At 45.5% G+C, this 500,704-nt stretch overlaps 3 protein-coding genes and 2 long non-coding RNA genes across 20 annotated transcripts; 2 read left to right on the forward strand and 3 right to left on the reverse strand.

The window, feature by feature from the left end:
* Positions 1 to 33,863: 33,863 nt before the first annotated feature.
* LOC143764221 (uncharacterized) lies at positions 33,864 to 355,546 on the forward strand. Of its 10 annotated transcripts, none has more exons than XM_077249606.1 (97): positions 33,864 to 33,966; positions 34,878 to 34,981; positions 42,607 to 42,713; positions 63,440 to 63,517; positions 99,175 to 99,286; positions 103,582 to 103,669; positions 103,749 to 103,937; positions 104,732 to 104,840; positions 121,349 to 121,567; positions 133,822 to 133,926; positions 134,011 to 134,202; positions 134,975 to 135,085; positions 155,287 to 155,479; positions 155,545 to 155,681; positions 159,143 to 159,367; positions 160,932 to 161,073; positions 161,398 to 161,521; positions 164,698 to 164,886; positions 165,486 to 165,611; positions 165,810 to 165,995; positions 166,419 to 166,613; positions 167,497 to 167,633; positions 167,720 to 167,888; positions 168,312 to 168,446; positions 168,775 to 168,927; positions 169,468 to 169,657; positions 171,427 to 171,567; positions 171,746 to 171,928; positions 172,197 to 172,268; positions 175,001 to 175,127; positions 175,308 to 175,453; positions 175,668 to 175,871; positions 187,644 to 187,793; positions 188,409 to 188,588; positions 191,046 to 191,162; positions 191,239 to 191,388; positions 191,525 to 191,677; positions 192,801 to 193,016; positions 193,107 to 193,211; positions 193,289 to 193,433; positions 194,097 to 194,311; positions 203,115 to 203,333; positions 203,432 to 203,538; positions 203,683 to 203,836; positions 205,067 to 205,166; positions 205,264 to 205,430; positions 205,545 to 205,778; positions 206,484 to 206,581; positions 206,674 to 206,851; positions 210,325 to 210,552; positions 210,734 to 210,829; positions 211,933 to 212,106; positions 213,513 to 213,668; positions 214,077 to 214,197; positions 221,171 to 221,388; positions 224,795 to 225,046; positions 225,124 to 225,258; positions 225,327 to 225,527; positions 225,637 to 225,816; positions 252,031 to 252,222; positions 255,227 to 255,451; positions 255,675 to 255,824; positions 256,721 to 256,824; positions 256,945 to 257,159; positions 280,365 to 280,585; positions 284,655 to 284,801; positions 285,307 to 285,471; positions 285,687 to 285,838; positions 287,048 to 287,216; positions 287,300 to 287,408; positions 287,496 to 287,641; positions 291,089 to 291,214; positions 291,298 to 291,477; positions 292,072 to 292,296; positions 302,311 to 302,437; positions 303,190 to 303,389; positions 304,556 to 304,768; positions 308,299 to 308,444; positions 308,918 to 309,045; positions 309,491 to 309,638; positions 325,279 to 325,411; positions 325,501 to 325,656; positions 331,258 to 331,384; positions 331,461 to 331,672; positions 331,815 to 331,977; positions 336,015 to 336,097; positions 336,353 to 336,513; positions 336,611 to 336,773; positions 337,046 to 337,212; positions 339,390 to 339,456; positions 339,551 to 339,682; positions 340,113 to 340,442; positions 340,574 to 340,689; positions 347,013 to 347,104; positions 347,807 to 347,924; positions 348,216 to 348,329; positions 354,408 to 355,546. In XM_077249606.1, the coding sequence occupies exons 7-97, from the start codon at positions 103,758 to 103,760 to the stop codon at positions 354,564 to 354,566; spliced, it is 14,520 nt and encodes a 4,839-aa protein (XP_077105721.1). In that variant the 5' UTR covers positions 33,864 to 33,966; positions 34,878 to 34,981; positions 42,607 to 42,713; positions 63,440 to 63,517; positions 99,175 to 99,286; positions 103,582 to 103,669; positions 103,749 to 103,757; the 3' UTR covers positions 354,567 to 355,546. The 10 variants fall into 10 exon arrangements, with proteins under 10 accessions (XP_077105721.1, XP_077105717.1, XP_077105722.1 ...); XM_077249602.1 differs by having other exon boundaries at positions 33,887 to 33,970; XM_077249607.1 differs by having other exon boundaries at positions 33,887 to 33,970; positions 331,461 to 331,618.
* On the reverse strand, positions 195,482 to 300,746 carry LOC143764224 (uncharacterized). 5 transcript variants are annotated; one of them, XR_013213113.1, is made up of 6 exons: positions 300,698 to 300,746; positions 254,175 to 254,530; positions 254,033 to 254,078; positions 244,384 to 244,572; positions 203,392 to 203,526; positions 195,482 to 195,709 (listed from the first exon to the last, which is right to left on the reverse strand). It is a non-coding gene; the product is annotated as an uncharacterized LOC143764224 (long non-coding RNA). The 5 variants fall into 5 exon arrangements; XR_013213114.1 differs by lacking the exon at positions 195,482 to 195,709 and adding an exon at positions 196,574 to 196,663; XR_013213112.1 differs by lacking the exon at positions 195,482 to 195,709 and adding an exon at positions 203,161 to 203,294.
* Positions 303,395 to 306,548, reverse strand: LOC143764225 (uncharacterized). The gene is made up of 3 exons (XR_013213116.1): positions 306,505 to 306,548; positions 305,415 to 305,512; positions 303,395 to 303,523 (listed from the first exon to the last, which is right to left on the reverse strand). It is a non-coding gene; the product is annotated as an uncharacterized LOC143764225 (long non-coding RNA).
* A 1,863-nt stretch (positions 355,547 to 357,409) lies between the features above and the next one.
* LOC143764223 (uncharacterized protein CXorf65-like) lies at positions 357,410 to 394,431 on the forward strand. 3 transcript variants are annotated; one of them, XR_013213110.1, is made up of 8 exons: positions 357,410 to 357,882; positions 358,128 to 358,214; positions 358,654 to 358,770; positions 361,659 to 361,733; positions 363,438 to 363,539; positions 364,080 to 364,255; positions 387,632 to 387,697; positions 394,389 to 394,431. XR_013213110.1 is itself a non-coding variant. In XM_077249613.1 (7 exons), exons 1-7 carry the CDS (start codon positions 357,718 to 357,720, stop codon positions 364,127 to 364,129), a joined length of 519 nt encoding a protein of 172 aa, XP_077105728.1. In that variant the 5' UTR covers positions 357,410 to 357,717; the 3' UTR covers positions 364,130 to 365,649. The 3 variants fall into 3 exon arrangements, 2 of the variants coding, with proteins under 2 accessions (XP_077105728.1, XP_077105727.1); XM_077249613.1 differs by lacking the exons at positions 387,632 to 387,697; positions 394,389 to 394,431 and having other exon boundaries at positions 357,410 to 357,767; positions 357,845 to 357,882; positions 364,080 to 365,649; XM_077249612.1 differs by lacking the exons at positions 387,632 to 387,697; positions 394,389 to 394,431 and having other exon boundaries at positions 364,080 to 365,624.
* A 17,937-nt stretch (positions 394,432 to 412,368) lies between these two features.
* LOC143764226 (potassium-transporting ATPase alpha chain 2) lies at positions 412,369 to 426,383 on the reverse strand. Its single transcript, XM_077249615.1, has 23 exons — positions 426,141 to 426,383; positions 425,479 to 425,634; positions 424,768 to 424,827; positions 424,031 to 424,234; positions 423,055 to 423,168; positions 422,378 to 422,512; positions 422,055 to 422,172; positions 421,627 to 421,895; positions 421,001 to 421,199; positions 420,669 to 420,778; positions 420,454 to 420,588; positions 420,179 to 420,371; positions 419,917 to 420,092; positions 419,563 to 419,699; positions 419,319 to 419,469; positions 419,071 to 419,239; positions 418,773 to 418,927; positions 418,542 to 418,665; positions 418,316 to 418,461; positions 417,422 to 417,555; positions 416,261 to 416,362; positions 413,311 to 413,402; positions 412,369 to 412,652 (listed from the first exon to the last, which is right to left on the reverse strand). The coding sequence occupies exons 1-23, from the start codon at positions 426,150 to 426,152 to the stop codon at positions 412,624 to 412,626; spliced, it is 3,120 nt and encodes a 1,039-aa protein (XP_077105730.1). The 5' UTR covers positions 426,153 to 426,383; the 3' UTR covers positions 412,369 to 412,623.
* Positions 426,384 to 500,704: the final 74,321 nt, after the last annotated feature.

The following is a 500,704-nucleotide window of genomic DNA, read 5'->3' on the forward strand; positions in this document are numbered from 1 at the left end:
ACTGGATCTGATTCTCCAACATCACCGTGAGTCTGTTCCTGTTTGGTGCACCTGTTAGGGCCTAGTGTAGGCTTCAACAGTCAGTACACGGGAGCCGTGTGGCCTGCTTAGGAAATCCAGTGAGGTGATACGTAGAGTACCATCCTCACTTGTTTATTGTTTACATTTGCTAGTTAGACATATTTTGAGCCTGCAATAGTTGTAGCACCTTGTTTTATGGAAAAGTTAAAGTTCATAACTCTTGTAAATTGTCTGTTGCACTGTATACCCCTGTTTGCATCTTCCTCATTCCCTTCATTCCTTGCCTTCCAATAAATCTACCCTTTGTTGTTTGCACCTCATCTTGAGTACAGTAGTCTTCCTGCACCATGGTGGTCCCAAGGCCATCGCTTCAGCTTGGCGCTCACGCCCGGACAAATTGTACAGACGAGCCTTGGGTAATTTGGCTTCTGGGACTAAATCAATAGCACAATCACAAGGTCGATGTGGTAGAAGCTCCTCTGCCTCACTTTTGGAAAACACATCTTCAAAGTCCTTCAGGTACTCCGGAATATCTGACAGACGACACAGATACAGACTTTACCGGGTTAATAAAAGGGCCAAGGTTACAACACGGACCATTATCCTTACATCCCCAATGAGTGATTTCCCCCGCCACCCAATCAATGACAGGATTGTGGCGTTGGAGCCAGGGCATCCCCAATACCAGTCCTACAGGCAGATTATTCATAAAGAAACAACTTAATTTTTCCACGCGAGTGGAACCCACTTTCAGAGAAAAGACATCAGTCCTGAAACAAATTCAATCCTGGGTAAGAGGGGATGAATCAACAGCCATAATTTTAACATGATCTTTCAGCCTGACTGTCCCCATCTTATTACGGGTCACAACTTGGGCTTCAATCAAATTAATGGAAGAACTGCAGTCAACAAAGGCGGTGGTCACCACAGGACCGCCAGCAAGTTCCAATTCCACTTGGAGCACAATTTTTGCAAGCGAGAAAAAATGTACCTGGGAGTCTGGACAACCTCCTCGATTGTTGCCCAGACTCAGTCGTTTCTCTGACGGTTTCACTGAAGGACAAGAGGGGCAGTTCCTTTTCCAATGTCCAGAGGATCCACGGTAAAAGCATAGTAGGTTGTCTCTATGGTGCCTTCTCTCTTTCTCCACAACTGAGCCTGACCCAATCTCCATGGGCTCAGATACAGGTGCAGTGTCAATTTGGAGTACAAGGGAGTCTCTTGTTGCATCACTCCTCTAGCACGGAGTCTCCGGTCCATCTGGACCGTCTGAGTCATGGCGTCCTCCAGGGTATCAGGAGGAGGATGAAGTGCCAGAGCATCCTTTAGAACCTTCCCTTCCAGCCCTTCGAAACAACCTCCTCAGGGTGTTGTCATTCCAAGATACTTCAGCTGCCCAACGTCTAAATTCTGAGCAAAACCATTCAGCGGAGTGCCTCCTCTGTGTCACACTCATAACCATATCCTCTGCCAGACGCACTCTACCAGGCTCATCCTAAATGTGCCCCAGAGCCTCAGAGAACAGGTTCACAGGCATGCATCCAGGAGAGAGTGAGAGAGAGAGAGAGACCATGCCTGTGGAGCCCCCCTTAACAAGGACATTACGAATCCCACCCTCTGCCTTTAATTTCCAGAGGTCCGGGGACGCAGTTCAAAGAACAACTTGCATCCCTTCTTGAAGACCCTAAACAATTTTTTTATCTACGGAAAAATTGTCGGGTAACTTTACCGGTGGCTCGGGGTCAGCTAGAGATACTCTTGCGGCCCCCCTCCCGGAACCCCAATGGAGCAGACCCTTGTAAAGCACCTGCCACATCTCTCTGCACCTGTTGGTGCAAGTGGACCAGGGCTTGCTGCTCCATGGATAGCTTCTGCATAAGCTGGGAGAGCTCAGTAACCTGCCCCTTGAGGGCCTGTACCGGATTCATTATATACTAACACCCCACCACCAGGGAAAGACTGTACGGTCAGCTATAATGTCACGACTCCCGCATATTACTGCTGCAGGGAGAGCTGCACACAGCAGCAAGGGAGCTGAGCAAAGCGCCAGGTTACTTACCAAGTAACAAACAGGACCTGAACCAGGTGACAGAGTGGGAGGTGGTCAAGTGGGCGGAGCCAGACACCAGAGTGCAGAGGAGACGATACACACAGGAGAGTAGTCAAACAAGCTAAGATCAGAACCAGGAGATCACGAGGTACCAAAGGGGAGAGACAGGGGATTGTCAGAAGAGAAGCCAGAGGTCAGAAATCCAAAAGAACAAATGAGCAGAGTAAAGCACGGAGAGCAAGGAACACAATTGCAAACCGAGCACACACTCCAGGGGTCAGGCACAGAGACAAGATGAAAGTATAGCCGACAGGGAATCCTAGTCTGGAGCAAGTATAAATACCCCTCCCAGATCTAAAGTGTCACGGATCCCACCGTGCTGCCACCAATAGTCACGTATCCGCTTCTCAGCATGTGACTTGGGGTTGTGCCTGCAAGGGTTAATCTATCTTCCCTCTCTCAGTCCAGCATTCAACCTCTGTCCTATGCTGTAATGGGAGCATAAATCACACACCGACCCAGGCCACACACCCGCTCATACACACTGCCACCACTCACCGAACACACGGGCGGAGTCTGTCTGCCAATCATAAGGCTCACACAGTTTAAGGCTATGGATTCTTTAGAACATGCAAAGTTCAAGTTGTTAAACGTTTTATGCTTTAATACAAAAAGGTACAGTGCTTACAATAAAGAAAAAGGTATAAAAATATGGTAATAAAAAGACAAAAATATGCAAAACAAAAAATAAACAGGAGAAAACTTACAGAAATAGCTAACTTTGTAGTCTGCTTTCTGCTCCCTGAGGGGGGAATGGATGGACTGGATCCATCAGCTTGGCTTCCCTCAATCTGTGAACTAAATTCTATTTATACAGTCCTGATTTATAGAGTCACCCTGGGAGGTCAGATTTCTAGACCAGCCTCTCACTTTGATATTATAACTGCTTGTTTTTTTAATTGGCCCATGGCCACTCCACCAATGAATATACTATTTTCTCTGAAATTCTTGGTATAAAGTTTCCCACAGATAGATAGTGTCAGGCTGTAATTCACATCTCTCTTCAAACGAGCTAGAAGGTGTGAAATGTTTCCCCTTCTTCCTGGTTCCCAGCGAGACCCCCTGGCGAGATTGGAGACAGTAGACTGCCTTCTCAAGATACATATGTTGTGACCTTTGTGAGACCTGCAGTTTCAGGGCAGATGTTAAACTACTGCTGGTTACACATATAAACCTATACATATTTCACTACACACATATATACCTATACATATTTCGCTGCACAAAGGGAGGCCAGCAAAATTAAGCCTGAGAGAAGAGGACATTAACCATGCCCTAACCATGACACCCTCCTTGTGGAGTGTGTCAATGACCACCTTCTTGACGTCTGTCAAGTCAGCAGTCTTCCCCATGATTGTGGAGCCTCCTGAAACAGACTAAGGGACCTTTTTAAACACTTAGGAAGCCTTTGCAGGTGTTTTTGCTAATTATTCTAATTTACTGAGATAATGACTTTTGGGGTTTCATTGGCTGTTAGGCTACTTTCACACTAGCGTCGTACGACGCACGTCGCAATGCGTCATTTTGGAGAAAAAACGCATCCTGCAAAGTTGCCCGCAGGATGCGTTTTTTCTCCATAGGCTTGCATTAGCGACGCATTGCGACACATTGCCAAACGTCGCATCCGTCATGTGACGGCTGCGTCGTGTTTTGGCGGACCGTCGGCACAAAAAAAGTTACATGTAATTTTTTTTGTGTGTCGTGTCCGCCATTTCCGACCGCGCATGTGTAGCGCCCCCACTGCCGCAGGGCCGAGGGGTACCCGGTACCGGGCCTCTGAGTCTCTGCTCTGGGGTTGTCACGGTGGCGAGGCCCCGGTCCGTGACCCTGCCGAAGGGCGCACAGTATCTGATAGATGTAGATGGTGGTGGTGGTGCGGTGCAGTAAATAACGAGGACACCAGGTTGCAGTCTCTTTACCTCTTTACTGAAGATCTCTGGGTCCTCAGTCCGGAATACGGTTCACCAGGCTACGCAAGTCCAGCCAGCCCAATGGCACCTCCAGAGTTCTCTTTGCAGGTGGAAATCTGTGCCTTCCCGCTAGCGCTATGTGTTGTGGTCCTCCCCTGCTGTGCTTACGGGATAGTACCCCACAACTGTTGTGTCTGTTTCTGATGTTCCCTCACAACTCGTTCGTATGATGTTCTTCTCCTTCGTCCCTCCCTGATGTTCTGGTTAGGACGGCACCCGTATGACGAGTAGGCTCGGAGCTCTTCCGGGACCCTAGAGTCGCCCCTCTCCTAGTGCACCCCCTATGTCTTCATAGGTGATGTATGTGAGACAGCCCGCCTGAGACTGACTGTCCTGCCGTTGGTTTGAAGTATTGCTTGGAGCTAGATATATAAATACTTCCTCGGCGTTCCGGCCGCCGGTTGTGCGCCTCAGTAGGATGTTGCCTCGATCTTACAGCACGACTCCTACTGGTATTTCTCCTCTTGCTTTGATCTCGTTTCTCACTCAGCACAATATATCTCGCTTCTGTTCCTTTCTTAGGGCACCGCCGCTATGCTGAGCAGGCACGGTCCCGTGACGTTCTTTCTTGTAGCCAGGCCTCTGTCAGGGTCCCAAACCTGACAGGGACCCTACCGAATCTTCCCCCACAACACCCTCTGCCACCAGGTGTTGCCTGGTTCCAACCCAGTCAGCTTTCTCAACTAATTTCCTGCCTGACCCCCAGTTTACCCACACGGTGAGGAGTGGCCTAATAAATAGCACCCTTAGCTCCCCCTGGAGGCCCGACTGTGAAATGTATTGGTGTATGTGATACCTGGTCAGATGAACTCCTTCAGTGCCATCAGACGTACCATAGCCCCCCTTAGCGGCGGAGCCACAGTACTGCAACGACCAGGACTCTGGGGCGCTGCACTCCCCCCCCGGTTAAATCCAGTACTCCGGGACTGGGAAGAAAACAACAATACATGTCAGCAAAAAGACATACATTTTTTGTGAGTGCAATAACAATAAGCATACTTGAACAGAGCTTCCCTTTATGGGAGGTAAGGACACTTAAACGTTACAAACATGGTTAAATACTTTCAAATAACTTTTCTTACCCAACCGGGTATTCTACTTAGTGCAAATTTCTGAACAATAATTTAACTTTGCCTTTAAGAACGTACTCGCTAAATCCACTAAAGACCTTCTTATAACACATTATAAGGCTTGAGCAACTGTGCTACATTCTCCTACTTTACGTCTGCAGGACCGCCTGTCCTAACGGCTCCAGACCTACTGCCTCTCCTTTCTATTACAGGACCGCTCCTTTCAGCCCGAGCCTTCTGCCCTTCCACCACTATACACAGTATAGAACATAACATTTTTCCTTCAGTTCAAAACTACTGAGCCTTCTCTGTATGGCTCCTAGGAGGACTCACCAACTAACCCCGTCCGGGTTCACTCCCTGTCCGCATCCTTTCATCAACATTATCAACCATTTCTCACAATTAACTAGTTAGTTACATTTAACGTTTACATATCAGCATTATTACTTTCTTTCAAGACATCATTATCACTTTACTGTTTTAAGACAGTACTACTCATAAGTGCACAGGTAAACATCCCCTTTAAGAGGGGACCAAGTCTTTATGAGGTAGCGCAGCTTCTTCAGCTACCAGTCCGTACACCGTAAGGACTCCGGTGCGGGTTCCAAGAACCGTATCTTCGCAAAGAGTCCTTCTTGTATGTAAAACCAGTAAGAAGCCCCTTTAAGAAGGTGCAAACTATTTACAAGGAGTTTGTATCATGCATTGTTCATGATTCAGCAGTTCTTTGATAACTTGTGCAAAACGTAGAAAACAAACAAAAACAATAGGGATCCCGGGTCAACAAAGGGATCCCTTTAAGAATAACCCTAGACGGGTTTTAGCAGCAAAACAGCAGGAAACAAACAGTTAACTATTTACAGTTTCAGGTTTCCGAGGTTTAGTTGGACGTCTTCCAGGGCTGCACCTGGCACTTAACCCCTCTTGGCCCGGGAAGGGTGAAGTCCAGGGTTGCACCCAGTGCTGGACAAACGCCGTTAATCCGTCTTTCATGTACGGTTAGGTCATGCACAGCGATGGAGGTCTGCGCAGCTTGAGTAGGGGCATTTGCTGCAGCAGAGGTAGCGGCTGCTGCAAGATCAGTCACTGGAACGGAGTCAGCAGCTGTGGCACTAGCAGTCGCGGGAGTGGTGTCAGTCATCAGGGCAGGGTCATCCTTCATACCTGCTTCAGATGCGGTCCCTCCGGTGCCGGTCTGCTCTGCCTCCGCTGGGGTCTGGAATGCTGGCTGCAGGGCCTCGTGCTGCGACGTTGTCATCTCTGCTCGCAGCATCCCGCTTTCCGTCAGGGCCTTGCTTTCTGGCTTTGGAGCGCTGGAACTTCTTTCTTGCTCCGGACCAGACAAGACTGCCGACAGATGTCTGGTGAGGCTCCCGATGATGGTCTTCTTCCACCCGGCCTCAGTGCTCAGCTGCGTCTGCGGGAGTTAGTGGATCAGCTCGTCTGCTCCGGTCTGCAGGAGGTCAGTGTCAACTATGGAGGTCTGGCTGCGGTGCCTCTCCGGGTAGCTGGGGGAGTCCTCGGCTCCGACCCCACGCTCTGGCTCCGGGCGGCTGGCCATGGCGTCCTCCATGTCGCTGAATTCTTCTTCCTGGTCCTTTTCCCGCTCTCTCCTTCGTGGGCGGTTTCGCTTTAGTTGTCTCCACCCCCCATTGAGGATCAGTAGGCGGATCTCGGCTGCTGACGGACACGTCCTCAAGGGGCAGAAATATTTAGACTGGGCGGCCATTGTCTTTCGCGCTCTCCAGCTTGTTCACGCCAACTTCCACGCCCTTCGTCTTCTCCTGCGCTCTCCTTAGCACTGTAATGGCGGCGGTTTTGGTGGGAACTTTTGGCGGCAAGTGGCAATCCACAGTCTTTGCAATAAGTCACAGTTCAAGCAAAATAAATCACAATTCCAAGGCACACATGACCCGATTCCTCAGGCTTAAGTAGATCCTGTTCGTGACGCCAAGTTGTAGCGCCCCCACTGCCACAGGGCCGAGGGGTACCCGGTACCGGGCCTCTGAGTCTCTGCTCTGGGGTTGTCACGGTGGCGAGGCCCCGGTCCGTGACCCTGCCGAAGGGCGCACAGTATCTGATAGATGTAGATGGTGGTGGTGGTGCGGTGCAGTAAATAACGAGGACACCAGGTTGCAGTCTCTTTACCTCTTTACTGAAGATCTCTGGGTCCTCAGTCCGGAATACGGTTCACCAGGCTACGCAAGTCCGGCCGGCCCAATGGCACCTCCAGAGTTCTCTTTGCAGGTGGAAATCTGTGCCTTCCCGCTAGCGCTATGTGTTGTGGTCCTCCCCTGCTGTGCTTACGGGATAGTACCCCACAACTGTTGTGTCTGTTTCTGATGTTCCCTCACAACTCGTTCGTATGATGTTCTTCTCCTCCGTCCCTCCTTGATGTTCTGGTTAGGACGGCACCCGTATGACGAGTAGGCTCGGAGCTCTTCCGGGACCCTAGAGTCGCCCCTCTCCTAGTGCGCCCCCCATGTCTTCATAGGTGATGTATGTGAGACAGCCCGCCTGAGACTGACTGTCCTGCTGTTGGTTTGAAGTATTGCTTGGAGCTAGATATATAAATACTTCCTCGGCGTTCCGGCCGCCGATTGTGCGCCTCAGTAGGATGTTGCCTCGATCTTACAGCACGACTCCTACTGGTATTTCTCCTCTTGCTTTGATCTCGTTTCTCACTCAGCACAATATATCTCGCTTCTGTTCCTTTCTTAGGGCACCACCGCTATGCTGAGCAGGCACGGTCCCGTGACGTTCTTTCTTGTAGCCAGGCCTCTGTCAGGGTCCCAAACCTGACAGGGACCCTACCGAATCTTCCCCCACAACACCCTCTGCCACCAGGTGTTGCCTGGTTCCAACCCAGTCAGCTTTCTCAACTAACTTCCTGCCTGACCCCCAGTTTACCCACACGGTGAGGAGTGGCCTAATAAATAGCACCCTTAGCTCCCCCTGGAGGCCCGACTGTGAAATGTATTGGTGTATGTGATACCTGGTCAGATGAACTCCTTCAGTGCCATCAGACGTACCATAGCCCCCCTTAGCGGCAGAGCCACAGTACTGCAACGACCAGGACTCTGGGGCGCTGCACATGCGCGGCCGAAACTCCGCCCCCTCCTCCCTGGACATTACAATGGGGCAGCGGATGCGTTGAAAAACTGCATCTGCTGCCCCCGTTGTGCTTCTATTTCACAGTATGCGTCGGTACGTCGGCCCGACGCACTGCGACGGGCCGACGCTAGTGTGAAAGTAGCCTAAGCCACAATCATCAACATTTTACAGAAATAATAATAATAATAATAATAATAATAATAATTATTGAGATTCTTTTTTTTTTATTGAACTGAAATAAATTCAGTTTGATGATACTCTAATTTTGTGAGAAGCACTTGTATGTATATATTTTTTCCTGGTCTGCTGCGCTGGATATGGTCAATCTCATCTCTCTCACCTACAATTCTCCAGCCCTAACACATATATCCTCCATGTCCGGCGCTGTGCGTATTTCTATTAGATAAAAGCTTTGTCCCCGTTTTCACAGAAAATATAAATTCTGCATTTCGTACTTCCAAGACTTGGAGAATTTATTCCCAATGAAAGACAATACAAGTGAATTAACAGCAGAGCTGTGAGCGAGTGCTTGACAGAGTGGTAATAACCTGTAGATAACAGGGGGAACCTGCCCGACAGTCTGTCTTCAGCGCCAGCACGGTGCATCGCATGGAGTCTGCTGGAATTAATCAGTTCCTGAAAAACAATTTCACAGGAGACTAAACAGAGAAAAGATAGAAGCAGAAAACACCCAGATTTTTGCACGACAGATTGTAATTGTTGGGCCTTTTCTAGTTCTAGAAAGAGAATCCTGAGAAAAGGACAAATCACTTCCAGGTTTACCAGCACGTATTCCCTATCAAACATGGCTCGCTATCTGCTGATATCCACAGGACACGAGAGACCCGATTTCCCAGCAGGGGAACAACACTGAGTCGGTTATGTCCTGACATACTGAGCTACAACTGCACAAATCCACTGTCAAATAACCTATGCTTGCCAATCGTTTTCAAGAATGTAGCATTCCTTTTTACTGACAATTTTGAGGGCTCTTCAGTTTTTCAGCCATTCTTATCCTGTGCGTCATAGACAAGGTGCCAAGTGCTAAGGTAAGAAGCCAAGTAGGGTTTCATGTAGCACCACTTCCAAATTCAATTTCCAACTCTTCCAGAAATCCTGGATAAATGGACCCTGGAGCCTTTTACTTCACAGAACACCCCCTAAAGCTTGAGGGACACCTGTATATGTGTTATTCTTCATCGTTTGTTATGTCTCTGCTAAAACTCAAAATTCAAGATCTGCTGTTTTGGGGAAGAAGAGTGAGCCACAAGTTACACTCCTGTTTATGAGAAAACTGTCTTTGCCTAAAACCATAGTAACATTCTTCAAATACATATGAACTTGACATATATTAATAAGTCAATTTATGCCAGAGTGTTACAGCTATAAAAAAAAAAAAGGAAGGGAAAAGTTAAAGCTGTTGATGTCTGTACAACGGTGTGGAATAAACAGCACTATTTACGGTAAGTGAGCAAAATAAATAAATACGTTTTCTTGGCAAAGTTACAAAAAAATAAAATGATGTAAAGAGTTTCATTAAGCACACTATTCATACATATTGTTAATATAAAATTATTAAACAGAAATTAACATACATGCATTTGCTATTACAGTGACCCAGCAGATTAATATTAACTTTGCCTTATTTAAAAAAAATAAAAATAGGGAGATTTATTAATGTTTGAGCCTAGCCCTTGGCAGATAATGATGCATCAAAATTTAGATCCATTTTTTTTTTCTCCTTTCACAAGGAGGCATGACGTCAAGAAACAGACAGATTGTAGATTAAAATACGAATCTCAAATTGAAACAAAATTTCATTGCAAAAAAGTGTTGCAAGCAAACAGACCAAGAGGTGATAGACAAAAGTGTGTAAATATGCAACATCCTGCATAAAGCACTGAGAACACTGGCGCATTTTCAGATTTTGTCTATTCCACGGGTGCATTTACACTGGCTGATCGAGACCGTTAAACAGCTACACATAAGTAGACCAGCGGTCATATTACACCCTGGTTACATTATTTTGTGCACATATCATTGCTCTTGTAGGACATGTGTTTTTGGTTTTTTTTACATAGTTCTCAGCAGTGTATCTCCCTTTGATTTTTAAGCAAGCTTAAACATCATTTCACTAGAGGAACGAGTATTTAGCTCATTCATCGGGTGATTGGCTGCCTCTTTAGATTAGTGTTCCTAATTATTGTCCAGTGAATGGCCCCTAAGGTAGCACCGTCTATATATTGGATAGGTTTAGAAAATCTGCCCATTAACCTTTTTTCTCCATCCGAGAAAAACAGTCCAATTATTGAGATTAGACTCCATCTTCTCCATTCTGTCAGACCATGAAAATCAGACATCCGAGCACAGTCCGATGTGTTTCGTGGACCTGTAGAGTTTCACAGTCTATGGGTCCATGAAAAACACTTTTCCTTGGTCCAAGGAAAAATAAATAAATAAAAAAAAAAATCGGATATGTGCACAGTCCCACAGAACATCATGGGTAGGTGTGTCATCCATGAAAACCACAGAGCACTGGCCAGAGATGATTGGTCGTGCGCATGAGCCCTTTCAGAAACTATTCTTGCATGAACTGAAACATTAGTGAACTCCTAAAATAAACGTCCGGACTTTTCTCTCTGGGCGTTTAAGACAAGTAAAAAGACTTAATGGAGGAATGTTTGCTGGCTCATAAGACTGTGACAATGGGCTATACTTACTTTAGACCTGTGAATCATAAGGTGAAATATAAAATGATGAAAATCCAACATTGTATCCTGGGACTGGAGGAAAGTAGATGAATGAAGATGGCACTTTTCACTGAGCTCTCTGATACAGTGTAACATTAAGTGGCAATGGTTCTGTGGGCGATGACAATTGTGGCAATCTATTACTAAGTGTTACATGTCACCTCTGCTATTACCACAGATGCCATAAACTTCCGGGGAAACCACTGGATTAATAGAGCGCTGTCCCAGAGACCATTACTTCAGAGAGACATAATGGCTTCTAATGTTCATGAACAGATGATTTCTTATTCCACAAAGGAAGGAGAGAAGGGAATGTAAGGTGACAAATGAGGGACGAGGGTGTACAGCTCCAGGGATGGCACAGGTGCAGCTTCCAGGAGAGTGTGAAGAACAACCTGGCACTGGCCCTATGTACTGCATAGGAATTGTGTGACAAGTGATGGGTGTAAAGGGAGATCAGCGGCAATGTTATTCTTACAAGGGAGAAGAAGTATCAAGGAATGAAGCGAGACTTACAACAGAGGCAAAGTTGCTACTTTTTGACATTTCACTGTTAGTTGTAGAAGAAAGGAGATTGTGATCAGAATACCTTCAGTGAAATTAATTTAGACTACTGTATATATTACCAGAATGATTACTGGTATCCTACAGTTCTTAGGCCCTGCTGATGCTTCCTTCGCTATTGCGAGAATCCTCTGGCGGGCCCCTGTGCAGGAGTAGGCAACCACCCTCTTGTATGAGCAGTACTTGGCACAATATACTTAAAGGACAATGTACAGAAAAGGCGACATCTTATTCATTTAACAATCTTCCCAGTTCAATGTTCTAGAAATTTGTATTTGAAGATAAGGTCACATTTACATGTAGATGAAAATGGAGCCCTGGAGTTGGTTACTGGTTGACAGGGCCAGACTGGCCATCGGGCACTTCTGGCAAATGCCAGAAGGGCCAGTGCCAGTAGTGGGCCGCTGCACACCGACTCACCTCCCCCACCAGCGCCGCCACATTCAACTATACCGGCATCTATGATGCTGGTACAGTTGAATGCAATGATGGAGGAGAGAGTGTCCGCTGTCGCTCCCTCTTCCATCATTCCCCGCTCTGCCTCTGACACTGCGGATGCACGCGCACTCACTGTGTGCCAGGCAGTGCAGCTGCAGCGGCAGCCGCCAAGACAGGAGCATGGTGCACCGCGGGCACGAGGAGAGGTGAGGAGAGGTGAGGAGTGTGTTTTTTTGTTGTTTTTTTTTACCAGACCGTGGGGCCATTCTCGGGGGGGGGGGGGGGGGGGGAAGGAGAAGAGCGATGCGGGCTGTGCTGTATACTGCTACGTGGGCTGTGCTGTATACTGCTTTGTGGGCTGTGCTGTATACTACTGTGTTGGCTGTGATATCTGCTATGCGGGTTATGCTATATACTATGCGGGCTTTGCTATATACTATGTGGGGTATATTATAGTCTATGGGGGAGGCCGTGTTATATACTATGGGGGGGTATATTCTATTCTATGGTGGAGGCTGTGTTGTATACTATGGGGGGCTGCATTATATTCTATGGGGGCTTTATTATATGTTATGGGGAGGTGGGTTGTATTATATTCTATGGGGGGCTGTATTAGATTTTATGAAGGATGATTGCATCACACTCTTTGATTTGGCTGCATTATATTCTGTGGGGAGGTGGGCTGTATTATATTCTATTCGGAGCTACATTATATTCTATGGGGGGCTGTATTATATTTATATTCTTTGAGGGGTGATTGCATCATACTCTGAGGGGGCTGCATTAAACTATGAGGGGGGCTGCATTATATATTCTATGGGGTGGCTGCATTATACTCTGGGGTGGCTGCATTATACTGTATCGAGGACTATGGGGAATACGTTATACTATATGAAGAACTATGGGGTGCATTATACTATGGGAAGTGAATTGTACTTCATGGATGACTATGGTGGTGCATTATACTATATGGAGCACTATGAGGAGTGTATTATGCTATATGGAGGACTGAACAGTGTATTTTAATATATGGAGGACTATAGGGAGTGTATTATACTATATGGAGGACTGTGGTGCACATTATAATATATGGAGGACTATGGGGTGTATTTTACTAAACATGTAAAATGCTGCATATTCAGATTGTTTTTGCTGGAACAAAAATCATTGTGCTCAGCAGCACATCTCTGGTGTAAACTGTAGATGTGCTGCTGATAACATGATACTGTATGGTGATCTGTTAGTGATCTATTAGTGATCGATCTGTCCCATCATTATTCCTCAGCTGGTGGAAAGAGGCCAGGAAACAAGCGTTGAACAACTTCAGTATTGTCGATCAAACTCATTTAGCGGCCTGAACTCAGCTCTTGTAATTACAACCGAAATGCTGCTGTGTGATGTGCAATATGTTAGCATTTGGGGCCCCATTTTAAACTTTGCCTAGGGCCCCACTGTACCTAAAACCGGCCCTGCCTACAAGTGTACAAAGATATTATACAGTCACCATGTGACAAGTGGGCCTGTGTAACTTCAAATGCCAGGGCTGAATTTTAGTCCCAGTCCGGCCCTGCTGGTGGTCACTTGGCACCCCAGTCTGAAATTGATACGGTCTGCAGAACTGATAGCTACCACTATATGGTCACCGTACGGCAGCAATATTGAGCTTTCTTGTCATTTTCTTTTTACTTTGTAACAGTTTCTTTGTGCAGTTCAGTCACTGTAGTTGTATACAGAAGTGTATAACGGTATGATTGTTTTTTGCATGGTGTTCTGTAGAAGTATTATTATGCTCTATGTATTGGTTATAGTATGGTGGTATTATTTGGGCCTAGAATAGTGGCATTATTGGCATTTGTCTTTGCATATCATGTTTTCTTCAGAAAAGCATTAGAGTATTAACTAGTCCTGGAATGGCAGCAACAGTGTTAGCATAGATTAGTATATTTTAGGGGGCAGCAGGGGTGTATGGAGAAACATAGGCTTTGGGGCTAGGGCCCTGATTTTTTTTTTATTTTTTTTTTTAAGATCAGGTGTGTGAGTTTTATCCATGAAAAACATGGATAGAACATGTACTGTAACAAAAACTTGGCATCTGAATTTGGAATCATCCTTGTTCTGCTTTATCTTGTTATATATTCATATCACTGTAACATTGGAGAGAACCATATCGATCTGTCGCATGATTGGGGTCCCCCCTCTTTGGTGTACCCCCTCACTATAATCACAGATGCTTTTGCCGGATGTTAGGATATTTCCAGTTTATGATATCTAGGATTGTGCTGGAGTAATACAGAGATGGTTGATAAATGACCCCCCCTCACCAGCATCCTTCAGAATGGTACCACGGTCTCCTCTGCCACCACGTGCGATCAGAGGAGGCCATGTCGTGCACAGCGCAGGTCATTGTGCACATCCAGTATCAGAGGCTCAGACACGTCTCTCGCCCTCTGCGGTCAGGGCCTCATGCCTGAACAATGCAGCAGTGCGGCTCAGATGTATCACATTGTGCCATCCGATCACTCCGTGCTGCTGATTCATTGACCTGTCTGATAGGAGTCTATGTTTGATGTCAGTGTGTGATGTTATAGACTATGGTCAGACGGCTCAGCTCTGACCGGAAATCTCTGTCCCCTGCTGCCATTAATTATGTTAGAAACACAGAATCTGGTCAGTGCAGCTTTACATTCATCTCCAAGATATTCTGCAGCTAAAGCTGCCATGAAATTCTCATAAATGTGGCTCAGCTTACTGACCACTGAATGTGTATGGGAACTGGTGTACGCTTAGCCATACTTAGCAACAGTTGTCACTGCTATGGCAGCGTCTCGTCATCACTGTAATTGCTGTGCCACGACCGTCACCACCACAGCTGGGGTGCGGCAGCCTATATTGCAGGCATGCACTGGCTATCACCCTTGCTCCAGCTGTCACTGTTGTGGGAAGCACTCTAGTCACCACTGCTATGACTGTGCTCCAGCTGTCACTGTTATGGGCGGCACCCTGGCCTCCACTGCTATGACTATGCTCCAGCTGTCACTTTTGTGGGCTGCACCCTGGCCTCCACTGCTATGACTATGCTCCAGCTGTCACTGTTGTGGGCTGCACGCTGGCCGCCTCTGCTATGACTATGCTCCGACTGTCACTGTTGTGAGCCACACTCTGGCCGCCACTGCTATGACTATGCTCCGGCTGTCACTGTTGTGGGCCACACTCTAGCCGGCACTGCTATGACTATGCTCCGGCTGTCACTGTTGTGGGCTGCACGCTGGCTGCCACTGCTATGACTATGCTCTGACTGTCACTGTTGTGAGCCGCACTCTGGCCGCCACTGCTATGACTATGCTCCAACTGTCACTGTTGTGGGTCGCACTCTGGCCGGCACTGCTATGACTATGCTCTGACTGTCACTGTTGTGAGCCGCACTCTGGCCGCCACTGCTATGACTATGCTCCGGCTGTCACTGTTATGGGTGGCACTCTGGCCGCCACTGCTATGACTATGCTCCGACTGTCACTGTTGTGGGTTGCACTCTGGCCGGCACTGCTATGACTATGCTCTGACTGTCACTGTTGTGGGCTGCACGCTGGCCGCCACTGCTATAACTATGCTCCGACTGTCACTGTTATGGGCGGCACCCTGGTCACCACTGCTATGACTATGCTCCGGCTGTCACTGTTGTGGGCTGCACACTGGCTGCCACTGCTATGACTATGCTCTGACTGTCACTGTTGTGGGCCGCATGCTGGCTGCCACTGCTATAACTATGCTCCGGCTGTCACTGTTGTGGGCTGCACCCTGGTCACCACTGCTATGACTATGCTCCGGCTGTCACTGTTGTGGGCTGCACGCTGGCTGCCACTGCTATGACTATGCTCCGGCTGTCACTGTTATGGGTGGCACCCTGGCCACCACTGCCATGACTATGCTCCAGCTGTCACTGTTGTGAGCCGCACTCTTGCCACCACTGTTGTGGTCATGCACTTGTTGAGGTTTTGTCCGTTACGTAAGATTAGCTGCTAGTGGTTTTATTTCTTGCGGTCATTTCAGAGAAGGTAGAAATATGATTCTCTGTCCTGTGATAAAATATATACACATATATAATTGGATCATACTCCTTACCATGCCCCTGTAAGCAGCACACTATACAGACCCCTTTATTAAAACCTGCATAGGCTACATAATAAGTATCCACTCTGCATTCAGTTTTTTGACAAAAATGTAAGCAGAAAAATAAAAAAATTCATTTCAGACTGCGAGTTCGGAAGAGATTAATGGCAGCCATCCCGCAAACAGAGAATGACAGCAGCGAAGACTGAAACGGCTGCCACATAACGAGTCCTATCCAGCCCTGGTTTGCGTTGTCACTACCTTTTTATTAAGCAAAGCACTGGTGTTAAATTGAGATTTGCTTTCCATTTACATACATTAATCCTCAGCGCTCGCCCATTAGCCATCTATCACTATTGATTTATGAAAGGGCGGCGGAGCTGTATGAATATGCTGCTGTTAGGAGGAGGGGTGGACACCCAGTCCCTGGGCCTCCGCTGGCTGAGTTCTTCCCACCGCTAAAAGCTTTTATCATTGACATTGTATTGTCATATGTCATCACATGTTATAACGGCAATCACTTGAAAACGCAACATGCATTAAAAAAAAAAAAAAGAAAAAAAAAAGGGGGCAATAGTCCGACATTTCACAGACCAAGAGCTGCAGGAACACATCCATTAGATGGGTATCAAGAGCTGAGGTCAGTACACGTGTAGCGTTATAACAGTTCTGACGCCATTGCGGGCGCTTTAATTAACGATTAGTTCTAGAAATATCCCTGAAATTGCTTCTAACAAAGAAATCTGATTTCATAGTTTTAAAAAAATACTGGAGGCAATTTAGTAACGAAAATGTATGGAAATTGTACTTTAAAAGAACATTACATGAGCGTGAAATGTGTTTGTGATCCTTTTTGCAACTTTTTCCAAAGTGACATCAAAAGGGGTTTTGCAAAGAGGAATCATATAATCCACTTTTATTAATGATGTGCACCAGTGTTTCCTGCAAAATATTGGTGTGTGCTGACATATCTAAGGAAACGCATCACATTTATCACCCCGCATGCGCCATAATAAAAGCATTTTCCTGACCTCCAATGTACAAAGAAATATAATGGTAAATGTACACATTAGGAAATAGGATTTGTGCACTCGGGTGAATGTAGGGAACTTGAGCTGTTATTTTGGGGTTGAATGGGTTATCTAGAAATGGGTCATTGGAAGCTCTTTGCAGATGAAATTGGTGCATTTACAGTTTGGGTCCATCAGGGCACTTACCTCTGAAGTAGCATCTTTGTAGCGTAGTTTTACATCATGGATTTGGCTGCAGGAAATCCAGCTCAGAATTCTCATGTGTTACGTGCAAATATGCTGCTGAATTGCTGTCGATTTCACCCATAGAATGTAGATGGAAATCACAGGAGGAAAACTTCATTCAAACCTGCAAGTAAGAGCACATTCACATGTTCAGTATTTGGTCAGTATCATACTTGAGTATTTACAAGGCAAAATCATGACATTGGGTATTCGTGATGCCCGTGAGTTTTCCTTAAAAATGACCGATAACCTTAAACTCTTCTAACCACCCGTTCCCCGCATTCTTTTAACCCATACCCCAATGACTACTCATCAAACGTTTGTTTTGGATAAATTGGCCAGAGCAGCCTTTTTATTAACGTTCAAACATAAAAGTTTAATTTCTTAACATTAAACCCCCCAGGGAAGGCGGTCCTCGAAGCCCCAAGAATTAACCAACTCATATCCAATCTCCATAATTTGGCCTCCAGGTCGTGTCCTTGCCTCTAGCCGCTAGGCACCAGCTCAGAGACGCTTAAAAGACTCGCCCGGCCAATATCCGCCAGAATCCCACGGCCCCAGTCATCTCGACTGTATAACCACCAATTTCCTTTCCATTTTTTAAACCACACCAGGGGGAGTCCAGGATCTTAAAAATCCCCCCCCCTCCAAGCCGCCATTTGTTAGCACCACCAACTTCGAGGACCTCTTTTTCCCCCCTGCCTCAGACATTTGTGTCCCGCCACACCAGCAGCCCTTTTTCGATACCCTCTTGCACCGCTAGACACCATAAGTCCAAGCCGATGGCATTCAAGTGAACACCATCCTTTCTCCAATACTCCCCCGTTCCCGACTCTAAATCCACATGGCGAACCACAAGAGCCCCGTTCCGAACCATAAAACGGGAAACCGCCCTATTAACCTTTATTCTGGCCCTGTTTAAACCCTACCATACCATACCATACCAAACTTTCTTGGGAACAATATCCGACCAGATCACCAACAAACGCGGAAACATAGCCCACAGCCTCAAGACATCAAACTTGATGTCGTTGATCAACTCCCTACAAGGACGTTTTCCGAGATCATTGCCCCCCAAATGGATCACCAATAAATCCGGCGCCCGGTCCAAACGGCCAAACTTGTGAAATTCTGGCAGAAGCTGCTTCCAGTACATTCCAAGTTTTCCGATCCATCGTATGATTGCTGAAGACTTCTCCACACCAAGCTGCCTCCCTTCAGGGCGGACGTCCGCTCGCAATGCCGCCCAAAAGACAAACGAGTGGCCCATAATCCATGTAAGTAAAGGCCTCTTCCCTGAAAAGAAAAAGACAACATACCAAAACATAATAACCGCAAAGCACAACCCGTTCAAATTATCTACCAATTCAACACACCCCTCAGACCAAGGACTTGCGAATATATGACCTAAACCTCGCGGATTCCCAACGGCCGATCCTTCGCACTACGTCCTCCCCTAAACCTCGTTTAGCTGCCTCCATAGCTGCACCTATTCTAAACGAATGCCCCGAAAAATTCTCGGCCGAAATACCCCCTAGCGTCAAGCAGCGCTTAAATATCGTAATAAACTGATACCGAGATAAAAACAACCATCCCCGTGTAATAACAATGGCTCATCATCTCAAACCAAACCTATTGAGAATTGCTTAAAACATAATAAGGGGCATAACGGGGAACCAGCAACTTCAAAGAGAACAATTTAACAACCTTTTCTAACCAAATCCGTTTTTGATCGACGCAACCAGATCACCAACCTATCCCCATGCATAACCACATCACGGCCCAGCAACCCCCCTTTTTGATGCCTGGAGGGACTGACCAACTCGCCCAAACAAAATGCTCCAAAAAACGCCAGAGCAAATGCCAGCTTAAACAGGATAACCTCCGATTGGTTAGAACAAACCCCCGCCAATTGTTCGCCCAAACTCAATAAAATTTCATAAGACACAGTGCGTTGCCCATCCAAAATTTTCCAACCTTTTCGCCACCCCTTCATCACCTGAAGGACCATAAATGATTTAGTTACATCGCGTAACCCCCTAAATTTAAATCCAAATGCCAAACCAGACAAGAAATGATTAACTTTAGAGACCGACCACCCTGAAACCCATTTCTGACCCAGGAGCAACAGCAATTTTTCGTCATCCTGGACGTCCGTTTCAATTGACGACCCCCATTCCACCCAAGTATCCCATGCCTTCACGTAGTGTGACCAAGTCCCTGGCGCCAGGGATCTAGACAATAACCCTCTTACTGCCCCAACGGAAGATTCCATAAATCCTCTGGGCATGACACTCGCATGAGATCCACTTGAGGCACGATATCCGGAACCCGATCCCTCTGTGAACAAGAAAGAGCATCAAAAACCAGCAAGTTGTTAACCGGCCGAAATTCAGCAGTGACCCATAAGTTACACCATAAACCTATCCAGACCACATGTTGTAACACTCTCAACAATGCCGGATCCGCAGATGACAGTGAATTTATGGCTTTCACAGCCCCTTCTGATTCACAACCAAAACAAATCTTCGTGTTACGAACCTCCGCACCCCACAAAGATAATGCAACTGCAATGGGGAACACCAAACACAGCAAACGATTAGAAGATAAACCGTTGTTTACCCACAACGGCAGCCACTGACACACTAGCCAACTCTCTTTGAAAAACAAACGAAAACCGTGCTCGTCAACCGGACCGATCATGAAACCCAAGTCCTCTGCAGGCACCACCGGTGCAATCCATAATGACCTCCCATTATATGAGTCCAGAAAAAGCATCCATACTTTCAGGTCATCTTTCAAAGCCTTCCGAAGCCTGATAAAATGAGACTGGGCCCGAACCCCCACTGTAGCCAAAGACAACCTGCGACAAAAAGCCCTACCCATCGGCATGATACGGCACGTGCAATTCAACTTCCCCAGGAGTGATTGAATCTCGTGCAGCGTTACCTTTTTCAACTCGTACACTCTCTTCACCTCCATTCTCATGCCAATCAATTTGTCATCAGGCAACCGGCATTCCATTGCGACCGTATCAATCTCAATGCCCAAAAAACTCAAAGACGTTACCGGACCCACCTTCTTGTCAGCTGCTAACGGAACGCCGAACTTTTTCGACACACTCTCCATCGAGTGAAGCAAAATTGAACAGTCTGCGGAGTGCGCTGGACCAACAAACAAAAAATCGTCAAGATAATTGATGCAGGACCGGAGTCTAGACACATCCTTTACTGTCCATTCTAAAAACGTACTGAACATTTCAAAATACGCACATGACAGAGAACACCCCATCGGCAGACAACGAGCCACATAAAAACCCCCGTTCCAGAAACACCCTAGCAAATGCAAGCTATCTGGATTGACAGGTAGCAAACGAAGCGCGGCCTCAATATCGGTCTTAGCCAACAAAGCTCCCTGCCCACAGTGTCTAACCCACTCCATAGCTGTGTCAAATGACGTATAAAGAACCGAGCACAGCTGTGGGTCAATTCCATCATTAACCGACAAACCTTTTGGGAACGAAAGATGGAGAATTAACCTAAATTTGTTAACCTCCTTTTTGGGCACCACCCCCAATGGAGAAACTCTCAAGTCCTCCATAGGGAGAGACAGAAATGGACCAGCCATTCTCCCAAATGACACTTCCTTGTTCAGTTTTTCCGTAACCACTTCGGGAAATTCGTAGGCCGATTTTAAATTCTTTTTGGACCACTGCACCTTAACGTCCACAAAAGGTATCGAAAAACCATCCCTGAAACCATTCTGTAAAGTCGACACCGCCTTTTTGTCAGGGTATCTACTTAGGAACCACTCCATCTCTGCTAGACGCACTGGCGTCACTCCTTTTGTCAAATCCGTCTGACCCTTTTTGCTTCCCTCCTCTAAAACATCTCGTTGCCCCATGATTACCTCCACATGATGAACATTCAGGCTTAAATTTACAAACCTACAAGTCCCTTCGTTAAAGGCGAAACACAGTCCCTTCTGCATGACCACCGAGTGCCCCAACTGTCCTGAACCCCCAGTGCCCCCAAGAAATGACTGAGATCTTTGACTTGACCTGACTGGTGCGGTCACGCTCATCCATAAGGAAATATCCTTGTGATCCCAACGGATATTCGGACGTACCGCTTTACGTTGACAAAATTGTTCGTCATATCTAATCCACCCCTGACCCCTATAAACCCTGTAAGCCTCCCCGATGATGTCTAAGTAACAGAACAAGGGGGCACAGGTCTCCGGTGATTTTTCCCCTATTACACTGGCAAAAATTGCAAAAGCCTGCAACCAGTTAGAGAAAGTACGTGGGATCAACTTGAACTTTCTCCTCTCCTCACCTTCTTTTTTCGAATCGTCCCTACGGGCTTTATCCAAATTAAAACGCTCTAACGGGAGCAGTGAAAATATTTCTACGTACTTCCCTTTCCATATTTTTTCTTTTACCTCAGGTTTCAGATGTGCCCCTAACGGACCTTCAAAACACACGTACACCTCCCCTTTAGCCGAATCATTTACCTGTGCCGAATCATCCCTATCCTTGTCCCCGCTGTCCGCCGGTGCCGCGATTACCTGTTGCGACACATCGCTGCCTCCCACCGATGCTACCCCAGCAACCATTGGAGCCCCCTGTGAAGTACTAGATCCTGACCTAAAAGAGTCCCTGACCCCATCCGCCTCCAGAACCCCCCTATCCCGAGCGTTACCCAGCCAAGCCGAAAGCGGCGACGGTTCAATCTGTCTACCCCTCGTCTCCCAAAGCTGAAACAAATCTTTTAACCCCTGCATTAAAATACCCGCGCCAAAACTAACCCCCCCCCTACAGAAACCTCCCCTCTACCCGAATCAACATTAGGAGCTAGTGATGGCAAATAAAGAAGAAAAAACAGCACTCTCACCTAGCTGCCTGGGTGCTGTGTTCCTAGCAGCCGCCGTTCCTGCATCCAGATGCAATCCTTCCGTTCGTGGTCCTCCTTGGCGGTGCGGGCTCGCGGGTTCCACGAGCCTCCATGGGCCAGTCCTGCGATGACGTCGCGCTGGTAGGACCCACGGAGTGGTCCCGTTCCATAGTGGGGCCCCACGGCGGTTCAAGGCACGCAGCGGGATGAACCTGCTCAGCTGACCTGCCCCCAATCGTCAAGTCGCCCCCCCTGCAATCTATCCCACCTGCCACCTCTGCAGCCCAAATCGCCCCCGCACGTGCCCCCCCCCTCCGGCTGGATCCCCAAGGATCCGGAGGAGCTGCAGCGCCTGATGAGGGGTAAGACATATCTGCAGCAGCAGCCAGGGAGTGGGCAGAGCTAAGTCGGTGCCCATCACTGACTGCTCTGCGCTCTGGGGCCCGTGTGCTTCCCACACCACGCCGAGCGGCGGCCCGGATGGATGGGCTCCCAGCCGCTCCTGTACCTGGCTCCTGCTCCCCGGACGTCTCCGGTAAGTGGGCGGACCTCCCTCGCCGTGCTGACAGTTCAGGCGCCCGCCGCGCAGGCCCCCGCCCACTCCTCTGTGCCGACCCCCACTGCTGAGCCGGGCCCGCTCCCGGCTGGGGACCCGCCGCCCCTCTTCCAGGTTCCCGGGTCGCAGTAGTCACCTCAGATGAAGGGGAGGCCGACACCTCCCCCGGCTGCAGGCCCCGCTGATTCGTAGAATTCCTCCTGGCTCCTTGGCAGCGCCCGCTATGGTTGGGGACTGCTTCTGAAGCCGGAGGGTCCCCTGAGGGGCTCCTCATACGGCGCCGGGGTCGGCGGGTGACCTCGGGGCTCAGGCGCTCCGGAGGCCGAGACCTCCGAGGCCGGCGGCCCTCAGTCAGGGAATGAGACAACCCACATGCCCCTTCAGGAAGCAGGCCTTGTAAGGACGCCCCTGTTCCTAGCTGCATCACGGAGGTGCTGTAAAATCGCTCAACCTCCATTGTGAGTAACCCACAGAGCTTGTTATAATGCTAAGAGGGGCACCAAAATGGTTGCTCTACTAAGATGGGTGCCCCTTTTTATAATCGTCCCCCGTCGCCCCCTTTTTCCCGCCTACTTCACCTCCTGGCCAATCCGTGAGCCCCGATTCAAATAATAATTGCCTCTTCACTCTACATTATTACCCCCTCCTTTCTGTTCACTCCCTATAGGCCCACTCAACCCTGTCATGCTGTCCTCCCTTAAAGGCCTGAGGCCCAGTCCGTCCTCACTGGAGCGAAACAATCAGAGGAAAAGTATAATAGAAACACATCACCACTTGTGTATTTATCACCCACAACTGGTTTTGGCTACAAATGTATATTGTTTTAGATGACCAAGAACATACACTATGCTGAAAAAACAAAACAAAATAAATACATTTAAAAATCTACACTGATCCCCTGGAATAAAAAGAAAAAAAAAAAAAAGCATTTGCCTCAGGCAGTCCGGTGAGCTTTCCCAAGGATAGACCCTGATTGCCCAAATATGACATTGGACCGCCAGCGTCGTTTTATCAAAGACATTAGGGCACTAGGCAGGAAGACTATTTTGGTTCCATTGCTTAATTTATTTAGATCTGCGTGTTACCTGACCTGACTATAAAATGATTCTTCTTGGTAGCTATACTCCGTTTGGTTATCTAACCCTGACACATCCTTGTCCGTGCTCTATGGCTGGGCTAGGAGCGTGTCAGCAACATTTTCATTCTTCTTTTTTGGTCTCAGAAGGATTTTCCAAGACTCTCTGCCAACTGAGACATCTCGGGACCCGACTCCAACGTCCACAGACAAAGATCACGACTTCTGCTTCTATGGCTGTCACCTATCTCCATCTCTGTGAAATTGACGAAAATAGCTGTATCCTCTAAAATTGCAACAATGATTTCCTTGTTTTTCAGGAGACTGTTACATAAAAGGGGAATGTAACCAGTCCAATCACTTGGAGCCAACTCCAGCACCAAACACACAGATAATGATAAACGTATTCATAGCTGTCACAGAAAGTCCCCAGCCTCACCGCTCATCCTGTTCGAGTCGTCCAGCTTACCCAGATCCAGGTGTAAAATTAAAGGCCTTGTCTAGGACTTATAGTCGTAGCATAGATAATTAATATCAAATTGGTGGGGGTCAGACACAAGCATCCTTTCCGAACACCTAATTCAGCTATTCGTTGAGTATGCCTAGCGTCGGATGCCATCAATCTGATATTGAAGACCTATTCTAAGATCGGTTTACTAATATGCAAGTCCTGGACAACCCCTTTAATTATGCAATGATGTGTGTGTGTGTACCCTACTCGTGTATCTGTATGAGCATTTATAGGTATATCCGTCTATACGTAGAGATTAGTGATGAGCGAACGTGCTCAGGTACTAACTAAGTGTCTTCGGTGTGCTCAAAAACTATGTTCAAGTCTTGGCAGCCGCTCAACAGCCACACACATGCAGGGATTGCCTAAGGGTGCGTGTCCACGTTCAGGATGGCCGGCGCTTTGGACGGAGCGGAAAACTCGCTCCACCCAAAGCGCCGCCACCTTCTGTAGACGCGATGATGCCGGATGTGTTCATTGCACACATCCGGAATCATCGCACCCCACACATAGGGTCCTGTGTTTTACCTTGCGGCGGCGCAGCGTCGCCGCAAGGTAAACGGACATGCTGCGTTCTAAAAAGACACGCCATATGTGTGTTCCCACGCATAGTGGAGATGAGATTTCATAAAATCCCCTCCACTATGCTGTAACATCTGGACGCTGCGGATTGAACGCTGCGGCTCCACGCAGCGTTCAATCCGCAGCTATTCCGGGTGTAATACGGCCCGTGGACACATACCCTTACAAACAGGATGTCCCTGCATGTGCTGAAGCTGTCGAACAGCCGAGAGACATGCAGCCACAGGGACTCTAATATATTTTTCGAGCACGCTGAAGACAATCGGTTAGCACATGAGCATGCTCAGATAACGCCTTATCCGAGCACATTCACTCATCACTAGTAGAGATAGGTGCACGCTAACCATCATCAGTGCATGTGTTACCAGGGGAAAAACCAATGTGGTTTGTTCACTTGTACAAAAACGTCTACTGCACATTTTGGTATTGATCCACTGCAGATCAGCATCAAAATCTTCATATAATGTGTATTGCAAAAGGGGGGACTTCAGGGTAAAAATCGTAGTTACTTACCGATAACGGTATTTCTCTGATCCCATGATGGCACCACGGAGAGAGGGGTCCGCCCCCAGGGACAGGAAACCAAGGGCGTACCTCTCTCCCACATCAGTTGGTTTACAGAGCCTTTATACAGAACTTCAGCTGCAACTCAACATTTACACAAATTAAAACTTAACCAATTTAACTTAACAGAGGCACCGTGACTAGGCTAATGACTAATAAATTATAATGTGCACACCTGTGTGTGAAAAGGGAGGGAATATACGGGTGCCATCATGGGATCAGAGAAATACCGTTATCGGTAAGTAACTACGATTTTCTCTATCCCCCATGATGGCACCACGGAGAGATTTGCATAGATTGTAACTCTTAGGGAGGGACCACTGCCTCTAAAACCCTTCGCCCAAAGGTGAGATCTGAGGAGGTCAAGTCTAAGCGGTAATGTTTGAAAAATGTAGACTGGGAAGACTAAGTGGCCGCTCTATATATCTGTTGTATTGATGCGCCAGCTCTCTCCGCCCAGGATGACGCCACTGCTCTGGTTGAATGGGCTTTAATATTCTCCGGAACGGTCGCCCCACAGGATGAGTAGGATAGAGTGATGGCGTCCCTTATCCACCTCGCCAGCGTGGCTTTCGATGCTTTCTGTCCCTTCCGTGGACCCTGGAAGCAGACAAACAGAGCCCTATCCTTCCTGCACTCCCTAGTGGCTGACAGATATTGGACCAGACACCTTTTTACATCTAGGGTATGCAGTGTTTTTTCCCCCTCATTTTTGGGGCTGGGACAAAAGGAGGGCAAAGAGATCTCTTGGGTCCTATGAAATTGCGGTGACATTTTAGGGAGGTAAGCTGGGTCAGTCTTAAGGATGACTCTATCTTCGAGAATCTGAGTAAAGGGTGGGCATGCAGACAGCGCTTGTATATCGCTAACGCGACGGGCCGAGGTTAAGGCTACCAGGAGTGTGGTTTTTAGAGATACAATTTTTAAAGAAGCGTCTGCCAAGGGCTCGAAGGGAGGTTTGGTTAGAGCATTTAGGACAAGGTTTAGATCCCAGGGAGGAGAGGTATGGAGGGGAATAGGCCTGGACCTACTTGAAGCTCTAATGAACCTCATGATCCAGCGATTTCTGACTAGATCATGGTTGTACAAAGCCCCCAAAGCTGCTACTTGGACCTTTAGAGTGTTTGTAGCTAGACCTTTTTCTAGTCCCTTTTGCAGGAATTCAAGGATTTTTTGTATTGGGATTTCCCCTGTTGGGTCTGCGCCGGATACTGACATGAATTTTTTCCACACTTTCCCATATATTTTGGTGGTTACAAGTTTCCTACTCTGCAGTAGAGTGGATACTAGATTGGGGGAGAAACCCTTATCGCTTAGTAGCTTCCTTTCAAAAGCCAAGCTGTCATGTGTAGGCTCTTTACATTGGGGTGGAAAACTGGTCAATGGGATAACAGGTTCGGAGTGTCCGGTAGGACCCAAGGGCTGGATATGGACATTTTTCTTAGCCACGAAAACCATATTCTGCGTGGCCAGAATGGAGCTATTACTATCACTGTTGCTCCCTCCTCCCGAATCTTCCTCAGTACTAAGGGAATGAGGGATATCGGGGGAAACGCATAAGCGAGATGATAGTTCCAGGGAATTGTGAAGGCGTCTAACGCTACTGGGCCCCCCCGGGGATCGATTGAGCAGAATGTCTCTACTTTCTGATTTTGACTGTTCGCAAACAAGTCCATTTCTGGACGCCCCCAACGTTTTATGATCTGGTTGAACACTGATTGTTTTAGGTCCCACTCCCCTTGTTTTAAGCATGTCCCGCTTAAGAAATCCGCAGTTCGGTTTTCTGAACCTTTTATGTGGAGAGCTGTCAGGGATTTTAGATTGTGTTCTGCTATGTGGAATATGGATTGGGTCACCCCCATTAATGCCCGAGACCTGGTGCCCCCTTGGTGGTTTAGATATGCTACCACCACTTGGTTGTCTGAAAAGACTTTTACGCGATGGGAGCAAATGAGATTTAGAAAGTGTGTTAGGGCCAGTTTTACCGCTAACAATTCTTTCATGTTTGAAGATGCTAGTTGTTGATTTTGGCTCCAATTCCCCTGTGCCACTTGATCGTCTATGTGTGCTCCCCACCCCCAGGGGCTTGCATCCGTTGTTAGGATTTTTTCTGTCAGTAGTGCCCAAAGAACCCCCTTGGTTAAATTCACTGGGTCTGCCCACCATAGTAGGGAGTGTATGGTGTTTGACGAGATACTTAATCGCCCGTCTAAATTTCCGCGCAGAGACGTGCTTGTGCAGCGCCCCAGAGTCCTGGTCGTTGCAGTACTGTGGCTCCGCCACTATGGGGAGCCATGGTGCGTCCGATGGCACTGAAGGAGTTCATCTGATCAGGTATCACAGACACCAATAGATTTCACAGCTGGGCCTCCGGGGGGAGCTAAGGGTTCTATTCATTAGGCCACTCCCCACCATAGTGGGTAAACTGGGGGTCAGGCAGGAAGTTAGAGGAGAAAGCTGACTGGATTGGACGAAGCAACACCTAGTGGCAGAGGGTGTTGTGGAGGAAGAGACAGTAGGGTCTCTGTCAGGGGTGGGATCCTGACAGAGGCTTGGCATTGAAAAGAACGTAACGGGTCCGCGCCAGCTCCGGGAAGCGGCGGGACCCAAGAAAGGACTAGAAGCAAGATAGATTGTGCTGAGTGAGAAACGAGATCAAGCAATAGGAGAATACCAGTAGTGGTCGTGCTGTAAGACCGGAGCAACATCCTACTGAGGCGCACTACCGGCGTCCGGAACGCCGAGGGAGTATTTCATTAGACAGCTTCAAGCAATACTCTAAACAGCGGCAGGACAGTCAGTCTCAGGCGGGCTGTCTCACCTAAATCACCTATGAAGTCTTGGGAGGCAATTGCGGGAGAGGGGCGTCTCTAGGGTCCCGGAAGAACTCCAGGCCTACCCGACAAACGGGTGCCGTTCTAACTGTAACATCAGGAAGGGACGGAAGATTAGCAGAAGATCAGTTAATCGAGTTGTGAGGGAACACGAGAAACAGACACAACGGTTGTGGGGTACTTTCCATAAGCATAGCAGGGAAGGACTACAACACATAGCGCTAAGAAGGAAGGCACCGATTTCCACCTGTGAAGTGAACTCTGGAGGTGCCATTGGACCGGCCGGACTTGCGCAGCCTGGTGAACCGTATTCTGGACTGAGGACTCAGAGATCTCCAGTAAAGAGGTAAAGAGACTGCAACCTGGTGTCCTCGTTATTTACCGCGACCTGCACCCCACAACTGCACCACCAACATCCACACCTATCATTCACTGTGCGCCCCACGGCAGGGTCACGGGCCGGGGCCTAGCCGCCGTGACAACCCCAGAAGCAGAGACTCAGAGGCCCGGTACCGGGTACCCCTCGGCCCTGCGGCAGTGGGGGCGCTACACTTGAATCTAATGTTTCCCATTGCAGGTCCCGGGTGTGACATTGTGCCCACTGTACTGCCGGGATACAGGCGGTCATAGATCCCAACAGGGACATCGCTTTTCTTTTCTTAGAGTAGTGACCGGGGATGTTGTCATCTGTAACACTATCTGTGTCATTTTTTGGACCTTCCTCTGTGGAAGATAGCATTTCTGCGTGGTCGAGTCTAGGACTATCCCTAAGTACTCCTGTACCTGGGTTGGCACTATTCTGGATTTGGGTATGTTCAGTAGCCAACCTAGACTCGTCAGTGAAGCCATGACCATCTCCAACTGTTGTTTGCAATGTTGGGATGAAGTTCCTACCACCAAGAGATCGTCCAGATAGGGAACTATTAGAACATTCTGTTCCCGTATGTGGGCCATTACCTCTGACATTATTTTTGTGAACACCCGTGGTGCTATGGCTAACCCGAAGGAGAGAGCCCTGAACTGGTAGTGTTTTACTTCCCCCTGGATAGTCACTGCCAGTCTGAGGTATTTTTGATGGTTGTTGTGGATAGGCACATGGTAATACGCGTCTCGTAAATCTAGAACAGTCATGAAGCACAAGGGAAAGAGCATCTTTACACAAGATTTTATTGTCTCCATTTTGAAATGTTGAATCTCTAGGAAATTGTTTAATCTTTTGAGATTTATGATCGCCCTGTGCGATCCGTCCGGTTTCTTGCAGAGGAAGAAGGGAGAGTAGAAGCCCATGCCTTTTTCCTGGTTGGGGACTTCTTGCAACACTCCCTTCTGAATTAAGTTCACAATCTCTACCTGAAGAGCTGACTGTTCGTGTGACTGTCTCTGGGGTGTTATCATGAAGGAATTGCCGGGAGGGGTGTGGAATTTCAGTTTGAGACCTTCTCTTATTATGTTTAGTATCCAGGTACTGTTTGAAATTTTTTCCCAGGCTGGAAGAAAACAGGTCAATCTCCCTCCGACCCAGGGAATACCTTCATTGTGATTTTTTATTGTCGGCGGGGGGCTTGTTAAATATGAAGCCTTTGTTCTTATTTCTTCTGTCCTCCCAACCATCTTTGTTCCTTTTTGGGGGTTTTCTCCGCATGAACTTTCTGCTCCGAAAAGGACGCCTGTAGGACTGATTGGGGAACCCGGGAAAAGATTTGTTCTTATCCCCGGCTTTGTCTAGGATGTCATCCAATGTTGACCCGAATAAGAACTCACCTTCACATGGTATTGAGTATAATTTGGTTTTAGTTTGCAAATCCCCTGGCCAGCATTTTAGCCACAGGGCACGTCTTGCGGCATTTGAAAAGGAAGCCGACCTAGCCGCCAGTCTGGCTGAATCTACTGATGCGTTGGCCAAAAAGGCTGCCGCACCTTTCATAACAGATACTGACTTTTGAATTGTGTCTCTTGAGACCTTTTCTTTTAATTGGGAATCTAAGTGCTCGAGCCATACCATTAAAGCACGGGCGATACAAGTGGCAGCAATGGCCGGTTTTAATCCGCCCCCTGCTGCTTCCCAGGAGTTTTTTAAGAAAGTCTCGGCTTTTTTGTCCATCGGGTCCTTTAGGGCAGAGGTCCCCAACCTTTTTTGCACCAGGGACCAGCTTTAAGCAAGACCAGTTTTCCATGGCCCGGTGGGGGTGGGGCAGGGGCGGGGCTTTGGTCATATGGGGGTGGGGTTATGGAGGGATGGAGCTTATATTATAACTATCCTGCACTGATACATTATGACAAACCCTCTGCTGTGTGATGGTTCACTAATAATATTGTAACTCAGATGTAGCAGGGCTGGATTTGTTCTTTTTCTTTCGCTCCTTGACAGTTTCCTGATCATTCCATAACATTTCCTCCGGCACGGCGGTGCGGATGTAGCAGACCTGTGTTAGTCATTGATCATGTGCTCTCAAGAGAAGTTATCGGTCCACACTGCACTGATAAAAGTACCACAAAGCTTTAGCATGAGGCCAGATGTAGCAGAGAGGAATGTGTCACTTGTAGATTTCATACACAGAGTGATTCATTTGTCGGGTTTATGAAACACTGAACACAGATGTAGCAGAGCTGATGGTGTCACAGCAGAGTACATTCATTAATCATTCCTGACACATTCCTCTCTGCTACATCTGGCCTCATGCTAAAGCTTTGTGGTACTTTTATCAGTGCAGTGTGGACCGATAACTTCTTTTGAGAGCACATGAGTAACAAACAGTAAATAACAAACTCAGCTCTGCTACATCAGTAAAAAACCAATTGATTAATGATTAATCAATTGGTTTTTTACTGATGTAGCAGAGCTGAGTTTGTTATTTATTAAGTTTCATGGCCACTTCATGAAATCCTATCAACAAAAAAATATTCAGCACTGCTGCATCTGCTATACCCCAGCTCCCCACACATGGACCCTGCACAGTCGCCGGTAATACCTTCATTCAGAGGGGCCCAACCCGCTGTTCCCGCACACGCCTGCTAAACTCCTTATTAATGACTGCGGCACTGGGCACCTCCTGCCCCGTCATCCTCGGTGCAGCGCCCGGGCACAGGCTGGCTCCATGCTGCTGCAGCCCGCCCTCCATGTGCACTTGTGTGGCACACGTAACATGGCTGGCAGTGCCCTGGGAAGCACCAGGTGGAGGAGAGCGGGCTGCTGGAAATGTACTGGCTGGCCCCATGCTGCACGCTGGGGAGAGCGCTGTGGGGGGCGTGGCTGGTGTTTACCTTCTGGAGCCCGCGGCTGAGGCGCCCACCTTCTCTCAGCAGCAGCTGCCGCTCCAGGCACACAGCCCCTGCCACAGCCGCCTCAGCCCGCGGGTGTGTGCCCTCTGCCTAAGTAGCTGTCAGCGGCGCCGCGGACCGGCTGAAAAACCCCAACGGCCCGGTCCTGGTCCGCGGACCGGCGGTTGGGGACCTCTGCTTTAGGGTACCCATGTCTTCGAATGGCAGAGCGAATTTTTTAGAGGCCTTTGCTATGGCCACATCCAAGGCCAAGAGGCCTTACTCCAGGATGAGCAGGCTGGGTCGTCGAAAGGGTATTTTCTCTTAGGGGTTAAGAGAACTTTTTTGTCTGGTTTCTTCCATTCTCTTTTAATTAGGGAGTGAATCTTTTCATTTATTGGGAACGCTCTCCTTTTCTTTTGTTCCAGACCACTGAACATTATATCCTGCGCCATTTTTTTCTAGGGCGTTCGTCTACCAGACCCATTGTTGCCCTGACGGCTTTGACGAGGGCGTCTGTTTCTTCGATAGGGAGCAACTGCGTCCCCCTTCTGAAGATAGCGAAGAGGATTCGGAAGCTGATGAATCACTAGAATCGGATATTTCACTTTCCGACTCGTCCATACTGGATTCAGGGGACCTGTGGCTTAATTTACGTTTTTTCTTTGAGGTCTTAACGCCCTTAAGGGTGCTTTCCACCTGGCTCCTTATTAATGATTTTAAGTTTGAGGCAAACACTGGGGATTCTTCCTGGATTGTTTTTTCTATGCAATTGCTGCATAGCTTTTTCTCCCATGAGGGAGGTAACTCTTCCGGGCATATAGCACATACCCTGTGCTTTGATTTGGTTACACATTTCCTTCCCTAGAAGAAAAGAGTGACCCTGTATTAAACTCAGGACTTTCACGTAGATCACTCACCCTCCAGTGAACAAGAGATACCGTCTCGGGCCTGGGAACTACACTCACCGGCCACTTTATTAGGTACACCTGTCCAACTTCTTGTTAACACTTAATTTCTAATCAGCCAATCACATGGCGGCAACTCAGTGCATTTAGGCATGTAGACATGGTCAAGACAATCTCCTGCAGTTCAAACCGAGCATCAGTATGGGGAAGAAAGGTGATTTGAGTGCCTTTGAACGTGGCATGGTTGTTGGTGCCAGAAGGGCTGGTCTGAGTATTTCAGAAACTGCTGATCTACTGGGATTTTGACGCACAACCATCTCTAGGGTTTACAGAGAATGGTCCGAAAAAGAAAAAAAATCCAGTGAGCGGCAGTTCTGTGGGCGGAAATGCCTTGTTGATGCCAGAGGTCAGAGGAGAATGGGCAGACTGGTTCGAGCTGATAGAAAGGCAACAGTGACTCAAATCGCCACCCGTTACAACCAAGGTAGGCCTAAGAGCATCTCTGAACGCACAGTGCGTCGAACTTTGAGGCAGATGGGCTACAGCAGCAGAAGACCACACCGGGTACCACTCCTTTCAGCTAAGAACAGGAAACTGAGGCTACAATTTGTACAAGCTCATCGAAATTGGACAGTAGAAGATTGGAAAAACGTTGCTTGGTCTGATGAGTCTCGATTTCTGCTGCGACATTCGGATGGTAGGGTCAGAATTTGGCGTAAACAACATGAAAGCATGGATCCATCCTGCCTTGTATGGAGCATCTTTGGGATGTGCAGCCGACAAATCTGCGGCAACTGTGTGATGCCATCATGTCAATATGGACCAAAATCACTGAGGAATGCTTCCAGCACCTTGTTGAATCTATGCCACGAAGAATTGAGGCAGTTCTGAAGGCAAAAGGGGGTCCAACCCGTTACTAGCATGGTGTACCTAATAAAGTGGCCGGTGAGTGTATATCCACCGCTGGTTTCGTCACAGGCCACGTGGTTTTCGCAGAAGCTCGGCTGCGTTGTGACCCTGAGCGTCCACTGCTGCTGCGCTGCTGAGAGGAAGCACCCTTGCGCTGGTGTTGTGTGCGCTGGTGCCGCTGTGCCTGCGTTTGCTCAGGAGATAATCGTATAACCTCCTGCGCATCCTGCTGCTCCTGGTCGCTCATGGTCCTGCACTGTTAGTGGAAGTAGCTGAGCCGCGATTCCAGGCTGCTCAGCTGTTTAAATTCCCCGCTCATAGTGCCTAACTTCCGGTTCGTAGGTGCTCCCTGCACTGACCCGGGAGTGCTCCCGCCGCGCATGCGCATTACCTTGCCGCCAGTCTCGCGCGCCCGCCATGCTGGTCACCGGCTCCCGGGGTGTCAGACGTGCCGCCGCAGCCGCCGCTGTTTGTGTAGGTAAGCCTGTTGGTGGCCGCTGCCACCGTTCCCCCAGTGCGCGGTATCTCTCCGGGGAGAAATTATTCCTCGGTAGTCCTGCCGGCGCCCGCCCACACACCTGTCTGGCCCCCGGCGGCGATGGTGCCGGCGTTTCATCGGTCCCACGTCCGGCCTCCTCCATACGGCCTCTTGTCTGGGACCCCATGGGCTGGTAGCCGCCGCTACCCCCATGCGTCGCAGAGCAGCGGTACAGAGGCTCTCTCGGTGATGGCCATCACCAGCCTCCTTCCTCCCCCTTTTTTTTTTTTTTTTTCTTTCTTTGGGGAAGGCAGGCTTAATCGTCTTCACTGCCTCCCCCTACTCACTCACCCTTCAGGTCCACCGACCCCAGCGGTGGTGCTTCAGGGAGGGAGAAAAAAGGGGGGAGAAAAAAAACGCTCCACCCAGCCGTGACAGGGCGCACCCTGCCAGGAACCGAACTGGATCAGCCCCTGGTTCTTCAGGTACGTGCTGTAGGTTCCCCGTCAGGGACAGGAAACCAACTGATGTGGGAGAGAGGTACGCCCTTTTTCACCTGTAGGTTTCCTGTCCCTGGGGGCGGACCCCTCTCTCCGTGGTGCCATCATGGGGGATAGAGAAATCCCACACAATAAATTGACCGAGTGGATTGCATGGCCAGAATATCCCTGATAATTGAATAGGACAGGTGCATTACACCTGCAGCTCACACATTTGGTTCCAGCACGTTTCTGTAGGTGTGACGTCACCGGCCGCACTTACAGGACCTCCGGATGCAGAATCCTACTCTACCATAGTACAACGTGAAACCACACTTAATTATTTTAATAATGTTACTGAAATTGTTGGATTTTGGAAGATCTTTGCAGATATTTTGTAGGTACTAAGCAGCGTCTTCTTATTCCAGGTCATTGCTGTTCTGCAGGTGACCTACTGATATCACCATTGTCCTCTGTGGGGTCCCTGATCGTCTCCTTCCCTCATCTCGTCTGGTGCAGCTCTCGCAGTCAGGTAATGCATGGCTGGTGTAAGCAGCCTGGATGGCTTGTGTCATGTGTCATGGTGAGGAGCCACCTGTAACAAATATCTATCTTACTGTGGCGCAACGCTTTCAGCCGTGTTATCTGCATGTTTACGGATACATATACAGACAGCAGTGTTAGTGCTCCTGTCCATCAGCGTCAGCACACATCACATGTAATGAGTGTCAGAGTTATTACAGGGATCTCTAATAAAACTGTATAAATGATTTAATTTATTGCCAAGTGTCAAATGTGACACTGGAGGGGGATCACAAAGATCCCACCACTTCCATCAGTTTGTCACAGATAACATTAAATAAAAAATTGTGATCCATGCCACTATGCAATTTAAACCAGGCTGTAACACTATGCCTCCATTATTAAAGATGCAGAGTGGCCAGATACGAACACAATAGGGTCTGTATCCCAAAGCGTTCCTCACACAAAAGGCCTTTGTTTTTATCATTGTCAAGTGTTGAATCTGTCTATTATAATAAAGGATACACTGTTTTACATTTATTTGGGGTGTTCATATCTGGCCACTCTGTCACAGATAACAGCAGGAAGATCATACAGATCCCTCCGCCACTTTGTCAGGTATACTCAAGTCCGCTGCCTCCAATCATCAGGACAATTACACTGACTGACGAGCAATGGACAAGGCTGCGGCTGCTTCCACCATTAGGCCGATTATTGGGGAACTCACAGTGAACATACTGCATATACACCTCCAATTCCAGAGTATTGAATTACTCCGGTACGGTCAACGCCACAATAACAAAAGGAACTAGCTGCCTCCAACAACTGCTTATACAGGCTGATTGGACACCCATTACAGGTAGCGTATGCAGGGGTGGATTAAGGGTAGCCAGGGCCCCGGGCTGTTCAGACACTGTGGGCCCCCCCGGTCATGTGACGGGGGGTCATGTGACGGGGGGGTCATGTGACGGGGGGGGGTCTTGTGTATTCTCCTGCCCCATGATCCAACCCTGCCCCATGTCTTTCATTCTGCCCCGTGTCTACATTCTGCCCATGCCTCCAGTCCTGCCCCCAGTGTGTCCAGCAATCTGCCCCAGTGTGTCCAGCATATTACCCCCAGTGTGTCCAGCATATTGCCCCAATAACCAGCAATCTGCCCCAGTGTGTCCAGCATTGCCCCCAGACAGTGTCTCCAGCAATCTGCCCCAGTGTCTGACTCCAGCATATTGCCCCCAGACAGTGTGTTCAACAATCTGCCCCAGTATGTCCAGCATATTGCCCCAGTGTGTCCAGCATATTACCACCAGTGTGTCCTGCAATCTGCCCCAGTGTGTCCAATTGTCCAGCATTGCCCCCAGTGTGTCCAGCAATCTGCCCCATTGTCTCCAGCATATTACCCCCAGTGTGTCCAGCAATCTGCCCCAGTATGTCCAGCAATCTGCCCCAGGGTCTCTAGCATTGCCCCAGTGTGTCCAGCAATCTGCCCCAGTGTGTCCTCCAGCATTGCCCCAGTGTGTCCAGCAATCTGCCCCAGTGTCTCCAGCATTGCCCCAGTGTCTCCAGCATTGCCCCAGTGTCTCCAGCAATCTGCCCCAGTGTCTCCAGCATTGCCCCAGTGTCTCCAGTAATCTGCCCCAGTGTCTACAGCAATCTGCCCTAGTGTCTCCAGCAATCTGCCCCAGTGTCTCCAGCAATCTGCCCCAGTGTCTCCAGCAATCTGCCCCAGTGTCTCCAGCAATCTGCCCCAGTGTCTCCAGCAATCTGCTCCATTGTCTCCAGCAATCTGCTCCATTGTCTCCAGCAATCTGCCCCAGTGTCTCCAGCAATCTGCCCCAGTGTCTCCAGCAATCTGCCCCAGTGTCTCCAGCATTGCCCCAATGTCTCCAGCAATCTGCCCCAGTGTCTCCAGCAATCTGCCCCAGTGTCTCCAGCATTGCCCCCAGTGTGTCCAGCAATCTGCCCCAGTGTCTCCAGCATTGCCCCAGTGTCTCCAGCATTGCCCCAGTGTCTCCAGCAATCTGCCCTAGTGTCTCCAGCAATCTGCCCCAGTGTCTCCAGCAATCTGCTCCATTGTCTCCAGCAATCTGCCCCAGTGTCTCCAGCAATCTGCCCCAGTGTCTCCAGCAATCTGCCCCAGTGTCTCCAGCAATCTGCCCCAATGTCTCCAGCATTGCCCCAGTGTCTCCAGCAATCTGCCCCAGTGTCTCCAGCAATCTGCCCCAGTGTCTCCAGCATTGCCCCCAGTGTCTCCAGCAATCTGCCCCAGTGTCTCCAGCATTGCCCCAGTGTCTCCAGCATTGCCCCAGTGTCTCCAGCAATCTGCCCTAGTGTCTCCAGCAATCTGCCCCAGTGTCTCCAGCAATCTGCCCCCAGTGTCTCCAGCATTGCCCCCAGTGTGTTCAGCAATCTGCCCCAGTGTCTAAAGCAATCTGCCCCAGTGTCTCCAGCAATCTGCCCCAGTGTCTCCAGCATTGCCCCAGTGTCTCCAGCATTGCCCCAGTGTCTCCAGCATTGCCCCAGTGTCTCCAGCATTGCCCCAGTGTCTCCAGCATTGCCCCAGTGTCTCCAGCAATCTGCCCTAGTGTCTCCAGCAATCTGCCCCAGTGTCTCCAGCATTGCCCCCAATGTGTCCACAGTCCACCGTTAGCTTATAAAAAAAAAACCCCAGTCTCCTCACCTTACCAGCGCTCCACGCGACGAGCTCCCTCCAGCAGCGCACACTCGCCGGCGACTGACAATGACGTCAGACGCCGGTGACGTGTGAGCTGCGGCCGACTTCAGCTGCCAGCCTCCAATTGGCTGGCTGGCGGCTGTTGTTAACTATTGAGGTGCGGGCGGGCGCGCGCACGCACGCATGCACGCACGTCAATAGGAAAGCGCCGCAGCGCCGGAAGGGGCCCGGTGAGCAGATGAGAAGGGGCCCGATGCGGACCCCCTCTCTCTGCCCACCGGGTCCGGGGGGCGGGGCACATAAATGCTGGCGGGCCGGGCATTCAGTCACACTCCGGCGGATTATCAGAGGGTCAATCTGCGGTGGCCCAGGGCCCCCCCAAGCCACTGGGCCCTGGGCTACCGCCCATATTGACCCTCTGATAATCCGCCCCTGAGCGTATGGCTTCAGGGGTGCGGTTTACAGAGCAAGACGAACAGAGATATATATATATATATATACACATACATACATACATACATACATACATACATACATACACACACACACACACACACACACACACACACACACACACACACACACACACACACACACACACGGAAAATACTAAATCTGTAGATCGAATGCTGTAGGTATGGCTTATCTTTATGGAGGAAAGCGCTCGGATTATGAAAATCTGTACCACAGATGCTCCCAAAAAGGGCATCACAAAACTGCTGCAATTCATGGGAAAGATCGGACGGCTCTACCAAGGGGCACAGGGGCTGGTACACGCAACACATATGTATATAACCGTGTGCTGCTCAGCAAACAGGATTGGATACACTGCTCAGTACAGTATAACAGGATAGGATTAGATACACGGCTCAGCACAGTATCACACAGGATAGGATTAGCTACACGGCTCAGCACAGTATCACACAGGATAGGATTAGATACACAGCTCAGCAGACAGTATCACACAGGATTAGATACACAGCTCAGCAGACAGTATCACACAGGATTAGATACACAGCTCAGCAGACAGTATCATGCAGGATAGGATTAGATATGCGGCTCAGCAGACAGTATCACACAGGATAGGATTAGATACACAGCTCAGCAGACAGTATCACACAGGATTAGATACACGGCTCAGCAGACAGTATCACACAGGATAGGATTAGATACACAGCTCAGCAGACAGTATCACACAGGATTAGATACACGGCTCAGCAGACAGTATCACACAGGATTAGATACACGGCTCAGCAGACAGTATCACACAGGATTAGATACACGGCTCAGCAGACAGGATCACACAGGATTAGATACGTGGCTCAGCAGACAGTATCACACAGGATAGGATTAGATACTCAGCAGACAGTATCACACAGGTTTAGATACCCGGCTAAGCAGACAGTATCACACAGGATAGGATTAGATACACGGCTCAGCAGACAGTATCACACAGGATAGGATTAGATACACAGCTCAGCAGACAGTATTACACAGGATTAGATACACAGCTCAGCAGACAGTATCACACAGGATTAGATACACGGCTCAGCAGACAGTATCATGCAGGATAGTATTAGATACGCGGCTCAGCAGACAGTATCACACAGGATAGGATTAGATACACAGCTCAGCAGACAGTATCACACAGGATTAGATACACAGCTCAGCAGACAGTATCACACAGGATTAGATACACGGCTCAGCAGACAGTATCACACAGGATAGGATTAGATACACAGCTCAGCAGACAGTATCACACAGGATTAGATACACGGCTCAGCAGACAGTATCACACAGGATAGGATTAGATACACGGCTCAGCAGACAGTATCACACAGGATGGGATTAGATACACGACTCAGCAGTTATATAATTTACAGTATACAGTGTGTGAGTTCTCGGCCGCGTCGCAGGTGCGGTTCTGTACCCGCTCGCTCTCGTCCCGCTTCTTCCCTGCTGTTTTTACCTCCTTTTGAGAAGTAAACCTCATTTGTCACACACAGACTCGGTAAAGGTCAGCTATTTTTGTGGCGTCCTTGTTCCAGTGACAGCGCAGCGAATATCTGAGATTTCCTCGGCGCACAGGGGACATTTTTCCACACAAACACCAGGATTCAACCCAAAATCAAAACCGCGGCAGTAATGTCACTTCACAGGAAAAGTCGCAAGACTGATGACAACGGCGGCGCCTCACGGGCACCATGTTCTCAATGTAGAGAGACGGGGGGGGGGGGGGGCGCCATGGCGCAGCTTTTAGTTAAAGTTTTGCTTTTGAACAATTAGAAGCTTGGCTGTGATTGGTTGCTATGGCCAGCCAAGACAGGAGCAAAAGCGCACGTTAAGGCCATGTTCACACTTTGCGGTTTTTACCGCAGAACCGCCGCGATTTTGATGCTGCGGGTCCGCAGCAGTTTCCATAGCGTTTCCATTTACATGTAAACCCTATGGAAACCGCAAACCGCAGTGCACATGCTGCGGGAAAAACCACGCAGAAACGCAGCGGTTTAAAACCCGCAGCATGTCACTTCTTTGTGCAGAATCGCTGCGATTCTGCACCCATAGAAATGCATTGAACCGCTTACTTCCCGCATGGGGCTGTGCCAACGTTGCGGGAAGTAAGCGGCTAATGCGCGGGTGGTACCCGGGGTGGAGGAGAGGAGACTCTCCTCCAGGCCCTGGGAACCATATTTGGGGTAAAAAAAAAGAATAAAAATAAAAAATCATGTTATACTCACCTCTCAGCGCTGCACGCGGCCGGCCGGTCAGAGTTGCTGTGCGAGCAGGACCTGCGGTGACGTCGTGGTCACATGACCGTGACGTCACGAAGGGTCCTTCTCGCACATCATCTTTGGAACCGGACCGCCAGGTGCAGCGCCGAGGAGATCCGGATATCAGAGGGTGAGTATAACCAATTTTTAACATTACTATTGATGCTGCATATTGCTGCATATAAACACCTATAAATAGCGGATTTAATTACGTCTAAGCAATATTAATCATACACACCAAAAAGGGATGCTAGACTGTACTAATAATGTAATGTCAACTTTATTAAAGAACAGGTAAAACCGAATACATAAAAAATGAGACACCACAGACCCCTGGACGAAGCTTTCCTAGCGAAACGCGCGTTGGGTGTGGTCGGGTCCCTGGCTGGTGGCATCTATTAGGTAAATAAGTTCCTCCTGGTATGTACTAATGTATGTATGATATACTTTCCGATATGCTGACTGATGCTTTTTACATACTTCTTATAATATATAATATATAGTATACCACTTGGTATTACCTAACATTTGTGAATATTTATTAATTTATTGTCTGATTGATTGCACTGTTGCACTTTTTCAGTCACCATATCGGTAGTTATATTTTGGAACTGGTTGAGTGCTATTACTATCTGCTTTGATATCGTATTGGGAGGTAGTTGTTCTATGTTAGCCACTTATTTTCCAGCCATCCCTTCCAGTTGTGTCTGTTCTCTGTGGTGTCTCGTTTTTTATGTATTCGGTTTTACCTGTTCTTTAATAAAGTTGACATTACATTATTAGTACAGTCTAGCATCCCTTTTTGGTGTGTATATTGCTGCATATGCAGCATCAATAGTATAGGCGGAATCCCGCAGCGGAAACCGCGGAACAAACCGCGATAAATCTGCAGGGATAACCGCAGCGGTTTTGCCCTGCAGATTTATCAAATCCGCTGCGGGAGAACCCGCAGAGGGACGCCGCAAAGTGTGAACATGGCCTAAGAGATAATGAGACTATAGAGACCTACAGTAAGTAATGCACTTTAGATTTTAACAATATCTCCATTATTATCATCAGAATAATTAGTGACTGCTTTATAGTTGTATAAGGGATTAGAAAGCAGATGCTGTCCGTGGCCCATAGCAACCAATCAGAGCTCAGCTTTCCATCTACCACAGCACAGCAACCAATGGGAGCTCAGCTTTCATTGTACCTCAGCAGCACAGGAAACAATCAGAGCTCAGCTGTTTTCATTTTACCTGAGCACACAAGAACCAATGAGAGCTCAGCTTTCATCTTACCTGAGCACAGGCACCAATGAGAGCTCAGCTTTCATCTTACCTGAGCACACAGGAACCAATGAGAGCTCAGCTTTCATCTTACCTGAGCACACAGGAACCAATGAGAGCTCAGCTTTCATCTTACCTCAGCAGTGTAAGAAATGACTGAGGCGATTGTCAGGTGTTTCTCTATGGAGGACAGTAGTGATGTAGGAGTACAATATGGCGCAGGTGATAGTGGAGGTGATGCACACCCACAACTGCTCAGTAATGGCGATACTTATACATGTAACACGGGATCCGTGGACGATTTAGCGTCACTTTTGTGCCCATTTTCATCAGAATAGATGCAGTGCTGACGCTTATATTCATTGCTTAATCTGCTGCAGATAGCGCCGCGTTTGCAGGAAAAGCGTTGCGAAAAATGTGTGTTTTAATGCGTTTTTTGGGGGTGAAAAATGCTGACAGAAGTGATATGACAGTTCAGCAATCTCATTCACTTTGCCGAAACAGTAAAATGCTGCATTTTACATGGGTTAAGAACAGTGTGTGAACAAAAGCCAAAAAGGCCCCCAAAACGTGAAGAAACTCAGCATCTTAGAATCTGCGTCACATCCTCAGACGTTGTGCAGCCATTTTAATTAATTTAACACGAAAAAAACTGATACAAATACCCTGACTGTAAAGAAATAAACTTGGTCAATCTAATCTATTGGTTCAATTCTTCACCTTATGAAATATCTCTGCTTGCTGGCAGTACAGTGGAAGGTTTTTGCTTACCTCAGGACTGTGCAGACCTAATACTTGTCACTGCTGAGGGTTTGTTACAGTTGCATCCAGTCTAGATAACTTGTACACTTTCAGATACTTTCTTACCTGGACTGGATGTAAATGGATGGATGTATGTATTTGTGTTTGACTTACCATGCAGCATGTGACTGGTGATCTACGCTGGAGAAGGTTTCGCCGCTCCCATCCTCCTCAGGTGTTGTCAATCCCTGTCAGCTTCCTGCAGGCCTGTACTGTGTGAGACCACAGGTAAGTGATCCATCAAGTGCAATAGATGAGGAAAGGAGCCTCCTGCCCTGATATAGAGCTGCATTCATGTATTCTTCTAGTCTGTATGTGACAACGTTCCGGACCAGGGTTTTCCATATCTAGTTCTGAGGTTCCCTCCAACTGCTCCACGATGACATATGTTGTGCCGCCAAAATCATTTGCATAATGTGACAGCGATTATCTAACTGCATAGAAACACATGCTGTCACACTCGGGACAGGCGAGCCGACGGCCAGTCCGAGGATCACGGCCGTCTGTCTGCACCCTTAGGGTATATGCATACGCTGCGGATTTTTCCGGACTAATTTTGGTAAATCCGCAGGATTTTTTTGCAGCATGTGCACTGCGGATTTTGTTTTCCATAGGTTTACATGGTACTGTAAACCCAGGGAAAACTGCTGCGAATCCGCAGCAAAATCCGCAACGTGTGCACATAGCCTTAGGTTATGTGTCCACGTTCAGGAAACGCTGCGTTTTTGACGCAGTGTCAAAAACACAGCGTCCAGATGTTACAGCATAGTGGAGGGGATTTTATGAAACCCCGTCTCCACTATGCATTAAAAAACGCATGCGGAATTCCAGCAAAAACGCACATGCGGTGCGTTTTTTAAGAACGCAGCATGTCCTTACATAGCATAAAAAACGTAAGGACAGCGCAGGTGACCTGCCAGTGACCTCAGATGCAGATTTGGTCAGGATTTTACTTGCATAAAATCCTGACCAAATCCTGAAACAATCCTGAACGTGGACACATACCCTTAGGCCTCATCCGTCGACATTGACGAAGGAGGGCTTGCTTTTTTTCAAGAGGAGTTTCCAATTCATGTATAGTTTATTTTCTGCTTATTTAAATGGTGAAAAAAAAACTGAAATTCTTAAAAAAATAAATAAATTATGTAATGTTTAATGATGAGTGAACGTGCTGGGATAAGGTGTTATCTGAGCATGCTCCAGTGCTAACCCATTGACTTCGGCGTGCTCGAAAAATATGTTCGAATCCTCGTGCCTGCATGTCTCGTGACTGTTCAATATCTGCACCACATGCAGATATTGCCTGATTGTCAGATAATTCCTGCATGTGATGCGACTGTCGAACACCCCCAAGACCTGCAGCCATGGGGACTCGAACATGTTTTTCCAGGGCGCTGAAGTCACTGGGTTAGCACCTGAGCACGATCACTAAACACTAGTAATGTTTTATTTTTTTAGTTGATGGAGCGATGATGATGTTTTGCACGGCGAACTGACATTTTTATTGGTACCATTTTGGAGTAATTACGGCGTCTTGATCACATGATACAAAACTATGTAAAGCAGTTAATACAAGAGAAGATAGTATTCTGCTACAGATGGATCTGGATAAGTTGGAAACTTGGGCTGAAAGGTGGCAGATGAGGTTTAACAATGATAAATGTAAGGTTATACACATGGGAAGAAGGAATCAATATCACCATTACACACTGAACGGGAAACCACTGGGTAAATCTGACAGGGAGAACGACTTGGGGATCCTAGTTAATGATAAACTTACCTGGAGCAGCCAGTGCCAGGCAGCGGCTGCCAAGGCAAACAGGATCATGGGGTGCATTAAAAGAGGTCTGGATACACATGATGAGAGCATTATACTGCCTCTGTACAAATCCCTAGTTAGACCGCACATGGAGTACTGTGTCCAGTTTTGGGCACCGGTGCTCAGGAAAGATATAATGGAACTAGAGAGAGTACAAAGAAGGGCAACAAAGTTAATAAAGGGGATGGGAGAACTACAATACCCAGATAGATTAGCGAAATTAGGATTATTTAGTCTAGAAAAAAGACGACTGAGGGGCGATCTAATAACCATGTATAAGTATATAAGGGGACAATACAAATATCTCGCTGAGGATCTGTTTATACCAAGGAAGGTGACGGGCACAAGGGGGCATTCTTTGCGTCTGGAGGAGAGAAGGTTTTTCCACCAACATAGAAGAGGATTCTTTACTGTTAGGGCAGTGAGAATCTGGAATTGCTTGCCTGAGGAGGTGGTGATGGCGAACTCAGTCGAGGGGTTCAAGAGAGGCCTGGATGTCTTCCTGGAGCAGAACAATATTGTATCATACAATTATTAGGTTCTGTAGAAGGGCGTAGCTCTGGGGATTTATTATGATGGAATATAGGCTGAACTGGATGGACAAATGTCTTTTTTCGGCCTTACTAACTATGTTACTATGTTACATCTTTTTGCATTTTTGTGTGGTGAATAAAAAACGCAAATCTAGCATTTTTATGTTATTTCTCTTTGCAACATTTTAATAATTGGGTTAATTTGTTTTATACTCTGATAGACCAGACTTTTATGGAAACAGTGACATTATCTATCTATATTTAGTTTTTTCAAAAAATGAATTTTTCTTTTGTAATTCCTCTAAGGGACTTGATCCTCTGATCGCTTGTGCCATCTGCTGTAGTACTGAATATAGTATGTAATGAGCATCGCAATCCCTTATGAACATTACCCTCAGGGTAAATTTCCACTGCCGAGAGACAAATCGGTCCGTAATCTGGACCGAAAAAACGGATGTAACGTATGCGATTGTCATGCGAGTGTCATGCGAGTGCAATGCGAGTGCAATGCGATTTGTAATCGCATCATCCGTATGACATCAGTATGACATCGGTATTGCTGTCCGATTTTTACGCACCAGTGTCCTTTGAAAAGCCGGCAATTCAGCGCCGTGTACAGTAAAATCACACTGACAGGTTAGAATAGAGTAGATATATGCACATAGAATGTGTATATATACATATATACATGTCAGTGAGACACCTATATATGTATATTTATATTTAATGCAGCGCTAGAGAGCATTAAAGCCTCTAATTCAATTGCCGGCTTTTTCCTTCTCCTTCCCAAACCCGACAGGATATGAGACATGGTTTTCATACAGTAAACCATCTCATATCCCCTTTTTTTTTGCACATTCCACACTACTAATGTTAGTAGTGTGTGTATGTGCAAAATTTCAGCGCTGTAGCTGCTAAAATAAAGGGTTAAATGGCGGAAAAAATTGGCGTGGGCTCCCGCGCAATTTTCTCCGCCAGAATGGTAAAGCCAGTGACTGAGGGCAGATATTAATAGCCAGGAGAGGGTCCATGGTTATTGGCCCCCCCGTGGCTAAAAACATCTGCCCCCAGCCACCCCAGAAAAGGCACATCTGGAAGATGCGCCTATTCTGGCACTTGGCCACTCTCTTCCCACTCCCTGTAGCGGTGGGATATGGGGTAATGAAGGGTTAATGCCACCTTGCTATTGTAAGGTGACATTAAGCCAGATTAATAATGGAGAGGCGTCAATTATGATACCTATCCATTATTAATCCATTTGTCTGAAAGGGTTAAAAAACACACACACACACATGATTAAAAAGTATTTTAATGAAATAAACACAGCGGTTGTTGTAATAATTTATTGCTCTCGCAATCCATCAGCAACACCCTCGCTTGGCAAAATAATAAACGCACAAGATACATACCTTCTGATGTCAGATCACGTCCCACGAAGTAATCCATCTGAAGGGGTTAACTAATATTACAGGCACGAGCTGCGATAAACCACTCGCTGGTGCCTGTAATCCCCCGGGTGCTGAAAGGAAAGCAGTGATCTATACTTACATTCAGTTGCGGTGATGCGCCCCTGCTGGATGTTCTCATGAACTGCAGCCTGGGAACTTTTTCCCACGCTCCAGGTCATATGAGGACATCCACCAGGGGGCGCATCACCGCGACTGAAGGAAATGTAGGTCAATGACCTACATTTCATTCATTCTCCGGGGAATTACAGGCACGAGCACAGCTGCCTTTGCAGGGCTCCTGCTTGTAAATTATTTTAACCCCTTCATATGGATTACCTCGTGGGACGTGACGGCTCAACAGAGGGTATGTATCTTGTGCATTTATTGTTTTGCCAAGCGAGGGTTTCCTAAGGATTGAGCGAGCAATAAAATATTAAAACAACCGCTGTGTTTATTTCATTAAAATACTTTTAAATCATATGTGTGTGTGTTTTTTAACCCTTTCAAACAATTGGATTAATAATGGATAGGTGTCATAATTGACGCCTCTCCATTATTAATCTGGCTTAATGTCACCTTACAATAGCAAGGTGGCATTAACCCTTCATTACCCCATATCCCACCGCTACAGGGAGTGGGAAGAGAGTGGCCAAGTGCCAGAATAGGCGCATCTTCCAGATGTGCCTTCTCTGGGGTGGCTGGGGGCAGATGTTTGTAGCCACGGGGGGCCAATAACCATGGACCCTCTCCTGGCTATTAATATCTGCCCTCAGTCACTGGCTTTACCACTCTGGCGGAGAAAATTGCGCGGGAGCCCACGCCAATTTTTTCCGCCATTTAACCCTTTATTTGAGCAGCTACAGCGGCCAAATTTTGCACATACACACTACTAACATTAGTAGTGTGGAATATGCAAAAAAAAAGGGGATATGAGATGGTTTACTGTATGTAACCATGTCTCATATCCTGTCGGGTTTGGGAAGGAGAGGGCAAAAGCCGGCAATTGAATTAGCGGCTTTAATGCTCTCTAGCGCTGCATTAGATATAAATATACATATATAGGTGTCTCACTGACATATATATATGTATATATACACATTCTATGTGTATATATCTAGTCTATTCTAACCTGTCAGTGTGATTTTACTGTACACCGCGCTGAATTGCCCGCTTTCCAAAGGACACCGGTGCGTAAAAATCGGACAGAACTCGCATCGTGCGAGTGCTGTGCGATTTTTTTCTCGCACCCATTGACTTGCATTGGCGAGTCTCGTCCGAGACTCGCAGCAAATCGCAGCAAGCTGCGATTTTTTTTCTCAGTCCGATTTCGGCCGAGAAAAAAATCGCAAATGAAAAGACACCTATTGAATAACATTGGTCCGAGTGCAATCCGATTTTTTATCGGATTGCACTCGTCCGTTTTCCTCGCCAGTGGAAATGTACCCTCAGGCTGGCCTTCAGAGGATTATTGTAATAGCAGGCACAGGGGGGTTCAGCAGACAGCAACAAATCAGTACTCCACGCTTGTGTCGCAGGGGGGCAATGGGCACATGTATTGGCTCGTCCCCCGGCTCTTGCATATTAGACGTTAACAGTAGAGATGAGCTAATATGTTTGGAAAATGATCGCCAAATTTGCTATATTCGTGCCATATCAGTACCCTGTTCGTGCCAAATTTATGTATAACGACTGCTTACAAACATATTTGCTAATTTCTACTCCCATTGAGTCCAATTGTGTTTGGCTATGTTCGGTGAATATTGCAAAAACAATTTTCGCCGGCGATCGTAATCCGAACCAAATATTGAAAAATTTGCCCAACCCTAGTTAACAGCAGCGGGTGCCATTCGCCGATGTTAGAGAGAGGCAGATACAGCCATTGTCTGTCAGGAATGAAGCAAGCATAATTATTGGTATTAGTGTGCTGTTGTGTGGTTTTTTTTTGTTTGTTTTTTTTGTTATGGACCGCAATGCTCAGTCTGATCGCGGGTCTCCTGTTTCAAACTTGTAGCCTTAGGGAAAAGTCAGATGGCTGTATATCTTGAGCTAGGATTACAATGCAGTTCTCGGACTGGCTGGCAGCTCTCCCGACCAGAGCGTGACAGCGGCATAAAAACACATACTGCCATGCTTGGGTAAGGAGAGCCATCGGCCAGTCCAAGCATTGCGTTGATATCCTCTTCCAACTTTGTGCCCACGTTCCGGATTTTTAGCGGTTTTTTGCGGCAGTTTTCCGCTTAAAAAACGCTTACATTAAGCATCCAATTATTTTAATGCATTCCACAATTTTTGTGCCCATGCTGGGTTTTTGTCCACAAAACAAAAAAGCATAGCGGAAAAAAACGCAGCATGTTCATTAATTTTGCGGAAAATCTGCAGATTTGCCGCTATATAACTGTATTGGGATGCTCGGGAAAAAAAGTGAAAAAACGTGCAAAAAAAGTGCAAAAAAAGCGATAAAAATGCTAAAAAAAAGCAAGCGATCGGATTTCCTGCGAAGGGAGTCCGGATTTCTTCAGGAAAATTCTGCATACTTTCAGCTACGTGGGCACATATCCTTATAAGGACTCTCCCCTAATTGACAAGAGAAGCTCGTTTTGGGAGACCCACAGCCAAACAAGGCATTGCTGTCCTTGTACGAACTGTGAAAAACACTTGCTTGAACCCGACCTCATTGGATCAGTCTGCATAGAAAATCTGATGGTCTCTTGTATAATTTTTCTAAATCACACCATACTACTTTTATGATACATTTGTCCCTATTTTATAATACTGTTGATTGCCGAACTGTATCTTGTCTAATATTCTTACAGAATTCTGAAAATTAGACTCTGGAGAAGCATGAGTCCGGGTGAAGCGCCCGCTGGGCACTAGATGCCTGCTAGAAAAGCAGCGCGACTAGTAAACAAGAAGCGGGAGGGAGATGAGATTTCATAATTAAAGCAGCCAGGAGAAAAGTTAATTACAAAACCTGAACAGTGAGGGGGTTCACATCCAATACTGAACCTTAACCCGCTTCTCCACCATTGTGCACTGATGGAAGGATCCACAAAGTGGCTCTGACAGCAGCTCTGAGGGTGTGGGGAAGCGTAATTAATTAGCGATATCAGTTCTGCCACTGTATACAGTCATTTATGCTATCATTGTACAGCTGGTGACAATAGTAATTATCGTCAGACGTCCTTTTTAGTCACCCTGGTCCTACAGGTGTTATGTTACTGCCATGACCGAGTCTGAGCATCAACTGTGCTTTTTGTATGAGAATGTGACATGTATGCTTCTGTTCATGTAAAGAAAGATTCACCATACAGATGGACCAGGCAAGGGTTTTCACTTTTGAAAACATTAATTGTGCCTTCACATTGTGTTGTCAGGGGTTTTCAAATGACTGCTTTATCACAGTACACAAGGTATTGTTGCTTGCAAAACTTACAAAGACTTATGCTGGGTTCACATTAGCGTTCGGGGGCTTTGCGGAGGGCTGCGTACATCATCCGTTAAGCCCCGCCTACTTCCACATGCATCCTTCGCACCTATCTTTAACATTGAACAGCAGAATAGTGAGTGCAGCTCTGGAGTTTAATACAGGATGTAACGCAGGATCTGAAGGGGATGAGAGACCTAGAAACATAAACCAGAATGAGACACTTTAATGCTACGTTCACATTTGCATTGTGCGACGCATGCGTTCATTTTTTGCATGATTTTTGGCGCAGAAAAACTGCATCATGCAGCGTCCTCTGCGCCCTGACAGTTGCGCCAAAATGACGCATGCGTCACAAAATGCAAGACAATGCATGTCCATGCGCCCCCCATGTTAAATATAGGGGCACATGACGCATGCGTCGCCGCGGCTGCGCCCGACGCTGCGCCGCACAACGCTAATGTGAACGTAGCATTACTAGTATGTCATGTGTATAAACTATATCATCTGGCAGCAAGCCAATGCAATAAATGTAGTAAGAAAGCGCAGTCATAACCGTCATGAAGATACTAAACCTAAAAACATGATCACACACATGTATGTTGGCGCTTTAGAAATAAAATTCTGTATAAAAAATACATATTGTACGAAAGAACAAAATAAAAAAAATAAATAAAAGTGGTGAAATCAACATGGAATGATAATTTTCCCAGAATAGGTATACAAAAAATACACAAATAAATAAGTTTGCAATTCATTGCAAAATAATTCAAAAATTAGCTACATTTAATTTAAAGTAAATATAATATGCATAGCAACAGAATAGTGAGTGCAGCTCTGGAGTATAATACAGGATGTAACTCAGGATCAGTAATGTAATGTATGTACACAGTGACTGCACCAGCAGAATAGTGAGTGCAGCTCTGGTGTATAATACAGGATGTAACTCAGGATCAGTAATGTAATGTATGTACACAGTGACTGCACCAGCAGAATAGTGAGTGCAGCTCTGGGGTATAATACAGGATGTAACTCAGGATCAGTAATGTAATGTATGTACACAGTGACTGCACCAGCAGAATAGTGAGTGCAGCTCTGGAGTATAATACAGGATGTAACTCAGGATCAGTAATGTAATGTATGTACACAGTGACTGCACCAGCAGAATAGTGAGTGCAGCTCTGGTGTATAATACAGGATGTAACTCAGGATCAGTAATGTAATGTATGTACACAGTGACTGCACCAGCAGAATAGTGAGTGCAGCTCTGGAGTATAATACAGGATGTAACTCAGGATCAGTAATGTAATGTATGTACACAGTGACTGCACCAGCAGAATAGTGAGTGCAGCTCTGGTGTATAATACAGGATGTAACTTAGGATCAGTAATGTAATGTATGTACACAGTGACTGCACCAGCAGAATAGTGAGTGCAGCTCTGGGATATAATACAGGATGTAATTCAGGATCAGTAATGTAATGTATATACCCAGTGACTGCACCAGCAGAATAGTGAGTGCAGCTCTGGAGTATAATACAGGATGTAACTCAGGATCAGTAGTGTATGTCCACAGTGACTGCACCAGCAGAGCAGAATGAGTGCAGTAGTTCTGGATCCATCAGGGTTGTTTGAGAGACTTACTTCCACTTTACTGCTCCGCTTTCGTTTGTAAAATTTGTGGTTCAGTTTTATATGTGTTAAAATGACCAGATTAATTTATCACATGTCCCATGATTTTTCATTTTTCAATCCTGTGCACTGACTCGTGTGTGTATATGTGTGTGTGTGTGTGTATATACAGTGGGGCAAAAAAGTATTTAGTCAGTCAGCAATAGTGCAAGTTCCACCACTTAAAAAGATGAGAGGCGACTGTAATTTACATCATAGGTAGACTTCAACTATGGGAGACAAACTGAGACAAAAAAATCCAGAAAATCACATTGTCTGTTTTTTTATCATTTTATTTGCATATTATGGTGGAAAATAAGTATTTGGTCAGAAACAAAATTTCATCTCAATACTTTGTAAAATATCCTTTGTTGGCAATGACAGAGGTCAAACGTTTTCTGTAAGTCTTTACAAGGTTGCCACACACTGTTGTTGGTATGTTGGCCCATTCCTCCATGCAGATCTCCTCTAGAGCAGTGATGTTTTTGGCTTTTCGCTTGGCAACACGGACTTTCAACTCCCTCCAAAGGTTTTCTATAGGGTTGAGATCTGGAGACTGGCTAGGCCACTCCAGGACCTTGAAATGCTTCTTACGAAGCCACTCCTTCGTTGCCCTGGCGGTGTGCTTTGGATCATTGTCATGTTGAAAGACCCAGCCACGTTTCATCTTCAATGCCCTTGCTGATGGAAGGAGGTTTGCACTCAAAATCTCACGATACATGGCCCCATTCATTCTTTCATGTACCCGGATCAGTCGTCCTGGCCCCTTTGCAGAGAAACAGCCCCAAAGCATGATGTTTCCACCGCCATGCTTTACAGTAGGTATGGTGTTTGATGGATGCAACTCAGTATTCTTTTTTCTCCAAACACGACAAGTTGTGTTTCTACCAAACAGTTCCAGTTTGGTTTCATCAGACCATAGGACATTCTCCCAAAACTCCTCTGGATCATCCAAGTGCTCTCTAGCAAACTTCAGACGGGCCCGGACATGTACTGGCTTAAGCAGTGGGACACATCTGGCACTGCAGGATCTGAGTCCATGGTGGCGTAGTGTGTTACTTATGGTAGGCCTTGTTACATTGGTCCCAGCTCTCTGCAGTTCATTCACTAGGTCCCCCCGCGTGGTTCTGGGATTTTTGCTCACCGTTCTTGTGATCATTCTGACCCCACGGGGTGGGATTTTGCGTGGAGCCCCAGATCTAGGGAGATTATCAGTGGTCTTGAATGTCTTCCATTTTCTAATTATTGCTCCCACTGTTGATTTCTTCACTCCAAGCTGGTTGGCTATTGCAGATTCAGTCTTCCCAGCCTGGTGCAGGGCTACAATTTTGTTTCTGGTGTCCTTTGACAGCTTTTTGGTCTTCACCATAGTGGAGTTTGGAGTCAGACTGTTTGAGGGTGTGCACAGGTGTCTTTTTATACTGATAACAAGTTTAAAAAGGTGCCATTACTACAGGTAATGAGTGGAGGAAAGAGGAGACTCTTAAAGAAGAAGTTACAGGTCTGTGAGAGCCAGAAATCTTGATTGTTTGTTTCTGACCAAATACTTATTTTCCACCATAATATGCAAATAAAATGATATAAAAACAGACAATGTGATTTTCTGGATTTTTTTGTCTCAGTTTGTCTCCCATAGTTGAGGTCTACCTATGATGTAAATTACAGATGCCTCTCATCTTTTTAAGTGGTGGAACTTGCACTATTGCTGACTGACTAAATACTTTTTTGCCCCACTGTATATGTGTATATATATATATATATATATATATATATATATATATATATATATATATATATATTGCTTCTGTTCGAAAATAAATCTCCCACATTTAATGGTGTCCCCAGTTAAGCCTCTGGATCTGCAAGTCGCCTCATCATTAGCACAGCCAGGTATAAGGATAATGTGCTCATTGTCCTGAGGCTGTAACACTGCAGGAACTGATACAGAATGTTTCCAGGATGATTGCAGATAATGACGGCACAGCTCTGGAGGACTCCATCACATCATGGGAGTGCATATAAATCTGTACACGGAAGACTCCACCTTGTCTGCTAGGGGCTGAAATCAGGGCAGGGAGACCATTATTAGCCAGATTTTGAAGTGAAGAGACCCCAATAGTTGGTAAAATGTTTAGGATTCATAATTAAATTAACATCGATAATGTTGTGGGCATATTAAAAAGTTCACAAATGTCATAATTAATGTAGGGTACTCGGACTCCTAACACTAGGGTTTTCCACCTTATTCACATGTTGCCTATATTCTGCAGTTTTTTAGTGTGCACAGTTTAATAAAGTACCAACTAAGTATATGAGAATTCAACAAATTGTATCTACATTTTCTGCAACTTTGTATTCAGAATTGACATACTTAAGTCCAGGGGGCACTCATTACGGGTGGAAGAAAGGCGATTCCGACAGCTAAATAGGAAAGGGTTCTTTACAGTTAGAGAAGTCAGATTGTGACACGCCGACCACAGGAGGTAGAAATGGCAGACAATATGACAGCTTTTAAAAAAGGGCAGGATGATTTCCTCACTACACATAATATTGCGGGTTATAATTATTTAGTGACAAAATGAACAATTGGTGTAGAAAGGTTGAATCTGATAGACCTAGTTCTTTTTACAACCTATGTAACTAGTGACTCGTATTTTACAATCCACAGTGTGTCAGTTCTATGTGTGGATTTCATCACGGACCTCTTAGTTTGCATTGCAAAGGGAAATCTGCAGCATAGCAGCACATGCATCGCATGCAGATTTTGCTGCAGATACAATGCAGAAAACTTAGCAGCAAATCTGCAACCTAGATTTGTACTAGAGTGTATAACAGCATTGCTGATTATATTTAACCAAATCCGAACTTTAACTATAATGTCAGCACAGATCAACCTTGCAAAGCAATGTGCAGTACATCTGACACCTCTGCAATTGAAACCATAGCCTAACGTTGATGATAAGGTACATGTGGCCCAGGGCCGCCATCAGGGCATTACAGCCGTGACTGGCGTATGGGGCCCGGTGAGCAGAGGGGGCCCGTATCGGGCCCCGTCTCATCTGCTCACCGGGGCCCTACCGGCAGCCGCAGGCTGAACCGGGCCCTTAGCGGCGGCCGGCGCTGCAGCTGTTTAACGCTATTGACGTGCGGGCCTGCGCCTGCACATCAATAGTTAACAGCCGCCAGCCAATACAAGGCTGGCAGCTGACGTCAGCCGCAGCATGCATGTCGCCGGCGTCTGACGTCATTGTCAGTCGCCAGCGAGTGCACGCTTCAGCTGCGTGGAGAGAGCAGGAGAGCGGGGATCTTTTTTTATTGAGAGCGGGGATCCGGGCGGCCCAGGGCAGAAAGCTGGACACAGGGGCAGAACGCTGGACACGGGGGCAGAACGCTGGACACGGGGGCAGAACGCTGGACACGGGGGCAGAAGGCTGGACACGGGGGCAGAAGGCTGGACACGGGGGCAGAAGGCTGGACACGGGGGCAGAAGGCTGGACACGGGGGCAGAAGGCTGGACACGGGGGCAGAAGGCTGGACACGGGGGCAGAAGGCTGGACACGGGGGCAGAAGGCTGGACACGGGGCAGAATGCTGGACACGGGGGCAGAAAGCTGGACATGGGCAGAACGCTGGACAGAGGGGCAGAAAGCTGGACACGGGCAGATTGCTGGACACTGGCAGAATGCTGGACACGGGGGCAGAACGCTGGACACGGGGCAGAACGCTGGACACGGGGGCAGAAGGCTGGACACGGGGGCAGAAGGCTTGACACGGGGCAGAAGGCTGGACACGGGGCAGATTGCTGGACACTGGGGCAGAACGCTGGACACGGGGGCAGAAGGCTGGACACGGGGGCAGAAGGCTGGACACGGGGCAGAAGGCTGGACACGGGGGCAGAAGGCTGGACACGGGGGCAGAAGGCTGGACACGGGGCAGATTGCTGGACACTGGGGCAGAACGCTGGACACAGGGGCAGAAAGCTGGACACGGGCAGATTGCTGGACACTGTGGCAGAATGCTGGACACGGGCAGAATGCTGGACACAGGGGCAGAAAGCTGGACACGGGCAGATTGCTGGACACTGGGGCAGAACGCTGGACACAGGGGCAGAATGCTGGACACAGGGGCAGAAAGCTGGACACGAGCAGATTGCTGGACACTGGGGCAGAACGCTGGACACGGGGAGAATGCTGGACACAGGGGCAGATTGCTGGACACTGGGGCAGATTGCTGGACACTGGGGCAGATTGCTGGACACTGGGGCAGAATGCTGGACACTGGGGCAGAATGCTGGACACTGGGGCAGAATGCTGGACACGGGGCATGATTGGAGACACAGGGGGCAGGATGACAGACATGGCGGCATGACTGGAGACAGATGGGGCAGGATTGGAAACAGATGGGGCAGAATTGAGACACGGGGCATGATTGCAGAAATGGGGGCATGATTGGAGACGGGGCAGAATGGTGATACTGGCATGATTGGAGGCAGGATTGGAGACAGATGGGGCAGGATGGATACGATGGAGACAGATGGGGCAGGATGGGGAGATCATATGGGGCAGAATGGATACTCATTAGGGCAGGATGGGAGAACATATGGCTGACGCCAGGAATGAGACACACGGGGGCTAGGATGGCGAATATTATTACCATAGGGGCTAATTAAGGGATATTATTATGTTGAGGAGAGCCATAAGATCAAATACTTAATTAACCTCAACACATAAGGTAATTGAGGAAAGCAACCTATAACATGTATTGTTTAACCTTACATAAGTTTTCCTCAGACAAAGTAAGACACTTAAGATGGCTGACATCTCCTCTACCAGAGCCGTGTGCTCTGGTATATGAACAATGAAGACACTGAAGATGGCTGCCATTTCCTGTCTCAGCAGACCATGCGGTCTGGTATCCAAGATTACGCCCACTCTGATGACCTCATGGATCCACCCACAGCGACGCCCACTCTGATGACCTCACGGACCAACCCACCTTGATGACCTCATGGATCCGCCCATGGACTTGCTCATGCCCAACCCACTAACCAATGGAATACATCCGATCACTCCCATTTTAGAGCTAACCGAGCCCCCTTACAGGAGATATATAACATTGTGTTTGACTAATAAACTTCCCTTCTTGGAGCTGAGCCACACATTGATCAAGAAGAGTTACAGCTGACTGTGTCTGGTGTATTTCTTTAGTGCACATGATCAATATATCCATTAGGCCAGGAGTAGGCAACTAGAGAATTGAACATTTATATTAATTGTTCAACCCTAATATTTGGCCGCCCAACGGGGGGCCAGCAGAGGAAGAGCCCTGAACCCTGTAGAACCGGCGACTGGAACGGCTGGATGCACTGAGTACCCCGAACCTGGAGACTGATCAACTCCTTAACAGAACACGGTAAGTCTGCTGATTTTTATAATCTGTAGTCTTTACCTGTGTCCTTCGGGGTATCCTGTGCAGATTGCCTGACCGTGTCCGGTTTTCTTGGTATCTGTAAGACGGCAGAAAGGGTATCTCCGCTGCTGGTCATTTAATTGCAAGAACCGTCACGTTTTAGTTGCCTACTGCCTGTTACATGTTGTGAAGAGGGGAGATGATTGGTAGTAAAGAAGAGAAATATTGTGTAAGGACAGTCAAAGCAGGTTAGTGTTTACAGAGGGCTAGAGGCAAGTGATAAAACAAGAAAAACTGGTTTTTACAGAGGGGTATGACTGGTAGTCATTGTGTTTGGAACAGAACGGGTTTCTAGGAAAGTCAAAGCAAGTGTTTACAGAAAGCAAAGCATGTGGTAGGACGAGAAAAACAGGTTTTGTTTTTAAAGAAGGAAAGAAAGCAAGTGTAGGAAAAAAAATAAAATAATTTTTGTCTGTGGTATACGGTTGTCGCCTGTGATAAGATTTTCAGTTCTGTACATGAGGACTAGGACCTTGAGTGATTGACTCGGCCTAGGGGGACCCGGTAAATCTTGGAGCGAATTGGCTCAGTTCGGGCATAATAAATTGTGTAGCGGCTCATTGAAACTTGGAGTGATTGACTCAGTTTGAGCCAATTAAATTTATAGTTTTCCTTTTTTTTTTTTTTGCCCCGTGACATCGAGTGAGTGACTCTGCACGGGGACCGGTGAGTTAGGGAGCAATTTGACAAAGTAGGGAATAATTGGTTTGTAAAGTACGGAGCACGGAAGTCAGACAGGGACCACGTGACAAGAAGCAATAGGAACTGGGTACTGCAGACTCAGTTCCCTTTAGAATCTCAGGTTTGAGTCATCCCCCCCGTCTTATTGTTTGTTTGGTGTTTGTTATCTTGATAGATAGATATATATCTATAGAAAGATGGAGAAATTAATGCAGTTCTGCCGTATAGGCACTAAGCCAAATTCAGATGGCAAGTTAGACTCATGCACATTAGTAGCGACTCGTGAAGGGAAGAGTCATATTAAGCAATGTAAAAAGCTTATGAAGTTGTGTGGAATGCCAGAAGGGGGATGGTTACAGCCCCTGGACTGGAAGCTTGTCTTGAAAGAAAGAAAAGGTATCCTAGAAGATAATGGATTGTTGTCTATTGCTAGGGCAGGAGAAAGAGTCTCTGAAAGTACATATATATAAAAAAAAAAAAAAAAAAAAAAAGGAAAAATTGGAAATTGGGTAGAAGAGAAAAGGAATACAAAGAATAGAGTTTTGAGTTGTGTATTACAAAATATATCCTGTGAGCGGCCACCACCGTATAATGGTGGCTCAGAGCCATGTGGTAAATGTAATGGTCGCCATTTTGTTAATGGCCAATGTGTTAAATGTAATAGCAGCCAAAATGGTGGCCCAGAGCCAGGTGGTAAATGTAATTCTAATAGCGGCCATCTTGGTGGTGGTAAATATAATTCTGATGGCGGCCATCTTGGAGGTGGTAAATGTAATTCTAATAGCGGCCATCTTGGAGGTGGTAAATGTAATTCTAATAGCGGCCATCTTGGTGGTGGTAAATATAATTCTGATGGCGGCCATCTTGGAGGTGGTAAATGTAATTCTAATAGCGGCCATCTTGGAGGTGGTAAATGTAATTCTAATAGCGGCCATCTTGGTGGTGGTAAATATAATTCTGACGGCGGCCATCTTGTGGATGGAAAAGGTGTTAATGCTGACGGCAGCCATGTTGTGGATGGCAAAGGTGTTAATTCTGAAGGCAGCCATGTTGTGGATGGCGAATGTGCTGCTCCTGGTGGTGAACATCTCAGATTAAGGCTACACGCCACATCACCAAATCCTTGTTACCCAGTAATGACCACTAACGGCCAATACTATATTCCTTCGGGAAGTGAACAGGCTTTACCCATGTTTCCTATCTCTGTTGTTTCCAATGGGGCACCAACCCTTTCCTCTATCACTCCTGTTGTGAATCCAGCAGTCCTCCCACCTGGATCGTCCCCAGCACCTACCCTTTCTACTGTCACTTCCACTGCCAATTTAGCCGCACACCCACATGAGATGCTCCAAGCAGCGGCCTCTCCTCCCAATGCTTCCACAACAGCACTCTCACGCAGCCTACATAACCCTATGCCCAGTACCTCACAGGCTGTCTCGCAGCCAAGCGCACACCTGTATGGGACGGTGGCGACTGCATCAAGGGGGGGCTCAATGTGGGAGGGGGATACCAATAGCACAGGAAGCACAAAGGGGAGGGAATGTTGGCAACCTATTTTTGAAAAAGAACTTCCTGAGGGACCCTTGTTAGTAGTGGGAAAAGGTGACATAACAACAATGGAGACAGACGCTATTGTTAATGCTGCCAATTCTCGGTTAGAGCACAATGGAGGTGTAGCTAGAGCTATAGTGGAAGCAGGAGGGGCGACTATTCAAGCTGACAGTCAAATCATTGTTGAGTCACGTGGTCAGATAGCTGTTGGGGACATAGCGGTGACTAAAGCTGGCAATCTTCCATGTAGAATGATCATACATGCTGTGACCCCTACTTATGACCCTATTCATCCAGACGTTAGTGCTCAACAACTTCGTGCAGCAATAACTCGCATTTTAGAGTATGCAAATATTAATGAGCACATTGAGACCTTGACAATTCCCGCCATTGGTGTTGGCATTTTTGGTTTCCCTGTTCATGCATGTACAAGGGAAATCGTTGAAATTATAATAAACAAGTGTAGCCCCCCAAGCATTTGCTGCCTTTCTGAAATCAGGTTAATTAGTAATGAGGACAGGACTGTTAAAGCTTTTAAGACTGCCTGCATCACCTGGACCCCACACCATGATACTGGAGCTGCCCAAATAGAGCCCCTCATTCCAGGACTGTTACCTCCTCCTGCTCCTCATAAACAAGGGATTACATCTGTACTCGCGGTGCCATCTCTACTCCCGCCTCAGGTGCCGCCACCAACAGTGCCGATGCTCATGTCTGAAGAGCCCACCATCTATGTCAAGTTTACACCCCAGCAAGCTGCTACTCTGTTGAACCAAGTTCTAGATCCAGAAAAACAGCCAATGCCTTTCTACAGGAGCATGACGAGGCATGGGACTCTGGTGTTGAGTTCTGCCAAGAACCTAAGACAAGGGCCTCGGATGAGTTGGCTGACCTATCAATTATTATTGTTGCCAAAGGTTTCCAGATGCCTCAAAGCTGATGCAGCCATTGTACGATGACCTCAAGACGTCAGCGTTTCCACTATGTACCAAATCCGTGGAAGCTTTCTAAGCTCTTAAACAGGCCATACAGTCTGCACCAGCTCTTGGAATCCCAAATTATCAACTACCTTTTTACTTGTTTGTCAATGAAGTAGCAGGACATGCTTTCGGAGTCCTAGCACAAAAACATGGGGGAAGAACAAGACCAATCGGCTACTACTCTGCCCGCCTGGACTCTGTGTCTCAAGCTTCCCCGACTTGCCTCAGAGCTGTTCATGCTGCACATATGCTTCTGGACAAAACTTCTGATATCATCTTAGGACATCCGGTTCTCTTAATGGCTCCACACGACATAAAAGCTATTCTAGGCCAGACTCAACCTAAACACCTGTCGCTACAGCGTCATATGAGACTCCAATGTTCCCTCTTGATTCCGGATAATGTCACTCTTGTCCGCTGCACCATCCTCAACCCGTCCACGCTGCTTCCTCTTTCCAGGGGGGATGTGGATGATGATGTGGATGATGATACTGATGCTCTCGGAGAAGACGCCTCTACACACTCAGAGGATCATGACTGTCTCGAACAAATGCAGGAAGAAGCAGCCTCCAAGAAAAACGTGTCTGAAGACCCACTCCCACATGCTGACCTGACGTTCTTCACTGATGGTTCCAGATTTGCAGATGAAACTGGAAGATTCCATACGGGGTATGCCGTGGTTACACATGACCAGGTCATCTCAGCTGGATCGCTACCACCGCACATGTCTGCACAAGAAGCGGAACTTAAAGCTTTGACGTTGGCTTGTCAGGAAGCGACGGAGAAGGTGGTCAACATCTACACGGATTCAAGATACGCTTTTGGAGTGGCTCATGACTTCGGCAGTATCTGGGCAGCCAGAGGATACCTAACGTCCAGTGGAACTCCTGTAAAACATGCTGCTATCATGCAAGAACTTGTAGTCACTCTGAATCTACCTTCAAAGGTTGCAGTGATCGAGATCAAAGCTCACGGGAGACTGGATTCTCCAGAAGCAAGGGGGAACTTCTTTGCTGACAAAACAGAAAAAAACCTATGCTGTGGATCCATTTAGGAAAGAGAAAGCAGCGATGTACGTGTCACAAGACACTGAAGAAGGGACTAAAGCCTCTCTTATGAGGATTATCCATCTACATCAAGACAAGACATCAGATGATGAAAAGAAGTCATGGCAAGAAGGAGGAACTAAAAAAAGATGAAGATGGAGTCTGGAGGGTGAACACAAAGGTCTACCCCGTAATCTGTACCCTTCAGTGACAGAATGGGCACACGGTATCACCCACAGAGGCAAGAATCGGATGAATGACCTGATTTGGAAGACCTACATGGCACCTGGGATTTCTACTGTCACCCAAAAATATTGCAAGTCCTGCCTTGTGTGTGCAACATGCAATCCAGCACCGCCTCAGAAACATTTGGCTAAACCACTATCCCTTTCAGAGAGTTCAGATCGATCGTATTCAAATGCCAAAAGTAGGGAAGTGCGAGTACGTACTGGTAGTGACTGACATGTTCTCAGGATGGCCCGAAGCCTATCCAGTAACCAACATGACTGCCAGAGTGACTGTTAAGAGACTGGTGACTGAAGTAGTCTGCAGATATGGGGTCCCAGAGGTAATTGAGAGTGACCAAGTACCTGCGTTCATTGCAGCACTGTCTAAGGAACTATGAACATTAGTGGGAGCGGATTTGGGTTTACATACTCCATATCACCTACACAGCAGTGGGAAAGTAGAAACACTGAATGGCACCTTGAAAAATAAAATACTGAAAGCCAGTTAGGAGGTCAGACTTGGGACAGACATTTTGCACGTTGCCTTATACTCAGTCAGAAACACTACAAGGGGTCCCATTAAACTCACACCATACGAGATTCTTTTTGGGGGGCCTCCAAGATTGGGTCAATATTTTCCACAACAGCTAGCCTTGGGAAGTGATATTCTTGTAAATTATGTAATTGTTGTTACTAAAGAACTGTCAATAACACATGTACGAGTTTTATCATCCATTCCAGGTCCAGATTCCAGTGAAGGTACCCATGCTTTCCAACCTGGTGACTACGTGCTTGTAAAGAAGTTCATCAGAAAAGACATTCCTGGAGTCGAGATTTAAGGGCCCCTACCAAGTGCTCCTGACTCCTCATACTTCAGTCAGGGTTGCTGAGCGCCTCCTGGATCCATCTCTCACATTATAAACTTGTTAGACAGTTAGGGACAGAGTAGGATCTGACCTGCTTGTCAAAGTCCAGCTACAAAGGGAGGTTTTCCACAAGGGAAAACTTGTCTCAAACTGGTGAAAACTCCAATTCCCCCTCCCGGGCAAGACGGTCAGATCTAGGATGTGTACAACAGGGTTAGTCGCACATGTGTATTTTACTCTAAGGAACCATGGAGATGGGAGATTGGAGAGTAATAGATCCAGCAGGTTGGGAAGTCCCGAGGACACTGGTAACGCGCTCTGATATACCCCTGCAGTATACCCATAATTAGTCACACATTCTCTGATGTCATAATAACACTTAACATCGATGGGTTAGGGAACCACGGTGGGATCAAGATAAAAGAAAAGGTTAATAAAGTATTTAGGGGGGACTGTTGAGGAGAGCCATAAGATCAAATACTTAATTAACCTCAACACATAAGGTAATTGAGGAAAGCAACCTATAACATGTATTGTTTAACCTTACATAAGTTTTCCTCAGACAAAGTAAGACACTTAAGATGGCTGACATCTCCTCTACCAGAGCCGTGTGCTCTGGTATATGAACAATGAAGACACTGAAGATGGCTGCCATTTCCTGTCTCAGCAGACCATGCGGTCTGGTATCCAAGATTACGCCCACTCTGATGACCTCATGGATCCACCCACAGCGACGCCCACTCTGATGACCTCACGGACCAACCCACCTTGATGACCTCATGGATCCGCCCATGGACTTGCTCATGCCCAACCCACTAACCAATGGAATACATCCGATCACTCCCATTTTAGAGCTAACCGAGCCCCCTTACAGGAGATATATAACATTGTGTTTGACTAATAAACTTCCCTTCTTGGAGCTGAGCCACACATTGATCAAGAAGAGTTACAGCTGACTGTGTCTGGTGTATTTCTTTAGTGCACATGATCAATATATCCATTAGGCCAGGAGTAGGCAACTAGAGAATTGAACATTTATATTAATTGTTCAACCCTAATAATTACTGCAGTGATGTTTTTATTTTATTTTTTGAGTACACTGTTTTAAATGGAGGGGCGGTCCTATTACTGTGTAGAATGATACTATGTCGCCTTCTTCATGTGGTGTAATGTAGACGTTAGGAAAATTAAGTAATGTGTTCTGCAAGTGGAACTTGAGATAACTGTGTTCTTTCCTGCAGAGACGAGTCCTGGCTGGATGAAGTGATGGCGGTCTGTGCGGGATGAAAGATGAAGGACTTCACCTAGAGATGTCACTGGTGAGTCAGTGTATTACCTATACACTGACACTATACACTGTATACTATATACAGAGGTCCTGTGTATAATGTCACCAGTGATCACTGGATTACCTATACACTATATACAGAGCTCCTGTGTATAATGTCACCTCACCAGCGATCGCTGTATTACCTCTACACAGACACTGCATACTAAGTACAGATCTCCTGTGTATAATGGCACTTATGGTGATAGTATTGTGGGGTTTTTTTTATTATTGATCAGTATTGTAGTATTCAGTCACTATGTGGTGGTAATATGTGGTCTGGTCATGATGTTGTGGTATTTGTTCCTTGTATTTGATATTATTCGATCACTGTGGTGGTAATATGTCATCTGGTCATGGTGTGGCGGTATTTGTACCTTGTAGATAGTATTATAGGTCACTGTGGTGATAATATGGTGTCTGGTCATGGTGCTGTGGTATTTGTTCCTTGTATGTGGTATTATAGGTCATTTTAAAAATTGAAAAATAAATAAAAATATACCTAAATTGTATTGCATATTTTAACAAATATTTAATAGGTTACAGTAGAGCAGGGCCCGGCCAAAAGTGTCTACCTTGTCATTTTGGTGGCTTAAAAAATCTTTTGGCCAAAACAAAAGCTGCCGGCTATATGTGTGATCTGGTGATGGGAACTGTCAATGTGTGATAGGTGAGAAGTGGAGTTTTTCCAAGAGCGAGCGGTGGGACTGTGGACAGTTTGAGGGGTGGAGGCGGGGCTGGGGTGGAGCCTGGGCGGAGTCTCAAGGGGGCCCCAGAAATTTTGCCAGTATGGGGCCCCGAAATTTCTAGTGGCAGCCCTGATGTGGCCTAATAGTAGTGGAAAACTTGTCAGGGGTCTTCATAGAACACAAGGAGAACTGTCACCTTTACTAAATGTTTTCCCCAAAACAAGTAAAATTCCTCAATGATAACAGTCCTACAGTTACAATGGGGGAAATAAGTATTTGATCTCTTGTTGATTTTATAAGTTTGCCCACTGACAAAGACATGAACAGTCTATAATTTATAGAATAGAGATAGAATATCAAAAATAAAATCCAGATTATCGCCTTTTATAAATTATTTAAATGTATTTGCATTTTGCAGTGAGAAATAAGTATTTGATCACTTTGCCAAACAAGACTTCGGCTATATGCACAAGTTGCAGATTTGACTGTGGAATTTTCTGTGCAGATTCTGGATTTCTTGGCAGAAGACGCAGGTCAGAATCTGCGCTTTTTTTGCGTTTTGTGTGTGGTTTTATTTTTTTGCGGATTTTGTGGGGATTTCTTTCTTTTTTTTTACCCCTGCGGATTTCTATTATGGAATGGGAATGGGTGTATAAACGCAGCAGATCCACAAAAAAGATTGACATGGTCCTTTTTTTAATCTGCTGCATTTTCCGTGCAGATTTTTCAGCACCATTAGCACACCATTTTTTTTGCCATTGAGTTACGTTGTACTGTAAATCACTTGCGGATCTGCAGCGTTTCTGCATGGGGAAAAAACGCTGCGGATCCGCAGGAAATCTGCAATGTGTGCACGTACCCTGAATACTTGGTGGAAAAACCCTTTTTGGCAAGCACAGCAGTCAGACGTTTTTTGTAGTTGATGATGTTAGCACACAATTTTGGCAACTCGGAACTTCAACACCCTCCAAAAGTTTTCTATGGGATTAAGGTGCCATCCATTCTCTCATTGATGCGATGAAATAGTCCTGTGCCCTTAGCAGAGAAACACCCCCAGAACATAATGTTCCACCTCCATGCTTGACAGTGGGGATGGTGTTCTTTGGGTCATAGGCAGCATTTCTCTTCCTTCAAACATGGCGAGTTGAGTTAAAGCCAAAGACCTCAATTTTTGTCTCATCTGACCACAGCACCATCTCCAAATAACTCACAGAATCATCCAGGTGTTCATTGGCAAACTTCAGACGGGCTGCACATGTGAATCTTGAGCAGGGGGACCTTGCGGGCACTGCAGGATTTTAAACCTTTAGGGTATGTGTCCACGTTCAGGATTTGGTCAGGATTTTTTATCAGTATTTGTAAGCCAAAACCAGGAGTGGGTGATAAATGCAGAAGTGGTGCATATGTTTCTGTTATACTTTTCCTCTAATTGTTCCACTCCTGGTTTTGGCTTACAAAAACTGATGAAAAATCCTGACCAAATCCTGATGCAATCCTGAACGTGGACACATACCCTTACGGCGTAATGTGTTACCAATGGTTTTCTTGGTGACTGTGGTCCCAGCTGCCATGAAATCATTTACAAATTCCCCCATGTGAGGTGAGATTTTGCTTGATGCCCCAGATCAATGTCGATTGACAGTCATTTTGTATTTCTTCCATTTTCTTACTATTGCACCAACAGTTGTCTCCTTCTCACCCAGCATCTTACTTATGGTTTTGTAGCCCATTCCAGCTTTGTGCAGGTCTATGATCTTGTCCCTGACATTCTTAGGCCTGTCCCACACGTCCAGATAATTCCGGTACCGGAAAAATCGGTACCGGAATTATCCGTGTCCGTGTGCCCGTGCGTTTCTGCGGCACATCAGTGTGGCACACGTGCGGCACACGTGTGCCGCCCGTGTGCCGACTGGGTACCACACGCACCGTGCAGGAGACAGCGCTAGAGATAAGCGCTGTCCCCCCCACGTGGTGCTGAAGCCGCCATTCATATCTTTTCTGCAGCAGCGTTTGCTGTAAAGAAGATATGAATAATCCTTTTTTTTTTTGTTTCTAGTGTTTAACATAAAGATCCATGTCCCCACCCCCCTCCCACCCCCTGTGCGGCCGCCCGCTGTTATTAAAATACTAACCCGGCTCCCTCGCAGTGTCCTGTTCTGGCCGCAGCTTCTACTGTATGAGCGGTCACGTAGGGCCGCCAATTACAGTCATGAATATTCGGCTCCACCTCCCATAGGGGTGGAGCCGCATATTCATTTCTGTAATGGGCGGCCCCACGTGACCACATACAGTAGAAGCTGCGGCCAGGACAGGACACTGCGAGGGAGCCGGGTAAGTATTTTAATAACAGCGGGCGGCCGCACAGGGGGTGGAGGGGGGGTGGGGACATGGATCTTTATGTTAAACACGAGAAACAAAAAAAAAAAAAGGATTATTCATATCTTCTCTGCAGCAAACGCTGCTGCAGAGAAGATATGAATGGCGGCTTCAGCACCATGTGGGGGGGACAGCGCTTACTGTAGCGCTGTCTCCTGCACGGCACACAGACTGCACACGGACAACGTCCATGTGTGGTACGTGTTTTACACGGACCCATTGACTTTAATGGGTCCGTGTAATACGTGCGCTCCCACGAACACTGACATGTCTACGTGTGTCAGTGGCTCCGGTACGTGAGGAAACTGTCACCTCCACGTACCGGAGCCACTGACGTGTGAAGCCGGCCTTATAAAGCTTTTTGGTCTTGCCTAGCTTGTAGAGGTTAGAGTCTGACTGATTAATTGAGTCTGTAGACAGGAGTCTTTTATAAAAGCGACTATGTAAGACAGCTGTCTTTAATGCAGGTAACGAGTTGATTAGGAGAGTCTAAGGCCTTGTTCACACCATCCTTTTTTGTCTGCGGATTTTTCTGGTCCTGATTTGAGAAAACCTGCAGTGCAAAACCGCGGTGGATTTCCCTGCGGTTTTCTGTGCGGTTTCTCCTGCGGATTCCACTGCGGGTTTCCAACTGCACTTTCCTATTGGTGCAGGTGGAAAACAGTTGCGGAATCCGCAGAAAGAAGTGACATGCTACTTCTTTTTTTCCGCAGAAAATCAGCGCGGATTTTCAGGCGGAAAAAAGGATAGTGGGCACAGCGGATTGTGTTTTCCATAGGGTAACATTGTACTGTACCCTGCATGGAAAACGTCTGCGGATCCGCAGCTGCAAATCCGCAGCAAAAACCGCAGCATGTGAACATAGTCTAACTGGTCTCTAGGAGACAGAGCTCTTAATGGTTGGTAGGGGATCAATAACTTATTTCTCACTGCAAAATACATTTATATAATTTATGCAATGTGATTTTCTGGATTTTATTTTTAATATTCTATCTCTCAATGTTAAAATTCACCTACCCTTAAAATTATAGACTGTTCATATCTGTCAGTGGGCAAACTTACAAAATCAGCAAGGGATCAAATACTTATTTCCCCCACTGTAATTGTATCATGTCCATGGTCATACTCACACTGCTGCCTTATAGGGTCTCTGTAAAATACGGTGTTTTCCTTTAAATGCAATGCCTCACGTGAGGATATTTGTAGTACAACTACCATTGAACTTGTAAAAATCTGCAAGAAAAAGTCTGATTCTGAATTTAGAGGCGCAGTATAGACTTACTGACTTCTTTGTGTTATATTTTTAATCCATCATACATCTGTATGACCTCTACAGCCGTAGTTAGATAGTATTCATATGTTGCATTTTTCCCAAACTTTTTTCCAAACGTTTTTGTAGTGAAAAAAGACAACGTTTTACTGTAACAGCAAAGTTAATGAGATTTCTGAATCTCATGTACATGCTGCTTCTTTTTTTCATTGCAGATTTCAAGCACTTTCAAATCTGCTACATGTTAATTCTTTCAGAGTTTTGCCACATTTTTCACCAGTTCCAGTGCATGGGAAACAATGTATTAAAAAAACATATGAAAATACACACAAACGCAGCACAACACATACATATTTTAAGCTTTGTTTTTACTGCCATGGCTTCATTATTTGCAGCAGATTGTTTCTGTTGCAATTACTGATCGTGTCCACATACCCTGATACTGTGTTTAGCATTTGTACCAAATTCTCCTTTTTTTACTTTTTCTGAGTATGACAAATGGAATAGGGAAAGACTAAAGAGACATGTCACAAATGTGCCTGTATTATCCCTATATCTCGAGAGGCCTAATGTGCAGGGTTCAATAATTTAGATGCACTCAGGCCAATGTCCTCCAGGGTTGATTTCGCTGTAAAATGATCTTATGGTTTTCTCTTTCATGACATAAGATCCAGTTTACAAGTTTATCTGAGGGTTTTATTTCACCTGATTTCATGCAACAAAGAGGAGCAACACCTGAAGTCACTACAGCATCTTCTCCCTGAGCTCCAGTAGGCTGCTCAAAGAAACGGATACAACTCCAGTTATCTGTTCCCCCGTCTGTTTGTGGATACTGGTTGTTATTTTGTTAATTTTTTCAGCCCTCTGATATGAAACTTGACAAAATGGGACAAGGGCATTTTTCCCTTTTGTTATTTCTTCTTAATGGTGAGTGATTGTTATATTTTGATGAAAGTTTAAGGGTTGAAGCAAATACATCCTGTATTATACTCCAGAGCTGCACTCATTATTATGTTGCTGCAGTCACTCTGTACATACAGTACATTACATTACTTATTCTGCACTGATCCTTAGTTACATCCTGTATTATACTTCAGAGCTGCACTCATAATTCTGCTGGTGCAGTCACTGTGTACATACATTACTGATCCTGAGTTACATCCTGTAGTATACTTCAGAGCTGCACACATTACACAAAACAAATACCTATAAACCTGACCATACACCAAAAGCATGCTTAGTGCAGAGGTAAAAACCCAAGGTGAGCCATGGTGTCGGGATATATGGAATAAGGTTCAGTGCAAACATACGTTAATCATACCAAAAAGAGAAAACTCACCAAAAGAACCAAAAGTTTGCTAAAACAATGTGTAAATTTTATTAATACTTAAAAGTAAAAACACAAGTAGGATAGCAGATACAAGACAATGGTACACAAAAGGGTGAAGCCACGGTAAGCAAACAGGTTATTTACAAAGAGTACAAAGGCAGCGCCCATAATCCATTGCAAAGGTAAAATGCAGGTGTGCAGCATAACTGGATAATAGCAAAGGGCAAAAGACCAATAGAAGCGGCAAAATAACCACCTAAGGAGATAAGGACGCTATAAAAACAGTAGGGCCAGTATTTACCTGTGTATACCGTAGCTAGAGCACCCACCCCAACGCGCATTTCGGCTCACAGTGCCTTCTTCCGGGGGACAGTCACTCTGTACATACAGTACATTACATTACTTATTCTGCACTGATCCTTAGTTACATCCTGTATTATACTTCAGAGCTGCACTCATAATTCTGCTGGTGCAGTCACTGTGTACATACATTACATTACTGATCCAGAGTTACATCCTGCATTATACTCCAGAGCTGCACTCACTATTCTGCTGGAGCAATCACTGTGTACATACATTACATTACTGATCCTGAGTTACATCCTGTAGTATACTTCAGAGCTGCACTCATAATTCTGCTGGTGCAGTCACTATGTACATACATTACATTACTGATCCTGAGTTACCTCCTGTATTATACCCCAGAGCTGCACTCACTATTCTGCTGGTGCAATCACTGTGTACATACATTACATTTCTGATCCTGAGTTACATCCTGTATTATACTCCAGAGCTGCACTCACTATTCTGCTGGTGCAATCACTGTGTACATACATTACATTACTGATCCTGAGTTACATCCTGTATTATACTCCAGAGCTACACTCACTATTCTGCTGGTGAGGTCACTGTGTACATACATTACATTACTGATCCTGAGTTACCTCCTGTATTATACTCCAGAGCTGCACTCACTATTCTGCTGGTGCAGTCACTGTGTACATACATTACATTACTGATCCTTAGTTACATCCTGTATTATAGTTCAGAGCTGCACTCGCTATTCTGATGGTGCAGTCTGGTCCCGAGTGCCAGCGATAGTGCCGGGTATTGATGCGAGAGACTGGTGCGAGTTTCTCACACCACACTCGCAAGTGTGACCCCGGCTCTAGGCTGCAATTCACTGTACAGTATTAGTAGTATAGTAGAAAAGCATTGTAATATTCCGACCTGATAAATGGATCATAATAACCGAACAAATGAGCAAAACGCATGTTTGTCCCACATGATGACTTTTATCATTGGCCGCTCATTGTCCTCTGCAAACAGGACATGTGCTACCGATAACAAGACATTTCATGGAAACAGAACAATTGTATTAAAGATCTTCTGTGCAATTCAGGTTGGGCAGTCAAAAGGACCTAATAACCGACCGATTGGTTTCTATGTAGCTGATCGTCAGTCAATTAAATTTTCAGCTGCGTTTTGCAGTACCAGCAAAGTCTATGAGCTTTCAGGAAGGCTCATGCACACAGGTTTTTTTAGTGTCAGGATTTTGTCCTTTGCATGGTTTATGCACAATGGAGCATGTAACTTCTTTCAGCTTTTTTCCTGTGGTTTTTTTCATCATTTTTCACCCATTGAAATGAATGTATGGTGAAAAAACGCACACCAAAAACGCAGGTATCAGGTTTTGTTGCTCATTTTTGTGCCAAAACCTGTTTCTATAGAATAGGACTTTTTTTCCAACACTAAACTTTATCAGCATGCACAAGAGACAAATCTAGCATGCAAAAAAAACGAAAGAAAAACCAAGGAAAACATGCTTTTTCTCTGCAGCTTCTTTCCTGCCAAGAGATCAGGTTTTGCTGCAGAACAAAAATGTAGAAAAAACGGCTAGTGTGAACTTACCCTAAGACTTTCATACTTTGTTTATACTTTCCTGCTTGGTGCTCGGCTTTCACAGTGTTTAATGACTTCTGGTGATCAGGTCTGTCCTTGTGTTATGTCTTTACAATTAATATAGTGATTATTTTCTAATGATAAGCAATGAAAATTTGTGTCTCCAGCACAATAATTACTATGCTATGTACAATCTTCACGTTGCTGTAAAGTTTCGCCGTCATTCACATATCTGGAAATGTTGAGTACCTGCTATAAAACCGTTATCTACTATATACTGGTGGTCTCTTGTGCACTCTTCAGGTCTTACCAAACTACAGCTTCCACAATACTCTGACCTGACTTGGGGGCTGTCCACACATACCAGAGTTCTAAATCCTGTATAGATCTTCCTACAGGAATAAAAAAATATGCCTGTCTTGTAGTAATCCCACATACCAGCTCTAAGAGACTGAGCTTCAAAGCCACATGCATATTAGCCTGGAAGTGCACACATGGCTTCAAAGCTTGATTTTTTTCAGCCCTTGAGACATCATGCAATGACATTTATAGTTTTCCTAGCTGTACTAGAACCCATACAGCCATACCACAAATTAAAAGGTAACGGCAATATTTTTGCATAACTGCATAACTATTACTAATAGTAATAATATTCAGCCCAACATAAAGTTTTTCTTGTACCTTTGTGTTTTTTTTTCATCTTTATCTGTCCCGCAGCGCATCCAGCTTCACACAGCTAAATAAGCCAGTCCCACTAACAGGAGCTCTGTGGAACGCTCGCTCTGTCTGCAACAAGCTTTCCTACATCCATCATCTCTTTGTTACTACCAAAGTTTCCTTCCTCACCATCACCGAAACCTGGCTCACCCCTTCCGACACAGCCTCCCCTGCTGCACTCTCTTACGGTGGCTTCCACCTTTCTCACACCCCCCGCTGCAGCAGCAAACATGGTGGAGGAGTTGGTTTTCTCCTGTCAGACACTTGCTCCTTCACCCCAATCCCACTTCCACCCTCTGTTACCCTCCCTTCCTTTGAGGTGCACTCTGCGCGCATCTACTCCCCCTCCAACTGGCTGTCATTTACCACCCCCCAGGACCAGCCACCACCTTCTTTGACCACTTCCCCACCTGGCTACTTCATTTCCTTTCTGCGGACATCCCCACTATCATCATGGGCGACTTCAACATCCCCATTGACACTTCCCTCTCAGCTGCCACTAAACTTCTATCTCTCACTTCCTCCTTCGGCCTCACTCAATGGTCTTCTGCAGCCACTCACAAAGATGGTCACACACTGGACCTCATCTTCACCTGCCTCTGCTCCCTATCTAACCTCTCTAACTCACCTCTTCCTCTCTCTGACCACAACCGTCTCACATTCTCTTCCCTCTCCACTCCATGTCTACAATCCCCACCCCACAAACTTTCACACCCTCGCAGAAATCTTAAACATCTTGACCTACATTCATTTTCTGAATCCCTCCTCCCTCTCACAGATATAAGTTCCTTACACAATGCAGATGATGCTGCCGCTCTATATAACACCACAATAGCTGTAGCTTTGGAATCTGCTGCCCCACTTACACATACCAAAGCTCGCAAAATCAACAGATAGCCCTGGCACACCAGCCTGACCAAAGAACTGAGGCGAGCTTCCAGGGCTGCTGAGCGCAGATGGAAAAGATCCCACTCCAACGAGCACTTCATCGCATTCAAACAGTCCCTCACTACTTTCAAGACCACACTCGCCACAGCTAAACAAACCTACTTCTCATCTCTCATATCCTCCCTGTCTCACAACCCTAAACAGTTATTCAACACCTTCAATTCTCTCCTCCGTCCCCCAGCACCTCCTCCCTCCCCACTTATCTCAGCTGAAGACTTTGCCTCATTTTTCAAGCAGGGAGATTGATAACATCAGAGACAGTTTTGGTCAACAACAACCAGAGCCCTTCCTCCCGACTTCCCAGCCCTCCACCTTCAAATCCAACTTCTCCACCATTACAGAAGATCAACTCTCCACTCTACTCTCAAGATAGCATCTCACCACCTGTGCACTTGACCCGCTCCCATCCCACACCTCACCAAAGTATTCATCCCAGCCCTAACCCATCTCTTCAACCTATCACTAACAACTGGTGTTTTCCCCTCAAGCTTTAAACATGCCTCAATCACACCTATCCTCAAAAAGCCTTCTCTTGACCCATCCTCTGTATCTAGCTATCACCCTATATCACTTCTCCCTTATGCCTCCAAACTACTGGAACAACACGTCTACCTTGAACTGTCCTCCCATCTCTCTTCTTGCTCCCTCTTTGACCACTTACATGCTCCCTCTTTGACCACTTACAATCTGGCTTCCGGTCACACCACTCCACTGAAACTGCCCTAACTAAGGTCACCAATGACCTCTTAACCGCCAACAGCAAGCGACACTACTCTGTCCTCCTCCTCCTCGACCTGTCGGCTGCCTTTGACACAGTGGACCATTCCCTATTATTACAGACCCTCTCATCCCTTGGCATCACAGACTTGGCCCTATCCTGTGTCTCATCATACCTAACAGACCGGACATTCAGCGTCTCCCACTCACACACCACCTCCTCACCTTGCCCCCTATCTGTCGGAGTCCTACAAGGTTCAGTCCTTGGGCCCCTGCTCTTCACCATTTACACCTTTGGCCTGGGACAGCTCATAGAATCTCATGGCTTCCAGTATCACGTCTATGCTGATGACACACAGATCTACATCTTTGGACCAGATATCACCTCCCTACTAACCAGAATCCCTCAATGTCTGTCCACTATTTCATCCTTCTTCTCCGCTAGATTTCTGAAACTTAACATGGACAAAACAGAATTCATCATCTTTCCCCCATCTCACGCGACCCCCCCAACAAACCTATCCATTACAGTGCATGGCTGCCCACTCTCCCCAGTCCCACAAGCTCGCTGCCTCGGGGTAATCCTTGATGCTGATCTCTCCTTCAAACCACATATCCAAGCCCTTTCCACTTCCTGCCGACTTCAACTCAAAAATATTTCACGAATCCGTACATTCCTCAACCAAGAATCTGCAAAAACCCTAGTCCATGCCCTCATCATCTCTCGCCTTGACTACTGCAAACTCCTGCTCTGTGGCCTGCCCCTCTAACACTCTCGCACCCCTCCAATCTATTCTAAACTCTGCTGCCCGACTAATCCACCTGTCCCCCCGCTATTCCCCGGCCTCTCCCCTCTGTCAATCCCTTCACTGGCTCCCCATTGCCCAGAGACTCAAGTACAAAACCCTAACCATGACATACAAAGCCATCCACAACCTGTCTCCTCCATACATCTGTGACCTCGTCTCCCGGTACTTACCTACACGCAACCTCCGATCCTCACAAGATCTCCTTCTCTACTCCCCTCTTATCTCCTCTTCCCACAATCGTATACAAGATTTCTCTCGCGTATCACCCCTACTCTGGAACCCTCTACCACAACACATCAGACTCTCGCCTACCATTGAAACCTTCAAAAAGAGCCTGAAGACCCACCTCTTCCGACAAGCCTACAACCTGCAGTAACCACCGATCAACCAAACCGCTGCATGACCAGCTCTATCCTCACCTACTGTATTCTCACCCATCCCTTGTAGATTGTGAGCCTTCGCGGGCAGGGTCCTCTCTCCTCCTGTACCAGTTATGACTTGTATTGTTTAAGATTATGGTACTTGTTTTTATTATGTATACCCCTCCTCACATGTAAAGCGCCATGGAATAAATGGCGCTATAACAATAAATAATAATAATAATAATAATAATAATAAGCAGTGTTATTCTTGTCTGCTAAAACTACATTTCCCAGCAGCACCCTGCTTTTCCTCAGTGCTGCAGACCCCTCCCTCCCTCAGCTCTTCTGTTTACTTACTGTGGAGATACAGATATCATCAAAGTATGGTAATCCTTTCAAGGTCCTCACAGTGATTTTTATACAGTAAGATGCCTCCACACATAGTATATGGCCACCAAAGTGCCCTTCATTATTGTATGTTACCCGTCACAGACCTCACCACACAGTATGATGTCTCCCACAGTGTACACAAAAAGAAAGAAGAAAGATGTGTTCAAAAAGATTGATCGGTTGCACTTCCTAAATTTAAACTGTGTAAATATTTGTCATTTATAATTTTAAATGTAGGAAGTTTTTCATTGCATTTATCTTACACATGTTTCAGTTAGCACACCATCAATATACAGGTAGTGCCCAGTCCATTGATCCTTTTTTTTCACATGTTCAGCTGTTATGCCCGCATATTCAGCAATAATATATATATATATATATATATATATATATATATATATATATATATATATATTGGACAGAGACAACATTTTTCGAATTTTGGTTATAAACATTACCACAATGAATTTTAAAGAAAACAATTCAGATGCAGTTGAAGTTCAGACTTTTCAGTTAGGGTTAGGGCTCCTTAACATGTGCCACCCTGTTTTTAAAGGGACCAAAAGTAATTGGACAATTGACTCCAAGGCTATTTCATGAACAGGTGTGGGCAATCCCTTCGTTATGTGATTCTTAATTAAGCAGATAAAAGGCCTGGAGTTGATTTGAGGTGTGGTGCTTGCATTTGGAAGGTTTTGCTGTGAAGTAAACATGCGGTCAAAGGAGCTCTCCATGCAGGTGAAACAAGCCATCCTTAAGCTGCGAAAACAGAAAAAACCCATCGGAGAAATTGCTACAATATTAGGAGTGGCAAAATCTACAGTTTGGTACATTCTGAGAAAGAAAGCACTGGTGAACTCATCAATGCAAAAAGACTTGGGCGCCCACGGAAGACAACAGTGGTGGATGATAGCAGAATAATCTCCATGATGAAGAGAAACCCCTTCACAGCAGCCAACCAAGTGAACAACACTCTCCAGGAGGCCGGCGTATCAATATCCAAATCTACCATAAAGAGAAGACTGCATGAAAGTAAATACAGAGGGTTCACTGCAGGGTGCAAGCCACTCATAAGCATCAAGAATAAAAAGGCTAGACTAGACTTTGCTACAAAACATCTAAAAAAGCCAGCACAGTTCTGGAAGAACATTCTTTGGACAGATGAAACCAAGATCAACCTCTACCAGAATGATGGAAAGAGAAAGGTATGGCGAAAGCGTGGTACAGCTCATGATCCAAAGCATACCACATCATCTGTAAAACACAGCGGAGGCAGTGTGATGGCGTGGGCATGCATGGCTGCCAGTGGCACTGGGTCACTAGTGTTTATTGATGATATTTTAACAGGGCAATGACCCCAAACACACCTCCAGGCTGTGTAAGGGCTATTTGTCCAAGAAGGAGAGTGATGGGGTGCTACGCCAGATGACCTGGCCTCCACAGTCACCAGACCTGAACCCAATCGAGATGGTTTGGGGTGAGCTGGACCGCAGAGTGAAGGCAAAAGGGCCAACAAGTGCTAAGCATCTCTGGGAACTCCTTCAAGATTGTTGGAAGACCATTCCCGGTGACTACCTCTTGAAGCTCATCAAGAGAATGCCAAGAGTGTGCAAAGCAGTCATCAAAGCAAAAGGTGGCTACTTTGAAGAACCTAGAATATAAGATAGAATTTCTGTTGTTTCACACTGTTTTGTTAAGTATATAATTCCACATGTGTTAATTCATAGTTTTGATGCCTTCAGTGTGAATTTACAATTTTCATAGTGATGAAAATACAGAAAAATCTTCAAAAGTTTGGACACACCTTCTCATTTAAAGAATTTTCTGTATTTTCATGACTATGAAAATTGTACATTCACACTGAAGACATCAAAACTGTCAATTAACACATGTGGAATGATATACTTAACAAAAAAAGTGTGAAACAACTGAAAATATGTCTTATATTCTAGGTTCTTCAAAGTAGCCACCTTTTGCTTTGATGACTGCTTTGCACACTCTTGGCATTCTCTTGTTGAGCTTCAAGAGGTAGTCCCCGGGAATGGTTTTCACTTCACAGGTGTGCCCTGTCAGGTTTAGTAAGTGGGATTTCTTGCCTTATAAATGGGGTTGGGACCATCAGTTGTGTTGTGCAGAAGTCTGGTGGATACACAGCTGATAGTCCTACTGAATATGAAGAATATAGTACACCGCACACTCTGTATGTGTATTTTGCAAAATAGTGATGAATTTATTGACATGAAAAGCGACCAGAGGTAATTATTATGACGTTTCGGCCCTGCCAGGGCCTTAATCATACAATCGCTATGGAAAAAAAATAAAGACAAAATATGTAAACATACAATATATACAATAACTCATATGCCAAAAACAAAATAAAGTTCCCAACCTGGATAAAAGAAAGGAAAAGATAAAACAAGAGAGGATAAAACATGATAGCAGTGACATGACATGATACATTTGTACAATATAACACCACGTAAATCCCCAAAATGGAGATATAGTCAAAAGCAAGATCGCAGGGTCAGACTAAGGTACTTGAAACCAGTCCATATGATAGTCAACATAAAGGATTCAAAAAAAGGAAAAGTATTACCTTTATTGTGCACAGAGAAGAGGGAAGAGTCCTTGTAGTTAAAGGCATACACTGCAGAGAAGATGATATAGGTACGTGAGATGAAGGAGGTACATAGAGTATAGGAAATGGTAAAGGTATATGGTGTACCTTAAATGCCGAGTAGTTATGCGTGTAATAACGCAAAAATAGCCCTGAAGTGGGTTCTGTGGAAATGTGAAAAATGAGTATGTCAGGGGCATGCGATCACTAAAGGTTACTGGATGCTGCGATATAGGTAGCAGGGTCAGGGCCCAATAGGAGAGAGTAGGTTACCTGGTGAGTGGAGTTACTGTGCGGCGCTCCCGCGCCCTGCTGCCGGTGTGTAGCGTGGCCGGCGCTGCAGTGTTTAGTGAGCGCTAACCGGAAGTGGTGCCTATGACACCGGAAGTAAGGCGAGCGGTCCGGGACCGCTACTGCGCATGCGCGGCCGGCGATTCAGTGTGTGCCTGGTTGCTAGGTGACCCAGGCGCTGTGCATGTCGGCGGCTAATAGCAGACAAGTATGTCTGTATAAGCAGTGCAAATGAAGGCTTAGGATGCTAGGTGACGCTGGAGCTGCTGCAAATAGCCAGGGGGGGCCCATACCTGATGCGAAATATGCTTAGCAAATATGCCTAATGAGGGGAGACCCTGGGGCGCATAGAAAAGCTAACCAGGGCATAGAGAAGTGATAAGAGAACTGTAGCACTTATGGCACAAGTAGGATGGAATGTTGTGGGAAGCTAGAAAGGGGATATTACTACAGGTAATACGTATGTTGTAGGTGGCAGATATATGAATGGATAATGTAATGTTTCTAAGGAACTCACCAGGTGTCTCAACGGATCTGCAAGGGAAGAGGAAAATGTTAGAAAGCTCCAATGATTAGATCAGCCAATCTATTTCCCTATTCAAGCCCCTAGGCGCAAGGGTGTCTAAGGTGTATATCCAAAAGGTTTCCCTGGATTTCAGCCGTTTGATGTGATTACCGCCCCGTCTAGGACGGGGTACATGTTCCAGGACCTGAAATCTAAGTTGGGCCACTTTTGTGAAAGCAAGACACACAGTGGCCCAACTTAGATTTCAGGTCCTGGAACATGTACCCCGTCCTAGACGGGGCGGTAATCACATCAAACGGCTGAAATCCAGGGAAACCTTTTGGATATACACCTTAGACACCCTTGCGCCTAGGGGCTTGAATAGGGAAATAGATTGGCTGATCTAATCATTGGAGCTTTCTAACATTTTCCTCTTCCCTTGCAGATCCGTTGAGACACCTGGTGAGTTCCTTAGAAACATTACATTATCCATTCATATATCTGCCACCTACAACATACGTATTACCTGTAGTAATATCCCCTTTCTAGCTTCCCACAACATTCCATCCTACTTGTGCCATAAGTGCTACAGTTCTCTTATCACTTCTCTATGCCCTGGTTAGCTTTTCTATGCGCCCCAGGGTCTCCCCTCATTAGGCATATTTGCTAAGCATATTTCGCATCAGGTATGGGCCCCCCCCCTGGCTATTTGCAGCAGCTCCAGCGTCACCTAGCATCCTAAGCCTTCATTTGCACTGCTTATACAGACATACTTGTCTGCTATTAGCCGCCGACATGCACAACGCCTGGGTCACCTAGCAACCAGGCACACACTGAATCGCCGGCCGCGCATGCGCAGTAGCGGTCCCGGACCGCTCGCCTTACTTCCGGTGTCATAGGCACCACTTCCGTTTAGCGCTCACTAAACACTGCAGCGCCGGCCACGCTACACACCGGCAGCAGGGCGCGGGAGCGCCGCACAGTAACTCCACTCACCAGGTAACCTACTCTCTCCTATTGGGCCCTGACCCTGCTACCTATATCTCAGCATCCAGTAACCTTTAGTGATCGCATGCCCCTGACATACTCATTTTTCACATTTCTACAGAACCCACTTCAGGGCTATTTTTGCGTTATTACACGCATAACTACTCGGCATTTAAGGTACACCATATACCTTTACCATTTCCTATACTCTATGTACCTCCTTCATCTCACGTACCTATATCATCTTCTCTGCAGTGTATGCCTTTAACTACAAGGACTCTTCCCTCTTCTCTGTGCACAATAAAGGTAATACTTTTCCTTTTCTGGAATCCTTTATGTTGACTATCATATGGACTGGTTTCAAGTACCTTAGTCTGACCCTGCGATCTTGCTTTTGACTATATCTCCATTTTGGGGATTTACGTGGTGTTATATTGTACAAATGTATCATGTCATGTCACTGCTATCATGTTTTATCCTCTCTTGTTTTATCTTTTCCTTTCTTTTATCCAGGTTGGGAACTTTATTTTGTTTTTGGCATATGAGTTATTGTATATATTGTATGTTTACATATTTTGTCTTTATTTTTTTTCCATAGCGATTGTATGATTAAGGCCCTGGCAGGGCCGAAACGTCATAATAATTACCTCTGGTCGCTTTTCATGTCAATAAATTCATCACTATTTTGCAAAATACACATACAGAGTGTGCGGTGTACTATATTCTTCATGTACGTGGGGCTCATACAGCCCATTACACCTGCACCTCGCTCCCCCATTACTCTGAGTGCGCGCCAATTTTCTTTACTAGTCCTACTGAATAGACTGATAGAATTTGAATTATGGCAAGAAAAAAGCAGCTAAGTAAAGAAAAACAAGTGGCCATCATTACTTTAAGAAATGAAGGTCAGTCAGTCCGAAAAATTGGGAAAACTTTGAAGGTGTCCCCAAGTGCAGTGGCGAAAACCATCAAGCGCTACAAAGAGACTGGCTCACATGAGGACCGTCACAGGAAAGTAAGGGTATGTGCACACGTCCGGATTTCTTGCAGAAATTTCCTGAAGAAAACTGGAAATTTTCTGCAAGAAATCCGCATATTTTTTTTGGCGGTTTTTTTTTCGTTTTTTTTCGCGGTTTTTTTAGCATTCTGCAAGCGTAATTAGCTTGCAGAATGCTAATGTTTTCCAAGCGATCTGTAGCATCGCTTGGAAAACTGACTGACAAGTTGGTCACACTTGTCAAACATAGTGTTTGACAAGTGTGACCAACTTTTTACTATAGATGCTGCTTATGCAGCATCTATAGTAAAAGATAGAATGTTTAAAAATAATAAAAAAAATAAAAAAATGGTTATACTCACCCTCTGCAGACAGCCAATCTCCTCAGCGGCGTCCGTTCCTATAGATGCCGGTGTGGTTCAGGACCTTCGATGACGTCACGGCTTGTGATTGGTCGCGTGAGTCACATGAGCGGTCACGCGACCAATCACAAGACAGCGACGTCACCACAGGTCCTGAACCACACCATCTATAGGAACGGAAGAGAGAGCATGCACCGGAGAGGCGGGAACACTTCGGGGGCCATCAGAGGGTGAGTATATCACTATTTTTTATTTTAATTCTTTTTTTTTTACCAATTATATGGTGCCCAGTCCGTGGAGGAGAGTCTCCTCTCCTCCACCCTGGGTACCAACCGCACATAATCTGCTTACTTCCCGCATGGTGTGCACAGCCCCGTGCGGGAAGTAAGCAGATCAATGCACTCCTAGGTGTGCGGAATCCCCGCAATTCCGCATTTTTAATGAACATGTTGCTTTTTTTTCCGCAATGCGATTTTTTCGCGGAAAAAAATGCAACATTTGCACAAAAAATGCGGAATACCCTGTAAATAATACGAGGCATATGTAAGCGTTTTTTTCGCGTTTTTATCACGTTTTTATAGTGAAAAAAAGTGAAAAAAACGCAAAAAATCCTGAACGTGTGCGCATGGCCTAAGACCAAGAGTCACCTCTGCTTCTAAAGATAAGTTTATCTGAATCACAAGCCTGAGAAATTGCAGGTTAACAGCAGCTCAGATTAGAGACCAGGTAAATGCCACACAGAGTTCTAGCAGCAGACACATCTCTACAACAACTGTTAAGAGGAGACTATGTGCAGCAGGCCTTCATGGTAAAATAGCTGCTAGGAAACCACTGCTAAGGACAGGCAACAAGCAGAAGAGACTTGTTTGGGCTAAAGAACACAATCTGTGCTTTGGTCTGATGAGTCCAAATTTGAGATCTTTGGTTTCAACCACCGTGTCTTTGTGCGACGCAGAAAAGGTGAACGGATGGACTCTACATGCCTGTTTCCCACCGTGAAGCATGGAGGAGGAGGAGGTGTGATCATGTGGGGGTGCTTTGCTGGTGACACTGTTGGGGATTTATTCAAAATTGAAGGCATACTGAACCAGCATGGCTACCACAACATCTTGCAGCGGCACGCTATTCCATCCAGTTTGTGTTTAGTTGGACCATCATTTAAATCGAGATGGTTTGGGGTGAGCTGGACCGCAGTGTGAAGGCAGAAGGGCCAACAAGTGCTAAGCATCTCTGGGAACTCCTTCAAGATTGTTGGAAAACCATTCCCGGTGACTACCTCTTGAAGCTCATCAAGAGAATGCCAAGAGTGTGCAAAGCAGTCATCAAAGCAAAAGGTGGCTACTTTGAAGAACCTAGAATATAAGACATAATTTCAGTTGTTTCACACTTTTTTGTTAAGTATATAATTCCACATGTGTTAATTCATAGTCTTGATGCCTTCAGTGTGAATGTACAATTTTCATAGTCATGAAAATAGAGAAAAATCTTTAAATGAGGTGTGTCCAAACTTTTGGTCTGTACTGTGTGCATATATATATATATATATGTAGCGCCCCCACCGCCGCAGGGCCGAGGGGTACCCGGTACCGGGCCTCTGAGTCTCTGCTCTGGGGTTGTCACGGTGGCTAGACCCGGTCCGTGACCCTGCTGAGGGGCGTACAGTGATAGGTGTAGATGGTGATGTTGCGGTGCAGTGTAGGTTGTAGTAAATAACGAGGACACCAGGTTGCAGTCTCTTTACCTCTTTACTGAAGATCTCTGGGTCCTCAGTCCGGAATCCGGATAACCAGGCTGCGCAAGTCCGGCCGGTCCAATGGCACCTCCAGAGTTCTCTTAACAGGTGGAAATCTGTGCCTTCCTTCTAGCGCTAGGTGTTGCGGTCCTTCCCTGCTGTGCTTACGGAAAGTCCCCACAACTGTTGTGTCTGTTTCTTAAGTTCCCTCACAACTCGATTAGATGATGTTCTGCTAATCCTCCGTCCCTCCCTGATGTTACGGTTAGGACGGCACCCGTATGACGGGTAGGCTCGGAGCTCTTCCGGGACCCTAGAGTCGCCCCTCTCCACAAGTTGCCCCCCAAGACTGCATAGGTGATTTAGGTGAGACAGCCCGCCTTAGACTGACTGTCCTGCCGTTGGTTTAGAGTATTGCCTGAAGCTGAATATTGTAATACTCCCTCGGCGTTCCGGCCGCCGGTTGTGCGCCTCAGTAGGATGTTGCCTCGGTCTCACAGCACGACTCCTACTGGTATTCTCCTTCTTGCTTTGATCTCGTTTCTCACTCAGCACAATCTATCTCGCTTCCAATCCCTCCTTGGGCACCGCCGCTATGCTGAGCAGATACGGTCCCGTTACGTTCGCTCAAGTTGCCAGGCCTCTGTCAGGATCCCACCCCTGACAGGGACCCTACCGAATCTTCTCCCACAACACCATCTGCCACAAGGTGTTGCCTGGTTCCAACCCAGTCAGCTTTCTGTCCTAACTTCCTGCCTGACCCCCAGTTTTACCAGTATGTGAGGAGTGGCCTAATGAATAGAACCCTTAGCACCCCCTGGAAGCCCGGCTGTGAAATGTATTGGTGTCTGTGATACCTGGTCAGATGAACTCCTTCAGTGCCATCAGACGTACCATAGCTCCCCTTAGTGGCGGAGCCACAGTACTGCAACGACCAGGACTCTGGGGCGCTGCATATATATACGGTGTATGTATATATATATATATATATATATATATATATATATATATATACTCAGCTCTGACACACAAAAACTCACTTAGCCTGTGCACTGCTCCTCTTCAAGCTTCCCCTCTGCTAGTCATGTGATCCAAAGGTCCGGCAGGATCTATTTCTTCAGTCTTTTCATAGACTGAACTGTCACCTCCCTGCTCTAAAAGTAGAGAGAGTGCAGACTGAGCCCCGAGCCTGGACCACCCCTTTAAGCAGGTCGGTTTTAGGCCGGTTTCACATTTGTGGTTGTGTCCGCAGCGTTTCGTCCGCAATAATCCACATGCGTTGTGTATTCCTATATTTAACATTAGGGACGCAAGTGTCTGCGTTTGATTGCGTTTTGCCGCGTTTGACGACGCATGCGTCGTTTCGTCGTCTGCGGTTTGGCGCGGTAAACGCTACATGTAGTAATTTTAGAGGCGTCAATTTGCCGCCTAGAAACGTATGCGGTTGTTAGCGGAAGAAATGCGGCAAAAAAAGCATTGCTGTCTATGTGAACGCATGCGTTTACCAGCACATGCGTTTGCTTGCGTTCGTGAATGCATGCGTTGCACCAGAGAAAAACATGTCTAGACACTGATTAGTCACCCCCACATACAAGGTGATAAAGGGAGGGAGTGGACAGTTGCAGGTCACTACTCAGCAGACAGAGAAGCAGAGCAGACAGACAAAAGCACCTTGGAGGAAACGAGTCTGAACAAAGTGAGTATATCCTAGCCAATGCCTTTATTTTCTATTTTCTGTCTCTACATGTCCTAATTTCTGCCATTTCTTTCTGCATGCATGCATCAGAATGTCTTCTTCTTCTGATGAGGAGCAACGTCCTGGGCCTTCTGAAGCCGAACATGTCAGTGAAGTGAGTACTCACCTCCTCAGATTGGTAAGTATTCATTGTCACATCAACACATATGACAATTTTTTTTTTCCTTTTTTTTAGAGCACTTCTTCCACTGCGGCAGAGGCTGGGCAGGAGCAGTGGGGTAACGGTCGAGTGTCAAGGCAGCAGCGTGTAAGTATACCTGGCTGACTGTTTACTGTATCCTCACTTTAGTATTCTTGAATCTTCCTTTCTTTACTTTCCTCTTTCTTTACAATTTTCTTCTGGACTCCTTTTTTATCTTGACTTTCCTTATTCATGCCATTTCTCAGCCTCTGTTTTCTTTCTTTTCCTTATGTTAATGTATACAACATTTAATGTCTTCATTTATGTTTTAGATTTCGGAACGGGATGAGGACCTCATTGACAACAATATGCTCATCTCCGTGGTCCATGAGCGAGTCCTGTTGTGGGACACCCGGGTTCCACAGCACTTGGACAACGTGACGATCCGGCGCCTATGGAATGAGGTGGCCAAAGCGATGTGGGATGGCTGGGACAATGCCCCGACTCGGGTCCGAACTGCATTTTGTAAGTATTGCAATGCAGTGTGAAGCAGCAGAGACCTTGGCTGTGCTCACACAACTGTGTGTGATGAGAGAAACTCTCAGGAGTTTCTCTCATCACACACAGTTGTGTGAGCTCGGCCAAAAGTACATTGTCTAACCATTATGTTTTGTTTTTTTCAACAGTGCTCAAAGTCAAAACACGTTGGCGTTCGATGAAGGACCGCTTCAACAAGGACCTGCGTCAAGAGAGCCTTGTTCCCAGTAGTTCTGGAGCAAGGATCCGAAAGTATAAATACCATCGCATTCTGGCATTTTTAAGACCGATCCTTGCCCAGAGAACGTAAGTATTTCTCCTGTGCATTAGGTTGTGTTGTATTGCCGTAATCTGTATGCTTCTATTCAACAGGAGTTGGCGTTTGGTAAATTTTTGGTATTAATTTTTTTTTCCTTTGTTCACAGCACATGGAGCAGCACTGTTGACCCAGGTTCTGGAGTGGTCCTTCATCAGACAGCCACGGACCCGTCCCAGCCATCCAGCAGCGCTGCAGCAAGTGGGCTTGCCACACTAACTGGAGACCAGGAAGCTGGTCCATCAGGTGTTCCCCTTTCCCAGTCCTCTGCCTCTGCCCCTTTTTTTTGGGCTCCTCGCGGCAGAGGGCATCGGACAGGTCACTCATGCCCGAATTTTTGCACTTGAGCTCGGTTTTTCACGATGAACTCAAGGCTTTGAGTGACCGACTGGATACTGCCATTAGCCATATGAATATGCAGCGCCCCAGAGACCTGGTCGTTGCAGTAAGGGGAGTGATGGTACGTCTGATGGCACCAAAGGAGTTCACCTGACCAGGTATCACAGGCACCAATACACTTCACAGTCTGGCCTCCAGGGGGAGCAAAGGGCACTATGTATTAGGCCACTCCTCACAATCTGGTAAAACTGGGGGTTGGATAGGAAGTTAGTGAGAAGCTGACTGGGTTTTGCCCAGGCAACACCTAGTGAGAGAAGGGGTTGCTTGAGAAGATTCAGGGGGGTCCCTGTCAGGGGTGGGATCCTGACAGAGGCCTAGCGAACAGACAGAACGTTACGGAACCACGCCTGTACTGATTTGCGGCGGTGTCTTAAGAAAGGACAAGAAGCGAGGTTTATTGTGAAGCAGTGAGAAACGAGATCGCAGCAAAAAGGAGATAATACCAGTAGGAGTCGTGCTGTAAGACCGAGGCAACATCCTACTGAGGCGCGTCGCCGGTGTCCGGAACGCCGAGGAAGTATTGGGCTCCAAGCATTACTTCAAACAGCGGCAGGACAGTTAATTATAGGTTGGCTGTCTCACCTAAATCACCTAAGCAGACATAGGGGGCAACTGTGGGAGAGGGGCGTCACTAGGGTCCCGGAAGAACTACAGGCCTACCCGTCATACGGGTGCGTCCTAGCCATATCATCTGGGGGACGGAGAAGAACATCAGAAAAGATACGAGTTGTGGGAAAGAACATCAGAATAAGACACAACAGTTGTGAGGACTATCCCGTGGTGCTCAGCAGGGAAGTACTACAACATACAGGCGCTAGTAGGGAGGCACTGATCTCCACCTGTGAAGGGAACTCTGGAGGTGCCTTCGGACCGGCCGGTCTCAGCCAGCCGTGTTAGCAGTGCTCCGGATTGCGGATCCTGAGGCCTACAGTAAAGAGGTAAAGAGACTGCAACCCTGTGTCCTCGTTATTTCCTCACACCACGCACCACCACCTTTAATTGGACGCCCCTTAGCAGGGTCACGGACCGGGTCAGGCCACCGTGACAACCCCAAGACCGAGACTGAGAGGCCCGGTACCGAGTGCCCCGCGGCCCTGCGTCTGGGGGCGCTCCAACTACACGTATCCAGGAGGTCACCAAAATGCCTTGACCAAGTAAAAGCTGACCTCCAGAGGCCAGCACATCATTTTTTTTTAACCAAATTGAACAAGGCATGTCGGAACACCTTACGCCTGATCTCCAGCTTAGTGTCATGCAGGCCTGCAATGCTGCTTACGTGCAGGCTGTGCAGCAGAGTCGGTATTTTCAGCAGACAGTGGCGGCATATCCACCTGTGCCCACACTGTCACGATTGACCTCAATGCCGACCTCTGTTGCATACCACTGCACGGCCACCTCCATTCCTAGCACTGCCGGACACCAGTACAGCACCACCACCATGCCGAGTGCTGTAGGACAGCCCAACGCCACCACCATGACAACCGCTGCTCCTGCTTGGACCTCCTCCACTGACACCACGATGCAGCAGGAGGACCCTGGCATGGCCTTCCGCACCGCCACCACGATGCAGCAGCAGGACCCTGGTATGGCCTTCCGCTCCACCACCAACACGATGCAGCAGGACCCAGGCATGGCCTTCCGCTCTACGAGGACAATGGACCCTGGCATGGCCTTCCGCACCACGACGATGCAGCAGGACCCTGGCATGGCCTTCGGCTCTACGAGCACAATGGACCCTGGCATGGCCTTCCGCTCTACGAGCACTATGGACTCTGGCATGGCTGCACGCTCTACGAGCACTATGGACTCTGGCATGGCTGCACGCTCTACGAGCACTATGGATTCCGGCATGGCTGCACGCTCTACGAGCACTATGGACTCTGGCATGGCTGCACGCTCTATGAGCACTATGGACTCTGGCATGGCTGCACGCTCTACGAGCACTATGGATTCTGGCATGGCTGCACGCTCTACGAGCACTATGGACTCTGGCATGGCTGCACGCTCTATGAGCACAGTGCAGCCGGACCCTGACAGGTCACCCACCATGACCATGCAACGACATATGAGCCCACTGAGGCTTCCCAGAACCCGGCGATCCCAGAAAAGGAAAAAAAATTAAACAATGCGTACTATCAGTATTCCTCCCCCCTCACCTCCCAGTGTGTCTGTAATGTCAGGTTTGTCTCACCCTTCCAGTGCGTTTCAGGCCTCTCATGTGTCAAGCCCCATCCCCGAACTACCAGACCCCACTAGCTTAATTGCCCCTTCTCCTGCCACCCCTGCTTCGTCCACACTTAGCCAGGCTTCACACCCCCCATTTCCATCACTCTACCCCAAGCAGGCGCAGTTAAATAAAAATTTGGTTTATAAGAAAATAAATAATATTGTTTTTTTGCCCCCAGTTATGTGTGGTTTAATTGTGTCTTTCGCCACCGGCAATACACACCGTGCACCGCACACTTAATTTTTGGCCACATCATAGCTCCAGTAGTTAGCAAGTAAAAGACTGCAGCTTTATGTGTCTTTAGTATAGATATATGAGGTTGGCCAAAAAATGTATACTTGTATTTTATCCATAATCTCTTCGTTCTGCTTAGTCTGTGACTAGTGTTGCAGACTGAAGAGAAAATGGTGGCAATACAATGCAGATGTATACTCAACAGGTCAGGTGTCCAAAAACTCATTAGTTAGGACACCTGACCTGGTGAGTAGAGAACTGCCTTGTATAACCTCCATTTTCTCTTCTGTATATGTAATCTATTTCTCACAAAGTGAAGGGACGATGGTGGTCATACAAGGCATATCTATGCTCACCTGGACATGTGTCAGAAATAGTGAATTCATGAGGCTGTTATATGTGCATCATGAATTCATTATTTCTGACACCTGACTTGATGAGTATTATTATTATTCTTTTTTTATAGTAGTATAGATCTGTTTTGTATTACAGCCATTGTCTCTTCAGTCTGCGTCCAATGGATACTGCAGAACAGAATCAGGACGCAATGACGTCAACAACATTACCACTAAAACAACATGGCTGCCGTCACACTAGCAGTATGTGGTCAGTATTTTACATCAGTATTTGTAAGCCTAAACCAGGAGTGGAACAATTAGAGGAAAAGTATAATATTAACATATTTAGCACCTCAGCATTTATCACCCACTCCTGGTTTTGGCTTACAAATACTGATATTAAATACTGACCAAATACTGCTAGTGTGAGGGCAGCCTTGGTTTGTAGAGGAAATACATAGGAGACACAGTCAAGATACTAAAACATAAAGTTTATTAACAAGAAATATTAGTAACATTTAAGAAAATAACTGGTACAGACAAAATCCCAACAGGACATTTACACAACATTATCCTGCCATGACACACGTCCAATATCTGATTCAAAAAAGGCAGCAAATTGGTTCCGCATGTGGCCAACTTCAGCAGTTGACCGCAGCGGGTGATGCTGGTAATTGGGCAATGGGTGTGCAATTGGTTCATCCAGTTCAATGTTGGGCCGCTCCTTAGCCATTATGTAATTGTGCAGAACCACACAGGCTTTGACCACCTTGTCGACTGTCTCCATTTTTAGATTAATGGCTGATGCAAGAATGCGCCATTTTGAGACTAGAATACCAAACGTACACTCTACAGTTCTTCGGGCCCTGGTAACTCTGTAGTTAAAAATCCTTTTAGTGTGGTTTAAGTCCCAACTGGAATATGGCTTCAGTAGGTTTTCACACATCTGAAAGGCCTCATCCCCAACTATAACAAATGGCATCGGTGGACCTTGAGTGTTGGGGAGAGGTCGTGGCCGTGGAAAATTAAAATTTTTGCCATACAAATGGCGGCCCATATCCGAGTTTTTAAAAGTCTGAGAATCATTGCCACGACCAAAAGCTCCAATGTCCACGGCGATGAAACGACAGTCCGCATCGGCTATTGCCATGAGCACAACAGAAAAATATTTTTTATAACTTTAGTACTCCAATCCTGTTCTGGCTGGTTTGATACTGCGGATGTGCTTTCCATCCACCACTCCCAAACAGCACACACTTCAGAATTTTTCAGCAATTGCCATCCACATGTCCGCGGTGGGTAGGGGTTTAAACTCATCCCGGAAAACATTCCACAAAGCCCGGCAGGTGTCCACAACTATTCCAGACAGGGTGGAAATTCCAAGCCGGTATTGTAAGTGGAGGGATGATAAACTCTCTCCGGTTGCCAGAAATCTGGAAGAAAATAAAAATAAAAAAAAATTACAATCAATTCTATTTATGGTGTTGTTATGCTAAACACATAAAGGAAAATACAAAAAATTAATGTCAGAACACCCAAAATTACCACTAGCATTTGTTTAGATTTGTTACGTACCTTAATGTAACCAGCAGACGTTCCTCTGGTGGAATCGCTCTACGGAGCTGGGTGTCCTGTCTCCATATGGCTCCTTGGACACGAGCAAGCAAATCCCGGAAAGAGTCTTGCGACATCCTTGTATATTCCGTGAATTTGTCCGGGTTGGCATTAAGCTCGCCATACAGCGTGTGATAGGCTCCATGGCTCTCTTGGAGTTCAATAATGGAGTGTCTCCAAAAACGCCTACGCCGTCTCCTTCTCCATCTTTCGCGATTTCTGTCTTGCTCCCAAGCAAACGCACAGGCAAGAAACAGCTTGATGCTTAAATCCAGGTTGAAATAAAAGCTCTCCATGTGAAGATCCATCATGACACAGGATACAGTAGCAAACTGTTAAGATTTCAGCAGTCCTAGGGTCTATATATAGAGATCCCATAATACACGCCCTCTGTAGTCCCATTGGCGGTGTCTTGTTATCTAGATTTTTCTCCTGTAAAATTTGTCACCATGCGCACCGTTCCCGCATGCGTCTAAAAAACGCCGCTTTTGTACGTGTTTCTATGCGTTTTTTCCTGCACTTGCGGATGCGGATTAAACGCTGCGGATTCTAACGCAAATGTGAAACTAGCCTTAGCAGGGTTTCAGAGTGGATGGTGAGTTAGGAGGCAGCAGGAGGAGGAATGGCAGCTCATGTGGAGAGAGAAGCACATTTCTGCAATAAGATATGTTACAGCTTTTCTTATTCACTTTACTGTTGATGCATTTTTCTTCTTTCTATGCAAAGTTTGTTCAATGACCATTTAAGTATGCTTAGCAAACTCGTGATAGGTGCCCTCACCTGACAACATTATTATCTATGGTGATTTGTAGCAGGCACTATAAGGCTACTTTCACACTAGCATTTTTCGGCGGATGTCGCAATGCGTCGTTTAGGAGAAAAAACGCATCCTGCATCCTGCGTTTTTTCCCCACAGACTTACATTACCGACGCATTGCGATGTATCGCCACACGTTGCAACCGTCGTGCGACGGTTGCGTCGTGTTTTGGCGCACCGCCGCCACAAAAAAGTTACATGTAAGGTTTTTTTGTGCGTCTAGTCCGCCATTTTCGACCGCGCATGTGCAGCCGAAACTCCGCCCCCTCCTCCCCGGACCGTACAATGGGGCAGCGGAGGCGTCGTAAGACTGCTTCCGCTGCCCTCATTGTGCTTTTCTTTCACAGCATGCGTCGGTACGTCGGCCCGACGTACTGCGACGGGCCCGTACCGACGCTAGTGTGAAAGCAGCCTAAGGCTTCGGGCATTGTATGAAGGAAATACCCAGCCCTATTTTCTCTATGCTCTTGCCTATGATTACAGCACAATCACAGTGACTGGCATGATGCAGAGTTTTGCATATCCGTCAGTGAAGCAATGTAAATGTTGATTGTAGTAAGCGCGTCCTTTATACCTGCGCTTTATCAGTTTATTCCAGATTTGTTTCCTTTCCTCTCCCGGGTGACATTGACAAATGCGCCTCATAACATCCACTGATCAGTGGTGCCAAACATGACATCACAAAGGTCGGGCAATTTATTATTTTGATAGGTCATTAAGTTGAATGGGTTTTCTGTGTTTCGCTTTAGGACGTGTACAAGTTCGGTGTAATCGCTCTCCAGATAGAGATTTCATCACTTCTCTGTATGATCGTCCTGAGTCTCTGCTTCCTTCTCTATTCATGTTCTGAACTATTATTTGTTAAACTTGTCAAACCATTTCTTAATCGGTTTTGACAGATATTGTAGATCATAGATACTGTAGAAGTAAACGTAAAATCTCAGGAGGAGTATTCATATGAGGGGCGGAGGTGTCAGAGTGCACAATGCTATTTACAAAAGTATGTTATGTCTGATTCCCCTGCTTCTTGCCCTTTTCTACAATTCTTCATGCCTGTCTTGTTTTAGCTTGTGCAATTATATCTGAATTTCCCATTAGCCTAGTAGATATATTATCAACAGGAGGATGTGATGGCAAAGAAAAAAAAGGATCACAATTTTTCAAAAATAAATACATTAATTAAGAGATAAGCCATTTTGTTAGGGGAGATGTAATGATATACTATCATCATATTGCGCTTTAAAATGAATGGTTGTGCATATAATGTAAAGGCAACTGGAGTCCACCAGAAGGAAGTCACTTCTTTCCAGTTGCTAGGTATTCAGGCTTATCGCCAGTAAATTCTGTGTTGGGGGCTTCATGGGAAAAATGATCACATTTGCCTCTTTTATTTGCATTTTGTGCAAAGTAGAAAAGTGCTGGTTTACTGAACCTGTCCACAAGCTGCTGTAAATGGATATGTGGTTTTCCATTTGGCATGCTTGTGTCGTTCTGTGTTTGATGGCTCATAACACACTAACCCCTTCACGCTGCCGCCGTTTTTCATTTTTGCGTTTCTGTTTTTCACTCCCCTTCTTCCCAAAGCTATAACTTTTTTTTATTTTTCCATCAATATGGCCATGTGAGGGCTTGATTTTTGTGGGACGAGCTGTAATTTTGAACGACGCCATTGGTTTTACCATATTGTGTACTGGAAAACAGGAAAAAAAATTCCAAGTGCGATGAAATAAAAAAAAAAAAAGTGCAATTCCCTGTTGGATTTTTTTTTACCATGTTCGCCAAATGCTAAAACTGACCTGCCACTATGATTCTCCAGGTCATTACAAGTTCGAAGATGCTAAACGTGTATAGGTTCTTTTTTATTTACTGTAAGTAGTGAAAAAAAATCCAAATTTTGTTAAAAAAAATTGCGGCATTTTCCGAGACATGTAGTGTGTCCATTTTTCAGGATCTGGGGCCGGATGAAGGCTTTTTTTGTGTGTGTGCCGAGCTGACGTTTTTATTGATACCATTCTGATGTGGATCTTTTGATTGCCCGTTATTGCAATTTAATGCAAAGTTACAGCGACCCAAAAAAAAAAAAAAATTCTGGAGTTTTTACTTTTTTTCCGCTACGCTGGTCACCGATCGGATTAATTATTTTTATATCTTGATAAATTGGGCAATTCTGACCTCTGCAATACCAAATATGTGTATTTTTTATTGTTTTATTTTGAATGGGGGGTGATGTGAAATTTTATATATTTTTATTTTTTTAATATTTTTAAAAACATTTTTTTTTACTTTTCCCTTGCTTTAAGGCCGGGATCACACATGCGAGAAATACGTCCGAGTCTATGTATTGCTATGCGGCCACACTCTCCGCTCTTGAGTGACGGCGGCAATGCCGGGTCTCACCATGCGAGACTCGGACATATTTCTCGCATGTGTGATCCTGGCCTAATAGTCTCTGTGGGAAACTAGAAGCTGTGCTAATCCGATTGCCTCTGGTACACACGGGATGATCAGATCACCTGTGTGTAGCAGAAATGTTCACTTGCTATGAGCTCGACCGCAGGGCGTCACTCGTAGCAATCCGGCAATGACAACCACAAGGGTCTGCTGCAGGCCCCGGGTTGTCATGACAACCCATCGGCGTCATGTGACACGGGCGCCGATGGGCGGAATTAGTGACGCGCTTCCGGCGTCATCACATTAAATGCCAATTGTCAGTGATTAACAGCGGCATTTCACAGGTTAACAGACGCGTTTGGATCGCGATGCAAAGTGGAGTATATCTATGTATGTATGCATGTGTGTATATATATATATATATATATATATATATATATATATATATATATATACACTAGATGGTGGCCCGATTCTAATGCATCGGGTATTCTAGCATATGTACGTAGTTTATTTATGAAGATTTTAGAATAATACATTGAATACACAGGATTCGGCCAGCCGCGACCAATTAGCGAAGCGTGGTTCAAATCCCGCGCCAATTCGCAGCCGGACTGCGCTTGTCGCTGATTGTTTGCAGCCGGCCATGTAGTATATAACAGGCCACGTAGTATATTGCACAGCCACGTAGTATATTGCACAGCCACGTAGTATATAGCACAGCCACATAGTATATAGCACAGCCACATAGTATATAGCACAGCCACGTAGTATATAGCACAGCCACATAGTATATAGCACAGCCACATAGTATATAGCACAGCCACATAGTATATAGCACAGCCACATAGTATATAGCACAGCCACATAGTATATAGCACAGCCACGTAGTATATAGCACAGCCACATAGTATATAGCACAGCCACATAGTATATAGAACAGCCACATAGTATATAGCACAGCCACATAGTATATAGCACAGCCACGTAGTATATAGCACAGCCACGTAGTATATAGCACAGCCCACGGAGTATATAACACAGCCCATGGAGCATATAGCACAGCCACGTAGTATATAGCACAGTCCACATAGCATATAACACAGCCACGTAGTTTATAACAGCCCAGGTAGCATATAACACAGCTCACGTAGTATATAACAGCCCACGCACGCAGTATATAACACAGCCCACGTAGTGTATAACACAGCCCACGTAGTGTATAACACAGCCCCCGTAGTGTATAACACAGCCTACGTAGTGTATAACACAGGCCACGTAGTGTATAACACAGGCCACGTAGTGTATAAAACAGGCCACGTAGTGTATAGCACAGCCCACGTAGTATATTGCACAGCCCACGTAGTATATTGCACAGCCCACGTAGTATATTGCACAGCCCATGTTCTATATTGCACACCCCACGTAGTATATTGCACAGCCCACGTTCTATATTGCACAGCCACGCAGTATATTGCACAGCCCATGCAGTATATTGCACAGCCTACGCAGTACATTGCACAGCCCACGTAGTATATTGCACAGCCCACGTAGTACATTGCACAGCCCACACAGTACATTGCACAGCCCACGTAGTATATTGCACAGCCCACGTAGTATATTGCACAGCCCACGCAGTATATAGCAGCCCACGTATTATATTGCACAGCCCACATAGTATATTGCACAGCCCATGTAGTATATAGCACAGCCCACGCAGTACCTTGCACAGCCCACGTAGTATATAGCAGCCCACGTATTATATTGCACAGCCCACGTATTATATTGCACAGCCCACGTATTATATTGCACAGCCCATGCAGTATATAGCAACCCACGTATTATATTGCACAGCCCACGTATTATATTGCACAGCCCACATATTATATTGCACAGCCCACGTATTATATTGCACAGCCCACGTAGTATATAGCAGAGCCCATACAGTATATGGCACAGCCCACGTATTATATTGCAAAGCCCACGTAGTATATTGCACAGCCCACGTATTATATTGCCCAGCCCACATAGTATATTGCCCAGCCCATGTATTATATAGCACAGCCCACGCAGTATATTGCACAGCCCACGTAGTATATAGTACAGCCCACGCAGTACCTTGCACAGCCCACGTAATATATAGCAGCCCACGTATTATATTGCACAGCCCACGTATTATATTGCACAGCCCACGTATTATATTGCACAGCCCACGTAGTATATAGCACAGCCCACGGAGTATATAACACAGCCCATGGAGCATATCGCACAGCCACGTAGTATATAGCACAGTCCACATAGCATATAACACAGCCACGTAGTTTATAACAGCCCAGGTAGCCAGGGTGGATTGATTTAAATCACGCCGATTTAAATCATGATTTAAATCACGATTTAAATCAAAAGATTTTTTTCTATTTAAATCGGATCGATTTAAATCATGATTTTAATCATGATTTAAATCACTGATTTAAATCAAAAGGTTTTTTTTAATATAAATCACGATTAAAATGAGAAGTGAGAGCAGTGCGCATGTGCGCCCATAGTTACACGGACGAAACTAGGGGCAACGATCTAACGCCAGGGTGAGGGGGGGACCCCAAAGTAAGTAAAAATCTTTTTTGTTTTACTATATGGCAATAGGTAGGTGTTTAAAAGCAGCATGTCTTAATTGTATAAACTATTAATAGCCTCCACATTTTGTTCATACTGCCCCTTTAATTCCACACTTCTAGCTTGGTTTCACTTTTGGTTTAGTTTCTATTTCCATTCAGTTGACATGCCCAAACTTGTTGGATAGTCAGCATCCTACAGAAACCTCTGGAAGAGCATGGCATTGTGAATGTTACACATATACAGCCTTTATTCTACTGAGTTAAACAACTCAGCTTTATCTCATGATGGAAGAACCTTTGGATGGTAAAATATTTTCCTCAAAAAGCAGTTTATTGAAAAAAATCCGATTTAAATAAAAAAAATCCGATTTAAATCAAAAAAATCCGATTTTTTTGATTTTTAAAAAAAAACATTGATTTTTATCCACCCTGCAGGTAGCATATAACACAGCTCACGTAGTATATAACAGCCCACACACGCAGTATATAACACAGCCCACGTAGTGTATAACACAGCCCACGTAGTGTGTAACACAGCCCACGTAGTGTATAACACAGCCCACGTAGTGTATAACACAGCCTACATAGTGTATAACACAGGCCACGTAGTGTATAACACAGGCCACGTAGTGTATAAAACAGGCCACGTAGTGTATAGCACAGCCCACGTAGTATATTGCACAGCCCACGTAGTATATTGCACAGCCCATGTTCTATATTGCACAGCCACGCAGTATATTGCACAGCCCATGCAGTATATTGCACAGCCTACGCAGTACATTGCACAGCCCACGTAGTATATTGCACAGCCCACGTAGTACATTGCACAGCCCACACAGTACATTGCACAGCCCACGTAGTATATTGCACAGCCCACGCAGTACCTTGCACAGCCCACGTAATATATAGCAGCCCACGTATTATATTGCACAGCCCACGTATTATATTGCACAGCCCACGTATTATATTGCACAGCCCACGTAGTATATAGCACAGCCCACGGAGTATATAACACAGCCCATGGAGCATATCGCACAGCCACGTAGTATATAGCAAAGTCCACATAGCATATAACACAGCCACGTAGTTTATAACAGCCCAGGTCCAGGGTGGATTGATTTAAATCACGCCGATTTAAATCATGATTTAAATCACGATTTAAATCAAAAGATTTTTTTCTATTTAAATCGGATCGATTTAAATCATGATTTTAATCATGATTTAAATCACTGATTTAAATCAAAAGGTTTTTTTTAATATAAATCACGATTAAAATGAGAAGTGAGAGCAGTGCGCATGTGCGCCCATAGTTACACGGACGAAACTAGGGGCAACGATCTAACGCCAGGGTGAGGGGGGGACCCCAAAGTAAGTAAAAATCTCTTTTGTTTTACTATATGGCAATAGGTAGGTGTTTAAAAGCAGCATGTCTTAATTGTATAAACTATTAATAGCCTCCACATTTTGTTCATACTGCCCCTTTAATTCCACACTTCTAGCTTGGTTTCACTTTTGGTTTAGTTTCTTTTTCCATTCAGTTGACATGCCCAAACTTGTTGGATAGTCAGCATCCTACAGAATTTGGTAGCATATAACACAGCTCACGTAGTATATAACAGCCCACACACGCAGTATATAACACAGCCCACGTAGTGTATAACACAGCCCACGTAGTGTGTAACACAGCCCACGTAGTGTATAACACAGCCCACGTAGTGTATAACACAGCCTACATAGTGTATAACACAGGCCACGTAGTGTATAACACAGGCCACGTAGTGTATAAAACAGGCCACGTAGTGTATAGCACAGCCCACGTAGTATATTGCACAGCCCACGTAGTATATTGCACAGCCCATGTTCTATATTGCACAGCCACGCAGTATATTGCACAGCCCATGCAGTATATTGCACAGCCTACGCAGTACATTGCACAGCCCACGTAGTATATTGCACAGCCCACGTAGTACATTGCACAGCCCACACAGTACATTGCACAGCCCACGTAGTATATTGCACAGCCCACGCAGTATATAGCAGCCCACGTATTATATTGCACAGCCCACATAGTATATTGCACAGCCCATGTAGTATATAGCACAGCCCACACAGTATATAGTAATGTGGGCATCATATCCCTGTTAAAAAAAAGAATTAAAATAAAAAATCGTTATATACTCACCTTCCGTTGGCCCTGCATCCAGGCGAAGCGGTTACCGACGCTCCGGTGACCGCTCCATGCATTGCGGTCTCGCAAGATGATGACGTAGCGGTCTCGCGAGACCGCTACGTCATCATCTCGCGAGATCGCAATGGATGGAGCGGTCACCGGAGTGTAGCGAGGAGCGGGGAAGGCCTGTTCCTGATCCATGGGGCCGACGGACGGTGAGTATATAACGATTTTTTTTTTTTTTTATTATTTTTAACATTAGATCTTTTCACTATTGATGCCGCATAGGCAGCATCAATAGTTAAAAGTTGGTCACACAGGGTTAATAGCAGCAGTAACGGAGTGCGTTACACCGCGGCATAACACGGTCCGTTAACGCTGCCATTAACCCTGTGTGAGCGCTGACTGGAGGGGATTATGGAGCGGGCACTGACTGCGGGGAGGAAGGAGCGGCCATTTTGCCGCCGGACTGTGCCGTCGCTGATTGGTCGTGGCCGTTTTGCCGCGACCAATCAGCGACTTGGATTTCCATGACAGAGGCCGCGACCAATGAATATCCGTGACAGAAAGAAAGAAAGACAGACAGAAGGACAGACAGAAAGACGGAAGTGACCCTTAGACAATTGTATAGTAGATATGTATATATATATATATATATATATATATATATATATATATATATATATATATATATATATATATAATTTTTTTTATTTTTTTTTAATCTCACAATTCCACTTGCCACAAACTGTTACATTGTAAGAGTCTCAGTGTCCAGACTGCTGAAAGGGAAAGAGATATGCCTCATTCATGTGTAAAATTTACTTTGGCTCCCAAAGGACGTTTGCAAAATTCCCTGAGGACAGTAATGAGTGGCACAGCCTGTGGCATGACCAATATTAAAATCCATAAATCTTCTGGAATGATGGATTTACTATAGAGAATAAAATGGAAATGAATGGCGAGGAGAGCAGGGAGAATTGGAGGGAGTTTGAAGAAATGAGGTATAATGAGACAGAGAGGAATGAGGCAGGTAATGAGATTTATAGACGCCTCTACGTGACATATCCTCACTAATATAAAGATGGAAGACGCCTCTCTTTGTTTCCTTAGGTGTTCGGTGTCAATCTCCTGGGTACCATCCCAATTGTGACTGTCACCTGGACTGCCCGGCAGGCACGCACTTTTCCTCTGGCAGCTGCTGGGAGTGCCCCCCTGGATTTTAGTAAGTGGAAAGAGTATAGATTATTTATGTACAGTATATTCGCTCCTTCCATTTTTTTCAGAATATATTCTCCTTAAGAAACATGTTCTTTCTAATCATTTTCAATACTTGTTCACATTTTCATCACAATGTGAGAGTTTCTATTGCTGTGCCATCGGGCTGCATACTGCTGGGTACGCACAGATATCGTGTCAAGCTCAATATTTATATTGATTTCTTACTTTGTTGCAATTTCTAAAGAGATATTCACATTCTCATAAATGGGTATTGTTGGATATTTTTTTAAAAAAACAAGCAATTTTTCAATTTACTCATTATTGCAAATTTTTATCTGTTTTGAAGGTATTAATTCTATTCTGTTATTCTGTTTACAGCAGGTTGCTTTGGAGTCCGACCACTACTGCTGGACAGCGGAACACGCGCATGCAGTGCTTACAAGCTCCTTTCTATTGAACTTGCCAGCACTGTTTTTAACCTGTTTGGGATCGCTGGAGTGCATGGTAACCTCATAAACCCAGCCAGTTTCAGTTAACTGATTACAAGACAAAATGGCAGCGGTGGCCGGTCTCCTAAGCAACGAGCTGTAAACAAAAGAATATATTTCAAGAACGGCTGAAAATTTTAATAAGCAGTAAATTGCAAAAGTGCTTATGTTTACAAGCACTATCCGACCTTATCCATCTATGAAGACGGAAATAACAGTTTAAACTGCTGTCACACATCTGTTATCGAGGCAGGGGAAACTTATGATGTTAACACCATTAGAATATGAAATGGTACATGGGGCTGCAGATATTATGTGACCGCCTAAGGTGCCACTCAGTGAGCCACTAGTCAATGACTATGGATCTAGTCTGCAGGATACCCCTTCCTGCTCTACTTAGATGTTAGAAAAACATGGCTGCCTTCTTCCAGTAACAGCACCATACCTATCTACTGGCCATGTGTGGTACTGCAGCTCTCTGCCATTCAGTTACTTGGAGCTGAGCTGCAATACTAGATGCAATTTGTAGACAGCGGTAACAGTTTTTTTTAAAGAAGGCACCCTTGATTTTGCAATACTTTGCAACCCGATCTGAAACCAGACGGAAACCTAGTCACACGGACAGGTACAGTGGCAGAGGCAACTCCCCAAATCCAAACCCACTTTACTTAAAGGGGTAGAACAGGCTCACAAATAATTGTCTGACTTTATAAAAACAGACCTGTCCACAAATCGTGTCTGGTGCTGCAGCTCAGCTCTCTGAAGTAAATGCATTTGACCAACAAAACCTCAACTCGTTTTGAGAATTTTCCCTTGATAATTCAGACTTTGTGATGATCCAGCATGGGTGAAAGGGGTTAACCGACGCTGCTCATTTCCATATCAGGGGTGGAAGATGACGTTGAAACTCTATATACTTGCATCATTGGCAGCCGACAGGTGTCATGCTCATGTCGTATGCTAGTGCACAAGACATAAGCACAGTACCTGCCATCCTGCATACTACTCAGCAGGTCTATGGGGTTATAATGTCTGGGGCTGAAGTGAGCAGCACCGGGTAACCCCTGTAAGTCCAGCATATCCTAAAATGCTGGACCATTTTTCGCTTTGGATTAAAGGGGTTAACCAGTGTTACCAAAACATGTCTGTTCTTTTTCAGAAATTGCTCTGTCCCTGTTCACAGATCGGGGATTGTGTTGCAGCTCAGCTCCATATAGTGAATGGCACCGAGCTATAATACCACATTGGACCCGTAGACAAGTATGGAGCTAGTCTGCAAAAAATCAGCCAGATTTTCCTAATTGAGGACAATCCTCTTATCGCAGTGCAATAAAACTCACTAATTCTATGTCTTGCTAATTGCATTGATATTGGGTTTATGATATTTTTAGGTATAGTATTGCAGTGCTGCCCTAAACACATGTCTAGTTTTCCTAGTTATTACAAGCTTGCCTGCGGTATTAAACTGTTCCCATTCAATCATGCCACGACGTGATGTGTCCCATATTATCGCACCACTCCTTCCATTGATCTTGCTGATATTTTAGTATTCAGTGTTACTTGGTTTGACGCTTGAGTTTGACTCCAGCTGCAGGAGAAACGTCCCCGGAGACCCCACAAACCTGACATATTATTCTGTTCCATTAATAAAATTCCCTTTGTCTCATTCATATTTTCTGTATTTCTCTGCGTAAATCACACGATCTGTGATTGATGGATACAATATATCTGGGAGGTCACTGGTACATCTGCTGATATTGATTACGTGAAACCATCTTGGAGGGAAGGATTTTTTTTTTTTCCCATTTATTCCTCAATTTATCTGTCCTACATTCTTATATGTGTATAATGGCAAGCGCCCGGGGGGACGTGCTGCTGCTGAGTACAGCAGATACACGTTTATCTAGCATCACTGTAATTATGTGTAAAGTAGCTCAGATGACAAGACATGCTAATATCCTGCCCAATCCTCCACCGCCTTCCATTACAGCAAAAATGATAAATTAACTTTTATGTAGTAAAAGCTTTTCTGATTGCATAGCGGGTGGCAGTGCCCTCATTCTGACTCAATATCCCTAATAATTCAAGTGAAGGCTCCCAACGTCCCATTGTTGTAGTGTCAGGCTCCGTAGACTTCTATGGGGGACCTATAGTGTAGCGCCCCCACTGCCACAGGGCCGAGGGGTACCCGGTACCGGGCCTCTGAGTCTCTGCTCTGGGGTTGTCACGGTGGCTAGACCCGGTCCGTGACCCTGCTGAGGGGCGTACAGTAATAGATGTGATGGATGTGGATGGTGGTGGTGGTGCGGTGCTGTAAATAACGAGGACACCAGGTTGCAGTCTCTTTACCTCTTTACTGAAGGTCTCTGGGTCCTCAGTCTGGAATACGGTTCACCAGGCTGCGCAAGTCCGGCCGGTCCAATGGCACCTCCAGAGTTCTCTTTGCAGGTGGAAATCTGTGCCTACCTTCTAGCGCTTGTGTGTTGTGGTCCTCCCCTGCTGTGCTTATGGGATAGTCCCCACAACTGTTGTGTCTGTTTCTCGTGTTCCCTCACAACAACTCGATTAGATGATGTTCTGCTAATCCTCCGTCCCTCCCGGTGTTATGGTTGCGACGCACCCGTATGACGGGTAGGCTCGGAGCTCTTCCGGGACCCTAGAGTCGCCCCTCTCCACAGGTTGCCCCTCAAGTCTGCATAGGTGATTTAGGTGAGACAGCCCGCCTGTGACTGACTGTCCTGCCGTTGGTTTGAAGTATTGCTTGGAGCTAGATATATGAATACTTCCTCGGCGTTCCGGCCGCCGGTTGTGCGCCTCAGTAGGATGTTGCCTCGATCTTACAGCACGACTCCTACTGGTAATCTCCTTCTTGCTTTGATCTCGTTTCTCACTCAGCACAATATATCTCGCTTCTGATCCTTTCTTAGGGCACCGCCGCTATGCTGAGCAGGCACGGTCCCGTGACGTTCTTTCCTGTAGCCAGGCCTCTGTCAGGGTCCCAAACCTGACAGGGACCCTACCGAATCTTCCCCACAACACCCTCTGCCACAAGGTGTTGCCTGGTTCCAACCCAGTCAGCTTTCTGAACTAACTTCCTGCCTGACCCCCAGTTTACCCACACGGTGAGGAGTGGCCTAATAAATAGCACCCTTAGCTCCCCCTGGAGGCCCGACTGTGAAATGTATTGGTGTATGTGATACCTGGTTAGATGAACTCCTTCAGTGCCATCAGACGTACCATAGCCCCCCTTAGCGGCGGAGCCACAGTACTGCAACGACCAGGACTCTGGGGCGCGGCATATAGTACCTCCTATATGCCTCTGATTTTACATGAAGGCATGGACTGAGTTCTCAATGGTTGGATTTGCTGCTGATTTGAGAAGTCAATGTCATCAAATCTCATCCACATGCTGCGGATATTTTTCCTGCTGATTAGTGACGTGTAGATTTTTGCAGAATGCTGTCGATTTTTATCAATTTGCACCAGTCTCAGGGCAGATTTTTATTTGCATGCAGAAAATCCACAGCTTTAAAAAACATCCACAAACCACAGATAAAATATGCAGCTTAAAATCAATGGCGCTAGAGGGTGTAAAATCCGCTGCAAGTCAATCTATATTTGCAATGCAAAAGGTGAAATGTGGTGTAAAGCCCCAAATGTTCACAATAAAATTCATAGAGGTCTATGCCACTGTGGATTTTGCTGTAGATTTTACGCTGAGAAAATTCCACAGTGTAAGAGTCCTAGGTGAATGTGCAAGATTCTGTATAGGTTCATAGAAGAGCGTCTCTAATAATGTCTCGTCTTCTAGCTGCCCAGGAGGCTTTGCGGCACTGAGACCATGCCCAGCGGGTACAGTGAACCCTAATCCAGGGAAAAGTAACCTAATAGATTGCCAGGTAAGGTGAAGACCATATTTGATTTCATGTGTACTACATTCTGTTCTCTGATTCATTGCCACCTTTGTTTTTCCCATAGGACTGCCCAATGGGTTTCATTAATTTGGACTCTGGCCTGACCTGCAGACCGTGCCCATCTGGCTACTCCTGTGATCCCACTTCTGGTCTATTAAATCCCTGCAGCCCCGGCTATTACTCCAGGGAAGGCGAGCTGCACTGTTTCCCTTGTCCTGATGGATTTGTGTGTCCAGACGGTCGAGACTGGAAGGTTTGTAGTTGCATTTTAATAAGTGCATTGCAATTTCTAAAAACTTGGTGTAAGAATATGACCTTAGCATTTATATTTGCTTGGGTCTTTTATTTTGGGGGAAATAATTATTTAAAGGAGTTTTCAATATTATACACTTTGATTTAATATAATTGTTGCTGATTTTAACTGCGGATTTCTGAAGCTCTTAGAAATCGCATTCACTTGCATGCAGTTTTTTATTATTTCTATTTTTATGTAAGTCTGCTGTGTGTTTGTTCTTTTGCAGATTATCTCCTTGTATTTCAGCCTCCAACTTGACAGGTTACGGGCAGCTACGACATTAGTGTACCGCTCATACACTATTCACAGTGATTGCTCACAGCACTGCCATGCAAATATCGTAAAGTGCTGAGGCCGCTTTGCTATTAGCGCAGCATGGCAGTGATCAATTTCGCAGCTGCTACGTGTGTAGTAAGGCTTAAATCTCAAGCAAAATCTGCATATAGAAAATTAAAATCTTACTGTGGATCTATGAAAGATTTTGAGGTTTTACAGTTTGAACCATATCTGCTGTCAGGGAATGGAAACATTGCATTCCAAAACCTAAAACTTTTCTTAATTTATGTGTGGCTACAATCTATCCGTGCCAGTAAAATGCGTCAGATACACTGAAAGCAAGCAGAGAACTTGTAAACTAACTAAGCTAATAACAAATATGCAGAAATTTTCATTATGCAGAAATCCAAAAAACACAGAGAACACTAGAGGTCTATGGGGCTGTGCAATTCTTACTGTTGGTTCTTTCATTCCAGCTATGTCCTCCAGGACAGGAGTCAGCAGAGAATCGCACTCGCTGTGTTGATTGCCCTCCTGGATTCTTCTCTACTTGGAGCTCATCCACATGTCTGCCATGTCTGCCAGGTATCGGTTGTATCTGAACTCTTTTTTTTTCCTATCTCTTATTTTATTTAATTACTTTTCAGTGTGATGAGACGGTGCAAAGTTACTGTACTGTTATAAGGATACTTATTTTCTCAGTCATGTTACATTTTGTAATTGAGGCCGTCCTGCAGCACCATATTCCCCCTACACCCCCCCCCCCCCCCCGAGCTGTGGACCTGACAGACTGGTTGCTATGAAGCAGCCTGACACACTATATAAAAAGCAACAACTGGTAGAAACGGCATATCCATGGTAACCAGACTGTCAGAAGTGACGGCAGCGGGCCATGTGTTTATTGCCTTTTTTTAATCATATTTTTGTAAGGGCTTACAGTACTTTATATTTAGACGTTTTCTCTTGGGGAATATGCAAAAAAATTACAGTTAGTGTCACGGATCCCACTCCGTGTTGTCACTAATTTGTCACGTACTCGCTCTCAGCACGTGCCTTGGGGGTTGTGCCTGCAAGGGTACATCTATCTCCCCTCTCTCAGTCCAGCTTTCAACCTCTGTCCTATGCTGTAATGGAAGCATAAATCACACACCGACCCAGGCCACACATCCGCTCATACACGCTTCCACCACTCACCGAATACACGGGCGATGAGTCCCGGAAATTACTAATACTGTCTACCACTCATGCGGATCATACAGTTTAGGGCTATGGATTCTTTTAGAACATTCAAGGTTCAACTTGTTAAAGCTTTATGCTTTAATACAAAAAGTTTCAGTGCTTACAGTAAGAAAAAGGTATAAAAATATAATTAAAAGACTTACAGGTATGCAAAACAGTATAAAATAAACAGGAGAAAACTTACAGAAACGTCTAACTTTGTAGTCTGCTTTCTGCTTCCTGAGGGGAGGTGAATATGGAGTTGGTGGAACACATCAGCTTCCCAGGGCTGCCCTCACATGTGAATATGATTCTATGTATACAGGCCTAATTTATAGATTTACCTGGAGGTCAGATTTCTAGACCAGCCCCTCAGGTTAATATTATAATTGCTTGTTTTTGATTGGACCGTGGCCGCTCCCCTCCTCCAAACAATATATTATTTGCTCTGAGATTCCCTGTGTAAAAGTTCTCACACATAGATAGTGTCAGGCTGTAATTGACATCTCTCTTCAAAGAGCTAGGAGGTGTCAAATGTTTTCCTTTTTCTTGATTCCCAGCATGACCTCCTGGCAAGAGTGGAGACAGTAGTCTGTCTTCTCAAGATATGTATGCTGTGACCTTTGTGAGGCCTGCAGTTTCAGGACAGATGTTCAACTACTGCTAGTTACACATATAACCCTAGACCCCTAGACATATGTCACTACACACATATATACCTATACATATTTCACCACAGTTAGTATAAGGTATAACTGCAAAATCTCATTCCCTCAATCTGTGGTTTTCGGCTATATAGTTAACCCCTTCCCGACCCATGACGCCTATGTGGCGTCATGGAATGATCGCATCCCTGCAGATCGGGTGAAAGGGTTAATTCCTATTTTACCCGATCTGCAGGGAGAGGGGGAGTTGTACTTCAGCCTAGGGGGGGTGGCTTTGCCCCCACGTGGCTACGATCGCTCTGATTGGCTGTTGAAAGTGCAACAGCCAATCAGAGCAATTTGCAATATTTCACCTATGAAAATGGTGAAATATTGCAATCCAGCCATGGCCGATGCTGCAATAGCATCTGCCATGGCTGGAAATCATGTTCTGGCCCCCCCCCACCGCCCCCGATCTCCTCCCCAATCCTCCGTTCTGTCCGGTACCCCCCTCCGTCCCCCTGTTCGCTCCCCCGTGCTCCTGTCCGCTCCCCCGTGCTCCTGTCCGCTCCCCCCGTCCTCCGATCCCCCCCCCTGTGCTCCGATCCACCCCCCCACCATCCCCTCATACTTACCGATCCTCCCGAAGTCGGTCCGTCTTCTCCCTGGGCGCCGCCATCTTCCAAGATGGCGGGCGCATGCTCAGTGCGCCCAAAGAATCTGCCGGCTGGCAGATTCGTTACAAGTACATTTTGATCGCTGTGGTAGGTTCTACCACAGCGATCAAAATAAAAAAATAATAAATAAACCCCCCCCTTTATCACCCCCATAGGTAGGGACAATAATAAAATAAAGAAAATATTTTTTTTTCTTTTTCCACTAGGGTTAGGGTTAGAACTAGGGTTAGAACTAGGGGTAGGGTTAGGGGTAGGGTTAGGGTTACGGGTAGGGTTAGGGTTAGGGGTAGGGTTATGGCATGTGCACACAGAGCGGATCGGCCGCGGATCCGCAGCGGATCGGCCGCGGATCCGCAGCGGATCGGCCGCGGATCGGCAGCGGATCGGCCGCGGATCCGCAGGGGATCGGCAGCGGATCGGCAGCGGATCGGCCGCGGATCCGCAGCGGATCGGCCGCGGATCCGCAGCGGATCGGCCGCGGATCGGCAGCGGATCGGCCGCGGATCCGCAGCGGATCGGCCGCGGATCGGCAGCGGATCGGCCGCGGATCCGCAGCGGATCGGCCGCGGATCGGCAGCGGATCGGCCGCGGATCGGCAGCGGATCGGCCGCGGATCCGCAGCGGATCGGCAGCGTATCCGCAGCGGATTGGCCGCGGATCTGCAGCGGATTGGCAGCGGATTGGGCGCGGATCCGCAGCGGATTGGCCGCTGCGAATTCGAAGCAGTTTTCCATCAGGTTTACAGTACCATGTACACCTAAGGAAAACCAAATCCGCTGTGCCCATGGTGCGGAAAATTCCGTGCAGAAACGCTGCATTGTATTTTCCGCAGCATGTCAATTCTTTGTGCGGATTCCGCAGCGTTTTACACCTGTTCCTCAATAGGAATCCGCAGGTGAAATCCGCACAAAAAAACACTGGAAATCTGCTGTAAATCCGCAGGCAAAACGCAGTGCCTTTTACCTGCAGATTTTTCAAAAATCGTGCGGAAAAATCTCACATGAATCCGCAACGTGGGCACATAGCCTTAGGGTTAGGGTTGGAATTAGAGTTAGGGTTGGAATTAGGGCTAGGGTTTGAAATAGGGTTAAGATTAGGCTTGTGGTTAGGGTTACGGATAGGGTTAGGGGTGTGTTGGGGTTACAGTTGTGGTTAGGGTTGGGATTAGGGTTACGGTTGGGATTAGGGTTAGGATTAGGGTTGGAATTAGGGTTACGGTTGTGTTGCGGTTAGGGTTGTGGTTAGGGGTGTGTTGGGGTTAGGGTTGTGATTAGGGTTATGGCTACAGTTGGGATTAGGATTAGGGGTGTGTTGGGGTTAGTGTTGAAGTTAGAATTGAGGGGTTTCCACTGTTTAGGCACATCAGGGGTCTCCAAACGCAACATGGCGCCACCATTGATTCCAGCCAATCTTGCGTTCAAAAAGTCAAATGGTGCTCCCGCCCTTCCAAGCCCCGACGTGCGCCCAAACAGTGGTTTACCCCCACATTTGGGGTACCAGCGTACTCAGGACAAACTGGGCAACAACTGTTGGGGTCCAATTTCTCCTGTTACCCTTGCAAAAATAAAAAATTACTTGCTAAACATAATTTTTGAGGAAAGAACAATTATTTTTTATTTTCACAGCTCTTCGTTATAAACTTCTGTGAAGCACTTGGGGGTTGAAAGTGCTCACCACACATCTAGATAAGTTCCTTCGGGGGTCTAGTTTCCAAAATGGGGTCACTTGTGGGGTGTTTCTACTGTTTAGGCACATCAGGGGCTCTGCAAATGTAATGTGACGCCCGCAGACCATTCCATCAAAGTCTGCATTTCAAATGTCACTACTTCCTGTCATGATTCTCAATGGCGAGAGAACATAGCCCAGCATATATAAGAACTAGCTCTTGGAAGATGGAATCTAAACTGACCATGAACTAAACCTGCCGCACAATTAACAGTGGCCGGGTAGCGTGCCTACGTTTTATCCCTAGACGCCCAGCGCCAGCCGGAGGACTAACTAATCCTAGCAGAGGAAAATACAGTCCTGGCTCACCTCTAGAGAAATTTCCCCAAAAGGCAGACAGAGGCCCCCACATATATTGGCGGTGATTTTAGATGAAATGACAAACGTAGTATGAAAATAGGTTTAGCAAAATCGAGGTCCGCTTACTAGATAGCAGGAAGACAGAAAGGGCACTTTCATGGTCAGCTGAAAACCCTATCAAAACACCATCCAGAAATTACTTTAAGACTCTAGTATTAACTCATAACACCAGAGTGGCAATTTCAGATCACAAGAGCTTTCCAGACACAGTAACGAAACAGCAGCTGTGAACTGGAACAAAATGCAAAAACAAACAAGGACGAAAGTCCAACTTAGCTGGGAGTTGTCTAGTAGCAGGAACATGCAAAGAAAGGCTTCTGATTACATTGTTGACCGGCATGAAACTGACAGAGGAGCAAGGTTATATAGAGACTCCCACATCCTGATGGGAACAGGTGAACAGAGAGGATGATGAACACAAGTTCAATTCCACCAGTGGCCACCGGGGGAGCCCAGAATCCAATTTCACAACAGTACCCCCCCCCTCAAGGAGGGGGCACCGAACCCTCACCAGAACCACCAGGGCGATCAGGATGAGCCCTATGAAAGGCACGGACAAGATCGGAGGCATGAACATCAGAGGCAGTCACCCAAGAATTATCCTCCTGACCGTATCCCTTCCATTTGACCAGATACTGGAGTTTCCGTCTGGAAACACGGGAGTCTAAGATCTTTTCCACAACGTACTCCAACTCACCCTCAACCAACACCGGAGCAGGAGGCTCAACGGAAGGCACAACCGGTACCTCATACCTGCGCAATAATGACCGATGAAAAACATTATGAATAGAAAAAGATGCAGGGAGGTCCAAACGGAAGGACACAGGGTTAAGAATCTCCAATATCTTGTACGGGCCGATGAACCGAGGCTTAAACTTAGGAGAAGAAACCCTCATAGGGACAAAACGAGAAGACAACCACACCAAGTCCCCAACACAAAGCCGAGGACCAACACGACGACGGCGGTTGGCAAAAAGCTGAGTCTTCTCCTGGGACAACTTCAAATTGTCCACTACCTGCCCCCAAATCTGATGCAACCTCTCCACCACAGCATCCACTCCAGGACAATCCGAAGATTCCACCTGACCGGAGGAAAATCGAGGATGAAACCCCGAATTACAGAAAAACGGGGACACCAAGGTGGCAGAGCTTGCCCGATTATTGAGGGCGAACTCCGCCAATGGCAAAAAAGCAACCCAATCATCCTGATCCGCAGACACAAAACACCTCAAATATGTCTCCAAGGTCTGATTAGTCCGCTCGGTCTGGCCATTAGTCTGAGGATGGAAAGCAGACGAAAAAGACAAATCTATGCCCATCCTAGCACAGAATGCCCGCCAAAATCTAGACACGAATTGGGTCCCTCTGTCAGAAACGATATTCTCCGGAATACCATGCAAACGAACAACATTTTGAAAAAACAGAGGAACCAACTCGGAAGAAGAAGGCAACTTAGGCAAGGGAACCAAATGGACCATCTTAGAGAAACGGTCACACACCACCCAGATGACAGACATCTTCTGAGAAACAGGCAGATCCGAAATAAAATCCATCGAGATGTGCGTCCAAGGCCTCTTCGGAATAGGCAAGGGCAACAACAATCCACTAGCCCGAGAACAACAAGGCTTGGCCCGAGCACAAACGTCACAAGACTGCACAAAGCCTCGCACATCTCGTGACAGGGAAGGCCACCAGAAGGACCTTGCCACCAAATCCCTGGTACCAAAGATTCCAGGATGACCTGCCAACGCAGAAGAATGAACCTCAGAGATGACTCTACTGGTCCAATCATCAGGAACAAACAGTCTACCAGGTGGGCAACGATCCGGTCTATCCGCCTGAAACTCCTGCAAGGCCCGCCGCAGGTCTGGAGAAACGGCAGACAATATCACTCCATCCTTAAGGATACCTGTGGGCTCAGAATTACCAGGGGAGTCAGGCTCAAAACTCCTAGAAAGGGCATCCGCCTTAACATTCTTAGAACCCGGTAGGTATGACACCACAAAATTAAACCGAGAGAAAAACAACGACCAGCGCGCCTGTCTAGGATTCAGGCGCCTGGCAGACTCAAGGTAAATTAAATTTTTGTGGTCAGTCAATACCACCACCTGATGTCTGGCCCCCTCAAGCCAGTGACGCCACTCCTCAAAAGCCCACTTCATGGCCAAAAGCTCCCGATTCCCAATATCATAATTCCGCTCGGCGGGCGAAAATTTACGGGAAAAAAAAGCACAAGGTCTCATCACGGGGCAGTCGGAACTTCTCTGCGACAACACCGCCCCAGCTCCGATTTCAGAAGCGTCGACCTCAACCTGAAAAGGAAGAGCAACATCAGGCTGACGCAACACAGGGGCGGAAGAAAAGCGGCGCTTGAGCTCCCGAAAGGCCTCCACAGCATCAGGGGACCAATCAGCAACATCAGCACCCTTCTTAGTCAAATCACTCAATGGTTTAACAACATCAGAAAAACCAGCAATAAATCGACGATAAAAGTTAGCAAAGCCCAAAAATTTCTGAAGACTCCTAAGAGAAGAGGGTTGCGTCCAATCACAAATAGCCTGAACCTTGACAGGATCCATCTCGATGGAAGAGGGGGAAAAAATGTATCCCAAGAAGGAAATCTTTTGAACCCCAAAAACGCACTTAGAACCCTTCACACACAAGGAATTAGACCGCAAAACCTGAAAAACCCTCCTGACCTGCTGGACATGAGAGTCCCAGTCATCCGAAAAAATCAGAATATCATCCAGATACACAATCATAAATTTATCCAAATAATCGCGGAAAATGTCATGCATAAAGGACTGGAAGACTGAAGGGGCATTTGAAAGACCAAAAGGCATCACCAAATACTCAAAGTGGCCCTCGGGCGTATTAAATGCGGTTTTCCACTCATCCCCCTGCTTGATTCGCACCAAATTATACGCCCCACGGAGATCAATCTTAGAGAACCACTTGGCCCCCTTTATACGAGCAAACAAATCAGTCAGCAGTGGTAACGGATATTGATATTTAACCGTGATTTTATTCAAAAGCCGATAATCAATACACGGCCTCAAAGAGCCATCTTTCTTAGACACAAAGAAAAAACCGGCTCCTAAGGGAGATGACGAAGGACGAATATGTCCCTTTTCCAAGGACTCCTTTATATATTCTCGCATAGCAGCGTGTTCAGGCACAGACAGATTAAATAAACGACCCTTAGGGTATTTACTACCCGGGATCAAATCTATGGCACAATCGCACTCCCGGTGCGGAGGTAGTGAACCAAGCTTGGGTTCTTCAAAAACGTCACGATAGTCAGACAAGAATTCAGGAATCTCAGAGGGAATAGATGATGAAATGGAAACCAAAGGTACGTCCCCATGAGTCCCTTTACATCCCCAGCTTAACACAGACATAGCTTTCCAGTCGAGGACTGGGTTATGAGATTGCAGCCATGGCAATCCTAGCACCAAAACATCATGTAGATTATACAGCACCAGAAAGCGAATAATCTCCTGGTGATCCGGATTAATACGCATAGTTACTTGTGTCCAGTATTGTGGTTTATTACTAGCCAATGGGGTGGAGTCAATCCCCTTCAGAGGTATAGGAGCTTCCAAAGGCTCCAAATCATACCCACAGCGTTTGGCAAAGGACCAATCCATAAGACTCAAAGCGGCGCCAGAGTCGACATAGGCGTCCGCGGTAATAGATGATAAAGAACAAATCAGGGTCACAGATAGAATAAACTTAGACTGTAAAGTGCTAATTGAAACAGACTTGTCAAGCTTCTTAGTACGCTTAGAGCATGCTGATATAACATGAGTTGAATCACCACAATAGAAGCACAACCCATTTTTTCGTCTAAAATTCTGCCGCTCGCTTCTGGACAGAATTCTATCACATTGCATATTTTCTGGCGTCTTCTCAGTAGACACCGCCAAATGGTGCACAGGTTTGCGCTCCCGCAGACGCCTATCGATCTGAATAGCCATTGTCATGGACTCATTCAGACCCGCAGGCACAGGGAACCCCACCATAGCATCCTTAATGGCATCAGAGAGACCTTCTCTGAAAATCGCCGCCAGGGTGCACTCATTCCACTGAGTAAGCACAGACCATTTACGGAATTTTTGGCAGTATATTTCAGCTTCATCTTGCCCCTGAGATAGGGACATCAAAGCTTTTTCCGCCTGAAGCTCTAAATGAGGTTCCTCATAAAGCAACCCCAAGGCCAGAAAAAACGCATCCACATTGAGCAACGCAGGATCCCCTGGTGTCAATGCAAAAGCCCAATCTTGAGGGTTGCCCCGGAGCAAGGAAATTACAATCCTGACCTGCTGTGCAGGATCTCCGGCAGAGCGAGACTTCAGGGACAAAAACAATTTGCAATTATTTTTAAAATTTTGAAAGCAAGATCTATTCCCTGAAAAAAATTCAGGCAAAGGAATTCTAGGTTCAGACATAGGTGCATGAACAACAAAATCTTGCAAATTTTGTACCTTCGTGGCGAGATTATTCAAACCTGTAGCTACACTCTGAAGATCCATTTCAAACAGGTGAACACAGAGCCATTCAAGGATTAGAAGGAGAGAAAGAGAGGAAGGCTGCAGTATAGGCAGACTAGCAAGTGATTAAATTATGAGCACACTCAGAACTAGAGAAAAAAAAAAAAAATTTTTCAGCAGACTTCTTTTTTCTCTCCTTTCTCAGCCAATAATTTAACCCTTTTGGGGCCGGTCAAACTGTCATGATTCTCAATGGCGAGAGAACATAGCCCAGCATATATAAGAACTAGCTCTTGGAAGATGGAATCTAAACTGACCATGAACTAAACCTGCCGCACAATTAACAGTGGCCGGGTAGCGTGCCTACGTTTTATCCCTAGACGCCCAGCGCCAGCCGGAGGACTAACTAATCCTAGCAGAGGAAAATACAGTCCTGGCTCACCTCTAGAGAAATTTCCCCAAAAGGCAGACAGAGGCCCCCACATATATTGGCGGTGATTTTAGATGAAATGACAAACGTAGTATGAAAATAGGTTTAGCAAAATCGAGGTCCGCTTACTAGATAGCAGGAAGACAGAAAGGGCACTTTCATGGTCAGCTGAAAACCCTATCAAAACACCATCCAGAAATTACTTTAAGACTCTAGTATTAACTCATAACACCAGAGTGGCAATTTCAGATCACAAGAGCTTTCCAGACACAGTAACGAAACAGCAGCTGTGAACTGGAACAAAATGCAAAAACAAACAAGGACGAAAGTCCAACTTAGCTGGGAGTTGTCTAGTAGCAGGAACATGCAAAGAAAGGCTTCTGATTACATTGTTGACCGGCATGAAACTGACAGAGGAGCAAGGTTATATAGAGACTCCCACATCCTGATGGGAACAGGTGAACAGAGAGGATGATGAACACAAGTTCAATTCCACCAGTGGCCACCGGGGGAGCCCAGAATCCAATTTCACAACAACTTCCCTTCCGAGCCCTGACGTGTGCCCAAACAGTGGTTTACCCCCACATATGAGGTATCAGCGTACTCACAACAAACTGGGCAACAAATATTGGGGTCCAAATTCTCCTGTTACCCTTGTGAAAATAAAAAATTGCTTGCTAAAACATCTTTTTTGAGGAAAGAAAAATGATTTTTTATTTTCACGGCTCTGCGTTGTAAACTTCTGTGAAGCACTTGGGGGTTGAACGTGCTCGCCACACATCTAGATAAGTTCCTTGGGGGGTCTAGTTTCCAAAATGGGGTCACTTGTGGGGGGTTTCTACTGTTTAGGCATATCAGGGGCTCTGCAAACGTAACATGATGCCCGCAGACCATTCCATCAAAGTCTGCATTCCAAAACGTCACTACTTCCCTTCCGAGCCCCGGCATGTGCCCAAACAGTGGTTTACCCCCACATATTGGGTATCAACGTACTCAGGAGAAACTGGACAACAACTTTTGGGGTCCAATTTCTCCTGTTACTCTTGCAAAAATAAAAAAATTCTGGGCTAAAAAAATATTTTTGAGGAAAGGAAACACATTTATTATTTTCATGGCTCTGCGTTATAAACTTCTGTGAAGCACTTGGGGGTTCAAAGTGCTCACCACACATCTAGATAAGTTCCCTTGGGGGTTTAGTTTCCAAAATGGAGTCACTTGTGGGGAGTTCCTACTGTTTAGGCACATCAGGGACTCTGCAAACGCAACCTGATGCCCGCAGAGCATTCCATCAAAGTCTGCATTTCAAAACGTCACTACTTCCTTTCCGAACCCCGACGTGTGCCAAAACAGTGGTTTACCCCCACATATGGGGTATCAGCGTACTCAGGAGAAACTGGACAACAACTTTTGGGGTCCAATTTCTCCTGTTACCCTTGCAAAAATAAAAAAATTCTGGGCTAAAAAAATATTTTTGAGGAAAGGAAACACATTTTTTATTTTCACGGCTCTGCGTTATAAACTTCTGTGAAGCACTTGGGGGTTCAAAGTGCTCACTACACATCTAGATAAGTTCCCTTGGTGGTCTAGTTTCCAAAATGTAGTCAATTGTGGGGAGTTCCTACTGTTTAGGCACATCAGGGGCTCTGCAAAAGCAACCTGACGCCCGCAGAGCATTCCATCAAAGTCTGCATTTCAAAACGTCACTACTTCCCTTCCGAACCCCGACGTGTGCCAAAACAGTGGTTTACCCCCACATATGGGGTATCAGCGTACTCAGGAGAAACTGGACAACAACTTTTGGGGTCCAATTTCTCCTGTTACCCTTGGGAAAATAAAAAATTGTGGGCTAAAAAATCATTTTTGAGAAAAGAAAAATTATTTTTTATTTTCATGGCTCTGCGTTATAAACTTCTGTGAAGCACTTGGGGGTTCAAAGTGCTCACCACACATCTAGATTAGTTCCTTGGGAGGTCTAGTTTCCAAAATGGGGTCACTTGTGCGGGAGCTCCAATGTTTAGGCACACAGGGGCTCTCCAAACGCGACATGGTGTCCGCTAATGATTGGAGCTAATTTTCCATTCAAAAAGCCAAATGGCGTGCCTTCCCTTCCGAGCCCTGCCGTGCGCCCAAACAGTGGTTTACCCCCACATATGGGGTATCATCGTACTCAGGACAAACTGGACAACAACATTTGGGGTCCAATTTCTCCTATTACCCTTGGGAAAATAAAAAATTCTGGGCTAAAAATCATTTTTGAGGAAAGAAAAATTATTTTTTTATTTTCATGGCTCTGCGTTATAAACTTCTGTGAAGCACCTGGGGGTTATAAGTGCTCACTATGCATCTAGATAAGTTCCTTGGGGGGTCTAGTTTCCAAAATGGGGTCACTTGTAGGGGAGCTCCAATGTTTAGGCACACAGGGGCTCTCCAAACGCGACATGGTGTCCGCTAACGATTGGAGCTAATTTTCCATTCAAAAAGTCAAATGGCACGCCTCCCCTTCCGAGCCTTGCCGTGCACCCAAACAGTGGTTTACCCCCACATATGAGGTATCGGCATACTCAGGAGAAATTGCCCAACAAATTTTAGGATCCATTTTATCCTGTTGCCCATGTGAAAATGAAAGAATTGAGGCTAAAAGAAATTTTGTGTGAAAAAAAAGTACTTTTTCATTTTTGCGGATTAATTTGTGAAGCACCTGGGGGTTTAAAGTGCTCACTATGCCTCTAGATGAGTTCCTTGGGGGGTCTAGTTTCCAAAATGGGGTCACTTGTGGAGGAGCTCCAATGTTTAGGCACACAGGGGCTTTCCAAACGCGACATGGTGTCCGCTAACGATGGAGATAATTTTTCATTCAAAAAGTCAAATGGCGCTCCTTTCCTTCTGAGCCTTACCATGTGCCCAAACAGTGGTTTACCCCCACATGTGAGGTATTGGTGTACTCAGGAGAAATTGCCCAACAAAATTTAGGATCCATTTTATCCTGTTGCCCATGTGAAAATGAAAAAATTGAGGCTAAAATATTTTTTTTGTGAAAAAAAAGTACTTTTTCATTTTTACGGATCAATTTGTGAAGCACCTGGGGGTTTAAAGTGCTCACTATGCTTCTAGATAAGTTCCTTGGGGGGTCTAGTTTCCAAAATGTGGTCACTTGTGGGGGAGCTCCAATGTTTAGGCACACGGGGGCTCTCCAAATGCGACATGGTGTCCGCTAAAGATTGGAGCCAATTTTTCATTCAAAAAGTCAAATGGCACTCCTTCCCTTCCGAGCCCTGCCGTGCGCCCAAACAGTGGTTTACCCCCACATATGAGGTATCAGCGTACTCAGGACAAATTGGACAACAACGTTCGTGGTCCAGTTTCTCCTTTTACCCTTGGGAAAATAAAAAATTGTTGCTAAAAGATCATTTTTGTGACTAAAAAGTTAAATGTTCATTTTTTACTTCCATGTTGCTTCTGCTGCTGTGAAACACCTGAAGGGTTAATAAACTTCTTGAATGTGGTTTTGAGCACCTTGAGGGGTGCAGTTTTTAGAATGGTGTCACTTTTGGGTATTTTTAGCCATATAGAACCCTCAAACTGACTTCAAATGTGAGGTGGTCCCTAAAAAAAATGGTTTTGTAAATTTTGTTGTAAAAATGAGAAATCACTGGTCAAATTTTAACCCTTATAACTTCCTAGCAAAAAAAAAATTTGTTTCCAAAATTGTGCTGATGTAAAGTAGACATGTGGGAAATGTTATTTATTAACTATTTTGTGTCACATAACTCTCTGGTTTAACAGAATAAAAATTCAAAATGTGAAAATTGCGAAATTTTCAAAATTTTTGCCAAATTTCCGTTTTTTTCACAAATAAACTCAGAAATTATCGACCTAAATTTACCACTAACATGAAGCCCAATATGTCACGAAAAAACAATCTCAGAATCGCTAGGATCCGTTGAAGCGTTCCTGAGTTATTACCTCATAAAGGGACACTGGTCAGAATTGCAAAAAACGGCAAGGTCATGACTACGGTAATAGTATAGTTCATAATTTATAATCATTTCTGCAAACTTTCTGCACAGATTACAATCTGCCCAAGTAGAGATGCAGTGTAAAGTATGGCAGCAGTTTAAGCCATGAGGCAGAAGGTGGATTTCAGATTACCATAGACTTCAACAGACAATGCAGCTAAACTGGAATCACTAATCCTAGTTGTAGCCCAATATAGTCCTCCAATAATGCACCAAAGAAATATAATAGAAAGTTTATAGAGTTTTTGAAGGCCACTACTTCTTAAAATTAAATAAGTAATAGTTACAAAAGAAACCACTGGAGACTAGGCGGAGGTGGACATGACTTGGTGATGGGTGGACCGAGAGCTCCTGCAGCTTTTGTTTGTATTGCGGTGTAGATTGTAAACAAGAGTGTTGTTGCTTTAAGAGGAAGGAGATTAGATGTTTATGCCTGGTGTATTACTGTGAGGAGGGTGGGGCTTATATTAGGGGAGGCAACTCTGGCTCTCCCTCTTTCTCTCACAGGATGGACAGGATGAAACATTACCCGCCCTCCCACCCTGTTTATAATCTCTGTCCTAAAACTTTTTAATTATTGCTTGTATAATGATAGATGCTTTATTGTATTTTTTTAATTTGTCATTGTATATCTTGTACCAGGTTCAATTGTATATTGGCCATAAAGAGATATTATTTGTGGTAACCTTCTAAGCCCAAGGGAAGGGCAATCCTTAAGCCATGGTTCCCTGGAGGTTTCCTCCACAGGGGTTTTTTCCTCTCCTGAGCGCTGTAGGATGACTCTTTGTGAGTCGGAGGTTTGCCAGGTTTAGTCCCATTAATTCTTTTGCAGGGACTTCTAGTTTTTAAGTTTACAAAAATGATTTAATTATTATAAAAAAAAAGAAAAGTGGCAAATGAGACTTGGAATTTATAACCCGTCACGGCTTTGCGGTTTAGGAGTCAGGTGGAAGTTGCAGACAAGTTAAGGTGGACTCATTTTAACTAATAGAGGATGTAAAACCTCATGGTGGTGAGCAGGCTCGGCTTTGGTGGCCAGCCTCAAGGACGTTTTAATGGTAACATCAATCAGGGGCGGGCACAGTGGTTAAGCACAGGAGTGAGGATAATAGGCTCATTGGTGCCCTGAAAGTTTACTGGCTCTGCTTGAATGGCAACCCAGTGCGTGCCGCCCCTTAATGGCTGTCTGTCCTGGTGCTGTATGTCAGACAGGTGGGGATATCGCAGTACTTGTGAATCCCAATGTACTAGCACTCCACCTGACTCCTACTGTGATTATTTAATCCTGTGATTTGAATAAAAGCTGTGGCCATTTTGACAACCAAAATAATGTGTTTTGTGTATTTATTTTAGTACCTAGGTTTACAGTAGTTATGGTGGTTTTAAGATGAAGTGGGGTCCATCCCATATCCAAAAGTCATGTTACCCTTGGCAAATTAGGGACCTGGCATTGCCGCGTGGGTCCAGTTAATAGGTAAAGAGCACATATACAATGTATCACCTTGTTCCTGAGTGAAGATGAGCAGAGATGATGTGACCCATGCCGGGAGCATGTGGGCTGTCATGTGGAGGTGGTGTCAGGAGCCTTCATTACCAGTAAATAACCCAACACAGAGAGGTCTACGGGCTTTTTTAGGATTTGTTTTCACTCCATTCTGGAACAATGTAATGAGAAAATGAAGCGATTACTGTGCTAGGCAGGGAGATAAATAAGGCGATAATTAGGCCCTCTCATTAAATAATGAAGCGTACCTTCAGAGAGGCACAAACTGTCAGGAAGGGGAAAATGATGAGCGGAGCAGAGACGTCCTCATTAAAGAGATTTCCTGGGATCTGACGAGCAGCAGGTACTGTGCTTAACCCCTACTCTGCTGAAGTCACCGGCCGATGTGTGATGGTGGAGAGGGGGCTTTAGCTAAACCCTTCATAATGGAGAACTCCCACCGCTTGTAGCACTACACAAAGGCTAGGAGGATACAGTGTAACTAAGTGGATGAAATCCAACATGGTCTGATGTATCCAGAGCACAGGACTCCTGAGCTCTTCACACTTCCCGTATAATAGCACACTAGACAGTCTGATATGTGTAATTCACCACAGTGGCACGGCTTTAGGCACTTTTGTCTAATTTTGCACCACTTATTGATGGCACAACTTTGCAGTAATTTCTGGCATAAATTACTATCTTCCCACAAAGCCAGGTCCTTTTTATGCTAAACCATGCCCACTTATTGAATGCGGCAGAAAAAGTGTCTAAAACCATTGATGAGCCACAAGGTATAAACATCAAAATTATGATGCGCAAATTGTATCTTAATGTTGGTGCAAATAATTTTAAACAGATTTATAATTGATTTGCTCCAAAATAACAGTTGTGCTCATCATTGGAGAATCTAAAAATGCACCAAATTTATTTACTAAGCGCAAATGTCTTTCAGCACAATATGACTGTCCAAACCCAGCACATGGTGCACCTTTGGCATGGCTGAGTAGTTCAGTTGATCTGCTTGTTTTCCATCTATTCCGTCGTCCTCTCTCACTCCTGTAAAGCAAGGGCTGTCAATCAACAAAGAGGGGGCGGAGATGGATAGAATTTAAGTATGTGGGAAGGAGAACTGAAGTGCCTGGTCACACCAAGGGTGCACCGAATGCCTGTGCTTGGTTTGAACAGTAATTTTTTGCTGGCAGACTCCTTTCAAAAATGTGTTTTCAGCTGGGATTTTTATTTTACAGCATGCAGCAGACTTTTTAGCAATAATGCATATTTTTGGGACCATATCCAAGTGCATTAACACTGATTCAGAATGGAGTCTGGCCATGCACTGTGGCTACTGAATGTGCATTTCAAGGGGCAAGCTTGCTCAGGGGGATTCCTCTTACAAGGGGGAACTTGTGATCTCCCTAAACTTATCTACATTGTTAACATTTGTATTAGTCTTATTGTTCTCATCACTATTACACAGTATTTCATATGTATTTATTACTTTTTTCAATCTCTTAAAACTTTTTCTTTCTTTGCAAGCAGAGATCTTAAAAATTATTGAAGAATAGAAGCAAGCACAAAGGGGCATGTTTTTCAAGCCAAATGTGCCAGAATTCTGCTGTAATCTGCACCTAAAAGAATTGTCTTTTCTGACCTGCACCATGTTTAGGTGTTTTAGAAACGTTCTGCACCTTGATCCAAAGGGGGTCAAATCATGCAATCAAATTTTGGTGCAGATTTCTGCCACAAAATAAGGCAAGCAAACGGACACTAGATGGTCTTACTATATGCACTTTAGGACGGTCTAGTCTAAGTTTGACCTGTGTAAGAATAAGATAGTATTGATAAATCTGCACCTATGTTTATTAGAAATCTGCAAACCTTTCATCAGTTTAAACTTAACAAACCTCTTTAAGAAGGGCTGATTTCTGTCTGGACAGACCTTCTGTATTTTCTGCATTGCTGTAATTCGGGAAAAGGTTAATGGTATGTAATCTGTTACCATCATCACTAGACTAACTATAGTTTCATCGTTGTAATTTTCCAGGTAGTTATTGCCCATTCGCTGGGAAAATTCATACAGTCATTTCACCGACTGGATTTCTGAAGGATGGCAGCGGGCAGATAAGTTCTTGCATTTGTAGTAACTGTCCCTCAACACTCAATGTAGGGGACCATCATCAATCCGCTGACCTGCCAGTCACCTGCCAGCCCGGGCACTATGTGACTACGGAAGAGCAATTAGTCTGCAAGCTCTGCCCCCCAGGTATGACGCTATAATGAAGATGTTAAAAGGTCGTATCACATTCTGATCATATCGTTTTGTTATTTTCCACTATATAAGAATGTGGTAGTATTATAAGGGCAATTCATGGCACAGTTAGGTGTCTATCGTTGGACGCATTGCATGGCTATGGCTCATGTGTATGCTCATTTATTGCACTGTTATGTGAACATTGTATGGTACTGTTATTCAGCACCTTATGCTCCTTTTATATCCTTTATTCGTGGTAAAGTTGTATCTGACACTGCTCTTCCCTATTATATGATCACTTTGTGGTGCAACTTATTATATTTGCAACGGTAAGGCAGTATATACCGACAAGCAAAAGGGTAACAGTTTTTAATTTTTGACATTCAGGCTCCATATCTCACGATCCACTGCTGCTTCAAACGAGAGACTGCCATCATTTGTATAGACCATTATCTTGGCTATCTGATACATAAATTTGACTTGCAACTATTTTGCATATGATTAATTATGCAGATTCTTGTCATGTCACTGTTTTGTTTTTAAAAATCTGAATTTAACCCCTTTCTGACCTCGGACGGGATAGTACGTCCGAGGTCAGAAGCCCCGCTTTGATGCGGGCTCCGGCGGAGAGCCCGCATCAAAGCCGGGACATGTCAGCTGTTTTGAACAGCTGACATGTGCCCGTAATAGGCGCGGGCAGAATCGCGTTCTGCCCGCGCCTATTAACTAGTTAAATGCCGCTGTCAAACGGCATTTAACCGGCGCTTGCGGCCGGAAATGAGCGCATCGCCGACCCCCGTCACATGATCGGAGGTCGGCGATGCTTTTACATTGTAACCATAGAGGTCTTTGAGACCTCTATGGTTACTGATCCTGGATAGCTGTGAGCGCCACCCTGTGGTCGGTGCTCACAGCACACCTGCATTTCTGCTACATAGCAGCGAACATCAGATCGCTGCTATGTAGCAGAGGCGATCGCGTTGTGCCTGCTTCTCGCCTCCCATGGAGGCTATAGAAGCATGGCAAAAGTAAAAAAAAAAAGTAAAAAAAAATGTGAAAAAAATAAAAATTATAAAAGTTTAAATCACCCCCCTTTCGCCCCAATCAAAATAAATCAATTAAAAAAACTCAAACCTAGACATATTTGGTATCGCCGCGTTAAGAATCGCCCGATCTATCAACTAAAAAAAAGCATTAACCTGATCGCTAAACGGCGTAGCGAGAAAAAAAATCGAAGCGCCAGAATTACGTTTTTTTGGTCGCTGCGACATTGCATTAAAATGCAATAACGGGCGATCAAAAGAACGTATCTGCACCAAAATGGTATCATTAAAAACGCCAGCTCGGCACGCAAAAAATAAGCCCTCAACCGACCCCAGATCATGAAAAGTGGAGACGCTACGAGTATCGGAAAATGGCGCAATTTTTTTTTTTTTTTTTAGCAAAGTTTGGAATTTTTTTTCACCACTTAGATAAAAAATAACCTAGTCATGTTAGGTGTCTATGAATTCGTACTGACCTGGAGAATCATAATGCCAGGTCAGATTTAGCATTTAGTGAACCTAGCAAAAAATCCAAACAAAAAACAAGTGTGGGACTGCACTTTTTTTGCAATTTCACCGCACTTGGAATTTTTTTCCCGTTTTCTAGTACACGACATGGTAAAACCAATGATGTTGTTCAAAAGTGCAACTCGTCCTGCAAAAAATAAGCCCTCACATGGCCAAATTGACAGAAAAATAAAAAAGTTATGGCTCTGGGAAGGAGCGGAGCGAAAAACGAACACGGAAAAATGGAAAATCCCAAGGTCATGAAGGGGTTAAAGTTTTATTTTTTTGTTAGAATTTTGTAAATCCACCTTTGGCTTTCACCACGTCCTCAATCCTTATGGGCGTGCTCTCGATCAGATTCAAACATGTATCGACCGAAATCTGATACCAAGTATTTTGTACACGTTCCCAATGTTTGTGCATACTGGTTGTCTCACTTGGGTCTGTGTACAGCTTTCCCTTTAACTTTATCCACAAATGTTGGATTGGGTGAGGTCTTGGGACTGTGGGGCCAACCCAGCACCTCTACTTCATTGTAGAAGAAATGGTTCAGTAACAATCTCGACATATGCTTTGTGTAATTGTCCTTCTGAAACACTACGTCATCCTTTTCATGCCCATAGTACTCAAGTGTACGAAGTAACTCGTCTTGCAGGATACTCACATATAGCTCAGCATTGAGACCATCATCGATCCTGGTCAAGTATCTAACCCCTTTGGCTGTTAAACAACCCCATATTATCAGGCTTCCTCCACTGAACTTGACAATTCCTTCAAGTTTTCGATCCTTTAGCCCTTTTTCCTTGTTTCTTCCAGATCCATTAGCACCCATCATAGCCGTCTATTGACTTTCGTTTCATCACTCCAAATCACCCGTTTTTAATCTTTTACTGTCCACTTTCGTACTTTTTTTTCAAACGCAGCCGATTCTTCTTATCATGATATTGAAGTTGAGGCATCTTCACCTTTTTTCAGACCCCCCATTCCAGGCTTGTGTAATGTGCGTCACACGGTGCTGACATGGACGTCTGTGATCTTACTATTATGAAGCATATGAGCCTCCTCCACTGCCGTGTTTGCGGCTCCAGAACTGATAGACCTTGGGTTGAGCCGACTTCTTGACTCCGATATTTCGCCTGGACGTCCACCTTTTGGCTTCTGAATGGATGGACGGACTTCATTTTGTATTATTCCAGCTGTCATGGTGCTCACATGATGCAGTTTGGCAATTTTCTTGGCTGAGAGACTGCTATCGATGAGCTGGATGATGCTGTTTCTCTTTTCTAGGGAAATCTTCTTCATGGCTGCTCCTCTATTAGAACCAATGACCTTTCATTGGGAATCAACTAATAACACACTGAACTGTTAGGGGATGTGAGGACAGGTGGTAATTTGTAGTATACAGGACAAAAAAGATATTTCCACCACCAGGAACAAAACCATAAGAATGCAGTGACATGACGAGAATCTGCATAACTAATCATATGCTAAATAGCTGCAAGTCACATTTATGTATAAGATAGCCAGGATGATTGCCTATAACATGATGGTGGTTTCACGTTGGAAACTGTAGTGGATTGTGAGATATGGAGCCTGAAAGTTAAAAGGTAAAAAACATTGTCACCATTTTGCTATTCATTGTATATGCACAGCATGGCGCAGTAATGTTCAATTTATAATATTCCTGTACTACATTATATAAGTTTAATCACAATGCCATATATACTCTATGGAATAAAGTGGCACATAGTATATTATATGGATGAAATTAATGATACACAAGAATCTGTGCATGATGTGACCTTGGAGACTTAGAACATTACATTGTAATTGTCTGTAAGATCCTGCTGTGTTAGCGCCTGAAGTAGACTGACCACTAATTGTGCTACCGGCTAATTAGCAAACTATACTTCCATCATTAAATGTTATTGGAAAGAGAAACTCATACTGTTACGTGTTCAGCAGGAGTCCATTTATATGACCTAAAACGTATCAAATCTGCTATCAAGGTCATAAGAAATATTAATGTAAATTTGCAGTCATTGTAACTGCAGAAAACGGACTAGAAGTATTATATTATGGCGCAACTATTATTGTACAAAATTATGCTGAAAAGTAAAGTGTATGCATCCTGAGTTACATCCTGTATTATACTCCAGAGCTGCACTCACTATTCTGCTGGTGCAGTCACTGTGTACATACATTACATTACTGACCCTGAGTTACATGCTGTATTATACCCCAGAGCTGCACTCACTATTCTGCTGGTGCAGTCACTGTGTACATACATTACTGATCCTGAGTTACATCCTGTAGATCTTTTATTATAAAAATGAAAAACATAACAATAATAATAACAGAAACAAAACAGAAATATCAGCCAGAAAAAAATAATCAGTATACTGAACACTGGTCCAGCCGCTCATTCTCTCCTCTCACACATATTATATAGTATATACAGAATAACTACTTTGACCTTCTGGTCCGGTCACCAAACAAAATAATAATAACAAATAAAATAAACAATGGCAAACAAAAACTATATACATAAACTTTTTTCTCTTTTTTTTTTTTTTTTTAATTATTATTATTTATTTTTTTTAGTTTTTTTTTTTTTTTAGTTTTAAATAATATAGCCACAAATTTAAACAAATATATACAATACTAAGCTATCCTCCATTCCCAACCCCCCGCACTGACCTGAGAGCTGGTCCTGCGTCTCATGCCTCAGTCCATGTCCAACGTCCATAGGCCAGATCAGGCAGTGCCAGTTTTCCCCCAAACAACCCAGTGTCCCATAGTCCCACAAGATAAACCCACCTCCCCCCCTTTCCCACCACCCAACCTAACACCTACACCCAAATCTATATCCCCATATACAATATATACAGCAGCACACACCACAATAATCACAACTCACGAAGCCCAAGTTCGGCGCCTGCAGCCCTACATCACTGTATAATGATCAAACAAAACAAAAATCTACAGTGTCAGCAGCAGCCCACCACCAGGAAAGGAGATGACCAGACTAGGGCACACTAAAAGAAAAGCCCCTCCAGAGGAGAGCGGCCCTCCGTGCGCCCAGTCTCCCATACTCCAGAGAGCGCACCTTCACCAGGTCACCGAGTATGGTCCTAAACACATCATCTACGGGGAGGATTTTTCGTTGCGTCGATAATAAGCACCGTGCGTTCCACGTGTGATACCTAACCACTGCGCTAACTAGAAATAAGGTGCAACGGTCCAGACCACCAAGGTCTCCGAATGCTCCATAGGCCCATTCCGCATAGGAGAGACCGGCCAGCCGAGACCAGCCAATGAAGGCGCCCACCCTGTTGTACACCTCTGTGTTGAAGGGACAATGAAGCAGGAAGTGGTCCATGCTTTCCAGCAAGGTACCACAATGCTCCCGAGGACAATTCCTGTCCTCAGAGCTCCTACACTTCAGATTGTCCCTCACACACAGTTTCCCATGGAAGCAGCGCCAAGCCAAGTCCCAAAACTTCGAGGGGATCCGGATAGAATTCAAAAGATGTAAACCCACCCCAAGATCCCGACTTGGGCAGTCCCTGAGCGCCAGAGGCCTCTGGAAATGGGTCAACAGAACCCTATTGTCAAGGAGTTTCCTTGGCAGAGTCCTGATCTCCCACATTCCCAGACCCCACCGACTAATTACCTTCAGAACCAAGGTAGCGTAAGCTGGAAGATGTCCATGCGGTGTGCGAAGATCCTTCACTTGCCCTCCTGTCTCCCATTCCTGGAAAAAAGGCTGAAACCATCCCCTACAGGAGAATACCCACGGAGGAGCCCTCTCTTTCCAGAGGTTTGCAATATTGATCTTAATGAAGGTATCCACAAGGAATACCACAGGGTTGACCATACCCAACCCTCCTAGTCTCCTCGTACGGTAAGTAACCTCCCTCTTGACCAGGTTCAGTCTATTCCCCCATAACAGTTGGAAGAACAAACTGTAGACCCGAGTCCAGAGAGATTCCGGCAAGATGCACACACTGCCCAGATAAATCAGTAAAGGGAGCAGGTAAGTTTTGATCAGGTTTACCCTTTCCCCTAGGGTCAAAGACCAACCCTTCCATTGGTTCACCTTCTGAGTGGCGATCTCTAGCCTGCTGTCCCAATTTTGTTTGGGGTAATCCCCCTGGCCAAATTCGATGCCAAGGATTTTTGCAGAGATTTTGGGTCCTGGAAGGGTGTCCGGGAGATCAAAACCAGGATCTCCTCCTCCCAGCCAAAGACTCTCACACTTATCCCAGTTGATCTTGGACCCGGATGCCTCCGAGTAGTGATCTACCTCTGACATCAGCCACCCTGCCTCCTTGTGAGAGGAAACAAACACGGTGACATCATCGGCATACGCCACCACCCTCAGAGTGGCCTCCGGTGCTGCCTGGTCCATCCAGATCCCGGCCAACGGTCCACGCTCCACCCTCCTAACAAGAGGGTCAATCGCAAACACGTACAGCAGCGGGCTCAAGGGACAACCCTGGCGAACACCGGACCCAACCTCAAAAGAGCTGCCAATCAAACCATTCACAAGCGGGAAACTCTCTGCCCCACTGTACAAGGTCTTAAGCCAATCAGCAAACCCCCCCGGCAGGCCATATCTCAGAAGGACGGACCAGAGGTACTCGTGATTAACCCGATCAAACGCTTTTGCCTGGTCCAGTGACAGCATGTACCCCTTCCAGTGACCAGCCCTACCCTGTTCCACTGCCTCCCGGACACAGAGCACAGCACTAAATGTGCTGCGGCCTGGAACAGAGCAATGCTGGGCCTCCGAAAGGAGTCGGGGTGCAAATTTCACCAGCCGATTAAACAGCACCTTTGCCAGAACCATCCTGTCTGCATTGAGAAGCGCTATGGGACGCCAATTCTCAATGCAAGATGGGTCCTTACCCTTTGACAAGATGATCAGAGTAGACCTCCTCATTGACTTCGGCAGAGTGCCCGAGGAAAGACACTCATTGAATACCTCAGTCAAGAGGGGAACCAAAACGTCCTTAAAGGTCTTATAGAATTCAGATGTTAAGCCATCTGGACCAGGCGATTTTTTTTTGGGCAAGCCCTTCAATCGCCAACTGAACTTCCTCTTCCCTGATCATTTCTGTCAAACTGTCAAGAGAGGGGTCTACCCCTGGTTCGGGGACGGCTTCAGCCAGGAAAGCCGACATCTCATCCCAATCAAGATCCCTCTTCCCCAAGAGGTGCGAGTAGAAGGATCTGACAACCTCCAGGATCCCTGATCTGGATCGCCTCAGGGACCCCGTAGTGTCGACCAGTCCTGTAACTACTTTACTATTCACTGACATCTTGCAGTTTCTGTAAGGGTCGGGCGAGCGGTACTTCCCGTAATCCCTCTCAAAAACCAAAGATGCGTGTCTATCGTACTGACACCTCATAAGCAATTTCACTCTGGAGATCTCCTTGCGGCTACCTCCAGTTGAGACAAGATGTTCGAGTTTCCTCCTCAGACCCTGATACAGGCGGTACCTGCTCAGATTCCTGAGGCTCGAGAGCTGGCGGAAGAATCTCGCCACCCTTTCCTTGAACATCTCCCACCACTCTGACTTACTACTACAAAGATCCAGTAAGGGTACCTGGCTCTGAAGAAAATCCTCAAAGGACTGTCTTATCTCCGCTTCTTCCAAGAGAGAGGAATTGAGCCTCCAAAAGCCTCTTCCCATCCGGAGGGTCTCTGTAACATTCAGAGAAAGCAAAATTAAACAGTGGTCGGAGAACTCCACCTCAACAACAGACACTGCTGAAGAGACAGCTTCCTCCTTTAAATAAAACCTATCTATTCTGGACCTACAGTTACCTCTATGATAGGTGAACCCCTCGTGGCCTGGGGTGTGCCGAATGTGGACATCCACCAGGCGAGCCTCACTAGCTATACTATTAAGGGCGACGCTATCATAAGTCAGCTTGTCTCTGGAACCTCCTCTATCTCGGGGCCTCGTGACAGCATTGAAGTCCCCTCCAAAGACAACCTGCCGACTTGTAAAAAGGTAGGGCTTGATCCTCATAAAGAGACACTTCCGGTCCCACTTAGATTGGGGACCATAGATGTTGATGAGCCGGAGCTCTTGTCCCTTCATGAGGACATCTAAGATCAGGCACCTCCCCATTTCTAACTCAATAACCCGTCGGCATTCCACCGGTGCGGTAAAAAGGACCGCCACTCCGCTATACGGCTCGGCCGCAAGAGACCAATAGGAGGGCCCGAGTCTCCACTCCCTCTTAGCTTTAAACACATCTGCCATGTTTGGCAGCCTGGTCTCTTGCAAAAAGAAAATGTCAGCTTCAACCCGGCTGAGAAAATCAAAGGCCGCAAATCTAGCTGTATTTGACTTTATGCTGGCGACATTAATGGACGCCAGCGTCAACGGAGTGGGTTCCGCCATCATTGGTGATTGAGTTAGATGGCTTTCTTTTTCCCACTACCCTTATCCTCTGCCTCAGAGGAGGAATCCTTCCCCCTCTTTAATGACAATGAGGTATCCATTCCCATGTGTTTTTTATTTTTATCGTCCTCGTCTCCGGACTCTGGGCCAGTCCCTCCCTCCAAGGATCTTACATTCCCCGAAGAAGGAGACTCGGCGTCCCCTGTGAGCCCCGCCGAAGCCAGAACCTCACCCTCAGCTTCCTCCTCAGAGGAAGAGATGTTTTCAAGGGCTTGGAACTGGTTAGAAAGACCAACCAGAGGGGAGTCGGTTTTTCCTTCCTTAGGTACCTTGGTCAGAGCGGGAGAAGATTTTTTATCTCCCTTCTTTCTCTTCTTTTTGGTGCCGAGCTTACGCTTGTTCTCTAGCCACTGCCTATTATCCTCATCCATACTTTCATAATGGGAGGACTCTGAGGCAGTGGCACTTTCCTCCCTGTGGATCCTCCTGACCTCCTCATCCAACTCATCATCCCTCGGGGCCTCAGCAGCAAGACTGGCATCCAGGACAGGAGCCGCCCCAGTAGCCCGAGGCTCGCCCAGCTCCCTATCCTGTCTGCGCTTGTCTAGACGCCTTAGCTGGGCAGGCGTCTTTTTATTGCTTTTCTTCCTTGGCCCCTCAGCTCCCTCACCCCTGCTAGTCCCTTCCCCAGCAGAATCAGCCTCACGGCTTTCTCCCACCGGGGTCACGACTGCGTTAGCGAAGGAGCGAGGACAACGGCTGAATGGGTGACCTAACTCATCACACAGGTGGCACCTAATCTCCACACAAGATGCAGCAAGATGGCCAATATCCCCACACAATGCACACTTCTGCACAGTGCAGTTTGCGCTGAAGTGTGTGGGGTCGCCGCACCTGTGACAGAGCTTCGGTTGCCCCTGGTAGAAGACCAGGATACGATCCCTACCCAGGAAGGCAGATGATGGTATGTGGGCAACCGTACCCCCTGAACGCTTAAGTTTTACCATAAACGTCCAGGCCCCTGACCAGATACCAAACTCATCACGGTTTTTCTTTGGCATTTCTACCACCTCTCCATACCGGCCAAGCCACGTCATGATGTCGTAACAAGAAAGCGACTCGTTACAAGTCATCACGGTCACTTTCTTGACTTGGTTTTGGCAAGACGCAACCTGAACAGTAAAGTCTCGCCAGCCAGGCTCATTTTTTGCCAACTCATAGTTCAACCAGAAGAGCTCAAGCCCCTCCGGCCGAACAAAGCTGACATCAAACTCAGGTGTGGAATAGGGATGTATCAAGGCATAGATGTCAATCGCCTTGAAGCCCATCCTCAGCAGGAGCTCCACAACTTTAGACCTTGGAGGACACGCATCACTGCCCCTCCACCGAAGACGGACCACATTCCTACGCACACTACCTGGCCCAGCTGTTGGGAGGGACCACACTGTATCCCCCCCTCTTTGCTCTCGGAAGGCCCCGAGGCCATGCCTCTCTATCCAGAAGGATAGATCAACCTCTCGACCCTCTACCATTAGTGATCTCTCTCCCTTCTTTAGAGCCTCCAGGAGACGCCGTTGCAACATGCAGTCCCCAGAGCCCAGAGACGAGGAGGATGCCCTATTTGCCCCGGAGGTGACAGCGGCAAAACTCCTGACAGGTGCTGCCACCACCGGGGGGGCAACCGGACCAGTTACCACATCCACACCAACAGCATCACCATTACCCACCTCCATAACCCCCTCACCCACTACCAAACCAGCAACCACACCACTAGACAAAGACTTTTCCTCATCCATACCCACCACCACATTCACTCCTGCTGGACCAGTGACAACAGGGGGTGACACTTTGACCTCCGCATCATCAGGCACAAGGGGCTGAGTCTCCTCCACAGAACTGGAGGCGACCTCACCCCTGGTCTTACGTGTGCCCTCCGCATCATTAGATGATATTTTCTGCTGCTTTACTGCTGATACCAGGCGGCGCTGATCTTTCGCCGCTGTGGCGCGCCGCTGATCCTTCATATCAGCATCTTGTTGACCAGCGATGCCAACACAGAACAGGACTTTAGTGGGAGGACCAGAACGCCCAGCCCCGGTAACCCCCTCACACTGCCGCCGCTTCTCAACTAAGTGATCAGCGGCAACAGCGTTCAGGGGCACCGAGGCTACCGGAGCTGCCCCTGACACTGGGCTGCTCCCCCCTCCCACTGGGGAGCACACCACAGTGTTGTGGCCTGATTTTTTGCCTGCCGCCGGGCCGCCCTCACTGTCCAGCCTCTCGGCTGATGCACCTGCTGCTACATCCCCGCTACTACAAGCAGAGACGGAGCTCTGCGCCTCACTACATTGCTTTGTAATCTCCCCGTGCCTTTGCACCGGATCCACAGCAGAACCCGGGCTGGGCTGGGCAACGGGGCTTATACAGCGAGCTGACCATGCAGCCGACTCAGGGGGTACAGGGAGGGGGGCATACACATAGCTTACCGCTTCCTGCAGCTTTGGCTTGGTGGTTTTCTTTGCCTTTTTTTCTGGCCCCCAGGTGCCTCCTCTGGTAAATCATCACCAAGATGGAAGTTCTAAAGGCACACTGGGGACTCCAGGAGCTTGATCTCTGCCATTAGCGCCCCTCCCTGGCCGATGTTGTCACTGTCCTCCCCAGAGCCAGCAGAACTGCGACGAGATGTCATTGTCGCCTGTCCAGCAGGGAGCTCGCTGCACGTGGCCTGTGAGTGACTAAGCAGGCTTTCTGCTGGTCATCCTCCTTCTCATCATCATCATCATCATCATCATCCACCTGGCTCTCAGGCTGCAGCCCCATTTGCCTTTGCTCTCTGTTATCAGCCATTTCTCTGAATCGGTCTTCATTTATAAGTTTTTCTTTAAATGGTCCACTTTTTTCACGAATAAATGCTTTTCTTACCTCCAGGTCATTAATTTCAAGCTTCAGGATCTTTACCTCCGCCTGGAATTGCGTCTTCCTGGGTCTGGAGGCGCCTGCAGCTTTTGCGCTTGTGCAGCGCAGCTCCTCCCGGAGCCTTCTCAGTGTCTTACTCGCATCTTCGTACTCACGAAGGTGGCTCATGACCCGGGAGGCATAGGTGGACACAGACTCCCGGGGTCTCTGCAGCGCCCAACCCTCCTCAGTGAGGTCGGCCTCACCTCCGTGAGCACTCAGCTTTCCTCCGGAAGGACCGCTATCTTGCACGCTAGCAGGCTTCTCCTCCATGGAAGCCTTGCGGCTTCTCTGGTTCTCTGCAGACCTGGGGGGAGTAGGAGCCACATTGCTGCGACTCCTGGTGGAGCGTCTCACCCCCGAATCCTCTGATGTGCAGGCTGGTTGCTGGTTCCTTCTGCCTCCCACCAGCCTGGTCCGGGAAGCAGAAGCCTGGGACTTGGCCCCCTCATTCATCCCAGGAAACCCACTCACTCCCTGGGTAAGAGAGAGAGCAGGTCCCCGGGCGGAGAGGTGGTGGTTCCCAGGAGCTCAGGAGCAGACAGCAGGTTCAGCAGTGACCGCACCCACAATTAGGACAATGAGCAGCAGCTGAGCAGAGCTGCACCCACTATCCTGCTGGTGCAGTCACTGTGTACATACATTACATTACTGAGCCTGAGTTACCTCCTGTATTATACACCAGAGCTGTGCTCACTATTCTGCTGGTGCAGTCACTGTGCACATACATTACATTACTGATCCTGAGTTACCTCCTGTATTATACCCCAGAGCTGCACTCACTATTCTGCTGGTGCAGTCACTGTGTACATACATTACATTACTGATCCTGAGTTACATCCTGTATTATACCCCAGAGCTGCACACACTATTCTGCTGGTGCAGTCACTGTGTACATACATTACTGATCCTGAGTTACATCCTGTACTATACCCCAGAGCTGCACTCACTATTCTGCTGGTGCAGTCACTGTGTGCATACATTACTGATCCTGAGTTACATCCTGTGTTATACCCCAGAGCTGCACTCACTATTCTGCTGGTGCAGTCACTGTGTACATACATTACATTACTGATCCTGAGTTACCTCCTGTATTATACACCAGAGCTGTGCTCCCTATTCTGCTGGTGCAGTCACTGTGTACATACATTACATTACTGATCCTGAGTTACATCCTGTATTATACTCCAGAGCTGAACTCACTATTCTGCTGGTGCAGTCACTGTGTGCATGCTGTTTTCGCTAGCAGTTTAGTGAGTGCAGCTCTGCAGTATAATATGTCCTCATGTGATGTATGAAGTTACTCCCTATTGTGTTATGAGAACTATTCTCCATTTAGGATATTTTTGTAATGATGGCTCCACCAAGACCCCCTGCCCGGCTGGCACTTTCTCAGACAAGGAAGGCCTCCTTCAGCAGAATGATTGCATCCTCTGCCCTGCAGGTCAGTCTAGTATTTTCTGTGTTGCGGATATGAATGAACCATCTCTAATGGATTAGATAGTAATTTAGTGTTGTGTGTCTGCAGGGTTCTTCTGTTTGGAGGGAATGTCTCAGCTTCCGGGAGACATTTATCTGTGTCCTGCAGGTTTTTACTGCCCTATAGGCACTCGAAATTCTCATGGCTATCCATGCCCTGCTGGGACCTACAATGACCAACCTGGGCAAGGGCACAGGGGCAGCTGCAAGATTTGCTCCGAGGGTCTTTTTTGCCAAGAAGGTGAGGGTTCTAGGGTAATCCTTTCCTGGCATTGACGTCCGTCAGATTACTAGGATAAATGAAAAGTAATGGATGAGTATTGTTCAAAGGGTTCTCTCATCAGAGACCTCACTTCAAAATGCAACCCCTAGTCCTACCTTCTGCACTATTTGCAAGCAGCTCAGTTTTGATCATGCAGAACTACACCTCACCGTGACCCTCATCATCCAGAGTCCTTCTTCTGGTAAGGCAGAGGAGTCCAGGTCTTGTGTGGGACATGCAGCAATCAGGGTTTAGCTTTGTTTTGTTACAGCACTGGGGTCTGAATTTTGACATAAAGTTTGTTTGGTGTCCTCTCACCCACCAAAATACTCTGATATGAGTTTATCAATTTGATCATATTGGTGCTAATTTGCTAATCTTGTCTAATATTTAAACTTTGTAAACTTAGACTGGAGAGTTTGGAAATGTGGCAAATGTATCATGTTGTCTGATGCAGGAGGATAAAATGGGGGCATCTTTAGATACTTTAAATGTTTTGACACAATTGTGAGCAATTCTTGTGTTTTAAGCCCCAGCCATATTCATTCAAGCCCCCCTTTCCTCTTGACCACACCCAATTTCATCTGACAATGCCACTTTACACCTGGATACACCCTTTACCATCTGTGTTCAGCACAATAGGTTGGCAATATGTTGGCACTTTATAAGTAGCTGGCAGTGCTATCCACTTCTTACCTAGAAGTCTGAGATACAGACCTGATTCTGTTCCATGCACCTCTCTTCTCCACAGGTTCCTCTGTCTCAGGTTTTCCATGCAGCAAAGGGAAGTTCTGTCCAGCGGGCATCAGCCGTGAACAAGACTGCCCTCCGGGGACCTTCACTGCACACAGTGCGGCCTCCAGTAAGAACATTTGTCAGATCCTTTTCATATTATTATCCAGATTCTGAAGGTGAAATCATTTTGAGATACCTATATTTTTTATGTTTTCAATACATTTACTAGCACTCTTGGATATTGACAGCTTGACTCCTTATGTCCACTCTTCTAAGCCTTAGAATCTAAGAGAACCTTTGAATTTGAACACTTACCAGCCAATGTATTTAATACTTTGTCCAAACCGATCATAAAGATTTTAATCACTGTATTAAAGGGCATGTCTAGGGTTTGAAAACTATGCTTGTGTGTGTCCAAAAGACAGCCCTACCCCTAAAAAGAAAAAAAAAAAAAAAGGCTGTGCCTGTAATTGCAACTCTGCTTCATTAAAGTTAGTGGGCCTGAGCGGCAATACTATGTAGTGTACATCCATGTCGTTAGGTGTACAAGAAATGCTGCAGAATAAGAAACTTTCAAAAATAGAAGTGATAATAGTTTATTTCTATCAATTAAAGTGCAAAGTGACTGAAAAACAGAAATGTAAATATCATAAATATTTGGTGTAATGACTCTTTGCCTTCAGAACAGCATTCAAGCCTCTTCTTCTGGGTACACTTGTCACTTGCACACAGATTTTAAAGCAACACGACAAATATTTTTGGAGAACTCCAAGGCAGCAGAAGAAAAATGGAATGCACTCACTGGTCTGATAATTCTGATCCTTTATTCGAACATGGACAAACTTAGCAAGGAGGGGTGTGGAGGATGACGGACGATGGCCGTTTTGCGCACACAGGCGCTTCTACGGGTCCTAATGACGGCAGGAAGTGGGGAGGTCTTTTCACCTGTCCAGGTTCATGGTGAACTCCCACACGACCAGCATCACGGCAATAGACTCCGCCCAACGGAATGTCAATCATAAAAACAAAACTGTGACACATAATTAAAAAATATAAAAACAATAGCACAGACAACATATTACAAGATACAAATAAACTGTTGAACACCGCATCACAAAAAGACTGCCATGTCAATTCCCTAATTCTTATAAATAAAGGCCGAATCGTCTTGCCTATATAAAAGAACCCACACGGGCAAAAAATTATGTATACAACATGTGTGGCCTTACACAAGATAAAATCACATACACGGTGATAGATAGAGCCAACCTGTACCGTATCCCCTATAAGGTGCAGTGATCAAAAATTGCATTGGCCACACTTGAAATTGCCCTTAGGGGTGCTGGCTCCCAATCAATTTCCACGTTCTGTTTCAAAACGATTCCGCACTAAACAATCTTTTATATTTCTACCACGTCTACAAGCGAACAAGGGACCCCTATCCACTATCTCTTTTAAATCCGCATCTTTCCCCAAGATGTGCCAATTTCTTCTGACCGCTGATCTAATTTGAGTGTCCATTGGTCCATATTTAAAGCAGAACACAAACTTCTTGCCATCTCTATCTGTTTTCGTTCTGTTCCCCCCACACCTAGAAAGCTCATTGTCATTGTTCTGCGTAGCCCTATTCAGCGCATTATCCAACACGTGAACCCACTAGCACTACTATTAACCCTTTTTACTCTTAAAAACTGGCTGTATGGAAGAGCATGCTTGGTGTACGCTGGGTGTGCTCTATCATAGTGTAGCAATGAATTGTAGGCTGATGGTTTGAGGTATATTTCTGTATGAAGACCCCCTGACTCCACCCTGAGTTTAACGTATAAAAAATCCAATTCAGTGCCCCCAAAGCTCGATGTGAACTTCATGTTCATGGTGTTGGATGTACCCAGGTGGTCAATAAAACCATGAAGATGTCGTCGACATATCTTAAGTACAGCTTGATGTGCTTGAGGAAAGGATTATTAATAGAGTAGATATATTTATCCTCAAAAATAGCTAAAAATACATTAGCTAGCGTACAAGCTACTGGCGTGCCCATGGCTGTACCCTCCATTTGTGTGTTAAAATTAAGGTTAAGCTTTCACAAATAATTTCTACTGTATTGGCATCGGTAGGTGTGTTAGTCAAAATTTCTCTCACTGCTTCTACCCCCAGCACTTGTGGAATTCTAGTGTACAAACTTTCAATGTCGATAGACGACAAACAGAATCCCTCTTGCCAAACAAAACCTTTGATAGCTCTTAAAAAATCTTTTGTATCTTTTACAAACGACGGGATATCTAACAGGAGGGTAGACAAAAGTTTAAACCTTTAGATAAAATTGAGTAGTGAGTTGTGTCAAGAATATGATCTGTCAAATTAATGACAGTATTTGATACCATGTCCGTTATGGAATTGGTCTCCACGGGACTTGCTTTCTCTTGCGATTGTTGCTTGCGGCCACTTCGCCTACCCCCACGGCGCGTCCTACGTCTAAAAGTTATTACCGGAATTTCCGAGGAAACCCCACTGGTATCATATACCAAAAGTCCACAAATCTTTAAGTAAACCGCCCGGCCGTCCCATTGTTTCAGGGGTGGGTTCTGTCACAGAACCACTTTCCCACTATTTGGACTGGCTACTTAGTCCCCTCCTGTTAGATATCCCGTCATTTGTAAAAGATACAAAAGATTTTTTAAGAGCTATCACAGGTTTTGTTTGGCAAGAGGGATTCTGTTTGTCATCTATCGACATTGAAAGTTTGTACACTAGAATTCCGCAAGTGCTGGGGCTAGAAGCAGTGAGAGAAATTTTGACCAACACACCTACCGATGCCAATACAGTAGAAATTATTTGTGAAAGCTTAACCTTAATTTTAAACCATAACACGTTTAAATTTGATACGACATGGTACACACAAACGGAGGGTACAGCCATGGGCACGCCAGTAGCTTGTACGCTAGTTTGGAGCGGCCCCCAAACGCAGGGCAGCGGGGTACTCGGTACCGGTTCTCTCAGTTCTGGGGATGTCACGGTGGCCTGACCCGGTCCGTGGCCCTGCTAAGGGGCGCCCAATTAAAGATGTAGGTGACGGTGTAGGTTGCAGTAAATAACGAGGACACAGGGTTGCAGTCTCTTTACCTCTTTACTGAAGGCTTCGGTATCCGCAATCCAGAGCACTGCTAACAGGGCTGGCTGAGACCGGCCGGTCCAAAGGCACATCCAGAGTTCCCTTCTCCTCTCGGCTGCAGACCATCCTGGGGAGGGCACTGGAGGAAGGTATTATAGACAAGAAAGTACTAGAGGGACTCACAGTTAGATCACCAAGGATACCTACTTTTTACCTCTTACCAAAGGTACACAAGGACGCCGTCGACCCACCGGGACGTCCGATTGTGTCAGGCATAGACGGTTTATGCGATCCAACTTGCAAATTTATTGACTATTATCTAAAGCCACTTGTGGAGGTCTTGCCGTCATATATTAGAGACACAACGGACGTCCTTTCACGTGTTGACGGCGTCTTTGTCGATCCAGGTGTCCTGTTGGTCACCGCCGATGTCCAAACACTGTACACCAGTATCGACCATGAACATGGTCTGGCAGCAGTCCGCCTCTTCCTGGGGACCTCCGATCTGGGCGGCCCCATGTGCGATTTAATTCTCGAGCTGCTGCGCTTTGTTCTCACCCACAATTTCTTTGTCTTCAAGGATAATTACTATCTACAGCGGCGCGGCACAGCCATGGGCGTGGCCTGCGCGCCCTCGTACGCCAACCTCTTCCTGGGCGCATGGGAGAGGTCTATTTTTGGCGACGCGGGCGCGCGGTCCGTAGACCATGTGCTGTGCTGGATGCGCTATATAGATGACATTCTGTTTTTGTGGGGGGGAACAGCGCAGCAGCTTGATGAGTTTATGGGCCGGCTTAATAACAATGAGCTTAATATAAAATTGACTTATCAATATGATGATCATCAGATTGATTTTTTGGACGTTACTTTCGAAGTAGATAACATGCGCCAAATTCAGACGGATGTGTTCAGAAAATCTACATCTGTTAATGCTCTTCTACATGCCGGCTCAGCTCATAATCACAGCACTATTGGGGCCGTCCCGGTCGGACAGTTCCTGAGGGCGAGGCGGATATGCTCTACGGACAACAAATTTTTCGCACAAGCAGACGATTTGAGGAAGCGCTTTGAGGCACGTGGATATAGCCGTAGGATGATTAGGCGAGGGTTCGAGAGAGGAAGAAGGACACCACGGAGAGACCTCCTGTATCCAAGGGGTGATTTGCAAAGGGTAGGCACTAAAACAGACAGAGTCCGATTTATTACAACATATAATCACGAATGGCCAAAAATTCGGCATATTCTAAATAAACATTGGCCTGTCCTGTTGACAGAACCAGCATTGGTCTCTGCACTGGGGGCGTTTCCATCTATGACAGCTAGAAGGTCCCCCAATCTTGGCAATTCGTTAGTGCGGAGTCACTATGTCCCCCCCATTGCAAATCCTTTTGGTACTAGGGGCCCACTCCTGGGGTCCTTTAAGTGCGGCCATTGCCTCGCATGCTCCAACATGTTACGGATCTCAACATTTAAATCTTCCGATGGATCCAAGGTGTATGACATTAGACAACACATTACATGTGGGACATCTAATGTCATATATTATGCTACGTGCGGATGCTCTCTGATATACGTGGGACTCACATCCAGAGAGCTACGCATACGTATTCGTGAGCATGTCCGAGATATAGGTGCCGCACGTGCCAGTCAGGATGACTCTGAATTGAGGACGCTCCCCCGTCATTTCAAACAATTTCATAATTGTGACGTGGGGACCCTTCGGTTCAGAGGCATAGAATGTGTCCATCTTGGGGTCAGAGGTGGAAATTATAAGAAAATATTGGCGCAACGAGAGGCGACGTGGATTGTCCGCCTTGACACCCTGACCCCTAAGGGACTCAATGAGTCCCTCAGCTTTTCCCCCTTTTTGGGCTAATAATTGAATAGTACATCCACCAGCCCCATGATTACTGTATATTTCATTGTCTTATTTATTTTATTTGTTCATATGCTCCCCCCTAGCCCATCCTTTCTGGTCCTCACATTAGTGGATCCCGTATAGGGTATTCGTTCCGTTTTTAATTGTTTTTATTCATTATTTTATTATTATTTTTTTGTGTTATCTTGTAGTTATTTCTTACCTGCGGTCTGCCCCGGCTCTCAGGACACTTCGTTTATGTGGACTTCGTTTGAAGATTATGACACCAACATGCCGTTACATCCAGCCCAAGCATGATCTATACAGATATGATAAGGACATATATGTATTATATGAAGAAGGAATATCTTTGTATCTTGGCACTGTAGTTTATACATCTTGTATATGTACTGTATATAATATGTCTCTCTGATACAGCTATCACTTCCTGCCGTCTCTATCTGTATATATGGGCTTATTGGCATGTAGATATATTTAGGCAAAACAATCTTTTCTATTCACCGCGGCCCAGGACTGCCATAGTGCGCATGCGCTGCTCGCGGCTCCATCTGCTCCCAGTCAGGGCGGTGTCACCCTGGTCTTGCGCAGGCGCCGCTGGGCCTCACTCCCAGCGACGCCCGCAGCAACGCCTGACGCCGGCTCTGACGTGGGACGGGGTGCCGCGGGTGCGCATGCGCCGAATTCATGGCGATCATTGGTCCGCGCTCCCCGTGTGATATGATCACATGGACTGGTTACCGCACTACTTAAACCGTCCTGATCTGCCTTGGGGCACCTCCCCTTGAGAAAGCCAGAACATTCGCGTGGCGAAACGCGCGTCGGGGGTCCCGTACGGATCGGTCCCTACCCAGCACACCCCACCTTGCTCCTCTCCAGTGGTAAGCATCGCTCAAGCACTTTACCTGTACTGTGGTGTTTGCATTGTCTCCCACGGTTCTCATTTAATTAATACATTTGGCTGCTTCCTTGCTTGCACTTAGCTGTGGGAGATCACGGTGGGGGAACTGGTAGTGATCCATGTTTTAACCATCCCTTTTCTAAGTATATGTCTTGTACTCATGCACTTTATAATGAATTATTAATAAACTCTTGAATTTTTGCACCATATTTTGCTCCGCTGGTACTCCTTTTTTCTTACCTTATAGGGGATACGGTACAGGTTGGCTCTATCTATCACCGTGTACGTGATTTTATCTTGTGTAAGGCCACACATGTTGTATACATAATTTTTTGCCCGTGTGGGTTCTTTTATATAGGCAAGACGATTTGGCCTTTATAAGAATTAGGGAACACCTCAATTCTATACGCACAGGGAAGGGGGTTCCCCTCTTAATTAATCATGTAAGACAGATGCATGAGGGTAATGCAAAAGTATTGCGCTTTGCAGGTTTGGAAAAGGTTGACTCACAACGTCAAGGAGGAGATTGGCATCGACTCCTCTTGAGAAGAGAGGCCAGGTGGATCCTGCGCACTAGCGCTACAGGACCCACAGGTCTCAACGATAAAATTGACATGGCAGTCTTTTTGTGATGCGGTGTTCAACAGTTTATTTGTATCTTGTAATATGTTGTCTGTGCTATTGTTTTTATATTTTTTCATTATGTGTTACAGTTTTGTTTTTATGATTGACATTCCGTTGGGCGGAGTCTATTGTCGTGATGCTGGTCGTGTGGGAGTTCACTATGAACCTGGACAGGTGAAAAGACCTCCCCACTTCCTGCCGTCATTAGGACCCGTAGAAGCGCCTGTGTGCGCAAAACGGCCGTCGTCCGTCATCCTCCACACCCCTCCCTACTAAGTTTGTCCATGTTCGAATAAAGGATCAGAATTATCAGACGAGTGAGTGCGTTCCATTTTTCTTCTGCTGTCTTGGATACTTCATGTTTGTATTCTTATTGGATACTGCAACAGACTGTCTGTTATACAGGGTCCATCACAGCACTGCAGCACTGTTTGTGAATTAGACATGGTGGTCTAAGGTAACGCAGCTGTGCGGAGGTGCCACTCTCATACGTTGAACTATTTTTGGAGAACTGAGCCCAGATCTTCTGTATATGAGGCTCGTGCACATCCATCCGTCTCTTCAAGTGATCCCAGACGGGCTGGATGATGTGAGATCTGGGATCTGTGGAGGCTGTATCGTCACTTCCAGGACTCTTTGTTTTTCTTTTGTCACAGATCATACACCATGGCAACACTAAGTACAGCCGTAAGACACAAGGAAGTTATACTGCATCAGCAAGGTCTCTCCCAGGCAAAGATTTTATAACAGACTGGAGTTTCAAGAAGTGCCGTTCAAGCTGTTTTCTCTGTTGATTAATCACCAAGAAATGGGCAAAGTCAAGACTGCAGACACAGTGGTCGTCTGAAAATATTAGTACAGTAGATGAAATACACATCATGTTACTTCCTTTTGAAATTGTAAGATTTGCAGCAACCATGGGGACTCAGCTAATTCCATGTACTGTTTGGAGAAGTCTAGCCAGAAGGGACTTTCATGGAAGAATTGTGGCCAAAAAACATATGAGAAAACGTCACCAAATAATTCAACTGTACACAAAAGCATAGGAACCAGGGTGCAAATAAATGACAGCAAGTGCTCTGGTCTAAGGAGTCAAAATATGAAATATTTGCTGTAACAGAAGCCGTTTGTTCCTTAAGGACTGGAGAGTAGCACAATAATGAGGGTCTGCATTAACAGTGACGCACGGTGGAGAGTCCTGCAATTGTGGCGCTGCATTTCAGCAAATATGTCAGGATTAATGGTGACCTCAATGCTGAGAATCCCGGCAGATACTTACCCATCATGTAATATCATCAGGCAGGTGTCTGATCTGCTCAAAATTTATTCTGCCAGCCCGACAACAAAAAGAGAACGAGGAGTCCTGGGGGTAATGATCATGCTCCACAGAGCCCTGATATCACACCATCCAGTCTGTCTATGATCACATGAAAAGACAGAAGGATCCGTACAAGGCTTGTACACAGAAGATCTGGAGTCAGACTCAATTCTCCAAGATGTTTGGAACAACCTCCTTCCCAGATCCTTCAAACACTGTGTGGAATTGTACCTGGAACCCAGGGCTGTGGAGTCGGTGTCCATTTTGGTGGAGTTGGAATCTGTATAAAATGGACCGACTGCGACTCCTAAAATATATAATAAATTGGGTGCAGTTGGTCAGTGCAGGATGTGCTGTAAATATCAGAATAATTTGGGAAAGTTATGAAATGTTCTATAAATGTCTGTTCTGTTCCTGATCTCAGGATCTCGGCTTTTAGTTGAGATGAATCTGTGCTGCACTTTATGTACATGCTCAATAGTGACCAGGACTGTGGGGTCGTAGATGAGATGAATCTGTGCTGCACTTTATGTACATGCTCAAGAGTGACCAGGGCTGTGGGGTCGTAGATGAGATGAATCTGTGCTGCACTTTATGCACATGCTCAGTAGTGACCGGTGCTGTGGGGTCGTAGATGAGATGAATCTGTGCTGCACTTTATGTACATGCTCAGTAGTGACCAGGGCTGTGGGGTCGTAGATGAGATGAATCTGTGCTGCACTTTATGCACATGCACATACTCAGTAGTGACTGATGCCGTGGGGTCGTAGATGAGATGAATCTGTGCTGCACTTTATGCACATGCTCAGTAGTGACCGGTGCTGTGGGGTCATAGATGAGATGAATCTGTGCTGCACTTTATGTACATGCTCAGTAGTGACCGGTGCTGTGGGGTCGTAGATGAGATGAATCTGTGCTGCACTTTATGTGGAGCGGCCCCCAGATGCAGGACAACGGGGTACTCAGTACCGGTTCTGAGGATGTCACGGTGGCCCGACCCGGTCCGTGGTCCTGCTAAGGGGCGCCCAATAAAAGGTGTTTGTGGTGGTGTAGGTCGCAGTAAATAACGAGGACACAGGGTTGCAGTCTCTTTACCTCTTTACTGAAGGCTTTGGCATCCGCAATCCAGAGCACTGCTAACAGGGCTGGCTGAGACCGGCCGGTCCGAAGGCACATCCAGAGTTCCCTTTACTGGTGGAAATCAGTAGCCTACCTACTAGCGCCTGGGTGTTGTAGTACCTCCCTGCTAAGCACCACGGGATAGTCCTCACAACTGTCGTATATGTTTCTGTTCTTTCTCTCCGTCCCCCAGATGATATGGATAGGACGCACCCGTATGACGGGGGTAGGCCTGGAGTTATTTTATAGGGACCCTAGAGACGCCCCTCTCCCTCAATTGCCTCCGTTGTCTTCGTTAGGTGTAAAGGTGAGACAGCCAACCTAAAGTTAACTGCCCAGCCGTAGTTTAAAGTAATGCGTAGAGTCTCTTACTTCCTCGGCGTTCCGGCTGCTGGCTACGCGCCTCAGAAGGATGTTGCTGATCTTGGGGCACGACTCCTTCTGGTTCTATCTCCTTTGTGCTGTGATCCCGTTTCTCACTTCTCCACAATATGCTTCGCTTCGTGTCCTTTCTTAGGAGTCTGCCGCTATAAGGCACAGGCACGGCTCCGTAACGGTCTGTCCTTTTCTAGGGCTCTGTCAGGATCCCACCCCTGACAGGTCCTCTCTCGAGCTCTCCCCAGTTACTTTCTCACTGACTTCCTATCCAACCCCCAGTTTTACCCATGTATTAGGAGTGGCCTAGTAGATAGGACCTTTTGCTCCCCCTAGCGGCCGGAGTGTGAAGTGTAATGTGTGTCTGTGATAGCTGCAAGGTGAACTCTTTTAGTGCAATCAGACGTACCATCATTCCCCTTAGTGGCGAAGCGACAGTACTGCAACAACCAGGACTCTGGGGCGCTGCATTATGCACATGCTCAGTAGTGACCGGTGAGGTGGGGTCGTAGATGAGATGAATCTGTGCTGCACTTTATGTACATGCTCGGTAGTGACCAGTGCTGTGGGGTCATAGAAGAGATGAATCTGTGCTGCACTTTATGCACATGCTCAGTAGTGACCAGTGCTGTGGGGTCATAGAAGAGATGAATCTGTGCTGCACTTTATGCACATGCTCAGTAGTGACCGATGCTGTGGAGTCAGAGTCTGTGTTGGAGTTGGTGGTTTGGCTTAGCGACTCCACAGCCCTGCCTGGAACAATTGGAAGTTTGAAAGCAAAATCTGTGGTGAAATATTTATTTACTTTATATTTCTCTTTTGTTGATTCACTTAGTTTATTTTTATCAGTTTAAAAAATGCAATTAACACTTCTAGTTTGGAAAGTATTCATACTGCTGTGCAGCATTTTTTTCACACCTGACTAAAATTGTTCCATAGTAGATGGGGAGATATAAGGAAGCTGCAAATGTTTTATGTTTTGCAGCTCGTTAACTCTGTGATCATTAAAACCTGCATGTGACATGTCTTATGTGGGTCACCAATGCTATAGGAAAGAATTAACACCCGCAATTCACACAAATAATGCCATATAGCAGCTTTCATACTGCTCTACTTTCCCTATAGAAGAATTGTAACATACACCGGTAGATAAAATACACCAAAAATGTAAAATGCTGTAAACAGGAAGAAATTTATGACATGACAATAGGGCATCAGTGCCATCTGGTGGCATGTAGTTGTATTACAGGCTAGCCAAATCTATTAGCAGCTTCAACATCTACCGTATTCATTGATTGCGTAGTATTAAGCAAATCTGTGAAATTTATGGAATTCTAGCTTAATAAAGAAGAATGCTATGTTTAGGGCAAAGCATAGAAAAATTACATGCTTACTGATACATGGAAAGGTTACTGAAAAATGGCGACTTAACCTGCTCTTGTATTACTTGTTCAGGATTCTCATCTCTTTTCCAGATTTTGTGAGATTACAAAGGGCATCACTCACTCTGGAAGTTATATAATATATATAACACTAAATGGTCACCATGTTTTGCTTAATTTAACCTTTGCTGGCGCTGTTGGGAAATTAAGCAATTACATCCATTGTCAAGGAGTCCAGTATTTATCTGCAGTACTTAAGGTATATAAAAAAAGGGTCCTTTGTGTGGCGCACGTGTGTGTGGAGCACAGGTCCTGTGTGTGTGGCACATGGTTCCTTTGTGTGTGTGTGTGTGTGTGTGTGTGTGTGTGTGACGCACGTGTCCTGTGTGTGGTGCACGTGTGTGTGTGTGTGTGTGTGTGTGTGTGACGCACGGGTCCTGTGAGTGTGTGTGTGATGCACGGGTCCTGTGTGTATGCATGTGGCACACGGGTCCTGTGTGTGTGTGTGGCGCAGGGGTCCTGTGTGTGTGTGTGTCACATGGGTCCTGTGTATGTGTGTGTGGCGCATGGGTCTTTTGTGTGTGTGATTGGCGCACAGGTCCTGTGTGTTTGTGTGGCGCATGGGTCCTGTGTGTATGTGTGTGGCGCATGGGTCCTGTGTGTTTGTGTGTGGCACATGGGTCCTGTGTATGTGTGTGGCGCATGGGTCCTGCGTGTATGTGTGTGTGTCGCATGGGTCCTGTGTGTGTGTGTCACATGGGTCCTGTGTATGTGTGTGGCGCATGAGTCCTGTGTGTATGTGTGTGGTGTATGGGTCCTGTGTGTATGTGTGTGGCACATAGGTCCTGTGTATGTGTGTGGCGCATGGGTCCTGTGTGTGTGTGGCGCACGGGTCCTGTGTGTGTGTGTGTGGCGCATGGGTTCTGTGTGTGTGTGTGGTGCATGGGTCCTGTTTGTGTGTGGCGCATGGGTCCTGTGTGTATGTGTGTGGCGCATGGGTCCTGTGTGTGTGTGTGTGTGTGTGTGTGGCGCATGGGTCCTGTGTGTGGCGCTTGGGTCCTGTGTGTGTGTGGCGCATGGGTCCTGTGTGTGTGTGTGGCGCATGGGTTCTGTGTGTATGTATGTGGCGCATGGGTCCTGTGTGTGTGTGTGTGTGGCGCACGGGTCCTGTGTGTATGTGTGTGGCGCATGGGTCCTGTGTGTGTGTGTGTGTGTGTGGGGCGCATGGGTTCTGTGTCTGTGTGTGTGGCGCAAGGGTCCTATGTGTATGTGTGTGGCGCATGGGTTCTGTGTGTGTGTGTATGACGCATGGGTCCTGTGTGTGGCGCACGGGTCCTGTGTGTATGTGTGTGGCGCATGGGTCCTGTGTGTGTGTGTATGACGCATGGGTCCTGTGTGTGTGTGGCGCATGGGTCCTGTGTGTGTGTGTGTGTCACATGGGTCCTGTGTGTGTGTGGTGCATGGGTCCTGTGTGTGTGTGTCACATGGATCCTGTGTGTGGCGCACGGGTCCTGTGTGTATGTGTGTGGCGCATGGGTCCTGTGTGTGTGTGTGTGGCGCATGGGTCCTGTGTGTGTGTGGCGCATGGGTCCTGTGTGTGTGTCACATGGGTCCTGTGTGTGTGTGGCGCATGGGTTCTGTGTGTGTGTGGCGCATGGGTCCTGTGTGTGTGTGTGTGTGTGTGTGTGTGTGGCGCATGGGTCCTGTGTGTGTGTGTGGAGCATGGGTCCTGTGTGTGGCGCACGGGTCCTGTGTGTATGTGTGTGGCACATGGGTCCTGTGTGTGTGTGTGTGTGGCGCATGGGTTCTGTGTGTATGTATGTGGCGCATGGGTCCTGTGTGTGTGTGTGTGGCGCACGGGTCCTGTGTGTATGTGTGTGGCGCATGGGTCCTGTGTGTGTGTGTGTGTGGGGCGCATGGGTCCTGTGTCTGTGTGTGTGGCGCAAGGGTCCTGTGTGTATGTGTGTGGCGCATGGGTTCTGTGTGTGTGTGTGTGGTGCACGGGTCCTGTGTGTGTGTGTGTGTGGCGTATGGGTCCTGTGTGTGGCGCACGGGTCCTGTGTGTATGTGTGTGGCGCATGGGTCCTGTGTGTGTGTGTATGACGCATGGGTCCTGTGTGTGTGTGGCGCATGGGTCCTGTGTGTGTGTGTGTGTGTGGCGCATGGGTCCTGTGTGTGTGTGTGTCACATGGGTCCTGTGTGTGTGTGGCGCATGGGTCCTGTGTGTGTGTGTCACATGGATCCTGTGTGTGGCGCACGGGTCCTGTGTGTATGTGTGTGGCGCATGGGTCCTGTGTGTGTGTGTGGCGCATGGGTCCTGTGTGTGTGTCACATGGGTCCTGTGTGTGTGTGGCGCATGGGTTCTGTGTGTGTGTGGCGCATGGGTCCTGTGTGTGTGTGTGTGTGTGTGTGTGGCGCATGGGTCCTGTGTGTGTGTGTGGAGCATGGGTCCTGTGTGTGGCGCACGGGTCCTGTGTGTATGTGTGTGGCACATGGGTCCTGTGTGTATGTGTGTGGCACATGGGTCCTGTGTGTGTGTGTGTGTGGCACATGGGTCCTGTGTGTGGAGCACGGGTCCTGTGTGTGTGTGTGGCGCATGGGTCCTGTGTGTGTGTGTGGCGCACGGGTCCTGTGTGTATGTGTGTGTGGCGCATGGGTCCTGTGTGTGTGTGGCGCATGGGTCCTGTGTGTGTGTGTGTGGCGCATGGGTCCTGTGTGTGTGTGGCGCATGGGTCCTGTGTGTGTGTGTGTGTGGCGCATGGGTCCTGTGTGTGTGTGTCACATGGGTCCTGTATGTGTGTGGCGCATGGGTCCTGTATGTGTGTGGCGCATGGGTCGTGTGTGTGTGTGTGGCGCATGGGTCCTGTATGTGTGTGGCGCATGGGTCCTGTGTGTGTGTGTGTGTGTGTGTGTGTGTGTGTGGCGCATGGGTCCTGTGTGTGGCGCACGGGTCCTGTGTGTGTGTGTGTGGCGCATGGGTCCTGTGTGTGTGTGTGGCGCACGGGTCCTGTGTGTATGTGTGTGTGGCGCATGGGTCCTGTGTGTGTGTGTGTGTGGCGCATGGGTCCTGTGTGTGTGTGTGTGTGGCGCATGGGTCCTGTGTGTGTGTGGCGCATGGGTCCTGTGTGTGTGTGTGTGTGGCGCATGGGTCCTGTGTGTGTGTGTGTCACATGGGTCCTGTATGTGTGTGGCGCATGGGTCCTGTATGTGTGTGGCGCATGGGTCGTGTGTGTGTGTGTGGCGCATGGGTCCTGTATGTGTGTGGCGCATGGGTCCTGTGTGTGTGTGTGTGTGTGTGTGTGTGGCGCATGGGTCCTGTGTGTGTGTGTGTCGCATGGGTCCTGTGTGTGTGTGTGGCGCATGGGTCCTGTGTGTGTGTGGGGGGCGCATGGGTCCTGTGTGTATGTGTGTGGCGAATGGGTCCTGTGTGTGTGTGTGTGTGTGGCGCACGGGTCCTGTGTGTATGTGTGTGGCGCATGGGTCCTGTGTGTATGTGTGTGGCGCACGGGTCCTGTGTGTATGTGTGTGGCGCACGGGTCCTGTGTGTGTGGCGCACGGGTCCTCTGTGTGTGGCACATGGGTCCTGTGTGTGTAATAAGTCTGAAAGATAGAGTTCCCGTCCTCCGCACAGAAAGCCATGGATGCTGTCCCTGCATTGCTTTGATATTTCTTACAAATCCTGTAGATCTGGCGCAGGGGCCTCGGTTCTTCAGCCGTTGTATTTGTAGACTCCGCTGTTGCCATTCTTGCGTCTTTCAATTCATTCTGTACAGATAGTGATGAGTTTGTGGTCTTTATGTAGTACAATTCCAGTATAGCTCTCCATGGCTAACCTGATATATAGGTAGCCTCGCCCTGCAATAATGTTACTTTCTTGCATCTTTCCCTTACCTGCCGCACGGGTCCTGTGTGTATGTGTGTGGCGCATGGGTCCTGTGTGTGTGCGTGTGTGTGTGGGGCGCATGGGTCCTGTGTGTGTGTGTGGCGCACGGGTCCTGTGTGTATGTGTGTGGCGCATGGGTCCTGTGTGTGTGTGGCGCATGGGTCCTGTGTGTGTGTGTGTGTGGCGCATGGGTCCTGTGTGTGTGTGTCACATGGGTCCTGTATGTGTGTGGCGCATGGGTCCTGTATGTGTGTGGCGCATGGGTCGTGTGTGTGTGTGTGGCGCATGGGTCCTGTATGTGTGTGGCGCATGGGTCCTGTGTGTGTGTGTGTGTGTGTGTGTGTGTGTGTGGCGCATGGGTCCTGTGTGTGGCGCACGGGTCCTGTGTGTGTGTGTGTGGCGCATGGGTCCTGTGTGTGTGTGTGGCGCACGGGTCCTGTGTGTATGTGTGTGTGGCGCATGGGTCCTGTGTGTGTGTGTGTGTGGCGCATGGGTCCTGTGTGTGTGTGTGTGTGGCGCATGGGTCCTGTGTGTGTGTGGCGCATGGGTCCTGTGTGTGTGTGTGTGTGGCGCATGGGTCCTGTGTGTGTGTGTGTCACATGGGTCCTGTATGTGTGTGGCGCATGGGTCCTGTATGTGTGTGGCGCATGGGTCGTGTGTGTGTGTGTGGCGCATGGGTCCTGTATGTGTGTGGCGCATGGGTCCTGTGTGTGTGTGTGTGTGTGTGTGTGTGGCGCATGGGTCCTGTGTGTGTGTGTGTCGCATGGGTCCTGTGTGTGTGTGTGGCGCATGGGTCCTGTGTGTGTGTGGGGGGCGCATGGGTCCTGTGTGTATGTGTGTGGCGAATGGGTCCTGTGTGTGTGTGTGTGTGTGGCGCACGGGTCCTGTGTGTATGTGTGTGGCGCATGGGTCCTGTGTGTATGTGTGTGGCGCACGGGTCCTGTGTGTATGTGTGTGGCGCACGGGTCCTGTGTGTGTGGCGCACGGGTCCTGTGTGTGTGGCGCACGGGTCCTCTGTGTGTGGCACATGGGTCCTGTGTGTGTAATAAGTCTGAAAGATAGAGTTCCCGTCCTCCGCACAGAAAGCCATGGATGCTGTCCCTGCATTGCTTTGATATTTCTTACAAATCCTGTAGATCTGGCGCAGGGGCCTCGGTTCTTCAGCCGTTGTATTTGTAGACTCCGCTGTTGCCATTCTTGCGTCTTTCAATTCATTCTGTACAGATAGTGATGAGTTTGTGGTCTTTATGTAGTACAATTCCAGTATAGCTCTCCATGGCTAACCTGATATATAGGTAGCCTCGCCCTGCAATAATGTTACTTTCTTGCATCTTTCCCTTACCTGCCGCACGGGTCCTGTGTGTATGTGTGTGGCGCATGGGTCCTGTGTGTGTGCGTGTGTGTGTGGGGCGCATGGGTCCTGTGTGTGTGTGTGGCGCACGGGTCCTGTGTGTATGTGTGTGGCGCACGGGTCCTGTGTGTGTGTGTGTGTGTGTGTGGCGCACGGGTCCTGTGTGTATGTGTGTGGCGCACGGGTCCTGTGTGTATGTGTGTGGCGCACGGGTCCTGTGTGTGTGTGTGGCGCACGGGTCCTGTTTGTGTGTGTGTGGCGCATGGGTCCTGTGCGTGTGTGGCGCATGGGTCCTGTGTGTGTGTGTGTGGCGCATGGGTCCTGTGTGTGTGTGTGTGTGTGGCGCATGGGTCGTGTGTGTGTGTCTGACCCATGGGTCGTGTGTGTGTGTGTGGCGCATGGGTCCTGTGTGTGTGTGTGTGGCGCATGGGTCCTGTGTGTGTGTGTGTGGCGCACGGGTCCTGTGTGTGTGTGTGGCGCACGGGTCCTGTTTGTGTGCGTGTGGCGCATGGGTCCTGTGTGTGTGTGGCGCATGGGTCCTGTGTGTGTGTGTGTGTGTGTGTGTGTGGCGCATGGGTCCTGTGTGTGTGTGTGTGTCGCATGGGTCATGTGTGTGTGTGTGTGTGTGGCGCATGGGTCCTGTGTGTATTTGTGTGGCGCATGGGTCCTGTGTGTGTGTGTGGCGCACGGGTCCTGTGTGTATGTGTGTGGCGCATGGGTCCTGTGTGTGTGTGGGGGGGGGGCGCATGGGTCCTGTGTGTGTGTGTGTCGCATGGGTCCTGTGTGTGTGTGGCGCACGGGTCCTGTGTGTGTGTGTGGCGCACGGGTCCTGTGTGTATGTGTGTGGCGCATGGGTCCTGTGTGTGTGTGGGGGGGGGGGGCGCATGGGTCCTGCGTGTGTTTGTGTGTGGCGCATGGGTCCTGTGTGTATGTGTGTGGCGCACGGGTCCTGTGTGTGTGTGGCGCATGGGTCCTGTGTGTGGTGCATGGGTCCTGTGTGTGTGTGTGGCGCATGGGTCGTGTGTGTGTGTGGCGCATGGGTCGTGTGTGTGTGTGGCGCATGGGTCCTGTGTGTGTGTGGCGCATGGGTCCTGTTTGTGTGTGTGGCGCATGGGTCCTGTGTGTGTGTGTCGCATGGGTCCTGTGTGTGTGTGGCGCATGGGTCCTGTGTGTGTGTATGTGTGTGTGGCGCATGGGTCCTGTGTGTGTGTGTGTGTGGCGCATGGGTCCTGTGTGTGTGTGTGTGTGGCGCATGGGTCCTGTGTGTGTGTGTGTGTGTGTGGCGCATGGGTCCTGTGTGTGTGTGTGGCGCATGGGTCCTGTGTGTGTGTGTGGCGCATGGGTCCTGTGTGTGTGTGTGTGTGTGGCGCATGGGTCCTGTGTGTGTGTGTGTGGCGCATGGGTCCTGTGTGTGTGTGTGGCGCATGGGTCCTGTGTGTATGTGTGTAGCGCGCGGGTCCTGTGTGTATGTGTGTGGCGCATGGGTCCTGTGTGTGTGTGGCGCATGGGTCGTGTGTGTGTGTGTGGCGCATGGGTCCTGTGTGTGTGTGGTGCATGGGTCCTGTGTGTGTGTGTGGCGCATGGGTCCTGTGCGTGTGTGTGGCGCATGGGTCGTGTGTGTGTGTGTGGCGCATGGGTCCTGTGTGTGTGTGGTGCATGGGTCCTGTGTGTGTGTGTGGCACATGGGTCCTGTGTGTATGTGTGTGGCGCACGGGTCCTGTGTGTGTGTGTGGCGCATGGGTCCTGTGTGTGCCTGGCGCATGGGTCCTGTGTGTGTGTGTGGCGCACGGGTCCTGTGTGTGTGTGTGTGTGTGGCGCACGGGTCCTGTGTGTGGCGAATGGGTCCTGTGTGTATGTATGTGGCGCACGGGTCCTGTGTGTGGCGCATGGGTCCTGTGTGTGTGTGTGTGTGGCGCATGGGTCCTATGTGTATGTATGTGGCGCACGGGTCCTGTGTGTATGTGTGTGGCGCACGGGTCCTGTGTGTGTGGCACATGGGTCCTGTGTGTGTGGCGCATGGGTCCTGTGTGTGGCGCACGGGTCCTGTGTGTGTGGCACATGGGTCCTGTGTGTGTGGCGCATGGGTCCTGTGTATGTGATAAGTCTGAAAGATAGAGTTCCTGTCCTCCGCACAGAGAGCCATGGATGCTGTCCCTGAATTGCTTTGATATTTCTTACAAATCCTGTAGATCTGGCGCAGGGGCCTCGGTTCTTCAGCCGTTGTATTTGTAGACTCCGCTGTTGCCATTCTTGCGTCTTTCAATTCATTCTGTATAGATAGTGATGAGTTTGTGGTCTTTATGTAGTACAATTCCAGTATAGCTCTCCATGGCTAACCTGATATATAGGTAGCCTCGCCATGCAATCATGTTACTTTCTTGCATCTTTCCCTTACCTGCCATCTGTAGCAAGAAGCGGCAGGACATGAGCAGAGAATAAGACTCAGCACATGCTTTGTAGTGAAGGATAGGGACATAACTACAATAGATGCAATCGCACCCGGGTCTGGAGCCCAAAAGTCCATTTGATCCATATGAAAAGACCAATACTATGAAAGACTTTCAATAATTGGGGTATCTGTTGGAACTTTTGCAATGGGGTCCATAAGCTTCAAGTTACGCCACTGGCGAAGGAGATACATGGAGATGCATACACCGAGCGAGCAATGTGAATTATTTCTTTGCTTTTAATACATTCAAATAAAAAAATAAATTGGAAAGAAAAAAGGTAAAAATCTTAAATTTAAAAAAAAATGCATAATGGCTCAGTGGTTAGGACTGTTCTCTTGCATTACTGGGGTTCTGGGTATGTACCCAACCAAGGTCCGCTTCATGTATACTTTCCTTTGTGTGGGTTTCCTCTGGGTGCAGCTACATCTCTGTATCCATTATCACTATGCCCCTGGCACCACACACACAAGCAACGTAATCAATAAGTAAAAAAAAAGCTGTAACTTCTAAGGGTATGTTTCCACGGTAAGTAAACGCTGCTTGTTTGACGCTGCAGCGTCAAACAAGCAGCGTCCAGATGTTCCAGCATAGTGGAGGGGATTTTATGAAATCCCGTCTCCACTATGCGTGGAAACCCGCACGCGGCGGCCCTGCGACTCCGGACATGCTGCACGTCTTTTCAGATCGCAGCATGTCCGTACACCTTGCGGGGACGCAGCGTCCCCGCAAGGCATATCACAGGGCCCTATGGCGAGGGGTGCGATGATCCCGGATGTGTACTGTACACATCCGGCATCATCGCGTCCCAGAAAGGGGGCGGGGCATAGTGCCGAGCGGCTTCGCCACTGCCGCGATACCGCCGCCCCTCCGGACCGTGGAGCCATACCCTAATACTTTGTTTCAGTCCCTCAATACTTTATGCTCATTGCTTGAGGTCAGCGAGTGAAACATTACACGGAGATCTAATACTGAGAGGTTACTACACGGGTTGCAGTCTGGACAGCCCTCCAGAGAAAGCATTATATACTCCAGGCTCTGGATAGAAGAGAGAGTAGAGCTTTGGCTTTCATTTTCTAGACTAGATACATCTCACAGCTGAGGGTTTGTGACTATTGTACTGTATCTAATTAGATACAGTACAATAGTCACAAACCCTCAGCTGTGAGATGTATTAAAACTGTACAGGATTTCGGCTTCTGGATTAAATAGTCATTTAGCCTTCCAATGACAGCAGGCAGAGGTAGTGAGATATTGCAACCATAAGCAGATTGGAAAGTGGCTGGCTAAATCAGCTTTATACCGAATGTAACGTGTTTTGTGTTGTCGGACAGTCGTATCAATACTGAGAGGAGAATCCGCATCTAAGGCTGATGAAAGGCGCAGCTTCATTTATACTTCTTTATATCATCACCCCAGGGAAAAAATAGTTCTTCTTTCCTCAGCCGCAAGCTTTGTGCTGAGCTTTCCTCTAGGATTTTTCAGCTTTACAAACTGTTGTCCAGAAGAAGGAATAATGTCCAATCTGTGTGGCGGAACATGAGACGCCATTTATCAGACCGGACGCCAGCATGACCATCCGGACCCGCTGCTTGTGATGGCCACCTCCTTGTGCCAGTTATAGAGATACCGTCTATAAATTCTCTGACTTCTGCCACATCACTTACATGACTGCTACATGATTGATGGTTGCATCATTCTATTACTTTTTTATGATCAGCTTTTATGGGGTCACATTTCTTATTGAACGTCGGAGCAGATCACACAGCTCTCCATAGTAAGGGGCCTTATGTCTTCTATTAGGATTTCCAGGCTTGGGTAGTCCAGTTTCATGTAAACACACGTGTCCTTCAGTATTTGCCGCCATCTCTCTTGACCTCACTGTGCACATTTGCGCTGACGCCATGATTATATTTATCATCTTCACGTTTTCTCTGAAGGAATAGAAGAATGTAGCCTGTGCCCTGCGGGATTTTACTGCCTGTCAAACACCACCTACCCCATTCCATGTCCTCCGGGTACCTACAACCACTTGGAAGGACAAGATGAAGCTGGAGACTGCACGCCATGTTCAGCAGGAAGCGCCTGCAGTCGTTCAGGACTGACCCAGCCAGATACAGACTGCTCTCCTGGGTGGGTAAGATTCGTTGGGCATTGCAAACTGCCAGAGCGTTTAGTAATGTGACTTGTTGTGTCAGGTATGTGTGCCCAGTGGGATCCCGATCTGCAACATCATCCGAAAATGCCTGTCCGGCCGGGACCTACAGTGACCGCCAGAGCCTTTTCGACAAATCCCAATGTGAGATCTGTCCTACCAGATTTTTCTGTGGAACAGGTACATCTTATGTGTAAAAGTATTGGGGTCCATGCCGCACTCTAGGATGTTCTCAGTTTCCAAAATATCTCCTTTGTATAATAAAGGAGCTGCTGAAAGCAGGGCCGGACTGGGACTAAAATTCAGCCCTGGCATTTGAAGTTACACAGGCCCACTTGTCACATGGTGACTGTATAATATCTTTGTACACTTGTAGGCAGGGCCGGTTTTAGGCAAAGTGGGGCCCTAGGCAAAGTTTAAAATGGGTCCCCAAATGCTAACATATTGCACATCACACAGAAGCCTTTCTGTTGTATTTACGTGCGCTGAGTTCAGGCCGCTAAACGAGTTTGATCGACAATACGGAAGTTGTTCAACGCTTGTTTCCCGGCCTCTTTCCACCAGCTGAGGAATAATGATGAGACAGAACGATCACTAATAGATCACCATACAGTATCATGTTTTCAGCAGCACATCTACAGTTTACACTGGCAATGTGCTGCTGACAACAAGGCTTTTTGTTCCAGCAAAAACAATCCGAATATGCAGCATTTTACTTGTTTAGTAAAATACACCCCATAGTCCTCCATATATTATAATGTGCTCCATAGTCCTCCATATAGTATAATACACTCCCTATAGTCCTCCATATATTAAAATACACTGCTCAGTCCTCCACATAGTATAATACACTCCTCATAGTCCTCCATATAGCATAATACAATCCTCATAGTCCTCCATATAGCATAATACAATCCTCATAGTGCTCCATATAGTATAATGCACCGCCACAGTCATCCATGTAGTACAATTCACTTCCCATAGTATAATGCACCCCATAGTTCTTCATATAGTATAACGTATTCCCCATAGTCCTCGATACAGTATAATGCAGCCCACATATAGTATAATGCAGCCACCCCAGAGTATAATGCAGCCACCCCAGAGTATAATGCAGCCACCCCACAGAGTATAATGCAGCCACCCCAGAGTATGTAACCCCCATAGAATATAATACAGCCCACCTCCCCATAATATATAATGTAGCCCCCCATAGAATATAATGCAGCCCCCCATAGTATATAACGCAGCCTCCCCCATAGAATATAATATACCCCCACAATAGTATATAACACAGCCACATAGTACATAACATGGCCTCCCCCATAGAATATAATATAGTCCCCATAGTATATAGCAAAGCCCGCATATTATATAGCACAAACCGCATAGTATACAGCACAGCCTGCATACTATAGCACAGCTCGCGTAGTAGATAACACAGCCCACACAGCAGTATTCAGCACAGACCACACAGTAGTATACAGCACAGACCACACAGTAGTATACAGCACAGCCCACGTAGAAGTATACAGCACAGTCCACACAGTAGTATACAGCACAGTCCACAGAGTAATATATACAGCACAGCCCACAAAGTAATATATACAGCACAGCCCACAAAGTAATATATACAGCACAGCCCACAGAGAACTATATACAGCACAGCCCACAGAGAACTATATACAGCACAGCCCACAGAGAACTATATACAGCACAGCCCAGAGTACTATATACAGCACAGCCCACAGAGTACTATACACAGCACAGCCCACAGAGTACTATATACAGCACAGCCCACAGAGTACTATATACAGCACAGCCCACAGAGTACTATATACAGCACAGCCCACAGAGAACTATATACAGCACACAGTAGTATACAGCACAGAGCACAGCCCACAGAGAACTATATACAGCCCACAGTAGTATACAGCACAGAGCACAGCCCACAGAGAACTATATACAGCACAGAGCACAGCCCACAGAGAACTATATACAGCCCACAGTAGCATACAGCACAGAGCACATCCCACAGATAACTATATACAGCCCACAGTAGTATACAGCACAGAGCACAGCCCACAGAGAACTATATACAGCACAGAGCACAGCCCACAGAGAACTATATACAGCCCACAGTAGCATACAGCACAGAGCACAGCCCACAGAGAACTATATACAGCCCACAGCAGTATACAGCACAGAGCACAGCCCAGAGAGCTATATACAGCCCACAGTAGTATACAGCACAGAGCACAGCCCACAGAGAACTATATACAGCCCACAGCAGTATACAGCACAGAGCACAGCCCAGAGAGCTATATACAGCCCACAGTAGTATACAGCACAGAGCACAGCCCACAGAGAACTATATACAGCCCACAGCAGTATACAGCACAGAGCACAGCCCACAGAGAACTATATACAGCCCACAGCAGTATACAGCACAGATCACAGCCCACAGAGAGCTATATACAGCCCACAGTAGTATACAGCACAGAGCACAGCCCACAGAGAACTATATACAGCCCACAGTAGTATACAGCACAGAGCACAGCCCACAGAGAACTATATACAGCCCACAGCAGTATACAGCACAGAGCACAGCCCACAGAGAACTATATACAGCACAGAGCACACAGTAGTATACAGCACAGAGCACAGCCCAGAGAGCTATATACAGCCCACAGCAGTATACAGCACAGAGCACAGCCCAGAGAGCTATATACAGCCCACAGTAGTATACAGCACAGAGCACAGCCCACAGAGAACTATATACAGCCCACAGCAGTATACAGCACAGCCCACAGAGTACTATATACAGCCCACAGCAGTATACAGCACAGAGCACAGCCCACAGAGAACTATATACAGCCCACAGCAGTATACAGCACAGAGCACAGCCCACAGAGTACTATATACAGCCCACAGTAGTATACAGCACAGAGCACAGCCCACAGAGAACTATATACAGCCCACAGCAGTATACAGCACAGAGCACAGCCCAGAGAACTATATACAGCCCACAGTGGTATACAGCACAGAGCACAGCCCACAGATAACTATATACAGCCCACAGCAGTATACAGCACAGAGCACAGCCCACAGAGAACTATATACAGCCCACATCTCTTCTCTTCCTCCCCTCACCTCCTCCGAGAATGGCCCCACAGTCCAGAAAAAAAAAAAACTCTCCTCACCTCTCCTCGTGCCCCGCGTTGCTTCCTGGTTCCTGCTCCTGTCTCAGCAGCTGCAGTCTGCCCGGGACACAGCAGGTGCGCGATGATATGACATCATCGCGCACCCGCAGTGTCAGAGGCAGAGCGGGGAATGATGGGAGAGGAGCGTCTGTAGACGCTCTCTCCTCCATCATTGCATTCAACTGTACCGGCGTATGGTATAGTTGAATGCGACGGCGGGGGCGGCGGATTGAGCGGCCCACCACTGGCACCGGCCCTTCTGGCATTTGCCAGAAGTGCCCTATGGCCAGTCCGGCCCTGGCTGAAAGCATTACAGAGTCAAAGTAATCCCATCACAATACCCCCCCCCCCCCCCATTATTAGTGTATGCTATACTTTGTCTTTATGATCATTTATGATCAGACTGCACGCACATGTAATAATCTTGCATTTTCTTAGGTTCAGGAGGAAGACAGCGGCCGCCAGTCCCTTGTCCTAGAGGTCATTACTGCCCTCCAGGAACGAAGCATGGCTCCCAGTACAAGTGTCCTCCTGGGACGTGGAGCGACAGACCCAGCCTGGCATCTGACAGAGAGTGCTATCCGTGCCCTGCTGGCTGGTTCTGCATGGCTGGAGCAGAAACTCCTTCTGGAAAGTGCAGTGCTGGATACTTTTGTCCTGAGGGTGAGCCGGCTATAAAATAGATGGGCAGCAAAGTTAGTGAATATGTACGGTACTTTTTGCAGACTGTGACATTACGGGGAAATTGGTTTTCTGCTTGTACAGGAATGAAACTGATCATTGCATAATTTGTAATTCTGCAAATTCTATGGAACTGGGGGAAATAAGGACTTACTAGAAATAGCATTGGAATAAAATGTGCCAAATTTTAATAAGGGAAGCCATGCCTCTTATTAAATTTGGAGCAATGCTGTATGTTCGCACACCAAAAAATGCAATCTATGCCGGCTACGAGCTGGCACAAATTTGCTCTTTAATTTATGCCAATTTCTAGTATAAGGTATTGTAATCACTGTAAACCGCACCCAATATTTTTCAGCATTTTTGGAAGTGGAGGGAGTTGCAAGTCTGGCACAGCTGTGGCTTGCGCCAGTGACATAACTATGTTAGGTGAAGGGGTTGCAATTGCCTGAAAGGTCCCTTTAAGCCATATGAAAAGACCATTCCTATTAAAGACTTGCAGTAACTGGGGACCCTGTTGGATCTTTTGCATTGGGGCCAACGACCTTCAAGTTACCCCACTAGTTTGCACCATAAGTTGAGGGTTTTTTTTAGCTTACCTTTGTGTCATAAAGCCTTAAATAATTTACTTTTATGTGTTTTTATCCATTATCATTTTCAACATTTCTGGTTACTGTCAGTAATTCATCTCCAATATAAACCTATTGCGGCCCACAGCGGTATCCAGTGTAAAAAAAATCCTTTCTGTGCAGAATAAGTCATCTCTTCTGGGTTAAGAAAATTCCCTAGATTAGATGCAATTGTATTAATCTCTCAGGTGGGAGAAATATTTGGTTTGTACATGTTCTTAGCTTCTGAAAGTTAAATAAAAGTATATACATATATTCCATTCACTGACAGCAAGGAAAGTCCGGAAAAATTGTAGGAGATTGAGATACAAAGTTTATAAAAATTACGAAAACTTAATTAAATGAAAAAGTGATAAATGCATAAATACTTTCATCCATCATGAGACACAGACTTTTATATCATCTGTAGACACTGCATGATAATGTACAGAATCTTTTCCAGGAAACTGATCAAAGTCCTTGTCTGAAGAATTTAATATCAAAACTGGGAAAGACTCAAAGGGATACAGAAGGCTTTGTAGTGATATTTTGGGTATAATGGTCTTGTCATGTCTCATCTAGCACAGCAGATTTATACAGCTGGAAGATATGAATTAAAAACCCAGAGATGCATATGTTCATCACTGCAGGACAATGGCAACATCTAGAGATTTACAAAGTGCTGATGGCAGAGAGGGCACTGCTACATGGCGGGGTCAGCTATGGCGTAGGCTCAAGCTGTTTACAATGGACTGCTGACCTCCGTGCAGTGATGAGTGTTGTATACACATATGTGCAAAGGATAGATATTGTACACGTTACCCCTTATCACCAGGGTTAGAAACAAATATCAATATTATAGACTGATATTTCCATTGCATTATGGAAAAACCTAAAGTTGCTTTACTGATGTTATTTCTTCCTTTTTTTCTTTTAAGGTTCTCAGTCCGGAACACAATTTCCATGCCCAGCAGGGACATTTAACCTCAAACTGGGCAGCGTCCGGGTGGGTGAGTGCAGCGCTTGTCCAGTGGGATCTTACTGCCCATCTGGGACATCTAAACCTGCCTTGTGCCCAATGTGAGTAGAATCACTTTGAAAAAGGCTTAGGGAGGATTCACATGTGGCAAAGCTTTCTGCCATGGGTTTGGCTAATATATGTGTTGTGTGTAGAATTTTGTTGCATACTAGGCATCGCGTTATTACAGTACTTTTGCAATGCAAAGGTGGAAATTTGCAGCAAATTCTGTAAAACCTGTATGTAGTACATGCAAATTTACAGCTGCCAAATCCGTAGTGGAAAAATGTGCAACATATGAATTCACCCACATTATGTTAACACATCAATATATAAAGTTATGTAATTACATTACATTTTCTACTTGAGTGATTTTTGTGTTCTAGGGGAACCTACCGCGCAGAGCAAGGTGCCCAGAATGTGGGTGAATGTGATGTCTGTCCAGCTGGTACCTCATGTACTAATATTGGGATGAGATCCCCGGTGCCTTGTGGAGCTGGTAATTTCTCAGTGAGTGTCTTTTATCCATTTTACATTTTCTTCAATCTAATCTCGAGTCTGTCGTCAGACGCTTCCAATGTAAAGTAATTACACGCTGCACAATTTAATTGGAAAAATAATGGAAATAATTATTTGACCTAAGAAGTGAACTCATCTTAGATAATATGTAATAACCACGAGTGTATGCATTATAATCTCATCTCCGTGTTTTTACCTGTCCGTTACGCTGTATCCTTCCTTATAGTTGTCTCTTTTACCAACTTATCCTGAGCCTTATGGGGCTAGTTAACCAGCTTTCCCCAAATTGTTAAAAAAGTAAGGCTGGGCAGATCTGTCATTATGTGTTATATATTAGAGATCTGAAGAAAAACGTATATTACTTACAACAATATATGAATCCCATCGTCCTAAGTCAACAGTCCATGGAAGCCACTGGGAAAAATAGGTTAAAAAATATATCTAAATAACCATCAGTGTCCTCTAGTGTTTTATTACAGCCACCTTCCGCTGCATAGTGCCACTGAATCAGTATTGGTTATTGGTATGTCTAGGTGTCCTGTTCAATTTCTTCATTAACCCCTGCTGTAATACAAATCTCAGTTGTCAGTTCAGTGTACAACCACTTTTATAACATATAGGCTAAATGAGGGCAATGGAGGGGCTCTACAATATCATCAATGGTAAATAATACATTTCATCTGGGGGTTGCATGACCTTGCATGTTTGAGTGATCGGTTACTGCTGAGATTTTGAAAAAGCAGAGGCAGGCGGTGGAACCGGGGAATCACAGACTGGAGGCAGGCGGAAGGGCTGGGAAACCGAGGAATCACAGACCGGAGGCAGGCGGTGGAACTGGGGAATCAAAGACCAAAGGCAGACGTATAGGCTAAATGAGGGCAATGGAGGGGCTCTACAATATCATCAATGATAAATAATACATTTCATCTGGGGGTTGCATGACCTTGCATGTTTGATTGATCGGTCACTGCTGAGATTTTGAAAAAGCAGAGGCAGGCGGTGGAACCGGGGAATCACATACCGGAGGCAGGCGAAAGGGCCGGGAAACTGAGGAATCATAAACCAGAGGCAGGCGGGGGGACCAGGGAATCACAGACTGGAAGAGGGCTGATGGGGCAGGGGAATCGCGGACCGGAGGCAGGCGGAGCGGCTAGGGAATCGCGGGCCAGAGGCAGGCAGAGGGGCTGGGGAATTGTGGACCGGAGGCAGGTGGAGGAGCAAGGGAATCGCGGGCCGGAGGCAGGTGGAGGGGCCTGGTAATTGCGGACCGGAGGCAGGTGGAGGGGCCTTCACAGACTGGAGGAAGGCTGAGGGACCGGGGAATCACAGACCGGTTTGCTTGCCGTGAAGCCGGGGAATCACGGAGCTGTTGTATGCGGAAAGCCCGGAGAATCACGGACTGATTGCAGGTCAGAGGAGCGGTGGAATCACAGACCGGAGGCAGGTGGAGGGGCCAGGGAATCACAGACCGGAGGAAGGCTGAGGGACTTGGGGAATCATGGACCGGTTGTATGCGGAGGGTCTGGGGAATCGCAGACCGGAGGCAGGAGGAGGGGCCGGGGAATCGCGGACTGGAGGCAGGCAGAGGGACCGGGAAACTGAGGAATCACTGACCAGAAGCAGGTGGAGAGGCCAGGGAATTGTGAACCGGAGGCAGGCTAAGGGGCCAAGGATTTGCGGACTGGAGGCAGATGGAGGGGCTGGGAAACCGAAGAATCACAGACCTGAGGCATGCGGAGGGACCGGAGAATCACAGACCGGAGGACGGCTGAGGGGCCAGGGAATCACATAACGGTTGCATGCAAAGTGGCCAGGGAATCACGAACCAGTTGCATGCGGAGGGGCCGCGGAATAACAGACCAGTTGAAGGCGGAAGAGCCGTGCAAACATGGACCAGAGGTAGGCGGAGAAGTTGTGGAATCACAGACCAGAGGCAGGCGGAGGGGCCGGGAAACCGAGGAATCACAGACCGGAGGCAGGTGGAGGGGCCAGGCAATCACAGACTGGAGGAAGCCTGAGGGGCCGAGAAATCGCAAACCAGAGGCAGGTGGAGGGAGTGGGGAATCGCAGACCGGAGGAAGGCTGAGGGGCCGGGGAATCACATACCAGTTGCATGCAGAGGGGCCAGGGAATCACGAACCAGTTGCATGTGGAGGGGCCGGGGAATAACCGACCAGTTGCAGGCGGAGGGAGGAGTCATGGAATCACGGACCGGAGGCAGGTGGAGGGGCCGAGAAACCAAGGAATCACAGATCGGAGGCAGGCGGAGGGGCCAGGGTTCGCGGACCGAAGGAAGGAGGAGGGGCCTGGGAATCGCGGACCGGAGGCAGGTGGAGGGGCCGGTGAATCACAGACCGGAGGCAGGCTGAGGGGCCGTGGAATCGCGGACCGGAGGCAGGCCGAGGGGCCGTGGAATCGCGGACTAGAGGCAGGCCGAGGGGCCATGGAATCGCAGACTGGAGGCAGGCCGAGGGGCCGTGAAATCGTGGACTGGAGGCAGGCGGAGGGGCCGGGGAATTGCGGACCAGAGGCAGGCAGAATAATAGAAAGGGAGGAGGTGACCCAGTGTACAGTCTGGCTTCTGTGCCCCGAAATCTAATTAGCAGGAAACTTCAAATGGTGATTACAGAAGAACAACAAGCGGATTTCGTCACCAAAGCTATCAATGTAATCAGTATTACAGCGACAATGTAGCCTTGTCTTTACCTTTACATTACAAAATCCTAGTGTCATGTTATCTTTAAAATGATCAAACTTCAGCCTTAAGGCCCCCCTTACACATTAGGTGACTGTCGGCCGAATCTCTTGGCCGACAGTCATCTCAGCTGACTCCCATCCACAGTAACGCTTGTTCAGCCGAGCCCTTCTGTGTACTATTTGAGAAAGATTCCAGTTGACACTTCGGCCTGCGGGAGAACAATGTGATCGGATTTCAATATTGGACATGGGCAATCGTCACGTTCCCTGAACATCAGTCAGCCGGCACCCCATAATTTTTAGACTTGTCTAGATCCATTGATATCAACGGGCTCTGCTGACATTACTCTAATCTGTATGGTTGCCTTTACTGTTCAGACCACCACTAATCCCCTTATTAGTTTTCATTTATGTCTTTCTACATGTATTCTTCTAAGGTTCTAGACGTCCTAACATAAATCTATTTTTAGGATCCCGGATCTTCCAGTTGCTTATCCTGTCTAGCCGGACACTACTGCAACAAGGATCGGACCAGCAGAGAGCGCATGATGCAGTTACTGTGTCCTGCCGGAACAGTTTGTCCCAAAGGGATGGCAGTCTTTCCGGGAGAAGATGCCTACATTTGTCCGCAGGGATACTACTGCCCTCAGGGGTGCCGAGTAAGAAGCTGCAGAAGATCCGAGTATATCTGGCCATCTTGATGACAATTTTACAGTTTAAAAATTGGAATTAGTCTACAAATAGATTGTTTAAAAATGTTGCCAACACTTTACATTATTCCTCAATAGAATCTGATATCCTGTACTATGGGCCAGAGCTACATTAACATTTCTGCCAGTTTCAATGCTGAACTCTCCAAGAATTTGTCTGCTTGTTTAGTGTCTCACAGGACTTGCTCACACTTTGCATTATGAGCTTGTAAGTGCTGCTCCAAAGCTCACCATATTGTGAGATCTGGCCAGCTTGTGCCTCTGTGATTATCGATGCTGCAAAGGCAAAACTGCTTTTGTTTGTAGCATTGGAGAGAGCAAATATTGGGCCTGCAGCTTAACCACGCAGCTACTCGAACTGTCACTCATCAGGCGGGCACTTCCCCCTGGCAAGCTGGAAGCCAGGAGGCAGAGGAGCAGTGTGCTCCTGAGGACATCTTTAATATCATCTGTATACCATTTTTCATGTGTAGGCATACCTATTGAAGTTTTACTGTTCTCACCACTACTGATAAGATGACCATTCTCTGGTTTTGTATTATTTTCAGGAAGCCAGAACTTGTCCAAATGGCACTTATGGATTCCAGCCAGGTCTGGGAGGAGTAGAAGACTGTTTGCTCTGTCCAGAAGGAAGCTATTGTTACCAAGAGGGACAGAGAGGAGTTCCAAGTCCAGTAAGTCCTAAGAACAAATAATTCCTTAGCAGCTCTACTTGGAATGAAGAAGATGATTCCTTCTTTTTTTCCAGCCATAAGAGGTTGGACGACATTAGTAAGAAAGTTGGACTGTTCTACATGGAGTCTTTATAAATTTACACTTTGCTCAATGCTATGAGCTGGCTGACACTATAAATTCTGTCCCAATCTCTGCAGAACGGATCGTGCCCTCCAGGATATTATTGCCCACCAGGGACGGGCTCTCCTTTTTCTTACCCCTGCCAGCCTGGCTCGTACTGGAACATGACCAAACAGGGGGTAGATATATCAATTTGCCTACCATGTCCTGCAGGGTTCTTCTGTGATATGCCCTCATTACTGGAGCCTAAGCTCTGTCTGGCTGTAAGTATTTACCGTATATTTTCTGGAATACTTGCATACTGTATTACCATTTCAGTATGTCTTCTGGACTTTTGTAAAGAGCATCTGATATTAAAGAAGTATTTCAGGGTTAAAAAAGATCTATGCCTTCTTCCAAAAACTGTGGCTCCCAGATTGTCTTCTAATGCAGCTCAGCTCTCTTAAAGTGAATGTAAATGAGATGCAGTAACATAGACCACTATAGACTAGGTGGGGGGATTCATTTTTTTGGGGGGAAGAAGGCGTCCATGTGTTGCTAATCCACGACAGCCCCTTAAGTGTTCAATTTTTGTAAGCAGCATCATGGAAAAGTCCTGACTCTTCAGATGGACTCTTTGCAATATGTAAAGAATGACGACTTTGGCAGATTGTACATCATCTTTTCTGCCTTTTTCCTTGTCTCAGGGGTTCTACTGTCCTCAGGGTAGCCCTAGCCCACATCCTTGCCCAGAGGGCACCTACAGTCCTCTTCAGGCGGCCTCTACGCGGGCTGAATGTCGTTCATGTGAAGCTGGTAAATTCTGCGCAGGCATGGGTCAGTCTGCCATTAGTGGACCCTGCCAGGAAGGGTTCTCCTGTCCTGAAGGATCTACAAGTGCGGTAACTATTCCATACACTGAAAGCAATCAGTAGGTGCGGCACATTTCTTATATTACCATGTGTAAAGATATTTTTTCTAAAAATCTCTGTGGGGTCTGCAACTTCACCAAAATCTGCAACTACAAAGACCGCTGATTTCTCCTCGCTTTCCTGATTGCTGTATACACGGGTCTCAATGCTCACCTGTATACAGATCAGGACGGGTCCAGTTACCCTGATAACTGTGGAAAATATATGCAAGCTACAGGGAAGATTGGCAATAAAAAAGTCACTTTATATAAAGATGTCTCCCAAAAGTCTCTGATATCATAATGTTGGCACAAAGTAAAAAAATAGCTAAAAAATATAAATAAATAAATGCAAAAAAACAAACAAACCCAGCACCTTCACTAATGCAAAGTACCACTATAAATGCTCAAACAACCCAAAACTACATTTCCCTGATATACTCAATGATTGCCACTGAAACATGTGCTTTTGAGGCACTTTGTGCTATTGAAAAACTGTAATAAGAATCTACATATAATATTTTTTTCTCATTAGGTCACTGGAAAAAATACTGTTCTAGTCTAAAAGTAACATAAAAATTGTCCTGGTCTTGAACCAGTAAAATTGTTTTTCTTTTAAAAGATCCCATTTTTCTACACTGTACTGGGAGGCTCTGAGTTAATAGTGAAGGGTCCTCTCTTCAGCTCTTGGCCAGAGTGGACAGAAGTCAATGTGCCTCCATCTCCAGAGGACCGGACCTGTCCTGAATTACACAGACCACCCAATTATATAAACTGACATAGTGTAATGCTTCATTTACCCTGTAGGGTGCTGACTTGAATTTGGTCACTTACACTAATGAATTTCTTGTAATTTCTTCTTGTCTGTGGTATAGACACCTTCTGGTGGAATGTGCCCCGCTGGTAGTTACTGCCCCACTTCCTCTGCTTGGCCAGTACTGTGCCCCCCAGGCACTTACAGTAACCAGATTGGATTAACAGATGTCAATCAGTGCTTAATATGCCCACCAGGGTGAGTGCTGAGTATTTTCCTGCCTTATACCTTTCACTGACACCTAAGGCACACAGTCATTCACTATATCCTCCTCTACATTTCAGGATGTTCTGTGATGGACAAGGCCGTACCAGTCCCACGGGTAACTGTACACCTGGGTATTACTGCACAGCGGGTTCTAGCTCACCAGTCCAGCATGAAGTGTCACAAGGCCACCACTCAATAGAAGGGGCATATCGGCCAGCACCCTGCCCACCAGGAACCTTCCAGCCAGTACGTAGAGGGCTCTACAATGTTCTAGTACCATTTTCCTATGGAATTAAGGCTACAGCTTTGCATTTATATAATTGCTGAGACAAAAGCTTAATCCTGTAGACAAGAGCCATGCAAACTAAGCATAGCTGCAGTGTAAAACATGAGGACGACAGAGAAGTAGTCTAAAATAATATAGATACAGAACCTCAAGCTAAGCAGAAGTAAGTGAGAAACTGCATCTCTACTCCACCAATTACTTATAATCATTAGAATCGGAAAAGTGGTTGTACGTTTTAAATACCTGCAATTGTACCTACCTGTTGTATTTACTCACCTGGGTTTGTCTCCGCCCATCTTGGAATGTCTCCACCCACCTGGGATTGTCTCCACCCACCTGGGATTGTTCCTACCCGCTGGTGATTGTACCCACCTGTAATGCAGCTTCCTGCTCAGTCATCATGCACACCGTGTCCTCCAGGAAACTTTTGTAATCGCAGCAGTTCATCTGATGTTACCTCTTGTCTACAAGGTCATTTCTGCCCTGCTGGCAGCATTGCTCCAACGCCGTGCCCAATGGTAAGATATTCATCAGGATGCATGGGAAGTGTCCACTGTCAGATATGAGCTGAAGTAACGCATTTACTAACTAGTGCTAAAACTGTGGATGGAAGTTCTGTGTGATCAATTAGAGAAGTGTATAATAATGGAGCAGCTTTGTTGTCTAAATCTAATCTGTAACTGCACGTGTGAACATTCTGTGTGTGTCATAATCTTTTTTTAATCCATCCAATCAGCACTCTGCATTATATATATATATATATATATATATATATATATATATATATACATGTATATGGCAGTTTTATTAGTCACCCATTATATATGGTGTTTTTGCTTTGTTTAGGGAACCTTTTCAAACATGTCTGGCAACATAGGCATTGAATACTGCGAGCTCTGCTCCTTGGGTATGTACTGCAGCCGCCCTGGACTGACCCGGCCGGAAGGACACTGTGGGATGGGTCATTACTGTACACGAGGGTCCTACACTTCTTTTCCTGTAAGTGTCCTGATAAAAACCTACAAGTGTATAGTGCTGTTTAGACATAATTAATATACTAAATGAAGTCACTGTCTACATTCATCCTATACTGATCTTGAGTTAAACTCCTATTCTGCTGGTGCAGTCACTGTGTACATACATTACATTACTGATCCTGAGTTACATCTTGTATTATACTCCAGAGCTGCACTCACTATTCTGCTGGTACAGTCACTGTGTACATACATTACATTACTGATCCTGAGTTACGTCCTGTATTATACTCCAGAGCTGCACTCGCTATTCTGCTGGTCCAGATACTGTGTACATACATTACATTACTGATCCTGTACTGATCGTGAGTTATATCTTGTATTATTCTCCAGAGCTGCACTCACTATTCTACTTCATAACATTGACCCTCACAGTAGGATATAACTGCACTAGCAGAATTGTGAGTGCAGCTCTTGAGTAAAATAAAGGATAAGTAATATATATCTTATATAAAGTGACCCTATTCTTGTATGTAATATTATTGAGTTTTGGGGTTTTCTGCAGGTAAAGATGCCATTTGGAGACCTTTGCCCGGCCGGTCATTTCTGTTCCAATGGTATTAGGCTTGCTTGTCCTCCAGGCACATTGAACAGCCGGGAAGAAGCTGTGGACAGTACCTGGTGTTTGCCGTGCCCTCCAGGAAGCTACTGTGATGTGCCAGGATTAGCAGAACCAGCTGGGCCTTGTCACCCCGGTAAGATTAAGGTCAACTTTTTTTTTAATCATGTATTTTTTTATTGAAAATGTTTTTCAAAATTAAGAACACAAACAGACAATCCCCAAACCCTATCTCTCCCCCACAACATAACACGGGAACAGTGTCATTGTTTGAAAAAAAGGACATTTCCATATTAAGTCAATTACATTCATACTGATGGCATATACAGTAGGTTCAACCAATTACAGGTGTTTTAGGAGAAACTAATCTATAAATTTTAATACCCCAATAACTGCAAAAATAAGCAATCATAATAATCAAAAGAGACCCAGGCATTATTTCCATGACTCTCTTGATGTTAACCCCGATCCATGAGGTCAAGGGTATGTGGAATTTAGTAATGGTGTTTTTCTTTAAGTAGTAAACTTCCCTCTCCATTTTTAGTAAGCAATTGATTTTATTTATGAATTATGGAATTGTGGGCACCTGACCAATATCCAGTATTGGTATATTAATTTCCTAGCCATAAACATGAAGGGGAAAACAGCCGTCTTGCCATGGTTATCAGTAATTAAATCTTCAATATGATCCCAACATGCATAAGAGGGCAGGGGACTATGTAAACTACATGGACCCTATTTATGATTTCTAATATGCTTTTCCAAAAGGAAACTCATAGTGAGGTATTCCGGGTTCACTTTGCAATTGACAAAATTCTTTAAACGTGTCACCCATTAAAATGTATGATCTGTTAAGGCCCCGTCTCACATAGCGATTTACCAACGATCACGACCAGCGATACGACCTGGCCGTGATCGTTGGTAAGTCGCTGTGTGGTCGCTGGGGAGCTGTCACACAGACAGCTCTCTCCAGCGACCAACGATCAGGGGAACGACTTCGGCATCGTTGAAACTGTCTTCAACGATGCCGAAGTCCCCCTGCAGCACCCGGGTAACCAGGGTAAACATCGGGTTACTAAGCGCAGGGCCGCGCTTAGTAACCCGATGTTTACCCTGGTTACCAAAAAAAACAAACAGTACATACTCACCATCTGATGTCCGTCAGGTCCCTTGCCGTCTGCTTCCCGCTCTGACTGAGTGCCGCCGTACAGTGAGAGCAGAGCGCAGCGGTGACGTCACCGCTGTGCTGTACTTTCACTTTCACTTTGCAGCGCTCAGTCAGTGTGGGAAGCAGACGGCAAGGGACCTGACGGACATCAGATGGTGAGTATGTACTGTTTGTTTTTTTTGGTAACCAGGGTAAACATCGGGTTACTAAGCGCGGCCCTGCGCCTCAGCTTTTGAACTCTTTTAATTGATAATGATTAGAGAGTCACGGGGTATGCCACAAGGAGGTAAATTGTGTGACCAGTGTAAGCCCTGCAATTCTCTCACCCTCCACTATATTCGGTAAATTAGTAGTAACGTTGGAATTTTATCAGAAGAGACTTTAAACCTACCGTAAGTGTTTCCAATGTCTCATATAGCCTAGATGGCCCAACGTGGCATTGGAGCAAAGGGCGCTGTGCTTCCCATCTTCAGGGTTGTCCAAACCACGGATATGCCATAAAATAACCCCTCGGGTATGGGACTGCCAGGCCACCAGCACTTTAATCACTTTGTAATGTTTTCAGCCTGATTCGATGAGTTTGATTTCCACAAATCAATTCCCTAAACAGGCGATTCATTTTAAAAATGTATGTCTGGGATACCCAGATTGGAGGGAAGCCTAAGGTTACTTTACATTCAGCATTACCCAACACATCAAGTCCAACATGATAAATATGATGACCTCTATGTGTTCAGGGTATTTTTGCCTTCTTGGTTCTTCGAGTCCTAGACCAGAGGGAGGAATAGCTGGTGACATCTGTCCTTCAAAACATTTCTGTCTGGAAGGTTCATCCGAGCCCATTTTTTGTCCAGAAGGCACGTACAGCAACTCGACAGGTGCGGCAAACTCTATTTATTACAGAAGTAAACTATGATGTTGTGAAATCCTGATATTTATTACCTACAAATCTCATTAGTGAGATACTGTAGGCATTGCTGCAGAAGGAGCAGCTGAATTGTGAGATTAGAGCTCTGGACTTCTTATACTTTTATTTATTTTTTTCTCCCTATTCAGGTCAATCTCTTTGCTCCGTCTGCCCGACTGGCCATATATGTCTCAGTGGGGATATTCTAGTTTGTCCTGCAGGACACTTCTGTCCAGATGGGGCATATTCAGGTCCAGTTCCTTGCCCACCTGGAAGTTTCAGTCCAGTACTACGACTGACCAGTGTAGAGGGATGTCTGCCATGTCCACCAGGTGATGCCTCCTTGTCCTCTCAGTCTTACTGATTGTCTTTTTATGCACACACACAGAAATACAGAGTAATGTTTAAAGATTGTCTATGAGTTGCAGTCATTCTCATCCATATCTAATATCAGAATATGCTTCACAATAAATCCATAGTAAAATCTACACTTAATGCTCTGAATGGTGCGCTTGAGCAGGTGAGGGACCCTTGTACAGTACAGACTCCGAGAAGCGGTGCTACCTACGGTAATTTCTAAACTTTCTCTGTCTCTCTCAGGTATGTTCTGCAGTGGCTGGGGTTCTGAGGCGGTTACTGGTCTTTGTGAACCTGGATTTTTCTGCAGTGGAGGTAAAATTAAACCTGTTATTGATTGTTTATGGGAGAAAATTGTACTAATACTAACAAAACAACAAAAACATGCCAAATAGGGGCTGAAGGTGGCCCACAGAATGGCTGTTATATGTCGCACCTAAACAGTATGCCAGAGATGTGTGATATGTCTGCCTGCAGATGGAGAACGCTTCCCTTACTGTGCAAGGTTTAGAATTGCTAGCACTTAATGAGACCTCAGACCACCATTCCCTGATGAGTAGTTATTACTGCATTGCACCATCCCTGTTTTAACTGCAGTGTCAGAATCGACCAGCGCCAAACAGTTATATTGTGTATTATCGGTTACTGTAGTAATATAGGAGAGGTATACAATTCATTTCTTCACACTCTGTAGCGTTTGTATGCCGGGATTTATAGTACAGTGCAAAAAGAGATAGGCAGTTGTGGATAATATGGTGCAGAGTAAGAAGCTTTCAAGTAGAAGTGTTAACAGTTAATTTAAATCAATTAACAAAATTCAAAGTTAATGAACAAAAGAGAAAATTAAATCCTATCAGAATCTGGGGAACACCCGTTGTCTACATCATCATTATCTACTGACCACCCATCTCCTCCATAATTAGTATCCAGTTGCTTCCATCATCAGTATCTGGTGACCAACGGTTGCCTCTATCATCAGTATTTAGTGACCGCCCCTTGCCTCCATCATCATTTAGTGACCGCCCATTGCCTCAATCATCAGTATCTGATGACTCCCCATTGCCGTCATCATCAGTATCTGGTGACTTCCCGTCGCTTCCAACATCAGTATTTAGGGACTGCCCTCCGCCTCCATCATCAATATCTGATGACCGCCCGTCGCCTCCATCATCATTTAGTGACCGCCCATCGCCTCAATCATCAGTATCTGATGACTCCCCATTGCCGCCATCATCAGTATCTGGTGACCGCCCGTCGCTTCCAACATCAGTATTTAGGGACTGCCCTCCGGCTCCATCATCAATATCTGATGACCGCCCGTCGCCTCCATCATCAGGACTCTTTGCTCTTAATTAGATTGGCTGGATGTTTGAGGTCATTGCCCTGCTGTTGAATAAATTTGGAGCCAATCAGATGCCTCCCTGAGGCATGTTGAAAGTACATGTTTTTTGGCCACAATTCTGCCATGTAGACCATTTTTGGACAGACTTCACTGAACAGTAGAGGGGTGAAGCTGGGTCCCACTGGTTGCTGCCAATCCTGAGCTGATTTCGAAGGGAAGTAAGCTTGTTGTGTCTTTCATCTGCTGAACTAACCCCTTAATGACCACCAATACATCTTTTTACTGACCTGAGATATAGGAGAATAGCATCCCCATACAGGTGACAGTCCAGCAGCTGTCGGCTGTCCACTATAGCTAACAACTTGCTGCATCAGCCACAATCAGCGTTGGCACCGTCCATATCTGTTTAACCCCTTAGATGCTGCTGTCAATAATGACTATATCATATAAATGGTTAAAAGAGTGTGGGGGCTTCTTCTTTATCCCCATCGGCACCCTGAGATCATGATTGTGTGGTCCTGATTCTTGCCATGGCAATTTACTGCCAAATAGCGGCTTTAGAGTCTGCTGGCTATAGCGGCCTGTTCAGAAATTAGCGACATTTAGGTGGTAAAAATACACTTTTTCATTCCTGTCATGCCACTTTGCATTCATTCCTGAAAATCACCTGAAGGGTTAATAAACTACCTTTTCAATATGTCAGGGTGTGCAATTTTTAAAATGGAATCAATTTTGGGGGTTTTCCAATATATAGGAGCCTAAAGTCACTTTAAACCTGGTTAAAATAAAATAACATTTTACAAAGGGTGCTGATTTAAAGTAGGCATGAGGGAAATGTTATTTATTAATGTTTTTGTGTGGTATGACTATCTGGATTAAAGGGATATTCAGGCAAATTTTGAAAATTCTTAATTTTTTTTACATTTTTGTCAAATTTCTGATATTTTTTTATAAATAAACAAAACATATCGACCTAAATTTACCATTATCATAAAGTATTATGTGCCACAAAAAAATTCTCAAAATCACTGGGATTTGTTAAAGCGTTCCAGAGTTATTACTACATAAAGTGACACTGGTCAGATTTTAAAAATTTGGCCCAGTCACTAAGGGGTTAAGTTTTTCCTTGGCTGACCACTCCACCTATGGTCCTTGAATATCTCATCTTGAAATCTTTGCCTGTAGAGAACTTGCTGATGCTCTATAACTACAGTACCTTGTGGCTTGTTGCTGAGCTCCATATTGCAATGGTTTGTGACTTGAAACTGTCCTCCACAACCTCACCTTTGTGCAGATCTTGGCTGCTCCTCACCCAGTTTTAAGCCTCCTATACTGCCGTTTCTGTTTTAGTTCATCTAACCAAATTTAGTTTGGTATATTTGGTCATTCATATACTAGACTATTTTCCTACAAAATCCTTGACTTTATACAAGTGAACCCAGAAGAACTTATGTTTGATGGGATTCACAGTTCTCTTTTGTTCATGGACTTTGAATTTTGTTAATTGATTTAAAAAAAAAACTATTAACACTTCTATTTTTTATACTGTTCCTATTGTGCAGCATTTTCTCCCCACTTACTTACCTAAAACTGTATATCTGATATATTTGTATCCACTTCAGGCAAAGAAGTTTCCCCTCTAATACCTTTCCATAGAAGACCTTCTCTTAACTTTTGTAAACTTTTACTCTGCTACAATTATTAGGATCCCTTATACCAAACCCTTCTGGTAACGTGAATGAAAGTTTTGGCGGTCCTTGTCCTGTTGGTCACTATTGTCCTGCGGGCTCTGCTGCCCCAATTCCATGTCCATCTGGTAGTTTTGCTGACAGGTGAGTCGTGTTTGCGGTAAGTCTTGCCATTCAGTTACAATCATTTTCATTATTCCTAATGATTTGTGCAAAGACATTATTTTCTGGCTTATTAGAATGCAGACACGTTGTATTCGTGCTGCAGATTCTTGGGATTATTAGTGCCCATATGAGCTCACGATCTAATCATCTGCTCAACAGGTCCAATCTAAGCATGGCATCCCATTGTACACCTTGCCCCCCTGGTTATTACTGCAGCTCTGTCGGCCTTGATGCCCCAAGTGGACTTTGCCTTGCTGGATACTACTGCTCCCTTGGGGTCTCCTCATCGGCTCCCACCTCAGAGTGTAAGATGGCGACCATTATAACAATGTTACGTTGTAGTGATAAATACATTGTTTGTTGCCCATTAGTATATAGTTTATTTTTTGGGTGTGCAAAACTCACAAAAAAACCTAAAAGAACTTAAAACTTATTTCTTTATTTGCTAAGTACATGATGTAATATTGGATTTGCAAGCAAAAATGAATATTATTTCTACTGGCTTTATGTCCCGACCAGTATTTGCAGGAGAAGGAGGTAGCTGCCCACGAGGTCATTATTGCCCAGCTGGAAGTCCCCGTGCACACGTCTGTCCGGCAGGGACCTATAACAACCTCACTCATCAACCCGACTGCTTACCGTGTCCTGCTGGGTACTTCTGTGCGGAGAATACCAGCGATTATAACAAATTTCCGTGCCCAGCTGGGTTTTATTGCCCTGAAGGTATGAAATGATGGGTCCATTCTGCATTCATGGGTCAGGAGTCGACGCTGAAATAGGAAGCGAGGAGGATACCTATTGTGTGGATACTAACTGGAAGCATTTTTTAGTTATTTTATGGTGCGATGAAGGAGGCCTGGCAGATACTTCACCAGAAATTGTGAATCCATGCCCAGATCTTTGCTGTTTCCTAAGTGGCACCACGTGGCTCGACTTGGGTTTTAATGTAGTATATATCTTTACTTGAGAGAAGCAATACTTTGTGCACACTTGAGAGGTTTTTAATAAAATTGTTATTTTCGTGTAAAAAGGATTTGAGACAATCTGCACTGCAATCCACAGACTGCCTTCTAGCAACAAACTATTAAAAAAAAAAAAAAGAACTTATGTGAAGGAAGAATCTCTTCTCTCAAGGAAAAATATATTCTGACCTGACCCTAGATTATCATTGAAGTGAGAGAGATGATTTCTGGAGAGACATTAAGACCGTAAAACTTGAGCAGCAATAGTTTTGTGATCTCATGAAAATGATTTTATTTTATACTTGTGGCAAAAAGATTGAATGTCCAGCGTTGCCACGTGTAACTATTGCTGTAGCAGACCAACTGTAGCAAGCATTTGTAGCCACAATTCCTAATACTAATTTCCTAAGACTACAGCAAAAAAAAAAGATCCTGCAATGTAATATTTGTGTATGATTTATCATCCTTGCTGCCTGGCTTGCTGTGTGCAGTAGTCCGCCCTGCAGCGTCTCACTTTAAACCATTACAGCGGAGAACAGATTTAGCTCCCTGCAGCTGCGAGTCTCTTTTTTTCTCTCCCCAGGCAGTGTTCCTGAGCACATTCCTAATGACTAAATATTTTATTTAAATGTTCTTCTGTAATAAAAATCAATGAATTAATGTGTATACCAATAAAATGTAACAACAATCGGGGACATAAAAGCTTTAAATATTTAATCTCAGTATTGAATAATAATCACAGTGAGTAATAATGTGCGGGACGTTAAATAAGGCAGAATATGCATGGAAACTAAAGATAGGAACGGTGGCTGTAAACGCCATTGTCCAACGCCCCGGGTAATGGCCCTTCATGAATAATTTTGCTGCTCCCAAGCAGGGGGTCATCTGAGGGACTGATGGTTTTAATCTGTTTTTTTGATTATTAGTGAAGAATAGTGACCTCCATCATGAGCCTCAGTCCCTGGTTTTATGTGTATACATTTATTTATCGTATCAAGTTCTGCAACTTTCTTATACTTTGGAGGAGGTGGGAGGGAATTCATCATGAGGAGACTTTTTGAAGTCCATTTTCTTGCGTTTTTGTCATACAGCATTTAATGATTTTGGTGCATCTTTAGTGTTAAGTTTTCTGTCTAGAACTGATTTTTCACTTTTCTCCTATGCCTCATTGGGGGACACAGGACCATGGGTGTTATGCTGCTGCCACTAGGAGGACACTAAGTAATACAGAAAGAATAGCTCCTCCCCTGCAGGATACACCCTCCTGCTGGCTCTCAGTTAACCAGTTCTTGCTTAGTGTCTGTAGGAGGCACTTGGGTCTGTTTCAGACCCCACCGTTTTTACTTTAATTTTTTATTTTTTTGTTCTATTTTTTCCTTTAACGGAGCAAATGGGGGCAACGGATCCTTTCTAGGCTCCGATCTCCCCCGAACCATCAACAGGCAAGTACGTGGAGCATTCCTCCCGTATCCTTTCCTGCAACGTTGGATGCCAGCCCTGAGCTCATATTACGGGCGACGGTTCCTTCGCGTTCCAATCTCCCCCCTCCATAGCAGGCGACCACATGGAGTAGCCCTTCATCTACCTCTCCTGTAGCCAGGTGCATAGCCGGACATGATATATATGGCGTCCGTGCAGCCCCCCTCTGCATCACCACTGATATAGCGGATGACGCATGGCGGCAGAAGCTCTCCACCCCCTCCCTGACTATGGCGATGGTGGATTGAGCACCGGCCCACCACATCTACCGTGAGTACACTGCGGGTGCCGAGGCGCTGAGGGGTCCTGGTCCCCGGGGTATGGGAGGTCCGCACCTTCAGCCTGTGTCCGTGGGTGGTCCTTAGTGCGGCAACCCCATGAAGGAGTGCAGGCTGCAACCGCAGGAAAGAAAAAAATTTCCCTCAATACAGGCCGGAGTTTTGGTCACGCCCACCGGACGTTAGCCCCGCCCACTTTTTGTGGCGCTTCTCGTTCCCTGTGATGAGCTCCCACTTCCTGGTCTCGGCAGCCATCTTGGGACACCCACAGCCCTGATGCTGCAGCACTGCTCCAGCGTTTCCTATCACAGCCCTCAGGACTAGCGTTTTACTCTGCCTACACTGCGGACCTACCCTGGGGACTCAAAACACAGGACCTGGGTAAGCTGCAGACACACAGCTTAGGCTACGTTCACATTTGCGTTCGGCGCCGCAGCGTCGGGTGCTGCAGCGTCGCCGCATGCGTCATGCACCCCTATATTTAACATGGGGGCGCATGGACATGCGTTGCATTTGCATTTTGTGACGCATGCGTCGCTGTGGTGCATGCGTCAGGGTGCAGAGAACGCATCAAGTTGCAGTTTTTTCTGCGCCCAAAACCATGCAAAAGTGGACGCATGTGTCAAAAAACACTGCGTTGTGCATGCGTTCACATTTGCGTTGTGCGTTGCGTCGCTGACGCTGCGGCGCACAACGCAAATGTGAACGTAGCCTTAACCCTTCCCCTGCTAGTAAGTGCTTTCCTCCAGGCTTTACTATGTCTCAACCAAAGCCTCACAAAAAGTCTGGGAAAACCCACACTGTATTTTTTGCTTATCTCTTGTAAGGTATCATTACCCCGGGGGTCACAATACTGCATTATGCACAGCTTGTGAACCGGTGACGGCTCAGGAACCACCTGTTGCTGATACTGAACCCAGTGAGCCTAGTCCTCCTGAGTGGGCTACCTCCCTTACCCGGTCTATGGCATCCCTGGCAAAAGCGTTAAACTCGTTCCGAGACCCTTCCTCTAACCAGGGCACTAATATGGACGACGCTTCCGATGGTCAGAACCCCTCGCACTCCAGGGGTCGTACCTTGCCAAGGAGTTCTCACTCTTCCAGGAAAAGGACTCATGCCATATCCCCAGACCATCAACGGTTTTCGGGTTCTGAGAGCTCCATTTCTCGCTCCCCTTCCATTGAGGCTAGTAGAGAACCTGTTTCAGAGGACGATTCTGATACGTCCCTAGATCAGGAATTTCATCACAATCAGGAGACTCTCGACTCTCTAATTGAGTCAGTGAATAAGGCTTTGAGACTTGAGGAGGAACCCTTATCTAAAATGGATCATGCCGTGTCCTTTAAGAGGACCAAACGAGCTCACAGAGTGTTCACCACTTACCCCGAGTTTAAGCAAATTGTTGAATCTCACAGGATCCGTCCAGATAAACGATTCACAGGGCAGAAGCCCATGGAGTCCAAATATCCCTTTTGCCCAGGATCTAAGAAAAGATTGGTCACAATCTCCCCCAGTAGATCCTCCAGTATCGCGCCTAGCTACCAAATCTGTTTTATCCTCCTCGGAGGGCGCCTCTATCAAAAATCTAACCGATCGTCAGATCGACAATATGGCGCGTTCAGCCTTTGAAGCTTCAGCGGCCGCACTCTTTCCATCTTTTGCCGCTACGTGGGTGGCTAAGGCTATGACCCACTGGGCTGAGGTCTTGTCTTCAGCAGTACTGGATACCAATCTTCCCCCCGAGATAGCAGACCTCACTACTGAGATAGCCAGAGCTGGAGATTTTGTAGTGACCGCGTCCCTGGATGCCGCTGACTGCGCTCCTCAAGCAGCAGCAAATGCCATCACCATCCGGAGGTCTTTATGGCTCAGGGACTGGCGTGTGGATTCTACTTCCAAAAAGTCATTGACTTCTCTCCCATATCAGAGCGGTCGCCTTTTTGGCGAAAAGCTCAACCAGTTAATTTCTGACGCCACTGGAGGGAAGAGTAAATTTCTTCCACAACAGAGACCCTCTCGTCCCTTTCGGAACCTGCAACCACAGGCTCTTTCCCGATTTTTTTCGTTACAACTCAAACTGGTCCTCCACTTCCACATCTCCCGGTTCCGGCCGGGCACAACGTGGAGACAGAGGTTCACAGCCCTCTTTTAAGCCTTCCCCTTCATGAAGAGGCAGGTCAAGGCAGCCAGGATCCAGAGGCGCCAGAACGGGCAGACCTTCCACACAATGACTCCCTGCGGTATCCGGGGGACACCCTCAAAGTAGGCGGCCGCCTGCTTTCCTTCAGTGCCGCATGGCTCTCGGTCGTTCACGACGAGTGGGTCCGCGATCTAGTGTCCTCTGGATACAAGATAGATCTCTTATCTCATCCTCCAAACCGTTTTTTCCTGTCTTCTCCTCCCAGGGCAAAAGCATCAGAGTTCTTCAATGCTATAAGCTCTCTGAGAAAAGTCAGAGTTATTATTCCGGTCCCTCAAAGCGAAAGGTTTCAAGGTTTTTATTCAAACCTCTTCATTGTTCCAAAGAAGGACGGTACAGTACGGCCCATACTGGACCTAAAACTGCTGAACAGGTTCATCAGGGTACGACGGTTCCGGATGGAATCGCTTCGTTCTGTCATTGCCTCCATGGAAAAAGGCGAGTTCCTGGCGTCTATAGACATCCAGGACGCATACCTCCACATTCCTATTTTACCTTTATTTTTACCAAAGGTTTCTTCGCTTCGCAGTTCAGAAAGATCACTTCCAATTCGTTGCTCTACCCTTCGGCCTCGCCACCGCTCCCAGGGATTTCACCAAGGTCATGGCGGCTGCCGTGGCCATACTCCACACCCGAGGAGTGGTGGCGCTCCCGTATTTAGACGATATCCTCATCAAAGGACCCTCTTTCCGCTCCTGCAAGGAAGCCATGGCCATCACAATAGATACCCTTTCTCGCCTGGGTTGGAAGATAAACTTCAAAAAATCTTCCCCAGTACCGGCTCAGCGAATTTCCTTTCTAGGAATAATACTCGACTCTTCCCGGGGGTTGGTTCTTCTTCCCCCGGAAAAGATCTCAGTCTTACAGCGAGAAGCTCAGAAGCTCTCTCAGCCTCGCTCTCACTCTCTGCGCTTCAGTATGAGAGTCCTCGGCAGGATGGTAGCAGCTATGGAGGTGGTTCCATTTGCCCAACTACACCTCCGTCCTCTACAGCATGCCCTCCTGGCTGTTTGGGACAGGAATCCATTCTCCCTAGACCGTCGGTTCCTCCTTCTCCAGCGAGTCAGACAGTCTCTCAGGTGGTGGACATTGAAATCCTCCCTGAATCAAGCGAAGTCTTTTCTTCCAGTACACTGGCTGGTTGTGACGACAGACGCCAGTCTTCTAGGCTGGGGAGCGGTGTTCCTTCATCACACTGCTCAGGGAGCTGGTCCCCCCAGGAATCACGCCTTTCAATCAACATCTTGGAAATCCGGGCGATCAGGCTGGCACTTCTCCAGTTCCATCCCTTCCTAGCAGGTCGCCCAATCAGGATTCAGTCCGACAACGCCACTGCAGTGGCATACATCAACCGCCAAGGGGGAACCCGCAGCAGTTGACAGAGGTAGGCCACATCCTCCGATGGGCCGAGGAAAACCACTCAGTGATCTCTGCGATTCACATCCCGGGAGTGGACAATTGGGAGGCAGACTTCCTCAGTCGGCAATGCCTCGACTCCGGGGAGTGGTCTCTCCATCTGGAGATCTTCCACCAGATCTGCTGTCGTTGGAGAACCCCGGACGTGGATATGATGGCCTCACGGCTGAATTCCAAGGTTCCCGACTTCATGGCTCGGTCCCAAGATCCAGCAGCCATCGGGGCAGACGCTCTTGTACTCCCGTGGCATCATTTTCGGCTTCCATACATATTTCCCCCGCTTCCTCTCCTACCGAGAGTCATCAAGAAAATCAGAGCGGAGAGGGTACCGGTAATCCTGATTGCGCCAGATTGGCCGTGCCGGGCGTGGTACGCGGAACTAGTTCAACTAGTTGCCGACGTTCCCTGGCGATTACCGAATCGCGCAGATCTGCTATCTCAAGGCCCCTTTTACCACCAGAACTCAGAGGCCCTGTGTTTGACAGCATGGCCGTTGAGTCCTGGGTCCTAACCCAGGCAGGTTTCTCTCCAGAAGTCATAGCTACCATGATCAATGCTAGAAATCCTATGTCTATGCGTATCTATCATCGCACTTGGAAGACTTTCTTTTCATGGTGTAGCGACCGAGGACGTTCTCCTCTACATTTTTCCATCCCTTCCATTCTCGAGTTCTTACAAACGGGTTTGGATTTGGGTCTCGCCCTTAGTTCTCTCAAGGGGCAGATCTCAGCCCTGTCTGTTCTCCCGAACTGGTTCACTGAGAGCCAGCAGGAGGGTGTATACTGCAGGGGAGGAGCTATTCTTTCTGTGTTTACTTAGTGTCCTCCTAGTGGCAGCAGCATAACACCCATGGTCCTGTGTCCCCCATTGATTGGCTTCCAACAGGTATGTTCATCCACCCAGCTCTCCTGCTATCTGTCTATGAAGTGCACATAGTACATCACCCAGCTTTGCACACAGACTTTCCTCTGCTCCTAGCATTCTCATGGTATGTTCATCCACCCAGCTCTCCTGCTATCTGTCTATGAAGTGCACATAGTACATCACCCAGCTTTGCACACAGACTTTCCTCTGCTCCTAGCATTCTAATGGTATGTTCATCCACCCAGCTCTCCTGCTATCTGTCTATGAAGTGCACATAGTACATCACCCAGCTTTGCACACAGACTTTCCTCTGCTCCTAGCATTCTCATGGTATGTTCATCCACCCAGCTCTCCTGCTTTCTGTCTATGAAGTGCACATAGTACATCACCCAGCTTTGCACACAGACTTTCCTCTGCTCCTAGCATTCTCATGGTATGTTCATCCACCCAGCTCTCCTGCTCTCTGTCTATGAAGTGCACATAGTACATCACCCAGCTTTGCACACAGACTTTCCTCTGCTCCTAGCATTCTCATGGTATGTTCATCCACCCAGCTCTCCTGCTCTCTGTCTATGAAGTGCACATAGTACATCACCCAGCTTTGCACACAGACTTCCCCCTGCTCCTTGCTTTCACTTGGTATGCCTTTCAGCTAACCCCAACTTACCCTGTGATATTTATGACCTTGTTTACTTAGGCTTGATTGTATGCAACTGGTCCACCGTTAATTCTCTGACCAAGATGAGCAGAGACCACTCCTCTTTGCTTCACACCTGAACGCATTTAGTTTTCCATATATTGCATAGCACAAGTCTGCATGACTTTAGTCTGCAGTGTGATTTCTAGAAGTGTGTTCTAAAAGTGTGGATTACATTAGAATTAAAACCTGAATTGAACCTGAAGGTAACTGGCCAGTCACTGCAAACAATGTTTCTGTTCATTTTCACTTTTACCCCTATAATCTTTCACTTTCTGCTACCTCCCCCAATCCCCACACCAAGTAAGGAACTGTTCATCTCCTCTTCAATCCTCCCCATCCATCTCACCTCCTCCTCAGAACTGTTCCTTAACATACAATCCTCTGTCTCAAAGCACAGGCAGCCCCCTCGTGCCCTCTCCTGCTCCCACCTGCTAACACTATCTCTGCTCCTTCTCACTGCTGGTGATATCTCTCCAAATCCTGGTCCTCCTCACCATATTCCCACAGTCGTTTCTACCTCCCATCCACGCTCCATCACAAACTTCCGTAACCTCTCTAACCTTATACCCATTCGCCCAGCCCCCACTTCCCCAGTCCCACTAACAGGAGCTCTGTGGAACGCTCGCTCTGTCTGTAACAAGCTTTCCTACATCCATGATCTTTTTGTTACTACCAAACTTTCCTTCCTCGCCATCACCGAAACCTGGCTCACCCCTTCTGACACAGCCTCCCCTGCTGCACTCTCTTACGGTGGCTTCCACCTTTCTCACACACCCCGCCCCAGCAGCAAGCATGGCGGAGGAGTTGGTTTTCTCCTGTCAGATAACTGCTCCTTCACCCCAATCCCACTGCCACCCTCTGTTACCCTCCCTTCCTTTGAGGTGCACGCTGTGCTCATCTACTCCCCCTCCAACTGGCTGCCATTTACTGCCCCCCAGGGCCAGCCACCACCTTCTTTGACCATTTCACCTCCTGGCTACTTCATTTCCTTTCTGCGGACATCCCCACTATCATCATGGGCGATTTCAACATCCCCATTGACACTTCCCTCTCAGCTGCCACTAAACTTCTATCTCTCACTTCCTCCTTCGGCCTCACTCAATGGTCTTCTGCAGCGACTCACAAAGATGGTCACACACTGGACCTCATCTTCACCCGCCTCTGCTCCCTATCTAACCTCTCTAACTCACCTCTTCCTCTCTCTGACCACAACCTTCTCACATTCTCATCCCTCTGCACTCCATGTCTACAATCCCCACCCCACAAACTTTCACACCCTCGCAGAAATCTTAAACATCTTGACCTACATTCCTTCTCTGAATCCCTCCTCCCTCTCACAGACATAAGTTCCATACACAATGCGGATGACGCTGCCGCTCTATATAACACCACAATAGCTGTAGCTTTGGAATCTGCTGCCCCACTTACACATACCAAAGCTTGCAAAATCAACAGACAGCCCTGGCACACCAGCCTGACCAAAGAACTGAGGCGAGCTTCAAGGGCTGTTGAGCGCAGATGGAAGAGATCCCACTCCAACGACCGCTTCATCGCATTCAAACAGTCCCTCACTACTTTCAAGACCACACTGGCCACAGCTAAACAAACCTACTTCTCATCTCTCATATCCTCCCTGTCTCACAACCCTAAACAGTTATTCAACACCTTCAACTCTCTCCTCCGTCCCCCAGCACCTCCTCCCTCCCCACTTATCTCCGCTGAAGACTTTGCCTCATTTTTCAAGCAGAAGATTGATAGCATCAGAGACAGTTTTGGTCAACAAGGCCCAGAGCCCTTCCTCCCGACTTCCCAGCCCTCCACCTCCAAAACCAACTTCTCCACCATTACAGAAGATCAACTCTCCACTCTACTCTCAAGATCGCATCTCACCACCTGTGCACTTGACCCGCTCCCATCCCACCTCATCCCAAACCTCACCACAGTCTTCATCCCAACCCTAACCCATCTCTTCAACCTATCACTAACAACTGGTGTTTTCCCCTCAAGCTTTAAACATGCCTCCATCACACCTATCCTCAAAAAGCCCTCTCTTGACCCATCCTCTGTATCTAGCTATCGCCCTATATCACTTCTCCCTTATGCATCCAAACTACTGGAACAACACGTCTACCTTGAACTGTCCTCCCATCTCTCTTCTTGCTCCCTCTTTGACCGCTTACAATCTGGCTTCCGGTCACACCACTCCACTGAAACTGCCCTAACTAAGGTCACCAACGACCTCTTAACCGCCAAGAGCAAGCGACACTACTCTGTTTTCCTCCTCCTCGACCTGTCGGCTGCCTTTGACACAGTGGACCATTCCCTATTATTACAGACCCTCTCATCCCTTGGCATCACAGGCTTGGCCCTATCCTGGATCTCATCATACCTAACAGACCAGACATTCAGCATCTCCCACTCACACACCACCTCCTCACCTCGCCCCCTATCTGTCGGAGTCCCGCAAGGTTCAGTCCTTGGGCCCCTGCTCTTCTCCATTTACACCTTTGTCCTGGGACAGCTCATAGAATCTCATGGCTTTCAGTATCACCTCTATGCTGATGACACACAGATCTACATCTCTGGACCAGATATCACCTCCCTACTAACCAGAATCCCTCAATGTCTGTCCACTATTTCATCCTTCTTCTCCGCTAGATTTCTGAAACTTAACATGGACAAAACAGAATTCATCATCTTTCCCCCATCTCATGCGACCCCCCCCCCAACGAACCTAACCATTACAGTAAATGGCTGCCCACTCTCCCCAGTCCCACAAGCTCGCTGCCTCGGGGTAATCCTTGACGCTGATCTCTCCTACAAACCACATATCCAAGCCCTTTCCACTTCCTGCCGACTTCAACTCAAAAATATTTCACTATTCCGTTCATTCCTCAACCAAGAATCTGCAAAAACCCTAGTCCATGCCCTCATCATCTCTCGCCTTGACTACTGCAACCTCCTGCTCTGTGGCCTCCCCTCGAACACTCTCGCACCCCTCCAATCTATTCTAAACTCTGCTGCCCGACTAATCCACCTGTCCCCCCGCTATTCCCCTGCCTCTACCCTCTGTCAATCCCTCCACTGGCTCCCCATTGCCCAGAGACTCCAGTACAAAACTCTAACCATGACATACAAAGCCATCCACAACCTGTCTCCTCCATACATCTGTGACCTCGTCTCCCGGTACTTACCTACATGCAACCTCCGATCCTCACAAGATCTCCTTCTCTACTCCCCTCTTATCTCCTCTTCCCACAATCGTATACAAGATTTCTCTCGCGTATCACCCCTACTCTGGAACCCTCTACCACAACACATCAGACTCTCGCCTACCATCGAAATCTTCAAAAAGAACCTGAAGACCCACCTCTTCCGGCAAGCCTACAAACTGCAGTAACCACCGATCAACCAAACCGCTTCATGACCAGCTCTATCCTCACCTACTGTATTCTCACCCATCCATTGTAGATTGTGAGCCTTCGCGGGCAGGGTCCTTACTCCTCCTGTACCAGTTATGACTTGTATTTTTTAAGATTATTGTACTTGTTTTATTATGTATACCCCTCCTCACATGTAAAGCGCCATGGAATAAATGGCGCTATAACAATAAATAATAATAATAATAATTGGCTTGGAGAAAAGGATTTTACGGTGAGTACACAAAAATCTCCTTTTTATGCCTCACTGCTGGAGTGTGTTTGACTCTTCAAAACATCTTCTCTTGTCCATACAGCATTGCGGAATATGTTAACGCTATATAGGCGAAATAAATAATAATAGAAATCCAAAAACAGAAAAAAGGACCACACTGCCAGCTGGTTCTATCACCTAATCAAAAAGAACTCAGATACCAAGAAGCAAAATTGGATGTCGGGTGCTCACGCTGAAATAAGTCCATGTCACCGCTGCATGCAAATAGAAGAGAAGCGGGCACTCACCATCCAGATAAAATCCAAACTTGGTCAAGACCCGTGGAAGCGCAACTGCGCGAAACGGCCGTCGTCTTTGGAAGCCCGTGTTCCCCTGCCTGTCCTGCATTTGACATGATGTCAGAATAAAGTTTGGATTTTATCTGGATGGTGAGTGCCCGCTTCTCTTCTATTTGCATGCAGCGGTAAATAATAATAGAAGTACTTTTTTTTATTAATTTTTTTTAAATGACATGCAGCAAATTTCCTTTTTTTTTTTTTTTTTCCTGTGTTTGTTTTTTTGGGTTTTGCTTGCTTTTCCCAACAGGAACGTGGTGGAAAAAAAAAGCTTTGATAGATTCCCTCCTTTCAGTTTCCAATTATTTTTACTATACCAACTTTACATCAGTGAATAGAAGCAATCTTCTTAACATCCAGTAGCCAAAAAAGTACCTAACAAGTCCTGGCCAGATTCATGGCTCATTACAGTGTATCGGTGCCCTGTCTTGTAAGATCTTCACAGTGTGGCTAGTTTTTTAGACTGTGGATGTAAACCATAATTACATTTACTGATTGCAAGCAGAGTTCTTGAAATAAGAAGATAATGGAAAACAACATATATTAGAAAGTTGCTAACTTTTAATGTGTGGATAAAACTGAAAATGTTCATGCTTTAAAATTTCAGGAACCCAGCACTCCTGTCAGTTCCCCTGTCCTCGTGGCTACTATAATCCTGACCCTCGGTCACACAGTATCGATAGCTGTCTGCCTTGTATCTCAGGGCATTACTGTGGGGCAGAAGGACTGAGCGCTGTATCTGGAAAGTGTGACCCCGGTGAGTGTGAATTTCCTACCATTTTGCTTCTGCAGAGTGTGTAAGACCTTCGCCTAGTTAGCAACCACACACATCTGTCTGCTGCAGCCTCCGCTCCAGCTTATGTTAGAAATTATTAGGGGGTTGTACACCATAGAGAGGGAGATGGGGGAAGAATTCATGTAATACTGGATGGCAACTAACTCTGGCTGTAGATGCAGAGAAAAGTACATGATCCTTCATGAGTTGTATAAGAGGAAATCAGTCCAGGAATGAAGCCGTGCTGATACATGAGATCTAGTGAAGACAGATATTACTTCCAGCATGTATAACTGGGTGGGAACATGTCAAAAAATTAAAAGGCTGAAACTATGAAACTAAGCTGCAAACCACCTGAGCAATTAAGCTTTACCTAAAAGTAGCCACTAACACATGGAAAAATGTGTCCATAGCCTATAAGTAAAATAAGGGCTGACTGCAGACCTTCATGTTCTTACAATTACATTAGTTACTACATAAAGCTGTAGGAATAGGGTCGCTGTGGATCCTTTAACCTGAAGCACTGTAACCACTGCTACATCTGTACTTCAAGGAATATTGGGGGATCTGTACAATGTGTTGTCTACTTCTCTTTAGGTTGGTTTTGTGTTTTTACTGCTTGGACTCCGCAGCCATTTGATCTGGATAATTACACCAGTGCAAACTGCTTGTGTCCTGCCACCTCCACTGGAGGAAAGTGCCTGCCTAGCTTTTACTGTCCAGAGGGCACCACTGAGCCGATATCCTGTCCTTCTGGGTATTACTGTGAGAATGCGGGTGAGAAAAATGGTTATGTGAAAGAAAAACGTAGACATTAAAATAAACCTATCATCCAGTCCTCTTCACACACAGCAGGGATGAGGGACAGACATAGAAAACAATTTACTGAGTGGAGCACAAAGCAAAAGTATCTGAGGGGAAGCGTGTTGATTTCTTGAGTTTGGGGCCTTTTTTATTATGTGTCTATATTTATTGCAATATCTTCTAAAGTTTTTTTTTCAATGGCCAAGCCCTTTATGCTGGAGGCAATCATTATCTAATAAATTGTCTTGCATGTGGCCATCTAGCCACCTACAGCATGAGCCATCCTTTATCTCATCTATTCACCCACTGCATGAGCCACTCTGCTTCTCACCTGGTCACCCAGAGAATGAAGGACCCTCCGTCTCACCTGGTCACCTAAAACATGAGCCACTCTCCGTCTCACCTAGTCACCCATAGCATGAGCCACCCTCCATCTCATCTACTCACCCACTGCATGAGCCACCCTCCGTCTCACCTAGTCACCCACAGCATGAAGGACCCTCCATCTCAACTAGTCACCCACAGCATGAAGGACCTTCCATCTCACGTGGTCACCCACAGCATGAAGGACCCTCCATCTCACCTAGTCACCCACAGCATGAAGGACCTTCCATCTCACGTGGTCACCCACAGCATGAAGGACCCTCCATCTCAACTAGTCACCCACAGCATGAAGGACCTTCCATCTCACGTGGTCACCCACAGCATGAAGGACCCTCCATCTCACCTAGTCACCCACAGCATGAAGGTCCCTCCACCTCACCTATTCACCCACAGCATGAAGGTCCCTCTGTTTCACCTAGTCACCCACAGCATGAAGGACCCTCCATCTCACCTAGTCACCCACAGCATGATAGACCCTCCATCTCACCTAGTCACCCACAGCATGAAGGACCCTCCATCTCACCTAGTCACCCACAGCATGATAGACCCTCCATCTCACCTAGTCACCCACTGCATGATAGACCCTCCATCTCACCTAGTCACCCACAGCATGAAGGACCCTCCATCTCACCTAGTCACCCACAGCATGAAGGACCCTCCATCTCACCTAGTCACCCACAGCATGAAAGACCCTCCATCTCACCTAGTCATCCACAGCATGAAAGACCCTCCATCTCACCTAGTCACCCACAGCACGAAGGACCCTCCATCTCACCTAGTCACCCACAGCATGAAGTTCAAAAAGAAAAGAAAAACAGATTGCCGCACCAACCGCTAGTGAAAACACCTATGCATCTATGTGTCAGATATCCAGCGTATATGCCAATTGCAGAACTTGGATGCTGCCACAGAAAAATAGTCCATGAAATAGCAAAAAACGTAGAAAGAAGTGGGCACTCACCATCTGCTAATGTTCAGTCTTTATTGTGCCACATGTCAATTGCAGGAATAGCAGGGAGAAACGTGATATAAAAAGACGACGGCCGTTTCGCGCTGCCGCACTTCCACGGGTCTTGATGAAGACCCTCCATCTCACCTAGTCACCCACAGCATGAAGGACCCTCCATCTCACCTAGTCACCCACAGCATGAAAGACCCTCCATCTCACCTAGTCATCCACAGCATGAAAGACCCTCCATCTCACCTAGTCACCCACAGCACGAAGGACCCTCCATCTCACCTAGTCACCCACAGCATGAAGTTCAAAAAGAAAAGAAAAACAGATTGCCGCACCAACCGCTAGTGAAAACACCTATGCATCTATGTGTCAGATATCCAGCGTATATGCCAATTGCAGAACTTGGATGCTGCCACAGAAAAATAGTCCATGAAATAGCAAAAAACGTAGAAAGAAGTGGGCACTCACCATCTGCTAATGTTCAGTCTTTATTGTGCCACATGTCAATTGCAGGAATAGCAGGGAGAAACGTGATATAAAAAGACGACGGCCGTTTCGCGCTGCCGCACTTCCACGGGTCTTGATGAAGACCCTCCATCTCACCTAGTCACCCACAGCATGAAAGACCCTCCATCTCACCTAGTCACCCACAGCATGAAAGACCCTCCATCTCACCTAGTCACCCACAGCATGAAAGACCCTCCACCTCACCTAGTTACCCACAGCATGTTGGACCTACTGTCTCACCTAGTCACCCAGAGAATGAAGGACCCTTCATCTGTCTTACTTCCTAACAGTCGGGTACAGTGAGACCATTCTCTCTTTATACTGATGCACAATTGGTTTATCTAAGGCTGTAAAGAAAAATATCAAAACTTGATGGAAAGTGTAGTAATCAGAACCATTACTGACAGGGGCAATGTCCAACTGTTTCTAGTTTTCTCTCCACATAGCTCTGCATGTACTAAATTACCAATCCTGAGCTTCCCTCGTACAAGTCTTTGAAAAAATGAATTCAATTTATGCTTGCAATAGTATTTTATCCATGCTGTTATTATGACTTTTTCTTACTTTGTGCCATATTCCAGGCCTCGCTGCTCCGTCTGGTGAATGCGCTGCTGGTTTCTATTGCACGGGTAGGGCCAAGACTTCCAAACCCACTGATGCCCTGCAGGGAAATATCTGTCCTCCTGGGACATTTTGTCGTAGGTCCATTAGTTTCTACTATTTTGCTCCCCAGTTCCTCGTCTATCTGTTCATCATCTTTTTTGGTACTTGTAGCAAATGGTTCCCAGCATCCACAGCTCTGTCCGGCAGGCACATTTTCAGCAGATTACAGCTTAGGAAGTGTCTCTGAATGTAAGCCGTGTCCTCCGGGGCTGTACTGCAGTGGATCTGGCATCGTGTCCCCCACAGGACAGTGCCCAGAAGGTACCATCCAAAGAAAAGATAAGATCTGATGTCTTTTACACCATTTTTGCATTTCTGTCCTATTTCTTGCTTCTTCGTTTTGTCTGTATAATAGTTTTCTTGATGCACCAGATTTCATGTTCATCTCTTTTTGCAGGTTATTATTGTCCTGAAGGGCAGACACAGCCTGATGGGTTACCATGTCCCTCAGGGCATCGATGTACAGCAGGGAGCTCAAAGCCTTTACCTTGTGAGTCTGGATTTTACCAAAATGAAGAAAAGCAAACCACGTGCCGCATCTGTGAAGCAGGTAGACCTAAACCCAGGAAACAGATATGGAGGCCATAACGTTTAAAGCGGGGTGTCCAGGGCTTTTATATCAATTTCTTATCGATAGGATAGGTCATCAATATCTGATCTCGTTGCGACACCCGGTACATCCGCTGATCAGCTTTTGCTGGTGCCAATGGTGGTTGGAAGGGCTTAGTTACGGAGCGTGGGGTGCTGGTATCATACCCCAACCGGTCAGATATTTTTATAAAGTATATAGAAAATTTCCGGATAACCTCTTTAAGTCATAGATCTGCAGAATATGGCTGTTTTGAGATGATAATCTGGATTTTAGAAAAAAATTTGCACCACTTGTGCAGAACTTCCATATGATATTAATAGATAATTTATTAGTGAGAGCAATTTGAAAGGGAGTTTGCAACTATTTTATGGGTTTTTTTCTGAGCTGACTGATGGCCACATGAAAGTTGAGCTGATCTTTGTTGTGGTCATAAATCAGCTGAGATCAGACAAAGAAAGATCAAAGAGTTACAAACTCTCCATCAGAACAAGCCCACTGACATATCCTTAGTAACTCGTTCTGCACCCAGCAATGTGCAGGGAAACAAAAGAGCACATAAAAGCCAAATGGTGCAATACTTTCATTCAAACTCTTTCAACAATTTTTATGCCCAAAATAGATTTTCGTTACTTAAATGCATTACCCCCAAAGGTGTCCGTATATTGTATACCTTCTGCAACTCTCAATTATACTTTGTTTCAACGTATCAACATTTTAGAGGTCTCTGCTTGCTGTCAGTGAACTCTGTTTATTTTCAGAGGCAGTAAATCTTTATGTGGCTGGTTTTCACCACAGCTGAGAAGTGGATACAATGCATCAGACAGATAAACAGCCTGAACTCCGGACTGATACATTGTGACAAAGCATCAGAGATTTGGAAAACTGCTGCTGATGTATTTAGCTCACAAAACATTGTCTAGACTGGATATAAATCAATGTATCCACCTCTTAGGTGATGGTAGGATGAGAAACCAAAACACATAGTAAATAAGAAAAGTTAGAGAGTTTTGTTTGTTTTTGTTTTTTTTAAAGCATGCAAAACCTTTTTTTTTGTTTGTGTCCTACTTGCTGTGTACCTCAGGATTCTTCTGTGAGCGGAGGGAGCTTCCTGTCAGTGACTACACACAGTTCATTTGCCCACAAGGGTATTTTTGCCCTTTGGGTACACAGTTTGGTACTCAGCACAGCTGTCCAGAAGGATCCTATGGACCCAGACGCGGCCTGTCCAGCATCGGGGATTGTCTACTGTGTCCACCAGGGAAATTTTGTAAAGGATCTGGACAAGCAGCTCCTACAGGTAAAGTTCTATATTACGTGAACCATCACTATAAAGTCACCATTGTCGTATACATACAGTATATGCCTCATATTGTAACATGTCTTGTAGGGAACTGTTCCTCTGGGTACTGGTGTAAGGAAGGGGCGGCAGATGAATATCCACAGGATGGGCTTTCTGGTGACATTTGCCCTCCAGGACATTATTGCCCAGAAGGTCTGGATCATGTTAGGTAATACACATAGTATCTGAAAATGGCACATTTTATTATGAGTTCTGTATTTTGTTACTAGGGACACGATCACCACAGCCCTGTCCTGCTGGCACCTGGACAGACGCAGAAGGTCTGGGAAATAGACACGACTGCAGACCCTGTCCTGGGGGAACATTTTGCAATAGTTCTGGTCTTTCCATTCCGTCAGGGCTGTGTGCACCAGGGTGAGTTTGAAACTTATTCTTTTCTATCTCCTATGGTATGTTTATATCGGCAGATATACTGTAATCTTTTTTTGCAGGAAAAAAATCTTGTATTGTATTACACCAGCAGCAAAAAGTGTGAGATGTTATCAAATCTCATCCATGTTATTTTATGTTCTGAATATCCACTGTAGATTTATCCTTTGCAATTCATAGGTTAAAGTCTGCTGCAAATTCAAATAAATATCCATTACAAATAGTGTGCAATGTGCAGATTTTGCTGTGGATTTCCCTCTGAACGTCAATAAAAAGATACTGCAGAAAATCCATAGCAGAAAGTTTAAGTGTCTGCTGTCATTTAAATTACTTAATTAAATTAAATTAACTTCTTATAGAATTGCTTTTAGCATGTTTGGGCAATGATCGGCCCTTCAAAGTACTCATGTTCTACATACAATATGCTGCTCCTGAAATACACTGCAGATGTATGTTACGATATGTAAAAAGAGGATTTTTGGCACTTGCAATAACAGCCCTTTCTCAGAGCCTTCAATGGAGGACACGGGAAACCCTGGATGTATGCTGCTGCCACCAGGAGGCTGACACTAAAAATTACACCCATGGTTTTCTGTGTCTCCCAATGAAGCAACAGATATATTGGGTTTAATTTTCTTTCAATTTCAGGTATTACTGTTCAGGTGGAGCTGAAATATCAACTCCAGTGGATGGTCTGTCAGGAGGTCTTTGCCCCCACGGACACTTTTGCCTATCTGGATCATCTATTCCTATCTTGTGCTCTCCTGGCTCTTACATGATGCGGAGCGGAGCAACTGAATGTGATGTGTGTCCAGCTGGTAAATACTGTGTTCCAGGAATGAGCCCTCAACCGTGTCCTAGAGGTAAGATGAAAGTCAGCATCAGCAGAATAGTGAGCTCAGCTCTGGGGTATAATACAGGAGGTAACTCAGGATCAGTAATGTATGTACACAGTGACTGCACCAGCAGAATAGTGAGTGTAGCTCTGGAGTATAATACAGGATGTAACTCAGGATCAATAATGTAATGTATGTACACAGTGACTGCACCAGCAGAATAGTGAGTGCAGCTCTAGAGTATAATACAGGATGTAACTCACGATCAGTAATGTAATGTATGTGCACAGTGAATGCACTAGGAGAAAAGAGAGTGCAGCTCTGGAGTATAATACAGGATGTAACTCAGGATCAGTAATGTATGTGCACAGTGACTGTTCCAGCAGAATAGTGAGTGCAGCTCTGCTCAGCTGCTGCTCGTTGTGTTGATTGTGGGTGCGGTCGCTGCTGATCCTGCTGTGTGCTCCTGAGCTCCTGGGAACCACCACCTCTCCACCCGGGGACCTGCTCTCTCTCTTACCCAGGGAGAGAGTGGGTTTCCGGGGATGAGTGAAGGAGCCAAGTCCCAGGCTTCTGCTTCCCGGACCAGGCTGGCGGGGGGCAGAAGGAACCAGCTACCAGCCTGCACATCAGAGGATTCGGGGGTGAGACGCTCCACCAGGAGTCGCAGCAATGTGGCTCCTACTCCTCCGAGGTCTGCAGAGACTCAGAGAAGTCGCAAGGCTTCCATGGAGGAGAAACCTGCTAGCGTGCAAGATGGCGGTCCTTCCGGAGGAAAGCCGAGTGCTCACGGAGGTGAGGCCAACCTCACTGAGGAGGGTTGGACGCTGCAGAGACCCCGGGAGTCTGTGTCCACCTATGCCTCCCGGGTCATGAGCCACCTCCGTGAGGATGAAGAGGCGAGTAAGACACTGAGAAGGCTCCGGGAGGAGCTGCGCTGCACAAGCGCAAAAGCTGCAGGCGCCTCCAGACCCAGGAAGACGCAATTCCAGGCGGAGGTAAAGAGGCTGAAGCTTGAAATTAATGACCTGGAGGTAAGAAAAGCATTTATTCAAGAAAAAAGTGGACCATTTAAAGAAAAATTGCAAAATGAAGACCGATTCAGATAAATGGCTGATAACAGAGAGCAAAGGCAGATAGGGCTGCAGCCTGGGAGCCAGGTTGATGATGATGATGATGACGATGAGGAGAAGGAGGATGACCAGCGGAAAGCCCCACCTGGCAGCCTGCTTTGTCACTCACAGGCCACGTGCGGCGAGCTCCCTGCTGGACAGGCGACAATGACATCTCGTCGCAGTTCTGCTGGCTCTGGGGAGGACAGTGACATCGGCCAGGGAGGGGCGCTAATGGCAGAGATCAAGCTCCTGGAGTCCCCAGTGTGCCTTCAGAACTTCCATCTCGGTGATGATTTATCAGAGGAGGCACCTGGGGGCCAGAAGAAAACGGTAAAGAAGATCAAACCTAAGCTACAGGAAGTGGTAAGCTATGTATATGCCCCCCTCCCTGTACCCCCTGAGTCGGCTGCAGGGTCAGCTCGCTGTATAAGCCCCGTTGCCCAGCCCGGGTTCTGCTGTGGATCCGGTGCAAAGGCACGGGGAGATTACAAAGCACGGTAGCGAGGCGCAGAGCTCCGTCTCTGCTTGTAGTAGCGGGGATGTAGCAGCAGGTGCATCAGCCGAGAGGCTGGACAGTGAGGGCGGCCCGGCGGCGGGCAAAAGGTCAGGCCATGATACTGTGGTCTGCTCCTCAGTGGGAGGGGGGAGCGGCCCGGTGTCAGGGGCAGCTCCGGTAGCCTCACTGCCCCTGAATGCTGTTGCTGCTGATCACTTAGTTGAGAAGCGGCGGCAGTGTGAGGGGGTTGCTAGGGCTGGGAGTTCCGGTCCTCCCACCAAAGTCCTGTTCTGTGTTGGCGCCGCTGGTCAACAAGATGCTGATATAAAGGATCAGCGGCGCCCCACAGCGGCGAAAGATCAGCGGCGCCTGGTATCAACAGTAAAGCAGCGGAAAATATCATCTGATGATACAGAGGGCACACATAAGTTTTGTGGAGGAGACTCAGCCCCTTGTGCCTGATGATGCGGAGGTCAAAATGTCACCCCCTGTTGTCACTGGTCCAGCAGGAGTGAATGTGGTGGTGGGTATGGATGAGGAAAATTCTTTGTCTAGTGGTGTAGTTGCTGGTTTGGTAGAGGGTGAGGGGGTTATGGAGGTGGATAATAGTGATGCTGTTGGTGTGGATGTGGTCACTGGTCCGGTTGCCCCCCGGTGGTGGCAGCACCTGTCAGGAGTTTTGCCGCTGTCACCTCCGGGGGAAATGGGGCATCCTCCTCGTCTCCGGGCTCTGGGGACTGCATGTTGCAACGGCGTATCCTGGAGGCTCTAAAGAAGGAAGAGAGATCACTAATGGTAGAGGGTCGAGAGTTTGATCTATCCTTTTGGATAGAGAGCATATATAGCAAACATGACCCAGACACATGAGCATAATAAACCGTAATAGATTACCCATAATCATGTGTCTTTTAGGACTAATAGACCCATCATCAGTATCATATAGAGACACCATAAACAGAGCAATGATGCAACTGGTCACTTTTGTATAGAAAAACTCAATATAATCTTTATTAATAATAATTTAAAAACACATCATAACATCAAACCAAATTTGGGGAACAGGGTGAATTTGGAGCACCTTATACACTCTGTGTGTTACATAGGTGACGGACGCCCATGTCCGGACTCAGAACCCACCACTAGATGTATATAACTGTGTACATGGTCCATAATGTGGACTTTAGCAAGCGTTCTTACTTCAATAGTATTGATACCGATCACCGGTTACCCTAAGGGGCCCCTTGAAAAAGGATTAGGTCCGAAACGCGCGTTGGGGCAGACGCCATTGCCCGGACTACAGGCTCACCTTGATACCCCCGCTACAGAGGTAATGATTTTAGCCGATTCTTTGGACTTTTTATGTCCATCTAGTGGTAACTCTCTTTGGGGGTATGTGGCATGTGGTAATGTTAGCAGTGTATTCTTAGGGTAACCGGTGATCGGTATCAATACTATTGAAGTAAGAACGCTTGCTAAAGTCCACATTATGGACCATGTACACAGTTATATACATCTAGTGGTGGGTTCTGAGTCCGGACATGGGCGTCCGTCACCTATGTAACACACAGAGTGTATAAGGTGCTCCAAATTCACCCTGTTCCCCAAATTTGGTTTGATGTTATGATGTGTTTTTAAATTATTATTAATAAAGATTATATTGAGTTTTTCTATACAAAAGTGACCAGTTGCATCATTGCTCTGTTTATGGTGTCTCTTTTGGATAGAGAGGCATGGCCTCGGGCCTTCCGAGAGCAAAGAAGGGGGGATACAGTGTGGTCCCTCCCAACAGCTGGGCCGGGTAGTGTGCGTAGGAATGTGGTCCGTCTTCGGTGGAGGGGCAGTGATGCGTGTCCTCCAAGGTCTAAAGTTGTGGAGCTCCTGCTCAAGATGTGCTTCAAGGCGATTGACATCTATGCCTTGATACATGCCTATTCCACACCTGAGTTTGATATCAGCTTTGTTTGGCCGGAGGGGCTTGAGCTCATCTGGTTGAACTATGAGTTGGCAAAAAATGAGCCTGGCTGGCGAGACTTTGCCGTTCAGGTGGTGTCTCGCCAAAACCAAGTCAAGAAAGTGACCGTGATGACTTGTTATGACATCATGACGTGGCTTGGCCGGTATGGAGAGGTGGTAGAAATGCCAAAGAAAAACCGTGACGAGTTTGGTATCTGGTCAGGGGCCGAGTCTCCACTCCCTCTTAGCTTTAAACACATCTGCCATGTTTGGCAGCCTGGTCTCTTGCAAAAAGAAAATGTCAGGTTCAACCCGGCTGAGAAAATCAAAGGCCGCAAATCTAGCTGTATTTGACTTAATGCTGGCGACATTAATGGACGCCAGTGTCAACGGAGTGGGTTCCGCCATCATTGGTGATTGAGTTAGATGGCTTTCTTTTTCCCACTCCCCTTATCCTCTGCCTCAGAGGAGGAATCCTTCCCCCTCTTTAATGACAATGAGGTATCCATTCCCACGTGTTTTTTATTTTTATCGTCCTCGTCTCCGGACTCTGGGCCAGTCCCTCCCTCCAAGGATCTTACATTCCCAGAAGAAGGAGACTCGGCGTCCCCTGTGAGCCCCGCCGAAGCCAGAACCTCACCCTCAGCTTCCTCCTCAGAGGAAGAGATGTTTTCAAGGGATTGGAACCGGTTAGAAAGGCCAACCAGAGGGGAGTCGGTTTTTCCTTCCTTAGGTACCTTGGTCAGAGCGGGAGAAGATCTTTTATCTCTCTTCTTTCTCTTCTTTTTGGTGCCGAGCTTACGCTTGTCCTCTAGCCACTGCCTATTATCCTCATCCATACTTTCATAATGGGAGGACTCTGAGGCAGTGGCACTTTCCTCCCTGTGGATCCTCCTGACCTCCTCATCCAACTCATCATCCCTCGGGGCCTCAGCAGCAAGACTGGCGTCCAGGACAGGGGCCACCGCAGTAGCCCGAGGCTCGCCCAGCTCCCTATCCTGTCTGCGCTTGTCTAGACGCCTTAGCTGGGCAGGCGTCTTTTTATTGCTTTTCTTCCTTGGCCCCACAGCTCCCTCACCCCTGCTAGTCCCTTCCCCAGCAGAATCAGCCTCACGGCTTTCTCCCACCGGGGTCACGACTGCGTTAGTGAAGGAGCGAGGACAACGGCTGAATGGGTGACCTAACTCATCACACAGGTGGCACCTAATCTCCACACAAGATGCAGCAAGATGGCCAATATCCCCACACTTCTGCACAGTGCAGTTTGCGCTGAAGTGTGTGGGGTCGCCGCACTTGTGACAGAGCTTCGGTTGCCCCTGGTAGAAGACCAGGATACGATCCCTACCCAGGAAGGCAGATGATGGTATATGGGCAACCGTACCACCTGAACGCTTAAGTTTTACCATAAACGTGCAGGCCCCTGACCAGATACCAAACTCGTCACGGTTTTTCTTTGGCATTTCTACCACCTCTCCATACCGGCCAAGCCACGTCATGATGTCATAACAAGAAAGCGACTTGTTACAAGTCATCACGGTCACTTTCTTGACTTGGTTTTGGCGAGACACCACCTGAATGGCAAAGTCTCGCCAGCCAGGCTCATTTTTTCCCAACTCATAGTTCGACCAGAAGAGCTCAAGCCCCTCCATCCGAACAAAGCTGACATCAAACTCAGGTGTGGAATAGGGATGTATCAAGGCATAGATGTCAATCGCCTTGAAGCCCATCTTCAGCAGGAGCTCCACAACTTTAGACCTTGGAGGACACGCATCACTGCCCCTCCACCGAAGACGGTGATTCCCAGCCCCGCAATGTGAATAAATTATAAGTCACTGAGGGGCTGGGATTCACAGGCAGGGCGGCCGCGCAGGCGCAGGCACCAGACAGGGGATAAGAGCGCAGGCGCCTGCTACTTTTGAAAACAGCGGTGAGGAGGAAGCGGCGCCCGGCGCCAAGAAGATGTGAGTGACAGCTTTGTGCTGTCTGAAGCAGGGGGGAAACGCCGGCCCACTTGACTGAGGAGCAGGTATTTCAGACAAATTATAAAACTGATTATTTCTCAAGTTACAGCACCCAGACCTAAAAGAGCCACCTTGTCAGAATGCAGCATTACTGCTGCACAAGGTGGCTCTTTTAGTTTGAAACGACTGGGGGGGAGTGACAGGTTCCCTTTAACATCTGAATTCTATAAGACCTTTAAGGACGTTTTGGTTCCCCTCTTGACTGAGGTATTCAATGAGTGTCTTTCCTCGGGCACTCTGCCGAAGTCAATGAGGAGGTCTGCTCTGATCATCCTGTCAAAGGGTAAGGACCCATCTTGCATTGAGAATTGGCGTCCCATAGCGCTTCTCAATGCAGACAGGAAGGTTCTGGCAAAGGTGCTGTTTAATCGGCTGGTGAAATTTGCACCCCGACTCCTTTTGGAGGCCCAGCATTGCTCTGTTCCAGGCCGCAGCGCATTTACTGCTGTGCTCAGTGTCCGAGAGGCAGTGGAGCAGGGTAGGGCTGGTCACTGGAAGGGGTACATGCTGTCACTGGACCAGGCAAAAGCGTTTGATCGGGTTAATCACGAGTACCTCTGGTCCGTCCTTCTGAGATATTGCCTGCCGGGGGGGTTTGTTGATTGGCTTAAGACCTTGTACAGTGGGGCAGAGAGTTTCCCACTTGTGAATGGTTGGATTGGCAGCTCTTTTGAGGTTGGGTCCGGTGTTCGCCAGGGTTGTCCCTTGAGCCCGCTGCTGTACGTGTTTGCTATTGACCCTCTTCTTAGGAGGGTGGAGCGTGGACCGTTGGCCGGGATCGGGATGGACCAGGCAGCACCGGAAGCCACTCTGAGGGTGGTGGCGTATGCCGATGATGTCACTGTGTTTGTTTCCTCTCACGAGGAGGCAGGGTGGCTGATGTCAGAGGTAGATCGCTACTCGGAGGCATCCGGGTCCAAGATCAACCGGGATAAGTGTGAGAGTCTCTGGCTGGGAGGAGGAGATCCTTGTTTTGATCTCCAGGACCCAAAGTCTCTGCAAAAGTCCTTGGCATCGAATTTGGCCAGGGGGATTACTCCAAACAAAATTGGGACAGCAGGCTAGAGATCGCCACTCAGAAGGTGGACCAATGGAAGGGTTGGTCTTTGACCCTAAGGGAAAGGGTAAACCTGATCAAAACTTACCTGCTCCCTTTACTGATTTATCTGGGCAGTGTGTGCATCTTGCCGGAATCTCTCTGGACTCGGGTCTACAGTTTGTTCTTCCAACTGTTATGGGGGAATAGACAGAACCTGGTCAAGAGGGAGGTTACTTACCGTACGAGGAAACTAGGAGGGTTGGGTATGGTCAACCCTGTGGTATTCCTTGTGGATACCTTCATTAAGATCAATATTGCAAACCTCTGGAAAGAGAGGGCTCCTCCGTGGGTATTCTCCTGTAGGGGATGTTTTCAGCCTTTCTTCCAGGAATGGGAGACAGGAGGGCAAGTGAAGGATCTTCGCACACCGCATGGACATCTTCCGGCTGACGCTACCTTGGTTCTGAAGGTAATTCGTCGGTGGGGTCTGGGAATGTGGGAGATCAGGAATCTGCCAAGGAAACTCCTTGACAATAGGGTTCTGTTGACCCATTTCCAGAGGCCTCTGGCACTCAGGGACAGCCCAAGTCGGGATCTTGGGGTGGGTTTGCATCTTTTGAATTCTATCAGGATCCCCTCGAAGTTTTGGGACTTGGCTTGGCGCTGCTTCCATGGGAAACTGTGTGTGAGGGACAATCTGAAGTGTAGGAGCTCTGAGGACAGGAATTGTCCTCGGGAACATTGTAGTACCTTGCTGGAAAGCATGGACCACTTCCTGCTTCATTGTCCCTTCAACACAGAGGTGTACAACAGGGTAGGCGCCTTCATTGGCTGGTCTCGGCTGGCCGGTCACTCCTATGCGGAATGGGCCTATGGAGCATTTGGAGACCTTGGTGGTCGGGACCGCTGCACCTTATTTCTAGTTAGCGCAGTGGTTAGGTATCACACGTGGAACGCACGGTGCTTAGTATTGACGCAACGAAAAATCCTCCCAGTGGACGATGTGTTTAGGACCATACTCGGTGACCTGGTGAAGGTGCGCTCTCTGGAGTATGGGAGACTGGGCACACGGAGGGCTGCTCTCCTCTGGAGGGGCTTTTCTTTTAGTGTGCCCTAGTCTGGTCATCTCCTTTCCTGGTGGTGGGCTGCTGCTGACACTGTAGATTTTTGTTTTGTTTGATCATTATACAGTGATGTAGGGCTGCAGGCGCCAAACTTGGGCTTCGTGATTTGTGATTATTGTGGTGTATGCTGCTGTATATATTGTATATATTGTATATAGGGATATAGATTTGGGTGTAGGTGTTAGGTTGGGTGGTGGGAAAAGGGGGGAGGTGGGTTTATCTTGTGGGACTATGGGACACTGGGTTGTTTGGGGGAAAAACTGTCACTGCCTGATCTGGCCTATGGACGTTGGACATGAACTGAGGCATGAGACACAGGACGAGCTCTAAGGTCAGTGCGGAGGTTGGGAATGGTGTGCTTGAGTGTGGGGTAGTGGTTAGCTTAGTATTGTATATATTTGCATAGTTTGTGGTTATTTTATTTATAAAAATAAATAAATAAAAAAAATAAAAAAAATTCAAAAAAAAAAATAATACAAATAATAATAAAAAAATATATATATGTATGTGTATATAGCCTTTGTTTGCTATTGTTTATTTGTTTTTGTGTGTTATTGTTTATCTTGTTTGATATTATTTAGTTTGGTGACCGCACCAGAAGGTGTAAGTACTTAATGTTAGTTATTATTAGTTATTATTCTGTATATATAATATGTGTGAGAGGAGAGGAAGAGCGGCTGGACCAGTGTTCATTATACTGATTATTTTCTGGCTGATATTTCTGTTTTGTTTCTGTTACTATTATTGTTATGTTTTTCATTTTTATACTAAAAGATCTACAGAATGTAACTCAGGATCAGTAATGTATGTACACAGTGACTGCACCAGCAGAATAGTGAGTGCAGCTCTGGAGTATAATACAGGATGTAACTCAGGATCAGTAATGTAATGTATGTACACAGTGACTGCACCAGCAGAATAGTGAGTGCAGCTCTGGAGTATAATACAGGATGTAACTCAGGATCAGTATGGAATAAGCAATATATTTAATAACTTATTTAGACACAATATACCAATATATAAACTATAAAATTATTCTTTAAGTAGACTTCAATAAGGTGTTAATATTTTTGCTGTTTTAGGATTTTATTGTCCCCAGGGGACCAGCTTGGATTGGAAGCCTTGTCAGCCAGGGTCCTACAGCTCCGATCTCGGCCTCAGTGATGCTTCTGGCTGCAGATTGTGTGATGGAGGCAAATACTGCCCGTTCTATAACTCCACCACGGTGAATGGAGATTGTGCAGAGGGATATTATTGTATATCTGGAGCTCAGCGACCGGATCAGGAAGAAGAAATTATAGGTAATGTTGGATATAACTTAAGGTCACAGCTCATATCAAGATGATGCAGCATTCCTACCTTTTTTCATAATATTAACATTCCCTTGTTATATAATTAGGATCAGCTGGTCCTTGTCCACCCGGTCACTTCTGTCCTCGGGGCAGTGTGGCTCCTACACCTTGTCCGATCGGCACCTTCAGCTCCAGAATAAAGCTGCTCTCAGAGGTAGGAAATAATAATGATGGAAATGATTTATAAAGCCTGTTATAATTTTGAAACCTAAGAAGGGAATAGAAAATGTATCACAAAATAAAATAAATAGAATAAATATATTATGTTAGTAAGAAAGTAAATGCATTTGTCTCATAGGCTGAATGTTCTCCATGTGCTGCCGGACATCACTGCGACTCGCCTGGCCTTGTGCTGCCCGCTGGCCCATGTTCTGAGGGTTTCTATTGTATCTTATCAGCTATATCGCCACACCTCTTCTCAGTTAGCTCTATGGGCGGTCCGTGCCCATCAGGTACTGCCCACATGCATGTCACATGTAAATGTAATAATAATAATAATCTTTATTTTTGTATAGCGCTAACATATTCCACAGCGCTTTACAGTTTGCACACATTAGCATCGCTGTCCCCAATGGGGCTCACAATCTAAATTCCCTATCAGAATGTCTTTGGAATGTAGGAGGAAACCGGAGTACCCGGAGGAAACCCGAGGAGAACATACAAACTCCTTGCAGATGTTGTCCTTGGTGGGATTTGAACCCAGGACTCCAGCGCTGCAAGGCTGCAGTGCTAACCACTAAGCCAATATATAAATCTTAGGCTAAGTTCACACGTTGCAGAATTGCCGCGGAAATTTCCGCGGCAATTCTGCGCCTCCTGCCGCGGGTATATCGCATGCAGAATTAGCATGCATATACCCGCAGAAAACTAGCGTTTTGCAAGCATAATTAGCTTGCAGAATGCTAGAGTTTTCCAAGCGATCTGTAGCATCGCTTGGAAAACTGACTGACAGGTTGGTCACACTTGTCAAACATAGTGTTTGACAAGTGTGACCAACTTTTTACTATAGATGCAGCCTATGCAGCATCTATAGTAAAAGATCGAATGTTTAAAAATAATTTAAAAAATAAAAAACATGGTTATACTCACCTGCAGACATCAGCGGCGTCCGTTCCTATAGCTGGAGTGCAGTGAAGGGCCTGCCATGACGTCACTGTCTTGTGATTGGTCGCGTGAGTCACATGAGCGGTCACGCGACCAATCACAAGACAGTGACGTCATCACAGGTCCTGAACCACATCATCTATAGGAACGGAAGAGAGATCATGCACCGGAGAGGCGGGAACACTTCGGGGGCCATCAGACGGTGAGTATAGGACTATTTTTTATTTTAATTCTCTATTTTTTACCAATTATATGGTGCCCAGTCCGTGGAGGAGAGTCTCCTCTCCTCCACCCTGGGTACCAACCGCACATGATCTGCTTGCTTCCCGCATGGTGTGCACAGCCCCGTGCGGGAAGTAAGCAGATCAATGCACTCCTATGGGTGCAGAATCGCCGCGATTCCGCAATTTTAATGAACATGCTGCGTTTTTTTCTGGAATGCGATTCCGCTCAGGAAAAAAATGCAGCATGTGGGTTTTTTTCGCGGTTATATAGCGTTTTTATAGCGAAAAAAACGCGAAAAATATGCTACGTGTGCACACAGCCTTAATGTTTACTGTGGACATTTTACATTTCAGGACATTTCTGCCCCATTGGCTCCTCTGCTCCTCAACCCTGTCCTCCTGGGACATTTAACCCCATGGAAAGGCAGGGTATTTGCTTACCTTGCACAGAAGGGTAAGATCCTGCTTGCATGCACACCTCGGACTGTAGTTGTTATTGTTCGTGTGCTGAGATTAATGTCCTATGTGCACCCTCTCTTGTCAAATCACAGGTTCTTCTGCCTCAACAAGACTTCATCCCTGGAAGGAAAAGAGTGTCCTCCTGGATTCTACTGTCCTGGAGGGACGGTCTCTCCGGAGCAGTTCCCATGTCCCAGGGGCACATACAATCCGTACCAAGGAAGCCGTGCAGTAGAGGACTGCTGGCCTTGTGACCCAGGTAATGATCAGTGAATAAACTTCTTTGTGATTGCTGATAGCATTCCTTCATCCTTTTATTTAAGTCTCACTATTACCTTTTTAGATATTGTGTTTTTTCTTTTTCTTTTTGCAGGACATTACTGTGACACATTAGGACAGACACGGGTGACTGGTCTTTGCTCTGAAGGATACTTCTGTGTACATTCTGTGATAACATCCACTCCAAACCAGGGAACTCTGGGAGATGTGTGTCCGTCAGGGTATTATTGCCCAGTTGGGTCTGTCGTTCCTCATCCTTGCCCCTCTGGTTCATACAGTAACAGCTCGGGAAATGTTGGACCTGAGGCGTGTGAGCTCTGTGAACCAGGTAAGGGAAAACGTCAACTGTTTTTATAGATCACTGTAAACTTGGCCATAACTAGGTCTAGACCTTTGTTCATTTATAGCTTGAAGAAGGCCATATGCGGCCGAAATGTTTCAAGTTACTCTCTGTGTGTGCTGTAACTTTACTAAAGCAACTTATCGGAGGCAAACCTGACTTGAAGTTTGGACTTTACGCTTTAACTATAGATGTAGGCGTCATGTGTGATAATATGGAGCCCAGGGATTGAAGGTGCAAGAACAATGTATCTTTTTGTAAGGGATAACACATTGGTTTCTCCTATCTTGCACTTATATGGTTTCTCTAATATATGGCGGTATTATCCATACCTTTTAATTATCGCCACTATTTCAGTTTCTTGCCGTTTGGTGGTGGGATTCATTTTTCAAAGGTTGTATTGTGAATTCTATTGCACCCCTGATTGTGTTTGAACATTGGGGGGAACACGCCCCTGATTTTTCCATCCAGATAAGAAATTTCCAGCATCCCCATTTATGCTTCTGATTTTAATTTTGGATTTCAGTTTTTGTAATGCAAGAGTAGAAAACTGTGCTAAATCCACAGCATCTCAAAAATCTTTGCACAATTTAATGTATATTTTGTTGAGGACTTTCCATTGCAGAAAGTGAATGATATCAAGTACAATTCACTCCAATCTCCTTATCTTAAAACATCAATTTGTTGTTTCAGGATACTTCTGTGATAGACCTGGACTGGCAGCTCCAAATGGCCCCTGTGTTGAAGGTTACTACTGTACCAGAGCATCTGTATCTCCTCATCCTGCGGAGGTGATGTCCTCTTATTTATTTCCATGGTGCATTTATATTGTATTATTGCAGAGGCTGTTATAATTGAGATTCATGATGTATTTATTCCATAGGTGGCCAGCAGTGGTGGCCCATGCCCTGCCGGTCACTTCTGTCCACAGGGAAGCCATATTCCTCATCCCTGTCCTGCAGGCACCTTCTCACAGTACTTGAGACATTCCAGCTGTACGGCGTGTCCAGAAGGTTTTTACTGTCCTGAGCAATCCACTAACACAAGCACTTGCCCTGAAGGTAGAGATATTTGTTTAATTCTCAAAGTCTTGATCACTGTGATTTTATGTGCATATGCTGGCACCTGCATGAACTTGCATCATGTCTCTAAGGCTACGTTCCCATGATCAGGAAATATCAGCGCTTTGGACGCAGTGTATTTTTGCTGTGTCCAAAATACAACATTCTATTCACGCAGGTAAATACAGTTGTGTTCACTGAACAATGAGAATTTACCACATCCAATACATAGCTATTTTGGAAATTGATATGCTGCGGCTCGTAAACCTGGGCAGCGGGTGAGTCTACACAGAGTCAAATAGAAGCACAATGGGATTTTATAAATCCCATCCACTGTGCTTGTATCCTAGATCGCAGCGGTTCCTGAACATGAGCACGTACCCTTAATAGTGGCAAGGTCCATATGTATCTATGCTTATTGTTACTCTATATAAGACGACAAAGTGATTCGTTAAAACTACAGCAAGAAGCCCAATTAGTGACCCAGTGTTGCAGTTTGGATCTTTGCCCCTATTACCCACTGCTAGCAGATTGTGAAAAACCTGGTGACACGTTCTCTTTAACTTTGAACATCTACCATACAGGTACCACAAATGTCGGGTGCGTATGTATAGGGTGGGCCTTTACTGTACACAGTGGGTACCGGCTATGTTAAACCACTGGTACTGACTGAAATAGATATGATTTAGCTCCAAACTCTACTGTTTAACCACTTAAATGCTGTTTTCATTCTCTAATACCAGCATGTAATTGGTGCAATCCCAGTGGAACGTCAATTGACGCTCAAATCATACCGAATAACGCAGTTGCGGGGTGCCGATAGGTTGCCTGCCATGACAGCTTAGGACCTACTGAAGCCTTCCAATAGTGCCGTTTTTAAATAATTAGTTAATTTCTCCATATGCAATATGGAAGTATTGCAGTATATAGTGGATGCCAATTAACAATCTCAAGTTCAATTTCCCTAAGGGACTAGAAAAAAAGAAAAAATTAATAGAAAAAAATAAGTAGTTAAAAAGCATACTTCTGTATCCAACCTCATTTTTTACAGTGCAAACATAAAAAATAAGCACGTTTGGTATTGCTGCGTCCGCAATAGTCTGATGTATGAAAAAAATCAATTTAAGAAAATCAGTAAAGGCAAAAATACAATCTAAATTACAGAATTACTCCATTCTAGGCACTGCCTCTCTCTCAAGAACTGCAATAAATGCATCATATCTACCCCAAATTGGTGCCAATAAAATGTCCACTCGCCACACACAAAGCAAGCCCTCATACAGCTTAAGGCTATGTGCCCACGTTGCGGATTCGCGTGTGGATTTTTCCGCACCGTTTTTGTAAAATCCACAGGTAAAAAGCACTGACTTTTACCTGCGGATTTACTGTGGATTTCCTCCATTTTTTGTGCGGATTTCACCTGCGTTTTTACACCTGCGGATTCCTATTGAGGAGCAGTTGTAAAACGCTGCGGAATCCGCACAAAGAATTGAAATGCTGCGAAAAATAAAGCGCAGCTTTTCCGCTCGGTATTTTCCGCAGTATGTGCACTGCGGATTTGGTTTTCCATAGGTTTACATGGTACTGTACACCGCATGGAAAACTGCTGCGAATCCGCAGTGTCAAATCAGTGTCAGAAAACTAAAAAAAACTATTGGTCTCAGAAAAAAAGAGACAGAAGCTATTATTTTTGGCACAAAGTTCTGAATTTTAGCTATTAAAATATATTAAAAAAAAGTTTGGTATTTCCATAATCGCACTTTGAGAATCATATTGTCAGTTCATTTTTACTACTAAATACATGTGCTTCTCACAAAATTAGAATATCATCAAAAATTTTATTTATTTCAGTTCTTCAATACAAAAATTGAATCTCATATATTATATAGAGTAATTGCAAACAGCGTGATCTATTTTAAGTGTTTATTTCTGTTAATGATGATTGTGAAAACACGGGGGGTCGGCGGGCGACTTGGGTCCGCTACCCGGAACTGCATGGACCAGGGACTGTCCCACCAAACGCCCACTCTCCTTTTAACGTGGGCGTAACACTACTCAGACAAGACAGGGTGAGGGTAAAACACCGTGGCAATGTTTATTGAACCACAAAACAGGCAGATAACAAATAGAACTGTCCCAGCACAGTACCCAAGATGGTGCACATTACAGAGTCTCACCCTTCCGCTGACCCGCCGGGATAATGGCAGGTGTTACATCAGAGCTTCCAGGGTTGCTACTGCACATGTGGTACACACACAGAGAGGAGGTAACGACAAGCATAGGAAGATGACAGTCCATTGAGTCCATACAAGGTACAAGGCCAGTTGACACGAGAGTCACAACCTGGCTTATCCGAACATCTCCATGGAGCTAGGCGACCAGCGGGTCCCAATCCTGGCTTTCTCCCAACATATCCATTGTCCAGTGATGGTCAATGGAGCAGATCTGTATTCTTCCAACCAGAACCGAGAACCACTAGGTTGTTTCCTGTAGAATGATAGATTCGTGTCCCTAGTGATGGTGCCATGATATTGGCTGCTGTCCTGTCTCTGGTCCTTTGGATATATATGTCTTGGTAGAATCTCTGGCTGTCTCTTTCTCCCAGTCTCTCTGTATCTGAGGCCACAATCCAAGCTGCTGGAGGTCTAGTGTGAAGTTTCCACAATCAGTGATGGTTTCGGGAGCCATGTCATCTGGTGGTGTAGGTCCACTGTGTTTTATCAAGACCAAAGTCAGCGCAGGAAATTTTAGAGCACTTCATGCTTCCCTCTGCCGACAAGCTTTTTTGGAGATGGAAATTTCATTCTCCAGCAGGACTTAGCCCCTGTCCACACTGCCAAAAGTACTAATTCCTCGTTTACAAACAACAGTATGACTGTGCTTGATTGGCCAGCATACTCGCCTGACCTTAACCCCATAGTGAATCTATGGGGTATTGTCAAGAGGAAGATGAAACACCAGACCCAACAATGCAGACGAGCTGAAGGCTGCTATCAAAGCAACCTGAGCTTCCATAACCCCTCAGCAGTGCCACAGGCTGATCGCCTCCATGTCACGCTGCATTGATCCAGTAATTGATGCAAAAGGAGGTGCAAGTATTAAGTGCATTTACTGAACATACATTTCAGTAGGCCAACATTTTGGATTTTACAATAATTTTTCAAGCTGGTGTTATAAAGTATTCTAATTTACTGAGATAATGACTTTTGGGTTTTCTTTGGCTGTAAGCCATAATCATCAACATTAACCGAAATAAACATGTGAAATAGATCACTGTGTGTGTAATGATTCTATATAATATATGAGTTTCACTTTCTGCATTGAAGAACTGAAATAAATTAACTTTTTGATGATATTCTAATTTTGTGAGAAGCACCTGTAAATGCCATTATCCTTTGTACATGGTGATGACTTTGTGCTGATGTCAGCCTTCCTAGATTTACAACCAGTGATAATGTACTTTTGATATATAGGTTATTACTGTCCAAGAAAAACAGAATTTGCAGAGCAGCACCCCTGTCCACTGGGTACATTCAGCGGAAACCAAGGAGCTCCTGACATTGGCACGTGCTTACCCTGTCCACCAGGGATGTTCTGTTCAAGACGTGGACTGGGAAGACCAGAGGGATTTTGTGCACCTGGCTGGTTTTGCCCTGCAGGGTCGATATCTGATAAACCTGTTTATTCTCTCAAGATTCCAGGTAATATATATAAGAAAATGATCTGTCCCAGACATGTAATGGATGCATGGCTGTATGGCTCGTTACAGTGAGTATCTGAGATTTATCCTGTAATGAGACGTACACATGTGATGAATGGGCAGCAAAACCCCATAATGTGTTTGTACCATGTATGTGTCATTATTTTATCTATTTCTTCTAGGACCTACAATATCATCTAACCTTTCTAGATATGGGATGTGCCCACCAGGAACATATTGCCCCCTAGGTTCATCTCACCCTATTCCCTGCACACCAGGTAATATTTCTTGTACATTTCTGTCCTTTCTTGGTTTCTTAAACTTTTAAAAACTATTGGATTTTTGAATAGAAAGAATTTGGTTGCACTGAATAAAATGACAGTACATGCCAAAACCTGGACAGTCACAGACATGGATCAAAAATGTCCACCCACATATTGAGTCCAATAAAACATTAAATGTGCAAACTTAAAAAGGAGACAAAAAAGGCAAAGTAACAGGAGAGGAGAGAGGGGAGGACAGAAGGAAGCCAAAAGTATGGAGCAGCAGTCAGCGAAGTTATTGAAGTCTCAAAGTTTTCCTTGTTAAGTTAATACTTTTTAGAGGGGTCCCTGTACAATAAGCTGATTAAAATGTGTCCCGCTATCAAGAACCCCAAAGGTGAACCGCTATCACTGAAGAAATTTGGCAGTAGGGGCTTCATCGGACATGATTAGCTTTACCATGTTCTGCAAAACTAAAGTATTCTGCAATATTATGCAACTGGTCAAATGATCACAAGTTCAAGTAGACTATAAAAAAAAATAAAAAAAATAATAGTTTAAATCACCCCCTTTTTCCAATTCAAGAAAAAAAACCTTTGTTTAAAAAAAGTGTATTTGGTATCACCTTGTCTGTATATGTCCAAATATTTAAAAAAATATATATTTTATGGGTTTGTCCACTACCTGGACAACACCTTCTTAAACACTGTATTCCCATTTTCACATAAAAACACCATATATGCACCTCCCACACTGATGCAGTTCCAGCAGCATCATCCCGGGGCTCATGTGCCATTGTTCTGTCGCATGATCCGCTGCACGGCTACTGCACACTTAATATTTCCAATTGTCTGAGGTTTGTCTGAACCTTGGATAAGCAAAAGAAGTGATAGCGCAGCAGCCGATAGTGGCCACTAATAGGCTGCAGGGTTCACGTGGCATAACAATATCGCACAAGCACCTGTGCTGACACCGCTCGAACAGAGCCGATGCTGGGTGTGATTTTAGTTTAAAAGGGGGACTATTTTATTTAAAAAGGGTTGTCCAAATAGTGAGAAGCTCCTTTAAATCATGATAAATGCTGTAAATAAATATGAATCAAAGGGTTTTCTTTCCAGGGAAATACTGTGCATCCGCTGAGCTGGAGACAGAGTCTGGTTCCTGTGATCCTGGGTTTTATTGTTCAGCGAGATCCTCCCTTCCCAATCCCAGAGATGGGATTATGGGTGATATCTGCCCACCGGGACACTTCTGCATTGAAGGAAGTTCATCACCTTCACCGTGTCCCCCAGGTGAGAATTAACTGTACATGATGACCAGCAAAGTATTCACAGTCACAGAAAATAAAATAGTGCAAATGAAAAGAATATTTCCACCAGCAAATGATTACTGGCCCTGTGCTGCGCATATTGTCCATGAGTTCATATACATGACTCCTATAATAATGCAGAATTTCATAAGAGGTTTGGGAATGAAATATAACTAGCCTGGTGTGTTTAGTTGTGAGTGAATGTTGGCAAACCAGGGCTATATATTTTTTTTACTATATATTTATTTTACTCCCCAGCAACATGCCCGCTGTCTTGGGGTCATACTTGATTCAGATCTTTCTTTCACTCCTCACATCTGAGCACTCGCTCGCTCATGTCATCTACACCTCAAAAACATTTCTTGAATTCGACCTTTTCTTACTTTTGACTCTTACTGTTGCTCTTATTCATTTTCATCTGGACAGTTGCCTCTCTCTACTAATTGGTCTCTCTCTTACTAAACTCTCCCTTCTCCTATCCGTCCTGAATGCAGCAGCCAGGATCATATTCCTCGCCAACCGCTACACTGATGCCTCTACCCTGTACCAGTCATTGCACTGGTTACCCATCCACGCCAGAGTTCAATATAAACTTATCACTCTCACCCACAAAGCGCCCCATACTTCAGCACCGTCCTTCATCTCCTCCATCGTCTCAGCCTACCACACTTCCCGTGCGCTGCTCTCTGCCAATGACCTAAGGTTAGCATCCTCAATAACCAAAACTCCCACTCCTGTCTCCAAGACTTGAGGTGTCAGTACTTTAGAATGCACTAACCTAGATTAATCACCAATTAAGCATGCCCTATAAAGGCATTTCTTTAGATTGGCCATCCGCCTCATCACACTTGTCTAACTATCACTGTTTTTTCCATACAAAATTTATTTCCAAATCAGGACCCTCTATCATCTGTTCACACACCCACCCTGCACTTAATAGCCCTATGTGTCTGTTCTTGTACTCATATTGGTTGGTGACCAGTTCATTCAGCATTGTGTGAAAACACTATTTATTACATTGATGGTTGACCATACAATACAAACAATTGTTACCATACACCTGTTGTGTCTCCCTTATTTCATCCATAGATTGTAGCCTGCGAGCAGCAGGGGCCCTCATTCCTCTTGATATCTGATGTCTAATGTCTTTTATTGTCTGTCCAATTTCCCTCTAAAATGTAAAGTGCTGCGGAATATGTCGGCGCTATGGAAATAAAGATTATTATATAGAGTTTGGCTCATTTTGAAAACAATTGTACAAATAGAATTATTCTGTATAAAATGTTAAGTGATATTGTAAAAACATGACGATACTTATGGTATCTTGTAACAATGTTGTCTTTGATGCCTCCCATCATGGTGATGACGCTGGTACTGCTGTATACACAGGTACTTTTTTGCCTGGTTCCGGTGCCCGCTCTCCTCAGGACTGCTCGCTCTGCACTGCTGGATCCTACTGCTCTCGCTGGGGGGCTGAAGTCCCTCATGCTGAATGCACTGCTGGTTGGTACTGTCCCCCAGGGTCAATATATCCACAGAGTCCAGGTAATATATGACTTCATCCCTATGTTGTCTGTCCATGCACTGGATTTTGTATTCATTGTCGAGCGACTTAGGGGCTGTATCCCACCAATCATATCCGAGTAATATTCCCTCGCTTTATGAGTTGGCTTTTCCACATGATGAACTTGTGTATGCTGAGTTCTGTGTCAGCAGGTTCAAGTTACAACAGCTAGCAGACGTTTGCCTATTTCTCCTTGCAACAGGATACATGCAGGTGCATCATATTATGGAACTATGTTTTTTTTTTAGCAATTAAGTGATTTGTGACCCTTTTTGCACTACTCTTCCTTTGTCATTAACTTAAAGAATATGCTCTGAATGTAAGATTAAATTGTATTTCGAGATATGCGATGACTAAATCCTAATATCTGCTTGTCGTCTTCCTTTCAGAACATATTTGTCCTGTCGGTCATTACTGCCCTACTGGAATCTCCAAGCCCCGAGCCTGCCCCATGGGCCAGTATCAGGATAAGGTTGGCCAAAGACAGTGCAAGGTTTGCCCTGCTGGAAAGTAAGCATTTTCATTAGCGGGTCATCAGATTAATGTGAATGTCAGATTAATGCTAGATTCACCTGGGTGTGTGTCTGGTGTCGGCACCCTCTGTCCGTGACCCCTGTTACCATGCAGAGACCCCGCAATATTTAGGCTGTTGCTTACATAAAAAAGAAGCTTATGTACTATAGAGCATGAAATCTACTTTTCCCAGAGTTTACCTGTAAATTCTGCTTTCTTGTTAATAGAACTGGGGAACTTTGGACCATGCTATATGCCCTGACACTAGGTAACAAAGTGCCACCTCTACCAGTGGGCTAAACCCACACCTGGCAGCTCAGTTTTATCCTAGTGGTCATAGAAGGCTGACATGATCAGATTTGCTGTGTATATATATATATGGAGCGCCCCCACACCGCCGCAGGGCCGAGGGGTACCCGGAGCCGGGCCTCTAGGTCTCAGTCCTGGGGTTGTCACGGTGGCTAGACCCGGTCCGTGGCCCTGTCTGTCAGTGGGGGACGTCCGGTGCAATAAGCGATGTTGTAGCGGTGCAGTTGTGGGGTGCAGGTCGCGGTAAATAACGAGGACACCAGGTTGCAGTCTCTTTACCTCTTTACTGAAGCTCTCTGGGTCCTCAGTCCGGAATACGGCTCACCAGGCTGCGCAAGTCCGGCCGGTCCAATGGCACTTCCAGAGCTCTCCTTGCAGGTGGAAATCGGTGCCTTCCTTCTAGCGCTATGTGTTGCAGTCCTTCCCTGCTGTGCTTACGGAAAGTACCCCACAACTGTTGTGTCTGTTTCTCGTGTTCCCTCACAACAACTTAATTCGCAATGATCTTCCTCGTCCCTCCAGATACTATGGTAGGAACGCACCCGTATGACGGGGAGGCTCGGAGATCTTCCGGGACTCTATCTGCGCCCCTCTCCTGTTGGTACCCCCCTTTGCCTTCCTGGGTGATGCGTGAGACAGTCCGCCTCAAGCTAACTGCCCTGCCGTAGGTCTGAGGTATGGCTTGAAACTCTTTACCTCCTCGGCGTTCCGGCCACCGGTAGTGCGCCTCAGTAAGGTGCTGCCTCTTTCAGCACAACCCTCACTGGTATCTCCTTTCGCTTGATTTCGTTTCTCACTCAGCACAATCTATCTCGCTTCTTAGTCCTTCCTTGGGCACCGCCGCTATGCTGAGCAGGCACGGTCCCTTTACGTTCTTTCCATGCCAAGCCTCTGCCAGGATCCCACCCCTGGCAGAGACCCTACAGTCTCTCCCTTCACAACACCCTCTGCCACCAGGTGTTGCTCCGTTCAATCCCGTCAGCATTCTCTCTAACTTCCTGCCTGACCCCCAGTTTACCCACTATGGTGGGGAGTGGCCTAATGAATAGCACCCTTAGCTCCCCCCGGAGGCCCAGCTGTGAAATGTATTGGTGACTGTGATACCTGCTCAGAGAACTCCTTCCGTGCCATCGAACGCAGCATGGCCCCCCTTAGTGGCTGAACCATGCTACTGCAACGACCAGGACTCTGGGGCGCTGCACTCCCCCCTGGTTAAACACAGTACTCCGGGACTGGGAAGAAAAACAACAATACAGGTTAGCAAAAAGACATACAATTTTGTTGAGTGCAAATAACAATAAGTATACTTAAGTAGGCTTCCCTTTATGGGAGGTGAGGACACTTGTAACGTTACAAACATAATTAACCTTATAATTTACAGAGTATAAATAACTTCTGTTACCCAACCGGGTATTCTATTTAGTGCAATTTTTGAAATAATAACTTAACATTGCCTTTAAGAAACTCACACTCTTAGTCTATCAAAGGCCTTCCTATAATCACATTATAAGGCATTTCAACTTTACATTCTCCTTCTTGTGAACCTGCAGGACCGCCTGTCCCTACGGCACCAGACCTACTGCCTCTCCTTTCTTCTACAGGACCGCCCTGTTCAGCCAGGGCCTACTGCCTTTCGCTACTATACACAGTATAGACATAACATTCCTTTCGGTTGAAGAACTCTGAGCCAGCTCTACTCGGCCCCTTTAAGGACTCACTCTCTAACCCCTACGGGTTCACTCTCTGTCCTTAGCAATAAAGTAACTTTTCAATGGGGACGCAGGGTTTACCTTCTATCCTCACCCTCATTATTACTTCTCTTACTTTCAACTATGCAGACCTCTACTTCTACCCCTACGGGCTCTCTGCATCTTTCCTGTCTTCAAAACATTATTCAAATTTCACATTTTAACAAATTCAACACATATAACTCGGCATGTAAAACAGTTACATTTCTTTTCAAGGCATCATTATGGCATTACTGTTCTGCAACAGTATCTCTCTCAAGTTCAGTTTCTCACATCCCCTTTAAGAGGAGACCAAGTCTTTCTAAGGTAGCTCGTCTCCTCAGCCTACCGGCCCATGCAAAGGTTCCGGCATGGTATCTTCGCAAAGTGTCTTTAACTAGAACCGGTAGGAAAGGTATCTTCACAAAGTGTCTTTGGCTCAAACAAATAGGGCAAATATCTTCGCAAAGTGTCTTTGGCTAAAACCAGTAGGGAGCACCTTTAAGAAGGTGCAAACTATTTACAAGGGAAGTTCGAATCATGCACAGTCCATGATTTCTGCAGTTCTCTTTTTTAAAACTGTATAAACTTCAGGAAAACAACAGTGACCCCGGGTCAACAAAGGGGTCACCTTTAACCCTAGACGGGTTTAGCAGCAAACAGGAACAGTTAAAGGAATGAACAGTTAACTATTTACATTTTCCATGGTATCGAGGTTTATTCTCCTTCCGGTGGCTTTGGTTCCTGGACCCCGGTCACTACAGCGCCAGTGTCCTCGGTTCGAACATGCAGATGGACTCGACTGGCCAACTCCGGGGCTGCCACTAGGCGTACCGTCGCGATAGTGACAAGTTCAGGCGCTCCCCCACTCCAGTCGACAGCGGTGGCACCATCCTCCCCAGGTCGTCGGGGGATAGCACCATTAGCCCTGCCGAGATAAGTCGCTCCCTACTGCGATGGAGGTGGGCCATGGAAGCGGGCTCGTGAAGGGGAGCAGGGGCGTCGGCCATACCTGCGTCTAATGTGGTTCCATCGGTGTCGCTCCGGTCCGTTAACAAGGACGCTGGAATCGGCTGCAGCCCGGACCGGGGCCCCGCCAATGGGATGCTCGGATTCCGCTCCGCCTGCAGTGGTTCCTCCTCCTCTAACTCCAAGGTCGGGATTGGTGGACATAGCTCCGCTGTCGGATCCGCAGGCTTCCGGTCCATCTCCGGTGAAGAAGGGCAGGCCTGAACCACTTCTTCCTCGCTCAGGCACTCGCCGTTCATCATCGCTGCCTGATAGTCGGTGGCAGTGCATGCACCTGACTCCGCCATTTCTCTGAGGTCGGGCTTCCCCATCACCCGCTTCCCGCCGTTGCATCTCAGGGGGTTGTCTTCTGTTTTGGGGCAGGTCATCTCTTTGCAGCCAGAAGTGCAGGGGGCGGTAGCCATTTCTCGCGCCACACTGGGAGTCTCCGCCCATAACACACCCTCCTTCTCCTGGGGTGTAGCAATGGCGGCGCCTTTTGGCGGGAACTTCTGGCGGCCAATGGCGCAGCACAATCTTGCAATAAAGTACAGTAAATCACAGTCTCTAGGCACACATGACCTGATTCTTCAGGCTTAAGTAGATCCTGTTCGTGACGCCAAGTTGGAGCGCCCCCACACCGCCGCAGGGCCGAGGGGTACCCGGAGCCGGGCCTCTAGGTCTCAGTCCTGGGGTTGTCACGGTGGCTAGACCCGGTCCGTGGCCCTGTCTGTCAGTGGGGGACGTCCGGTGCAATAAGCGATGTTGTAGCGGTGCAGTTGTGGGGTGCAGGTCGCGGTAAATAACGAGGACACCAGGTTGCAGTCTCTTTACCTCTTTACTGAAGCTCTCTGGGTCCTCAGTCCGGAATACGGCTCACCAGGCTGCGCAAGTCCGGCCGGTCCAATGGCACTTCCAGAGCTCTCCTTGCAGGTGGAAATCGGTGCCTTCCTTCTAGCGCTATGTGTTGCAGTCCTTCCCTGCTGTGCTTACGGAAAGTACCCCACAACTGTTGTGTCTGTTTCTCGTGTTCCCTCACAACAACTTAATTCGCAATGATCTTCCTCGTCCCTCCAGATACTATGGTAGGAACGCACCCGTATGACGGGGAGGCTCGGAGATCTTCCGGGACTCTATCTGCGCCCCTCTCCTGTTGGTACCCCCCTTTGCCTTCCTGGGTGATGCGTGAGACAGTCCGCCTCAAGCTAACTGCCCTGCCGTAGGTCTGAGGTATGGCTTGAAACTCTTTACCTCCTCGGCGTTCCGGCCACCGGTAGTGCGCCTCAGTAAGGTGCTGCCTCTTTCAGCACAACCCTCACTGGTATCTCCTTTCGCTTGATTTCGTTTCTCACTCAGCACAATCTATCTCGCTTCTTAGTCCTTCCTTGGGCACCGCCGCTATGCTGAGCAGGCACGGTCCCTTTACGTTCTTTCCATGCCAAGCCTCTGCCAGGATCCCACCCCTGGCAGAGACCCTACAGTCTCTCCCTTCACAACACCCTCTGCCACCAGGTGTTGCTCCGTTCAATCCCGTCAGCGTTCTCTCTAACTTCCTGCCTGACCCCCAGTTTACCCACTATGGTGGGGAGTGGCCTAATGAATAGCACCCTTAGCTCCCCCCGGAGGCCCAGCTGTGAAATGTATTGGTGACTGTGATACCTGCTCAGAGAACTCCTTCCGTGCCATCGAACGCAGCATGGTCCCCCTTAGTGGCTGAACCATGCTACTGCAACGACCAGGACTCTGGGGCGCTGCATATATATATATATACACTCACTGGCCACTTTATTAGGTACACCTGTCCAACTTCTTGTTAACACTTAATTTCTAATCAGCCAATCACATGGCGGCAACTCAGTGCATTTAGGCATGTAGACATGGTCAAGACAATCTCCTGCAGTTCAAACCGAGCATCAGTATGGGGAAGAAAGGTGATTTGAGTGCCTTTGAACGTGGCATGGTTGTTGGTGCCAGAAGGGCTGGTCTGAGTATTTCAGAAACTGCTGATCTACTGGGATTTTCACGCACAACCATCTCTAGGGTTTACAGAGAATGGTCCGAAAAAGAAAAAAAATCCAGTGAGCGGCAGTTCTGTGGGCGGAAATGCCTTGTTGATGCCAGAGGTCAGAGGAGAATGGGCAGACTGGTTCGAGCTGATAGAAAGGCAACAGTGACTCAAATCGCCACCCGTTACAACCAAGGTAGGCCTAAGAGCATCTCTGAACGCACAGTGCGTCGAACTTTGAGGCAGATGGGCTACAGCAGCAGAAGACCACACCGGGTACCACTCCTTTCAGCTAAGAACAGGAAACTGAGGCTACAATTTGTACAAGCTCATCGAAATTGGACAGTAGAAGATTGGAAAAACGTTGCTTGGTCTGATGAGTCTCGATTTCTGCTGCGACATTCGGATGGTAGGGTCAGAATTTGGCGTAAACAACATGAAAGCATGGATCCATCCTGCCTTGTATGGAGCATCTTTGGGATGTGCAGCCGACAAATCTGCGGCAACTGTGTGATGCCATCATGTCAATATGGACCAAAATCTCTGAGGAATGCTTCCAGCACCTTGTTGAATCTATGCCACGAAGAATTGAGGCAGTTCTGAAGGCAAAAGGGGGTCCAACCCGTTACTAGCATGGTGTACCTAATAAAGTGGCCGGTGAGTGTATATATATATATATATATATATATATATTTTACATTTATTTATTGGGTAAAGTGAATGTCCCCACCTCCTTCTCATAATCCCACTGAGTACACACCATTCACTCCACAGTAGTGTTCCTCCCTGCAAGTGCCAATGTTGTGCCGTCGCCCATCCCATGCGGCTGCTTCCGAGGCAGAGTGCCTGTTTTTCCTATATGGTGTAAGGTGGCGACCCAGCAGGCATCAAAAGACATTGGACAGATAATCACGTTTCTCCCCTTCCTAATCCCCCACCTTCGTATTCCCATCCCTCGGGGTTCTTGCACCTGAGGGTCTCCCACCTGCTTCCAGGGTCTTCTCCAAGATCCTTGCTCAACTCAAGGCACTCCTTCTACCAGGGAAAGTGGCAGTTTACCTTCATCAAGACAACCTTTGACAAAGGCCAATTCAGTATATGACAGCATAAGTTTATATTGACAAGGGCAAAGTTCTGCCTTTTCAGGTCATCATTCACTCCATTGGGGCAGTCAGACATTGGGTTTTTATTCCCCAGGTCTACAAGAATGCCACCTGGGTCACCTTCACCAAGGTTCATGAGTTTCCTTCAGTGGTATCCACCAGTGCCATTGTGGGTGGCACTTTGCTGCAATCCACTGTGCGTTTCGTGGTCCATATAGCCCACTGTTCTGTTTTCCCACTCTATTTTCCCATTGCTATTGGGAGTTTTGTATTTATCATAAAATCTTTTTCTTGTTGAATACATTTTGTGACAGAGATCCCACCCTGTTCTTTTCTGCTTCCTTCCCAAGGATAGTTGTGTTGCCTCTGGCATGGCTTTCTTCCCCTGATTCTGGTTACGTTGATTCCTGGTTGCGATAGAGTTTTTTTTGCTTTCCTTCTTCTTTTGGCACTGAGCTGCCCAGTGTCTTGAGGAGATGTGTGTAGCCCAACAGGAAGAGTCAACAATTTTTCTTCTCCCTAGTGTCAAGCCTCCAACTGGCAAAGCATACAGTATATATATATATATCCATGGTGCTGGATACCCCATTCTATTCAACGAGAAAGGGATTTTCTGGTACATACAAAAGTCAAGTCAAGCATTGATCTTGAGATGAGCAGTTGCATGTTTGTGGGGGAAAAGGGGTGGTGGGGGTTTAATTGTAACCAGTCCACCAGCTGATATATCTGCAAAGAATAATATAATTTAGGGGTGTAAGTGCATCTGATCAATGCTGTTAAACATGGGCTTTTATAGGTGGGTTTCACTGTCTTTTTAGATTTTGTGGCCCATTAACACCAGAAGATCAAATGCAGGAAAGCATCCCAGAAACTTATTATGTTCCCAACGAGTGCCCAGCAGGTTATGTTTGTGTTGAGGGAACTGAATATGGACGGCAGCACCCCTGTCCAACCGGTACTTTCAGCAATCAGATGGGACTGGTGTCCATAGAGGAGTGCTCCCCCTGTCCTGGAGGCTGGTTCTGTGCACAGCCAGGTATCTGGTTCTACAAGTGTAATCTACACTATGCTGAAATTAAATTTAGAATAAAAAAACGACAATGAAGAATCAATGGGCTCATGCACATATCAATTTTTTTTGTACTGAGTCTGCGTTACATCTTGTATTATACTCCAGAGTTGCACTCACTATTCTTCTGATGGAGTCAGTGTACTTACATTACATTACTCATCCTATACTGATCCTGAGTTACATCCTGTATTATACTCCAGGGCTGCACTCACTATTCTGCTGGTGCGGTCACTGTGTACATACATTACTGATCCTGAGTTTCATCCTGTATTATACTCCAGAGCTGCACTCACTATTCTGCTTTTGCAGTCACTGTGTACATACATTACATTACTGATCCTGAGTTCTATCCTGTATTGTACTCCAGAGCTGCACTCACTATTCTGCTGGTGCAGTCACTGTGTACATACATTAGATTACTGATCCTGAGTTACATCCTGTATTATACTCCAGAGCTGCACTCACTATTCTGCTGGTGCAGTCACTGTGTACATTACATCACTGATCCTGAGTTACATCCTGTATTATACTCCAGAGCTGCACTCACTATTCTGCTGGTGCAGTCACTGTGTACATACATTACATTACTGATCCTGAGTTACATCCTGTATTATACTCCAAAGCTGCACTCACTATTCTGCTTTTGCAGTCACTGTGTACATACATTACATTACTGATCCTGAGTTATATCCTGTATTATACTCCAGAGCTGCACTCACTATTCTGCTGGTGCAGTCACTGTGTACATACATTACATTACTGATCCTGAGTTTCATCCTGTATTATACTCCAGAGCTGCACTCACTATTCTGCTTTTGCAGTCACTGTGTACATACATTACATTACTGATCCTGAGTTCTATCCTGTATTGTACTCCAGAGCTGCACTCACTATTCTGCTGGTGCAGTCACTGTGTACATACATTAGATTACTGATCCTGAGTTACATCCTGTATTATACTCCAGAGCTGCACTCACTATTCTGCTGGTGCAGTCACTGTGTACATTACATCACTGATCCTGAGTTACATCCTGTATTATACTCCAGAGCTGCACTCACTATTCTGCTGGTGCAGTCACTGTGTACATACATTACATTACTGATCCTGAGTTACATCCTGTATTATACTCCAGAGCTGCACTCACTATTCTGCTTTTGCAGTCACTGTGTACATACATTACATTACTGATCCTGAGTTATATCCTGTATTATACTCCAGAGCTGCACTCACTATTCTGCTGGTGCAGTCACTGTGTACATACATTACATTACTGATCCTGAGTTACATCCTGCAATGTACTCCAGAGCTGCACTCACTATTCTGCTGGTGCAGTCACTGTGTACATACATTACTGATCCTGAGTTACATCCTGTGTTATACTCCAGAGCTGCACTCACTATTATGCTGGTGCAGTCACTGTGTACATACATTACTGATCCCGAGTTACATCCTGTATTATACTCCAGAGCTGCACTCACTATTCTGCTGGTGCAGTCACTGTGTACATTACATTACTGATCCTGAGTTACATCCTGTATTATACTCCAGAGCTGCACTCACTATTCTGCTGCTGCAGTCACTGTGTACATACATTACATTACTGATCCTGAGTTACATCCTGCAATGTACTCCAGAGCTGCACTCACTATTCTGCTGGTGCAGTCACTGTGTACATACATTACTGATCCTGAGTTACATCCTGTATTATACTCCAGAGCTGCACTCACTATTATGCTGGTGCAGTCACTGTGTACATACATTACTGATCTTGAGTTACATCCTGTACTATACTCCAGAGCTGCACTCACTATTCTGTTGGTGCAGTCACTGTGTACATACATTACATTGCTGATCCTGAGTTACATCCTGTATTATACTCCAGAGCTGCACTCACTATTGTGCTGGTGCAGTCACTGTGTACATACATTACTGATCCTGAGTTACATCCTGTATTATACTCCAGAGCTGCACTCACTATTCTGCTGGTGCAGTCACTGTGTACATACATTACATTACTGATCCTGAGTTACATCCTGTATTATACTCCAGAGCTGCACTCACTATTCTGCTGCTGCAGTCACTGTGTACATACATTACATTATTGATCCCGAGTTACATCCTGTATTATACCCCAGAGCTGCACTCACTATTCTGCTGGTGCAGTCACTGTGTACATACATTACATTACTGATCCTGAGTTATATCCTGTATTATACTCCAGAGCTGCACTCACTATTCTGCTGGTGCAGTCACTGTGTACATACATTACATTACTGATCCTGAGTTACATCCTGTATTATACTCCAGAGCTGCACTCACTATTCTGCTGCTGCAGTCACTGTGTACATACATTACATTATTGATCCCGAGTTACATCCTGTATTATACCCCAGAGCTGCACTCACTATTCTGCTGATGCAGTCACTGTGTACATACATTACATTACTGATCCTGAGTTATATCCTGTATTATACTCCAGAGCTGCACTCACTATTCTGTTGCTGCAGTCACTGTGTACATACATTACATTATTGATCCCGAGTTACATCCTGTATTATACTCCAGAGCTGCACTCACTATTCTGCTGCTGCAGTCACTGTGTACATACATTACATTATTGATCCCGAGTTACATCCTGTATTATACCCCAGAGCTGCACTCACTATTCTGCTGGTGCAGTCACTGTGTACATACATTACATTATTGATCCCGAGTTACATCCTGTATTATACCCCAGAGCTGCACTCACTATTCTGCTGGTGCAGTCACTGTGTACATACATTACATTACTGATCCCGAGTTACATCCTGTATTATACCCCAGAGCTGCACTCACTATTCTGCTGGTGCAGTCACTGTGTACGTACATTACATTACTGATCCTGAGTTACATCCTGTATTATACTCCAGAGCTGCACTCACTATTCTGCTGCTGCAGTCACTGTGTACATACATTACATTACTGATCCTGAGTTATATCCTGTATTATACTCCAGAGCTGCACTCACTATTCTGTTGCTATGCATATTATATTTACTTTAAGTTAAATGTAGCTATTTTTTGAATTATTTTGCAATGAATTGCAAACTTATTTATTTATGTATTTTTTTGTATACCTATTTTGGGAAAATTAGCATTCCATCTTGATTTCATCACTTTTATTTATTTTTTCTTATTTTATTCTTTCATACAATATGTATTGTTTTATACATGTGTGTGATCATGTTTATAGGTTTTGTATCTTCATGACGGTTATGACTGCGCTTTCTTACTACATTTATTACATTAGCCCTTTGGCTTGCTGCCAGATTATATAGTTTATACACGTGACCTACTAGTAAAAGTGTCTCATTCTGTTTCATGTTTCTAGGTCTCTCATCCCCTTCAGAAAAGTGCCTGCCTGGATATTACTGCACACTGAATGCGCAGTTTCCCAATCCCACAGATGGGTCCAGTGGGAGTCTGTGTCCTGCTGGGTATTACTGTCCTCTGGGCAGCCGAGGTCCTGTGCCCTGTCTTCCAGGCACCTTTCAGCCACACTTGGGGATGTCTTCTCCTGAATCTTGTCTACTTTGTCCTGCTGGGAGGGTCTGCAGGGGAGAGGCTTTGTCCAGTTCCTCAGGTTGGTCCCTGTTTGTCCTCTCTTATGGATTGCACAGGTTTTAAGATTAAGGAAAATTGGTGGTTGTACTTTTCTAGGGAATTGCTCTGCAGGATATTACTGTGTGATGGGAGCCATATCTGAGTCCCCTGTCGATGGCATCACAGGGTCATTTTGCCCTCAAGGTCATTACTGTCCATCCGGATCACCTGCTCCTGTGCCCTGCATACATGGTACGTCTCGGGTATTGTAGATACTGTGATTACTTTCCGCTACGTGTATTCTGTCTTTATGTATTCAGGGTATTTTCAAGACCTGGAGGGAGAGTCCAGCTGTAAAATCTGCCCCCCAGGATTCTACTGTGACACGTCAGAGCGCGGCGGCGTTATCATGCCACAGCCGTGCCCCGCTGGTTATGTCTGCCCTAGAGGAAGTCAGTCTGGAGCAGAACAGAGGTGCCCACGTGGCACCTACAGCCAAAGCCGGCAACTAATGGCACAAGGTTTGTGTAATGTTACATTGTGATGTAGAAAAGTATTGATAAATGTAGACAGGTCATTATCAAAGAGCATCACCATGCCCCTGACATGACAAAACACTTTATTCTGCAGAACAGTGCAGGTCTTGTCCTTCCGGTTACTACTGTGCAGATGAGGGTCTCACAGAACCATCTGGGCGCTGTCTCCCTGGGTACTGGTGTATTGGGAGAGCTGAGACTGCAAACCCAGCTGATGGTGTCACAGGGGATCTGTGTCCAGCCGGAAAGTTCTGTAAGGATGGAGATATTTCAGGTATGTCTGTCTGCTCTACATATTCATCTATTAATCTTCTAACTTTCTTTCTCTTATATAACTAAATTTCTTTCTGTTTGTCGGTTATTTTCCTATATATCTCATATGTGTCAACTCAACTGGAAAGTTTTGCTGGTTCCTGCAAAAAGACAAGCGCTCCTGAAAGAATCAGCAAATCTCCCTGGTCCTGCTGATATCTTTCAGAAAACAGTGATTTTGGAAGATCTCTTTGCTGACTGTGTTGTGCAGTTAGTAAAGGAAGATGGTCATGCTGTCATGGCCAATAAAAGGTGGTGCACGCAATCTACCGACTCCCAGACACTGACTTCAAGAAGTTGGCAAGTGCACTGTATCTCTTCCCTATATATACAGTCATGGTCTAAAGTGTTGGCACCCTTGAAATTGTGTATAACAAAGCATATGTAATTGCAATAATTTCCTGGGAGAAATGCCTCATTTTCTGGAACAATTTCAAGGTTCCAACTAAACATTTTCAGTCATTACTGTATATATTTATCTTTTCTTTATAATGACCTGTAATTTAACTAGCACTATCTTTATGCCAGTAGTTTGGGCACCACCTTGAGAAATTGCTAAAGATGTCTGAATGTGTGCATACAATTTCATTTATCAGTCACTTCACTTTCTGCAGTTTTCTTAAAGTCTGAGCTAAATCAATGGTCAGGGCTGGTGTCAGCACCCGGGCAAGTGCCGGGGTCCTGAGCAGGCGGGGAAGGGGGGGCAGGCGCCATCGGGGACACCGACGCGCAATGGAAGCCCGGTGCCAGCACCCACAAGTGGGCCCCTTGGCGCCTTGTCAGGGCCCTAGTACCTGCAATACTTACCTCTCTCCATTCTTGTGCTGCGGCATCTTCTGCGTCTTCTGACTCTGACGCTTCAGGTTAGAGGGCGTGATGACGTCACGTCTGTACGCCCTCTGCCTGAACAGTCAGTGCAGAGAGTTGGAAGACGACGACGCTGAGGAGTCCGGAGCAGAGTAGTGGCCAGTGAGGAGAGGTGAGTACTTCTTTTTTTTTTTTCTAAATGTTTGAAGCATGATATGGGGCCCATCATATACTGGACACTCATATTGGTCCCATTATATATGGAGCATCATATAGGTCCCATTATATATGGAGCATCATTTGGGGCCCATCATATACTGGAGCATCATATGGGGCTCATTATATATAGATCTTCATATGGGGCCAATCATATACTGAAGCATTATAAGGAGCCCATTATATATGGAGCATCATATGGGGCCCATTATATATGGAGCATAGTATGGGGCCCATCATATACTGGAGCATCATATGGGGCCCATTACATATGGAGCATCATATGGTGTCCATTATATATGGAGCATCATATGGGGCCCATCATATACTGGAGCATCATATAGGGCCCACCATATATTGGAGCATTATATGTAGCTCATCGTATACTGGAGCATTATATGGGGCTCATTATATATAGTGTATGGGGCTCATTATACTGTATGGTGCATTATATGGGGTCCATTATTCTGTATGAAGCAATATATGAGGCTCCTAATATTGCATGGAGGACTATATTGTCCGGTTTCTGAGCTATTGATATCACTCATGTAATGTAAGAAGTAAGATAAATCTTTAGCATTGTACTACACCTATATTTCTCTGTCATATCTGTGCAACATGAATTGTGTTATGTGTTAAAGGCACCCACTGGGACTCTTGCGCCCGGGGCCCACGAAAACCTGGAGCCTGCCCTGCCAATGGTCCCATATGATTGGGGGTTTAGTAGTTGAGAAATGGTGTTTTCTCAGTCGCCCATGACAGCACTACCAGAGAGAGGGAATCCGCCCTTCAGGGACAGGAAACCTACAGGATAAAAAGGGCGGTACCTCTCTCCTGCCTCAGTTTTGTTTCCTGTCCCTGACAGGGGAACCCTCAGGATCGGTACCTGTATCCAGAGCCGACCAGTGGAGGTATGACGGCGGGGAGGCCCCTGTCACCGCTGGCTCGGTGTCCGACGCCGCCGCTTCTGGGTCCGATGGGGCTGCAGAGCGGGCGGAGGGGAGCGCGGCTGCCTCCCCGGATTGGGGTAGGGGCTTTAGGGACCCGGCGTGCCTCTGCAGAGAGGCCTGGTCCGGAGCGACGACCTGGTGTGTGAGAGCACCAAGATGGCCGCCGCACCGGATATAGACGCTGTCTACTTCCGGGTCCCGGGGAGCGCGCATGCGCACTGGGGAACAGCGCTACCCTGCAACGCAGCCTGGAGGAGGGGTGATCGGCGCACTATTTAAAACACCGCTGTGAGAGCGCCCTTTGCTGCATGCAGTCCCACTATGGCGGACAGCGATCAGCAGCTCCAGCCGGCGCAGCCCTTACAGCCACCACCGCAGCAACAGCAGCAGCGTCACCACCAGCGCAAGTCGGGCGGAAGGACCTCTGCAGGCACCCGAAGTACCCGCTCCAGGAGCCATTCCACGCCGCAGAGTAAAACCTCCAATATCTCCAGCCAGCTGACACCTTCTACTTCGGGTCTCATACAAGATCCCGTACCTCCTCCAGAACTGGTACCTGTAGCTGCGCAAGATGGGTGAGTGATCTTCGTGAAAGTTCACCAAGTAATAGGGTCCCCTTTTTCGTTTATTTTAGCAAGAAAAAAAACGGAGAAAACTAAACATAGAGACTGTCTTTTATGTGGAGAACCCCTGTTACAGAACTGGGATAAGAAATTATGCGGTTCCTGTATAGGACAAGTCCTTTGTGAAGAAACCCCTAGTTTTGCCTCTGAATTACGTTCAGTAATAAGATCAGAGGTAGAAACAGAGTTTAAATCCCTTAAAGGGGAGGGGGTTAAGGAGAGAATACCTGTCCCCCTTTCTCACTCCGATCCTTCTAGCTCTGATGAGGATGTGTCAGACAAGAAAGGTTCCTCCTCCTCCTCAGACTCTGAGAGTGGAGGCCGCCACTGCTTCCCCTTAGATGAAATAGATGCTCTCGTAAAAACTGTAAGATCTACAATGGGGGTCCTAGACCCACGTCCTGACAAAACGGTACAGGACATTATGTTTGGCGGCCTGGGCCAGAAAAAACGCAGAGTTTTTCCACTTAACGAAAACGTGCAGGCCCTGATTAAAAAGGAGTGGGAAAAGGCAGAAAGAAAACATTCATCTGTACCCTCCCTTAAAAGGAAATATCCTTTTGCGGAAGATGATTCTACAGCATGGGACAAAGCCCCTAAACTTGATGTGGCAGTAGCTAAAGCATAAAAGAAATTTGCACTGCCCTTTGAGGACATGGGTACGCTAAAAGACCCCCTTGATAAAAGAGCCGACACCTTCCTAAAAGGGGCCTGGGAGTCAGCAGGGGGATGTTTAAGACCTGCCATAGCGGCCGCATGTACTTCCAGATCTCTAATGATTTGGATAGACAATCTGGAGAAACAGTTAAGGGATGGAGTATCCCGACAAAAAATCATCGAATCAATTCCCATGATTAGGGGGGCGGCAGCCTTCTTGGCCGACTCTTTGGCGGACTCTATCAAACTGACTTCAAAATCGGCAGCCCTGTCCAATGCAGCTCGTAGAACGCTGTGGCTGAAAAACTGGCCAGGCGATCTACAGACAAAACAAAAACTTTATATAAAGGATATATTTGCGCTAAAAATATCAGTATAAAAATATAAATAAATGTGCATAACCCCCTTAGAACAAGGTGTTAATAAGGTGCTTTAGCATTGGCATACCTTGCTCTTTGTGCGCTGAATATAGACGTGGATCCCCTAATGATGCAGGGTCATCATATTTATCTGGTCTGGAGGCCCCATTTTATTGAACAATTTTATTCAAGATTTAAATAAAAATGAATATTTTTTAAAGTTTACGGCTACGACCAGTAATAAAGAAATTAACTTTTTAGATTTAAAAATTTTCATAAATAACAACACCATTCAGACGCAAATGTATCATAAACCTACGGATTCCAATAATTATATTGATTTGGATAGTTGCCATCTCCCAAGCTGGTTATTAAATGTCCCCAGAAGCCAATTTATAAGAGCTCATAGGAACTGCTCAAGGAAAAATGACTATGATTTGGAGTCCGATATGTTAATAGAAAGGTTTGTAGCAAAAGGTTATGATAAAAAAAACCCTATTGGAAACTAGAGAACAAGTGGGTAATTGTCCACGTGCAGAATTACTGATCCATAGGGACAAAACCAATAACATCCATGAAGAATGGGAAATTGGCGAGATCCCAATTATTACACAGTATAATTCGAATAGCAAATTCCTACACAAAATTGTGAGTAGGCATTGGAACATCCTAAGGGAGGATAAAGTGATTGGTGAACTCCTGTCTGCACGTCCCAGATTTATCTATAGGAAGGCGAACAACCTGGGGAATATGATAGCCCCCACGAGTGGCATGTTGACAAAAAGGTATCATGCTACATCGTCAAATTGTCTTAATGGCTTTTTTCCCTGTAAAAAATGCGGACCATGTAAAAAGCTGAATACAAAGAAACAAACATCCATCTCTAATAAATTAGTCACTATGGATATTCAGGATTTCATCACGTGTTCCACTAAGGGTATTATTTATGGAATAACCTGCCCTTGTGGCAAACTGTATATAGGCCGCACTATAAGAGCGATGCATGTGAGAATTGGGGAGCATTTGAGGAATATTACTAACAAGTTCACCGGACACCCCCTCTCCATGCATTTTATGACACACCACGGGAGTTCAATAAAGGACATTAAGGTCACGGGACTAAAAATTGTGAAACAAGATGGACGTGGTGGCAATTTCATCCATCAGATGTCAAGGGCTGAAACAAAATGCATTTTTCAGATGAACACTCTAGTACCACATGGCCTCAACAGTGAAGTGGAGCTTTTTGCTTTCAATCAATGAGTTAATAATGCATGACCTGACGCTCTATATAGGACGCGCACGTCGCACACCTTACCATCCCTGAAGAAGGAATCAGCGATTCCGAAACGCGTTGGTTTTTGGTCTGGTGTGTGCTCCGTAGCCAGTCACGTGACTCATCACGTGACAGTGACGTCACGCAAGGTCCTGCAGTCTTTCTGCACCTTGCCGGCTCTGCTGTTTTTAGTGGAGCTTCTTTGTGCCTGTGCACAGCACGTTTTGCTCAGTCTTCTGCGGGGAGGTACACCTGTCACCGGCCGGGACGGCGACCCCCCAATATATTGGTACTCGTTATTTAGTTCTTTCATCAGCCATCTCTGGCTATCCAAAGAGCGGCATTCAAGGACAGCACTCACAGGACCCTGCATCATTAGGGGATCCACGTCTATATTCAGCGCACGAAGAGCAAGGTATGCCAATGCTAAAGCACCTTATTAACACCTTGTTCTAAGGGGGTTATGCACATGAAGCGATGGCCCGGGGACCACCACGGTGCAGGAGACTACTGTACACAAGACGAGGTGCAATCAACAAAGGATGGATTTATTGGGAGACAGGGAATGGAGGGGACATGGAAGATGCAAAAGCGGATTTACAATAGCAAAAGATAATGCACATGAGTCAACTTGTCTATATAACCGCACAGTGCTTCAACAATCATAAACTCAGAATCTATCTCACCAGCAACTTTACACAATAAAACATATATATCTCAATGCTACTCTGCATATAGCCTCCCTGGCCTCTACTACGCAGGCCACACGGCTACCGTGCTCTAGCTACTGTAGCCTTCACTATGCCCTAACTGGTGCACCAGGCAGGAACAGACTCACGGTGATGTTGGGGACACAGGTCCAGTCCCAGGGGGCCCCCAGAAGTCCAAAACGGTGGTGCGCACGGATTCCTATCGGCTCTGCAAAGCGAGGTCTTCTTGCTCCTGGAAACTGTAAGTCCCCTTTCAAGTATCTTCGTGGCTTCACCAACCAGCGCAGAACAGCCACTCTTTGCTGTAAACGGGAAAGTCTATCTGACAAACACAGTTCGTCTCAAGCTGTGTAATCTTTCTTGCAGCCAAAGTCTCTTCCTTGCAAAACAGGACAGAACACAACACACAGTATTTCTATCTTCCCTCTGGAGACTTCTTCCTGCACGCTGCTACAGCTCCACCTCTTCACTCAGCCTTGAGCAGTCCATAGCAAAACAAGAGCAGGGGAGAACAGCAGAACATACCATCACATAGACAAAGGGGGGTGCAGCCTCTTAAAGTGACAGCGGGTTTCTTATTATGCATAACAGCACCACCCTCTTACATGCCTCCCTTCTTAATGATGGTCGTCCTCGGCCATCACAGCTTCATGGTAAAAGTATAATGAAGGAGACAACAAAGGTATACAAACAGACAGAGCACACTGTTCTACATATCGGACTGGTGGAACCCCTGCATTAGACCTCTGGGATCTCCGAAGCTCTTGGCTGTCAGGCAAGGCTTGACTATCTTCCAGAGGAACACTTGTTGCAGGGGACACTGTGAGCTCTTGTCTGGTTTCATCCTCACATGGCGGTACTGGTACATCCATGGGATTACCGTTTCCGGGCGGCTGAGGACCCCCTACTGTGTCAGGGACGGTCCACCACTCCTCATCGATTTGGCCATCAGGCATGACAGATTCAGGAGGTGGAGTGGCGCCTTCAGGCGACAATGGCGTAGAACAGACCTCAGACCGGCAAGGCCGCAGCATATTTCTGTGAAGTACTCTAGGGGCGGATGCCCCATTCTCAATCTGTACCTTGTAGACAGGGCCGTTAGCATACACTCTCTCGATAACCTTGTACGGCTGTACTTCCCATCTCTCACTAAGTTTTCCCTTGGGGCGCTTCTCTCTGACCAACACTCGGTCTCCAGGTTGGAGCGGTAACTCTTGAGTCGGTTTGCGGGCCGTATGTTCTTTTTCTTGCAGTTGCTGACCCGCCAACCGCCGTATCGTTTGCAAACGTTGTCGATGCTCTTTCACCCATGAGGTGACATTTCGCTCCATCAGCTCCTCTGGCTGTTCCAGATTCAGCTCAATGATCTCTCGTCCAGCTCTTCCAAACAACAGTAGATAGGGGGTGTAACCCGTGGTGGAGTGGACCCGATTGTTGTAGGTCCAGACCAATTCCGGCAGATAGTCTGGCCAACACACCTTCTTATCCTCTTCCAATGTTCTCAGCATCTGAAGCAAGGTTCTGTTAAAGCGTTCGCAAGCTCCATTGCCTTGAGGATGATAAGGGGTGGTCCGGGACCGCTCGATGCCATACATGCGATACAATTCTTCCATCACCTTGCCTTGGAAACACGCGCCTTGGTCGGAGTGGATGCGCTTTGGGCACCCATACACCCGGATGAAGTCTTGGCAGATGGCTCGCGCCGCCGATTCCGCAGTCTGGTCTCTAGTCGGGGTTACTACTGCGAACTTAGAAAAATGATCGGTCATCACCAAACAATATTGCAGCCCCCGGGCCGAGTGTCCCACGAGGAGATAGTCGATCATCAAGACTTCCAATGGCTCCTTAGTTTGTATGGTCTGGACGGGTGCCCTCTGTTCAGTACTCTTAATGAGGTCACATACTCGACACTGCCGGCAAACCTCTTCCACCACAAGCTCCAACCGAGGACAATAGACATGCCGCTGCAACCATTGGTAGGTCTTTGTGGAGCCAAAGTGCGCTCCGAATTCATGGGCTTCTTTAGCTATTTCTTGAGCCATTCTTCCTGGGATGACCACTTGCCACCTTACTTCCATATCTTTTGGCTGTTGCTTCTTACGATATAGTACTGACTCTCTCACTTCCAGTCTATCCCACTGGTGCAACACACTCCTCATTTCAGAGTCCAGATCATCTCTTTCTTGTTTGCCAGGCTTCCGCTTTTGCGTTACCCACCATTTCATCTGTCTCAGCCCTTCGTCTTCATCCTGAACGTGTCCCCATTCTTCATTGGTTCTTCCCAGGGACCGAGGTAAGGCGCAGGCCTCCCTTCTTGACTGGGCCACAACCATCGGGGGCTTGAACTTATTAAAGTCTGGGGTTTCCTCCTCTTCAAGTTGTTCATCAAGATCCCCCACTGGAGTCTCCACAGGCACTCTGGACAGCCCATCCGCATTTGCGTTTTCGGTAGCAGAGCGATAGCGGATAGTAAAGTCGAACTTGGCCAGGCGAGCCATCCACCGTTGTTCTAAGGCCCCCAGTTTAGCATTCTCAAGGTGGGCCAGGGGATTATTGTCTGTTCGAACTTGAATTTTTGTACCTGTCAGGAAGCCTGCAAACTTTTCTGTCATGGCCCACACCAGAGCCAGGAGCTCTAACCGGAAGGAGCTGTAATTGTGAGGGTTTCTTTCGCTGTCTCGCAGGGACCTGCTAGCATACCCGATGACTCTCTCATGTCCATCCTGTATCTGAGAAAGTACGGCACCGAGTCCATGTAGGCTACCATCGGTGTACAACAGGAACGGTTGATCGAAGTCTGCGTAGGCCAAAATCGGGGCCGAAGTAAGGGCACTCTTTATAGCCTGGAAGGCCTCGTGTTGTCCCTGTGCCCAGGGGATGCGCTGGGTCTTCGGCACTCCAGCGGTCCCCCTCAGCAACTCATTGAGAGGACCGGCCATCTTCGCGAAGTCTTTAACAAACCGACGGTAGTAACCCGCGAGTCCCAGGAAGGCCTGGAGTTCTCTCACTGTTTGAGGGACTGGCCACTTCTGGATAGCAGCCACTTTTTCTGGCGAGGGTAGAACTCCATCTTGTGACACAATGTGACCCAGGTACTCGATCTCCCTCTTGAAGAGGTGGCATTTCTTTGGCTTCAACTTCAGGTTATGAGCACGCAATCTTCCGAGTACCTGTCCAAGCCCGGCAAGGTGGTCTTCGAAAGAGGACGAAAACACAATGATGTCATCCAGATAGATCAGGGTAGCCTCGAAATTTAAATCTCCCAAGCACTTTTCCATCAGCCGTTGAAAGGTGCCTGGAGCATTGGAGAGCCCGAAGGGCATCCGGTTAAACTCGAACAGTCCCATAGGGAGAATGAAGGCAGTTTTCTCTCTGTCTTTCTCTGCCACGGCTACTTGCCAATATCCGCTTGCTAGGTCCAGGGTGGAGAAGTACTTGGCTTTCCCCAACGCTGTCAAGGATTCCTCGATGCGGGGCAATGGATACGAGTCTCGAACAGTGCAGGCATTGAGTTTTCTGTAATCTACACAGAACCGGATGGTCCCTGTTGTGAATTTGGATTCTGGGCTCCCCCGGTGGCCGCTTGTGGAATTGGACTTGTCATCCTCTTTCCTGTTTCACCTGATTCCATCAGTAGTGGGTGTCGCTATTTAAGCTCATTTCTCTGGTGGTTTCTTGCCGGTCATCAATGTTATCTGATGCCTCTCAGTGCTTGTTCCTGCTTCTAGACTACTACTAGATAAGTTGGACTTTTGTCCATGTTTTGTTTTGCCTATTTGTTCCAGTTCACAGCTGAGGTTTTGTTACTGTGTCTGGAAAGCTCTCGTTGATCAGGGATTGCTACTCTGGCGTTATGAGTTAATGCCAGAGTTTAAGGTAATCTCTGGATGGTGTTTTGTTAGTGTTTTTCTGCTGACCATGAAAGTATACTATCTGTCTTCTGCTATCTAGTAAGCGGACCTCAAATTTGCTAAGACTATTTTCCTGCTGCGTTTGTTGTTTCATCTGAACTCACCGTCATTATATGTGGGGGGCTACTGTCTTCTTTGGAATATTTCTCTAGAGGTGAGCCAGGTCTTATATTTCCCTCTGCTAGCTATTTAGGTCTTAGGCCAGAGCTGGGCATCTAGCGATAAATAGGAAATGCTACCTGGCTATTTCTAGTTGCGCGGCAGGCTTAGTTCATGGTCAGTATAGTTCCATCTTCCGAGAGCTTGTCCCTCTATAGGCTTGCTATGATCTCTGCCTGCAGAGATCATGACAGTTTGACCGGCCAATAAAGTGTTAAAGACCCAGGTTGAGAAAGGAGAGTTATAAGAAGTCTGCTGAAATTTTTTTTTTTTTTTTTCCTCCAGTCTGCCTTGCTGCAGTCTTTTCTCTCTCTCTCCTCCTAATCTCTGTATGCTCTGTGTGCACCTGACAATAATGGATCTCCAGAGTGTAACTGCGGGTTTGAATAATCTCATCACGAAAGTACAAAATTTACAAGATTTTGTGGTACATGCTCCGGTATCTGAGCCGAGAATTCCTTTGCCTGCAGGTCTGAATGAGTCCATGACAATGGCTATTCAGATTGATAGGCGTCTGCGGGAGCGCAAACCGGTGCACCATCTGGCGGTGTCTATGGAAAAGACGCCAGAAAGTATGCAGTGTGATAGAATTCTGTCCAGGAGCGAGCGACAGAATTTTAGACGGAAGAATGGATTGTGTTTCTATTGTGGGGATTCTACTCATGTTATATCGGCATGCTCTAGGCGTACAAAGAAGCTTGATAAGTCTGTTTCCATTAGCACCATTCAGTCTAAGTTTATTTTGTCTGTAACCCTGATTTGCTCTTTGTCATCCATTGCCACGGACGCCTATGTTGACTCTGGCGCCGCTCTGAGTCTTATGGATTGGTCCTTTGCCAATCGTTGTGGTTTTGATTTAGAGCCTTTGGAGACTCTTATTCCTCTGAAGGGGATTGACTCCACCCCATTGGCTAATAATAAACCACAATACTGGACACAAGTAACCATGCGTATCAATCCGGATCACCAGGAGATTATTCGTTTCCTGGTGCTGTATAATTTACATGACGATTTGGTACTGGGATTGCCATGGTTGCAGTCTCACAACCCAGTCTTGGACTGGAGGGCAATGTCTGTGTTGAGCTGGGGATGTAAGGGTATTCATGGGGACGTACCTTTGGTTTCTATTTCGTCGTCCATTCCCTCTGAAGTCCCTGAGTTCCTCTCTGATTATCAAGACGTCTTTGACGAACCCAAGCTTGGGTCGTTACCTCCGCACCGTGAGTGCGATTGTGCCATAGATTTGATACCGGGTTGTAAATATCCAAAGGGTCGTTTGTTTAATTTGTCTGTGCCGGAACATGCTGCTATGCGGGAATATATAAAGGAGTCTTTGGAAAAGGGACATATTCGTCCATCTTCTTCTCCCTTGGGAGCTGGGTTTTTCTTTGTCTCAAAAAAAGACGGCTCTTTGAGACCATGTATTGATTATCGGCTTCTGAATAAGATCACTGTTAAGTATCAATACCCATTGCCATTGCTTACTGATTTGTTTGCTCGTATAGAGGGTGCTAAGTGGTTCTCTAAAATTGATCTTCGTGGGGCGTATAATTTGGTGCGGATCAGGCAGGGGGATGAGTGGAAGACCGCATTTAATACGCCCGAGGGCCACTTTGAGTATTTGGTCATGCCTTTTGGTCTTTCTAATGCCCCTTCAGTTTTCCAGTCTTTTATGCATGATATTTTCCGCGATTTTCTGGATAAATTTATGATAATATATCTGGATGATATTCTGATTTTTTCTGATGACTGGGACTCTCATGTCCAGCAGGTCAGGAGGGTTTTTCAGGTTCTGCGGTCTAATTCTTTATGTGTGAAGGGGTCTAAGTGCGTTTTTGGGGTCCAGAAAATTTCCTTTTTGGGGTATATTTTTTCTCCCTCTTCCATTGAGATGGATCCCGTCAAGGTGCAAGCTATTTGTGACTGGACTCAGCCCTCCTCTCTTAAGGGTCTTCAGAGATTTTTGGGCTTTGCCAACTTTTACCGCCGATTTATTGCTGGTTTTTCGGATGTCGTTAAACCACTGACTGATTTGACCAGACAAGGCGCTGATGTTGCTAATTGGTCCCCTCATGCTGTAGAGGCCTTTCAGGAGCTTAAGCGCCGTTTTGCCTCTGCCCCTGTGTTGCGTCAGCCTGATGTGAATCTGCCTTTTCAGGTTGAGGTTGACGCTTCGGAGATCGGAGCTGGGGCAGTGTTGTCGCAGAAAGGTTCCGACTGCTCCGTCATTAGGCCTTGTGCCTTCTTTTCTCGCAAATTTTCGCCCGCAGAGCGGAATTATGATGTTGGGAATCGGGAGCTTTTGGCCATGAAGTGGGCGTTTGAGGAGTGGCGCCATTGGCTCGAGGGGGCTAGACATCAGGTGGTGGTATTGACTGACCACAAAAATTTGATTTATCTTGAGACTGCCAGACGCCTGAATCCTAGACAGGCGCGCTGGTCTTTATTTTTTTCTCGCTTTAATTTTGTGGTGTCATACCTACCGGGTTCTAAGAATGTTAAGGCAGATGCCCTTTCTAGGAGTTTTGACCCGGACTCTCCTGGTAATTCTGAACCCACAGGTATCCTTAGGGAGGGAGTAATTTTGTCGGCCGTTTCTCCTGATCTGCGGCGGTCCTTGCAAGAGTTTCAGGCGGATAGACCGGATCGTTGTCCGCCTGATAGACTGTTTGTTCCGGATGATTGGACCAGCAGAGTCATCTCTGAGGTACATTCTTCTGCATTGGCAGGTCATCCCGGAATTTTTGGTACCAGGGATTTGGTGGCAAGATCCTTCTGGTGGCCTTCTCTGTCACGAGATGTGCGAGTCTTTGTGCAGTCATGTGACGTTTGTGCTCGGGCCAAGTCTTGTAGTTCTCGGGCTAGCGGACTGCTGTTGCCCTTGCCTATTCCTAAGAGGCCTTGGACACACATCTCGATGGATTTTATTTCAGATCTGCCTGTTTCCCAGAAGATGTCTGTCATCTGGGTGGTCTGTGACCGTTTCTCTAAAATGGTCCATTTGGTTCCTCTGCCCAAGTTGCCTTCTTCTTCTGAGTTGGTTCCTCTGTTTTTTCAGAATGTTGTCCGATTGCACGGTATTCCTGAGAATATTGTTTCTGACAGAGGTACCCAATTTGTGTCTAGATTTTGGCGGGCATTCTGTGCTAGGATGGGCATAGATTTGTCTTTTTCGTCTGCTTTTCACCCTCAGACTAATGGCCAGACCGAGCGGACTAATCAGACCCTTGAGACATATCTGAGGTGTTTTGTCTCTGCTGACCAGGATGATTGGGTTGCTTTTTTGCCATTGGCAGAGTTCGCCCTCAATAATCGGGCCAGTTCTTCCACCTTGGTGTCCCCGTTTTTCTGTAATTCGGGGTTTCACCCTCGATTTTCCTCCGGTCAGGTGGAATCCTCGGATTGTCCTGGAGTGGATGCGGTGGTGGAGAGATTGCATCACATTTGGGGGCAGGTTATGGACAATTTGAAGTTGTCCCAGGAGAAGACTCAGCGTTTTGCCAACCGTCATCGTCGTGTTGGTTCTCGGCTTTGTGTTGGAGATTTAGTGTGGTTGTCTTCTCGTTTTGTCCCTATGAGGGTCTCTTCTCCTAAGTTTAAACCTCGGTTCATCGGCCCTTATAGAATATTGGAGATTCTTAATCCTGTTTCTTTCCGTTTGGACCTCCCTGCGTCCTTTTCCATTCATAACGTTTTTCATCGGTCGTTATTGCGCAGGTATGAGGTACCTGTTGTACCTTCAGTTGAGCCTCCTGCTCCGGTGTTGGTTGAGGGTGAGTTGGAGTACGTTGTGGAGAAAATTTTGGACTCTCGTGTTTCCAGACGGAAACTCCAGTATCTGGTCAACTGGAAGGGTTACGGCCAGGAGGATAATTCTTGGGTCAATGCATCTGATGTTCATGCTTCTGATCTTGTTCGTGCCTTCCATAGGGCTCATCCTGGTCGCCCTGGTGGATCTGGTGAGGGTTCGGTGCCCCCTCCTTGAGGGGGGGGTACTGTTGTGAATTTGGATTCTGGGCTCCCCCGGTGGCCGCTTGTGGAATTGGACTTGTCATCCTCTTTCCTGTTTCACCTGATTCCATCAGTAGTGGGTGTCGCTATTTAAGCTCATTTCTCTGGTGGTTTCTTGCCGGTCATCAATGTTATCTGATGCCTCTCAGTGCTTGTTCCTGCTTCTAGACTACTACTAGATAAGTTGGACTTTTGTCCATGTTTTGTTTTGCCTATTTGTTCCAGTTCACAGCTGAGGTTTTGTTACTGTGTCTGGAAAGCTCTCGTTGATCAGGGATTGCTACTCTGGCGTTATGAGTTAATGCCAGAGTTTAAGGTAATCTCTGGATGGTGTTTTGTTAGTGTTTTTCTGCTGACCATGAAAGTATACTATCTGTCTTCTGCTATCTAGTAAGCGGACCTCAAATTTGCTAAGACTATTTTCCTGCTGCGTTTGTTGTTTCATCTGAACTCACCGTCATTATATGTGGGGGGCTACTGTCTTCTTTGGAATATTTCTCTAGAGGTGAGCCAGGTCTTATATTTCCCTCTGCTAGCTATTTAGGTCTTAGGCCAGAGCTGGGCATCTAGCGATAAATAGGAAATGCTACCTGGCTATTTCTAGTTGCGCGGCAGGCTTAGTTCATGGTCAGTATAGTTCCATCTTCCGAGAGCTTGTCCCTCTATAGGCTTGCTATGATCTCTGCCTGCAGAGATCATGACAGGTCCCGTCCTTTTTCTTGACGAGCACCACCGGGGCTGCCCAAGGGCTCTGACTACTCTGCACCACTCCTGAATCCAGCATCTGCCCCAGTAACGTTTTCACCTCTTGGTACATTTTGGGCGGGATCTGCCGGTATCGTTCTCGAATTGGACGAGCTTCCCCAGTCGGGATCTCATGCGTGATGGCTTCAGTACAGCCGAAATCTTCGGCATGACGGGCGAATGCGGCCTGATTCTTCCACAGCATAGTTTCTATCGCTTGCACACGCTCAGGGCCCATAGCCTTCACATCCACTTCCATTTGCTCAAGGATGACCCGTCCACTCCACTCCGGGGATGGTGTCTCTTCGTCTTCCGCAGCAACTGCCAGGGCCCACCCCACGCCTTCTTTCGGTGATAAAGACATCTCCTTCTGACTCACCACTTCACCCTTATGCAGGTACACCAGGGCCAGATCTGTCCCTCGTGGCAAGGCGACCTCCCTGGGGCTCACATTCAAAGCTCTTATGGGGACATGTCCTCGCTGGACCACAGCTATCGTACGAGCTATCATGACTTCTTGATCCACTCCTCCGCCTACCACAGGCTGAACAACCACTTCCAACCCATCAAGGTTGCGGTGAGTCCCCACTGGGAGGTACACTATAGTTTCTTGCTCGGGAGGTAGGATTACAGGTTCTTTCCCAGGAGCCCGGATGACCCCTACCGTCTGATAAGATGGCACACTCTTCTGCGTCCCACAGATGCGGATCAGTCGTTGAAGGGCTTCTTGAGTAGGCTTATGTGGGGTAGCCTTCTTCCAATATCCAGGTCCCCGCTTGGTCAACATAATCTGATCGAGTTCACGTAGGATATTCATTCCCAGTACTACAGGCACATCTTTCTTGATAGGCTCAGGGACTAGCAGGATCCCTTTTCTCCCAACTTCTTGGCCACAGATTCGAATATTCATCCACACGACCCCTGTGACCGGGATCGGTTGTTGGTTGGCAGCAAACAACCGGATCAATGTCTCTTTCTCTGGCTTGGCCAGGTCCTGGAAATGCTGCTTGAAGTATGCTTCTGGCATCGTTGTCACTTGTGACCCGGTATCTACCAGGCAATCCACCAGAATTCCTTCAAATTCAGCACGTAGGATGGGGCTCCCAGCGATCAAGTGTTCGTTATGATATGGAGCGGCCTCTCTTCTCGCCTCCCCCGCAGAGTGCCGCACTACTGCGGGGGTTGGTAGTTTAACGGCGGCTTCCACTGGCCTTGAGTATAGTTCCGACAGTCTCTGGCAAGGTGCCCCCGTCCTCTACACTCCCAGCATTGAACGCCTCCCCCTCGCCGAGGGGTACTTCCAGCCTGTCCTCGGGCCGCCGATGTCTGACGGGAGGGGGCTTGTTCCCACTGATTCCTTGTCGATCGGGCCGAAGAATGGTTATATGAGTATGGTGGGTCAGTTTCTTGTAGTTCCCCCACTCTCCGCTCCATCTGGGTCAGTTTCTCTTGTACGTTCACAAGGGACCGCTGCAAATCTTGCACTACCTGGACCAGCACTTCTTGATGGTTTGGGTCCCCTCTGGCATCGGTGCTCTGGACACGCATCACTCCAGACGCACAGCTTTCTTCTTTACTTCTGGCCACTGTTTCCGCCAGGACTTGACGAAACGTAAGGGCCGGGTCTGCCCGGATCCGTTCTGACAGTGCTCTCCTCAAGGATGTACTGTGTAGTCCCAGAATGAATTGCTCCCGGAGTATCCGGTCTTTAGAGCCCATGCCGCCAAGTCCATCTGCCTCCTTTCTCTGCACCTCTTCGAACACTTCTTGCAGTACTGTTGCATACTGAGAAATTCCTTCTTCTTCCCGCTGCAGCCTAGAGAAAAATTTGGCGCGAAGATGTCCCGCGCTAGCGGTCTCACCGTAGATCTCTTCCAGGAACTTCACTAGCTCCTTCAGGGTACTGCGGGTGAGTTCTGGTTGTAGGCAGACGTTTCTGCGGGCTTCCCCCTCTAGGGCAGTTAAAGCAATATCCACTTCAAGGACTGGGCTTATGTTATAAATCTTCAGGGTGCATTGCAGCCGAGACACCCAGTCGGACAGTGGCATATTCTTGCCGTCAAATTTTGGGAGCACACTAAATATGGTGCCCATAGGGAGTGTCCTTGCAGGGGTTCCACCAATGCCCACAGCATCCCCATTAATGTTAGCATTCCCGCCATTGCTGTCTGCTGCCTCCATCTTAGTGACAGTACCCTGCTCGCAGCGCCACTTGAAGCGATGGCCCGGGGACCACCACGGTGCAGGAGACTACTGTACACAAGACGAGGTGCAATCAACAAAGGATGGATTTATTGGGAGACAGGGAATGGAGGGGACATGGAAGATGCAAAAGCGGATTTACAATAGCAAAAGATAATGCACATGAGTCAACTTGTCTATATAACCGCACAGTGCTTCAACAATCATAAACTCAGAATCTATCTCACCAGCAACTTTACACAATAAAACATATATATCTCAATGCTACTCTGCATATAGCCTCCCTGGCCTCTACTACGCAGGCCACACGGCTACCGTGCTCTAGCTACTGTAGCCTTCACTATGCCCTAACTGGTGCACCAGGCAGGAACAGACTCACGGTGATGTTGGGGACACAGGTCCAGTCCCAGGGGGCCCCCAGAAGTCCAAAACGGTGGTGCGCACGGATTCCTATCGGCTCTGCAAAGCGAGGTCTTCTTGCTCCTGGAAACTGTAAGTCCCCTTTCAAGTATCTTCGTGGCTTCACCAACCAGCGCAGAACAGCCACTCTTTGCTGTAAACGGGAAAGTCTATCTGACAAACACAGTTCGTCTCAAGCTGTGTAATCTTTCTTGCAGCCAAAGTCTCTTCCTTGCAAAACAGGACAGAACACAACACACAGTATTTCTATCTTCCCTCTGGAGACTTCTTCCTGCACGCTGCTACAGCTCCACCTCTTCACTCAGCCTTGAGCAGTCCATAGCAAAACAAGAGCAGGGGAGAACAGCAGAACATACCATCACATAGACAAAGGGGGGTGCAGCCTCTTAAAGTGACAGCGGGTTTCTTATTATGCATAACAGCACCACCCTCTTACACACATTTATTTATATTTTTATACTGATATTTTTAGCGCAAATATATCCTTTATATATCTTTTACAGTGTTTATCATTTGATGAATAGGGTGGTTTTCATCATCATATTTGCTGCAAATTTATTCAGTTTTTGGGCAGCGCCTTCTGGATACCTGTTTATTTATATTAAAACAAAAACTTTGTTCAATCCCATGTGAGGGAAAATTTCTGTTTGGGGAAACCCTAGATGACATTTTACAAAAAGCAGGGGATAAGAAGAAGGGGTTCCCTAACCTGGCCGCACCATACGTTAGGCGGCCCTTTCGGAACAGGAAATTTTTCCGCAGACGCCCCCCTAGAGAACAGAACAGGTGGGAGGAGGGGAGAAATAGAGACAGGGGCTTCCTCTTTGGCAACTCCCCCAGAAATAAAAAAAACCCTAAGTGACACCTCCCCCAGGGTGGGAGGGAGACTGTCTCAATACCTTCCGGCCTGGGAAAAAATCTCTTCCAGTACTTGGATTTTAAACCTAATAAAAATGGGACTTCAAATAAACTTTACCACCCTTCCTCCCCAACACTATGTGGTCACTCCATTGAAACCTTCATGGCGGCAACAACAGGCCTTGGAACTAGAAATCTCAAAACTCATAACCAAGGATGTGATCCGAGAAGTTCCATTACCGGAAAGAGGAAAAGGATTCTTTTCCCCACTGTTTCTGATTCCAAAGCCGGACGGTTCCTTCCGCACAATAATAAATCTACGGAGATTAAACAGTTTTGTAAAGAATCAAACATTCAAAATGGAATCGATAAGATCTACAATAAAAAACCTGTTTCCAAATTGTTTCATGGTAGTGTTGGATCTCAGCGACGCGTACTATCACGTCCCCATCCACAAAAACTCACAGAAATACCTCAGACTAGCAGTAGTCATGGAGGGAGTAGTAAAAGAATACCAGTACAAGGCCCTCCCGTTTGGCATTTCGGTAGCGCCCCGTGTTTTTACCAAGGTGGTAGCAGAAATGATGGCCCACATAAGGGAGGAAGATGTTATTATAATACCATACCTAGACGACTTCCTGATTGTCAGCAACTCAGCCCAACATTGTCGCCAACAGTGCAGCAGAGTGATAAAAACTCTAACAGAATTAGGTTGGCTCCTAAATCTCCAGAAGTCAAAACTGGAACCGACCTTGGTGCAAGAGTTTCTGGGCCTAACTCTGGACTCGGTTTTACAGGAATGTCGCCTTCCAGACCTGAAGAAACAAAAAATACTAAGCATTGTGTCCGGAGCTCGCTCAAACCCTCATATGACCTTAACCCCTTCACCCCGAAGCCTGTTTTCACCTAACTGACACGGCCAATTTTTACAATTCTGACCACTGTCACTTTATGAGGTCATAACTCTGAAACGCTTCAACGGATCCTGGTGATTCTGAGATTGTTTTCTCGTGACATATTGTACTTTATGATAGTGGTAAAACGTCTTCGATATGACTTGCATTTATTTGTGAAAAAAAAGAAATTTGTTGAAAATTATGAAAATTTTGCAATTTTCAAATTTTTTGTTTTTATGCCCTTAAATTAGAGAGTTATATCACATAATATAGTTAATAAACAACATTTCCCACATGTCTGCTTTACATCAGCACAATTTTGGAACCATAATTTTTTTTTGTTAGGGAGTTATAAGGGTTAAAAGTTGAAAAGCGATTTCTCATTTTTGCAACAAAATTTGCAAAACCATTTTTTTTACGGACCACCTCACACTTGAAGTGACTTTGAGGGGTCTATATGACAGAAAATGCCCAAAAGTGACACCATTCTAAAAACTGCACCCCTCAAGGTACTCAAAACCACATTCAAAAAGTTTATTAACCCTTCAGGTGCTTCACAGGAATTTTTGGAATGTTTAAAAAAAATTTAACATTTAACTTTTTTTTCACAAAATTTTTACTTCAGATCCAATTTGTTTTATTTTACCAAGGGTAACAGGAGAAATTGGACCACAAAAGTCGTTGTACAATTTGTCCTGAGTACGCCGATACCCCACATGTTGGGGTAAACCATTGATTGGGCACATGGCAGAGCTCGGAAGGGAAGGAGCGCCATTTGACTTTTCAATGCAAAATTGGCTGGAATTGAGATCGGAACCCATGTTGTGTTTGGAGAGCCCCTGACATGCCTAAACAGTGGAAACCCCCACAAGTGACACCATTTTGGAAAGTAGACCCTCTAAGGAACTAATCTAGATGTGTGGTGAGCACTTTGAACCTCCAAGTGCTTCACAGAAGTTTATAATGTAGAGCCGTAAAAAAAAAATAATATTAATTTTCACAAAAAATGTTCTTTTTGCCCCAAATTTTTTATTTTCCCAAGGGTAGCAGGATAAATTGGACCCCAAAAGTTGTTGTGCAATTTGTCCTGAGTACGCTGATACTTCATATATGGGGATAAACCACTGTTTGGGCGCATGGCAGAGCTCGGAAGGGAAGGAGCGCCATTTGACTTTTCAATGCAAAATTGGCTGGAATTGAGATCGGAACCCATGTCATGTTTGGAGAGCCCCTGACGTGCCTAAACAGTGGAAACCCCCACAAGTGACACCATTTTGGAAAGTAGACCCTCTAAGGAACTAATCTAGATGTGTGGTGAGCACTTTAAACCTCCAAGTGCTTCACAGAAGTTTATAATGTAGAGCCGTAAAAAAAAATTAATATTAATTTTCACAAAAAATGATCTTTTTGCCCCAAATTTTTTATTTTCCCAAGGGTAGCAGGATAAATTGGACCCCAAAAGTTGTTGTGCAATTTGTCCTGAGTACGCTGATACTTCATATATGGGGATAAACCACTGTTTGGGCGCATGGCAGAGCTCGGAAGGGAAGGAGCGCCATTTGACTTTTCAATGCAAAATTGGCTGGAATTGAGATCGGAACCCATGTCGTGTTTGGAGAGCCCCTGACGTGCCTAAACAGTGGAAACCCCCACAAGTGACACCATTTTGGAAAGAAGACCCCCTAAGGAACTTATCTAGATGTGTGGTGAGCACTTTTAACCCCCAATTGTTTCACTAAAGTTTAGAATGTAGCGCTATGAAAATTAAAAAATCATTTTTTCTTTCCACTAAATGATGTTTTAGCCCGCAATTTTTTTCCCCCAAGGGTAACAGGAGAAATTGGACCACAAAAGTTATTGTCCAATTTGTCCTGAGTACGCTGATACCCCATACATTGGGGGGAACCACTGTTTGGGCGCACGGCAGAGCTCGGAAGGGAAGGAGCGCCGTTTGAAATACAGACTTAAATGGATTGGTCTGCAGGTGTCATGTTGCATTTGCAGAGCCCCTGATGTACCTAAACAGTAGAAACCCCCCACAAGTGACCCCATATTGGAAACTAGACCCCCCACGGAACTTATCTAGATGTGTTGTGAGAACATTGAACCAACAAGTGTTTCACTACAGTTTATCACGCAGAGCCGTGAAAATAAAAAATATTTTTTTTTCCACGAAAATTATATTTTAGCCCCCACGTTTTTATTTTCCCAAGGGTAACAGGAGAAATTGGACAACAAAAGTTGTTGTCCAATTTGTCCTGAGTACGCTGATACCCCATATATGGGGGGGAACCACTGTTTGTGCGCACGGCAGAGCTCGGAAGGGAAGGAGCGCCGTTTGTAATGCAGACTTAGATGGATTGGTCTGCAGGTGTCATGTTGCATTTGCAGAGCCCCTGATGTACCTAAACAGTAGAAACCCCCCACAAGTGACCCCATATTGGAAACTAGACCCCCCACGGAACTTATCTAGATGTGTTGTGAGAACTTTGAACCAACAAGTGTTTCACTACAGTTTATCACGCAGAGCCGTGAAAATAAAAAATATATTTTTTCCCACGAAAATTATATTTTAGCCCCCACGTTTTTATTTTCCCAAGGGTAAGGCTGGTTTCACACTTGCGTTTTTATCTGCATGCGTTTTTTAAAAAAACGCATGTGTGAAAAAACGCATGTAAACGCGGTAAAACGCATGCGTTTTTTAGACGCATGCGTTTTTATAGAAAAACACAGGAAAACGAGAAAAAAACAAAAAACCCTAACCCTACCCCTAACCCTAACCTGAAATACGTGGCACTGAAATACGTGGCACTGAAATACGTGGCACTGAAATACGTTTATATACGTATATACATATATACGTATACAAGTGCCACGATATTTCAGTGGCCACGTTTATAAGTGCCACGTATATAAGTGCCACGTATATAAGTGCCACGTATATAAGTGCCACGTATATAAGTGCCACGATATTTCAGTGCCACGTATTTCACGTAAATGCCACGATATTTCAGTGCCACGTATTTCACGTAAATGCCACGATATTTCAGTGCCACGTATTTCACGTAAATGCCACGATATTTCAGTGCCACGTATTTCACTGAAATATTGTGGCACTTAAATACGTGGCACTGAAATTCGTGGCACTGAAAGACGTGGCACTGAAAGACGTGGCACTGAAAGACGTGGCACTGAAAGACATGGCACTGAAAGACGTGGCACTGAAATATCGTGGCACTGAAATACGTGGCACTATGACTGTCAGAAAATGTTCATTAAACGGTTAGGGGTGAGTTTAGGGGTAGGGTTAGGGTTTGGATCCCTTTATCACCTTGATGGTGGTGGGTGACTTTTCAGTGTGTGTTCTGTTTTTTTTCTATAAAAACGCATGCGTTTTTAACGCAAACAAACGCGTTGAGATCGGATGCCATGTCGCGTTTGGAGAGCCCCTGATGTGCCTAAACAGTGAAAACTCCCCAATTCTAACTGAAACCCTAACCCCAACCCTAACCCCAGCCCTAGCCCTAACCCCAACCCTAACCCTAGTCCTAACCCTAGCGCTACTTTCACACTAGCTTTTTTTGCATACGTCGCAATGCGTCGTTTTGGCGAAAAAACGCATCCTGCAAAGTCATCTGCAGGATGCGTTTTTTCCCCATAGACTAACATTAGCGACATATTGACACACGTCGCAAGCGTCGTGCGACGGTTGCGTCGTGTTGTGGTGGACCGCCGGCAGCAAAAAACGTTACATGTAACTTTTTTTGTGCCGACGGTCCACCATTTCCGACCGCGCATGCGTGGCTGGAACTCCGCCCCCACCTCCCCGCACCTCACAATGGGCAAGCGGATGCGTGGAAAAACAGCATCCGCTGCCCCCGTTGTGCGGCGCTTGCACAGTATGCGTCGGTATGTCGGGCCGACGCAGCGCGACGGCCCCATACCGACGCTAGTGTGAAAGTAGCCTAACGGGAAAATGGAAATAAATATATTTTTTTAAATTGTATTATTTTTCCCTAACTAAGGGGGTGATGAAGGGGGATTTGATTTACTTTTATAGCGTTTTTTTAGCGGATTTTTATGATTGGCAGCCATCACACACTAAAAGACGCTTTTTATTGCAAAAAATAGTTTTTGCATCACCACATTTTGAGAGCTATAATTTTTCCATATTTTGGCCCACAGAGTCATGTGAGATCTTGTTTTTTGCGGGACGAGTTGACGTTTTTATTGGTACCATTTTCGGGCACATGACATTTTTTGATCGCTTTTTATTCTGATTTTTGGGAGGCGGAATTAACAAAAACCAGCAATTCCTGAAATTCTTTTAGGGGGGCGTTTATACCGTTCCGCGTTTGGTAAAAAGGATAAAGCAGTTTTATTCTTCGGGTCAGTACGATTACAGCGATACCTCATTTATGTAATTTTTTTATGTTTTGGCGCTTTTACACAATAAAAACTATTTTATATAAAAAAATAATTGTTTTTGCATCCCTTTATTCTGAGAGCTATAACTTTTTTATTTTTCTGCTGATGATGCTGTATGGCGGCTTTTTTTTTGCGGGACAAGATGATGTTTTCAGCGGTACCATGCTTATTTATATCCGTCTTTTTGATCGCGTGTTATTCCACTTTTTGTTTGGCGGTATGAGAAGAAAGCGTTGTTTTTTGCCTCGTTTTTTTTTTTTTTTTTTACGGTGTTCACTGAAGGGGTTAACTAGTGATATAGTTTTATAGGTGGGGTCGTTACGGACGCGGCGATACTAAATATGTGTACTTTTATTGTGTGATTTTTTTTTATTTAGATAAAGAAATGTATTTATGGGAATTTTTTTTTTTTTTCTTCTTTATTTAGGAATTTTTTTATATTTTTTTTACACATGTGGAAAAATCTTTTTTTTACTTTTTTACTTTGTCCCAGGGGGGGACATCACAGATCGGTGATCTGACAGTGTGTACAGCACTCTGTCAGATCATCGATCTGACAGGCACATTGCAGAGGCTTGCCAGCGCCTGCTATGAGGAATTCTCAGCAGACGCCGGCAAGCAGGGTCATCTCATGACCCGGAAGGAGTCCCGTGGCCATCTTGGATCCGGGGACTCCTTCCAGGTCACCGGAGCAGCGCGATCTCATCGCGTTGCTCCGGTGGGAGAGCGCAGGGAGCCCCCGTCCCTGCGCGATCCCCCTCTATGCCGCTGTCACTATTGACAGCGGCATCAGAGGGGTTAAATACCAGGTATCCTCAAATCAAAAAGAACTTTGCGCAGTGAGCCATGCTCTGTCAGTTTTTCTTCCCAAAGACGGGGACAACATGTCCGGGTTTTCTCGGACAATCAAGTAGTAGTGGCCTACCTGAACCACCAGGGGGGGACCAGATCCCAGGCCCTGATGGAAACTACCTCCCAAATCTTCACCTTAGCCGAACATCACTTCCTATCCCTCTCGGCGTTGCACATAAGAGGCGTAGTGAACAAAAAGGCAGACTTCCTAAGCCGTACCCAGCTAAAACAGGGGGAATGGGCTCTGAACCAAAGGGTCTTCGATCAGATCAGATCACAAAAATCTGGGGGGTACCAGTAGTAGACCTCTTCGCCAGTATAGAGAACAGAAAAATAAAACAGTTTTGTTCTCTAAACCACAGAGGGAACCCCCGAGCACTGGATGCATTCTCGATTCCCTGGACTCGCGGTCTGACATATGCCTTTCCCCCTTATATACTTATACCGGCAGTCCTACGGAAGATAAGACAGGACAGGGCGAGTATCATTCTAATAGCCCCCTTCTGGCCCAAAAGGGCCTGGTTTTCCGGGCTGAGAATCCTATTGGTCACAGATCCCTGGGTCCTTCCGGATCTTCCGGACCTCTTATCACAGGGGCCGGTGTTCCACCCTCAGTCGGCAAATCTACACTTGACAGCGTGGAACTTGAAAGGTCACTGCTAAGGGCAAGGGGATTCTCAGATAATTTAGTCTCCACGCTATTAAAAAGTAGGAAGACAATAACAACTAAAATTTATGGTAAAACTTGGAAAAAGTTTCTGTCCACCTCCGGGGTAAGACTACAAGATGGGGTTCCAGTGGTCAAAATATTAGAGTTCCTGCAGAAAGGTTTGGATATGGGCCTATCGGTGAGCACCTTAAAGGTACAAGTAGCGGCCTTAGGGGCGTTATACAATGATAGTATTGCCACTAACCCATGGATAGCAAGATTCATTAAAGCCGCTGTACGGTCTAGGCCAATAAAAATCAGAAACCCTCCATCTTGGGACTTAAATTTAGTACTATCAGCTCTGACAGAACCCCCGATTGAACCCATAGATTTGATACCACTTAAAATCTTATCCCTCAAAACGGCCCTTCTTACAGCCCTAACATCTGCCCGTAGGATTAGTGACCTTCAGGCTCTATCTGCGAACCCTCCCTTCACACAAATCATGGAGGATAGGGTAATATTAAGAACAGACCCTGCTTATCTACCCAAAGTTGCTTCCAATTTCCATAGATCCCAGGAAATAATCCTTCCTTCCTTCTGTCCAAACCCGAAAAATCAAAAAGAGGAAAAATTCCACACCTTAGATGTGAGAAGGTGTCTAATACACTACCTAGAATCCTCCCGTCAGTGTAGGAAGGAAGGCTGTCTTTTTGTCTGCTTTCAGGGACCTAGGAAAGGACTCAAAGCCTCCAAAGGCACTATAGCTCGTTGGGTTACTGATGCGATAGCCTTGGCATACTCGTCCACGGGAAATGCAGTTCCTGAAGGACTCAAGGCACACTCTACAAGGGCTATGGCGACCTCCTGGGCCGAAAGGTCGGAGGTACCAATAGATAAAATCTGTAAGGCGGCCACCTGGTCAACACCTTCAACCTTCTTTAGGCACTATCGCTTAGACTTAGCCTCTTCGTCGGACTTAACCTTCGGAAGAAGGGTCTTGCAGGCTGTGGTCCCTCCCTAAAGCAATAATCTCTGCAATTCTCTCTGGTAGTGCTGTCATGGGCGACTGAGAAAGTCGTAGTTACTCACCGATAACGGTGTTTCTCAGAGCCCATGACAGCACCTGCTTATTCCCCCCCTTATCACGTGTGCGGTGAGCACTTTATTATACGAAGTGTGTGTTTGATTTAGACACGGTGTAATCTTCATAAGTATTTTGCTAAAATATGTGTATTTCTTGTTATCACTAACCTGGAGGACCTCTGATGCTCTGTAAACTAAACTGAGGCAGGAGAGAGGTACCGCCCTTTTTATCCTGTAGGTTTCCTGTCCCTGAAGGGCGGATTCCCTCTCTCTGGTAGTGCTGTCATGGGCTCTGAGAAACACCGTTATCGGTGAGTAACTACGACTTTTTTGTTCATAACTGCCACTGTTTTTTTTGTTAGGGGACTGCGAGGCTGGACACTTCTGTGATGTTTGCTCATCCCGTTCCAATCAAACAATTTGTTCTTCTGGATACTACTGTCCAGAAGGTACCCCCTCGCCTGTTCCTTGTGACAGTGGCACCTATGCTCCAGTCAGTGGCAACAAGGCACCTAGTGACTGTGAGCTGTGTCCATCTGGGCACTTCTGTAATGGTAAGTTACTATCAAGAATTCTATGGAGGACAAATTATATGTGTAAACCTATACTATGAAGCATTTTACTGCCAGATATTCAGCATTTTTGGAAGGATCGTCTACAAGCTTTAGTTGAATAGAGAAACACAAAATCACTTGAAGTCCTAGGCCCGAAACCTGAGGCTGCTCTGAGGAGAAGTCCTGACCCAAGTCACCACCTTAATGAATAACAGAGTGTATTGTTGCAGATAGAAGCACTGAACCCTTCCCTTACAGGCGATGCGTCAGATTATTTGAAATCACCTTTATTATGCTGCCTTATGTGTGACGGAGTTGTGGTCACATGGTGAGGCCTGTGGGCCCTTAATTCAAGTAAGGATGCTTCTGATCTATCAGAATGAGATGACAACCAAAATTATTAAGTCTCTTCCTGATATTATAATCACCAAGTTTGGTGCCTCTGTTCCAATGTGTAACCACCAAGTTCTGTGCCTCTGCTCCAATGTGTAACCACCAAGTTCTGTGCCTCTGCTCCAATGTGTAACAACCAAGTTCTGTGCCTCTGCTCCAATGTGTAACCACCAAGTTCTGTGCCTCTGCTCCAATGTGTAACCACAAAGTTCTATGCCTCTGCTCCAATGTGTAACCACCACATTCTGCACCTGTGCTCTGATGTGTAACCACCAAGTTCTCTGCCTCTGCTCTGATGTGTAGCCTCCCAGTTCAGCACATCTCCTCTGTTGTGTAATCACCCAGTTCTTTGCATCTGCTCTGATATGCAACCACCAAATTCTGTGCCTCTCCTCTGATGTGAAACCAACGTTCTGTGGGCAGGTCTCTCATTGGTTTCTATGGCTCAGAGCAGGAACATAAGACTCTGTCTACAGTCCCGCCCCGGATCACAGGCATATCATTAGCCGAAAACTTCTAACAGAGATTACACAAGAACTACAAAACTGATTTCTTCACCCCAGGTATCATTTTAATCCGTTTAGCAGCGCCAACCTGACAGTGTCTGTAGTTTACTTAGCAAAATCAAACTGACAGGTTCGCTTTAAGTTGGGTATAAAACAGGTAAAACATGTATTTGTCAGTAAGTGACCCCAAACATGTCTCCTCACTCGGGATGGCACAGAGGATATATGCTGAAAACTGACCCTCTAACACAGGGATGGATGTTATGTTTTGTGTTCACACAAGTCTCTTGACATTGCTGCACATGAATCTGAATATCAGGATCTCCGAGTAGTGCAGTGAAACAAAACACGTGAGCACAGCGACTAAGGTGCACGGGTAGGTTCCCAAACCATATACGTGTAAATACAAAGAACCCGGCACTCAACTTAGATTAAACTTGAGATTTTTTATTCTGTAGTACGAAAAAAACGTTTCGGCCTAGTATGGCCTTCGTCAGTTACTACAATATTTATGGAAAAAAAAATAGAGAAATATACATCTGTAAATACAACTGTAAATACATACGATGTTAAATAAACTGGTAAAAGAAAATGAAAGAAAAACAGAAAAAACAAAGGTATATACAATGAGTCATGTGGTCATAATTTTTCTTATAATAGAAACAACCAAAATGAGGAGCCGCTTAGTCCACCTATAGCCCCCTAGTAACAGTGAATAGAGTGGAGAAAAAAGATAAGGCTGTTCGTACCGTACTATAGGGTAACTGAGAATCCACTCAGTAAGCCTGTTAAATCCGTGGGTTATCACTATAATGCGAAAAGGGGAAAACCCGCCATGTCAATCATAAAGGTCATAAATATAAAGGTGTGTCCGTGCACATATTATAAAGTCCCCAAGAGATAGCCAGTACCTGAAGGATTTGTCCGTTAAGGGAAACAAAGAAGCACGACTGTATGCTGTGAAGGAAGAAGTGCTCAGGTCAGGATTGATGCAGAGTAAGTAACGTCATTATGCCGCGATGTGGGGGCAGAAGGTAGTGGTAGGAGTGTTACCTGGTATGGTCGGGTCCTGACGCGGTGTCCACCGCTGTCGGCAAAATGCCCGAGTGTAAGGACGCCAAAGCGGCGTTCCTTATGTGTGTGCCGGCTGAGCCGGAAGTGACGTGCCGGAAATGACAGCACATTGCTGCCGTGACTGACAAGACTGTGTCAGCCAATCGGGGGACGCTAGAGGTGGGAGGCGGGACTATAGAGTATGTGCACTGTGTACGTGGATACAGCAGGGAAATCCCGGATGGTACGTAAGGTGATAACAGCGCTGGTGGATGTGGAGGTGATGGTCATTCGTATTCTATCCATTGTGACCCGGAGAAAAGAAGAAGAGTCCTGGTGATTCAATATAATCGGCTCTAGAGAAACAGAAAAATTTGTTAGGGATTCTGCCATTGCAAGAATACGGTTACCAACATAATACAATTATCATCATAAACAAGGTTACAGATAGTTACAATTTAACAATACCAGGCAACTGGTTAAAAACAGTTGAAAAGAAGCCCATACATTTATGTGACAGTAAGGTCATAATCTCTGTTGAGACCTTTGGGGTGTAGGGTATCAAGGGTATGGATCCAGAACGACTCCCTTCGTTTAAGGGAGGCCAGTCTGTCCCCTCCGCATCTGGGTGGTGTGACCTGCTCAATCACTTTTTTCAGGTAAAACAACCCATGTATTTGTCAGTAAATGACCCCAAACATGTCTCCTCACTCGGGATGGCACAGAGGATATATGCTGAAAACTGACCCTCTAACACAGGGATGGATGTTATGTTTTGTGTTCACACAAGTCTCTTGACATTGCTGCACATGAATCTGAATATCAGGATCTCCGAGTAGTGCAGCCTCAGGCTTTTGACCCACATGCTCAAGTGATCATATCTCATATTGTATCTGAATGACAAATTCTCTGCAATATTTACACAGTGTGAACTTAGACTAGAAAGTCTGAAAATTTAGCCATTTTGTTATGGGTGCTGGAAGGTAATATTGGCGCATCTTTACCAAACACCTTTGCATTTTGTATTATTTACATTAAATTCTGTTTTTAAGGCAGTGGAAAATCAGTGTGGCAAGGCGTTTGTGCTCCAGGATTTTATTGCCCTCCTGGTCAGATCTCCCCCCGGCCATCTGCTTATCGCTGCCCCAGCGGGTTTTACTGTCCGGCAGGTTCAGCAGCACCAGAACCTTGTGCAAGTGGCAGCTACCAGTCACTAGAAGGGCGAGAAGCCTGCAGCCCCTGTCCTACAGGATTTTACTGCGGATCTGGCAATCACAGTGAGTTATAGATTTCTTGTTTTATGGTTTAATTAATAATTTATGTACATATTTTCTGGATACTTTTTGCTCTATTTACTGCGTTTTCATGTTGGATGAACCCCTAAACTATAGCCAGCTGCAGATCGGTCAATTATTACTGTTTCCTGGAGACGATCACTGACCCATAATGTGCATCCACTATATGAATCATTAGTTATAGAAAATATAATTTGATTTTTAGGTTCTGGAATATCAATGCCAGCACTGTGTCCCTCCGGGCATTACTGCCCTAAAGGTGCTAGTTTCATCACTGTGTATCCATGTCCAGCTGGAACGTACGGATCCAAGACCGGAGCTTCTAGTATATCTGACTGCGAGACCTGCCCAGCGGGTAAGCATGTAAGATAGGGATACTACTGTCATAACTGAGGGTCTATCAAAACTACTACTCCCATCATGCCCCGACTGTCTGCTGCTGGTGTTTTATCTCAAGAGCGTTCCCAACCTGTGGCTCTCTAACAGGTAACGACTATACCAGAGAGCCACAAGCTTTAAAGGCATGATGAGAGTTGTAGTTTTGCAGCAGCTGGAGGGCCACTGATGGGGACAGTGGTTTACAGACTCATGAATCCGTTGCAATGGGGTGCAATTGTTCAGCCTCTGCTGCCCAATAATGAGTGGCATAGGGTGGTTGTAGGTTAAGGCTGGGCATGTGGCAGCAGGGGGCAGATGAATCTAGTCCACATACATTGGCCAATGGCTATACAGTTTTGTTGGCAAGACTGAGGCATTACCTTCCAAATCACATTCGGCTGTGTGGATCGCACAGCATGGAAAACTAATCTTAAAGGGAACCTGTCATCTGAATTTGGCGGGACCGGTTTTGGGTCATATGGGCGGGGTTTTCGGGTGTTTGATTCACCCTTTCCTTACCCGCTGGCTGCATGCTGGCTGCAATATTGGATTGAAGTTCATTCTCTGTCCTCCGTAGTACTTGCCTGCACAAGGCAATCTTGCCTTGCGCAGGCGTGTACTCCGGAGGACAGAGAATGAACTTCAATCCAATATTGCGGCCAGCATGCAGCCAGCGGGTAAGGAAAGGGTGAATCAAACACACGAAAACCCCGCCCATATGACCCAAACCCGGTCCCGCCAAATTCAGGTGACAGGTTCCCTTTAAGCATAATCCAGATCTTTCTGAAGGTTAAGGATCTTGCTTTTTGCTCTTGTTAAGAGATGGCCGCCAGTATCATGTGACATGATGCTTTATTTTTACCTTGATGCTAGGAATGTATTGTTCATCTGAGGGTCTCAGCAAGCCCACCGGTTACTGCTACGCAGGGTACTATTGCTCCCAGGGGTCTATTAATCCAACTCCTATAACACCAAGGGTAAGAGGACCACGGCTGTAGTATAATTTCTCTATGATATTGCGGTTACCAACTTTGCTTTTGCTAAATAATAATATGCTTTTTATACCATTGTCATAGCCTTATTTTTCTGCTTTGCAGGTGTCTTTTGATTTGCATTACCCACAGAATGACATCTGCCCTGCCGGTCACTTTTGCCCTAATGGGACCCGTTCCCCCGTTCCCTGCCCTCCAGGGTCATTTTCAATGGCTGCAGGCCTGAGTACATTGGAGGAGTGCCAGCCATGCCCTGCAGGATACTACTGTGCCCTGGCCGGCCTGTCTGACCCTTCCTTGGCATTACCATGTTCATCTGGGTAGGTGACCTTTTTTGTATTATTATTAGATTTTTTTTATTTTATTCTGAAAAAGGTTTTCCTGTGTTAAGTTGTGAAAACCCTTTAATCTTTCTAGTATACTTTGTGTATGCATTGTTCATCATATTCAGTATCTCTGCTTGCTGGCCAAAAATGGAGTTCAAAGTGTACCCATATATCTTTTTACTACTCGGCAGATTGATGGGGGGCTGAAGCCAGTAGATTGGTGGGGTGGGCAGAAGCCAGTACATTGTTGGGGGGGTCTGAAGCCAGCACATGGGCGGTGGGCTGAAGCCAGCAGATTGGGGGGGCAAGAGCCAACAGATTGGTCAGCAAATTGGTGGGGGAGGGTCTGAAAACAGCAGACTGATAGGGGAGGGGCTAAAGTCAGCGGATTGGGAGGGGGGGCCAACAGATTGGTCAGCAAATTGGTGGGGGAGGGTCTGAAGCCAGCAGACTGATAGGGGAGGGGCTAAAGTCAGCGGATTGGGAGGGGGGGCTGAAGCCAGCAGATTGGTGGGGGGGTCTGAAGCCAGCAGATTGGTGGGGAGGTGCTGAAGCCATCAGATTGCTGAGGGGTTGAAGCATACTGTACCAACAGAAGCATTGACTGCCTAAATAATTCAGGGAGCTTTGCTGAGTAATTGCTAGGGGTCTCAGAACCAAAATCTCCACCAATCTGAATGTCATATAAATTGGATAAAAGATGTTTACAGAAAAAAAAAATTCATTAAAATGGACACCCTTGTCCTGATAAAGTTTGATAATTGCACGTAAAATTTTTCATTATACTTTTGAGTCCTGTGTAAACTGCCTACCAAAAATGCTATGTCCCAGGCTTGTTCATAGATAAACATAATGAAATCTATAGGTTTAATCGCTGTGACCGACAATCTCTACTTTGGAGAATTTGCAAAGTGGTTCACAATGGTGCCACACAAAAGTGCACAGTGGTGCCACACAAAAGGTTGATACATAAAATGAGAATAATGGGGATAGGGGAAAATATGTGTAAGTGGGTTGAGAGCTATGAGAGAAAAAGCATCACTCCAAATATGCACACCACATACACAAAAATAAGAGACATGATAATAAATCATATATGAAAAAACTAGATTTTTATTGACACACAACACACAATATAAAACATAATTAAAAACAGCAAAGAGCCTTGTCCATACACAATCATATAAATCTGAGTATAAGAGTGAGTACCCAACAAAATAGTGTGATAAGGACTACCTGAATGCAGGCCTGTGCAGCTATAGGCAAAAGGGTTTAATAGAAGCAAGCCAGAAAACAGTCCTTCAGGCTAGCAATATAAAGCCCCCTAGCAACCATGATAGTAACACACTGGGCAATATAACGAGCCAATACCTAGATGGCAAAAAACTGCACCTACGTGGCTCATGGGATAAAAATACACCAAACTATCTAGCAAATAACAGTGGCCAAATAGACTCCAACATAAGTCCCAAGGTCACCATGAATATGGTGAGGAGATGCAGCAATACATAATGAAAGACCCCAGAAAATGCTGAGGCCAAGTTACCAAGTGCGAGGTAGCAACCCAAAAGCAGATCCACAGGAAAGCAGGTGGAGAGGACAAAGGCCCAGTGCAGCCCCACGCGTATCGCCCTCACTGATAGGGCTTCATCAGGGGAGATGATAGCGTGTGCCCGGACTCTTGTTTAAATATACAACCATTAGTAACATGTTTGATGGCCCACCTGTGAAGCCGCAGTGGAGACACCTGGTGGATGACGACAGAGATGGGAAAAAAAAAAAAACGTCTCCCATTACACATGATGGACACTCAAAGAACATACAAACCCATTCAAATCCCCGGGGGTACACACAGGCTCAAACCAACACGCATGTACAAGCAGTCACCACAGTCATTGGAGTTATTGAGCCCTGCAATTACAGCCAAATTAATAAATAAATAAGTAAATACTAGCGTTGAGCAAAACGGATCGGTCATTTTCATAAATCGGCGACTTTTAGGCAAAGTCGGGTTAAATGAAACCCGAACCGATCCTAGTGTGGGATCGGCCATGCGGTACACGATCAGAGCGCCAAAGTCGCGTTTCATATGACGCTGTTACCGCCATTTTTCATCCAATGAAAGAGGATGCAGAGTGTGGGCAGCGTGATGACATAGGTCTCTGTCCCCACCATCTTAGACAAGGGCATGGCAGTGATTGGCTTCCTGTCTGCGGCGTCACAGGGGCTATAAAGGGGTTCACGCCGACCGCCATCTTACTTCTGCCGATCTGAGCATAGGGAGAGTTTGCTGCAGTTAGTCAGAAGCAGGGACAGAGTTAGGGAGGAAATAAAAAAACCCAAACCGCTTGTGCTGGAGCTTTTTTCACTGTCCCACACCACCTTTTTGTGCAGGGACAGTGGAGGTCGTATTTTAGTGAAGCAGCTGCATAGCTGTGTGCATGGTGCTGTGCAAACCAACTGCTTTTTTCAAAGCAAAAATCCTGTTGCTCCTTTCTGCACAGTTACCTGTCTTGTTTATTTGTCTACCAATTTTTTTGTTCAGCAGTCCTTTTTATTGCTGCCATACTTACCCTGAGCTCATTGTAGGAAGCTTGTTATTGCATTTTTTTTTTTTTTTTATAATAATAATTACAGCCACTTTCTGCCACGCTCATAGTGTTGTGTTATACCACTGGGCCAGAGTTGTGGTTCAGTGTCTCCCCCAAAAGTGAGATAGTATTTCTCACACAGTTTATATTCTGCTGTACTGCTAGTGTGTCGTACATCAGGCAGCCACTTTCTGCCACGTTCATAGTGTTGTGTTATACCACTGGGCCAGAGTTGTGGTTCAGTGTCTCCCCCCAAAAGTGAGATAGTATTTCTCACACAGTTTATATTCTGCTGTACTGCTAGTGCGTCGTATATCAGGCAGCCACTTTCTGCCACGTTCATAGGGTTGTGTTATACCACTGGGCCAGAGTTGTGGTTCAGTGTCTCCCCCCAAAAGTGAGATAGTATTTCTCACACAGTTTATATTCTGCTGTACTGCTAGTGTGTCGTATATCAGGCAGCCACTTTCTCCCACGTTCATAGTGTTGTGTTATACCACTGGGCCAGAGTTGTGGTTCAGTGTCTCCCCCCAAAAAATGAGGAAGTCTGGTGGAAGAGGCCATGGGCAGGGGTTGCCAGCTAGTACTGATGGTGTTGGTGGTGCTGCATCTGGTGGTAGTGGCAAAAGCACAGTAGCACCTACGGCTGGAGGTGTTGAGCCTGCGTCATCGTCTGGCTACACAAGGTCTCGAAGGCACCCTTACCTGGGAGTAGGAAAACAGCTTTTAAAGCCGGAGCAGCAGGAAAAAGTTTTGTCTTTCCTTGCTGACTCAGCCTCTAGCTCTTTCGCCTCCTCTTCCCAAAGTTCAAAATCTAAGAGCAGCCAGTCGTCAGTGGATGCTTCCGGTCCGGAAAAAGACGTTTCCTTGTGTCCTTCTCCCAAACCAAAAGTGAAGGATGCGTCCGGCGACACTACAGGTTACTCCATGGAGCTCTTTACCCATACCGTGCCAGGGTTAGAAAGGGAAATTGTACACTGCCGAGTACAAGAAGAATCGGACATGGAGTGCACTGATGCACAGCCACAGCTAGATTATGATGCTGTTCCATTGACTCAGATCACTACATTGACCTCGCAGTTTCCTGAGCCAGAATCTGACCCTGATGAGACTATGGTGCCCTGTCCCGAACGCTATAGCACCGGCTTACACGGTGACACTGAGGAAGGTGCACATGACATTGTGGAGGAGGAGGTGATAGATGACCCATTTCTTGACCCAGATTGGCAGCCATTGGGGGAAGAGGGTGCCGCTGGCACTAGCTCACAAGCGGAGGAGGGTTATCCGCAGCAACACCAATCTACATCGCAACAGCTGTCATCAGCCAGGCCCGTATCAGGCCCAAACCGTGTGACAAAAACAGTTTTAGGACAGCATGGCCAACCGCTGAAAGTTGCACAGCGTGCAATGCCTGAAAAGGAATTCCATAGTAGGAAGAGTGCAGTGTGGCATTTTTTTGACCAAGATCCCAATGATCAGTCTAAAGTGATCTGTAAGAAATGCTCAAAGACCTTTAGCAGAGGGAAGATTCTTCAAAATTTAAATACAACGTGCATGCGTAGACATTTAAACAGCATGCACTTGCAAGCCTGGACTAATTACCAAACGTCCTGTAGCGTTGGTGCACCTGGTCAGAATGAAGGTAGTCAGCAACACTACATTGCTTCCCTCACTGTAAGCCCACCAGTTCGGACACCACCAGCAGCAAATGTGGAGGGATCGTCGCAAGGCCAAAGCAGGCAGGGAATCAGAAGGTTATTTGTAGAAAGCACTGTATGTAGCCCAGCATCACCAACTGTCTCTCAATCCGCCATGTCCACCCCCGCCACCACCGCTAGTTCCACCATCTGCAGGTCTCCTGTCCAGCTCACCCTAGAAGAGACTCTCGTGAGGAAAAGAAAGTACTCATCCTCTCATCCGCGTACACAGGGTTTGAACTCCCACATTGCCAGATTAATCTCGTTAGAGATGATGCCCTACCGGTTGGTCGAAAGCACAGCTTTCAAAGACCTGATGGCCTACGCAGTACCACGCTATCACCTACCCAGTCGCCACTTCTTTGCGAGAAAAGCCATCCCAGCCCTACACCAGCATGTCAAAGACCGCATTGTCCATGCACTGAGGCAGTCTGTCAGTGGAAAGCTGCACCTCACCACAGATGCATGGACCAGTAGGCATGGCCAGGGACGTTACGTGTCCATCACGGCGCACTGGGTTAATGTGGTGGATGCAGGGTCCACAGGGGACAGCCATAGTGGGACAGTTCTGCCTAGCCCACGGTCTAGTAAACAGTTGGCAGTAGGCGTTCGACTCCCCAAATGTAAGGACTACGTTTTAACCATTTTGGATAAATAAAGACTTAAATTTTATCGGAGCTGGAGTATCTATTTTCTATTGGAGGCGTTCGACACCCCTCCTCCTCCTCCTCCTCCTCCTCCTCCTCCAGAAGCGACAGCTCGTCCACAGAGCGCAGTCGCCTGGCAACTCCATCCGCAGCTGCCAGTGTTGCACACGAGGTGTCTCATTATGGAACAGCTAGTGGTAAGCGTCAGCAGGCTGTGTTGGAAATGAAGTGTTTGGGCGACAACAGACACACCGTGGAAGTACTGGCCGAGTTCTTGCTGCAAGAAAGTGAGTCATGGCTGGGCAGTGTACATCTTGAGGCAGGCAAGGTAGTCAGTGATAACGGAAGGAATTATATGGCTGCCATAGCCCTTTCACAACTTAAACACATACCTTGCTTGGCTCACACTTTGAACCTGGTGGTGCAGTGCTTCCTGAAAAATTATCCGGAGTTACCAGCCCTGCTCTTGAAGGTGCAAAAACTTTGTTCGCACATCCGCCGGTCGCCCGTACACTCCAGCTGTATGCTGAACCATCAGCGATCGCTAAATCTTCCACAGCACCGCCTAATTATAGATGTTGCAACAAGGTGGAACTCCACACTGCACATGGTTCAGAGGCTGTGTGAACAGAGGCGTGCGTCATTTATTTGTGGGAGGATACGCATACGCGGGCAGGCAGTTGGATGGCAGACATGGAGTTGTCTGGTGTGCAGTGGTCGAAGCTACAAGACCTCTGTCAAGTCCTTCAGTGTTTTGAGGAATGCACACGGCTGGTAAGTGCAGACGACGCCATCATAAGCATGAGCATCCCACTTATGCGTCTGCTGATGCAAAGTTTGACGCACATTAAGGAGCAGGCATCTGCAGCCGAGGAGGAGGGAAGCCTTGATGACAGCCAGCCATTGTCTGGTCAGGGAACTGTCCAGGACGAGGTGGCGGACGAAGAGGATGAGGAGGAGGATGATGGGCATGAATATGTATGGGAGGAGGGAGCTTCTCAGGGGGCAATAGAAACTGGTGCCGTTGCAAGGTCTGGTACAGGTTTCTTGCGGGACACTTGTGATGTAGATTTGCAAGAAAGTGCTCCTCAACCCAGCAGAAGTAGTGAATTGACACCTGGAACATTGGCCCACATGGCTGAGTATGCCTTGCGTATCCTAAAAAGGGACCCCCGCATTGTCAAAATGATGACCGATGACGATTACTGGTTGGCCTGCCTACTGGATCCACGCTACAAAGGGAGATTGCAAAATATCATGCCACATGAGAACCTAGAGCAAATACTGGCTACCAAACAAGCAACTCTTGTAGACCGTTTGGTTCTGGCATTCCCAGCACACAGCGGCGGCGATGGTTCTCACACGAGCCGTAGGGGGCAACATGGCAGAGGTGCTAGCGGTGCAGAAATCCGAAGTGGCGTTGGTCAGAGGGGTTTTATGACAAGGTTGTGGAGTGATTTTTCAATGACCGCTGACATGACAGGGACAGCTGCATCAATTAAAAGTGACAGGAGACAGCATTTGTCCAGTATGGTTACAAACTACTTTTCCTCCCTTATCGTTGTTCTCCCTCACAGGTCATTCCCCTTTGATTACTGGGCATCTAAACTAGACACCTGGCCTGAATTGGCAGAATATGCATTACAGGAGCTCGCTTGCCCTGCTGCCAGTGTGCTATCAGAAAGAGTCTTCAGTGCTGCTGGTTCAATACTGACCGAAAAAAGGACACGTCTAACTACCCAAAATGTTGATGATCTAACCTTCATTAAAATAAACCAATCATGGATTTCAAATTCTTTTGCCCCACCTTCCCCTGCTGACACGTAGCTTGCCTGAAAAATGTCTTGCTTTTGGACTCTTACTGACTGCTCCAATTCCTCCATTTGCTGCTGATGAATGTCCACCATAGGCCATTTTTAACACCTCCCTAAGTGGGCTGACTCCCCCCACGGGCCCGTGGTCACCACTTGGCGCAAGCACCCGTGCGAGTGCCGTTTGCCTGGACAGGTGGGTGTGCCCACTTTTGGCCGACGGCACTGGCACAGGGTCCCTCATAGTACAATAAAGTGTCTCTGGCGGTGGGGGTGCACACCCAACGTCAGACACACTGTCGTAATATGAGGGGCCCTGGGCCAGTACCGCCGCCCATGAGAGAGTGTTCCCCCCCCCCAGCTCAAACAGTGCTCCACCGCTGTTTAGTCGGTGCTGTTAAATCCTTCAATGGCACTGCCAATACAAATTCTTTATTCTTTGGGCCTATATCTGTGTTTCCTCCTCATCCTGCCCATTGCCCAGCCACTGCTAGATGAGTCTGCTGGTACATTGACCCAGACCACTACATTCCCCTTGCACTCTACATGGCCAGTATCTGACCCTGCAGAAAGTCTGGTTCCCCTTCCCGCATACTATACCACCTTACACGGGGACAAAGAGGAAGGTGCAGATGAAAGTGCAGGTTCCTTCAACAGGTGGGGGGCATACTCGTTGGCGACGTCACAGGCACAGGGCCCCTCAGAGTACGCAAAAGTGTCGCTGCCGGGAGGCGCCCCCCCCCCCCCGTGCAAACACACCGCCGTACTTTGAGGGGCCCTGTGCCAGTGCCAATGCGAACGAGTGGGCCCCCCCTGCTTGCTCAGGATCACAGCACTTGCAAAGTGACTGACTTCTCACTGCTCCACCGCCGTGACGTAGTCCGCGTTTCCTGGGCCCTCTAGATACTTGAGCCAGCCCTACTCCCCCCACAACTGTTGCCAAATGACCCCCAAATTTTCAATGGCTAACTATTATTATAAGGTAAATTAAGATTGACAAGCTTAAGTAACAATAATCGATGTTTTTGGCATTAAAATGGGCTCTGTTGGTGTTTTCCTGTCCTCCACTCACTGCCGACTTTGATTCTCCATTGACTTGCATTGGGTTTCGTATTTCGGTCGGATCCCCGACTTTTCGCAATAATCGGCCGATTTCACCCGACCCGACTTTTGACAAAGTCGGGTTTCACAAAACCTGAAACAATCCTGAAAAAGTAAAAGTCGCTCAACCCTAGTAAATACACAAAATGCATGCAGTGCCATAATAGGCAAATTATAATCATATAATATAAATGTATGATGTAGAGAAAAACCATCTTTATTAAATATCAAATACAGCATATAAAAAACAACATATCAAAAACATGCACATGCATATATTATCTATAGGTAAAAGGGGGACGAGTAAAATACACGTGCCCAAGACTGGGAAGACTGAGGCAGATCCATAACAAACAATCCCCAGGTAAAGCCAAGGTGCCTCGCACAGTGATGGTCCGTTTATAAATGCATTCGTAAAAAGGAAGACTCCAATATGCCAAGAGATGCTAAAATGGGGGAGCACAAAAGGTTAAAGGGAATGATTGTACCGCCAAAGGCGGGACCACGATCCCCACTAGTAGAAACCAAGGAGATACCATGTCCAAAAGGGAGGGGGAATAGATGGTTAGAAATAGGGACAAAAAAATCCTAATCTGGCTAGATCCCATGAGACAAAAATTATATTATATATTATCAGATTAGTCATTAATGTGCCGGACAAAGAGTAACCCCTACTCCCTGTCCTAACCTGCCATGAGCCAATATGGACAATTATAAGGTGCATTCAGTTTGCTATGCAAAAATCCATAGGTAGGGCAGTAAAGAGATGAAAGAGGTGACCACCTGTTGGGCCACAAGACCACAACCATCCCATTTGGACCAGGAAAAGCAATAGTCCCAAATAACCTCTATGTACTCCCAATAATATAAACACACACATCTTCCAAATAGATCGTCCAGTAGAAAGCCACTCTCCCCAAGGCTAGCTGGGTCCAGTTCAAGAACTGGTCAAGAAGGACCACCCCTGTTAGAAACCTGGATACGCTCCAAACCCACTACCCTTGTATTGGCCACCCGACCCACGTGGTGCGTTAAAAAATGGGCCGCCACCGGGGTAAGAACTTTACCTTTAGAGAGATCACTAGAGGCCAGATTAATTGTGGAAAAGTGTTTTTGCACTCTCCGTCGCAATTCCTGCGACGTTTGACCCACATATACAAGCTGGCAGGGACAAATCAGGGCATAAACGACGCACGTGGTTCTACAATTGATGTAAGATGAGAGCCTGTGCCTATTGCCATCCCGGGGGTTAACGAAAACATCCCTCGTGGTCACCATATGCGAGCAAATGTTGCAGCCCCCACAGGCAAAGGAGCCCCGGAGTCTCAAACACCGGTTAGTACTTAGGGTCTGCCTCTTATAATGGCTCTTAGACAACAAATCCCTGAAATTGGGGGCTCTCCTGGCTACCAACAAGGGTTGCTCACCGACCACATCCGCAGTGTGAAGGTCCGTTGTCAGGATACCCCAGTGCCTCCGTAGAATACCCTTAATACTACCCCAATCTTAGTTAAAACTGGTGATGAACCTTGGTTTGTCATCACGTACCTTAACGGGGGTCTCCAGTAGGGAATCCTGAGTATGAAGTCTAGCCCGTTGGAATGCCGTGGAGATGCTTTTACGAGGATAATGTCTCTCTCCGAACCGGTCCGATAGTTTCTGTGCCTCTACTCGAAAATCCGTGTGTTGTGTGTCAATTAAAATCTTGTTTTTTCATATATGATTTATTATCATGTCTCTTATTTTTGTGTATGTGGTGTGCATATTTGGCGTGATGCTTTTTCTCTCATTATTCATTTGATTTATCACTCACTTGCACCCCATACTATTTTGTGTACACCTTTGTAATGCGCCTAGGGCTTTTTTGGTTACAGTGGGTTGATAGCTGGCTCAGGGATAGGAAACAAAGGGTGGTTATTAATGGAGCACACTCGGACTAGGTCGAGGTTAGCAGTGGGGTACCACAGGGATCAGTATTGGGCCCTCTTCTTTTTAACATATTTATTAATAACCTTGTAGGGGGCATTCAGAGTAGAATTTCAATATATGCAGATGACACTAAACTCTGCAGGGTAATCAATACAGAGGAGGCCAATTTTATATTACAGGATGATTTATGTAAACTAGAAGCTTGGGCTGATAAATGGCAAATGAGCTTTAATGGGGATAAATGTAAGATCATGCACTTGGGTAGAAGTAATAATATGTATGTGCTTAATTCTAAAACTCTGGGCAAAACCGTCAATGAAAAAGCCTTTTACTAGGCACTGCTCCTAATAGCCAGATTCCTACTCCACACTGATGAGGGGCAAACATCCCGAAACAGCTGTCTGTGGATGGATACCATGCTTGGCATAGGTGGTTTTCCTGTATTGGATGTTTTCCTTTATTGGATGCTGCCCTTCCTGTGGTTGTTCCTTCCCGGGGAAAGGTCTGGCTATTCACTGCTTGCGTTGAGAAACACGTGATGGTGTCTCCGCAGCTATCCTACATGCATTTGCATATTTCCCATAAGGGATGGGGGCAGTGTTCTGGATCACTGCGTTGAGAAACACATGATGGTGTCTCCGCGGTGTTGGATGTTTTGGACTCCCCGAGGCCAATCATCTGTTCCTTCACAGCCTTTTACTAGGCACTGCTCCTAATAGCCAGATTCCTACTCCACACTGATGAGGGGCAAACACCCCGAAACAGCTGTCTGTGGATGGATACCATGCTTGGCATAGGTGGTTTTCCTGTATTGGATGTTTTCCTGTATTGGATGCTGCCCTTCCCGTGGTTGTTCCTTCCCGGGGAAAGGTCTGGCTATTCACTGCTTGCATTGAGAAACACGTGATGGTGTCTCCGCAGCTATCCTACATGCATTTGCATATTTCCCATAAGGGATGGGGGCAGTGTTCTGGATCACTGCGTTGAGAAACACGTGATGGTATCTCCGCGGTGTTGGATGTTTTGGTCTCCCCGAGGCCAATCATCTGTTTCTTCACAGCCTTTTACTAGGCACTGCTCCTAATAGCCAGATTCCTACTCCACACTGATGAGGGGCAAACACCCCGAAACAGCTGTCTGTGGATGGATACCATGCTTGGCATAGGTGGTTTTCCTGTATTGGATGTTTTCCTTTATTGGATGCTGCCCTTCCCGTGGTTGTTCCTTCCCAGGGAAAGGTCTGGCTATTCACTGCTTGCATTGAGAAACACGTGATGGTGTCTCCGCAGCTATCCTACATGCATTTACATATTTCCCATAAGGGATGGGGGCAGTGTTCTGGATCACTGCGTTGAGAAACACGTGATGGTGTCTCCGCGGTGTTGGATGTTTTGGTCTCCCTGAGGCCAATCATCTGTTCCTTCACAGCCTTTTACTAGGCACTGCTCCTAATAGCCAGATTCCTACTCCACACTGATGAGGGGCAAACACCCCGAAACAGCTGTCTGTGGATGGATACCATGCTTGGCATAGGTGGTTTTCCTGTATTGGATGTTTTCCTTTATTGGATGCTGCCCTTCCCGTGGTTGTTCTGTTGTGAATTTGGATTCTGGGCTCCCCCGGTGGCTACTGGTGGAATTGAACTTGTGACATCATCTTCCCTGTTCACCTGTTCTGATTAGATCTGGGTGTCGCTATATAACCTGGCTTCTCTGTTAGATGCTTGCCGGTCAACAATGTTATCAGAAGCCTCTCTGTGCTTGTTCCTGCTCCCAGACATCTACTAGATAAGTTGGACATTCGTCCATGTTTTGTTTTTGTATTTTGGTTCCAGTTCACAGCTGCAGTTTCGTTACTGTGTCTGGAAAGCTCTTGTTGATCAGGAATTGCCACTCTGGTATTATGAGTTAATGCCAGAGTCCTAAAGTAATTTCTGGATGTGTTTTGTTAGGGTTTTCTACTGACCATGAAAGTATGCTTTCTGTCTTCTGCTATCTAGAAAGCGGACCTCAAATTTGCTAAAACTATTTTCCTGCTGCGTTTGTTGTTTCATCTCATATCACCGCCAATATATGTGGGGGGCTTCTGTCTCCTTTTGGGCATTTCTCTAGAGGTGAGTCAGGTCTTATATTTCCCTCTGCTAGCATTATTTAGTTCTCCGGCCGGCGCTGGGCATATAGGGATAAAAAGTAGGACATGCTACCTGGCTACTTCTAGATGATGCGGTAGGTTTAGTTCATGGTCAGTACAGTTACATCTTCCAAGAGCTTGTTCCTATAGAGGCTTATGCTAGTTCTCTGGCCATGGAGATCATGACAGTTTGACCGGCCCACTAAAGGGTTAAAATCCTTGGCTGAGAAAGGAGAGAAATAAGAAGTCTGCTGAGAGTTTTTTTTTTTTTTTTTTTCCTCTGTGCTCTTAATTGGATCACTTGCCAGTCTGTCTATGCTGCAGTCTTTCTTTTTTTTCTCTCTCCTTATAATCTTTGAATGGCTTTGTGTTCACCTGTTAATAATGGATCTTCAGAGTGTAACTGCAGGTTTGAATAATCTCACCACGAAAGTACAAAATTTGCAAGATTTTATTATTCATGCTCCGGTATCTGAGCCGAGAATTCCTTTGCCGGAATTCTTCTCAGGGAATAGATCTAGCTTTCAGAATTTTAGAAATAATTGTAAGCTATTTTTGTCCCTGAAATCTCGTTCTGCTGGAGACTCTGCACAGCAGGTTGGGATTGTGATTTCCTTGCTCCGCGGCGACCCTCAAGACTGGGCTTTTGCATTGGCACCAGGGGATCCTGCGTTGCGCAATGTGGATGCGTTTTTTTTGGCCTTGGGCTTGCTGTATGAGGAACCTCATTTGGAACTTCAGGCAGAAAAAACTTTGATGTCCCTATCGCAGGGGCAAGATGAAGCTGAAATTTACTGCCAAAGATTCCGTAAATGGTCTGTGCTTACTCAGTGGAATGAGTGTGCCTTGGCGGCTACTTTCAGAGAGGGTCTCTCTGATGCCATTAAGGATGTTATGGTGGGGTTCCCTGTGCCTGCGGGTCTGAATGAGTCCATGACAATGGCCATTCAGATCGATAGGCGTCTGCGGGAGCGCAAACCTGTGCACCATCTGGCGGTGTCCACTGAGAAGACGCCAGAAAGCATGCAGTGTGATAGAATTCTGTCCAGAAGCGAGCGGCAGAATTTTAGACGGAAAAATGGGTTGTGTTTCTATTGTGGGGATTCTACTCATGTTATATCAGCGTGCTCTAAGCGTACTAAAAAGCTTGATAAATCCGTTTCCATTGGCACTTTACAGTCTAAATTTATTTTGTCTGTGACCCTGATTTGCTCTTTGTCATCTATTACTACTGACGTCTATATCGACTCTGGCGCCGCTTTGAGTCTTATGGATTGGTCCTTTGCCAATCGTTGTGGGTATGATTTAGAGCCTTTGGAAACTCTTATTCCTCTGAAGGGGATTGACTCCACCCCATTGGCTAATAATAAACCACAATACTGGACACAAGTGACTATGTGTATTAATCCGGATCACCAGGAGACTATTCGTTTTCTAGTGCTGTATAATCTACATGAGGATTTGGTGCTGGGATTGCCATGGCTGCAGTCTCACAACCCAGTCCTTGACTGGAGAGCTATGTCTGTGTTGAGCTGGGGATGTAAGGGGACTCATGGGGACGTACCTTTGGTGTCCATTTCATCATCTATTCCCTCTGAAATCCCTGAGTTCCTGTCTGATTATCGTGACGTCTTTGAAGAACCCAAGCTGGGTTCACTACCTCCGCACCGTGAGTGCGATTGTGCTATAGATTTAATTCCGGGTAGTAAATACCCAAAGGGTCGTTTATTTAATCTGTCTGTGCCTGAACATGCTGCTATGCGAGAATATATAGAGGAGTCCTTGGAAAAGGGACATATTCGTCCATCGTCATCTCCCTTAGGAGCCGGTTTTTTCTTTGTGTCAAAAAAAGACGGCTCTTTGAGACCATGTATTGATTATCGGCTTTTGAATAAAATCACGGTTAAATATCAATACCCATTGCCGTTGCTGACTGATTTGTTTGCTCGCATAAAGGGGGCCAAGTGGTTCTCTAAGATTGATCTCCGTGGGGCGTATAATTTGGTGCGGATCAGGCAGGGGGATGAGTGGAAAACCGCATTTAATACGCCCGAGGGCCACTTTGAGTATTTGGTGATGCCTTTTGGTCTTTCTAATGCCCCTTCAGTCTTCCAGTCCTTTATGCATGATATTTTCCGCGATTTTTTGGATAAATTTGTGATAGTGTATCTGGATGATATTCTGATTTTTTCGGATGACTGGGACTCTCATGTCCGGCAAGTTAAGAGGGTTTTTCAGGTTTTGCGGTCTAATTCTCTGTGTGTCAAGGGTTCTAAGTGCGTTTTTGGGGTTCAGAGAATTTCCTTTTTGGGATATATTTTTTCTCCCTCTTCCATTGAGATGGATCCTGTCAAGGTTCAAGCTATTTGTGATTGGACGCAGCCCTCTTCTCTTAAAAGTCTTCAGAAATTTTTGGGCTTTGCCAACTTTTATCGTCGATTTATTTCTGGTTTTTCGGATGTCGTTAAGCCATTGACCGATTTGACTAGACAGGGTGCTGATGTTGCTAATTGGTCCCCTGATGCTGTGGAGGCCTTTCAGGAGCTTAAGCGCCGTTTTTCTTCTGCCCCTGTGTTGCGTCAGCCTGATGTGACTCTTCCTTTTCAGGTTGAGGTCGACGCTTCTGAGATCGGAGCTGGGGCAGTGTTGTCGCAGAGAAGTTCTGACTGCGCCGTGATGAGGCCTTGTGCCTTCTTTTCCCGTAAATTTTCGCCCGCTGAGCGGAATTATGATGTTGGGAATCGGGAGCTTTTGGCCATGAAGTGGGCGTTTGAGGAGTGGCGCCATTGGCTCGAGGGGGCCAGACATCAGGTGGTGGTATTGACTGACCACAAAAATTTGATTTATCTTGAGACCGCCAGGCGCCTGAATCCTAGACAGGCGCGCTGGTCATTATTTTTTTCTCGGTTTAATTTTGTGGTATCGTACCTACCAGGTTCTAAGAATGTTAAGGCGGATGCCCTTTCTAGGAGTTTTGAGCCTGATTCACCTGGCAACTCTGACCCCACAGGTATTCTTAAGGAGGGAGTTATCTTGTCAGCTGTTTCTCCAGACCTGCGGCGGGCCTTGCAGGAGTTTCAGGCGGATAGACCGGATCGTTGTCCGCCTGATAGGCTGTTTGTTCCTGATGATTGGACCAGTAGAGTCATCTCTGAGGTGCATTCTTCTGCGTTGGCAGGTCATCCTGGAATTTTTGGTACCAGGGATTTGGTGGCAAGATCCTTCTGGTGGCCTTCCCTGTCACGAGATGTGCGAGGCTTTGTGCAGTCTTGTGACGTTTGTGCTCGGGCCAAGCCTTGTTGTTCTCGGGCTAGTGGATTATTGTTGCCCTTGTCTATTCCTAAGAGGCCTTGGACACACATCTCGATGGATTTTATTTCAGATCTGCCTGTTTCTCAGAAGATGTCTGTCATCTGGGTGGTGTGTGACCGTTTTTCTAAGATGGTTCATTTGGTTCCCCTGCCCAAATTGCCTTCTTCTTCCGAGTTGGTGCCCCTGTTTTTTCAAAATGTTGTTCGTTTGCATGGTATTCCTGAGAATATCGTTTCTGACAGAGGAACCCAATTTGTGTCTAGATTTTGGCGGGCATTTTGTGCTAGGATGGGCATAGATTTGTCTTTTTCGTCTGCTTTTCACCCTCAGACTAATGGCCAGACCGAGCGGACTAATCAGACCCTGGAGACATATCTGAGGTGTTTTGTGTCTGCTGACCAGGATGATTGGGTTGCTTTTTTGCCATTGGCGGAGTTCGCCCTCAATAATCGGGCCAGCTCTGCCACCTTGGTTTCCCCGTTTTTCTGTAATTCGGGGTTCCATCCTCGATTTTCCTCCGGTCAGATGGAATCCTCGGATTGTCCTGGAGTGGATGCGGTGGTGGAGAGATTGCATCATATCTGGGGGCAGGTGATGGACAATTTAAAGTTGTCCCAGGAGAAGACTCAGCTTTTTGCCAACCGTCACCGTCGTGTTGGTCCTCGGCTTTGTGTTGGAGATTTGGTGTGGTTGTCTTCTCGTTTTGTCCCTATGAGGGTCTCATCTCCTAAGTTTAAGCCTCGGTTCATCGGTCCGTATAGAATATTGGAGATTCTTAACCCTGTTTCCTTCCGTTTGGACCTCCCTGCATCCTTTTCTATTCATAACGTTTTTCATCGGTCGTTATTGCGCAGGTATGAGGCACCGGTTGTGCCTTCCGTTGAGCCTCCTGCTCCGGTGTTGGTTGAGGGTGAGTTGGAGTACGTTGTGGAAAAAATCCTAGACTCCCGTGTTTCCAGACGGAGACTCCAGTATCTGGTCAAGTGGAAGGGATACGGCCAGGAGGATAATTCTTGGGTCACTGCATCTGATGTTCATGCCTCTGATCTGGTTCGTGCCTTTCATAGGGCCCATCCTGATCGCCCTGGTGGTTCTGGTGAGGGTTCGGTGCCCCCTCCTTGAGGGGGGGGTACTGTTGTGAATTTGGATTCTGGGCTCCCCCGGTGGCTACTGGTGGAATTGAACTTGTGACATCATCTTCCCTGTTCACCTGTTCTGATTAGATCTGGGTGTCGCTATATAACCTGGCTTCTCTGTTAGATGCTTGCCGGTCAACAATGTTATCAGAAGCCTCTCTGTGCTTGTTCCTGCTCCCAGACATCTACTAGATAAGTTGGACATTCGTCCATGTTTTGTTTTTGTATTTTGGTTCCAGTTCACAGCTGCAGTTTCGTTACTGTGTCTGGAAAGCTCTTGTTGATCAGGAATTGCCACTCTGGTATTATGAGTTAATGCCAGAGTCCTAAAGTAATTTCTGGATGTGTTTTGTTAGGGTTTTCTACTGACCATGAAAGTATGCTTTCTGTCTTCTGCTATCTAGAAAGCGGACCTCAAATTTGCTAAAACTATTTTCCTGCTGCGTTTGTTGTTTCATCTCATATCACCGCCAATATATGTGGGGGGCTTCTGTCTCCTTTTGGGCATTTCTCTAGAGGTGAGTCAGGTCTTATATTTCCCTCTGCTAGCATTATTTAGTTCTCCGGCCGGCGCTGGGCATATAGGGATAAAAAGTAGGACATGCTACCTGGCTACTTCTAGATGATGCGGTAGGTTTAGTTCATGGTCAGTACAGTTACATCTTCCAAGAGCTTGTTCCTATAGAGGCTTATGCTAGTTCTCTGGCCATGGAGATCATGACATTGTTCCTTCCCGGGGAAAGGTCTGGCTATTCACTGCTTGCGTTGAGAAACACGTGATGGTGTCTCCGCAGCTATCCTACATGCATTTGCATATTTCCCATAAGGGATGGGGCAGTGTTCTGGATCACTGCGCTGAGAAACACGTGATGGTGTCTCCGCGGTGTAGGATGTTTTGGTCTCCCCGAGGCCAATCATCTGTTCCTTCACAGCCTTTTACTAGGCACTGCTCCTAATAGCCAGATTCCTACTCCTCACTGATGAGGGGCAAACACCCCGAAACAGCTGTCTGTGGATGGATACCATGCTTGGCATAGGTGGTTTTCCTGTATTGGATGTTTTCCTTTATTGGATGCTGCCCTTCCCGTGGTTGTTCCTTCCCAGGGAAAGGTCTGGCTATTCACTGCTTGCGTTGAGAAACACGTGATGGTGTCTCCGCAGCTATCCTACATGCATTTGCATATTTCCCATAAGGGATGGGGGCAGTGTTCTGGATCACTGCGTTGAGAAACACGTGATGGTGTCTCCGCGGTGTTGGATGTTTTGGTCTCCCCGAGGCCAATCATCTGTTCCTTCACAGCCTTTTACTAGGCACTGCTCCTAATAGCCAGATTCCTACTCCACACTGATGAGGGGCAAACACCCCGAAACAGCTGTCTGTGGATGGATACCATGCTTGGCATAGGTGGTTTTCCTGTATTGGATGTTTTCCTGTATTGGATGCTGCCCTTCCCGGTGTTGTTCCTTCCCGGGGAAAGGTCTGGCTATTCACTGCTTGCGTTGAGAAACACGTGATGGTGTCTCTGCAGCTATCCTACATGCATTTGCATATTTCCCATAAGGGATGGGGGCAGTGTTCTGGATCACTGCGTTGAGAAACACGTGATGGTGTCTCCGCGGTGTTGGATGTTTTGGTCTCCCCGAGGCCAATCATCTTTTCTTTCACAGCCTTTTACTAGGCACTGCTCCTAATAGCCAGATTCCTACTCCACACTGATGAGGGGCAAACACCCCGAAACAGCTGTCTGTGGATGGATACCATGCTTGGCATAGGTGGTTTTTCTGTATTGGATGTTTTCCTTTATTGGATGCTGCCCTTCCCGTGGTTGTTCCTTCCCGGGGAAAGGTCTGGCTATTCACTGCTTGCGTTGAGAAACACGTGATGGTGTCTCCGCAGCTATCCTACATGCATTTGCATATTTCCCATAAGGGATGGGGGCAGTGTTCTGGATCACTGCGCTGAGAAACACGTGATGGTGTCTCCGCGGTGTAGGATGTTTTGGTCTCCCCGAGGCCAATCATCTGTTCCTTCACAGCCTTTTACTAGGCACTGCTCCTAATAGCCAGATTCCTACTCCACACTGATGAGGGGCAAACACCCCGAAACAGCTGTCTGTGGAAGGATACCATGCTTGGCATAGGTGGTTTTCTTGTATTGGATGTTTTCCTTTATTGGATGCTGCCCTTCCCGTGGTTGTTCCTTCCCGGGGAAAGGTCTGGCTATTCACTGCTTGCGTTTAGAAACACGTGATGGTGTCTCCGCAGCTATCCTACATGCATTTGTATATTTCCCATAAGGGATGGGGGCAGTGTTCTGGATCACTGCGTTGAGAAACACGTGATGGTGTCTCCGCGGTGTTGGCTGTTTTGGTCTCCCCGAGGCCAATCATCTGTTCCTTCACAGCCTTTTACTAGGCACTGCTCCTAATAGCCAGATTCCTACTCCTCACTGATGAGGGGCAAACACCCCGAAACAGCTGTCTGTGGATGGATACCATGCTTGGCATAGGTGGTTTTCCTGTATTGGATGTTTTCCTTTATTGGATGCTGCCCTTCCCGTGGTGGTTCCTTCCCGGGGAAAGGTCTGGCTATTCACTGCTTGCGTTGAGAAACACGTGATGGTGTCTCCGCAGCTATCCTACATGCATAAGCATAGTAATAGACGCGGATTCTTTGCTGTAAGAGCAGTGAGACTATGGAACTCTCTGCCGTATGATGTTGTAATGAGTGATTCGTTACTTAAATTTAAGAGGGGACTGGATACCTTTCTGGAAAAGTATAATGTTACAGGTTATATACACTAGATTCCTTGATAGGGCGTTGATCCAGGGAACTAGTCTGACTGCCGTATGTGGAGTCGGGAAGGAATGTTTTTCCCCAATGTGGAGCTTACTCTTTGCCACATGGATTTTTTTTGCCTTCCTCTGGATCATCATGTTAGGGCATGTTAGGTTAGGCTATGGGTTTAGCTAGATGGACTTAAAGTCTTCCTTCAACCTTATTAACTATGTAACTATGTAATTTTGAGCCATTGGATAAACCGCATCAGTACATGATATAAATCTTGGAGAGCTGTAATTCCCAGTCTGAACAGCAGGTGGCACTCTGACATGACATTTCCATCTCTGGCTAGGCTGCTATAGGTATAGTGTACTAGATGGTGGCCCGATTCTAACGCATCGGGTATTCTAGAATATGTATGCGTAGTTTATAGCGCAGCCCACGCAGTACATTGCGCAGCCCACGCAGTACATTGCGCAGCCCACGCAGTACATTGCGCAGCCCACGCAGTACATTGCGCAGCCCACGTTGTATATTGCGCAGCCCACGTATATAGCAATGTGGGCATGATATCCCTGTTAAAAAAAAAAAAATAAAAAATAAAATAAAAAATAGTTATATACTCACCTTCCGTTGGTGCCTGGATCCAAGAAGCGGTTACCGACACTTGGGATCCACCGAAGCTCCACCGAGCCGCTCGCGCCGGCCGCCATCTTCCGTTCCCTGGGTGCATTGCGAAATTACCCAGATGACTTAGCGGTCTCGCGAGACCGCTAAGTCTTCTGGGTAATTTCGCAATGCAGCGCCAGGAACGGAAGATGGCGGCTGGCGCGAGCGGCTCGGCGGACTACCGACGGTGAGTATAGCAGGTTTTTTTGTTTTTTTATTTTTTTTAACATTACATTTTTTTACTATTGATGCCGCATAGGCTGCATCAATAGTAAAAAATTGGGGACACACAGGGTTAATAGCAGCGGTTACGGAGTGCGTTACCCGCAGCATAACGCGGTCCGTTACCGCCGGCATTAACCCTGTGTGAGCGGTGACCGGAGGGGAGTATGCGGGCGCCGGGCACTGAGTGCGGGGAGTAAGGAGCGGCCATTTTCTTCCGGACTGTGCGCGTCGCTGATTGGTCGTGGGCGTTTTGCCACGACCTATCAGCGACTTGGATTCCATGACAGACAGAGGCCGCGACCAATGAATATCCATGACAGAAAGACAGAAGGACAGACAGAAAGACGGAAGTACCCCTTAGACAATTATATAGTAGATACAGACACGGAGGGTACGATATAATACGTCTTATAAACATATGGATTCCACAGGAAAGTAATGTCATCTGGGACATCATATTATCTGTATAGTGACGGAATCTAAAGACGGGAAATGTGATCTATTAAAGTTGGAGGATGCCGCAACATTAAATGTAATTGGTACCATGCAGTAAATCAGGCACTGAGATTGGCGATTAAAGCGGCTCCATTATCTTTTATGTGACATATTAGTCATTAAATTGTAATTACAGAATACGATGATGGCGGTAATGAAGTCTAATGGACTCATGCTAGCTCTCTATCAGATGATAATACCGTCCTTCAGCTGCAATGTTATTTATACCTGAAAGCATGGCTCCCCGGATCCAAAATACCCCCTTGTGAATGTACCGGCGGAGCAAACACTGATATATCTCACTGGGGGGTTCAATCTCCCAAAGATTATGTGCAGGTGCTTAATAGCTGTCTCCAAATATCTCAAGGGCTGTCACATTGTAAAAGGATCATCTTTATTCTCATTTGCACAAGGAAAGACTAGAAGTAATGGGATGAAACTGAATGGGAGGAGACACAGATTAGATATTAGAAAAAAACTCTTTGACAGGGTGATCAGTGAGTGGAACAGGCGGCCATGAGAGGTGGCGAGTTCTCCTTCAATGGAAGTCTTCAAACAGAGGCTGGAGAGGCATCTGTCTGGGATGATTTAGTGACTCCAGCTTTGAGCAGGGGGTTGGACCAGAAGACCCCGGAGGTCCCTTCCAACTTTGCCATTCTATGATTAATCCTGCTGCAGAGAGCGGCAGGCACATGCTGCTATTCGTCTTTCCTCCATACTTTACACTGCTGTTTTGTATAAGGAGTAATAGTAGAATCAGGAAACTGCAACAAATATAGTAATATCTAACATTGTGAGTTCACTATAAAGCCTGCAGATGTTTTCTATTTTGCATGCCACACATGACACAAACTGCATTCATATCTAATGCCCTGCTTCCTTTTTTAAGGTTGTGGAAATGTAATGTTCCCAAAGTTTGAAAATTAATCAGCTGTAAAGTAAAAATAAAATCCAGATTTGCAGAGATGTGAGGTTCATTATCCAGAGAACCCTCTGTCCTTCACTAAATATTGATAGATATAGCGTTTCTCTTTACTTTATGCTGCGTTTCTGTCAAAGGCGAGGAGCTTTTCATCTTCTCCACCATTAAATATGCAATCAATAATGGATCTGTCAGCCCGGCCTCTGAAGTCATTAACAAAATGCAGACGAGAGACCGATCTACGCAATGTAACATCAGCAGATGTACAACCGCGGCACTTCTGCCTCCTCCTATTCCTTTGGTATGATATGTACTGAATGGTAGCTAAATGCGGTTATAATTCACACATTCTGCAGTTTGTAAAATGCTTCATGAGCTCCTTAAAGCACTTTCAAGATCTCTGCTTGCAGTCAGGAAATAGGAAGATTCAATCATTTCTCTCAGCTGAAGATTTGATACAAATGTATCCAGATGAGGCAAATCTCTCTTCTTCAGACTGTACACTGTAGCAAAAGAGCTAAAGAAGAATTTATCCTGCTGTAGGATGCAGGATTGCCTGCTCGAAGTCTGCGAAAATTGTGCCCATCACTTCATGGACAAAAAAACATAAAAAAATGGCATCTGCAATATTAAAACCTCAATTGGATAGTTGAAATTTGATCTGCTCAGTGATCCATAGATCACAACAATCCTCCAGTGTGTCCACCGGACATGTGACCTGCGCCCCGGCCTGATGGCACTCCTGCTGGTGTGCGCTGACCTGCTTGTTTTGGCAATCATGAATATGGCTAACTGTTAGGCTATGTGCACATGTCATGATTCTTTGCAGAAATTTCCTGAACAAAACCGGACTTTTTCCGCAGGAAATCCGTATGCGTTTTTTTTGGAGCCTCCCAATGCATTAAATAGCGGGAAATCCGCAAAAAATCCGCAAAATTAATGAACATGCTGCGTTTTTTTGCTCCGATGCGTTTTTTTGGCCGAAAAAAACACAACTTGTGCCCAAAAATTGCAGATTGTATTTTATTAATAGGTTGCTTAATGGATGCATTTTTTTCACGGTTTTATTGCATTTTTATAGCGAAACAACACGAAAAATCCGGAACGTGTGCACATAGCCTTACTGAAAGAAGTCATTAAGCCTGTCATAAAGTTGCCCTCCATGGACCTAGCTGCTATGAGTAGCTACAGACCTGTTTCTAACCTCCCCTTCATGAGGAAAGTCATTCCAGTCTGGGCTTCAGAAAAAACCATAGCATAGAATCAGGATTTACATGAGTACTGAACGATCCTTGGAGAGTGCACCATCCTAATACTCTTGAGCTATGTTTCCCAGTGGTTCAGTTCCTTCTGGATGAAAGTTCACGGAGTCTCTATTAACTCCACATCCTCCATGCGAGTTCCCATGAAATACGGATACCACAGGGTTTGGTTCTATCCCCAATGTATAAAGAAGAATCTGTGACAAGTTTTACATACAGCTACTACATGAGGATTGTACTGCAGATTTTCCCCTAATCATAAAAGGGATTAGATCTGTTGCATTTTCACAGAATGAGCACTGCACTGCTGCGTATTTGATGATCCTCAGCATCTGTGAATTTTCACACTGAAAACTGTACATGTGAATATCGTCTTCAAAAATATTGTACTGTAACTTGCTGCGGAGTTGCTATTGTGTAAAAATTGAAAACCCTTTAAGGCACATTCCTTTCTCCTCCTAATGTCAGACATTTTCATTTTACTTTCTCAGATACGTCTGTAAGGAAGGCAGCTCTGTTTCATGCCCTTCAGATGAACTTCATGGCTATCGTTGTCCTCCTGGATTCTATTGCCCCAGTGGCACAAGTATTGAGATCCCATGTGAACCAGGAACATTTAGTCCTATGTCTGGGTCTAGTATGTGTCTACCATGTCCGGCTGGGAGTAGCTGTATGTACGTGTCCACAGTGGAGCCAGTGAGCTGTCCCCGGGGTAAGTGTGCAATCAGATTCGGAGTGCACTCACCAATTTCATTGAGGCACGAGCAAAATGGGAGTTGATTCCCCGGATGTAAGAAGTATTCACTGCACACGGATTTCTTGGGAAGTTTAAACTTTTTTTTTATTCAAGTGCTACAAACATGTACAAATATACAATGGTGCTTCTGGATTGGGACAGAGGGTGTAATTTCGATTCACAGGAATCTTTTTCAGACAGTCACTGTGGGGGATCAAATTCTAAGCAAAATTGTAAATACACAGAAGTACACTATATACTGATTTTCATGTATATATTTTATAGATGGATGAATCCATTAAAATCTACATGTACATTGGTATCATGAGCACAAAAGACTGTGGTAAACCCAAAACAATATATACATATGTACAACTATATACAAAAAAAAAACACCTGTAGATAATGCGCATTATTGTATATAGGGTCCTAGTAAGTGTGGTGAAATATGTGTATATATATATCTATATGTGTGTAGTGACCTATGTCTAGGGTTATATGTGTGACTAGTGATAATGTAACATCTGTCCTGAAGGCAAGTCGCACCTAGGTGTTAATAGGTACTTCCTTGGGACTAGTAGGAATTGTCTCCATATCCCACCAGGAGGTCTAGCTAGGGCAAAGAAGAAGGTAACATTTGGCACCTCTTAGGTCTTGGAGGGGAGATGCTAATTGCGGCCGGAGGGCATCTATTCCTGAGAACCTTTTCACACGTATCTCAAGAGAAAATAATGTATTCATTGGGGGCGCGGCCGTGGCCCAATCAAACAGGCAGCAGTTATGATATTGACCTGAGGGGTCGGTCTAGAAACCTGACCTCCAGACCAAAGTTATAAATTTAGGCTGCAGACAGAGAATTGTGTTCACATGTGAGGGTAGCCTGAGAAGCTGATGTGTTCCACCAACTCCATTCACCCCCCCTCAGGGAGCAGAAAGCAACTACCAGTTAGATAATTTCTGTAAGTTTCTCCTGTTTATTTTGATACTGTTTTGCATAAGTTGTATGTCTTTTTATTATCATATTTTTATACCTTTTTCTTATTGTAAGCATTGAACCTTTTGTTATTAAAGTATAAAACTTTAACAAGTTGAACCTTGAATGTTCTAAAAGAATCCATAGCCTAAGGTGTGTGAGCCTTATGAGTGATAGACATATTTTTATTAGTATTATTATTTCTGGGACTCATCGCCCGTGTATTCGATGAGTGGTGGCAGCGTGTATGAGCGGGTGTGTGGCCTGGGTCGGTGTGTGATTTATGCTCCCATTACAGCATAGGACAGAGGTTGAATGCTGGACTGAGAGAGGGGAGATAGATTAACCCTTGCAGGCACAACCCCAAGTCACGTGTGAGAGCGGGCACGTGACGAATTAGTGACACCACGGAGAAGGGATCCGTGACAATAAGTAATGGGAGGATCACAGCAAGCAGATACCCCCACAGTGACTGGGAAAGATTCCTGTGAATCAATATGTAACCTGTCACAATCCAGGAGCACCGTTGTCTATTTGCACATGTTTGTAGCACTTGAGTAAATATTGCTTCTACTTCGCAAGAAATTAGTCTGCAATGAATACTTCTTACTTCTGGGGAATGTGTGACACAACCTGGGATAAGTGTGACTTGAACTTACAGGCCATTACATAAAGATACTGGACCCAAGAGTAATACGTGAACTAGATATGATATGAGTGAAAGGACCCCAAACTTTGTAGTGTCTAGTTATACATGATAAATATGTAGTATTTCTTCTATGGTAAAAGCTCTGTTTATAGGTACTGCATTATAAAATGTCATGAGACTTTATAGTACACTGTTCAGCAGTTCTGTCTAATGTTCATCATGCAGCTGCTTTCTAGTAAGCGTTTCTCATCCTGGAGCTGAATTAACAGTTGCACAGCTCAGTACTGCTGTATAATGTTCTGCATGCTACTGCTTTTTAATAAGTGTTTATTCCAACCCAGAGCTGGATTCACAGTTACACTGATCGGTGCGCTTGTATAATTTTCTCCACACTACTGCTTTCTAGTAAGTGGTTATCTCATCCCACAATGCTAAAGAAAAAAATATAGTAGCACGGGGAAACCAGAATAGTAATCATATATGAATGCCCTAACTAAAAACAACCTTTATTATTAAAACCAAGGCAAACTCAAAATGACAAAAGACACAAAAAAGGTGTTCAAACACAAAAAACAATTACCCGCAACCTAATGGGGAGTACTAGATAACCCTAGCCAGAATCTCTATACTAGCCCCTTCCTGGCTGCGGAGGTTGACGCCCTAGGGGGGAACGTTGTGGCGCCCCCGCTCCACGATGGCTGACCCTGCACGCCCTGATGTGTCCTACAGCCGCTAGTGAAAACCCCTACCCACAAACTAAAGGGTCCTCTTACACTATACAGAGAGAATTCCTATGCTAGGGAAAAACCTAGGTCCCCAGTGAGTATAAAAACAATGTATGAACACATGGCGAATAGTGAAGGATATGATACCGCTCTACTGATGAGCAAATCTGTTCCAGCCAAAGTGGTTTTAGAAAACTATTGCTGAATATTCCACCTTATAGAACCAAACAATAATCAGACCACCTATGCCCTCCACATACTTGGGGACCACTCTTTACTTTATCCTAATATATGATTCAACAATATACATCCCATGAGGCGTTAAGAAGTTATGGCGGTTGATGAGTTACCGTGAACACAACTAGAGATGAGTATCTCTTTCCATATATTCCACTGGTTATGATCTTTCCATGCAGGGTATGTTTGATATCAGTATCGGTTTTACCTGCAGGGGATGTATATTGTTGAATCATATATTAGGATAAAGTAAAGAGTGGTCCCCAAGTATGTGGAGGGCATAGGTGGTCTGATTATTGTTTGGTTCTATAAGGTGGAATATTCAGCAATAGTTTTCTAAAACCACTTTGGCTGGAACAGATTTGCTCATCAATAGAGCGGTATCATATCCTTCACTATTCGCCATGTGTTCATACATTGTTTTTATACTCACTGGGGACCTAGGTTTTTCCCTAGCATAGGAATTCTCTCTGTATAGTGTAAGAGGACCCTTTAGTTTGTGGGTAGGGGTTCTCACTAGCGGCTGTAGGACACATCAGGGCGTGCAGGGTCAGCCATCGTGGAGCGGGGGCGCCACAACGTTCCCCCCTAGGGCGTCAACCTCTGCAGCCAGGAAGGGGCTAGTATAGAGATTCTGTCTAGGGTTATCTAGTACTCCCCATTAGGTTGCGGGTAATTGTTTTTTGTGTTTGAACACCTTTTTTGTGTCTTTTGTCATTTTGAGTTTGCCTTGGTTTTAATAATAAAGGTTGTTTTTAGTTAGGGCATTCATATATGATTACTTATCTCATCCCACAGCTGGATTTACAGTTACACAGCTCAGTACCTCTGTACAATTTTCTCTAATCTGCTGCTTTTGAACATGAGCTACATAGAGACAGAAGAGCAAGAATCTCTATTGGAGCCATCATAGCAACTGATCTCCACTCACTAGCTCAAAGACAATTGAAATTAAGAGGAAGGACTGGCAAAGGGGAATACTAGGGAAAATGGAAGGATAGAAGTCACATAGCGACCAAAAATAGTCTTCATCTTCATATGCACACATGGCACTGCTTATTCTGACAACGGAAATTAAAGGAACATTTTTTATATTGCTATATGGAATCTTCAATCTCTGTAATGATTGGACCTGCTCGATAAAGGAGTTGCTCATAAGCACTTCTGGTACCAGCATGGCCTCCTCTGTGTCTGCGCTGTATATTGGCTTCTGTAGTAGTTCATGAGCAGATTGTATTACAGAACCAGTAAAATAGGTTGTAGTTAGGCCACGTTCACACGATCAATATTTGGTCAGTATTTTACATCAGTATTTGTAAGCCAAACCCAGAAGTAGATAAAAATTACAAATGTGGTGACTTGTTTCTATGATACTAATGTAAAATACTGACCAAATACTGATTGTGTGAGCGCGGTCTTACCCGTATAAAGCACATGCAACTCAATGTTTCATCCTTGTAGGTAATTACTGTCCGGCTATGACTGCAGTGCCAATCCCATGTCCGGCTGGCACTTTTAATCCTATAGAAGGGGCTCTGACACTTGCTTCATGTAAGAGGTGCCCAGCGGGGAGATACTGCCGCGGAGAAGGGAACTCTGCGCCTGATGGTAAAGGAGTAAAACTAGCAATATTGCTGACTGTGTCTGCTCACACCACATTCATCTCTTCTTCCGATCTATGTTTGTTCTTCTGCTGCTGCATTGTCTGTAGTTCTGTCCACAGGGACTTCAGTCAGTCACTGAAATTAGCAGTATGGCCGTGTAGGTCCTAGTACAACGTTAAAAATGATTCCTATCTGGTAGTGATTGGGTCAGTTCTGAGAAATCAAGCTTTGAAAACCACATGCAAATTAGCCTGGAAGTGGACTGGGGCGTATCAGCTCACCTGGGGTATATCTGCACTCCCCCAATGCACTTACTGGCTAATTTTCATGCTAAAATCATACTGACTGGTTCCCTTTAAATAGATATATTGGCAACACCCCGTGGTCCATGTCATTACCGCTGTATCTGTATTAGTGGAAGCTTCCCCTTCATGTCTGTACATTGTATAGTGTATCCCATTATATCTGATAACACACATATGTATCATCATCCCCTCTTCTGTGCACAGGTCTGTGCGCTGCTGGATATTACTGTGAAGGAGAAGCAGTCGACAATATTCCTCAGAAGACCACCCGCTTTCCACTCAGCGGTCCTTGTCCCAGCGGCCATTACTGCCCTGAAGGAACGCTTTCTCCAAAACCCTGTCCTGTCGGCACTCTGAAAAATATAACCGGTACGTGGCTCCTACCCAGACCCTTCCATTCCAGGGGTCACTTCTACAGGACTCTTCACCAGTACTTTATTATATCTATCTAGAATGAGCGGTGACATCCGAGAGTCCTTACATTTCTAGGAGAGATACATTGCGTTCTTGTGTCCTGGTTCCTGGTCCTTGATATTGTATCTCCTATGAAGCCTCTGAACCATCTCTGTGGTTCTCTTTTCCAGGTGGTTCTTCCATGGACAGCTGTGTGCCATGCTACGCTGGGTATTTTTGTGCCAGCGTCGGTCTGAGTTTGCCCACAGGTTTGTGCTCAGCTGGATTCTTCTGCCCAGGGAACTTCACCTCTACCACCCCTACCGCTTTCCTGTGCCCAAAGGTAAGGGAAAATCTTCTGAAAATCACCATTTTCTGGCTAATGATCCGCATCCGAAAGTGATTAACTGCACCGTTTTTTTTCCATGTAATATCACTACATTTATGATTGAAGGGGGATCAACTTGTAGGAATCTCCACCACCCTGTAGGATTCTCCACCACCCTGTAGGATTCTTCACCACCCTGTAGGATTCTCCACCACCCTGAAGAATGAAGGGGGTGCAGCGGCAGAGCAACATTAACCTTAAATAGACCAGTGGTACAGATTGTATTGTTATGTACATTGGTTTTAGTAAATGTGTTTTTAGCTGACAGGACAGGACCGGTACTGATCACCAGTGGCAGAGCACATAGCCGCGTGCGTTGTGGTTTTATCCTGTTTTTAGCTCGGATACCTCTGATAATTGCACAGTTTATGTTTATTTAAGTCGCTCCCTGACACACAAGGAAATTGGAAGGAGTTTTGGAAACTTTGAATCCAGAGTGACCTCCCGACCAAAGAGAAACATTCAGTAATATTTACTCAACCAGAATATTGTTCTATGTGTAATAACACGATACACGAATTTCCAATATATGTTCTGTGATCATTGTATGGAGTTTACGATCTCTGCTTGGAGGCCGATGACTAACAGGGGACATAGATCTGTCCTAGTCATGTGATGGACACACAATGGCATCATGGCTGCAAAGTTTCCTGTAAAGCATTCCTTATTATAATTTTATTGGTTCGGCTATCATGTCCATCCCAAAAGGAACGGATAACACGTAGTCATCTGACACTGCGAGAACACGTATTACAAATGCCTGCAAGAATCGATAAAATCTGCAGATACAAGATGTTCATGTTATTTATTTTGTCTGTGAAAATATTTGCATTGTAATTGGAGCTAATGAGCAAGATAAAGAAGATGCATTCCCTTCTAGTGATGGGGTAATGACCAGGTCCTGCTCACACAGCTGAGGTTATGTCACAGTGTATACGTGCAGCCAAGAAGGAAAAACTAGTTCAGGACTGGAGAGATGTTCTTGTCGCTCCTGTGGATATATTGTAACAAACACTTCTTATATCTGTCATGGGAGTTGTATGTCATCCTTTCATTCACCTGCTAAAAGCGGAGATCTTGAGAATGCTGTTGGCTTCACCGCATATAATTAGAAAGTTGCATAAATATTGAAATTCTCCATTTCCTATTCTCCATCTTGTCTAGGGTCATTTTTGCACTGCAGGATCATCTCATCCTATACCCTGCCCCACTGGACAGTACCAGCCAAATACCGGGTCTCATTCCTGCACCCCTTGCCAGCCAGGATTGTTCTGCCAGGAAGCAGTGGCTGGTGACCCGCAGCCATGCCCGTCACATTCTTATTGCCCTGCAGGTGTGTGTTAGTCTTTGTGGCTTATATACTGCAGCTGTATGTATATATATATATTGGACAAATTGCCATCTTATATTTACTAGGGACACTTTTTCCTGTATCTTGCCCTAATGGGACCTATACACCTCTTGAAATGAATGGTCTGAGAGAGAAGGGAGAATGTCTCCCATGCCCCCCGGGAAACTACTGCAGGTATCAGATCATGTCAGAACATGTGTAGAACATATTAGCCTGTCACATGTGAACATACCCTAACTGACTGCCCTTCCTGATGCACAGAGGAGGCAAGCTGCAGGGACCTTGTGCAGCCGGTCATTTCTGCTTATCCGGCAGTTCAGAATACACACCATACGTCCAGAACTTCAGCCGGAGCTCACTGACTGAGTGCAACTGGGGGCAGATGTGTGCAGGGGTCTGCCCACCAGGTGAGTAGTGCAATTGGTTATTAATAAGTTTGTAAAGAAAGGTAATAAGAAGGAACACCAAACCTGAAAATGTGCGGGTGGTGCAAGTTCTAGAAATCTGACAAACTAGATATTTTTCTAATCCCCCATTTTAGTTATGATGGGTGGGGATAACACATACTGCACATGCCAACATTGGCAGCCAGCCCCCATGATGGATACAGGCCTATCTGAATAATGCCACATACAGACTATTATCTTTTTGTGCATTTAAATACCAAACAGCCAACACTAGATTGAAAGTGGTTGTTTAATCGGTATTGTTGCACCTGTGTTTCTGCCATCATTAATCGGGTCCGCTGCACCCTGCCAGTGCATTTGTATTGGAGGCCTGAGCAGGTAATCATCTCTGCTTCTTTCTCTGTGACTTTTTTGAGAAAACGGACATAGTAACGTTTTTTGTGTTTGTGGAAAAAACGGACAGTGACGGAATCTGGTGACGGATTCCGTTTTTTTTAACTGGGCATGCGTCAATTTTTTTTTTTAGGATCCAATTAGCTAGATCAGCTAGTCAGATCCGGTGAAAAAATGCATCCGTTGCATCAGTTTTTCACAATCTGCGACGGATCCAATTTTTTTAACATTCGACGGATTGTGACTGATGGCAAAAAAACTGATGTGTGAAGCAGCCTTAGGGCTCATTCTCACATGTGAGAACTGCACCCTGCACTCAGGAGCAGAGCGTGCGGCTGCATGTATTGCTATGCGGCCGCCCTCTCCGCTCCTAAGTGCCAGGTGCAGTGCCCGGGTATTGACGTGCGAGACTCATCCGAGTTTCTCGCATGTGAGAATGATCCCTATGGCTCCTGGTCTGCGGCTCCTGGTCTGTCTGCCGCTCCCGGTCTGTCTGCCGCTCCCGGTCTGTCTGCCGCTCCGTGTCTGTCTGCCGCTCCTGGTCTGTCTGCCGCTCCTGGTCTGTCTGCCGCTCCGTGTCTGTCTGCCGCTCCGTGTCTGTCTGCCGCTCCGTGTCTGTCTGCCGCTCCGTGTCTGTCTGCCGCTCCGTGTCTGTCTGCCGCTCCTGGTCTGTCTGCCCGTCATAGTCTGCCACTCATTCATAGACAAAAATTATCTGCATTATCAGGGTCACATTGTCAGGTCTCCTCATATTTAATCTTTATGTTAAAGTCTGCTCTTATTGCCCTACTGTCATCAAGCATTTAAAGGAAACCTGTCAAGATGACTTTATTACTGAGCTCAGTGGTAAGTCTGTCTGCCGCTCCTTGTCTGCTTGCCGCTCCGTGTCTGTCTGCCGCTCCTGGTCTGTCTGCCGCTCCTGGTCTGTCTGCCGCTCCTGATCTGTCTGCCGCTCCGTGTCTGTCTGCCGCTCCGTGTCTGTCTGCCGCTCCGTGTCTGTCTGCCGCTCCTGGTCTGTCTGCCGCTCCTGGTCTGTCTGCCGCTCCTGGTCTGTCTGCCCGTCATAGTCTGCCACTCATTCATAGACAAAAATTATCTGCATTATCAGGGTCACATTGTCAGGTCTCCTCATATTTAATCTTTATGTTAAAGTCTGCTCTTATTGCCCTACTGTCATCAAGCATTTAAAGGAAACCTGTCAAGATGACTTCATTACTGAGCTTAGTGGTAAGTCTGTCTGCCGCTCCTTGTCTGCTTGCCGCTCCTGGTCTGTCTGCCGCTCCGTGTCTGTCTGCCGCTCCGTGTCTGTCTGCCGCTCCGTGTCTGTCTGCCGCTCCTTGTCTGTCTACCGCTCCGTGTTGTCTGCCGCTCCGTGTCTGTCTGCCGCTCCGTGTCTGTCTGCCGCTCCGTGTCTGTCTGCCGCTCCTTGTCTGTCTGCCGCTCCTGGTCTGTATGCCCATCATAGTCTGTCACTCATTCATAGACAAAAATTATCTGCATTATCAGGGTCACATTGTCAGGTCTCCTCATATTTAATCTTTATGTTAAAGTCTGCTCTTATTTCCCTACTGTCATCAAGCATTTAAAGGAAACCTGTCAAGATGACTTTATTACTGAGCTTAGTGGTAAGTCTGTCTGCCGCTCCTTGTCTGCTTGCCGCTCCTGGTCTGTCTGCCGCTCCTGGTCTGTCTGCCGCTCCTGGTCGTCTGTCTGCCGCTCCTGGTCTGTCTGCCGCTCCTGGTCTGTATGCCCGTCATAGTCTGCCACTCATTCATAGACAAAAATAATCTGCATTATCAGGGTCACGTTGTCAGGTCTCCTCATATTTAATCTTTATGTTAAAGTCTGCTCTTATTGCCCTACTGTCATCAAGCATTTAAAGGAAACCTGTCAAGATGACTTCATTACTGAGCTTAGTGGTAAGGCTGTATAGATCGAAGTACAATGAAAATTATGATTGTCTTGCAGTATATCAATGTGCTGGCACTGAAAAATCAAGCTGCAAATTAGCCTGGAAGTGCATTGGGGGGGTGCCGATACTCTGACTACATCCACATGCCAGCAATGCACTTTCAGGCTAATTTACCTATGGCTTCAAAGCTTAATCTCTCAGCACTGGCATCCCGGTTTACTACAAGATGGGTGTCTATTTTTCTTGTTGTGCTAGGACATATACAGCTGTATCACTGGTCTGGTTTCAGTAGTAAAATAATTCTAAAAGGTTCCCTTTAAGTCTCATAATTTTATAGAAGTTTTGCAACTTTCTATTATTTTTGTGTCCATGATTTGTGGAGTAGACATATAAGAATGCAGCTATTCCGACCCTTTTGTCCTCCAATAGACTTGACTGTGTTAACAAATTTCATCCCATCAAAATTAATGGAAACTATTGTCGATCCCTGTCCCACTTGAGCCATTGACCTGCTTATTCGGGGTGTGGGATACAGAGGCCTGGGATCACCATACTGGGATCTTTCTTCGAGAGACGCTCTTCTTGGCACGGAAGATACTGGCGTTAAGGTGGATGGGTGGTTCCTCCCCATCTCTCAGAGCTTGGATTGACTTGGTAAACTCGGTTATTCCATATGAAAGAACACTGTACCAAAATAGAGGATGCCCAGGTAAATTCGAAAAAATTTGGGGTAGATGGAATTCCTCTTATCATACTCTGTAGTCTACACTGATTAGATATATACACAGGAGGGTAGGCTTGTGGATTTGGGACATCGCTTGCGGAGCAGGATTTAAATCTGTTTTTCCTTTTGGCGACTTACTATTAACGGTTAAAGTTGTTAAAGTTGTATAGTAGGTATTTTATAGGTACTAATGATTTAACATGCACAGTTTATTACCCCTGTAAACTTTGGATATGATAATATTCTGCAAATACTTGTATTCTGAGGTATAATTGATAATGATAAATGCAAATGTGTGCATTGTTTGTTTTATTCTGGAATTAATAAATGAATTTAAAAAAAAAAAATTAATGGAAACCATAAACAATTTCTTCATGTCAACATGTTATGTTGGGTCATTTGTGATTTCTTTTTCTAGGTTTCTATTGCCAGGAAGGAGCCATGTTGCCCACCCCATGCCCTGCTAGCACAGTAAGAAGCTCTCCAGGTGGCAGGCACCGTGAGGATTGTGTGTCCTGCGCTCGAGGATACTGGTGTAAAGAAGGTGCTGTTAGAATTTGATTATATTCTTTTAAGAAATCATCGACATGCTTTTATTATGATAGCTATAAATATTTCCTTCACTAGGAAATCCAGTGCCTGTTCTGTGCCCGCCTGGATATTACTGCAGTGAGGGAAATCGGACCAATTCTGGACATACAGGAGAACCACAGGAGTGCCCTGTTCACACGTACCGAGCCCTACCAGGAGCCGAGAGAGCCAGTGATTGCGAGCCATGTCCCCCAGGCTATTACTGCAAACTACAAGGTTGGAAACATGTGTATATATACTGTAGATCTTCATCTGCATAGAATATAGACTAGTCATCAGTATTTTATTCATGTAGTGGTATAATCTCTGTGACCCCCTACCGATCATACTGGGTCATGACTTGTTTAACCATGTCCTAAGGGGAAACTATTGTATATTTGTACAAATGGAGGTAGTGATGTATAGGCTTGTGCCCCCCAATAAAAATGACACTTGTTTGTAGATGTGCAATTTGCTAGTCTTGAGAAATACTATATAAACAATTCAAATGCTACTTGCTTGAATCCATCTTCGATCTAGAGTCTCCAATGGTTACCGCCAAAATGTGTGGGGTGATACCAGCATCAGCGCTGAGCCATGATGCCAATAAGTGTGGCTACACTGATCGCTGCAGCGGTCACGCCTGGGGGTGACCAGATTGCATGCAGGTTGCTAATTATTTCATTCTTTTATATTTTTTATTGTGGTATCATTTCTTTTTATTGCTCCTCAAAGGTGACTGTAACATTTTCGATCCTGCTTAGCCTCTTGGGAATTACCGCAATGTCCTTGCAGTTGTTGGATAGACTTATTTCTATATTTTAATCTTAGGTACTGTTATGTATGAAGACTACCCATGCCCTCCAGGGTACTGGTGCCCAGGGATGAGTGAGCCGTTGGCCTGTCCTGCTGGCACTGTAAGAGCTGAATCAGGAGCTTCATCCATTCAGGACTGTGAGATCTGCCCCCCGGGGTATTACTGCCCAGACTCTGCGGTCACTCTGGTGGTCAATATTATAGGAATCCCTTGCAGACCTGGCTATGAGTGCCCTCCTGGTATGTGAACATGTTTTATGACTTTTCATGAACTAATGTGTAAAACTGGTTTCATACATCCAATTTTTACAGACTAAATACAGACCATGGTGTCTGGACCAGCTGCAGTCTTCCTGCCCAGACTAAACACCCTCTTGTATGCTTATATATTGGGTTAGGCTCTGAGTAGCAACATGTGACGTCTGGTGCATTGACCCCTCCCACCGTCTAACCACCTAGATGCAGCAGTCTCGATTGACTGCATCATCCGAAGGGTTAAAATGTTTAGCATTGTTGGAAACTCCCATCCCACATATTGTCATAACACATCAGCCGTAAAGGCATACACCCGCTGTGAATAGAGTGAGCACAGTGGAAGTGGGAGACACTGGCTGTGGATGGAGTGGGCGCAGCTCTGCCTTCTTATGGACAGTACTGTATGCCCACTTGCAGTGAAACACCAATTTGGCAATTATTAAGGGTATTTTAAGTGTTTTAGTTTGAGTTTGGTCCCATTGTATACTATTGCAGTACATTTCTCTTATTGTACGGTGAGGAAAATAAGTATTTGATACACTGATAATTTTGCAACTTTTCCCACCTACCAAGAATGGAGAGGTCTGTAATATTTGTCATAGGTACACTTTAACTGTGAGAGACAGAATCTTAAAATTTATTACAATAGAAAAACAGAACTTAATATTTGGTATAGAAACCTTTGTTTGCAATTAGAGGTCAGACGTTTCCTGTAGTTCTTGACCAAGTTTGCACACACTGCAGCAGGGCTTTTGACTCGCTCCTCCATATAGATCTTCTCCAGATCTTTCCATCTTCGGGCCTGTCACAGAGGTAGAAGTGATCAGACCCCTCCCTTTTTTTTCACCCTGCAACTTGCGACATTGACCCTATTCCCTCACATCTCCTTCAGTCCCTCTCCCCAGCTGTCCCTACTCACCTAACTAAAATATTTAACCTTTCTCTCTCTTTGGGGTATCTTTCCCTCGTCATTCAAACATGCCATCATAACCCCTTTTTTTAATCAAGTAAATTTGTATTAATGTTATAACAGTTATACATACAAAAATAACATTCTCAACCAAATGTGTTTAACCCCCTCCACCTCCCTGCTGTTTCTCCTGTATCTCGCTGCCATATTGGACACTGCGGATCACCAATTCCTCCTAACCATGCTCCGCTCTATCATCCTCAAGGACGCCTTTCTCTCCTGATTCTCCTCCTATCTCTCTGACCACTCCTTTGCGCTCTCTTTTGACAGCTCTTCTTCCTCTAATCTTCCCCTTACTATTGGGCTTCCTGAAGGCTCAGTCCAGTCCTAGGTCCCCTCCTCTTCTCCTTATATACCGCCCCTATTAGTCAAACCATTAGTAGATTTGGTTTCCAGCACCACCTCTGTGCTGATGACACCCAATTATACAATATAATATAAAATATCTGGGATTGTCAGTCTGCTGTTGCTAACATCATGTCCTCCCTGTATCTGAAAATGAATCTCTTCAAAACAGAGCTCCTTGTGTGCTCTTATTAACCTACCTATACTCAACCTTGCAATTTCCTTGGGTGGTGCAACCATAACTCCCAAGCAGCAAGCTCGCTGTCTTTGGGTCATATTTGACACAGAACTTTCCTTTACTCCCTATATCCGATCACTCACTCGCTCCAGTCACCTGCACCTTAAAACCATCTCCAGAATCCGATCGTTTCTCACCTTTGGAACTGCTAAGACTCTTACTGTCTCTCTTATTCACTATCGTCTGGACTACTGCAACTCTCTTGTGTTCAATCTCCCTCTAACCAATCTTTCTCTTCTCCAATCCATCCTGAATGCAGCAGCCAGGGTCGTATTTCTATCAGGCCGCTTCACCGACACCTCTACCTTGTGCCAGTCATTACACTGGTTACCCATTCGCTACAGAATACAAAACAAACTCCTCTCTCACCCACAAAGCTCTCCACAGTTCTGCACCACCTTTTATCTCCTCCCTGATTTTTGTCTTATCACTCTTCCGATGTCCTGTGTTTTGCAACTGCTTTAAGACTAACAACCTCCATAATCCGAACCTCGTGTCTCCTTCTCCAAGACTTCTCTCATGCTGCGCCAGTTTTCTGGAATGCACTATCCCCAAATGATTTGACTAATATAAAGTCACCATGTTTTTAAGCGTGCTTTAAAAACATATCTGTTTTGACAAAGCCTATCACCTCACTAACCTAACTCTCCCCTGTTCTCTCCTAAATCTTAATCATAATCTGCTCCTTCCTATTCACCTGTCTCCTCATTTTCCCTGTACCTAATAGCACATGGTAACTGCACTCAGACATATCCTGGCTGATGACCGGATCATGCAGCTTAATATGAAAACCCTTATTTATTATAATGATGGCTGGACCGTACATAACAATCACATTCTACCTACTGTGTGCCACTATTTCCTTATAGATTGTAAGCTTGCAAGCAGCAGGACCCTCACTCCTGTAACTGGTGAAATGTGTAACGTTGTATTGTTTTTATTGTCTGTACATGTCCCTACTTAATTGTAAAGTGCTGCGGAATATGTTGGACCTATATTAGAAAAAATTATTACCGGTATATATTAATATTATATATATATTAATATTATAGCCCATTCCAGCCTTGTGCAGGTCTACAATTTTTGTCCATGGTGTCCTTAGACAGCTCTTTGGTCTTGGCCATGGCGGAGAGGTTGGAGTGTGATTGATTGTATGGACGGGTGTCTTTTATACAGGTAACGAGTTCAAACAAGTGTAATTAATACAGGTAATGAATGCAGAGTAGGAGGCTTCTTACAGAAAAACTATCAGGTCTATGAGAGCCAGAATTCTTGCTGGTTGGTCGGTGATCAACTATTTATTTCATACAGATAAAACGCAATTTAATTATTTACAAATTATACAATGTGATTTTCAGTTTTTTATTTTTAACCCCTTCATGACCCAGCCTATTTTAACCTTAATGACCTGGCCATTTTTTGCAATTCTGACCAGTGTCCCTTTATGAGGTAATAACTCAGCAACGCTTCAACAGATCTTAGCGGTTCTGAGATTATTTTTTCATGACATATTGGGCTTCACGTTAGTGGTAAATTTAGGTCGATAATTTCTGCGTTTATTTGTGAAAAAAAAGGAAATTTGGCGAAAATTTTGAAAATTTCGCAATTTTCACATTTTGAATTTTTATTCTGTTAAACCAGAGAGTTATGTGACACAAAATAGTTAATAAATAACATTTCCCACATGTCTACTTTACATCAGCACAATTTTGGAAACAAAATTTTTTTTTGCTAGGATGTTATAAGGGTTAAAATTTGACCAGTGATTTCTCATTTTTACAACAAAATTTACAAAACCATTTTTTTTAGGGACCACCTCACATTTGAAGTCAGTTTCAGGGTTCTATATGGCTGAAAATACCCAAAAGTGACACCATTCTAAAAACTGCACCGCTCAAGGTGCTCAAAACCACATTCAAGAAGTTTATTAACCCTTCAGGTGTTTCACAGCAGCAGAAGCAACATGGAAGGAAAAAATGAACATTTAACTTTTTAGTCACAAAAATGATCTTTTAGCAACAATTTTGTTATTTTCCCAAGGGTAAAAGGAGAAACTGGACCACGAAATTTGTTGTCCAATTTGTCCTAAATACGCTGATACCTCATATGTGGGGGTAAACCACTGATTGGGCGCATGGCAGGGCTCGGAAGGGAAGGAGCGCCATTTGACTTTTTGAATGAAAAATTGGCTCCAATCTTTAGCGGACACCATGTCGCGTTTGGAGAGCCCCCGTGTGCCTAAACATTGGAAATCCCCCACAAGTGACCCCATTTTGGAAACTAGACCCCCCAAGGAACTTATCTAGAAGCATAGTGAGCACTTTAAATCCCCAGGTGCTTCACAAATTGATCCGTAAAAATGAAAAAGTCCTTTTTTTTGACAAAAAAATTCTTTTAGCCTCAATTTTTTCATTTTCACATGGGCAACAGGATAAAATGGATCCTAAAATTTGTTGGGCAATTTCTCCTGAGTAGACCGATACCTCACATCTGGGGGTAAACCACTGTTTGGGCACATGGTAAGGCTCGGAAGGGAAGGAGCGCCATTTGACTTTTTGAATGAAAAATTATCTCCATTGTTAGCGGACACCATGTCGCGTTTGGAGAGCCCCTGTGTGCCTAAACATTGGAGCTCCCACACAAGTGACCCCATTTTGGAAACTAGACGCCCCAAGGAACTTATCTAGATGCATAGTGAGCACTTTAAACCCTCAGGTGCTTCACAAATTGATCCGTAAAAATGAAAAAGTACTTTTTTTTCACAAAAATTTTTTTTAGCCTCATTTTTTTCATTTTCACATAGGCAACAGGATAAAATGGATCCTAAAATTTGTTGGGCAATTTCTCCTGAGTACGCCGATACCTCACATGTGGGGGTAAACCACTGTTTGGGCGCACGGCAAGGCTCGGAAGGGAAGGCGCGCCATTTGACTTTTTGAATGGAAAATTAGCTCCAATCGTTAGCGGACACCATGTCGCGTTTGGAGAGCCCCTGCGTGCCTAAACATTGGAACTCCCCCACAAGAGACCCCATTTTATAAACTAAACCCCCCAAGGAACTTATCTAGATGCATAGTGAGCACTTTAAACCCCCAGGTGCTTCACAGAAGTTTATAACGCAGAGCCATGAAAATAAAAAATAATTCTTCTTTCCTCAAAAATGATTTTTTAGCCCGGAATTTTTTATTTTCCCAAGGGTAACAGGAGAAATTGGACCACAAATGTTGGTGTCCAGTTTGTCCAGAGTACGCCGATACCCCATATGTGGGGGTAAACCACTGTTTGGGCGCACGGCAGGGCTCGGAAGGGAAGGCATGCCATTTGGCTTTTTGAATGGAAAATAAGCTCCAATCATTAGCGGACACCATGTCGCGTTTGGAGAGCCCCTGTGTGCTTAAACATTGGAGCTCCCCCACAAGTGACCCCATTTTGGAAACTAGACCTCCCAAGGAACTAATCTAGATGTGTGGTGAGCACTTTGAACCCCCAAGTACTTCACAGAAGTTTATAACGCAGAGTCATGAAAATAAAAAATAATTTTTCTTTTCTCAAAAATGATTTTTTAGCCCGCAATTTTTTATTTTCCCAAGGGTAACAGGAGAAATTTGACCCCAAGAGTTGTTGTCCAGTTTCTCCTGAGTACGCTGATACCCCATATGTGGGGGTAAACCACTGTTTGGGCACATGCCGGGGCTCGGAAGTGAAGTAGTGACGTTTTGAAATGCATACGTTGATGGAATGCTCTGCAGGCATCACGTTGCGTTTGCAGAGCCCCTGATGTGCCTAAACAGAAACCCCCCACAAGTGACCCCATTTTGGAAACTAGACCCCCCAAGGAACTTATCTAGATGTGTGGTGAGCACTTTGAACCCTCAAGTGCTTCACAGAAGTTTATAACGCAGAGCCGTGAAAATAATAAATAAGTTTTCTTTCCTCAAAAACAATTTTTTAGCCCACAATTTTTTATTTTCCCAAGGGCAACAGGAGAAATTTGACCCCGAAAGTTGTTGTGCAGTTTCTGCTGAGTACGCTGATACCCCATATGTGGGGGTAAACCACTGTTTGGGCACATGCCGGGGCTCGGAAGTGAAGTAGTGACGTTTTGAAATGCATACGTTGATGGAATGCTCTGCAGGCATCACGTTGCGTTTGCAGAGCCCCTGATGTGCCTAAACAGAAACCCCCCACAAGTGACCCCATTTTGGAAACTAGACCCCCCAAGGAACTTATCTAGATGTGTGGTGAGCACTTTGAACCCTCAAGTGCTTCACAGAAGTTTATAACGCAGAGCCATGAAAATAATAAATACGTTTTCTTTCCTCAAAAATAATTTTTTAGCCCACAATTTTTTATTTTCCCAAGGGTAACAGGAGAATTTGACCCCAAAAGTTGTTGTCCAGTTTCTCCTAAATACGCTGGTACCCCATATGTGGGGGTAAACCATTGTTTGGGCACACGTCCGGGCTCGGAAGGGAGATAGCACCATTTGACTTTTTCAATGCAAGATTGGCTGGAATCAGTGGTGGCGCCATGTCGCGTTTGGAGACCCCCTGATGTGCCTAAACAGTGGAAACCCCTCAATTCTAACTCAAACACTAACCCCAACACACCCCTAACCCTAATCCCAACCCTAACCCCAACACACCCCTAACCCTAGTCTTAACCCTAATTCCAACCCTAAGGCTATGTGCCCACGTTGCGGATTTGTGTGCGGATTTTTCGGCACCGTTTTTGAAAAATCTGCAGGTAAAACGCACTGCGCTTTACCTACAAATTTACCGCGGATTTCCAGTGTTTTTTTGTGTGGATTTCACCTGTGGATTCCTATTATGGAGCAGGTGTAAAACGCTGCGGAATCCGCACAAAGAATTGACATGCTGCGGAAAATACAACGCAGCGTTTCCGCGCTGTATTTTCCACACCATGGGCACAGCGGATTTGGTTTTCCATAGGTTTACGTGGTACTGTAAACGTGATGGAAAACTGCTACCAATCCGCAGCGACCAATCCGCTGCGGATCCGCAGCCAAATCCGCACCGTGTGCACATAGCCTAATTCTAACCCTAATTCCAACCCTAGCCCTAATTGTAGCCCTAATTGCAACCCTAACCCTAATTCTAACCCTAGCCCTAAGTGCAACCCTAGCCCTAAGTGCAACCCTAGCCCTAAGTGGAACCCTAGCCCTAAGTGCAAACCCTAGCCCTAAGTGCAACCCAAAGTGCAACCCTAGACCTAAGTGCAACCCTAAGTGCAACCCTATCCCTAAGTGCAACCCTAAGTGCAACCCTAACCCTAAGTGCAAACCTAAGTGCAACCCTATCCCTAAGTGCAACCCTATCCCTAATTCTAACCCTAACCCTAGCCCTAAGTGCATCCCTAGCCCTAAGTGCAACCCTAGCCCTAAGTGCAACCCTAGCCCTAAGTGCAACCCTATCCCTAAGTGCAACCCTAAGTGCAACCCTAACCCTAAGTGCAACCCTAACCCTAAGTGCAACCCTAACCCTAAGTGCAACCCTAACCCTAAGTGCAACCCTAACCCTAACCCTACCCCTAATGGAAAAACAAAAATAAATATAATTTCTGTATTTTATTACTGTCCCTACCTATGGGGGTGATAAAGGGGGGGTGTTATTTACTTTTTTTTTTTTTGATCGCTGTGACAGAACCTATCACAGCGATCAAAATGTACAGGGAATGAATCTGCCGGCCGGCAGATTTGGCGGGCGCACTGCGCATGCGCCCGCCATTTTCCAAGATGGCGGCGCCCATGAGAGAAGACGGAGGACACCGGGAGGGACACCGGGACTAGGTAAGTATGGGGGGGTGCGATCGGACAGCGGGGGGGACGGAAGGGGGGACGGGGGAGGGGCGGAGGTGAGAGGAAGGCGTTTAGAACAGGACAGAGAGGTAGGGAACACTGACGGCGGCTGCAGATCGCCGCCGCCAGTCGGTGGGGGGGCCAGATCGGGGTCTCCAGCCATGGCCGATGCTATTGCAGCATCGGCCATGGCTGGATTGTAATATTTCACCAATTTTCATAGGTGAATTATTACAGATTGCTCTGATTGGCTGTTTCACTTTCAACAGCCAATCAGAGCGATCGTAGCCACGGTGGGGCAAAGCCACCCCCCCCCCCTGGGCTGTAGCACCATGTCGGGTGAAATTGGAGTTAACCCTTTCACCCGGCCTGCAGGGATGCGATCCGGCCATGACGCATATGCTGCGTCACAGGTCGGATTGGCACAGGTTTTCATGACGCATACGCTGCGTCAAAGGTCGGGAAGGGGTTAAATTCTGTCTCTCACAGGTGAAGTGTACCGACGATAAAGATTACAGACCCCTCCATTCTTTGTAGGTGGGAAAACTTGCAAAATCAGCAGTGTATTAAATACGTTTTCCCCACTGTAGGTGTTTTATTTTTTTCACAGAAAATTTGCTTTGCTGAAACACGTGGCAAACAACGTCAGATTAAAACCGATTTACAGCCTCTTAATGTACACTTCAATAGGAGTTACTTGAAATCAATCAAATTTGTGGATTAAGCACAATGCATATTAGAAAGTGACAGAACGTTCATTATACAATGATTACATTGGATTTACATAAGATTATAAGCCTGGCATACATTACATATTTAATTCACCTGTGGAACAATTCATAACCTGAAATTTAAGTCAGACTTTAAATTGAACTGAGGTTACAGTTGGCACAGGCGAGAGGCTGAGATAATCCAGGTGGAGATTATCACAGATTAGTATAGTAAATAAGCATAAGATCACTATCTGCTGATGATACAATGATAGTCACTCATTATGAAAGGATTAGATACTTACAGTAAATACCAGCGATGCTTCACCATAAGGAGGCTCATCAGGAAAGGCGTTGCTTTGCTGCAAGATGTGTCTGCTGACGTTTATATCCTTCAAGGGGTTTCCCAGACTAATCTAGATGTCACCTTTATTAGATAATAATTATTAGATTGGTGTGGGTGCAGCGAGATCTCCAGAATGGGGCACTTGTGTACCTGTTATGGATAAATCTATCCCTGTGTGTGCTGCGGCCGTTCCCAATTAGACTGAGTATTTTGAGCGCTCATCAAGAATGAGACTGTACACCATTGTGACAATAACATTCCACCAATACTGATGATTTATTGTACATACATGGATTTATAATTGCATATAGAAAGGGGGTGGTTAGGGGTGGTTAGTTAATTACCATATTGTCAAGCTCCTCTGTTATTGGTTATCTAAATATATATGGAATATTGTGATTAATGCACATATGAATGCTGATTAAGCAACTAAAGTGTAGCTGTCTGCATCTAGGACAAAGTTGAGACATCTGATCATCACTTAACACATCTGGTGCTGTTCCGCTTTTGGCTGGAAATCTCCAAACAGTCTGTCTGGCTTATATCAGTTTGTCAGCTATTTTAAGCAATTGATTATAGTATATATATTAGCTGTGGATATAGGAGTATACATGAGTATATATAATTATATAGGAGTATATATGCAAGTGAGATCTATATGATATATATTTCCATCACATACCCAGTTCTTGCCTGGCTGCCAGGCTGCAGACAGGAATAGCTGCATGGTGCAGCAGGAGGCAATGTGTCCTGCAGCTACATGTGGGTGTCTATTATTCTTTTGCAGCTGCAGCGCTGTGTCTGGAGGAGTTGAATGGTGCGTATACATCAAGTCTATGACATTGAAGATCCAAGATAGCAGAGCACGGTGTCATGAATTACACTTGATCGGAGCAGCGGGACATGTGTACAACCTTGTCGTGCCATTCAACTCCTTCTGCCCCTGGTCGTGCAACAAGGAGATAATGGGTGACACAAGTGGCACATTATGTTGCTCATTGGGAAGTCCCAGTGATAATTTATTTAGGCTGAAATTCCCCTTCAAATAGCGTCAACACATAAAGTAAAGTACATTACACTGTACATACAAGTCGCTTTAAGGATTTTCCTCCTTCAGCATTTTGCACGCCTTACATGCTATTAAAAATAATAGAAAGCGATTGCGCTCACCTTCCCCAGGTCCAGCGGTTCTGCTGATGGAGAAAGCACAAATCGCTGGGTCCAATGCTGTAGTTGTGACGTCACCACTGCAGCCAGTAAACAATCACCAGAACAGCGGCAGAGAGAGACAGTGCTGGACCCGGGGAGGGTACGTACCGGACAATGCTTTTATTTCTATCACAAGCAGACTAATGACATACAGAATGCTGAAAGAGGAAAACCTCTTTTATAGAAAATCTGTCAAGTTATTTAATATTGTAGCTAGGTCACATTGGTGATCAGTATAGAAGGAGTAGATCTGGCATTCAGTGATCTAGGAAAGTTGGGACAACCCTGATGTAAGCAATGGAGATGTTATCTTCAAGGTAATTGAGAATGTACTTGAGATAATGAGTGATTTTATTGTACCAGGTTCTATCCGCGAATCTTCCTGCAGAGCGGGATCATACTGCGCTTCACGTACAGGATTCCCCCCTGCGTGTCCTGGTGGGTTCTTCTGTCCGGAGGGATCTACTACCTATAACAGCAGTGCACAGCGGTGAGTATGTCTGACTGCAGATCTGGTGGGGGTTCACGATCACATCCAGTATTAATGTAGGACGTCCTGGGACTGTCACGCATGATAATGTAGTTATGACACGCTATGGATTTTTTTCTTGTTTTTTGGACAGATCTAAAATGTGTAAGTCCCTGTCCTTGCCCTGTGATATATGCAGTCTGTACTGAGCACATACGAGACAGCATGACTTATTTTCCCAGGTGCAAGTATCGAATAGTGTCCTCATAGTTAAGGGTTGTCTGCTGCGGCTCGCTGTCACATTGGGAGATGAGCGGTGTCTATGATGCGATGTCTACACACACCTGCCATGGGGCAGTATTGTGTATCTCTATTGATCATTAGTGGTGACTGGCAACCCCTTTAATAGAGGGACCCCCTAAGTGAAACTTCACCCCATCAGCCAGAGAGGCAAGCGGAGCTGCAGGACAGGTCTGGGGTTTACATGGAAAGAACATTGATTACAATGGCTCCATCTACTGCAGGGCTCGCCAACCTTTGTAATGCTTAGATTCATGAAACTAAAACTCCCAGCATTCCCTGACAGGTACAGTCTGTTAGACAGCTATCAGTGCATGATGGGAGTTGTAGTTTCACAACCGCTATAGCGATGGAGGTTGCTGGTATATGATTAAGAAGATCAGCTAAATAAAGGACCCATCAAATATATACCTCATCACTAGCAGCTAAAATAACCACATACCGGCCTTTGTTGGTGTCATTCTTCCTTCCAGCTGCACGTTCCCTTATTACTGCCCTCCTGGTAGTGTGCTCATGATGTCCTGTCCAGGAGGGAGTACAGCTGTTCATGGGAGCACACTGCGGGATTCTGCGGAGACTTCATGTAGTAAATGTGGACCAGGGACGTTCCGCAGCGCCAGCGCCTCAGATGTCACCTGTCAGCCATGTCCAGCCGGATACAGCTGCCCACAAGGTAATCCACAGGCCTGGGCTGCAGCAGGGATGCTCCTGGGGGGGCTGCTGATAACCGGACCCCTCATGTGCAGTTTTATTATTAACTCTTCAGTATGAGGGCAGCCTGTGGTTTGCTTTTAATTGCTGCCTATCCTGTAGAATACAAAATACAGCTTTGGATGTGACTAGAGTAGAAGCTATGATGTACGGTATTTTTGCTAAATGCACAATCATTAATGCAAACTTAACACTACAGTAAGTGTAGCTGTAATATGACTTCCAAAAATGCAGCTACACCCTACCACCAGCCTGTCCTATATGTTTCCTGCTGTAAAAGAATAGGACATGCATGGACGCATCGTTTTCCTGACTAATGTACCATGCTGATATGGAGGATGTCATGTCTGCCCATGTGCTGCCCATGTCCGTCTGCTGCTGCTGCCTGTAGTTTTCCATGGCGTTAACCCTGCCCTTGGTGACTGACTCTGCGGGTGCTGAATCTACGCCCCTATAGTCGAGGTTGCTCAGATATAGACATTTATAGGGCAATGGAAACATTCCTGAATATACCATAAAGATAGAATTCACTTAAAAAGAAAGTTTCCATGTATAAAGATAAAAGTTATGAGAGTTTCCATCATAATATAATTTTTTTTTTAGACTCCAGCCTGAGTTTATAGAATACATATATAAGGCCACTGACCATGCGGGTTCATGGGGTAGATGTACAGTACTGTTCAAAAGGGTCAAGCAGGTACAGTACTCAATTGCACACAGTTTGGAGGATTTCAGCAGGAGGTTGTGCCAAACATCATGGAGAACAGAGCACAGATCTTCTGTGTATGAAGCCTTCATGTGATCCCAGACATACTGGATCACGTGAGATCAGGGCTTTGTGGGGCCGGATCATCACCCCGAGGACTCGTTGTTATTAATGACATCGGCTGGCTGCTGGGAATCGTTGTCCGGCTGCAGAATAAATTTGCCATTAAGAGCGATCTTCCTTTATGTCCTCCCTAAACATTGCCCTCAGTAGTATGGTCACACAGGTCGGATGCAGACTGGCTGCTATGTACTCTGACCCCGCAGACCAGATCACATTTAGGAAACTTTTAATTTCCTAAATGATTCATAAATGTCTGCTTGGCATCTAATGCCTCATGCACTCTGTCTCCTTTGCTATAGGTGTGGAGAACTACAAGTCCTTTCCCTGCCCTGCTGGCCATTACTGCCCATCCAGTGCCACAGCGCCGATCCCTTGTCCACTTGGTACTTATGGTAACGGCACTCATGGCAGAGAATTGGGGGACTGCCATCCTTGCCCAGTGGGCACGTACAACCACCTCACTGCCCAGATATCGTGCTTTCTGTGCGGAAGCTCATCCTATTCCCAGCCAGGTGAGTAGGATCATACCTATGGCCTGAAGGGCTAAACCCCCTGTGACCAGCTGTAGCCTGTAGGCCTACGTGACTGCCATCCGCCAGGTGTTCATACCAGCGTGTGCCCCTCTGGTGAGCAGAGGATGAGTCTGAGCAGATGATGACCTTCACTAATGACAACATGCCCTAATAAGACAGCCTAGCTCAAGGGCTTTTCAGTTTTTGTTGTTTCTTTGTTATTCCATAGAATTGTCCACTGTAAAAATCATGAATTCTGTATTAATCATCCTCCACTGCTCAAGAGCTGCCTCTTCGCCTCTGCCTTTGTTGGCAAGTTGCCATGGTAATGTAACAACTATAGCCCATGAGCCCTGCAGGCAATCACTGGACTCAGCAGACTCGTTCTGAATGCATCATCATCATCACTGCTGATCCCAGTGATTGGCTGCAGCAGTCATGTGCCTTGTGTCACTATCACAACCTGTCAACAAACTTTTTTTGCAGAAGTGGAGCTGGTGTCAGTTAGCAAAATTTATTTTTATTATTTTTATACAGTGCGATCCTGGATGATAATAAAAAAAAAAAAAAAAAATCTGGAAAACCCCTTTAAGTCATGTTTAAAGGTAATGGCAGATAAGGCATATACAATGAATGTAAATCAAACCTTTGGATAAGTTTGATGCCAGCACCTTCCTGGATGTACCATCATATTCTCTTGTCCTAATCTGGTGAATCCGAGGCTCTGATGGACATCCTGTGGAGCTAGGAAAGCGGGCAAAGTCTGTGTTAGGATTTAGGAGCAGAGTCCTCACCTAGACAAGGTCGCTCTGTATCTTCGCATTGTCTACATATGGGTTTGTTTGCACATAGCATTTTTTCTTTGGGGGATTTTCCCTCTAGTTTTCAGGGTGGAAAAACTAAGTGTTTCTGGTGCTTTTCCTACAGAAAAAAATGCAGTAAAAATCCTGCATGTGAACAAGCTCTATTAGTATTTGTGCTGGATATTGAAGCATTTCTCAGTTGAAGTGAACAGGACCATGTTGCAATAGCCAGCACAGACGATACCACGTGGATGGCTGCAGGTGAACGGAGCAAATGCAGAAGCAGCAGAGTAAGGCTGGTTTCACACTTGCGTTTAAAAACGCATCGTTTTTAACGCAAACGCATTTGGTGCAAAAACGCATGTAAACGCGTTTAAACGCTGCGTTTTTTAGACGCATGCGTTTTTGCATGTGGTAAAAAAACGCGGCGTTTTGACGCGTTTACAAGCGTTTTTTCCTGCGTTTGCGTTTTTGAAACGCATGATGAGAAGTGTGTGACAGCTGCCAATCATCAAAATCAACTAGAAAACTCACTATAAACAGAAATAGCAAGGGTTAGGGTTAGGATCCCTAGGGTTACTAGGGATCCTAACCCTAACCCTAGGGATCCTAACCTTAACCCTAACCCTAGGGATCCTAACCCTAACCCTAGGGATCCTAACCCTAACCCTAGGGATCCTAACCCTAACCCTAAGATCCTAACCCTAAGGTACCGTCACACTAAGCGACGCTGCAGCGATAGCGACAGCGATGCCGATCGCTTTGGTCGCTGGAGAGCTGTCACACAGACCGCTCTCCAGCGACCAACGATGCCGAGGCCCCCGGGTAACCAGGGTAAACATCGGGTTGCTAAGCGCAGGGCCGCGCTTAGTAACCCGATGTTTACCCTGGTTACCAGCGTAAAAGTTAAAAAAACAAACAGTACATACTCACCAGCGCGTCCCCCAGCCTCTGCTTCCTGACACTGACTGAGCTCCGGCCCTAACAGCACAGCGGTGACGTCACCGCTGTGCTTTCACTTTCAGTTTAGGGCCGGCGATCAGTAAGAGTCAGGAAGCAGAGCCTGGGGGACGCGCAGGTGAGCATGTACTGTTTGTTTTTTTACATTTTACGCTGGTAACCAGGGTAAACATCGGGTTACTAAGCGCGGCCCTGCGCTTAGTAACCCGATGTTTACCCTGGTTACCAGTGTAAAATATCGCTGGTATGGTTGCTTTTGCTTGTCAAACACAGCGATACACGGCGACCTAGCGACCAAATAATGTGCAGACCTTCTAGCAGCGACCAGCAATTTCACAGCGGGATTCTGATCGCTGCTGCGTGTCAAATACAGCGATATCGCTCCCTAGGACGCTGCAACGTCACAGATCGCTGGCGACGTTGCTTAGTGTGACGGTACCTTAACCCTAGGGATCCTAACCCTAACCCTTAAAGGTACCGTCACACTAAGCAACGTCGCCAGCGATCTGTGACGTTGCAGCGTCCTAGGGAGCGATATCGCTGTATTTGACACGCAGCAGCGATCAGAATCCCGCTGTGAAATTGCTGGTCGCTGCTAGAAGGTCTGCACATTATTTGGTCGCTAGGTCGCCGTGTATCGCTGTGTTTGACAAGCAAAAGCAACCATACCAGCGATATTTTACACTGGTAACCAGGGTAAACATCGGGTTACTAAGCGCAGGGCCGCGCTTAGTAACCCGATGTTTACCCTGGTTACCAGCGTAAAATGTAAAAAAACAAACAGTACATGCTCACCTGCGCGTCCCCCAGGCTCTGCTTCCTGACTCTTACTGATCGCCGGCCCTAAACTGAAAGTGAAAGCACAGCGGTGACGTCACCGCTGTGCTGTTAGGGCCGGAGCTCAGTCAGTGTCAGGAAGCAGAGGCTGGGGGACGCGCTGGTGAGTATGTACTGTTTGTTTTTTTAACTTTTACGCTGGTAACCAGGGTAAACATCGGGTTACTAAGCGCGGCCCTGCGCTTAGCAACCCGATGTTTACCCTGGTTACCCGGGGGCCTCGGCATCGTTGGTCGCTGGAGAGCGGTCTGTGTGACAGCTCTCCAGCGACCAAACAGCGACGCTGCAGCGATCGGCATCGCTGTCGCTATCGCTGCAGCGTCGCTTAGTGTGACGGTACCTTTAGGGTTAGGATCCCTAGGGTTACTAGGGATCCTAACCTTAGGGTTAGGGTTAGGATCCCTAGTAACCCTAGGGTTAGGGTTAGGGTTTTCTTGTGTTTTTCTATAGAAACGCATGCGTTTAAAAACGCATGCAAACGCATGTGCTTAAAAACGCATGCATTTACATAGACAGCAATACATTTTTTTGCCGCGAAAAAACGCATGCATTTTTTTGCGGCAAAAAAACGCCGCTAGAAATACAGGTTGCATTTCTGCAACAAAACGCAAGCATAAAAAAACGCATGCGTTTTTAATGTTAAGTATAGGGAAAAAAAGCATGCGTTTTTTTAGCGCTAAAATGCAGCGGCAAAAAAACGCAAGTGTGAAACCAGCCTTATCCGGGTGCTGCGTCTCCGTCATACGATAGAGTACAAAGAGTCAGAATCGCAGCACCACTGACCGGATATCACTCACCGGAACTGTGAATCTTACTATCTGACTATTGCCGCGGCGGCTCCTGGTCGTCCCCAGATCTTTGTGTTTTCATTGATTTGTCTGACGCCCCTACACTTATCCTGATGTGATTTTTATTGTGACTGACCCTCAGCGTCCAGGAGCTGCGTCTGCCGGGGACTGAACCGCTCATTCCAGGAATTTGACGGTTCCTGCATCTGTCAGGCCGGATTTGTGTTTTATGACAACCGAGAACAGCAGAGATCAGACAGCAATAGCGATGTAGATTGTCAGCCACAGGTACGGCGAAAAGAAGCTCAGCTCGATGCAGCCGTATGGAAAAACTCAGCACATCTCAGCTGTGTCTCTCCCTGGATGTATGGTTAACTATGGGTACACGTCTCTACAACTGTTGACAAACTACAACTCCCAGCATGCCTTTGCAGACTTTCTCCACAAGGGCACACTTTGAGTTGTAGATTAAAAAAGGCTAATAACCTGCACCACACAATAGATAGTCATAAAGCGAAATACTGAATATTATCCTCCATTTATCGGACATGTCCCCACGTAGAGCTGAGATTGCGCCCTGTGGTGTTTTCACCATTTTTGAGCTTTATATTTCTTACATTTTACATTTCACTTCTTAAATGTGAGTATGAAAATGTTTCCAATCACGCCTTTTTTCTTTACCGCGTTCCATACCCCAAAATAAATGACACTTGCTCCAGTTGTTATTGCTGATGTAATTGAAATGTGACATTTTTATGTAGGTGGAAGAGCGCTGCTCTAGTGCTGAAGTGCGCCTCTCTTCGACAAGGAAGTGTGTATCCCCTCAGCATCATGACTGTACTCCGACCTGCGGCCTTCAGGGTGGAGAGCTCAGCACAGAACTGGGAATGTCAGTCACATCTACTGATAGGTGTTCACTAACTATTGCTGGAGCCACTTCTTATCATAGTAAAACTGAAGTATTTATAAGTAAAGGCTGCAGAATAGTGAGTGCAGCTGTGGAGTTTAATACAGGGTGTAACTGAGGTTCAGTAATGTAATGTATGTACACAGTGACTGCACCAGCAGAATAGTGAGTGCAGCTCTGGAGTATAATACAGGATGTAACTCAGGATCAGTAATGCAATGTATGTACACAGTGAAGAATAGTGAGTGCAGCTCTGGAGTATAATACAGGATGTAACTCCGGATCAGTAATGTAATGTATGTACACAGTGACTGCACCAGCAGAATAGGGAGTGCCGCTCTGGAGTATAATACAGGCTGTAACTCAGGATCAGTACAGGATCAGTAATGTGCTATGATTTGGATAAGCTGGTGTCCATATTCCTCAGGTGCCACTGTCTGCAGTATGTCTCGGCTGAAGAACTGTGCGATCGTTTCTGCCTCATGAAGGTTCCTCGTATATCCATGAGCTTTGGATCCAATATGCAATTCCAGCTACAGATTGAAGAACCTGAGAAGAGGAGGAGCAGAAACCTGGTAGGCAGAGGAAACACAATCCACTTACTGGCGGGTCTTTTTTTATTATTATTATTATTATTATTATTATTATTATTATTATTATTAATTTATATAGCACCATTGATTCCATGGTGCTGTACATGAGAAGGGGTTACGTCAAAATGCAAATATCACTTACAGTAAACAAACTAACAATGCCAGACTGATACAGAGGGAAGAGGACCCTGCCCTTGCGGGCTTACATTCTACAGGATTAAGGAGACAGTAGGTCGGGGGTTGCGGTAGCTCCGATGGTGTTGAGGTGGCCGTGTGGTCTTTACAGGCTGTAAGCTTCTTTGAAGAGGTGGGTTTTCAGGTTTCTTTTGAAGGATCCAAAAGAAGTGGCTAACCGGATGTGTTGGGGCACTGAATTCCAGAGGATGGGTGATATTCGGGAGACGTCTTGGAGGCGATTGGGTGAGGAGCGAATAAGCGTGGAGGAGAGGAGGAGGTCTTGGGAGGACCGGAGATTACCAGAGGGAAGATATTGAGAGATTAGTTCGGAAATATACGGCGGATAAAGGTTATGGATGGCTTTGTAGGTCAGTGTTAGTAATTTAAACTGGATACGCTGGGAAATTGGGAGCCAGTGAAGGGATTTACAAAGAGGGGAAGCAGGAGTGTAGGGAGAAGAGAGATTAATTAGTCGGGCAGCAGAGTTAAGGATGGACTGGAGAGGTGCGAGAGTGTTAGAAGGTAGGCCACAGAGGAGGATGTTGCAGTAGTCGAGGCGGGAGATGATTAGGGCATGCACAAGCACTTTGGTAGAGTAAGGGTTGAGGAAAGGACGGATTCAGGAAATATTTTTGAGCTGGAGGCGACAGGAGGTGGCGAGACCTTGGATGTGCGCTTTGAAGGACAGGGCAGAGTCAAGGGTTACTCCGAGGCAGCAGATTTTTGGGGACAGGGGAAAGTGTGATTTCATTTATTTTGATAGATAGATCAGGTAGGGAAGATATGCGTGATGAAGGAAAGATGATGAGTTCAGATTTGTCCACATTGAGCTTGAGGAAGCGAGAGGAGAAGAAGGAGGATATGGCTGATAGACACTCTTGGATTCTGGACAGCAGGGAGGTGACATTTGGGCCAGAGAGGTAGATCTGAGTGTCATCAGCATAGAGGTGGTACTGGAAGCCATAGGACCTTATGAGTTGTCCCAGGCCGAGTGTATAGATTGAGAAGAGTAAGGGTCCTAGGACAGAGCCTTGGGGGACACCAGCAGAGAGGGGGCGAGATGAAGAGGTAGTATGGGAGTAGGAAAGTAGTAGGGTCTTTATCTAACAATATAATTTGTAATGTTTCCACAGAAATTGCTAATCTCAGTATAATGTACTTTTTGGCTCAAACCTTTGAAAAAATGTACACTTATTTTACCTCATTATGTCACCCAGAAATTCAAAAGCCTAATGATTTTACACTTTATTTTTCTAATACAGCAATAATCTGTGATACACAGTTTAGCCACCAGATGGAGATCTTATACAATTTACAGTGAACTTAGGGTATATTACCCTGTACCTGCAAATACATTGCATATATGTGAATTTGGGTTTTCTGCAGTGGATCTATGTGCCATAGGGGCAATTGCATATGCCACAAACCTGCCTCTATGGGAATATATAGTCATGGCCAAAAGCTTTGAGACTGACACAAATCTTTGCTTTCACAAATTTTGCTGCTTGAGATTTTAGAATGGCAATTTGCATTAATTCTTGATAAAAGCGTGATCTTATATAAATCTTGTAAATGATTAAAGTCATTCCTTGCCATGAAAATTAACTTAATCACAAAAACCTGCTTTCCCCTGAATGTCAGCTCGGCCATAAAAAGACCTGGTTTCATCATTTCAGGGATCTTTCAGTTAGCTCAGGTGAAGGTGTTAACGGGGACAAGACAGATAAAATAATTCTGCCATGCTGATTATAAGAGCAGACTGGTTGCTTTAAAAGGGGTCCAGAACTTGAAATCATTGTCTTCTGTGGAAGGGAGCTGTGGCTTGAAATCTTCTCTTCACTTTGGTTACCTCCAAGGAAACACATGCAGTCATAATTGCTTTACATGCAAGGGCATTGCTGCTTGTAAGATTGCCCCTAAATCAACCATTTATTGGATCATCATTGGATCATTACAGTGAAGAAGGCTTCAGAGTGTCCAAGAAAGTCCAGCAAGTGCCCAAACTGTCTCCTAAAGGGGGTTCAGCTCCAGGACCGGTTAAACACCAGTGCAGAGCTTGCTCAGTAATGGCAGCGCCGCGGCAGGGTCAGTGCATCTGTACACACAATGAAGCAGAGGATTTTTGAGGCTGCATGGTGTCCAGAAAGACCACAAAAGAGACACTTCTCGCCAAGACAAAAAACCAAGGACAGACTGACATTCCGCAGGAAGTACTGAGAGTGATCTGCAGAGGACTGAAGTAAAGGTATTTCATCTGATTGACCCCTTCAGACCTTTAGGAAGATCTGGAAGAATGATTATCAATGAAAGAGTCCTGTGATATCAAAAAGAACACAGCGATGAATAAAGAATGGGATCTAAACCTCCCAAGATCAACTTCTCCCACCATCTGGGAGCAATGTGGGGATGACTATATGATTTTTACAGCATGATGGAGACCATGACACAAGGCAAAACTGATAACTAAGTAGCTCAATGAGCAAAACACTGACCTTTTGGCTCTATTGCCAGGAATACCCTAGATCTGAATCGCATTGAGAACCTGTAGTCAGTCCCCAAAAAGCAGGTGGTCAAACGAAAACGGCACTGGTGAGATAAGAACGGGTGGTCATTAGTCAGGATTTAGCCCAGATGCCGATATCCAGTTTTCCGGGGCGAAGGGCGGAAGTCTTGAAAAATAAGGGTCAGCACTGGAAATATTGAGGCTGTACAGAAACTTCATGTATTTGTAAATAAAAGTGTAAACTTTTATGATATAATAATAATAATAATAATAATTGTACTTCAGTAACAATAGAACACAAGCAGCAAGCTGTGAAAAGCAAAAGTTGTGTGAAAACTTTTGGTTTCAACTCTGCACTAAATCTGCAGTTGATCTTCTCTTGTCACTGCTGTCTATTCTATCCTATTTATATCCTCACCTCATATATCACTGGCCTATGAAGACTAAAAGTGCTATTAATGAGAGCTCGTAATGCAGATACACGCATGTGATTATATTTGGCTATGAGGTTTATTTTTTGTAATGCCTTTATATACTTTTACAAAACATAAAAAAACTAAATAAATGAGATATTGCTGTAATCGTACTGACCCGAAGAATAAAACTACCTTATCAATTTTACCACACATGGAACGGCATAACCCCCCCCCCCCCCCCAAAAAAAAAAAAAATTATAAAAAAAACCCAAGACCTCACATGACTCTGTGGGCCATAAAATGCAATACAAAGCGTCTTTTAGTGTGTGACCGCAGCCAAACATAATATAAATCTGGTATCGCTGTAATCGCACCGACCCAAAGAATAAAGTCGCCTAATCCCTTATACCACACGAGGAACGGCGTAAAAAATAAATAAAACCAATTCTTCAGATGCTGTTGATTTTTTTCATTATGCCTCCCAAAGATCCCAGTAAGGTTGCGCTCTGCATTGAACTCTTACACTGGGGTTTCCGTGTAAATCTCTGGAATACGTGATTCAGATTGAACCTCTGGTGGAAGATTGCCGTTAATGAGGCAGATGGAGGCACTGTGGACGTCATAGGACCTGTGATCCGGCGGTGTCTGTCCTTTTAGGATTGCATAAAAGTGCCATCGGCCACAGCTTTGTGCACTTCTGACTAGAAGGACACTGCTGAACAGAGGCCAGAGAGAGTTCAGAGTAACTCTGTTGCCTCATTATAGTGAATGGATCCCTCAGGGGTTTCATCTGAATCACGTCACTCAGAGATTTAGATGTAAATCCTAAAGTAAGTGCTCAGCGTAGCGCGCCAGATAAATGTGATCCCAAACGTTATGTAAATGTAAAATGTTCTCAATAAAAGCTTCAACTCAATCCTCAAAAAAAAGCAAATTCCCACTCAGAAGGGCTTACAGATTTGCAAGGCTGCTACATAGGCCTCCATTCATACTTTCGCCAGGTTCTACAGGGTTAACACCTACTCCTCATCGGATGCAAACCTCGGTAGATGGGTCCTGCAAGCCACAGTGGCCTGAGCTCTGACTTGAGGGTAGCACCTCTTTACCCACCCTTGGGACTGCTTTTGAAAGTCCCATGGATTTCTGTACTCCCTAATGAAGCGGTAGAGAAATGAAGATTTTCGGTGCCTACCATAAAATCTTTCTCTGCTCCTTCATTGGGGGACACAGCACCCGCCCTTGTTTACTGTTGTGTTGTGTTATGCTTTGTTGCATTCATGTTGCTTCTCCTACTGCTTTCTCACTAACTGATTAGCTTTGTGCCAGTTGGTGGGCATATACTGCTGGGGAGGAGCTAACTTTTTTTGCATACTGTCAACCTCCTAGTTGTTTGCTGTGTCCCCATGGTTTTTGGATGTAATCCGTGCTGCCGATTAAAATGCAGGACCAAAGATATCCAAATGAAGGAAAGTGATTTTTATTTCAACGCGTTTCGAAGTTCAAGTGACATGTTCAAGTACATGATACATGTGGTTGTGTTCCTGAGGAAGAAGTCACTTAAACTTAGAAACACGTTGAAATAAAAACCACTTTCCTTTATTTGGATATCTTTGGTCCTCCATTTTAATCGGCAGCGCTTATTACATCCACAAACCTTCTACCTCTTCACATCTGATACGGTCGCCTACGGACCCATGGATCTGCTGCAGCTGATATTCTCAAAGAGATCTATATGTCTTTACATTAGATGTATCAGGTTAGTGCATTTTTAATTGATCGCTTATTTTGTCCATCGGATCAGACCCTATGTTACTCCCATGGTTTTGCAGTGTCGACCAATGAAGGCTCGAAGAAAGATTTTACGGTAGACAGCCAAAATCTTCATTTTTCAGGACCCTTTCAGAAGCCGGCAGTGGGCAGAGATCGTCATAAAACAGAGAAGTGTTATTACCTCTCTCAACCTACCTACACCATGGCCAAAGTCATCTGACGAGGTCATCGAGTAGTTGAGGTGTCTGGTGACTGATGGTTCTGACTAAGACCACTAGTGCAGTCGCGTATGGGGCATTTTATAACAATTCCTTATCTTTTGGCTGGTTTTAGAATAAATCATGGAAAACCCTGTTAAATGTGTGAAAAGTTTTGCTAAAGTAGGGGCGTGGTGTAAACTGTATCTTTCAGAAGTGGGAAGAATTAATTTGATTAAGATGATTTTGATGCCCCATCTGTTGTAGGTCTTGCACAATGCCCCTATGTGGTTCCCTAGGCAGTGGTTTCGTACTATTGACTCTATATTTAGGGATCTTGTGTGGGGAAAAAATCAGCCGAGGATCAGACTTAAGATATTGCAGAGGCCCAAGGATGGAGGGGGACTGGCGCTTCCAAACCCTTGGATTTATTACTTAGCTGCTCAGGGCCAGTAGATGAGGGGGTGGAGGGATGTGTCTGGGGCTGGTTCAATACAAAGGGTCTTGGTCCAGGTGATGGGGAGGGATCCCTTGGTTCAGGGGTTGGAGGCAGGAAGTTTTCGGAAGATGGGTTTGGTGTATCCTACTTTAGCGCTGATACATAAAGTCTGGGAGGCAATTAAAAAGATTAGGGGTTTGGAGCACTTGACAAATTTTTCCCCGATATGGCAAAACGAGACTCTACCAGAAATTGCTAAAATGGGAGAATTTAAAAATTGGATGAGACTGGGAATACAGTACATGGTTCAGGTGCTGGACACACAGAGACTGGTGCCCTTTGGAAAGTTGCAGGAGCTACCGGAGGTCTGCAGATTTCAATATGGGCAGTCTAGGCATGCTTGTGTTACGCAGAGCAAGACGATGAATATGGAGATTCACAAGGATATATTGATTGATTATGTCTGCGCAGAGGGGGAAACAAAAGGGGTAGTGTTGGGCATTAATAAGGATCTAATGCATACTTTTATAAATAATTATCCTATTAGAGCACAGGGGAAATGGGAGGAGGAGTTGGGTAGGATAGAGGAAGATAAATGGGAAGTGATGATGGAATGTATACCCCAATTATCGCTGAGTGAATCGGGCAGACTCTCGCAGATATATGTGCTCCATAGAGTATATAGCACTCCTGAACGACTGTATAGAGCGAGTCTGAGACAGACTTCTGAGTGTCCTCGGTGCCAGGTGGAGGGGGCTGGAATTCTCCATATGTTATGGCAGTGTCCAAATCTGTACCCATATTGGACAGCCGTATTGGGGGAGCGTATGGTTGTAGGATTGAGAGGGATCCTGTGGGGTGTATACTGGGATATGAGGGGGAGGTCGGGTACATAATAAATATAATTTGGCAATAGCTAGATTATTATATATTGCGCGAAAACTAATCGCCAGATACTGGATAAATGAAGATCCGCCGACGTTGAGGGAATTTCTCAGACAGTCTGAGTCTATTGTGAATATGGAAAAAAACATTTATGTTAAGAGAAAAGGTATAAGAACATTTGAGACAGTGTGGACACCTTGGGTGTAGAGAAGATGACCCTGAACTTAGGTTATAGCATGCATCATTTGCTGCTCTTGTATGTAAGGGGGGGAGGGAATTTCTGAAACTAATGACCATTGTTAATGTTGTTTCTATTGTGATTTTTTTATTGCTTTGTACCTTGAATTTGGTTAAATAAAAATGTACCAAATTTAAAAAAAAAAAAAAAAAAAAAAAAAAAAGAAAAGTTTTGCGACATCCATGTCACATATGAATAACCCTCTTGTGATGACACAGTAATTTTCTCAGAACGCTCAGCTCCTATGCCGTACAACCCACCTGTTCCACACAAATATGTATTTTCTAAGAAAGTTTCAATGAGCCGTAGCACAAATTCACAGAATGTCTGAAGTCATTGTACTCTCGCTTTTGTCCTGTTTGTCATGTTTCTCGATGATTGTTTTTCTTTCCTTCTGTGCTGATCCTGACTTCCCCGGTGCTGTCAGTCAGGCGATGAGCCTGGTGGAAATGGGTGGATTCCTATCTTTAATGGCAGCATTGGGGGAAAAGTTGCCCCTGGTTGTTCTTCAGCCATTTTAGTATAATCTTAATTATGATTTTGATCAATATTGGTGTCCAGGGTCCTGGACAATGCCTATAACTATGAGAGTGACTCACAGAGATAGCGTCCAGGACTACATTTTCTTTGGGGATTACCCATATTGTAGTGGCAGAGTGGCACAATAGTAAATTAGTAATAAAGTGTCAGTATTTGCCTCCATAGGGGTCTTCAGCCATAGCGCTGTCAGTTATAACCAAGGGAAACAAGTTATCAAACCTCTTCTATGTAGATTGTCACTAAAGCACAGGCTGTAGCAAGCGCCCCTCCCCCACGCGGCGCTAAGCGAAGACCGCCATGACAGGGGTTTGGAGAGGGGGGGTGAGTCACATTAAAGGGGTGGGTTTATGTAGATTAGGGGGGTTTATAGGGCTAGTTGGGAGTGGAGCTGGGCACTTTCCCACTCATAGCGCAGCGAGTAGTTCCCTCATTGCTTCACTTACCATGGGTTCGGTGGCGCAGGTACTCGAGGCCTTTCGGCAGGCGGTGGAGAGGCAGCCACCTGGTTGGCTGGAAGCCCAGGTGGCCGGGATTACAGGAGGCAGCAGCGCATCGGTGGCCGTGGACTCTGGAGGAACGCGGTGGCCCGACGGGTACGTCCCCCTGAGCGGCTGTCTCCGGACATGCCTCCCAGGCCTCAGTGCTGACGCAGGAGCCCCTCCGGGACCCTCCAAGCCGGGTGCCTACATGCAAGCGTCCCAGCACGCCCCGATCCGGGAGCGGAGCTTGCACGTGCTGGTGCTGCAGGGAATGCCCAGGATGTCACAGCAGGTCACCGGGGTAGCTCGCCTGGCAGACGACCTGCTCCCTCGCCGGGGGGAGTCAGCGGGGGATTTCTACAGCTGATGCAGCGGCAAGTAGCGCCTCAGTGGACACGGGACGGCTGGACCTGCCCGGTGATGGAGTTTCCAGTGCATGTCAGCCCAGGAGAGCTGGCAGGGGCTCACGGCATTCCTCTCCTCGTCGTGGAGCGGGCGGCGGGTCCGGATTCAGCGGGGGCGTTTCCACATCCGGGCCTACTGGCTCACCTGCAGGCCACGGATTCAGCGATTCCAGGGCTGTCGGGCCCGCGACGACATTATCGTCATCCAGATTCGCTGGGTCAGTTATAAGCGGACCTCCTCTCCCGGAGGGTCCTGGGGGAGTCCTGAGGTCATCGATCGGCGGGATGGATTCACGCTCGGCGGCTGGAGGGATCACAGCTCCTTCACAGCCTGGTGAGTATAGCTCTTTGTCTTGTTTGTCTACGCCTTCATCTCAGTCTACAGGGGTTGGTCAGGTGGGGGCGCCGTTAGTAGCTAGTCAGGGAGTTGCGGCAGCTGCCGGCTTAGGGGACGCTGGTGTTAGTGAATTGCTGGGTAATGTGAGGCATTTGATTGCGCGTTTGGATAATGGCAGATCAATGCCGGGTCAGCTGGCTGCCTGGGCAGGGCCTCGGGGTGTCGGGGACGTGTTTCCGGGTTGGGGCCTAGTGGCGCATAGCGGCGCTTCTGCACCAGTGTCGGTGTCGGTGCAGACGGAAAAGGGAAAAGAATGCAGGATTCATTTGGATGACAGGGCGCATGGTGAAGTATACGTTTGCTTTGAGGGCCCGCTTGGGGTTCATCTGAAGAAAGAAGTGAGGGAAAAGATCTGGAAGGACGAATATGTGGAAATCTTTTCCCTTCTTCCTTTGGAAAAATTTAACTTAGATAAAGGAAAAAAGGATGAGAGTAAGAAGGAAGAGGAGGAGAAGCGTAGGTGGCGCCTTATACCGCAGATTTTCGTGAATTGGTTGCAGGCATTCGCTATCCTGGCGAGCGTAGTGGGTGAGAAAGCGCCTGAGAATTGCTCTGGCCTTTTTTGCTATATGGATTCGATCGGGGAGGCACACCGAGTGTATGGGGGCCAAGCATGGCTGCGATATGATGAGCAGTTTAGGCAGAGAAAGGCAATACGGCCGGCTATACGTTGGGATCAAAAGGACATTGGTTTATGGCTGTGGGTGATGGCACCAACGCGGTTGGGCCACTACTTTCAGGGTGGGGCCGGGGGCACCGGCCAGTCTGCGTCACAAGGGAATGCTGCAGGGGCCGGGGGTCAGTCGGGGGTGCAGAAGCATGGCTTATGCTGGCAATTTAACGAGGGCCAGTGCAAATTCGGATCCACGTGCAAGTTCAAGCATGTGTGTTCGCACTGCAATGGTTCCTCCCATGGTGCCGCGAGATGTTTCAAAAAGAACAAGTCAAAGACCGAATCTGGTAATTCAAAAGGGGGTGACGCCAGTGAAGCGGGGCGCAATGGCCCCTTATCTAAGTAGGTATCCGGACCGGAAGGGGGCCGAACTTAAACGGTCTGGTTTTCAGGATGGCTTTAAGATACCGGTTCCCCCGTTTGTTATTCCTAGGTCTTTGAAAAACCTCAGGTCCGCTGAGGAATATGCTGGTATCGTTACTGAGAAATTGATGAAAGAAGTTGCATTGGGCAGAATGTCAGGACCTTTTCAGGACCCCCCCTTGGTGGACTTGGTGGTTTCACCTTGGTGGTTACACCGATGCCTCTACCTTGTGCCAGTCATTACACTGGCTACCCATCCACTCCAGAATCCAGTACAAAACTACTACCCTCATTCACAAAGCACTCCATGGCTCAGCACCACCCTACATCTCCTCTCTGGTCTCAGTCTACCACCCTACCCGTGACCTCCGCTCCGCTAATGACCTCCGGCTAGCATCCTCAATAATCAGAACCTCCCACTCCCGTCTCCAAGACTTTACACGTGCTGCGCCGATTCTTTGGAATGCATTACCTAGGTTAATACCATTAATCCCCAATCCCCACAGTTTTAAGCGTGCCCTAAAAACTCATTTGTTCAGATTGGCCTACCGCCTCAACGCATTAACCTAACGATCCCTGTGTGGCCTATCATAAAAAAAAAAACAACAACCCATAATCAGGTTCTCATACACTTTATGCAGTTAATAGCCCTCTGTGTCTGTACTGTTACATACTTAGGCAGTTAACTGGTTCATGCAGCTTTACATGAACGCCCGAGCCTTACACTATGGCTGGTCCAAATAACTAAAGCAATTGTTACCATCCACCTCTCGTGTCTCCCCTTCCTCATAGTTTGTAACCTTGCGAGCAGGGTCCTCATTCCTCGCAGGGTGGCAGAGCATGTTGGCGTGCCTTTAGCTCCGGGTAAGACTGAGGGGCCTTGTACGTGCCTTTCCTTTTTAGGCATTGTTATTGACATGGTGAACTGGGAATTTCGGTTACCGGAGGAGAAGGTGATTGCGTTACGGATCGAGGTCGCAAGGGTGAGGCGGGTGACGAAGTTGCAGTTACGTGAGGTTCAGTCACTGCTTGGTAAATTGAATTTTGCGTGCCGCATTGTTCCAATGGGGAGGGTTTTTTCCCGTAGGTTGGCCGCCGCCATGAGCGGGGTCCGCGCACCGCATCATTTTGTACGCTTGACAGCTGAACACAGGGCGGATCTGGAGGTTTGGGATCAGTTTCTGGCAGATTACAATGGTAGATCTTTGCTCATGGAGGACGTAGTGGGCAACGCGGATTTGGATCTGTTTACTGATGCTTCTGGTGGCGTAGGTTTCGGTGCCTACTTCAGAGGACAATGATGCGCTATGAGGTGGCCTGCCGAATGGTTCACGAACGGATGGGTAAAAAATGTGACCCTGCTGGAGATTTTTCCCATCCTAGTGGCGGTGCACTTGTGGAAGGCTGAGTTTCGAAATAGGAGAGTCCGGATCAATTGCGATAATATGGGCGTGGTTTGTGCTATCAATAGCCTATCAGCATCTTCACCTCCAGTGATACGGGTCCTGCGGCGGCTAGTGTTGTCTTGCCTGTCATTGAATGCACATGTTACCGCCTCTCATGTTCCTGGAGTTCAGAATTCCATTGCTGATTCATTGTCTCATTTACAGTGGGATTGATTTCGTTTGCTGGCTCCGGCAGCGGAGGAACTGGGTTTGGAATGCCCACCGGAACTCTGGAGCGTGGTCTCAGGGCAGCAGAACAATTGATACGGGCTTCCTTGGCCCCCAGCACTTGGGCCGCTTATCAGTCAGTATGGGGGTTATGGGAAGGGTGGTTGGAATCGTGCAGTAGTGGCAGTTCTGCGGAGGACCAGGTAGGAGCTTTATTGCTGTGGCTGAGTAACGGGGCCAGGGAGGGATGGTCTGCCGCTAAGGCGGGGCGTGTTTGTGCAGGTTTGGCTTTCGGCTTTAGAATGCGGGGGATTAGAGATTTGACAAAAATGTTTCTGGTCCGGCAGGCTTTTAAGGGGTTCGGTCGACGGAACGGTTTTGGGGACCGCAGACGCCCGGTTTCTTTTCAAATGTTGGAATCATTTGGGGAGCGTTTGCCGGAAGTTTGCGTTTCGGATTTTGAAGTTGCTCTTTTTCGTTTGGGTTTTTCCTTCGCTTTCTTTGGGGCGTTACAGATCGGGGAACTGGTGGCTCCGAGCAGGTGCAGGCGAGGAGGTTTGCTGGCCAAGGATGTGTTGCTGGCTAATGGTCAGCTAGAATTTTTGATTTGGCGGTCTAAAACGAATCAGCTGGGAAGGGGACGAAGGGTGGTGCTGGGCGCAGTGGTTGATTCTTTGATGTGCCCCATTCGTTCCTTTCAGGGGTTTCTTAATCTCGAGCCGGAGAAGACGGGTCCTTTGTTGTGCCATGCGGATGGCTCGTTTCTTTCAAAGTTTCAGTTTGTAGCGTTTTTTTCGACAGGGCTTGGCGCTGTTGGGTTTGGACACGTCCCGGTTTGCCTCGCATTCATTTCGGATTGGGGCGGCGACAGAGGCGGCTTCGGGTGATTTGCCGCCTGAAGTGGTGCAGAGAATTGGGAGATGGGAGTCTAACCGTTACATGAGCTACATTAGGCCCTGAAGGGCTGGGGTGTGTTCTGGGGTATAGGGTGTTTTGTTTTTGCGGTGTTCGATGTTACATAGTTATTAAGGTTGAAGGAAGACTTTAAGCTCATCTAGTTCAACCCATAGCCTAACCTAACATGCCCTAACATGTTGATCCAGAGGAAGGCAAAAAAAAAACCATGTGGCAAAGAGTAAGCTCCACATTGGGGGAAAAAAATTCCTTCCCGACTCCACATACGGCAATCAGACTAATTGCCTGGATCAACGCCCTATCAAGGAATCTAGTATATATACCCTGTAACATTATACTTTTCCAGAAAGGTATCCAGTCCCCTCTTAAATTTAAGTAACCAATCACTCATTACAACATCATACGGCAGAGAGTTCCATAGTCTCACTGCTCTTACAGTAAAAAATCCGCGTCTGTTGTTATGCTTAAACCTTCTTTCCTCCAGACGTAGAGGATGCCCCCTTGTCCCTGTCTCAGGTCTATGATTAAAAAGATCATCAGAACGGTCTTTGTACTGTCCCCTCATATATTTATACATTAAAATAAGATCACCCCTTAGTCTTCGTTTTTCCAAACTAAATAGCCCCAAGTGTAATAACCTATCTTGGTATTGCAGACCCCCCAGTCCTCTAATAACCTTGGTCGCTCTTCTCTGCACCCGCTCTAGTTCAGCTATGTCTTTCTTATACACCGGAGACCAGAACTGTGCACAGTATTCTAAGTGTGGTCGAACTAGTGACTTGTATAGAGGTAAAATTATGTTCTCCTCATGAGCATCTATGCCTCTGTTAATACATCCCATTATTTTATTTGCCTTTGTAGCAGCTGCTTGACACTGGCCACTGAATATGAGTTTGTCATCCACCCATACACCCAGGTCTTTTTCATTGACGGTTTTGCCCAGAGTTTTAGAATTAAGCACATAGTTATACATCTTATTACTTCTACCTTACATTTATCCCCATTAAAGCTCATTTGCCATTTATCAGCCCAAGCTTCTAGTTTACATAAATCATCCTGTAATAAAAATTGTCCTCCCCTGTATTGATTACCCTGCAGAGTTTAGTGTCATCTGCAGATATTGAAATTCTACTCTGAATGCCCCCTACAAGGTCATTAATAAATATGTTAAAAAGAAGAGGGCCCAATACTGACCTCTGTGGTACCCCCACTGCTAACCGCGACCCAGTCCGAGTTAAGTTTTCTCTTTTTGTTGTAGGTGCCAAACCCCTCTTGGTCTGGATATTGGGCCATTCCTATGTCCATTGGGGCGCTCGGCGGGCTGATATGCAGCGAGACGGACGGCAGCTCGGTTTCCATCGGGACGTGGCGGTCGTTCTCTGGTTAGGTTTCCGGGGCATGGAATGGAGCAGGGTCACCCAGGAGGTGCATAACAGTGCTAGGCTTGACAGTAGTGTTGAGCGATACCGTCCGATACTTGAAAGTATTGGTATCGGAAAGTATCGGCCGATACCGGCAAAGTATCGGATCTAATCCGATACCGATACCCGATACCAATACAAGTCAATGGGACTCATGTATCGGACGGTATCCCTGATGGTTCCCAGGGTCTGAAGGAGAGGAAACTCTCCTTCAGGCCCTGGGAACCATATTAATGTGTAAAATAAAGAATTAAAATAAAAAATATTGCTATACTCACCTCTCCGACGCAGCCTGCACCTTACCGAGGGAACCGGCAGCCTTCTTTGCTTAAAATTCGCGCTTTAACATCCTTACGCGAAGTCCCGGCTTGTGATTGGTCGCGCGCCGCCCATGTGGCCGGGACGCAACCAATCACAGCAAGCCGTGACGTAATTTCAGGTCCTTCAGGATTTTAAAATTACGTTCCGGCGTTGTGATTGGTTGCGTCGCGGTCACATGGGCGACGCAGCCAATCACAAGCCGTGACGTCACGGGAGGCAGGAGACGCGCGCATTTTAAAATGCGCGCGTCTCCTGCCTCCCGTGACGTCACGGCTTGTGATTGGCTGCGTCGCCCATGTGGCCGGGACGCAACCAATCACAGCAAGCCGTGACGTAATTTCAGGTCCTTCAGGATTTTAAAATTACGTTCCGGCGTTGTGATTGGTTGCGTCGCGGTCACATGGGCGGCGCGCGACCAATCACAAGCCGGGACTTCGCGTAAGGATGTTAAAGCGCTAATTTTAAGCAAAGAACGCTGCCGGTTCCCTCGGTAAGGTGCAGGCTGCGTCGGAGAGGTGAGTATAGCAATATTTTTTATTTTAATTCTTTATTTTACACATTAATGTTGTTTCGATACCGATACCCGATACCACAAAAGTATCGGATCTCGGTATCGGAATTCCGATACAGCAAATATCGGCCGATACCCGATACTTGCGGTATCGGAATGCTCAACACTACTTGACAGGCCTCCAGATATTCTGGTGCTTCATGCGGGAGGTAACAATTTGGGAGTTCGTCCTTTCCGTGAATTGGTAAGGGACATAAAACATGACCTGTTACGGTTGTGGTTGTAATATAGTGGCATAACGGTGGTTTGGTCGGACATTGTGCCGCGTAGGTGTTGGCGCCACGCGAGATTGGTTGTCAGGATTAATAAGGCCCGAATAAAACTTAATCGGGCAGTGTCTGGTTTTGTCCTGCGGAATGGGGGTGTGGCTGTTCGGCATGTTGAACTTGAGGATGGGGGTGAGGAATTTCTGTTGGGTGATGGTGTGCACTTGAATGCAGTGGGCATTGACTTATGGGCACTCGGTTTACAACAAGGTATCGAGATGGCCATGGCAGTTCGGTGTGGTGGGGTCTCCTCTGGTCTTTGAGGTGGTCAAGAGACCCTCGTGGTGGTTGGGAGGGGTCCTTGAAGTTGGTGCTAAATTGCTCTTGGGGGTCCGTGGGTATATGGATTCCTCAGTTGGTCTTATGTGGTGGTTATTTGGTCTGGTGATTTTGGGGGGATTTTGCCCAGCGTTGGCCTGATCCTCAGGGGTTCAGTGGACAATGGCACCCTTCGGGGTGATTTGGTGCTCCCGAGCCAAGGGGTAACGGCTGGGAGTAAGTTATGGTCGGTTCGTCCACTGCTTTTACGGTTTGTTTAATCACCAGATTTCAAGCTTCAAGGACCATCCCCGATTTTATTTATGGTTATTTATGTAATGTTTAATATTGTTTGTTTAAATAAAGGCTGCTGTGGCCAAATTTATCCAACATTGGCATTGGTGTCATTTCTGGGTCCAGAAAGGGGACCTTCGGGTCCAGGGGGAGGTCGGGCAAAGCATAGTCACCCTCCTATGATCGACTATACCAATGTCATGTTATGCTTTTAGCATCTACCTTTGCATCTGACTATTAATTGCAGACATGGGTGAAATTATCAACATTTAGAAATGTTTTCCTTATGATGACCTTTCTGGCTGTTGCAGATTTGTCATCAGTGGGGGTTGTTTAATGGAAGAATGTCCTGATATGTGATGTCCACAGTGGATCTCTATGGCTAGCACCAGTACTATCTGTATATCCTCCTGGCTGTCATTACTGCAGGTTTTACCCTTGTATCCCTACTCTTACCCTAGAGTTTTACCCTTCTATCTCAGGAGGTGACAAATGTCCTGGGTCCGGATCACCACCTATGGAGCAGCGAGCAAGTGCATCTTGTGCTGTTCAGTCCCAGCGGTGTATTTGGCGTCATTCTGGCCACCGCACACCTCATCGAGTCTTTTCTGACAGGTCAGAGAATTGTAACAATATTCATGTTAGGTGTGTTATAAGCTGTTCCCAAAAAGGATTGAAATCTTGAGAACAACACTTGTTTTTAGGAGACTCGTGGTCGGTGCCATCACCCAGGAAATCAAGAGCAGATGATCCGGTTCTTGCATCACCAGACCCGACATCTTTACCCAGAATACCCAATCCCATCCTGTGCCTCAAAAAGGGCGACGTGGTGTTATTTCAGCTGAGCATATCGCAAAATGGTAATGTCACCGGATCACTAGTAGGTTTCTATTTTAGTGGTAAGTTACATACAGTATATGTATATCTATGAGTTACATATAGGTACAACTATGTATAAATGCATTCCTTGTCTTCTCGGTGTATCACAGTACAAAGCAAAATGCTCATTCATTGGTTGATTTGATTGGTTATACGGCATGAAAGGCATCAACCCATATAAAGGGTGATGTTCGGTCGCCAACATGCCTGGAGACAGAAGATTCATATTAGCAATCACTTTGTCCCTATAGAGCTTGTATCAGCCCCATGTCAACCGGCCATTAAAGAAGCACTCCCATCAAAATTGTTATCATCTTAATATATTGCAGCTATCATATTATATAGCACTGTGTACTTACAATTGCTCATTTTGCCTTACTAGCCAGAATGAGGCAAAACGAATCCCAGCAACAATGACATATTGCTGTTTGTTTTCCCCATTTCACATATTTTCTTTTACCTGTATTTCAATACAATAAAAGGTAAATTTAAATTGTGGAGTTAAAAAATGCAACTCAAATGCCTACAAATAAACATGACCTCTTGTGGAAGAAAAATAGTTTTAGAAGGTGGGGACTAAAAAGCTGAGAGATTAAATACTTTATACTATTTAATATGCCATTTTCCAGCATGTGGATGTATGGATATACAGGTTATCACCTCATTTATGCAGAAGTTTTTTCATTTGTATTCATTTATGCCCATGTTCTATGCGGATATGCATATGTTTATAGGAATTGCAAAAGTGATGATCATTCGATTATCATAAGGGAGGGTATTTACACCACAGGAGAATCCCGAATAACCAGATCTTTAGGGAGGGAGTATCGCTTGCAGGACTTTCCTCCTGACACTCGGTTTACAGGCTAAGTGAATGTCAGGATTATGATTTTGAGTGAACTTCTATATTTAGACATCTAGTCCGTGCTATCACTAAGTCTGTTGCAACTTTTTCTGCATAAGGACATAGAGATGTCAATCACTGATTAGACCCGCCCACTGGACTCCCAAGCTCAGAATGATTAAGAATTTCGGTCAAAAAGATACAAGATTTTTTTTGTCTACAAACCCATCCATCAATCTGCTCATCCCCTCCTGCTCTATATCTTGCTACCTGGCCTTCCGACTGCATGAGCAATATGACCGGCTGCTCTTTATTAGCCACAAATCTCTTCGCAGTACGATTATCACACTAAAGTTTTCAGGAAATATCTAATGTTGCTAAGGTAATAGTGATTATAAATGTTGTATTCTAAGTCTAAATGTATTCTAAGTCTTTTTATATCAGTCTGCAAAAGTCATTCCAAAGGAGCAATTAGTAAAGCCTTCAAGGACCAAGGGTTAGCCCGAAAGAGAGAGAATGACTTGAGAAGTAGCATTGCCGTATCCACATCTTAGGCTACTTTCACACTAGGGTTTTTTAATCCGTCGCAATCCGTCGTTTTGGGCAAAAAACGGATCCTGCAAATGTGCCCGCCGGATGCGTTTTTTGCCTATTGACTTGTATTGCCTACAGATCGCGACGTATGGCCATACGTCGCGTCCGTCGTGCACTGGATGTGTCGAGTTTTGTCGGACCATCGGCACAAAAAAACGTTCAAGTGAACTTTTTTTGTACGTCGCGTCCGCCATTTTCGACCACGCATGCGCAGCCGGAACTCCGCCTGCAGCGCCCCAGAGTCCTGGTCGTTGCAGCACTGATGCTCTGCCGCTAAGGGGGGCTATGGTACGTCTGATGGCACTGAAGGAGTTCACCTGACCAGGTATCACAGACATCAATACACTTCACAGTCTGGCCTCCAGGGGGAGCTAAGGGTGCTATGTATTAGGCCACTCCTCACAATCTGGTAAAACTGGGGGTTAGATAGGAAGTTAGTGAGAAGCTGACTGGGTTGGAACCAGGCAACATCCTGTGGCAGAGGGTGTTGCAGGGGAAGATTCAGGGGGGTCCCTGTCAGGGGTGGGATCCTGACAGAGGCCTAGCGAACAGGAAAGAACGTTACGGGACTGCGCCTGCACTTCATCGCGGCGGTACCCCAAGAAAGGACAAGAAGCGAGGTTTATTGTGCTGAGTGAGAAACGAGATCAACGCAACAAGGAGAAACACCAGTAGGAGTCGTGCTGTAAGATGAGGCAACATCCTACTGAGGCGCGTAGCCGGTGGCCGGAAACGCCGAGGAAGTATTGAGCTCCAGGCCTTACTTCAAACCTACGGCAGGACAGTTAATTATAGGCGGGCTGTCTCACTCAAATCACCTAAGAAGACATAGGGGGCAACAGTTGGAGAGGGGCGACACTAGGGTCCCGGAAGAGCTCCGAGCCTACCCGTCATATGGGTGCATCCTAGCCATATCATCTGGGGGGACGAAGAAGAACATCAAAATCGAGTTGTGAGGGAACTTCAGAAACAGACACAACAGTTGTGGGGACTATCCCGTAAGCACAGCAGGGGAGGACCACAACACACAAGTGCTAGAAGGTACGCACAGATTTCCACCTGCAAAGGGAACTCTGGAGGTGCCATCGGACCGGCCGGACTCACGCAGCCTGGTTAACCGTATTCCGGACTGAGGATCCTGGAGCCTTCAGTAAAGAGGTAAAGAGACTGCAACCTGGTGTCCTCGTTATTTACCGCGACCTACACCACACCACAACATCATCTCATTCTCAGCTTTCACTGGACGCCCCTCAGCAGGGTCACGGACCAGGCCCAGCCACCGTGACAACCCCAGAACCGAGACACAGAGGCCCGGTACCGGGTGCCCCTCGGCCCTGCGGCAGTGGGGGCGCTCCATGCCCCCTCCTCCCCAGGCTTTAGACTGGGCAGCGGATGCGTTGAAAAACTGCATCCGCTGTCCACATGCCAAATTTTTACAACGTGCGTCAGTACGGCGCGCCGACACATAGCGACGGACCCGTACCGACACAAGTGTGAAAGAGGCCTTAGATGGCAGGTAAAGCTGATACTCCAGCATCGTGTGATAATCAGCCAAAGTCACTCAGTCTCAGCTCTTTCTAGGAGCTCCAACCTCGGCTAGACTTTTTCTCAGCAGGACGTAGTTTCCAGAATCCCACCTGGAGGTTTGCCACATTTTGAACTCGCATGAAGAATCCTCTGGAGACTTATTTTAAAAGACAATATTTGCTCTTATTTTATGGCAAAAGCAATGCAATTAAGATTCCTTTAGTTATTTATAAGCAAGATTTTCTGTAATCTCCTCTAGGGTTTGAAGTAAAACAATATGCAAAAATGTCTGATCCGAGAAAGAATGTCTGTCCTGGAGGTTCGGGGAGAAAAAGTTCTCGCCTTTTAATTTGTAGAGAATTGTGATCAGGTCGTTATCTCCAGTTCCTAAACAAAGGACCAAGGACTGAAAGATCTTTTTCTTCAGACACAATTCCTGGGGGTAACAACTTTGTTGCACAGAAAGTCACCATACTCCCTTTTATAGTTTTAATCTCAGCCACATCTCCTTGGAGCCTTGGTGAATTGGACTGGATCCTACAAATGAGACCTAGACCCTGAAGAAGGATGGTCTGACTGCAGAGATGCAAACAGTCATATACATAGGACAGACTCTTTTACTATGGAAATACATTTGTTTTTGGGCACCTGAAAGGATCCTTTCTATACCAGATCTGATAATTTATTGTTCAAAAATCAACCTTGGTTGCAAAATATTGTCTTCTAGGACAGATATGAAAATAAGAAAGGCATAAATAGCAATGATCAGAAGTTCATCAGAATATGGATATGCAAATTGCCTCTTCTGAGAAAAAGAGAAAAAGAGGACTTAAACTCTATAGCGCCACCTGTATAGAGTTTAAGTCCTCTTTTTCTCAGAAGAGGCATTTTGCATATTTAATTTCCCAGAGGAGCATTGCACGGCGAATAAGCCTCCTTACCTTGACAAGCCAGCTGGTATGTCACCCTCCATAAGGAGAAACGTTACCTCTCAGAATATGGAGCAATATGTATCATGGGATAACGAAACAAATCTTGAACCATTTGCTTTGTGAAGTTAGACAAGCAGATGAACTCCAAAAAACTAAGTGCTAAGGACTGGAAATTGATAGTATTTGGGTTTATCTGAAGCTTAAGTATGGTAAATTATGTAGACTGGGATGTGGTAGTACTACAAGTCTTTAATACAGCCATGTATCAGAATACTACTAATGGCTTGAGGGCCACACCAGGGTCTACAGATTCAGAACAGGAGGTCTGTTCAGTATCAGGAATACTGGAGCAACGCAGACAACAGCGAAGACCTGAGACCAGGAAAACAATGCCAATGTCTAATTACCAAACTTCCAGTTGCTCAGAAAGCGAGGAGCGTTCTTACCACTGAGCGGAAAAGAGGTGCACTGTAGCTGCTGTACAAGACCAAAGCCCAATAAGAAAAAGTGATTAAACAGGTCCTGTGCTGCTGTCATAAAGAAGATGAGGATAGAAAATGTCTCAGTAGAGGAGATCAAACTTTGTCTTGGGTGAAAAAAATGGATAAAAAAATCCACAACGTTATCTGACTGCTGGAAGAGTCATTGCTTTATTCCTGCATTGTGGTGGCCAAGAAGCATCTACCTCCAAAATGTGTTGAAGGACATCTGTCACAATAAATTTACACTGCAACCACATTGCCTTGTAGGAAATGGAGCAACAATAAATATTAGTCTTTTTGGTTTTTAAATCTGTTTCTCTGTTGCCTGTAAAAAAAAAAAATTAATTAAAAAAATTTGTGATATGCAAATAAAGGTGCTCAGTGCATACTGGGTGTGCCTCTGTGCACCAATCCACCCACTTAGTTACATTATTGCCCCTCCTGCCTTCTATGTCGGTTAACAGTGGTGCTTGCCCAGAACCAGCGTAGCCTCTTTTATGTGATCACTGTCCATGTGCAGGTGGGAGCACAGAAATTGCTCTCTGCGCTTTTGACATTTCTCGTTTCCTCTATCAGTTCAGGAGAGAGCACAGAAATCACTGTCTCCTGGCTTCTGACACTGCTCATCTTTTATGCACTCAACTCAGTGCAGAAGAGCGCACAGAAATCGCTCTCTAATCGCTTCTGACATTACTTGCCTCCTCTATCAGAACAGAAGAGAGCACAAATCTCTCTCTTCTCGCTTCTGACATTGCTCTTCTCTGCTATCACTTCAGTGCAGGAGAGAACACACAAATCTCTCTCTCCTCATTTCTGACATTGCTCTTCCCCTCTATCACTTCAGTGCAGGAGAGAACACACAAATCTCTCTCTTCTCGCTTCTGACATTGCTCTTCTCTGCTATCACTTCAGTGCAGAGAGAACACAAATCTCTCTCTTCTCGCTTCTGACATTGCTCTTCTCTGCTATCACTTCAGTGCAGGAGAGAACACACAAATCTCTCTCTCCTTGCTTCTGACATTGCTATTCTCCTCTATCTTTTCAGTGCAGGAGAGCGCACACAAATCAGTCTCTTTACAGTTACATTGCTGCGCGGATTTACCTTAGTAATGTCATCGGCAAGGAGAGAGTGAGTCATTATCTCCTGTATCGTATGTCAGGACATAGACTATCTAATAACACATCTTATCCGGTATATTACAGAGCGGACGTCCAGTCATTATCCCCTCTATCAGAAGGATCACTTGTTTAATACTAACCCTCACTGGGATTTTGGGGCATTCAGGAGGCTCAACCACCTCATCAGGGAGACCCATGTGAATGTTTCCAGGTAGTCGCTGTCCACTCGCAGTTTATCACTTTAACTCCTTGCACAGGACTCTGATCACGTATTATCTATGTTGTAGATTCGCCCACGTGTTCACAGATCCTGGTACATACGTTTTCATGGACAACGGGATTAAGGATCGATCACTTTTTGTGACGGTGAAAGAGAATAATGTGTATTGTGATCCGGGGGCCTCCCGTATCCAGCCATCTTCTCCATATCAGCTGGTCAAGCAAGGTATCGTCACCCAACACCGGCTCCATCTGGCACCAAACTGGCCTGCTATTTTGGGTAATATATCAGTTCCTTCATATTGCGTATAGTGTGGGCATAAGGGAAAGAGGGGCAACGTTTTATCCTATTACTGCTATCCTCATTATTATACTGGGTCTGTAGCTGCAATACTAATGTTGCCATCTTGTATGTGCTGTAGGCATCCTGCTGTTGCTCCTCATAGTTATGATCTCTCTCCTGGTCCTCACCTTGGTACTACGGCCCTCACTCTACACCCCCTGCCCGCTGAAGAACTGGAAGCCCAGATGGAGGAGTCTTGGAGAACCTTATATCCCACCTGAATATGTCCTCACACAAGACAGGTGGCCTTAGTGATATGTACAGTATCTATTATGTATAATACTCTGATATGCAGTAAATATTTAGACAATACAACTTATGACCTCAATACAGTGGCATGTAAAAGTTTGCGCACCCCTGGTCAAAATTACTGTTATTGTGAGCAGCTGAGGCTACGTTCACATTAGCGTTGTGCGACACAGCGTCGGGCGCCGCTGCGTCGCCGCATGCGTCATGCACCCCTATATTTAACATGGGGGCGCATGGACATGCATTGCATTTGCGTTTTGTGACGCATGCGTCGCTGCGGCGCACGCGTCAGGGCGCACAGGACGCAGCAAGTTGCATTTTTTGTGCATCCAAAATCAAGCAAAAAAAGGATGCATGCGTCACAAAACGCTGCGTTGTGCATGCGTTCACATTTGCGTTGTGCGTTGCGTCGCCGACGCTGCGGCGCACAACGCAAATGTGAACGTAGCCTAAGCAGGTTGAAGATGAAATTATCTCTAGCCTAAAGTTAAAGATGACACATTCCCTTTGAATTTTAGTCTCTCTCTCTCTCTCTCTCTCTATATATATATATATATATATATATACATATATATATATATATATATATATATATATATATATATATATATATATACGTATATATATATATATATATATATATATATATATATATATATATATATATATATATACACACTCACCGGCCACTTTGTTAGGTACACCATGCTAGTAACGGGTTGGACCCCCTTTTGCCTTCAGAACTGCCTCAATTCTTCGTGGCATAGATTCAACAAGGTGCTGGAAGCATTCCTCAGAGATTTTGGTCCATATTGACATGATGGCATCACACAGTTGCCGCAGATTTGTCGGCTGCATATCCCAAAGATGCTCCATACAAGGCAGGATGGATCCATGCTTTCATGTTGTTTACGCCAAATTCTGACCCTACCATCCGAATGTCGCAGCAGAAATCGAGACTCATCAGACCAAGCAACGTTTTTCCAAGCTTCTACTGTCCAATTTCGATGAGCTTGTACAAATTGTAGCCTCAGTTTCCTGTTCTTAGCTGAAAGGAGTGGTACCCGGTGTGGTCTTCTGCTGCTGTAGCCCATCTGCCTCAAAGTTCGACGCACTGTGCATTCAGAGATGCTCTTAGGCCTACCTTGGTTGTAACGGGTGGCGATTTGAGTCACTGTTGCCTTTCTATCAGCTCGAACCAGTCTGCCCATTCTCCTCTGACCTCTGGCATCAACACGGCATTTCCGCCCACAGAACTGCCGCTCACTGGATTTTTTTTCTTTTTCGGACCATTCTCTGTAAACCCTAGAGACGGTTGTGCGTGAAAATCCCAGTAGATCAGCAGTTTCTGAAATACTCAGACCAGCCCTTCTGGCACCAACAACCATGCCACGTTCAAAGGCACTCAAATCACCTTTCTTCCCCATACTGATGCTCGGTTTGAACTGCAGGAGATTGTCTTGACCATGTCTACATGCCTAAATGCACTGAGTTTCCGCCATGTGATTGGCTGATTAGAAATTAAGTGTTAACAAGAAGTTGGACAGGTGTACCTAATAAAGTGGCCAGTGAGTGTATATATATATATATATATATATGTGTGTGTGTGTATGTGTATGTATATATATATATATATATATATATATATATATATATATATATATCCCCCCAACAAATAAAAATACAAAGGATGTGTTTTTTTAAACTTTAGGGCTTTTAGGGACCATTATGTCCATGACCATATGCCAAAAAAAAGGAGGACCAGGAGCCAGAAGTACAAATATATATAAGAAAATCTTTATTTTTACAAAACATTAAAATCAGGACATCAGTAATCGTAACAAGTATTCCACAACATTACATGGGAGGGGGAAGAAAACAAACCCTTGACCCCACCACCCCAGCGCTATAGGGAATGATCATATAAACAATTATAGGCAATGCACACCATATAGCGAACGCCATAGGGAATAATCCTATAAAGATTTGTAGACAGTAAACACCGTATAGCAAAAAAATGATCGCATGGGAAGAGAAAGAGTAACTGCTGTGTCAGTATACAACAAAGGATCTAAGGCAAGTGCACTGATTAATTATAATGAATAGCCCAAGATACAGCAGCAAAAAAGTACAAAATACGCTTACCCATGCAGAGGGGGGAAGAGGAGAAGGGATCCCGCCGGGGGATGAACCCCGACGCGCGTTTCGCAGCGCTCACACGCCGCTTCCTCAAGGGGATATAATGTCTGGTGGAGCAGGACCTGCCTATAACCCCCCTGACCTCGGTCACATGTACGGCGGCCACCAATCGTAGTGGCGCTGTCGGTGCATGCGCACTGCGGCAGGAAAGCTCCGCACAAGGACCTGGTGTCAAGCCGAGCTCGCAGGCCAGGAAAAAAGTTCCGGACCTGCGCACAAGGCATGAAAGACGCCCGTCCATATGCAGCAGCCACTCGCACACAGGGCGATGCGCACGGCCACACGGGGGCGCACGCTGCGATGGAACAATGTGGATGAAGGACAGGTATGGAAACAAAAATAAAATGAATCAACACTAGAACCCACATAAGGGAAAAACCCACTAAAAACTATGTACTATGTACAAACCTATGTGTCTACAATATCCCCATACACATGATAATAACAGCGAATCATAATATAATCATTCTCTACATAAACATATAATGGCACAGATTTGACACAAGGGTAATACAGATATCTTCATATATAGGGCAGGTGTTTGACGATCAAAGCACTTCAGGGGTCCACAAGTGCAGCAAGTACAATGATGATAGCGACTCCCAAAAAGTAGATGGCGTGAAACAGGAGGAGGAGGACCAAGGCAGGGCCCACATAGAGATAATTACTGGTAATAAAAAAGAAAAAATCAAGAATTAAAAACAATTAAAACCAGAAACAAAAAACCACCGGAGGGAAGGTGGTAAAAACGAAGGATGGGACATCCCACTCAGAGAAACAGAAATACTATAAACCAGACTAGAGGTAGGGAGCGAAACTAAGGGACTCGTTTAGACCTTTTAGGGTCATGGTATCGAGCATAACGATCCACTTAGTTTCAATCTGTGCTAATCGCTTTTTATTATCCCCACCTCTAATACCCAAATGAAGCACATCGATCCCCCTCACCTTAAGCAATTTCTCGTTGCAGTGATGGTATGACCTGAAGTGACGGGGGATTGTTTTGAGATCCACCCCCGGGGACACCGTCCTGGCCGCGCCAATGTCCCGCACATGTTCCCGTACGCGAACTCTAAGTTCGCGAGTAGTGAGACCAACGTATATCCTGGGGCACGGGCAAGTGGCATAGTATATCACATTAGTAGTCCCACAGGATATACGCTGTCTGATCTGAAATATTTTAGCGCCATCACTAGAGGCAAAATCGGAACAGCGCAGGACATTGGCGCAGGCAAGACAGTGCCCACATGGAGTGCATCCCACACGAGGGCCACCTGTACCAAAAAAGTTCCTTTCCGGAGCTGGAATATAGTGGCTCCTCACCAACATATTACTAAGATTAGTGCCTCTTCTGGGAGTCATAAGGGGAGAGGCGCCCAGGGTAGCACACAGGGAAGGCTCAGCCTGGAGAACAGGCCAATATTTTTTCAGAATAGACTGCATACTCTCCCATTCATGATTGTAGGTGGAGATGAATCTGATTATGTCCATCTCCACCCACAGTACGGCGTCGGACCTTAGAGTGCAAAAGATCACTTCGTGGTGTGTTACGTGCCCGATCATATCCGGCCTTTATAGACCCGCGGCTATATCCGCGAATCTGTCCTTCAGATCAAGAGCCTGTGACTCAAATCTGGCCTCAGTGGAGCAAATCCGCCGCACCCTGAGGAACTGTCCGACCGGGACGGCCCTAATGGTGGCCGGGTAGTGAGCAGAGGATGCATGCAATAAAGAATTATGTATATGTCGTACATGTGACTTTTTGCCAGATGTCACTTTTGTCCCCTTTACGCTCCAGTTCTGTCTGATATCCGCATGTTTTCTCTTTTAGTCTCCAGTTTTATGAAGCTGTTGGCTCTCACAGCTCGGGAGAAATACAAGACATTGGGAAGAAGGAAATCTCTTATGGATCAGGTGCATACAGTACATGATGTGTGCGGGTCAATGTTGCTCAGCCTCTGCTCACTGTGTGTTCCCTATCGGATCCCTATAAATAAGTGTCTGCTATAAGTATCATTTCAAAATTAAAAGTCCCCAAAAGAGAATTTTTCTAATTGGACCTGATCTGTCTTGTTGGTTTTACTCTCTATAACCACATTAGCCATCACTATCTGTATTTTTCCTATTCATTGGTGGCCACAGAGCCGTCACAGACATACTTTGTCTTAGATCATAGGAGCTGTGTACACATCCTGGAGGATTTCAATGTACGAACTTTATTTGACAAATTGGAAGATCAAAATCTTCACTTGACGTCTCAGCTAGGAAGACACCGGAACGAAACGCTTTCCTTCTACAAGGCCTTCATACACAGGATACAGGTGCTGAAGGTGAGCCCAAGGCCATCTCCGTGACCCAGACCTACTGTATGAAAGGCTCTGGTAATCGTTTTGTCTGGGTCATGTATGTTTTTTTTTCCTGTTACAGGAAATGTTACAGACCCTCGAGCTGGGGACCAATAAAAGTGTTGAGTGGAGGAAAATTCCCCTGGAAGGTGAAGAAGAAAGTACAAGAGCCACCATGACTTCCCAGCAGAGTCAGAGCTCATCCCTGGGCATGAACCAGGGGTATAACACCGAACTGACCCAAGGTGAGGCTCTTTCATGACCTGGAGAGCAATTATTTTATGTTGCTATATGCCTGCACCAAGGCCTCCTTACAGCAGTTGGCCACTACTTTGTTCACATGAAAGAGACTCAAACAGCCATAGATGAGCTCCTTTTGTAATTACATCACTTTTCCAAATCCATCTGTAGCCTCCAATGAAGCTTGACTTGAAATCCCACTTCCTTTTTGACTCAATCACGGACACATTGAGCGCCATTTTCGTAATTACCTGTTGTAACATACTGTTAATTTCAGGAGTTTTCATGCAAGAGGCCACCGCACTTATGAAAGTTTTAAAGCTCACATTGATGAAGGTCTCCACTGAGCTAGCAGCTAAGAAAGCCATGTCTGCTAAGGAGCAGCACAACCACATCAAGGGTCATAATAGTGCCAGAGCAGCAAAACCTCTGGAGCACGACCAGGTCAGATTTCACTGTTAAAAGTTATGGGTGGATTTGGGCCTTTTTATTTTTACTTATGTGCATGTATTTTTGGCTAAGAAACATTTTTACAAAGGGTTTTTATTATAAGGTTTTATAGTGTGTGTTTTGTATCACAGACTGTGGATTGCGTTAGCAGTGATCTTGTTCTCAGGTCTGTAACTCTTATCTTAAGGCCCCGTCTCACATAGCGAGATCGCTAGCGAGATCGCTAGCGAGATCGCTGCTGAGTCACAAGTTTTGTGACGCAACAGTGACCTCAGTAGCGATCTCGCTATGTGTGACACGTACCAGCGATCAGGCCCCTGCTGCGAGATCGCTGGTCGTGTCGGAATGGCCTGGACCTTTTTTTGGTCGTTGAGGTCCCGCTGAATCGATGTGTGTGACACCGATCCAGCGATGTCTTCACTGGTAACCAGGGTAAACATCGGGTTACTAAGCGCAGGGCCGCGCTTAGTAACCCGATGTTTACCCTGGTTACCAAGAAAAACAAACAGTACATACTCACCATCTGTTGCCTGTCAGGTCCCTTGGCGTCGTCTGCTTCCTGCTCTGACTGCCGCCGTAAAGTGAGAGCACAGCAGTGACGTCACCGCTGCGCTCTGCTCTCACTGTACGGCGGCACACAGAGCGGGAAGCAGACGCCAAGGGACCTGACGGGCAACAGATGGTGAGTATGTACTGTTTGTTTTTTTTGGTAACCAGGGTAAACATCGGGTTACTAAGCGCGGCCCTGCGCTTAGTAACCCGATGTTTACCCTGGTTACCCGGGTGCTGCAGGGGGACTTCGGCATCGTTGAAGACAGTTTCAACGATGCCGAAGTCGTTCCCCTGATCGTTGGTCGCTGGAGAGAGCTGTCTGTGTGACCGCTCCCCAGCGACCACACAGCGACAAAACAGCGACGCTGCAGCGATCAGCATCGTTGTCTGTATCGCTGCAGCGTCGCTGTGTGAGACGGGGCCTTTATTTTTCCTAAAGGTACCTTTCACACGAAACGACATCGCTAGCGATCCGTGACGTTGCAGCGTCCTGGCTAGCGATATCGTTTCGTTTGACACGCAGCAGCGATCAGGATCCTGCTGTGATGTCGCTGGTCGCTGAATAAAGTCCAGAATTTTATTTGGTTGTCCGATCGCTGTGTATCGTTGTGTTTGAAAGCAAAAGCAACGATACCAGCGATGTTTTACACTGGTAACCAGGGTAAACATCGGGTTACCAAGCGCAGGGCCGCGCTTAGTAACCCGATGTTTACCCTGGTTACCAGCGTAAAAGTAAAAAAAACAAACAGTACATGCTCACCTGCTCGTCCTCCAGCGTCTGCTTCCTGACACTTACTGAGCGCCGGCCCTAAAGTGAAAGTGAAAGCACAGCGGTGACGTCACCGCTCTGCTGTTAGGGCCGGAGCTCAGTCAGTGTCAGGAAGCAGACGCTGGGGGACGCGCAGGTGAGCATGTACTGTTTGTTTTTTTTACTTTTACGCTGGTAACCAGGGTAAACATCGGGTTACTAAGCGCGGCCCTGCGCTTAGCAACCCGATGTTTACCCTGGTTACCCGGGGACCTCGGCATCGTTGGTTGCTGGAGAGCGGTCTGTGTGACAGCTCTCCAGCGATCAAACAGCGACGCTGCAGCGATCGGCATCGTTGTCGCTATCGCTGCAGCGTCGCTTCGTGTGAAGGTACCTTATCATCTTCTAAACTGATTTAAGACCACTTCTGCTTCACCTCAGAAGATAAATAAGGATTACATTCACTGGTAACTCATTTCAGTCTGCTGTGTACTATGATAAACAGAGGATGTAGAAATCGAATGCTCAGGAATTCACAAAAAAAAGACCATAATGCTTGTAGTTCACTGCACAAGGGTGTTTGGGGGTCCGAGACTTGAACCTACAATGGTGATGAACTGATAGCATGTCCTAGGAATATGATTTCACTTTATAAGGCAGGAATAAATTAATTATGGGTTGGTTGCTGATAGTGGCAGCAGCACATTAGTGGCATTTTCACAATTTTTGATATTTTATGGTTTATATCTGTAATTTCCTACATATGAAATCTGATTGTAATGTGGATTATTCAGTTAACCTAATTCCGCTACTAACTCTACAACGAGGGACGCAGTACCCGAGTTCTGAATATTTTCTTACTTTACTCTAGACCTCAGCCAATAAGATCGCTTATGAAGGTCTGATGAACGGCAACATACCGATGCTTTCTTCTGTGGGTGCGTCATATCCAATGATACATTAGAAGAGTTAGGACCTTTCTGTAAGATTTGTTTGGACTTGGATATTTAGATTTTACGTTTACTTTCCTAGGTTCGCAGTTACACCCACAGCTGTTTATGACAGCGTTGTACAGAGAAGAAAACTTTAAGAAACTTATCACTGCTAGCCCTTTATCTAGGACTTTGGAAGAAATCAAACAAGCACTTAATAAACAGACCCATGGTACTGATTGGTAACTCGGATGTGTGACAAATGATGGGCAACATCTGCTCTAAATTCTTCATAAAACATGTTACCGTAGCTTCTGTCATATTTACAAAAAGGCAAACAGTCTCATCTTCATTCTATGATATGAAATAGACTATTCTAATTCATTTGCAATTTGTGTTTGTTTGTTTTTCTAAAACGGAGCACCAAATCCCACAGACTGACATACATTCTCCAAAATGTTTTCTGCTCCATAACTTGCCATCTGCTTCTTTTTCTTCATCATTCTGCCAGCACTAAAGGTGCTGGATCAATCATTCCAACACTTCACCAGCATGCACTGCTCCATCCACTGTCCAGTGGCTTCCATGCTCTGAACTGAAGGCTCACCTCTCTTCCTCAGAGTGGAAACTATAAGATATATATATATTATTTTTTTTTTCAGAGAAACCGAAAAACTTTGAGGCCGTCACCGTCGGCAGCCTTATCCCCATGGACATGAGCCAGCTCTCCCCCCGTCAGTTAGTTGTGTTCCGGTTTGGCTCCGCTCTCCTCCATCTTGTATGTCATGGCTGCTCCCAGTTTCCTCTGCTTCTCGTGATAGCTCAGACAGTGCCCAGAATCCAGAGTCCTGGGCAGCTGACGGAGGATCTGCATCTCGGAGATTCCTATTATGATACAGAAAATAAAGCTTTGTTTGTGCCGTACCTGAGCCTGGACCATGTCGGGGAGCTGGCAGCGATCATTGTGCATGCAGTGGCACGGATCGCTACCGGTGAGTAACAGAGTCTAAAGCTTATGGAGCGATGAAGTAGATATTATAATGTGAAAACAACGTGTAACTTATTAGTCACTTGTTGCCACTTTTTATCATAGTGACTGATGCTTTGCTCTCTTGCTCTTTAGGACTGCATCAAACCCCAATTAATAATGAATACATACAGTGCATGAATGGAGCCGTCAGGGCGATATCCCGTGCTTTGTTTCATTCCTGGGGTGCAGAGAGGCCAGGGATTCTCACAGTAAGTGCTGTCGGTACACCCCAGAGTCTCCGTGTCTGTGGTGATTGATGAGGAATGTGCATATTTGCAGATATCTAGTTATTGTCATACAGGATGTGTCCTCTATACATGTGATAGTGGTGGCGTCACTTGCATATTTCTGGAGCTATGTACCTGACACTGACATGTCACTGTTGAAATGACTCCTCAGGGAAGACCTTCCAAATAAGTATTATTTCATGATAAAAGGGGTTAGTGGCTTCGGAAAAACCTTTGTGCTCCCGGGTATAGTATGTTTTAAAAACACAAGCTGCTTTTTTCTCTCCTTCTCCAGGTCCCATGCTTAGTCTTCACCACTGCTCCCAGTATCTGATATTGTCTGTAGCACTGATATAACATTGAAAATGTTGCAGTCAATAACTGAGATCAGCGACTTGTGCTGTCAGTTCGTGCAGGACTGCTGAACTCATGACTAGAGATGAGCGAATATGTTCGGAAAACGATCAACAAAGATAAATTCAGCACGAATATGGTACATTCGGATTCGTGATTGGTAACACGAGCATTTTTCTTAAAATTGGAAAAAGTCGATAATATTCGGTAAAAGATAGAATAAAAGCCGGCAATTCATGTGCCGCATACATTAAAATCACAGAGTGACAGATTAGAATAGATAGAATATATATAGACACACATAGAATACATATAGAATACATAGATATATACAGTGCCTAAAAGTAGTATTCAACCCTCTGCAGATTTAGCAGGTTTAATAAGATGCAAATAAGTTAGAGCCTTCAAACTTCAAACAAGAGCAGGATTTATTAACAGATGCATAAATCTTACAAACCAAAAAGTTTTGTTGCTCAGTTAAATTTTTATAAATTTTAAACATAAAAGTGTGGGTCAATTATTATTCAACCCCTAGGTTTAATATTTTGTGGAATAACCTTTGTTTGCAATTACAGCTAATAATCGTCTTTTATAAGACCTGATCAGGCCGGCACAGGTCTCTGGAGTTATCTTGGCCCACTCCTCCATGCAGATCTTCTCCAAGTTATCTAGGTTCTTTGGGTGTCTCATGTGGACTTTAATCTTGAGCTCCTTCCACAAGTTTTCAATTGGGTTAAGGTCAGGAGACTGACTAGGCCACTGCAACACCTTGATTTTTTGCCTCTTGAACCAGGCCTTGGTTTTCTTGGCTGTGTGCTTTGGGTCGTTGTCTTGTTGGAAGATGAAATGACGACCCATCTTAAGATCCTTGATGGAGGAGCGGAGGTTCTTGGCCAGAATCTCCAGGTAGGCCGTGCTATCCATCTTCCCATGGATGCGGACCAGATGGCCAGGCCCCTTGGCTGAGAAACAACCCCACAGCATGATGCTGCCACCACCATGCTTGACTGTAGGGATGTATTCTTGGGGTCGTATGCAGTGCCATCCAGTCTCCAAACGTCACGTGTGTGGTTGGCACCAAAGATCTCGATCTTGGTCTCATCAGACCAGAGAACCTTGAACCAGTCAGTCTCAGAGTCCTCCAAGTGATCATGAGCAAACTGTAGACGAGCCTTGACATGACGCTTTGAAAGTAAAGGTACCTTACGGGCTCATCTGGAACGGAGACCATTGCGGTGGAGTACGTTACTTATGGTATTGACTGAAACCAATGTCCCCACTGCCATGAGATCTTCCCGGAGCTCCTTCCTTGTTGTCCTTGGGTTAGCCTTGACTCTTCGGACAAGCCTGCTCGGCACGGGAGGAAACTTTCAAAGGCTGTCCAGGCCGTGGAAGGCTAACAGTAGTTCCATAAGCCTTCCACTTCCGGATGATGCTCCCAACAGTGGAGACAGGTAGGCCCAACTCCTTGGAAAGGGTTTTGTACCCCTTGCCAGCCTTGTGACCCTCCACGATCTTGTCTCTGATGGCCTTGGAATGCTCCTTTGTCTTTCCCATGTTGACCATGTATGAGTGCTGTTCACAAGTTTGGGGAGGGTCTTAAATAGTCAGAAAAGGCTGGAAAAAGAGATAATTAATCCAAACATGTGAAGCTCATTGTTCTTTGTGCCTGAACTACTTCTTAATACTTTAGGGGAACCAAACAGAATTCTGGGGGGTTGAGGGGTTGAATAATAAATGACCCTCTGATAAAACTTTTCACAATTTAAAAAAAAAATAAACAAAGAAATAACATTCTTTTTTGCTGCAGTGCATTTCACACTTCCAGGCTGATCTACAGTCCAAATGTCACAATGCCAAGTTAATTCCAAATGTGTAAACCTGCTAAATCTGCAGGGGGTTGAATACTACTTGTAGGCACTGTAGATGTCAGTGACATACATATATATATGTCTATATATATTAGATAGATAGAAGAAAAGCCGACAATTCATGTGCCACATACAGTATAATCACAGCGTGACAGGTTGGAATAGAATAGATAGAATAGATATATACACATAGAATACATATATATATATATATATATATATATATATATATATATATAGATAGATAGATAGATAGATAGATAGATAGATAGATAGATAGATATAGATGTCAGTGACACACACATATATACTGTATATTACATAGAAGAAAATCCGGCAATTAATCAGCTGTGTACTGTAAAATCACAGCAGGAGCCGACAGGATAGTAGAGATGGATTACATACAGTAAATACATATAGAATAGATATATAGATGTCAGTGACAAATACAATTAGTGCAGTGTGTGTGCAAATTACTGTAGAACATTGAAAATGCATTACTGCCATAGAAAATAGGGAAAAAGTACTATATAATGTACACATGAAATATTTATCTGCAAAAATTGCTATGAAAAAAGGAAGGTACTTTGCGCATAAATTGGCCAATGTATGTGAGCCCAATTACCACATCAAGGCGTCCTTCATAATTGGGTCCCTCTCCTGGGCAAAAAAGCCTACAATTTATGGGTCAGGAGTCCACCAGCTAACTACTTAAAATCACCTGTGGCTATTGGGTGTGGGAGTGCACATGTCCAAAAAAGCTTAATACAAATCGAGAACAAGACTAGCACATCCAAGCTAGTGTGAACAGGCGCCAACCAAAAAAAACATATAAGTTGAAAAACGATAAAGGTTGCACCATTATTTACCAAGAATGATTACTCTAGAACATTGAAAATGCATTACTGCCATAGAGAATAGGAAAAAAGTGCTATATAATGTATTTTTTGGTTGGCGCCTGTTCACACTAGCTTAGATGTGCTGGTCTTGTTCTCTATTGGCAAATTACTGTACATGTATTTAATTAATAAAAGATTCATTTTTGGAAAAAAATGGCGTGAGCTCCCGCTCAATTTTCGTAACCAGCAGAGGGAAAGCCGACGGCTGGGGGCAGATGTTTATAGCCTGGATAAGGGGTCACAACTGTATACTTATCCTTTACTGGCTATTAAAATGGGTGACCCTAAAAAAAATGACATGGGGTCCCCCTATAATAAATAACCAGCAAAGGCTATGCAGACAGCTGCGGGCTGATATTAAAAGCCGAAGAAGGGGCAATGGATGCTGCCCCCCCTGCTAAAAACATCAGCTCTCAGTCGCCCCAGAAAAGGCGCATTCTAAGATGCGCCAATTGTGGCACTTAGCCACGCTCTTCCCCCTTGCCCTGTAGCGGTGGCAAGTGGGGTGATAGTTGAGGGGATTGATGTCACCTTCATATTGTATTGATGTCACCTCCTATTACCTAACTGATGGCACAGCAAGCGTGAGAAAGTTCTCTTGCTCGCGGTGCCATCTGACAGGTTCTGCGAGTTCACAGCCAATGAACTCACTTCACCTATGTGACGTTGGCGCGAGCGCCATGGGAAATTGCATGATGCGACCATCAATTGCCAGCTTTTCAAAGGACACCGGTGCGTAGAAATCGGACAGCACTCACATGGTCCGAGTGCTGTGCAATTTTTTTTTTTCGCACCCATAGGCTTGCATTGGCGAGTCTCGGTGACAATCGCAGCATGCTACGATTTTACACGCATGCTAAATACGCCCAAGAAAATAAATGGTGATATGAGCTGCCCCATAGATTAACACTGGTCCAAATGCTATGCTTTTGTGCTGTGTATGTTCGGCGATTAAATCAGCGAATATTGCAAATTCGGTGTTCGTGAGCCGAACTGAATATTGAAATATTCGCTCATCTCTACTCATGACGTCAGTGATGCAAACTATTACAGACACTGGGATCTGCAATGCTGAACCAGGGGAGAGCAAGTAAAAGACAGGATTTTTTTTTATAACAAATTGGAAATGGAAGGAAAGGAATTTTTATGAAATCAGAAAACCCATTTACAGTCCAGCTGTCACGGATGTGTAAGAGACTGCAGACCTTGCACTGCATCTGTCTGCAGAAGGTCTCAGCTGTTTTCTTTGCAGACTTCTGCCTGGTCCTTCTATTGCTAGGACCCAGTGGCCACCTCCACCGGCTCTAATGGTCACTCTTGGATCTGGGTGTTTATAATTCCCAACTTGCTGTTTGGAGTTGTGGGTGATATGTTCTATTTGCACTTCTCTGATAAAGCTTGGAGCTGTAGCAATCTGTAGCATCCTCTTTGGAGTTTGGAGGGCGTCTGTGTTTCTCTCTGAATCTACTGTCGGGACCACACTCAGTCGGAGCAGCCTTTGGAAGTGGGGAATCACCAGAAATAATACACAAGACACGTCTCGTATAGTATATCACTGGGAAGCCTTTGAAGCACGCCTGCCTTCAAGGTGCTATCCCCTCTTTATATAGTTGTACAGGTAGTTTCAGTGGTTATACAAGTTTTGCTTGTTTAAACAAAGAGAGAAAAGAGAAGACAAAAAAAACAGTTTCGGCTATGTGATAGTTTCACAACAAACAAAACAGTACAGTTTCGCCTAAGTGGCAGTTTCACAAACAAAAAATAGGATTTCACACTATAGCTAAAATGTCCTTGAATGGACAGGTCAATATTGATCACAAATTCTTTTTGGTTTATTGAGATAACCATTTTTGTTCCGCTCTTCACAATACTCAAGCTAAGTGTCTCCCTTGTTTCGTTTATCCTATCTGTCTTTAGCAGTAGTGAGGATTGACTAGCGCTCATCCTGTCCTTTTCGGTGCAGGGCTTATTGCCATCGTCAGGCAGGGATTAGGTATCCTGCTTGGCGATAGGTGCGGAACCTATATAGGGACGATAGGCAGACAGGCTGATGTTAGATCTGTCTAGGGGTCTCCACTCCCCCCTTTCCTAGTGTTTGGTTCCCTTTCCATTATCCCTTCGTGTTACACCTGCTCATCGTTATTGGCACCCATGAAGTTTAAGTACATTATGTGGAATAGCTCCTGAAAAAAATGAATCAAGTGAAACAGTTTTTTTTGTATATAGCGCTCATGTTAAATACAAAAGAGAAAATGATCAACTATAATTTAAAACAAAAAACCATGGGAGGGAAACATAGAAAAACCTTAAGCTCTTGGGGACACTGGTATTAGCACACTTTACATTAAATTAGTGTGGAAACACATTTTGACTAGCTCACTGTAAATCACAATTGAGAATCACCTGTAATTAATTGGCAGTGCCCATGTGACATGAATTAGCCATGAAATGCCCTACCCAGTGTACGAAAACTTGATTTGAGTCGAAGATCCTGGGTCCTCCAACAAGAAAATGACCCAAAGCGCACATCCAAAAGTACACAGGATTGGATGAAAAGAAAATGTGGACTGTTTTAAATTGGCCGGCGATGAGTCCTGACCTCAATCCCCTTGAAAATCTTTGGGGTGAACTGAAATCTGCCATTGGGAAAAAGAACCCTACAAACATTCAAGAGCTTGGACAAACTGCAAAGGAAAAGTGGGAAAAAATACCAGTGAGAAGTGCAAGAAGCTTATAGATGGCTGCAAGAATCGTCTGGAGGCTGTCATCAGTGCCAAAGGGTGTGCAACCAAGTATTAATTAGGGGCCTTTATTGCTGCACATGTTGTTTATTCTGATTCTTCTTTGAAATTGCAACATGTAAGTTGAAAACAATGTTTTATTGTTATATTACTTTGGAATACGAATTAAAAAGTTCAGAGAACACAGCTTGGTAAATTTCCATTTACCGGTATTTATGAAGATATTGTAAAATCTCTGAAAAAAATGAAGCGGTGCCAACAATGGTGAGCAGGACTGTAAGTTATAGGTAGGTAGAAAAAAAACTTTTTTCTGTCGAGCCTCCTAGTGGCAGGATGTGTATCCAGAGTCCTGCGTCCGCAATGTATTCAAGGATTTTACTGTAAGTACTAAAATCCATCTATTAATTTCATTTTCTGTGATACTTGCATTCTCCTTTCAGGGTGTTAGAGACACAAATCCTGACATGAAAACCGCGATCAGAGACCTTCTGATGATGCACAAATTACCAGATCAATACCAAACGCAGAGAAGGTAGGGACCACATTCTGTCCATGTGAAACCTATCTCCGTTAAAGGGGTTGTCACAACTGGACAGCCTTTTCTTAACTTTAAGTGCCATACATATCATAAAGAAAGTCATATAGTTACTTCCACAGAAAACCATATGCTTCTAGGACTGGCACCATTCCTTGTGTGGTTCAAGGAGGTTACGTGACATTGTAATGTCACCTGACCACTGCAGTCAATCACCAGCTGCTGATCATCTGCAGCGCTCACAGTTCCACCTGATGGAAGTATGAGAGCTACATCAGGCAAAGGCAACATCTCAGGAGGGTTTTTTATGTTACGTGGGTCACTTATCTTTAATTGCTGAGTTTGTGCTCATACTCAGCCAATCCAAACAAGCAGAGCTGCAGTGTAAAGCATGAGGTAGACAACAGCAGTCTGAGCTTCTGATAAGACTGGAGATGGATTCTCAGTTTGCGCCATATATTAATGGAGATAACATCTGAGCTTGAGTTGCCGATCTGAGCTGTGCCTATAGAGCTTTCATTTAAAGGCCTCTTGATGGCACTGATCATTAGATGTCTATGTGAGATACACTTCGCCTCCACAGGGTAACTGTCATGGCTGCCCCCACTCATTTCTCACTGTCAATAAAATATTCCAGTTACGTATAACTACTCCCATCATCTGCAGTGTCATTTCCTTCTACACGTTTTCTTTTATCAGCTGTGAATTTTACAGCAAGTTTAGAAACCAGAGAATCATGGAGAATGTGTTTGTGAAGAATTCTGGACGCCTTCGAGAAAATGCTAAAGAGGACTGTTCAGAGCAGACGGCCACAAAGGTGAGCCATTAATGTCCATTACATCCTGTATGGAGCATATAGCACTATGGGGGACACAATGGTATACAATGTCGGAGGAGGTGATGCATAAGCGCCAGTGGGAAGTGGGGGGTGTAGTCCTTTTCCTAGAGTGGCCGTCATGTCGGTGTTTGCCATAAGGGCCCACAGCCACTTTCGCCAGCCCTCAGGTCACCTGGTAATCTTGTACTGTATCGTTCTATTCACAATGCAGGATCCTCCTGTAGAATAAAGCATCTGTCCTCTACCATTGATATCTGTATTGTGCGGCAGGAGGAGGCGATAGACACTCTCAATGAAGAATTCCTCCAGCTGGTAACAGAAGCCATGGAAAACCAGAGAGAGTCCCGAGCCCTGAGCGTCCGGACAGACAGCGATCCGTCTGTGGTAAGTTCTACTTAAGGTCTCTGCTGACTTTACGTGGTGCAGTGATTGGTGTAGGTATTGAACAAGCAGGGAATGTTGGGAGATTTTAGCTCTGAAGCCTGCAGAATTGTGACTGTAGATCTGTAGTATACGGCCATACATGTGCGATGTCAGATGAACAGTCATTCAGCCGTCAGCAGTATCTCCTCACCTCTTCTCACCCATGAACGATTGTTCGTGTGATTTCAATGTGGAGAGAGGAGAAAGCCGCTGACAGACGCCTGGTGGCCACTTATCTACTAGAGAACTAAAGGATCAGGCCTATAAATTCCTACAGCCCGACCTTAATCTCCCCCAACATCATCCATCGGGGGGAGCGATGTACATTAGATATTGGCATGTTTGGACGACTTTGATCTGAAGTCGATGGGGGATTTTTGGTTAAGGTAAGTATTGCAATGCTTGTTACTATTTATTTAAACTGTACATTTTTTTTGTGCCACCTCTGCCGTTTTGGAGGTCCAGCAGGGACCTCACTGACTTTGGGTTGCTGTGATCAATGCTCAGGAAGCTGCCATGTCACTTCCATCACTGCTCTTCTTGTTTCCTCTTGATACTTGGTGCTGCACTCTCCTTTACCTCAACACACCGAAATGATCTTTGCAATGTACACCATCCCCAAAACCCACTCTCCCCTAGTTGTCTTAGGAAGTTGCAAAACTTTTCATAGTTAATTAAGATCTCTGCTTGCGCCTAGGGAAGGGAAACATTTATTATTTGCTGTACTTCCAGAGGCTGAAAACTCGAGCTTGTCCTGTGCATACAACGTATCGCAGCCTGTACTGACTACGACCTCTTATTAAAGTCGGGCTGGGCGCTATATACAGTGGGGCAAAAAAGTATTTAGTCATTCAGCAATAGTGCAAGTTCCACCACTTAAAAAGATGAGAGGCGTCTGTAATTTACATCATAGGTAGACCTCAACTATGGGAGACAAACTGAGAAAAAAAAATCCAGAAAATCACATTGTCTGTTTTTTTATCATTTTATTTGCATATTCTGGTGGAAAATAAGTATTTGGTCAGAAACAAACAATCAAGATTTCTGGCTCTCACAGACCTGTAACTTCTTCTTTAAGAGTCTCCTCTTTCCTCCACTCATTACCTGTAGTAATGGCACCTGTTTAAACTTGTTATCAGTACAAAAAGACACCTGTGCACACCCTCAAACAGTCTGACTCCAAACTCCACTATGGTGAAGACCAAAGAGCTGTCAAAGGACACCAGAAACAAAATTGTAGCCCTGCACCAGGCTGGGAAGACTGAATCTGCAATAGCCAACCAGCTTGGAGTGAAGAAATCAACAGTGGGAGCAATAATTAGAAAATGGAAGACATTCAAGACCACTGATAATCTCCCTCGATCTGGGGCTCCACGCAAAATCCCACCCCCTGGGGTCAGAATGATCACAAGAACGGTGAGCAAAAATCCCAGAACCACGCGGGGGGACCTAGTGAATGAACTGCAGAGAGCTGGGACCAATGTAACAAGGCCTACCATAAGTAACACACTACGCCACCATGGACTCAGATCCTGCAGTGCCAGACGTGTCCCACTGCTTAAGCCAGTACATGTCCGGGCCCGTCTGAAGTTTGCTAGAGAGCATTTGGATGATCCAGAGGAGTTTTGGGAGAATGTCCTATGGTCTGATGAAACCAAACTGGAACTGTTTGTAAACTTGTCGTGTTTGGAGGAAAAAGAATACTGAGTTGCATCCATTAAACACCATACCTACTGTAAAGCATGGTGGTGGAAACATCATGCTTTGGGGCTGTTTCTCTGCAAAGGGGCCAGGACGACTGATCCGGGTACATGAAAGAATGAATGGGGCCATGTATCGTGAGATTTTGAGTGCAAACCTCCTTCCATCAGCAAGGGCATTGAAGATGAAACGTGGCTGGGTCTTTCAACATGACAATGATCCAAAGCACACCGCCAGGGCAACGAAGGAGTGGCTTCGTAAGAAGCATTTCAAGGTCCTGGAGTGGCCTAGCCAGTCTCCAGATCTCAACCCTATAGAAAACCTTTGGAGGGAGTTGAAAGTCCGTGTTGCCAAGCGAAAAGCCAAAAACATCACTGCTCTAGAGGAGATCTGCATGGAGGAATGGGCCAACATACCAAGAACAGTGTGTGGCAACCTTTGGAAGACTTACAGAAAACGTTTCACCTCTGTCATTGCCAACAAAGGATATATTACAAAGTATTGAGATGAAATTTTGTTTCTGACCAAATACTTATTTTCCACCATAATATGCAAATAAAATGATAAAAAAACAGACAATGTGATTTTATGGATTTTTTTTTCTCAGTTTGTCTCCCATAGTTGAGGTCTACCTATGATGTAAATTACAGACGCTTCTCATCTTTTTAAGTGGTGGAACTTGCACTATTGCTGAATGACTAAATACTTTTTGCCCCACTGTAGAGGAAGGGCCATTTATATGGATACACCTGGGTGGGCCATTTATAAAATTGCATTCAAAATGGCCGACTTCAAAATGGCCGCCATGGTCACCATCCATCTTGAAAAGTTTTTCCCCTCCCATATACTAATGTGCCACAAACAGAAAGCTGATATCACCAACCATTCCCATTTTATTTAGGTGTATCCATATACATGGCCAACCCTGTACAACTGGGTAGTAATGATTGTTGACTGCAACTTCTACAAGTTTTCCACAAGTTCATAACTCTTTTCATCTGTGCTGGAAAATAGCCAAAAGGATCTATTATAGCAGCTTCAGGTTTTACGGAGTCATAACGATCCTCTGTGTCCTGTGTACTGAACGTCTCAAAGAAGAACGGTAAACAACACAATGTCCCCAATGTCCCGCACTTTGATGACTGATAGGATCTTCCATATAAACAAGATTTATTATGCAGAGACTGGAAACCAATAAAAGCTGCACCAGCGGTCAGAAACAAACTGGGTCATAAAAATACTTGTGTAGAGTAATAGATCCTATGTACTCGGAGTCTGTCGTGATCAGAACAAAACTCAGAATACTGTAGTTTGGTGTCTATTGACCATCGTACATGAACCTCATATGTGCTGGATTATCAGATATTCTGGATTATACAAAGGTTATAAAACCGTATTGATCTGTCTGTATTATGAATAATGGTCACTCTGTATACAGAGATTCAGTCCACACTGTACGTCTTCCTGCAGAACAGACTAATGCAGACTGTCGTTTTGCACATTATTAATGGATGTTGTCTGTTCAGTTTGAAAAATCTTGTAAAATGCTCAGATTATAATCAAAAATAAAAGTAGAACTAGTCCCCTCACCGGCCCCCACTGCTTCTGATACCGCACCCGTTTTCATGTCCCAAATTGGTAGCATGTGACTGCTGCTGCCAATCAATGTCAGGACATTTGCTGGCGGAATTACAGACCAACAGGGGAATTACTACTTACATTTTTTTAACGATTTTTGAATCATAATAGTTTTTATTTTTATAGCGCCAACATATTCTGCAGCACATTACTTGTACAGACATTTAAAGACATAACAAATTAACACAATTCAACAGATACCTAGAGGAGTGAGGGCCCTGCTGCTATCAAATGTACACTCTATGAGGAAATATGGGCGACAGAAAAGGTAAAAGGTAAAAACTGCTTGTATTGTACAGTCCAGCCATTAATATAATAAGTAGGTATGCACATAACGCTGCATGAACCGGTCACCAGCCAGTATGTGTACAATACAGACAGAGAGGGACTACTAGGGACCAGATTTAGAAGAAAATGTTATGTGGGCAAAACTGGAATAGTTACTTAAGTGTGGTGCGGCGATAGGCCAGTTTATGAAGTGAGTTTTTAGGGCACGCTTAAAACTGTAGATATTGGGAATCAATCGATTTGCCCTGGGTAGTGCATTCCAGAGAAGTGGCTCAGCACGCAAGAAACCCTGGAGATGGGAGTGGGAGGTTGGGATTGAGGATGTTAGTCTTAGGTCATTAGTGGAATGGAGGGTACGGGTAGGGGGGTAGACTAAGACACGGGATGAGATACAGGGTGGGGATGAACTGTGGAGAGCTTTGTGAGTGAGACTGATAAGTTTATATTGGTCATTGTACCAGATGGGCAACCAGTGCAACAACTGGCACAGGGTAGAGAGATCGGTGTAGCGGTTGGCCAGGAATATGATCTTGGCTGCTGCAGTCAGGATAGATTGGAGAGGAGAGAGTAAGAGGGAGACTGATTTAGTAAAAAGTTGCTATAGTCCAGATGAGAATGAGTAACCGCTACAGTAAGAATTTTGGCAGTGTCTGAACCATCTTAATGAGAAAAAAAAAAAAATTGCCTGCAAGATACCGTAATCCCTTTAGAGGTTATGGACTTTTTCAAAAGCAATTTTTGGGTTTCATTAAAAATTTTGTACGGTTTCCAGGGACTTTGTTTAATTTGCGCATTTCTAGTTACAGAATAAACTGAGAATCCGTCTTTCTCTGAGAGTTATCTCTTACCTTCATTCGGAGCTCATCTCAGTTGATTTATGACCACATCACAGGTCAGCTCAACTTTGGTGTGATCTGTGGTCATAATTCAGGTGAGAGGAGCTCAGAAAAAGACAGAAAAGAATTACAAACGCCACGTGCAACGCAAAAATGTTAAGAGGAACTTGGTTTCTGATTCACCCTGCCCAAACCACAGGTAGCATGAATCAGAGCCTGGCTGCATGATTGCAGCCATATTATTCTCAGAAAAGCTCCAGCACTTCAGAATAATAATAATAATCTTTATTTTTATATAGCGCTAACATATTCCGCAGCGCTTTACAGTTTGCACACATTATCATCGCTGTCCCTCATGTGGCTCACAATCTAAATTTCCTATCAGTCTATGGAGTGTGGGAGGAAACCGGAGAACCCGGAGGAAACCCACGCAAACACGGGGAGAACATACAAACTCTTTGCCGATGTTGTCCTTGGTGGTATTATTAGATAATCCGGTCAGGGGCTAGACTGGACCGGCACCTTCCCTGCACCCGGTGATGGGCAAACCTCTCTCTTATGTGTACATGGGTACAGATCTGTCAATCACCTGCTGCTCTGCTGGGAGGAGATCTTTTAACTATATTTTCTATAAATTCCCGGAGCTAATATACCTGGCTGCAATCGTGCAACCAGGTTCTGATTCATGCTGTGACAAAGAACGTAACGCATCACTTTTTCCTTCTTCCAGCATGTGCTTCTTTTCATTATCATTATTTTAATTAAAAAAAAAAAAAAAATCTTAAGTTTTAATCTATCCCAGGAGCTTGGACAAGCAATTCTTCATTTTTTTCTGACTCAGGCTGCTTGTGGTATGGGCTGCATGAATCCAATGACGTGTACCCTTGAAGGAAGTAAGACTGCAAACATTATTTTTATCCCCAACTATACACATTTAAGAGCACAAAAATCTTTAAAGATATGTTAGATAAAATAGTATATAAATTATACTTGTCTGTGTGATATGTGGAGACATCACACAAGTACAAGTTTAAGCGATGAATGTGTTGGGCTGTATTTACATTTACATCATGATTCCCATTCATCATGGAAATCCAGGATCTATCGCACATCGGACACTGAAGCCACATGACGGCCGCCATTGTCTTCGGTAGAGGCATAATCATAGCTCCGCGTTCAGAAACACTTCCGCAAATGGAGCAGAATCTGCAACACAGGCTCCCACACCCTTTGGTCACACATTTGTTTGTTTTTTTCTCCTCAATCAGGATGCTTTATTCAGTTATTCAGCAGTTTTTGGTAGAAATATTACATTATCCTAAAATCTGCAAATCCCTGCCACTAATTGCTTCCACATATTAAATCATAAACTTTATTACAAACGCTGTAGCCAGCAATCTCCTTTTTGTCCTATTGTGCCCCATGATGATGCCCCCACTTGCAGAATATTTCTTCAGGGCAGGTGACGATCACTCACGAGCTTAGAAGCACAATTCGGATTCTAGAAATCACTTTTGCAGTTAGTTCTTGCTTCCCTTTTTGATGCTGCAGAAACTTATGGAGATTTGTTTTGTAGTTTAATAGGATAGTGGAGAATAGAGACCGTGCAGTACTGCTGGAAATACAGAGACGGCATACGGCGGAGAAGATCAGCGCTGAAGAACATGAGCTGCTTTATCTGCATCCACCTGACCCTTCGGATTTCCACATGTCCGATTCCAACCAGGATAAGTGACTTTTTATGTGACTACCGTGGTGTAGATACATATGAAGCATGGATAGTTGTAGTTAAAGGAATTTACAGGAAATAACATTTAACCATTGGGTACATTTTTGTTGTGATTTTTTTCCAGCAGTAAAAATGCACACAATTAGCAGAAAAAAAAAGGGAAACTTCCATGTTAAAATGTTTTGGGTTTTTTTATGCATCTTTTTCTATTTACCGTATTTCGTTTTTGTCGCTAAGCCTCATTTATCTCAATTTATAAAACGCTGAAAGAATTAACATGCAGTTTTGTTTTTTTTTACATCTCACAGGACAAAAAAACACAAAGAAAAAAATGCAACTTCTGATTGTGTTTTTATAAATCTCATTTATTTAATTTTGCTGCAACTGTAAAATGCTTCATGTTTCCATCCTAAAAGAATGGATAGAAAAAAGCTATGGATTTTCTGCAGTGAATTAACAGCTAGCTTTTCTGCTTTGAATACTTCATGCGTTAGTCACAAATTTTGTTGGCGGTTTTGTTGAGAATTATACCCTAAGTATTGCAAAGGTGAAGTCTGCAATGGACTCTGCACAATGAATTGACAGGCCAAGAATTTTAAAATCTGCATTACAGATCAATTTACACACAGAAAATATGTGCAATGTGTAGATGACATTTTTAACATTTTTTCAATAACGTGGCCAGTGTTGTGGTACCTTCTGATTTTTCACACACAAATATGCAAGGAACTTTTCACCAATTATAACCCATGTGCATTCTCTCATAATTTAAGAACGGTTTCGATTGCCTGCCGTTTTCAGTACCTCTACTTGCTGTCAGTACCTGGCAACATTCTGCATATGTAACGCTTCTCGCAGCTGGAAGTTTCCTACAGTCGTATCCAGCCTACACAATCCTCTGGACTCAAGCTGATACATTTTACTTATACTGATACAAAGTAGCAAATTACCCAAGCAGGCAAAATAAATGTTTAGTTTGGGCTTCATTCGCTTCTGCACTGTTATTTCTTCTTTACTAAACCGAACATTTTGGAAATTAAAAATACTGGAAGTTCTGGAGAATCAAAGGCGCCTGATAAAGTCCATTGATATGTTGGGGTTTGCCTGTTTTCCATTCATGTTTCCTAGTAGAGCTGTGAATAGTAATTACAATGATGATTTATTATTATCATGTATAATATATGGGATGGAAAAGGAGTTTTTCACGAGTGTGTGGCTCTGCTGCTGGACGTACAACGATCCTCAAGTAATTCAGTAAAATAGGGTTTTATTTGTCAAAGGGTTTTGTCTTGAAAAAGGAGGCGGTTCGTCTCTGAAACACGTTGACAAATTAAATCCTGTGTTACTGAAATATTAGTACCCTTGAGGGGCAGCACAGTGGATCAGTGGTCCTGGGTTCAAATCCCACCAAGGACAACATCTGCAAGGCGTTTGTATGTTCTCCCCGTGTTTCTGTGAGTTTCCTCCGGGTTCTCCGGTTTCCTCCCACATTCCAAAGACATAGTGATAGGGAATTTAGATTGTGAGCCTCATCAGGGACAGCGATGATAATGTATATAAAGCGCTGCGGAATATGTTAGCACTATATAAAAATAAAGATTATTATTATGCCCAGCAACACAGCCATACACCCGTGAAAAATGCCTCTTCCTTTCCAATTATGTGCTGAAGAGCCTCCTCCTGCACACGGGGCAACGGTTTCTGTGGTTCTACAGGCGTTTTTTTAGGGTCACAACCCTTCTAGGTGAGCACAATGCCTCTTCTTGCTTTTATGGTATCTATCGCCCTATGTGCACATCTGTCCCCATCTAGTACACATTCAGATTACAGAGCTCTTTGGGTGGGCAACTAGAACTGAAGCCCCTAAAGCTACCCCACATATAAAAGCTGTCACTGCACATCATTTAGATACCTATTTAATTATTCTATCGGAGCCCTCAGTACTGCAGCCTGGATATCCGCCTCCTACTGTAAACGTTATGCTTCTTTCTGAATTGTCCATGTGAAACAGTATATCCATCAGATAAGACATTCACTGAACTCCGCAACCTGACCTGGAGCACAAGAGAAAAGCACACAGAACTTGTTCCATCAAGCTGGATAATAGCCGGCCGTACTGCATCAATTCTACTGGTATTATCACAGAGTGCAAGAGGGCAGTAAGTCACACAACGTTTCATCTCTGCCTGAATCTAAACTATTGCAATCAGCAAACTATGAGAATTTCAGGATATTAATGTCCGGGAATATTCACTGGACCTTTCTCATTTCTTTTGCGAATTTTAGCTGTATTTGTTGGCACGTAACCCAAGAGACATGAAAACCTACATTTACATATATTACCTAGCACATGTGCTTTCTCCAGAGAAGCAACAGGTAGCAGGTAGAGCCATTATAGCGGGGTCCAGCAGCTGAGGACCCCTTTCTGGTGTAACATCACGATAATCATCTTTAATCCACACCTCTTTTCTGAGGTACGCTCCTTAACAATTGAGTAACAAAAAATGTCTGAAACCCGAAAATAAATCTAAGAGCTAAAATAAGCCATAGAAACGTTAAAAAAGTGACCTGATCTTCATGCAAAAAATGTTGGCACATTTTTTCACCTAGGCACAAAACCATTAGTAACTTGGGTCCATTAGTTGTGACCGCGTGAGCGATGGAGGAGAATATGTTGTAGTGACCAGAGGAAGGACGGGGAGAGGCGAGGGTAGTGAAAGATAGACGTGGAAGGCCACGTGTAGCACCACAGCAGGAGGGGTGAACACCACTATAACCAGGTCCTGGGGCCACTCGCTGCTGATGGAGCATATTGCAGGAAGTAGCCCCATGATTGTCACGCTCCCTCTGTGCAGGGATGTTTTATATCACATCCCATCATTGCATTCTATTTTGCTGGCGTATGACTTGTAAGAGTATTATTTATTATGGCTTGCTATCTCACAGAAGGGAAGAAGAAAGTTAGACCCTGTAATAGGAGATCTGTGCAAAGTGAAACAGATGCAAGATATGTGCACAGATTTGATTAATTCTTGGCAACCACATCTAGCAACACCTTGGAGACAAAACCATGTAAAGCCAAGCAGTGTTAATAATAAGGATTGTTTGCTGAGCAATCAGCGCTGGCATAGATATCACACAGCAGCACAGTCGATGGATGCTGTTTGTGACCTTCTCCTTGGAGACCAGGAATGCTCACAATCTCAGGTAGGTTCTTTATTTCCACCTTTAAAAAGTTGCCTGCTGTGGGTGCCTAATTATTTACACCGGTCTGATTCTTTCAGGAATACTGCCGAGATGTTCATAACCGTTCTGTATGGAGGTAAGCAGATATTAGACTGTTTCTACAAAACCTGAGACAGTTGGGTCGTGTGTACCGTACTTAGTGTTGTTAGATGCATCATTGCACCCATAGAAACCTCGAGGACTCTTCTTTACTTTGAATGTAAAAAAAAATGTGGATGAGACAAAATCTCATTCATAATCAGATTCAGATTTGTAAATAAATGTAAATGTAATATTCCCTGTGACGAGTAACTCTCCGTCCTCCTCTGATTTCCTCCGCAGAGAGTGAAGAGACACTTTTTAACATCAACTGCAAAGTTCAGCTTCTTCTGGAAAGTATCAAAAACTTATGTCACTATGAAAATGAAGGTATGAAGGGAACATGGAAGAAGAAGAATAGAACTGGAGCATTATAATATATAATAGGATACAGGAGGGAGCGTTATATATGGTATAATTGTATGGTAGGAGACAGGAGGTACAATAATCCTGTGTGCTATAATTCTGCAGTCTGATGCATTATGTTTATGGCACAGTGTATTGTGTTATTGTGCTGTATCGCAGTTTGGTGCATTACCATTTTTCTATAAAACTATGATGTGTAGAGAGATACTTCTTGACATGGTTCAGAATTGTCCAGTATTGCATTTGACATTATTTATCCTTTCCATAAATGTAGACCTAATAATCTTCACCATAAAGATTTTTGCTTTTTTGGCCTGTGCCCAAACTGAACCATGATAATGCTTGGTATAATTACCATTATCTATACTAGTCTCTATAAATGGTCATTACTTTTATATTGCAGGGGAAATAGAACTTGCAGATGAAGGTGGGCAAGTGAAGAATCTTCAGGAGAACCAGCAGCGCTACGCTAGTGAGCTCCTGGGTGAGAGGGAGACCTGCGTCCTGCTCGCCGTGACCAGTAAGTGCTGACACCAGTCTGAAAATCTGCCATACTGTGCCGAGACCAACTCTGATTTTAGCATGTTAAGTAATTTCATCAGCCCTCATCCGTTAACTTTCTCCTCTGCGTTCTGTGCCCCCACCTGCCCAATCGAGATGACTACCGCCCCTGTGTTCTGTGCCATAGCTGGACTTACCAGATAACCGCCACCGCACAGTCCATGACATCCGCAGCCTTACCAGATAACCACCACCCAACAGTGTATGATACCACAGTACTTTACCAGATAACCGCTGCCCCACAGTGTATGACTTCATTGGCCTTGCCAGATAACCGCTGCCTCCACGGACTGTGGCACCACCAACCTTACCAGATAATCTGCCTCCCCAAAGTGTATGACATCACTGGCCTTACCAGATAATCTGCCTCCCCAAAGTGTATGACATCACCGGCCTTACCGGATAACTGCCTCCCCATAGTGTATGACATCACCGGCCTTACCAGATAACCGCCGCCCCATAGTGTATGACATCACCGGCCTTACCAGATAACCACCGCCCCATAGTGTATGACATCACCGGCCTTACCAGATAACTGCTGCCCCATAGTGTATGACATCACCGGCCTTACCAGATAACTGCCACCCCATAGTTTATGACATCACTGGCCTTACCAGATAACTGCCGCCCCATAATGTATGACATCACCGGCCTTACCAGATAACCGCCGCCCCATAGTGTATGACATCACTGGCCTTACCAGATAACTGCCGCCCCATAGTGTATGACATCACCGGCCTTACCAGATAACTGCCGCCCCATAGTGTATGACATCACCGGCCTTACCAGATAACCACCTTTCCATAGTGTATGACATCACTGGCCTTACCAGATAACTGCTGCCCCATAGTGTATGACATCACCGGCCTTACCAGATAACTGCCGCCCCATAGTGTATGACATCACCGGCCTTACCAGATAACCGCCGCCCCATAGTGTATGACATCACTGGCCTTACCAGATAACTGCCGCCCCATAGTGTATGACATCACCGGCCTTACCAGATAACCGCCGCCCCATAGTGTATGACATCACTGGCCTTACCAGATAACTGCCGCCCCATAGTGTATGACATCACCGGCCTTACCAGATAACTGCCGCCCCATAGTGTATGACATCACCGGCCTTACCAGATAACCACCTTTCCATAGTGTATGACATCACTGGCCTTACCAGATAACTGCTGCCCCATAGTGTATGACATCACCGGCCTTACCAGATAACTGCCGCCCCATAGTGTATGACATCACCGGCCTTACCAGATAACCGCCGCCCCATAGTGTATGACATCACTGGCCTTACCAGATAACTGCCGCCCCATAGTGTATGACATCACCGGCCTTACCAGATAACTGCCGCCCCATAGTGTATGACATCACCGGCCTTACCAGATAACCACCTTTCCATAGTGTATGACATCACTGGCCTTACCAGATAACTGCTGCCCCATAGTGTATGACATCACTGGCCTTACCAGATAACCACCTTTCCATAGTGTATGACATCACTGGCCTTACCAGATAACTGCTGCCCCATAGTGTATGACATCACTGGCCTTACCAGATAACCACCGCCCCATAGTGTATGACATCACTGGCCTTACCAGATAACCACCGCCCCATAGTGTATGACATCACTGGCCTTACCAGATAACTGCTGCCCCATAGTGTATGACATCACCGGCCTTACCAGATAACTGCCGCCCCATAGTGTTTGACATCACTGGCCTTACCAGATAACTGCCGCCCCATAGTGTATGACATCACTGGCCTTACCAGATAACTGCCGCCCCATAGTGTATGACATCACCGGCCTTACCAGATAACCGCCGCCCCATAGTGTTTGACATCACCGGCCTTACCAGATAACCGCCGCCCCATAGTGTATGACATCACCGACCTTACCAGATAACCGCCGCCCCATAGTGTATGACATCACCGACCTTACCAGATAACCGCCGCCGCATAGTGTATGACATCACCAGCCTTACCAGATAACCGCCGCCCCATAGTGTATGACATCACTGGCCTTACCAGATAACTGCCGCCCCATAGTGTATGACATCACCGGCCTTACCAGATAACCGCCGCCCCATAGTGTTTGACATCACCGGCCTTACCAGATAACCGCCGCCCCATAGTGTATGACATCACCGACCTTACCAGATAACCGCCGCCGCATAGTGTATGACATCACCAGCCTTACCAGATAACCGCCGCCCTATAGTGTATGACATCACCGGCCTTACCAGATAACCACCACCCCAAAGTGTATGACATCACCGACCTTACCAGATAACCGCCGCCCCATAGTGTATGACATCACCGGCCTTACCAGATAACTGCTGCCCCATAGTGTATGACATCACCGGCCTTACCAGATAACCACCGCCCCAAAGTGTATGACATCACCGGCCTTACCAGATAACTGCCGCCCTATAGTGTATGACATCACCGACCTTACCAAATAACCGCCGCCGCATAGTGTATGACATCACCGGCCTTACCAGATAACCGCCGCCCTATAGTGTATGACATCACCGGCCTTACCAGATAACCACCGCCCCAAAGTGTATGACATCACCGGCCTTACCAGATAACTGCCGCCCTATAGTGTATGACATCACCGACCTTACCAAATAACCGCCGCCGCATAGTGTATGACATCACCGGCCTTACCAGATAACCGCCGCCCCATAGTGTATGACATCACCGGCCTTACCAGATAACCGCCGCCCCATAGTGTACATCACCAATTTTCTCCTCATTTCTCTCTCTCTGTGTCCTCCCATGCTGCTTCTAATTTACTAGTGATATAGAGGTGACACTACTATTTCTCCATCCTCAGGGTCCCCGGACTCCTCAGACATCATATTTACCCCATTACTGAATGATGACACCGTTGTAAATGCCAAGTTTCTAGGTAAGACTGTGGCTTATGATCTGCACGTATATCTGTAGAGGGAACAATCCATCATATGTCACATCTTCAAGACTGACTATATATACAAGACTATGTAGCTGGTATTTAAGGGGTTTGCCAGCTCCAATAAATGCCCATAGATTATTCAGCAGCTGCAGTCACGTCTGCAGATCAGAGGATCTATTACTGCATGTAGATTGAAGAGGAGCAGGAGATAGACGTTCTGGGAGACCGCGCTGCTGTGAAAAAGGAGCAGTTCCACGTGTGGCAATACTTCAAGTAGCTTTGATTAACGCAGTTCAGGTTCGTACTGAACCCTTTCTCAAAACGGAAATACATATGACATGTCTACCTCCTGCTCCTCTTCAGTGGTAAACACTTGTCTCCTATCCCTGGGATAAGTGATACATGGTGATGACCCTAACTCATCACCAGAATTGGAGACCGCTGTCCCCTGTGCCCCAACGGCACAACCTCTGTTCTCGAGAATTATCATCCGGGCCTTACACCTTCTATTCTCAACCATCACTCTTGATTAGACATCTAGATGCCATCTTGCATTTGGGATTAATAGGGTCCCCACGCAGTCAGAGAGAGTCTGAGCATTCATTTTGTATTCAGAGGACTGGTGATAAATCCTTCTGACCAAATTACCCCTTAAACTATTTTTCTAATATACTTTGGGTGTCAATTCAATAACATTTTCAAGAACTCTGCTTGCTGATAGTGAATAGGACCATTAGAAGCTGGTCTCTAGTACATGTCTAATACTTCTCGTAGTTACAGGTGGTCCACATGCTGTAAGGCTTAATGCCGAATCGCGTAGGTTTGCAATTTGCCTCCTGTGATATTTTAACTATGGAATAAGGGGTAGGTTTTAACCCATGGTTTGCCCAGCTGTATTCTCTACATACCTGTAAGTCCATTATAAGGCTTCCTTGCTGGCAATCAGCTGTGGTCTCTGCAGGACCCGGGGTGAGCCGACCCTCCCTCTACGTCTCCCAGTTACAGATTGACTACAATTTTATCCAGTCTAGATAATGTAACCAGGAACGTTCCCAGTAAGTAAAGATCTGGAAAATGTTGAGGAATTTACTGATTGTCATGGCGGAGTGTACAAGGCTGAAAATAGAAATCCTGTAAAGTTCCACAACTTGGAACCAGTGGACAGCAGCTCGCTGGAGGCTGGACCCAAACAAAGTGCCATAAGTCACCTAGCAAGAAATAAACCGGGGCGCGGGCTGAGAAATGCCACATTAAAGTGTTGATTCAGTGACTTCACCGTCTGTAAAACTTAACTGCAGAAATATGCCAGAAGTGATGGGGCGAGAAGTGTTCTCAGCATTGCCATGGAGGGCACCTGAGATCTGCGGGCAGATAACAACCTGCCGGTGTTGTGCTTTGCTATAGTTATTATTATTTCCGCTTCCCTTGCTTTTTCCTGATAATTGCTGCGAGATAATCGGCTGCACTTGATGACTTACTACTTATTACTTAACCCCATGTATTCATCACTTTCAGTTTTTAGCGTTTCTTTCCCTAGTTAAAATCAATGGTTTCTTTGCAGTTTTGCTGCTCTTGTTCTTTGCATATTCTCCTTATTGCATTGCTCCAGACAGGTTTAAATCTGCGCTCCTGGACTCCTGGACAGGTGTCATCTTGTACAATCCACTTTTAATGTGCAGTTACTTACATTTTTCATAGCAAAGTTGGGAAACTGGGGAGAATCCAAGGACTCCAGTCGTAAGCTGAAAACCAAAAAGTCTAACAGAAAAGGCACCGTAGTGATTTCCACTTCTCCTGAAGGTAAAATGCATTATGGCGCTCTTTGCTTCATCCGTTGTCTTGAGAAGGGGCGTCTAGGAGTCAGACCCTTCTATTCATTAAGAGTCACATGCCTGATAATGAATTAGGAGCGTCTGACAAGTTGCTTCCGCCTCTGTCAGAGACAGAAGTAAGGAACAGCACAGCTCATCATGAATTAGATTTGCTGTGGCAACATTCATCCACCTCCGCCCAATTTGGCGACAAAGTGAAATATTTTGCACATATTCAGGTTGCAAAAAAGTTGTGATCCACACCGCTTGGTAAAGACTGCAAAAATTACCACTACTTATATCTCTGTATGGTGGATTTTAAAAATATATATACATAGAAGAGAGACTGTAAGGTGGACACTTTTGTGTTGGTGTCAGGTCCTCCATGAAATTAGATGTTGCAAGAAGGATTGAAGAAAAGTAACAGACACCAGTGGAATTGATATATATATATATATATATATATATATATATATATATATATATATATATATATATATATATATATTATACTTTTTTTTTCTTACAGTTACAGGAAAGCAGAGCACATCTATCCGAAAAAGATCCGTCAGATCGTGAGCACGGTGCTTCTGTCCTCTAGATTGCTGCCTCTGCCAGATGAAGACTACAAATACATAGTTTAGATTTCTGGAAGAGATTGTGTCATTACTGTCAGGAACGTTCACTTACTTTCACTCAAAGCAGGTACGCAGAGCAACTCTGTGGAGGTAGAGCGGAGGGTATTCCTCAAGATGTGGGTTGGGGACAGGTTTTAGGCTATGTTCACATGTGGCAGAAAATCAAGTGCATTCTGCAGCGGATGCAGGATTTCTGCATTTCCTATTTAAACATTAGGCTAAACAATCCTTAGGATGGGTCATCAATACCCGATCAGTGGTGGACCGACACAGAGCCGGAAGAGCACAGCGCCATACACTGTGTAGTGGCTGATCTCTGTTACTACACATCAGATCACATTAACTTCAGTAGCAGCAGATGATCACACACACACATACAGAATAATCTGTCCTATCACACGGGGGTTTGTGATTGAGCAGAAATCAGATGACAGGTTCCCTTTAAAATCTGAAAGTTTTACCCATTGTCGCGAATCCCATCGGGATCCCACCAATGTGTCACGGTTCACAGGGAAGATAACTTTATCATCCCCACCAATTTGTCACGAACTGGGGTTGTTTGGTTGCCCCTGGTTCCTTCTGAAGGGGATTTATCTATATCCCAGTTCTGGCTTGGAACTTGCAGCTCTCTGGCGCCCCCTTACCCTCAGGTCAGTCAGGGAACTGCACCTAGGGTAATTAGTCACCAGAAAGGCTGCCTGCTATGTACTTGCTATTGGGCACGCTGCAGCGAGGGCGACATAACTACTCCCACACAGGCGGGAACAATAATTATCAATGCCGCCGGTCACATACATAAGTAATAAATAATTCTAATGATCAATGACCGTTTTTCTCAGACTGAGAACATACGACCGTGTGACCCGAGCGTTGCTATCCCAGCATCTACCATAAATATACTCACAGTAGGTCTGCTACCAGCAATGTAAAAAATAAAAGGAAAAAAAAATATGGCGGAATGATGATGGTTTTATTTATTTGCTTCTTTTGTCCCCCAAAGTAATATAGATAAAAATTTAATGCTAATACATATGTATATGGTAAGTATGAAAACTATGGATGAAGAGCTGGACTTACCACTCACAGAATGCTAATTTTATCCCCTTAATGATGCATTTTTTTATTTTTGTACTTTTAGTTTTTGTCCCCAAAACTTTCCAAGACCCTTAAGTCTTTAATTTTCCCCATTCATATGAGGGCCTGTTTTTAGCAAGACATGTAGTTTTGAAAAACGCTGTGTATTTTACTATATAATGTATTGAAGTGCAAAAAAAAGTGGGGTGGAATTGACAAAAAAAGGCAAACTTTTTTGGGGTTTTGTTTTTATGACATTCACTTTGCGGTACTATTGACCTGGTAACTTTGTTTTATTGCTCTGGTTTATGTTGATTATTTTAATACCAAATATATGTTTTTTTGTTTTGCTATTGTAAAATATTTTTTAAAAATGCTTTGTGTTGCTCATTTTCGATCTCTTTGTTTTTTCCTTTTCTTTTTTGGAGCTAAAGTAACCAGACAACAGTGATTCTGCCATTTTTCCCCTCTGTTTTGATATTCACCTTATGGGATAAATATTCCTATGTTTTATTAGTTTGGACAATTTCACACACGACCATAAAAAAATTAATTACTTTTTTTGGGGGGGATTTTGCGATTAGACTTTTGAGAAGAAAGAAGGGTTAAATTGACCAGTTTTTGAACAGTTTGAATTGTTTTTGTTTTGTTTTTTTACTCATTTTTATAAGTTCTCCTATGGGACATGAAACAGCAATCGCTTGATCGTTTGTACAAAACAATAAAATACCTCAGTATTATGGTGTTTTGTACAAAATGATGATCCCTTTTAAACCCCAGACATAAAACTTCATAGACACTGGGGTCTTTAGTGCACTATGAGTAGCCTGCTATCGTACCACAGGGGGCCGATATGCAACAATGGGGACACCCCCATTTTCTAACTGCTTAAATGCCGCTGTCATGATTGACGGCACCAACTAGGGGTTAACTGCTCCATCTGAATAGCAAGACTTCTTGAGTGATGCAGCTCTCCCTAGAGTCTTCTCGTCAAGAAGCAATAGGACATAGTGCTTTAATTCACAGACGTTTATAGGAAGTGAAACCTCTCCGTAGTTCAGATAAATAATAGATGAAATTACATTTATGCATGAGCATGAACTCTCCCCACAACCAAGGTGGCACCAGATTGTTATCAGATTGATTGGAGCGTAATAAGAGTCATGTGTTCACCTGGTATTAATGATCGCTCACTCTTTTGTCGCCTTAAGAGGTTTTCACAGACAATTAACAGGTTTGTATAAAGATGTTAATCCAGTTATCCCAGACACGTTAATGAACAAAGCCGGTAATGCCGTCGGTACGGCCATCTCGACCTCGTGAATAAAAGATGAGTACACTCGAGAACTTTGTAAGCGCCTCCTTCCACAAGGAAAAATGATCAACTGAGCAGCTTCATGATCATCATGAACTCGCTGCCTATGAATGGTAACATTGAACAATTCTCTTAAGGTGCCTTTTTGACTGTTAAAAGGGCCTGCGTAAAAATGAAAAAATTGTGGGATGAAAATCATACAAAATTACTAATACTGCAGGACCCCATCAACCAAAGGAAAAAAAACAGCCCTATAAAAATTAATTTTATTCATATAGCTAAAGAAAATTTATATATGGAAGATAAAAATGCTAAACAAGATAGTTGAGGCATGGAGTCGGTCTATGGCTTTTTCTGTCAATAATCTACTTCTTCCTGCCCTGCTGCAGAGGTTGGCACCTTAGTTGCAATATAAGTAATGGCGCCCCCACTCTTCGTCCTCTGACCCTGGTATAGTCCCTAATTAGCCCTATACATATGCAGTCACTGCTATCAGTCAGATGTATTGAGTGTAGAGAACGTATGTATGCCACCCCAAATACTGTTTGGTCACAGTCGTTTGTAACAAATAATACGGTATACTCGATTATAGATTATATATGCGCCATGTTCCCTGTCACTCAAGGCTATAACTTCTGAGTGAAAATACATTAAAGTTCTTATAAGTGGGTAAAGTGCATATGTGCCCAGTGCAGACAAGACTACAAGGACCTGTGTGACCAACGCGTTTCACCTCACTTTGTCTTGGAGGTTCATCAAGGGAAGAAGAAAGAGAAACCCTCAGTCCAAAAGTATTGAAGGACATAAAGGCCATGTCACCCAGCTCAACATCAGTGCCACAACTGGTTCCGGCAGTGGTTACATACAGTGGGGAAAAACATGTTTAGTCAGCCACCAATTGTGCAAGTTCTCCCACTTAAAAAAGATGAGAGGGGCCTGTAATTGACATCATAGGTAGACCACAACTATGAGAGTCAAAATGAGAAAACAAATCCAGAAAATCACCTTGTCTGATTTGGCAAGATTTATTTAGCAAATTATAGTGGAAAATAAGTATTTGGTCATTAACAAAAGTTCATCTCAATATTTTGTAATATATCCTTTGTTGGCAATGACAGAGGTCAGACTTTTTCTGTAAGTCTTCACAAGGTTGGCACACACTGTTGATGGTATGTTGGCCCATTCCTCCATGCAGATCTCCTCTAGAGCAGTGATGTTTTGGGCCTGTCGCTGGGCAACACGGACTTTCAACTCCCTCCAAAAGTTTTCTATCGGGCTGAGATCTGGAGACTGGCTAGGCCACTCCAGGACCTTCATATGCTTCTTTCGAAGGCACTCCTTCATTGCCCTGACGGTGTGCTTGGGATCATTATCATGCTGAAAGACCCATCTGCATTTCATCTTCAATGCACTTGCTGATGGAAGGAGGTTTGCACTCAAAATCTCACGATACATGGCCCCAATCATTCTTTCATGTACACCAGTAGCATAGCTACCGGGGGGGGGGGCGCAGAGGGGGCCATCGCCCCGGGCCCGGTGCTCAGAGGGGGCCCACCCGATAACTGGCGATACAGTTACCTTCTGCGGCAGAGGAGCGAGAATCGATCTCCCTGCTCTGCCGCCCGCTATGGGGCCCCTGAGCAGGCCGGGGGGTGCCGATGCCAGTAGTGGGCCCCCCGCCCGTCACCTGCACTGCGCTCCTTCTCCCATCATCCCCCTGTCAGCGTCTGGCATCACCGACGCTGACAGTGGGCGCGATGATGTCACCACCCGGCGCCCGCTGTCAAAAGATGAGCGGGAGATCGGAGCACCGCTGGAACAAGGAGGAAGAGAGGTGAGTATTTATTTATTGTTTTTTTATAGGGGCTGCGTTATACTTCAGGATCTGCCTATAGGTGGACTGCCTTATACTTCAGGATCTGCCTATGGGGGGCTGCCTTATACTTCAGGTTCTGCCTATAGGGGGGCTGCCTTATACTTCAGGATCTGCCTATAAGGGTGCTGCCTTGTACTTTAGGATCTGCCTATAGGGGGGATGCCTTATACTTTAGGATCTGCCTATAGGGGGGCTGCCTTATATTTCAGGATCTCCCTATAGGGGGGCTGCCTTATACTTCAGGATCTGCCTGTAGGGGGGCTGCCTTATACTTCAGAATCTACCTATGGGGGTACTGCCTTTTACTACAGGGTCTGCCTATGGGGTACTGTCTTATTCTACAGGGTCTGCCTATGGGGTGCTGCCTTTTACTAGAGTCTGCCTATGGGATGCGGCCTTTTACTAGAGTCTGCCTATGGGGGGCTGCCTATATGGGTGCTGCTTTATACTTGCGAATCTGCCTATGGGGTGCTGCCTTATACTACAGGGTCTGCCTATGGGGTGCTGTCTTATACTACAGGGTCTACCTATGGGGTGCTGTCTTATACTACAGGGTCTGCCTATGGGGATGCTGTCTTGTGCTATAGAGTCTGCCTATGGGTGCTGCCTTGTGCTATTGAGTAGGCCTATGGGGAGTGCATTATACTATATGGAGGCTTATGGGGAGTGCATTATACTATATGGAGACCTATGGGGAGTGCATTATACTATATTTAGGATGATCTGGTGCATTATACTATATGGAGGCCATCTAGTGGGCCATCATACCATGTGGAGATAACAGTGAAGGGGCCATCATACAGTGTTGGAGCCATCAAACAGTTTTGGGGCTACTAAGGGGTCAGTATACTGTGTGGGTGGTACTATACAGTGAGGGGGCATTATACTGTATAGGGGAGCTGTACAGGGGGGCAGACTAGGGACATTATTAAATGTAAAATAGGCACTTCTTGTTATAGGGGATCTCAGGTTACTGTGACTATCAAAGGGGCACACATGGCAATATTACTTTCTAGGGAGCAAAATGTGGGCACAATTTTCTAGGGCACTTGCACCCGGCATTACTATATTATAGGGGGGTGCTTTAGAATTTAGAAGGCACAGAGAACCACACAGCAGGTACAGTAATAGGGACACATACGGCAGCAGCGAATTAGTATTGGGGTATCGGGCAGTAATATGGACATATACGGCAGCAGGGGCTCAGTATTGGGGTATCAGGTGCAGTAATAGGGACACATATGGCAGCAGCGGCTCAGTATTGGGATATCAGGGGCAGTAATAGGGACCCATACGGTAGCAGCGGCTCAGTATTGGGATATCAGCAGGATGAGGAGCTTGTGCAGGTTTGGAATACATGGTTATGGCTGGAATATGAGAAGTGAAATGTGTCTTTGTTGTATTCTCTGCAGACGAGTCCTGGCTGGAAGAAGTTGTCATGTCGGTCTAGGCCAGATGGAAAAGACGGGAAAAGTGAACGATTCTATCAGAGAACGTCAGTGGTAAGTCATTATCTGTAACTGTGCTGTGATCTCTTATATGTTCTGTGGGACTAGTATCTACCACTGACCATATGGTGGTAATATCCATGTTGGTCGTTATATAGAAAGTATCTTCAGTAATAGCACGGTCATCTGCTGAGGTTCTCCACTATTATGGTGCGTCACCGAATTGTAATGAAGGTTACCGAGTTAGGGGCCCACTCAGAAGCTTCGCCCCCCCCTGAACCAAAACCCTAGCTACGCCTCTGATGTACACGGATCAGTCGTCCTAGTCTCTGCAGAGAAACAGCCCCAAAGCATGATGTTGCCTCCCCCATGCTTCACTGTAGGTATGGTGTTCTTTGGATGCAACTCAGCATTCTGTCTCCTCCAAACACAACAATTTTGTTTCTTCCAAGCAGTTCTACTTTGGTGTAAGAGGGTGGTGCTGTTATGGACAGTAAGAAACACGCTGTCACTTTAAGAGGCTGCACCCCCTTGTCTGGTGTGATGGTATGTTCTGCTTCCCCCCCCCTGCTCTTATAGTTGTTATGAACTGGTCAGTGCTGTGTGCCGGGGTGGAGCTGAAGCAGCGTGTGTGAGAAGAAGAAGCTGCTAGAAAGAACAGAGAGAACTGTGTGCTGTGTTGGCTGCAAGAAAGATTACACAGCTTGAGACGAACTGCATTTGTGAAATAGACTTTCCCGGTTACAGCAAAGGTGGCTGTTCTGTGCTAGTTGGTGAAGCCACGAAGATACTGAGAAGGGGACTTACAGTTTCCAGGAGCATCTCTAGTATTCAGAAGCAAGGAGAAGACCACGCTCCACAGAACTGACAGGAATCCGTGCGCACCACCGTTTTGGACTTCTGGGGGCCCCCTGGGACTGGACCTGAGTCCCCAACATCACCGTGAGTCTGTTCCTGTATGGTGCACCAGTTAGGGCCTAGTGCAGGCTTCAGTAGTCAGTACACGGTAGCCGTGTGGCCTGCTTAGTAAAGGCCAGGGAGGTTATACATAGAGTAGCATCGTTATTGGTTTTATTGTTTAAAGTTGCTTGTGAGACAAATTCTAAGTCTGTAAATTGTTGGAGAACCGTGCTATTTTACGGACAAGATTACTTATTTATATTGTCTTTTGCTATTGTTAACCCCTGTTTGCATCTTCCTCATTCCCTTCATTCCTTGCCTCCCAATAAATCTACCCTTTGTTGTTTGCACCTCATCTTGTGTTCAGTAGTCTTCCTGCACAGTGGTGGTCCCCCGGCCGTCGCTTCATTGGTTTCATCAGACCATATGACATTCTCCCAATACTCTTCTGGATAATTCAAATGCTCTAAAGCAAACTTCAGACGGGCCAGTGCATGTACTGGCTTAAGCAGGTGGACACGTCTGGCACTGCAGGATCTGACTCCCTGGCGTTGTAGTGTGTTACTGATGTAGCCTTTGTTACGGTGGTCCCAGCTCTATGCAGGTCAATCACTAGGTTCCCCTGTGTGGTTCTGGGATTTTTGCTCACCGTTGTGATCATTTTGACCCCACAGGGTGAGATCTTGCGTGGAGGCCCAGATCGAGGGAGATTATCAGTGGTCTTGCATGTCTTCTATTTTCTTATTATTGCTCCCACAGTGGATTTCGTCACACCAAGCTGCTTGCCTATTGCAAATTCAGTCTTCCAGGCCTGGTGCAGGGCTACAATTTTGTTTCTGGTGTCCTTCGACAGCTCTTTTGTCTTCACCATAGTGGAGTTTGGAGTGTGACTGTTTGAGATTGTGTACAGGTGTCTTTTATACTAATAACAAGTTCAAACAGGTGCTATTGCTACAGGTAATGAGTGGAGGACAGAGGAGCCTCTTAAAGAGGAAGTTACAGGTCTGTGAAAGCCAGAAATCTTGAATTTTTTTAGGTGACTAAATACTTATTTTCCACCATAATTTGCAAAATAAATCTTGCCAAATCAGACAAGGTTATTTTCTGGATTTGTTTTCTCATTTTGACTCTCATTGTTGTGGTCTACCTATGATGTCAGTTACAGGCCTCTCTCTTCTTTTTAAGTTGGAGAACTTGCACAATCGGTGGCTGACTAAATACTTTTTCCCCCTCTGTATATTGGAACTAGGGAGTCAACCCCTGCAGCGATGTAGGGCCAGAATCCGCATTATATAAGCCCTAGACCCCTTCATACCTCAACTATCTTATGTAAATTAATTATAGTATTTATATCCTCTGCATATATACATGTTTTTGTTCTTAAATTGTAGGAATTAGAGTTATTTTTTATTCAAAATAAAATCTGATTAATCTAAATGAAAAATACAGGTGCAACATTGGCCCACAGGACTGCAGACTGCTGAAAATACCCTTAATCACCACTCTAAATTAAAGGGTCACAGGAGCAACCACACTGCCTCCATGACTTTAGATACATTAAAGGTTATGTTGGTGCACTGTCAGTAGAATTAGTGAGGATGCAGTAATTAAAAATAAATACCTTTTTATTATAGGGTTTTAAAAAATCACAGACTGATTTTCGGCTCCGGACCAGAGGTAAGTAGTCCCCACCAGAGCATTAGAAGAAAAGTCATTATCTCATCACTGATGATCTGATCCTAAACTATCACTAGATAAAAGGGTGCGGACAACACATTTTCTGCTCTATTGACATCTGCCGAATGCCAAGCAGCAGGCGGCATTTCTCCCTTATACAACACGGATCACTAATGCTACACTTACTCTGCTCATCATTTGGCAACCATAACTATGGGGAGATCAAGTGTCCAAGGTTTCCCAAAAACTCTTGTCCAACTACTGTCCAGTTGGGGAGAGTTGCTGGTCAGTCACGGCCTTTTGTGGTCCACTGCAATGATAATGGATGACTGGTATCCAGTATATGAGCCATTACAATGTATTTAGGGTAAAGTGGCCACAAGCTTTTCCTGCTTGTCCAGAATTGTTTTGAGGAAACAGAGATCTATAGAGGAAGCAAATCTACAATAGAGACGGCTTCATAGTCCCCTACCAGCAGGACTGGCTAAAACCTCTCATACCGTAGCCTCAGGCCATAATCATCAGTATCAATTACTCCCAGAAGTACCTTTTGTAAGGGGATTGCCTGCACCAACCACTGTGTTGCTCTTCTGATAATTTAGGAATAGAGTTACTTAAAGGGTCCCGATGGACTAAACCACAGATTGGGCCAATGAGGACCTGTCTCCTCACCTGGAATGTCTGGTTTAGTAAATAGGCTGCTGTCAAATTAAAAAAAGCAAATGTGCTCTAAAAATAGTAGTGGATAATAGAAGCTGACCTGTGCTTCTATATGTGAGGTTTAGAGTGTGCTCCTCTGTATTAGATTGGATTTCTTCACCAAAAGCTCGCCAAATGCCAAGTCCAGGTGCCTTGTGTCCGTGCGGAGTACTCACAAACAATGCGGGTAGCGTTCCGACCGGGACACGTCTGCTCTCCGCTTGTCTGAAAAAATCTGCCACCCTTGCCTGTGTGACGTCACAAAAAACTGCAGGCTCTCCTTCTGGAGAAAAGACTACCGACTGTTCATCCAACGCGTTTCTGAGGCTCCAACCTCCTTAGCCAGGGATTACATTCACAGTAGGTTGCCGGTTTAGATTGATGGGTGTCTCCGCACATTGGTTGAAACGGGATTTGTATTATTAAAATGCAAACTGTTTTATTTAGCTGTTTAGACCAAATGGTCTTAATTTACTTAATGTGAAGATCCAATTGCTCTCGGCTCTGGACATTTTATTTATATAGTTTCCTCCTCTCCAATGTTCCTTTATATTTTCCATGCCTCAAAATGTACTGTACTACCTGTTAATTTACCATTATGTGCCACTTTATAGTGACATGACAATGGATGTCCAGGAAATTCTCTTTTTATGTTATATACAGTGGGGCAAAAAAGTATTTAGTCAGTCAGCAATAGTGCAAGTTCCACCACTTAAAAAGATGAGAGGCGTCTGTAATTTACATCATAGGTAGACCTCAACTATGGGAGACAAACTGAGACAAAAAAATCCAGAAAATCACATTGTCTGTTTTTTTTATCATTTTATTTGCATATTATGGTGGAAAATAAGTATTTGGTCAGAAACAAAATTTCATCTCAATACTTTGTAATATATCCTTTGTTGGCAATGACAGAGGTCAAACGTTTTCTGTAAGTCTTCACAAGGTTGCCACACACTGTTGTTGGTATGTTGGCCCATTCCTCCATGCAGATCTCCTCTAGAGCAGTGATGTTTTTGGCTTTTCGCTTGGCAACACGGACTTTCAACTCCCTCCAAAGGTTTTCTATAGGGTTGAGATCTGGAGACTGGCTAGGCCACTCCAGGACCTTGAAATGCTTCTTACGAAGCCACTCCTTCGTTGCCCTGGTGGTGTGCTTTGGATCATTGTCATGTTGAAAGACCCAGCCACGTTTCATCTTCAATGCCCTTGCTGATGGAAGGAGGTTTGCACTCAAAATCTCACGATACATGGCCCCATTCATTCTTTCATGTACCCGGATCAGTCATCCTGGCCCCTTTGCAGAGAAACAGCCCCAAAGCATGATGTTTCCAGCACCATGCTTTACAGTAGGTATGGTGTTTGATGGATGCAACTCAGTATTCTTTTTCCTCCAAACACGACAAGTTGTGTTTCTACCAAACAGTTCCAGTTTGGTTTCATCAGACCATAGGACATTCTCCCAAAACTCCTCTGGATCATCCAAATGCTCTCTAGCAAACTTCAGACGGGCCTGGACATGTACTGGCTTAAGCAGTGGGACACGTCTGGCACTGCAGGATCTGAGTCCATGGTGGCGTAGTGTGTTACTTATGGTAGGCCTTGTTACATTGGTCCCAGCTCTCTGCAGTTCATTCACTAGGTCCCCCCGCGTGGTTCTGGGATTTTTGCTCACCGTTCTTGTGATCATTCTGACCCCACGGGGTGGGATTTTGCGTGGAGCCCCAGATCGAGGGAGATTATCAGTGGTCTTGAATGTCTTCCATTTTCTAATTATTGCTCCCACTGTTGATTTCTTCACTCCAAGCTGGTTGGCTATTGCAGATTCAGTCTTCCCAGCCTGGTGCAGGGCTACAATTTTGTTTCTGGTGTCCTTTGACAGCTCTTTGGTCTTCACCATAGTGGAGTTTGGAGTCAGACTGTTTGAGGGTGTGCACAGGTGTCTTTTTATACTGATAACAAGTTTAAACAGGTGCCATTACTACAGGTAATGAGTGGAGGAAAGAGGAGACTCTTAAAGAAGAAATTACAGGTCTGTGAGAGCCAGAAATCTTGATTGTTTGTTTCTGACCAAATACTTATTTTCCACCAGAATATGCAAATAAAATGATAAAAAAACAGACAATGTGATTTTCTGGATTTTTTTTTCTCAGTTTGTCTCCCATAGTTGAGGTCTACCTATGATGTAAATTACAGACGCCTCTCATCTTTTTAAGTGGTGGAACTTGCACTATTGCTGACTGACTAAATACTTTTTTGCCCCACTGTATGAGGGTAATGAAACAGCAAAGACCTGAGTATTCTATCCAAATAGATGCCGCTATTTTGTGTTAGGGAATCAATCCCTGCAACAATCGGACGACCTTTATGGACCTTAGGCAAGGCGTAGAAAGTCGGTATCATGGGATAATTTGGTAACATAAATATCAATTCATTGTCTGAAATAAGGTCTCTCTCTTTTGCTTGGTCCAAAATGCTCATCAATTCCCTTCTATTGTAATAATTATAGGGGATAACTCAGGAGACTTTGCGTGGAACAAGACAACTACAGGACACAGTTTTATAAGTGGTAAAGTCTATATTATCACACGGTGATTCAAACAGGTGCAGAGAGAAACTCAAGTCCAAAACACTTGGTGCAAATATCAAATGCAGCTCAGCAGTCTATAGGAAACTTCAGAGGAAAATGCAATCATACAGAAAGTCTATGAAGCACAGTTATTCTTGAGGATACTTGACACAAATAAGTCCTTGCTTAGTCCAAAACACAGATAGATATGCTTATAAGGCAGTTCAAATAATATCTTCGCTCAACCAGGGAGGTCTGGGTAATAGTCTCAGGTTCTTGCAGAGCAGAAACAGCTTACATGTCCAGCAAATGCAGATGCAAGTAAACACGAGCAGCAGATGAAGGAGGATTACTGGAACTGGTGTATGCAGCAGGAACTCAGAGCAGAGTAGCAGGATCACCACACAGGTTCACAGGAGCAGGTATATAGCCAGGGAGTCACCAGAGGTCAGGAGCTGGATGCAAGGCAGAATACTCTAGCACAGACTGAAGGCTGGGGTGGAGTTTTATAGCAGGAAAACACAGTGCACATGAGACCAAAGACGCCATCTTGGAAAAGGGCAGTAATGCACAAAAAGGTAATAAAAAATGTTCAGAGTCCTGAAATCTATACTCATGAGTAGGATCCTCTCTTAGCACTTCATATGTATCAAGTTGATGCAACAAGGAGTGACACATTTCAAGATATCCCTAGTGATCCATGAGCACCAAATTACCACCCTTGTCCGAGGCCTTTATGATCAAATCACTATTTTCCTCCAATCTCTCTAGTGACAATTTTTCACTCATAGAAAGATTAGAATCACCATAACCAGGAATTTTACACAGGTCCACTTCCACCATTTTAAGAAAATGTCCACACTGGTAACCTCATTTATAGGAGGCATCCTAGAGCTCTTATTCTTCAAACTGGTGAAAGGACCTTTACCATGGTGTTGCTCATTTTCTCTTAAAAGGCCTGTTAGAGCCTGAAGACCCTCAATGTCATCCTCTGATAATCCCAATCTTTTGCATTGCTCAAGATCATGTTGTTGGAAAAACAGTTTCCACTTCAAATTACAATTAGCAGTTGAAGGAATTTGTTGGCACAAAGTTAAGGCCCCTTTGTAGAACAGAATAGTCATCCCCAGAGAGTACAAATGATGATAAATTAACAATCTAGCCCTGGTTTAGAACGGACTTCTCCTCAAATCGTATCCCAAAGTTGGCACCTTGTCCAAAAAAGACTGATGATGAAGATGAGCATGGCATATTCCTTACTGAATTTGCTTGACAAGGTGACAGTTTTCACACGTACCTGAGACACACACATAGACCCATTCAAGTGAATGGGTCTGTGCACGTCAGTGCATTTCCACGGACGTGTGTCCATGGGCAAAATACGCTGACATATCAGTTTTTTAGTAGCAGCACAGGTCACAAATCATCCCGCACATATGCACACTGATTAAAAACGGATGACAGCTGTGTGTCATCAGTTTGACACGTATCAGCGAATGAAAAGCAGTGGTACTGTTATCGCTGTTTCCCAGCGCCGGGTGCTGAAGACAGCTCTAACCATTCTCCCTTGCTTTGCCTGTGATCAGGGGAGAATGTTGAGAGTTATATTCAACTGATAAAAGTGACAGCAGGTGGCAGCTGGTGGGACTACTACAGCAACCAGCCTACACCTGCTGCCGCTGATAACAGTGAGAGCAGGTGACACCTGATGGGAGTATTCATCAGCCGGGGCCTGCGAAATAAATACATTAAAAAAATGGCGTGGGTTCCCCTGTACTTTTGATAACCAACCAGGCAAGACTGACAACTGCAGGCTGCAACCTTCGGCTGTCAGCATTAGCAAGGCTGGTTTATCAAAAATAGAAAAAATAAAATAGAAAAAGTAACATAAAATAGTAAAATAGCTCAAAATAACAAACACACTTATACTCACCTAATGCCCATTCCACTGAAGCCATGGTCTCCCGTAAAAAAAAATAAAAAACAACCATACCCCTCATCTGTCCGACATTCTGTCCCACTCTATAAAACATGCATGGGATAAATAGTATTCAACCTGGCTGAAAACCATTGGAAAAAGGAGCTGCTGCGAGAGCAGCATCAGTGACCAGCGGCGACATCATCAAGGTTACCCCAGGTCACTGAGGCTTTGTTCCCAGCCAGACCTATGAACTGCGATGACCTTGGTGAGATCACCGCTGGTGCAGTGAGAAAGACTCACGGTGCAGCTGTGAGTTCACCACAGTTTACTGTGAGAAATTTCTCACTGTATACAATATATGTGCGATGTGTAAAGCAACAAAAAATTATAACCCAATATTCACAATTGGAACATTGAGACATTTACAATACAAACACATATCTTGTTACACTAAAGGAATCATATATTGCATAGTGTCCATGCCACAAACACTATGTAGGGAGAGTGAAACAGGAACTAAAAATTAGAATGAAAGAACCCATACAGTGGGGCAAAAAAGTATTTAGTCAGTCAGCAATAGTGCAAGTTCCACCACTTAAAAAGATGAGAGGCGTCTGTAATTTACATCATAGGTAGACCTCAACTATGGGAGACAAACTGAGAAAAAAAAATCCAGAAAATCACATTGTCTGTTTTTTTATCATTTTATTTGCATATTCTGGTGGAAAATAAGTATTTGGTCAGAAACAAACAATCAAGATTTCTGGCTCTCACAGACCTGTAATTTCTTCTTTAAGAGTCTCCTCTTTCCTCCACTCATTACCTGTAGTAATGGCACCTGTTTAAACTTGTTATCAGTATAAAAAGACACCTGTGCACACCCTCAAACAGTCTGACTCCAAACTCCACTATGGTGAAGACCAAAGAGCTGTCAAAGGACACCAGAAACAAAATTGTAGCCCTGCACCAGGCTGGGAAGACTGAATCTGCAATAGCCAACCAGCTTGGAGTGAAGAAATCAACAGTGGGAGCAATAATTAGAAAATGGAAGACATTCAAGACCACTGATAATCTCCCTCGATCTGGGGCTCCACGCAAAATCCCACCCCGTGGGGTCAGAATGATCACAAGAACGGTGAGCAAAAATCCCAGAACCACGCGGGGGGACCTAGTGAATGAACTGCAGAGAGCTGGGACCAATGTAACAAGGCCTACCATAAGTAACACACTACGCCACCATGGACTCAGATCCTGCAGTGCCAGACATGTCCCACTGCTTAAGCCAGTACATGTCCGGGCCCGTCTGAAGTTTGCTAGAGAGCATTTGGATGATCCAGAGGAGTTTTGGGAGAATGTCCTATGGTCTGATGAAACCAAACTGGAACTGTTTGGTAGAAACACAACTTGTCGTGTTTGGAGGAAAAAGAATACTGAGTTGCATCCATCAAACACCATACCTACTGTAAAGCATGGTGGTGGAAACATGCTTTGGGGCTGTTTCTCTGCAAAGGGGCCAGGATGACTGATCCGGGTACATGAAAGAATGAATGGGGCCATGTATCGTGAGATTTTGAGTGCAAACCTCCTTCCATCAGCAAGGGCATTGAAGATGAAACGTGGCTGGGTCTTTCAACATGACAATGATCCAAAGCACACCACCAGGGCAACGAAGGAGTGGCTTCGTAAGAAGCATTTCAAGGTCCTGGAGTGGCCTAGCCAGTCTCCAGATCTCAACCCTATAGAAAACCTTTGGAGGGAGTTGAAAGTCCGTGTTGCCAAGCGAAAAGCCAAAAACATCACTGCTCTAGAGGAGATCTGCATGGAGGAATGGGCCAACATACCAACAACAGTGTGTGGCAACCTTGTGAAGACTTACAGAAAACGTTTGACCTCTGTCATTGCCAACAAAGGATATATTACAAAGTATTGAGATGAAATTTTGTTTCTGACCAAATACTTATTTTCCACCATAATATGCAAATAAAATGATAAAAAAAACAGACAATGTGATTTTCTGGATTTTTTTGTCTCAGTTTGTCTCCCATAGTTGAGGTCTACCTATGATGTAAATTACAGACGCCTCTCATCTTTTTAAGTGGTGGAACTTGCACTATTGCTGACTGACTAAATACTTTTTTGCCCCACTGTATGTCCGTGACACCTCACATCTTCTGAGTATTTTGGAAGGGGTTGCTGTGGAGGCTGACACGTTGGTGACATCAGTTGACGTGGAAGCTCTCTTCAGCAGTATCCCACATGAATGTGGAATGAGGACAATCACCCATTTTTTTGCAGTCGAGAGCAGTTGAATGCCGGGAACTTAATTTGTTAATTGAAAGACTTCTTTACTTTACTCCCACAATTATTTTTTGTTTGATGGTAAGTACTTCCACCAGCTCAGGAGTACTGCAATGGTGAGCCCTTGCACTCCCACATACGCAAACATCTTCCTGGGCTGGTGGGAGGAAACCATTATCTTTGGGGGAGAGGAGGGTTGCTGGCACTCGTATATCAGCCTATGTGCCAGAAGATATATTGATGACATCTTGGCTTTTTGGTCTGCTCCAGAGGCTGAGTTCTGCCGTTTTGTTGAGAGTATTAATGTGAACTCAATTGGATTAAAATTTACGTCAGAGTACCACAATCGAAGTATTAATTTTCTAGACCTGACAATTTCAAAGGAATCAGACGGTACCATCAGCACATGTACATACCGTAAACCCATGGCGACTAATAACTTGTTGAGATGGACAATGTAATGTCCACACTTTGTAAGTAATCCACACTAGTAAATCTTCATTATCTTTATTTCTCTTTAGCAGGTTGCATAAGCTTGTCTCTGCATGCATGACAAAGTGAAAAGTAACTTCTCCCCCTCCTCTCTGTAACTACCCACAATTCTCTACATCTCATCTTTCTTAAAGAGACAAGGTACAAGATTTAATTAATGCATATTACAACATCCCCCTTTTTTTTTTTTTTTTTTTTAAACGAATAAAGCTAAAATAAAATAACATGAACTAATGATGCAACAAGAAAAATGTCCAAGAAAACGTATGTCCATTTTGCCCTGTTAAAGAAAAGAAGTCACGCTTCTTCAATAAGTCTGGATGGAGCCCTTCTCTCTCTTGATGGATAACGTCTGGGCTCAGCGATGGTGTCCATTAATGAAGAACTTGTTGCCTCCTGGTGATTCTCTCCACTGTTGAGTGCCGAATCTTCCCCCAGAGAATGTCCATTGTCATTATTTTGAGGAATAATTTTGAAATGTGAAGAGTTTCGAGTTATGAAGTGTCCATCCCTCTCAGCCGTGACCATGCTGCCTTTCTTGTCAATAACGTTATATTTTGCGGGACAATATGCAGCTGAAGTCTTGTTGGTTGGTCTCTGACGCACCACAACGACGTCACCTCTTTTGATAGCATTTGGCTGTGCCCTTCGCCTTCTATCTGCATAGTGTTTCATGGTTTGTTTGTTGGAAGAGTCTGCTAAGCGCACAGAGGAGTCACTTGGTACAGGACGACTGACTATGTCAGGGATTCGTATATGCAGAGTTCTGCCAAACATTAGATGCGCTGGAGCAGCATTGGTAGTAGAATGTGGCGTATTGCGGTAATTGCGCATGAATTTGTACAATGACTGTTTCAGTGGGGTGTGCTCCAGGCTAGCTGCCTTGATTCGTTTCCCCATGGTGCGCATGAAGCGTTCGACTATTCCATTTGCTTGCGGCCAGCACGGTGTGATTTTTCTGTGACTGAACCCCAAGTATTCAGCAAATTGTGTGAACACGTGTCCATTGAATGGAGGTCCATTGTCCGTTTTGACCACTCTTGGAATGCCATATGCTGAAAATATGTTATCCAGTTCTGGTATCACACTAGTAGCAGATGTTGAAGAGATAAAAGAAATGACAGGGTATCTGGAATATTCGTCAATTGTTACTAGAATGTATTGGCCATTTGGTAACGGTCCATATATATCGACTGCCACCTCCTCCCAGACAGCAGTGGGTAGAGGTGACATTTGTAAAGGCTCCAGCTGTGATGATGGAGTGATAACTTGGCAGGTGGAACAGTGTTTAACCTTCTCTTCCACCAATTGATCCATGTTTGGGAACCACACTTTTTCTCTGAGTAATTTCTTTGTGCCAACAATTCCCAGATGACCTTCATGCGCTATCTGTATTACTAAGCTGCGCAGAGTCTTAGGTACAACCAATTTGGTACCTCGAAGGATGAGGCATTCCTCAGTGACAGATAGTTCATACCGTACACTTGAGAATAGTTTTAATTCTGTCAGATCAATCTCAGGATCGGGAAATTTTTCTCTTTGAATTTCATGCCACCTTCGATTTCGGATGATTTGTATTAAAGCACGTAGTGTCTTGTCACTTGTTGTGGCGTTCACAAAGTGATCAATGGAAAGAGCTTTTGGTACTGCATGGGCTGTAATGAAGCATATGTATTCTTCAATGGCGGAATGCTCAGGTAGATCATCAGTCATCGGATGTCTTGACAGATAGTCAGCGGGATTGCTGAATTTTCCAGGCTTGTGGACAATTTTGTAGTTGTAGTCCTGTAGACGTAGACCCCACCGTTCTATGCGTGCAGGCATTTTAGCTCTGGGATTTCCAAAGATCGTAAGGAGTGCTTGATGATCTGTGACAACAGTGAAGGGAGCTCCATACAGAAATAAGTGAAAATGTTCGCATCCCCAGACAACTGCTAAGCTTTCTTTTTCAGGTTGTGAATATTTCCGTTCCGTGCTTGTTAAGCTTTTACTTGCATAAGAAATAATCTGAGGATTTTGATTGTTATCTTTATATTGTGCTAAGATGGCACCCAGCCCCACGGGACTGGCGTCCACAATTAGCTCAGTTTGGAGAGCTGGATCAAAATAGGCCATTGTGGTTGTTGAGCAAAGTTCAGTTTTAATTGTTTCAAATGCATTTTGACAGTCTGGAGACCATTGAAAAACACAACTCTGTTTTGTAAGTTCCCTTAATGGACTGTTAATTGTTGAGAAGTTTGGAATGTATCTAGCACAATAACTGGCCATTCCAAGAAACGAGCGTACTTCACTGGCATCTTGTGGAATTGAGGCTGATTTAATGGATTCCACTTTCTTGGGATCAGGTTGTACCCCTTTTGCCGAAAAAATATGACCGTAAAACTCTAATGAATTTTTATCAAATTCACATTTTTCCTTGTTTAAGGTGAGTCCAGCAGAGAGGAGGCATTCAAAGACGGCATATAGAGCACGATTGTGTTCAGCTTGAGTTTTGCCAAACACCAGTATGTCATCACTGTAATTAAAGGCATTTGGAATGTTCTGAATAACGCCCCTTATTGCATCCTGAAAAATTTCCGCTGCAGAGCAGACCCCAAAAGTCAATCTTTTATATCTTCTGAGGCCCACATGTGTGGAAAATGTTGTCAAATATCTGGATTCTGGACTCAGCTCTAACTGGTGATAGCCCTTATTGAGATCGAGTTTTGAAAAGACGGTCGCTCCATTTAACACATGAATGATGTCATCAATTGTGGGTGAGATATGTCTTTCTCTCTGAATGGCAGTGTTGGGTAGGCGCATGTCAACACACAATCTCACCTGGTCAGGAGCCTTTGGTTTAGGAACTACCACCAGTGGTGAGACCCAGGGAGTGGGCCCAGTAACGGTTTCGATAACGTCCTCGTCCATGAGGAATTGGAGTTCTTTTTCTACTTTCCTTCTCAGGTGAAATGGAATGCGCCTATGTGACTGGGCCACTGGGCGAACACTATCGTCCACATGAAGATGTACTTGAGAGTCTTTTAGTTTCCCCAAGCCACTAAATAGGGAGGGAAAATTATTCACCATGGTTTGTATATCCATGTCCGCAGGATCAGTTATGGTATGGATAATTTGGATGAGACCTAGCTTCAAGGCAGTGTGATAGCTGAGAAGACAGCCTCCTGATCCTTGTAACGCATGAAAGGTAGTTTTCTGCTTATTGTCTTTATAGCTCAGTTCAACATCAAACTGCCCTCTGGTAGTTAGAGGTATTTTAGATCCATATGGGAAGATTTTAGTATGTACTTGCTGCAAAACTGGCTTTGTCTTCAATTGCTCATAGGTAGTGCTGTCTATGATGTCCACTGACGCTCCCGTATCTATTGTAAACGTGATATTGGTGTCGCAGATTGGGAGTGTGATACAGGGGGACTGTACAGAGCCAGTGGCAGAGGTGGTGAACACGTAGTTTTCTGCTCCAGATGCTTCTGTATCCCGATTTACCATTTTTACATCTGCAGGCCGTGTCATAGGCAGAGAAGGCTTGTATTGTGCTGATCTGCAGACAGCTGCCAAATGGTTCCCTTTTCCACACTTATTGCATGTCTGTCCTATAGCTGGACATCTGTCCAGGCGGTGAGGGAACTCCTGTCCACATCTATAGCATTTTTTCTGTTTCGGGGTTTGCTTGTCTTGTGTATTTTTATGCACGAGATTATGTACCTGTGACTTTTCCCCATTCTCCATTGTAGTAGCCTGATGATCTGCTATTTCCGTAGCACGGGCTATTTTGAGTAATTCATGTAAAGAGAGATCTTGCTGCAGAGCTTTGCGCCTTATTTTGTTAGATGAGCAGGTGACGATTACCTGAGTTAGGATTTCATCATCTATATCTGTGAATGCACATCCATGTGCCAGCTCCCTCAGTCGTGTGACATAGGTGTCTATGGATTCTTCGGGAAGCTGCTTAGCAATTCTGAATTTGTATCTCTCATATCTGATGTTTTGTTTGGGATTGAAGTAATCAGTGAGAGCTTTGCTGCAATCGCTGTATGTATCTGTCTCAGATGCAGGTAATGTGCAGTAGATATCATAGACTCCTGTGCCTGCACAATGTAAAAGTAATGCTTTCTTTCTTTTCTCCTCTTTTATATCTATGGCTTCTAGAAAGTTCTCAAATCTGCTCAACCATTTTCTCCAGTTATGGGAGAGATTAGTGACATCAGTCATATCAAACTGTGGGAAACTGTGTAAGTATTCAGCCATGATGAAGTTTTTCAGTGGTGCAGCCGTGTGGATCAGTAAAATAGGGATTAGTACTCACTGCAGCAGAAGATTTTCGATCCCATCCTCGTCGCCAGTTGTAATGTCCACACTTTGTAAGTAATCCACACTAGTAAATCTTCATTATCTTTATTTCTCTTTAGCAGGTTGCATAAGCTTGTCTCTGCATGCATGACAAAGTGAAAGTAACTTCTCCCCCTCCTCTCTGTAACTACCCACAATTCTCTACATCTCATCTTTCTTAAAGAGACAAGGTACAAGATTTAATTAATGCATATTACAGACAAGCCACCATCATGTCCCTCTGAAGAAAGGGATACCCAAGGGACAGTTTCTCCGAATACGGAGGAACTGTTCAGATGTGGGTACCTTTAGAAGGCAAGCCGGGGACCCTTATCAAAGGTTCAGGGCAAGGGGTTACTCTTGTGGTGTGCTAGATGGGCCGTTTAATGAGACTCTCTCTGTTGATAGGCAGTCTCTTCTTACAACCAAGGATACCTGCATGGACACTGACATGAATCTGGTTAGACTTGTGGGAACGTTTGATGGTCAAGCTGAGAGGGTCTACTAGGTTTTTAAAACACATTGGGGGATTCTCTTGGCGGATCCCAATTTAAAGAAATTTGTTTAATCAAAACCTAGCATCACATATAGTAGGGATAGATCTATTGGAGACCGTTTAGTGCAGTTTAGCCTATATCAGAGGCCTGTAAGGATAGTGACATGACAGGAAGCCTCTTGGTTTCTTTAGATGTGGGAATTGCTCCAGGTGTGGAATGATGTCACAATGTAAGACATTCAGTGATTCGGTTCATGGCAGATCATACTGTATTAGGGATTTTGGTAACTAGATCCACGGGGTTGGTTTGTAAGGCTACATGTACCTGCTCCATGGACTACATTGGTAAAACCATTAGGGAACTGAGGGTGGGCGAGCATATCGGCGTCATCAGGAACAAGCGGGATACACCGGTTGCTCGACACATTACCAATATACATAGAGGAAGATTGAGTGACATCACCTTTAGCATGATTGAGTTGGTGAAACCAAGAGTTAGAGGGGGGGATTTGAATGAGATCATTACAAAACGGGAGGTGGAGTGGATTTTCAGATTGCAGTCCCTTTCCCCCAAGGGACTTAAATGAATGTCTCTCGTATACATGCTTTATTTGATATATTTGAACTTTCTCATACACTTGGGGCTTCTCTGATTGGTGTGTCCTGTCCCCAAAATAACTATTTGGGTAACCCTTATCTGGCTTACATATTACAACATGTTTCCACATGGACCACGTTGAGGATGGATATCTATATATTGAATGTGCTTGGTTATTTATTCATTATTTTTGTCATATTTACTTTCTCCATATTTCATGTAGGTCCTCCTAGGTCATCTAATCTGAGTATCAACAATATGCAGATGAAGGTATAAAATATAGGTACATTTTCCCTTTATATGGTCGAATGTCTCTAATGCACTGTAGTTATTCCTGCCAATATGAATATTCTAATGAAGGCAGGAGATGTGATTTTTTTTAATGCGTTCCACGAGTTGGAATGCACAAATATAATAGACGTCAGGTATTAGGAGACGCCACCAGAAGTGACGCGCAATCGCGTCACCGGAAGTGACAACATATCGACCTCTGAGTTCCACACAATGGAATGCAAACTATATCGAGCGCCCGGAAGTGGTATTCCAGAAGTGTTTGGTGGAACGCACGCCGAATCCAGGTGAAGATCTTCTTCTTTATATCTTTGATAAGTGGAGTATACTTTATCTAACCCTGTAGAAAACCGCCAACAATGTGGGCGGTGCTGATTATGGCGTCAATACGTAATGGGGTTATTTAAGTCCAACCATTAGACCGCCAGCTCTGTCATCAGCCATCATGGCATCCGGCTTTTTGAATATCCACAGTATCTCCTGGACCTCCTGATGAACCGTAGCGATGGGGAAACGCGTCGGGTAAATTCCAGTTCATGATAAGTCACTTCTGGTTTATTTTCCATAATTGGCTTATGAATGATTCTATTTGACTCATTATGTCCTGTTGTATCTGTTAGGGCAAGTGTGCTGAGCATCACATGATTTGGAGTGCTGGTCATGATATTGGATAAAAAATCTTATCATCTTTTGATAGTTATGTCTACAGTTAACCTGCAATTATATCTATTGGCCCTACAGTGATATACTGTATTTTCAACTCTGTTCTATCATGACATTGTTTTCCCACCTATATTGATAGGGAATTAATAGGGGAGTGAGGGACAGTCCTCGGTGAGTGGGGGCGCCAAAAAATCATCCTACCAGGGTGCCAACCTCCACAGTAAGGCAGGCTCAAGGTAGGTTTATTGCAGGGTTTTCGTAGGTTGGGGGTCACTTTTTTCATTGTTGGTATTTACCGTAACTTTTTTTTTTTCACTGGGAGGTGTTTTTGAAAAAATTGTATTATTGAAGCTGTTTTTAATAGGATTATATGTTCACTATTGGTTTAATTTTAACCTTGATTTATCTGTTTTTGGTACGACTGGGATAAGAAGTAGAAACAGCATGAAGGGAAATAAACAACTGTACTGAGCAGTGTAGTTGTGAATCCAGCTATGGGGTGGGATAAAGCATTAGAAAGCTAAAGCACTGATCGCTTAGTGAGCTGGCAGTCTATTTTGTCTTGAATAAGACAGATTTCAGCAGTGTTTTAAAGTGCATGATGAATTTAGTAGACAAGAAGAAAATAAGTGGCTCATATGTGGAGAAAGAAGCTGATTAAAATATATGAAAAAAGCTTCCTACATTTTTTGCTTATTTGTTTATTTTATTAACACTTGTTTGAAGCAATGACTGGGGTGTGTGTGAGTATTTTTTATTTTTTTACAATGCACACTTCCCTTCTTTTTCATCTTCAGGATTGCACCCAGAACACATGAGAACCCTGACAGACCCTAAAGATCTTTAATGGGGGTGATTAAGAGGTAAGTGTGGAGCCTTTATTCACTTCTTTGTCCATGTACAGATGTAGCAGAGCTGTGATTTGTCATTGAAGCATCATCAGACTCTGTCCAATGCGTTGTCAGAACCAATGTTCCCAGCAAAATAATTGTCCATGTGCCCACTGGACTGAAATCTGTGAGAACCGTGGGGTCAGCTCTTTGTAGACCAGTCCTTTAAAGTTTGCATTTCCCTCTGATTCTGGGACCCGCACTGTGACATCTTCAGAGCCTTTTTTTCTGCATATCATCCATGCAGGGTACTGTCACCAGCCGATTGAATGGAGCAGTGCTTCAGCGGGTGGCTCTGTGCCCAAATGCAAAGGAAAAACTGGAGGATACAAAACCTTATCATGAATAAGACGCTTGTCGAAACGTGTTGATCTCTGTTTTTTCCTGCTAATGTGCTACAGTGCGGGATGCCATATGTTGGCTCATTTTATCCACATGGAATAAAAGTTAATATTTAGCTACCTTTGCCATTCGCTGGATTTTTTTTTTTCTGCTGGATTTTTTTGTGGCTGTTTCACCTTTATCCGTGCGAGGCGTCGGTCTGCAAACAGGAGGTCTAAACACTAAGACTGGTAAGCTGACTTTTTCCCATTTAACTTATATGCAAAGAATATTAGTGACCTGGAGGCCATTGCCCTTGAGGAATGGTCTATGGCCGGGATCACATTTGCGTCTGTGTGCACAGCGTACGATCCACATCGATCCGCATGCGTCATGCGTACATATCTTTAACATTGTGTACGCACGAACATATTTTTGCATGCATTCGCTTTCGGATGCGTAGGCATGCGTCGTTTCGCGGTGAGCGGCTGTGTCCGGTGAACGTAACATGTTGCATTTTTTGAGGCATCAAATATTGCGCAATCGTCTGCATGCGGATGATTGTGTAAAAAAACACATTAATGTCTATGGAAACGCATTGGTACGCAAGGACATGCGTACATATGCATTCGATACGCATGCGTACTTTAGACTGCGCATGTCCAGAAAATGATGTCACCGTCTCCACCATGTGCATAAAAAAAGCAAACGCATGCACACGCAGCGTTTTTGTTTGCGTCATACTCAAGATGACGTGCAGGTGTAAGCATGCTTTTGCATGCGTTTTGGCATGCGTTTGTGCATGCACATGATACCCTGCGGACATGTACGCAAATGTGAACTTGGCCTAAGACCCCTTAGGAACACTGCCAGAAGCCGGTGTCTGGCTGTCAATCACAAATGTAGCAGGTCATAACATCCAGAGGAGCTGTGCTAGGCACTAAGATGCTGGTTATGAAGGGATGAATAATCATGATACTGCAAGAGTCAGGAACAGTGACATTTTGTTACATTTTGAGAAATCGCTTGTTATGAATTGTGTTCAGATATTTACCGTACATTGTTTTTGTTTTATTGGTTTGTTGCAAACAGCATAAAGTTTCTACATTTTGCTAATAAAAAGTTTGCAACGGGGAGGGGGCAGCTGTATATTGTATATGCTTTGGGCAGATTGTATACATTAGTATATGTTGTAGCCATTAGTACATTCTGTATGTTGTATATGCTTTGGGCAGATTGTATAGATTAGTGTATGTTGTAGCCATTAGTACATTCTGTATATTGTATATGCTTTGGGCAGATTGTATAGATTAGTGTATGTTGTAGCCATTAGTACGTTCTGTATATTGTATATGCTTTCTGCAGATTGTATAGATTAGTATATGTTTAGCCATTAGTACATTCTGTAGTATATGCTTTGAACAGATTGTATAGATTAGTATATGTTGTAGCCATTAGTACGTTCTGTATATTGTATATGCTTTGGGCAGATTGTATAGATTAGTATATGTTGTAGCCATTAGTACATTCTGTATATTGTATATGCTTTGAACAGATTGTATAGATTAGTGTATGTTGTAGCCATTAGTACGTTCTGTCTGTTGTATATGCTTTGGGCAGATTGTATAGATTAGTATATGTTGTAGCCATTAGTACGTTCTGTATGTTGTATATGCTTTGGGCAGATTGTATAGATTAGTATATGTTGTAGCCATTAGTACGTTCTGTATATTGTATATGCTTTGGACACACTGTATACATTAGTATATGTTGTAGCCATTAGTACATTCTGTATGTTGTATATGCTTTGGGCAGATTGTATAGATTAGTATATGTTGTAGCCATTAGTACATTCTGTATATTGTATATGCTTTGGGCAGATTGTATAGATTAGTGTATGTTGTAGCCATTAGTACGTTCTGTATGTTGTATATGCTTTGGGCAGATTGTATAGATTAGTATATGTTGTAGCCATTAGTACGTTCTGTATGTTGTATATGCTTTGGGCAGATTGTATAGATTAGTATATGTTGTAGCCATTAGTACATTCTGTATGTTGTATATGCTTTGGGCAGATTGTATAGATTTAGTATATGTTGTAGCCATTAGTACGTTCTGTATGTTGTATATGCTTTGGGCAGATTGTATAGATTAGTATATGTTGTAGCCATTAGTACATTCTGTATGTTGTATATGCTTTGGGCAGATTGTATAGATTAGTATATGTTGTAGCCATTAGTACATTCTGTATGTTGTATATGCTTTGGGCAGATTGTATAGATTAGTATATGTTGTAGCCATTAGTACGTTCTGTATATTGTATATGCTTTGGACACACTGTATACATTAGTATATGTTTTAGCCATTAGTACATTCTGTATGTTGTATATGCTTTGGGCAGATTGTATAGATTAGTATATGTTGTAGCCATTAGTACGTTCTGTATGTTGTATATGCTTTGGACACACTGTATACATTAGTGTATGTTGTAGCCATTAGTACATTCTGTATGTTGTATATGCTTTGGGCAGATTGTATAGATTAGTATATGTTGTAGCCATTAGTACGTTCTGTATGTTGTATATGCTTTGGACACACTGTATAGATTAGTATATGTTGTAGCCATTAGTACATTCTGTAGTATATGCTTTGGGCAGATTGTATAGATTAGTATATGTTGTAGCCATTAGTACATTCTGTATGTTGTATATGCTTTGGGCAGATTGTATAGATTAGTATATGTTGTAGCCATTAGTACGTTCTGTATGTTGTATATGCTTTGGGCAGATTGTATAGATTAGTATATGTTGTAGCCATTAGTACATTCTGTATGTTGTATATGCTTTGGGCAGATTGTATAGATTAGTATATGTTGTAGCCATTAGTACATTCTGTATGTTGTATATGCTTTGGGCAGATTGTATAGATTAGTATATGTTGTAGCCATTAGTACGTTCTGTATATTGTATATGCTTTGGACACACTGTATACATTAGTATATGTTTTAGCCATTAGTACATTCTGTATGTTGTATATGCTTTGGGCAGATTGTATAGATTAGTATATGTTGTAGCCATTAGTACATTCTGTATGTTGTATATGCTTTGGGCAGATTGTATAGATTAGTATATGTTGTAGCCATTAGTACGTTCTGTATGTTGTATATGCTTTGGACACACTGTATAGATTAGTATATGTTGTAGCCATTAGTACGTTCTGTATGTTGTATATGCTTTGGACACACTGTATAGATTAGTATATGTTGTAGCCATTAGTACATTCTGTAGTATCTGCTTTGGGCAGATTGTATAGATTAGTATATGTTGTAGCCATTAGTACGTTCTGTATGTTGTTTATGGCTTTTCTGATTCTTCGCCTGCAGGTCCGGCTCCAGCTTTTCGCATCTTCTTGTTACTAGGGCTCTGTCTCTTTCTTTCTCGGTTTATTATTTTTAGATCTCCCTTTTCTGGTCCATGTAGCACTGTGTATACACAGCACCCCGGCTCCTCCTGTACACACTTCTTGCTCAGCAGCCAGTTTGTGCTGGATCTGTGGCCGTGGGTGGAGAGCGCTGCTCTGGGGAGAATGTGCTGGTACCGCTCAGACGGCAGCCTCCACTTATCAATCAAGTGTCATTCCTGTGTGCATGTTGCTGGTACCAGCGCATTCTCTGCTCAGACCACACCTGGAGGGATGAGATAAATCTGCAAAGGGGAATATTGTCACTCACAGTTTACAGTGATTTGTGTGACTGATTATTTTTATGTTAATGTATTGTAAAAATATTTGCAATTAAATGAGACTATTTTTTTGTACTGTTTTATGTTTTATACATGGTATTTTACACTTTTATTAAAGACATAAACTGACATAATATCTGAGGGAACAGCTGACTCTGGCAACCATAGAGCTAAAAGTCTCCACTAGGGGGCAGCAGGTAATAAGGAGGCTTCTGAGGTGAGTTAGTAAATTGCAGGTACCAGCGCATTCTCCAGAGAGAGGTCATAAACCAGATGACACAGTGTGAGATAATGCTGGGGGAGATCTAGCAACAGCATTTGTGTACAAAGGCATCACCAGGATAAAGGTGTTATCATGGAGATCAGCAAAATAAAGGTGCACTTGGGGTATAGGGTCATGGCACCGACACTTGGGGTATGGGGTTATGACACTGACACTTAGCGTACGAGGTTATGACACGGACACTTGCGGTATAGAGTGATGTGATGACACTTGGGGTACGGGGTCATGACACTGACACTTGGTGTATGGGGTCATGACACTGACACTTGGGGTCCGAGGTGATGACACGGACACTTGGGGTCCGAGGTGATGACACGGACACTTGGGGTACGAGGTGATGACACGGACACTTGGGGTACAAGGTGATGACACGGACACTTGGGGTACAAGGTGATGACATGAACACTTGGGGTAAAAGGTGATGACACTGTCACTTGGGGTAAGGGGTGATGACGCTGACGTAGGGGGTAGGAACATTTGGTTGTTGATATTTGCCTTTCTGTAGAATATTAAGTTTAGTAGAGATTTGGGCTTATACTTTACAGTGTGTTCTGGATCTGATGATGGTCGGCGCATATAATAACTGTGCACTAGAGATTATATTGTTTTCGGGATTTAATACTTGTTCATCGTCGCTGTGAGACGTTCTGTATATCAGGTCTCTTTCCCCGTGGGTGACACTGATCAGTAATGGCCGCTCACTTGTCATTGTCACTTAGGGGAATGTTACCCTGAATAGTCTCCTCTTTACAAGGATGTGAATGTTTCTCTCACTGATTGGAGGCAAAGTCTGGAGATGGGGGAGATAGCGCTCGGCTTGTAGCTGCAGGGCCCCTCTCCCTACTTCTGAGTATTGCCGCTCGGCACTGTGGTCCAGCAGGTGGAACTGGAGGCGGCTGCATGATGAATGTGTAAATGTGTCACCTGTCTCTCTAGTTCTTCTTGAAATCCTCAGACTTTAGATGGTCTTGTAAATCATTGTGGTAGATCCCTGCTTGCTGTTTCCACTCACTAAATAATTTACTTTTTTTTTTTTGGCTAACACGCGGTTGCAATATAATGTTTTATACTTTTTTATTGTACATACTGCTTCTGACAACTTGGGATTTGCCATAGATTGATAGATTTTACCTTCACTGATACATTGTAGCAAACTGCCAGGAGATGAGAAAGATTTCTGCTGATGGGTTTATCTCGGGAGTATCCACACTGAATACAAACCCTCAGCTGTGAGAATGTAAAACCAAAGAAATCCTTTTCCATGTAGGTGGTTTATGGCACAAAATATATATTTTGTGGTTGTGATTCTGTGCAGCCTCCATTATGACTCCTTTCTAGTGATAAATTGAAGAATGAGCAACCTGATGACTATGGCCCTGGCCGGGGGTCCAGCAGATCCCAGCCCACATAAGATGGAGGCGTCAGGATGAACAAGAACTGACGCTGGTGGTGTCCGTGATTGTATTCTGTTCTGCAGATTTTCTGTGCAATGTAGGAATGAGACTTTGTAAAATACTGTGAAACATGAATGGTCATTACCCAACCTTTTCTACATCCTAACCATAGATAAACTGAAATCATAACCCAGAAAAGGGTAGTGAGTCACAAATAGCACTAGTGCAGGACAGGAAAATATGAATCAAAGTAATAAATATTACTGCAAAAAATAATTAAGAGGCAAAACAGTTCATAATGGTAGTTGTCCCAACACAAAGGACACAATTGACACGTGTTGCTGGGTGAACCAAAGGGAAAAAGACCCCTTGAAGTAATAATCCAAGTAGACAGCCTAAAAAGTAGTGAATTCATGAGGATATATGCATAAGGGAAATTGTATTAAAGTAAAGTAAAAAGTCACTTAATGTGAAGATATAACAGTATACATCCTGGCAGCCAAGATAAAAAGGGTCTCACCCACCAATCACACCCGACGCGCGTTTCACAAATGCTTCGTCTGGAGTCACCCCTAATCTCGAGGCGATTACAGAGGGCGCTTGTGGAGTATTTGTGGAGGAAGACGTCAGGCCTGAGTGAGGTGGATTTTTCCCATTTTGGCTTCCTCCATCACTTGACAGCCGATGGTTGGGCTCAATGAGCGCTAATAATTTTGATGTAATGCTGAGTGGGTTCTCCTGGACCATGGGGCCGATGGGAGCACTCGCTTACGCTGTTATTTTTATTTCTGTGACTCAATTTTCCTTGTCTTATAGACTTCCTTATTGCTGCATAACTACACACCTCATGAATTATCCCTGGGGTTCTTTTATGGCGCAGAGTATGATAATTGTAATGTATAACTGATGCTATTCTTTCTTCCTAGATGGAGTCATGGGGAGAGGCAGAGTATTAACCCAGATTGTCAGATAAGCCACGGATTGGTAAGTACATGTAAACCTTTATGCTGAGTGGTATAAATAAATGTAAATAGCTCTGGCCGTGTTGCTGGTACCAGCACATTCTGATGCTGCACAGCCGGAGGTGAACTTCCTGGGCGTATACAGAAAGTCCACAGAAACAGACAGGCCTGTTCTACACACTCTGATCTGTCAGTTAGAATACTGACCTCAGATCTGTGGGTTAAATGTAATTACTCCCCTCCTGATCCCTACACATCATAATCTGCAAACTTATATACTGCAGAGGATGGCTTGGAACTCAAGGCTGCGATATACAGCCAAGATACCAGGGGAAGTATTGCCAGTCATGTGGTGCATCCATCCGAAAAGGCCGGGGCTCGGCCTCTGCAGTAGCCATGTTGGCTAATATAGTCAAAGGGATCTCTGGTTTCACTGAAAAGGAGAGGACAGGTAATTATTTTATTTCTATAGCGCCAACATATTCCACAGCACTTTACATTCAGAGAGGAAATGTACAACCTCTGTAAGTCGCTACAGAGTAACACATAATTCACCAATTACCAAGAGGAGTGAGGGTCCTGATCACAAGAGCTTACAATCTATGAGAAAATAGTGTAGTGTGCAATCCAGCCATTTTTCTAATAAAGGGGTTCAGGTAAAGCTGCATGACAGATAAGCAATGAGTAAAAATAGTAAACTAAGCATCAATTACCTATAGGAGCCCCTGCTGCTCCAGTACTGCCACCCTGCTACAGTGGGGGATATCTTGTCTACCACACGTGACCCCTGCAGCCAATCACCTGGCACAGCAATGATGCTAAGGTAGACGAGGTAGCTGCAGCGGTCACGTGTGGTGGGCGAAGCATTATTTACCTAACTACAATAGGAAAGGCTGGGGGTGCAGCAGTAATGCTTATTTTGTTATTTTTGAGCATCACATGCCTGTTCCCCTCATTAATGGCAGAAGTGATAAGGTTACAATGTATGGATGCTGTAGGATGTAAAAGGTGACATTTGTTACAGAATATTTTCAATGTTTAATTTTCTTAGCTGGCTTCAAATTCAGAACTGATCTGATCGCCCAATAACCAAGCTATACCCAAATCCAGTTGTTAATTAAGATGTCTTCACCCCTTTACCAGTAAAATAATCAACTTACTGTACATTACTGGGGTGAGCAAGGTGTGTAATATGCTTCTTCTAACTTAATTGTTGAATTGTATCCAGAGTGGAGAGAGGCGCACAAATGGCCCTGATTTATAAAGACTGCTGGAGTAAGATGACCCAGCTCATTAAGAAGCGTACACGCGTTACAACAGCTCTGCGCCTCTTTGGCATCTTACAACTGCTTAGCGATACCACCAGAGATGTTACTACAGTCACGGGCTGGTGTACATTTCTGGTGTAATGTACACCCCTTTGTGGAGTAAATTATGATGAATTTATCAAGTGGGTGTCACACTGTTCCACCTCAGCTTTACCCTCATTGACGAAATTGGTCGGGAGTGGCATAATACTGCCAGAGGTTCAACATTTCCAGAGAGGTCTGGAGTCCCAATTCCTCTGCTCACTTTTAGAGAGGGCTGGGAGTACCACGTCCTCTGCTCACTTGTAGAGAAGTCTGGGAGTCCCACATCCTCCGGTCACGTCCAGAGAGGTCTGGGAGTCCCAATTCCTCTGCTCACTTCTAGAGAGGCCTGGGAGTCCCACATCCTCTGCTCACTTCTAGAGAGGCCTGGGAGTCCCATGTCTTCTGCTCACTTCTAGAGATGCCTGGGAGTCCCACATCCTCTGCTCACTTCTAGAGAGGCCTGGGAGTCCCATGTCTTCTGCTCACTTCTAGAGAGGCCTGGGAGTCCCACATCCTCTGCTCACTTCTAGAGAGGACTGGGAGTCCCACGTCCTCTGCTCACTTCTAGAGAGGCCTGGGAGTCCCACGTCCTCTGCTCACTTCTAGAGAGGACTGGGAGTCCCACGTCCTCTGCTCACTTCTAGAGAGGCCTGGGAGTCCCACGTCCTCTGCTCACTTCTAGAGAGGCCTGGGAGTCCCACATCCTCTGCTCACTTCTAGAGAGGCCTGGGAGTCCCACGTCCTCTGCTCACTTCTAGAGAGGCCTGGGAGTCCCACGTCCTCTGCTCACTTCTAGAGAGGCCTGGGAGTCCCACATCCTCTGCTCACTTCTAGAGAGGACTGGGAGTCCCACGTCCTCTGCTCACTTCTAGAGAGGCCTGGGAGTCCCACGTCCTCTGCTCACTTCTAGAGAGGGCTGGGAGTACCACGTCCTCTGCTCACTTGTAGAGAAGTCTGGGAGTCCAACGTCCTCCGGTCACGTCCAGAGAGGTCTGGGAGTCCCAATTCCTCTGCTCACTTCTAGAGAGGCCTGGGAGTCCCACGTCCTCTGGTCACTTCCAGAGAGGTCTGGGAGTCCCAATTCCTCTGCTCACTTCTAGAGAGGCCTGGGAGTCCCATGTCTTCTGCTCACTTCTAGAGATGCCTGGGAGTCCCACATCCTCTGCTCACTTCTAGAGAGGCCTGGGAGTCCCATGTCTTCTGCTCACTTCTGGAGAGGCCTGGGAGTCCCACATCCTCTGCTCACTTCTAGAGAGGACTGGGAGTCCCACGTCCTCTGCTCACTTCTAGAGAGGACTGGGAGTCCCACGTCCTCTGCTCACTTCTAGAGAGGCCTGGGAGTCCCACGTCCTCTGCTCACTTCTAGAGAGGCCTGGCAGTCCCACGTCCTCTGCTCACTTCTAGAGAGGCCTGGCAGTCCCACATCCTCTGCTCACTTCTAGAGAGGACTGGGAGTCCCACGTCCTCTGCTCACTTCTAGAGAGGCCTGGGAGTCCCACGTCCTCTGCTCACTTCTAGAGAGGCCTGGGAGTCCCACATCCTCTGCTCACTTCTAGAGAGGACTGGGAGTCCCACGTCCTCTGCTCACTTCTAGAGAGGCCTGGGAGTCCCACGTCCTCTGCTCACTTCTAGAGAGGGCTGGGAGTACCACGTCCTCTGCTCACTTGTAGAGAAGTCTGGGAGTCCCACGTCCTCCGGTCACGTCCAGAGAGGTCTGGGAGTCCCAATTCCTCTGGTCACTTCTAGAGAGGCCTGGGAGTCCCACATCCTCTGCTCACTTCTAGAGAGGCCTGGGAGTCCCATGTCTTCTGCTCACTTCTAGAGAGGTCTGGGAGTCCCAATTCCTCTGCTCACTTCTAGAGAGGCCTGGGAGTCCCACGTCTTCTGCTCACTTCTAGAGAGGCCTGGGAGTCCCACGTCCTCTGGTCACTTCCAGAGAGGTCTGGGAGTCCCAATTCCTCTGCTCACTTCTAGAGAGGCCTGGGAGTCCCATGTCTTCTGCTCACTTCTAGAGAGGCCTGGGAGTCCCACGTCCTCTGCTCACTTCTAGAGAGGCCTGGGAGTCCCACATCCTCTGCTCACTTCTAGAGAGGACTGGGAGTCCCACGTCCTCTGCTCACTTCTAGAGAGGCCTGGGAGTCCCACGTCCTCTGCTCACTTCTAGAGAGGGCTGGGAGTACCACGTCCTCTGCTCACTTGTAGAGAAGTCTGGGAGTCCCACGTCCTCCGGTCACGTCCAGAGAGGTCTGGGAGTCCCAATTCCTCTGGTCACTTCTAGAGAGGCCTGGGAGTCCCACATCCTCTGCTCACTTCTAGAGAGGCCTGGGAGTCCCATGTCTTCTGCTCACTTCTAGAGAGGTCTGGGAGTCCCAATTCCTCTGCTCACTTCTAGAGAGGCCTGGGAGTCCCACGTCTTCTGCTCACTTCTAGAGAGGCCTGGGAGTCCCACGTCCTCTGGTCACTTCCAGAGAGGTCTGGGAGTCCCAATTCCTCTGCTCACTTCTAGAGAGGCCTGGGAGTCCCATGTCTTCTGCTCACTTCTAGAGAGGCCTGGGAGTCCCACATCCTCTGCTCACTTCTAGAGAGGACTGGGAGTCCCACGTCCTCTGCTCACTTCTAGAGAGGCCTGGGAGTACCACGTCTTCTGCTCACTTCTAGAGAGGTCTGGGAGTCCCAATTCCTCTGCTCACTTCTAGAGAGGCCTGGGAGTCCCACGTCTTCTGCTCACTTCTAGAGAGGCCTGGGAGTCCCACGTCCTCTGGTCACTTCCAGAGAGGTCTGGGAGTCCCAATTCCTCTGCTCACTTCTAGAGAGGCCTGGGAGTCCCATGTCTTCTGCTCACTTCTAGAGAGGCCTCGGAGTCCCACATCCTCTGCTCACTTCTAGAGAGGCCTGGGAGTCCCACGTCCTCTGCTCACTTCTAGAGAGGCCTGGGAGTCCCAATTCCTCTGCTCACTTCTAGAGAAGTCTGGGAGTCCGACGTCTTCTGCTCACTTCTAGAGAGGCCTGGGAGTCCCACGTCCTCTGATCACTTCCAGAGAGGTCTGGAGTCCCAATTTCTCTGCTCAATTTGAGAGAGGGCTGGGAGTACCACGTCCTCTGCTCACTTCTAGAAAGGCCTGGGAGTCCCACGTCCTCTGGTCACGTCCAGAGAGGTCTGGGAGTCCCAATTCCTCTGCTCACTTCTAGAGAGGCCTGGGAGTCCCACATCTTCTGCTCACTTCTAGAGAGGCCTGGGAGTTCCACGTCCCCTGGTCACTTCCAGAGAGGTCTGGAGTCCCAATTCCTCTGTTCACTTTTAGAGAGGGCTGGGAGTCCCACGTCCTCTGGTCACTTCTAGAGAAGCCTGGGAGTCCCACGTCCTCTGGTCACGTCCAGAGAGGCCTGGGAGTCCCACGTGCTCTGGTCACTTCTAGAGAAGTGTGGGAGTCCCAATTCCTCTGCTCACTTCTAGAGAGTACTCATACCAAAAATCATGAAGCACATCGTTCAATTGTGGCCGAGAGCAGAAGAGTAAAGCTCTCCCAAAATTAGTGCCCAGACTCACTGGGTCAATAGGACAGCTCCAATAACCATAAAGCAAAACAACAAAACGGAGTATACAAATCCCAAAAAAACATAATAATCATGAAAAGAGAGACTTTATTAATACAGAAATAAATATGAATTAATAAATAACAAACATTGTAACCCAAACAGTGAGGAAATATGGAGGAGACATGAAGGTATGCTGGATTTAGGTAGGAAAAGCAAAGTACATCCTGAGCAAGCTAAACATTAATGACATAATAACACAGTACTACCTGCATGGTAAAGGAGTTCAGCAACATAAACGGGTGCCAAACCGGCAGTACACCGCAAATCACTCCCAATAAACTTGTCGTTCATGCATGCTTACCCATAGGTAAAAGAACGGCTATCCCACTTGAACCCAGCAGCCCCTTGACGCCCGTTTCGCTGTCCAGCTTTATCAAAAGTTTTTTTTGGGATTTGTATATTCCGTTTTGTTGTTTTGCTTCACTTCTTGAGAGGCCTGGGCGTCCCACGTCTTCTCCTCACTTCAAGAGAGGCCTGGGAGACCCACGTGCTCTGGTCACTTCTAGAGAAGTCTGGGAGTCCCACGTCCTCTGCTCATTTCTAGAGAGGCCTGGGACTCCCATGTCCTCTACTCACTTCTAGAGAAGTCTGGGAGTCCCATGTCCACTGCTCACTTCTAGAAAGGCCTGGGAGTACCATGTCCTCTGCTCACTTCTGGAGAGGCCCAGGAGTCCAAATTCCTCTGCTCACTTCTGGAGAGGCCCACGTCTTCTGCTCACTTCTAGAAAGGCCTGGAGTCCCAATTCCTCTGCTCACTTTTAGAGAGGCCTGAGTGTCTCTCATCCTCTGGTCACTTCTAGAGAGGCCTGGGAGTCCCACGTCCTCTGCTCACTTCTAGAAAGGCCTGGGAGTACGATGTCCTCTGCTCACTTCTGGAGAGGCCCAGGAGTCCAAATTCCTCTGCTCACTTCTGGAGAGGTCCACGTCTTCTGCTCACCTCTAGAAAGGCCTGGAGTCCCAATTCCTCTGCTCACTTTTAGAGAGGCCTGAGCGTCTCTCGTCCTCTGGTCACTTCTAGAGAGGCCTGGGAGTCCCACGACTTCTGCTCACATCTAGACAGGTCTGGGAGTACCATGTCCTCTGGTCACTTCTAGAGAGACCTGGGAGTCCCACATCCTCTGCTCACTTCTAGAGAGGCTTGGGAGTCCCACGACTTCTGCTCACTTCTAGAGAGGCCTGGGAGTTCCACGTCATCTGCTCATTTCTACAGGTGGCCTGGGAGTCCCGCTCACCATCCTGCTTCGCCCAGTTGGTGATCAACAGGTTTTCCTTTTGTGTTTATATATTGCAGAGTTCACCCGTCACCCCTCTATACTGTGCTGCTTTCAGATAGGAACCTGACTGATCCACTTTATCAATTAATTCATTAGTGGATCACTCAAAACTTTTCTTGATTTTTCAGGTTATTGTAATAACTGTTAGTCTGGATAAGACCTTGTTTCTCCCTGTGGAACATGAACAAATAACACTGGATAGTCCTGTGTGACTTTTTTTTCATTTCTCATCAGAATTTTATTTATATATTCATATGGACCCCCCAATGGGACTGTTTTTAGGCATCATGACCACATTCTTCTATTTTTAAAAATATATTTTTTTATTTTTAAAAGTTCTGTTCAAGATTTTGCTAGGAAATCGCTCACACACATTAGTTGGCCAGGTTGGATGATTTGTATCTATGGCCAGACTAGGAATTCAAATCAGCCCTGGCATTTGAAATTACACAGGCACATGCTGCCCCCCACATCCACTTCCCAAATGGGGAATCTCTATTACAAATATGACCCTGCCTGACATCGACAAAATAGATATTTACTGCAAGACAAATATTACCATTGATCCTTCTCCAGAGCGTTGTTGCAGACCTTTTGTTGAATAGCCGTGGTTATAAACAAGACCATACTGGGTATGTGGAAGGCAGAAAGAAATATACTACTTACAGTAGATCCAGACTAAACTGTACTTCTCTGCACTCCAATGTTATACCTACAGGACATCGAAGTAAATGTTAATCACGATCTACGTAGCATATTTCTTTGTGTTCCTCACACCCAGTATGGCCCTTATACTCCACGACTGCAACAACCTCAGTCTTAAACAGAGTGGGGAGTCCAAGATACCCAGTTAAAGATAAAATAACTGTTCCCAATGAAAAGTGGATAAATTAAAGACTGCTGCTGTGGGAGAGACTATAATAATACAGATTAAATTTCTTGCCAACATTAGCTCCAAGCTTACATATGATAGTGTTGTTTTATTATACGAATACCCTCCCTGAGCCTCTAATTATGTCCTCTAACTTGCCTCTTATTATAATGTTCTCTTAAGAGGTCCTCAGTATGGCAGCAGCAGGCTGGAAGTGTTCTGCCTAGGGGGCGGAGAAGGGAACCAATGTCTCTGTGCTCCGCTACAGTTGTCAATAGTATCCACATCTTCAGGACGTTGATACTCCTGTGTTGTGTGCCAGGCTGTCCAATGCTGCTGGACAGGCTTATCTGGCATTTGCCACATGGCAAGTCCAGCCCGTCTTACATCTATCAAATGTATATGCTGGCGGTTACCAGACTCTCACCCCATGGTGAATGGTCAGGCATGTTAGACTTCAACACACCTGATCCTTTGTTCCTGGCAAAGTCTGCCAAACCCTGTGCACACATGTAGCAGCATGTTTGGATGCATCTGAAGTAGCCTTGGAATGTTTTTTGTGCTTTCATTTATTATAGTTTTTTATTTTTCTGTTCTTAAAGCCGTATGAAGCCTTTTTTTGCAGGATGGGTTATAGTTTTGAATGACCCTGTAAGGCTGGAGTCACACATGGCGTAAGACAATACGCCACGTATTATACGTCTGTACTACGGCCGTAATACGGAGAAATGTTCCCAAAATAGTGATCCGTAGTCAGGGTGTGTCAGCGTATTTTGCGCATGGCATCCTCCGTATGTAATCCGTATGCCATCCGTACTGCGAGATTTTCGCGCAGGCTTGCAAAACCGACATCTAATGGATTTATGTGCTCAAATGTTCGGGAAACTATATATACAGTATATATATATATATATATGTCATTGAGACACATATATATATATTCTGTATTTAGATTTCATTCAGCGCGATATCTGTGAACAGCCGGTAATTCAATTGCCGGCTTTTCATTTCTCCTGCACAAACCCGACAGGATATGAGACATGGTTTACATACAGTAAACCATCTCATATCCCCTTTTTTTTGCATATTCCACACTACTGATGTTAGTAGTGTGTATGTGCAAAATTTCAGCGCTGTAGCTGCTGAAATAAAGGGTTAAATGGCGGAAAAAATTGGCGTGGGCTCCCGCGCAATTTTCTCCGCCAGAATGGTAAAGCCAGTGACTGAGGGCAGATATTAATAGCCAGGAGAGGGTCCATGGTTTTTGGCCCCCCCGTGGCTAAAAACATCTGCCCCCAGCCACCCCAGAAAAGGCACATCTGGAAGATGCGCCTATTCTGGCACTTGGCCACTCTCTTCCCACTCCCTGTAGCGGTGGGATATGGGGTAATGAAGGGTTAATGCCACCTTGCTATTGGAAGGTGACATTAAGCCAGATTAATAATGGAGAGGCGTCAATTATGACACCTATCCATTATTAATCCAATTGTTGGAAAGGGTTAAAAAACACACACACACATTATTAAAAAGGATTTTAATGAAATAAACACAGCGGTTGTTGTAATAATTTATTGTTCTCTCAAATCCATTTGCAGTCCCTCGCTTGGCAACATAATAAACGCACAAGATACATACCCTCTCTGATGAACTGTCACGTCCCACGAAGTAATCCATCTGAAGGGGTTAACTAATATTACAAGCAGGAGCCCTGCTATAATGCAGCTGTGCTCCGTGCTTGTAATTCCCCTGCGAATGAATGAAATGTTGGTCATTGACTTACATTTCATTCATTCGCGGTGATGCGCCCTCTGGTGGATGTTCTCATGAACTGCAGCCTGGGAACTTTTTCCCACGCTCCAGGTCATATGAGGACATCCACCAGGGGGCGCATCACCGCGAATGAATGAAATGTAGGTCAATGACCTACATTTCATTCATTCGCAGGGGAATTACAGGCACGGAGCACAGCTGCATTATAGCAGGGCTCCTGCTTGTAATATTAGTTAACCCCTTCAGATGGATTACATCGTTGGACCTGACAGTACATCAGAAGGTATGTATCTTGTGCGTTTATTATGTTGCCAAGCGAGGGACTGCAAATGGATTTGAGAGAACAATAAATTATTACAACAACCGCTGTGTTTATTTCATTAAAATCCTTTTTAATCATGTGTGTGTGTGTTTTTTAACCCTTTCCAACAATTGGATTAATAATGGATAGGTGTCATAATTGACGCCTCTCCATTATTAATCTGGCTTAATGTCACCTTCCAATAGCAAGGTGGCATTAACCCTTCATTACCCCATATCCCACCGCTACAGGGAGTGGGAAGAGAGTGGCCAAGTGCCAGAATAGGCGCATCTTCCAGATGTGCCTTTTCTGGGGTGGCTGGGGGCAGATGTTTTTAGCCACGGGGGGGCCAAAAACCATGGACCCTCTCCTGGCTATTAATATCTGCCCTCAGTCACTGGCTTTACCGCTCTGGCGGAGAAAATTGCGCGGGAGCCCACGCCAATTTTTTCCGCCATTTAACCCTTTATTTTAGCAGCTACAGCGCTGAAATTTTGCACATACACACTACTAACATTAGTAGTGTGGAATATGCAAAAAAAAGGGGGATATGAGATGGTTTACTGTATGTAAACCATGTCTCATATCCTGTCGGGTTTGTGCAGGAGAAATGAAAAGCCGGCAATTGAATTACCGACTTTTCACTAACAGCGCTGCGTATTTCTCGCAAGTCACACTGCTGGTCCGTGTGGAATCCGTATTTTTCTCGCCCCCATAGACTTTCATTGGCGATTTTTTTGCGCAGTACGCTGACAAACGCAGCATGCTGCGATTTTGTACGGCCGTAGAAAGCCGTATAATACTGAACCGTAATATACGGCTAATAGGAGCAGCCCCATTGAGAATAATTGTGCCGTATGTTATGCGAGTTTTACGGACGTAGTTTCTGCGCTCTTACGTCCGTAAAACTCGCATGTGTGACCCCAGCCTAATACTTTCCCTCTATTTGTTCCACTCCTGGTTTTGGCTTAGGCTACTTTCACACTAGCGTCGTACGACGCACGACAAATTGCGATGTGGCGGCGCACCGACGCAAGCAGTGAAAGCGCCGCACAATGGGGGCAGCGGATGCTGTTTTTCAACGCATCCGCTACCCCATTGTGATGTGCGGGGAGGGGGGGCGGAGTTCCGGCCGCACATGCGCGGTCGGAAATGCTGGACACGACGCACCAAAAAACGTTACATGTAACGTTTTTTGGCGGCGACGGTCTGACGCAACACGACGCAACCGTCGCACTGCGTCGCTAATGCAAGTCTATGGAGAAAAAACGCATACTGCAAGCACTTTTGCAGGATGCGTTTTTTCTACAAAACGATGCATAGCAACGTGCAGTGCACGACGCTAGTGTGAAAGTAGCCTAACAAATACTGATGTAAAATACTGACTAAATACTGCTAGTGTGACGGCAGCCTAACACAACACCCCAGGAGAAGAGCCCGCTCCATACATGTGGACCCATACAAAAATGCAAGAAAAAGAATGCCCATATATATAGGGAACACCACAAACAAGTTAGACACTCAATTTATTGTAGAACAAGTCATAACACTGAAGACACAACAATTTAAAAACATTTAAAACAATTATGAAAATCCAAAATAGCCATGCCCAATAATGTGGATCATGGACACCACGTGATTACCCAAACACGCTCAATGCTGTAAACATAGACTCAAGAATAAATATTGAGATGCAAAAAGGTATATAAATAAATATGAGCGGCCCCTATCTATTCACAGTACCATATAGAAAAATATGTGGTGGATAAAAACAAAATGCAAAAAGGTTTTTGTATATACGCCCGTGCAAAAATAGACATATATATTCAGCGCCCCCACTGTCGCAGGGCCGAGGGGTACCCGGTACCGGGCCTCTGAGTCTCTGTTCTGGGGTTGTCACGGTGGCTAGACCCGGTCCGTGACCCTGCTGAGGGGCGCACAATGAAAGGTGGTGGTAAGATGATGATGTTATGGTGCGGTGAAGTGCCGGTCGCGGTAAATAACGAGGACACCAGGTTGCAGTCTCTTTACCTCTTTACTGAAGGCTTCAGGGTCCTCAGTCCAGAATACGGTTAACCAGGCTGCGCAAGTCCGGCCGGTCCGATGGCACCTCCAGAGTTCCCTTTGCAGGTGGAAATCTGTGCCTACCTTCCTGCGCTTGTGTGTTGTGGTCCTCCCCTGCTGTGCTTACGGGATAGTACCCACAACCGTTGTGTCTGTTTCTCGTGTTCCCTCACAACTCGATTCTGATGTTCTCCCTCTACGTCCCCCTGATCTTACGGTTAGGACGCACCCGTATGACGGGGAGGCTCGGAGCTCTTCCGGGACTCCAGCGTCGCCCCACTCCTGTTGTTACCCCCCTGTGTCTTCCTGGGTCTGGGTGAGACAGCCCGCCTGTAACTGACTGTCCTGCCGTAGGTTTGAAGTTTGGCTTGGAGCTCTATACTTCCTCGGCGTTCCGGCCACCGGTTATGCGCCTCAATAGGATGTTGCCTCGTCTTACAGCACAACTCCTACTGGTATTCTCCTTGTTGCGTTGATCTCGTTTCTCACTCAGCACAATAAACCTCGCTTCTTGTCCTTTCTTGGGGTACCGCCGCTATATCGTTCAGGCGCGGTCCCGTAACGTTCTCTCTGGTTGCTAGGCCTCTGTCAGGATCCCACCCCTGACAGGGACCCCTCTGAATCTTCCCCTACAACACCATCTGCCACAAGGTGTTGCCTGGTTCCAACCCAGTCAGCTTTCTTAACTAACTTCCTGCCTAACCCCCAGTTTTACCAGATTGTGAGGAGTGGCCTAATAAATAGAACCCTTAGCTCCCCCTGGAGGCCAGAATGTGAAATGTATTGGTGTCTGTGATACCTGGTCAGATGAACTTCTTCAGTGCCATCAGACGTACCATAGCCCCCCTTAGCGGCGGAGCAACAGTACTGCAACGACCAGGACTCTGGGGCGCTGCATATACACTCACCGGCCACTTTATTAGGTACACCATGCTAGTAACGGGTTGGACCCCCTTTTGCCTTCAGAACTGCCTCAATTCTTCGTGGCATAGATTCAACAAGGTGCTGGAAGCATTCCTCAGAGATTTTGGTCCATATTGACATGATGGCATCACACAGTTGCCGCAGATTTGTCGGCTGCACATCCCAAAGATGCTCCATACAAGGCAGGATGGATCCATGCTTTCATGTTGTTTACGCCAAATTCTGACCCTACCATCCGAATGTCGCAGCAGAAATCGAGACTCATCAGACCAAGCAACGTTTTTCCAATCTTCTACTGTCCAATTTCGATGAGCTTGTACAAATTGTAGCCTCAGTTTCCTGTTCTTAGCTGAAAGGAGTGGTACCCGGTGTGGTCTTCTGCTGCTGTAGCCCATCTGCCTCAAAGTTCGACGCACTGTGCGTTCAGAGATGCTCTTAGGCCTACCTTGGTTGTAACGGGTGGCGATTTGAGTCACTGTTGCCTTTCTATCAGCTCGAACCAGTCTGCCCATTCTCCTCTGACCTCTGGCATCAACAAGGCATTTCCGCCCACAGAACTGCCGCTCACTGGATTTTTTTTCTTTTTCGGACCATTCTCTGTAAACCCTAGAGATGGTTGTGCGTGAAAATCCCAGTAGATCAGCAGTTTCTGAAATACTCAGACCAGCCCTTCTGGCACCAACAACCATGCCACGTTCAAAGGCACTCAAATCACCTTTCTTCCCCATACTGATGCTCGGTTTGAACTGCAGGAGATTGTCTTGACCATGTCTACATGCCTAAATGCACTGAGTTGCCGCCATGTGATTGGCTGATTAGAAATTAAGTGTTAACAAGAAGTTGGACAGGTGTACCTAATAAAGTGGCCAGTGAGTGTATATATCAACAGGTTTTAGTAAACAATGATAGCCATATCCGGAAAAAATAGGTAATATAGTATCAACAATAAAGGCAAAAATCCTGAAGTACTGAAGTGCAGCCATCTGATAAATCCGGCTGTATCTACCTAATCAAATGCTCAAAAGGCTAACGTTAGTATGTGTTGCTATACAAAACCTGTTATCCACCTAAAGGAAAGGAAGGCCAGAGCTCAGATCCCACAAATGGGGCACACAGATGTCCATAAAAGAGCCATGTGAGCAAGGGATAATGGCGGGTGAACCCCACGCGTATCGCCACTAAAAATGTGGCTTCTTCAGGGGAGGAAGTTTATGTGCACTGTGTCAAACAAGTGTTCTATATATACAAACTATCTCTGATTAGAAATATGAATCAACCGGGAGAGGGTTACTTGGAGAGCGTGGTCCGGTGGATAGAGACAATGCGGGGATCCGCCATCTTGTTGGACGCCGTGAAATGTCAATATCATTAAAGTTATTTTAACCCGAACTGCGCATACGTCAGAAAGGCACTGTGTGCGGCTGCGCATAGGAAATCTAAGACCTGAAATGGAATGTGGTCACATGAGAAGCTATGCAAGCGCATAATGCATATACCCTACACAGGCGACCAGGATCCTGGCCGCATTCCCACAATGCTGCGCATACGTCGGAGATAGACTGAGTGCGGCTGCGCATAAAAAAGCTAGAACCCAGGATACAATGTAGTAACCAAAAGATGCTGCGCAAGCGTATAACATGCGTACTCCGCACAAGTGACCAGAATACCAGCAAAAAACATAGAAGAAATATTTGAGACACAATATACCAAAATCTAATTTTGGGCAAAGATTCATTTTTGGACAATAACCTATTATTGGTCTCCTTTTCTTCTTCTTCACTGTAGGTTCCCCCTTCTTATGCTACGAGCCTCTTCAGTACTACACCTTAGATCCTCCGGTCTATGATCCTTACCTGATACATGTATACATCTATGATTGGTCGTCTTCTATCTCCGAAGTTCTGGACGACTATCGATCCCTCATCCTGTTCGTGTATAGGAGTCTGTTTTCATCTGAATGGATTACCATACAAGTCCCCTACTTGGTCTCGGATTATTTTTTGTGAACTTATCCATTTGTTTCCAGTAACTTATACTCTTACTTGGAAGAGCTCATCCAATAACTATGGGTCTTCCCTTGCAATATGGCCAGCCTTGCTCCTGGAACTTTCTCCTTTGCTTGTGTGTTTCACACCAAAATGTAAATTGATCATGTTTGGTATCTATGCATTTGTTCTGATTATTTAGGTATCTTCAGGCTCCATTTTTTGAGCCCCCTTATGTGGCTTCTCTTTGCTCTATTCACAGTACCATACTATTGGTTAAGAGGAGGATGTATATGCATATAGATTTTTCTCTCTCTCTTTTTTGTTTGTTTTTTTACAATTATTAGTGTACTTTTGGTTTTTGGGCATGTGATTGCCAGCCATATGTCTTCTTAGTCAGTCCCGTTTGGTCCTGCCTTTTTTGATTCTTTGAGTTTTTTTCATTTGTGTTTTATATTTTCATTTTTTTGGAATTATGGCACCAATGTTTGGACACGTCACATTGATTTGTTCTTTGGACCATGGGCCTATTCCATCCTCATTTTGGCCTACAGATGAAGATGAATATTGGAAGAAGTGGTGATGACACTTATGGACTTTGGATATCACTACGTTGGACCTTATCTCTCCATATGTTCCGGTTGTCTGTTGTTCACTAAGTGAACGCACAGTGAACACCTTTTCAAACTCAAAAGTAGTTGATTTGATGGGAAGTTCCATATTTAACATATGGCCATATTGAGATGTAGTAGAAAGTATATTGTTTTTTTGTTATTTGAATTTATTTACAATAAAGTATTTTTTTGAAACATTCAACTGCATGTTTATATGTTGGTTTATCTTATTCTGGTAAATTTATAACCGTTTTTGTTTTTTTCGACTGACTTTTATTTATATATGCTTTTTTCCTTTTCTTGTGTGGGTACAGCTTTTTTGTCTGTAGTCTTGCTGTGGGATTGCGGCTGGTATTCTGGTCGCTTGTGCGGAGTACGCATGTTATGCGCTTGCGCAGCATCTTTTGGTTACTTCATTGTATCCTGGGTTCTAGCTTTTTTATGCGCAGCCGCACTCAGTCTATCTCCGACGTATGCGCAGTATTGTGGGATTGCGGCCTGGAACCTGGTCGCCTGTGTAGGGTATATGTATTATGCGCTTGCGCACCTTCTCATGTGACCACATTCCATTTCAGGTCTTAGATTTCCTATGCGCAGCCGCACACAGTCCCTTTCTGACGCATGCGCAGTTCGGGTTAAAATAACTTTAATGATATTGACATTTCACGGCGTCCAACAAGATGGCGGATCCCCGCATTGTCTCTATCCACCGGACCACGCTCTCCAGGTAACTCTCTCCCGGGTGATTCATATTTCTAATCAGTGATAGTTTGTATATATAGAACACTTGTTTGACACAGTGCACATGAACTTCCTCCCCTGAAGAAGCCACATTTTTAGTGGCGATACGCGTGGGGTTCACCTGCCATTATCCCTTGCTCACATGGCTCTTTTATGGACATCTGTGTGCCCCATTTGTGGGATCTGAGCTCTGGCCTTCCTTTCTTCTCCTTATCTTTAGGTGGATAACAGGTTTTGTATAGCAACACATACTAACGCCTTTTGAGCATTTGATTAGGTAGATACAGCCGGATTTATCAGACGGCTGCACTTCAGTACTTCAGGATTTTTGCCTTTGTTGTTGATACTATATTACCTATTTTTTTCCGGATATGGCTATCATTGTTTACTAAAACCTGTTGATATATATATATATATATATATGTCTATTTTTGCACGGGCGTATATACAAAAACCTTTTTGCATTTTGTTTTTATCCACCACATATTTTTCTATATGGTACTGTGAATAGATCGGGGCCACACATATTTATTTATATACCTTTTTGCATCTCAATATTTATTCTTGAGTCTATGTTTACAGCATTGAGCATGTTTGGGTAGTTACGTGGTGTCCATGATCCACATTATTGGGCATGGCTATTTTGGATTTTTATAATTGTTTATGTTTAATCTGGTTTTTATTGAAAAGAACTTCAAAACAAACAAGGAACAAAGGATTCAACAACATAAAAAGTATTGAGTACAAAAAGAAATCTCATATACAACTGTATATCAAGACCTGTAACCAACAAGTCCCGAAATAGTATAACTTTCAGGTCAAAATCATTTTCAATCAAGTCCAAAAAGATCTGAAAAGAAAAAAAAAATCCATGGCAGATGTAGGTATCCCCTATCCAGGGAGACTGTAGGACCTTTGGTGATACATATGAGGTATCCTCTGAAAGAGAGCGACCCAAACAAGAGGAGCTAGGTCACTCCAAGTAATAATGGTATAAACACGAACGGAAAGAATGAGACTAAGAGGAGGAATATGAGGGAGGAGAGAGGATGAAAAAAAAGGGGGGGAGGGGGAGGAACCATGGAGTCTGATATATAGAAGGGGGCAACTTGCACCCCTATAATGACATCCATCTAACCCGTATTGTTCAATCTATCTTCCTTATGGCTTAGAAAAGAGGGATTGAAAGTCCTGAGAGTCCATAAACAAAATCCAAGGACTCCAGACCTGCAGATATTTCTCCATTGAACCGTTAACCTCAGCGGACAATTCCTCCATATTTTGAAGGCCGGTCATCTCCTTGACCCATTCAGACACACTACGAGATTGGGAGGATTTCCAATGTCTCGGGATCACAGTGCGAGCAGCAGTTGAGCAGAATCTTAGGAGCCCCTTTTTCTGGAAGCGAAACGAGCCCGGGAGGATAGATAATAAAGCCACCTGGGGGGAGTTGGTCACCAAATTACCACTAATGGCTTGATAAGCGGAAAAGACAGAATCCCAAAATGGCTTAATAAGCTTACATCCCCACCAAATGTGTAGCATGGTACCTCTCTCTACTCCAGCACCTATCGGAGACAGAGGGAAAAGCGGCGTGTAAGACATCAGGACAGCGATACCACCTGGTGAGAATTTTGTAATTCTTTTCCTGTGCGGCACAGGCAATAGAGAATTTATGTGAATATACGAACGCCTTCCTCCACTCCGCCTCCGATATGGCAACTCCCAACTCACCCGCCACCTCTCCACATACTTGGGGAACTTCTCTTTGGTATTTTGGTTCTTATAATTGTTTTAAATGTTTTTAAATGGTTGTGTCTTCAGTGTTATGTCTTGTTCTACAATAAATTGAGTAATTTGAGTGTCTAACTTGTTTGTGGTGTTCCCTATATATATGGGCATTCTTTTTCTTGCATTTTTGTATGTTCTCCACTTTGTTGCCCATGGGTGAACCCCATTCTTTAAATTTAAACTAATATCATATAGTGGTGCCCTCCACACCCCCTCTTTGTTTTATACATGTGGACCCAGGTGTGAGCTACAGTTATATCCCCCATAAATGATTATCATCTGTCAACAAGATGCGTCATATATGTTTGGTTGCTGAGTCTCCCACAATCACTAGGACAGGTGTTGCAGAAACATGCAATCCTGACTTGGGGATTGGGACCCTCAGGACACAGACATTTATTCATGATAAATCACTTTTAAAGACTGCAATTATTGCATAAAATTAAATATCTCCCCTTTAGAAGCCCAGTGAGAGCAGAAGTCTGGTCCCTGATACCTCCTGTCCTGGAAAGGAGCTCGCAAATATAAATGTCTGCGGCTTTTGGGCTGTGCACACATCAGTGATTGACCATTGTTCCTGCTGGCATAAGGCGGATCTTTCCTCTTGTATTTAAGGCACATAAGGATTGATTTGTCTTACATGTAATAAAAACAAAGTCATTTTTTGCAAAAAAAAAATATTTTTATTGATACGTTTGGTCTATGCACAAAATCTACATGTCCAGTATCTGCGAGAAACAGCAATGCTCTTCTTTTTACATGGCACGTTTTTTGGTAAAAAATAGTGTTTTATAACTTTATACATGATATTTACAATATATAAGATTATATTCCCGATTTGTTCAACAAACAGGACTGGAAAAATAGTGAAGGGAGTCCACACCACCAGGGATGGTCTGAAACGGTCCAGCCACCTCAGTAATACATGTTCGTGTCCCACCAGCCTGGAAACAAGAGAAAACGGGTTAATGAAACATAAGCGAAGTGGACAGATCACAATCGGAGGCTGCAACGTACAGGGTAATTATACTGGATTTCCAAAAAGAGACCAATACTCCTATCCTTCTCATGAGTCTCACCATAAGTTATAATCTATGGGACCTTGATGACTCTTTTTGGGAGATTCAGGTGACTTATGAGGTCTAGCTGGTACCTCTCTTTAATCAGTCTGCGCCAGGCAGAGTGTTCACAGGTTACTAGGACATCTCCAAGCATGCTGGTAGTAGTGAAGACAGCTTCCCCAGATATATATATATATATATATATATATATATATACTAGATTGTGGCCCGATTCTAACGCATCGGGTATTCTAGAATATGCATGTCCCCGTAGTATATGGATAATGATGATTCCAGAATTCGCGGCAGACTGTGCCCATCGCTGATTGGTCGAGGCAACCTTTAGGACATCATCGTCGCCATGGCAACCATTATGACGTACGTTGATACTGTGCCCGTTGCTGAGTGGTCGAGGCCTGGCGGCCTCGACCAATCAGAGACGCGGGATTTCCATTATGACATCATCGTCGCCATGCTGTGCCCGTCGCTGATTATAGACAATTATATATATATATATATATATATATGATATTATACTTACTGCCGGGATAGCGCCTTATGAACAGCTTTCGGATTTCATCATATACAAAGATTAGAATAGCATATGGAGCGGCCACGAACCAATACTGAGCCCTGCAGACAGGAGTGGACAACATTATAACACACTGCATATCGGAGTTTATACAGGTAAAATATTTCTCTAAAGTGTCTCATATATTTTACCAATCCTATACGCGAACGCATGTATATTCCTTCGGTGACCCTTATACACACTAGAGGGGCATGCGTTCAGCTGGCTTCCAACCCTCAACCAAACCACTCAACAATCACAACTCATCTCTAAACTTAAGGTACCGTCACATTAAGCGACGCTGCAGCGATAGCGACAACGATGCCGATCGCTGCAGCGTCGCTGTTTGATCGCTAGAGAGCTGTCATACAGACCGCTCTCCAGCGACCAACGATGCCGAGGTCCCCGGGTAACCAGGGTAAACATCGGGTTGCTAAGCGCAGGGCCGCGCTTAGTAACCCGATGTTTACCCTGGTTACCAGCGTAAAAGTAAAAAAAACAAATAGTACATACTCACCCAGCGTCCCCCAGCTTCTGCTTCCTGACACTGACTGAGCTCCGGCCCTAACAGCACAGCGGCTTTCACTTTCACTTTAGGGCCGGCGCTCAGTCAGTGTCAGGAAGCAGACGCTGGGGGAGGTATGACGCTGGGTGAGTATGTACTGTTTGTTTTTTTTACTTTTACGCTGGTAACCAGGGTAAACATCGGGTTACTAAGCGCGGCCCTGCGCTTGGTAACCCGATGTTTACCCTGGTTACCAGTGTAAAACATCGCTGGTATCGTTGCTTTTGGTGTCAAACACAACGATACACGGCGATCGGACGACCAAATAAAGTTCTGGACTTTATTCAGCGACCAGCGACATCACAGCAGGATCCTGATCGCTGCTGCGTGTCAAATTAAACGATATCGCTAGCGAGGACGCTGCAACGTCACGGATCGCTAGCGATATCGTTTAGTGTGACGGTACCTTAATAACGCTTGCTCCGCTATCTCTCAGATAACGCTCTTCTTGACCATTTACAATCAACTTCCCTTTCTTTACTGTCTACAGAATCTGCCCTAAATCTAATGGTCCTGCTAATTCTCCAGGATTGCTCGGCAGCACTTGACACTGTGGATCATCAGCTCCTCCACAAAATGCTCTGGTCTAGCTAGCAACATCACAACTCTGTGCTCTCCTTAGGGTACCGTCTCACAGTGGCACTTTTGTCGCTACGACGGTACGATCTGTGACGTTCCAGCGATATCCATACGATATCGCTGTGTCTGACACGCAGCAGCGATCAGGGACCCTGCTGAGAATCGTACGTCGTAGCAGATCGTTTGGAACTTTCTTTCGTCGCTGGATCTCCCGCTGTCATCGCTGGATCGGTGTGTGTGACACCGATCCAGCGATGCGTTCGCTTGTAACCAGGGTAAACATCGGGTTACTAAGCGCAGGGCCGCGCTTAGTAACCCGACGTTTACCCTGGTTACCATTGTAAATGTAAAAAACAAACAAACAGTACATACTCACATTCCGGTGTCCGTCAGGTCCCTTGCCGTCTGCTTCCCGCACTGACTGAGTGCCGGCCGGAAAGCAGGGCACAGCGGTGACGTCACCGCTGTGCTCTGCTTTCACTTTACAGCCGGCAGTCAGTCAGTGCGGGAAGCAGACGGCAAGGGACCTGACGGACACCGGAATGTGAGTATGTACTGTTTGTTTGTTTGGTTTTTTTACATTTACGATGGTAACCAGGGTAAACATCGGGTTACTAAGCGCGGCCCTGCGCTTAGTAACCCGATGTTTACCCTGGTTACCCGGGGACTTCGGCATCGTTGGTCGCTGGAGAGCGGTCTGTGTGACAGCTCCCCAGCGACCACACAACGACTTACCAACGATCACGGCCAGGTCGTATCGCTGGTCGTGATCGTTGGTAAATCGTTTTGTGTAACGGTACCCTTAGTCTCCCCCTAGATCTCTGACCGCTCCTTCCCTGTATCATTTGCTGGCTCATCTTCCTCTCCTCTTCCACTTACTGTAAAGGTTCTTCAAGGCTTAGTACTAGACCCCTTCCCTCTGTACACTGTTAATAGTTTGTCCACTAGGAGCAGATATTGTTTTCAGTGCCATCTCTATGCTGATGACACCCAATTATATACAGCGTCTCCTCACCCCCACATTACTACCAAATAACTACGACTTGCTCTCCCTCAACACTCTGCTCCAGTCTGTCCTGGCTGCAGCAGGCATGATCATATTTCTGTCCAGTCACAACACCGATGCCGCCAATCTGTGCCAGTCATTGCACTGGTTGCCCATCAGCTACAGAGTACAACATAAACTTCTCTCTCACTCAGAAATCTCTCCACACTCAACTCTACATCTCCTCCCTAATCTCTGTCCAGCTAATGACCTAACATTAACATCCTCAATAATCAAAACATCTCGCTCCCATCTCCAGGACTTGGCTCACACTGCACCAGTTTTCTGGAATGCACTACCCCAAATAATTCAGTTAATTCCCAAGATCATTATTTTTAACTGTGCCCCTAAAAACACATTTCTACGGACTGGCCTATCACCTTACAACACCTCACTAATACATTACAAGCACCACAAACACCTTTTGTATCCCACATTCCCCTATTTCTTCTTAGATTGTAAGCTCTTGCACTCATTCCTATTGGTATGTGATAGATTATGTTACTCTTTAATAAAATAAAATAAAAAATATTCAAATTATTCTTTGTAGTTGAGACACAGGTCGCAGGACCGGTTTCTTCAGACTGCAACCCATCCTGACTAGGACAACCTGATGTTTCAGTTACATGATAGGAGCCATTTTGCTATATTGCTGGAAAACCCCTTAATTCCACACTATGTCAATATCCAAATCTAAAAACATGACCATGCTCGTAATTTATAACACTTACCTTAATGGGGTAAACTTCAGGGCATCCGCCATACCAGGGCAATAAGACAGAAAGGATGCAATGATGATTTGTGATGCCAAACCCAACAGGAGGAATTTATTTCTGAAAAAAAATACAGAGCAATGAGTGATCAGAGCAATAGTCTGCAGATCAGATAACATAAAGAGATCTGGTCACGTAAATACAGAGCAGTGAGTGATCAGAGCAATAGACTGCAGATCAGATAACATGGAGAGATCTGGACACGTAAATACAGAGCAATGAGTGATCAGAGCAATAGTCTGCAGATCAGATAACATGGAGAGATCTGAACACGTAAATACAGAGCAATGAGTGATCAGAGCAATAGTCTGCAGATCAGATAACATGGAGAGATCTGGACACGTAAATACAGAGCAATGAGTGATCAGAGCAATAGTCTGCAGATCAGATAACATGGAGAGATCTGGACACGTAAATACAGAGCAATGAGTGATCAGAGCAATAGTCTGCAGATCAGATAACATGGAGAGATCTGGTCACGTAAATACAGAGCAATGAGTGATCAGAGCAATAGTCTGCAGATCAGATAACATGGAGAGATCTGGTCACGTAAATACAGAGCAATGAGTGATCAGAGCAATAGTCTGCAGATCAGATAACATGGAGAGATCTGAACACGTAAATACAGAGCAGTGCGTGATCAGAGCAATAGTCTGCAGATCAGATAACATGGAGAGATCTGGTCACGTAAATACAGAGCAATGAGTGATCAGAGCAATAGTCTGCAGATCAGATAACATGGAGAGATCTGAACACGTAAATACAGAGCAGTGCGTGATCAGAGCAATAGTCTGCAGATCAGATAACATGGAGAGATCTGGTCACGTAAATACAGAGCAATGAGTGATCAGAGCAATAGTCTGCAGATCAGATAACATGGAGAGATCTGAACACGTAAATACAGAGCAATGAGTGATCAGAGCAATACTCTGCAGATCAGATAACATGGAGAGATCTGAACACGTCACAGGTCATTATTCAGGACGATGCTTATGGTTTTCTGTACGTTCCACCACTTGGTGCAATTGTTGCTGTTGGAATGTAGGTAGAATTCCAGGTATGTGTGCACAGCGGTGCGCAGAACACCACGCACCTTCCTATCCCAAATAATCCACTTACTTAAAAAAACCTTGCTGAAAAAGTGAGTTTCTCCTGGTTTTCCTGATGATAAGATCTGCCAGCTGCTCCACAACGATACTGACAAAGAAAGCTGTGTACACCGTCCACTCCAGGAACTGCCTCTGACCGAACGTCTGCAATACGACAGGAAACGCATGATCAGCGGCAGGCGGGTACAGAAGTGTTCCACAATAGGGATTATATATATTATTTCCTCTTTCTTTCTAAAAATTATAAATACTGTCCTTGGAAGTCATGTTTCAATGGCAGCCCCAGACCAAGCCCCGATGTCATGTGATCCTATCTCTTCTTGTATGTAGAGGCCAGATGACATCAGTGCTCAGCTGACTTGGTGCCTCTGAGGCTGCCGCGCTACAGCATCATTTCACATCACAGCACGGCAAAAAGCGACAACAACTCTCAGGAACGTTCCTTCCAGGTTGTGTGCACATTGCCAGAATACATCTGTCACTAATACAATGGCTGTAGCTGAAATGCCTCCTTAAGCGGGTACTACATGCAGGATGTGCTGTGGTTCATCTCCTGCTGGTTATTTCCCCCTTCCACGTTTTTGGGACGTAGCACTTAGCATTGTCCCCCCTGCCCTCCTCAGTTGGATTGTGTTTCTCCTACAGAACAGCGCATTATGCAGCCTGCAAAGAGTTACAACACGACCTTATACCTTGTAATAGTACAATGTCTGTGAAAGGGGAGAGGACTCAATGAAACTGTAATCCTTTACCTGGTCTTCCTGCCCACAAGACGTGACAGCATCAAAATAAAAGCGCTGGGCAAGATAATAAAAGATTGCTGAGCCATGGTGGCATCGGCCGGTTTTTCTTTACATTAGGCCAAGCCTTTCTCCTTCGTAAGATGATTATTAGAGGCACTTACCCATTCTTGCCCATAACTGTCTTCCAGTTCCTGATCATCAGTTGATTCCCAGTTAACACGAATGCCCAGGAGGGTGTAGGGCAGAAAGCCTTGTTCAGCCAAAACCGTGAAGTAAGTGAGAAAAGCTCCAACAGACTGAACGATGCCTGTGTAGAGAGCAGGTTCAGGATTAGATGGCTCATTTCTTACCTACATTATACAAGCTGGTGCCGCCGTTTTAGCTCACCGATCTGCAGATAGGCATAGAGGGCCAGCTGCTGGTTCACCAGTCTGTCTACGTTTTTCCTGCGAGGATTCCTGTTCATGATGTCCCTCTCTGCCTTCTCATAGGCAAATGACACAGATGGGATCTGTGGGAAGAGCAACTGTACTTAGAAGCTGGATTCTGGAGGGCTAGATGAAGGTCTACATGTACCTCTACCCTTCCCTCAATAAATACAACCACACTTGTACTTACAATGTCTGTGCCCAGGTCAATGAACAGAATGGTGATGGTACCAATAGGCAGTGGGACGTCCGCAATGATGTATATCAGGAATGGGCAGAGCTCCGCAATGTTCTTGGTCAGGGTGTAGCCAATGGACTTCTTAATATTGTCGAAGATTAAGCGACCTGTGAAAGAAACCTGCGGTTAGAACGTTGATATATCCCATCTGCTACATTAATATGGGTGCACCCAACATCCTCAATAACGGCACTGTACTTATCCCTTCTCCTGTTCATTACTATATGTCTAGACAAAGCATATTCCTCACCTTCTTCTACTCCAGTGACAATTGAAGCAAAGTTGTCATCCAGCAAAATCATATCTGCAGCATTTTTGGCGGCATCTGAACCAGCAATACCCATGGCAATTCCAATGTCTGCTTTCTTCAGAGCTGGAGAGTCATTAACGCCGTCACCAGTCACAGCAACCACAAAGTTCTAGAACAAAGAGTGCAGCATTATTAGATGACAGTCGTGGTGAGGAGCCCCCCAGGTGGTGAGGAGACCTCCCTCTCACCTGTCTCTGACAGCCTTCCACTATGATCAGCTTCTGTTGAGGTGATGTCCGGGCGAATACAATCTCTGAATGATTGGCCAGAATGTCATCCAGCTCTTCAGAAGACAAGTCCTTCAGGTCTCCACCATTCACCACGGCTGCCTTTGCCTCTCTGTACCAGAAATTACATTAACAGTTTAAGGCTCCAGCTGGGGCGAGCTTGGTGGTCTAACCATCCCAGTAGACCCCCATCTATGGATCTTACCGCTTATTAACCTGCTCCACAGGAATGTTAAGGCGTTTGGAAATATCCTCCACTGTTTCACTCCCAGCTGAAATGATACCGACACTTTTAGCTATTGCTTTTGCTGTTATTGGGTGGTCTCCAGTTACCATTATAACCTGTTGGAAATAAAACAAGATACATTTAGTCACAAAGACAGTTTCTGTCCATGACAGTATTCACAGTTATGCAGACTGTCCGAAACATATCTACAGCAAAGGGTTATTTGTGTCCAACAATGCTCAAATTACCACCTGCCTCTGGCTGTCAGGGAATGCTGAGAGTTGTAGTTTTACAACAGTTGCACTACACAAAATATCCATTGATGAATCCTACCTTAATGCCGGCAAACCGGCATTTGACAACCGCATCCGGCACAGTTGACCGAGGAGGATCAATCAAAGACAGGAGCCCAACAAAGCAAAGGTTTGAGGTTGGAAAATTCATGGATTCTGAGTCAAATGCATAGGATGAAGGATATTCTTGGACAGGGAGATATAAGTGGCAGAATCCTAAAACAAAACAGGCGAGTAATTATGTACCACAGACACAGAACATGCTCGTCCCATCCTACATACAACTGTTTATAGTTCTGTACCTAACACTCTCTCCCCGAGTCCTCCAAGCTCCATGTATGCTGTCTGGAAGGCATCCTTCATAGTCTCTTCCAACGGCAGCTCCTTGCCTCCAATCATAATGGTGGAGCATCTGTCTAGGATTCTCTCCGGGGCCCCCTTCATGACTAGCAGGAATCTCTGGTCTTGGGGATCATCGGTCTCATGTATGGATAGCTGGACATACAAGCATCCTCCCGTTAGCTTACAAGACCCGTTTACATCTGCATATGTCTCAGAACAGTTGGATATCTCATACCTGGAACTTGTTGGTGGAATTGAAAGGAATTTCGCAGACCTTGCGGTTCTGATTCCGAATATTCATCACGTTCTTGGTCAGCACCTCTGAGAACTTTAACAGAGCGGTCTCGGAAGCATCTCCAACTACAACTTTCTGGAGAGATACAGAGAAGGGTTAATGACCTATCTGAAAACAAGGACACATGCATGGTTACACCTTCAGTGTGGACATACCTTCATGATTGGCACGTCTTCCTGTCCAGCCCTGAACTCGGCACGGTTACACAGGGACACAATCTTGCATAAGGCATTCCATGTGTCAGATGTCTGCTCAAATGAATGATCTGGAGAGACAAATAAAATATGTAAAGGCTACACCATGACCTCTAGTGAAGGGACAGTGATCCCACATAAGAACCGTTCATCCCCACCCATAAAGACCGAGACAAAAGATTTAATCTTCATGCAGAATGCTGAAGATCGAGTGGTATGACTCCAGAATAATCTACAGAAAACACCTGAAAGAGAAAGGTCCAGAGCTGCTCTTCAAGTGTTTACACACGTACGTAATTGCTCTTCACTCGTGTCGGCTGAGTGGATATGATCATCAAACCAGAGATGGGCCACAGTCATTCTGTTTTGTGTCAAGGTTCCTGTTTTGTCAGAGCAAATAATGGAAGTTGAACCGAGAGTCTCCACGGCCTCCAAGTTCTTCACAAGACAATTCTTCTTTGCCATACGCTTTGCAGTTAGAGAAAGTGTTACCTAAAAGACACAAAATTGCAGAGATTCAATATTTGTCGCCACTATCTCTAGTGATCAAATCACTTTACACAGGAAGGTATGACTGCTGGGGATCCGAACACTGGTACCCACTGATCCCAAAGTCCCCATTGAGCGCACATATTTATCATCTGGCCTGGGAATAGGTTTTGTGTGTTGTTTATGGGAGAACCCCTATAAAGGGATTATATGGAGGTTAGAAAACATGGCGGCATACTTCTAGAAACAGCGTCACCCCTTCCATAGTTCATCTGAATATAACTACCCTGTATTATTGTCCCACAACCTTGTCTATTAACAGTCTCTGGAAGAAAGCAGCTGTGTTTATTTAATACAAACCCTAGTAAAACCTAATAAGCATAACCTGTCCCTAGGCAAGAAGTTTTATGTCCAAGCAACAAGCACTCACTGTCACAGTAGCGAGGAGACCCTCGGGCACGTTTGCCACTATGATGCCAATGAGGAAGATGATGGAGTTGAGAGCTGAGTACCCCATACACATTGCAATGATGAAGAAGAGAACTCCGATTGACACGGCCACCCCGGCCACAATGTGCACAAAGTGTTCAATCTCAACAGCGATAGGGGTCTTTTCATTTCCAACTCCTGATGCCAGTGAAGCAATCCGACCAATGATCGTCCTGTCACCAGTATTGATCACAAATCCTTTTGCAGTACCTACAGAAGAGAAGAGAACATGTATGAAGCCATAGAAGTGTCCATGATACAACGGCAGAATGTCATAAGTGTCCCTGATGGAGCTGCGTGGCCGCCACCGCTCTGACAGGTCTTTGAACCATGACCTTTACACCTCAGAAGCCACAGTTGCCTCCTTACCTTCCAAGCAGGTTGTAGAGTAAAAGGCAATGTTTTTAGTCTCAAGAGGGTTTTCATGTGTAAATTCACTGGATCGAGATTGCGCCTCCGACTCCCCAGTTAGAGAAGAGTTGTCCACCTGAAATGGAGCCAAAGCTGAAACTCTGATGATAGGGAGCTTTATGCAGAACGTTAGTCCAGGCAGCTCTGTGCAGAGTAGCTATCCCGGGCACGCTCAGTATTCATGCACGTTACCTTATTATCAGGCATCAAACATGACTGAAGCGTCCTACCGTAACTATTACATAGGTCTTGGATAACAGCGGGCCTGAAATGATTATTACCTTGCAGCCTTGGGCAAAGGTGATCCTGAGATCTGCTGGGATTCGATCTCCACCTTTAATATCCACCATATCTCCTACTACAAGTTCGGTGGCCGGGATCTCCAATTTCTCTCCATTCCGGGTGACGAGTGCTTGCTGGAGGACACATAAATAAGCGTCATTCATCCCTGTAATGTACAGCTACATTGTAAATCTACTGGCATATAATAAAAACATAAAATCTATTACGTGATGAGATCTGGAGCCACCCTCATAGTGTTACGGCTGGGGGCACTTCTTTATGTCCATGCGCTGAGTGTGATATATAGGCCTCACTGTGCATTACTTATGAATATGTGATTACATGGAGAAGGTTATCAGCGGGGGAGAATGCAGTATATTGGGATTATACTGGAAAGTAACAGAGCCTTTTCTAATGCGTGGATATGGGTGCCCAATCCCCGCGATCCTCTTACCTATTATGGTTTGTCTGGTATTGCACCTCACCTCCACTAAACTATATGAGGCCGAGGTGCAGAATCACCCACAATCTGTAGACAGGTTGCGCGCTGGTTTCAGATTAAAGCAGACATTTTCTATAATCCCATACAACCCTTTTAAAGCAGCGGTATATTAATATTTTTTCACAACTCAACCAGACTGAATAAGAAGGCACTCGATGATAAATGTGCACTCACCTGTGGGATCATCTTATTGAAGCTTGCCATGATGTTAGTGCTTTTGGCTTCTTGGAAATATGCAAAACAACCAGTGAGAATGACAACCGCAGCCAGGACAATGCCCAGGTACAACTGAGAAGAAAGCAAACGTCAGTCAGAAATGTGGAAAGTGTGAACAGGGACATATCCAGAAGATACATCCTGGTTACTGATGATCTCCTGATGTATGTGCCCAGATTATATCATTGCATTTCTTTGAAAGCAGTGATCAGAGCTGATCGTGCCTCTCAGTCGTCAGTTTTGCCTCCCCCCTCATTTATTGTGTGCAAGCCATAGGACAATTAATTATTAATTATACAAGAAACCCTTCCCCATTTAATGAGCAACTTTCTTCTATGCGTTTTTGTTCCTTGCACTTTCCAAATTTGCTGAAATTGTATAATTTTATTACTGGTACTTTACAAGCTCATTTTCAGGGAATTATAAATGTAAACCTTCATTCATAAGTAGATCTAGTAAGTTTAGCCAATAATGTCCATGTAAACCAACTATGGCACTTCAAACAACGAATAACCAAAATCGGTCTAGTATAATCAGCTAGCCGGAAGAAGAGAACCATATATGAAGATTAAAATCGGAACTTTAACATTAATCCATGAAAACAGTAATAAGTAAAAAAAAATATCACAAAACAAATCATCACAGAGTGCCCAGTAGGGGGAACCCCAGTACTATCCGAAAAAGGTGGTTATCAGGGTCACCTATATAGTGGCATAGTAAGAGGATAAAAATCCTATAAAAAAATCTAGTATAGGAGATAACTGAGGCTAAGGAAATTGTGTAAGTGAGGAGGGAATACGGATTATAGTGGACCAGGTAAATGGGTGCATAGATCATCCCATATAAAAGGTTCCCATCTGGTTCTGCGCTCTATGGCTCAGTTATTGTGTTTTATACTCTCTAGTTGGTGTGTTACCGATTTATTTACACTTACATTGTCCCGGGGTGTAGCGGGGTCCTGGGCGTACACAATTCCATACGCGATCCAGCAGAGAAGGGCTCCAGCCCACAGCAGGAGGGAGAAGCCACCGATCATCTGCTTCATGAACTTAACAATTTCAGGAGTGCCTTTAGGGGGTGTAAGTGCGTTGGGACCGTCACGAACCAGAATCTCTGCAGCTCTTGCACTGGTGAGACCCTGTCAGGAAGGAATAATTAACTGCTAATTACTACATACAGCAGGAGCCTTGATACAATGTTATCTATCTGCCTGGCAAAAAAAAGTATTGCAAATCTGAGACCAAAGAGCAAATAAATTATCACCCAAAAATGGAGATTGCTCCAGCCGGCAGTGTCCATATAACATGAGGTTCTTTTATGGCTTATTTGGACAATTCTGATCAAAGAGACTTCCCTGGAGGTGACGGATAACATCTCTGGAAACTTTGTGCTTGGTTCCCATTAACTAAAAATTTGTTTACGAAATAAAAAATTCCCAGTGTAATTCTGGGTACTGATTAACCAGCGCAATAGTCTGCAGGTCATTGGGATTACATCGATAGGATCTTAACAGCGGCATTTATTGCAGCTGGCCATCGCCCCGAACTGGCATGTGTCTCCAGCCGGGCACAGGCTGGATGAAGCCGCCTGTCGCAGGCAGATGCCTATAATCTCTGCCAAGCTCGTGAAATGGGTGACAGCCCATAATGCACTAGGTCCTTCATTACTTACTTTAAGAAGATTTGTTTCATATTTAGACTCCAATTCTTCAATGCTGAGTTTATGGTCTTCCTAAAAGTAAAAAAAAAAAAAAAATTAACAAAAGGAGCAACGATCACGTGTCTATACTGATGTGTCTCCCCATGTACGCGTCTTACTACGGGTGCCCAAATTTGGATGGATACAAAGTAACCGTTTACTGTCTTGGTTGTGATACCACAACATGAACCCACATTTCATACAATGGAAACACTGTAATGTCATGAAATTCTTCATTGGGAAACACCCCACAATGTACATAAAAACCACTCAGCGAGCACACGCCTGGCGAGTACATGCCTAGGTATGCTGCGGAGGAGACCAAGGCAAATACTACACTATAGGATGTAAAGGGCGGCAGCCCCCATTACAGAAGAGCGGCTCAGTCATAGCATGCAGGAATACATATGGAGGTAAGGAGCCTCGCCACCAGCAGTAATCACCAAGACCACATCGAATACACACCTATGTAAAAAGGCTACCGATATGTAATTGTATACTGTGCAGAGAATGATATGTCCGCCCCGATCAATATATATATATATATATATATATATATATATATATATATATATATATATATATATATATATATATATATAATGTAGACTTGACTACTGCAGCATAAAGACTGTTCTGTCTATTACAGCATGAAGATGTTTGGACCAGTAGCGTTATTCTCACCAGCTCAAGCTCTTGCTTCAGTTCATCAACCTTCTTGTCTTTCTTCTTCTGTTTCTTCTTCTTCTTCTTCGCGTCCTGATCCAGATCTTCATTCTTTCTCTTATCTGGATTTTTCATGTCCTTTTTTCCATCAATCTCCACAGTGTAATCATCAGACTTCACATGTAATAACAGCAAAACACAAACTTCATTAGTGATACTTAGAAAATTACAGAAAAATTACAGAAGATTATTAGAAACACAGTCACATTGAGATCTTCTATGATATCTAAAATCACTTTAATCACCAAAATCATCAGTGAAATGGAACAAATGTTCAGACATCAACCCCTCGAAACACAAACAGTGATGGACCATAATGGGGGAGTGTGGAGGACGCAGCTCGCTCAGACTCTCATACAATGTACCAAGGAATGAAACATTTCTATTGGTATCACATTAGCCATAACAGGAACCCACTACTGAATTCTTTCTGTTTTCATCGTTACACTGTTCACTCTCCAGTCACACAGTATCAGAGCCTTATGAGGATATGATAAGTGTTGGGCTGCAGAGATTTACACCTTTCAGAACAATACGTGCATCTTCTCATCATTATTGTTTTCTCTGCTCCTACGTGATGGTTTTCTCTAGTTGTACTTTTCCAGGTGAAGGCGACTTACCTCAGTTCCCATTGTTTCTTATTCTTCTTTAGGTGCAGAAACCTGCTGCTTACTTCTGGAATAAAGACTCAAAGACACCAAGACAGATGGTAATATCAGGCCAGAGAAGGGGCGCCCACTAGGTAGTTCAAATGCAAGAGCTTTAGAGGTTGTGGCTGTCCCAACGAGGAGCCAATGTTAGCTGCAGTCTTCTCCGCACCTTGACATCTTGAGGCAGGACAGGAAAACCTTCCAGAGCCCTGTACCTGAGCATCCAGCGGCTGGTCCTATTTGTAGCTCTGAGCTGCTGCTGGGACTCCTCCCTGCAGATAGCGATCTCCTGTAACCCTGCCCCAAATCCTCTCCTGGCCAGGTGGAAAATAACTAGACCAAAAGTCCCATCTCCATGAGACCCCTCAGCCTCTGGTCCCATCTCAGGGAGACTATTATATGCATATCTATAGACACACACAATTAACTATAATGTACAGTTGTAGAATCGTACATTTTATTACGGTACATTTATTTATTAAATCCACCCTGCACAGACTAGATCAATATTTGATGACTGGAGTCACAAGGTAGGACACAAAGGAAGATCTGCCAAAAACTGTCTGTATAGCCATGCGGCTCCAAGGGAGGAAGCTTTCCCTGTGGTAATAGGCACCAGAGAGAACAAAAGACAAATAAGTGGCATCATTTGGTGATCAGTAATATTACCAAGAAACGGACAGTGTGTATTTGGTGTGTGGCCCTGATCTATGTACATAGTTACACAGTTATTAAGGTTGAAGGAAGACTTTAAGTCCATCTAGTTCAACCCATAGCCTAACCTAACATGCCCTAACATGTTGATCCAGGGGAAGGCAAAAAAAACCCCATGTGGCAAAGAGTAACTCCACATTGGGGAAAAAAATTCCTTCCTGACTCCACATACAGCAGTCAGACTAGTTCCCTGGATCAACGCCCTATCAAGGAATCTAGTGTATATACCCTGTAACATTATACTTTTCCAGAAAGGTATCCAGTCCTCTCTTAAATTTAAGTAATGAATCACTCATTACAACATCATATGGCAGAGAGTTCCATAGTCTCACTGCTCTTACAGTAAAGAACCCGCGTCCCATAGCTCATACTTACAGTCAGGCGCCCTAGACGTGGCCTCTGGTCACTAAGGGCAGCCCGTCTGCAGCGCCTTTTACATTATAGTGCAGACGTACGTTATCTGCTACTTCAGGTGATAGGATTACACAGAACACATGATATGATCTAGAACAGATACACGGAAGTCACTGCATGTTATTAGGACGTGCGTGCTGCACCCCCAGCTTAATCAGCATTGTACAGTACCAAGACGTTGGGCATTAAATGGGCCAACGTGTACAGTTGTGGCTCATACGTATCAGTCATCTCACGCAGCCGCTGATTAATTGCTAATTACCTGCAATCAGTAATAAATACTAAACATATAAAATGATTCAGTGATTTCACTTTATATCCTAGCACATTAAAGCATAATATTAATAAGTCATTTAGCTAAAAGATGTCATGTAAGTAACTATTCTGTGACAATTTCTTTCTTTCACATACCGTAAGTCACAGGCTGTATAACGAAGGCAGATCCCAGCACCGCACATTGCACAGTGAGATCAGTGTGCGAATCCACAGACAGGGGGCGCTGCACTCCCAGCCGTCAGGACACCGCGGGATCCCGGATCAGACTACTTCATGCAACACAGGACTAAAAGATTCTTCATTTCTTTTTACATCATTTTAATCCATGACACTATCTACGCTTTACCACGATTCGTGTGGTTTTTCCCAAAGAATTAACTATATACTTTGAAACGCGTTGAAATAAAGCACCACCTTACTGTACCATACTGATCAGTCTCAATTCTGTAGGCAGCGCGGAATTTGTCCACTGACTCCCTTTACAGTCTGATTATCTACGCTTTAAATTTTATATCAATTTCTGATCATTTAATCTGAGAAATATGAAAAAAATCCATAATTTATTTAAAAAACAAACAATTACTTCAGGACATGATTCTTTTGTAGTGGACATTTGACTTCTCTTCATCAAGTCTGGGGAAGGGGCGATGATACAATGTTGCTGTCATGTAACTTGACATTATGTAAAACTACATGATCGTAATCCATGGATCAGAGGGTTTGGGTCCAATAAAAGTCAATATCACGGTTCTCCAGCTATAAGTATTTTCTCGTGGAAGATATCTGGCCGAAATATCTGTGACTATCTAAATTTGCAGAAATCCATGCACCTGCTGCAGATACCAACAGATGTAAAGAAGGGATAATTCAGTCCCAGCCAATTCTGATATGTATCCACATGGGGCTTATTGGATGCCCTCAAACTCCAGGGTCCGGATACATCCGCCACATCTGCACCCCTTAGCTATGCCCCTATATTTGTGTTTAGGGTTATATATCACAGCTCCCCCTTTTGATCTCCACATATTGCCAGAAAGGCTTCAGAAATGAATAAATTAGGTTACTGTTATTTATGCCATTCCCTAATACCAAAGGTAAAGCGTAGGAAACGGGAACACACTGCTGCCACGATGAGTATAGGAGGAGTGAGGAATGAGCGGAGGGTGAAGCTCGGAGCTCTGTTTCTAGCAGGAATATAAGGGTTTTCCTGGCATTTATCCTAATCATTTTCCATTGCTCTGCAGATCTGTACGGAGCTGTATGGACCAGACGGGCAGGATGAGCAAGTCTCACTGCATAGCTCTCACTACCAGCAGCTACAAGAGGAGCGAAGGCCCTTCAATAAAGAGTCAGTGAGCGAGGGGTCACTTACTAACTATTCACATCACACTTGATACTTGCTGCTCCTTTCCAGTGCACCTGATGTCGCTGTCATGAACGCCAAGCAGGTGACATGGAGTCACAATCGCTTCTGCTTCTTAACTGGACAGATTGATAATCAAGATTAAATCACTTGGGGTAAGGGCAGACTCGCACATCTGCGTGTTAGGCTACTTTCACACTAGCGTCATTCACTGCACGTCGCTATGCGACGTTGCGGCGCACCGACGCTAGCTGTGAATGCGCCGCACAACGGGGGCAGCGGATGCAGTTTTCCAACGCATCCGCTGCCCCATTGTGAGGTGCGGGGAGGCGGGGGCGGAGTTCCGGCCACGCATGCGCGGTCGGAAATGCTGCAGACGACGCACCAAAAAACGTTACAAGCAACGTTTTTTGGTGGCGACGGTCCGACGCAACCGTCGCACGACGGTTGCGACATGTGGCAATGCGTCGCACTGCGTCGCTAATAAAAGTCTATGGAGAAAAAACGCATCTTGAAAGCACTTTTGCAGGATGCGTTTTTTCTGCAAAACGACGCATAGCGACGTGCAGTGCACGACGCTAGTGTGAAAGTAGCCTTACAAGTAGAGTGCAGCAAATGTTTCAAAATTCGGTTCAGTATACGACAAAAACATAATTCGTCGAACACAGCCGAACGTCATTATAGTCAATGGGAGCAGAAATGAACGACTATGTTCGGAACTGATCATCAAATGTACATTCGGCACGAATAGGGTAGCAATATGGCAAATTCATATTCGGCGACTGATTCCGAACACATTCGCTCAACTCTAGTCACAAGTTCTGAACGAAATGCATGGACCGGCTGCTGGTCTCCTGTACTGAACTAAATGTTACATGCCTAGGAGGCTGCTGAATGTGAGTCAAGGACCCATGGCCAATCCGTGAATTATGGACCATGAAACACGTATGTGAATGTGGCCTCAACCTGTGCAAGTGTTCCCGCAAATATTTTGAGCATTGTACTAACACATGGTAAGAATAACATCCATCAACAGCAGCTTACCGAGTGTCTCCAGGATTTATTAGATAACATTAGGAGATATTTTTAGTACTGTACAGAGTGCACATGTGCTAATCTAGAATAATAGGAAAATACAATACATAAATATATGCGGAGAATGTACAGTATATAAAGTGACTTAGGAGCAGAGCTTGTTCTTATGTAAACTGCTGCTCTGCCCCGTGTAAGAACTATATATAGACAGGAATAGGATATATATTCATTGCTTTTCTTACTCATTTGTCGGTAGAAGCAGAGCATTGTGTAGGGTGAAACCACCAATTATGTGATTGTCTAAGCCACTGGTATAACTATTATGTGGCTATTCCCAAAAAATACATAAAAATATTGCACTTATATAACCAGAAGCTTTTCCATAAAAACCAAAAGAGAAAACTGACAAATATGCAGACGGAGAGATGGAAGATAGATCAGTATCAGATATTATGATACGCTACAGATAGAGATAGGTGGATACAGTATTCACCTCCCCCCAATTGTAAATTTGGTTTTTTAGCAAAATGTCGACGTTTTTGCTGTTGGAAATATACCAATGAAACAAGAACAATGAAAGTATCTGAACAAGACTAACAAACTAAAATAAAAAGTGATTTCTCCAAATTCTGTATAAAATGCCACTTTTACCGACTCCTTCAGCCTCAGGATTTTTCACTCCTTCATGACTATAGATGAGCGAACATAATCGGCTATTCGGCAAGCTGTGGCACTTACTGAAGAAGATAGAGGGAACCCGGATACCTGGAGCGCTCCCGATAATCAGCTGTGTGACAGTCACAACACATGCAACTGCAGCGCCGAACAGCTGATTATCGGGAGCGCTCCAGGTATCCGGGTTCCATCTGCAGCTTCTTCAGTAAGCGCTATAGCTTGCCGATTAAGAAGGGAGCCGACGATGTTCGCTCATGTCTATTCATGACCAGCATCTTTAGCACTCAGTAGTACCCCTCTGACAGTTCTAGTCTGCTGCAGACTTGATGTGTAACCAGATACCGGCTTCTGTTCCTGAGGGGTCTTAAGCTACGTTCACATTTGCGTTGTGCGCCGCAGCGTCAGCGCCGCAGCACACAACGCAAACAAAAACGCAGCAAAACGCATGCACAACGCTGCGTTTTGCGCCGCATGCGTCCTTTTTTTAATTGATTTTGGACGCAGCAAAAATGCAACTTGCTGCGTCCTCTGCGCCCGGACGCGGGCGCCGCAGCGACGCATGCGGCGCAAAACGCAAGTGCGACGCATGTCCATGCGCCCTCATGTTAAATATAGGGGCGCATGACGCATGCGGCGACGCTGCGGCGCCCGCCGCTGCGGCGCCCGCCGCTAATGTGAACGTAGCCTTAGCCCATCCTTATGGCCTCCAGGTCATTAATATTCTTGGGTTTTCATGCTGAAACAGTCTTGTTCACATCCCACCAAGAAATTTTCTACGGGGCTCTATGGCAGCCACTCCAGAATCTCCCAGAATTTATTAAACCACTCGCTGGTGGACTGTGAGGTATACTTGGGATTGTTCTGTTGGAAGATCCAATAAAGCCAAAACATCAGCTTCCTCTCAGAATACATGAAGTTTTCTCCTAGGAATTCCTGATACTTGACTAATTCATCTTGCTATGGGCCACTACAGGCTTCACCGAGACAGCATCATATTTCACTGTTGACATCACCGAGCCCCCGATAAGCTTCACTGTCAACATCACCAAGCCCCTCCCATGTTTCACTGTAGTCATCACTGAGCCCCCGCTGTGCTTCACTGTAAGCATCACTGAGCTCCACCGTGCTTCACTGTAAGCATCACTGACTTCCCGATCTTCATTGTAGGCATCACTGAGCCCCTGCTGTACTTCACTGTAAGCATCACCGAGCACCCTCACTGCCTCACTGTAAGCAGGACCGAGACCCCCGTGTTTCATTGTAGGCATCCCCAAGCCACCGCTGTCCTTCACTGTAGGCATCACTGACCCCGACTTGCTTCACTGTAAGCATCACCGAGCCCTTCCATGCTTCACTGTAGGCATCACTGAGCCATCGTCGTGCTTCAAAGTAAGCATCACCAAGCCTCTGCCATGCCTTACTGTACAGCCCCTGCCGTGCTCCACTTTAAGCATCACAGAACCCCCACCTTACTTCACTGTAAGTTTGACTGAGATCCCCGTGCTTCATTGTAGGCATCAGTGAGCTACCGTTGCGCTTCACTGTAGGCAACACTGTACCACTGCAATGCTACACTGCAGGCATCACTAAGTCCCTGCTATTCTTCACTGTAGGCATTACTGAGCCACCGCTGTGCTTCACTGTAGGCATCACCAAGCACCCCCCCGTGCTTCATTGTAAGCATCATTGAGCCACTGCCATGCTTCACTGAGGGCATCACAGAGCCTGTGCCGTGATTCACTGTAGTCACAGAGCCCGCGCCGTGATTCACTGTAGTCACAGAGCCCGCGCCGTGATTCACTGTAGTCACAGAGCCTGTGCCGTGATTCACTGTAGTCACAGAGCCCCCGCCATGATTCATTGTAGGCATCACCAAGCCCCCGCCGGGCTTTACTGTAGGCATCATCGAGCCCCATGCCATGGTTCACTGTAGGCATCACAGTACCCCCACCGTGCTTCACTGTAGGCATCACAGAAACCCCGCCATGCTTTGCTGTAGGTAACACTGGGACATTGCCATGCTTCACTGTAGGCATCACCGAGCCCCCGCTGTGCTTCAGTGTAAGCATGACCGAGCCCCCCGTGCTTCATTGTAGGCATCATCAATCCCCCACCATGCTTCATTATAGGCATCACCAAGCCACCACTGTCCTTCACTGTAGGCATCACTGACCCCGACTTGCTTCACTGTAAGTGGAACGGCCCCCAAACGCAGGGCAGCGGGGTACTCGGTACTGGGTCCCTCGGTTCTGGGGATGTCACGGTGGCCTGACCCGGTCCGTGGCCCTGCTAAGGGGCGCCCAATTAAAGATGTAGGTGACTGTTTGTCAAGTGTTCGTGACGCCACCTGTGGTATTCTGTCAGGGTGACAGACGCTGCTAGGGGTCCGCTGGGGTGATGGAATGGCAGCAAGATGTTGTAACTTCCCACAGGTGAAGTACGTCCCCTGGGCTTCCCTTGATGAGTAGATGGTGATGGTGTAGGTCGCAGTAAATGATGAGGACACAAAGGTTGCAGTCTCTTTACCTTTTTACTGAAGGCTTCGGCATCCGCAATCCAGAGCACTGCTAACAGGGCTGGCTGAGACCGGCCGGTCCGAAGGCACATCCAGAGTTCCCTTTGCAGGTGGAAATCAGTAGCCTACCACCTACTAGTGCCTGGGTGTTGTAGTACTTCCCTGCTGAGCCCCACGGGATAGTCCTCACAACTGTCGTGTATGTTTCTGTTCTCTCTCCGTCCCCCAGATGATATGGATAGGACGCACCCGTATGACGGGGTAGTCCTGGATTATTTTATAGGGACCCTAGAGACGCCCCTCTCTCACAATTGCCTCCGTTGTCTTCATTAGGTGAAAAGGTGAGACAGCCAACCTAGAGTTAACTGCCCTGCCGTAGTTCAAAGTAATGCGTAGAGTCTATTACTTCCTCGGCGTTCCGGACACCGGCTATGCGCCTCAGAAGGATGTTGCCGATCTCGGGGCACGACTCCTTCTGGTTCTATCGCCTTTGTGCTGTGATCTCGTTTCTCACTTCTCCACAATATACTTCGCTTCGTGTCCTTTCTTAAGATGCCGCCGCAATGAGGTGCAGGCACGGCTCCGTAACGATCTGTCCTGTGCTACGCCACTGTCAGGATCCCACCCCTGACAGGGACCCCCCTGAATCTTCCCAAGCAACCTCTTCTCTCACTAGATGTTACCTGGGCAAAACCCAGTCAGCTTCTCTCTAACTTCCTATCCAACCCCCAGTTTTACCAGAGTGTGAGGAGTGGCCTAATACATAGAACCTTTTGCTCCCCCTGGTGGCCAGAGTGTGAAGTGTAATGTGTGACTGTGATACCTGGTCAGGTGAACTCCTTTAGTACCATCAGACGTACCATCACTCCCCTTAGCGGCGGAGCGACAATACTGCAACGACCAGGACTCTGGGGCGCTGCATAAGCATAACCGAGCCCCCCATGCTTCACTGTAGGCATCACTGAGCCATCATCGTGCTTCAAAGTAAGCATCACCAAGCCTCTGCCGTGCCTTACTGTACAGCCCCTGCCGTGCTCCACTTTAAGCATCACAGAACCCCCACTTTACTTCACTTCACTGTAAGTATGACTAAGATCCCCGTGCTTCATTGTAGGCATCAGCGAGCTACAACTGTGCTTCACTATAGGCAACACTGTACCACTGCAATGCTTCACTGCAGGCACCACGAAGTCCCTTCTATCGTTCACTGTAGGCATCACTGAGCCATGGCTGTGCTTCACTGTAGGCATCACCAAGCACCCCCCCGTGCTTCATTGTAAGCATTATTGAGCCACTGCCATGCTTCACTGTAGGCATCACAGAGCCACTGCCATGCTTCATTGTAGGCATCACCAAGCACCCCCCCGTGCTTCATTGTAAGCATCACAGAGCCACTGCCATGCTTTACTGTAGGCATCACAGAGCCACTGCCATGCTTCACTATATGCATCACAGAGCCACTGTCATACTTCACTGTAGGCATCACAGAGATACTGCCATGCTTCACTGTAGGCATCACGGAGATACTGCCATGATTCACTGTAGGCATCACAGAGCCCCCGCCATGCTTCATTGTAGGCATCACCAAGCACCCCCCCGTGCTTCACTGTAAGCATTGAGCCACTGCCATGCTTCACTTGCGGGCATCAGAGAGCCCCTGTCATGCTTCACTGTAGGCATCATTGAGGCCCATGCCAAGCTTCACTGTAGGCATCACAGAGCCCGCGCCGTGATTCACTGTAGTCACAGAGCCCTCACCGTGATTCACTGTAGGCATCAACGAGCCCCCGCCATGCTTCACTGTAGGGATCATCGAGCCCCATGCCATGGTTCACTGTAGGCATCATAGTACCCCCACCATGCTTCACTGTAGGCATCACAGAAACCCCCCATGCTTTGCTGTAGGCAACACTGAGACCTTCATCGTTCCCAGAGAGCTTTGGCAGAAGCCCTTTCCGTGCTCGGACTGATTAAAACTCATGGAGATCATTCAAGAAGGGTGAGCTGAAATTTTGTGTGTGTTTTTTTAACACTGAGACCATGCCATGGTTCACTGTAGGCATCATAGTACCCCCATCGTGCTTCACTGTAGGCATCACAGAAACCCCCCATGCTTTGCTGTAGGCAACACTGAGACATTGCCATGCTTCACTTTAGACACCACCGAGCCCCCGCTGTGCTTCACTGTAGGCATCACCGAGCCCCATGATGTGGTTCACTGTAGGCATCACAGAACCCATACCATGCTTCAGTGTAGGCATCACAGAGCCCCCGCCGTGCTTCACTGCAGGCATCCCCAAGCCCCATGCAGTGGTTCACTGAAGATATATCACCGAGCCCCAGCTGTGCATCACTGTAGGCATCACAGAACCACTGCCATGCTTCGCTGTATGCATTACCGAGCCCTTGCCATGCTTCACTGTAGGCATCACAGAGCCACTGCCATGCTTCACTGTAGGCATCACAGAGCCACTGCCATGCTTCACTGTAGGCATCACAGAGCCACTGCCATGCTTCACTGTAGGCATCACAGAACCCCCACCGTGCTTCACTGTAGGCATCACCGAGCCCCATGCCATACTTCACTGTAGGCATCACGGAGCCCCATGCCATACTTCACTGTAGGCATCACCGAGCCCAATGCCATACTTCACTGTAGGCATCACCGAGCCCAATGCCGTGCTTCACTGTAGGCATCACCGAGCCCAATGCCATGCTTCACTGTAGGCATCACCGAGCCCAATGCCGTGCTTCACTGTAGGCATCACCGAGCCACGTGCCGTGGTTCACTGTAGGCATCATAGAACCCCCACCGTGCTTCACTGTAGGCATCACAGAACCCCCACCGTGCTTCACTTTAGGCATCACAGGGCCCCCGCCATGCTTTGCTGTAGGCACCACTGAGACCTTGCCATGCTTCACTGTAAACATTACCGAGCCCCCGGCATGGTTCACAGTAGGCATCATACAGCCCTTTCTGTGCTTCACTTTAGGCATCACCGAACCCTTTCCATGATTCACTCTAGGTATCACCGAGCCCCACCGTGCTTCACTGTAGGCATCAGCGAGCCACTGCCATGCTTCGCTGTAGGCATTACTGAGCCCCCGCCGTGCTTCATTGTAAATGACACTGAGCCCCTGCTGTGCTTCATTGTAGGAGTCACCGAGTCCCCGCTGTGCTTCACTGTAGACATCACCGAGCCACCACTGTGCTTCACTATAGGTATCACGGAGCCCCCTGTAACAGATATTTAGACAGACAGACAAGTAGTGTATTATGCTGATTCCTGTCATACAGGTCTGACATTACTCCGACCGTTAAATTCCATATTTTGGGTCATCCAATGATTATAGTTTTCAGTATTTATGGACTTGTCGAAATGATGAAGCTTGAATTGCATGGAAACAGTGCAACCACACATATAAGGGTTGGATGCAGCGAGCCAGGAATACATTCTGTTCTTCCAGTGCTGCAATGTGTTATTAAATGGTACAGCTACTAATAACAAATCAAGCACAATATATCCACAGAGCCACCCAGTTTTTCGAGTCATTACTGGATTGTCTGCTAGTGGAGAACTAGATATTCTCAGTGTTATATTCTAGCTATCCCTAAATACATCCAGAAGTCATGACCCCAATCCAGACTTTAGGACTTCCCAGAGGTTTGAAGGACCTGCTGATAATAGTGAGTGCAGCTCTGGGGTATAATACAGGATGTAACTCAGGATCAGTAATGTAATGTATGTACACTGTGACTGCACCAGCGGAATAGTGAGTGCAGCTCTGGAGTATAATACAAGATGTAACTCAGGATCAGTAATGTATGTACACAGTGACTGCACCAGCAGAATAGTGAGTGTAGCTCTGCAGTATAATACAAGATGTAATTCAGGATCAGTAATGTATGTACACAGTGAATGCACCAGCAGAATAGTGAGTGCAGCTCTGGAGTATAATACAATATGTAACTCAGGATCAGTAATGTAATGTATGTACACAGTGACTGCACCAGCAGAATAGTGAGAGCAGCTCTGGAATATAATACAGGATGCAACTCAGGTTCAGTAATGTAATGTATGTACACAGTGAGAGCAGCTCTGGAGTATAATACAGGATGTAACTCAGGATCAGTAATGTAATGTATGTACACTGTGACTGCACCAGCGGAATAGTGAGTGCAGCTCTGGAGTATAATACAGGATGTAACTCAGGATCAGTAATGTATGTACAGTGACTGCACCAGCAGAATAGTGAGTGCAGCTTCTGGGTATAATACAGGATGTAACTCAGGATCAGTAATGTATGTACAGTGACTGCACCAGCAGAATAGTGAGAGCAGCTCTGGAGTATAATACAGGATGTAACTCAGGATCAGTAATGTAATGTATGCACACTGTGACTGCACCAGCGGAATAGTGAGTGCAGCTCTGGAGTATAATACAGGATGTAACTCAGGATCAGTAATGTAATGTATGTACACAGTGACTGCACCAGCAGAATAGTGAGTGCAGCTCCTGGGTATAATACAGGATGTAACTCAGGATCAGTAATGTATGTACAGTGACTGCACCAGCAGAATAGTGAGTGCAGCTCTGGAGTATAATACAGGATGTAACTCAGGATCAGTAATGTATGTACAGTGACTGCACCAGCAGAATAGTGAGTGCAGCTCTGGAGTATAATACAGGATGTAAATCAGGATCAGTAATGTAATGTATGTACACAGTGACTGCACCAGCAGAATAGTGAGTGCAGCTCTGGAGTATAATACAGATGTAACTCAGGATCAGTAATGTATGTAAAGTGACTGCACCAGCAGAATAGTGAGTGCAGCTCTGGGGTATAATACAGGATGTAACTCAGGATCAGTACAGGATCAGTAATGTAATGTATGTACACCGAGACTGCAGCAGCAGAATAGTGAGTGCAGCTCTGGAGTATAACACAGGAGGTAACTTATGTGTTTCACCTGCTTGGTATAATTGGTTACTCTTAGGCTATGTGCACACGTAGGAAATGTGGTGCAGAATTTTCTGCACTAAATCTGCATCTCCTGGCAGAATCCGCAGGTGCATTTTTAATGCGTTTTTTGTGCAGATTTTATTTCTATAATGGAGGGATGCAGAAACGCTGCAGAACTGCACAAAAGAAGTGACATGCACTTCTTTGAAATCTGCAGCGTTTCTGCGCAGATTTTTCTGCACCATGTACACAGCTTTTTTTTTTCACATTGATTTACATTGTACTGTAAATACAGTGCAGTTCTGCAGCGTTTCTGCTGCAGAAAAATCTGCTGCAGATCTGCACCAATTCTGCACTAAATCTGTATCGTGTGCACATACCCTTACACCCAACTATAATTCTACAAAATCTCTGACATTGTGCAAGTGTACCTAGAAGAATTTATGCTGTCTGAAGGTAAAGGGCGGCCATACTAAATATTGATTTAAGTTTAACAACACTTCTATTGCTATTGTTGAAAGCATTCTTACTTGGCAGCATTTTTTCCAGCCTAAAACTTTTGCACTGTACAGTTCATTATCAGCGATGAGCGAATAGTGAAATATTCGGATTCAGGAAAATTGGCACAAATACTTTCTAATATCCGTGTATTCGTACCGAATAACGGATCCAATGCAAGTCAATGGGAAAGCCGAATATTTTTCTTGTGGATCCAGCAAACAGGTCTGGGGGCATGAGAAAAAAGCTGAAATGGATGGGATAGATAGATAGATAGATAGATAGATAGATAGATAGATAGATAGATAGATAGATATGAGATAGATAGATATGAGATAGATAGATATGAGATAGATAGATATGAGATAGATAGATAGATAGATATGAGATAGATAGATAGATATGAGATAGATAGATAGATATGAGATAGATAGATAGATAGATAGATAGATAGATAGATATGAGATAGATAGATATGAGATAGATAGATATGAGATAGATAGATATGAGATAGATAGATATGAGATAGATAGATATGGGATAGATAGATATATATGGGATAGATAGATAGATAGATAGATAGATAGATAGATAGATAGATAGATATGGGATAGATAGATAGATAGATAGATATGAGATAGATATGAGATAGATAGATAGATAGATAGATAGATAGATAGATAGATAGATAGATAGATATGGGATAGATAGATAGATAGATAGATAGATAGATAGATATGGGATAGATAGATATATATGGGATAGATAGATATGAGATAGATAGATAGAGATGAAATTCTCACAGTGATCTGCGATGAAGTCAATGAGCTTGAACTGCAGTGACTGCACCAGCAGAATAGTGAGTGCAGCTCTGGGGTATAATACAGGATGTAGTTCAGGATCAGTAATGTAATGTATGTACACAGTGACTGCACCAGCAGAATAGTGAGTGCAGCTCTGGAGTATAATACAGGATGTAACTCAGGAACAGTATAATGTATGTACACAGTGACTGCACCAGCAGAATAGTGAGTGCAGCTCTGGAGTATAATACAGGAGGTAACTCAGGATCAGTAATGTAATGTACACAGTGACTGCAGCAGCAGAATAGTGAGTGCAGCTCTGGAGTATAACACAGGAGGTAACTTATGTGTTTCACCTGCTTGGTATAATTGGTTACTCTTACACCCAACTATAATTCTACAAAATCTCTGACATTGTGCAAGTGTACCTAGAAGAATTTATGCTGTCTGAAGGTAAAGGGCGGCCATACTAAATAATGATTTAAGTTTAACAACACTTCTATTGTTGAAAGCATTCTTACTTTGCAGCATTTTTTCCTGCCTAAGACTTTTGCACTGTACAGTTCATTATCAGCGATGAGCGAATAGTGAAATATTCGGATTCAGGAAAATTGGCACAAATACTTTCTAATATCCGTGTATTTGTACCGAATAATGGATCCATGCAAGTCAATGGGAAAGCCGATTATTTTTCTTGTGGACCCAACAAACAGGTCTGGGGGCATGAGAAAAAAGCTGAAATGGATGGGATAGATAGATAGATAGATAGATAGATAGATAGATAGATAGATAGATAGATAGATAGATAGATAGATAGATAGATAGATAGATAGATATGAGATAGATAGATATGAGATAGATAGATATGGGATAGATAGATATGGGATAGATAGATATGGGATAGATAGATAGATATGGGATAGATAGATAGATAGATAGATAGATATGGGATAGATAGATAGATAGATAGATAGATAGATAGATATGGGATAGATATGGGATAGATATGGGATAGATATGGGATAGATATGGGATAGATATGGGATAGATAGATAGATAGATAGATAGATAGATAGATAGATAGATAGATATGAGATAGATAGATATGAGATAGATAGATATGAGATAGATAGATATGGGATAGATAGATAGATATGGGATAGATAGATATGGGATAGATAGATACATATGGGATAGATAGATAGATAGATAGATAGATAGATAGATAGATAGATAGATAGATGGATAGATATGGGATAGATATGGGATAGATAGATAGATAGATAGATAGATAGATAGATAGATATGAGATAGATAGATATGAGATAGATAGATAGATATGAGATAGATAGATATGGGATAGATAGATATGGGATAGATAGATATGGGATAGATAGATAGATAGATATGGGATAGATAGATAGATAGATAGATAGATAGATAGATAGATAGATAGATAGATATGGGATAGATAGCTAGATAGATATTAGATAGCTAGATAGATAGATATGGGATAGATAGATAGATAGATAGATAGATAGATATGGGACAGATAGATAGATAGATAGATAGATATGGGACAGATAGATAGATATGGGATAGATAGATAGATAGATATGAGATAGATAGATAGATAGATAGATAGATAGATAGATAGATAGATAGATATGGGACAGATAGATATGGGACAGATAGATAGATATGGGATAGATAGATAGATAGATAGATAGATAGATAGATAGATAGATAGATAGATAGATAGATAGATATGGGACAGATAGATAGATATGGGACAGATAGATAGATATGGGACAGATAGATAGATATGGGACAGATAGATAGATAGATAGATAGATAGATAGATAGATATGGGACAGATAGATATGGGATAGATAGATAGATAGATATGAGATAGATAGATAGATAGATAGATAGATAGATAGATAGATAGATAGATAGATAGATAGATATGGGACAGATAGATATGGGACAGATAGATAGATATGGGATAGATAGATAGATAGATAGATAGATATGGGATAGATAGCTAGATAGATATTAGATAGCTAGATAGATAGATATGGGATAGATAGATAGATAGATAGATAGATAGATAGATAGATAGATAGATATGGGACAGATAGATAGATAGATATTAGATAGATAGATAGATAGATAGGTAGATAGATAGATAGATAGATAGATATGGGATAGATAGATAGATATGGGATAGATAGATAGATAGATAGATAGATATGGGACAGATAGATAGATAGATATGGGACAGATAGATATGGAATAGATAGATATGGGATAGATAGATAGATAGATATGGGATAGATAGATAGATAGATAGATAGATAGATAGATAGATAGATAGATAGATAGATATGGGATAGATAGCTAGATAGATATTAGATAGATAGATATGAGATAGATAGATAGATATGAGATAGATAGATAGATATGAGATAGATAGATAGATAGATAGATAGATATGAGATAGATAGATATGAGATAGATAGATATGAGATAGATAGATATGAGATAGATAGATATGGGATAGATAGATATATATGGGATAGATAGATAGATAGATAGATAGATAGATAGATAGATAGATAGATAGATAGATAGATATGGGATAGATAGATAGATAGATAGATATGAGATAGATATGAGATAGATAGATAGATAGATAGATAGATAGATAGATAGATAGATATGGGATAGATAGATAGATAGATAGATAGATAGATAGATATGGGATAGATAGATATATATGGGATAGATAGATATGAGATAGATAGATAGAGATGAAATTCTCACAGTGATCTGCGATGAAGTCAATGAGCTTGAACTGCAGTGACTGCACCAGCAGAATAGTGAGTGCAGCTCTGGGGTATAATACAGGATGTAGTTCAGGATCAGTAATGTAATGTATGTACACAGTGACTGCACCAGCAGAATAGTGAGTGCAGCTCTGGAGTATAATACAGGATGTAACTCAGGAACAGTATAATGTATGTACACAGTGACTGCACCAGCAGAATAGTGAGTGCAGCTCTGGAGTATAATACAGGAGGTAACTCAGGATCAGTAATGTAATGTACACAGTGACTGCAGCAGCAGAATAGTGAGTGCAGCTCTGGAGTATAACACAGGAGGTAACTTATGTGTTTCACCTGCTTGGTATAATTGGTTACTCTTACACCCAACTATAATTCTACAAAATCTCTGACATTGTGCAAGTGTACCTAGAAGAATTTATGCTGTCTGAAGGTAAAGGGCGGCCATACTAAATAATGATTTAAGTTTAACAACACTTCTATTGTTGAAAGCATTCTTACTTTGCAGCATTTTTTCCTGCCTAAGACTTTTGCACTGTACAGTTCATTATCAGCGATGAGCGAATAGTGAAATATTCGGATTCAGGAAAATTGGCACAAATACTTTCTAATATCCGTGTATTTGTACCGAATAATGGATCCATGCAAGTCAATGGGAAAGCCGATTATTTTTCTTGTGGACCCAACAAACAGGTCTGGGGGCATGAGAAAAAAGCTGAAATGGATGGGATAGATAGATAGATAGATAGATAGATAGATAGATAGATAGATAGATAGATAGATATGAGATAGATAGATATGAGATAGATAGATATGGGATAGATAGATATGGGATAGATAGATATGGGATAGATAGATATGGGATAGATAGATAGATAGATATGGGATAGATAGATAGATAGATAGATAGATAGATAGATAGATAGATAGATAGATAGATAGATAGATAGATATGGGATAGATATGGGATAGATATGGGATAGATATGGGATAGATATGGGATAGATATGGGATAGATAGATAGATAGATAGATAGATAGATAGATAGATAGATATGAGATAGATAGATATGAGATAGATAGATATGAGATAGATAGATATGGGATAGATAGATAGATATGGGATAGATAGATATGGGATAGATAGATACATATGGGATAGATAGATAGATAGATAGATAGATAGATAGATAGATAGATAGATAGATAGATAGATGGATAGATATGGGATAGATATGGGATAGATAGATAGATAGATAGATAGATAGATAGATATGAGATAGATAGATATGAGATAGATAGATAGATATGAGATAGATAGATATGGGATAGATAGATATGGGATAGATAGATATGGGATAGATAGATAGATAGATATGGGATAGATAGATAGATAGATAGATAGATAGATAGATATGGGATAGATAGCTAGATAGATATTAGATAGCTAGATAGATAGATATGGGATAGATAGATAGATAGATAGATAGATAGATAGATAGATATGGGACAGATAGATAGATAGATAGATAGATAGATAGATAGATATGGGACAGATAGATAGATATGGGATAGATAGATAGATAGATATGAGATAGATAGATAGATAGATAGATAGATAGATAGATAGATAGATAGATAGATATGGGACAGATAGATATGGGACAGATAGATAGATATGGGATAGATAGATAGATAGATAGATAGATAGATAGATAGATAGATAGATAGATATGGGACAGATAGATAGATATGGGACAGATAGATAGATATGGGACAGATAGATAGATATGGGACAGATAGATAGATAGATAGATAGATAGATAGATAGATATGGGACAGATAGATATGGGATAGATAGATAGATAGATATGAGATAGATAGATAGATAGATAGATAGATAGATAGATAGATATGGGACAGATAGATATGGGACAGATAGATAGATATGGGATAGATAGATAGATAGATAGATAGATATGAGATAGATATGAGATAGATAGATAGATAGATAGATAGATAGATAGATAGATATGGGATAGATAGATAGATATGGGATAGATAGCTAGATAGATATTAGATAGCTAGATAGATAGATATGGGATAGATAGATAGATAGATAGATAGATAGATAGATAGATATGGGACAGATAGATAGATAGATATTAGATAGATAGATAGATAGATAGGTAGATAGATAGATAGATAGATAGATAGATATGGGATAGATAGATAGATAGATAGATATGGGATAGATAGATAGATAGATAGATAGATAGATAGATATGGGACAGATAGATAGATAGATATGGGACAGATAGATATGGAATAGATAGATATGGGATAGATAGATAGATAGATATGGGATAGATAGATAGATAGATAGATAGATAGATAGATAGATAGATATGGGATAGATAGCTAGATAGATATTAGATAGCTAGATAGATATGGGATAGATAGCTAGATAGATATTAGATAGATAGATATGGGATAGATAGATAGATAGATAGATAGATAGATAGATAGATAGATATGGGACAGATAGATAGATAGATAGATAGATATGAGATAGATAGATATGAGATAGATAGATATGAGATAGATAGATATGAGATAGATAGATATGAGATAGATAGATATGGGATAGATAGATATGGGATAGATAGATATGGGATAGATAGATATGGGATAGATAGATATGGGATAGATAGATAGATAGATAGATAGATATGGGATAGATAGATAGATAGATAGATAGATATGGGATAGATATGGGATAGATATGGGATAGATATGGGATAGATATGGGATAGATAGATAGATAGATAGATAGATAGATATGAGATAGATAGATATGAGATAGATAGATATGGGATAGATAGATATGGGATAGATAGATATGGGATAGATAGATACATATGGGATAGATAGATAGATAGATAGATAGATAGATATGGGATAGATAGATAGATAGATAGATAGATAGATAGATAGATAGATAGATATGAGATAGATAGATATGAGATAGATAGATAGATATGAGATAGATAGATATGGGATAGATAGATATGGGATAGATAGATATGGGATAGATAGATAGATAGATAGATAGATATGGGATAGATAGATAGATAGATAGATAGATAGATAGATATATAGATATGGGATAGATAGCTAGATAGATATTAGATAGCTAGATAGATAGATAGATAGATATGGGATAGATAGATAGATAGATAGATATGGGACAGATAGATAGATAGATAGATAGATAGATAGATAGATAGATATGGGACAGATAGATAGATATGGGATAGATAGATAGATAGATAGATAGATATGAGATAGATAAATAGATAGATAGATAGATAGATAGATATGGGACAGATAGATATGGGACAGATAGATAGATATGGGATAGATAGATAGATAGATAGATAGATAGATAGATAGATAGATATGGGACAGATAGATAGATATGGGACAGATAGATAGATATGGGACAGATAGATAGATATGAGATAGATAGATAGATAGATAGATAGATAGATAGATAGATAGATAGATAGATATGGGACAGATAGATAGATATGGGACAGATAGATAGATATGGGATAGATAGATAGATAGATAGATAGATAGATAGATAGATAGATAGATAGATAGATATGGGACAGATAGATATGGGACAGATAGATAGATATGGGATAGATAGATAGATAGATAGATAGATAGATAGATAGATAGATATGAGATAGATATGAGATAGATAGATAGATAGATAGATAGATAGATATGGGATAGATAGATAGATATGGGATAGATAGATAGATAGATATGGGATAGATAGCTAGATAGATATTAGATAGCTAGATAGATAGATATGGGATAGATAGATAGATAGATAGATAGATAGATAGATAGATAGATATGGGACAGATAGATAGATATTAGATAGATAGATAGATAGATAGATAGATATGGGATAGATAGATAGATAGATAGATATGGGATAGATAGATAGATAGATATGGGATAGATAGATAGATAGATAGATAGATAGATAGATAGATAGATATGGGACAGATAGATAGATAGATATGGGACAGATAGATATGGAATAGATAGATATGGGATAGATAGATAGATAGATAGATAGATATGGGATAGATAGATAGATAGATAGATATGGGATAGATAGCTAGATAGATATTAGATAGCTAGATAGATATGGGATAGATAGCTAGATAGATATTAGATAGATAGATATGGGATAGATAGATAGATAGATAGATAGATAGATAGATAGATAGATAGATAGATAGATAGATAGATATGGGACAGATAGATAGATAGATAGATAGATATGGGACAGATAGATAGATAGATATGGGATAGATAGATAGATATGAGATAGATAGATATGAGATAGATAGATATGAGATAGATAGATAGATAGATAGATAGATAGATAGATAGATAGATATGGGACAGATAGATAGATAGATAGATATGGGACAGATAGATAGATATGGGATAGATAGATAGATAGATAGATAGATAGATAGATAGATAGATAGATAGATAGATATGAGATAGATAGATATGAGATAGATAGATAGATACAGTGGGGCAAAAAAGTATTTAGTCAGTCAGCAATAGTGCAAGTTCCACCACTTAAAAAGATGAGAGGCGTCTGTAATTTACATCATAGGTAGACCTCAACTATGGGAGACAAACTGAGAAAAAAAAAATCCAGAAAATCACATTGTCTGTTTTTTTTATCATTTTATTTGCATATTATGGTGGAAAATAAGTATTTGGTCAGAAACAAACAATCAAGATATCTGGCTCTCACAGACCTGTAACTTCTTCTTTAAGAGTCTCCTCTTTCCTCCACTCATTACCTGTAGTAATGGCACCTGTTTAAACTTGTTATCAGCATAAAAAGACACCTGTGCACACCCTCAAACAGTCACACTCCAAACTCCACTATGGTGAAGACCAAAGAGCTGTCAAAGGACACCAGAAACAAAATTGTAGCCCTGCACCAGGCTGGGAAGACTGAATCTGCAGTAGCCAACCAGCTTGGAGTGAAGAAATCAACAGTGGGAGCAATAATTAGAAAATGGAAGACATTCAAGACCACTGATAATCTCCCTCGATCTGGGGCTCCACGCAAAATCCCACCCCGTGGGGTCAGAATGATCACAAGAACGGTGAGCAAAAATCCCAGAACCACGCGGGGGGGCCTAGTGAATGAACTGCAGAGAGCTGGGACCAATGTAACAAGGCCTACCATAAGTAACACACTACGCCACCATGGACTCAGATCCTGCAGTGCCAGACGTGTCCCACTGCTTAAGCCAGTACATGTCCGGGCCCGTCTGAAGTTTGCTAGAGAGCATTTGGATGATCCAGAGGAGTTTTGGGAGAATGTCCTATGGTCTGATGAAACCAAACTGGAACTGTTTGGTAGAAACACAACTTGTCGTGTTTGGAGGAAAAAGAATACTGAGTTGCATCCATCAAACACCATACCTACTGTAAAGCATGGTGGTGGAAACATCATGCTTTGGGGCTGTTTCTCTGCAAAGGGGCCAGGACGACTGATCCGGGTACATGAAAGAATGAATGGGGCCATGTATCGTGAGATTTTGAGTGCAAACCTCCTTCCATCAGCAAGGGCATTGAAGATGAAACGTGGCTGGGTCTTTCAACATGACAATGATCCAAAGCACACCGCCAGGGCAACGAAGGAGTGGCTTCGTAAGAAGCATTTCAAGGTCCTGGAGTGGCCTAGCCAGTCTCCAGATCTCAACCCTATAGAAAACCTTTGGAGGGAGTTGAAAGTCCGTGTTGCCAAGCGTAAAACCAAAAACATCACTGCTCTAGAGGAGATCTGCATGGAGGAATGGGCCAACATACCAACAACAGTGTGTGGCAACCTTGTGAAGACTTACAGAAAACGTTTGACCTATGTCATTGCCAACAAAGGATATATTACAAAGTATTGAGATGAAATTTTGTTTCTGACCAAATACTTATTTTCTACCATAATATGCAAATAAAATGATAAAAAAACAGACAATGTGATTTTCTGGATTTTTTTTTCTCAGTTTGTCTCCCATAGTTGAGGTCTACCTATGATGTAAATTACAGACGCCTCTCATCTTTTTAAGTGGTGGAACTTGCACTATTGCTGACTGACTAAATACTTTTTTGCCCCACTGTAGATAGATAGATAGATAGATAGATAGATAGATATGGGATAGATAGATAGATATGGGATAGATAGATAGATAGATAGATAGATAGATAGATAGATAGATAGATAGATAGATAGATAGATATGGGATAGCTAGATATGGGATAGATAGATAGATATGGGATAGATAGATAGATAGATAGATATGGGATAGATAGCTAGATAGATATTAGATAGATAGATATGGGATAGATAGATAGATAGATAGATAGATAGATAGATATGGGACAGATAGATAGATAGATAGATAGATAGATAGATATGGGACAGATAGATAGATATGGGATAGATAGATAGATAGATATGGGATAGATAGATAGATAGATAGATAGATATGGGACAGATAGATAGATAGATAGATAGATAGATAGATAGATAGATAGATATGGGACAGATAGATATGGGACAGATAGATATGGAATAGAGAGATATGGAATAGATAGATATGGGATAGATAGATATGGGATAGATAGATATGGGATAGATAGATATTAGATAGATATGGGATAGATAGATAGATAGATAGATAGAGATGAAATTCTCACAGTGATCTGCGATGAAGTCACTGAGCTTGAACTGCAGAGACCTCATCCATCACTGAGTTTTTCCCACGGTGCTTAGGTCACGACATTTCAGCCCACGTGGGAACGCAGCCTCTGTGACCGGATGTAACCTTGGTGACATCACAGTTAGTCACTGAGGCTGCACTTGCAGCAGCTCATTCACCTGTGGTTCTCAGCCTGGACAGGTCGCATCTTGGCACGGTCCAGGTTGAAAACTATTAATCCCCAGACGTGAATTACGGCGTGGGACAGAACGGAGAGGTAAGGGATATTGTAGTTTTTTATTTTTGCTTCCTTACAGGAGACAAGGGATTCAGTGGAATTAGGCATTAGGTGAGTATAACGGTGTTTGTTATTTTTAAATAAAAATGGGAAACGGTGCTTTGTTTTATTTCTAAGAAAAGATTTTATTCTGTCTGTATCTTTATTTTCCATATAACTATAGGATTAGTAAAGGAAAGGTGTCTTATAGACACCTCCATTACTAAGCCGTGGGCTTGATGTCACCTGACAATACAAAGATGACATCAACCCCACAAATATGAACCCCACTTGCCACCGCTACAGGGCAAGTTGGAAGAGCTGGGCAAAGTGCGAGAATTGGAGCATCTAATAGATGTGCCTTTTCTGGACAGCTGCGGGCTGCTATTTTTAGGCTGGGGGGAGGGGCAATATCCATGGCCCCTTACCAGCCTAAGAATACCAGCCCCCAGCTGTCTGCTTTAGTTTTTTTTTATTTATTTACAGTGCAGGAGCCGGCTGATGAATACTCCCATCAGCTGCTCCTGCTCTCACTCTTATTAGCGGCAGCAGTCATAGGCTGATGGAAGCAGTAGTCCCATCAGTTGACACCAGTGACTGGAGGTAAACTTTATATCTCCAATCACAGCTGCACGCTCATGCTGTTTTTTTGACAGCATGGGAACCGTGGCTCTCTGACCGGAGGGTATGATTTCACCGCCGATCAGAAGCAGTGTTTACTGCACTGTCATACACATGACAGCGACAAACACCTGGTGTTCAGGCAGCCAATCACAGTAACGCCACACCAAAGATGGTGCCAGCATTACTGTGATTGGCAAGCAAATAAAGCGCCAAACATGCTGGGCGGGTCAATGGAATATACCGAAGCGAATAGCAAATTGCTCGCCGAGTAATGAATAAGCCTGAATACCGTACTGTTCGTGTGAGTAACGAATAGTGCTGAATAAATTCGCTCATCACTATTCATTATATATAGACACATATATGCAGGGGCAGAGACATAGCTTGTGTAGCTACACAGGTGCCCAGAGGAGAGGGGGGTCTCAACTAGAAAAGGGCCTTGCACTGTGTGTACCAAAAATGTTTATGGCCATGGAAGTAAACCAAAGATTGCTGTGCAAGATGAACGGTGCTGAGGCTTAGTGTTTCACTGTTGGTGGATGATTTTGAACTTCTGAATTGAGTAGGTAGCATTAATCGTGTGACTGACTGGTTTGTGATGTGGTTTTTGCAGAGATAATTGTGCCAATGCAGTGTGCTTGTGCTTGCCTGACGCATATGTTCAGTGTCTCCTCCAGTTCTGAGATATGTGCACTTATGCTAGTGTGATGTGTCTGATGTGTGCGCTGTGCTAGTGTGATGTATCTGATGTGTGCGCTGTGCTAGTGTGATGTGTCTGATGTGTGCGCTGTGCTAGTGTGATGTATCTGATGTGTGCGCTGTGCTAGTGTGATGTGTCTGATGGGTGCGCTGTGCCAGTGTGCTAGTGTGATGTGTCTAATGTGTGCATTGTGCCTGTGTGATGTGTCTGATGTGTGCGCTGTACCTGTGTGATGTGTCTGATGTGTGCGCTGTGCTAGTGTGATGTATCTGATGTGTGCACTTATGCTAGTGTGATGTGTCTGATGTGTGCGCTATGCTAGTGTGATGTGTCTGATGTGTGCGCTGTGCTAGTGTGATGTGTCTGATGTGTGCACTTATGCTTGTGTGAGTTGTCTGAGGTGTGCGCTGTGCTAGTGTGATGTGTCGGAATGTGTGCGCTGTGCTAGTGTGATGTCTCTGATGTGTGCCCTGTGCTAGTGTGATGTGTCTGATGTGTGCACTGTGCTAGTGTGCGCTTGTTAGTGTGATGTGTCTGATGTGTGCGCTGTGCTAGTGTGATGTGTCTGATGTGTGCGCTGTGCTAGTGTGATGTGTCTGATGTGTGCGCTGTGCTAGTGTGCGCTTGTTAGTGTGATGTGTCTGATGTGTGCGCTGTGCTAGTGTGATGTGTCTGATGTGTGCGCTGTGCTAGTGTGATGTGTCTGATGTGTGCGCTGTGCTAGTGTGCGCTTGTTAGTGTGATGTGTCTGATGTGTGCGCTGTGCTAGTGTGATGTGTCTGATGTGTGCGCTGTGCTAGTGTGCGCTTGTTAGTGTGATGTGTCTGATGTGTGCGCTGTGCTAGTGTGATGTGTCTGATGTGTGCGCTGTGCTAGTGTGATGTGTCTGATGTGTGCGCTGTGCTAGTGTGCGCTTGTTAGTGTGATGTGTCTGATGTGTGCGCTGTGCTAGTGTGATGTGTCTGATGTGTGCGCTGTGCTAGTGTGATGTGTCTGATGTGTGCGCTGTGCTAGTGTGCGCTTGTTAGTGTGATGTGTCTGATGTGTGCGCTGTGCTAGTGTGATGTGTCTGATGTGTGCGCTGTGCTAGTGTGATGTGTCTGATGTGTGCGCTTGTTAGTGTGATGTGTCTGATGTGTGCGCTGTGCTAGTGTGATGTGTCTGATGTGTGCGCTGTGCTAGTGTGCGCTTGTTAGTGTGATGTGTCTGATGTGTGCGCTGTGCTAGTGTGATGTGTCTGATGTGTGCGCTGTGCTAGTGTGATGTGTCTGATGTGTGCGCTGTGCTAGTGTGCGCTTGTTAGTGTGATGTGTCTGATGTGTGCGCTGTGCTAGTGTGATGTGTCTGATGTGTGCGCTGTGCTAGTGTGATGTGTCTGATGTGTGCGCTGTGCTAGTGTGCGCTTGTTAGTGTGATGTGTCTGATGTGTGCGCTGTGCTAGTGTGATGTGTCTGATGTGTGCGCTGTGCTAGTGTGCGCTTGTTAGTGTGATGTGTCTGATGTGTGCGCTGTTCTAGTGTGATGTGTCTGCTGTGTGCGCTGCGCTAGTGTGATGTGTCTGATGTGTGCGCTGCGCTAGTGTGATGTGTCTGATGTGTGCGCTGCGCTAGTGTGATGTGTCTGATGTGTGCGCTGAGCTAGTGTGATGTGTCTGATGTGTGCGCTGTGCTAGTGTGATGTGTCTGATTTGTGCGCTGCGCTAGTGTGATGTGTCTGATGTGTGCGCTGTGCTAGTGTGATGTGTCTGATGTGTGCACTTATGCTTGTGTGAGTTGTCTGATGTGTGCGCTGTGCTAGTGTGATGTGTCTGATGTGTGCGCTGTGCTAGTGTGATGTGTCTGATGTGTGCGCTGTGCTAGTGTGATGTGTCTGATGTGTGCGCTGTGCTAGTGTGATGTGTCTGATGTGTGCGCTGTGCTAGTGTGCGCTGTGTTAGTGTGATGTCTGATGTGTGCGCTGTGCTAGTGTGATGTGTCTGATGTGTGCGCTGCGCTAGTGTGATGTGTCTGATGTGTGCGCTGCGCTAGTGTGATGTGTCTGATGTGTGCGCTGAGCTAGTGTGATGTGTCTGATGTGTGCGCTGTGCTAGTGTGATGTGTCTGATTTGTGCGCTGCGCTAGTGTGATGTGTCTGATGTGTGCGCTGTGCTAGTGTGATGTGTCTGATGTGTGCGCTGTGCTAGTGTGATGTGTCTGATGTGTGCTCTGTGCTAGTGTGATGTGTCTGATGTGTGCGCTGTGCTAGTGTGATGTGTCTGATGTGTGCGCTGCGCTAGTGTGATGTGTCTGATGTGTGCGCTGTGCTAGTGTGATGTGTCTGATATGTGCGCTGCGCTAGTGTGATGTGTCTGATGTGTGCGCTGTGCCAGTGTGATGTGTGCTGTGCTAGTGTGATGTGTCTGATGTGTGCGCTGCGCTAGTGTGAAGTGTCTGATATGTGCGCTGTGCTAGTGTGATGGGTCTGATGTGTGCGCTGTGCTAGTGTGATGTGTCTGATGTGTGCGCTGTGCTAGTGTGCGCTTGTTAGTGTGATGTGTCTGATGTGTGCGCTGTGCTAGTGTGATGTGTCTGATGTGTGCGCTGTGCTAGTGTGCGCTGTGCTAGTGTGATGAGTCTGATGTGTGCGCTGTGCTAGTGTGATGTGTCTGATGTGTGCGCTGTGCCAGTGTGATGTCTCTGATGTGTGCGCTGTGCTAGTGTGAGGTGTCTGATGTGTGCGCTGCGCTAGTGTGATGTGTCTGATGTGTGCGCTGTGCTAGTGTGATGTGTCTGATGTGTGCGCTGTGCTAGTGTGCGCTGTGCTAGTGTGATGAGTGATGTGTGCGCTTCGCTAGTGTGATGTGTGCGCTGCACTAGTGTGATGTGTCTGACGTGTGCGCTGCACTAGTGTGATGTGTCTGATGTGTGCGCTGCGCTAGTGTGATGTGTCTGATGTGTGCGCTGCGCTAGTGTGATGTGTCTGATGTGTGCGCTGTGCTAGTGTGATGTGTCTGATGTGTGCGCTGTGCTAGTGTGATGTGTCTGATGTGTGCGCTGTGCTAGTGTGATGTGTCTGATGTGTGCGCTGCGCTAGTGTGATGTGTCTGATGTGTGCGCTGTGCCAGTGTGATGTGTGCGCTGTGCCAGTGTGATGTGTCTGATGTGTGCGCTGTGCTAGTGTGATGTGTCTGATGTGTGCGCTGCGCTAGTGTGATGTGTCTGATGTGTGCGCTTCGCTAGTGTGATGTGTCTGATGTGTGCGCTTCGCTAGTGTGATGTGTCTGATGTGTGCGCTGCGCTAGTGTGATGTGTCTGATGTGTGCGCTGTGCTAGTGTGATGTGTCTGATGTGTGCGCTGTGCTATTGTGATGTGTCAGATGTGTGCGCTAGTGTGATGTGTCTGATGTGTGTGCTGCGCTAGTGTGATGTGTCTGATTTGTGCGCTGCGCTAGTGTGATGTGTCTGATGTGTGTGCTAGTGTGATGTGTCTGATGTGTGCGCTGTGCTAGTGTGCGCTTGTTAGTGTGATGTGTTTGATGTGTGCGCTGTGCTAGTGTGATGTGTCTGATGTGTGCGCTGTGCTAGTGTGATGTGTCTGATGTGTGCGCTGTGCTAGTGTGCGCTTGTTAGTGTGATGTGTCTGATGTGTGTGCTGTGCTAGTGTGATGTGTCTGATGTGTGCGCTGTGCTAGTGTGATGTGTCAGATGTGTGCGCTAGTGTGATGTGTCTGATGTGTGTGCTGCGCTAGTGTGATGTGTCTGATGTGTGCGCTGCGCTAGTGTGATGTGTGCGCTGTGCTAGTGTGATGTGTCTGATATGTGCGCTGCGCTAGTGTGATGTGTCTGATTTGTGCGCTGCGCTAGTGTGATGTGTCTGATGTGTGTGCTAGTGTGATGTGTCTGATGGGTGCGCTGTGCCAGTGTGATGTGTGTGCTATGCTAGTGTGATGTGTCTAATGTGTGCATTGTGCCTGTGTGATGTGTCTGATGTGTGCGCTGTGCCTGTGTGATGTGTCTGATGTGTGCGCTGTGCTAGTGTGATGTGTCTGATGTGTGCGCTGCGCTAGTGTGATGTGTCTGATGGGTGCGCTGTGCCAGTGTGATGTGTCTGATGTGTGCATTGTGCCTGTGTGATGTGTCTGATGTGTGCGCTGTGCCTGTGTGATGTGTCTGATGTGCGCGCTGTGCCTGTGTGATGTGTCTGACGCGCGCGCTGTGCCTGTGTGATGTGTCTGATGCGCGCGCTGTGCCTGTGTGATGTGTCTTATTGTGTGCACTATTCTAATTTTGTGAGATGCACTGGATGTGGGTTTGGTATTTACCTGAATGGGGCCAGCTGCAGTACCAGACAACCCCTTTAATAGTCATACTGTAAGTTTTCAATCAGTAAATATTTTAAGGTTCCCGAGTATTATATCAAACAACTCCATACCCCTTAAATAAAAAAAAGAACTTTCTAATAAATAAACTTTCTAATATTTTTTTTTTAATCACACACCATTCATTAGCGCCTCTTGCTGTCAGTTAATGCAAACTTCCCTGATGAAAAAAAAACTGACACAGGAACAGGGCTTGTTACATTGCATCAACTGAACAAGAATGTTTCCATTTATCGAGAGCAAGCAGAGATCTTGATCATGGTGATGAGAAGATCCACAAAGTATATATTAAGTTGCAGACATTTCTATTGTTCAATTAATTATTTGCATAAACAATGCGCTCCTTATAGCTCCCATGACAGTCCTTCTTTTCTCACTGGACATATACAGTGTTCTGCGGTTGCGCATTCCTAATGTTCCATGTTTTTTCTATTTATAATCAGAATACAATTAGAGCCAATGTCGGCAGCAGCGCAGCACTTATGCCTGTCAGTCATGAGTCACCTATATAATTATATCACTCCTCGTTAGATCGATTTCACAGGTATTCTGCACATCAGTACCTAGATATCTGTCACTTCCTTAATCCCGGAAGTATTTACATATTTCTGTAGAATAATTGTATTGTACCTGATCATCAGAAGCCCCAGTGAAGCTGACAGTTGCGCCCGGATATCTGAGAGTCTAAGAGGCTGCAAATAACTGAATGCTGCTTGTGTATACAGCCACCATCCATTTTACATAGTTTCATTTGCACATCACTGTAACACTACTGCCTGTATATACAAAGGTGAAGCAGGAGGGGTCCCTGGTCAGCGATGATGTGTGATGCTGCAGTGTGGGGCTGCCTGACTCTACATGAGGTATGAGCAAACCAGCAGCTTAATGTATATTTTGCCCTGACAGCATGGAGCCGTGATATTTCATGAGGCTGCATGGTATTGCCATAACCATGATGTTCAAACCCCATTTGAGACAAGCCAGGTACAGGGAGAGAGACTGACCCCCGCCTGTGCTTGAAAAGTCTGAGTTGCCATGTGATAACTGTAATGGCCAAACTGTGTGCCATAGACTGTAATGGCTAAGTACTGTCAGACAGACTGTAACCACCAAGCTGTGTACCATAGACTGTAGTGGCCAAGTACTGTCAGACAGACTGTAACAACCAAGCTGTGTGCCATAGACTGTAATGGCTAAGTACTGTCAGACAGACTGTAACCACCAAGCTGTGTACCATAGACTGTAGTGGCCAAGTACTGTCAGACAGACTGTAACCACCAAGCTGTGTGCCATAGACTGTAATGGCTAAGTACTGTCAGACAGACTGTAACCACCAAGCTGTGTACCATAGACTGTAATGGCTAAGTACTGTCAGATAGACTGTAACCGCCAAGCTGTGTGCCATAGACTGTAATGAATAAGTATTGGCACAAGCCCCTATCACAGACATTTGTGCTGATGACCTGGCCTCCCACTTTATAGAGAAAATAGACAATATCCGTCAGGAAATCCGCTCCCAATCACAAAGTTCAGTGACTCCCATCCCTCCCTGCATTTCCCCTGGCTCACTCTCCATATTCGATCCCATCACAGAAGAAGTCGTCTCCAGGCTCCTCTCCTCTTCTCGTCCGACTACATGCACCACCGACCCCATTCCCTCACACCTCCTCCAGTCTCTCCAGTCGTCACAACTCACCTAACTACAATCTTTAATCTCTCCCTCTCCTCTGGCATTTTCCCCTCTTCCTTCAAACACTCTATCATTACTCCATTACTAAAGAAACCCGCTCTCGACCCATCCTGCCCAAATAACTACAGACCGGTCTCCAATCTCCCCTTCATCTCTAAACTCTTGGAGCACCTGGTCTACTCCCGCTTTACCCGTTACCTCTCCACTCACTCCCTCCTAGACCCTTCACAGTCCGGTTTCCGCCCCATACATTCGACTGAAACTGCACTCATCAAAGTGACCAATGACCTTCTGACAGCAAAACGTAACCACTCTCTGCTCATTCTTCTCGACCTTTCTGCAGCTTTCGACACTGTTGACCACCCTCTCCTACTCTCTAGGCTTCAGTCACTAGGCATTAAGGACACTGCTCTCTCCTGGTTCTCCTCCTATCTTTCTGACCGCTCCTTCAGTGTTCTGTTCTCTGGCTCCACTTCATCTCCTCTTCCTCTCACTGTTGGGGTACCTCAGGGCTCAGTCCTTGGCCCCCTTCTCTTCTTCCTCTACACAGCCCCAATTGGACAGATCATCAGCAGATTGGCTTTCAGTATCATCTTTATGCTGATGACACACAACTATACACGTCATCCCCTGACCTTACCCCCGCTGTACTACAGAACACCACTGACTGTCTGTCTGCAGTCTCCAACATCATGTCCGCTCTCTATCTGAAACTCAACCTCTCCAAAACTGAACTTTTTCTGCTCCCGCCTTCTAACCTCCCTAAATCTGACATTTCCCTCTCCGTGGGTGGCACCATAATAACACCCCGGCAGCAGGCACGCTGTTTGGGTGTTATGTTTGACTCCGATCTCTCCTTCACCTCCCATATACAATCTCTTGCCCGCTTGTGCCACTTACACCTAAAGAACATCTCTAGAATCCGCCCTTTTCTCACCATGGAAACAACAAAAACCCTCACTGTCGCCCTGATCCACTCCTGCCTGGACTACTGCAATGCTCTATTAATTGGCCTCCCCCTCATGCGACTTTCCCCTCTCCAGTCCATCCTTAATGCAGCAGCCAGGGTCGTCCATCTGGCCAATCGTTACTCGGACGTGTCCGCTCTTCGCCAGTCGTTACACTGGCTGCCCATTCATTACAGGATACAATTCAAAGTACTTGTTCTCACCCACAAAGCTCTCCACAGTGCGGCACCCCCTTACATCTCCTCCCTCATTTCTGTCTATCGGCCAAACCGACCTCTGCGCTCTGCAAATGACTTCCGACTAACCTCTGCACTAATCCGTACCTCCCACTCCCGACTCCAAGACTTCTCCCGTGTTGCGCCAATCCTCTGGAATGCTCTACCCCAAGATATTAGGACCATCCACAATTTGCATAGTTTTAGGCGCTCCCTCAAAACACATTTGTTCAGAGAGGCCTACCACATTCACTAATCAAACTCATTTTATATTTGTGTGTGTGTGTAGCCCATTCACTATCCCCATCTATCCCCCACCCCCTGAAGATCTCTGGACCATCATTGTAAATACATAATTGTAAATACACACCTGTGCTTTGTATCTCCCCCACCTCATTGTAGATTGTAAGCTCTCACGAGCAGGGTCCTCTTATTTCGCTTTAATTATTGTATTGTTAACATTGTTACTTATGACTGTTGTGTTTGAAACTGTTAAACTGTAAAGCGCTGCGGAATATGTTGGCGCTATATAAATAAAGATTATTATTATTGTTATTGTCAGACTGTAACCGCAAAGCTGTTTGCCATAGACTGTAATGGCTAAGTACTGTCAGATAGACTGTAATCACCAAGTTGTGTGCCATAGACTCTAATGGCCGAGTATTGTCAGACTGTAACCATCAAAATGTGTGCCATAGACTGTAATGAATAAGTTTGTCAGACTGTAACCGCAAAGCTGTGTGCCATAGACTGTAATGGCTAAGTACTGTCAGATAGACTGTAACCGCCAAGCTGTGTGCCATAGACTGTAATGAATAAGTACTGTCAGATAGACTGTAACCACCAAGCTGTGTGCCACAGACTGTAATAGCCGAGTATTGTCAGACTGTAACCACCAAGCTGTGTGCCATAGACTGTAATGAATAAGTACTGTCAGATAGACTGTAACCACCAAGCTGTGTGCCATAGACTGTAATGGCCGAGTATTGTCAGACTGTAACCATCAAGCTGTGTGCCATAGACTGTAATGAATAAGTATTGTCAGACTGTAACCGCCAAGCTGTGTGCCATAGACAGTAATGGCCAAGTACTGTCAGATAGACTGTAACCGCCAAGCTGTGTGCCATATACTGTAATGGCTAAGTAATGTCAGACAGACTGTAACCTTCAAGCTGTGTGCCGTAGACTGTAATGGCTAAGTACTTTCAGATAGATTGCAACCATCAAGCTGTGTCCCATAGACTGTAATGGCTAAGTACTGTCAGACAGACTGTAACCTTCAAGCTGTGTGCCGTAGACTGTAATGGCTAAGTACTCTCAGATAGATTGCAACCATCAAGCTGTGTGCCATACTGTAGACTGTAATGAATAAGTATTGTCAGACTGTAACCGCAAAGCTGTGTGCCATAGACCACGAAATTGTGTGCCATAGACTGTAATGGCTAAGTATTGTCAGACTGTAACCGCCAAGCTGTGTGCCATAGACTGTAATGGCGAAGTACTGTCAGATAGACTGTAACCGCCAAGCTGTGTGCTATAGACTGTAATGGCTAAGTATTGTCAGACTGTAACCGCCAAGCTGTGTGCCATAGACTGTAATGGCTAAGTACTGTCAGATAGACTGTAACCGCCAAGCTGTGTGCTATAGACTGTAATGGCTAAGTATTGTCAGACTGTAACCGCGAAACTGTGTGCCATAGACTGTAATGGCTAAGTATTGTCAGACTGTAACCGCGAAACTGTGTGCCATAGACTGTAATGGCTAAGTATTGTCAGACTGTAACTGCCAAGCTGTGTGCCATAGAATGTAATGGCTAAGTACTGTCAGATAGACTGTAACCACCAAGCTGTGTGCCATAGACTGTAATGAATAAGTATTATCAGATAGACTGTAACCACCAAGCTGTGTGCCATAGACTGTAATGGCTAAGTATTGTCAGACTGTAACCGCCAAGCTGTGTGCCATAGACTGTAATGGCTAAGTATTGTCAGACAGACTAACTGCCAAGCTGTGTGCCATAGACAGTAATGGCCAAGTACTGTCAGATAGACTGTAACCGCCAAGCTGTGTGCCATAGACTATAATGGCCAATCATTGTCAGATAGACATAATGTAGACTGTAGCTGACATATTGTGCGCCAAAGACTATGACCCACAGAGATGTGTCAATGACAGTATCCACCAAATACTATCAGATCGACTAACTCCCAATTTGTGAGCCAAGATTTTCACCACAAGGCTGAGTCATGTAGACTGTAACTGCCAAGTATTGTCACATAGACTGTAACCTCCATGCCGTATGTTTGAAGCACAGTTGCTTGAATTAGAGCAAAGTATGTCTGAGTTCTTAAGCCATCCTCAAGTGGAGGCTCGGACTGGCCCACACAGAAATAGGTGAATGCCCCAGTGGGCCAATTTCAGATCTTCAATAAAAACAGTGAATCTCATATATTATATAGTCATTACAGAGTGATCTATTTCATGTGTTTATTTCTGTTGATGATTATGGCTTACAGCCAATGAAAACCCAAAAGTCATTATCTCAGTAAATTAGACTAATTAACAAAAAACACCTGCAAAGGCTTCCTAAGTGTTTATAAAGGTCCCTTAGTCTGTTCCAGTAGCTCCACAATCATGGTGAAGACTGCTGACCTGACAGATGTCCAGAAGGCAGTCACTGACACACTCCACAAGGAGGGCAAGCCACAAAAGGTCATTGCTAAAGAAGCCGGTTGTTCACAGAGTGATGTATCCAAGCATAATAATGGAGAGTTGAGTGGAAGGAAAAAGTGTGGTAGAAAAAGGTGCACACGCAGCCGGGATAACTGCAGCCTTGAAAGGATTGTTAAGAAAAGGCCATTCAATAATGTGGTGGAGATTCACAAGGAGTGGACTGCTGCTGGAGTCACTGCTTCAAGAGCCACCACACACAGACGTATCCAGGACATGGGCTACAAGTGTCACATTCCTGGTGTCAGGCCACTCATGACCAATAGACAACGCCAGAAGCATCTTAACTGGGCCAAGAAGAAGAAGAACTGGACTGTTGTCAGTGGTCCAAGGTGTTGTGTTCAGATGAAAGTAAATTTTGCATTTAATTTGGAAACCGAGGTCCCAAAGTCTGGAGGAAGAGTGGAGAGGCCGCAATCCAAGCTGCTGGAGGTCTAGTGTGAAGTTTACACAATCAGTGATGGTTTGGGGAGCCATGTCATCTGCTGGTGTAGGTCCACTGTGTTTTATCAAGACCAAAGTCAGCGCAGCCGTCTACCAGGATATTGTAGAGCACTTCATGCTTCCCTCTGCCGACTAGCTTTTTTGGAGATGGAAATGTCATTCTCCAGCAGGACTTGGCCCCTGCCCACACTGCCAAAAGTACCAATACCTGGTTTACAAACAACAGTATCACTGTGCTTGATTGGCAGCAAATTCGCCTGACCTTAACCCCATAGATTCTCTATGGGGTATTGTCAAGAGGAAGATGAGACACCAGACCCAACAATGCAGACGAGCTGAAGGCTGCTATCAAAGCAACCTGGGCTTCCATAACCCCTCAGCAGTGCCACAGGCTGATTGCCTCCATTCCACGCAACATTGATGCAGTAATTGATACAAAAGGAGCCTGACCAAGCATTGAGTGCATTTACTGAACATACATTTCAGTAGGCCAAGATTTCGGATTTTAAAATCCTTTTTCAAGCTGGTGTTATAAAGTATTCTAATTTACTGAGATAATGACTTTTGGGTTTTCATTGGCTGTAAGCCATAATCATCAACATTAACCCCTTCCCGACATGTGACGGTATAGTACGTCACATGTCGGGACCCCCGCTTTGATGTGCGCTCCGGCGGTGAGCGCACATCAAAGTCGCGACATGTCAGCTGTTTTTTACAGCTGACATGTGCGCGCAATAGCGGCGGGTGAAATCGCGATCACCCGCCGCTATTAACTAGTTAAATGCCGCTGTCAAACGCAGACAGCGGCATTTAACTACCGCATCCGGCCGTGCGGCCGGATATGAGCGCATCGCCGACCCCCGTCACATGATCGGGGATCGGCGATGCTTGTACATTGTAACCATAGAGGTCCTGGAGACCTCTATGGTTACTGATCGCCGGTGGCTGTGAGCGCCACCCTGTGGTCGGCGCTCACAGCACACCTGCATTTTAGCTACATAACAGCGATCTGATGATCGCTGTTATGTAGCAGAGCCGATCGGGCTGTGCCTGCTTCTAGCCTCCCATGGAGGCTATAGAAGCATGGTAAAAGTTAAAAAAAAAAAGTAAAAAAAAATGTGAAAAAAATAAAAAAAATATAAAAGTTTAAATCACCCCCCTTTCGCCCCAATCAAAATAAATCAATTAAAAAAAAACCCAACCTACACATATTTGGTATCGCCGCGTTCAGAATCGCCCGATCTATCAATAAAAAAAAAGCATTAACCTGATCGCTAAACGGCGTAATGAGAAAAAAAATCGAAACGCCAGATTTACGTTTTTTTGGTCGCCACGACATTGCATTAAAATGCAATAACGGGCGATCAAAAGAACGTATCTGCACCAAAATGCTATCATTAAAAATGCCAGCTCGGCACGCAAAAAATAAGCCCTCACCTGACCCCAGATCACGAAAAATGGAGACGCTACGAGTATCGGAAAATGGCGCAATTTTGTTTTGTTTTTTGCAAAGTTTGGAATTTTTTTTCACCACTTAGGTGAAAAATAACCTAGTCATGTTAGGTGTCTATGAACTCGTACTGACCTGGAGAATCATAATGGCAGGTCAGTTTTAGCATTTAGTGAACCTAGCAAAATAGGCAAGCAAAAAACAAGTGTGGGATTGCACTTTTTTTGCAATTTCACTGCACTTGGAATTTTTTTCCCGTTTTCTAGTACACAACATGATAAAACCAATGATGTCGTTCAAAAGTACAACTCGTCCCGCAAAAAATAAGCCCTCACATGGCCAAATTGACGGAAAAATAAAAAAGTTATGGCTCTGGGAAGGAGGGGAGCGAAAAACGAAAACGGAAAAAGCTCCGGGGGTGAAGGGGTTAACAGAAATAAACACGTGAAATAGATCACTCTGTGTGTAATGACTATAGAATATAGGAGTTTCACTTTTTGTATTGAAGAACTTAAATTAACTTTTTGATGATATTCTAATTTTGTGAGAAGCTCCTGTATATGAGCAGTAGTTGGTACAATATCCTGGATTCTTTATGTACAGACATTGTCCAGTTTATTATTATAGAAATTTGTGAATGAGGGTAATGTAATATTTGCATGATAATGAACAGTGAGACCCCAGAGATGATGCTACTGGTGGGCTCTTGGCACCCAAATCCAACACTGCTCAAAAGGGGTGCCATGTTAGGCCCCAAAAGTATGAACCCCAACACTCAAATGTAGCAGAGGGGTAGGGGGTCCTCTTACGATCATTACAGGGCTGTGTGGTCTTCTAACCTTGGTCCTTATTCAAATGCCTTTTATACAATTGACACCTAATTTATGATATTATTTAAAGTTTCTGCGTCTCCTTAGTACAATAATAGGAGAGAAGCGGAAGCTATACCCAAATTACTCCAATTTCTAAAGTATGAATATTACAATTTTTAGATCAGGAAAAACTCAATATTTCCTTTGTTTAGATGTTGCTACCACACATATACCAATGTCCGAACACATGAGCATTTTATAGAATATTCCAGTGGAAAAGTCGTTATTTTTTGCATGACGTAGCAAAGAAGATTATATTAATTTGTGGGACAAGCCCTATCGGCACAGAGCGAAGGCGGCAGATGCCATATGGGTTATGGTATCTTCATGTATCCATTTACTACTCTTGGTCTCCACGCCTTGATTTCTGCCTTGGACCCAGTTTTTTCTGGATCCGGCGCTCACCTACATGACAATTACTGGTGTTTAGGAATGATGACATTATTTAGGCTGCTCCCGGAGGTGTGTACAGGATTCAAGGTGTCCATACACCGACAATCGCTGTCAGTGGTCATTAGGATCCGTCATCGATGATGAATGTGCAGCGCCCCAGAGTCCTGGTCGTTGCAGTAATGTCGCTCTGCCGCTAAGGGGGGTGATGTTACGTCTGATTGCACTAAAGGAGTTCACCTGATCAGGTAACACTCACATTACACTTCACACTCCGGCCACCAGGGGGAGTGGTTCTATCTAGTAGGCCACTCCTCACACTCTGGTAAAACTGGGGGTTGGACAGGAAGATAGAGAGAAGTAACTGGGAAGAGCTAGTGAGAGGACCTGTCAGGGATGGGATCCTGGCAGACTCCTAAGAATAGCACAAACCAGTGAGCAACGGGGACACAGCAAAGAAGTGATAGAACCAGAAGGAGTCGTGCTGTAAGATCGAGGCAACATCCTTCTGAGGGGCAACAGTCGGTGGCCGGAACACCGAGCAAGTAAGAGACTACAAGTATTACTTCAAACCACGGCCAGACAGCCAATTATAGGTTGGCTGTCTCACTAAAACACCTAAGCAGACAACGGAGGCAGCTGTGGGAGAGGGGCGACTCTAAAGTCCTGGAAGAACTCCAGGCCTACCCCGTCATACGGGTGCGTCCTAGCCATATCATCTGGGGGACGAAGAGAATGAGCATCAGAGACAGACAGAAGCAGTTGTGAGGACTATCCCGGGGTGCTCAGCAGGGAAGGACTACAACACACAAGCGCTAGAAGGTAGACGCTGATTCCCACCTGTGAAGGGGACTCCTGATGTGCCTTCGGACCGGCCGGTCTCAGACAGCCCGGTTAACAGTGCCCTGGATTGGACACCTGAAGCCTTCAGTAAAGAGGTAAAGAGACTGCAACCTGGTGTCCTCGTTATTTACTGCACCGCACCACCACCACCATCCACATCTATTACTGTACGTCCCTCAGCAGGGTCACGGACCGGGTCTAGCCACCGTGACAACCCCAGAGCAGAGACTCAGAGGCCCGGTACCGGGTACCCCTCGGCCCTGCGGCAGTGGGGGCGCTACAACTTGGCGTCACGAACAGGATCTACTTAAGCCTGAAGAATCAGGTCATGTGTGCCTTGGAACTGTGATTTACTGTGCTTGGAACTACTGTGACTTATTGCAAGGACTGTGTATTGTCATTTACCGCCAAAATTCGCCATTGCCGCGCACGGAAGGAGGAGCCTTAGCTTCGTGGGCGGAACCGGCCAAAAGAAGCGCGGAACGGAAAAGCGCGGTAAGGCGCCAATCCCGGAAGAGGAACTCCAACCTCCAGCAGGTTAGTGGGAGGAAGGGACAGCCATGTCCGAGTCGGGAGGAGAGGAGGTGGCGGCCGCAGCCGTGGACGCAGGGGCACCTCCGGTCCCCGCAGCGGGCGAAGCCGCGGCCCTAATACCACCACTGGCAGCCCCGGAGCCCGTTGCCCCCATCAGCCAGTCGGACACCGCCGCTACCGCAAAGGCTATAATGCCCTTCTCTATGCCATACCTGCCCGGGGCGGCCTGGCTCCCACGATACTCCGGGGATTCACATACATTCACTGACTTTAAAGAAGGGATCTGCAGCCTGCTCGAGTTCTATCCCCTGACAGAGCCTCAGAAGGTTCATCTGATAACAAACCAACTCTTTGGGGCGGCTCTGAGGGAAATGAAATCCTGGCCCGCCGCATGGAAAGGGAACTGCACAGCAGCTTTTTGCAAAGCTTAAAGCCACCTTTGATACCCGCACTGCTACCGAAATTAAACTGACTTTCTATGGGTGCAAGCAGAGGCCGCAGGATAGCTTACGGGATTATGCCCTTAATCTTCAGGAGGCGATGCGGGCCATTAAGCAGAGTGACCCTGACAGCATGCAGGATGAGGATAAACTCCTGAAGGAGCGGTTCATTGAGGGGCTCCTGTGCAGCCACCAACGGGGTCAACTGCACTTCCTGGCCATGCAAAATCCAGACTTGACTTTTGCGCAATTCAAGGATAAAGCTATCCAGGCATGGCAGGAGCGACAGCCTAGCCGTGCAGCACCTCCTAGGCGTCCTGCTCTCACATACCACCAGGAGGTGGTATGCCCAGAGCCTAGAAGACGACTCCCCTGCAGGACTCCGCCTTCAGATGCAGGAGCTGACCAAGAGCGTTGCTGCCCTGGCCCGGATGGTGCGGTCCCTATAGGAGGCCCCCAAGGAGAAGATCCAGCTGGCCACCAGACCGGAGGATGTTCCTTGGATGCGACAGAGGAGGACCCCGCCGACCAGAGGCCGGTCCAACGATCGCTTCCATGAGGATGGACGACCCATCTGCCGCCGCTGTCATCAGGTGGGCCACCTTGCAAGGTACTGTCCTTTAAACGAGCAACCCCTGGGGCAAAGGGCCAACCCCCAGGAATAGGACGGTCAGGCCCACAGCATTGGAGAGCCAAATACATTGGAGGGCGACCAGTTCTTCCTGTAGTGGTTGACGGCATCCCCCTGAATGCTTTGCTGGACACCGGTTCTCAGGTGACGACTATGCCTTATGTACTCTATAAACGGTATTGGGAGGACACCGATATTACTCGTGGCCCCGATGACGATTTCACCATAATAGCCAGTAATGGTCAGCCATTGCCACAAGTGGGGTATAAAGAGGCCACTATCAAAGTGGGGCGGGTGGAATTGAAAGCTCAGGGGATTGTGATTGTTGATATTGACCGCCGAGAATGTAATCCCATGATGACTATCGATACCAATGTTATAGAAAATTGTCTTGCAGAAGTTATTGTTTTGTTGCAACAGGTAGCCGAAACCGCTGGCCACAGCGAACAACGTGCCCTGCAAAAAGAAATCAGAGCTCTGATGCAGAGACAGCAGGTAGAGCTGACTGGTGGTGAGATTGGCCGTGTCACTGTGAGTGATTCAAACCCAATTGCGATACCCCCCAGGAGTGAAATGTTAATATGGTGTCGGGCAGCCATAGGCCTCAGGGGAAAGGACTACCAGGCCTTGGTAGAACCCGTGTATTCAGACAATAGGCCTACTATTCTGACAGCCCGGGGGGTGGTCGACGTGCGCCAGGGGAGGGTGCCCGTACGTGTCCTCAATTGTGGGGAGGAAGAGGTTCATCTCACCAAGTATGCCACGCTCGCCAAACTGTTCACTGTCAACAATAGTGTGATAAGGACACCTGAACCCTTGGTCCCGTCAAACATGGCGGAGGACAACGGTTCTGCAGGGCACACGAAAGATTGGTGTCGGGAATTGCATGTGGGCACTGACTCTACCCCATCCCATCAAAAACAAGGGGCTTACAGGATGGTTCACGAGTACGAGCGGGTATTTAGCAAACACCCCTTAGATTTTGGACAGGTGAAAGGGATCCAACACCATATCCCCACGGGAGATCACCGGCCCATAAAAGAGAGATACCGCCCTGTACCCCCAGCTCATTACCAGTGTGCCAAGGACATGTTGCGAGAAATGAAGGAGGCTGGGGTGGTGAGAGACAGTTGTAGCCCCTGGGCAGCTCCATTAGTCCTGGTTAAAAAAAGGATGGTACAATGAGGATGTGTGTTGATTATAGACAGTTGAATCGCATTACACATAAGGACGCATACCCACTGCCCAGGATAGAGGAGTCTCTGGCTGCCTTAAAATCTGCTAACTACTTCTCTACCTTAGATCTCACCAGTGGGTACTGGCAGGTTCCCGTGGCGGAGGTGGACAAAGAGAAGACTGCCTTCACGACACCGATGGGTCTCTGCGAATTCAACTACATGCCCTTTGGATTGTGCAATGCCCCGGGGACGTTCCAGAGGATGATGGAGTGCTGTCTGGGACACAAGAACTTTGAAACCGTGCTGCTGTATTTGGATGATGTCATTGTCTTCTCTAAGACCTACGAAGACCATTTGAAACACCTGGCTGAGGTGTTTGAAGCCCTGTCCAACTTTGGCTTAAAGGTGAAACCGTCCAAATGTCATCTGCTGAAACCTAAAGTGCAGTACCTGGGCCATGTGGTGAGCGCTGAAGGAGTGGCCCCAGACCCCGACAAGGTCACGGTGATCCAGGATTGGCCGAAGCCCAGCAACCTCCACGAAGTCCGGCAATTCCTCGGGCTGGTAGGCTATTACCGGAGGTTCATTAAGGACTTCACCAAGAAGGCCGCGCCCTTGCAAGACCTGTTGGTGGGGCAATCAAAGAAGACCAAAGGGAAGAACACCCCATTTGATTGGAACGAGGGGCTGGAAGGGTCCTTCACTTGCTTGAAGTCGGCACTGACGGGAGAAGAGGTACTGGCCTACCCCGAATACGACCAACCGTTTGTGCTGTACACGGATGCCAGCAATGTAGGATTGGGAGCCGTGCTGTCCCAGGTCCAGAAGGGCAAGGAGAGGGTAATCGCTTACGCCAGCAGGAAACTTCGTCCCACGGAAAGGAACCCTGACAACTACAGTTCCTTTAAGCTGGAATTCCTTGCCATCGTCTGGGCCGTGACAGAGAGGTTCAAACACTACCTGGCCTCAGCGAAGTTCACTGTCTTCACGGATAACAATCCGTTAACACATCTGGACACCGCCAAGCTCGGGGCCTTGGAACAGCGGTGGATGGCCCGGCTGTCCAACTACAACTTCACCATCAAGTACCGGGCAGGACACAAGAATGCAAATGCTGATGCCTTGTCTCGAATGCCCAATTTGCCAGAAGCAGAGGAAGACCCGGAGGCACTTGAAGAGGTGGAGCTACCTGCATTCCATCGCCCTAAAGCCACTCAGAACTCCCATCATGTGAGGAACAGGCACAAAAACCAACCGGGTGCCACGCTGAACCCCCTGCCCCACCATGGGTGGGCGGAAACCCAGGATGCTGACCCCGCGGTCTGTCGGGTGAAAGAGCTCTTGACGCAGGCAGGGTTGCATCCCGGCCCAGATGATCCACAGGAGACCCAACAGCTGTGGAAGGGGAGAAGCAAACTGTTTATCCATGATGGCAAGCTGTGCAGGAGAAGCATCGATCCACGTACTCATGAATTGGTGTGGCAGATAGTGGTGCCAAGGCGAGATGCGCCCATGGTTCTGGGAGCCTACCACGATGGAGCCGGACACTTCGGATGGAGGAAGCTAGAGAGGCTGCTCCGAGGGAGGTTCTATTGGATTGGCATGAAGAGAGCCATTGAGAAGTGGTGTCAGGAGTGCGGTCCATGTAGCCTACGCCGGAAGGACCGTGACAGCCAACGGGCTCCCCTGCGGCCTATCATCACCAAACGGCCGCTCGAACTGGTCGCGCTGGATCATGTGAAGCTGACACCTAGCCGGTTAGGCTATATCTACGCTCTTACCATCGTAGATCACTACTCCAGATTTTTGGTGGTTGTACCTGTCAAGGATCTAACGGCCAGGACTGCCGCCAAGGCCTTCCAGCAGTACTTTTGTAGGCCCCATGGCTACCCGGAGAAGGTACTGACCGATCAGGGACCAGCCTTCGAAGCAGTAGTGTTCCAAGAGTTCTGCCAACTGTACGGGTGTAAGAAGATCAGAACCACACCGTACCATCCTCAAACCAATGGGATGTGCGAAAAGATGAACCAAGTGGTGATTGACTTATTGAAGACCTTGCCCGTAGAGGAACGGAACCTGTGGCCGACAAAGTTGCCTGACTTGGTGGATATATACAATCACATCCCAGTAAATTCTACCAACTGCACTCCAGCGTACCTAATGCGAGGAAGGTCTAGCCAGTTACCCGTTGATTTGGACATGGGGGTCCTAGTCCCCGAAGATACCTCACCGGATGCAGATTGGGATGTAGAAAGGCAGCAAAGGTACCGCAAGGTACAGGAGTGCGTAGAGAGAAGTCTCGCCCAGGCTAGGCAAAAACAAGAAAGGGACTACAACCAGCACGCTCCTGCGATTCCCCTGTCACCTGGTGAGCAAGTACTCAAACGAAAGAGGAGACTACACAAGCTCGATGACCAATGGGAAGCGGAACCGTATACCATCCTGCCATCCGATTTCGACAACACGAAGGTCTGTCTCATCAGCAAGGACGGAGGGGAGACCTCAACGGCGATATCCAGGGATCACCTTAAGGTCTGCCCTGATAAGTTGAGAGAGAGGGAAACGGCTCCAGGAATCTCCCCACCTGAAGAAAAGGAGATGATCCACACTGTCCTTGGTGACTTTCCCCAGTCCTGGACTCAGATAAATCAGGCCATCGTGGTACCTGTTCTAACGTTCCAACAGCCGGACCCACCAGAAACAATGGTGGTACCAGATCATCCGGCCCCGCAGCCTCAGCCAGCTCAGCAGATCCAATCTGAAGATGCCATGCCAACCGCTGAACCGGCAAGTCTTCCCTCTGCTATCGGCGAATCTATCGTACCCACTGTTGGTAGCAGCAGCCCTGAGAGCTCTAGCCTGCCAGTGCTACCCAGACTCACTAGAAGTGTAGCCAGAAGACAGTGCACTACACCAGCGGTAGCAAGCATAGCGGGCCCGGTTAGGTCAATAGCGACCACTGCGCTGCGAAGGTCCACACGCAGCACTCAGAATCAAACTCCACTCCGCTACAAAACTTGGAGGTATTAATGAGGGCTGCTATTTAGTTGAAAATGTTTGTGTGCATATCTTCTGTTACAGGTTTTAAAAATGGACAGCGGAGTAATGGACAGTGAATTGCTCCAAAAACTTCTAAAAGGGGACCCCTTTGTTTACCTGGGGTCCCCGCTGTTTCAACCACTGAACTGAGAGTCATAAACTGTGCATGACCTAACCTTTGCAACGTTCAAGAAGTCCTCACCTCCCATAAGGGGAAGCACTGTTATGTTTAATTGTTTATAACCTTTCAAATTGTTGTGTGTTTCCTGTTAACATGTATTGTTGTTCTTGTTTTCCCAGTCCGGGAGTACTGGATTTAACCGGGGGGGAGTGCAGCGCCCCAGAGTCCTGGTCGTTGCAGTAATGTCGCTCTGCCGCTAAGGGGGGGTGATGTTACGTCTGATTGCACTAATGGAGTTCACCTGATCAGGTAACACTCACATTACACTTCACACTCCGGCCACCAGCGGGAGTGGTTCTATCTAGTAGGCCACTCCTCACACTCTGGTAAAACTGGGGGTTGGACAGGAAGACAGAAAGAAGTAACTGGGAAGAGCTAGTGAGAGGACCTGTCAGGGATGGGATCCTGGCAGACTCCTAAGAATAGCACAAACCAGTGAGCAAAGGGGACACAGCAAAGAAGTGATAGAACCAGAAGGAGTCGTGCTGTAAGATCGAGGCAACATCCTTCTGAGGGGCAACAGTCGGTGGCCGGAACGCCGAGCAAGTAAGAGACTACAAGTATTACTTCAAACCACGGCCGGACAGCCAATTATAGGTTGGCTGTCTCACTAAAACACCTAAGCAGACAACGGAGGCAGCTGTGGGAGAGGGGCGACTCTAGAGTCCCGGAAGAACTCCAGGCCTACCCCGTCATACGGGTGCGTCCTAGCCATATCATCTGGGGGACGGAGAGAACGAGCATCAGAGACAGACAGAAGCAGTTGTGAGGACTATCCCGGGGTGCTCAGAAGGGAAGGACTACAACACACAAGCGCTAGAAGGTAGACGCTGATTCCCACCTGTGAAGGGGACTCCTGATGTGCCTTCGGACCGGCCGGTCTCAGCCCGGTTAACAGTGCCCTGGATTGGACACTTGAAGCCTTCAGTAAAGAGGTAAAGAGACTGCAACCTGGTGTCCTCGTTATTTACTGCACCACCACCACCATCCACATCTATTACTGTACGTCCCTCAGCAGGGTCACGGACCGGGTCTAGCCACCGTGACAACCCCAGAGCAGAGACTCAGAGGCCCGGTACCGGGTACCCCTCGGCCCTGCGGAAGTGGGGGCGCTACAAATGGAGACCAGACACCTGGACCCCCACGATCAGTGCAGATGCCACTGCGGTCCAATGTGCGCAGTGTATAAGGCCAGAACAGCGCGGCTCTGTACAATGCCTGATCTCGGTACTGCAGCACAGCCCCCAATCACTACAATAGGATCTGCAGTAACTGAGAGCGGACACTACATTGTGTATTGAGCCGAGGTCTCCCGGCTCTGCACACGGGGCTACAGAGAGCTGATTGATGGGGTGCTGAAGTCCTGATATTGAGGATTATCCTAAGAACAGTTCATCGATATACAAGTCCATTTAATGTGTGATATTAGGTAGAGTGGAGTACACAGCAGACTGACTGCCGGCTGCAAGAAGACCAGGCATTAACATTCAGCATATTGATTCTTCTCTCACCTTTGTTTTGACAGAATTGAGCACCATACACTGATTTTATAACAGTTTGGCTGTTTTGGCTGTAAAGGGGACCTGTCATCAGATTCATGCAGCCAGAATAACACAGAGCCGAGTGGCAAGACAGCAAACAGGTAATCCTTTCTCTGCAATGCTCCAGCGTGTCAGGGAAAATAAAGTTAGAGGAGCTGGCCGAACGTGGGCACCAGTCTAGTCCGGGGTTGCCGCCAGCCGGCTCTTCCCAGCGCCGCTCCAGGTGTGTACATTGGAAGAGACTTGTCAATCATCTGCCACAGCGCTAGAAAGAAACGCACCCGCTGACGTCGTGCAGCCAGGCTCTGATTCATGCTGTTCGCAGGTTAGGCAGCGTGAATCAGGTGACCGCTTCCCTATAAGCTTATTTCAACCTAAATTTCAGCCTTAAAAAAGTGAAATCTAGGAAAAATCGGTGATTAGTTTCAACTAAGTAATGTAGTCTTGAGGAAAAAAAAACAACAGAAATGATCCACTTATAATTCACTTGTCTGAACATGTCCTGACCTATCTTTTTAAGGTGCTGAACCCTGATGCTGCTGTATTACACAGCGCCAAATCTCCTGCACAAAGCAGCAGCCACAATGCTGGGTACCCGCAGAATGTCTCTATTGACTGCCGGGACTGACTGGCCGTCATACACAATACAGGAGTTTTGCTCTGTGTCGTCCATTCATTAAAAAGGATTTACAGCCAAACAAAAACTCAATTAAAATAATTCTAAACAGAAAGATGTAGAATTTTCTAGCACATGCTACAATGCTTCATCCCAGCTCCCAACCACTTTGCTTCAGGTTTTGTGCTCAATATGGGACTCATTTTCTGTGTCAGCACCTGGACAGCACTGTATGTGCTCTGTGTAAAGGGGGCTGGTTGACTGCTTATGTAATAGCTAAGCCAGCCCCTTATATGTCAGAGCCATTGTATATGAAGAGAAGGAGGCTGGCTTAGCTATTGAAGTAGACAGGCAGCCTCCTTCATTGACAGTTCTAGTACTATCCTGTATTGAGCACAAGTCCAGAAGCAAAGTGAATGAGAGCGTGGCTGAAGCCGCAGTCGGACTGCGGGGCATGTGGCCTTTTCTGTTGGACACTTGTGATTTGTTGATCTTTGTGTCATTCGCTCTGGGCAGAGTCTCTTATTATTGCACAATTATCTCACTAATGACACGAAGACTGTAATTATTGGATGTATGCCATGTATTCAATCATGTGTACTGGGTACAATCAAAACTAGAATTTCGGCACAATCCGGCAGTCTTATTACGTCAAAGATAAAATATATAAATATTAATATTTTCTAAGCTAAACACCTGACCCACTCATCTTGTGCAAGAACCCAGCGTCCACACGCTCCCTAATTAGAGGTTTGGACACAATTTGCAGCAATTATTATTTTATCTTACAGTTCTTTTTTTAATTTCACAATTTATCTATGTAGTTTGCCGACTGGATGTCTTTGTCCTTGTGCAGCACATCCCCAACCTCTACAGTTACTTCTTATGGTGCCACATGCTGTGCCTCCACAATACCATCCTGCCACACATGGTGCCCTCTGAAAATGTGCATTCAGTGAAGTCGACCACAAAGTCTCCCCAGCGCCGATTTATACATCGCCGGCACGCACTAGATACAATGGATCCTCTCCGTTCTGGAGGAAGCAGCTGAATTGCACCCTTATATAAGCCTCACACTGTCAACTCCTGTTCTTGTGGTTATTCCAACTGCAATGAAGACACAGACGAATGCTGAGCAATCACTGAAGGAAACTAAAGCCACTGATTATTGTGATCGGACAGGTCTGTGGTGGCTCTGTCTAGATTCCGGAATCTCTTTCACCACCTCAATGGAAACATTCTGTAATCTGCCATTATCCTACCACAGACGTGTTCTCCGAGACTGATGGCACAATGTGGGTGAAAGGGCAGATTACTATGGCACAGACTGAGTCACGTGTCATTAATGGCAGGCACACAACATCCTACACCTGGAAATGCCGCACAGGTTTCCTGATCACTGGCTCAGGTCCATGTTGTTCTCAGTCCATAGATTTCATCAGAATGATAAAGACTTATTCCCTGGTCATTCCTGTTTCTTTCCTTTATATAACACCCCGCACACAGTATCATACACACAGATTATCATGATAGCGGACAAGTCCAGCCCGGGGCGCACAGGAGGGCACAGAGATTAGCTCAATAATCCGGCAGTCACTTATTGGCAGAATTAACATGATATACTAAACATTGGGACTTCACTTCTTTTTGTACAATCAATACTGAGTGTTTTGAGTGGACCCTCATATCCGTCTGCAGCTGTGTACAGGGTCTGTGCATTACCAGACGGCCCAGTGGTTTCTAAATGATCTGTGTATTGCGGTATTAAACACTCGCTGGCAGGTTCCACCAAATTACTAGGAACTGCACTTACAGATCATCGAGTCCACCCAAAATAGCTCTTTTAAGAAGTGTTTGGCAGCTCCCTTGTGTGCATGTATTCTTTCACAAACAGCGCCACACCTGTCCATGGGTTGTGTCTGGTATTGCAGTTCAGCAACATTGTAATGAATGATGCCAAGCTGCAACTCAAGGCCTGGTGAGGAGATGTGGGCGTAACATGGAGAGTTACCATATTTTTAGAATACAATGATGTTTCCTGGGACATGAACTCAAACCCACATTCATGAGCTGCATGGGCACGTCACTGATCACCCCCGGTAGCACTGCAGTACACGGACTGATCGGCTGTCCAGTATCGCCTCTTCTATAAAAACAACCTTAGTATGGCCACATTATAATGACATCCATTTCCCTCCTTCTCTTAAGATTGGGGACCCCTGCAGTTAATTTGTTTGTGGCACAACTGATTCTTGTAAAACTATATATTAAAAATAATATTAGAAGGTTTATCACATAAATCCCAGAATGCTACAGGTTAAGAATTGTGAGCATCGCCTCTGCTCTGACCATGACGGATTAAGAGGATTCTCCCATCTAAAACATAGAAAAGTAAAGGGGATGAGGACCAGGCAGAGTGATATTCGTGTCCCTGGCTATGGGCCGTCTTGCTGTGTGTGACAGGCCTATTTTGCATGGGTAAATTTTATAATTACGGATATATTTGTAGCTTTATTGTAGGTAATTATGAGACGATGGGTTTTGGCAACATCTTCATTATTTTTCTATGTACGGTAACTCAGTGCTAATATTAAATGCTGAATGCGTCATGTAACTGGAGCGTTACCAAATATAGCAGGTGAACGATCAACCCAAGAAACACGAGGAGGTGAATAATGTACTGCCTCAGATTGTCTCTAATTATATGGGTTACTGAAAGATGAGATTTATAGAGCAAATGTGATCCCTGCTACTGACAGGATCTGATGGAAGAGAACATCATTCATACAACCGAGACGTGCAGCAGAAGATACAGAGCTCGCACCCATATACCGCTCAGCCGCAGCACATACATGGCAGTCGCACAGGACAGCGGAGAAGATGAATAATGTGTGGTAGATCGGTGTATTGTAGAATTATTACTATATTATTATTCATCACAAGAACTAAAAGTAAATGCTGAGATCTGCAACTGCCTGATGCTCAGACAAATAGAAACTGACATTTCAGCAGTAAAGTACAGACTTAGGATCAGTATAGTGGGATACCAAAGTTATACCACATACTATACTCCAGAGCTGCACTCACTATTCTGCTGGTGCAGTCACTGTGTACATACATTACATTACTGATCCTGAGTTACAGCCTGTATTATACCCCAGAGCTGCACTCACTATTCTGCTGGTGCAGTCACTGTGTACATACATTAATTATTCTGAGTTACAGCCTGTATTATACTCTAGAGCTGCACTCACTATTCTGCTGGTGCAGTCACTGAGTACATACATTACTGATCCTGTGTTACCTCCTGTATTATACTCCAGAGCTGCACTCACTATTCTGCTGGTGCAGTCACTGAGTACATACATTACTGATCCTGAGTTACATCCTGTATTATACTCCAGAAAAAAACACAAAATCCCTTACCCAGCTTTATCAATAGAAGAATAAAAAAGTACATGTCAAAATTAAAAAAGAAAGAAAAAAAAAAAAGTTTGATCACTAAGGTCTGAAACATGCAGTACTAGAGGGTTATACCCAGCCTGCAGAGTCATAATGAAATAAATTTTGTGCACAGTGCCCCCTAGTGATACATAGGAGTAATAGCACCTGGTGTATAGGTTCTTCAACACTGAGATTAGAACACTGCAATGGAAAAGTCATGGAATGATGAAAATCACAGGATGGAGACGTCACTGATGTGCAAATGGGGAAAAAATGGAAACAACATTTTTGAAACATCTTGATTTCTTCAGTCTGGAGTCTGAACCTCATGCAGAAATCCCAGCACCTCCAGCCTCGGCCGCTGTCACGGAAGTTATTAATGGTTGCTGAGGAATATTCTGCTGCTGAATGTACAAATCCTTAGGATCCGCTGCCGGCAGCTCCTGTGTAATCACCGACCAATGACGCCCCCGATGTGCACAACGGGGACAAGTCCAGAGACGCTGCAGCCACAGGAGCAAGTTTAGGCGACACAGGTGGTTACAGAAGCCCCAGTGACATGCGGCCTGGGGTTGTCGTGTTGAAAAACAGCTGTTGGCAGCCACTGGTGAAATTATCGCGTCGCTGGTTCCAAGCTGAGCACACTTGGAATGAAGACTAGTGGGGTGCGGCTACCGTACATTATGCCAACCCACCAGTACAACCAGTGTGTTCATTACCAGTACACTAACAGCTCAGCGTTATATTGATGTAAATGTAGAACCAGTGGTGTGACCATTTCTCCAAAGCCTCCCGTGGCTGCAGCGTCTCCACATAGGGGCGTCATTGGTCGGTGATTACACAGGAGCTGCCGGCAGTGGATCCTGATAATTTGTATATTCAGCGGCAGAACCTTCCTGAGACGACCATTAATAACGTCAGTGATAGCAGCTGGAGGTGCCAGGATTTCTGCACGAGGTTCAAACTCCAGACTGGAGAAATCCACGTTGTGAAAATCCATCTGGTGATTTACGTAATTCCACGACTTTTACTTCTCTGTGATGCAATTTCAGTGTTGCGGAGTGTATATAAACTATAGTGAACCTTTCTCAAAAAGTCACCCCTTTATCTAGATCAGATCCTGGGTGGCAGATTTTCAGCTTCATTAAATGGTAAATACGGTGCCTACTTGTCTTCTCTGAAAAGACCGATAGCCTAGAAGACCGTTTAAAAAAAAAAAAAGAATTTTAGCTAGTTTTCTAAAAAAAAACAAAAAAAACAGCTGGACCCAACACTCACTAGACCGGGCTACCCTGGCTCCTCACATACTGTATAAGCTAACAATCACAGAATGCAGGGGACCCTCTTTTTAGTGACCTGTGTTTCCCCCAGACATCAGACAGATCCTGTGGACAGTAGATAAATATTGATTATAGGAAACCGCTTCACCTGTCAATGTTCACTCATATGTTTCCAGACTGAATAACACCCAATATCTTGTTACCCACGTGACGACCTTTGACTGTCTTAGTGGTGGAATGAATGTGTCGCATGGATTTATGTCTTTTTACATCAACTAAGGAATTTCCCCCTCAGACTATGAGGGGTCATCACAACAGAGACCCCAATCAGAGGACAATAAAACATTCCTTATCTAAGAACTGGCCCAACATTTATGGACATAACTGTTTATCACTCATGGTAATTCTGCTTCATGCCACCTGTCTTATCCATGTTTTTTTTTTTTTTTTTTTCTGTGCTATGTTGTGCTTAAATATGTGATTCTTCAGAATTTGTATTAGCCTATGCCTGATGAAGAGACCTGTGTAGTCTCGAAAGCTTGCAATTTGTTACCATCTTTTTAGTTAGCCATTAAAAGGTATCAACCACTGAGGACTCTCAATTCTAAACATTTTTCTCGAATTAGTCATGTTAAATTCTATGACTTTACCGCCATCTGGTGGACAATGTTATTACTTCACCTATCAGTGATTTGACTTTTCCAGACCCCTTTCCACATGAACAGCCTTAGTAGCTGCTGACATGCACTGACAGCAGCATTTCCCCCTTGTTATGTGGGGAGCACGCTGCTCCGTTATAGAGATTGTTGTAGCAGGTCGGCCATTGTGTTTGCGGCTCCTTCATCTGTACTGGAAAAAAAGTCAGGGCAGAATTGTTTCCTGTATAATGCAGAGAAATCCCTAAAAAATCCTCAAATCAAGAGAAAAATATGCAACCTAGAAATATCACCCTGCACCCTGTCCCAATGGGTGACCACTAGCCGTGAGTACAGTCACAATAGCAGCACCCAGCTTTCCCGGACTCCTGAAGTATAGGTGCACACAATAGGGCTCATTTACTCCATTTGTGGTAAAAACCTGCTCAGGCTGTGGTCACACATAGCACACACCCAAAATGTGTCTGCCCAGAAGCCTCTTCCTAAAGATCATTAGAAACATATTGCTAATAGCTTATCTATTGATCATGGCTGAAGAACTTCTGCAAAACATTGTGGCCATTAACAGAAAGTCGTTAGCAATTAATCTGTAACGAAGCAGCGGTGAGCTTCTCCGGGACGCGGGCTCCGTGCCCGCCGAGCTCTGTGTGTAACTCCAGCCCCACATTTATTATGTATTTTAAACCCATTTTTTGACATGAGGGGGCTCGGACTATTGGGAGACAAAGACTCGCGCTCTTATATTGTGTTCCATGCGGAGCATATGGCGTCTCAGGGTGGTTATTTCGGAGCCATCAGCCCCAATCAGCGCAGCGAGTCCCAGCCATTGTGTATCTGCCGTCAGCGGTGTGAGCAGGACCAGGTCAGGACGTCTCTGCACAGGTAATATATCATCTACGCAGTAGGAAACATGAAAATCCGCAGAGACCTCAGTGCTTCCAACGTCCAGGCGCTGAGACAGATCGTGGACATTTCACACTACGTGTTCAGACACGGAAATTTCTGTGAATGTTCTGAATTTCTGGTTCCTGTCGGCTTTTGTCATTGTGTCACTACTGGAGGACTATGCTCACTGCCAAATGTTCCTTTCCTCCCACTCCTCCATCATTTTCTGGCAGCTTCTATAATAAGAGCCGCTACTAAATATATCATTCACAGCAGAGCGATGGTGTCGGGGGTTGTGAATGGAAACACTCGGCCAATCTGTGATCCCTGCATGCAGCAGATCCAGCGGCTCCCAAAGAGCATTTACTACATCACAAGAGAACTCACCTGTCTGCAGACACGGAGCGCCCGGCCACAAACCTCCGGCTATTCTACAAACAGCCAGAATTTCACTCTAGAAATGTAAAACATTCAAAGGTTATTTTCATCAGTCTCCTCCTGGCACCTCCACATATTGTACATTACTGAGCATATTGTGCTGCATGCAGTAGGGACAACCCATATGGTTCCAGTCTTCTATTCAATCCGTAGCATCCTGGATTAGCTGCATTCAAAGGAATAAATCAGGTGAATACAGGTCTCAGATCTCCATCAGGGCCACGCAGAATCCCCAGCGCTCATATTACCATCCCCACCAGAAATCTGCCCCCCAAACTCTCAGGACGGGGATGATCCCGGCAGGGATATAGCCCAAGACGGCACCCAACACCTGAGTATGTGCCCTCATCTAAAACGTGGCGGTCTCTATTATGTACGTAACCTAAAAAGATAAATTTATGGTCTATAGATTTATATTCAGATTTATTTACAAAACCATCTATAATTAGATTTATATTCAGATTTATGATATATAGATTTACATTCAGATTTATTTACAACACTATGTATAATCAGATTTATATTTTTAAAATAAAAAATAATTAGAAAACCATTTCCTTTACACTTCACAAATACTTGCAACTTAGTGTTGCTATTACATAAAATCTGGATAAAATACATGTAAGTTTTTGGGTGTAATGTGAAAAACTGTATAAACGTTCATTGGGTATGAATACTTTTTCAAGGCAATGTATATGTCTATGTAAGCTTACAGTGGGGAACTTACCAGACCAAAGTAACAAATCTTATCAGTTCTGCTGCAGCGCTGTGATATGGATCGTATCGCTGGGCACTAGGCATTCAGGACTTTGAAAAAGATGGGTGATAAAACACATAGAGGAATTCATGGTCGACATCTGTAGTTGATAAAAAAAAAAGTGGAAAAATGACTATCAGCTCACCAAGGTAAAGAGCGGTAATGGAATATCCATGTAGCGGTACACGGAAGAAACGAGGCCAGGATCCCCAGTATCATAGAAAGCCAAACTAACGAGAAATCCCAGCACCAAAGTAACGTATAGAAATCTACATTAGTATGCTATATGGTATAGGATATGATTAAGGACATCATAAGGTCTCCCCCCACCCTTGATTATGCTTTTATGACATACTAATACATTTTTCTATATTTTATGTTTCTTTGGTGCAGGAATTTTTCTTTAGTTTATCAGTAGGTGACTAGAGGCTGAGACAGGAAAATAATTACAAGTATTCATATCTTGCAGAGATAGTTAAGCAGTGGCTTGTGAAAATATTCACCCCCTTGGCTTTTTACCTATTTTGTCACATTACAACCTGTATGTAAATATTTTTGTAATCGGATTTATGTGTGAGGCATCAGCACTAAATAGTCTAAGTTCGTGAAGTGAGCAAAAAACAGGCATACATTTAATTTATTGGGATCAAATAACTACAAATTGGCATGTGCATATGTACTCACTCCTTTTGCTATGAAGCCCCTAAAAATTTGTGGTGCAAGAACCATGCTTAGTGACAGGACGTCCCCCTGTGTGCAATCTAAGTGTCACACGTCTGTCAGTATATACACTTTACCTTTTCTGATAGGCCACAACAGAGGCAGCAACATCATTAACAAGAGGCACCATTAAAGGGGTATTCCCATCCCCAAGATCCTATCTGACTGAATATAGGCTGAACTGGATGGACAAATGTCTTTTTTCGGCCTTGCTGTATGTTACGATCCCAAATATGTAGTAGGTATAATAATAATATCTAATACTTCCAATTAGAAATGTAGTATAGTTTTCTGATTCGCTAGGTCTCTTTCCTCATGTGCAGGCATTGCAGGACCTAAAGTATCCATGATTACAACCACTGACAAGCCAGCTGGTATGTCACTCTCCATAAGGAGAAACGTTACCCCTTAGACCCCAGTCCAGAGCCTCTCACCTAGCCAAATCAGTTCTCATGCTTCGCACTGACGAGGGCCAACAGCCCGAAACACCGTGTCTGCGAATTGAGATACTGATTTGGTTTTTATCCTAAGTCATATTGCACGACTCGTTAAAGGGTTGATTGTGACTTGTAGGATCGCTACTTCCAATAGGTGGCGCTATAGAGTTAAGTCCTCTTTTTTTCAGCAGAGGCAATTTGCATATTTAAATTCCCAGAGGAGCATTGCACGGCGAATAAGCCTCCTTACCTTGACAAGCCAGCTGGTATGTCACTCTCCATAAGGAGAAACGTTACCCCTTAGACCCCAGTCCAGAGCCTCTCACCTAGCCAAATCAGTTCTCATGCTTCGCACTGACGAGGGCCAACAGCCCGAAACACCGTGTCTGCGAATTGAGATACTGATTTGGAGCTTATCCTAAGTCATATTGCACGACTCGTTAAAGGGTTGATTGTGACTTGTAGGATCGCTACTTCCAATAGGTGGCGCTATAGAGTTAAGTCCTCTTTTTTTCAGCAGAGGCAATTTGCATAACCACTGATATAGTGACAGCTAGATGCTAGTGGTTGTAACCTCTGATACCTAAGATCCTGCAAATGAGGAAAGAGACAGCGAATCAGAAAAACTACACTACATCACGGTAAACCAACACAGCTCATCACTCCAAGAACACCATCCCCACAGTGAAATATGGAGGTGGCAGCATCATGCTGTGGGAATATTTTCCAGCAGCAGGGACAGGGTAAATGGTCTGAGTCAAGGGGAAGATGGATGATGCGAAATACAGGGATATTCTTGAGCAAAACCTGTTTCAGCCTGTCAGTGATTTGAGACTGGGGCGGAGGTTCACCTTCCAACAAGACTATGACCCTAAGCATACTGCTAAAGCAACACTTGAGTGGTTTAAGGGGGAATGTGTAAATGTTTTGGTCATAGCCCAGACCTTAATCCAATGGAGAATCTGTGGTCAGACATGAAGATTGCTGTTCACCAGAGGAAACATCTAACATGAAGGCGCTGGAGCAGTTTTGCTTTGAGTAATTGGAAAAATCCCAGTGGCCAGATGTGTAAAGCTCATAGAGACTTATCCAAAGCAACTTGCAGTGGTAGTTGCTGAAAAAGGAGGTATTACAAAGGACTGACTATAGGGGGGTGAATAGTTATGCACACTGAAGTTTTAAGTTATTTTGTCTATTTTTTTTTTGCTTCACAAGAAAAAGAAAACCAAATGTTCAGGTTTGTAGGCATGTTATTCACATGAACTGATGCAAACCCTCAAAAAACCCAGTGAAAATGCAGGTTGTGAGGTAGCAAAACATGAAAAATGCTAACGGAGGTGAATACTTTCACAAGCCACTGTAGATAGACGTAGCGGATATCTGCCATATAAGGGTATATGTCCACGTTCAGGATTGCATCAGGATTTGGTCAGGATTTTTCATCAGTATTTGTAAGCCAAAACCAGGAGTGGGTGATAAATGCAAAAGTGGAGGATATGTTTCTATTATACTTTTCCTCTAATTGTTCCACTCCTGGTTTTGGCTTACAAATACTGATGAAAAATCCTGACCAAATCCTGATGCAATCCTGAACGTGGACACATACCCTAAGAGTATGTTTCCACGTTCAGGAAATGCTGCGTGTTTGACGCTGAGTTGAGCCGCAGCGTCAAACACGCAGCGTCCAGATGTTACAGCATAGTGGAGGGGATTTCATGAAATCCCGTCTCCACTATGCATTAAAAGACGCATGTAAGCACAACGCCCAAACCCATAACCCAAAACGGGGAGTGGGTAACACTTCATATAATTCACTAGAACCTACCAGGACCACAGATGCATTTACTGTGGTCCAAGAAGTGCCACAAAAATATTCATAAAATGAACATATTTTATTAACATAAGCTTAAAATTCACAACATACATACATAAACATACATGACAAAAAAATGCGGTCAGCATGAGTAAAACATTATATGCATACATCAAATAAGTCTAGGAGTGTAACTGAACCATCTACTATACAGTTATATACCAAATCCCTTCAATTACGGCGCTGCATATATCTAATTCATGCAATAAGTACAGCACCAAGAAACCAACTTCACATGAGGCAATAAAAAATTGAACAACTTTATTAACCACAATACAATAAATAATCAAAATCTGGGTACACTCCTACAACACAGGAACACTGTGTATATTTTTCACTTGTGTAAGTTTCTTACTATGTATTACTGCTTATTTGCACATGATCATTTGCACAATGACTTAATCACATGGACATACTATTGCCTGTATTTGTGATATTAATGTTTACGGAGTGTCTGTCTGGTTAGCCCTCCGTGTTCCTGTGTTGTAGGAGTGTACCCAGATTTTGATTGTTATTTATTGTATTGTGGTTAATAAAGTTGTTCAATTTTTTATTGCCTCATGTGAAGTTGGTTTCTTGGTGCTGTATTAGTTTTCACTTCATGGCCTTACTAAGTGGATATCATTAGGTGTTGTGTCATGCAATAAGTAGTTTAGACTGGACCCTCAATTGTCCAGTCAAGCATATAATCCAATGCTACGAAATGCTGCTAAATTGCAACCACTTAGTCTAATGCTATGCGCTAAGACTTGTAAACCTAATAGTACACTGCTCCACGTATTGACCAAGGTTTTAACCACCATTCACCGCCATCTGCTGAATATCAAAACCTGTGCCATAATGGCAATACCGATGGTTCACGTGAAGTGTCCCTTGCTCCGTACATATTACCTGCTTTGTGCCTTAACTCGGGCGTGCTGTTACCGAGTTGCCCCGACGCGCGTTTCGCGTGATGCTTCTTCCTGGGGGGTGTGAGACGCATGCGGCATACCCGCAAAAACGGACATGCGGCGCGTTTTTTAAGAACGCAGCATGTCCTTACAATGAGCAAAACACGCAAGATCACCGCAGGTGACCTGCCAGTGACCTCAGGTGCAGATTTGGTCACTGGTTTTACCTGCATAAAATCCTGACCAAATCCTGATGCAATCCTGAACGTGGACACATACCCTAAGACTGGTATGTAGTGCAATTTGGTGCCGAGTCCCAGACTCCGCAAATAGTCGTAAAACTTTCATAGCAGCTACCAGCATTGACCACCTAATGCTATGACCGGGCACAGTGAAGATGATTCACGCCAAGCATCCAAAGCCGGAAACTAGTCTCAGGCAATAGACTCCCCAATGGACAGGCCCATTAGAAAATCATAAGCAGCAAAACAATAGTGTTTTACCCGTCGTAGCTCCTGAGGTTTTTCATACCAAACAATTAACTAAAATGCAGGGATCAGAACAGAGTTGTATGAAAGGATGGACCAGAGACAGATATTTTCAGTCTGAGGGCCGCTTAGCTGTCACTGTGCATAATTTAACATGCAATAATCATGCTAAGCTATTAAAACTCATCAAAATTGCAAAAGATCATAAAAAAGTTAAAAAAAAATAAATAAAAATCAATTTTAAATCCTTAACATCCAATCTGCTGATATATGCCAGGTCTGGTGAGCCAGAAGGGCAGCAGCCTGCAGACTCCACTACATTCCCATCATCTGCAGGTTGGTGAATTAATTCTGGTCATCTGCTGCCCACATCAGTTACAATGCTTCATCTAGTAACGAGGCCAATAAAGCCTAACGATCGCACAAGAATACATTCTGTACCTTTCTCATATACGTTCTGCATTAGTTTTGCATCTATCTTTAGATTCTCTACTTGCTTACAGTGAATGATAGCATTGGTATATTTAGGTTGCCCTTACATAAAAGAACAGTTGTTTGGAGGTGAGACATTTTTCAAACAATGACTGTAAACAAGAATTATTTCGTTTGTTGAAAGCAAGTGTTCAGGCTGTAAGAATGCTATAAAAATCCTCAAATACAATAATTCTCCGACAATGGAATATAAATCTGGAAATATGAGAACCTTAAAGATCTCTGTTCCATCACATCTGACCCGAGATCTTTCTAGCTTTATGCGACCCTGAATCACACTATTCCCGCTACATACAACCTGGAATCACTCTCTTCCTGTTACGTGTGACCTGGAATCACTCTCTTCCGTTATATGCGACCTGGAATCACTCTCTCTTCCCGTTATATGCGACCTGGAATCACTCTCTTCCCTGTTATGATCTGGTGGCCTAAGAGCAGCATGAGACGTACTCTGGAGAAGGTGGTACCTGTACTGACCGCAGACCCTGAACCTAACACCGCAACTAGAAGTAGCCGTGGAATGTACCTAGCGCTCCCTAGACATCTCGACACAGCCGGACGACTAATTACCCCTAGAGATAGAAAAGGGAAAACTATCTTGCCTCAGAGAAAATCCCCAAAGGATAGGCAGCCCCCAACAAATATTGACTGTGAGAGGAGAGGAAAAAAACATACACAGACTGAAATGAGAATTTCGCAAAGGAGGCCACTTCTAGCTAAATAGAAAGGATAGGACGGAGTACTATGCGGTCAGTATTAAAACACTAGAAAATATCCACCACAGAAAATACAAAATCTCCACAGCTAACTAAAGATATGGAGGGTATATCTGCATCTCCAGAGATACCAGCTTGGCTAAAAAAAATCCTTATACAGACCTAGCTGGACAAGACAAAACATAGGAAAGAACTGAACAATAAGACCACAGCATGTGGACAGCAAAATCAAGGCCAGAACTTATCTTTTGTTGAAATGAACTGCAAAGCAGAAGAGACCAGGCAGGGATGTGAATCCTCCAGGGACAATGGACAACTGGCACTGACTAAAGGGTGAAGCAAGACTAAATAGCCCAGTGAAAATTGCAAGAAGTGAACACACCTGATAAATGCTGCGATTCAGAGACAGCAGCGCTACCACTTACAACCACCGGAGGGAGCCCAAGAGCAGAATTCACAACAGTACCCCCCCCCTTGAGGAGGGGTCACCGAACCCTCACCAGAGCCCCCAGGCCGATCCGGACGAGCCAAATGAAAGGCACGAACCAAATCATCAGCATGAACATCGGAGGCAACAACCCAAGAATTATCCTCCTGGCCATAACCCTTCCATTTGACAAGATACTGAAGCCTCCGCCTCGAAAAACGAGAATCCAAAATCTTCTCAACCACATACTCCAACTCCCCATCAATCAACACTGGGGCAGGAGGATCAACAGAGGGAACAACGGGCACCACATATTTCCGCAACAAAGATCTATGAAAAACATTATGGATGGAAAAAGAGGCTGGAAGGGCCAAACGAAAAGACACTGGATTGATAATCTCAGAAATCCTATAAGGGCCAATAAACCGAGGCTTAAACTTAGGGGAAGAAACCTTCATAGGGACATGACGGGAAGACAACCAGACCAAATCCCCAACCCGAAGCCGGGAACCAACACACCGACGACGGTTAGCAAAACGCTGAGCCCCCTCCTGAGACAACACCAAATTGTCAACATGAGCCCAAATTTGCTGCAACCTGTCAACCACAGAGTCCACCCCAGGACAATCAGAAGGCTCAACCTGCCCTGAAGAAAAACGAGGATGAAAACCAGAGTTACAAAAGAAGGGTGAAACCAAGGTAGCAGAACTAGCCCGATTATTAAGGGCAAACTCGGCCAATGGCAAGAAAGCCACCCAATCATCCTGATCAGCAGACACAAAGCATCTCAAATAAGTTTCCAAAGTCTGATTAGTTCGCTCGGTTTGGCCATTTGTCTGAGGATGAAATGCGGAAGAAAAAGACAAATCAATGCCCAGCCTAGCACAAAAGGCCCGCCAAAACCTAGAAACAAACTGGGAACCTCTATCGGACACAATGCCATGCAAATGAACCACATGCTGAAAAAACAACGGAACCAAATCAGAAGAGGAAGGCAACTTAGGCAAAGGTACCAAATGAACCATCTTAGAAAACCGGTCACAAACCACCCAGATAACTGACATCCTCTGGGAAACCGGAAGATCCGAAATAAAATCCATAGAAATATGCGTCCAAGGCCTCTCAGGGACCGGCAAAGGCAAAAGCAACCCACTAGCGCGGGAACAGAAAGGCTTGGCCCGCGCACAAGTCCCACAGGACTGCACAAAAGAACGCACATCCCGTGACAAAGAAGGCCACCAAAAGGACCTACCAACCAAATCTCTGGTACCAAAAATCCCAGGATGACCGGCTAACACAGAACAATGAACATCCGAAATCACTTTACTAGTCCATCTGTCAGGAACAAACAATTTCCCCACTGGACAGCGGTCAGGTTTATCAGCCTGAAATTTTTGAAGGACCCATCGTAAATCAGGGGAGATGGCAGAAAGAATCACCCCTTCCTTCAGAATACCGACTGGCTCAAGGACCCCAGGAGAATCAGGCAAAAAGCTCCTAGAGAGGGCATCAGCCTTAACATTCTTAGAACCCGGAAGAAACGAGACCACAAAATCAAAACGGGAGAAAAACAGGGACCATCGGGCCTGTCTAGGATTCAGCCGTTTGGCAGACTCGAGATAAATCAGATTCTTATGATCGGTCAAGACCACAATACGGTGCTTGGCCCCCTTAAGCCAATGTCGCCACTCCTCAAATGCCCACTTCATAGCCAACAACTCACGATTGCTGACATCATAATTGCGTTCCGCTGTCGAAAACGTTCGAGAAAAGAAGGCACACGGTTTCATCAAGGAACCATCAGAATTTCTCTGAGACAAAACGGCCCCTGCCCCAATCTCAGAAGCGTCAACCTCAACCTGAAAAGGAAGAGAAACATCCGGCTGACGCAACACAGGGGCAGAAGTAAATCGGCGTTTAAGCTCCTGAAAGGCAGAAACAGCCGCAGAGGACCAATTCGTCACATCAGCGCCTTTCTTCGTGAAATCGGTCAGGGGTTTAACCACACTGGAGAAGTTGGCAATGAAACGGCGATAAAAATTAGCAAAGCCCAAAAATTTCTGAAGGCTCTTCACGGATGTGGGCTGGATCCAATCATGAATGGCCTGAACCTTAACCGGATCCATTTCTATAGATGAGGGAGAAAAAATGAAGCCCAAAAAAGAAATCTTCTGTACTCCAAAGAGGCACTTAAGGTACCTTCACACGAAACGACATCGCTAGCGATCCGTGACGTTGCAGCGTCCTCGCTAGCGATATCGTTTAGTTTGACACGCAGCAGCGTTCAGGATCCTGCTGTGATGTCGCTGGTCGCTGAATAAAGTCCAGAACTTTATTTGGTCGTCCGATCGCTGTGTATCGTTGTGTTTGAAAGCAAAAGCAACGATACCAGCGATGTTTTACACTGGTAACCAGGGTAAACATCGGGTTACCAAGCGCAGGGCCGCGCTTAGTAACCCGATGTTTACCCTGGTTACCAGCGTAAAAGTAAAAAAAACAAACAGTACATGCTCACCTGCGCGTCTCCCGCCGTCTGCTTCCTGACACTTACTGAGCGCCGGCCCGAAAGTGAAAGCACAGCGGTGACGTCACCGCTGTGCTGTTAGGGCCGGAGCTCAGTCAGTGTCAGGAAGCAGACGCTGGGGGACGCGCAGGTGAGCATGTACTGTTTGTTTTTTTTACTTTTACGCTGGTAACCAGGGTAAACATCGGGTTACTAAGCGCGGCCCTGCGCTTAGCAACCCGATGTTTACCCTGGTTACCCGGGGACCTCGGCATCGTTGGTCGCTGGAGAGCGGTCTGTGTGACAGCTCTCCAGCGATCAAACAGCGACGCTGCAGCGATCGGCATCGTTGTCGCTATCGCTGCAGCGTCGCTTCGTGTGAAGGTACCTTTAGACCCCTTCACAAACAAGGCATTATCTCGAAGGATCTGAAATACCATCCTGACTTGTTTCACATGAGACTCCCAATCATCTGAAAAAATCAAAATATCATCCAAATATACAATCATGAATTTATCAAGATAATTCCGAAATATATCATGCATGAAGGACTGAAACACAGATGGAGCATTAGAGAGTCCGAATGGCATCACAAGGTATTCAAAATGGCCTTCGGGCGTATTAAACGCAGTTTTCCATTCGTCACCCTGCTTAATACGAACAAGATTATATGCCCCTCGAAGGTCAATCTTAGTAAACCAACTAGCCCCCTTAATCCTAGTAAACAGATCAGAAAGCAAAGGCAAAGGGTATTGGAATTTGACCGTGATCTTATTCAAGAGGCGATAATCAATACAGGGTCTCAAGGAGCCATCTTTTTTGGCAACAAGAAAAAAAACCTGCTCCCAATGGTGAAGAAGATGGCCGAATATGCCCCTTCTCCAAGGACTCCTTAACATAGCTCCGCATGGCGGTATGTTCTGGCACAGACAGGTTGAAAAGTCGGCCCTTAGGGAACTTACAGCCTGGAATCAAGTGAATAGCACAATTACAGTCCCTATGCGGTGGAAGGGAACTGGACTTGGGCTCATTGAATACATCCTGGAAATCTGACAAAAACTCAGGAATTTCAGAAGAGGGGGAGGAGGCAATTGACATCACAGGAACATCACCATGAACCCCCTGACAACCCCAACTACACTGTGTTCCAAATTATTATGCAAATAATATTTCCTCATATTTTCTCTAAATTACCTATCTGAATTGCAGTCAGTGTTATTTTCCAGTCATCTACTATTCTAGTATAATTGTAATGGTTTGGAACAAACTGCCTATGAAAACAGTATCTTTTTAAAAAAAAATAAACACTCAAAATGCATGTTCCAAATTATTATGCACAGCAGAGTTTTCAACCTTTTTTGTTTTATTGTGAACAAAAAAATGGTCAATTGTGAAGTTATAAGCATTATCAGCTTATTACAAAATGAAATCAAACAGTTTTCAAGTGAAACTTTATTCTAGGTGATGTTACATTTGCACATAGGACCCCTTGTTGGAAAGAAGCTTCTGATCTCTCTCGTCCATTGAATTTGTCAGTTTTTGGATGGTTTCTGCTTCAATTGTTTTGCATGTGGACAGAATACCCTCCCAGAGCTGTTGCTTAGATGTGAACTGCCTCCCGCCATCATAGACACTCCTTTTGATGATGCTCCAGAGGTTCTCAATGGGGTTGAGGTCAGGGGAAGATGGTGGCCACACCATAAGTTTGTCCTCTTTTATGCCCATAGCAGCCAGAGATGCAGATGTGTTTTTTGCAGCATGAGACGGTGCATTATCATGCATGAAAATGATCTTGCTGCGGAAAGCACGGTTCTTCCTCTGGAACCATGGCAGGAAGTGTTTTTAGAAACTCCACATAGATTATGGAGTTCATCTTTACCCCTTCAGGGATCACAAAGGGGCCGACAATCTCTCTCCCCATGATTCCAGCCCAAAACATTACTCCACCTCCTCCTTGTTGGCGCCTTAGCCGTGTTTTCATGAGGTGTCCATCAACCAGCCATCCTCCACTCCATCCATCTGGACCATTGAGCGTTGCACGGCACTCATCGGTGAACAAAACAGTTTGGAAGTCAGTCTTCATGTATCGTTTGGCCCACTGGAGCCGTTTCTGCTTGTGTGCAGTGGATAGAGGTGACCGACAGGATGGCTTACACACCTCTGAAGGACCCTGCATCTTGTTGTTCTGGGGACGTTGGAGGCACCAGCAGCTTCAAAAACTTGTCTGCTGCTATGACAAGGCATTTTTGCAGCTGCTCTTTTAACCTTACGCAATTGCCTGTTGGAAAGTCCTCAATTTTTCCTTATCAGCACGCACACGTGTGTGCTGGGAATCAGCTACATACTCCTTGATTGTGCGATGATCACAATGAAGTGTCTTGGCAATGTTGATTGTAGTCATGCCTTGACCTAAATACTCCACAATTTGTGGCTTCTCAGCAGCCGACACATCCTTTTTCTTTCCCATTTTGGCAAAAAATGTAGGCTGCTTAATAATGTGGAACAGCCTTCTTAAGTAGTCTTGCCTTTATTTGGACACACCTGCCAAACTAATTTGCACAGGTATCTGCAATTGCTTTCAGTGATATAAAGAGCCCTGACACACATCACCATCCATGAGTTTAAATGACAAACAAAAAAATTCTAACCTTATCACTCCTAAACTCTTTGTGCATAATAATTTGGAACACAGTGTAGTCACAGACATAGATTTCCAATCTAATACCGGATTATGCACCTGTAACCATGGGAAACCCAGCACAATAGCATCATGCAAATTATGCAACACCAGAAAACGACAATCTTCCTGATGGGCTGGCGCCATGCACATGGTCAGCTGTGTCCAAAACTGAGGTTTATTTTTAGCCAACGGTGTGGCATCAATGCCCCTCAAAGGAATAGGACTCTGCAAAGGCTGCAAGGGGAAACCACAACGTCTGGCAAATTCTAAGTACATTAAGTTTAGAGCGGCGCCTGAATCCACAAATGCCATGACAGAAAATGACGATAATGAGCAGATCAGGGTCACAGATAACAGAAATTTAGGTTGTACAGTACTGATGGTAACAGAACTAGCGATTCTCTTGGTACGCTTAGGGCAATCAGAAATAACATGAGCAGAATCGCCGCAGTAAAAACACAACCTATTCTGACGTCTGAATCCTTGTCGTTCAGCTCTAGACACAATCCTATCACACTGCATAGGCTCAGGACTCCGCTCGGAAGACAATGCCATAGTGTGCACAACCCTGCGCTCGCGCAAGCGCCGATCAATCTGAATGGCCAGAGACATAGAATCACTCAGACCAGCAGGCGTGGGGAACCCCACCATAACATCTTTAACGGATTCAGAAAGACCCTTTCTGAAGATTGCCGCCAAGGCATCCTCATTCCATTTAGTCAGTACAGACCATTTTCTAAACTTCTGGCAATATGATTCTGCCGCTTCTTGACCCTGAGACAGGGCCAGTTGTACTGTTATGATCTGGTGGCCTAAGAGCAGCATGAGACGTACTCTGGAGAAGGTGGTACCTGTACTGACCGCAGACCCTGAACCTAACACCGCAACTAGAAGTAGCCGTGGAATGTACCTAGCGCTCCCTAGACATCTCGACACAGCCGGACGACTAATTACCCCTAGAGATAGAAAAGGGAAAACTATCTTGCCTCAGAGAAAATCCCCAAAGGATAGGCAGCCCCCCACAAATATTGACTGTGAGAGGAAAGGGAAAAAACATACACAGACTGAAATGAGAATTTAGCAAAGGAGGCCACTTCTAGCTAAATAGAAAGGATAGGACAGAGTACTATGCGGTCAGTATTAAAACACTAGAAAATATCCACCACAGAAAATACAAAATCTACACAGCTAACTAAAGATATGGAGGGTATATCTGCATCTCCAGAGATACCAGCTTGGCTAAAAAAATCCTTATACAGACCTAGCTGGACAAGACAAAACATAGGAAAGAACTGAACAATAAGACCACAGCATGTGGACAGCAAAATCAAGGCCAGAACTTATCTTTTGTTGAAATGAACTGCAAAGCAGAAGAGACCAGGCAGGGATGTGACTCCTCCAGGAACAATGGACAACTGGCACTGACTAAAGGGTGAAGCAAGACTAAATAGCCCAGTCAAAATTGCAAGAAGTGAACACACCTGATAAATGCTGCGATTCAGAGACAGCAGCGCTACCACTTACAACCACCGGAGGGAGCCCAAGAGCAGAATTCACAACACTTCCCGTTACGTGTGACCTGGAATCACTCTCTTCTCGTTATATGCGACCTGGAATCACTCTCTTCCCGTTATATGCGACCTGGAATCACTCTCTTCCCATTACGTGTGACCTGGAATCACTCTCTTCCCATTACGTGACCTGGAATCACTCTCATCCCGTTACGTGTGACCTGGAATCACTCTCTTCCCGTTACATGTGACCTGGAATCACTCTCTTCCCGTTACATGCGACCTGGAATCACTCTCTTCCCGTTACATGTGATCTGGAATCACTCTCTTCCAGTTACGTGTGACCTGGAATCACTCTCTTCCCGTTACGTGTGATCTGGAATCACTCTCTTCCCGTTACGTGTGATCAGGAATCACTCTCTTCCCGTTACGTGTGATCAGGAATCACTCTCTTCCCGTTACGTGTGATCCGGAATCACTCTCTTCCCGTTACGTGTGACCTGGAATCACTCTCTTCCCACTACGTGCGACCTGAAATGATTCTGTTCCCGCTATGTGTGGTGAAAAAAGTAGAGTTTCCAGCTCCTGGTTAAAATCAGTAGAAAAAACTTTATTCTACTGATTTTAACCAGGAGCTGGAAACTCTACTTTTTCTCACAAAATTTTTCACGAGCAGTTGGATCATGGTGTTCTGTGCACACTGGATTTTATGCGGAGAGCTGGAATCTCTATTCCTTTTCATTTACCTTCATATATGTGACCTGGAATCACTCCGGTCCTGCTACATGTGACCTGGAATCATTCTGGTCCCACTATATGAGACTTGGAATCACTCTGTTCTCACTATATGAGACCTGGAATCACTCTGCTCCGCCTAAGTGTGAACTGGAATCACTATGTGATCTTGGGTCTCTCTGTCCCTGCTATATGTCCCCTGGGATCTCTCAGCTCCTGCTATATGTGACCTGGGGCATCTCTGCTCCTGCTATACAGTGCCTTGCGAAAGTATTCGGCCCCCTGAAACTTTTCAACATTTTCCCACATATCATGCTTCAAACATAAAGATACCAAATGTAAATTTTTGGTGAAGAATCAACAAGTGGAACGCAATTGTGAAGTTGAACGAAATTTATTAGTAATTTAAATTTTTTGTGGAAATTCAAAAACTGAAAAGTGGGGCGTGCAATATTATTCGGCCCCTTTAACTTAATACTTTGTTGCGCCACCTTTTGCTGCGATTACAAGTCGATTGGGGTATGTCTATCAGTTTTGAACATCAAGAGACTGAAATTCTTGCCGATTCTTCCTTGGCAAACAGCTCGAGCTCAGTGAGGTTTGATGGAGATCGTTTGTGAACAGCAGTTTTCGGCTCTTTCCACAGATTCTCAATTGGATTGAGGTCTGGACTTTGACTTCGCCATTCTAACACCTGGATACGTTTATTTGTGAACCATTCCATTCTAGATTTTGCTTTAAGTTTGGGATCATTGTCTTGTTGGAAGACAAATCTCCGTCCCAGTCTCAGGTCTTTTGCAGACTCCAACAGGTTTTCTTCAAGAATGGTCCTGTATTTGGCTCCATCCATCTTCCCATCAATTTTAACCATCTTCCCTGTCCCTGCTGAAGAAAAGCAGGCCCAAACCATGATGCTGCCACCACGTTTGACAGTGGGGATGGTGTGTTCAGGGTGATGAGCTGTGTTGCCTTTACGCCAAACATATCGTTTGGCATTGTTGCCAAAAAGTTCAATTTTGGTTTCATCTGACCAGAGCACCTTCTTCCACATGTTCGGTGTGTCTCCCAGGTGGCTTGTTGCAAACTTTAAACCACACTTTTTATGGATATCTTTGAAAAATGGCTTTCTTCTTGCCACTCTTCCATAAAGGCCAGATTTGTGCAGTGTACGACTGATTGTTGTCCTATGGACAGACTGTCCCACCTCAGCTGTAGATCTCTGTTGTGAATTTGGATTCTGGGCTCCCCCGGTGGCTACTGGTGGAATTGAACTGGTGTCTTCATCTTCTCTGTTCACCTGTTCCCATCAAGATGTGGGAGTCGCTATATAACCTTGCTGCTCTGTTAGTTGCTTGCCGGTCAACAATGTTATCAGAAGCCTCTCTGTGCTTGTTCCTGCTCCTAGACAACTACTAGATAAGTTGGACTCTTGTCCATGTTTGTTTTTGCATTTTTGTTCCAGTTCACAGCTGTAGTTTCGTTACTGTGTCTGGAAAGCTCTTGTGAACAGGAATTGCCACTCTGGTGTTATGAGTTAATGCCAGAGTTTTAAAGTAATTCCTGGATGGTGTTTTGATAGGGTTTTTAGCTGACCATGAAAGTGTCCTTTCTGTCTTCTGCTATGTAGTAAGTGGACCTCAAATTTGCTAAACCTATTTTCATACTACGTTTGTTATTTCATCTTGATTCACCGCCAATACATGTGGGGGGCCTCTGTCTCCTTTCGGGGTATTTCTCTAGAGGTGAGCTAGGACTAATATTTTCCTCTGCTAGTTTTATTTAGTCCTCCGGCTGGTGCTGGGCATCTAGAATCAACGTAGGCATGCTACCCGGCCACTGCTAGTTGTGCGTTAGGTTTAGTTCATGGTCAGCTCAGTTTCCATCTTCCAAGAGCTAGTTCCTATATATGCTGATGCTATGATCTCTTGCCATTGAGATCATGACAGTTTGACCGGCCCACTAAAGGGTTAAAATCCTTGGCTGAGAAAGGAGAGAAATAAGTAGTCTGCTGAAATTTTTATTTTTTTTTCTCTCCTTTGAATGGCTCTGTGTTCACCTGTTTGCAATGGATCTTCAGAGTGTAACTGCAGGTTTGAATAATCTCGCCACGAGGGTACAAAATTTGCAAGATTTTGTTTGTCATGCACCTGTATCTGAGCCGAGAATTCCTTTGCCAGAATTTTTCTCGGGGAATAGATCTGGGTTTCAGAATTTTCGAAATAATTGCAAATTATTTTTGTCCCTGAAATCTCGCTCTGCCGGAGATCCTGCACAGCAGGTCAGGATTGTGATTTCCTTGCTCCGGGGCGACCCTCAAGACTGGGCTTTTTCATTGATACCAGGGGATCCTGCGTTGCTCAATGTGGATGCGTTTTTTCTGGCCTTGGGGTTGCTTTATGACGAACCTCATTTGGAGCTTCAGGCAGAAAAAACTTTGATGTCCCTATCTCAGGGGCAAGATGAAGCGGAAATTTACTGCCAAAGATTCCGTAAATGGTCTGTGCTTACTCAGTGGAATGAGTGCGCCCTGGCGGCGACTTTCAGAGAGGGTCTCTCTGATGCCATTAAGGATGTTATGGTGGGGTTCCCTGTGCCTGCGGGTCTGAATGAGTCCATGACAATGGCTATTCAGATCGATAGGCGTTTGCGGGAGCGCAAACCAGTGCACCATCTGGCGGTGTCCACTGAGAAATCGCCAGAGAGTATGCAGTGTGATAGAATTCTGTCCCGAAGCGAGCGGCAGAATTTTAGACGGAAAAATGGGTTGTGTTTCTATTGTGGTGATTCTACTCATGTTATATCAGCATGCTCTAAGCGCACTAAAAAGCTTGGTAAATCTGTTTCCATTTGCACCTTACCGTCTAAGTTTATTCTATCTGTGACCCTGATTTGCTCTTTGTCATCTATTACCACGGACGCCTATGTCGACTCTGGCGCCGCTTTGAGTCTTATGGATTGGTCCTTTGCCAAACGCTGTGGGTATGATTTAGAGCCTTTGGAGACTCCTATTCCTCTGAAGGGGATTGACTCCACCCCATTGGCTAATAATAAACCACAATACTGGACACAAGTAACTATGCGTATTAATCCGGATCACCAGGAGATTATTCGCTTTCTGGTGCTGTATAATCTACATGATGATTTGGTGCTAGGATTGCCTTGGCTGCAATCTCACAACCCAGTCCTCGACTGGAACGCTATGTCTGTGTTGAGCTGGGGATGTAAGGGGGCTCATGGGGATGTACCTGTGGTTTCCATTTCATCATCTATTCCCTCTGAAATTCCTGAGTTCCTGTCTGACTATCGTGACGTCTTTGAAGAATCCAAGCTTGGTTCGTTACCTCCACACCGAGAGTGCGATTGTGCCATAGATTTAATCCCGGGTAGTAAATACCCAAAGGGTCGTTTATTTAATCTGTCTGTGCCTGAACATGCTGCTATGCGTGAATATATAAAGGAGTCCTTGGAAAAGGGACATATTCGTCCATCGTCATCTCCCTTAGGAGCCGGTTTTTTCTTTGTGTCAAAAAAAGACGGCTCTTTGAGACCATGTATTGATTATCGGCTTTTGAATAAAATCACTGTTAAATATCAATACCCATTGCCGTTGCTGACTGATTTGTTTGCTCGCATAAAGGGGGCCAAGTGGTTCTCTAAGATTGACCTTCGTGGGGCGTATAATTTGGTGCGAATCAGGCAGGGGGATGAGTGGAAAACCGCATTTAATACGCCCGAGGGCCACTTTGAGTATTTAGTGATGCCTTTTGGTCTTTCAAATGCTCCGTCAGTTTTCCAGTCCTTTATGCATGATATTTTTCGCGATTATTTGGATAAATTTATGATTGTGTATCTGGATGATATTCTGATTTTTTCGGATGACTGGGACTCTCATGTCCAGCAAGTCAGGAGGGTTTTTCAGGTTTTGCGGTCTAATTCTTTGTGTGTGAAGGGTTCTAAGTGTGTTTTTGGGGTACAGAGGATTTCCTTTTTGGGATATATTTTTTCCCCCTCTTCCATTGAAATGGATCCTGTCAAGGTTCAAGCTATTTGTGATTGGACGCAGCCCTCTTCTCTTAAGAGTCTTCAGAAATTTTTGGGCTTTGCTAACTTTTATCGTCGATTTATTGCTGGTTTTTCGGATATTGCTAAGCCATTGACCGATTTGACTAAGAAGGGTGCTGATGTTGCTGATTGGTCCCCTGATGCTGTGGAGGCCTTTCGGGAGCTTAAGCGCCGTTTTTCCTCTGCCCCTGTGTTGCGTCAGCCTGATGTTGCTCTACCTTTTCAGGTTGAGGTCGACGCTTCTGAGATCGGAGCTGGGGCAGTGTTGTCGCAGAAAAGTTCTGACTGCTCCGTGATGAGGCCTTGTGCCTTCTTTTCCCGTAAATTTTCGTCCGCTGAGCGGAATTATGATGTTGGGAATCGGGAGCTTTTGGCCATGAAGTGGGCTTTTGAGGAGTGGCGCCATTGGCTTGAGGGGGCCAGACATCAGGTGGTGGTATTGACTGACCACAAAAATTTGGTTTATCTTGAGACCGCCAGGCGCCTGAATCCTAGACAGGCGCGCTGGTCATTATTTTTCTCTCGGTTTAATTTTGTGGTGTCATACCTACCGGGTTCTAAGAATGTTAAGGCGGATGCCCTTTCTAGGAGTTTTGAGCCTGACTCGCCTGGTAACTCTGAACCCACAGGTATCCTTAAGGATGGAGTGGTATTGTCAGCCGTTTCTCCAGACCTGCGGCGGGCCTTGCAGGAGTTTCAGGCGGATAGACCTGATCGTTGCCCACCTGATAAACTGTTTGTTCCTGATGATTGGACCAGTAGAGTCATCTCTGAGGTTCATTCTTCTGCGTTGGCAGGTCATCCTGGCATTTTTGGTACCAGGGATTTGGTGGCAAGGTCCTTCTGGTGGCCTTCCCTGTCACGAGATGTGCGAGGCTTTGTGCAGTCTTGTGACGTTTGTGCTCGGGCCAAGCCTTGTTGTTCTCGGGCTAGTGGATTGTTGTTGCCCTTGCCTATTCCTAAGAGGCCTTGGACGCACATCTCGATGGATTTTATTTCAGATCTGCCTGTTTCTCAGAAGATGTCTGTCATCTGGGTGGTGTGTGACCGTTTCTCTAAGATGGTCCATTTGGTTCCTCTGCCCAAGTTGCCTTCTTCTTCCGAGTTGGTTCCTCTGTTTTTTCAAAATGTTGTTCGTTTGCATGGTATTCCTGAGAATATCGTTTCTGACAGAGGGACCCAATTCGTGTCTAGATTTTGGCGGGCATTCTGTGCTAGGATGGGCATGGATTTATCTTTTTCGTCCGCTTTCCATCCTCAGACGAATGGCCAGACTGAGCGGATTAATCAGACCCTGGAGACATATCTGAGGTGTTTTGTGTCTGCTGACCAGGATGATTGGGTTGCTTTTTTGCCATTGGCGGAGTTCGCTCTCAATAATCGGGCCAGCTCTGCCACTTTGGTGTCCCCGTTTTTCTGTAATTCGGGGTTTCATCCTCGATTTTCCTCTGGTCAGGTGGAATCTTCGGATTGTCCTGGAGTGGATGCTGTGGTGGAGAGATTGCATCAGATCTGGGGGCAGGTGGTGGACAATTTGAGGTTGTCCCAGGAGAAGACTCAGCTTTTTGCTAACCGCCGTCGTCGTGTTGGTCCTCGTCTTCGTGTTGGGGACTTGGTGTGGTTGTCTTCTCGTTTTGTCCCTATGAGGGTCTCTTCTCCTAAGTTTAAGCCTCGGTTCATCGGCCCGTATAAGATATTGGAGATTCTTAACCCTGTTTCCTTCCGTTTGGACCTCCCTGCATCCTTTTCTATTCATAACGTTTTTCATCGGTCATTATTGCGCAGGTATGAGGTACCGGTTGTGCCTTCCGTTGAGCCTCCTGCTCCGGTGTTGGTTGAGGGTGAGTTGGAGTACGTTGTGGAGAAAATCTTAGACTCTCGTGTTTCCAGACGGAGACTCCAGTATCTGGTCAAGTGGAAGGGATACGGCCAGGAGGATAATTCTTGGGTGAATGCATCTGATGTTCATGCCTCTGATCTGGTTCGTGCCTTTCATAGGGCCCATCCTGATCGCCCTGGTGGTTCTGGTGAGGGTTCGGTGCCCCCTCCTTGAGGGGGGGGTACTGTTGTGAATTTGGATTCTGGGCTCCCCCGGTGGCTACTGGTGGAATTGAACTGGTGTCTTCATCTTCTCTGTTCACCTGTTCCCATCAAGATGTGGGAGTCGCTATATAACCTTGCTGCTCTGTTAGTTGCTTGCCGGTCAACAATGTTATCAGAAGCCTCTCTGTGCTTGTTCCTGCTCCTAGACAACTACTAGATAAGTTGGACTCTTGTCCATGTTTGTTTTTGCATTTTTGTTCCAGTTCACAGCTGTAGTTTCGTTACTGTGTCTGGAAAGCTCTTGTGAACAGGAATTGCCACTCTGGTGTTATGAGTTAATGCCAGAGTTTTAAAGTAATTCCTGGATGGTGTTTTGATAGGGTTTTTAGCTGACCATGAAAGTGTCCTTTCTGTCTTCTGCTATGTAGTAAGTGGACCTCAAATTTGCTAAACCTATTTTCATACTACGTTTGTTATTTCATCTTGATTCACCGCCAATACATGTGGGGGGCCTCTGTCTCCTTTCGGGGTATTTCTCTAGAGGTGAGCTAGGACTAATATTTTCCTCTGCTAGTTTTATTTAGTCCTCCGGCTGGTGCTGGGCATCTAGAATCAACGTAGGCATGCTACCCGGCCACTGCTAGTTGTGCGTTAGGTTTAGTTCATGGTCAGCTCAGTTTCCATCTTCCAAGAGCTAGTTCCTATATATGCTGATGCTATGATCTCTTGCCATTGAGATCATGACAGATCTCTGCAGTTCATCCAGAGTGATCATGGGCCTCTTGGCTGCATCTCTGATCAGTCTTCTCCTTGTTTGAGATGAAAGTTTAGAGGGACGGCCAGGTCTTGGTA

This window comes from Ranitomeya variabilis, chromosome 4 (genome assembly GCF_051348905.1).
Source record: "Ranitomeya variabilis isolate aRanVar5 chromosome 4, aRanVar5.hap1, whole genome shotgun sequence".
NCBI lineage: Eukaryota > Metazoa > Chordata > Amphibia > Anura > Dendrobatidae > Ranitomeya > Ranitomeya variabilis.

Bases quoted from the DNA above. Each gene is read 5' to 3' on its own strand.
- LOC143764221 (XM_077249606.1), top strand. From the start codon at position 103,758: ATGGGTTTCATTAATTTGGACTCTGGCCTGACCTGCAGACCGTGCCCA. The intron at 285,839-287,047 runs GTAAGGGAAAAT...CATCTTGTCTAG, and splicing joins CCGCTTTCCTGTGCCCAAAG to GGTCATTTTTGCACTGCAGG. The intron at 336,514-336,610 runs GTGAGCCCAAGG...TTCCTGTTACAG, and splicing joins ACAGGATACAGGTGCTGAAG to GAAATGTTACAGACCCTCGA.
- LOC143764223 (XM_077249612.1), top strand. From the start codon at position 357,561: ATGCAAGATATGTGCACAGATTTGATTAATTCTTGGCAACCACATCTA. The intron at 357,883-358,127 runs GTAAGCAGATAT...TTTCCTCCGCAG, and splicing joins CATAACCGTTCTGTATGGAG to AGAGTGAAGAGACACTTTTT. The intron at 363,540-364,079 runs GTAAAATGCATT...TTTTTCTTACAG, and splicing joins GATTTCCACTTCTCCTGAAG to TTACAGGAAAGCAGAGCACA.
- LOC143764226 (XM_077249615.1), bottom strand. The intron at 419,470-419,562 runs GTAAGATCCATA...TTTCTGGTACAG, and splicing joins GTGGAGCAGGTTAATAAGCG to AGAGGCAAAGGCAGCCGTGG. The intron at 417,556-418,315 runs GTAAGTGCCTCT...GTCGTATTGCAG, and splicing joins ACAGTTATGGGCAAGAATGG to ACGTTCGGTCAGAGGCAGTT.